This window comes from Lissotriton vulgaris, chromosome 1_2 (genome assembly GCF_964263255.1).
Source record: "Lissotriton vulgaris chromosome 1_2, aLisVul1.2, whole genome shotgun sequence".
NCBI lineage: Eukaryota > Metazoa > Chordata > Amphibia > Caudata > Salamandridae > Lissotriton > Lissotriton vulgaris.
Window position 1 is genome coordinate 314984296 of NC_141686.1, and position 576716 is coordinate 315561011.

The following is a 576716-nucleotide window of genomic DNA, read 5'->3' on the forward strand; positions in this document are numbered from 1 at the left end:
CGAACTCAGGATGGGATTGGATGGCACCGGCCTTGAAAGGTTTAGATATTTCCTCCGAAACCGTTCACAGAGAGTCCTCATCAATGGTGATATATCAGCCCCCTCACCGGTTTCTTTTGGAGTCCCACATGGATCAACCCTCTCGCCCACCCTCTTCAACCTTTACCTTGTGCCGCTCTCTGAGGTGCTTCGTGCGGCCAACATCTCCTACCTCATGTATGCCGACGATACTCAGGTCTACATAAAAATCTCTTCCCCTGAGGACATTCTCTCCCTTAACGAGGCCCTGAAGTTGACAGTCCATTGGCTCACTGCCAACCAGCTGAAACGCAACGCAAATAAAACCACATTTTTCTGATCTCTCCACCCAACCCGAATCCAGACATCCAGGAAAGGATCAAGACCCGAACGGCACTAAGCTGACCTCCTACCATTGTTGACTCAGCGAAATCCCTTGGAATAACCCTTGACAGCAGCTTGAATATGAAAGGCCATATGAACTCTATGGCCAAAACAGCTAGATTCCGCCTGAGCTACCTAAGAAACCTAAAACACTTGCTCGATGCGTCCGAGCTTAAAACAGCAACCCAGGCCCTAGTCATTTCCAGACTTGAATGTGGATGCTCTACTCTTGCAGGGCTACCCAAGAACTCTCTGGCCCCATTGAAAGCCTGCCTCAACACCGCCGCCAGACTCCTAACAGGCTCAAAAAATTTGACCACATCTCTCCCCACCTCAAAGCAATGAACTGGCTTCCCTTTGGGGCAAGAATACAATGTAAACTGGCCTGCATTACTCACAAAGCTCTGTACTCCATTTCCCCATCATTTCTCGCCCAAAAACTCATGATATCTGGAGGAACCAGAAACTTCCGATCTGCAAAAGACCTGCTGCCGCTTTTGGAAGAAAAAACCTACAATCGGGCCTTCTCTGATACCCTCACAGGTCTGGGTCGCGCTCTCTAAAACTATAAAATAAATAAATAAATAAATAAATAACATTGCCTCCCTGGGATAGCTTCTGCAAGTCTACGGATATATCGCAGCATATTTGAAGCCATAAATCCAGCAGAGTTAGAGTTTTTCCCATAGAAGAGGCCTTGCTCCCTGGTGGTACATCTCCAAGAAGAGCTGGCAGAAGTCCAAGGGGCCTGAGGTCAGGTGAAGAGTCATCATGCTTGCATTGTGAGTAACTGCTGACCTCGGTATTTATATTCGAATATTTTATGTCTTTCCCCAGTGAATTATTTACCTCATCAGTGTGGGGCTGTAATTATGCCGATTGAGGGACTTCTCAAAACTGTTGATAATGTCTGGGCTTTTGGCATTAAATTCATCATGCACTGTCTTATGTATGATACCAAGTAATCTTTTCATCCATTATAATTCCAAGAATCCATTTTTAGTTCCACATTTCACTTTCCAAAATCATAAATCGTTCATCAAACTTAATTTCATATTAACCCAGTGTATTTTGAAACTTGTGATGTCTCTTTGGTAGGGTTTACTCCTTTTATTTATGAGCTGATTTACAATACAAGTTTGGCTTCTATACTAGCTCAAGAACTCTTCAATTACACAAACCTGTCTCACTTCATATGTCTACTTTGGTCTCCCCGTAACCACACAGACAGGTCACCTGCCACTGCCTGTTCCAGGCCTGCTAGGGATTCTCACATGGCCATCCTCCCTTTCCCTTCTGATCACATGTTTTGCCACTATGCTTCATGGAAATGACAGTTTTCCATTTTATAACCTGCAATGACCTCATTTAATATTTATTTAAAACCTGACAAATCTAGACTTTCATTGAATTCCTTAGGTTTACAGTATCCAAAGTATCTGTCCACCATGTCTCTGGATGTAGCAATCAGTTTTACATATGTCAATGAAACAAAGAACCAACGGCGGACTTCAAGTGCCGCACTTTCCTCTGTGTGTTGACCAGTTAGTATTTTAAGTATCAGTTGGTGGTTGGTGTGCACAATCAGCTCCTGCACCCGCCGTTGTGGGATGCCACCAGCCAAGCAGCAAAATAAGGAGGCCACATAACCTTTGTCAATGACCATACTGAGTGCCGCTGATTTCATATTCAAGAACGCACCGTTTGCGTACCCATTTTACATTTACTTTGCCCTGACGAAGTTCAATTCATGAACGAAACGCGTTGGTTGATGTATTTTACCAATCACATGGATTGTCAAACATAAAGATTGATTGAACAAGGACACTGATAGAGCTTCTTTATTAAGGTAATACCGTCCTGGGAGTGCACCGCTCCATTGTCCTCACAGTTTTCTATATGTCATTTTCCTTTGCATTTCCGAAAACCTTCGTTATTCTACCTGTGTTTACGATCTTGTTTCTAACAATATCGCTTTTATGTTTTCTCTTGTTGATGTAGCAGATTGGATATTCATTAATACAATTCCTTTAACTTCTGGTTGTAACACTGAGCAATGTTTGTTCATTAATTTATTTATTGTGAAACTCATTGTGGAATATGTAGATACACAGGTTGTCTCTTCATTGTCTTTTTTTAAAAGATTTTCTATAATTTCTCAGTTTGTTCATTATCTGCTTTCATCATCCCACCCAGATCCAATCCTAGAGCAAGCAAGGAATATTCAAAATTGAGTTTCACAATAAAGAAAACAATATACAAAACTGAAGTTTCAATATAGACCAGGAAAATTTCACAGACAACTCGACTAAACTAATGGGACAGTGTACGGGCCTCTGCAGTGAATCAATTAGAACAAGCAGGAGTGTTAGGTTGGAGGTTGGCTCGCTTCAATGATGGCCTCAAACAAATCTATGGGCAACAAAGTTTTGTCAACGCTGATCAGCTGGGTCTTGGGGTTGTATTTCTTGTGGGACTCAAAGGTAGGCAGATCTCGCAGGAATAGCAAGTCTCAGTGGCCATCTTGGATGCTTCTTGTATTTAAACCGTGTCCTTCCTCGAGGGACTTTGCTAACCAATAGAGCGACTGGAGGAACACGCATCTCAGTGACTGCCCGCGCACTTTCTCATTGGTGTGAACAGTCGACTGAGAGTACACCTCTGGGCCTGCCAAATAAGTGGAAACAAGTTTTAGTGAACAGAGAACCTGAAGAGAAACATGCACTCTCATTGGTAGATCTTGAATGGACCACTGGGAGAACCGGAGTAGTCGGTTTCAAAGAAGGCCCACTCAGGAACAGATCAATCAATCAATCAAAGACATTTATAGAGCGCACTATATATCCGTAGGGTCTCAAGGCGCCTGGGGAGGGGGGGGGGGCATTACTGCTCGAACAGCCAGGTCTTGAGCTTCTTCCTGAAGGAGAGGTGGTCTTGGGTCAGGCGCAGGTCGGCCGGGAGGGAGTTCCATGTCTTGGCGGCCAGGTAGGAGAAGGACCTTCCTCCTGTTGTCGCTCTACGGATGCGTGGGACGGCGGCGAGGGCGTGGCTGGCTGATCGGAGGTGGCGTTTGGGAGCGTAGAAGTTGATTCGGTTGTTGAGGTAGCTCGGGCCTTGATCGTGTAGGGCTTTGTGTGCGTGGGTGAGGAGACGGAAGGTGATTCTTTTGTTGACGGGGAGCCAGTGCAGGTCTCTCAGATGTCCGGAGATGTGGCTGTTTCGTGGGATGTCGAGGATGAGTCTGGCTGAGGTGTTCTGGATCCGCTGGAGTCTCTTCTGGAGCTTGGCGGTGGTTCCGGCGTAGAGGGCGTTGCCGTAGTCCAGTCGGCTGATGACGAGGGCCTGGGTGACAGTCTTCCTGGTCTCCGTGGGGATCCACCAGAAGATCTTCCGTAGCATGCGCAGGATGTTGAAGCACGACGAGGAGACGGCGTTGACTTGTCTGGTCATGGAGAGGGAGGAGTCCAGGATGAAGCCCAGGTTGCGTGCGTGGTTCGTCGGTTTGGGTGCGGTGCCCAGGGCGGGGGGCCACCAGGAGTCGTCCCAGGCGGAGGGCGAGGAGCCCAGGATGAGGACCTCCGTCTTGTCTGAGTTCAGTTTCAGGCGGCTGGTCGTCATCCACTCGGCTACATCTTTCATCCCTTCGTGCAGGTTGGCTCTGGCGGCGGCGGGGTCGTTGGTCAGGGAGAGGATCAGCTGGGTGTCGTCGGCGTAGGAGATTATGTTGAGGTTGTGTTGGCGTGCGATGGCCGCGAGGGGGCTCATGTAGACGTTGAAGAGGGTAGGGCTCAGCGAGGATCCTTGAGGGACGCCGCAGATGACTTCGGTGGCCTCTGACTTGTACGGTGGTAGGCGGACTCTCTGTGTTCTTCCGTCGAGGAAGGAGACGATCCATTCCAGTGCTTTCTCCTGGATTCCGACGTTGCTGAGGCGCTGCACTAGGGTGCGGTGGCAGACCGTGTCGAAGGCCGCGGAGAGGTCTAGGAGGATGAGGGCCGCTGTTTCTCCATTGTCCATCAGGGCTCGGATGTCGTCGGTGGCGGCGATGAGGGCGATCTCGGTGCTGTGGTTGGCTCGGAAGCCGGACTGTGAGGGGTCGAGGGATCCGTTCGTCTCGAGGAAGGCGGCCAGCTGTTTCTTGACGGTCTTCTCGATGACTTTGGCTGGAAACGGGAGTAGCGAGATGGGGCGGTAACTCTTGAGTTCGGTGGGGTCTGCTGTAGGTTTCTTGAGTAGAGCGCTGAGTTCGGCGTGCTTCCAGCTCTCGGGGAAGGTGGCGGTGTCGAAGGAGGTGTTGATAATGTCCCGCAGGTGGGGTGCGATGACAGCGTCGGCCTTGTTTAAGACGTGGTGAGGGCAGGGGTCGGTCGGAGATCCAGAAAACAGACACAAAAACCTAGAATTTAGGACACCATAGACAATCCAGATTTGTGCAGTAACAAGTCCTACCAACACAGAAGAGCAAAGAACTGTAATCAGTGACGCATTACGATTAATGATGTCAGAATTAAAGACATGTCAGAGCTGAAGACATTCCAAGAACAGGGCATAGACTACTTCTGTGTAATATAACAGGGTGAAAGGTCATCAGAGTTAAAGACACCACAGAAAGGTAAACCAAGCAGAATACAAGAGTTTAAGAGAAAGGTATGAAAGCGTAAAACCTGCACCAACTTTGGTGAAACACTCCAGTAAAATCTCAAGTAATCATGTATTAAGAACTGCATTTACCATAATGCTAAGGGGAAAACTGCTCTGGGAGATAAAGCAGTGTGCTCCCACCCCTTCCTGTTATGAAACTGTAAAAACCCTGGAAAGGAAGCCATCGTGGGTGATCATACAGCGATATCTGTGATTAAACACAAGAGCTCCTGCAGCAACAGAAACCTTTGCAATCACAGTGTGTTTCACCTCTTCGGACTCAGCAGGGAGAAGCTTTTGTCTTGTTTGAGGAGGCTGAGGCTTGCGGGCTGCTCAAACATGAGAGCATGTCCATAGTGCTGGTACCCGGGGCCTGGTTTAGAGTTTGACGGACAGGTTACTCAGAGACAACGTGACCGATATCCTGCCCTCCTTTCTACAATTGGAGTATATCCAAGGCTCCAAGTTTTCTGTTTACTGATTTTTTTTAAATAAATACAGGTATAAAACAATATGTTTCCTGTCTGCAGTTATTTTTTTAAAGTGGAGAAATACTGAAAGTTAGGCTTCTTGTGAGGGTCTTTAAGAGCTGTCTTTTATTCATTCAGATGCAGAGCAGATAGACATCATGGAGAGTTGAAAACAGGATGTGAATTCCTCAAATACAGGCATATGTTACCATATATTTGTATTATAATGATAATATTTACCTGTGGGTGGGGTGTTTGTTATATTTGGCTGCTCAATTTGCTAAAACCTGACAGGCATCAACGTATTAGTGCATGTTTATTAGTTAAATAGATGTAGAAATATATCATTTTACAACGTTATTGATTCTCAAAATACCAAATAAATATGGATAATTACCAGTAAGATGGTTAAAAAAAATAAATATGGATAAATACAGACGCAAATGATAAAAAAACATAAATATCATAAAACTGGGAGCCCTAATTATATCATAAAGCAGATATCACAGCCACTCACGCACTTGTTACATGGTCTCTGTAGGGTATGTTGAAAGTCTGCACATCTCTCACTGGTGACACTGCACTCACGTGAACAATCCTGCCGATGTCGACAAATTCAAGACGTGTGATGTGGGAGTGGAAGGGTGGACCCCGCCTCAGTCTGTGGGGGTTTAAATACCATTGGAACAAGAGTTTCTTTCTCAGTCCACCCACACAGACTAGTTGATGGTCTCTGGACGTCCCTCTGTATTGATTCAGGCACCTTTCCTGGAGCACCCTCAAAATGTAATAACTTTGATGCAATTGCTTCCCAGATCTCTGCTTTTACTTTCTATAGATCAGTTGACTAAGGAGGAGTCGAGGCTCTTTCTCCACTTCGAGACATTGCTGAAAGTTTATGAAATGCTGCACCAGAGGGGGCTTCCCGCCAGGTAAATGGAGTGATTTCCCTTCCAATCTCGTAGAATGTTTTTGGGGTAAATTTTGAGCGAGAGATAGGTCAAGTACCCAGGCTGTCACAGAAGAGGTGAAGCTCCTGCTGCAGTAGCTACCACCACCGCTTGTTGCCACTCACTCATTGACTGTAATTGAGGCAGACAGGTGAGAGTGATCTTCACTGGAAGTTAAGCTCCGCCTGCTGTATCTACTACCAGTGCTTGCTATCACTAAAGTGCCTGTAATTGAGGCAGTCAAGTGCGAGAAACCTTCACCAACAGTGAAGTCCATTGATGCCTTACCCGCCATCACCGCTTGTTGTCATCTCTCCTTCACTGTAATCTAGTGAGAGTGACCTGCAAACCGCAAGTCTCCACAGCAACCATGGTCAATCAGGTCCCTTCCTTTTCAGGCTTCTAGCTTGCCAAAGCTTGCAAAAGACTAAAGACAGTGTCTCATGAACATACAGTACTGGGAAAGAGTCCAAATATATACAATAATGCTGTCTTGCACCCATTAGCATTCTCTCATTAGCCAACCCCGTCAGTTTGTGTCACCAGGAGTGTTGTCCTGAAGATAAAAGACGGACTTATGTTACATGATGCATATCCTGCCCGCCGTGCTACAAGTGCATTATCCTATGTCCGTCCTAGATAGAATGGCCCTCATTGGACGCTAGTGTACAAAGATCAACACAAAGTCGCAGTCTCTCCTCCGTCTGCGTCCATGAGGCAGCTGCAAAGAAGAACACAAATCTACTTTCTGCAGGTGTACTGGGAAACTTTTAAAAGTTTGTAGCTGTGTTGAACTGCACTATACTAATTGGACATTTTTAAAAGTAAGTTTAAGCACAGTATTTTGTACTGGACGCGTCACCAGGAAGACACTGGAAGAGACCTTTGCACACGTTCGTTAACATTTTTGTAGTAAATGTGGGAGGGACGGGAAGGAGTGCGTGGAAAATAGAGAAAACTTATAAAATGGGAGGGGTTTACAAAGGCACATACTTCCACCCACCAACAAGCATTGGAAATGCAATAGGTCTCGCAGCATTAGAGTTAGTGCTTTTAGAATTGTTTATGGGTTTTTTTGTAAATCTTTAGCATTTTTGTTTCCTGTAGCCAATGCTAAAGAATTAAAAAAAAAAGCCATAAACATTTCTAAAAGCTCTAACTCAAATGCTCCGAGACCTATTGCACTGTGTGAGGGTGAGGGGTTGAGGGTGAGTGAGGGTGAGTGAGGGTGAGGGTGGGTGAGGGTGAGTGAGGGTGAGTGAGGGGTTGAGGGTGAGTGAGGGTGAGGGGTTGAGGGTGAGTGAGAGTGAGGGTGAGTGAGGGTGAGTGAGGGTGAGTGAGAGTGAGGGTGAGTGAGGGTGAGTGAGTGAGGGTGAGGGTGAGTGAGGGTGAGGGTGAGTGAGGGTGAGTGAGGGTGAGGGTGAGGGTGGGTGAGGGTGAGTGAGGGTGAGGGTGAGTGAGGGTGAGTGAGGGTGGGTGAGGGTGAGTGAGGGTGAGTGAGGGTGAGGGTGAGTGAGGGTGAGGGGTGATGTTGAGGGGTTGAGGGTGAGAGGGTGAGTGAGGGGTTGAGGGTGAGTGAGGGTGAGGGTGAGTTAGCGTGAGGGGTTGAGGGTGAGTGAGGGTGAGGGGTTGAGGGTGAGTGAGGGTGAGGGGTTGAGGGTGGGTGAGGGGTTGAGGGTGGGTGAGGGGTTGAGGGTGAGTGAGGTGAGGGGTTGAGGGTGAGTGAGGGTGAGGGTGAGTGAGGGTGAGTGAGGGTGAGTGAGGTTGAGGGTGAGTGAGGGTGAGTGAGGGTGAGTGAGGGTGAGGGTGAGTGAGGGTGAGTGAGGGTGAGTGAGGTGAGGGGTTGAGGGTGAGTGAGGGTGAGTGAGGTGAGGGGTTGAGGGTGAGTGAGGGTGAGTGAGGGTGAGTGAGGGTGAGTGAGGTGAGGGGTTGAGGGTGAGTGAGGGTGAGTGAGGGTGAGTGAGGGGTTGAGGGTGAGTGAGGGTGAGTGAGGGTGAGTGAGTGAGGGGTTGAGGGTGAGTGAGTGAGGGTTTGAGGGTGAGTGAGGGTGAGTGAGGGTGAGAGGGTGGGTGAGGGTGGGTGAGGGTGGGTGAGTGAGGGTGAGTGAGTGAGGGTGGGTGAGGGTGGGTGAGTGAGGGTGAGTGAGGGTGAGTGAGGGTGAGTGAGGGTGAGTGAGGGTGAGTGAGGGTGGGTGAGTGAGTATGAGTGAGGGTGAGTGAGGGTGAGTGGGGGTGAGTGTGGGTGAGTGGGGGTGAGTGAGGGTGAGTGGGGGTGAGTGAGGGTGAGTGAGGGTGAGTGAGGGTGAGTGAGGGTGAGTGAGGGTGAGTGAGGGTGACTGAGGGTGAGTGAGGGTGAGTGAGGGTGACTGAGGGTGAGTGAGGGTGACTGAGGGTGAGTGAGGGTGAGTGAGGGTGAGTGAGGTGAGGGGTTGAGGGTGAGTGAGGGTGAGTGAGGGTGAGGGGTTGAGGGTGAGTGAGGGTGAGTGAGGGTGAGTGAGGGTGAGGGGTTGAGGGTGAGACTACGGGATCCTGGTGTTTAGTTGGGGGTCCTAAATGTGCTGAAGGTCTTAATTTAAGCCTCTTGCCTTATTACATTTATTTTTTATTCCAGCAGATGCTGACACGTGGTGCTAAGAGATAGCTATATCTGACTTTTCTGCACCAGCATTTGTCATTTCTACTTTCTACCAGGGTGGCCCGAACTGTTGTTACCTTGCCCTCAAAGACATACTGGTTGGTGCATGCAAGTGTGGGAGAAAAATGCGTTTGTTGGTGTGGCTTGTACCTAGACTGGATGGTGTTTGTTTAGTGACTGGAGAAGTGCTCCAGCTGTTAAGCTGAAAAGTGTTGCTGCAACGTGTGGATGCTTGTGAAGGACATCATGTAGTGAAGATGCTCCCTTGGCGTAAGGAGCATAGTAGAGAAGACGTGGTGAGGAGGCTGATAGCTGGTGAGTTCAGGATTTAGCATGCGGCCTGTGCATGTATGTAGGGGACATGCAAAAAGACCAGAGATGTACTTCGATCCTAGGACAACAAGTGAACGGGGTAGCTGGTTAGTATTTTAGAAAGGGTATATGCTGGATCTGTGTCACACGGCGGGTAAAATAAACAAAAAAAAAGAAGCCGGAGGGAAGAGAGGGGAGGGGGGAGGAGAAATGCGACACGGCGGGAAGGGGAGGGGGCGGAACGGGGGCGGAGAGGGGAGAGGTGCGAGTAAAATAAACAAAAAAAAAGAAGCCGGAGGGAAGAGAGGGGAGGGGGGAGGAGAAATGCGACACGGCGGGAAGGGGAGGGGGCGGAGAGCTGAAAAGTGTTGCTGCAACGTGTGGATGCTTGTGAAGGACATCATGTAGTGAAGATGCTCCCTTGGCGTAAGGAGCATAGTAGAGAAGACGTGGTGAGGAGGCTGATAGCTGGTGAGTTCAGGATTTAGCATGCGGCCTGTGCATGTATGAAGGGGACATGCAAAAAGACCAGAGATGTACTTCGATCCTAGGACAACAAGTGAACGGGGTAGCTGGTTAGTATTTTAGAAAGGGTATATGCTGGATCTGTGTCACACGGCGGGTAAAATAAACAAAAAAAAAGAAGCCGGAGGGAAGAGAGGGGAGGGGGGAGGAGAAATGCGACACGGCGGGAAGGGGAGGGGGCGGAACGGGGGCGGAGAGGGGAGAGGTGCGAGTAAAATAAACAAAAAAAAAGAAGCCGGAGGGAAGAGAGGGGAGGGGGGAGGAGAAATGCGACACGGCGGGAAGGGGAGGGGGCGGAACGGGGGCGGAGAGGGGAGAGAGAGAGTAGGCAAGGCGACACGGCGGGAGGGGGCGGAGCGGGTAAACAAAGACGGACATGCACGCGCCCGTGACTTTTAAGGTCAATGCGCATGCGCATAAGCTTAATGCGCATGTGCATTGACCTTAAAAGTCACGGGCACTGCAAGGAATCGCCACGATTCCTTGCAGTGTGGATAAAGAGTGGATAACTCGCAATACTCTCGCCTTGCTCGATGCGCATGCGCATCGACAGGCGAGACCTAAAAAGTAATCCCATTGCAATTCACAAACTGCACTTCTAAAGTTACCACAGTCATAAAAGGGCCCAAAACTGAATACATTACTCCAGTTCAGAGCTGGAGTAAGCCCAGCAACGCACATGGCCAGCCACAGGAACTGCAACACCATTTATATTTCAATAATTCACATATATTAAAATTGGATATCATCACAAATTAATATTCATCTATTATACATCTATTCTTTTTTTCTAATGTAAATATAAATGTAACTTTTTTAAAGATATGTTAAAATCTTACTAACTTCTTAACATATAGCTCCCCTTTACCCTTTGGTTTTCTTAGTAATTTTCTTTTGTTAAATATATATATATATATATATATATATATATATATATATATATATATATATATATATATATATATATATATATATATATATATATATATTCACTGAAAAAACCATAGGTTATAGACCATATATAGTTAGGAATTAGCATTTACAAAACCTTGAAAATTCACTGAAAAAAACATAGGTTATAGACCATATATAGTTATGAATTCGCATTTACAAAACCTTATTTTACTCACACAAAACCATTGAAATTCCATATATAGTTAGTTGCACTAACTATATATCGCGCACCCGCAATCCACTGCTGATGATGTCACATATTACATCATTCATGACATGGTCAGTGACATCACTGATGACATCACTGATGACATCTCAAATGACATCACTGATGACATCTCAAATGACGTCACTGATGACATCTCATTTGACATTACTGATCACATCACTGATGATATCATTCATGTGATAATACGATGAACCTCTTCAGACTCTAATATAACCTTAGATACAATCAGTGTAAACAGACACTCACAGACTGTCACTCATCCATGGAGTTACTCACACACCTAGTCAGTCATGCAAAGAATCAATCACAGCTCCATTTCCTCAACTATACAGTTATACAAACTTTACTTATTCAAACATAAACTAACACATATTTACTCTCTTATGCAATCCCTGATACAAGTTCACAATGATCCATACAGCCACTCACACATTCACTGGCTCTTATGCACAGTTATTTATATATGTCAACTCTCACATGTACTGTGTTTTACATATGTACTTACTTTGACATGTAGCACTGAGATATCCATTCACTCACCAATAAACTCATGCACACAGTCAACCGCCCATACAGCTGTTTCCACATGCACTTTTGAAACCATACATCTAGTGAATCAACTGCGCACACATCTATGCACAGAGTCATACACCTCCCAGCCACCCACACACACTCAGTCTCCCATACAAATACTTGGGCAACCAATCAATAACCCATATAGTTACTCATATAGCTACTTATCAACACATGCAACAGTTTACAGAACAACAGACATAATGATGCACAAATTAAGACAGTTTAGTCACTAACCCATGCACTCAGTGAGACACATTTAATCACTCACTCATACAGTCAGTCATGCACCTACTAAATCCTTCATCCAGACACTTATACATCCACTCATTCTTCAATATGTAAGACATATTTTAACTTTACAGAAACATACAGTCACTGGATGTTGTCATCAGTGATGTCATTTGAGATGTCATCAGTGATGTCATCAGTGATGTCACTGACCATGTCATGAATGATGTAATATGTGACATCATCAGCAGTGGATTGCGGGTGCGCGATATATAGTTAGTGCAACTAACTATATATGGAATTTCAATGGTTTTGTGTGAGTAAAATAAGGTTTTGTAAATGCGAATTCATAACTATATATGGTCTATAACCTATGGTTTTTTCAGTGAATTTTCAAGGTTTTGTAAATGCTAATTCCTAACTATATATGGTCTATAACCTATTGTTTTTTCAGTGAATTTTCAAGGTTTTGTAAATGCTAATTCCTAACTATATATGGTCTATAGCCTATGGTTTTTTCAGTGAATATATATATATATATATATACATACATATATAAACATATATCATCTGTATATCTATATAAATACAAACATAAATGCATGCATATATATACTTATATGCATACAGATGCATGTTATTTACATGAAAGTTGAAAAAACACTAATAAAAGCAAAGCTAAAAAGCCACCTCATTACAAACAGAATGGCTTTAACTTAAACGAGGGCGAGATCTATTGCATTTTCAATGCTTGTTTACTTTGGTTCCATCAAGAAGGCATTCAGATGTGTCACACATTTGCCATAAATTCTGAATGTTAGCACTCTAGTTGCACATTAGATCACTGTAGTAAAGCTACTGCTCACCAGGGACGTCTGCTGCTGGTATTCAATTTGCATGTTTCAGTCTGCATGTCAGAATTTTTTTAATGAAATAGAAGAGGATTTGAGAAGTCACTCAAAATGATCCCTAATTTTTCTTTCTGAAGCACTAATCATACTTTCTATGGCAAAATTAACCCCCTCATGTTGTTCCTTTTTAAATTGAGTGTTTTCAGACTTACCACTTCATTCCAATCAAGATGGCTTCTGGTGTGCCATACTTTTGTCATAAGTAAGACTGTTAGCGCTCTAGTTGTTCTTTAGAACACTCTGGGACATTCTGTCATTGGGCTATACTTGGGGTACCTCTGGGTGATATTTGGGCTACATTTAGGCTCTTTTGTCTCTGGTGGCCATCTTGGGAGACTGTATGTCAGAATTGTTTAATGAAATTGAAGAGGGTTTGAGAAGTCACTCAAAATGTGCCCTAATTTTTCTTTCTGCAGCACTAATCATAATTCATATGGCAAAATATACCCCCTCATTTTGTTCCTTTTTAAATTAAATGTTTTAAGAGTTACCACTTTATTCCAATCAAGATGGCTTCAGGTGTGCCATACCTTTGTAATAAGTAGGAATGTTAGCGCTCTAGTTGTTCTTTAGAACACTCTGGGACATTCTGTCATTGGGCTATACTTGGGCTACATCTGGGTGATATTTGGGCTACATTTGGGCTCTTTTGTCTCTGGTGGCCATTTTGGAAGACTGCATGTCAGAATTTTTTAATGAAATAGAAGAGGATTTGAAAAGTCACTCAAAATGTGCCCTCATTTTTCTTTCTGCAGCACTAATAATACCTTCTATTGCATAATATACTCCCTCATTTTGTTCCTTTTTAAATGAAATGTTTTAAGAGTTACCACTTTATTCCCATCACGATGGCTCCAGGTGTGCTATACCTTTGTAATAAGGACTGTTAGCGCTCTAGTTGTTCTTTAGAACACTCTGGGACATTCTGTCATTGGGCTATACTTGGGCTACATCTGGGTGATATTTGGGCTACATTTGGGCTCTTTTGTCTCTGGTGGCCATTTTGGGAGACTGCATGTCAGAATGTTTTAATGAAATAGAAAAGGATTTGAGAAGTCACTCAAAATGTGCCCTAATTTTTCATTCTGCAGCACTAATCATACTTTCTATGGCAAAATATACCCCCTCATGTTGTTTCTTTTTAAATTAAATGTTTTAAGAGTTACCACTTTATTCCAATCAAGATGGCTTCAGGTGTGCCATACCTTTGTAATAAGTAGGACTGTTAGCGCTCTAGTTGTTCTTTAGAACACTCTGGGACATTCTGTCATTGGGCTATACTTGGGCTACATCTGGGTGATATTTGGGCTACATTTGGGCTCTTTTGTCTCTGGTGGCCATTTTGGGAGACTGCATGTCAGAATGTTTTAATGAAATAGAAAAGGATTTGAGAAGTCACTCAAAATGTGCCCTAATTTTTCATTCTGCAGCACTAATCATACTTTCTATGGCAAAATATACCCCTCATGTTGTTTCTTTTTAAGTTAAATGTTTTAAGAGTTACCACTTTATTCCAATCAAGATGGCTTCAGGTGTGCCATACCTTTGTAATAAGTAGGACTATTAGCGCTCTAGTTGTTCTTTAGAACACTCTAGGAGGCTGCAGTAGAACACAAAGGAATCAACTGACAGTCTCTGTCCTTGTTGGATGTACATGTTTTACTGAGAATGTCAGACTTCATTTTCACATGACTGAGAAAGATAATGTGAATTTACAGAAAATATGCTTTCAGTTTAGCTTATAGATCCCCTTCCAAACCACTGTGGGAAAATCATGAGATATTAGTTTTCTTTCAAACAATATTCATGATATCACAGCAGAAGGTTTTTTCACATGGTAAAATCACCTTAGAACCCACCACAATTCCTAAAACGAGTATGGTACCATCAACAAATGATTTATAATGTAACTAAAGTCCTAAAACCCTCTATTAACTACAATGCTTTTTAATGAGGTGCTATCATGTATATTGGTCCCAAGATGGCTGCCAACACTTCTTGGATGAAGTGCTGACAGCCAATCAGATCAGATGTGTGGTTAGGCTCCGCCCAGATATATATCTTTTTTTGAACCTAAATTACTCAAAATCCACTGGAGCACATATATTGAGACCTAGCAAAGGCACATCGGGCTAATAGTCCCTACAATTTTGCCAAGTTTCGTGCAAATCCATTCAGCCGTTCGAGCTAAAAAAGAGGCCAACCGCCCTATGGAAATTAACATGGGAAAAAAGCGTTTTGGGACCCCCCTTTTTTCTCGGCCCCCCCTTGATGAAACCCCCCCAAATTTTCAGGGGCTGCTCAGAAACAAAATGTTCCATTTTCCTGAAAATTTCAGCCAATTCCGTCCACAAACGCCAAAGTTATTAGACATAGAATTTTCAAAAATCCCATAGAGAAAAAATCCTAACTATATATACCGCCAGTAGGTTATATATATATATATATATATATATATATATATATATATATATATATATATATATATATATATATATATATATATATATATATATATATATATATATATATATATATATATATATATATATATATTTATATATATATATATATATATATGTATGTATGTGTATGTATGTGTATATATATATATATATATATATATATATATATATATATATATATATATATATATATATATATATATGTGTAGAGAGAGAGAGTGGGTTAGAGAGAGAGATAGAGAACGAAGGTGTGTTACAGGCAATGGCTGAGTTCCCCATTTTCTCCTGCTTCTGTTGACAAATTACATTTTCCTTCTGCATAATATGGACATGCTTAGCGTCTCGTTGGCTAATTTGCATTTTTTTCCCTTTATTTTCTCATAGCAAATAGTGGTGCCAGAAGAGTGATAGCTGGACACACCTGTTGGAAAGAACACCTAGGATGATCCTTCAACGGTAAGATCAAGCTATTTTACTTTTGGAACGCATTCAATATCTTCAGAAGCGTTAAACCTAAGTGCAGTCTCCATGGAGAGAGATTTCTATTCACAGATCAATACTCAATATAAAGTGACATATTATCTAAAATTATCAATGCACTAGTCAGTGTTCCAAAATTCGTGGTTGAGATCGAGAAATGCAGGCTGTCTGGCAAAGTGAGTCGGTGTTGGAAATGGCCCTTTTTTGCAGGGTTATCCCTAAACCTTTAGCTTCTTCCTCCTATTTCTTCCTGACCCATTTTGTTGGTTTTAGGACTCTGGACACTTTACTACTGCTATTCAGTGCTAAAGTGCATATGCTCTCGGTGTAAATTGTATTATGGATTGGTGTTTCCATGATATGGCATATTTGATTCACTAGTTAGTCCCTAATACTGTGCACCAGGTGTGTACAAGGCCTGTAAATTAAATGCTGCTGGTGGGCCTGCAGCACTGATTGTGCCACCCAAATAAGCAGCCTGTAAATGTAACTCAGATCTGCCACTGCAGTTTAGTACTGCCATGTCAACCAGAAAAGTGCACCCACTTTCCAGACCCCACCCTTTCCCTTTCTTACATATTTGTCACCCCTAACGTAGGCCCAAGGTACCCCTGTTGGCAGGGTGCAGTGTATGTGAAAGGTAGGACATGCCTTGGTGTGGTATGTTACTGTTACATCGCAACTTTTACATCGTAGTGCTGTTACAACGCAGCTTTTACAACGCTGGTTCCATTACATCGGATGCCATTACAACGCAGGACATTACATAGCAGATGCTATTACAACGCATACCATTACATCGTAAGTATTGGTAAGTATATATATATTTTTTTAATTTTATTTAATATTATTAAATTAATTTAATTAATATTAATTAAAATAAATATATTTATTTATGTTTTTTAATATTATCAATTAAATATATTAATTTAAGTATTTTTTAAAATAAGTATGAGTATAGGAGTATATGTTTTGGGGTACTGAGGTATATGTTTTGGGGTGTTTGGGTATTTTTAGGTTTTAGGGCTGGGTTTGGGTTTTGGGGTACAGGGGTATTTTTAGGTTTTAGGGCTGGGTTTGGGTTTTGGGGTACAGGGGTATTTTTAGGTTTTAGGGCTGGGTTTGGGTTTTGGGGTACAGGGGTATTTTTAGGTTTTAGGGCTGGGTTTGGGTTTTGGGGTACAGGGGTATTTTTAGGTTTTAGGGCTGGGTTTGGGTTTTGGGGTACAGGGGTATTTTTAGGTTTCAGGGCTGGGTTTGGGTTTTGGGGTACAGGGGTATTTTTAGGTTTCAGGGCTGGGTTTGGGTTTTGGGGTACAGGGGTATTTTTAGGTTTTAGGGCTGGGTTTGGGTTTTGGGGTAAAGGGGTATTTTTTGAATTTAGGGCTGGGTTTGGGTTTTGGGGTGCAGGGGTATTTTTAGGTTTTAGGGCTGGGTTTAGGTTTTGGGGTACAGGGGTATTTTTAGGTTTTAGGGCTGGGTTTGGGTTTTGGCGTACAGGGGTATTTTTAGGTTTCAGGGCTGGGTTTGGGTTTTGGGGTACAGGGGTATTTTTAGGTTTCAGGGCTGGGTTTGGGTTTTGGGGTACAGGGGTATTTTTAGGTTTCAGGGCTGGGTTTGGGTTTTGGGGTACAGGGGTATTTTTAGGTTTTAGGGCTGGGTTTTGAGGTATAGGGGTATTTTTAGGTTTTAGGGCTGGGTTTGGGTTTTGAGGTACAGGGGTATTTTTAGGGTTTAGGGCTGGGTTTGGGTTTTGGGGTACAGGGGTATTTTTAGGTTTTTTTTAAAGTATGACTTTAATTAAATTAAATTAATTAAATTAATTAAATTTAATTAAATTTATTAAATTATATTAATTACAATTTTAAGATTTATTCAATTATATTAATAAAATTAAATTAATTATATTAAAATAATTACTTTTATAAAATTTATTAAATTAAATTAATAACATTATATTAAAATAATTAAATTACATTAATTCCAATTTTTAGTTAAATTAAACGTATTTAAATAAATTACATTAATTACAATTTTAAAATTAATTTCATTATATTAGTTAAATTAAATTAATTAAATTAACTTATTTACATTTTTTTTAAAAAGATATACTTACCTATACTTACGATGTAATGGTATGCGTTGTAATAGCATCTGCTATGTAATGTCCTGCGTTGTAATGGCATCCGATCTAATGGAACCTGCGTTGTAAAAGTTGCGATGTTACAGCCTGCGTTGTAAAATAACGCGTTGTAACATCATAGATCCCTTGGTGTGTGTGACATGTCCTTATAGTGAAATACTGCCAATTTCGTTTTTCACTATTGTAAGGCTACCTGTTCCTCTAGGATAGAATGGGAAGTTTACTTATAACATCTTATAAACATAACTATGCCTGGAAACTGGGTAGGAAAATAACGTTTAGTATGCTTGAACTCAGGATGTTAGAATGCATCTTTTAGTGAAGGTGGTTTTTACATTCTGTGTTTGATAATACCACTTTTAGAAAGTAGGTATTTTCTTGCTTAGCCATCCAGTGTGCCTCTGCTAGGATGTGTATTCACTGTCTGGCTTTGGGGTGACAGGGGCTGGGGAGGTGCAGTGGTTCCAGAGAGTCTGATGAGCTGAATAGCCCTGGGCTGCATTCTGAGTAGTGGGGGGAGTTTTCACCAGCACCTGAATAGACCTGATCTGGATGTAGAGCAGGGAGAGGAGATTATTTCACACCTGAATGGGCCTGGTCTGCCAGAAACAATGCTGCCTCCGCCTCCTGCTGGGCAGCTACACTGAGAGGGCAAAACTGTTCTGGCTGGGCACAGGGCTTCTCTGCCACCAATTTTGGGTATAAGTACTGGGGCCCAGACCACAAAACTTTAGAACACATTTGAACCAAGAATACTACCAAGAAGAAGAGCTGGAGAAGCTGTCATGAGGAACTACTACTTTGCTGTGTCGGTCTGCAGTGGCTGCTTCTGTCTTGGGCAGTGAAAGGACTGGACTGAACTTTCTGCAACTTCCTTTTTGTGCGCTTCTCCAAGGGCTTGAGGAAGAGCTTGCCCAGTGTTCAAGAAGTCTCGAGAACAGCAAAGACTTCAAGTTCTTCTGCCATCAGCACTGGGGACTGTATGTTTTGTGCTGTAACAGAAGAAAAAGCAACCCTTAGCCGCCTACAACGCGGCTGCCTACTTGTTGTCCTGAAGGTACCGCAGAGGGCACCGCCGCATGCCTCACTGCCATCCTGGTCTCACCAACGATGACGCCTGATGCCCCCACCGAACTGCTACTTGCACCGCGACCTAAAGGAACCGAGCTTTGAACCACCTCACTTCACAACACCACCTTGTTATCCCCAATGACGCTGCTCCATGTCGACATCGACCACGCTGCTTGCACCATGGTTCGAGGGCACAACTCGTAAGTTACACAATGCACCTTCCTCTTGCCGCACCGCTGCCTTGGCCTATCGATGCCGGCACCATCGACTCCAGTTCGTCAACCGACGACAGCGCTTCAGCAACAAGGACATTGCTGCTTGCACCGTGACCTGCCAGCACAGCGACGAGCACCACATCACTTCCGACCACAGCCCTGGTCTCACCGACGGCTCTGGATGACCGTCACCAAGCCGCTGCCTGCATCGTGACCTGCGGGCACCACACACCGTACCGCTGCACTTCGCACTGCAGCACCCGATGCCAGCGCTCCCAACTACAACCGCGAGGAGTTAGATCTGCAACGCATGTGACTTCAAGGGCCTAATGACTCCTGCACAGACCTCCGGAACCAACGCCTGCGGACACCGGCCTTACAGAGCTCATCGAGAGGTCGCCGACATCCTTCATTTCTAAAGGTACTGTTTTGTGGGTCTTCCCGACACCGTAGCTGGCCTGCAACGCCACAGTCAGCCAGAACTGTTTGGATTTGTTGCTCACGGCGCCGTAATAGCCCCAGGTGGAGCTATTGACCTCAAGGAACTGTATTTCAAGTCTGTTGTGAATATTTAATATTTCTGGGAACAGTATGGTGGATTTATATCATTTTTGGTCTTGTTTTGGATATATAAAAATATTAGATATTTTTCTAAACAAGTGTTGGGTCTTTTTGTAGCGCCTTCACAGTATTACTGTTGGTTATGTGCAAATACTGTACACACTGCCTCTGAAATAAGCTTGACTGCTCGTGCCAAGCTACCAAGGGGGTGAGCAGGAAATATTTTAGTGTAACTCCCTTATCCTGACAAGGAAGAATGGTCCCTACTTGAACAAATGCATCTGCCAACTAGAGACCCCCATTTCTAACAGTAGGTAAAGGCAAAAATGGCAAAAAGCTGGAAAACTTTAAAAAGTCCCCCTGCAGCTAGTGATCAACTACAAAAGACAAGACATTTCTTTAACAGTGATCATGACTCACGGACACCACTAAAACTTTCCTCAATTACTATATTTGAATAGTCAACATTCCTTCTCCCACTGTTTTCTGTGGGGACTGGACCTCAAGGTCCATAACGCTGCTGGTGCAAAAGGCAGGAAGAGGAGAGAAGGAGATTCATGTGGGCACCTGAAGCCCACAGCGCGGGACATGCCCAGACGTGTGTTAGGGTGAAGACCAGGCAAGAGCGGGCCCATCTGAGCCCATCAGGGACTGGTAGAGACAAAGCCGGGCCACCTCTCTTGCCGCCTTTCTCCTATATTTGGTTAGGCTTCATTTCTGTTTAAAATGAGTAAGGGGAAAGTGCCTGTTAATAAAGGGTGAGGAACACAGCAGTTAGGGTGTGGACAAGTTGAAGAACGGCTCTCCATAGTCAGCCGAGAGTTGTATAATGGACTGAATGATAAGCCCAGCTCAGTACAGGATAGGTCCAGCTCCCCCACTGGCCCCGAGTCTAGTGTTACAGTCGTCATTGGCCCTAGACCGGCCCCAAAACCCAGCATTAACCCATGTGTCTTAAATGATTACCCCCAAGTCATTATTGATAATTACTCACACAGGGCCCTTCTGAACTCCCTCACCAAAAAGAAAGTAAATGGTGTCAATTAACAGGGAGTCAGAGAAAAAGGTTAAACCTGATCAGATTTCTACCTCAAAAGTGTCAAGTACGTCAAAATCCCACCTAATTGCAGATACAATCTCAGAACCATAAGACCCTGGAAGTGAGTTAGCGTGATATCTTAGAAACTCATTGTCGAAGGTTGAAGCTTTGCTACGGGATTCTTTGTCCTCAATTGTGGACAAGTTAAATGTCTTGGTGTCTTTGCTCTAAACACATAGGGGCAGATTTATAAGCCCCCTGTGCCACCAGTGCGCCACTTTTTGTGACGTACTGGTGGCGCAGGGGGCTCCTCATTATTTACAAGGAGAGGAAAAGCCACCCTGCGTGACTTTTCTTCTCCTTGTAAATACGGCCCCTTCACACGCAGCACAGTGCGTGGAAGGGGCATTCCATGGGTATTGCTGTGGGTGTTCCCACGCAACACCCATGGAACAAGACACATCTCCAGATTTACGAGTAAATCTGGAGATGCCTCTGAATGCTACACCACTATTGAGGTGGCGTAGTGAGGCGCCTAGTTTTTTCCTCTTTCAATGCGTGCTGCATTCTGCAGCACGCATTGAAAGAGGAAAATGCCTGTAGTGATTGTTTGTGCAGGAAGGTGCCCCTTCCTGCACAAAATCTATCTCCCTACGATGCAGGCATCCTTGCACCATGGTGCAAGGGTGACTGCGCCGGCGCATGGCTGCAGTTTGTGCGCCTGCGCAGGGGAAGCACAAAGATGCTATATATTGTTGTAAATATGTAACATCCCAGTGCTTCAGAAGTGCCGCAGCTTGGCGCAGCCAAAGGCCTTGCTGTTCCACGCTGCGGCACTTCCTTGTAGATATGCCCCATACTCTATTAGGAACTAGAGCCAATACACAGAGGGGGGCTCACAAGGCTTGAGGGGAGGGAGAAGGAGCCCTGAATCGCTGCCTCATTTGGCTTCAGGTCCTAGTGATGGGCAAACCATTATAAATCCCCATTGCTTACCGAGCCGCATTCCGTATCCAAGGGAAATTTTCTTGCCAATCCAACCGAGCAGTCTGTAGTAAAAGGTGATGCATAATGTTAGCCTCCTGTCCTGCCACAAAATCGAAACGGCCAGCCTGTAGTCAGTATTCATCCCAGAAAGAGCCTATGACCAACTTGCAATGGCCCCCTCCTCCCCCAAAAGTTCCCCTTATGTCAATCAGGATTTGACCAATCAGGATTTATCAAGTGCAGCAAATCACCCTGAGGGTCTCAAGGCGTTGGAGTTGGTAGCTGCTTCGGGTGCTCTCTCCATTAGAAAATCAATTTTTGCAGTAAAAAATCAGCCAACAGGAGGAGAAAGCACCCAGAATTACGGGGAAGCGGAAGGAGAAAGCAGTAAAAGCGAGGCACATAAAAACAAAGCGGTGCAGCAGCACAAGGAGGGCTGTGCCTGGGGCTTGTTCCTTATGTTAAAAGAACCACTTCTGGTTGAAAGTCACAAGGAGAGCTGGGCCAAATTAAGGCGTAAGCCAGCACGCTGGCTTAAAAAGTATTGAGACTGGCTCGAGACCTCTGTGATGAGTTCACTATGGCCAGAAGGGTTCTCTTGATTGGCTAAAACTTCCCCAGGGGATTGTGTGGTCATAAATTTTAAAAGAATACCAACCTAAAAGTAGCGATGGGTCAAGAAACAGAAGGATGTGTGTATCTAAACCATAAGTAGTGATCAATGGATGACAAAATCTACAGCTGGGTCTCACAAGGTGCTTCCTGAGATCCCATCAGACTTCCACCCTGTACCGCCCTACATCATTTGGGAACTATTAGGATGCACATGGGAGAACGAATGCCCAGTGCCTGATTAGGCCAAACTCCACCAAATCTGCCTATTGTTCCAAACAAGCGGTGATGTAAACAATATAGGATATCAGGGGGATGTATGAAAAAGCAGTACTCAATGTAATAAACCAAAAGTGAATAAGGTGCTCGATATAAAATTGAGTGGAAAGGAGGAAAATATGTTTAATGGACACCTCCTTCTTCTCAATATTAAAACCAGTGCAAAAGTGTAGCCTCAACAAATAACTACACAGATAGTTAAATGGTCGACATGTTTCTGCAGACGATTCAAGTGCCCATAGGTCACCTTGCTGCTTCCTCAGGACCTATTATGCTACTGCTCGGTGTAATGACGTGAATCAAAATAAAAACATAATGTGATAAATCAAATGAATATCACCTGAACATCTCCTGTATTTGAAATCCGGAGTACATCAGATGGAAAGATACACATCCATATTGAATAAAGAAAAGAAATGCACAAGCCATTAGTGTAAATGCCATTTCTGAAAACAACTGCTGGATTTATATGTCCAGTCAGAACACAAACTGCAAAACATCATGTAGTCAAATATTGGTCTTACATGAGAGCTAGATGAACTGCATATCTCATTGTAATATGTGCTTTATGAACATATACATTTCTTGACACTCACCCAATTTGCAGGAGAATGTTGCCCCCCCTCACCTGGCCACAACTCAGGTAATATGGAGCCCCGCTCTGTATTCAAGCCAAACAAATGAAAATCATCAGAGGAAACACTTCGCTATTCAGAAACAAAAATACAAGTACACTAACCGCCTAACCTAGGCTAGTAGTGTATAGTTAACTCCTTATCTCTTTCCATAGTTGTAATGTGTATTAATTAACCTTTAAGACAACCCCTGATGTAGTGGGGGAGTTTTTAACCCAAGAGAACTTCAGAACGAGTTTCCTCATTCTATAGGTGTGTCAGTGACTAATTCAATCTTCATTGAACGTCTATTTCGAATGAAGACGATGCACCGTAAGTGTTATGTCCCTTGACCGGTATACTCTCCGATTCTGATTACATGATATGTAGATTGGAGCGATGGTCCTACATAGGTGTAAAGTGTTTTGTATCAGAATCAAGCTTTTGTGTGTCAATCGCTCACTAATTCGCGCATCGTGCTTCTAAACACTCGTAACGGTAGTGCAAGGTTGTACTAAGTTTTACGTTAAGGAATGCACTTTCCGATTGTAAGGTTGAGTTATACTAAGTTGGGAGTTGAATAGTGCACGATCCGGTTATCATGGTTATAGTACCTTCGAGACTAATGTACTGTGTCCTACGCTTAGATCTGACCCCAGTTGGACACATGCTCACTCGTCCACGCATTCAGCTTATAACTTTCCGCGATGCCGGGAGGGAAGTCTACCCCACTCGGCCATACTAGCGGTATAAATCCCGCCATTCTAGTACTTGTAACAACATCGTAGGACTACAATTGTAACTACATGCCTTTCACAATCGCCAGCCTGCCTACCTGTCCGTCGGTACTCCAGACGTCCTTCTGGGCTGTCTGTGGGAGGTACCCGGCGGACAGGAGGCGGTCTATTTGGCGAGTTCCCTGGTTGGTGTGTTGCTGCAGCGCCATCTTCTTGCGCCCAGGAGGGCAATAGGGAAATGTAGTATCAGTCACTCGCGCAATGGTAATGGAAATCGTTAGTATAGCGGGCACTAACGATCCATTAATCCTCTCATCATTTTACTCACAATGTCGAGGGTATCCAAATATTCCCATGGACCTCCTTTTGTTGTTTGTAAATTTTAAAAACCTTAACCTGCTTGGTAATTTATTGTACAGGGCACTCTACTTGGGCTCTACTCCTCGGAGGACTAAGCTGTGCAGCCTCTTTTACAAGTCACCTTCAAGGGGCATGATAAGTTCCCACGAGGTAAGGTCATCCATCCCCGGCTCGAATAGTCCACCTGTGAGTTTTAATATTCCCCGTACTGATGCCTTTGAACCTCTCCAAGACGTACATGAAATAAACTGACCCTCCACAGATGCTAATGAGAGGGTGTGTGATTTCTTATGGGGGGCGGAAGGAGTGAACACCAAAAATAATGGTACGCGTACTTGTGATGCTGCTCCCGCTGTAATGAAGGATGCACTTTGGGGCAAATATCGCTGGTTTGCATTCAAAAGTGGACAATCGAGATTGGTTATCTTTCACTAACTTTTATGACTTGATTTCTTGTCTAGAAACATGAAATACAGAATATTTTCATGTTAATGTTTTGTGTACATAGGAATCACCGCACGCCTCCTGAAGAGATTACAGACAATCCAAAACTCAGCAGCCAGACTCCTCCTTGACCTCCCCCGAAAAACCCACATCAGATCCCACCTCAAGAAGCTACACTGACTCCCGATCCAGAAGAGATGCGATGTTGATCCACATGTACGAAGCCCTGCACAACGAAGGTCCAGCATACAACAACAAACGAATGACCTTCCACCAACCGACCAGACACCTGCAATCCGCCTCCCTCTACCTTGGAGACACCCCCTGGATCCACCGATGCAACAGCGGAGGACGCTCCTTCTCACAAATGGCGGGCAAAGCTTGGAACGACCTCCCCTGCACCTCGAGACCACCCCATCGCGCTGGGTATTCAGGAAAGGACTCCAGTCCTGGCTGTTCGAGTGAACGGGGACCACAAAGGGGACGGATATCCCATCAGCCGAAATATAAATCCCATTATATCCAATAGGATTTACAGTTCGGCTGATGGGATATCAGTCACCGTTGTGACAGAGTATCCCGTCTGCCAAGATCCAAACAGGCCCTGGCTCTTACGATCCATCAACAAAGGGAAGAGAGAAGTGGTTGGTTTTATCGCGCTTGCTCCACTGCTCACAAATAACTTTTCACTACTCTTGAAAAGGAAGCACGATCGAAGGGTGGAATGAGAGAATGCAGCTGCATTATTATAATTCAATAAGTGAGGGGAAGGATGAGATCAGAGCAACAGCACGGGAAGAGCTTGAAGCTGCTCACAGTCGTAAGGACTGTGGAGCTTTCAAGAGGGAAGTAAACGCACCATGTTTTAATGACAACACTATGTACACTATGCCAATGTCAATGTCAATGTCAAATGCTTTTATATAGCGCACTTATCACCAAAAGAGGTCTCAAGGCGCTATAATCAGGGCCACTGGAATTATGCGATTGGATGGCCATGGAGATTTTCACATAATTATAGATTTGCCACATTTGCCACGTAATCCAGCATCCCCTGCACAATCTGCAGATTTTAACAAAAAAAAATGTGTTTCTAGCTGAAACAGTTCAAAGGTTACTAAAAATGCAGTGACACGTGTTGCTGTGCCGTGGAAGACACTTTGCAAAGCTGGACTGGTCATCTTTTGGTTGGTTATTGCTATATTTGGATATTAAATTGGTAGTGACGCGATGCAGCCAAAACTCAGATAGCGTTACCAAGTTTAAAAAGGATGAAATAATGAAGTAATACTATTACAAAATGTGCCGCATTCTGTTGCATAATTTGCCTTTTCTTGACGCATAATTTACTCAATCGTGCCGCATAGTTTGACCCTCTCATGCGGCATGATTCCTGTGGTACTGACTGTAATACCTGCTGATAAAAGGGTGGAACACTTTGCACAGGTGTTTAACCCAAGAGATAGTCAGGGCGTAAAGGAATCTCGGGAAGAGTTGGCTGGCACTCCTCTGAATCTATTCGGGTTCAGGAGGTGTCCAGCGCCTTATGGATTCGTCGTTTGGGCAAGGCCCCAGGACCCGGTGGAGTTCCAATTGATCTTTTTAAAGCCAGTGTCTCTCTCTGGAACTCACTGTTGAAAAGTGTGATCCGAACCATAATGAGAGGCCCTACTTCTCCACCCAAGATGGAGGAAAATATCATCCCCATGTTTAAAAAGGGCGACGAGAACCTCACTAGTTGTTACCGTCCGATATCCCTTCTCGACTCAACACTGAGAATATTGGGAAGAGTCTTATTGTTTGGCTGAAGGCTTGGGCGGAGGAGAGTGGGTCCCTTTCTGAGATCTAACATAGTTTTCAGCAGGGGCTGGGCACCGCAGAGCAGCGCCTCGCTCTACACTTGTGACTTGGGAAACATACTAAAGCTAAACTGGATCACTTCAGGTGGGTTTGATGGACTTAACCAGAGCATGGAATCCAGTGAGTCCTTCAGATGATGGAATCAGTGGGGTTGAGAGGCCCCTACTTCTCATCCTTGGGAGATGACATCTTGATACTTCTGCAAGGGTTTGCTATGCACTACGGGGGCTTGTACAGGGTCGTGGACCAGGGTCAGCGGACTCGACAATTCTCACCTCGGTGCCTACTCTAGTCAGAAACCACACTCGGCAACTCTGGGCATCAGCTTGCCTCATCTCTACAACGGCCCCCCACATTCGCCGGGGATGCCTGGTTTCACCTTAGAGATACCCAGTAGGGACCATCTCACAGGGAAAGCCAGGATGGGTTCCCCAGCGGTCTACAGCGCCACGACGCCTCAGGGCAGCAGTGCGCTTTACAAGAACACATACATACATTACAGACAAAATAGGTTTTTCAAGAGGGCTCTCATAGGGAGTGTTTTCGCACCCTTTTTTTTCTTCATATAATGGTCTGGGAAAGATTTAAATTGGCCCAGGGAAAGGGTGCCCTCAATTGGGAAGGCTAACAAGCAAAGAACAATGTTCACAAGGAACTCTTTTGTCCAAGACAATATGCACTCTGCAAGAAAGTGTGACTCGCTTGAAGTGATCAAAAACAAACATATTGTTTTCATTATTGTGTAGTCACCACCGAAATAGGAGGGGGGAGGTCTCTGTTAGTTTTGGGGGGCTGTTACATGTTCGTTAAAATTGGCATCACATGCTAGGTGCTGGGGTGTGGCTGGAATGGGGATTATGCTAAGTTGAACCAATTATAGCTATCTGTGTTGCAACCCCGTCAATTGCCCGCCCCCTTGCACCCTTGTGGTGACCATCTTTTGTATCTGGACTTGTTTGATGCTTAATAAAAAGACACATTTGAAAAAGAAAAAAACAAAGACCGACCGAGACTACCATACTACCTTTGATGGCTATGATTACAAAATAAATTACACTCACTTCGGCTGAATTGAGAGCAACTGAGATATATTGTCTTGTGGGCTTTTATACCTATGGAATACTGTTAAGCTGAATCCAATTAAGGTTTCCTCATATATCCCTTGTCTTTGTTTTTGATTTGAATATTGTTTTTTTGCTTATTAGCAATACCCAGTTCGCAAGGACATATGGGTTGCTCTTGTTATTTCAAAAAACTCAGTGGCATATTCTCAAGAACTTACCACCTTAACACATCAAAAGCGGAGATAGCACCAACACCCCTTTCATAAGCTGGTGCAAACAGCAGACATTGTCAGTATTCCTGTGATATCTGACCCAAAACCTAACACAAAGGCGGACACCACCAACTAACCCTAATGAGATGCAGAGTAGGCGTTCCCGTGCAAAAACACACGAAAAAACAACAACACCACTTTCACAACGAACTGACAGATCCAGGAAGCGAATAAAAAACAGGCGATAAGCTGCGGTGGCCGCAGGTATTTAACACCTGTCTCAAGCAGGTGTAAAGACGGACAACTACCTGCAGTAGGCAACGGAGCCCCGCACACAGTCACACTTGAAGAACAAACTAAGCCATGGAGCTACTCATCATGAAGCTCGGAGCCCCTGCAGGGCCGCAACACCCTTCGCCACCACCCCCAGGACTGCCACCACCCCCAGGACCACCACAGAGGCAGCGCAGAGTAAGACAGCGGACCTACTGAAAATGCACCACTCTCACAGACCTAACACCCGCGGAAGTCATTGCCCACTATAGGCTCAAAAGGACAATCGTTCTCCGCATCATGACCCACATCGCCCACAGGCTGACGGTCCCAACACAGCGGAGAACCAACATCCCTCCACAGACAAAGCTGCTGGCTGTGCTGCACCTGTTGGCCTCTGGTACCTTCCAACCAACAACTGCCAGAGTCGGAGGGGTCTCACAGCCAGCCCTATCCAAGTTCATCACTCCTGTCCTGGATGCCATCCTCAGCGTCATACCCCAGTACCTTCACTTCCCCAACACTGCGCAGGAACAGCAGGAGACCAAGCAAGGCTTCTATGCCATAGCCGGATTTACGGCAGTGTTGGGAGCAATCGCCTGCACACATGTCCCACTTGTGCCCCCTGCGGATACTGCACACCACTACAGCAACAGAAAGCACTCACATTCCATCAATGTGCAGGCAATAATGGACCACCGGGGACTCTTCACCAATGTTGTCGCCAACTACCCGGACAGTGTGCATGATTCCTTCAACTTCCGACAGTCCATCATCAACCAGCGCTTCCAAGATGGCACATATGGAACTGGACTGCTCGTTGGTAAGTACCAGATCAACACACCACACATCCCAAAACCACCAACGCACAAAGCACAACTGTGGGGATGCACACGTGACCAAACCACATTCAACATGTGAAACTACACAACCACCTACCAGACACGACCACACCACTCCATAGTCATCCTGGGCTACCCCTGCACCCAATACAGACATTTCATGGCACCACAGCCGCACAACAGTTGAACGTGTGGAGATGCAGAATGCAGCCATAACACATTTGAGGCACTGCTCTGCCCACATGACCCTACCACAGTCTCCCACAGGTCAGTGTCCCTTGGCGGTGGGCCTGTGTCGCCCGCTGTGTATCCGGGGCCACTAGCCCTGTGCGACTCATGTCATCCCCCCTTGTAGTTCTGACATTGCATGTCTGAGTGCCTGATGACTGGTGGTGTAGTTGCCAGCATCAGCTACTCCCTGCGTGCTGGCTAACACTCACCCCACACACAGCCAGCACAGGCCCCACTGGATTGGTGGACCTGCCATCACATTCTGTCGAACCAAGTATTGACTCTTCTCTCCTTGCACTGTCACAGGGGATCAAGGATATGCACTCTGCCCTTGGATGATGACACCCCTCGGAGGCCCGGCCACACCCGCCCAGAGGCAGTACAATGCGTGCACCATGGTCATCATAGAAGACACATTTGGCGTGTTGAAGTCATGTTTCAGGTGCCTGGACGGCACAGGTGGAAGGCTCCTGTACAGCGCGGACATAGTGTGCAAGATGCTCACTGCATGTTGTGTGTTGCACAACATCTGTGTTCGCACCAGGGCCTCATGGATCCCAGTTCCAGAGGTACCGAATAATGATGGTGATGATGGTGCAGGTGGCCCACATCCTACTGCAGCAGCGGCAGGAATGGCCCGTAGGAATACCATCATTGACACTTACTTCTCATGAGCTTGTCACATTATGACCGTCCATGGCAATTATGCAACAGTAGAAGATATCCAACTGCACTGCATGTGTGATAAAAACATATTTGCAGGCTAAAGGTTGTACTTGTACATTGCAGAAAACAAAGAGATCCCTGTTTACACAGTAGTGGGCTAAAGTGGCCAGACGGAATAGAACTGGACGGGGTGAGAAGAAAAAATGAGAAATTATCCTAATGATAATTCACTCATGATAACCTATTAAGACAGGCAGGGGTTCAACAATCATACAACAATATTAGAAAGTATACTCCAAAGGTCAAAATTTGTTGGTTGCAAAAAGTGTTAAAACAATTTATTACCTCCCAATATGGGTTACAGTCTAAAACATGATAAAAAGCACTAGGAATTAAAAACCACCAAAGGTGGTAAGGCACTGATTATAAAGTACAACAAAAACAGTCGACGCGGCGTTTCGGTGTATTGTAATTCTTCACACCTTCTTCAGGACTTTTGTGCACTATTCATTCAGTATCTGAATTTATATGGACAAGGCTTCAAATTTCTTTTCCTTTAAGCTTGGATTGCTTGAATTAATGTTGAATAGGCTTTATACTCAAATGAGCAAGGCCTTTACGCACACGGAGGAGCCACCGTCAGTATGGGGGATGGGTCGTCTTTATGTAGGATTCTGTTTCTGTATTTATTCTGTCAGGGGATCTTTGAAAATATAGATCCAAATACAATAGATTTGTCGTATTAGACTTCACCTTTTTCACTTTGATGAAGTAGTCTCTAATGAAGAAAACGGCCTCCTTGCTCCTCCGCGTCTTACAGCTCCATAGCGATTTGATGTACAAGGAGCAAGGAGGCCGTTTTCTTCATTAGAGACTACTTCATCAAAGTGAAAAAGGTGAAGTCTAATACGACAAATCTATTGTATTTGGATCTATATTTTCAAAGATCCCCTGACAGAATAAATACAGAAACAGAATCCTACATAAAGACGACCCATCCCCCATACTGACGGTGGCTCCTCCGTGTGCGTAAAGGCCTTGCTCATTTGAGTATAAAGCCTATTCAACATTAATTCAAGCAATCCAAGCTTAAAGGAAAAGAAATTTGAAGCCTTGTCCATATAAATTCAGATACTGAATGAATAGTGCACAAAAGTCCTGAAGAAGGTGTGAAGAATTACAATACACCGAAACGCCGCGTCGACTGTTTTTGTTGTACTTTATAATCAGTGCCTTACCACCTTTGGTGGTTTTTAATTCCTAGTGCTTTTTATCATGTTTTAGACTGTAACCCATATTGGGAGGTAATAAATTGTTTTAACACTTTTTGCAACCAACAAATTTTGACCTTTGGAGTATACTTTCTAATATTGTTGTATGATTGTTGAACCCCTGCCTGTCTTAATAGGTTATCATGAGTGAATTATCATTAGGATAATTTCTCATTTTTTCTTCTCACCCCGTCCAGTTCTATTCCGTCTGGCCACTTTAGCCCACTACTGTGTAAACAGGGATCTCTTTGTTTTCTGCACTTAATACCCCCTTCCCTGCGATAAGTATCAGGGGTACCTCCTCTTGTTGAAATGTACTTGTACATTGTCATGTTACATTTCCCTGTGGTTTCAGATGGGATTTGCCAGGTTGTGCACATTTGCGGAACCAGTTGTGTCCCATGTTCAATTGTGGAGGGGTTGCTGCTTGTACTGGGATGTTGTCAATGTCGAGTTGCACTTCTGCTTATGTGCGTATGCTGCACAGTGGGAGTGTCACTCCTGCGGCTCTGATTTGCCTGCCACTGGTCTCTTTCATGCTGTGTGCCTGTCGGTTCTGTTCTTCCACGGTGCTTGGATGTTGTGGTGTACTTGCTGTCCTCTGCAGTTGGCCAGGGTGCACCTTTGGTACTCCGCTGTTGATGTATTTCGTTCTGGGGCATTTTCCGAATGATGTTCTTGTGCTTTTTCCCGCATTGCGCGTGAGTATTGCTGCCCTCGCGCTGATTGTCACTGTTTTCTTATCGCGCTTTTTCCCATCGCAGGTTTTTTTGCTTTGGGCTTTGTGTTTTTATCTCCGTCGAGGTGGTTGCATCGCGGTTTCAGCAAACTATTGCATGCTACCACCACGTTGTGAATTCCACGTTGACACAGATTTATTTTCCCGCAATAGGCTGCGATGTTGAAAGTTGCGTTACGCTACTCTTGTGGTAGTTATCACACATTCTTGTGAATATATCCCTGAATTGGGAAGGAGCTTTTTTATTCCGGTATTGTTGTATGCAGATGATGCTGTGTTTCCTTCTCGGACAGCCAATGGCATCAATGCTTACGGAATGCCTTCACCCTGCTAGATTTGAGCCTCAATCTAACCAAACCCTAGGTCATGACAAATGGCCCGGAGGCTACCAAAACTAGATACCATCACATGACCAGCCAAGAACTAGATAAGGGTGGGCGTAGTTCGCGAAGTAGTGCTACGCGAAGCTACGCGAAGTGCACTTCTCACTACGCGAACTTCACGTAGCACTACGCGAGCTGCGTAGTTGCATGTTCGCACTGTGCAAGAAGTGTTTTCAATGATTGCACAGTGCGGACAAGGATCCGGCACTGTGCAATCATTGAAAACGGCATCTTGCACAGTGCGAGCTGTAGTTTTCTGCTGCTCGAGTAGATTATTACTGGAGCTGCAGCTTTCTCAATGCGATCTGGTAGTTTCTCATTGAGAGCGGTCGCGAGCATGCGCAACCACTCACAATGAGAAACCTTACCTCCCCGCGTTGAGAATCTCACCGGGATGTCATTTTGCTTGCTCGCGGTCGCGAACATGACGTTCAGGACCGCGAACAAGCAAAAAATGAGCTCTGCACTACGCTACGCTGCACTACGCGTGTTCGCACTGTGCTAAGTGCAGCTCGCGTAGTGCGAAGTTGCGCAAACTTCGCAAACTCCGCGAGCGTAGTGTAGTGCTTCGCCCAGGCCTAGAACTAGAGAGAGTTATGCCGTTTTCTTATCCTGGTCTTTCTGTTGCCTCAACCTTAAAATGGAGGCATGAGCTGATCATCAGAACCGAACACCTGCTCAGCTCCACCGAGGCTGTGTTCCAAAATCCTGCCCTCATTCCAGCTGTGTCTGTGACATTGTTAAAGTGGGTATCAATTTGGACCAAATCTGAAACGGGTTGTTTAAGGCTCTTGTCAATTATTGTCTGTCTCTGGATAACATGAAAGCCAAACCCTGACCTAATCATTTAAACCAAACTTCAGCAGCATTGGGGGTCCTTGGGTTGTTGAATACTCTGAGTATATTAACGGGCCCACCAAATTAAGACTGACACATTTATTTTATGGATATCAAATGCCAATAGAAAATATGAAATTAGGGGTGAAGGAAAATTAAAATACCCCAACTTCAAACCGAGGGCCCGATGTAGGTAAATCTCATTTACCGACTCTAGAATACCGAATTTTACCGATTCGGTATTCTAGATTCGGTAAATGAGATGTAGGAAATAATTCGGTAATTTTTACCGAATCGGTATTTATTTTATTTATTTATTTATATCATTTATAGAGCGCGCGGTGACCCTGCGGGCATCCTGGCGCTGATGAAAGGTGCAACGAAGTACAATCAGTCTTGAAAGCAAGAGGAGGGTGTCTCGATGAGGGTCTGTTACTACTATCCCTGGGGGGGGTTATACCCTTGGAAAGAGCCAGGCCTTGATTTTTTTACGGAACAGCAGTAATTCGCTGATTTTCCTGATTTCAATTGGAAGGCTATTCCAGAGGTGGGCCGCTGCTATGCTAAAAGCTCTGCCACTCTGGGTCTCTTTTCTAATCCTAGGTATTCTGACAAGGTTAGTGGAAGAGGAGCGGAGGGCCCGTGCCGGCTCGTACCACTGGAACTTGTCTTGGAGTGGTTTAGGGCCCTCACCATGCACTGCTTTGAAGACGGTGCATAGGGACTTGAAGAGGATCCTCTGAGGCACTGGGAGCTAGAGTTGTAGAGGATCGGCGGAACTTTGGCAAATTCAGATTGGTACAGAGGGAGTGCAACTGCCTGCCACCTGTCGGACAAATACGAACACAACCAGTTGAGCGCCGTTCCCTTCACTCCAAAGGTATCCAGCCTTGTCAGCAGAATGTCATGGCTCACCGTATCGAATGCGGTGGACAGGTCCAGCAGGATTAGAATTGCTGACTTGCCCCTGTCCGCCTACATTCGTAGGTTGTCCAGTACCATCACCAGTGCTGATTCGCTCCCATGGGCTGGTCTAAACCCAAATTGTTCCTCCTCTAGAATGTTATTCGTCTCCAAGAAGAGGGACAGGGACTTACTAACCAGACGTTCCGTGATCTTAATTGGATAGGGCAGGAGCGAAATAGGTCGATGGTTCTTGTGGCAGCTAGGGTCGAGATTTGGTTTCTTCAGCAGAGGTGTGATAACAGCCTGCTTCCATCCAACCGGTACGGTGCCTGTGCTGAGGGATTGACCACATACCTGGCAGAGAATAGGAAAGAATTCGGACCCGAATTCGGACCCGAATTCCTTCACAATTTTGTGGGGTAGAGGATCCAGCGGAGATCCCGAGGAGATGCTAAGGGCTACTTGAAGAAACTCTTTCTCAGAAGGGATTGCAAAATTGTCCAGGAAGGCCCTGGGGGGGCAGATACCTGGCCATTCCTTCTTCACCCTTCCTGTTGTCCCTGTGCTTTGATGTGGCGGTATGAGCGAAGGAGAGTCCTCCATACTCTCCACTATTTTATTTATTTAGTCCTGGAAAAAGGAGGCCAGTCCATCACACAGCTTTTGTGAGGGTTTGATGTTACTACTAGTTCAACCAGGTTGCGTCATTTCTCTCACTATTTTAAAGATGTCTCTTGATTTATTGGTGCTTTTCAGTATGATGGCTGCAAAATGTTCTGCTTTGGCCGTCACTATTTCCTTTTTTATATTTTATTATTGACAGTCTCCAATGTAATCTACTCAGAGGGCTTTCCAGATAGGGACGAATGTTGAAGAAGGGGCAAATAGAGAAAAGCTGGCCCAGACCCATGCAGAACTAATCAGTACTCTGGAGCTGGATCTATTTTCAAAAGCAGGGGCAAAAAAAGGACCCACAGCTAAGAGGACCTGGTATAATGCCACCTGCAGGAACTCAAAAACCAAATTGCTACTCGCAATTAAGGGGCGCAAAAGCAGGGATGAAATCCAATCCAGGAGAAGGTCCTACAGGAAGCTCTTGGTGAATGCAAGGGCTGAGTGGGATCAACAACATTGGGAAAACCTCTCAAGATCACTTGCCATCAAAGACTCGTGCAAATTCTGGCGAATAGTGGCCAATGGAACAGAGGACCTATCCTCAGCAATAGAGCCTAATATAGCTCCTAGCCTATGGCAGAGTCACTTTCAGTCACTGTATTCAATGGAGGAAGGGCCTCTGAGTGTAACAAACACTATGATAGTGCCAGGTCCAATAGGAGACCCTTTCACTGTAAAAGAGGTGAGGGTGGCTATAGCTGGGCTGTCCACAGGGAAAGCCCCTGGTCTCGATGGGGTACCCGGGGACCTATTTAAGTAGGAACCAGGGATATGGGCCCCATACCTTACGTTGATATTTAATGCTGTACTGGGGGGAATGGAGGTGCCGGAAACTTGGCTGGGAGCAGAAGTGGTTCCAATTTTCAAAAAGGGGTCCCCACTGCTCCCAGCCAACTATCGTCCAATCAGCCTTATTGATATATCCCAAAAGCTTTTCGGAAGACTGATCCTGGACCGGCTACAGGATTGGATAGAGGAGATGGGCATCCTGACTCCCTACCAGGCGGGATTTAGACAGGGGGTCTCTACAATAGACCAAATCTTTAGGCTGAACCTCTTATATTGGAGGACAGCACTAATTGAGGGCGGTACCTTGTATACTGTCTTTGTGGACCTGCGTGCCGCCTTTGATTTGGTACCTAGAGTAAAACTGTGGAAAGTTATGCAGGAGTTGAACGTCCCGGGAGACATCTTGGCAATTCTGATGAGATTACGCCCACGTTAGGTGTGGCAGAGGTGGCAATCTAACCGAAAGGTTCCCCGTTCGCAGAGGGGTAAGACAGGGCTGCGTGCTCGCACCGACCCTGTTTTGCCTCTTCGTGAACGGGGTAATTGCCCACCTGACCAGGATTCCCAACACTGATGCCCCAAAACTGACTGGCAGCAGGGTGCCTGCAATTATGTTTGCCGATGACACCCTGCTGCTGTCCAAATCCCCAATGGGCATTCAACGTGTCTTGGACGGGTTTATGTAGTTCTGTTCAGAGCGGGGACTCGAAATTAACCCACAGAAAACTAAATACATGATTCTCAACCCCAAGCCCAATAACAGCGCACCGCCCAAGCTGGGAACAGTTCAACTGGAACGGGTGCACACAATTGAATATTTGGGGATTACTCTCAATGAAAATTTAACGTGGTCGGCCCACCAGTCAAAAGTAAGCATCAAACTGGCACAGTTGGTGGGTGGTACTATGAGACTAGTGAACAAATCTCCCTACCGGCCACTTACCCCTATTATTCATATTTATAAAGCACAGGCACGGGGGTGTTACATACGGGGGCGAGCTGTGGGGCCATATTCCGTCATCTAAACTACTAACAATTGAGAACAAATTGCTGAGACAGACTGTTGCTCTTCCACAGAGTACTCCTATACTCCCTCTCAGGCTGGATATGGGCCTTCGGCCCATAACGGAGGAGCTGGGGCTCAAACCTTTAGCATTCTGGCGGCGTCTATGGAGCAGTCCAGATCTCTCAACTTACAGAGCAGAGTTGCAGGAATTTTTACAGTTACCCAACGCCACAAGAACACCTTGGCTGAATTACATTAAGAGAACTTTTGAGGCAATTGGACTCCTTGAACTATGGTTGGACCCAGTAAATACCAGTACTAAGATCCCTAAAAAGGTACTCGCGAGAGCTTATTACGAACACAAGCTCTTCAGAGTTACCGAAGGCACCCGTGACGGATCATTATCCAAACAGTTCATAAAAATTAAAGATTCCTATCAACTAGAAAGTGTCCTAGATGCCATGACTCCGGCACTAACTAGAAAACTATTCCTCCAATGGAGATACAGAACTCTTCCTCTGGCATCATTCACAGCATCATGGTCTTGTCGCTCCTCCTCAGAAACTTGCCCGGCATGTGCCCATCCAAAGGAGAACGATGTCCATGTGGTCTTCTTTTACCGGGCCTATGAGAGGAGCAGGAAATATTGGCTAGTCCCCCTGCTCAGGAATTTGGGGTTCAGAACTTTTTCACCTGCTTACAGAGTCTTAAAGACAGATCTAACTCCTACTACAGTTTTTGCACTATCCAAATTTTTAACTTCAATGTGGTACGCCCGATCCCGTTGTGTAAAGAGACTTGGAGACTCAGGACAGATTTGAATTATTGGCACATCTTTCTTCTTTACTTCTTTTTAACAAACTTTGATCACTAATGTTGTTTAATACGTTTTTAAAACTTTTTATATATGACGTAATGTATATCTTTTATGATCATGTGATCGAAATAAAGATTTTTCAAATCCAATATTCTGCTCTGTGTAAACCCTCCTCCAGTGTCTTTCGGCCTTTCGGTAATTACCCAATCGGTATTTACCGATTCGGTAATTGCCATTGATTCCTATAGGCCTTGAGGCCCATAGGTATCAATGGCAATTACCGAATCGGTAAATACTGATTCGGTAAAATTACCGAATTTTCAAGGGGGACAGGGTGTCACTTTGACACCCTGTTGTACTCCTGATTCTGGCTTGTGTGCCATGTGACACACATACATGCCCCTAAGGGCATGTGGCACACATACATGCCCTAAGGGCATGCATGTGAGCCACATGGCACAGGTGTACATGCACAGATGTGCATGTACACTGGAATTAGTTATTTACCACAAAATATTATTTCGTGGTAAATAACAAATTCTTAAGGGCCTGTGGCACTGTTTTCAGTTCCACCTACATCTAGATTTACTGATTCAGTAAATTTACCAATTCGGTAAATTTACCAAATCGGTACATTTACCGGTTCTGTAAAATTTAAGGCCCCTACATATCAAAAACCAAATACCGGTCGGTAACGGCCAAAATCGGCCGTAACCAACCGGTATTTGGTGTCCTACATCGGGCCCCAAATCTTTTATGGCACCTAGAAAACTAAGCAAGTCATCACAACCCCCTCCAGAAGAACTCTCTTGTCTCTTTCATCCAAGCGTCGATCCATTTTTCCTTTCACTATTCCATCCGCTCTGCTATTTGCTATTTCACCTTTACATTCTGTCATCCATTCATTTTTTTATCCATCATCCAGTCTTTCACCATTACGTCTGTCCGCACATCCATATCCAAACATATCCAATAAGCTTATCCATCCTTCCATGCATCCATCCACCTATCCTTTCAGTCAATCATCCACCTATCCTTTTGCTTATCCATCTATCCACCCTTTTTCACTTCATCCATCCATTTACCTTGTTACTCCACCTATCCATCCATCCAACCTATCTCTCCGTCATCTAACTTTTACTCACTCATGCATCCATACTTTCTAAGTATACAAGCACCCTTTCACTCATCCATCCATCCACCCATCCTCCATTTCATTAATCCATCCATTCTTTCCCTCATCCATCCTTACAGCCATCCTTTCACTAATTCATCCATCCATCTACCCATCCATTTTTTCACTCACCCACCCAACCTTTCACGTTATTTATGAGTTTTGCCTGCCCGTTGCAGACAGAAGAGTCCCATCAAGAACTCCACCCACCCCGCTTTAGATGCTAAAGGAGGGGCAGGAGCAGGGGGAGGGGTGGTTCACGACGCCCCCGCGTACTACTCATACTTATGTAACAGTTCCTATATTTTGATTTGCACAGTTGCATGATTCATTGTCTCTGCATAATGTTGAGGTGTGATGTAAAGTGCCCTGACACCCTCAGTTGATATGAGGAGCGCTATAAAACAAATGAATTACAAGTGAAAGAGGTGGTATGGAGAGATGAGGGGCACTCTTGGAGGGTGGTAGTGAGGGAATCCGCAGAGAAGGGGCCTCTGGGAGGAGCCAATAAAGACTGCCGCACCAAGCACCACCAGCCCCAAAGTCTGAAGTCACCTGGGTTACAACGCAGTCCACACCTCAGAGTGGTCGAGTTCTGTGATGGGAGCTACTTTTTCCCAAAACTATGTAGTGCTCCAGCCAGGGGACTCGAGGCGTGAGTCTGTCATGGTGGAAGCCATGCTGGACAGACAGACATGGACAAGTGGAGCAGGGCAGCAGAGCCCCCCTGCAGCTTCTTCTGTTGACTCAAACACAGCTGACTTCTAAGTCTTTCAAACTTTTGCTACAGGTTCCATGGCCACTAAAGCCAATGTGCGTAAATAAGAAGGCCCCCCCTGCTACTAATAAGGAGCCCCTCTAGGCAGGGAAATGATACACCATGGAAGCAACTAGGGCAACTCCAGCTTAATGGAGCACATGACTATAATGGTTCTCTAACATAAGGAGAGACAGAAGTAAAATGTGTATATTGCTAAACACAGAATGATTTTTATTAAGACCTTAGCAATACATATATGTCCAAAACAAATCTAAAACAATCCACAAACTGTGTCTGTGTCGCTGAGTGGCTGCAACCCAGCATAGTATCTTGAATAGCAGCCGCCCAGTGACACAGACACCAATTTAACATCAATTCAATAGCCTGAATCCATGGCTGGCATCATAAATCATCAAAATGGTAATATATCTTTGAATATCAACATGCAAGATTTATAGAAATCTGTTATGTGTTTTTTCCCTTTGGTGTACATATTATGATTGTTCAGTATGAATAGTGTACAACTAGAGTGAATGATGACATGGCTGTTGTGGTGCACTAAAGCCATAGTCACAGCTTTCCTGCAGTGCCTAATTTGTGCTGGTGGTTTCCGGTTTCCGGTGCTCAGCACCAGCACTTAACTGTCAACACCCGCACTTATGACAGTCTACCACATGGCGGCGCTGTTAGATTTACACATAAGCACAGGAACAGTTGTTCATTAATTCACTATACATTAAAAATGGCTGACGCCTGCCACCCAAGCCATTCCTCTAGCTTTGGAAGCCTGGAATACTCTGCCTTGTCAGACTTGTAGGTGCGTGATTGCAATAGTTGTGTTAGTACAGTAATTGACCTTGAACCTTCGTATTTGAAGAAAAGATTTAGCCGCTACACCCCCACTCGATCTCTACGCTCAGCTGATTGTAATTTGCTGAGCGTACCCCGCTTTCGGCGAGTGCGCCATGGAGGCCAGTCAATTGTTGTCCTTGCGGCTTCGGCCTGGAACACTCTGCCTTTATTTTTAAGATCAATTCAGAATTTTGTACCTTTTAAGAAGGCACTGAAAACTCATCTTTTTAGATTTGCCTGTTAGACCATTTTAAATTTCTTCTGTTTTCCTTTGGCCACCTGCTTGTTTTCTTCTTTCGCGCCAGGATACTCTGGTAGTAACAGAGCGCGTTATAAAACAGCCAAATAAATAAATAAATAAATAAACAAATAAAATTGGCAGTGCTTGGGGGCAATGGGTGGTGCAAGCTGCTGCTGCCTCCTGATGAGGCTCCGGCACTGATTTATTTTCCAAATTAAGTACTGCCCCCTGTTTTGTTAGACCAGTGGTGTGCTTGCACTAATGTTTCCACATGAGTTTCCCCCACTGACACTTCAATATTGAGCGCAGCAGGCGCACAGCCTTATGTGCTAGGACCCGCCTCTCAGTCCAGAGGTGGCTCTGACGATGATCTTGTGCGTTTCTGGATTGGTGCGCTGGGGTCTTTCAACGTTTGTTTATTGGCTTCAAGATGTCCCCCTCCACCTTTGCGCGTGCGCTCTGACGCACGTGGGCGCCTCCTGCCTGGACTCCTTAGGGCCTCTCGGTTTGTGGCTGTGCAGACCCGCTTCAGGTAAGGAAGCATTCCTGGTTAATGCACCGCTAACTGGGCACGTGTATCTGTGTCTTCAGAGCCGCCCTCCGCCGCTGGGTCATTCAAGATGCTCCAGGAACTTTGAATTTTGAAGGCAAAGATGGATTCCGACCGCAGCTCTGGTCACTTCTTCTTATGTTCCCAGGCTTCGAGAGTGCTGGGTTAAATGGTAATGCATGTCAGCAAGTCACTGCCAAATCTTAACACCTGTAGGAAATAACTAAGGGAATGTAATGAACCATAAGTATCAAGAGTCCTTAAGAAGCACTGGTAAATGCAACAACATGAAATAAAGTTGGAAGAAAGCACACCTAGAAACAGATAACCATGGATGCATTTTTTTAATTTCAATGTATTTTATTACATTTTACAGACAGTTTACCATTACAGGGTATCAGCCCAAATTGTCTGTCTTTCCCATGGTTACAGGTAGGTGGTATACATGTTTGGCTGCCGGCTGCCCCCCTTTCCAATGTCTTGCTAAGAGATTAAGGGTAGTTGAAAGGGAAAAGAAAGAGAATAGAAGAGAGAAGGGAGGAGATAGTATACAAGAAGAGTACTTTAGCCGTGGGTCTATTCTGGGACTGTGGAGTTAAGCTTTGTGGGCAGACGCCCCTCTTCAGGTGAGTTCACGGAGGTTTGTAGGGGTCCAGGTACTCGTCCATTGATGCCCACATTCCGCTAGTTGCTGGTCTCCAGGGTGAGTTCCACAGAGCGGTGCTGTCTGTGCCTCTGAGGTAGGTCACCCGATTGAGCCAGCCTTTGAAAGTCGTCTCAGCTGTATCCTTCCAGTTGGACAGGCCCATTTTCACTGCCGAGGTCAGAAGGAGATCCAACAGGTCCCTGTCATGCTGTGACTCTAGAAACAATCGAAATGGACCGCACACCGCTAGACCCTCCTCCGGATCGCCCCTAAGGACTCTGGTACATGAAGTTCTTGAGTGGTTCACCCCAGTGGGTGCAAGTAGGTACTTGTTGAACTGATGATCTCTAGACCCGATACATGTCCCGGGTTTTTGGATATCACCCGAGACATGTATCGGGTCTAGAGATCATCAGTTCAACAAGTACCTACTTGCACCCACTGGGGTGAACCACTCAAGAACTCCATGTACCAGAGTCCCTAGGGGCGATCCAGAGGAGGGGCTAGCGGTGTGCGGTCCATTGCGATTGTTTCTACAAATTGGCTCCTTTGAGCTTTGAGCTGACGAGCTCCTGGACGACGCACCTGCGTGCCGGTTCGGGCATCAAGGCCTTTGACGGTTGCTTGGCGGCCTTCTCTTGCACCCCAAACTTTTTTCTCTGCTGATGAGGGAAGTTATCCCGAAACCCGAGCCATGTCTCGGGCGATATCCAAAAACCCGGGACATGTATTGGGTCTAGAGATCATCAGTTCAACAAGTACCTACTTGCACCCACTGGTGTGAACCACTCAAGAACTCCATGTACCAGAGTCCCTAGGGGCGATCCGGAGGAGGGGCTGGCGGTGTGCGGTCCATTACGATTGTTTATGCTGTATATCTAGCTCTGCGATCATAAAGGGCTGCAAACTCTGGTTTTAGCGTGCACCCCAGCGCTTTTGTAATGAAATGAATATTTTCTCCCAGAATGCTTTAATTTTTGGGCAGTAGAAGATGAAGTGTGCTAGGTCCCCCTTTTCATTGTCGCAGTTCTAGCACAGGTCGTTTTTCCTGAGGCCTAGCGCTGCTAGACGAGCCGGGGTCCAGTAGGTCTTTTGTGTAGCAGAGAGAATTTTGTCTGAGCTAGAACTGGGGAGATTTTGTTCTGTGAGGGAGAGGCCCAGAAGAGATTCAGGGGCATATTACCAAGCTTAAGCGAAAAATATCGCTAAGCTTGGTTAGCGGCCAAAATTATATCGCCGAGCTTTGCCTATTTGTATCGCCTAGGAGCCTTGCTTTTATCAAGGTTTATCTCCTAAGCGATAAAAATCGGCCGAAATGCATGAATATCGCTGAAAAGTCAGCGATATTCATGCATTACAGAGCAAATGCTCTTAGCCATGTTATCCACCTACCATTGGATAACATGGCTAATAACTGCTATGGGCAGGCGTTAGCTTTTGGAGATAATCTCGCTTAGCGCGATTATTTCCAAAAGTTGGTAATAGGGGATAGCGATGTTAGCGACTGTTTCCAGTCGCTAACATCTTGGCACGCCCACTTTGCATGTCATTAGTGATAATTATCGCTGACATGCAAAGTGGGCCCCTAAATGCCCGCTGTCGCCTATTAGCTGTCGCTAACTGGTGTTAGCGACAGCTAGGTAATAGGGCGATTAAATTATTGTCGCTTTAGCTGGAAAAATTCCCGCTAAAGCGGCGATAAGGCCCTTGGTAATATGCCCCTCAGTTCCTGCTCGCTTAGTGTGGTACCAAGTTGTTTTGACCAGTAGTCCGCTGGGTTATCATTAATTTTGGTGGCGCTTGGGCGTAATAGCTTGTATAGGTGCGATATCTGGTGGCCTATTCTGTTGAGTTTTGTCATGTATTGTATAATTGATGGGTTGTGTGGTGCTAAATTGGCTTTTGTCAGTGCTGTTCTGATTTTCAGGAAATGCTAGATGCCGCTATCTCTCCCTTATGGTAGAGTCCGGTGCACGCACCAATGACTGGACCCACAGAAGCATGCATCCAAGATACACACCCCACGTAAACTACAGGCAGCAAAGGTGCTATATAATCACCCAGCACAAGAGACAGACACAGTGTGTGAATGTCTGTCTAGAAAACAAAAAGGGAACTAAAACCATCCACGATTAGGATAATGGTGCGGCTGTTACTGGGCCAAGGTGAACACGCCCCAAGAAAGACACCAACAACCTCCCACATCTTGAACAGCGTACATACAACTTGACCACTGGTACCAGCACCGCCGCAACTAGCATCAGCCGCACCACCAGACCAGAACCACCTGTGCTGCTTTCACCAGAACCACCAGTACTACGTTGACCACCACCAACACCGCTGATCCCAACCCAACGGAGGGATCCCTTCCTGGACTGCAGCTAGTCCTGCAAGCACACTCATACATCCGCAACGTCCAACCACATTCCTACTCAATGACTTACTGCGGTGACTACCAGCCACCCAAGTCCCTGACATCGGGTATGATGCTGTATTGTGTCTACGGCTGATCCCGGCACATCATCTGAAGCCGTGTGCCTCAAGACTCTCGAGGCACCGTTCTGCTTGATGTGGCGGACGGATGCAGTGGGGGTCTGAAGAGTAGTCACCACCCGCAAAGGACACGCAATGCATCGTGACAGCCACATAGTCAGTGCCTTGGAGGCATCTCCACATTTCCGTAGTCAAGTGTAAAACATCTGGCTCCACGTTGGCCAGCGCTCAATGTGCTTCACTCGCCACCAGTTGGTGAAGAGCTGGCACCGCTGTCCTGGAGAAGTAATGGCAGCTGGGTATGTTTCAGCGGAGTACCAAGAAAGCGGTGAACCCCACGCGCCCCACAAATGGAGATGGCAGACACTTCCAGCCACAAACCTGCTAGGGAGGGTCTTGGGACGATGATGCTACCTCTCAAGGGCAGCGGAGGCTTGAAGACGTTGTGTATGGCTGCCGGCTGCAAGCCGCTGTTGCTTGGCACTGGTGAGGGTGGTGTTGCCAAGGGGCCTCTGTAAGCACAAAAGAATAAATTGCAGCCATTGCACCCCTGGAGTTGCACCTTTTTGCCTTGTCACAAACAAGACACTTCTTAAGGTGGGCAATTTGACCAGAATTCCCTAAAAGTGAACCTAACTACTCCCTACTGACAGACCATTGGCAAACTGGGAGGTTAAGTTAGTTATTGGCAAACCAGGCTGGTGTGGGTCCAGCAGCAGTGTGTGTGCCTGTATCAGAGCTGGCAATACATGTGCAAAATATTCACAGACTAGGTCATTTTTTGAAGCATCTGCTGGACTTGTCCCTGGAATGCGGCGCTCTGTAGTATGGCAGTATCCTCACCCGAAAGCGACTGTACTGCCCGTACGTTTGTTCAAACCTCCACCGCTACCTTTTGATATTGTCTTGAAAAAAGGAATAAAAATGCTTCAGATGTATGGCCCTGGTGAAGTCCTGATGAGATTTGTAATGCATTGTTAAGGTCAAAACGTGTCAACATCATGAAGGGAAACAACCTGGCAAATGATTTCCAGGTGATAACTTTGTGGGGGGCAAAATAACTGCTTAGCAGGCACGAGTGAAATTGAAATTACACTACTGTAAATTCTGTAATTCAACATTATGCTTATTGTGTGAAATTCCGGACATTACACCACATAATGGATTTATGCTACATTTCAGGCCAAATTATAGAACGGACAAGCAAACAACCACAGTGTGAGTGGCAGTTGTTCATGACACTCCTGTTTTTTGCACTATTTCCTCCTCCTCCATCCATCCCCAGAACCTTCTCCTCCACTCATCCTCGTTGCCTTCTCCTCCACTCATCCTCGTTGCCTTCTCCTCCACTCATCCCCAGAACTTTCTCCTCCCCCACCTGTCCCAAGAACCGCCTCCCCCACGCATCCCCAGAACCTTCTCCTCCACCTGTCCCCAGAACCTCATCCTCCACCCATCCCCAGAACCTTCTCCCCCACCCAACCCAGAACCTTCTCCTCCCCCACCCATCCCCAGACCCTTCTCCTCCCCCACCCATCCCCAGAACATTCTCTTCCACCCATCCCCAGAACCTTCTCCTTCACCCATCCCCAGAACCTTCTCCTCCACCCATCCCCAGAACCTTCTCCCCCACCCATCCCCAGAACCTTCTCCTTCACCCATCCCCAGAACCTTCTCCTCCACCCATCCCCAGAACCTCATCCTCCACCCATCCCCAGAACCTTCTCCCCCACCCAACCCAGAACCTTCTCCTCCCCCACCCATCCCCAGACCCTTCTCCTCCCCCACCCATCCCCAGAACATTCTCTTCCACCCATCCCCAGAACCTTCTCCTTCACCCATCCCCAGAACCTTCTCCTCCACCCATCCCCAGAACCTTCTCCCCCACCCATCCCCAGAACCTTCTCCTTCACCCATCCCCAGAACATTCTCCTCCACCCATCCCCAGAACCTCATCCTCCACCCATCCCCAGAACCTTTTCCCCCACCCAACCCAGAACCTTCTCCTCCCCCACCCATCCCCAGACCCTTCTCCTCCCCCACCCATCCCCAGAACATTCTCTTCCACCCATCCCCAGAACCTTCTCCTTCACCCATCCCCAGAACCTTCTCCTCCACCCATCCCCAGAACCTTCTCCCCCACCCATCCCCAGAACCTTCTCCTTCACCCATCCCCAGAACCTTCTCCTCCACCCATCCCCAGAACCTCATCCTCCACCCATCCCCAGAACCTTCTCCCCCACCCAACCCAGAACCTTCTCCTCCCCCACCCATCCCCAGACCCTTCTCCTCCCCCACCCATCCCCAGAACATTCTCTTCCACCCATCCCCAGAACCTTCTCCTTCACCCATCCCCAGAACCTTCTCCTCCACCCATCCCCAGAACCTTCTCCCCCACCCATCCCCAGAACCTTCTCCTTCACCCATCCCCAGAACCTTCTCCTCCACCCATCCCCAGAACCTTCTCCTTCACCCATCCCCAGAACCTTCTCCTCCACCCATCCCCAGAACCTTCTCCCCCACCCATCCCCAGAACCTTCTCCTCCACCCATCCCCAGAACATTCTCCCCCACCATCCCCAGAACCTTCTCCTCCACCCATCCCCAGAACCTTCTTCCCCACCCATTCCCAGACCCTTCTCCCCCACCCATCCCCAGAACCTCCTCCCCCACCCATTCCCAGAACCTTCTCCTCCACCCATCCCCAGAACATTCTCCCCCACCCATCCCCAGAACCTTCTCCCCCACCCATTCCCAGAACCTTCTCCTTCACCCATCCCCAGAACCTTCTCCCCCACCCATTCCCAGAACCTTCTTCCCCACCCATCCCCAGAACCTCCTCCCCCACCCATTCCCAGAACCTTCTCCCCCACCCATCCCCAGAACCTTCTCCCCCACCCATTCCCAGAACCTTCTCCTTCACCCATCCCCAGAACCTTTTCCCCCACCCATTCCCAGAACCTTCTCCCCCACCCATCCCCAGAACCTCCTCCCCCACCCATTCCCAGAACCTTCTCCCCCACCCATCCCCAGAACCTTCTCCTCCCCCACCTGTTCCATGAACCTCCTCCCCACCTATCCCCAGAACCTCCTCCCCCACCCATCCCCAGACCCTTCTCCTCCCCCACCCGTCCCCAGAACCTTCTCCTCCACCCATCCCCAGAACATTCTCCCCCACCCATCCCCAGAACCTTCTCCTCCACCCATCCCCAGAACCTTCTCCCCCACCCATTCCCAGAACCTTCTCCCCCACCCATCCCCAGAACCTCCTCCCCCACCCATTCCCAGAACCTTCTCCCCCACCCATCCCCAGAACCTTCTCCTCCCCCACCTGTTCCATGAACCTCCTCCCCACCTATCCCCAAGACCTCCTCCCCCACCCATCCCCAGACCCTTCTCCTCCCCCACCCGTCCCCAGAACCTTCTCCCCCACCCATCCCCAGACCCTTCTCCTCCCCCACCCGTCCCCAGAACCTTCTCCCCCACCCATTCCCAGACCCTTCTCCCCCACCCATCCCCAGACCCTTCTCCTCCCCCACCCGTCCCCAGAACCTTCTCCTCCACCCATCCCCGGAACCTCCTCCCCCACCCATTCCCAGAACCTCCTCCCCCACCCATCCCCAGAACATTCTCCCCCACCCATCCCCAGACCCTTCTCCTCCCCCACCCGTCCCCAGAACCTTCTCCTCCACCCATCCCCAGAACATTCTCCCCCACCCATTCCCAGAACCTTCTCCCCCACCCATCCCCAGAACCTTCTCCTCCCCCACCTGTTCCATGAACCTCCTCCCCACCTATCCCCAGAACCTCCTCCCCCACCCATCCCCAGACCCTTCTCCTCCCCCACCCGTCCCCAGAACCTTCTCCCCCACCCATCCCCAGACCCTTCTCCTCCCCCACCCGTCCCCAGAACCTTCTCCCCCACCCATCCCCAGACCCTTCTCCCCCACCCATCCCCAGAACCTTCTCCTCCCCCACCTGTTCCATGAACCTCCTCCCCACCTATCCCCAGAACCTCCTCCCCCACCCATCCCCAGACCCTTCTCCTCCCCCACCCGTCCCCAGAACCTTCTCCCCCACCCATCCCCAGACCCTTCTCCCCCCCACCCGTCCCCAGAACCTTCTCCCCCACCCATCCCCAGACCCTTCTCCTCCCCCACCCATTCCCAGAACCTCCTCCCCCACCCATCCCCAGAACCTTCTCCTCCCCCACCTGTTCCATGAACCTCCTCCCCACCTATCCCCAGAACCTCCTCCCCCACCCATCCCCAGACCCTTCTCCTCCCCCACCCGTCCCCAGAACCTTCCCCCCCACCCATCCCCAGACCCTTCTCCTCCCCCACCCCTCCCCAGAACCTCCTCCCCCACCCATCCCCAGACCCTTCTCCTCCCCCACCCGTCCCCAGAACCTTCTCCCCCACCCATCCCCAGAACCTCCACCCCCATCCATCCCCAGAACCTCCTCCCCCACCCATCCCAAGAACTTTCTCTTTCCCCCGCCCTATCACCTCTTCCCTCCATCTTTCACTGTCCTTTCACCACGTCTTCCCTCCTTGGCTCTCCTCTTCTCTCTCTCTCTTCTCCTCCCTTTCGTCCTTTCTCGTTCTCTCCGTTTGCTCCTTCACTTCATCCGGTCCTTTTCCTCTTCCTCTTCGGGCCGGTTCTGCTCTCTCCGTCCTTCCTCCCCCTCCCTCCTCCTCTTTCTGTGCCCCCCTCCCCATCTGCAGCTCCCTCTGCCCCCCTCTGCCCCTCCCTCGGCCTCCACTTATCTCTCCTCACCTCTCTATTAAGTGCTGCTGATGGACTGGCCTGTAAGTATCTCAAACTCTGTTAAGAGCCATCAGGGGTCCCGGGGGGCCCTAACGAGGCAGAGAGATCAATGGTTAGCGGATTAAAGGGGGGGGGCAAACAGGAGGGGGGGTGTCTACTGGAGCAGGGAGCGCAGTCCTGGCATCTGAGGTTCACCTGCTCGAAGCCGAGCACCCGCGCACCAGAGAAACACACCAAATACAGCAACAAAACAAACGGGGGGCGCCGGGGGCGGGGCTAGAGGGGGGCGAAAAACAATTGAGAAGAATAGAGAGGAAAAGGCAGCGGGGGTGGGGACACTGAGGGGGCAGAGACGTGTTTTCTGCCCAGGGTCAGAGGGTGTCTCCGAGTAGCATATTAATAATAATATTCATAATAATTATAAAACATACAATAACAGGGGCGTGGCTTGGTCAGGAAAAATAAGGGGGGGGGGGCGGTGAGCTTCAGATTCCAACAATATAATGTTTAAAATATATTATCCCACAAGCAGGGGCGCGAGAGGAGCTTGAGGGGCCGAGGAAAGGGAGAGGAATGCGGATTGGCAGGGGCACTCAGGAGCATATTTACAAGCCCCGATCGCCACCACAACAGTCACTTTAGAGGCAATAGGCGCCGCGCCTTATTTACAAGGCAGTGTTAAGCCACTTAACATGGCTTAATGCTGCCTTGTAAATAAGGCCCCTTTCACGCTATGCTTAGAGTGAAAGGGGTGGGCAGTGGGTGTTGCGGTGGGCGTTCCATCGCAACACCCATTCACAAAGACGCTGCCACCTATTTACACGGGCAGCGTACACAGGAAGCCGCGACAATATTAAGACGAGGGAAAACCAAGTCTTAAACAGGCATAATGAGGAGAAATGCTTTATAGCTCCTCTTTTTGGCTGTTTCCTTGTGTGCTGCCTCGTGAAGCACACATAGAAACAGCAAGTTACCTTGGATTGTTTATGTGCGGGAGGTCTCCCTTCCAGCACATAAACAATCATTTAAAAAAATAGCTGTTTTGCAGCGTGTATGTGTGCTGCATTAAGCAGCACAGACAGAAGTTACAAAATGGCATTTAAAGATTGTTTATGTGCAGGAAGGGGGACCTTCCTGCACATAAACAATCTTCCCTTGCACGCAGGCGTCCTTGCACTGTGGTGCAAGGGGTCTGCGTTGGCGCTAGGCAGTTAAAGGTAGCGCCAGCGCAGGGGGAAACACAGGGCTGCACCATATTCTAGTGAAAATGGTGCAGCCCTGCGTTTCTAAAGTGACAAAGTCTGTCGTTAGCCTTCTTGGCTTAACAAAACGCTTCACCACTTTATTGAAAATATGCCCCTAAGGGAGAGAATTCACAATATTTTGTAAAATAACTAACAGTTTTAAAGACTTTTAATACCAAAACTACGCCCCTGAATAATAACGAACCCAAAACGAAGCGACTTTTCGCAGTGGTATTGTTTTTGTACAGATTAGACACTTGGTGACACGGTTGACACCGAGACTAAACTCTGGAAAAAATAAGTCTGAAGGTGGGTGAAGCCAGTGGGTGAACTTCGACATGCAGCCGGGCTGGGGCTGCGAAGTCTGGACTTCCTGCGGAAACTTGGGGCCTGATGTAGGAGCGGCTTTACCAATTCTATGTCTGTGTGGAAATGTGTGGCTGCTCCAGAACGGCTTTCGCTCTCTGCGAGGATGGGTGTCTGGACTGGCCCTACCGGGCATCGGGCGTTTCCCCAGGAGGCTGGAATGGTGGGGGCGACTGGATGCCGGTTTTGTAGCAGTGCAGCAGTTTCTTTTTTAAAGTTTGAGTTTATTGTGAAAAACAAGACAGGAACAGCGAATGCACAATTACATACATCTTCAAAAGTTACAAGTAAAACAGAAGTAATGGCTATGAAGCATTAACAATGATTGATAAACAATGAATAGAAGATATGAAAATATATTAACTTTACGCTGTAAACAACTGCATAATAAGAGAAGGCGGAAATGGGAAAAGAGGGGAGAGCAATATTTAGCATACTATATCAAATAAAGAAATATAGCAATACCTAATAAACTGTATACACTATAACAAGAAATAAAAAGATAAAAACACCATGTCTTTTGTTTTGATTTTAACATTTTTTTGCAAACTTTATACAAAGGCGGAGTGAAAACGAAATTCAAGGTGCTTTCCCTACTTCGTCTGGTACAGAGGCAGTGGTATTGGAGGAAGAGGCACAAAGGGATACATATTTGGTTAGTGGAAGCCATAAAAGATCTCATTTGATAGCAAGAGAAAAAGGAGTGACGTAGTTGGAGTCCAATCTGTGATGAAGACAAATGGCGTTCCACCAAGACCTGAGGGTAACATTTTGGGTTTGTTTCCAATTTGATGTAATTAAATAAAAACAACAGCCAATAGTAAATCTATTACTCTTAAACCTGAACTTGAACAAGGCCATTGAGGTGGCAGACTACCTAAGAAAAATATTAGTGAGGGAGAAAGGGATGGCAGCATTAAAAATCGTATTAACCTGGGACCTGACCAGTTTCTAAAAATGATAAATAGTGGGGCACTCAAATAACATATGTTTAAGATCCGCAGTGGAACATGAGCAGGACCAACATGATGAGGACGTTTCAGGGGAAAAAGATTGCAAAGTAGTTGGAGTAAGTAATAAACGACAGCAAACAAAATAAAGGGTTTGAGTAGTGTTCACAGCAAGTGTAGGTTTTTGTATTTTAAGCCAGATCTTATCCCAAAAAATAGTAGGCCAACATTTGGCGAAATCCTTTCCCCAAACTAGTTCTGTTTGACTTAGATCTGTCATGGGTCATTTGTAATGATTCATAAATAATAGATGCTGGTGACTGCAGCAGTTTTGAAAGCATCTGCTGCTGAGTTCCATGCATAGCCAGTAGTTTTCAGGCAACAATAAAAGTGTCAAGATAACTCTGGTGGTTATTAGGTCTGCTGCAAATGACGTGTACCATGCAGATCACAGAAGAGTATTTTATGTGCATAGCTCAGTGGGTTACTGCTTTTGTCGCAGAGACCCTGTGGTTACTGTGCTGTTCATAAGTTACAATCATAATCTAGCGTAGTGAGCTATGAAGTGTCATCAAAGAGATACATGCAGACTACATGACACAAGTAAGAAAGTTATGTTTTATCTGAGTCTTTTATTATCGTAATGTTGCTAAAAAGGGTTTCTTTGGGTAGAAATCAGTGGCAGCCCCTCTATTAGGGCGGAGGAGCGCCGCCCTCCATGCCACCACCTTTGAATAAAACAATAATAAAATGGGGTTTAACCCCTTTGCTGCTAGGCCTTCCCCCCGTGCTAAGCCTTTTTTGGCTATTTGGGGTAGTTTGCGCTTACGCCCCTGTAACTTTCTGTCCATATAAGATATCCACACCAAATTTGCGTCCTTTTCTTTCAACATCTTGAGAATTCTAAAGGTACCCAGGCTTTGTGGATTCTTTTGGAGGGGACCCAGAAATTAGCCAAAATACAGCAAAGAAATTTTACATGGGAAAAAAGTGCTGCAGAAGAAAGCGTTTGGTTTGTTACCTGCAAATGGTATCAACAAATCGTTTGTGGTCCTGAAATCACCACAGGGCATATTATCAAGGGCCATATCGCCACTTTTCTGACTTTAAAAGCCAGAAAAGCGGCAACATTTACATCCCGCTATCAACAAGTTCGCGCTAAGCCTTGTTAGCGCTAGTTTCCATGAGTTTGCTCCCGTTTTCTTATCGCCCCGCATGCCATCGCTAATGACATGCAAAGTAGGCATTCCGGAGCAAAACTACATGGAAATAGTCGTTAACAAGGCTTTGCGGTATGAACAAGCCTGCAGCAGACCAACTTAGTGACAAGATTAATAGCGCTAAGCCCATTTATCTCAGGATTTTAACACCTGCTTGAAAGTTGACTACGCCATCTACATAATGGGAGGTGGATTGCAGGGTTAAGGTCACAGGGGCATATCAGCAAGGATTTTATTACCTCCCACATTTCAACTCTGGTTTTCAAGCAATAATGGCGCTTTTCGCCGCTCTTGCTGGATTTGATATCGCCTCGGAGATAAGCCTTGATGATAATGCTCTATCTTGGCGTTGGAATCCAGCGATAGCCGGCGATAAAGGAAATAGAGCTAAGCGCGCTTTGCGATATTTTCGCAAGTTGTTGTTAATATGCCCCCATATTCTCAGCTTTCAGGGATAGGCATACTTTCATGAGAAAACCCAATTTTTTTGCACAGTTTTGTCATTTTACTGGGATATAGCCTATTTTTGCTATTTTTAGTGCTTCAACCTCCTTTCAGTTAGTGGGAGAAAAGGGTATAAAAGCAATAACGGATCATGGAAAGCTATACATTTCTGGAAACTAGACAAACTCTGAATTCAACAAGGGATCATTTATGCAGATCCTTCAAGGTTTTTATTATGGAAACTAACTGATGAAAATAAAAAATATTGAAATTAAGTTGAAAAAGCAGCTATTTGTGCCACTGTTTTCACCTGTAACTTCTAAATATGACAGATTTTTTAAAACAATACATCCACTGGATCCTTCTGGCTGTGGGGATATATAGGACTTCACTAAGAACTCAAGTAACCCAGAGCCAATAACTGAGCTGCGTGCTGCAATGTTTTTTCGGTGTGTACAGTGTATATAGCAATTCATTTGTTAAAATATGAAGAGTGAAAAATAGGTACCAAGGAAACCTATATATTTCCAAAATGGGAACAAAATATAAAGTTTTGAAGCAGTGGCTATTTGCACATTTCCAAAATTGTGGTTACAATTACAAGCATGTGAATTAGAGGTCAGTTTTCAAAGTGACTTCTTTTTTACAAATTATCTTACATTTGGAATGCAGAAATGCAAAGTAAGTCAATTGGTAATAACACTTGTTCTACTATTCTACGTTTCCCATAGTCTCCCGATAAAAATGGTACCTCACTTGTGTGGGAAGGCCTAGTGCCTGCAACAGGAAACAGCCCATCACGCAACTTGGACACATCACATTTTCCAGTGAAAACGTACCCTTTTTTTTGCAATGTGCCTAGCTGTGGGTTTTGGACCGTAGCTCAGCCGGCACCCTAAGGAAACCTAGCAAACCTGTACATTTTTGAAAACTAGACACCCTTGGGAATCCAGGATGTGGTGACTTGTGTGGTTCGCAGCAGGTTTTGTTACCCAGAATCCCTTGCAAACCTCAAACATTGTAAAAAAATAATCTTTTCCTCATATTTCTGTGAAGGAAAGTTCTAGAATCTGTTTGGATCTACAAACTTCCACCCACCCAGCATTCCCCCAAAACTCACGATAAAAATGGTACCTCACTTGTGTGAGTAGGCCTAGTACCCGCGACATGAATCGGCCCAAAACACAATGTGGACACATCACATTTTTCCAGTGAAAACTGACCTTTTATTTGCAATGTGTCTAGCTGTGAATTTTGGACCCTGGCTCTTCCGGCAACTAGGGAAATCTAGCAAACCTATACATTTATTTAAACTAGACATCCAGGGGAATCCAGGATGGGGTGACCTGTGTGGCTCTCACAAGGTTCTGCTACCCCAAATCCCTTGTTAACCTCATACTTTCTCCCCAAAAATATTTTTCCTCATTTTTCTGTGATGGAAAGTTCTAGAATCTGTGGGGAGCCTTAAACTTCCAGCCACCCAGTGTTTCCCAAAGTCTTCAGATACAAATGGTATCTCACTTGTGTGGGTAGGCCTAGTACATGCGACAAGAAATGGCAACAAAATACAACGTGGACACATCACATTTTTCCTGTGACAACGGGCCCTTTATTCACAATGTGCCTAGTTGCCGATTTTGGACCCTAGCTCTACCGGCCCCTAAGATACCTAGCAAAACTATACATTTTTTTAAACTAGATATCCAGGGGGATCCAGGATGGGGTGACTTGTGTGGCTCTCACCAGGTTCTGTTACCCAGAATCCCTGGCAAACCTCAAACTTTGTAAAAGAAAAACACCTTTTTTCTCACATTTCTGTGATGGAAAGTTCGGGAGTCTGTGAGGAGCCACAAACTTCCACCCGCCCAGAATTCCCAAAAGTCTTCCAATATATATGGTGCCTCACTTGTGTGGGTAGGCCTAGTACCCACAACAGGAAATGGCCCAAAACACAACGTGGACGCTTCACATTTTTCCAGTTAAATATGACCCTTTTTTCGCAAAGTGCTTAGCTGTGGATTTTGGACCCTAGCTCTTACGGGATCTAAGTAAATCCAGCAAACGTATACATTTTTGAAAACTAGACATCCAGTGGAAATCCGGATGGGGTGACTTCTGTGGTTTTCACCAGGTTCTGTTACACAACAGAACCTTGCAAACCTCAATCTTTGTAAAAATAAAAATACATTTTCCTCACATTTCTATGATGGAAAGTTCTGGAATCAGTCTGAATCCACAAATGTCAACCCATCCAGCGTCCCCCAAAGTCTCCTGATAAAAATGGTACCTCACTTGTGTGGGTAGGCCTAGTTCCTGCAACAGGAAACAGCCCAACACACAACTTGGACACATCAAATTTTTCCAGTGAAAACTAACCCTTTTTTTGCAAAGTACCTCGCTGTGGATTTTGGACCGTAGCTCAGCCGGCACCAAAGGAAATCTAGCAAACCTATGCTTTTATTTAAACTAGACATCCAGGGGAACCCAGGATGGGGTGACTTGTGTAGCTCTCACAAGGTTCTGTTACCCCAAATCTCTTGTTAACCTCATACTTTCTCCCCAAAAATATTTTTCCTCATTTTTCTGTGATGGAAAGTTCTAGAATCTGCGGGGAGCCTTAAACTTCCAGCCACCCAGTGTTTCCCAAAGTCTTCAGATACAAATGGTATCTCACTTGTGTGGGTAGGCCTAGTACATGCGACAGGAAATGGCCCAAAATACAACGTGGACACATCACATTTTTCCTGTGACAACGGGCCCTTTATTCACAATGTGCCTAGTTGCCGATTTTGGACCCTAGCTCTACCGGCACCTATGATACCTAGCAAAACTATAATTTTTTTTAAACTAGATATCCAGGGGGATCCAGGATGGGGTGACTTGTGTGGCTCTCACCAGGTTCTGTTACCCAGAATCCCTGGCAAACCTCAAACTTTGTAAAAGAAAAACACCTTTTTTCTCACATTTCTGTGATGGAAAGTTTGGGAGTCTGTGAGGAGCCACAAACTTCCACCCGCCCAGAATTCCCAAAAGTCTTCCAATATATATGGTGCCTCACTTGTGTGGGTAGGCCTAGTACCCACAACAGGAAATGGCCCAAAACGCAACGTGGACGCTTTCCATTTTTCCAGTTAAATATGACCCTTTTTCGCAAAGTGCTTAGCTGTGGACTTTGGACCCTAGCTCTTCCGGGATCTAAGTAAATCCAGCAAACTTATACATTTTTGAAAACTAGACATCCAGTGGAAATCCGGATGGGGTGACTTCTGTGGTTTTCACCAGGTTCTGTTACACAACAGAACCTTGCAAACCTCAATCTTTGTAAAAGAAAAACACATTTTCCTCACATTTCTGTGATGGAAAGTTCTGGAATCTGTGAGGAGCCACACACTTCCACCCACCTAGCATTCCAAAAAGTCTTCCAATATATATGGTTCCTCACTTGTGTGGGTAGGCCTAGTACTTGCAACGGTAAGTAGACCTAATATCGAGTTTTTTATTTCGACTAGACATAATATCGAGTTTTTAATTTCGACTAGACATAATATCGACTAGACATAATATAGACTACAAAAATATTGACTAGAAAAATGTAATATCGACTAGAATAGCAATAATATCGAATCAAAAATATAGAATAGACATAATATCGACTAGACAGAATATAGACAACCAAAAAAATCGAATTTAAGGTAAGTTAATATTAATGTTTAATTTTTGTGTAATATAATTCTGTAGCGGGTTGTGGGTTTATAGGCGAATAGGGTGGGAAGTAATTTAATTATAATTAATTAAATATGTTATTTAAATAATTGTTATTTATTTAAAATTAATTGTTAATTAATTATTAATTGGTAATTAATTAAAATATAATTGGTGATTAATTTTAATTGATTCATTGATAAATATATTATTTTTAGTAATTTATTTTCTGTAGCGGGTTGTGGGTTTATAGGGGAATAGGGTGAGAAGTAATTTAATTATAATTAATGAATTATGTTATTTAAATAATTGTTATTTATTTAACATTAATTGGTAATTAATTATTAATTGGTAATACATTTTTTATTTTTTTATTTATTTAGGTGTTCACAGCAAAATTGCAATTCAAAATTGACAAATTCAGATATAATAAATTACCAATACATTGCTGCAATTTCATATACAAAGAGAAAAGAAAAAACATAATAAAAAAAACATAAACAAGCCAGTTTCTGTTATTACAGCCAGTTTCCAACAAAATTCATCTTGTCTTGTCTTTCTTGCATTCTTAATCCTCATAAGAATCTCGAAACGCTCCCCATATTTTTATGCCCAATCTTTTCTTCCTAACACCCTTAATAGAAAAAAGTCCCCACTCCAAGTTGTAGAAGCTGAGCATTTTAGCACGCCATTGGTAAAACACAGGTGGGTGTTCCTGAAGCCACTCCGTGGCTATGCATAAACGTGCTACAGTCATTGCAAAGAAAATAAAATACTGATGTTGATATAAAGGATCAGCTGCTCTGTCCTTTGGTATTTTCCCCAACAACATCATAGCCGGAGTGATAGCTAAAGGCATTCCAATTACAAAGGATAAGAACTTCTCTAAATCAGTAATAAAGCATTGAAGTTTGGGACAACTATAGAAGATATGAACACTGTTAGAAACGGGACCCTGGCCGGCCAAGACTCGCGTCGAGGTCAGTCAGGGATCGCCATTTCTAAGGGTCAGGGCAAGGGAGTCACACACCAAGGTAACCCCTACTCGCCCTCTAGGTAACGTGGCGCGAGCAGTCAAGGCTAAACTTGGAGGCGATGTAAGTTAAGCATTTGCGCACGCACCCCAGCAACAACAACCAAAGGCCCACCACAAAGGAAAACTCCACACAAGGTTATATGAAAATAGCCTTTGTATTATAATAAATATACATCAGATAAAACACACATCTTGTTACACTGTGCCAACAGGCACGGGCGGAATTTACAAGGGATATTTGCACAGGACAGGGCCACTTGGACCACTGTCAGGGGTATCAGCACTTTTAGAAATAATACTTTCAGCAATAGCACTTTAGAAAGTAAAAGCAGTGTAGCACACAATATAAAAGTAGAGCATACAACCAGTAATCACTGGTAACAGGACCTCTCTAGCACCACCTGTACTAGGGAGAAAACAACCACCTACACATCACAATACCTGAAGGGGTGCAAGGATAAAACACATGATGCCTTAACATTCAGAGGTGTACAACCAATAACAATTGCGCCAAACTCACAAGTCACCACCTGTGACTGTCCCGGTGTCCCAATGTCAGGGCCTAAACGTGGCAGTTGCCCACAAAGTGCTGGGCAACTGGAGCAGGGAAAGTTAGGGCAACGTTGGAGCCTCTCTGGGCTCAAAGAACCACCACTGTGGCACTGGCGAACCTCTCTCAGGCTCTTAAACAACTAAGGGTGCTGCTGAGCCTCTCAGGGCTCCAGCAACAAAAGGTGCAGCCTCGCTGGGCTGTGGGGTCCCTCGCTCTGGGGACCCGGAGCAAAGATCAATGGCAGTAAGAGCCTCTCTGGCTCGGGTTGGAGTCCCCCTCTTGGGGACTCGAATTGCCCAAAAATGCCCCCTAAGAGCCTCTCTGGCTCTTAACAACTACAGGCGCGAGGTCGCGCTGCCGAGGGGGCAGGGGGGGGGCGGACACCGACAATGTGTCCCGGCGCCCCTCCCTCCATAACGGCCACACTCACCGGCTGTCTGGGCTGCAGGGCGGCTCCTCTCGCGGCGGGGCTCCTTTCCTCTCGTCCCGGGGCTCTCCTCTCCACTCGGGGAGCCTCGGGGACCCGGCCGGCAGCTTCTCCCTTCCCGGCTCAGCTGAGAAGGCGGGACTTCCGGTCGGCCTTTCCTGGGCCGCGCTCTGATTGGACGGACTCCCAATCACTTCCGGGTCGCCGCGGGCAGCGCGGCGGCTCGCTTCTTAGGCAGGCAGGCGGGCTCCCATGATCCGAGGAGTGGGCTCCCTCGTGATCCACATAAATCACGGGCAAACAAAGCGGCAAGGAGCGGGGTGGCACCCGCGCCGCCAAAGCAAATATAAAGCGAGGTAGGCACTCGCTGGGCACCGCAATTTCGGGCTGATGCCAGGTGGGCACCGGCTGGCTCTCAAAGCGCTAGCAGCGCTAGCCTCTAAGAAAAGGCGCTCCCAAGCGCCACCGGGCCAAATGCAGCTCTCTCAGGCTGCAGGCAAGAATCCTCAGTGCTCCCCAGCACTGGAGGACAGGACAAGGCTCCAGCAGGGGCTGGAGGCAGGCAGGGGGGCAAGGCTGGGCCAGAGCCAGCACACTGGGTCTCCAGGCAGGGAGACTCCCCAAGTGGCGGTCCTCCTGGCCCCAGCAGCAGCGAAAGCCCCCTCTGGCAGGATCCCAAAGCAGAACATTTTCAATGGGGACACAGCCCCTTCTTATACTGACAAATCCTTTGTTTCAGGGTGAAGGGTGGGGGGGAAACCAGTCGCAGCTGGTTCTGGAGCACTCTTGATGGCCCAACCACCCATTCCTTTCACTGGGGAGGCTAGGGTCATTAGACACACCACAGGGGGGCGGAGCCAGCATTGTATGGGGAAAACCCAGCCCATCCAGGACACAGGTACAATCCTCCCACACATCACTCATGCTAATCTCCCACTCACCACCGGGCAGACCCATCCAGACTTCCTGGAGCTTGGCATGCCAGCCAGCTCCAGCCAATCACGCTCCAGCACCCTCACTGCACACATATCTCAATGTCCAGAAGTAGCACTTCCCAACTAGACACACACATGCCGCAGACACCATCTCGCAGCATTCACTCTCACGAGTTTATACATACTAAACTCGAGCCTGCACTCCCCACGCATCAGGAACTACCAGGGACACACACATTCCCCATGCATTCCTATGGGAGGGCAGGCCAGCCATACTACACGCACGCACTTTCACTCTGGGACTCAGGGTAGAGTGCGCAGAGACCCAAAAATCACTGACACAGGGTCACAAATAAGGCAAAAAGTCTAGGGGTGAACCTGCCCTGCGGGCCAAGTCCAACACAACCCCCTTCCAGCCAAAACGCAGGGGAGAACAATCACCACCGTGATGGACTTCCCTGCTTGGGGCGATAGAACACGGACGCAGGCCCGCCACTGCCGGGACACCCTCCTGTTCTATGCCACAGTGAACCCCTAGGGTTCCTTCTAAAGCTACTGTAAGGACCAACTGGGCTACCCCACTGGTACTACTCAGCTGTCCGCGGCCAGGACCAGGCCCTGGGCCACCCAGGTGCCACCGGTCCTTGCAAATTCGCAGAGCGGGGGTAGTAACCCCTGGCACATAGTGTCCATTCTCCACTCTCCCTGTCTGCAAGACAGGACTAGACTGCCACTGGTTCACCAGCCTTTGGTCTACAACCTCAGGCGGACCAGGAGTCTCAGGGAAGGCTCTCCTCCCCTTACCTCTTCTTCCAGGGTTCCTCCTCCTCCTGCGAGGGGTACCCTTACAACGCCACTCCAACCCAGGGTTTAACCCCTCAGGTTGCGCCGGGGTCAGAGGTGGGCTTTCCCACCCTCTGCACCCCCTTCCAGAGGTCTGCCCTCTCCCAACTAGAGAAGTTCCTCTGGAAGAACCGGTCAGGACACTGGTTACAGTCGTCCTACCCTTCAGGTCAGGCCGAACCTGAACCTGGCCTCCCAACCTCCGGTCTAAAACCTTTGGTGGAATAATTGCCTGGCACTCCAGGACTTCTGGGGACTCACACGCAATCCCCCTGAGGCTGACACATGACCCATGTGTCGTGTGACTGTCTGTCTGGCGCAGATCTCCCGCCTCCTGTCCACCTGACAGTGCGCAAAGATCCCCCAGACCAGAAGTGGCGCCACCCGGGTCCACCCAAGAAGATCTAGCCCAACTGGCTAGTCTCTGGTCCACTGGTGCATCCACTGGGAAACTCATCCCCCAATCACTCCTCGCTTCGGACTTCTGTGCCCTCCCAACTGGAGCGACACTGCCGGACACTGGAACCCCTGGAGCTCTAGTTACAGACGCTCCAGGTTCCCTAGACACTAGGAGATCCTCCTCAAGTGTACTAACAGGACAGCCTAGGTCCCTAACCTGGTGTTCCCTCAAGAAACCACCCAAGTTCTGAGACAGGGCTTCGGGCCTCTGGGTGCTCTCAGCCACCCACTGACTCCTGCTCCACTGAGCCAGGCAGTCAGCCCTTCCACCCCTCTCACTATACTGGGACCTAGCTAGGCTACACTGAGCCTCTTCCACCACGCTGGGCTGGAAGCTCCCTGTACCACTACTGTTGGACTCACTCTCTAATGACTCTACAGAACCTCTGGCACTCTCCCAGCACTCTGCTTCATCTGCAAGGCCCCAAGGACTAAAACACTTCAACTTCAGCAGGTGCTGACTCAACTCTGGACAGACAACACTGAGCAACTGCTCTTTGAGGAACATATTTACCACACTGTCCACCTCATCATCCACCTCATCGTTCAAGTTAGCCCTCAGCCAGTCCCACATTGCATCTGAACAGTCATCCACAAAATACTTCCATTCCTGGTGAGGCGGTTTTCTAAGGTTCCTAAACCTCAACCTATTCTCCTCCTCTGGAGAAACAGGAACCATACTCTGGGAACTGGGAGTGGGACTGTCAACACCAACACTTAAAAAGCTGCCCCCACTGGACTCCACCCTCCCTGGGGGATCCAGAAAATTATGACTGCGGTCAGGGGATAACCTACACTCTAGGGCTATCTTCTCCCTGGCCAAGGCCCTCTCAGCCTCTGCAATCCGCTCATTCACACCCAGCTGCGCCATCTTCCAGGCATGCTCTAACCTGAGCTTCTCCATGGCCAGCTGATGCTCCCTCTCTTCTCTTCTATCCACCCACTCCTCTGGGGACAGGGAAAGGGATGGGGTGCTACATCTGACACGGGACCCAGCAAGGGACTCCCTATCTAGGGGGTACTCGCTCTCTGCTGGCGCCCATCCACTGTCAAACTCACTCTCCACATCAGACTCTTCAGGGCTCCCCTCAGACCCACCACCCTCATGGTGTGCGGTCCGGGCCCTCTCCCTCTCACTGTGCTCACGCTCCCAGTCACTCTTCTGCCACAGGATCATGTTATCCCTAAGCTTAGACCGGGTGTCTGACTCACTCACTGGGATGTCTCTCTCCTTACATAACCGTACCAACTCATGCACACTGTACTTAAACAGGCCACACAGATTAAAAGGAGATTCCATCTTGACAGGATGCTCACAGACACGTGCAACACAAGGGACCTAGCAATCTGAAATAAAAGTACACAATTCCAAAACTTCCACACTCTCCTTAAAAAAGAACTCACTCATGCGTCCAGGGAAACACACCATTCATCCACACACACCCTCCCCTCGGATCGGTAAGGCAGTTTCTACCACCCCTGACTTCTCAACCTGACCACAAGTGACACAGATACCAAACTCTGGAAGCAGGGCGGGGGACAAATGTACTGAACACAATTATCAAATGACACTCTTCAGGAGAAGAAACAATGGAACTTCACCAAAAACACAATAATCCCCAAAATGTGGTTATCTAAAAAATGTAGAGCTTTGAAGTGTGGCCTGTCGCCACTGTGGTACAACGCAAACACAAATCCTTATCCCACCGCTGCCACCAATGTTAGACCCGGGACCCTGGCCGGCCAAGACTCGCGTCGAGGTCAGTCAGGGATCGCCATTTCTAAGGGTCAGGGCAAGGGAGTCACACACCAAGGTAACCCCTACTCGCCCTCTAGGTAACGTGGCGCGAGCAGTCAAGGCTAAACTTGGAGGCGATGTAAGTTAAGCATTTGCGCACGCACCCCAGCAACAACAACCAAAGGCCCACCACAAAGGAAAACTCCACACAAGGTTATATGAAAATAGCCTTTGTATTATAATAAATATACATCAGATAAAACACACATCTTGTTACACTGTGCCAACAGGCACGGGCGGAATTTACAAGGGATATTTGCACAGGACAGGGCCACTTGGACCACTGTCAGGGGTATCAGCACTTTTAGAAATAATACTTTCAGCAATAGCACTTTAGAAAGTAAAAGCAGTGTAGCACACAATATAAAAGTAGAGCATACAACCAGTAATCACTGGTAACAGGACCTCTCTAGCACCACCTGTACTAGGGAGAAAACAACCACCTACACATCACAATACCTGAAGGGGTGCAAGGATAAAACACATGATGCCTTAACATTCAGAGGTGTACAACCAATAACAATTGCGCCAAACTCACAAGTCACCACCTGTGACTGTCCCGGTGTCCCAATGTCAGGGCCTAAACGTGGCAGTTGCCCACAAAGTGCTGGGCAACTGGAGCAGGGAAAGTTAGGGCAACGTTGGAGCCTCTCTGGGCTCAAAGAACCACCACTGTGGCACTGGCGAACCTCTCTCAGGCTCTTAAACAACTAAGGGTGCTGCTGAGCCTCTCAGGGCTCCAGCAACAAAAGGTGCAGCCTCGCTGGGCTGTGGGGTCCCTCGCTCTGGGGACCCGGAGCAAAGATCAATGGCAGTAAGAGCCTCTCTGGCTCGGGTTGGAGTCCCCCTCTTGGGGACTCGAATTGCCCAAAAATGCCCCCTAAGAGCCTCTCTGGCTCTTAACAACTACAGGCGCGAGGTCGCGCTGCCGAGGGGGCAGGGGGGGGGCGGACACCGACAATGTGTCCCGGCGCCCCTCCCTCCATAACGGCCACACTCACCGGCTGTCTGGGCTGCAGGGCGGCTCCTCTCGCGGCGGGGCTCCTTTCCTCTCGTCCCGGGGCTCTCCTCTCCACTCGGGGAGCCTCGGGGACCCGGCCGGCAGCTTCTCCCTTCCCGGCTCGGCTGAGAAGGCGGGACTTCCGGTCGGCCTTTCCTGGGCCGCGCTCTGATTGGACGGACTCCCAATCACTTCCGGGTCGCCGCGGGCAGCGCGGCGGCTCGCTTCTTAGGCAGGCAGGCGGGCTCCCATGATCCGAGGAGTGGGCTCCCTCGTGATCCACATAAATCACGGGCAAACAAAGCGGCAAGGAGCGGGGTGGCACCCGCGCCGCCAAAGCAAATATAAAGCGAGGTAGGCACTCGCTGGGCACCGCAATTTCGGGCTGATGCCAGGTGGGCACCGGCTGGCTCTCAAAGCGCTAGCAGCGCTAGCCTCTAAGAAAAGGCGCTCCCAAGCGCCACCGGGCCAAATGCAGCTCTCTCAGGCTGCAGGCAAGAATCCTCAGTGCTCCCCAGCACTGGAGGACAGGACAAGGCTCCAGCAGGGGCTGGAGGCAGGCAGGGGGGCAAGGCTGGGCCAGAACCAGCACACTGGGTCTCCAGGCAGGGAGACTCCCCAAGTGGCGGTCCTCCTGGCCCCAGCAGCAGCGAAAGCCCCCTCTGGCAGGATCCCAAAGCAGAACATTTTCAATGGGGACACAGCCCCTTCTTATACTGACAAATCCTTTGTTTCAGGGTGAAGGGTGGGGGGGAAACCAGTCGCAGCTGGTTCTGGAGCACTCTTGATGGCCCAACCACCCATTCCTTTCACTGGGGAGGCTAGGGTCATTAGACACACCACAGGGGGGCGGAGCCAGCATTGTATGGGGAAAACCCAGCCCATCCAGGACACAGGTACAATCCTCCCACACATCACTCATGCTAATCTCCCACTCACCACCGGGCAGACCCATCCAGACTTCCTGGAGCTTGGCATGCCAGCCAGCTCCAGCCAATCACGCTCCAGCACCCTCACTGCACACATATCTCAATGTCCAGAAGTAGCACTTCCCAACTAGACACACACATGCCGCAGACACCATCTCGCAGCATTCACTCTCACGAGTTTATACATACTAAACTCGAGCCTGCACTCCCCACGCATCAGGAACTACCAGGGACACACACATTCCCCATGCATTCCTATGGGAGGGCAGGCCAGCCATACTACACGCACGCACTTTCACTCTGGGACTCAGGGTAGAGTGCGCAGAGACCCAAAAATCACTGACACAGGGTCACAAATAAGGCAAAAAGTCTAGGGGTGAACCTGCCCTGCGGGCCAAGTCCAACAAACACTATCAGTGTCGTCAGCACTACATCTAAAGCACTTGCCGTCGTTCCCTCCACCCCATTTCGCCATTCGGATCGGAGTATAGTATAAGTCAAACAGTGTCTTAAAAAATTGTGCTTTTAGATTTGCCGACATTAGTGCCTCCTTGGATAGTAGTAATGAATAATTTATATCTACTTCTTGATCTTCTAATGTACCCACCCATTTTGTCCTTACTTTATCTAAATCGTTGCTCTGATCACTAAGTAAGAGTTGGTAAAGTGTTCCAATTTTCACTAGCCTCCTAATTGCTTCCACAACTTGAATTGGCTGAAGCACAGCTTTTCGATGCAATAAATAATCTCGTATTTTCAAAAATGTTAAAAAATAACTACTAGGAAACAGAAACTGACCTTTTAACTCATCAAAAGATTTAGAAATCCCTTCCTCCTTATACATATCTCCTAGCCATCTGACCCCTTTCCGCTGCCATCTTAAGGCATATCGTCAAAGAATATACCAGGTAATAATCTGTGAGTGTTCAAAGGAGTGTAATAAGATATTTTCCCTATCGCTGTAGTCTTGACTAGCCACTTCCATACCTTAAACGCGCCCATCACTACCTTGAAGCGAGTCCGCTTGTAATAACTCCCATCAATCTCTTTAAATAGTAATTGTTTTGCTACAGACCCTAACTGTATTTCAAAAATAGAAGGGGCAAGAGCATTATCCTGCTCTGTCTCCCCGGTTATCAAAAACCTCATCTTCAATAGAAAACAAGTGACATAATACAAAAACAAGTCTGGCACCCCATCCCTCCCCTAGCAATTGGTAGAGTGATACACTTCATTGCCCTTCTAGGTTTCCCTGGACTCCAAATAAATTTGCCACATCTTGACTGCAGAGCCTGTATCTTATCTTTTGCAATCTCTAGGGGTATAGACCTAAATAAATATAAGACCTTCGGTAGCACATTCATTTTTATAACAGTAGGCCGTCTGATAATAGTTAAGTATAGTCGTTCCCACCTATCCAAGGAATTCCTAATTTTGGTCATCAGTATCATCCAGTTAGCCTCGACTAATTCTATCATATTAGCCTGCAATTGAATGCCTAAATATGTGGCCTCCTTCACTACTCTACTATCTTGCAGTACTACAGACTCCGAACACAAGATCTGTGTTTTTAGCACGTTTAATTTATATCCTGCTACGCGCCCAAACTCCTTCGCCAACCTCTCAATTTCTTTGATGGCGGTGCCTGGGTTTGGAGTTGTCACCGCGATATCGTCCGCGTAAGTGAACACAGAAAAATAATACTCAGACACTAGATAAGGTGGAATAAGAATATTGTCAATCAATTGTTCTAAAAAAGGGTTAATGTATAAAGCAAACAAAAGGGGGGAGCACAGGCATCCCTGGCGTGTGCCACGTGTAATATTCACAGAGTCAAAGAGTAAGCCGCTAGCAGAAATCTTAGCCGTAGGTGTTTGATATAAAGACTGAATGGCCAAATTGTATTTTGACCCAAACCCCATTTTCTGCATTAGCTTCCACATATAGCCCCATTGCACCCGGTCGAACGCTTTTTCTGCGTCTAGTAAAATAAGCGCTAAATCATTTTTTTTCACCGCAGCATTGTCAAATAGTGTAATAACCTTGTTGACATGTTCTACTGTCCCTCTCTTTGGAATAAAACCATGCTGTTGTTGTGAGACTAAAGGGGCAGTACAGTCAGAAAGTCGATTTTCTAGTATTTTTGAGTACATTTTGTTGTCTGCATTTAGTAATGATATTGGTCTGTAGGATCCTACTAAATCTGGCTGTTTCCCCTTCTTACAAAAAACCTATATAGTAGCTCCTTTCCAAGATCTGGGAGGATCTCCCTGCTGGGCCTTCTGAATAACCAGTAATAACTCATCTTTAATAATTTTATAAAATTGTCTATAAACCTCACTGGGTATTCTATCAGGGCCAGCAGCTTTGCCAACATGTAAGTTTTTTACAGCCCTTTCCAATTCCACCTCAGTTATCGGAGCCTCCAAGCTCTGAGCCACCATAAAGTCCAACTTTTTTAAGCCCCCTTCAAACATCTCCAGCCAATCCAGCCCGTCACAGTCAGTCCCTGTATACAATTCAGTATAAAACTGCTGAAAGATCCGAAGAATTTCATAAGGGTCAGAGTGGGAAACACCCATATCATCCTTCATTGCAGCGATGTTTCTGGCCGACTCCTTCATCCGAAGCTGGACTGCCAACCTTTTACCAATAGTTTCAGAATACTCATGTTTTTCCATCTTTGAAGTCATGTACTTCCTTGCATTTTCTGTACTCCAATAACCCACCAGTTTAGCTCGACATTTGGCTGCTTGATCCTCAAGATTGCCTAAATCATTCAATCCAGTAACTACACCATTCGTTAATACAGTTTCGGCCTGTACTAGGCACTGGTATAATATCCCTAACTCTTGTTTAGCTTTCTTCTGCTGCCTGAACATGAGGCTCATACATTCGCCGCGAAAACAAGCTTTAAAAGTATCCCAGACAATACCTGGACTAGTGGTGCCCTTATTTTCCTGGAAAAAGAACTGGATCCACTTTTCCATTTGCGCTTCAAAGTCATTATTTAATCCCAACTTCCTATCAAATGTAAAATATGCACATTTTGATTTCCTAAGACCCCACTGTATCTCTAATACAATGGGTGCGTGATCTGACGTAATTCTGGGATGGACACTTACTGTTGCACCAGCCAGTAATGAAGCTGGGGTAAAAAAATAATCCAATCTAACTAGTCTCTTGTGAGGGTAAGAGTAGAACGTAAACCCACTATCTTCTGGCCTCAAATTACCCCACACATCAAACAACCCATGATCCTGGACCAAATTATACAGTGCTTTATAGACGTTCGGCTGGCGTCCACTATATGAGGCCACACCCTCCTGTAATACCCTATTAGTTAGATTGATATTCATATCCCCACAGACCACCACCGGCTGGGGCCAAGTTGCCAGCTCCAAATTTACCTCGATTATAGGTTCAGGATCGTCTAAATTAGCTCCATAACGTCAGCGCCTTTCCCTCAAAGCTATATTCTGCTATTGCCCATCGTCCTTTCTTGTCCATTAATTTCCACCCAGTTTTAACATAATTTCCTTTACAAAGAATGGCAGTGCCCTTTATCATGCTAGATTGCCCCGTAGCGACCACTAAGGAAAATCCAAGTTCTTTTAGCACCTCTAGCTTCGACCATGGAATATGAGTTTCCTGTATACAGAGTATATGTGGTGATATATACCTAAGCTCCGCTGCTACCTTCTGTCGCTTTTTTACATTGTTCAAACCAGAGACATTTAAGGAACAAATTTGTATCCCTTTTGTTGCCATTTTTTACTTATGGTCAAAAAAATGAAAAATGAAAAAGGCAGACATAAATATGGAGGAACTTCTTCTGAAATCATCTTTTTACTAAATTCAGAAAATAGATCAGATGAGTCCCAGTTCAAACTGAAAATAGTAATTAGGAAACATTTTTTGCGCAAGTTGCTGTGAACCTTTTTCCCCCTTTTTTCCACCCCCCCCTCGTGCTTACCCCCACCCCCTACCCTTCCTATACCTGCCCCCGTGCGCCCCCCCCCCTGACCAACTACTACCCCCCAACCCTGAATAGAGGCTTTAGGACTTATGGTCCTTTAGATGCGAGCCTACCCCCAGCCTCCTGCTTTCCCCCATGGGCATTATACTTCAAAAATTTAAGAAACACAAAAAAATTCGATTGCCACTCAAGGAGAAGCAGAGCATAAACAAGAGAGCACCCGAACATAAACAAATATCAAGTAACCAACAGATTTAAGGATCTATACTAATTACATTTTAGCCACAAATTCCTTAGCAGCTAAGGCAGTCATGAAAAAGTGGGTGCGCCCCTTGAATATAACTTTCATTTTGGCTGGAAACAGCAAAAACGCCTGTGCACCCTTGGCTTGGAAATCTGGTATAGTCTGTCGAAACTGCCATCGTGAGTCAACTGACTGCTTACAAAGATCAGGACGAACAAAAACATCACAGCCAAGCCCGCTTCTCTTCTTATCCGGCCGTGCTTTCGCAAATATCTCCTCCCGGGCCAAAAAGCTATTAAATGCTACCAATATAGCTCTAGGTTTCTGGTCCAGTTGATTAGGTCTGAGATTAAAAGGAAACCGATGGGCCCGCTCCACCTCCCTGTCCCAATCCCACCTGGTAGATTCTGAGAAAGCTTTTTTTAACAGTTCAATTATGAACCCTCCAGGATCAGACCCCTCCTTGCCCTCCGGAATCTGCAAAAATCTTAAATTATTTCTGCGTGACCGATTTTCTAGATCAATCAGTTTCCAGTTAATGTCTTCCTTATGAGCAGTTTGTAATTCAATAACTTTCTTCTGTTGGGCCAGTTCATCCTCAAGCATGGATATACGTGCCTCAGCTTCATTAGCTCTCTCAACAAACTTTGAGTGTGATTTAGTAAGACGCCTTACTGAGTTCTGGAGTTTTTTACACGAGTTTTGCACTCTCAAACTGTCTTCTCGAGATTCATGCCTATGCTGCATTGTGGTCTTATAAATCAATTCTAATTAAATCTCTTCTGGCGCGTCATCCAGCCCTGATCTAGCTCCTAAAGCATCTGCATCCTTTTCTGTTTTGTTGCTCCACTCTGATTTAATTCAAGTCTCTGGACAGTAGGTGGGTCAGAGCCTTCCAATTCAAAACTGCTATGAATGCTGCCATTCTCCATGCTCATAGACGTAGCATATTGTGGTGCCAGGTCCTCAGTAGAAGACATAGATTGCTCCGAAAAAGAGAAAAACATCAGCAGAGTCAGTTTCTGTAGCATTGAGGATCAATAAAGCATTTGGGACCCCTCCATGTGGACCCCCCTCTATCAGAGAGCCTTCTGTATTAGACGGAGTCTGAGTAGTCTGGATAGACAGATCAGTGTTTAATTCAGAATCTAGGAGCATCTCCGGTCTGCTCTCATGTAAGATTGTGGCATTTATTGTTTCAGCATTACTCTGACCAGTAACTAAATCGTTAATATTCTCCAAGCCACTCTCCAATTCAATCACTGTCTCTATTCCCTGTGCTCAGTCTACTACCGGCACTCCAATGTCACTTGACTGCCCAACAACAATCCCCCCGTGCAATGTTGAAGTCATTTCCGCAGTCGTTTCAGCTACAGTTTCACCGGTCCGATCAAAACTTAAAAGACCCTGTTTCGCCTTGTGCTTTGAGAGAGCGCAATTTGAATGAAAAGTATATCTGTACCATATTTACAAGCATATCGCATAAAGTTAGAACTTATAACGTGAAGTAGCATTTGTAGTATAAAGTTAGCCGATGTAACCAAAGTAATGGGAAATGTATTTGTATTTACTCTAATATGCATTAGAATTAAGAGGCCGCATACATAGTGGGCTAATATAGAAATGTATAGAAATGCTTAAGAACATTAGAACGTGCAAAGTAGAATTCATGTACGTGGAGTTATTAAACGGAGAAAGCGGCGAAATGTAAAATGAAGAAATGTGCAGAGCATATATAGCACTGTGTAAGAAATGAGAATATAAACGTTGTATTCTATGTAAAATGCATTCGCTTATAATCAAATGATTTGCTAAATTCAATTACATATATATGTGTGTTAAAGGTTATACTGTGTAGAAGAGTTTGTAGGAATGTTAGAGTAGTATGGTCATGTGTGATTTTAACCTGACTGACCAAGGGTTCGCAGGAGTGTAGTCTGCTGCATATAATTTAGTGGGCTCACAGGAATAGGGGATAGCCTTGATCTGAATGTGCGAGCCAAGAGTCAAAGGTCTTGTTAAATTTAAGGTGACAATGCTGGACGAAGTTTATGGCCTAAGTGAGATAAGAGACGCTTGGAATTTGGAGTCTTGTTTAGAAAAGACCATTCACAAGACCAAAGGAGGTTATGATGACAATCGTAAAGAATAGAGTTCTGTTGAGGTGAAAGACTTTGCTCTGAAAGTGTCAACTGGAATGTCAATGAAGTCACCAGCACGAAGACGAAGATGGTGCCTAAGAAGCAAGGTCAACTTAACGGACGACGCGAAGAGATGAAGCTATGGAAAGAGCCAGAAATGAGATCATGTGAATTTGTACGTGGTGGGCGTCAAAGGGGCGTTCCACCCATACTGTGATTGTGTATTTAGGGACAGCACCCTGGGGAGAAGTTAGCGAAGAGCTCAGCGCAGATGGCCTGAAGGGCAGAGAGAGATCAGAGCGCAAGAGAGCAGTAGGCCGAGGACCCTTAGAGAGCGGATGGGTAGGCAGAGAGGGTACTGTTTCTCGACATAAGTTACCATTAGAGGCTAAGAGAGTTTGAACTTCTTTGGAAGTCAAACTGCTGACACCTTTTTTAGGTAAGGAACTTGCGAAGTAGGGATGTCACCTAGCATAGAGTAGGGACAGATTTAACTTGTTTATTCTCTTTTTGTACATGACGCAACGAATCCACTTTGTGTTTATGCTTTTTAATCTGCTGATATTGGAATTGATTTTGATTGTATTCTTTTGTAGACTTAGGTTCTTTAGGGAATTTATGTTCCTTCTAGTTCCTGTATACTTATTGAATCTTATCCTGAGAGGATTGTATATGCAACTGATCTTGATTTTATATTAAACTTTTTAACTTTATCAGTTGTAAGTGGTTCTTCAGAGTTGCGTCAGTCAATGGGGTTGATCTAATCTATGCGGGGTTTGTCTTTTACTCAATGACAGAAAATAATCGATCCAAAATAGATGAATGAGATAGGTATCTAGGTAATCAGAAAAGATATCAAAATCTCATTCCCCGCAGTTGGTAGCAGAGAAAGATGGTTTTCTTCTTGAGGAAGGCAACCTAGGTCAGGTCTAGATTACCCCAAGGTCCCTAGTCATCGACGACCAGAAGAAGAATCCCTGCCGAAGAAGGTGCTGACGGTGAGTCGAGAGAAAAGCAGCAGAGTCGGTCGAGAGTGAGTATAAGGGTCATGCGTTGCCAGATTGCGGTGTTTTATGTTGTACCTGTGTTGTAATGTCAAGCGGAGTTGAATGCCTGTAGTGTGATTGAGGGAAGGTTGTGAGCGCGCGCAACCGGATAAAATCTTAAGATCCAGAGAAGGGCTTAAGTGGTTCGGGTGTATCGAACACCCAGAGTAATTGTCTACCATAGTAAAGGGGGTCATGAGGTACCATTGATCGCCCGCAGACCGATGATAGGGGGAGTGTTTGAGTGAGTGTATGAGTAATGGACGCTGGTCGGACGTTTACTGTGTGTAAGTAACCTATCAGTTAAGGCGAGCGTCTGAAGTGAGAGGGAAGACGTCTCGCCAGTTGAGGTGACAATTACAGTTAGACTGTGGACGTACAGTCAGAGAAAAGTGATCGCTTGGACGGAAGTAGTCATTTTTCGGTGTATGAATGAGACGCATGCAAGACCGCAAGACGAGCTGAGAAAGGAGGGAAACTGCTGCAGAGGGGACGAGTGACGTCAGCGTAGAGCCGCGCTGGGATTGGCCGGTCAGCGTAGAACCGCGCTGGGATAGGCTGGTTAGCGAGAGCTGCGCAGAGATTGGTGGTTTGTTATCGGGACGTAAATAAGGAAGAGTAATTAAGGAAAATCGTAGATTTTTGAAAATGAAGTGTTTTAAACGTTTAAGGGCGATCTTTAAGAGAGATAGAAGAAATTTGTATGCAGGGGAAGAAGCTCCACCAGAAGGCACACCAGCTTATCATATGGCAGTGAATGTAGGCTTACACTCAATACTATGGATCTCTGAGTGGAATAAGCTAACGGAAGGGAGTAAGGAACTGACGTTCCCGAGATACGGGACGTTTAAGTTAGAAGTATTGAACCAACTGAACGCGGTAATGCTCGCAACAAGACCTCTACCGAGGCCAACACAGTTCGAAGCCCTTAGTGCATGGTTTAGAGCAGCACACGAGAAGAGCTTGAATAGGCGCCAAGAAAGAGTGAGACGATCGGTAAAAGCAGTGCAGGATGCAAAATGGGACGATGAAGCTAAAAAGTGGAGGGTGCAAAAGATAGAAGCAGGCAAACTGTTCACAATGCTAGAAACTACGGGAGAAAAGAAACCTCTAGAGGAAGATGAGGATAGCGAGCCAGATGAGGATCTGATAGAGAGGCTATTATTAGATAGACCACCTCCGTACAACAGAGAAGCCGAAAGTCCCGAACTACAGCAAGGGGACGGAGCTAGATGGGGGGAATATAAACCACTCCCAGTAACAGAGTGGGAACCCAGAAAAGGTGAGGAAATACCTCAATCCAGTCCCGTACAGAGAGTAGTAGGAAGATTCGTGGTCCAAAAGGTGCCAGAAATGCAGCATGCAAGGTCGTATCAATTGCCGGATGCTCTACAAGTACCTGTTACCATAGGTCCTATAGTGTCAATCTACAACCCAGAGGGAGCCCAGCAGGAGGAACAGGCACGGTGGGACAGGGAAAGGGCAGAGATGGAAAGTAGGAATAATACGATCAATTCCCAAAGGCAGTTGCTAGGACCAAAGAATCGGAGTACCCCATTGGATTCAGCAACGGGTCCCTGGATAGAACATGGGGGTCAGAGAGGACAGATGGATCTGAGGGGACCGAAACCAAAAACCTTTAAGGAATTAAGGGAGTATTTGAAAGAATGGGATGCTGCCGAAGAGACTCAGAATAAAAGGTTAGAAACAGAAGCAGAATGGAGAGATCAGGATAACAGGATCCTCTCTCACTGCGGAGCCGGCGAAAGCAGCCCGGAGTGGGAGAGAGGGAGTCAAGGAAGCAAAAGAGATACTTGCCATACCACCAGTGGCAGTAGGCAAATGTGCGATGACAGGAGTGCAGGGTGTGGGGGAGTGCCTCGCCTCATCCTTAGTGAGGGAGAACGAAAGACGCAGGAGTACCGAGATAGTTTCAGGTGCACTCACCATGCCCCGGGCGAAAATGTGCAACATTGGAATCACGAGAATATAGGGAGTCGCGAAGGGTCTCGCCATGCATCCGGTGATCACGGACGAGATCGCGGGAACATGGAGGACCGTGAAAGACCTTATCGTTTATTGAGCGACACCAGACAGCAAGGGAGTTGCAGTGATATAGAGCAGAACGGAGGATCCTATCTTGCAGCTAGAGAGACCGAGCCGAAAAGACAGAATGTAGTGATGGGGGATAGAACATTGTTCCACCATACCCCAAGGGAAGATAGGAAAGCTTGGGATCTAGAGAGGTGGGAACAAAGAGAAGCAAGAAGAACTCCTCACAACTCACCTGTGCCTAGACGTAGGGCGCGTAGTGGGGGTGAGAGGGACGTAAACGAACCACCTAGGAGTGAGGTACTGAGAGCTGAGATAAAAGCAAAACGGCTCGATGTAATGAGTTTAAAATCAGATTTGGAGGAAATAATAGACTGCACAGTACCAATGGAAAGGATAGAGCTGTACGAACCGGATGAAATACTGTTTATGTCTAAGGATGTTACTCGAAAAGCGAGGTCAGCTCATGAAAATTTATCTAATTTGGCAAACAGGTATATGATAGACCTATCACGAACTAAAGCGTTACAGGGTAACCATAGACTAAATTGCACGGATCAGGATCTAGATGAGCGTAGGACGATTGGGTTGAAAATACACATAAAGGAACTGATCCAGAGTATCAGATTATGGAGGAATTTGGATAAATGGGAGGAAAGATGGTCCAAGAGGGGATCCGTCAGAAGGAGTACACTTGCGAGGTCCCCGGATGGAGAACTAATGCGAATGGAAGCTTTCCCTTTGCGAGAAATCGCGAACGGAAGCTACGTGCATGTGCCCTGGAGTAGGGGGGATTTAGCGGCATTTACCAATTCCTTTCCAAAACTAAGAGAGAACCCCGTTGAGTGGTATAAACAGGTAGAGAGGTTCGTGAAGATCTCTAAGGTGCTGTGGGTTGACTTGAACACCTTGTTTGACATCGTAGTACCCGGAGATTTGTGGACGGCATGCAAACTTAGTGTTGAATGGCCCATTTGTGAACCCGATAGGGATGCCCGGACGAATGGTCCATCAGAGAGAGTCATGGAAAAGTACGAGAGGGTAATTGCATGGCTAAAAGAGAAAGTGCCGGTGCAGGACATAGACTGGGTTAAGATAGATCGAACAACTCAAGAACCTAAAGAAACCGTTCACGAGTTCTATGAGAGATTGCTGAAAGCATTCAAACAGTATAGTGGGTTGGATGTGATGGACCCCAAAGACATAGGACAGTTTGTGTCGAAGTTTGTCCTAGGGTTGAGACCAGACATAAGCCTCATGATTCAACAGCATTTGATTTGTTGGCAAAACAAACCTTTAGATGAGATTCTGAGGTATGCAAGGTACTGCAGCGATGAGATAGATTCAAAGTCAAAGAAACTTAAGGAAAAGTTGATGTTGGTGCAGATGCAATCAGCTGGAAAGGGTGGACAGCGGCAACAGGGAACAGGAACACTAGGAAAGAAACAGAATAATCAAAGCAGAGATGAGGAGGAAAGACCGAGACCGAGGGTAGATATCGCGACACTGAAAAAGACAACGAGGTGCCATCAGTGTAACGAGGTGGGACATTGGAGACGCGAGTGTCCTTATAATGTCGAGTCGGGGGAATTAGAACAGGAGGAGGATGAGGTTCAGAACAACGTGGTTAAGGGAGCAGCAGTCCCGAAGGGAAAGTTTGTCAAAGGGGGGACTCAGACTCCTCGAGCCCCGTTCCCTCAACCGCCTCGCATTGCAAATGGAGGAAAAACCTATAGACAAATGCCATTGTTCGTAGGAGGAGAAGAATGCTACTACGTTGATCCTCTTACGGGACAACGAGTGAATAGGGAAGAAGACTGTACTCTAGGAGCAGCCCTGGAGGTAGATCAGAGAGGACCATACGTGGAAGCTGAAGTGGCTGGATGTCCTACGACCTTTTTGGTGGATACGGGGGCCACTCGATCCACTTTGAGATCAGCGGTAGTCCCAGGTCTGCCAATGTCGGGAGAAATGATTCAGGTGGTAGGAGTCGCAAATAGGAGAATGACGAATCCTCTGACAGAACCAGTGTCAGTGAAGATAGGGAACTATAGTGATGAACATCAGTTTGTGATCTGTGATTCTAGCCCTGTGTGTCTGCTAGGAAGAGATTTGTTGTGTAAACTGAATTGCACAATATATTGCACACCTGAAGGAGTAGAAGTGCAGACTAACAATGATGACGCCGATTTTAAGGTTGTAAACTCGCAGGGATGCGTGGAACTATACCCTACCTTAACGGTGGAGGAGCTTCCACAGGACTTGAAGGAGACAGTGTCAGCTGAGGTGTGGGATTTTACTGGAGAAGAAATAGGATTGATCAAAGGGGTAGAACCGGTAAAGATCATGGTAAAACCTAATGTCGAATATCCAAGAACACCACAGTATAAGTTGACACCGGAGACGATTGCAGGAATAAAGCCTGTGATCGAATCCATGATTAAACAGGGAATACTGAAGGAGATCGTGGGAAGTCCATGTAACTCCCCGATTATGGGTTTGCAGAAGCCTAGTGGAAAATACAGAATAGTGCAGGACCTTCGAAAGATTAATAATATCGTTGTTTCATGTTGTCCAGTGGTACCGAATCCATCAGTGATATTGTTTCAGATACCGTTCCAAGCTGAATGGTTCACAGTGATAGACTTGTGCCAGGCTTTCTTTTCGATTCCTTTAGATGAGGAGAGCCAGTATCTGTTCGCTTTTAAGCTGGAAAATCGCGTTTTAACATGGTGTCGTATTCCCCAGGGGTATACAGAAAGCCCATCGATTTTTAACCAGCTGTTGAAGAAAAATCTTGAAAGTCTAGTACTGCCCATGAACTCGATTCTGGTCCAGTACATAGACGATCTCCTAGTGGCGTCAGAAACTGAGGAAGCTTGCAAGGTAGACACCATTACCTTACTAAATCACTTGGCCGAGAACGGACACAAGGTGTCTCCAAGTAAATTGCAGTATTGTCTGACCGAAGTGCAATACTTGGGCCATAGGATTGAAAAGGGAAAACGGAAGGTGTCTCCAGACAGAATAGAGGCGATCATGAAAATGAACGCGCCTAAAACACAAAGAGAAGTCAGGATGTTTCTAGGCATGGTCGGTTATTGTCGGCAGTGGATAGCCAACTTTTCACTGAAGGCAAAACCATTATTACAACTGACGCACAAAGGAGTGAGTGATCCGGTACCATGGGACAAAGATTGTTTGATGGCGTTTTTGCAGCTGAGGGAGGACTTATGTCGTGCCCCGGCTTTAGGAATGCCTGATTACGAAAAACCATTCTTGCTTTACTGCTGCGAAAGAGAAGGTTGTGCTTTAGCAGTTTTGGCCCAGATACACGGAAATGCGCGTAGGCCAGTTGCTTACTTTTCGGCTACATTAGATCCAGTAGCCGCAGCGTTGCCCGGATGTCTCAAATCCGTTGCTGCAACGGGTGTCAGCATTGAAAGGTGTGAAAATGTGGTAATGGGACATCAGTTAGTGGTGTACGTACCGCATTCTGTGGAATTGTTAATGACCAGGACTAAGACTCAGCATCTGACGAATAGCAGGCTCACACGCTACGAGCAAGTCATATTGGCTGCCGAGAATGTGACCCTAAAGAGATGTTCTGTCTTGAATCCTGCTACTTTGATGCCACTTCCAAATGATATTGATGATGAAATTTGTACAGATCATGACTGCCTTGATGTGACTGAACTATGCACCAAACCGAGACCTGATATCGTAGATGAGCCATTGACTGACCCCGATGAAATATTCTTTGTTGATGGTTCATGCGTAAGAGACGATATTGGTCAGCTGAGAGCAGCATATGCAGTTTGTACTATTACCAGAGTTGTGGAAGCCGCTTGCCTGGAAGGAGTACATTCGCTCAGGTAGCTGAAATTATTGCTTTGACGCGTGCCTGTTTGGCAGGTAACAAAATTCGAGTCACCATATACACCGATAGCCAGTATGGTTTCGGGGTAGTTCACGATTACGGGCAGTTATGGTCTCAAAGAGGTTACATGACCTCCTCGGGTTCTCCCATTAGGAATGGAGAATTCGTGAGATTATTGTTAGAAGCATTGCAAGGTCCGACAGCCATAGCGGTTGTCAAATGCGCCGCGCACACAAAGAGTACAGATTTTGTGTCGCAAGGTAACAAATATGCCGATGAAGTAGCACGTTATTGTGCGGAACAGGGATATTCTCACACCAATGTAGAAGTGGGGGGAATACAAGAAAGAACTGAGTTAACAATGTTGTTAGACACGGTAGATACGTGGGACGAATTGAAGTGTGTTCAGGAAAATGCACCAGATTCTGAGAAAAAGGGCTGGGAAACAGCTGGATGTACCAAAAGTGAAATGAATTTTTGGATTTCTGCAGATGGGAGAGCAGTTTTACCAAACAAACTTGTTAGTCCAATGGCAAGGAAATTGCATGGATCAGCACACATAGGTAGAGATGCTATGGTGAGAGTATTCAGACAAACATGGTTTAATCCGAAGTTTAGAGTAGCGGCAGAAGCAGTATGTCAGCGTTGTGCGATCTGTCAGCAACTAAACGTAGGGAAAAGAACACCAGTCACATTGAGTCACATAGGGAGGTCTGGGGGGCCTTTCAATAGAATGCAGCTGGATTTTATTGAAATGCCCAAATACAATCGACTCAGATATGTTTTAGTGATTGTCTGTATATTTTCTAGATGGGTTGAAGCTTACCCTACACGTAGGTGCGATACACTTACAGTAGCAAAATTGTTGCTTAGAGAGCTGATACCGAGGTTTGGGGTGCCATCCTCTTTGGAATCAGACAGAGGAACTCATTTCAACAGCGAAATAGTGAAGATGCTATGTTCAGCTTTGAGTATCGATCAGAAGCTCCACTGCAGTTATCGACCAGAAGCTTCAGGGATTGTAGAACAAATCAACAGCACGATTAAATCCAGACTCGCCAAAGTTTGTTCATCGACATCCCTGAGTTGGCCTGATGCACTTCCATTGGTTCTTATGAGCATACGCAGCACACCAGATAGAAGGACAGGTCTCTCTCCACACGAGGTGCTAATGGGGAGAGCTATGAGACTGCCATCGGTTCCGACTGCAGCATTATTGAACATCACAGACGATTTGATCTTGGACTACTGCAAGGGACTGTCTGATGCCATTCATTCTGTGTCCCTCCAGGTCCAGGCTGCAGAGGTTCCATCAGCACAAGACTTGTGCCATGACCTGTGTCCGGGGGACTGGGTCCTGGTGAAGAAGCATGTCAGGAAGAACTGTTTAGACGTGCGTTGGTGAGGACCATTCCAAGTCATACTAGTTACGAACACTGCAGTAAAGTGTGGAGGCTTGCCAAACTGGATACACGCCTCACACACCCGAAGAGTTCCAGCACCTCTGGAAGAAACAGCTCCTCTCTCGGATGAGAATCCAGCGGAAAGCGGAGAAGCCACAGAGAGGGAAAGTCAAGCTGTAGAGGTGATCGAAGAGGCTGAGTCTGTGTCGGAACAGGCTGATGACGGTCAGGACACCAGTGGGACCGAAGTCGCCTCAGAAGAGGAGAGTACCTGGGAGCTCGAGTCAGACACCGAACAAACTGTAAGTGATCAAGAGACGAGTCCAAGAACAAGGAGCAGGAGGACAAGGAATGGAGAGGCTAGTTGGCCGGATAGAAGGAGAAGGTCAAGCTTAAGAGAAAATCCGGAGAGAGCCCTTGTCCCGATCTCTGAAGATGCAGATCTAGACGAAGAAGCTACGGACTCAGGCTCTGAGAGTCCGAGAAGATCAAGAAGGGTACGTGTGCCCTGCCGAAGGTACGCCACCCCAGAGTGGACTTATCTAGCAGATGTCTTGGGGACAGAGATCTGGGAGAGTGAGAGAAGTGCAAGTGATCAATCTCGATCCATTTGTGGCAGTGGAGATATGGATGTTGACGCCTGGAATCGAGACTGAGGGGTTACTGACTTTCACACTTCCCATTCCCCTTTACCTAAGTCGGATCAAAGATCTAGTGCTAAATCGATTAGAGTTTCCAACTTTTGGTCATCAAATACCAGAACAAGAAGAAAAAGTCATTCGTTTAGAGTTATTGGAAAATGTTATTAAAGCTGCAGTTACAAGAATCATTGTAGATGCATAAAGACTTTTGTGTTTAAGCTATAAAGAAGAAGATAACCTAGCGCCGAGTGGAAAGAAGAATAAAATTAGGGATTACATTTAGAGGACGGAGAAGGGTTAGGGTTGTCTGTTGCTAAAGAGAAAAAGACATTGTTGTGAAAAGAGACTTTTGTTGATAAAGAGCGCTCCACAGACTGAGAAAGAAAATAAAGCAAATAAAGACTGAAAAAGAAAACTTTTTCTCGAAAAGTAAAGAGCTACGCTGTTTGATAACATGGAGAATGGCAACCCAAACCGAAAAGCCAAATGCATAATAGGTACACTAATAGCGGTAGTAACTTTTCTCATTATTACAGTAATTACCATATCATACATAGTAGGACATGCAAGTGAAAAGGAAACGACAGATGTAAAGCCTGTAACGACTTTGAAACCTGCTCTTGTTGGGAAGAAGGAGGAGAGCAATGTGATCCGTGAAAAGGCGTTACTGGCAGATGAAGCTCGTAGGTTACACGTAGACGAGTCACAGGGAAATTTTAGATCAAACGCATATGCCAAGTTATTGTACGAGTATATTGATGCCATGGAGGCCAAAGATTGTTATGTTTGCATGCAATTGCCGGCTTCAGTAGATGAAGGCATCAGATATCATCATCTCCCATTGACTTATGGGATAACATGTAGTTTATTGCTCAGTATATTTTATGGTAGAGAAGGGTTCGAGTACTACTTTTCAAATTATGATTCGGTACTGCCTGAAGTCCCGAATTATAAACAAATGAATAAGTGGGACTATTACAAAAAGGAAGATAGATTAGCAAAATTCTTTCTTCCTTGGGATACACTAGATACTTCATATGCACGCAGAAATAATCTGACTTGCAAAGTGTCAGAGGTAGAGAAAAAGTTCATAGGACAAGTAGATGACCGGTACAGAAGGCAGAAGATTCTAAAAATGTCAGGACAGTGGAAAACCGATTGGACCGAAGAAGAAAAGGCACACAAAAAGAAAGGTAGCAATGGTCCAATAGCTTTGGATAGAACGCAGAAAGGAAAGTTATGTTTAACTCGAAGCAAGACATATTATGAGAGTGTATTTGTAGGTGAAGTAAATTGCGAACATGCTTTTAGGTTAGAGTACTATACGAAAGATTTTATGAAAGGGATGCAAGCTATTCCTAATGTATATTTTGTATGTGGAAGAAATGCCTTTGTAAAATTGCCTGACAATTGGTATGGTTCGTGTTATTTGGCAATTGTCTTCCCCAAAATATATCATGCAAAGGATTTAGCGATCATAGAAGGAAAGGCTTCGACAAGAGTGAAAAGAGAAGTAGGAGATGCAGAGGTAGTAGGAGACATATTTGGAGCAATGTTTCCTCTTTTAGGTTTGATACTTAACGATGTTAAGATCAGGAGACTAGCTACAGTTGTAGATAGACTGTCTGCAAGTACTGCAAGGTCATTGATGTTAGTAGAAGGAGAGATGCAGTCAATTAGGGCAATGGTTCTTCAGAACCGTCTTGCTTTAGATGTTCTGCTAGCAAAAGAGGGCGGAGTTTGCAAGGCTTTGAAGGTTCAGGAATGTTGTACCTATATTCCAGACAATTCAAAACCACTTGAGAAAGTCATACAGAACATTACAGAGATACACCAAGAAATCGAAGATTTAACGAAAATAAATGTTTGGGAAAAGGTAGGTCATGGAGTAGGAAAGGTTGGAAGTTGGTTTGCCAACCTTGGTAAAAGTATTGTATGGTACATATTGAAACCTGTTTTAATAATATTGATTTGCATAATCACATTGTTAGGGTTAGTAAAACTGTACAAATGGTATAGGTCGAACCGGTTACAAAGGTCCATGAGAGAGCAAGAAAGGAGATTAGCTGCTTTACAAGATCAACAGTATAAAAGTTTAAGAGCTCTCGAAACGATAAAAAGAGGGAATCTTGTAACTAGTTCTGTGTAAGGTGTCATTCAAATTGCATTTAGTGATGACCCCTAGAGGTCATCAAAGGGGGGAACTGAGAGAGCGCAATTTGAATGAAAAGTATATCTGTACCATATTTACAAGCATATCGCATAAAGTTAGAACTTATAACGTGAAGTAGCATTTGTAGTATAAAGTTAGCCGATGTAACCAAAGTAATGGGAAATGTATTTGTATTTACTCTAATATGCATTAGAATTAAGAGGCCGCATACATAGTGGGCTAATATAGAAATGTATAGAAATGCTTAAGAACATTAGAACGTGCAAAGTAGAATTCATGTACGTGGAGTTATTAAACGGAGAAAGCGGCGAAATGTAAAATGAAGAAATGTGCAGAGCATATATAGCACTGTGTAAGAAATGAGAATATAAACGTTGTATTCTATGTAAAATGCATTCGCTTATAATCAAATGATTTGCTAAATTCAATTACATATATATGTGTGTTAAAGGTTATACTGTGTAGAAGAGTTTGTAGGAATGTTAGAGTAGTATGGTCATGTGTGATTTTAACCTGACTGACCAAGGGTTCGCAGGAGTGTAGTCTGCTGCATATAATTTAGTGGGCTCACAGGAATAGGGGATAGCCTTGATCTGAATGTGCGAGCCAAGAGTCAAAGGTCTTGTTAAATTTAAGGTGACAATGCTGGACGAAGTTTATGGCCTAAGTGAGATAAGAGACGCTTGGAATTTGGAGTCTTGTTTAGAAAAGACCATTCACAAGACCAAAGGAGGTTATGATGACAATCGTAAAGAATAGAGTTCTGTTGAGGTGAAAGACTTTGCTCTGAAAGTGTCAACTGGAATGTCAATGAAGTCACCAGCACGAAGACGAAGATGGTGCCTAAGAAGCAAGGTCAACTTAACGGACGACGCGAAGAGATGAAGCTATGGAAAGAGCCAGAAATGAGATCATGTGAATTTGTACGTGGTGGGCGTCAAAGGGGCGTTCCACCCATACTGTGATTGTGTATTTAGGGACAGCACCCTGGGGAGAAGTTAGCGAAGAGCTCAGCTCAGATGGCCTGAAGGGCAGAGAGAGATCAGAGCGCAAGAGAGCAGTAGGCCGAGGACCCTTAGAGAGCGGATGGGTAGGCAGAGAGGGTACTGTTTCTCGACATAAGTTACCATTAGAGGCTAAGAGAGTTTGAACTTCTTTGGAAGTCAAACTGCTGACACCTTTTTTTAGGTAAGGAACTTGCGAAGTAGGGATGTCACCTAGCATAGAGTAGGGACAGATTTAACTTGTTTATTCTCTTTTTGTAGATGACGCAACGAATCCACTTTGTGTTTATGCTTTTTAATCTGCTGATATTGGAATTGATTTTGATTGTATTCTTTTGTAGACTTAGGTTCTTTAGGGAATTTATGTTCCTTCTAGTTCCTGTATACTTATTGAATCTTATCCTGAGAGGATTGTATATGCAACTGATCTTGATTTTATATTAAACTTTTTAACTTTATCAGTTGTAAGTGGTTCTTCAGAGTTGCGTCAGTCAATGGGGTTGATCTAATCTATGCGGGGTTTGTCTTTTACTCAATGACAGAAAATAATCGATCCAAAATAGATGAATGAGATAGGTATCTAGGTAATCAGAAAAGATATCAAAATCTCATTCCCCGCAGCTTCATAGAGAAAAATAACTCCGGTATCCCTTTTCATTGCTTACTGGCATTTACTTCCACAGATTCTTTGCCTCGTATCGCCCCTCTGGCAGTCTTTTCTACATCTTTGCTGCGTGTATCAATACGTTCAGCTGCAGCAGCCTTCGCCGCACTTAAAACCTCTTGTCCAGACTGAGCTTCAGGGAGAACACTCCCCTGTCCGCGACCTCTTCGATCTTTAGGAGCCATTGCTCCTTCATGCGCTCCCTCCATGGCACTCACGTCCCCACCGGTCTCCTCACGGCTCCCAGTGACCGCGCCGTGAGCTCCTGTCCAGGTGACCCGCACTAGCTGCCTCCAAAGTGCCGCCCACCGATAGTGCCGCAGGGTCCGCAGTCCGGCTCCGCTCGCTGCCGCTTCCCGTAACAATGTAGAGAAACGTGGAAACCCAATTTACCCTTGTAGGCTTGGGCGATCGGTAGTTAAGATAAAGAGTAGCTACAAGGGATTTTGCTTAGAATCTTACTCAATTATTTTTTAGATTCTTAGTTCTAACAAAAGAACCCAAAGTATCCTCAGGATAACTTAATGACTTGGTTAGACACTATTATCAAATGACAATACATTCATTGTTGACAAATTTAAAAAATAACAAGTAAAAAGAAGCACACAGCAAGGAAGGGTGTAAAGTTAAAAGGATTATTTATATTGATATAAATAACAAGAGGAGAAAAATTAATTAAATGGCGATACAGGTTGAACAAAAAAATACAAAGACTATTATGAAGAGCAACAAATATGCATTTCAATGACAATTCATAACAGTAAAATCAACTCCAAAGGTATATATAAAGGAAACCAAATACAAAAATATATCTAGGTATCCTGTGCCAAAAGTGCCTGGGGAGATGATCTTTAGGTCGACGTTTCTGTCGTCAACAAGACCATCATCAGGACTAGTTATTTTTGAGGAAAAACCCCCTATACAAAAAAATGACATACAATTAGATACAATTCTTTGTAGTGGTGACCAAACAAATACATCCACATTGGATACATTTTACCTCACCCTAACTAAAGTGCTGTGTGCGTCACATCCTATTGATGGACATCTAAGCTAAAAACATAAGTTGTCCAAGAGATGCTTGGGTTAGCTGATGTTATAATATACAAGTCTAATTCTGAATCTTAATGTTTTAAGCTAATTTCATGTAAGTCTCAAAGACTAAAGATTTTATAGTTTACAGGTCTAATTCTGTAATTTAATGTGATTAGGCTAGTTTCATATCAATTTCAAAAGCTGTAGAATTAGTTACACTCACTTGAGAGGACCAGAGGAAGTAAATGGTCTTAGTGGAATTGATGAAGTTACACTCTGAGGTGGTTTATTGATCACGCTAGAAAAATATATATTGGGTTTATTAGTCTTGGGTCAGATTCGGAGGCAAATTAAAGCTAGACTATCAGTTTCTTTGGTCATCATCATACCTGAGAGGATTGCTAAGAGTCACGAAACGTATCTTTAATTCTACAGCTTTTGAAATTGATATGAAACTAGCCTAATCACATTAAATTACAGAATTGTCGTAGAGGGCTTTGTGTGCGTGGGTGAGGAGGCGAAACGTTATTCTCTTGTTGACGGGGAGCCAATGGAGGTCTTTTATGTGGTCAGAGATGTGAGCTTGCCGAGGGATGTCCAATATGAGTCTGGCTGAGGCGTTTTGGATTTGTTGGAGTTTTTTCTGTAGTTTGGCTGTGGTTCCGGCGTAGAGGGTGTTTCCGTAGTCCAGTCAGCTTGTGACCAGTGCGTGGGTGACCGTCTTTCTTGTTTCGGTGGGGATCCAACGGAAGATTTCTTTGAGCATGCGGAGGATGTTGAAGCAGGATGATGAGACAGCGCTGGCTTGTCTGGTCATCGAGAGGGAGGAGTCCAGGATGAAGCCAAGGTTACGTGCGTGGTCTGTAGGTCTGGGTGCGGTTCCCAGGGCCGGTGGCCACCAAGAGCCATCCCAGGCAGAGGGGGATGATCCTAAGATGAGGACTTCCGTTTTGTCCGTGTTTAGTTTTAGACGGCTGTTCTTCATCCACTCGGCTACGTCTTTCATCCCTTCGTGTAGGTTGGTTTTGGCGGTGTTTGGGTCTTTGGTGAGGGATAGGATCAGCTGAGTGTCATCTGCGTAGGAGATAATGTTAAGGTTGTGTTGGCGTGTAATGGATGCGAGGGGGCTCATGTATACGTTGAAGAGGGTGGGACTGAGAGATGATCCTTGTGGTACCCCGCAGATGACTTCAGTGTCCTCTGATCTAAAAGGGGGGAGGCGGACTCTTTGGGTTCTTCCAGCGAGGAATGAGATGATCCAGTCCAATGCTTTCCCTTGTATTCCGATGTTGCTGAGGCGTTGTATGAGGGTGCTATGACAGACTGTGTCGAAGGCTGCGGAGAGGTCGAGTAGGATGAGGGCAACTGTCCAGTAGTGTTCGAATGTCGTCTGTTGCTGCGATGAGGGCAGTTTCGGTGCTGTGTTTGGCTCGGAAGCCGAACTGTGAGGAGTCGAGGGATTTGTTGGATTCAAGGAGCTGATTATTGACGGCTTTCTCAATGACTTTGGCAGGGAATGGGAGGAGCGAGATGGGGCGGTAGTTCTTAAGTTCAGTGGGATCTGCTGTGGGTTTCTTCAGAAGGGCATTGAGTTCGGCATGTTCCAGCTGTCAGGGAAGGTAGCGGAGTTGAAGGAACAGTTGATGACATCGCGGAGATGGGGTGCGATGATGGAGTCTGCTTTGTTGAAAATGTAGTGGGGACATGGGTCGGTTGGCGATCCTGAGTGGATGGAGTTCATCAGGCGGGTGGTGTCTTCGGTGGTGATCGGGTTCCAGGCGCCAAGGTTGTTAGGGTGCGGTTTTGGTTCAGAGGTGGGTGGAGTGGGCAGGTGTTCAGACTGGTTTTCAAAACTGTTATGTATGTCGGCGATTTTGTTGTAGAAGAATGAGGATAGAGAATCACAGAGGTCTTTGGAGGGAGTGATGTCGTTGGTGCCGGCGGTGGGGTTGGTAAATTCTTTGACGATGTTGAATAGTTCCTTGGTGTTTTGGGCATTGTTGTCAAGTCAATCCTTGAATGCTGATTTCTTGGTGGATCGGATCAGGTGGCCAGGTTGTCAGTGGTAGGGTTTTTTCTCCAGGCTTTCTCGAGGGTGCGACAGATCTTCTTGGATTTCTTAAGGTCATCTTTGAACCAGGGGGCTTTTTTGCTACTTTGCTTGAAAAGATGGTTCTTCAAGGGTGCTAGTTCGTCGGCGCTGTGGGTGATCCATTGTGTGAGGTTGGTGGCTGCTTGGTTTGGGTCCGGGGATATGGTAGGGGGGTTTTGGTGGAGCGAAGTGCAGAGCTGGCCGGTGGTGGTTTTGTTCCAATTTCTTCGAGGAATAGGATGTGGGGGGTTGTGGGTCGTGGTCTTTTTGTAGCTGAAGTGAACGCAGCTGTGGTCTGTCCAATGGAGGGCTGTGGTGTGGTCGAAGGAGATGTGCTTGCTGGAGGTGGAGATAGGGCGTGTGTCCGGCAAGGTGGGTGGGGGTGTCAACAAGTTGTTTGAGTCCGAGATTGTCCAGGTTGTCCAGAAGGGAGGTGGTGTTGTTGTCGTCTTTCTTTTCCAAATGGAAGTTGAGGTCTCCCAGTAGAATGTAGTTCTCGGAGGTGAGGGCATGTGGGCTGATGAAGTCAGTGATGTTTTCACTGAATTGTGTGTGGGGTCCTGGTGGTCTGTAGATGAGGGTGCCTCTGAGTGTGGTCTTAGGGTTGGTGTGGATCTGGAAGTGAAGGTGTTCGGCGTTAGCGAGGTTATCGTCTGAGCTGGTTGTGATGCGGATGGTGTTCTTATGGACGATGGCGATGCCTCCTCCTATTTGGTTGATGCGGTCCTTTCGGATGATCTTGTAGCCGTCCGGGATGGCTATGGCGATGTCGGGTGTTGATGAGGCGTTCATTTAGGTTTCTGTAAGGAAGGCGACGTACGGTGAAGTAGTGTCGAGTAGGTTCCAGAGTTCAATAGAGTGTCTGTGGACCGAGCGGGTGTTCAACAGGATGCATTTTAGTTGGTTAGTGTCGAAGCTCTGTTTGGAGATTGTGGATTTGGTGTGGGTTCTGGTGCAGTCGAACTTACAGGAGTGGCAGGTGAAGGGTCCATGGGTGTGTCCTGGGGCAGCTTGGAAGCATTTTGGTGGGCGACCGGGGTTAAGGGCAGAGAGGGTTGCTGCGTCGTATGTAATGCGGGCGGAATGGTTATTGCGGGGGCCAGGGGGTCTGGCCCTGGGCGCGGTCCAGGCGCAGACGGACGTAGACGGGCTTACCATTGGCGCACCTTCGGCGCGCATGGGGCGCTTCCGCTGCACGTGAACGCTGGGCGCAAAAGCATCTGTCATAAATGGATAGTGGAGGGGCGAGGGAGGAGCAGCTGGGAGGCGGGAGCGGGGTGGAGAGGCTGGCTACGAGGCACAACAGTAAACAAGAAAATGGCAGCGAAGGCAAACCAGAAACAGGACGATATTGGGGGCAGAAAGTAGGATGACGCTATGGGCAGTGGCGCCGGCACAATCAGGCAATATTAGGTACTTTGCAAAACAGGCAATGCGAGCGCTCTAATTATAAAACTATAAGCACGGATCTAAATGCGAGCAGCAGCAGTGAGCACAATCAAGCAATAACACAGATCTAAATGCGAGCAGCAATTAGAAGACCGAACAAAGCGCTACGATACCCAGGCACCAATTCTAGCAGGCAATGCAAGCAAAGCGCTGCAGTATCCAGGCAGGGAGCGTATGGAGCGACCGCTTCTCTGAGATACAGACCTTTGCCAGTGCCTAACTGTGGGTTTTGGACCCTAGCTCTTCCGGCATCTTAGTAAACCCAGCCAACCTATACATTTTTGCAAACTAGACATCCAGTGGAAACCTGGATGTTGTGATTTCTGTGGCTCTCACCAGGTTCTGTTACACAGAATCCCTTGCAAACCTGGGGAAACATACCAAACCCTTGGCCCTGAGTGACCCTGTTCAGAGCTAGCTGCCCCATGTAAGGGCCCCTGGCACTGAGTGGCCCTGTTCAGAGCTCACTGCCCCATTCTTTTTTGGTGTCAGACATCCTCAGGCTACAGGGAGCTACGGGGAGGCTACAGGAAGCTGGCTGGCCCATGGGAGAGCCCTTTGCCCTCACTGGAAGTTCAAAAAACAAAAGTGGGTTGCCAGTACTGATGTGGATAATTTGAATAAACAACTAACCTAACAGAACTTGAAAGAACATTCAAGAACGGGAATTGCTAATTAATAGCTTTTTATTTTAGCATTTTTTGAAAAAAATCATACTTTTTAATGGACTGAATAACCTTTGTAAGTGGTAAGTTATGGGTCCTACTGCTTATAAAACATTAATTTAATTTTGAAAAAACCTTTAAAAATACCCTTTACAAAAGTGAAGTTATGTCTACTAAACAAACTGAAAAACTATCACGAATGTCCAGCTATTTGAACAAACCGTAAGTTGCGTCCCGGCCATCCAAACCATAACTAGCAGCTCCCCAAATGCAATGCTCCCGACCTGACCCATAATGTGTCGGACGACATCACGAATGACATCGATGACATCACTAATGACGTACAAACAAAAGTAAGAGTTCCCTTTTTATGTAATCAAAGAAAAAGACTTAAGTCTGTAGGGGGTTCAGGGAAAGGAGCATAGGGTGAGCCAACAACCGTATTTAAAGTTGCAAGTCAATCAATCAATCAATCAGTGACACTTATAAAGCGCGCTACATACCCGTAGGGTCTCAAGGCGCTGGGGGGGGGGGGGGGTGGGGGGTGGGGGGGAGCCGCTACTGCTCGAACAGACAGGTCTTCAGCTTCTTCCTGAAGGAGAGGTGGTCTTGGGTCAGGCGCAGGTCGGGAGGGAGGGAGTTCCAGGTCTTGGCGGCCAGGTAGGAGAAGGACCTTCCTCCTGTAGTCGCTCTTCGGATGCGGGGGACGGCGGCGAGGGCGTGGTTGGCTGATCGGAGGTGGCGTTTGGGAGCATAGAAGTTGACTCGGCTGTTGAGGTAGCTCGGGCCTTGGTCGTGTAGGGCTTTGTGTGGATTGACAAATTCACAATCAGTTGTAGTGGGCCTTAATAGACATCATTTTACATATCAGAGCAGATCGTACAATGATAAGGATGTATACAATGGATATAAATTTTCTTTAAAAAGATTTTTTATTTTTATTTTTAGATATTATTGTCTGTTCATACCATCTTTTAACACAAATATATACGTTTATTCATAAAAAATATTAAAACATTTGATATAACATTTTATCACACAAAATAATAATGCAGTTAAAAATATTTCAATGCAGCAAATTTATCACACAAAAATATGTCAACGCGGCGTTTCGGTGATATTATGTCGTCACCTTCTTCAGGACAGTGTGTAAGTTAAAATCACTCAGGTTTAGCTGTTGATTGGTCGGTCGCTTTTTTTAAAAATTGGCTATCTGTGACCATGTGGAGGTTATCTTGATTTCTTTCTTCAGTGGATATTCTTCATAAATGGAGTGGGTTATTATTCTTCCGCTACTCCCTTAGGATCTGATATCAAAATTCCTGGAATACATTTCAAGTGAATCCTATGGAAAGACGGTCTTTCTTTTCTTTGCCCGCTATTTAGTTCCGGTTTTTATTTCTGAGACCATGTCATTTAATAGCTCGCTCTTGCTTTTGTGGCGATGATTTTCTAAAAACACAGGAAGGATTCTTATTTCATTTGAGATTTCTCCTCGCGTTTTTCGGACGTCTAACTTGACCGTCTTCCATCACTAATGACGTTACGTATCACCTTGATATTCATATTGTTAGTGACATCACCATGGAAACAGTATGACCTCTTTGGGTGAGTGTTGTTGTTTAACTATCTTGCACTGTTAGTCTGTGTTTCATTGGTGTAAATACTATGAGGTCATGGGCATTGCTTTTGGGGTGCAAGGTGAGTTACTCATGCTTTTTCGGTTTTGTTTACTATTCATGAGTTTCCTTTAACTTTTTCAAAGGGAAGTTCTGAGGTTCATTTTTAAACACATGTTAAAGTCAAACCAGTAGTCCATTCCCTCTTAGATAGAGAATCCCACAAGAGAGTAGATTGGTTCTGTGATAGGAGTAAATTTGTCCCAGTGGCTCGAGGCAGTGCTTAATTTGTAAAAAAAAAACGATAAGTGCCGGGCCCCGCGTCAGGAGACCACTGCAGCTTGCAGCACACATTACCCCTGCTTCGCTGCCAATAATAGTACCAACACAAGTACATCACACTCCTACAAGTGTGACAATTCAGACTATTTCAGGGCTACAAAGATATGAGAATTACTTGGCCACGAGGTAATAGTAATTTTTTATGTATATTGCAGTAATAATTAACTGTTTTTGTGGTCATCCCAAAATTAGGCAGACAATGCCACCTCGTGGCAGACAGTCAGAAGCGCTGGTGTTGAGAATGAAGTGCCGGTGCCCAGCCCTGGAAACCACTGCCTCAAATTAAGCACTGGTCCTGGGAAACCTGTAGTAAAGGGCAGTACCCAGCACAGATATTGCCCCATACCCGGAGACTGACCCTGGATCCACAGAAGAGCCTCAAACACGTGCCTAAGTTTTCCATTTAGACTTCTATTACAAATGTGTTACAGAAATGGCCTCCACCCACTCCCGTCAGCCATTCCCGCCGGATCCCGGAAAGGGTCTAAATGCAAAATATGAGTACTGAGTGTTCTAATTGCATCATCTATGCATCCTGAGTGTTCTAGAAGGCAGAATGGGACACAATGTAGATCTTCTGAGTGCACTCCGGTCTAAGTATGCGAGAGTGGTAATTGGATTAGTAGAATGTACAACGGACATAAGTCCAAGTAATTCAAAGATATTCCACAGAATGGATGTAATTGTATGTTAAAGTTTTGCTGAGCTAAATGTAAAGCGTGCAGCTCCTCTGCCCCCGAGGAGGCATGGTGCACTCACTCTGATGCGGGCACGTGGTTGGAATCTCATAAACTGGACATAGTTGTGTCTCATATCAATGCCGTAGGTCAAATGCTCTATGAGTGGAGCAGACAACAGCAAGCCTGTTCCTGCTATTGTTAGGGGAAACCTGTAATATATGCTAGTTATTATACCTGGGGTCGCATTATGCAGAGTGCCCCGGGGTGCGCAATGGGCGTTTGTGCTCTCTTTGTGTGCCCCCAGGGCCCTTTGGTATTACACAAGGGGCTGCAGATGCTTGTGCGCCCCCTTCTGTAATACAGGCAGGGCTGGCGCACATATAGGCCCAGCGCTGTCATTAGCGGGCGTTCCCTCAATTGCATGGAGGCCCGAGCGTATTATAGACAAAGAAGCTCTCAGGAGGGTCCCTTAAAAGGTGGTACACTGTCAGTGCGCCCCCAGATGGCAGCCCTCTGGAGGGGGTTTAGGGGGTCCTATGAACCCCCCAGACATCCCCTTGCAGGTGGGTGCAGTCATTCACGGCCCCCCTCTTCAAGGGGATCTCTCACCCCTCTTCAAAGTGCAGGCGGGTTGCCGCCTGCACTGTGAAAACACAAAGCGGCTTCAAAGCGCTCCATATTTCACTTGAATGTGCTGCCCCCAGCACAAGTTGACGGCTGCCGGGGTGGGAGGGCAGTGCATTCACTGTAGTAGGGCGCACTCTCCTTGTTAGCGCCAAGTGCACGTTTTTAAAGTGCGCCTATCGCGAACAAGGAAAATGTTCCTCATTGTATAATACGGCCCCTGATAATTTCTGATTCACCATCCTCCAAGGGACCTGTAGTTATTGCCACTGTTTTTCTTATTCATTATTTTTATTTTTATTTGTATTCTATTTCATTATTGTCATGGAAGCCCCTAGATTTGCCACCCACTCCTGCCCTTGTGTCCAGTCATAGTTTTCCCTGTGAACCTCTTGTGCATTCCTATATTCTCCTTTACCACAGCAGATGACCAATCTACCCCATGCTCGTGTGACACCCAGACACACTAATCTTTGGTAAAAGGTTCTCTCCCTCTCAAGCTTCTGGAGGGCCTATAACCAGTCACCGCAGGGGCCACTCTGCACGCCCAGTTCATTTTCTTTAACTTCTTTCCCAATTTGTACAGCCATTAATGGCCCCATGGGTGTCACCCATAATTACTCTGTTAAAGCGCCCCGCCAAGTGATATCAACAGGTATGGTTTGGCTGGATACCATTCCTAATGAAAAAAAATCATTCATTTCGTCTGGTGTAAACTGCGGTCCATCATCACTCAGCAATTATCTTTTTTGTCTGTAAATGCATTTCTTAGAAAGCTGTGATCCCCAGGAGAAGGGTCCCCCGGAAACAAGCAAGACGTCCAGCTCCCGGAAGAGAAGCAGCACTCACATTTATCCCCACTCTCAGAAGATTTCATAACATATGCTCATGTGTTCATAAATTATAACATATGGTCATGCGTCCTAAGTTATAACATACGGTCATGAGTTCATAAATTATAACATATGGTCATGCGTCCTAAGTTATAACATACGGTCATGAGTCATAAATTATAACATATGGTCATGCGTCCTAAGTTATAACATACGGTCATGAGTCATAAATTATAACATATGGTCATGCGTCCTAAGTTATAACATACGGTCATGAGTCATAAATTATAACATATGGTCATGCGTCCTAAGTTATAACATACGGTCATGAGTTCATAAATTATAACATATGGTCATGCGTCCTAACTTATAACACACAGGCATGTGTTCATAAATGATAACATATGGTCATGCATCCTAAGTTATAACATACAGTCATAAGTTCATGAATTATAACATATGGTCATGCGTCCAAAGGTCATGAGTTCATAAATTATAACATATGGTCATGTTTCCTAAGTTATAACATACGGTCATGAGATCATAAATTATAACATATGGTCATGCGTCCTAAGTTATAACATACGGTCATGTGTTCATAAATTATAACATATGGACATGCGTTCTAAAGTTATAACTTACGGTCATGTGTTCATAAATTATAACATATGGTCATGCGTCCTAACTTATAACATACGGTCATGAGTTCATAAATTATAACATATGGACATGCGTCCTATCTTATAACATACGGTCATGAGTTCATAAATTATAACATATGGACATGCGTCCTAACTCATAACATACGGTCATGAGTTCAAAATTATAACATATGGACATGCATCCTAACTTATAGCATACGGTCATGTGTTCATAAATTATAACATATGGACACGTGTTCATAAGATGTTAAATAAGGTGAGGCTCAGGGAGGAGCCATGAGGGACCGCTTTGCTGCCAATCAAAGTACAAGTCTTAAATGCATTTGATAAGATTGTCTGATTCTAGTTGTCAAAAACCTCAATGAGCCAGTGTACGTGTTCCCATGGATGCCCACCTGGTGAAGCCTACGAGCCAAGATGGTATGGGAAAGAGTGTCGAAGGCAGCTGACAAATCGAGCAATACCAGCATGGCTGGATCGCCAGCATCAGGGAAAGTCTAATAGCATGCGTTTCCGCCCCGAGCGCAGTTTCACTGCTATGGAAGGTTCTAAAACGGATTGAGAGGGTCCAGTGTAGTGTACCGTGTTCTTCTAGATCAGCGACAAGAGCAGAAGACACCGAGGAGTCAATGGAACCAGGGGGCAGTCATTCAAAGTCAAGCCTTTAGGGGTGACAGGCTGTGGCTCACCTGTGCTAGGCTCAGATGGACAACTGGTGGTAGCATGGCCAACAGCAGGGGGGCGCACCCCGCGTTAGACACTGACCCATAGTCACGTCAGATGGTGCATGTTTGTCATCCAAGGACATTAAGCGAAGCCCCCATGCGCGACGACCACTGTGGGCTTAGGCAGGATGGACCTTGCATCGCCTGGGCAGCCTGCCAGGGGAGTGTCGGCCACCTCAGAGGAAGCGCAGAACACCTTTAGCTATTTACTTCAGTGCGGAAGGAGGAGCTCCTGCCATGATGAGTGAAGTATGATGTTAAATCTTCAGTCCATCGCGGAGTGCACGCTACCTGGGCAGGTACAGGTGTGAATGAAGCAGATGCTTTGAGGTTCCACATCTGGGAGGGTTTGTGTGTTGACCCATAGACTGTAAATGTCTTGTTGCGACAGACAGCGCGCTGTGTAAGCAGTGCTATGTCGCGGAGTCTGTTGAGTAAGAGGCGTTATTGAGCCGGAGTGATATTTGTAAATAGCGTTTCTTGGACCCGGCAACCAGCAGCTCATGTTATGTTATTTAAATTTACAAAGCGCTAGCCACCATTTTCATGGTATCGCAGGGCGTGACTACTTCATCCAGAGCTAGAAGGCCATCGATTGTTTGTGATGTTTCTTGTTCTCTGATTGTTCGGGTTTAGTTGAAGGTAAGTTAAGGTTTTAGTTTAGAAGTAGTTTGTGTGGTTTAATGAGAAGATAAATCCCGTTGCATCCTGGGAGATATGCGTGCAGTGCCATGTGCCTGGGGGGCCTTCCCAAACACCTTTGGTGTTATTCTGGGTGGGTGGTCAGTTGTCTGCATCTTGAATAGAGTAAAGTGCTCTCTTAGCTTTGCATCTCACTTCAGGGAGGTGGGTATGATGTCTTGTGGAGTGGTGTGGCTCACTGGTTAAAGGCGGCAGACCCGTAAGCAGAGAACGGCCGGGGACCAGGGTTCAATTCCCAACGCGGCAGGGTCGTGGACCAGGGTCAAAATGGACTCGATATTTCTCGCATCGGTGCCTACTCTAACCAGGGAACACACTTGGCAACTCTGGGCATTAAGCTTGCCTCATCTCTACAATGGCCCCCCACAGATGCCGGGGATGCCTGGTTTCACCTTGGAGATACCCAGAAAGGGACCATCTCACAGGGAAAACCAGGACGGGTTCCCCAGCGGTCTTCAGCGCCAGGATACTCCATGGATATTTAACAACAAGGGGTGGTGATGGACAGAGTTTCTGAATTAAGCAGAATACTCTCACCCAGTCAAGAGATCAGGGCTAGATCCAACACCGCTTTTTAGCTCACTGCACCATCCCAGCTCAGAACCTGGCTATATGCAAATTAGTCTGTTCCTGTCCCAGTGCATGATGGGAACAGGGCAAACCAAACTACCAAGCCAATTCTTACACTGGGAAGGAAACAAGCTTCCGGGGACCGGTTTCTGGCATTTCAGCCGTCGTCGGCCCGGCTTGCTTGAATCCTGATGGTGCAATTAGCAAGGGAGTCACATCTGAGTATACCCTTCCACGCTTAGGGTGGACAAAATATTTAACAACAAGGGGTGGTGATGGACAGAGTTTCTGAATTAAGCAGAATACTCTCACCCAGTCAAGAGATCAGGGCTAGATCCAACATCGTTTTTTAGCTCACGGCACCATCCCAGCTCAGAAACTGGCTATATGCAAATTAGTCTGTTCCTGTCCCAGTGCATGATGGGAACAGGGCAAACCAAACTACCAAGCCAATTCTTACACTGGGAAGGAAACAAGCTTCCGGGGACCGGTTTCTGGCATTTCAGCCGTCGTCGGCCCGGCTTGCTTGAATCCTGATGGTGCAATGAGCAAGGGACTCACATCTGAGTATACCCTTCCACGCTTAGGGTGGACAAAATATTTAACAACAAGGGGAGGTGATGGACAGAGTTTCTGAATTAAGCAGAATACTCTCACCCAGTCAAGAGATCAGGGCTAGATCCAACACCGTTTTTTAGCTCACTGCACCATCCCAGTTCAGAACCTGGCTATATGCGAATTAGTCTGTTCCTGTCCCAGTGCATGATGGGAACAGGGCAAACCAAACTACCAAGCCAAATCTTACACTGGGAAGTAAACAAGCTTCCGGGGACCGGTTTCTGGCATTTCAGCCGTCGTCGGCCCGGCTTGCTTGAATCCTGATGGTGCAATGAGCAAGGGACTCACATCTGAGTATACCCTTCCACGCTTAGGGTGGACAAAATATTTAACAACAAGGGGTGGTGATGGACAGAGTTTCTGAATTAAGCAGAATACTCTCACCCAGTCAAGAGATCAGGGCTAGATCCAACACCGTTTTTTAGCTCACTGCACCATCCCAGCTCAGAACCTGGCTATATGCAAATTAGTCTGTTCCTGTCCCAGTGCATGATGGGAACAGGGCAAACCAAACTACCAAGCCAATTCTTACACTGGGAAGGAAACAAGCTTCCGGGGACCGGTTTCTGGCATTTCAGCCGTCGTCGGCCTGGCTTGCTTGAATCCTGATGGTGCAATGAGCAAGGGACTCACATCTGAGTATACCCTTCCACGCTTAGGGTGGACAAAATATTTAACAACAAGGGGAGGTGATGGACAGAGTTTCTGAATTAAGCAGAATACTCTCACCCAGTCAAGAGATCAGGGCTAGATCCAACACCGTTTTTTAGCTCACTGCACCATCCCAGTTCAGAACCTGGCTATATGCGAATTAGTCTGTTCCTGTCCCAGTGCATGATGGGAACAGGGCAAACCAAACTACCAAGCCAATTCTTACACTGGGAAGGAAACAAGCTTCCGGGGACCGGTTTCTGGCATTTCAGCCGTCGTCGGCCCGGCTTGCTTGAATCCTGATGGTGCAATGAGCAAGGGACTCACATCTGAGTATACCCTTCCACGCTTAGGGTGGACAAAATATTTAACAACAAGGGGAGGTGATGGACAGAGTTTCTGAATTAAGCAGAATACTCTCACCCAGTCAAGAGATCAGGGCTAGATCCAACACCGTTTTTTAGCTCACTGCACCATCCCAGTTCAGAACCTGGCTATATGCGAATTAGTCTGTTCCTGTCCCAGTGCATGATGGGAACAGGGCAAACCAAACTACCAAGCCAATTCTTACACTGGGAGGAAACAAGCTTCCGGGGACCGGTTTCTGGCATTTCAGCCGTCGTCGGCCCGGCTTGCTTGAATCCTGATGGTGCAATGAGCAAGGGACTCACATCTGAGTATACCCTTCCACGCTTAGGGTGGACAAAATATTTAACAACAAGGGGTGGTGATGGACAGAGTTTCTGAATTAAGCAGAATACTCTCACCCAGTCAAGAGATCAGGGCTAGATCCAACACCGTTTTTTAGCTCACTGCACCATCCCAGCTCAGAACCTGGCTATATGCAAATTAGTCTGTTCCTGTCCCAGTGCATGATGGGAACAGGGCAAACCAAACTACCAAGCCAATTCTTACACTGGGAAGGAAGCAAGCTTCCGGGGACCGGTTTCTGGCATTTCAGCCGTCATCGGCCCGGCTTGCTTGAATCCTGATGGTGCAATGAGCAAGGGACTCACATCTGAGTATACCCTTCCACGCTTAGGGTGGACAAAATATTTAACAACAAGGGGTGGTGATAGACAGAGTTTCTGAATTAAGCAAAATACTCTCACCCAGTCAAGAGATCAGGGCTAGATCCAACACCGTTTTTTAGCTCACTGCACCATCCCAGCTCAGAACCCGGCTATATGCAAATTAGTCTGTTCCTGTCCCAGTGCATGATGGGAACAGGGCAAACCAAACTACCAAGCCAATTCTTACACTGAGAAGGAAACAAGCTTCCGGGGACTGGTTTCTGCCATTTCAGCCGTCGTCGGCCCGGCTTGCTTGAATCCTGATGGTGCAATGAGCAAGGGACTCACATCTGAGTATACCCTTGCACGCTTAGGGTGGACAAAATGTTTAACAACAGGGGTGGTGATGGACAGAGTTTCTGAATTAAGCAGAATACTCTCACCCAGTCAAGAGATCAGGGCTAGATCCAACACCGTTTTTTAGCTCACTGCACCATCCCAGCTCAGAACCTGGCTAATTGCAAATTAGTCTGTTCCTGTCCCAGTGCATGATGGGAACAGGGCAAACCAAACTACCAAGCCAATTCTTACACTGGGAAGGAAACAAGCTTCCGGGGACCGGTTTCTGGCATTTCAGCGATCGTCGGCCCGGCTTGCTTGAATCCTGATGGTGCAATGAGCAAGAGACTCACATCTGAGTATACCCTTCCACGCTTAGGGTGGACAAAATATTTAACAACAAGGGGTGGTGATGGACAGAGTTTCTGAATTAAGCAGCATACTCTCACCCAGTCAAGAGATCAGGGCTAGATCCAACACCGTTTTTTTAGCTCATTGCACCATCCCAGCTCAGAACCTGGCTATATGCAAATTAGTCTGTTCCTGTCCCAGTGCATGATGGGAACAGGGCAAACCAAACTACCAAGCCAATTCTTACACTGGGAAGGAAACAAGCTTCCGGGGACCGGTTTCTGGCATTTCAGCCGTCGTCGGCCCGGCTTGCTTGAATCCTGATGGTGCAATGAGCAAGATACTCCATGGAGTCGCAGTGCGCTTTACAAGTACACCCACATTTACATTTACATTTGTTGTCCACATGAGGGGTGTCCTCTTTCTTCCAGATTGGTCTGAGGGGTCCTAACAGCGCTCTTGGTTTGGCAGCATTTTGTCCACTGTGACGAGTTGGTGTCGTCTTGAGACCATCAGGGTAGAAGGGGTCACTGCAATGTTTGCTGTCTGAGTGGGACTGAAGTTGTGACTGAAATGATGGTGTGTGTTGATAGTGCTGGGAGCTAGTGAAAAACCGAGGACATCTTGTGTGCAATATCTAATGCGGGGGGTGTGTGTGCCAGTGTGTGTGCGCGCATAGTTGTCTGTATTTGTGTATGTGTGTGTGCCTGTGTGTGTGTGTGTATGTTTGCCTGTGTGTGTTTGTGTGTTCCTGTGTGTGTGTGCCAGTATGTGTGTGGGTGTGTGTCTGTATTTGTGCATGTGTGCATGTGTGTGTGCCTGTGTGTGTGTGCATGTGTGTGTGCCTGTGTGTGTGTCTGCATGTGCGTGTGTGTGTGTATCTGTGAGTGTATGTGTGTCTTCAGCTGAGGGGATGTGTACATCTTAAAACTTTTCTCTAAGCCAGGGTCAGTATATGCATAAATGTGAATTTAACCAGGGCGTTCTTCTACCCGGTGCTGTTTCGCAGCGCTGCTGCGCCATAGGGTGCAGGGTAACCACTGTGTGGTGCTTTAGACCCATGCAGGAGGCTGAGAAGTGACTCTCCTGCAGCCGTCTGTCTGTCTCTCACCCCTTCCCCTTCCTCTCGCGTCTCCACTGGACTCTCACATCCATCAAAGATTCCTTCTCCACCCCTCAAGCTGCCTCTTTCCGCTGGCACTGAATTCTCCAAAGATATCCTCCTCATCTATCAACTGATGCCATGAAGTTTAAACACGGGCTCCTGCAGTCGTTCCTCAAGCCCTTGCCTCCATCCCATGGTCCTGCTCCCGGAGAGGCCGCCAGAGCATTGGCTGCAGTTTCTGCTCCAGTGACATCAGGCTGAGGTTTCCTCCCACCCCTTCCTGGTCTACAGCAAGCCCAAACTTCTTCATGATCTGAAAGTTTTCATCTCTCCCACGCCCTGTTTTAATGTCAAAGTTTCCATCTCTTCTTATAATATCAGAGCTCTGGTCCAGGGTTCAGAAATAAATCTTCTATGCTTGGGCTCTTACTTTTCATGGTCGCTCAGGTCTTGGAAATCTAGGAGTCTTCACTGCTGCTTGCAGGACTCACTGCCCCTCCCAGACCCTCCCTGACTCCTCTTTCTACCCTTTCCACCCCCCCCCCCTTGCCATGACTTCATTTAGTCTCTCTCCCCTGGACGTGTGCCCAAAATGTTTGGTGGTTCCCAGTTCATCATTCCAATTCTTACCCAGTACACACAAGTTCAAATTACAATTACTAACATTAAAATCCCCCCCCAGACCAAAATTACATCATTTGCCATACTATTCAGATGGATAGCTAAGTCCTCGCTTAAGTTTGTTAGCACAGTCATATATGTGTCACTGTCAATATTGTTATAAAAGTTAACAATTAAAAGTTTGATAAGGGATGACATAACAATAGAGACCATTTGGTAATAGGTAGTAGTCTTTATCTTGTTAATGCTCTGTACCTTTACCATGTTTGACACATAGATACATATGCCTCCCTTGTTTCTCCCATGTATGGACTGAATTGCTGGTACGTGGAAAGTTTTATGCCCATCCAAGTGCTGCTCTAGTACTGACCTTGTCTCTTGTAGGCATAAAATGGCATGTTTCCTGACAAAGTCTCCCAAACGCAATTTGCCATTTTTGACTTAATACCACACACATTCCATGACAGAATTTTTATTACTCCCTGGTTTGATGTTTGTATGAACGATTTTTCAGATGTGCCCTCAACATGTTTACTCCTCCCTTCGGCCCGAGGATCACTATCAGCTTTTGTTTTACATATGGAGGGTTTTTCAGGATGGGGCTCAGCTCTACTATTAGATTACCCCCTATTTATATCTGTGATAATAAGTTGTAGAAGGTCGTTTTCCCTATTTGCCCTTTTTTTTCGACAATCGTCTGAGGGGACAGTGATTTCCATGTACCTGAAACATGTATTTGAGCCTCATTTATATCGCTGTTTTTGTGCTGATTGCTATCTATGTCCCCGCTTGAATTACGGCTACATATCCCATTTGGGTGCTTATTAAGTCAATCCACGTCTTCCAAAAATTGAAGAGAGTCAAACCTGTTGGTTATTGGGACATTATATACCTGATTGTATGCACGCTTAAGATTCCCCTGGTATTGATTCCTCAGGAAAGAGTTTCTCCCATCTATGGAGGGCCTGTAGAAAAAGCCAAGGGAAGAACGTTTATACCTTCCTGATTCAGTTCGTAGAGACTAGTGCGGGTCAAAACTTTACGGACCAGGGCTGGCAAACCCAGCGTTAGGACTACGCAGACCCCCTTAAAAGACTTTCTGCTCACGCCCACCCAGGAGTTTCGTCTTACCATTTTGAAGGCCCCAAACATTCCCTTTGTTGACCGCTCTTGTTGCCTAAATGGCGGATGGTCTTGTTTCCAAGCATAGCCCAGGATTCTTTGTCAGGCTCTGTTAATGTTGGGACATTTGCAAGAATGATAGTATAAGGGGCCGCTGCGGGAGGGAGGTTTAAGATGTTCCCTTCTCTATGGACACTGTGCTTGTTCACTTCTGCACAGGTTTGTGTAATTCTTAGGCCCCCCCTTCTCCCTGCTGACATGGCCTGTTGTTCCTTGGATGGTAAGTAAGTAAATAGTTTATTGTGATGATTATTTAAAATCTTACAATATTACACATCTCAGACAAAGACTAAAAATTGTGTTCACTAAAAAATGTCATTTGTAAGTAATTAAATATCTACAATAGGCATTACATCTAATTTGCTTTTGACTATAATTAAAAACTTTACAAAGATAGCATTTAAAATAATGTTGTTCGAGTTCATGCAATTGATCAAGGCCTGTCTACATGTCCTTATGCCACGTACTTTGAAGGGAAACTTTAGTAACGATTTCCTCTCCTGTAAAAGCGTAGGGCAGATACAGAGAAGATGAAGCATATCTTCCTCACCGTTGTTACACAGTCTGCATTTCTTTTGAGTTTTCGGTCTCTCCCACGGGGGAAGGTGACATAGGCCTGGCATAGTTCCAAATCTGGCTTTAAGGAGGACCTGTTTGTTTTTTTCTGTCCATGGTGTTACCAGGAATTGTTGGATTTCCTTCTTTTTATATACATTAATTATCGTCCATGCGTGTTTTCTTTTGGTGAGGATAGCTTTATCATTTAAGATGGATAGATGGTTTGCAGTTTTATTAATTATTTTCTTGAACGATGACTTGATTATATTGTTTTCCCATATTGGCGTGATCGCAAATTCCTTTATTGCTTCCTTTAGGTAGATCCACACAGTAGAATTTGTGTCCTTATTTATTTCTCTTCATAAGAGTTGCGATATTTCGTTTTGATGGTCATTTTTTATTTGGTTCCATACTTTTATAAAGTGGACTTGCTTTGCATGTTGCTGGTTGGTCAGTCCAAACTCCAGCCTTACTTGGGCGGGGGATGCATTAGACGGTAAATGGAATATGGCTCGGTAGGCTCTGGTTATGATCTTGTTCAGGGTTTCGCTATCCTTGCCCATTATCACTTCGCTGCCATATGTTATGGTCGGTAGGAGTTTTGCTGCAATTACATTCAGAAGAGGACCATATGTTAGGCTGGAAAGTGACTTTTGCACAATTCTAAATGCTGCAGTTAGTGAGTTCGCTTTTCTTTGAGTCTCACTTTTTTGCAGTTGATAGCTACCCTTCGCATCAAATAGCACACCCAGGTATTTATATACCTCTACTTGCTTCAGCTCCTTTGTATCCATAATCCATTTACTTTTATATCTTCTCTTGTTGTTTTTGGTCACTACCATAATCTTTGTTTTAGTCTTGTTTATGACCATCCCGTTCTCTTTCGAGTATGTTTGAGTTCTTCTGATTAGACGCTGCAGTCCCACTTTATTATGGCTCAATAGTATGACGTCATCCACATACATTAAGGCGCTTATCAGCTAGTTTCGGGGGATGCGCATTCTCGCCATCCAATATTCCTGTTAGGTCCGCAAGAAACAAATTAAAAAGTAGGGGGGCTAGAACACAGCCTTGTTTCAGGCCTTCCTTTGCTTGAATCTCCTTTGATAGCGTTCGTCCATCCCCCATCCTCACACTTACTCATGTCTCTGTATATAAAAGGCGAATCAGCTTGAGGAGGGGGCGTGGAATATTAATTTCTTCCAGTTTATTCCACAGAAGGTCTCTTTTGACACAGTCAAATGCTGATTTAAAGTCTATAAAACATAGGTACAGGGGTTGTTTGAGTCTGATTGATTTATCCATTAGTAGGGCAAGAACCATTATGTTTGTTGTTGTTCATAGGCCTTGAATAAAGCTTGTTTGGTTTAAGGGCAATTTCTTCGTTTCCCTCACCCATTCAGATAGTTTTGTTAACAAAATTCTTGCAAATAGCTTGGCATTCGTGTCTTGAAGAGTAATCAGTCTGTAGTTTTCTGCAAGAGCCCAGTCTCCTTTTTTAAAAATTGGAGTTATTAGAGATCCTCGCCATGATTTAGGGATAGTTCCAGTTCTAATGACTTCTGTGTATAGTTTCTCTAATATGGTCGCCCATAGTTCTGGGTTTTCTTTAAAGAGAGCAAACGGTATCCCACGTTGTTATGTTCGCTAGTTCCTTTTGGTACATTTTGCATGGGGGCATTGTTAATACTATTCCTAATTATTAAGTCGTCATTTACACCATCTATCGCAGGGGTTCTAGGGGCCAATTTGCTTACTTTGGTCAGGAGGATCGTTTGGTTAAATTCGATCTGTGTTAGCCTGTTCTCTATGGGGTCTAAAAGGGCCATCAACCTGATATTAAGCTCCAAAAAGAGACTCTCAAGTTCGTTTGTACTAATAGTGGTTCTTTGGCCCTTATTATTACTTTTTCCGTTATTACTGGATTTCTCCTGGTTTATCTTATTCTTAGTCTTATTGGCCCCTATAGATGGAAATATCTTTTTTCGAGTTGGATCAATTACCATGGTTGGAGTATTCCCAGGGTCATTATGAACTAAAGGAGAAAGATTTACAGGCAAGGCTTTCTTGGTCTTAATACACGCTTTCTTAGGAGGTGGGCATGACAGTGAATCTGAATCGTCTGACGATATCTCGTCCCCCCCTACAAGGACACAACCGTTGTTTGAGTCCAATGGTATTTTTGGAGATCTAAGTAGCTCTGGTGATAGGTCCCCTGCGGAACTCGAGGCTCTATTACACTCCGCGGATTTCAAAGCATCCTTATCTTTGATCAGTGCACATTACACGCTAGAGATTTGTTTTTCAATCGCCCCCACTGCCGCAGTTAGGTATTTCATCAGGGACATGCTATCTGATTTCAGATCTAGGGGGGGGGGTTCTCATGGTCGATTTATTCATTAGTTACATCATGGCAACAGGACCCCCCGCCCCACAACATACCATGCAACCCGCAAATAACACACAAGACACCAGTGTTAGATTGGGAAAAAGTTGCTGCAGGTTTATTACATACAACGTTATGTAATTATGGTGGGTTATCTTACGGGCGATCCAAGGGCAGGCCGCATTCTCGCCACCTGCCCGCCTGATGAGCCAAGCAGCACCGTGGCGAACCACCTATGTGCTGCCCCTTATGGTAATGATTATCCTCACGCCCCATGTGGGGCAGAGCGTAGCTAGGCAAACCCTCCAATAGAAATTCAATTTAATCGAACGTACTTGTACCCAGGTATAGCAAGAGGGTACAACCAATGTTCGCATGAGGCGTTAAATAAATTCCTTGTTTGGTACAGATGGATTAGTTGTCAGTCTTCCTTGAATATCTGCTGCCCGTTGCAGAGAAGCGGAACCAAGAGAGCAGTCCCAGCCCTGCCTCTGACGGCCTCTGACGGCCTTGGACGGTCCCGCCCTTGCCCAGGGCTTCTCCCGGGACGCTCCCGCACAGCAGAAGAGGCGAGGGGATAAATAACGTCAGCAGGGGGCGGTGCTCAAGCCCCGATGCAGGTGTGGGCGGCCAAGGGACTCCTGGGACTACTAGTCCTGAAGGTGTAGAAGTCTCGTCTATTTCGCTTCCCAGTCCACGTGTCAACCTCGATAATGAAGCGATATCAGCCAGGCAGGTTCCTTATTTCCCCCTGTAACTCCATGAGGGCAAAGCAGGTCAGACACACAACACCTCCAGACGCTGCGGCACTGTTTATATTCTCCAATCTAGAAGGAGCACCAGCACAATCCCTGCACAATCTTGATGCCAAAAGAGTTCAGAGACTTTATTCTGACTGGGAAAAAGCTTCATTTTGAGTCCGATGTATTTTACTGAAGGTTCTTGAAGTAGCTCTCTGCAAACAGGATATGAATTTGACTCTCCCTAACTCCTTCGACGCTCATGACGAGCTGAGTTACGCCTGTTGTACGCTCATGACGAGCTGAGCTCCTCATGTAATGCGGGTTTTTTTTAAAACTCTGCGCACAGCGGGAAAACGGCCTGCACGCATGAGGTTAAGGGTTTACTTGTGGTGGATAATGTATAGCAGGCCTGGTGGCCTGTGCCGCTGCCCCTAAATGCAGTGAGGCTGACTTTGAGTCGTGGGTGGGGTGCGGCTGCGCAGGTGTGCCGGGCGTCACGTGGAAATCTGAAAATAATCTGCGCATGCATCTCATTCGAGCTAAAGATGAAGTTACTCTTATCAGGACAACCAGGTGATGCTTTCCATCCCTATTGACCGTGCCCCAATAAAACTAAAGAAACAGAGAAGAAAAGTGTTTCCACTCATTCTTAAAATAACTAATTGAAGAGATATCTCAGAGGTTTGGAGTGCTTCTGACACCAAAACCCTTCTTTGAGAAACCTTAAACAGGATTAAAAAAAACAGAAAAATACAAACTACACATTTCTAGACAAAAACTGCATTTATGTGATCTGAAATCAACTCTTCAAACAGCGAGAGACCCAAAGAAGCTTGTTGACATAGTTAAACCAGCCACAACCCTCGCTCAATACCAACAACAAATTAGAAATTTGGGTGAAATTTGTTCACTGACAACAAAGTAAAAACATGGAACTGTCTGCAACAGTCCCAGGCCTTACACTCAATGCCTCAACCAGAAATCTAGCCAACTCTGTACGTGAAGCTGACCTGATGACTACTAAAGCACATGTCGGACTGTTGGGAATGCCTCCTGCACTACAAACAGATGTGTAACTGTGCTCCGGGTGCCCGGACTGTTGGGAATGCCCCCTGCATTGCAAACAGATGTGTAACTGTGCTCTGGGTGCACGGACTGCTGGGAATGCCCCCTGCATTGCAAACAGATGTGTAACTGTGCTCTGGGTGCATGGACTGCTGGGAATGCCCCATGCATTGCAAACAGATGTGTAACTGTGCTCTGGGTGCACGGACTGCTGGGAATGCCCCCTGCATTGCAAACAGATGTGTAACTGTGCTCCGGGTGCCCGGACTGTTGGGAATGCCCTCTGCACTGCGAACAGATGTGTGACTGTGCTCCAGGTGCTCAGACTGTTGGGAATGTCCCCTGCACTGTGAACAGATGTGTGACTGTGCTCCGGGTGCCCGGACTGTTGGGAATGCCCCCTGCACTGCAAACAGATGTGTAACTGTGCTCCGGGTGCCCGGACTGTTGGGAATCCCCCCTGCACTGCAAACAGATGTGTGACTGTGCTCCGGGTGCTCAGACTGTTGGGAATGTCCCCTGCACTGCGAACAGATGTGTGACTGTGCTCCGGGTGCCCGGACTGTTGGGAATGCCCCCTGCACTGCAAACAGATGTGTAACTGTACTCGGGGTGCCCGGACTGTTGGGAATGCCCCATGCACTGCAAACAGATGTGTAACTGTGCTCCGGGTGCCCGGACTGTTGGGAATGCCCCCTGCACTGCAAACAAGTGTGTAACTGTGCTCCGGGTGCCTGGACTGTTGGGAATGCCCCCTGCATTACAAACAGATGTGTAACTGTGCTCTGGGTGCACGGACTGCTGGGAATGCCCCCTGCATTGCAAACAGATGTGTAACTGTGCTCTGGGTGCACGGACTGCTGGGAATGCCCCCTGCATTGCAAACAGATGTGTTACTGTGCTCTGGGTGCACGGACTGCTGGGAATGCCCCCCTGCATTGCAAACAGATGTGTAACTGTGCTCTGGGTGCACGGACTGCTGGGAATGCCCCCTGCACTGCAAATAGATGTGTAACTGTGCTCCGGGTGCCCGGACTGTTAGGAATGCCCCCTGCACTGCAAACAGATGTGTAACTGTACTCGGGGTGCCCGGACTGTTGGGAATGCCCCATTCACTGCAAACAGATGTGTAACTGTGCTCCGGGTGCCCGGACTGTTGGGAATGCCCCCTGCACTGCAAACAGATGTGTAACTGTGCTCTGGGTGCACGGACTGCTGGGAATGCCCCCTGCACTGCGAACCGATGTGTGACTGTGCTCCGGGTGCCCGGACTGTTAGGAATGCCCCCTGCACTGCGAACAGATGTGTGACTGTGCTCGGGGTGCCCGGACTGTTGGGAATGCCCCCTGCACTGCAAACAAGTGTGTAACTGTGCTCTGGGTGCACGGACTGTTAGGAATGCCCCCGGCACTGCAAACAGATGTGTAACTGTGCTCTGGGTGCACGGACTGCTGGGAATGCCCCCTGCATTGCAAACAGATGTGTAACTGTGCTCTGGGTGCACGGACTGCTGGGAATGCCCCCGGTAATGCAAACAGATGTGTAACTGTGCTCTGGGTGCACAGACTGCTGGGAATGCCCCCTGCACTGCAAACCGATGTGTGACTGTGCTCCGGGTGCCCAGACTGTTAGGAATGCCCCCTGCACTGCGAACAGATGTGTGACTATGCTCCGGGTGCTCAGACTGTTGGGAATGCCCCCTGCACTGCAAACAAGTGTGTAACTGTGCCCTGGGTGCACGGACTGTTAGGAATGCCCCCGGCACTGCAAACAGATGTGTAACTGTGCTCTGGGTGCACGGACTGCTGGGAATGCCCCCTGCATTGCAAACAGATGTGTAACTGTGCTCTGGGTGCACGGACTGCTGGGAATGCCCCCTGCATTGCAAACAGATGTGTAACTGTGCTCCGGGTGCCCGGACTGTTGGGAATGCCCCATGCACTGCAAACAGATGTGTAACTGTGCTCCGGGTGCCCGTACTGTTAGGAATGCCCTCGGTACTGCAAACAGATGCGTAACTCTGCTCCGGGCGCCCAGACTGTTGGGAATGCCCCATGCACTGCAAACAGAGGTGTGACTGTGCTCCGGGTGCTCAGACTGTTGGGAATGTCCCCTGCACTGCGAACAGATGTGTGACTGTGCTCCGGGTGCCCGGACTGTTGGGAATGCCCCCTGCCCTGCAAACAGATGTGTAACTGTACTCGGGGTGCCCGGACTGTTGGGAATGCCCCATGCACTGCAAACAGATGTGTAACTGTGCTCCGGGTGCCCGGACTGTTGGGAATGCCCCCTGCACTGCAAACAAGTGTGTAACTGTGCTCCGGGTGCCTGGACTGTTGGGAATGCCCCCTGCATTGCAAACAGATGTGTAACTGTGCTCTGGGTGCACGGACTGCTGGGAATGCCCCCTGCATTGCAAACAGATGTGTAACTGTGCTCTGGGTGCACGGACTGCTGGGAATGCCCCCTGCATTGCAAACAGATGTGTAACTGTGCTCTGGGTGCACGGACTGCTGGGAATGCCCCCTGCACTGCGAACCGATGTATGACTGTGCTCCGGGTGCCCGGACTGTTGGGAATGCCCCCTGCATTGCAAACAGATGTGTAACTGTGCTCTGGGTGCACGGACTCCTGGGAATGCCCCCTGCACTGCAAATAGATGTGTGACTGTGCTCCGGGTGCCAGGACTGTTAGGAATGCCCCCTGCACTGCAAACAGATGTGTAACTGTACTCGGGGTACCCGGACTGTTGGGAATGCCCCATGCACTGCAAACAGATGTGTAACTGTGCTCCGGGTGCCCGGACTGTTGGGAATGCCCCCTGCACTGCAAACAAGTGTGTAACTGTGCTCTGGGTGCACGGACTGTTAGGAATGCCCCCGGCACTGCAAACAGATGTGTAACTGTGCTCTGGGTGCACGGACTGCTGGGAATGCCCCCTGCACTGCGAACCGATGTGTGACTGTGCTCCGGGTGCCCGGACTGTTAGGAATGCCCCCTGCACTGCGAACAGATGTGTGACTGTGCTCCGGGTGCTCAGACTGTTGGGAATGCCCCCTGCACTGCAAACAAGTGTGTAACTGTGCTCTGGGTGCACGGACTGTTAGGAATGCCCCCGGCACTGCAAACAGTAGTGTAACTGTGCTCTGGGTGCACGGACTGCTGGGAATGCCCCCTGCACTGCGAACCGATGTGTGACTGTGCTCCGGGTGCCCGGACTGTTAGGAATGCCCCCTGCACTGCGAACAGATGTGTGACTGTGCTCCGGGTGCTCAGACTGTTGGGAATGCCCCCTGCACTGCAAACAAGTGTGTAACTGTGCTCTGGGTGCACGGACTGTTAGGAATGCCCCCGGCACTGCAAACAGATGTGTAACTGTGCTCTGGGTGCACGGACTGCTGGGAATGCCCCCTGCACTGCGAACAGATGTGTGACTGTGCTCCGGGTGCCCGGACTGTTAGGAATGCCCCCTGCACTGCGAACAGATCTCTAACTGTGCTCCGGGTGCCCGGCTTTTATTCTGGTCCAGCGTGCCGTGCTCTTGGAAACTATAGTATGAACAGACCTTTTTAGGTCTCGCCTGTCGATGCGCATGCGCATCGAGCAAGCGAGAGTATTGGGACTTATCCACTCTTTCCCCAACTTGCAAGGAATCGTGGCGATTCCTTGCTGTGCCCGTGACTTTTAAGCTCAATGCGCATGCGCATTGAGCTTAAAAGCGTGTGCACGTCCGTCTTGTTTTACCCGCTCCGCCCCCTCCCCTTCCCGCCGTGTCGCATTTCTCCTCCCCCCTCCCCTCTCTTCCCTTCGTCTTGTTTTTTGTTTATTTTACCCGCTCCGCCCCCTCCCCTTCCCGCCGTGTCGCATTTCTCCTCCCCCCTCCCCTCTCTTCCCTCCGTCTTGTTTTTTTCCCTACCGAACCGTGACCATTGTGTTCAAACATGAACTATTGTAACGTTTGCGGTTCAATGGTCTAAACAGCGTGACATTTCCATTCTTCTTTAACACCTTCGCTGCTAGGTGTTTTCCCCTCCGGTGCTGGATGATGCCCATTTCCCATTGTTTCATGACGAGCTCAGCTCGTCATCAGCACAGCTCAACCGTGCATCATGACGAGCTGAGCTCGTCATCAGCATCGAAAGGGTTAACAAGTGAACAGTATTTTTCCCTACCGAACCGTGACCATTGTGTTCAAACATGAACTATTGTAACGTTTGCGGTTCAATGGTCTAAACAGCGTGACATTTCCATTCTTCTTTAACAAGTGAACAGTATGCAATTGCCACGATAAACCTAAGATTACACTGGCATTAAATCTCAGACAGGCCTTTCTCAAACAATTCTCTTCATAACAAGAACACAATCAATCAAAATAGGCTTTATTCGATTTAAAAGTGTTAAATCATGAAAGCACAATGCATTAAAAAAAAAACAAGAACACAAATCAACCATTTTCAGATTGTTAATGTAATAATATGGTGTGGCTAAGGCCAAACCTACAAAGAACGACTTTGAGCAAGTGTCATTCCCCTCACAACAATCGTGTGTCAAAGAAGGGGAAAGCAGCAAGTTTGGCAAAATTCTGGAGCTCAATTAAACTTCCCGTTTCGTAGGGTTGGGAAATCCTCTCCCGCCTGCCCCGTTCACCTCGATTCTATTAATTTCATCTAGGACTGAGACAACAGAAGTCTGCAGTGATTTGTCGTGCGGGCAGCATTGGACTTCCCCCTGCTCGCCAGACTGACTCTCCGCCCCCTCCGTGAATGCTCTGATCACAGCTCAGCCACGACTCTCACTTCGCACATGCCACCCTGTGTGTTTGCTGGAGGCTATGGTCGCGCGCATGCTGTCCAGAGAAATCGACGACTATTGGCACCAGGGGGAGGAGGGGCAGGCGTAACCCGCAGTTCTCATTTGTACTTGGAGACCCCACGCAGCCTAAAAGCGAACAGGAAGGCTTGGTGCATGGGTAGGTACCTTGCACCCAAAGACACAGAACAAGACAGAATGGATCAAAAATCACTCATCAGCATCTGGAGTGGCACTAAGGTACACGAGCAGTACCCTAAAACTAGTGCCACGCGCCTAACGACCATTACCATCGCCACCAGGCCAACAAAGAATCCGAAACCCCCCTCCGTCAACCACTCCACGAAGTTATGTTACACAGCACTTACCACTACCCTGTCAACTCCTGGTGCTGAACACATATAGTATTCATCCTAACTATAGCGTCACACCACCTCTGACACCAATCATAACCCCAGAAACACACCTGATCCCCTCCATACTGACTGAACAAACTGTCCAGGAACCATCTACCCAACCTCAAAATTTTACCCGCTCCGCCCCCTCCCCTTCCCGCCGTGTCGCATTTCTCCTCCCCCCTCCCCTCACTTCCCTCCGTCTTGTTTGTTTATTTTACCCGCTCCGCCCCCTCCCCTGCCCGCCGTGTCGCATTTTTTTTTAAATCCCCACTTCCCCCCTTTTAACGGTTCAACTACATTTGTGTCTACACTGGGAGCGAGGTAAGTCTGGTCTTGCAAACACTACAACACCTCATGTTTACTCGTGGTGTAGATAGGGATCATTAAAATACATCATATCTGCCCGTGGTGAGTAAAAGAAAACTTCACGTCCACCTGGGATGAACACCTCTACAGCTCACGTCTACCCGTCGTGCTCTCTAGAGCACCGCACACATACCTGGGTGCACTCAGTGACACTTCATCTCTGCCCGGCCATTGGTCCTCTCAGTAGCAGTCACGCCAGCCCGTGGTGCACTCAGTAACAGTCTGCCACGGTGCACGCAAGAGCACCGCACAGCCACCCGTCGTGCACATAGTAACAACACACGTCACAAGCATTTTTCCCTCAGAGGATTACTAATCCAAGAAGGATTTTGAAATGAGAGTGAAGGTAGAGGTTGTGGACGCTATTTTCAGCTCAGGGTCCTTTGCGATTGCAGCGGTTGTCTGCTGTTGCCTGTGTCTGTAATCAAGCTCTCTATTGGCTCGTGCTACCGGCTGCCAGGCTACGCTTGGCCTGCGGTTGTTGCTGGTGTTGGATGCAGCGTGAGGATTACGTTTCACCATCTAACTCCTGGTCGTTATCTCTCTTCTTGTATCTCCGGTCTTCAACCCAAGCTGCTACTAATAAGTTTCACAAAATTTGGGACTGTTTCCTTCATTCTTCATTTTACATATGCTTGTTTAGTGTAGTACACATGCTTACGCAGGATTAGTACTTGGCACCATTGCTCTAATTAGTATTTATTTTGCCTTGCATTATGTTGTAGTTGTTTGCTGGTTTCTTTAATATGTGTGAAATGTAGCCCTGGTTCTGTGTGTTTTTCTGCGCTTTGTTTATTTTACCCGCTCCGCCCCCTCCCCTGCCCGCCGTGTCGCATTTTTTTTTTAAATCCCCACTTCCCCCCTACCCCCCAGCAATGCCAACACTGACGCCGTGCTCTGCTGCTTGTTTTTTTCTTCCTCACTTCTAGCTGCTGCAATTCCAGTCCAGCAGCCTGGGCGACGGAGGGAGGATTTGCAAGCAGAGCTGCTCCCATTTGCAATCAATTTCCGTAGAATTTGCCAATGATTTAAATGCTTACTTTTTTCCGCATTTTTGTTAGCACAGAGCTGTGGCATTATCGAACCGCCGTCGATCTCTTTCTGCTTACTCAACAAGGCGCACTGTTGACAAACACTGATGAGCCAACTGGTTTAACGAGGATAGCGATGTTGGCCACCCCTCACCCTCACTCACCCTCACCCTCACCCTCACTCACCCTCAACCCCTCACCCTCACTCACCCTCAACCCCTCACTCACCCTCACTCACCCTCACTCACCCTCAACCCCTCACCCTCACTCACCCTCACTCACCCTCAACCCCTCACTCACCCTCACCCTCACTCACCCTCAACCCCTCACCCTCCCTCACCCTCCCTCACCCTCACTCACCCTCACCCTCACTCACCCTCACTCACCCTCAACCCCTCACCCTCACTCACCCTCACCCTCACTCACCCACCCTCACCCTCACTCACCCTCACTCACCCTCAACCCCTCACCCTCACTCACCCTCAACCCCTCACCCTCACTCACCCTCAACCCCCCACTCACCCTCACCCTCACTCACCCTCAACCCCTCACCCTCACTCACCCTCAACCCCTCACCCTCACTCACCCTCAACCCCTCCCCCTCAACCCCTCACCCTCACTCACCCTCACTCACCCTCACTCACTCACCCTCAACCCCTCACCCTCACCCTCAACCCCTCACCCTCAACCCCTCACCCTCACTCACCCTCAACCCCTCACCCTCACTCACCCTCAACCCCCCACTCACCCTCACCCTCACTCACCCTCAACCCCTCACCCTCACTCACCCTCAACCCCTCACCCTCACTCACCCTCAACCCCTCCCCCTCAACCCCTCACCCTCACTCACCCTCACTCACTCACCCTCAACCCCTCACCCTCACCCTCACCCCCTCACCCTCAACCCCTCACCCTCACTCGCCCTCACCCTCACTCACCCTCAACCCCTCACCCTCAACCCCTCACCCTCACTCACCCTCAACCCCTCCCCCTCAACCCCTCACCCACCCTCAACCCCTCAACCCCTCACCCTCACTCACTCACCCTCAACCCCTCACCCTCAACCCCTCACCCTCAACCCCTCACCCTCAACCCCTCAACCCCTCACCCTCACTCACCCTCAACCCCTCACCCTCACTCACCCTCACCCTCACTCACCCTCACCCTCAACCCCTCAAACTCACCCTCACTCACCCTCACTCACCCTCAACCCCTCACCCTCACTCACCCTGACCTTCACTCACCCTCAACCCCTCACTCACCCTCAACCCCTCACTCACCCTCACTCTCACTCATCCTCACTCACCCTCACTCACCCTCACTCACCCTCAACCCCTCACCCTCACTCAGCCTCACCCTCACTCACCCTCAACCCCTCACCCTCAACCCGTCACCCTCAACCCCTCACTCACCCTCACTCTCACTCATCCTCACTCACCCTCAACCCCTCACCCTCACTCACCCTCACCCTCACTCACCCTCAACCCCTCACCCTCACTCACTCACCCTCAACCCCTCACCCTCAACCCCTCACTCACCCTCACTCTCACTCATCCTCACTCAACCACCCTCAACCTCACTCACCCTCAACCCCTCACCCTCACTCACCCTCAACCCCTCACCCTCAACCCCTCACCCTCAAACCCTCACCTTCACTCACCCACCCTCAACCCCTCACCCTCACTCACCCTCAACCCCTCACCCTCACTCACTCACCCTCACTCACCCTCAACCCCTCCCCCTCGACCCCTCCCCCTCAAACCCTCACCCTCACCCTCACTCACTCACCCTCCCTCACCCTCAACCCCTCACCCTCAAACCCTCACTCACCCTCAACCCCTCACCCTCAACCCCTCACTCACCCTCAACCCCTCACCCTCACTCACCCTCACCCTCACTCACCCTCAACCCCTCACCCTCACTCACTCACCCTCAACCCCTCACCCTCAACCCCTCACTCACCCTCACTCTCACTCACCCTCACTCAGCCTCAACTACTCCCCCTCACCCTCACTCACCCAAAACTCCTCACCCTCACTCACCCTCAACACCTCACTCACCCTCACCCTCACCCACCCTCACCCTCACTCACCCTCAACACCTCACCCTCAACCTCAACCCCTCACCCTCACTCACCCTCACTCACCCTCAACCCCTCACCCTCACTCACCCTCACTCACCCTCACTCACCCTCACCCTCACTCACCCTCACCCTCACACAGTGCAATAGTTCTCAGACCATTTCAGTTAGAGCTTTTAGAAATGTTTATGGCTTTTTTTATTTGTAATACTTAAGCATTGGCTACAGGAAACAAAAATGCTAAACATTTACAAAAAAAACCCATAAACAATTCTAAAAGCACTAACTCTAATGGTGCGAGACCTATTGCATTTCCAATGCTTGTTCTATATGTTGAGGCGAGGCGATCGGCTCCTCTCATGTCAAGTTCATCTGTTGTATGAAAGCCAGAACCTAGTATAGAGTATATAGAGTGCATGTATGTGCAGTCAAGGCATAGCACATGTATGGGAGTAGGACTCTGTGTGTTTGAGGCTCAGTATTGGGCCAGTGGGGTCCATTTTGATGTCCCTGGGTTTAGCAATACACTGGATGGAGGACGAGGAGAGCGTTGAGTGATGCTTGCATTCCTGTAGCTGTAGGGTAGAGACTGAAATGAGGGGGGAAGGGGAGAAAACTACTGTTAGAAATTGTGTGAAGGCCTTGTTTCCAAAAGGCTGCTGGTTAGTTCTTCCCTAGTAGTGCCATTTGGTAGAAGGTAGCGGTGAGCGGCCTGACAGGAGTTCCTGTTGTTCCAGGTGAGGCCTTTGCCAGGCAGCGCCCGCCCTGTCTGTCTCTGATGACTGCTTCAGGAAGGCTGATGACAGCCAGGTGCAGAGATCTCACACTTCATTGCGCCCATCGTTTGGACATTTCTGCTTGCAGTCAGCCCTATTGCTTCCTGCTGTAAGAGCCGTCACCTTGCACAAAGTCTGTGCTTGAGAGTTGGTCAGATAATCACATTTACCGTAAAAAGTGGATCCACATTCCTAGCCTGGAAAACTTGCGACAATCCTCTCTTATTCTCGACTGAGGAGGAGAGAGCTCCGCAGAGTCATCGAAGAGCTGATATTCACCCAACAGTCAGTCTCCCAGCGGTCAGGACTCACCTGCTGAAGGCTGCACTTTCTGCTGGTGAAGCGGAGGGTCGAACTGACGTGCACAGAAGCCTCCCGACCTGCTGAGAGAGGGCTGGAGTGCCCGGGCCCTGCAGGAGTAGAGACTGTCCAGGGGGAGAAGCCCATCATATTGCCAATGGTAAGACCATCCAGGATAAAGCTAAGAGTGCATTGCCATGATTCCATAAATCAAACAAACAGGGAAGGGTGTATTTGGTGACTTGCATAAGATCTTGTGCAAGATTCTCCGAAGGAGTTTTATAGGCAGGTTCTGGGTTGGAGATTTTGGAAGGCAGGGCAGTGGCTTGTATAAAAAGTTAGATCACAACAATCGCGGGTGGTACTTTATGGTGTGATGGTCACTTCTGGGTCAGATGCAGCAGAGCCCATTTAACACCATTCTAAACGGTAGGCAGTCAAAATATCGAATTGTTAATATCTAAGTACAATAATATCGAAGTAGTAATATCGAAGGTAAGTAATATCGAATGTAAGTAATATCGAAGGTAAGTAACATCGATTTTGTTAAGATCTATGTTAGTAATATCGATGTTACTAATATCTATGTTAGTAATATTGATGTTAATAATATCTATGTTAGTAATATTGATGTTACTAATATCTATGTTAGTAATATCGATGTTACTAATATCAATTTTTTAATTATTTTTATGTACATTATTATGTATTTAATATTTATTATTTTTTTTAAATGTAATTTAAGTAAATTTTGTATTTTAGTACAGTAGAGGGTTGTGGGTTTATAGGGGAATAGCGTGGGAAGTAATTTAATTATACTAAATTAATTATTAATTTATTGGGAATTATTAATTAATTATTAATTAATAGGTAATTAATTTTTATTAATTTGTAATTTATTTTAATTAATTGATTAATTGATCATTATGTTCTGTAGCGGGTTATGGGTTTATAGGGGAATAGGCTGGGAAGTAATTTAAATGTAATTAAGTAAAAATATTTTTATTCATTGTTTTTGGTAATTATATTATTTCTAATTAATAATTAATTGGTAATTATTATTAATTTGTAATTAATTTGTATTAATTTATTAATTGATAATTATGTTAAGTGTATTATTTTATTATTGGTGTTTGTTGTGAGCTCATAGGGGAATAGTGTGTAAAGTAATTAATATGTAATTAAGTAGTTCTTAAATGTATATTTGTGTATTGGTAATTAATTTATTGGATATTAATTATTAATTGGTACGATCCGGACTGGGGTATCAGGACGCGAGTCATACGGTCCACGTCAGGTAAGGGCGATACGTATGGAAAAGCGCACAATCACATACACACCGTACGGCACGTACCCCCCACGATCACAGGGTTACGGCGCGTACACCTGCGATCATGGGGGGTACGCGCCGTACACCGGCGAACATGGTGTACGCGCCGTACACCCAGCGTACATGGGGTACGGTGCGTACCCCATGTACGCTGGGTGTACGGTGCGAACCCTCCATGATCGCAGGGGTACGTGCCATACCCGTACCGTTCCCTACCTGTTTCATCGCGAACTATGCTTTTACGGCTGTGAGATTAGAGTCGAACGGTCTCTGTACGATTCGTACGGAGTCCGGCTCCTGGTACGAATCGTACTTCGTCGTACGTACGGGGGACGTTGTAGGGTACGATTCGTACGGAAAAAATGCTCCAAACGGCTATTCGTAGCGCTTTTTACCGGATCTGAATCGGCCCCCATATGTAGTATATAATTAATTTTAGAAATATTAAAAGTAAACTTTTTCTTTTTTTAATTTGTTTTGTATAATTATTAAAACTTTATTTATGTTATTATTTTATGTTTATAGTTAAATTTGTAATTTATAATATTTTTAAATATTTATAAGTTATTACAATAGTTATTAAAACTGATTATTAAGTAAGTATATATATTATCTATTATATGTATTTGTTTAATATTTTGTTATTAAATTATGTATATTACTTTTTAATTTTAAATAATATAAAATATGTTTAACTATATTTATTATATTTTTAAGTATTTTTTAATTAATTTTACATATTGTTTTTAATTTAAAAAAGCGATATTTTAAAAAAAATTATATTTTTGACATCTATATTTTTTTTCGATATTTTTGTGCTTACCTTGTTGTAGATAGGATGTCGATATTGTTGGCATTGATATTTTTGTTGCAATATTTTTTTATCTCGAATTTCTGACTTTCGATATTCTGTCATAGATCTGCATCATTACACACCTGTTTTGTTTTCCCCCGTCTGTTCTGTGTTGCTCCCTCCTCTACCCCCTGTTCTTGTTGCCTTAGCTCTGCTCTTTCTCCATCTCTGTCCTTGAGTTGCTGGATCTAGCATGTTTACCTGCTCTTTGGCGTCCTGGGGATTAGCGCTGGTATCCTGGGTGATATCTGGTCTCAACAAAACGCCCTTCGTCAGGGAGTACGGTAAGCTCACTTGATGTCTGCTACCACACCATCATTCTCTACTCCTACTTATTTTGAAGGCTCTGATAGTTTCCCTTCTTATTCAGAGCGCACCCCTTGTTCACCTCCTGTGGCAGACCACTCACCAATCCAGAAGCTGACCCAATCCGGTCCAGGATTTAGCATCGCAATCCTGCTCCTGCAAGCCATCCTGTGTTTCTCTTTCTCATCTCCATTTTTGCTGCTGTTTCTATTGAAGTTGGGGAGCTCTCACCACCGCCTTTGGAGAGAACCGGGGAAGGCTGGGATTGGCTACTGCTCTACTGGAAGCTTGAGATGAAGCCATGTGTGACCCATGTGGTGGAGGATTGCCCTCTCTTGATGGCTCCATGCAGATTCTGTGCGAGCTGCAGAAGACTGCACCAAAACAAGTATCCTGTGTCAACTAGAGGTTTGTTGCAAGCTTAAGAGACTGATGCTGCTGTGAGTGAAAGCGGTGTCTCTGTAGAAGCGGGCAGGTCTGATCAACCTAGAGGCCACAACTGGCGGAAAGACATCGCAGCGAGGCTGCAATGGCTACACCAGAGCACCGAGGGCCAGAGAAGCAAAGTGCACCAGTCACCCCTACAAACCTCAGCCTCATAGAAGCTGCCGGTGAGGCCCCCTGCTGTGAGGGCAAGGGCCCCAACAGCCTCCGCCACACTGCATGAACTGCTGCAGCGGACTCGTGAGTACAGCAGGAGAAGTGGGGTACAGGGAAGATACAGGAAGGAGGAGTTCAGAGCCTCACTGTTTGACACAACTTAGTTTGGAATCCTGCTTGTTGCTTCCAGTAAATTGTGTAGTATTTAGTTCTGTTGTGTGACTAACATACTGTCTTTTGACATGGAAAATAAGCAGTGGGCTGGATAATACGTTATTGCATCTGTTGGGTGACTGTTGAGTTGTGAGCTCTTGCTCCCCACACACACACTACCTCCCTGAGAAGCCTGTGATTGCTCGCCCATGCTACCCTGAGATTAAAGTGTGGAAATGGGGGTACTTGGGCTAGTTTACAGAGCATTTGTAGGATGGACCCCAGAAAACAGGGGCAAGCAACATCAATCACCACGGTTGTGGCCCCGTCTGACCTGTAACCTTTGGAATGGGGTCTGACACAGACTTACCACACTTTTCAGATCTGAGTCCCATTTTAAGGACATCAGCACCCCTGTTGCTCTGTACCTACCCTGTGTGACTCTAACACAACGCAAAAGCTTTGACAGAGTGAAAATAGTACAGGCCACCCTACTCTAAAAAAACTCCTGGTGCGTATCCAGATGACGTAAACTTTTTTCGCACTTCATCAAGTCTTCCTTTCCTTATGAGAGTCCTTAAGAGCTGTGTGATGATTCCACTGAAACAATTCAGAAGTGAGAGTCTTCTTTTCTTCTATTAGTCACTAATGTACAGAGACTGCTGTGATGCAAGCAGTGGATACAAAATAAAGGAGATTCATGGTTTTTCATCTCATCTGATTCCATCCGCTGCATTTGACGATGTCGGTCATTTCTTTCTCCAAGTATTTTACCTGAACAGATTGGATATGTAATGTCTGAAATGGCTCTACTCTTATTTCTAGATCTGCTCTCAGCAAATAAAAATATCTCTCCAAACAATCGCCTTTCATATGGAGCCTGTGAGACGCCCAACGTCCCCCATCATCCATATGGTGACAGCGCTCAGTTGTATATCAAAGTCTCCCCCACAGAGGACATTGTTGGCCTTGCGCCTTCGATCATGATTGTTGGTCCAGCAGTCCACACTGAACTCACTCAAAACAGAATTCCTACTGATCTCGGTTTTCGCAGTACAACCCTGACTCGATTCACTAAATCTACTCAGCTTCAAGCCGTCCATTGTTGAATGCTGTCGATCCTTTAACTTCATCCTGTTCAAAGACTTTAATCTGGGTGTTAATGTAAATGCACGGAGCAGAGGAGAAAAATGCCATGTCAGGTCCTTTGTGGAATAAATGCAGTACCGCAGCAGAGGACTTTACGTCAGTAATCCAACATTCGATCATGAGTGTCATCGAGGAGTGATTCTGGTAACTCCTCACCAACTGCATCCAAGGACCCACCTGGCCTCTCTAAAGGCAGGTGTCTATAAGACATGGCCAACCTTTGTTCAAGAGTGCCATCAAGGAGTGACTATGGCAACTCCTCACTAACAGCACCCCAGGGATCCACCTGGCCTCTCTAAAGGCAGGTGTCCATCAGACATGGCCAAGTTTCGATCACGGGAGCCATCAAGGAGTGACGATGGCAACTCCTTACTAACTGCATCCAAGGATCCACCTGGCCTCTCTAAAGGCAGGTGTCCATCAGACATGACCAACCTTCAATCACAAGTGCCATCGACAAGTGATTATGGCAACTCCTTACTAACTCCATCCAAGGATCCACCTGGCCTCTCTAAAAGCAGGTGTTTAACAGACATGGCCAACCTTCAACCACAAGTGCCATCGAGGAGTGATTGTGGTAACTCCTTACTAACTCCATCCAAGAATCCACATGGCCTGTCTGAAGGCAGGTGTCTATCAGACATGGCCAAGCTTCGACCACGAGTGCCATTGAGGAGTGATTATGGTAACTCCTTATTAACTGCATCCAATGATCCACCTGGCATCTCTAAAGGCAGGTGTCCATCAGACATGGCAAACATTTGATCATGAGTAACATCGAGGAGTGATTATGGCAACTCCTTACTGACTGCCCCCAGGGATCCACCTGGCCTCTGTAAAGGCAGATGTCCATCAGACATGGCCAACCTTCGATCACAAGTGCCATACAGGAGTGATTATGGCAACTCCTTACTAACTGCACCCTAAGGAGCCACCTGACCTCTCTAAAGGCAGGTGTCCATCACACATGGCCAACCTTCGATCACGAGTGCCATTGAGGCGTGATTATGGCAGCTTCTTACTAACTGCACCCCAAGGATCCACCTGGCCTCTGTAAAGGCAGGTGTTCCTAAGACATGGCCAACCTTCAATCACAAGTGCCATCAACGAGGGATTATGGAAACTCCCTACTAACTCCATCCAAGGATCCACCTGGACTCTCTAAAGGCAGGTGTTCATCTCACATGGTCAACCTTCAATCACGAGTGCCATCGAGGCGTGATTATGGCAGCGTCTTACTAACTGCACCCCAAGGATCCACCTGGCCTCTGTAAAGGCAGGTCTTCCTCAGACATGGCCAACCTTCAATCACAAGTGCCATCAACGAGTGATTATGGTAACTCCTTACTAACTGCATCGAAGGATCCACCTGGCCTCTCTAAAGGCAGGTGTTCATCTCACATGGTCAACCTTCAATCACGAGTGCCATCGAAGAGAGATTATGGCAACTCCTTACTAACTCCATCCAAGGATTTACCTGGCCTCTATAAAGGCAGGTGTCCTTCAGACATGGCCAACCTTCAATCACAAGTGCCATCAACAAGTGATTATGGCAACTCCTTACTAACTCCATCCAAGGATCCACCTGGCCTTTCTAAAGGCAGGTGTTTAACAGACATGGCCAACCTTCGATCACAAGTGCCATAGAAGAGTGACTATGGCAACTCCTTACTAACTGCACCCCAAGGATCCACCTCACCTCTCTAAAGGCAGGTGTCCATCACACATGGCCAACCTTCGATCACGAGTGCCATCGAGGCGTGATTATGGCAGCTTCTTACTAACTGCACCCCAAGGATCCACCTGGCCTCTGTAAAGGCAGGTGTTCCTCAGACATGGCCAACCTACAATCACAAGTGCCATCAACATGTGATTATGACAACTCCTTACTAACTCCATCCAAGGATCCACCTGGACTCTCTAAAGGCAGGTGTCCATCGAACATGGACAACCTTTGTTCACAAGTGCCATCGAGGAGTGATTATGGAACCCCTTACTTACTGCATCCAAGGATCCACCTGACCTCTCTAAAGGCAGGTGTCCATCAGATATGGCCAACCTTCGATCATGAGTGCCATCGAGGAGTGATCATGGTAACTCCTTACTAACTGCATCCAAGGATCCACCTGGCCCCTCTAAAGGCAGGTGTCCATCAGCCACCTGCCTTTTCTGACAGAAGGACTTGATCGATTTCTGTAGTTGAGTGATATTCTGTGTGCCGTTATGTGGTCTTTTCTCTTAGCGCCAGGACACTCTTGGGAGTAGCCGTGCACTTTTTTAAATACCAGATAACATAACATAACAGTAACATGGCGAACCTTCGATCATGAGTGCCATCAAGGATTGATTATGGTAACTCCTTACTAACTGCATCCAAGGATCCACCTGGCCCCTCTAAAGGCAGGTCTCTTCAGACACCTGCCTTTTCTGACAGTAGGACTTGATGGATTTCTGTAGTGGAGTGATATTCTGTGTGCCGTTATGTGGTCTTTTCTCTTAGCACCAGGACACTCTTGGGAGTAGCTGTGCACTTTTTTAAATACCAGATAACATAACATAACAGTAACATGGCGATCCTTCGATCATGAGTGCCATCAAGGATTGATTATGGTAACTCCTTACTAACTGCATCCAAGGATCCACCTGGCCTCTCTAAAGGCAGGTGTCCGTCAGACATGGCCAACCTTCGATCACAAGTGCCATAGAGGAGTGGTTATGCTAACTCCTTACTAACTGCATCCAAAAACCCACCTGGCCTCTCTAAAGGCAGATGTCCATCAGACATGGCCAACCTTCGATCACAAGTGCCATCGAGGAGTGATTATCGTAACTCCTTACTAACTGCATCCAAGAATCCACCTGGCCTCTCTAAAGGGATGTGTCCATCAGACATGGCCAACCTAAGATCACGAGTGCCATCGAGGAGTGATTATGGAAACTCCTTACTACCTGCATCCAAAAACCCACCTGGCTTCTCTAAAGACAGGTGTCTATCAAACATGGGCAACCTTTGATCACAAGTGCCGTCGGCATCTCTGAGGCTACGGATGCAGCGTCTCCGGGTTTGATCTGATCCAGCTCTGACTTGAGAATTTGAATGTCCCAATGGCAGCATATGTTTAGAAGGTCTCACGCGGCTCCAATTAAGCAGTACTGTGGGGTGATTTACCCTCGACCAAGATGAATTCACAGGAGATTTTGACGAAGTAAAATTGGAGCCATTCGTAGCATGAACCTGAAGTAATCTCATGAGTATTTCACACCACGACCGTGTTCTGGTCCCTCCTTTTCCCTGTCCCGAGGAAGACCCACAGCAGAGCAGTCTACTTACCCTTTTGCGTTACATTCCCCCAGTGGGCCTACACCTAACATCTACTACCCTCATATCCCAGCCACAGATGAACTCTCACTGTGACACAAATTGTAAAATATTTATCAAAAATTGTGAATGAGCATAGGGATAGGCCTAATATTGTAGGGGTACCAGCTCTGTTAGGAATTTATGCCGGATCCCAACTGCCGTAGTATTTTGAATCGTTTTTTTTTTAATGCCTCTTGATGATCTTCATCTTCATTTTATATCCTACACATTAGCACTTACTTTCATACCTCTCTCTCTCCCCTTGAAAATAACTGTGCTAATATTACATGCTGCATATTATGCCTCTGTATATGTTTTTCATTCCATGAAAAAGACTCAGCGTAAAAATAAATTGATGTTTGCAATTCAATTAATATTCGGTGGCCTCTTATCTATGAATTTTGCCCTGTTGAATGTGCCTCTATATTATATAATTTCGCCCGTATGAATTGTTTTCACCGTATACTCTCTTATAGCTATTACATTGAGTATAGTTAGGAGTGTCTAGGACCAATTGTTTTCTTTATCGATCGATACCCAGGTCCTTTGACACTATACTGGGTTACCCCATTTATTAGAATGGGTCATAATTTACTCAAACCTTCCAAATAATATGGCCATCTCCTGCTACATAATTCCAGTGGCCCTGTTTATAAGTCAAACATCTGACAAACCTACAGCAAATAGGAAGTACCTAACTGAGCTCAGGGAGTCACCCAATATTACAACAGAAATCTGTGCTAACTGTAATACCTGGTTTCTTGAGTGTTCGGTTTAAAGTTATTAAATAATCTAGAACTCATGTGCCCCGTGTAAGGGTGCCAAATTATACCTTTCAAGATTTTACTAAAAACACAGCGGTTGTTTTTTTACATTCCTCGGTACCAAAGACTTAGACAATGTGACAACCTTAATTAAAAAAACTGTTGACTGCAACTATTCCACAACCCACCGAGCAATATTTGAGTGAGTCACATTTCAAATAACAATCAATCCCGTGGAACGTAATAGGGATAGTTAGTGGAACCCCAAAACTCCTTTCATTAAAGCCCTACACACTTGTAGTCTAGTTCACACAATATGAATTGCGACCACAATAAAGACAGATATAGTGGCAGCTACAAAAATCAAATTAGAGGAGCCACTCACACATGTCCTCATTCTGTTACTTCTAAGTATGAATCAAATTCTATCAATCAATCAATCAGGGGGTTTGTAAAGCGCAAACTACTCACCCGGAACAGGTCTCAAGGTGCTGAGGGAGAGAGGGGTATGGGGGGTGGGGGGGTCCGCAGATCCAGCAGGATCATTGAACTCCATCGAAGAGCCTGGTCTTGAGGTCCTTTAGGAACTTGGGGAGCGATGCAGTCTGTCGGAGGTGGAGAGGGAGGGAGTTCTATGTCTTGGCCACGAGAAGGGAGAAGGAGTGCCCTCCTGTTCTGCTTTTCTTGATCTGAGGAACCGTTGTGAGGTAGAGCTGGGCCGATCGGAGACAGTGCTGGGGAGCGTGAAACCGGAGGCGGTGGTTCAAGGTGGCAGATCTGGTGTTGTGGAGGGCCGTGTGTGCGTGGCTGAGAAGCTTGAAGGTGATTCTCTTCTCGATGGGGAGTCAATGTAGGGTCCGTAGATGTTGGCTGATGTGGCAGTGGTGTGGTAGTTTGCGGGTACGATTCTTGTTGATCCCGGCATAAAGTGCATTGCCATACTCCAGTCTGCTGCTGATGAGGGCATGTGTGCCCGTTTTCCTGTGTTCGGGGTTATCCACTTGAAGGTCTTGTGGAGTAGGCGGAGGGTGTGCTTGCAGGAGGAGGTGATGGCGTTGACCTGGCGGCCCATGATGAGTTCGGAGTCCAGGATGATCCCGAGGTTCCGTGCGTAGACCTTGGGGGTGGGGGGTCACCGAGGGCAGAGGGCCACCAGGTGTCGTTCCAGGCATCGGGTGTCTTCCTGAAGCCTGCTTGGGAGGGGTCAAGTCTGTTGTTCTCTGCAATGAAGGCAGCGAGTTGGCTGTTGTTGGCTTTTTCCATGACTTTGGCTGGATAAGGGAGTAGGGAGATCAGACTGAAATTCTTGAGGTTGGTGGGGTCCGCTGAAAGTTTTTTCAGGAGAGTGTTGATCTCTGCATGTTTCCAGTCGTCAGGGAAGGAAGCAATCTCAAAGGAGCGGGTGATGATACGTTGAAGTTTGTGGGCATAAATATCCACGACTTTGCAGTGGAAGTGGTGGGGGCAGTGTTCCGTGGTTGCCCCGGAGTGGGTGGTCTTTATTAACCTCAGAGTGTCTTCGATGCTGAGGGTGGTCCAGCTGTTAAGTATTGGTTGCGTGCTGCTGGGAGAGGTGGAAGGAGGTTCCTAATAGGGGTTTTTGACGTCCAAGCTGTCATAGATGGTCTTGATCTTGTGATGGAATAAAGCGCTGAGTCTGTGGCAGAGGTCCTTGGAGGGCATGATGTCTGTGGACTCGCTGTTGGGTTAGGTGAACTCTTTGATGATGCTGAAGAGTTCTCTGCTGTAGTGAGCATTGGTGGAGATTCTGTCCTGAAGTGCTTCTATGCTGGAGAGTCTGATGAGCTTGTGGTGGGCCACGGCAGTTGTTTTAAAGTTGACAAGGTCCGTCGGGTTTTGGAGTTCCTCCATAGTTTTTCGAGTCATTTGCAGGTGCGCCTGGAGTCTCGGAGTTCGGTGGTGAATCAAGTGGCTTTTTTGGCTTGGAGGTTTTCTTGAGGGAGGGCGATGGTGTTGGCGCGGTTGGTGATCCAGTTGTGTAGAGTGCGGGCGGTGGTGCTAGGGTCATCGTCTGTGGTGGTGGGAGGGTAGCTGCTGAGGGTGGTGGCGAGTTGGTCGTTGGAGATCTTGTTCCAATTCCTGCATTGGAGCTGATGCTGGCGTCTGCAGGGGATGTTGGATTTGAAGGTGAAGTGAACACAGAGGTGGTCCATCCATGGGAGTTCGGAGGTGTGGTTGGAGGAGATGGAGTTCCCTGCTGTGAAAACGGATCAAGGATGTGCCCGCTGAGTGCATTGGTTCAGGTATGATCTGCTTGAGTCCGATGGTGTGGAGGTTGTCCAGGAGGGTGGTGGAGTTGGGGTCCAAGCAGTTGTTGAGGTGGAAGTTGAGGTCTCCTAGTGGCATGAAATTGGTGGAGGTGATGGAATGTGGTGTGATGATGTCAGTGATGGAGCCGGAGAAAGGAGCGAGGGGTCCAGGGTTCTTTAGATGAGGGTGCCTCGGAGGGTGGAGGACGGGATGGTCTGGATCTTGAAATGGAGGTATTCCATCAGGCCTGTGGGTCCATCGGAATAGGTGCTCAGCCGGAGTTTGGTCTTGTGACCCATGGCGATGCCTCCTCTGGAGTGGTTGGGACAATCCTTCCAGGTGAACTTTTATCCTTCAGGGATGTTGATCGCGCTGTCTGGTCGGAGGCGGCGTTCGTCTAGGTTTCGGTGAGGAAGGTGATGTACAGGGTGGTGCTGTCGAGGAAGTCCCAGACTTCTGTGGTGTGGTAGCGTCATGGGTCTCGGCGAAGGTATAGGAATGGTGGCAGTGACGGCAGGTGAAAAGTCTGTGGGTGTCGAGAGGTGAGGAGAGCTTGCAGTTGAAGTTCTTGCCAGCATTGAGTTTGTGGAGAGGCGAGGAGCTGTAGCGATGGCAGGCCGGAGGGTCAGGGGTCCTGGCGCTGGTCGCGGTCGGGTTGTGGACAGGCGCAGACGGACATGCCTTTGGCGCACCAGCAGCGCACCAGCAGCTCACCCTCTGTGTGCCTCTGCTGCTCAGCTGCGCAGTGGCCACCATTAATTACGGGAGGAAGGAGTGAGACGCAGCTGGGGGGGGAGAGGGGCCCCTGGGAAAAAGAGTGAGAAAAGACGGGTGGAGAAAACGGGAAAGGGGAGCACCAGACAAGGGCACAGGCCCAAGGGTAGGGCAGAACCAAGGAAAAAGAAAGAAATGAAAGAGAAAACAGCGGAGGGGAACCAGGAAACAAGAAGAAATGTAAAAAAAAAAACAGCAAAGGGGAACCAAGAGCAGGCAGGCAGGCAAAGATACGAGGCAGAGCGGGTGCCATGGGGGCGGTCGGTGCAGAGCAGGAGGTAGAGGTACTTCAGGTGGAGCCCGATTCTCAAACGTAATGTGAGACAAATTCCTGACTTTCGGTATTCACAAAGGGCATTTAGGAGTAGTAAAGCCTTCAGTCTCAGTTAACTGAGATTTATTCTTAGTTAAACTTAAGTTTTACTTAAGATAAACCTAAGACCAAAACATAAGTTTAACTGAGACAAAATCCTAACTTTACGACTTTCTGTATTCACAAAGGACATTTAGGGCCAGATGTATCAAGATACCGTTTTGCGAATCCTAAATAGCGATTTTTTGCGAATCGCTATTTAGAATTCGCAAAACGGTATGTATGTACAAAATCGCAAATTTTTAGCGATTCCTTATTATTCTTTATTTGCGAATTCGCATTTTGCGAATTCGCAAATAAAGAATAATTTCCAATGCATTCCTGTGGGCCAGGAGGCCCATAGGAATGATAGTGCAATAATTCTCAAATTGCGAATTCGCAATTTGCTAATCGCAATTTGAGAATTATTTCAAGGGTGCAGGGGTGTCTCAAAGACACCCTGCTGCACCCCTCAAATCTACATGTGTGTGCATGTGGCACACATACATGCCCTATGGGCATGTATGAGTGTCACATGCCACCCTTACAAATGCCAATTAGGGCATTTTTAAAAGAAATCGCAAATTACCACCAACTACAAGTTGGTGGTAAATTGCGATTTCTTAACACAAATTCGCAAACCAAAAATGTGTCATACATATCATTTAAGGAATCGCAAAATTTGCCATTCCTTAAATGTTATGGCAAAATAAGGAATCGCAAATAATTGCGATTCCTTAAATTGCGATTTTTTCATACATATCAAAAATCGCAAAACGGCCGTTTGCGAGTCGCAAAGGCCGAAATTCTGCGAATTTCGGCCTTTGCGAGTCGCAAAAGCCTTGATACATCTGGCCCTTAGAGTCGTAAGGTTAGGATTTTGTCTCAGTTAAACTTAAGTTGTACTTAAGTTAAACTTAAGACCCAAACTTAAGTTTAACTGAGACAAAATCCTAACTTTACTGCTCGTAAAAGCCCTTTGTGAATACCGAAAATTGTAAAGTTAGGATTTTGTCTCAGATTACTCTTGTGAATCGGGCCCAGTGTAAATTGCTAATTACACCTATTTTACTAATCCTACAGATTCTTTTTTTTATTGATTGGCTGGCACATGTAACCGAAGCAGGGGAATGCCCAGAGTAGAAAATAATATTCATAACAGACACAACGACTTGGAGATAGCACCAGAGTTATTTTACACTGACATCTACAGCTCTGACCAGCGCGGAAACACTTGCATTGGTCAGTAAGTGAAAATGTATTAGTGTAAAAGTGTAAAATTGTGACAGAGTGCAGTCTATACAGCCAGGTACAACGGGCCCGATTCACAGAATGAACTTAAGACTCAATCCTAAACTTACTACTATTTTGGTATTCACAGAATGCACTTAAGACTTTTGGCATTCACAGAATGAACTTACTACTTTTGGTATTCACAGAAGTTAGGATTCTGTCTTAAGTTTGTCTTTAGACAAACTTAAGACAGACTTAAGACAAAATCCTAACTTCTGTGAATACCAAAAGTAGTAAGTTCATTCTGTGAATACCAAAATAGTAGTACGTTTAGGATTGAGTCTTAAGTTCATTCTGTGAATCGGGCCCTATGATATTATCCTGACATATAAAAATTAGGCATCTGTAGTAGGGGGGTGGACAGGTGGGGCGCGAACCTGGGTGTCGACAGGAAAACAGGCAGAGGGCCCAAGGTCCTGTCCCCCCCCATCAGAGATTGTGAAGGTAAGGGGAGGGCTTTGACATACCTCTCATATAGTGCCTGGAGGCGAATCTCTCACGCTTTACTACTTCCCACTGTCATATGTCTAAGAGGCAACTACAAAAACAAGTGCACACAGGACGAGATGAAAGAAGAATCAGAGGCAGGGAAGAAAGAGAAAGCAAAAGAATAAAGTGCAAGGGGGAGACCGAAGGGGTCGAAGAAAAAAAAGAGAAGTGAGACAGCATGAGTGTGTACTCGTCACACAGCAATACTTGGATCAAAGTTAAACTAACAAACAACACTACAACAAAAAAGTGTCTTACAAATCGAGGCCTAAAACAGGGATGCGTACTTGCCACAACACTTTTCAATCTATATACAGTGGACCTTGGGAGGCGCTGCACAATGCCAACCTCATAATACCAAAAATTGGAGACCCTACCTGCGTGCTGAAGTTGAGTAGCGGTGTGTTGGGGAGCCATTACACGTCCTGCTGATCCTGGGACTGCCCTCTGTGTTCCAGCCGCTGCCCCTCGCCGCACCCGCTCCGCGGGTGCCGCTTCGCGGACCAAGGAGGGTGAAAGCATCTTGTAGGCGCTGGGCTCCTGGAGGCGCTGGGAGCAACATCAAACCGGCGTTGGCGCTGTAGCAGGGACTCGAAGATCCAGGAGTCCCTGCTCTCACAGGTGCGCGAGCGGACGCGCCCACCACCAGCCACGCCCCCCGCCTGGCCAGCCAGAAAAGGCGCGTGTCTCCAGTGTTCCCCGGGACCCTACCTGCGTGCTGAAGTTGAGTAGCGGTGTGTTGGGGAGCCATTACACGTCCCGCTGATCCTGGGACTGCCCTCTGTGTTCCAGCCGCTGCCCCTCGCCGCACCCGCTCCGCGGGTGCCGCTTCACGGACCAAGGAGGGTGAAAGCATCTTGTAGGCGCTGGGCTCCTGGAGGCGCTGGGAGCAACATCAAACCGGCGTTGGCGCTGTAGCAGGGACTCGAAGATCCAGGAGTCCCTGCTCTCACAGGTGCGCGAGCGGACGCGCCCACCACCAGCCACGCCCCCCGCCTGCAACGCTCCTTGATTAACGATCTGTCAGGCGCTCCGCGGGACGCGAGCGGAACGCCGAGCGAAGCCCGAGCAAGGGGCGGGCAGTCTGTGGCAGTCAGGGGCTGTCAAGGCTGGGCTGGGCCACGTCCCTTTACTTCTGTTAACAGTGAGTACATTCGCCTGCTGTGTCCGCCCGTTTTGTTTCCTGAAACCATGTCTACTCGCTCTGGAAAGCTTCTTAGGAGCGAAGCTGATAAGGGGTCATATGCCGCGAGCCCTGTGATAGGAACTATGGACCGGTTCATCACCAGGGTGGCGGCAGTGATTGAAAAGGAGATTGCCATGTCTGAGCGACGTTTATCTGAGGTATACCTCCCCTCAAGACGCTCATCTCTGGGGGTTGCCGCTCAGTCGCTTACACCGGCCTGTATCCGGGCCCAATCTGTTTCCCCACCTAGTGTGCCTGGTGCTCTCACAGACCCCCCTCAGTTGGTTGGCATAGAGCAAAACATAGATAGGCTGGAAAATCTGGCCGCTCTTCTCCCTATAGTTACAGTGGAAGATGATGGCCCTAGCAAGCTGTCCATACTATTATCATCCAATCTCCCAAGCGAAGCTATCAGTGATTTTGAGTCCCCAAATCTGCTCGCTCCCGCCATAGTTATATCAGAAGGGGAGTCAGTTAGGGCGTTCCCCAACACTCAAACCTCTGACACTAGGCAGGAGAATAGGCCCATAAGTAAAAAGCCACGAAAACGCAAAAAGGGTAGGCTAGTGAGACAGGCCGCCCTTTATCAAAGAGCAAGAAATCGTTCTGGAACGGGTACGACAACCATAAGGGGTACTTCTATAGTGAATGAAATTGACATAGATGGGGATGTTCAGATCTCTCCCAAGGGGCTACACCCAGACGTTAAAACTGCCAAGGCCTCTAAGCTCTCTGACTTAGTAACAGTTGAAAACATCCTTGAGAAGGTATACAGCCTCCTGAAACCGTTACTATCACAAGTCAAGGGTCTAGGAGAGAGGATAGACAAATTAGAGCAATCAACCCTCGATGGGTTTCACTCACTCAAGACAACATTTAAACAAGTAACCAGAGTGACCGAAAACAAGGACTTGGGCGCTAAGGGGAATGAATCACCACCCCAGAGAGACCCTAAGCCACCAATTTGTCCAAAAAAAGTTGTCCCTAATAGCCCATTAATTGCAGCTCCTAAATCTCCTCCCCGTCCCAAACCAGGGCCAAAACACAAGGGACCCTCAACACACTTAGAGCCTGACAAAAATAAGCCTAAGCCTCTTTTACAAAAGCAGCCTCAGTCAGCTAGTGGTAAAACGGAAGACTCCCAAAAACCAGGGGCACGCAGCATATCACACGGGCTAGCGACAGGGAAAGCCCCTAGGTCTGCATCCCAATCTACTGCCCCCTCTACCCCCTCATTGGTCCCCAGCAATTCAGTGCGACGGATCCCCCCAGTAAACCTCCCACCAGACTGCCAACCTTTCGTTGCTGTCATGGTAAACGTGCCCCCTTTAAAGGATGGCCAGGTGGAAAATCACCAATCACTTAAAAATAAGTGTATCCACTGGCTGAAGGCAAACAAGCCAATCCCGCTGGGTGTGGATGGTATTATCCTAAGTGTCCGCAGAGTGGGATGGGTAGGGCAGGGGAGAAAAACGCAGGAGGGGGATTGTATAATTATAAACTTCCAAGACCCAAGAGTAGTTCCATCGATTTGTACTCCTATTAAAAGTATGGGGGCCCCGGGGGTTAAGGTGGTAGATCTTTCTTATTTTTACCCCAGGCAAATTGTTAGCCCAACTGAAGGAAGCTTTGGTTCCCCTTTTATTGGTCAAAACTGGGCTGGGGTCTCGGGGGGCACTAGGGAGAATCAATTGTGGGCATTAGGGCCTCACTGACTGGAAACTGGGAGCAGAGTAGAGCCAGCAGGAGTATCACTTACCCAAACAAATCTCACAAGTGAAATAGGAGTCTCTATAGCCTCCCCACAAGGTCCCTCATCCCCTCAGATGCCTGAGAAGAGGTCCTTAGATAGGGGCATTATAGCGCCCAACGACACTCCAGCTGTGACGGACCTAGTCTTTAAGGTTTTCAGCTGGAATGTCGCAGGTATTGCAAGAAAACTGGCTCTACCGGATTTTACTGCATGGGTTGATGAGCACTCCTTGTGCCTCTTCCAAGAGACATGGAGCTTGGTCCCGGTCCATAGGGTGGAATTTTCTTCCTATTCCTCCCCTGCACAAGTCTCGGAAACAGGGAGAGGGCGACCTTCGGGCGGCCTTCTCATCTGGGTCGCGGCTTCCTTAGACTGCAGAGTAGTGGAGTTCCCCACAGGTTCCCCGGACATACAAAACATCACCCTAATAGATCAAAGGGGAAGAATTGTCTTAAATGTTTATAATGTTTATGCCCGGGGAACCAAGGGTGGGAGAAAGTCTCCTGTAATATCTCTCCTCGAGACCTTGCTAAATAATACCCCTCACAAAACACGTACATTGGTTGCAGGTGATATGAACTGTACGTTCGAGCCTCTGGGCTCGGACGTCTCCCTCGACCAAGACGAGGAGGATTCCAGGATGGGGATCCCGGTACTAGAAATCCCACCGATTAGAAGGTGGACAGAAGTCGCGCTCCAGTTATACTCACTGAGCCTTGAATTTAACTTAAGGGCAGCTAACGGGAGGACACCCTCGGATAGGGGGGGTGCCCACACATATAATAGACCAGGACACACCTCTAGGCTAGATTACTTCCTGATTGATGTATTCTTATGGCCTTATGTAAGGGACATGCAGGTGGTCCCCTCGACTGAAAGTGGCCATAATTCACTCTCCTTAAGTATGGTCCAGTGGTGGCGCACCTTAAAGAGGGATAATATTAACCTGGTAGCCGCATCCCCGGATGAGTCCGAAGTCTCCGCTTGTGGTAGACGAATAAAATGGGCGAAATTGGTCTTATCCGAGGCAAAGGTAGGGGAAATTCAATCCCTTTTAAACCAAGCGGTAACAACCCTCGGAACCGCCCTAGAAGGGGTGGGTAGAGCAAGTGGGCTTTTTGTCTCCCTGGTAGAAGCTTTAACTAACGTGTTTACTATGTACCCAAACAAGTCGGGTAACAAAGAATTTAAAAAAACAGTCGATGGCTGGTATACCCAAACTCGTAGGGATCACAAGACAAGGCTAGTTGAGGCGGTTAAACTTAAGTCCCGAGGTGTGATACAGGAAGCAAGGAAGGCCTATAATAAATCCCTTAAACTTGCTAGGGGGGAGTGGGAAGAAAAATTCTGGGATGACCTGCTCCAGGCTAGTAAGATCAGGGACTCAAGGGCCTTTTGGAATCTCATAAGCACACGGAATAAACCTGATGCATCGGTGAGACCCTGCAACATCCCGCCCCAAAACTGGGTAAAACACTTTGGGAACCTATACCTCCCTCCAGATGGGGAACTGATCGTGGGAATGGACCTTACACGAGAAATTGAACCCCATGCCTATGATCTCTTCACTCCCCTAGAGATTGAGGGGGTTATAGGTTGGGTAGCACCCCGTAAGGCAGCGGGCCCAGATGGCCTTCCGGGGGACCTTATGAGGGCATTCCCATCGGAGTGGGCAAGGGTTATAGCAGCTCTCCTAAACGATATTATGATGGGAGGGGCAGTGCCAGAATCCTGGAAAGGGGCAGTGGTGGTCCCGATTTACAAAAAAGGGTGTAGGGAAACACCGGGGAACTACCGCCCTATAAGTCTGATAGACTCCACCCAAAAGATAGCTGGCAAAGCTATCCTTGGAAGGATACTTCATTGGGTGGAGGAGAATAAAATCTTATCAGACTTTCAGGCAGGTTTTCGGGCAGGTATGGGGACATTAGAGCAGGTGTTTAGGCTGGCACTACTGGGGTGGAAGGTGGTGGAACTAGGCAAGGGTAGTCTTTATTTGGCCTTTATAGACCTGAAGACTGCCTTTGACCTGGTGCCCCGGGAAGAGCTTTGGAGGGTACTCTATGAGTTGGGACTACCCCCTTACATCTTGTCCCTTCTCATTAGCCTTCATACCCATACCTATGCACAGGTCCGTTGGGGTAAAAACGGAGAGCTCACTGAGAAGATACCAGTGTCCAGGGGCATAAGACAGGGCTGTGTCCTGGCTCCCACCCTCTTCTCATTATATGTGAACGGGGTGGTAAAACATCTTCAGCAAGAGCCAGCCGACGCCCCCTGTCTCGGAGGAGTCCGCATCCCTACCCTACTCTTTGCGGACGACACGCTCCTGATTTCGAAGACCCCGCAAGGCCTGCAGAAATTGCTAACGCGATTTCAGGAGTTCTGTACTGCAAAAGGGTTAACAATAAATGTGGACAAAACAAAATACCTAGTCCTAAATCCTCCTAAGAAATTGGGCCGCCCACCTACACTTAACTCGACCCCCTTAGAGAAAGTAGCCGAATTCGATTACCTCGGTATTCGGATCACGGATAGGATGTCCTGGGCAAATCATATTGATAAAATGGTCCTCAACCATAGGAGAGTAGGAGGAGCTCTCATGAGGGAGTTCAGGGCCTCACCTAGGAGATCACTTACCCCAGTAATCGACATCTACAAGGCCAAAGTAGTGTCATCAGCCTTGTATGGGGCAGAATTGTGGGGCCACTGCCGAATGGACGCCCTAGTGACAGCTGAGAGCAAGCTATTGAAATCCATTATCTCCGTTCCACTGAGCACTCCATCTGTACCAGTGTGGTTGGACACGGGCTGTAAAAATATCAAAGACCAGGCCCAGCTTCGCCCGCTCCTACTATGGACACGAATCTGGAGGGGCGAAGAACTAAAATCCTATGCTGATGCCCTGGGGGAAATAATGAGTCTGGGGGGTTGGGCTAAGATAAGATGGTTAAGAGAAACTAAAAACCTTCTGGAGAAGATCGGACTAGGAGACTGCTGGTCATCACGTTCAGCCCCTCCAAAAGAAGTTGTTAAGGCGCATTACTGGAAATGGATTTCGGAGCGTCTAATTACAAACTCTAACCACTGCAAATCCACTGTTGCCTTTTTACAAACTAAAGATACTGTGGCCTTTGAACCGTACCTGGACATGATCACCCTCCCCCTTGACCGAGCCCTTTATTTTAAATTCAGAGTTGGATCCCTCCCTTTAGGTGCTGTGGTATCGAAATGGACATCAGCGGCCCGTACTTCCCCTAATTGTGCATGCTGCCCGAGCAGGGTTGAGTCCATTGCGCATGTCCTATTCGAATGCCCGGATTATGCAAGGCCTAGGAGCTCTTGGCTGAAACCTCTTTGTCGAAATATGGGCACACGTAACCACCTAGTAGCCTTGCGTATCCTAACCACGGACACTCCCCCTATAGTGTGTGGAACGGCAAAATTTTTAAAGCAGTTTTGGCTTATTCGTTGTAAGAGATTGTCAGTAGCTGTTTAATTCATTTTTTAGCTAATTTATTAACGGGCACTTCATGTCCTTTTATCTTTTCTAACGAGTTTTATACTGGCTTGTAGCAATGTTTTTCTTTTCTGAAAACTGTAATGTTTGTATTTCAAATGTGCTTACAAGATATCTTGCATATCGAATAAAAGCTTATGACTGACTGATAAAAAAAATTGGAGTCAACAAAATACAAATTTTAAAATACGCAGATGACCTAATGGTGATGGACCACACAAAAATAGGCCTACAAAAGGGACTAGACTTTTTAAAAACCTACAATCAGATCAATAAACTTACAATAAACCCAGAAAAGACCAAAGTATTGAACTTCGGGAGTTGCACAGAAAAAAGCACTCCTGAAATGGCACATGGGCAAAGATACAATAACTGTTTCAAAGTCTTATAATTACCTCGGGTGCTGGCTGAGTGACTCGGGCAAAGCAACTTTACACTGACACAAAATGAAATCTAAAGTAGAGTCCACAATCTATGCCTTGTGCAAATTACATGAGAAAATGCAGAGTCCAACACTGTCCCAATCAGAAAGGTGCTACAATCTAAAATAAGGGCAATCGCGGGTTACTCGCAGAAGGCGTTCCCAGTCAAAATCAACACAATGATGGAAAAAGCACAATGTCGGGCGTATAAATGTATTTTTAAACTACCTAAATACATCCGCAATAGCGGCATCCATTTGGAATTTGGCATGGTGCATCAGAGCAAAGAATGCTTGGGAGTGCACGTAAAATATTATCATGTATTTAAAGCTCGGGATGGGACCATGTAGAGCATGCTAAAACCCATCTTTAGTGGACCTCAGGGCCGGACTGGGAACCAAAACTGACCCTGGCAAAGAGCTCGGCCGGCCCCCCCTGGGAGCGATTGAGCTTTTAGCCAGGGTCGGTTTTGACCGTTTTTAGGTCTCGCCTGTCGATGCGCATGCGCATCGAGCAAGCGAGACTATGGGGGCTTATCCACTCTTTGTCCAACTTGCAAGGAATCGTGGCGATTCCTTGCAGTGCCCGTGACTTTTAAGCTCAATGCGCATGTGCATTGAGCTTAAAAACGCGTGCACATGCCCCCAGCCGCCTGCCTTGCCTACTCTCCCGCCCCCTCACTTCTTGATTGCACGGCCGCTAGGCCGTGCCTCCCCTACTCTCCTCCTCCTACTCTCCTCCCCTCGCCGTCTGTTCCCGCACTCCTCCCACACCCCCGCTCCGCCCCCTCCCCTGCCTGCCATGTCGCGTCGCATTTCTCCTCCCCCCTCCCCACAGCAATGCCCTCCGTTCCTACTCTCCTCTTGGCACAACAGTTCTCCTGTGCGCTGTAACCGGCCCTTTGTCTTTTAAACTGACTTGTTGTTTAAGCACTGTATTAGTTTAATTTATATCCTTCAGTGTGTTTTACTTAAATTGTTCAGAAACATCAAGAGTCGCTCTTACTTCTTAGTATACATTTACTAATTAGTTTATCAAGATACAAGAAACATATTTATATATATTTTTCTTGTGTAAAGTAAACCAAAGTATACTTTCATCACAGCTTCTACTTGAGTCAACTGCGGACATCGTTGAAGCAACATGGCGGCGGTGTTTGCTGTTGATGCTGCCAGGCCAATACTTCGGACAAGTCCTCAGATACTGAGGCGGACAAGCGAGATCCGCCCCGTCACGTGCGACAACCTCAGGCTGCAATCCCTGGCTATTTTTGTCAACATTACAACTTTGCATGAATTCTTAGCCCGTTACGAGGATGTTTAAATGTGAAACTTCACGTGCCAAATGGCAAAGTAATGTTTGTAAAACAGGCGTGATAGTGTCACATTTGGTAAGCGGAATTTCCCAACTATTTAGAAGTATTTACATTCGTTTTTCATGTCACGAATCATATAGGCCAGTAAACCTAGTCTCTTTTCTCCATAAACACTGTAGCAATTTTGGAATCTTGATTCTGGTGCTTTTGAAGAACGCTGTATCAACTAAGCATTAACACATTTTCACGAAACTAAATCATCGCAGTTTATCGTGTGGAGGACCAACGCATCAATTTAGAGTCTAAAAATCAAATATTGTTACCTATTTATGTTAATTCTTTGACGCTGACGTAGTTTAAAAACTCCAACGGAACTAATTTCATACGCGTTTTTTTTATAGTCGCTTAACACAAGCACCAGAACCACCAACCCATCATGGCAGACACGTTTACACTACACTGGCGAGGGCTACCGTAGTCCCTTTTTAGTGTCACCGCTTGCTCGTCCGTCACTGTTATTCGGTGTCTGTAGAGAAGTACACTCCTCCTCCGCGGGACTTCGTTCGGATAGAGTGACCGTCATGGCTGCTGCAAGAAGGGCCCGTGCTTACTTCCGCAGTGTCGTCCGATTCTCTGACCGAGATCTCTGCTGTTGATCTCCCCAGCTGGAGACGCAGGACGGAGGGGGAAGGAGAAGCTCGGCTACCTCCGAAGCATGGTAACTGCACCGCCCCAGCACAATGACAGGAGCGATATCCCATAAGATACTTTGATTTAGTAGGGATCAGCGGGATTTAGAAACACCACTGTTGTTACTGGCGCAAGATGTGTTAGCTCACCCTCACTCACCCTCAACCCCTCACCCTCACTCACCCTCACCCACCCTCAACACCTCGCCCTCACTCACCCTCAACACCTCACCCTCACTCACCCTCAACCACCCTCAACCCCTCACCCTCACCCTCAACCCCTCAACCTCACTCACCCTCACCCACACTCACCCTCACCCTCACTCACCCTCACCCTCACTCACCCTCAACACCTCACCCTCACTCACCCTCACTCACCCTCACTCACCCTCAACACCTCACCCTCACTCACCCTCAACCCCTCACCCTCACTCACCCTCAACCCCTCACCCCCTCACCCTCAACCCCTCACCCCCTCACCCTCACTCACCCTCAACGCCTCACCCTCAACCCCTCACCCTCAACACCTCACCCTCACTCACCCTCACAACACATATTGTGTTACAATAGGTGTCACATTTGCGAAAGATAAAACGATTGGCATTGTAAATAACAAAGCTATTATTTCGCTATTTTAAAAACAAGCACATACATAAAAAATGTGTCCTTTACAATACCAATAGCTCAAACTTTCCTAATACGAGACATATTGCATTGCTGTGCTTCTCTCCCCTGCTGCACTCTCCTGCTCTCTAGAGATGTAGCATAACGACGAGAGCTGCCATATAAGTCACGTAAATACAAAACATGTTGCATTCCAAATGCTATAGGTGTCACATTCGCAAAAGTTATAACTATTGGCGTTGTAAATGACAAAGCTATCAATTTAGCTATTTTAAAAACCAACAAATAAATAAAATATTTGTCATTTACAAAACCAAAAGCTCCAACTTTTCTAATGCGAGACCTATTGCATTTCCAATGCTTGTTTAGGTCTCGTGACCTATCAATGCGCATGCGCATTGATAGAGAAGCGAGACTATAGGGCTTTAAACAAACTTTAACTAACTGGCGATTTGGTGCTGTGCCCGTGGCTTTTAGGTCAATGCGCAAGCGCATTGACCTAAAATGCGCGTGCACATCACCAAATCGCCGTCTGTTCCCTCAGCCGCACTCCTCCCACACCTTTTAAGTGAAGCTTAGCTTCACTTCAAAGGCCCCTGCTGCTTTCACACCCTCTCCGCGCTCCGCCCCCTCCCCTGCCCGCCGTGTCGCATTTCTCCTCCCCCCTCCCCACAGCAATGCCCTCAAGTGTCCGGTAGCCCCGCGTCTGTATTATATCTAACTCTTTTTTCCTAAAATACACCCGTGGAATGCAAGTGAGAGAACCGTGGAACACATCATTTTAAGCTTGACACGTCTGTCTCATACAAATTTCCTTTTGTGCAACAGTCTGCAATAACTCTACAGTTAAGTACAAGCATTGATTAATTAATCACTCACACACATCACGTTTTACTCCTTTTCTAGTGTTCTCGTTGTTTACATCTGAAAGAAACAGACCTTAAAACGATTGAATAATTGACAGAATCCTCAAATATTGTTAATTCCATTGAAGTATAGTGAAAACGCTGCTCGAAGATGAGATATGTTGCTAAAATTACCGTAACAAAATCCATCCACTCACTGTAATATTCTTAATGTAATTGTATGTGCTAGCACCAGAAGGTATGGAGTGAAATTACTTAACTTGTGAGTAAACATATTTAAGTATTGGATTTCCTTACCAGACGTTCAAGTTAGGAAGTTACAGGGCTGGATTACAAATATTGTGGGCTCCACTAATAGCAGCAGATACTAAGGGATTCCCTGAACCTGTTCCAAATGCACGGGAAAACGGACAGACACGCACCAGGACACACCACACAGACGCACACTGAATGGGGTGTAACAATGTCCTACCACTCACGCCTCCAGGGTCACCAGGTCATGTGCATGTTACCCACCTGTGTGCCACTGCTGTCATGTCAATAATGCCCAGCTCTGCTGATACAAGGCTTCTAGACAATATACACAACCACCCCATCCACCACCGCATCCACCATCACCACATCCACCACCACATCCAGCATCACCACCACATCCACCATCCCATCCACCACCACCACCACCACATCCACCATCACCTCCACATCCACCATGACATCCACCACCACCACATCCACCACCGCATCCACCACCACCACCACCACCACACCCACCACCACCACACCCACCACCACTACATCCACCACCACATCCACTACCACCACCACCCCATCCACCACTACCACCACCCCATCCACCACTACCACCATCACCGCATCCACCACATCCACCGCATCCACCACCACATCCACTGCATACACCACCACATCCACCATCACCACCACATCCACCATCACATCCACCACCACATCCACCACCACATCCACCATCACTTCCACATCCACCATGACATCCACCACCATGACATCCACCACCATCACATCCACCACCGCCACATCCACCACCACATCCACCACCACTTCCAACACCACCGCATCCACCACCACCACTTCCACCACCACCACATCCACCACCACCACATCCACTACATCCACCACATCCACCACCACATCCACCACAACCACCACCGCATCCACCACCACCACCGCATCCACAATCACCACATCCACCGCATCCACCACCACCGCATCCACCACCACATCCACCATCACCACCACCACCACACCCACCACCACTACATCCACCACCACATCCACCACAACCACCACCCCATCCACCACCGCATCCACCACCACTACCGCATCCACCATCACCACATCCACCGCATCCACCACCACCGCATCTACCACCACATCCACCATCACCACCACATCCATCACATCCACCACCACCACATCCACCATCACATCCACCATCACCTCCACATCCACCATGACATCCCCCACATCCACCACCACACCCACCACCACTACATCCACCACCACATCCACTACAACCACCACCCCATCCACCACTACCACCACCCCCGCATCCATCACCACCACCGCATCCATCACCACCACCACTGCATCCACCACCACCACCACTCCCACCACCACTACATCCACCACCACATCCACCACAACCACCACCCCATCCACCACCACCACCACATCCACCATCACCTCCACATCCACCATGACATCCACCGCCACATCCACCACATCCATCACCATCACATCCACCACCGTCACATCCACCACCACCACCACATCCACCACCACTTCCACCACCACCGCATCCACCACCACCACCGCATCCACCACCACCACTACATCCACCACCACAACCTCCACCACCACCACATCCACCACCACCACCGCATCCACCGCATCCACCACCAACGCATCCACCACCACATCCACCATCACCACCACATCCACCATTACATCCACCACCACCACCACCACATTCACCATCAACTCCACCACCACATCCACCATGACATCCACATCCACCACATCCACCACATCCACCACCACCACATCCACCACCACCGCATCCACCACCACCACTACATCCACCACCACATCCAATACAACCACCACCCCATCCACCACTACCACCACCACCGCATCCACCACCACCTCCACATCCACCGCATCCACCACCACATCCACCACCACCACATCCACCATCACCTCCACATCCACCATGACATCCACCACCACCACATCCACCACCACCGCATCCACCACCACCGCATCCACCACCACCACCACCACACCCACCACCACTACATCCACCACCACATCCACTACCACCACCACCCCATCCACCACTACCACCACCACCGCATCCACCACATCCACCGCATCCACCACCACATCCACCGCATACACCACCACATCCACCATCACCACCACATCCACCATCACCACCACATCCACCATCACATCCACCATCACATCCACATCCACCACCACATCCACCATCACCTCCACATCCACCATGAAATCCACCGCCACATCCACCACCACATCCACCACCATCACATCCACCACCGCCACCACCACATCCACCACCACATCCACCACCACTACATCCACCACAACCACCACCCCATCCACCACCACCACCACCGCATCCACCATCACCTCATCCACCGCATCCACCACCACCGCATCCACCACCACATCCACCATCACCACCACCACACCCACCACCACTACATCCACCACCACATCTACCACAACCACCACCACCCCATCCACCACCACCACCGCATCCACCATCACCACATCCACCGCATCCACCACCACCGCATCTACCACCACATCCACCATCACCACCACATCCACCATCACATCCACCACCACCTCCACACCCACCATGATATCCACCACATCCACCACCACCGCATCCACCACCACCACCACACCCACCACCACATCCACTACAACCACCACCCCATCCACCACTACCACCACCACCGCATCCAACACCACCGCATCCATCACCACCACCGCATCCACCACCACCACTCCCACCACCACTACATCCACCACCACATCCACCACAACCACAACCCCATCCACCACCACCACCACATCCACCACCACATCCACCATCACCTCCACATCCACCATGACATCCACCGCCACATCCACCACCACATTCACCACATCCACCACCATCACATCCACCACCGCCACATCCACCATCGCCACCACATCCACCACCACTTCCACCCCCACCGCATCCACCACCACTGCATCCACCACCCCATCCACCACCACCACCGCATCCACCACCACCACCACCACATCCACCGCATCCACCACCACCGCATCCACCACCACCGCATCCACCACCACATCCACCATCACCACCACATCCACCATCACATCCACCACCACCACCACCACATCCACCACCACCACCACCACATCCACCATCACCTCCACATCCACCATGACATCCACCACCACCACATCCACCACCACCGCATCCACCACCACCGCATCCACCACCACCACCACATCCACCACCACATCCAATACAACCACCACCCCATCCACCACTACCATCACTACCGCATCCACCACCACCTCCGCATCCACCACATCCACCGCATCCACCACCACATCCACCATCACCACCACGTCCACCATCACATCCACCATCACATCCACCACCACCACCACATCCACCATCACCTCCACAATGACATCCACCACCACATCCACCACCACCACATCCACCACCACCACATCCACCACCACCACATCCACCACCACCATATCCACCACCACCACATCCACCACCACCACCACCACATCCACCACCACCACCACCACATCCACCACCACCACCACCACATCCACCACCACCACCACCACATCCACCACCACTTCCACCACCACCGCATCCACCACCACCACATCCACCATCACCACCACATCCACCATCACATCCACCACCACCACCACCACATCCACCACCACCACCACCACATCCACCATCACCTCCACATCCACCATGACATCCACCACCACCACATCCACCACCACCGCATCCACCACCACCGCATCCACCACCACCACCACATCCACCACCACATCCAATACAACCACCACCCCATCCACCACTACCATCACTACCGCATCCACCACCACCTCCGCATCCACCACATCCACCGCATCCACCACCACATCCACCATCACCACCACGTCCACCATCACATCCACCATCACATCCACCACCACCACCACATCCACCATCACCTCCACAATGACATCCACCACCACATCCACCACCACCACATCCACCACCACCACATCCACCACCACCACATCCACCACCACCATATCCACCACCACCACATCCACCACCACCACCACCACATCCACCACCACCACCACCACATCCACCACCACCACCACCACATCCACCACCACCACCACCACATCCACCACCACTTCCACCACCACCGCATCCACCACCACCACATCCACCACCACTTCCACCACCATCGCATCCACCACCACCACATCCACCACCACATCCACCACCGCATCCACATCCACCACTTCCACCGCATCCACCACTTCCACCGAATCCACCACCACCACTTCCACCACTTCCACCACCACATCCACCACCTCATCCACCACCGCATCCACCACCAACACATCCACCACCACCACATCCACCATACCCACCACCATCACTTCCACCACCACATCCACCACCACTTTCACCACATCCACCACCACTTTCACCACATCCACCACCACTTTCACCACATCCACCACCACTTTCACCACATCCACAACCACCACCACATCACCACATCCACCACACCCACCACCACATCCACCCCCACATCCACCATCACCACCACCACATCCACCACCACCATATCCCCCAGATCCACCACCACCACATCTATATGTGTGTGGCTCTGTGTGTGTTTAGGTGCAAATGCAATGTTCTTGGATTTTCGTCACAATAAAATACACTGAACATAATCTTCACAAAAGTTAATTACAAACGTTTAATCTATTGCCATTATAAATTACAATAACTTTTATTTAAGTATTAATTATTTACAAAATTAAAAGCCATTGTTATTTGTAATATCAATACATCTAAGTCACGTAAATACAACACACATTGCATTACAAATGCTATAGGTGTCACATTTGCGAAAGTTAAAACTATTGACATTGTAACTGACAAAGCTATTAATTTTGCTACTTTCAAAACCAACACATAAATAAAAAAAAGTGTCATTTACAATACCAATAGCTCAAACTTTCCTAATGCGAGACCTATTGCATTTCCAATGCTTGTTGTTACAGGGGTCGATTTTGCAGCTATGCTGGAAAAATGGCCCAGTAACAAAAACGGCCCCAGGGGCCCAAAATCGGCCTCCACCCTAGCGGCCCACCGGGGAAACGCCCGGTGCCCACTATGGCCAGTCCGGCCCTGCTCCTAACCCATGGCAGGTCGACATGCAGGAAGCAGTGGAAGTTTTAGACTTGGCCACACAGAATTGGGGTCAAGAGGACATAACCTACCTGAGGATTAAGAAGGCAATCAGCAAACAACGCTATCATCTGTCAAGAGAAAGTGCTCTAGCACACTTTGAGAGAGGAAGTGGCCGACCTGGGCTGATGGCAACATACATGGAGCAGAGATCTCAGCCTTACCCCCACCAAGCACTGGGGAGAGAGGCTCTCAAAAACATTCAGTGGGCTAGACTAGTGCCCCTCCCAATAAAAGAACTTATCCGGGGTGGAAAGCCCTTGAACGGAAGATTAAGCAAGCTACTGCCCGGAGTCACATGGTGCTGGGCTAATCTGCTGCCAGTGCCAGGAATCGAACTGTGATCCCCAGGTTCCAGCGTCAGTCGCCCTGGCCGAGGTGCTACACCTCTCCCACAACCATATAATCAGCTGGAGAATCTCTGATTTCAAAACAGACTCATTACTACATCTGACGTGCTGCTGTCCGGGTCTGTTACAATCTCGACTGAAGCTATTAAAGCCAATAGGGCTGCTCAAAGGTGCTCGGACAGTGAAAGATGCTGTCTTGGCTTGATCTGGCCAGACTTGGGAGATACATGGTAGAAGTGCGCTCCAGACTTGTAAAGGAATAAGATCGCGCCAACGGCGAGAAAATAGTCTCGCGGGGACAGACAAAGACTCACTTCCCTTGTAACGCTTTATATATCATTCAATGTAGGAATTTGATTGTTTTCTTTCTTCAACTCTCCTATATTTTACTTGTACTTTTTGTGAAATGAAATTGTTTATATTTGTAAAAAAACTCTTAATGTTCGGCTTTTAAATCATCCTGTTATATTGCAAATGGTTTTAAGTAACGGTGCAATTAAATAAAATATATCTACAGTATCAATAGAGTGTGTGGGAGGAAAAAAAGGTAGACTAAGAGAGAGAGAAAAAAAGAGAAAGAAAGAGAGAAGCAAGAGAAAGAGAGAGAGATGAGGGTGGAAGGGCAGAAAAGATGATTTAAATAGAGAAGAAAGAGGGTCAGGGCGAAGATGGGGGGCAAAAAGATCCCCAAAGGTATCGAGAGAGCGAGAAGATCGAGAAAAAAAGACAGATAGAAAGAGAAAAAAAAGGAAAGGGGATAAAACAGAGAAAGAATAGGAGAGAACTGTTGAGGGGTGATATATCTATATATAGATAAATATGTGAAGAGTAACAAAGTAAAAGGGACTAAAGAGGGAGAAGTTGGGGAGAGAGAGGAAGAGAAAAGAAAGACGACAGAGAGAGAGAGAGCGAGAGAGAAAGAGAGAGAGACAGAGGAGAGAGAGAGAGACAGAGAGAGAGAGAGAGAGAGAGAGAGAGAGAGACAGAGAGAAAGAGAGAGAGAGAGAGATAGAGATAGAGAGACAGACAGAGAGAGACAGAGAGAGAAAAAGAGATAGAGAGACAGAGAGAGAGAGAGACACAGAGAGAGAGAGAGAGAGGGAGATAGAGAGAGCGACAGACAGAGAGAGAGAGACAGAGAGAGAAAGAGAGAGAGAGACAGAGAGAAAGAGACAGAGAGGGAGAGAGAGAGAGACAGAGAGGGAGAGAGAGAGAGACAGAGAGAGATAGAGAGGGAGAGACAGAGAGAGAGAGAGACAGAGAGAGAAAGAGAGAGCGAGAGACAGAGAGAGAGAGAGAGAGAGGGAGAAAGAGCAGAGAGAAAGCGCCTAGAGGCAGAGATAAAGGGAGGGGGCAGAGAACTCAGGGGATCCCTGGTGAGTGTGAGGAGAGGGGTGGAGAGCTGAGTGAGCGCATCCCGCAGAGAGGGGGTAAAGAGGAGCGGGGGCTGAGAGCGGACTCAGCCAGAAGCAGAGGACGAGGGGCAGAGGAGAGTCAGAGACAGAGAGAGGGCAGCTGGCACCGAGGAGAGACGGGGAGCACGAGGCACGGGCACAAGGAGGAGCAGGGGACACGTGCACAGAGACATCCTTCAATATAGATGGAGAGAGCGCGGAGGACATAACAAGGCAAAGACCAAGAAGGGGAGAGTGACAGAGACGGGGCAGAAGAAGAGACCGGGGTGAGGTACCGAGAGCGCAGGGGCAGACAGAGTGCTCGGGCAGAATAAAGACAGTGAGTGAGAGAGCAGCGCTCTCACCCGGACACCCCCTGAGGCACTGATTCCAATCCACTGCCTGCCTCCTCTCTGGGACACCTCCTGCCTCCGCACCCCGACACATCTGCGGTGAGGTAGAGAGCTCCACCTGCCTCCTCTCCCGTGATAGCTCCTGCCTCCGCACCGGGGGCATCTTCGGTGAGGTAGAGACTGAGAGCCCCATCTGCCTCTCTCTTCGGACCCCTCCTGCCTCTCTCTTCGGACACCTCCTGCCTCGCCGCGGATAGCTCCTCGCTGTCCCACAGAAGCACTTCACCGCTCGGCCCTGACAGCACCTCCTTGAGGTAGAAAACTCAGGCTGCACTTTCAACCCGGACGCTCTGAGAGAGGCAGAAAGACCCCGGGCTGCCTGCGCCCCCCGGTGAGGTGTAAGGACCCCAGGCTGCCTGCGCCCCCCGGTGAGGGGTAAGGACCCCAGGCTGCCTCCTCACCACGGGTGGACCTCCGTGAGGTAAGGGGCCCCAGGCTGCCACTTATCTCCCGACACATCTCAGTGAGGTACAACGACCCCCGTGTTTCTGTTCTCATCCCGGACACCCCATCGGAGAGGTACAGAGACCCCCGCGTGCCTCCTCCCCCCGGACACCCCATCGGAGAGGTACAGAGACCCCCGCGTGCCTGCGCCCCCCGACACCCCTCACCATGACCTGCATCGCGGATTTCTTCACCTACGAGACCACCAAGTCCGTGGTGGTGAAGAGCTGGACCATCGGCGTCATCAACAGGGCCGTGCAGCTCCTCATCATCGCCTACTTCGTCGGGTAGGCGCTATCTGTCCGTTATTGCAGCGTGCTTCTGTCCTTGTGTGTGCAGAGATTGATGTGTGCGTGTGCCATTGCCGTCACAGGTGTGATAATTAGCAATATTGGGTCCGTCGCAGAGCAGCTCCAGGAGCAGCAGGTGGGAGGGAAACAACAGTGTGAGGGTCCCACGCGCGTGAGTGGGTGCGCACAGGGCAGTGTGCGGGGGCAGTGAGGAGTGTGCCTCACACACCAGGGGAAACCTAAGGGGATGATGGAGGGAGTGTTAAACATTGCAAGCACTCACCCCCAGTCACACACCTGGGTTTAATCCATTGTTATTTTGCTCACCACGCCACCTCAGTTCAGACATGGCCATATGCAAATCAGCCTCGACCCTGTGCCTCATGGGAACAGTCCAGCCCGAACTGCCAAGCCATGTCTTCCCTGGACCGGAAACAAGCATCCTGGGACCGGTTTCTGGCTATCAGCCGTCCTCAGCCAGGCTAGCTTGAATCCAGTGGTAAAGTGAGCACGGGACCCACTCTGGGCATACCCTGCCAACTTAGGGTGAACAAAGCAAAACCAAAGGGGAGGAGTAGTTTTGTTAGCAGATGAAGATAAGTGCATCACTGTAATTCGATCCCACGCCTAAGGGTGCTCGGGAAATAGCTGCTCACACATCTTCTGGTAAGGAGGGGGCGGTGTGTCACGCAGACGGATATAGCGCTGGGTAAGAAGCTAGCGCTAGATTTGGGCCATTCATAAACTGAAGATTACAGATGTTATTGTTAATACATTTATTCGCCTAACACAGCTGGCATCCTAAAATGGAGGAGTTGAACTTTGGGAGGGCATCCCGCTGGCCCGGCGTGGCTGGTAGTAGACTCTCTGGGCAGTGTTTCAGAATTCACTGGTCTGCACCACCAAAGGCATGTTTAATATTTTAAGAATCATCCATGGCCATTAGTCAATACATCTCAAATTTGGGCATTGTTTGAAAGATCTCCAGTCTGGGCATTGTTCGATAGATCTCTGGTACGGGCATTGTTCGATAGATTTCTGATGTGGGCTTTGTTCAATAGATCTCTGGTACGGGCATTGTTCGATAGATCTCTGATGTGGGCATTGTTCAATAGATCTCTGGTACGGGCATTGTTCAATAGATCTCTAGAATGCACATTGTTCGATAGATCTCTGATGTGGGCATTGTTCGATATATCTCTAGTCGGGACATTGTTCGATAGATCTCTAGCCTGGGCATTGTTCAATAGAGCTCTGGTCTGGGCATTGTTCGATAGAGCTCTGGTCTGGGCTTTGTTCGATAGATCTCTAGTCTGGGCATTGTTCGATACAGCTCTGGTCTGCGCATTGTTCGATAGAGCTCTGGTCTGGGCATTGTTCGATAGATCTCTAGTCTGGGCATTGTTCGATACAGCTCTGGTCTGCGCATTGTTTGATAGATCTCCAGTCTGCGCATTGTTGCTGGAGCTCTGGTCTGGCCATTGCTCGATTGATCTCTAGTTCAGGCATTGTTCCATAGATCTCTAGTCTTCATATCGATAGAGCTCTGGTCTGGACATGGTTTGATAGAGCTGTAGTCTGGACATTGTTCAACAGAGCTCTGGTCTGGGCATTGTTCGACAGAGCTCTGGTTTGGGCATTGTTCGACAGAGCTCTGGTCTGGGCATTGTTTGATAGAGCTCCAATCTGCGCATTGTTCGCTTAGAGCTTTGGTCTGGATATTGTGCGATAGATCTCTAGTCTGCGCATTGTTCAATAGATTTCTGGTCTGAACATTGTTCACTAGAGCTCTGGCCGGGGCATTGTTCGATAGACCTCTGGTCTGGACATTGTTCGATAGATCTCTACTAAGCATGGGCGAATTTTGCGAATCTCGCGTTCGCGAATTTTGCGGATTTGCGAACTCGCAATCCGCAAAATCCGCGAATTCTCGCGAATTTGCGGATTTTTTTTTGTGTGTTTGCGCGGGTTTCTGCCAGTTCGCGAGGGTTTTGTACAATGTCGCAAATTGCGAACTTACCTGTCGGGTCGCAAGTTTCGCGAACTTGTTGTTTCTACGTGTCCAGCCTGTTTGGGACACTCTTCTTCATCACTGCCACTCTCTGTCACCACTGCCACTCTCTGACTACTCATGCCACCCTCTGGCCCACCCATGCCACCCTCTGTTTCATCACAGCACCCTCTGGTTGTCCAGTCAGTGTACATTATTGTGGCAACGCAAGCACACCTTCCCTGCCTCAAGTGACCTGAATTAATTTGGGGCTGATTAATGTGTCACAGAATATTTTTTTAGCTGACACCTGCTTCCTTAGTGCTTCCTGATTAGTGATCTTTTGCACTTGCTAAGTGCTTTCATTGTTGCAAAATTAGTTACAACACCTGCCCTGCCCCGCCCCAACTGACAATAATGAATTAGGGGCTGATTAATGGATTTGAACTTCCAGCCTGGCTCCTGCTTGTCTCCCTTAGCTGTAATTCAGGACCTTTGTGGCATATGTGTAACTATTCTGAGGTTCAGAGAAGGGTCACATAATAGTTGCAACTGGCAACTGAACTCTGGAGGGCCCCTCAGGAAGCACTACTGGAAATGGCTACTAATGATGAGCCTGAACTTTTGAACCTGGTAAGTAGTTTCAGTTTTGCTAAGATCGTATTTCTGCAATTTTGCACTTATTCGCGGGGCGCGAAGTTGTACTGGGAAGCCGCGAACTCACGTGAACAGTGCGAGCAAAATCCGCTGCTCGCGGATTTGCGGATTTTGCAGGAGATTCGCGAATCTCGCGGATTGCGAATTTACCGAAAATCCGCAAAATCCGCGAGCGAAACGGATTTTCCGCCCATGCTTAATCTCTACTCTGTGCATTGTTTGATAGATCTCCAGTCTGCGTATTGTTCGCTAGAGCTCTGGTCCGGCCATTGCTCGATGGATCTGTAGTTCAGGCATTGTTCGATAGATCTCTAGTGTTTGGATTGTTCAATAGAGCTCTGGTCTGGGCATTGTTTGATAGATCTCTAGTCTGGGCATTGTTCGATAGATCTCTAGTACAGGCATTGTTCAATAGAGCTCTGGTCTGGAAATTGTTGGACAGAGCTCTGGTTCGGGTATTGTTCGATAGATCTCTAGTCTGCGCATTGTTCGCTAGAGCTCTGGTCTGGGCATTGTTTGATAGATCACAAGTCTGCACATTGTTCGCTAGAGCTCTGATCTAGGCATTGTTCGATAGAGCTCTGGTCTGGGCATTGTTTGATAGATCTCTAGTCTGTGCATTGTTCGCTAGAGCTCTTGTCTGGACATTGTTCGATAGATCTCTAGTCTGTGCATTGTTCGCTAGAGCTTTGGTCTGGACATTGTTCGATAGAGCTCTGGTCCAGGCATTGTTCGATAGATCTCTAATCTGGCCATTGTTCGATAGAGCTCAGGACTGGGTATATTTTTGGATAGAGCTCTGGTCTGGGCATTGTTCGATAGAGCTCTGGTCTGGGCATTGTTCGATAGGGCTCTGGTCTGGGCATTGTTCGATAGAGCTCTGGTCTGGGCATTGTTTGATAGAGCTCTGGTCTGGGCATTGTTCAATAGAGCTCTGGTCGGGGCATTGTTCGATAGAGCTCTGGTCTGGGCATTGTTTGATAGAGCTCTGGTCTGGACATTGTTCGATAGCGCTCTGGTCTGGGAATTGTTCGATAGATCTCTATTCTGGGAATTGTTCAATACATCTCTGGTCTGGGTATTGTTTGATAGATGTCTAGTCCAGGCATTGTTCTGTATATGTCTAGTCTGAACATTATTCAATAGATGTGTAGTCTGAACATTGTTCAAGAGATCTCTGGTCTGGGCATTATTTGATAGATCTCTGGTCTGGGCATTGTTCAATAGATCTCTATTCTGGGCATTGTATGATAGATCTCTAGTCTGGGCATTGTTCAATAGAGCTCTGGTCTGGGCATTGTTCGTTAGAGCTCTGGTCTAGGCATTGTTCAATAGAGCTCTGGTTTGGGCATTGTTCCGTAGAGCTCTGGTCTGGGCATTGTTCGGTAGAGCTCTGGTCTAGGCATTGTTCGATAGATCTCTGGTTTGGGCATTGTTCGATAGAGCTCTGGTCTGGGCATTGTTCGATAGAGTTCTGGTTTGGGCATTGTTCGATAGAGCTCTGGTCTGGGCATTGTTCGATAGAGCTCTGGTCTGGGCATTGTTCGATAGAGCTCTGGTCTGGGCATTGTTTGATAGAGCTCTGGTCTGGACATTGTTCGATAGCGCTCTGGTCTGGGCATTGTTCGATAGATCTCTAGTCTTTGCATTGTTTGATAGATCTCTAGTCTGGGCATTGTTCGATAGAGCTCTGGTCTTGGCACTGTTCGATAGATCTCTAGTCTGGCCATTGTTCGATAGAGCTCTGGTCTGGGCATTGTTCGACAGACCTCTGGTCTGGGCATGGTTCGATAGATCTCTAGTCTGGCCATTGTTCGATAGAGCTCTGGTCTGGGCATTGTTCAATAGAGCGCTGGTCTGGGCATTGATCGATAGAGCTCTGGTCTGGGCATTGTTCGATAGAGCTTTGGTCTGGGCATTGTTCGATAGAGCTCTGGTCTGGGCATTGTTAAATAGAGCTCTGGTTTGGACATTGTTAAATAGAGCTCTGGTCTGGGCATTGTTCGATAGAGCTCTGGTCTGGGCATTGCTAAATAGAGCTCTGGTTTGGACATTGTTAAATAGAGCTCTGGTCTGGGCATTGTTCAATAGAGCTCTGGTCTGGGCATTGTTCGATAGAGCTCTGGTCTGGGCATGGTTCGATAGATCTCTAGTCTGGGCATTTTTCGATAGAGCTCTGGTCTGGACATTGTTCGACAGAGCTCTGGTCTTGGCATTGTTCGATAGAGCTCTGGTCTGGGCATGGTTCGATAGATCTCTAGTCTGGGCATTTTTCGATAGAGCTCTGGTCTGGGCATTGTTCGATAGAGCTCTGGTCTGGGCATTGTTCGATAGAGCTATGGTCTGGGCATTGTTGATAGAGCTCTAGTCTGGGTATAGTTCAATAGATCTCTAGTCTGAACATTGTTCACTAGATGTTCAGTCCGAACATTGTTTGATAGGTCTCTTTCTGCACATTGTTCAATAGACCTCTAGCCTGGGCATTGTTCAGTACATTTCGGGTCTGGGACTTGTTCTTGTCTCGGCATTCTTTTGTAGTATCTGTAGAGCGATGGAGGTCTGTCATATCTGTAGAGGAATGAAGGTCTGCAGTATCCGTAGAGGGATGAAGGTCTGTGGTATTCATAGAGGGATGGAGGGCTGTAGTATCTGTAGAGGGGTGGAGGTCTGTAGGGCCTGTAGAGGGATGGAGGTTTGTAGTATCCATAGAGGGATGAAGGTCTGTGGTATCTGTAGAGGGATGGAGGTCTGTAGTGCCTGTAGAGGAGTGGAAGTCTGTAGTATCTGTAGAGGGATGGAGGTTTGTAGTATCCATAGAGGGATGAAGGTCTGTGGTAATTGTAGAGGTCTGTAGTGTCTGTAGTGGAATGGAGGTCTCTAGTATATATAGAGGGATGAAGTCCTGTAGTTTCTGTAGCGGGACGGAGGTCTGTATTATCTTTAGAGGGATGGAGGTCTTCAGTGTCTGTAGCGGGATGGAGGTCTGTAGTATCTGTAGAGGGATGGAGGTCTGTAGTCTCTTTAGAGTGATGGAGGTCTCTAGTATCCATAGAGGGATGGAAGTCTGTAGCGTCCGTAGAAGGATGAAGGTCTATAGTGTCCATAGAGGGATGGAGGTCTGTAGTGTTCGTAGAGGGATGGAGGTCTGTAGTGTTCGTAGAGGGATGGAGGTCAGTAGTCTGCGTAGAGGGATGGAGGTCTGTGTTATATCCTAAGTATCACATGTATATGTAATCAGCCTAGGTCTTCCTAGCTGCTCAGCCAGAGTGAGAGTTGGTTATGGAATGTTGGTATGCCAGTGATGCCTGGAATGCCTGGGTGCCTGAGTGGATGAGTGTTGGCAGTTAGAGATGGGCTGAGCAGCTAGGCAGGCTGCTCCTGGTGGGGCTGGTACCACACCAGTGCTGGCTGGACTAAGACTGATGTAACTTGGACTGAAGACTTAATAAAGAAGACTTAACAATACATCCTCGCTCCTAGGGCCCGATTCACAGAACTAACTTAAGACAAAATCCTAAACTTACTACTTTTGCTATTCACAGAAGTTAGGTTTTGTCTTAAGACAGACTTAAGACAGACTTAAGACAGACTTAAGTTAGGATTTTGTCTGAAGTCTGTCTTAAGTCTGTCTTAAGACAGACTTAAGACAAAATCCTAACTTCTGTGAATACCAAAAGTAGTGAGTTTAGGATTTTGTCTTAAGTTAGTTGCGGACTTGGACCCTAGAGACTCTTGGTACAGCACAGAAACAAAGGGACTACAAAGAAACTTCAAGAGAAACCAAGCCAACGCCAGCCCCACCAGTGTCCTCACCGACGGACAGCCTGACGGACCAGTGTCATCACCAACTGACACTACAGCCTGGGAATACTACAGCCACTTAAAGGATTACAGTGAGTTGGATGAGTAGTTAAACTACAGCCACATCTGGTGTTTCAGCCACTTTGTTACCTACAAAAGCGTTTGGTGAGTTGGATGGGTAGCTTCTCTACAACCAGGTGTTCGTGTTCCCGCCACATCACTCTACAGAGTGTACGGTGTTTTTAAGAAAATGGCACAATTTGGGATTCTTTGTAATTAAGATGTTTGAACAAACAGCGCGCCGTGGCTGCACAGATGGAGAATGTTTGGTGTTTAATTGGCATTCGCAGCGATCTATAGTGCCTCCAAGACCACTATGTCTTCATAATGCTATGTGTGTGTTTTCCTGCCACATCGTGCAATGAGATTAACTAGGAATGGATTACTAGTAACTACAGCACGTTAAACAGTCTTCATGCTTTCGACAGAGGTGTGCATTTGGTTGTTTGGCACGTGGACCAAGAAGTTTGGGGCACTGCGATTTCTGTCCGCACAGCATAACGGTCCAGACTGAGGACAAGTCCGAAAGTGAACCTTGCCCATTAAGTCATGTTGTTTTCTGTGAGTCCCACATTGATGGGTTGGGTTGAGACCTCATTTTTGCAGACCCCAACCGCCGTATAGAATTAAAAAATGCTGCGTGTGGAAACTGTTTTGGTACAGACTTTGGTTTAAAATTGGTACGCTCTTAACAGTCCATCTGGAATTCAAACTATCAACTTCCATGATGCTTGGAAGTGTTTAAGAACGGAGGTGCTTTTTCTACATGCAATGCGGCAGGATATGATGTCGAGTTTTGAGATCTCAAGTGGTGATGATGAAATTGCTCTTCGTTTGGAGTTGCCATGTGGACACACCGCTGCCCCAAGTTCCTTATTCCAGTGGTGCTGTACTTGCTTAGAGGAGGGTAAAACTTTTTTTTATTGCCCAGCTCTAAATGAAGAGGGATACCAAAGGGGATGATGGACGGAGCGTTGGAGCAAATCAAATACTAACCCCCAGTCAACTGATCTGGGTTTAATCCATCATCATTCCCCTTTGGTTTTGCTTTGTTTGCCCTAAGTTGGCAGGGTATGCCCAGACGTGGGTCCCTTGCTCACTTTGCCACTGGATTCAAGCTAGCCTGGCTGATGACGGCTGATTAGCCAGAAACCAGTCCCAGGATGCTTGTTTCCGGTCCAGGGAAGGCATGGCTTGGCAGTTCGGGCTGGACTGTTCCCATGAGGCACAAGGTCAGACTGATTTGCATATGGCCATATCTAAACCGGGGTGGCGGAGTGAGCCAAAGAATGATGATGGATTAAACACAGATCAGTTGACTGGGGGTGAGTGCTTGCATTGTTCAACACTCCGCCCCAAAAAATAAAATACCCTTTACCTTCCCCTTTGGTTTTGCTTTGTTCGTTCTAAGTTGGCAGGGTATGCCCAGATGTGGGCCTCTTGCTCACTTTGCCACTGGATTCAAGCTAGCCTGGCTGATGACGGCTTATTAGCCAGAAACCAGTCCCAGGATGCCTGTTTCCGGCCCGGGAAGACATGGATTGTCAGTTCGGGCTGGTCTGTTCCCATGAGGCACAGGGTCAGACTGATTTGCATCTGGCCATGTCTGAACTGGGGTGGCAGAGTGAGCTACAGAATGATGATGGATTAAACCCAGATCAGTTGACTTGGGGTGAGTGCTTGCATTGTTCAACACTCCGTACATCATCCCCTTTGGTTTTGCTCTGAATGAAGAGGGTGCATGTTGTGGGAAGGAACTGAAACTTGCCATTTTCTGGAGTGCTGCAATGTACACTGTGGAGGGACTTAAGAGACTACTTGACTTTGATGAAAATTGGCTAAAATGGCAGCCAATCAGAGTTTTCAGCATTTGGAGTTTTTCGACAAAGAAGTTCATCAAGCGAGAAAAACATACAAGAAGAATACAAGAAGACCCCATAAAAAGGGTAGTATGAAGCGAACAAACCATGGGATCATGCAGTACGAAGGACAATGAGGGGTGGTCTGTTAAAGCAGTTCATGAACATTTGTCTAACTCTAATAAAAGTTAGAGTTATGATCATTGAGGTTGATATCTGTTGGGGAACTTGAATGAAATGAAAAATGAAATGAAAAAGAAACTTGATTAAGCGCACTGCGGCCAAGCGGCTTCCTGGCGCTGGAGACTCATCCAGGCTCACAGAGGGGACCCAAGGGGACTAGCTGGGGAATGCCTGAGAGAACAGAAAAGTTTTAAGGGCCTTGCGAAAGTGGGTGTAGATAGGGATGGAGAGTATGGAAAAAGGGAGACTGTTCCAGAACCTTGGGGCCAGAACCGAGAATCGGGTGCCCCCTGTGCGTGATTTACGGAAACGGGGGACGTGGAGAAGGGAAAGTGATGAGGAGCGGAGAGTGCGGCTGGGGGCGTGAGAGGTGATGAGAGAATTGATGAAGAGAGGGGCAGAACGAGCGTGCGCGCGAAAGGCCAAGCAGGCTAGTTTGAAGTTTGAAGTAGGATCTGACAGACGAAATTAAGCGTAAAAAAAGAAAAAGCGTCTTGTTTGGAGCAACAGGCAAGCCAGCCCCACCAGCGTCCATGTCATCGGACGGCTCCTACCACCGTGTTTGTCCAGCCTGAACTTGCTCCATGGATTTGACCACAGGTATGGTCTGTATATTAGGGTATGTCTGGTCTAAGTTTCACCCCAACACTTACTTTTGTATCTGCAGTACGGATGTATCTACAGAGTAAAGGAATTGTGGCTGCTCTGATGTGAGTTATGGACTAACTCAGTGAAGGTTACGTTATTCACTGGTGCCACACAGGAGCGGTGTGGTTCTGCAAAGATTGGTGTTTTGTTGGCACATAGAAAATACAAGCATTGTCTTTAAACGCAGTAGAGGTAATGTGCCTGGAGATATATTTACTTCTATGAAATACTAAACAGACCCTGTTGAATTCCACTACCAAATACATTTACACATCTGGTGTTTGTGCTGTGCTAATTTTACATTTATGTACTTGGAGCGTGAGGTTTTCTTTGGTCTGCATTTCATGACCAGTGATGGTGGGACCTTTCAACTGTGCACCTGTTGCGCACGTCTGCTTGAATGTATGGTGAGACACTGTACTTCTAGATGCTACGTGCTGTGCTGCTGGATACCAGAGTAAATGCCCACATGCTTATTTTGAACTTGGGAGGTGAGCCATGCTATCATTTTTACTCCTCTCAGGTAGCGTTTTGCAATTACAGTTCAACCGCGATTGCTTTTGGTGGATTGCTCTGCTTTACCCTGTTTTGAGGTAATCTTTATGTTATATTCACCCTGCTCACTCTGTACCTCAGCTTATGTCACGCGCTGAGCTCGTGCTTCCTTATTCTGTGACATGTCCAGTGTTGGGTCCAACTGCGGTTTGTTGCCCGTTTGGTCCCGATCTTGATGGTTGGGTTTTCTACGTCTCTGCTCAATTAAAGACCCTAACCTACACAACGCTGGTGTGCCGCCTTTCTTCATTTATAACACTTTACATTTGAATTATAGGTGTTATGTTTACTTAATTAGGTTTCCTAGCAATGTATAACACACGCACACTCCCTCCTGCACGCACGTCCTGCCAATGACTATTGTGACGTCAGTGTGTTCCACCGGGTCACTGGCAGGAGAACAGTTGGTTGACAGTTGCTGCGAGAGGCTCTAAGGAGACGTGCCTCGGTGTCAGTATTGGTGTAATCTTAATAAAGCAGTATTTACCTACATGATCTACTTGTCATCTTTACAAGTGGCGACGATACGGGACTGCTGACATTGTTTTGAACCCACCAGGAGCCATCGGTCACGAGTTCAAGGAACGTCTTCGACCTGCTGAGGTCATCCTCTCATCTCCCTTTCCGCAAGCCAGCATTGGAGCCTGAAGTTATTCACCAGCGTTTGCCCTTCGCGGAGTCTTCAGGAATTTATTTTGAAGGTGATTACGGAAAAAAAAGTGAAGTGATCTTTCCTTGTGGTCTGGATCTACAAGACTAAAGATCAGGTACCTTCAATAGAGTTTGTACATTCCTGAAGGCAGCGTAATTTGGACAACGTCCTGTCCAACGAATGCATCGGGTGAGTCCTTAATGTTGCCCGGCTGACTGTTGATATCCTGCGTGCTGCCAGGGTCCAGTGTTTTATGCCCCCCTTGTGCTAATGAACAGAGTTTCCAGGGTGGAAACTAGGAAAGGAAAAGAAAAACGGCATTGTTTTAAACTTGGGGAAGGCACCGTGCGATACTTGGTGTGTGAAGGAAAGGCAATTGGTTGATTTTTCCACCGACGAAGCGGTGAAGTCTTGGTGAAATAGGGTTACATTCAACATTGCAGAGGTTTCCCTTTCTGAGCGGCAGTTGTGGTTGTTTGAGGAAGTGACCGGTTCACCTTTTGGCTTCGTTCCTGTCATCGATGCATTCCTGTCAGGATTCCACAGTGCGCATCTGACGAGAAGTTTTCCTGTGAGGATCGTATATGACGTCAGTGGAACGCATACGTGTTCCGACGTCGGGCGGCCATTTTGAAAGAAGGAAATTCTCTGAATTTAGCGTGTATCCTGTCACGGTGACACGCACACCATTCTTCGAAAATAAAAGGTTTGGTTCGTATTCTGGAGCTAATTACTACAATGACACGCACATTTAAACTTTAAAAGAATTAAGCGTGCCATACACAGCGGTGGCACGCACACCATTCTAAAAGATTGTGAAATAAAGAACTGGTTGTGCATTTATTTTGGATGGTATATTGTTTCTGATATTTTGGAAACGGAAACAAGAATCAAAAGAAAGAATTTTTGTGACTACATCCTTAAGAAAAAAATACAATTTATTCATATTTATGTAAAATTTTAAAACAATGGTCTGTATAGGAAGTTTAAAAGAAACATAAATTCAAGCTTTACATAGATTAGTTATATAAGTGGGAATAGTACTAACTAGTCAGCCATGGCTTCAGGAAATGTATTGAATTTATCGCCCCCATTACCTTTCATACCCTCAACAGGAGATGATGCACTCAAATGGGAAGAGTGGCGGGAATATTTTGAGAATTATATGTCCACTTTTGAAGGCGAAGAAGAATTGACCCCTGAGAAGAAAAAGAAAATTCTTCTTCATTTTTTAGGTGCTAAAGCCATGAAAATTTACAACCAAATTAACAAGAAACCTAGGACAGGTGATGTGTACACGGTTGCATTAGAAGATTTGACAATGTATTTCAAACCTTCTATTTCAGTAAACAGGTTTAAGTTTTTTCAACGCAGACAAGCCCCGGAGGAATCTGTGGAAGATTATGTTGCTGCGTTGAAAAATTTGGCGCTTACTTGCAGGTTTGGGGCATTACATGATGAGTTAATTCGTGACCAAGTTGTCATGAGGTCCTCCAATAAGCATGTTCAGGAGAAATTATGTGCAAAGGGTGAATTGCCGTTAGAAGAAGTGGTGGAAATAGTTAAGTGTACAGAATTAACTGGTAGATGTGCAAAGCTGTGTTGCAGGAAGAGAAAACCTCAACAGAGGAAAAATCCATGGTGGCAAAAATAATAAGTTCAAAGAAAACAAATAGCAAACCCAGTATTAGTTACGTACAGAGAAGAGATTCCACTTATAAAGTGAAACTTTCAGATGACAGAAAATGTTTTAGATGTGGTAGTAGATACCATTTGGCAAATGACAAATCGTGTCCAGCTTTGAGACAAAAGTGTTCTAATTGTGGTATGGTTGGACATTTTAGTGCCATGTGTCCTAAGAAACAGAAAGGGGGAGAAATGTGAAAGCAGTGGTTCTAGATGAACAAGAAGGTTTTATATCTTCAGACGAAGAGGATTTGAATTTATTTGTGTTGAATGTTGAAGAAGGAGGTAGCAAAAAGAAGAAACCAATATGTGACATGAACATTGGTGGGGTAGATATTTCAATAGTCGCTGATTCCGGCTCACCCTATACCATTGTTAAGGAAGTAGTATGGTCGGAAAAATGTGTTCCCGTCATTGGCAAGAAGTTACAGAACCCTGACATTTTTCCTAAATCATTTAATTATGATCCTATCGAAATGTTGGGTTTCAGAGAATTACATTTTGAATTTAAGTCTCGCCAAACTGTAGGCAAACTGTATGTCTCTAAGGTGGGTCCATCCTTTTTTAGGGTGGATTGACCAAGGAGAATTGGGAATAATTCTGGATCCAAACAGCCCGGATCCGGTTCTGATCCTACAAACCGAAGATGAGTGCAATAATTTCTTTAAGAAAAGATATCCTAAAGTGTTTTCTGAAGACATAGGGAAACTTAAAGGTTTTGTTTATGAAATAACGCTGAAACAGGATGCTGTTCCATGTGTACACAAATCTAGGAACTTACCGTTTTCCATCATAGGTGAAGTGGAAAAAGAATTGAAAAGATTACAAAAAGAGGGCATTATTGAGCCGGTAGAATCAGCAGAGTGTGTTTCGCCTTTGGTTATCGCAAAGAAACCCAATGGCAAGCTCCGTCTATGTTTTGATCTACGCAACCTCAATAAGAACATTCTAGTTGATCAATTTCCATTGCCAAAGATCAGTGAAATGTTGTCATATACCAACCGGGCTAAGTGGTTCTCTACAATTGATCTAAGCTCAGCCTATCACCAAGTGGCTTTACATCCGAGAAGCCTCACCACATTTGTTACGCCCCTGGGATGTTTTAGATTTAAGAGGGTACCGTTTGGTTTGGCTTCGGCTGCGGCTATGTTTCAGAGGTTGATGAGCGAGTTATTTAAGGGGGAAAAGAATCTCCTAATTTTTCAGGATGACATCATGGTGACAGGCGCCACCAGAGGTGAACATGATGCGAAACTTAACAGAGTTCTAGGAATACTTGAGCATCATGGACTTACAGCTGATTTGCGTAAGTGCAAATTTGCAGCTAATAAAGTCACTTATTTAGGTCACGAAATTGATGGTATTGGCATAAAACCTAAAGAGAAACTGTTATCAGCTATTAGGGATGCCCCTTCACCAGGGGCGGTGGGTGACATTTGAAAGTGGTGGGGCGCAAAGTTATTTGCATACAGCACCCCAGCGAGCGAGCGAAGCGAGCGAGCCCGAACCCCAAAAGGGGGGTTTGGGGGGATTACCCCCCCCACGAAAATTTTGAAAAAAAACGAAGAAAAATCGTGCATTTTCAAGCAAATTTGAGAAAGCAGGAAGGTTAATAAAGCAATTGTGAAAGTGCAGTTATTACATTAATAGATGGCATAACATAGGTAGCTGCTTATTCAGTATAACCACAGAGCTTCATACATTCCGTCCTATTACGCTCAGGTGCTGAATTCAGACTATAAGACATTCATGAAAATCTCAGCTCTAAGAGTGGAAGAAGTTGCACAGCAGTTGGGATCTCTGTGACAAAAGCAGTGACTCACTGACCTATTTACATCATATGCATTTTGTGATCTGCTTCAGGTACATGTTTTTTGCAGCAGGCACATTAACCTTCTGCGCTGCCGCCTGCTGCTATTTCACTACTGGGACCACAAACATAGGCTAGCTCTGCCGGACTATTCTTCAGATTCCACTACTATTCTGTTTATGCAGAGTCTAAGTACAGGCTGCAGAGCTGTCCCTCAGATTACAAACATTTTACAGACTAGAGAGCAATTTTAAATGGCTTATTCCTGGATGAGCTGAATGTGAGAGGGGTCTCTGTCAAACTGACTGACTTCATTAAGGAAAACAACTCCACTTAATCTCTCCTTTCAGGCCATCCAGGTAACAGGTGGAGAGGTTATCGATGTCTTCCTGTAGCATCATTCCTGTTTGCGGCTGTAGGGGCATAGGATGGGAAGGACCTTTGTCCAAACCCCCGCCTTACTCCATATTGCCACCATGCCTCACCTTCACCACCTTAAATCCAAGCACCATTTCCTTCCCAGAACTACTTCCACACACTTCATGTTCCAGTACTGTGGTGCATGTGGCACTCATTTGGAATCAGCCTCTGCGACCTCTGGGTGGACCTACAGTCCCTCTTCTGCGGTATCTCCAATGTGCCCTGGGTTGTACCATTACAGCTCCTGAATTGCCCCACAGATCTACTACTGTAGTGTCTCTAGTTATTCATGGGATGTTTTGCCCAAAACCTCTGCCTTCCTCTTCCTCTCCCCCTCCTCACTAGCTTCTCTTGAGCCTCCAATGGGGCGGGGGAGGCCACATGTTTAGCCTCTTTTTTAAGCGTATCTGTGTCTCACATGTCAGCACCTAAAGAGGTACATTGTGGCACATAAAGAAATATTCAAATGACTAGGCTACCTTAAGAGCGAACAAAGTCATTGCAGACATTCCCATGCCATATCGTTCCAGTAGGTTTCTCAGACCGAATTCATGATGTTAATATACGGAACATAGCCCATAATTTAATTACCCATCATCTAATCACACCTTAGAACAATAGGCAAACACTATATCTCTCATTTTAGAAGTAGTCAATTAATTTGAACCATATTTTCTAGATTAATCCCTAATAACAATATTGAGCACAAAGCTCTGAAATGAAATGAGCATTGAACCAATGATGTTCTGGTAGGCAACCTGAGTTACAAGTGGACTTGGGAGCCAAGTACACACATTTATTGGTGGAACTCAGTTCACATTATCCAATATGGAGTATACATTGGGAAACCCTGCATGTGTGTCAGGCTTATGGATTGTGATCTGTGAAATTTGATCTATTTATTAAGATTGAACTTCCCTTTAATTGTACTTCAAAATCTCTGCGTCTACCCCCCTATACACCTACATGTACACTCAATCGCCTCTGCTCATCCACTTTCCTCCCTGTGCTCTCACACCAAGCCCCTCCACTGCCTACAACTTTTGAACGATTAATGCACCATTTTACCTGCCCCTCCAGCTCACAAACCGCCCCCTTTGCACATATTCTATTCTCCTTGTGCCCCCACACTAACACCTCGACTGCCTGCATCCTCTTAACACTGCCATCTCTGCTCCCTGCCGTCCAGCTCACAAACTGTCCCCTTTCCGCATAAGGCTGCCTGCTCTGAGAAGGCAGTCCACTATTGCCTTAGTACAGTGGTTCCCAAACTTTTTTGACCTGTGGCTCCCTTGACCTAATTGGCAGTTGGCCATGGCTCCCCACCAGTTTTTTACCGGTGAGGGATGCAAGCCCGACCTCGGGAGCACTTCCAGTTGTCTCCCTGAAATTAATTGGGATGCGATGAAGGTATTATAACCATATTTGTAACAAAATAAAAATATACTTTTTTTTCATAAAAACTTTAGGTTGCCATGCCTTGATGGAATTCAGGCCTTCTGCATCCAGGATCAGGAGTGATATTTCCATATCCATTACGACTTCCCCTACCCTGCTCCAGTAATTTAGGAACAAGCTGAAGAGACATGTTTTTTTCAATAGCACCCCATCATGATGTAGTAAAAGTCCACTCTTAAAAACCAGCTAACCTGCCATTTGCACGTGGACTGTGTGTCTATGCATTATATAGGGATTGTGGTTGCAGACAGCCGTATATATGCCCGCAGATTTTGTGTTGCACTGAAACATTTGAGTGTGCCTTGCACTCAGGAGAAGAGGGCCCAACCCCAAGCTATCCAACCTTAGAGTGAGTGAGCAGGCCATAGAGACAAACGTTTGACTTGCATTCTGGTGCCAGAATCTGCCACCAGATACTATGCTTTGTTATGGATAAAAATGGCTTTACATTACATACACAGGGCTAGCACAGAAAAACAAAACCAGATTTACAAATACCAGAATGTAAACGTAAAAGTAAGACTAGGAGAGCCATTCGCAGAACACATGAAACAATTGAAGCCCTCGTGTTTTACAGATCACTACCATTAATAATCATGACCCATGTGTAACCACTTGCACATGCGCAGCTAACCAAACATTTAACGTGGTTAAACTCACATAAAAGACAATGACATGGCAGCCGAAGGGATAAAATGACATTATCATAAATTGCAGATAGAAGCTCCCAGAAGTGCCCGTGTGTAAAGGCTGCTGCTGCTGTGCGCTCTCCTGGGCCTGGCTGGGAATGAGCATGCTTGCTGGGAACCTAACGTGTTGCTAACATCATGGTAATGCGGACTCTCTTTTTAGCAGATTATGTAGTTGTAGGGCAGGCCCCTAACCCTCCTCTTAGAGCTGTCACTTGTCAGAACGGAGTAGCTGGCCCTAATCACTACCCCGCTTCCTCAATAACATGTAAAGTAAATGCTGGCTGCAGCACTTGACTTTCCTGGCTTTGGCACTTGCTGGCCTCGCTGCACAGACCCAGCTATATACTCGCCCTAACAACACGGTTGTGCGCCGAGGCCAGCAAGTGCCGGGCCGGGAAGGTTAAATGTTCCAGACCACATTTTAATTTACATGTTATTAATTTTGCAGGGTTTGTGCCGTCATGTTTGGGACGGAGATGGTGAACGGCGAAGAACTACTACACAATAGACGAAAGATATGAATCATGTGGCTGTACTAACAGTTATCAATTCATTAGCTTATTTTTGTGAATGAAGTGTTTTGTTTTGTGTGTTTTCTCTCTCTCCCTCCCCTTTCTTTAAGGCGGAAACCATATTTGGATTGTGCTGTATGAACTTTTATATTAGTCATTAATTGTTTTCATGTATTTTTGATAGTGATATTGGGACTGGATTTTAATAATAAGTCTGTTTTTATTAAATATATTTTTTAGATATGATTTATGATCTTGTGGCATTATATACTCCTGTAGGTGGGGTCATAGGTATGTATATGTGATCAAGTCATGGCAAGTGAAGTGTGTGGTAAGTGTGACGTGAATATCCTTGGATAGGAGAGTTGATGACTGGCTCAGAGGCTTGCCTCTGTGCCCAGGAAAGGCCAATGGGTGTTATCTATTGCCCAAGTAGCAGTGATTAGCCATCTGGGAGTGGACATGAACAGTTGGCAAAAGAAAGGGCACCTCTAGTACTACCACCTTTTGGTTTGGATATGCCAAACATTGTTAGAAACAGGATAAAACTGGCACACCACCACCTCAGAACAAACCTGAGACTCCATCTGAAGAAGGCATCCCTGATAGAAGAAGAATTCTGACTCCTGCAGGAAGAAGCCTCACACAGCGACTCAGGATGCCCTGGTGTTTGAGTTTGAGTTTTAAAATATTTATAAAGCGCGCGTTCACCGGAACGGTTCCTTGGCGCTATGCTGGCTCGAGTCCTCAGAGACAAGAATGACGGAGGGGGGCTGTTGGTAATTTATTGGGGGAAGGCTTGGGAAAATAAGAACGTTTTTAAAGCCTTTCTAAACTGTGAATATTGGGTAGTACATCTGAGGTGGGCTGGAAGGGAGTTCCAGAAAGTGGGGGCAAGGGTGGAAAATTTGGAACCTCCCCATTTTTTACGGCGAAATTGGGGGATGGTCAGCAGATGTTGGGAAGAGGAACGGAGATCCCTGGTAGGGGCGTAAGGTTTAATCTCAGACGAGATAAACGCAGGAGCTAAGCCTAGCTGGGCCTGAAAGACGAGGCAGCCTACCTTAAATTGGGAGCGTTCATGGATGGGGAGCCAGTGTAGGGATTTCAAAAGGGGGTAACATGATGGAATTTAGAAAGGTTGTAAACCAAGCGGGCAGCTTGGTTCTGAAAAAGCTGCAGTCGTCGTACGTTGTAAGCAGGCATGCCATGGTAGAGGGCATTGGCATAATCCAATCGAGAGACGACCATAGCCAAAGTGATCAATTTTAGGGCCGTGAAGGAAAAGAACCGGGAAACCCTGCGGATAATACGGAGTGACAAAAAAGAGGAGGAAACCACCGAGCTCACCTGGGAATGCAAAGTGAGTTGATCATTGAGACCCAGGGACTGGAATTGCGCTCCAAGGATCAGGTGGTTGGCCTTCTGTTTATCTGCTTCAGGGACACCAAAATTAGGACTGCTGATCCATGAGGGCCCAGCTAACTAAAGAGAACTAGCCCCTGCAGGGCACCTGGCTGGAGAGAGACCTTTTCTCCAGAAGCCTGCTATGAGGAGCTAAAGGCTGCAAGACTAACCAGAAGCAGCTTTAGAGGCGAAATCTGTAGGTAAATATTTTGTCCAGCACAGCCAATTTGGTATATCTGACCTCTGTCCACAGCAAACTGTTTTTCCATAGTGCTTGACGTTTTATAGTCACTTTTTGTCTTTAAAATTTACGATCCATTATCTTCGGTTCTACTTAACGTATTTTGATAATCATTGGCAATGCTGGAATAGACTGGTGGTTAATTAGTCCTAATATCTGTGGGGAGAGATAGGCTTTGTTCAAGAAGTTAAATTGATGCAGGTGGAGTCTTGGGTTCCTGGAGAATTGAGCGGAGTATTCTAATGCAGACCCATTCCTTGTCAGTGATATACTGACCTACATCCTGTCTATGTAACCCTCACTGGAGGTCATCATGCAGTGCTCGACACAGGAGGGTACAGCTTTCTGCCAAGATCCCAATGTAAATACCATAATGAATGGTGCACAGTTGGGGGGAATCGGCGAGTGCCTTCGGACTCCATAGATCATGAATGGTTCCCATGAACGTGCCAATAACTAAAAAGAGGCTAGGGTTCTGGGTCCATAAGTGTTCATTATTTCCTCATAGGACATTATGTGTTCACAGTTGTATAGGTCCCCTGTGGCCACTAGGCCACAGTTTCCCCAATTTGCGACCCTGTATGCTGGGCATCGTAGTAGTGCTTGCAGGGGTATCTTTGGAAAGTATTTCTGGTGGGGATTGCGACCTGAACAGCTATCGCCCAAGCTCTACTGCATAGCTGCTATAAGGACTGGAAGGTCATTCTGCGTACTATAGGTTTGTGTGCAGAGAAGCCAGAGTAAATCCTTAAAGTGCTTGCTCAGGCATGCCCTTTTGGACTCCTAAGTGTCTAAACTGTGGTCGTTGTCTTTAATAATCAGTGTTTTTTAGCTCTACAAAGCATGCAGTCTAGTTGCCATGTTATGAGGCAACAACATGGCGCCCTCCAGGGGAATTGCAGTGAGAGGAGTGATTCAGGATAAAAGTTAGCAAGGTGCTCCCAGCTGAGCCGAATAGCACCAAGATTTTTGTCGTGGGGCAAGATGGCCCTGAAAGTAGGTTTTTAAACAGCTTATCTGTTTGTCTAACACTTGAGTTTTGCGACATTATGCATGTAATATAAAGGCTGACATGATATTTATGTATTTCATATTTGTAATTGAGTCTAACTTTTGTTTTTCTGTAGATATAAGTAATAAATTATAAGGAAAACAAATAATTTGTTCTTAGTACTCTGGCATTTGGATTTTTGTAATTTATCAATGAAGGTTTGTTTATTGTACGAACGATGGAGATTGTATGTAGAATAATTTCAGATTTAGTTTTGAATGTACACCAAGGGGTGTATGATTTTAATAATCCAATAAACACCTTGGTGGTATAAGGTGTACATCTCTATTAATTGCTAGGCATATATATGCATGCACCATTCTTGAACAGATGTATGCAAGGGCGCATATTGGTTTTCAGAATATTCACATACCACAAATTCTTTTTTCCACACCTGCGTTAGCCCTGATGGGAAAAAGCTTTGTGACTCAAGCCCGAAATTTGTGGTACTTAGGGCAGAGTTGTGAGGTCATATATACTTTTAAAACTATTTACTGGAGGCATTATGAAAAAGGGTAAATATTTATTGAAACGTAGGCTGCAGACCAGAGTTGTGAAACCTAAGTCCAGAAGGTCAGTATGTAGGGCAGTTTTTCAGTATGCGGACTGACTATTTAAATATCATACCTGGAGAACCTAACATCTGGTATGGATCTGTCCCATATGCTCCAACGTTGGATAATCCTATTTTAAAGGGGTTCGAACATCTCTTGCAAAAATCGAACATTAAAATATCTCTCACAGAAGGAATTTTTTACCCAAAATGAAGTGGCAATTTATCCAATGTTATCATTGTGTCCAGTTTATAAAGAGATTCGTCTTTTTTTAAATTAGGAAATGCAGGGTTAAGTGTATTTATTTAAATTATGAGTGATTACAGCGATATAAAATCTAGAAACGAAAATCCATAGGAATTCATATAAACCAGGGCTCGATAAAGCGATGCTTGGATATTGACTACTGTGAGGCTGCAGCAGTCACGGGTACACAGGATTCAGAGCACTTCTGGAGTTCTGGTGTTCACACTGTGAACACCAGAACTCCAGAAGTGCTTTGAGTCCTGTGTACCAGTGACTGCTGCAGCCTCACAGGCGAGCTCCAAGGTTTATTCGTGAATTTAAAAAAGTCGAACTTTTACTCAAAACCAAGCCCTGAGAGTGCCTTCATTTCTAACCTATGAGGCTCGTTGTAGCCCAGGTCTGTTTGCAGGGATTTGTGCTTGCGGTCGCTGCCTTGCATCCCTGTGACCTGTCTTATTGTGTGACCTCGAAGCCCTGGGTCCCCTGAGAACGGCTTCTCCGAGACAGTGCCGAACAATAATTCCTAATGTTTTTGAAGTCTCTCCAACCCCGCGGTGCGCCTCGCCTCCTGTGCTGTCGGGCAGAGACAATTCTGCGATCTCCTTTATGACGAACCGAGATTTTCAGGAAATGTATTTTTGCTATTATTCCGGCTCAGTTGCTGGAGGGGGCAGCTCAACACAATTTTCAAGCAGCGGAACCTAGGGACGCTTAGGTCGCTGGCATCCCAATGCCTCTTTCTGACTAACCTCCGCTTCTCTCTCCTGCCGCCTCCTCGCTGGGGGTTGATGCCAGTCTGAAGAAAGCAGACCCACGAGGAGAAATGGAGGCGTCGCATCCGCGTGTGGCGTGACGTGGGCAACGTGTAGCCAATCCTGGCACTGGGGGGGGCACATTTGCTGCTCGCCCTGTCGCCACTTGCAAACCCGGGCTACAGCAGGCAGAGAAGTCCCCGCAGGGTCCCACTAGGGTACTGTGGTGCGCATGCTTGCGAAAGTTGGAACACAACTCGCACTTGCGCACTACAGTCTGTCTGCTGCAGCCTGAGTGTACACTGTCACTCAAGCTGCAGCAGGCCACCACCCCCTTGCGCATTCCGAAATCTCCGAGTTTACTCAGTAATTTATTGAAATGATTGCGGCGGCGGACGCGATGCGGGTCCATGTGGCTGGTAGGGCTACGCCCCTACGCCCCAATGGACGCACCGCGGCTGCCCTTCACCCAAGAGCAAGGAAGAGGTCAGAATATTCCTAGGCCTTTCAGAATTTTATGCAAAGTTTGTGAGGATTTTCTCTTCTACAACGTTGCATTTAAGAGAACTTATCGAACACAAGAGCAAATTTGAGTGGAATGCGAATTGTGAAGAATCATTTATGAGGATAAAAGAGGATATTTGCAATGCCCCATCCCTCCAAGGGTTCAACCCCTCTCTCCACAGCATCGTAACCACTAATGCAAGCAATAAGGGGTTAGGAGCTGTACTCTCTCAGATTACGAGAGAAGGTAAAGAAGTGACGGTAGCATTTGCCTCACGTTCGATCACACCCACAGAAGAAAGATATTCTGTGATTGAGAGAGAAGCACTAGCGTGTGCATGGGGTTTAAATCATTTTAGACAATACATTTGGGGATATAAAATCACCCGTAGAAGTGATCAAAACCCCTCTAAAAAAGGTACTTTCTACTAAGGGTCTTCAAGTTGCTTCAATCAATCAATCAATCAATCAATCAATGACATTTATAAAGCGCACTACATACCCGTAGGGTCTCAAGGCGCTGGGGGTGGGGGGGGTGCCGCTACTGCTCGAACAGCCAGGTCTTCAGCTTCTTCCTGAAGGAGAGGTGGTCTTGGGTCAGGCGCAGGTCGGTCGGGAGGGAGTTCCAGGTCTTGGCGGCCAGGTAGGAGAAGGACCTTCCTCCTGTAGTCGCTCTTCGGATGCGGGGGACGGCGGCGAGGGCGTGGTTGGCTGATCGGAGGTGGCGTTTGGGAGCGTAGAAGTTGATTCGGCTGTTGAGGTAGCTCGGGCCTTGGTCGTGTAGGGCTTTGTGTGCGTGGGTGAGGAGGCGGAAGGTGATTCTTTTGTTGACGGGGAGCCAGTGAAGGTCTTTCAGGTGTCCGGAGATGTGGCTGGTTCGTGGGATGTCGAGGATGAGTCTGGCTGAGGCGTTCTGGATCCGCTGGAGTCTCTTCTGGAGCTTGGCGGTGGTACCGGCGTAGAGGGCGTTGCCGTAGTCCAGTCGGCTAGTGACGAGGGCCTGGGTGACGGTCTTCCTGGTCTCGGTGGGGATCCACCAGAAGATCTTCCGTAGCATGCGTAGGATGTTGAAGCACGCCGAGGAAACGTTGTTGACTTGCCTGGTCATGGAGAGGGAGGAGTCCAGGATGAAGCCCAGGTTGCGTGCATGGTCTGTCGGTTTGGGTGCGGTGCCCAGGGCGGGAGGCCACCAGGAGTCGTCCCAGGCGGAGGGTGAGGGGCCCAGGATGAGGACCTCCGTCTTGTCCGAGTTCAGTTTCAGGCGGCTGGTCGTCATCCACTCGGCTACCTCTTTCATCCCTTCGTGCAGGTTGGCTCTGGCGGTGGCGGGGTCGTTGGTCAGGGAGAGGATCAGCTGGGTGTCGTCGGCGTAGGAGATTATGTTGAGGTTGTGTTGGCGTGCGATGGGCTCATGTAGGCGTTGAAGAGGGTGGGGCTCAGAGAGGATCCTTGAGGGACGCCGCAGATGAATTCGGTGGCTTCTGACTTGTACGGTGGTAGGCGGACTCTCTGTGTTCTTCCGTCGAGGAAGGAGATGACCCATTCCAGCGCCTTGTCCTGGATTCCGACGTTGCTGAGGCGCTGTACTAGGGTGCGGTGGCAGACCGTGTCGAATGCCGCGGAGAGGTCTAGGAGGATGAGGGCCGCTGTTTCTCCGTTGTCCATCAGGGCTCGGATGTCATCGGTGGCGGCGATGAGGGCGGTCTCGGTGCTGTGATTGGCTCGGAAGCCGGACTGTGAGGGGTCGAGGGATCCATTCGACTCGAGGAAGGCGGCCATCTGCTTGTTGACGGTCTTCTCGATGACTTTGGCTGGAAACGGGAGGAGCGAGATGGGGCGGTAATTCTTGAGTTCGGTGGGGTCCACTGTGGGTTTCTTGAGTAGAGCGCTGAGTTCGGCGTGCTTCCAGCTCTCAGGGAAGGTGGCGGTGTCGAAGGATGTGTTGATGATGTCTCGCAGGTGGGGTGCGATGACAGCGTCAGCCTTGTTGAAGACGTGGTGAGGGCAGGGGTCGGTCGGTGATCCGGAGTGGATGGAGTTCATCGTGCGGATGGTGTCTTCGGTGCTGATCGGGGTCCAGGCGTGGAGGGTGGTGGTGGGGGGGTGGTTGTTCGGTCTTGGTGTGCGTTGGTTGGTTGTTGAAGCTGTTGTGTATGTCCGCGATCTTGTTGTGGAAGTATGAAGCGAGGGAGTTGCAGAGGTCTTGCGATGGGGTGATGTCGTTGTTTCCTGCGCTGGGGTTGGATAGCTCTTTCACGATGTTGAAGAGTTCCTTGCAGTTGTGTGCGTTGTTGTCCAGCCGGTCCTTGAATGCAGTTTTCTTGGCGGCGCGGATCAGCTGGTGGTGCTTCCGGGTGGCCAGCTTGAAGGTGTTGTCCGGGGTAGGTTCCCTTTTCCAGACTTTCTCGAGGGCTCGACAGTTCTTCTTGGAGCTCTTGAGTTCGTCGGTGAACCACGGGGCTTTCTTGCTGCCGGGTCTGCTGGGCGGGGTCCTCAGCGGGGCGAGTTCGTCCGCGCAGTTGCTGATCCACTTTGTGAGGTTGTCGGCGGCCTGGCTGGAGTTCGCTGAGCTGGCAGGAGGGTGCTGGCTCAGGGAGGTGGCGAGCTGGTCTGCTGTGATCTTGTTCCAGCTTCTGCGGGCGGCCTGTTGCTGGTGGTGGTGGGTCGTCGTTCTCTTGAAGGTGAAGTGGACGCAGCTGTGGTCCGTCCAGTGGAGTCCGGTGGCGTGGTTGAAGACGATGTCTTTGCAGGATGAGAAGACTGCGTCGAGTGTGTGTCCGGCGAGGTGGGTGGGGGTGGACACCAGCTGCTTGAGTCCAAGGTTGGCGAGGTTGTCGAGCAGGGTGCTGGTGTTGCGGTCGTTGTTGTTCTCCAGGTGGAAGGTGAGGTCCCCCAGGAGGATGTAGTCGGCGGAGGGGAGGGCATGCGGGCTGACGAAGTCGGCGATGTCCTCGCTGAATTGTGTGCGTGGTCCCGGGGGACGGTAGATCAGGGTGCCTCTGAGGGTGGTGTTCGGGTCGGTGTGGATCTGGAAATGCAGGTGTTCGGCGGTGGGCAGGGTGTTGTCGGTGCTGGTCGTGAGACGGATGGTGTTCCTGTGGATGATGGCGATGCCTCCTCCCATCTGGTTGGCGTTGCGGTCCCTCCGGACGATCTTGTAGCCCTCTGGGATGGCGATGGCGATGTCGGGAGCTGAAGAGGCGTTCATCCAGGTCTCTGTGAGGAAGGCAACGTCTGGGGCTGTGGCGTCTAGGAGGTCCCAGAGTTCGATGGCGTGTCTGTGGACGGAGCGGGTGTTGAGCAGGATGCACTTGAGGTGGGTGCTGCTGGTGTTCGACTTGGCGGGTGCTGGTGCGGGGCAGGTCCGGATGCAGGTGAATTTGCAGGCGTGGCAGCTGAAGGGTCCGTGGGTGCGTCGTGGTGTGGCTTGGTGGCATTCTGGGGGTCGGCCGGTGTTGAGTGCGATGAGGGTGGCGGCGGAGTACGTCAGGCGGGTCGGTCGGGGTCTTCGTGGGCCAGGGGTCCTGGCGCTGGTCGCGATCCGGTCGCGGACGGGCGCAGACGGGCTTACCTTTGGCGCGCCTTCGGCGCACAATCGGCGCGCCCGCTGCGCGTGACCGCTGCGCGTTCGCACGGTCGCCATATAAGGCCAAGTGCGCGGGTGGGCGGGGCAGCTGGGAGGCGGGAGCGGGGAGGGAACAGAAGGAAAAAAGGGGCGGGGTCTGCGGTGGTGGCGGGAAGCGGGGAGGGAAGACGGAGGGCGGCGAGGTAGGCGGGCAAACAGGAAGGAAGGCGCTGAAACGTCAACAAAACAATAATAATGCAAAAGGAAAACAGGACACTAACACGGGCACAGAAATAAAATACAGAAATATAATACAGGCACAAATGACAGACAAAACACGGCAAAAACAACAACAGCGGAGTCAGCCGGCAGCCGGCAACGAGGCAGGCAGCGAGGCAGAGGGCAGGCAAAGGGGCACACGCAGCAGCTGGTGGCCGTGCGGCGCGGGGGTGCTTCCCCCCGTTTCTCACGCATATCCATGAAGTTGCTGGTGTTTAACTATGAGGTTGAGTATCTTCCTGGTATCAAAAACAAGGTTGCGGACTGCTTAAACCGTTTACCTTTACCAAATGTGGATGACAAGGTCACAGACATTGACACTTTTTGCATAGCTAACATTGTAGAAGAGATACCATGTATTTCTGATGCAGAGTGGTCAACTGCAATGGAGAAGGATGTTACACTTCTTGAGGTGAAGAAGTACATAAGAGTGGGTTGGCCAGAAAAGAAAAAAATTCCAGAACATATACGATCATTTTGGGAACTCAAGGATGAGTTGTTAGTTGAAGGTGATTTGGTTTTGAGAAATGGAAAGGTTGTTCCTCCAAAGGGCTTACGGATGAAACTCCTTGAGATCTGCCACGAGGGGCACCTTGGCAAAGGAAAAACCAAGAGTAGAGTCAGGAATTCATACTGGTGGCCTGGTTATGACATAGAAATCGAAAGGAGTGTCAGAAATTGTGTAGCCTGTGAGAATTCATATAAATCCAAACACACACTGAGACCACCCCTTCAACCACTGTCTTGCCCATCCATGCCTTGGGTTAGATTGGGTATTGACATTTGTGGACCTATTCGAGAGCAGGGTGAATTATTATACCTAATAGTACTGGTAGACCATTTTTCAAAGTGGCCAGAGGTGGAAGTAGTACAAAATGCTGAGGCAAAAAGTGTTGTGGGGTTTTTGCGCAAACTATTTCTTAGAGAAGGCCTTCCAAATTGCATTGTATCTGACAATGGTCCACAATTTACGTCAGCTATTTTTAAAGAATTTTTGTTGAAACATGGAATCAAACACAAAACCACTTCTGTATATCATCCTGCAGGAAATGGTGCAGTCGAAAGATTTAATCGGGTGATAAAAGGAATCATACAACTTGCTAATCAAAATAACATGTCATGGAAAAAACAACTTGTAAACAATCTTTGGTCATTCAGAGTAACTCCGTGTGAATCTACTGGTACCAGTCCTTTTGTGCTGTTGAGAGGGAGGACCCCCATAACCAAAGATAACGTGGGTTGGGCTACCCCTAAAAGAGAGTGCTGGTCTCCAGAGGAGATTCGAGGGAATGTACGGGCCACACAAAGTGTTGGTAAGAAATATTATGACTCAAAGTATGCATGTAAAAAGGTTATCATCAAAGCAGGTGACAGAGTTAGGGTGAAGAATTCAAGACGTTTGAGCAAAGGAAAAAATCACTACTCACAACCTATGGAAGGGAAGAAAGTCCTTTGTAACTCTGCCCTTTTGAGCGATGGAAAGACTTGGCATTTTTCTTCATTGTCAATGTGTAAAGAAGGGAAGAAAATGTATGATCCTCAATACACTCCAAATAACCAAGGTGTTTCCTATTCTCAAGACTACGATTGGATTCTGGATCATGAGGACATGGGAGGGTCTCGTCCAGGTGGTACAAACATTGTATCTTTGGGTACAAACGATGTATCTTCTGGAAGCGAGAACACTTCTGATGGTTCACGGGTGGAGGACAGTATTAGTAGGCAGAGCAAGGAGGTATCGGAAGAGTACAGGTATCAAACCGACAGTGAAACAAACTCTGATTCTGATGATTCTGTTTATGAAGATGTTACGTCTCAGGACGTCAGTTGTGAGGATGAAGCCACTGTGAGCAGATATGGGAGAGTGGTCAAACCTACAGCTAAGTTACACAATTTCATTTGTGATTAGCAACAGGTCTCTTCCCCTCCCATAAGCCTCATCCGGGTCACCACAATCCTTCTTGTTGTTATTGAAGAGGAGATGTGTTATGTTTACCTAATTAGGTTTCCTAGCAATGTATAACACTCGCACACTCCCTCCTGCACGCGCGTCCTGCCAATGACCATTGTGACATCAGTGTGTTCCACCGGGTCACTGGCAGGAGAACAGTTGGTTGACAGTTGCTGCGAGAGGCTCTGAGGAGGAGACGTGCCTCGGTTTCAGTATTGGTGTAATCTTAATAAAGCAGTATTTACCTACATGATCTACTTGTCATCTTTACAATAGGTTCCTTGTCTCAAAGTGTGTCGCTGGATGCCATTAGTCTATCCCGCTTACATGTTTTTTTTTTGGGATTGCTTCGGGTGCATGTCATCAACCATACTTATGAACACAGACTTGTTACGATAATGACTAGTTGTTGGAAGCATGGTGTATGTCCACGATCTCTCCTCCATGGATGTGCTACATTTTCTCAGACTGTATTTTTGGGGGCATATTGCTGCGGTGCCGGAAAGATTAATGCCTGTTTTTCTTTGGTGTCATATTGCAAGGAATATTTAACTCAACTGTATTAGATCTATAAAATGTGATGTTGCTTGTGTACTTACACTCAACAGGTTGAGGATTTATATGTGACAGCCAGGTAACATGGTACAGTTTTTTCATGATGTGTTTTAGTCACTACCTCTGCCATGTTTTGCTCTATGTGCATCATTACTTTTAGGCATGTTCTCTATTTAGTTCCCTTACGCAAGGGTGTTTTCTTTCCTGGCACAACTCGGGTGAAAGATCGCTCACCGGCGTGGGGCACGGGTCTATAGTGTTCTACAGTATGTGGAATGGTATCAGTAATATCAAAAGTTTCATATTTTGTGATGCCACAGTTTTACGCTGTTTTAAGGGTTCTGACGTCCTGGTCGGACATCACAGTTTATCCCTTAGGTGAGGGTTACGGTTGGGTTTTAGTCCCAGTAGTGACCCCTATATGGGTGTAGGTATATGGAGTAGCTCCCTTATACCTGTGGTTGTTATTCCCAATTCATGTACAAGGGTACATTGTGTTTGTATGCCACAGTTTCTGCCTCTTTGCACTTAGGCTGGATTTACTTTACACATGATGGCGGTTCTGGTCTTGGTGGGTGGTTTCCCACCTCTATGTGTTGTGGTTATATTACGTATGTGGTTTTGTGTTGTGAACATTGTGTGTAAGTCGTCTTGCGCTGCACGTCATGTCTGTTTGTATGTGTGTAAGTCGACCCGCGCATCACATGTTGCAGTTTTGTGCACATCTCGTGCTATCCTGTGTAAGTCGCCCGCGCTTCAGATGTTGTCGTGTGAAAGTTGCCCTGCACCTCACTGCGTGTACCCTCTATGTGGGCCATTTTGTGGTACACGTGTGTTTTTGGTGTTGGTTCACGCTTGTCGGTTTCTGGCCTCGGGTGTTAGTCGTGGGGTGTGTCCACCTTTACCTACATTATTTTGTAATGTTTTTTGGGAAGGATGGGGTTATTGCTTGCTAGGTATTTATTACTGCTTGGTAATTACTACTGCTTGACAATTTTATTCCTTCCTAATGGTACGCAGTGTTTATACTCTGGCAAAGTTGCTATTAGTTTCGCTTCTCTGCGTTTTAACATTGTTTGTGACTTAATAATTTATTTCACGTTTTGAAATGTCTTAATAATTTTCATGAGGGAGGATGGGGGATATATTGATTTACATTTTATATGTCGTATTTTGCCCATTTTTTCTTGATTTGCATTGTTCACACTCTTGTGATGTTTTGCATTTAGTTGCATCCTTGAGTTATGAACATTTCCGCTTTCTTGTGTATAGTTTTCTCTTTTAGATTTGAAATTTTTGTTTCTATTTAAAGGAAAGGGATAATGGTATATCCTAAGTATTACATTTATATGTAATCAGCCTGGGTCCTCCTAGCTGCTCAGCCAGAGTGAGAGATGGTGACGGAATGTTGGTGTGCCTGTGATGCGTGGAATGCCTGGGTGCCTGAGTGAATGAGTGGGGACAGTTGGAGATGGGTTGAGCAGCAGGCAGGCTGCTCCTGGTGGGGCTGGTACATGGCTAGTACCTGACTAGAACTGGCTGGACAGAGATTGATACTACCCTGAAGTGGAACCAATAAAGAAGACTTGAAACATACAACATGGTTACCAGTGTCTCTATGTACAAGGTACGACAGTCTGTAGTCTCAGTGGAGGGATGGAGGTCTGTAGTGTCCGTAGAGGGATGGAGGTCTGTAGTATCCGTGGAGGGATGGAGGTCTGTAGTATCCGTAGAGGGATGGAGTTCTGTAGATTCCGTAGAGGGATGGAGTTCTGTAGCGTCCGTAGAGGGATGGGGGTCTGTAGTGTCTGTAGAGGGATGGAGGTCTGTAGTATCCATAGAGGGATGGAGGTCTGGAGTGTCCGTAGAGGGATGGAGGTCTGTAGTGTCCATAGAGGGATGGAGGCCTGTAGTAGAGGGGTGAAAGAGGGACGGCAGCTCGGCCATGCTGGCCTCTGAAGGGGGTGAGAGGGACCACAGACTGGCCACACTGGCTTCTGCAGAGGGTGAGAGAGGGACCGCAGCCTGGCTATGCTGACCTCTGCGAGGTTCAGAGATTGACCACAGACTGGCCTCGCTGGCCTCTGCAGCGGTGAGAGAGGGGCCACAACCTGGTCACACCCTGGCCTCTGCAGGGGGTGAGAGATGGATCACAGAGAGGTGAGAGATGTAGAGGCACACCATCACATGCAAAGAGGAAGCAGCTAGAAAGACCCACTCCTGTCAGACAAGACACCCCTACCTTCTTGGAGCAGAACACAGGAATTGACTCCGGCTTCTGGAGCATACCCCTCCCAATCCTGCCTCTGTTCCTCTCAGGGGAGAGGTGTTGAGTGACCCAGTCATGACGGACATCACAGATTTACCAGCAAGGGCGGCCTCCCCACCCTGACCCTAGAAAAAAAGGCTGAACACCAGAACTGAGTACCTGGGGCCTCATTTATGAGGCTGTGCATCACTTTTACGCCGCCGGTGCGTCACTTTTTGTGATGCACCAGTGGCGTAAAAAATGTGCCTTGTTGCGCCATATTTACAAAGTGGCGCATCTAGGTAGATGCGTCACTTTGTAAACCCCTGCGCCACATTATACCTGCGCCAGGTATAATGAATGCAAGGGGGGCGTATTGACGCAAGGAAGGGTCGTAGATTTCACTGCGTCACTTTTAGGACGCCGTTGCGTCGAAATCTTGCGCCTGCCTCAAAGACTGACGCAGGCCCTTTCACATGGGGCTTGCCCCATGTGAAAGGACGCATTGCTGGAGTTGCGTCACTTTTGTGACACACTCCAGCAATGCGTCACTTTTGCGCTTACAGGTACATCAGAAATACTGACGTATCTGTAACTCCTTGTGACATTATGCGTCATACATTAAATATGCCGCATCAGGAATGTCGCAAGGAGTGCGCTCTGAGAAGTGACGCATCGCTGCTTTCACGCAGCGATGCGTCATTTCTCATAAATGAGGCCCCTGGTGCTTCCTATGGCTGTCGAAAACACAAAGGGGAGAGTAGAGGTAGGCAGAATAGGGACCCGTCCTCCACGGTACTATGTAAATAATCAAGAGAGCTACCCTCTATGGGAAAGAGGAAGAAGAGAAAGTACTTATATTTACTTGCAGAAAAACAACCGAAAAGATAAACTTTTTTTCTTTTTTTATAAAAGCCGCACCCACCCGGGTTTCCCCTTGGTGACATGCTTCATCATTGGGTCCACGACCCACCATTACGCGGGAGCACCGACTTTTGATTATACACCTAACCGCTGATGGTGAATCAGAAGGGAGTGGGTTTTTTGCAAAAATAAAAAGAAAGGTTAAAAATACCAGATTGGTGGGCCCAAAAACAATTGTATTTCCTACCCCTGAAATGATACGCTAAAATCTGGGGACGCGTGGGAAAGACTCTAGGCGTGAATACCTATTGTTTCCCTTAGTGGTCAACTAGTTTCATGCCTATCAGCCATGTTATGGTCTCAATGGGGGTCGGGGGGGGGCTCGGGGACTGGGCAGAAGATACCCATGGTAAAAGGAGGGTGTCAAGAACTCCGCTGGGGAAACGTGTGCTCACATCATGGTGAATCACCTTTTGGAAGAACACGAGACTTGAGGACAACACGACGGGTCAGGCAGGAATGGTGAAATCAGGAGCAGGTGACGCTGGACAATACGGCGTTCACCGACGGGCTTATACTGAAGCATATGATTGGCTGCCCCGGTACACCAAAGGTGGCCACCTACGAGGGCAGCCACCCTTAGTGCCATAGGATGGCACAGACCCTGAGCAGTCTAGTCGTTGGGGGGATCATTGGTCCCCCCTTGATGTCATTTCCTGTGTCTTGGGGGGGGAGGGGTGACTATTTAGCCCAGGGGGCGAGGGTCAAGCACCCTCTTTGTTTGCTGGACGCTGCCTCGCGCTGACCCTCGCCCTCCCCGGCCTGGACCCAGAGCGGGTGACTGCCCGTTGCCTTTTCCCTCCCATCCGCTTACCCTGCTTTCGGGCAGTAAGTGGGGGGCGGTTTGCTATTAATAGTACTGTCTTTGTGTTGCAGGCGGAGTTACAGGGCGATCCAATGCAGAAAGGTACAGAGGGGTACCCTGTACAGGAGCACCGGTGGGTGCGAGAGCAGAATTATCCCCCAGGGAGATCCACGCTGTGATGGATCCTGAAGGACCGACGGCGCCCCGTTAGTCCTTCGGACGGTTGTAGACCTGAGCAACCGGGGGTTGCCACTACGCTCCGCCCCCCAAGGGGGGGGGGGCGTGAGCAAGGGGCGGAATAGAGGTCCGCCGAGGGGAGGGGTTAGACCTTCCCCCCGAAACTGACAAACGCCCCCGCGGTTAACACCCCGGGGGTTATGGCTCATCAGGTGGGCCGGTTGCGAGAGGCGGCCTGCTCTGGATCGACCCGTAAGATAACCCAACATGAGCATAATGTATATGCTAATAAAACTGCAACAACTTTCTCCATCAAACTGTGTTGTGCTGGTTATTGGTGGAGTGGTGTGTTGTATGATGAAAGGTCTGGGGCTGGGCCGATATTGGCACTAAGGTTTTCGCTCAGTCCACTCTATCCAAGATCCTATGCCCTGCTTTCGCTCTGTTTCCGCTCTGTTTTTCTGAGTACTTTCTCCTGCTTTTGCTTTGTTTTTTTCTGCTTTCTTCTTCCTTTCCACCACTTTGCGAGTGCTTTCTACTTTTGCTTTGTTTTTTGCTGCTTTCTCCCTTGTTTTTCTGAGTGCTTTTCCCTGGTTTGCCCTCGTTTTTACAGCTTACAGGGTTGTTCGAATGAACAGAGCGCCGCAAAGCGGCTAGCAACTCCAGCGCCTTGAAACCCTCAGGGGCGATTTGTACTTCCTGATTGATGGATTGATTGGCTCTTGTCTCTGCTCTCTGTCCATCGATCCCCTCTCAGCTGAGCACAGAGAGATTGACAGCCCTTGGTGTGCACACGAGGCTGTCCTGTGACTGACAGGCCCTCTCATTCTGAAAGACTCGCTCCCTGTCTTTTAAACAGTAAGTGAGTTTTATGAGACACTCTTGGAAGCATTAAATACCCAGGGGTCAGATCAGGAAATCACTTTAGGCATTGACAGCCGGTCACAGAGCTCGTTTCCTCTTCCCACTCACGTATTGATTGGATAAGAGTGGAGTTTGAACAACACGTGAATGATGAACCATAAATGCGCCTGCACAAAATATGCTCTAAACCTATAAGTCACTTGCAAACTGATGTGCAGATATGAAGACTAACGTCACCCAAAATATGCACCATGTCAGACTCAGGGGTGTAGCAGCACAGAGTAGGGGACACCCCCCATTCACAGAGGCACAGGCGGAGGGCTGTTCTCTACTAACGAGCCCAGGAACAGACCTGAGGCAAGACAGGCAGGAATGCAGGTGGAAGTCACAGATGCTTCCTCCAGGCAATGGACACCCCTGTTGACGAGCACTAAGGGAGGACCTCGTGGTTGTCCCCCCTGTACACTGGCACTGATGCAGACCTCGTGGTTGTCACCTCTGTACACTGGCACTGATGCCGGACCTCGTGGTTGTCACCCCTGTACACTGGCACTGATGCAGGCCTCGTGGTTGTCACCTCTGTACACTGGCACTGATGCAGACCTCGTGGTTGTCACCTCTGTACACTGGCACTGATGCAGACCTCGTGGTTGTCACCCCTGTACACTGGCACTGATGCCGGACCTCGTGGTTGTCACCGCTGTACACTGGCACTGATGCAGACCTCGTGGTTGTCACCTCTGTACACTGGCACTGATGCAGACCTCGTGGTTGTCACCTCTGTACACTGGCACTGATGCAGACCTCGTGGTTGTCACCCCTGTACACTGGCACTGATGCCGGACCTCGTGGTTGTCACCCCTGTACACTGGCACTGATGCAGACCTCGTGGTTGTCACCCCTGTACACCGGCACTGATGCAGGGCCTCGTGGTTGTCCCCCCTGTACACTGGCACTAATGCAGACCTCGTGGTTGTCACCCCTGTACACTGGCACTGATGCAGGCCTCGTGGTGGTCACCCTGTACACTGGCACTGATGCCGGACCTCGGGGTTGTCACCCCTGTACACTGGCACTGATGCAGACCTCGTGGTTGTCACCCCTGTACACTGGCACTGATGCCGGACCTCGTGGTTGTCACCCCTGTACACTGGCACTGATGCAGGGCCTCGTGGTTGTCACCCCTGTACACTGGCACTGATGCAGACCTCGTGGTTGTCCCCCCTGTACACTGGCACTGATGCAGACCTCGTGGTTGTCACCCCTGTACACTGGCACTGATGCCGGACCTCGTGGTTGTCACCTCTGTACACTGGCACTGATGCAGGGCCTCGTGGTGGTCACCCTGTACACTGGCACTGATGCCGGACCTCGTAGTTGTCACCCCTGTACACTGGCACTGATACGGGGCCTCGTGGTTGTCACCCCTGTACACTGGCACTGATGCAGGGCCTCGTGGTGGTCACCCCTGTATACTGGCACTGATGCAGACCTTGTTGTTTTCCCCCCTGTACACTGGCACTGATGCCGGACCTCGTGGTTGTCACCCCTGTACACTGGCACTAATGCAGGGCCTCGTGGTTGTCACCCCTGTACACTGGCACTGATGCAGGGTCTTGTGGTTGTCACCCCTGTACACTGGCACAGATGCAGACCTCGTGATTGTCACCCCTGTACACTGGCACTGATGCAGGGCCTCGTGGTTGTCACCCCTGTACACTGGCACTGATGCAGACCTCGTGGTTGTCACCCCTGTACACTGGCACTGATGCAGGGCCTCGTGGTTGTCACCCCTGTACACTGGCACTGATGCAGACCTCGTGGTTGTCACCCCTGTACACTGGCACTGATGCAGACCTCGTGGTTGTCACCCCTGTACACTGGCACTGATGCAGACCTCGTGGGTGTCACCTCTGTACACTGGCACTGATGCAGGGCCTCGTGGTTGTCACCTCTGTACACTGGCACTGATGCAGGGCCTCGTGGTCGTCACCTCTGTACACTGGCACTGATGCAGGGCCTCGTGGTTGTCACCCCTGTACACTGGCACTGATGCAGACCTCGTGGGTGTCACCTCTGTACACTGGCACTGATGCAGGGCCTCGTGGTTGTCACCCCTGTACACTGGCACTGATGCAGGGCCTCGTGGTTGTCCCCTCTGTACACTGGCACTGATGCAGACCTCGTGGTTGTCACCTCTGTGCACTGGCACTGATGCAGACCTCGTGGTTGTCACCTCTGTACACTGGCACTGATGCAGGGCCTCGTGGTTGTCACCTCTGTACACTGGCACTGATGCAGGGCCTCGTGGTTGTCACCCCTGTACACTGGCACTGATGCAGACCTCGTGGGTGTCACCTCTGTGCACTGGCACTGATGCAGACCTCGTGGTTGTCACCCCTGTACACTGGCACTGATGCAGACCTCGTGGTTGTCCCCCCTGTACACTGGCACTGATGCAGGCCTCGTGGTTGTCACCTCTGTACACTGGCACTGATGCAGGGCCTCGTGGTTGTCACCCCTGTACACTGGCACTGATGCAGGGCCTCGTGGTTGTCCACCTGTACACTTGCACGGATGCAGGACCTCGTGGTTGTCACCCCTGTACACTGGCACTGATGCAGACCTCGTGGTTGTCACCCCTGTACACTGGCACTGATGCAGACCTCGTGGTTGTCACCTCTGTACACTGGCACTGATGCAGACCTCGTGGTTGTCACCTCTGTACACTGGCACTGATGCAGGGCCTCGTGGTTGTCACCCCTGTACACTGGCACTGATGCAGGGCCTCGTGGTTGTCACCCCTGTACACTGGCACTGATGCCGGACCTCGTAGTTGTCACCCCTGTACACTGGCACTGATGCAGACCTCGTGGTTGTCACCCCTGTACACTGGCACTGATGCAGGGCCTCGTGGTGGTCACCCCTGTATACTGGCACTGATGCAGGGCCTTGTTGTTGTCCCCCCTGTACACTGGCACTGATGCAGGGCCTCGTGATTGTCACCCCTGTACACTGGCACTGATGCAGACCTCGTGGTTGTCACCCCTGTACACTAGCACTGATGCAGGGCCTCGTGGTGGTCACCCTGTACACTGGCACTGATGCCGGACCTCGTAGTTGTCACCCCTGTACACTGGCACTGATACGGGGCCTCGTGGTTGTCACCCCTGTACACTGGCACTGATGCAGGGCCTCGTGGTGGTCACCCCTGTATACTGGCACTGATGCAGACCTTGTTGTTGTCCCCCCTGTACATTGGCACTGATGCCGGACCTCGTGGTTGTCACCCCTGTACACTGGCACTGATGCAGACCTCGTGGTTGTCACCCCTGTACACTGGCACTGATGCAGGGCCTCGTGGTTGTCACCCCTGTACACTGGCACTGATGCAGGGTCTTGTGGTTGTCACCCCTGTACACTGGCACAGATGCAGACCTCGTGATTGTCACCCCTGTACACTGGCACTGATGCAGGCCTCGTGGTTGTCCACCTGTACACTTGCACGGATGCAGGACCTCGTGGTTGTCACCCCTGTACACTGGCACTGATGCAGACCTCGTGGTTGTCACCCCTGTACACTGGCACTGATGCAGGCCTCGTGGTTGTCACCCCTGTACACTGGCACTGATGCAGGGCCTCGTGGTTGTCACCCCTGTACACTGGCACTGATGCAGGCCTCGTGGTTGTCACCTCTGTACACTGGCACTGATGCAGGCCTCGTGGTTGTCACCTCTGTACACTGGCACTGATGCAGACCTCGTGGGTGTCACCTCTGTGCACTGGCACTGATGCAGGCCTCATGGTTGTCACCTCTGTACACTGGCACTGATGCAGGGCCTCGTGGTTGTCACCCCTGTACACTGGCACTGATGCAGGGCCTCGTGGTTGTCCACCTGTACACTGGCACTGATGCAGACCTCGTGGTTGTCACCCCTGTACACTGGCACTGATGCAGGACCTCGTGGTTGTCACCCCTGTACACTGGCACTGATGCAGGGCCTCGTGGTTGTCACCCCTGTACACTGGCACTGATGCAGGGCCTCGTGGTTGTCACCCCTGTACACTGGCACTGATGCAGACCTCGTGGTTGTCACTCCTGTACACTGGCACTGATGCAGGACCTCGAGGTTGTCACCCCTGTACACTGGCACTGATGCAGAGCCTCGTGGTAGTCACCCCTGTACACTGGCACTGATGCGGGGCCTCGTGGTTGTCACCTCTGTACACTGGCACTGATGCAGACCTCGTGGTTGTCACCTCTGTACACTGGCACTGATGCAGGCCTCGTGGTTGTCACCCCTGTACACTGGCACTGATGCAGGACCGCGTGGTTGTCACCCCTGTACACTGGCACTGATGCAGACCTCGTGGTTGTCACCCCTTTACACTGGCACTGATGCAGGGCCTCGTGGTTGTCCCCCCTGTGCACTGGCACTGATGCAGGGCCTCGTGGTTGTCACCCCTGTACACTGGCACTGATGCAGGGCCTCGTGGTTGTCACCCCTGTACACTGACACTGATGCAGACCTCGTGGTTGTCCCCCCTGTACACTGGCACTGATGCCGGACCTCGTAGTTGTCACCCCTTTACACTGGCACTGATGCAGACCTCATGGTTGTCACCCCTGTACACTGGCACTGATGCAGGGCCTCGTGGTGGTCACCCCTGTATACTGGCACTGATGCAGGGCCTTGTTGTTGTCCCCCCTGTACACTGGCACTGATGCAGGGCCTCGTGATTGTCCCCCCTGTACACTGGCACTGATGCAGGGCCTCGTGATTGTCCCCCCTGTACACTGGCACTGATGCCGGACCTCGTGATTGTCCCCCCTGTACACTGGCACTGATGCCGGACCTCGTGGTTGTCACTCCTGTACACTGGCACTGATGCCGGACCTCGTGGTTGTCACCTCTGTGCACTGGCACTGATGCAGGCCTCGTGGTTGTCCCCCCTGTGCACTGGCACTGATGCAGGCCTCGTGGTTGTCCCCCCTGTGCACTGGCACTGATGCAGGCCTCGTGGTTGTCACCTCTGTACACTGGCACTGATGCAGGGCCTCGTGGTTGTCTCCCTGTACACTGGCACTGATGCAGGACCTCGTGACCTCGTGGTTGTCACCCCTGTACACTGGCACTGATGCAGGGCCTCGTGGTTGTCTCCCTGTACACTGGCACTGATGCAGGACCTCGTGACCTCGTGGTTGTCACCCCTGTACACTGGCACTGATGCAGGGCCTCGTGGTTGTCACCCCCGTACACTGGCACTGATGCAGGGCCTCGTGGTTGTCACCCCTGTACACTGGCACTGATGCAGGGCCTCGTGGTTGTCCACCTGTACACTTGCATGGATGCAGGACCTCGTGGTTGTCCCCCCTGTACACTGGCACTGATGCAGACCTCGTGGTTGTCTCCCTGTACACTGGCACTGATGCAGGACCTCGTGACCTCGTGGTTGTCACCCCTGTACACTGGCACTGATGCAGGGCCTCGTGGTTGTCACCCCCGTACACTGGCACTGATGCAGGGCCTCGTGGTTGTCACCCCTGTACACTGGCACTGATGCAGGGCCTCGTGGTTGTCCACCTGTACACTTGCACGGATGCAGGACCTCGTGGTTGTCCCCCCTGTACACTGGCACTGATGCAGACCTCGTGGTTGTCACCCCTGTACACTGGCACTGATGCCGGTCCTCGTGGTTGTCACCTCTGTACACTGGCACTGATGCAGGCCTCGTGGTTGTCACCCCTGTACACTGGCACTGATGCAGGGCCTCGTGAGTGTCACCTCTGTACACTGGCACTGATGCAGGACCTCGTGGTTGTCCGATCTGTACACTGGCACTGATGCAGACCTTGTGGTTGTCACCTCTGTACACTGGCACTGATGCAGACCTCGTGGTTGTCACCCCTGTACACTGGCACTGATGCAGACCCCGTGGTTGTCACCCCTGTACACTGGCACTGATGCCGGACCTCGTGGTTGTCACCCCTGTACACTGGCACTGATGCGGGGCCTCGTGGTTGTCCCCTCTGTACACTGGCACTGATGCAGGGCCTCGTGGTTGTCACCTCTGTACACTGGCACTGATGCAGGGCCTCGTGGTTGTCACCCCTGTACACTGGCACTGATGCAGGGCCTCGTGGTTGTCCACCTGTACACTTGCACGGATGCAGGACCTCGTGGTTGTCACCCCTGTACACTGGCACTGATGCAGACCTCGTGGTTGTCACCCCTGTACACTGGCACTGATGCAGGCCTCGTGGTTGTCACCCCTGTACACTGGCACTGATGCAGGGCCTCGTGGTTGTCACCCCTGTACACTGGCACTGATGCAGGGTCTTGTGGTTGTCACCCCTGTACACTGGCACTGATGCAGGCCTCGTGGTTGTCACCCCTGTACACTGGCACTGATGCAGGGCCTCGTGAGTGTCACCTCTGTACACTGGCACTGATGCAGACCTCGTGGTTGTCACCCCTGTACACTGGCACTGATGCAGTGCCTCGTGCTTGTCACCCCTGTACACTGGCACTGATGCAGACCTCGTGGTTGTCACCCCTGTACACTGGTTGTCACCCCCGTACACTGGCACTGATGCAGGGCCTCGTGGTTGTCACCCCTGTACACTGGCACTGATGCAGTGCCTCGTGCTTGTCACCCCTGTACACTGGCACTGATGCAGGGCCTCGTGGTTGTCACCCCTGTACACTAGCACTGATGCCGGACCTCGTGGTTGTCACCCCTGTACACTGGCACTGATGCAGACCTCGTGGTTGTCACCCCTGTACACTGGCACTGATGCAGTGCCTCGTGCTTGTCACCCCTGTACACTGGCACTGATGCAGGGCCTCGTGGTTGTCACCCCTGTACACTAGCACTGATGCCGGACCTCGTGGTTGTCACCCCTGTACACTGGCACTGATGCAGACCTCGTGGTTGTCCCCTCTGTACACTGGCACTGATGCAGACCCCGTGGTTGTTCCCCCTGTACACTGGCACTGATGCAGGGCCTCGTGGTTGTCACCCCTGTATACTGGCACTGATGCAGGGCCTCGTGGTTGTCCCCCCTGTACACTGGCACTGATGCAGGACCTCGTGGTTGTCACCCCTGTATACTGGCACTGATGCAGACCTCGTGGTTGTCACCCCTATACACTGGCACTGATGCAGACCTTGTGGTTGTCACCCCTGTACACTGGCACTGATGCAGACCCCGTGGTTATCCCCCCTGTACACTGGCACTGATGCAGACCTCGTTGTTGTCACCCCTGTACACTGGCACTGAGGCAGACCTCGTGGTTGTCCCCCCCGTACACTGGCACTGATGCAGGACCTCGTGGTTGTCACCCCTGTACACTGGCACTGATGCAGACCCCGTGGTTATCCCCCCTGTACACTGGCACTGATGCAGGCCTCGTGCTTGTCCCCCTGTACACTGGCACTGATGCAGACCTCGTGGTTGTCACCCCGTATACTGCTGGCACTGATGCAGGGCCTCGTGCTTGTCACCCCTGTACACTGGCACTGATGTGGGGCCACGTGGTTGTCACCCCTGTACACTGGCACTGATGCAGGGCCTCGTGGTTGTCACCCCTGCACACTGGCACTGAGGCAGGACCTCGTGGTTGTCACCCCTGTACACTGGCACTGATGCAGACCCCGTGGTTGTCACCCCTGTACACTGGCACTGATGCAGACCTCGTGGTTGTCACCCCTGTACACTGGCACTGACGCAGGGCCTCGTGGTTGTCACCTCTGTACACTGGCACTGATGCAGACCTCGTGGTTGTCACCCCTGTACACTGGCACTGACGCAGGGCCTCGTGGTTGTCACCTCTGTACACTGGCACTGATGCAGACCTCGTGGTTGTCACCCCTGTACACTGGCACTGACGCAGGGCCTCGTGGTTGTCACCCCTGTACACTGGCACTTATGCGGGGCCTCGTGGTTGTCGCCCCCGTACACTGGCACTGATGCCGGACCTCGTGGTTGTCACCCCTGTACACTGGCACTGATGCAGGGCCTCGTGGTTGTCCCCCCTGTACACTGGCACTGATGCAGACCTCGTGGTTGTCACCCCTGTACACTGGCACTGATGCAGACCTTGTGGTTGTCACCCCTGTACACTGGCACTGATGCAGACCTCGTGGTTGTCCCCCATGTACACTGGCACTGATGCAGACCTCGTGGTTGTCCCCCCCGTACACTGGCACTGATGCACGGCCTCGTGGTTGTCACCTCTGTGCACTGGCACTGATGCAGACCTCGTGGTTGTCACCCCTGTACACTGGCACTGATGCAGACCTCGTGGTTGTCCCCCCTGTACACTGGCATTGATGCAGACCTCGTGGTTGTCACTCCTGTACACTGGCACTGATGCAGACCTCGTGGTTGTCCCCCCTGTACACTGGCATTGATGCAGACCTCGTGGTTGTCCCCCCTGTACACTGGCATTGATGCAGACCTCGTGGTTGTCCCCCCTGTACACTGGCACTGATGCAGAGCCTCGTGGTTGTCACCCCTGTACACTGGCACTGATGCAGGGCCTTGTGGTTGTCCACCTGTACACTTGCACGGATGCAGGACCTCGTGGTTGTCACCCCTGTACACTGGCACTGATGCAGACCTCGTGGTTGTCACCCCTGTACACTGGCACTGATGCAGGACCTCGTGGTTGTCACCCCTGTACACTGGCACTGACGCAGGGCCTCGTGGTTGTCACCCCTGTACACTGGCACTGATGCAGGGCCTTGTGGTTGTCATCCCTGTACACTGGCACTGATGCAGGACCTCGTGGTTGTCTCCCTGTACACTGGCACTGATGCAGACCCCGTGGTTGTCACCCCTGTACACTGGCACTGATGCAGGGCCTCGTGATTGTCACCCCTGTACACTGGCACTGATGCTGGACCTCGTGGTTGTCACCCCTGTACACTGGCACTGATGCAGGCCTCGTGGTTGTCCCCCCTGTACACGGGCACTGATGCAGACCTCGTGGTTGTCACCCCTGTACACTGGCACTGATGCAGACCTCGTGGTTGTCCCTCCTGTACACTGGCACTGATGCAGACCTCGTCGTTGTCACCTCTGTACAATGGCACTGATGCAGACCTTGTGGTTGTCACCCCTGTACACTGGCACTGATGCAGACCTTGCGGTTGTCCCCTCTGTACACTGGCACTGATGCAGACCTCGTGGTTGTCCCCTCTGTACACTGGCACTGATGCAGGACCTCATGTTCGCCACCCCTCTATAATAGCATTCAGTCAATCAATCAATCAATCAATCAATGCATTTGTAAAGCGCACTACATACCCGTGAGGATCTCAAGGCGCTGGGGGTTGGGGAAATGCTGCTACTGTTTGAAGAGCCAGGTTTTGAGGAGTCTTCTGAAGGTCAGTAGGTTTTGAGTCTGCCATAGGCAGATGGGGAGGGTGTTCCATGTCTTGGCGGCGAGGTGGGAGAATAATCTTCCGCCGGCAGTCACTCTTCGGATGCGGGGGACAGTGGCGAGGGTGCGGTCTTCAGAGCGGAGCTGGCGGGTGGCGGTGTAGAAGCCGAGTCGTCTGTTGAGGTACGCTGGTCTGGTGTTGTGGTGTGCATTGTGTGTGTGGATGCGGAGTTTAAAGGTGATCCTCTTGTTGACAGGGAGCCAGTGCAGGTCTCTTAGGTGTGTTGTGATGTGGCTGCGGCGAGGGATATCGAGGATCAGGCATGCGGAGGCGTTCTGGGTATTTTGGAGCCGTTTCATGAGTTTGGCCGATGCTCCTGTGTAAAGGGCGTTTCAGTAGTCCAGTCTGCTACTAACGAGGGTCTGGGTGACCGTCCTTCTTGTCCCGGTGGGGATCCACTTATAGATTCTCAAAGCATGTGGAGGGTGCTGAAGCAGGAGGAAGAGACGGCATTGACCTGCTTTGTAATGGAGAGGGTGGAGTCAAGGATGACCCCTAGGTTGCGTGCATGGTCGGTGGGTGTAGGGGGAGCCCCTAGTGCAGTCGGCCACCAGGAGTCGTTCCAGGCTTAGGGGGTGGATCCGAAGATGAGGACCTCCGTCTTGTCCGAGTTCAGCTCCAGGCGGCAATCGCTCATCCAATCGGAGGCAGCCTTCAATCCTTCGTGGAGGTTGGTTTTGGGTGTGTGGGGGTCCTTGATGAGGGAGAGGATCAGCTGGGCGTCGTCAGCGGAGGATATGATGTAGAGGTTGTACAGTCGGGTGTCGTGGGTGAGAGGAGCCATGTAGATGTTGAACAGCTAAGGGATGAGCCCTGGGGAACACCGCAGATGGTCTCGGTGGCTTCGGAGCGGAAGCAGGGGAGGTGGACGCTCTGTGTTCTTCCGGAGAGGAAGGAGGTGGTCCAGTGCAGGGCCTTCTCTTGGATTCTGGTGTTGTAGAGGAGTGTTCGTAGTGGCAGACCATGTTGAATGCGGCTGACAGGTCCAGGAGGATGAGGGCTGCGGTTTTGCCGTTGCCCAGCAGGGTCCTGATGTCGTCGGTGGCGGCAATGAGGGCAGTTTCAGTGCTGTGGTTGCTGTGGAACCCGGACTGGGAGGGGTCGAGGATGCTGTTCTCCTCGAGGAAGCTGGTCAGTTGTTTGTTTGCGGCCTTCTCAATGACCTTCGCCGGGATCGGGAGCAGGGAGGTGGGTCGGAAGTTCTTGAGGTCCTTGGGGTCCGCCTTGGGTTTCCAGAGATGGGGGCCGATCGTGGTGCTGGCTTGAAGAAGTGGTGTGGCAATAGCCTGACGGGGATCTTGAGTGGACGGTGTTCATGATCTTGATGGTGTCGTTGTCGTTGATGTTGGTCCAGGAGAGCAGGCGGTTGGTGCGGCTGCTGGGGGCGGGGGTCTCAGTGGGTGCCGGGGTAGTCGTGGTGTTGAAGCTGTAATGGATGTCTGTGATGTTTCGGAAGAAGAAGGTGGCTAGCGAGTTGCATAGGTCTTGTGAAGGTGGGATGGGCTGGGGTTGGAGAGTTCCTTCACGATGTTGAAGAGCTCTTTGCTGTTGAGTGTGGCGTTGTATAGGCGGTCTTTGAATGAGGTCCTTTTGGCGGATCTGATGAGGTGGTGGTGTCTGCGGGTGGCGTTCTTGTGGGCTGCATAGCTTTCCTGTGTTTGTTCAGGGATCCAGTTCTTCTCTAGTTTTCGGCAGGTTTGCTTGGAGGCCAGAAGGTCTTTGGTGAACCAGCTGACTATTTTGCTGGTGTGGCTGTTGGAGAGTTTCCTGAGCGGGGCAAGGGTGTTGGCGCATTCGTTGATCCACTGTCTGAGGTTATGAGCGGCGGTGTCGGGGTCGGTCGGGTCTGCGGGTGGGTTCCGGGCAAGAGTGGTGGATAGTTGGTCTTCGGTGACTTGGCTCCAGCATCTGTTGGGTGCGGTGGTGCTTGGTGGGTTTCTGGAAGGAGACGTGGGAGCTTGCGTAGAAGATGGGGTCAAGCGTGTGGCTGGCGGAGTGGGTGGGTGTTGTGACGAGTTGTCCGAGTCCGAGTTTGGCGATCAGGGTGGTTGAGTTGGTGTTGTTGTTGTTCTTGAGGTGGAAGTTTAGGTCCCCGAGGAGGATGTAGTCCGTAGATGCGAGGGCGTGTGTGCTGACGAAGTCGGCGATGGAGTCGCTGAACTGTGGTCGGGGTCCGGGGGTCTCTAGACCAGGGTTCCGCTGAGACTGGTGTTGGGATCCGTGTGGATCTGGAAGTGCTGGTGTTTGACAGTGCTGAGGGTGTCATTGGTGTTGGTCGAGACTTTGAGAGTGTTCCTGAGGACGATGGTGTTTCCTTCTCCTACTCCGTTGGTGTGGTCCTTACAGGTGATTTTGTAGCCTTCCAGGATGGCTATGGCAATGTCGGATGCCGAGGAGGGTTTCAGCCAGGTCTCCGTCAGGAAGGCGATGTCTGGCGAGGTTGAGTCGAGTAGGTCCCAGAGTTCAACTACGTGTTTGCGTGCGGAGTGGTTGGTGAGGAGGATGCATCCAAGGTAGTTGGGTTCTCTGGAGGGTGGGTTGGCGGGCCAGATTCTGGCGAAGCTGCAACGAGCCTCCCCTCTAGTCTCCCCCCTACTCTCAAACCTCCCCTGTCCATTCCTCCTCCTGTCCCTCTCCCTATCTCTCCCACGTCTAACCCCCCCCCTAGCCCTCTCCCCAAACCTCCCCCTCCCACTATCCCGATCCCTATCTCTCAACCCACCCTCTCTAACTATAACACGCTCGGCCCCTCCACAGCTGCTCACAACCCCCCCATTGACTCCATAACAAAGCGGCTCACAGCTCTTGAAAACCAGGTCGACACTATCACCCAAGGCTTAATAGAAATCCTTCTTAACCTCGGTATAGCCTGCAAACCCCACAAACCCCCTCTCCGAACCCCCCTCCCCGCCAACGCCAACACCAACACCACCCAGGGGCCCACAGTAGCCCTCAATGCCCACCCGATCGATCCATATCCCAAGGACCCGGTTTCCAGTCCCAAAAAATTCGAACACTCCAGAGCCCCATGCATCAGGCCCCCGACCACTATCTCTTCTCACTCCCTAGCAGACTCAAAACACCGGACCTCCAGACCGCGCAGATCAGAAGCTCCTATGTCAGACAGAGAAGCAACCTTACTAGCCACTACCTACGACCCTACCATCTCAGTTTCACCTAAATCTAATATCCAAGTAATCACGAGCTACCGGAAAGACCTACCCACCTTCAAACGACAGAGATTACCAGTCCTCACCGCCATACCTAGAGAGGCTAAAGACAAAATCACCAGCAATCAGGAGAAAATCACCAACTGCCTCCTAATCAACTGCAGATCGGCCTCACTACATGCAACGGACCTAGCCGAAGCTATCCTCACACATGACATTGACGTTGCGTTCCTCACGGAGACCTGGCTAAACAAGGCATCTCCTCCCTGCCTTGACATGCTGGTACCTCCTGGTTTCTCCCTCATCTCCAAAGACAGGATTGATCAACGAGGAGGTGGGGTTGCTATCATCCACAAGGACAGCTGGTGCATCACAGAAACCTCCTCCTTCGAGTACAACTCATTCGAATATCTATCCGCTGTCATCAAAACCAAAGACAACGACTCTCTACTGTGTCATCTACTCTATCACCCCCCGGGCAGAAACAACGAGTTTGGAGATCAACTATCCAACCTGATTGCACAAGTCGCCCTCGGTGATTCCAACAACATAATTCTTGGTGACCTGAATCTCCGATGGAACGAAATCCACAACCCTCTAATCAAATCGCTATCCAGCCTCCTCGCCGAAAACAACCTCACTCAACATTGCACTGAGGAGACGCACTACAAAGGAGCCACACTGGACGCCATCATCGCACAAAAGAACTCAATCACGGTCAACCACATACTACCTGTTGACTGGTCAGATCATCATTTGATCCTATTTCACATCAATCACCCCATCATCCCGCTCAAACCTCCCCAAGACCCCCCCAAATGGTCAAGAAACCTCTCCCAAGTACCCCAAGACATTCTAGAAGGCCAACTAAGTTCACTTCTTCCAGACAACTCTTTGCACCTCTCGACCAATGATCTCATCGACCACTACAACTCCGAGCTAGTCTCCATTCTCGATAATCTAGCTCCACTAAAGCTCAAAAGAAGCCGTGCCACCCCTTCCAGAACCTGGTTCAATGCGGACCTCAACGCAGAAAGAAGATCCTTGAGAGCCAAAGAAAGAAAGTGGAGAAACAACCCAACAGCCATCCTTCGCTTACAACTAAAAACAGCACGCAGGAAATACAACAACCACATCAAAAACAAGAAATCCAGCTTCTTCCGAGAGGCACTAGCCAATTCCAAAAACAGACCTAAGGAGCTCTACAACATTTTCAGACGTCAAACATCCAAGCCTCTGCCCTCACCCCTGCAGGAGTCCAAAGAACTATGCGATAACTTCGCCACCTTCTTCAACGACAAAGTCCTAAAAATCGAATTATCTCTAGACATCAACAACTCACTCCTCCCGAAGGACAACACGGCCATCCCTCAGGCCCTACCTTCCGGCTCCTCCCCCCTCCGTTGGCTAAGCTTTCGCCACGTGCAGGAAACTGAGATAATCTCGCTGATCTCGACCTCCAAACCATCAGCTCACATCTCAGATCCCATTCCCCCCTCACTAATCAAAAAAATGAAGCTCACCTTAGCACCTATCTGGGGCAAAATCATAAACAGCTCCCTACAAAGCGGAGTGGTCCCCGACTGTCTAAAAATGGGACAAGTCACCCCTTTGCTGAAAAAACCCGGTCTTGACTCTACTGACTTGAACAATTTCAGGCCGATATCTAACCTCCCTCTACTTGCCAAAACACTGGAACGATGCGTTCTCCTTCAATTGACTCATCATCTGGATAACATCAATCTCCTAGACCCCCTCCAATCCGGCTTCAGACAAGGCCGCAGCACAGAAACCGCGATGCTGAACATCATAGACGATATTCACGGTTCCCTTGACGCTGACAAATGCTGCCTCCTCATACTCCTTGATTTATCCGCAGCTTTCGACACGGTGGACCATAGCCTCCTCATCAAGACTCTGCAAGTAAGCGCTGGCCTCGGCGAGGTAGTTCTCGATTGGTTTTCCTCCTTTCTACACAACCGCTCGCAAATAATAAAAATGAAGAACTTCACCTCCGAATCCCAGCAAGTCAACAGGGGTGTCCCCCAAGGATCAGTACTTTCTCCTCAGCTCTTCAACATCTATATGGAACCACTCGCCAAACTACTCAGGAATGCCAATATCCACTTCCACCTCTACGCGGATGACCCACAGATCTACCTGGAAACCTCTTCTATTAACGACATCCACCGAGTAAATGCCGTCTTAAATGATGTTCAAGATTGGTTGACAAAGAATCACCTGAAACTCAATCCCGACAAGACCGAAACTCTTCTCATCTCAAACAAAGAAGACAACCCTCAAATCATCGAGTGGCTGAAGTCGATCGATGCTCTTAAAGGTTCTCTCACGCTAGCTGATTCCGTAAAATCTCTGGGCTTCACCTTAGACCCCAAACTAACCTTGACAAACCACATTAAGAACTCGGCAAAAAGCGCATTCTTTAACCTCAGACTGCTGAATAAAATCAAACCTTTCATTCCCAACAAGGACCTGAAAATAGCCACGCAATCACTAGTTTTATCTAGACTGGACTATGGGAACTCAATCCTAACAGGCATCCCCAAATCACACCTGGCCCCATTAAAAACAACATTGCATGCGGCAGCAAGAATGATCACAGGATGCAAAAAATCCGACCACATCTCCCCTGCACTCAAAGAACTTGAATGGCTCCCGGTGGATATGCGTAGCACCTTCAGAACGGCCTGTCTAACCCACAAGGCCCTCCACACCGGAAAACCAGAATACCTGGCAAACAAACTCACAAAAGCTGGCCAAAGTAGAATCTTGAGAAGCTCTAACTCCCTGCTGCTCATCCTACCAAAAACCAGAAAGAAGAAAACTGCGGACTGCTCCTTCTCAGGAAATGCCCCCAAAATATGGAACTCTATCCCCCCGCATATCAGAACCATACCGTCCTATGCGGAATTCAAGAGCCAACTCAAATCCTTGTTCCTCATCCGCTCCCTAGGTCCTGGGTAACTAGGATCAACATCCATCCCCAGAACTATGTGAGAACTCTGTATCCTATTGCCAAGAAGTCCTACTGTACGAACTGTCATTTGATGATCACCTTTATTTGTTACTTGTCTTTTTGTCCACCTTTTCATGCCTTTACTGTAAAGCGCTCTGCTACCTTCGGGTCTTGTTAGCGCTATAGAAAACTTCTAAATAAATAATAAAAAAAAAAAGTTCCGGGAGGAGAAGATTCCTTGGGTGTGCTTCGGGGCGGCCAGGGAGGAGGTGCGTGATCGTCCGGCGTCGAGAGTGTGGAGGGTGCAGGAGTCGTAGCGGAGACGAGCGTCGTGGCGTTCGCGGGGGCCTGGGGTTCTGGCGCTGGGAGTGATCCAGGCGGTACACAGACAAAATATTGATTTTTAAATATCGATATACAAAAATATCAAAGTTTAAATATCGATGGGACAAAATATCGAAGGTAAGTAATATCGACAGTCTTAATATCGATATTAGTATGATATCAGTAATATCGAAGTTTTAAATATCGATGTCAATAATATCGAAATAAATAACTTCGATGTTACTAATATCAATTTTTAAATAAATTTAGTGTATTTTATATTGTATTTATTATGTTTTAATATTTATTTTTAATGTAATTTAATTAAATATTGTCTTTTACTTCTGTAGCGGGTTGTGGGTTTATAGGGGAATAGGGTGGGAAGTAATTTAATTATGTTAAATTAATTATTAATTAGTAGGAATTATTAATTAATTAATTGAGAAATAATTTTTAATTAATTTTAATTAATTGAATAATTGATAAATATGTTCTGTAGCGGGTTATGAGTTTATAGGGGAATAGGGTGGGAAGTAATTTAATAATAATTAATTAATTAATATATGTTTGCACATATTTTAATTAATAATTAATTGGTAATTAATTTATATTAATTAGTTAATTAATTAATATAATTTTGTACATATTTATAATTATTAATTAGTTGGTAATTAATTAATATTAATTATTTAATTACATTAATTATAGTATTTTTTTATATATAAATTTTTGTTATTCTTAATTAATTAATTGGGAAAAATAATATTAATTATTAAATTAAATTAATTACAGCTAATGTGCTAATATATTTACTTTATTGTTATTGTTAATTAATAATTAATTGGTAATTAAATAATATTAATTAATTTTGGGTAAAGGAGTATTTTTAGGGTTCAGGGTCAATTTTCAGTTTTTGGGTAAACGGGTATTTTTAGGGTTCAGGGTCAGTTTTCAGTTTTTGGGTAAAGGGGTATTTTTAGGGTTCAGGGTCAGTTTTCAGTTTTTGGGTAAAGGGGTATTTTTAGGGTTCAGGGTCAGTTTTCAGTTCATGGGTAAAGGGGTATTTTTAGGGTTCAGGGTCAGTTTTGGGTTTTTGGGGTACAGGTGTACAGGGTAAAAACAAAAAAATATTACATTAAATCAATTAAATAACATTAAAAAAAATTACATTAAATTATTAAGTGTTTTATTTATTTTAAATGTATATGTATTAGTTTTAATTTTGTTTTAATATTTTTATTTAATATTTGTAAAATTATATGTATTTTAAAATTATTTTTACATTATTATTAATACATTTAAAAAAACGATATTTTTAATTCCGATATTTTTGTACTACGATATTTTTTTTTCGATATTTTTGTACTTACCTTTATGAAGATAGGATTCCGATATTTTTGATGTCGATATTTTTGTTCCGATATTTTTGTAGTTCGATATTCTGTCTGTCGATATTATGTCAGACATTCGGTCCAGGCACGGAGAGGCTTGAAGCAGGACCTCGTGATTGTCACCTCTGTAAACTGGCACTAATGGAGGACTTCGTGATTGTCACCCCTGTACACTGGCACTGATGCAGGACCTCGTGGTTGTCCCCCTGTACACTGGCACTGATGCCGGACCTCGTGGTTGTCCCCCTGTACACTGGCACTGATGCCGGACCTCGTGGTTGTCACCCCTGTACACTGGCACTGATGCAGGACCTCGTGGTTGTCCCCCTGTACACTGGCACTGATGCCGGACCTCGTGGTTGTCACCCCTGTACACTGGCACTGATGCAGGACCTCGTGGTTGTCTCCCTGTACACTGGCACTGATGCAGACCTCGTGGTTGTCACCCCTGTACACTGGCACTGATGCAGACCTCGTGGTTGTCCCCCTGTACACTGGCACTGATGCAGACCTTGTGGTTGTCACCCCTGTACACTGGCACTGATGCAGACCCCGTGGTTGTCCCCCCTGTACACTGGCACTGATGCAGGGCCTCGTGGTTGTCACCCCTGTACACTGGCACTGATGCAGGACCTCGTGGTTGTCACCCCTGTACACTGGCACTGACGCAGGGCCTCGTGGTTGTCACCCCTGTACACTGGCACTGACGCAGGACCTCGTGGTTGTCACCCCTGTACACTGGCACTGATGCAGGACCTCGTGGTTGTCCCCCTGTACACGGGCACTGATGCAGACCTCGTGGTTGTCACCCCTGTACACTGGCACTGATGCAGGGCCTCGTGGTTGTCACCCCTGTACACTGGCACGGATGCAGACCTCGTGGTTGTCACCCCTGTACACTGGCACTGATGCAGACCTCGTGGTTGTCACCTCTGTACACTGGCACTGATGCAGGCCTCGTGGTTGTCCACCTGTACACTTGCACGGATGCAGGACCTCGTGGTTGTCACCCCTGTACACTGGCACTGACGCAGGGCCTCGTGGTTGTCACCCCTGTACACTGGCACTGATGCAGACTTTGTGGTTGTCTCCCCTGTACACTGGCACTGATGCAGGACCTCGTGGTTGTCACCTCTGTACACTGGCACTGATGCAGACCTCGTGGTTGTCACCCCTGTACACTGGCACTGATGCAGACCTCGTGGTTGTCCCCCCTGTGCACTGGCACTGATGCAGACCTCGTGGTTGTCACCCCTGTACACTGGCACTGATGCAGGGCCTCGTGGTTGTCACCCCTGTACACTGGCACTGATGCCAGACCTCGTGGTTGTCACCCCTGTACACTGGCACTGATGCAGACCTCGTGGTTGTCTCCCCTGTACACTGGCACTGATGCAGACCTCGTGGTTGTCCCCCCTGTACACTGGTTGTCACCCCTGTACACTGGCACTGATGCAGACCTCGTGGTTGTCACCCCTGTACACTGGTTGTCACCGCTGTACACTGGCACTGATGCAGACCTCGTGGTTGTCACCCCTGTACACTGGTTGTCACCCCTGTACACTGGCACTGATGCAGACCTCGTGGTTGTCACCCCTGTACACTGGTTGTCACCCCTGTACACTGGCACTGATGCAGTGCCTCGTGCTTGTCACCCCTGTACACTGGCACTGATGCCGGTCCTCGTGGTTGTCCCCCCTGTACACTGGCACTGATGCAGGGTCTTGTGGTTGTCACCCTGTATACTGCCACTGCAGTAAACGCTTCCAAGATGCCAGAAGCACAATATGGCACATTAAACCACCCAAGAGTGACAGCCAGCAGCTCCGTCCGCTTCAATCCAATCATGTAGCACCCGAATTGCTTTCCCCTGCTCTACTCTGCCCCTCGTCCGTGCGCTGTGGCCTGGGATTGCATTTCATAGTATGAAGTAAGGATACCGTCCAGGGCGCGGATGTCGCTTTAGTCACAGGGACACATGGCAGTAACAACTAGACCTTCTACTCTGAGGTGTTATAAATGCGTGACTTCGCATTTCAGTGCATGGTGCAGGCCACACTGAAATGCGTTAGTCTAACGGCTGATGCGTGGTACTTGGCAGGACTGTACTAGGAGAGTTAGTGTGACGTGTGCGTTAGCTGAACTAGGCGGAAGTGCAGTGCACGAGCTAATGGTGGGAAACCTTACAGGGATCCCTTGGGAAACTTATCCTAGCGCCCAGGGCTGAACGGGGGAACCAAAAGCAGCTCTGGCAAAAGTGTTCAAGCCAGCAGCTCTCTTCATCTCCCTGCGCAGTCTCGCCCTTTCCATCCATCAATTCTCTCTCTTCTCCCTCTCTGACCGCCTTCTCTACCCCTACCCCTTCCTCTCTCTCTCTCTCTCTCGCTCTCCCCCTCTCTGTCCGCCTTTACCCTATCCACCCCCCTTCCCTGCCCCCTCAGGCACCCCTCTCTCTCCTGAATCCTCCCCATACCTGCTGCAGTTGATCTGAGGGAAGTGTCAGGGACGCCAGGAGCAGCCCCGGGTCATCTAAAGCGGCCTCCAAGGGCCTCTGCCCACCAGGGAAACGCCCGGTGGGATAAAAGGCCGGCCCGGCCCTGGTTGCGGGCATTGCCAGGCTGCCAGAGCTGATGAGGTGAGAAAGCAGTCGCTCTGGTCAGGTCAATGAGTTCTGTCTGAGGTCTGCATGAGGTAACATTTTCTGTAAATTAAAATACCATGAAGCTTGTGACAAAGCTCATTTTTTAAAAGAAAGGTGCGGCCAGCAGCATTTTGTAGTACCGGGGCGGGCCCAAAGAAATTAACAAAACAAGAAAGCGATGGGGGGGGGGGGGGGGGGGGGGGGAGGAGCAACGGAGGAGTAGATCAGGAGGAGTACATGCTGATGAGCGATGGAGGTGGCGGGGAGAGCAACGGAGCAGCCTGGTGGGACGGGGGTTAAATAAAAACACAGCCAAGCGGAACGGGAGAGGACAGGAGTAATGGATGAACGGAGGGGGGTGACATGGACGGCACGAGGGATGTGAGGAGAGAGCCGGAAAACACATGCACGCAAGTGGAGGGCGGAAAACAGCAGAAAAAGCGAAGCTGTGTCAGAATGTTATATTATGTTATTAGTATTTATACCGCGCGCGGCTGGCCAGATGACGTGTGCCAAAGGTATGAAAGGGCCCATGGGTATAAGCATTGATAAAGGAACAAAAGGTCCCACATTCTAGGATAATCAAACATAAAACATAGAGGTAAAATAAGGTCAATGTAGAAATGTCTCAATGGATATATAAATGTATTTATTCAAAAACGCAAAAAATGAAAGCAGGGAACGCTAAACTCAAGAAAAATAAATTTCAAATCCCTGACATTCTTTTAAAAAGTGACTGTAGAAATAATAAGCAGATTAAATCACATTTCAGTTTAATGTACCAATGCTACCATCATTTCTTTATATAACAATTTCAGTCGTCGTGGTACTAATGGTCAACAGCGTTTCGATCCTTTCTTACAATATGGGGATCATCATCAGGACACACAGAATGTATAAAAAACTACATATCTCTTCTGGTCTTTTCGGTGCACAAAGAGCCTGAAAGGTATCAAAACAGAAAAGTGTGTTCAAAAGTTAAATTACTCTCATTTCCAAACCACATCTATTCATGGTTTGCCTAATCCTAATGGGAATTCATCCCTTAAGGACTAGAACCCTCACTCACCCTTGGGTGACATGCTTCATCATGTGGGTTCCTCCTTACCACCAAGAAAGCCTAGTCTTGCTGGGAGCTACGACTTTTCAAGTATTTATGAAGGAGCTCAGAGATGTTTTTTAGTGTATATTTTCAGGAGGATACTAAATCCCATATGAGAGCTAGTGGGGTAGTAAAGATGCAGTGCAATAAAGTGAATAAACAAAAATAGAAAATGTGTATTAAAACTGTCTAGAATGATGTAGGTAAATCTCATTTATCGACTCTAAAATAGTGAATTTTACAGATTCGGTATTCTAAATTCAGTAAATGAGATGTAGGTAATAATTCGGTAATTTTTACTGCCCTTATGATGGTCGTGCTCTTTACAAATACACATGCTATGCTATTCTCTTGAGTTTATAAAGCCTCATCAGTTCTATTGATCTGTAATAAGGGAAGTGGTAACTGGATCCATTTGTCAGCACTGAGCTGAAGGTGGTTCAAGGCGCCCTGGGACTTTTCAATCACTCTTCACTCCCTACTGATAGGACTGGACAGAAACTCAACCTCTGAAGGATCTGGGCCAGCAGTGGTGCCACGCACACTTAGGAGGCATGCTCTCATCCCTTAACACATCCATCGGGACCAGCTGCAGCCCACAATGGCCCAAAACAGCAAACACAGCCTATGAAAAGGGAGTTACAAGGGCAGGCAGCCATTTTTATAATAGAAACCGATTTCTACCTGAGGAAATAAATTTTGGTCAAGTTGTGTTCCCTAGCGTGTACCCCACCGTCTCCATGTATGAGTTAAAGTGCATGTAACTTCCCTCCTGTGCCAGCTATGAAGACGCAAATACATTTGCGTCCAACGTTAACATGTCCTCTTTCAGACCCACCCTGAATGGGTTGGATAGTCCGTTCCTAAGTATACTATGCCAACGTCTTTTTGTAGTGTACTCTACATGTTTTTCAGCTCTGGCAAAAGTAGGCCCAGAATCTCTGCCATCGAGCCTTTTTCTTCCTTCTGACTCTGAAAGCCTCAGCCCAGGCTGCCCCCGTACCCGTGAACTCTGCCTTACTTCCAGCGCGGCCCACCGCGCTTAGCTCAGCCTGCTGCCTGCCAAGACTGACTACAACCTTCGAGTTATCTGTTCCGCTCCTCGAAAATACATTCCTGCCTACTAGCTTCAGTAAACATTCCCCAGCTGCAGAGCCAAAGGGCCGGCCTGTCTCCGTGCAAATAATTCATAGCCTCAGTTACCATGCTCCCATGGAAGGCCCATGCCCCACGCTTCTCATTCAGACACTCAGGCGCTTATACACGCACTCACAGTCAGTATAGAATAGCTTCTGCCCCAGAGACCTTTCCGCCCAGATAGCTCAGTTCCCAAAACACCAGATATCAGATATGATAGAAGCACAAGTTGATCTGACATGCCAGACTTCTGTCTTTTTCCGTCAGTGTAAATGTCAAGCCCCCTGCACCCTCCAGTTTCACGCCAATCACACGTCATGCAGCTGCGCGCGCATCCAAGCCTCTGATTTCTGCTGACATTGCAACTTTCTGCTTAGTGCCACCCCTTTGTGACACCTATCTGTGACGTTTCTAGCACACACCTCCAGTTACGCCTAGTCCACGCCTTCTGATTACGCACTAGTAACACGTGGATGCTGTTATCTTGTCTACTCTCAGCTGTTACGCCTACTCTATTACTTCTTATGATGTAAATTAAGTATATAAGCTATGTATTGTTAATAAAACAGCGCTCTATCCCTTCTTCCACCCCTGTGGTGGGAAGAACATGATATCCTGGTCTTGACCATTCCTTTTTAAGGAATAAAACCCCTAAGAACTCTAACACCACGGACTCTGTCTTCTTTCTTTCCGATTGAGTTATTATTGATTAAGTACTTACCTGCATAGAAATTACGACGGTAAATTATATATTTACATCATTTTGGCGCCCGAACAGGAACCCCTCCCCCACCTCACGCGCCGGTTGGTGCGTTGTAAGCTCTGTCCCCTGCCATCAGTTAGAAGGAAACTACGCGTACCGGCAGGATTTCCTGTATCTCCCTCTGGCCCACGGAGGTGACGAAGATTACGATCAGTACCCAGACGAGGCGGTGAGGAGTGCGGAGGATCCCGACCAGAGCCTAGCCGAAAAGAAGCAAGGTCCGAGGTGTCAAGAGGCCCACCAGTTTTCCGAAGTTTTCCGAGGTTTTCCGAAGTTTTTCCGACGTTTTCCGAAGTGTCGAGTCCAGTCGAGTTTTCCGAGGCCTTCTGTTTCCGTGCTTCCCGGTGAGTACCATTGCTGGGACGTATCTAGACGGGTTTGGGTACACAAGTCCGGTCTGCACTGTTTTTAGACAGTGTATCTGTACTGTTTAGCAGTACATCCGTTCTGCACCGCTTTAGCAGTGTATCTGTGCTGTTTAGCAGTACATCTGATATAGGGGGTAGTCATATATGTTTCAAAATGTCTTTTCATGTGATTAATGTCGTGGTATGAGTGTGACTGTTTCCTAATGTGCATTAATGTGTTCTTGTATAACTAGCTGCATTCAGTATTAAGTAGTGAGGATCGAGCGTTCAGTACCGAGTAAACAAGATGCCGTTTTTCAATAAGTTAAAGCAGATAGGAACTAGGAAAGGGATACTAGAGGAAGAAATTCCTATCCCCCCTAGGGACACCCCAGGTAACTTTATGTACCATAAACATGGCATAGATGCCATATTATATCTCGATTTATGGGCTGACTATACTAAACATCTAGACGAGAGACACAGATGGCCCGTTACCGGAACATGGGATGCCGAGTGCATCATGAAGGTAGAGGAAGCACTATGGAAAAAGAAAGCCAGACAATCTCAGAAAGACGCCATAGAGTTTTGGCGTAAGGAATCACATAAGCGTGCTGAAAGAGCACTACGTAGAGAAGACAGACTTAAAGAATCAGAGAAAGCCCAAGAAAACGAATTAGTTACCGAGGGGATCCGAGTAAAATCAGAACAAATAGACCGCGCACGAAATAATCTCGTAAACGGTATGTACCTCGCGGCCGAGGGTTCACCTGAGGCCATTTCAGAAATACCGAAAGACCTGCCGCCACCATTGGTTCCAACTAAAGTAACTCATAGGACCACTAAAGACATATTCCTGAATTCCTATCTAGAGGATGTAGCACCCGCTTACACCAACCTGCCTGTTCGTGCCCTGCCTACCGACGGGGACGGGGGTGGTAACCCGCCCCAAAATCATATTCTGCCAGTATCACGACAGGTCTCCCCTGTTCCACCAGCTCCACCACTTCCCGTACCTAAAGTTGATCTACCGAAACCACTTCCACCTGATCCTACTAAAAGACAAATTCAAGTTCAGGTACAGACTCCACACAGAAATAATGCTCAAGCTTCCGCCTCAGGGGGTGCGACGGGGGGTCTTCACACCCCGCCACCGACACGCAGGTTACCGCTCGGGGACTTGCGAAATCCTTTTTCGTTCAAATCACCCCGTCTTGACATGTTTAAAGAAAACCTTTCAGTTTGCAGATATGATCCAGTACCCGGTAAAGACGATATAATGGTGATGGCATCACTACGGTTAAGATCTGCTACTGATTTCCTGTTGTGCTATGCAGGAATGAAGGAGCGCCTAGATAGAATATATGGGTTTGTTCAGACTGGGAAGGACCCCGACAGTATTAAGGATGCCATGGAGCATCAGAAAGTTGACGTTCAAGCACAGATACTACGTTTTTTCATAAACTGCCTAATAAGAGAACGAGATAGGCCTGGGACCGATCAGAGTGAATTAGATGCACTAAACAAGTGGGGTCAAAATATATCTGAAGGAAAACACGACAAGGGGACTTGCATAGCCAGTATGTACAAGAAAATCAGAAAAGCAGTGATAGAAATACATCTAAAAGAGAAAGAAAAGGCTTCCTCCGAGGGGGAAGAAGAACATGAAGTACCAGAAGAAACTGTAGACACTATAGCATATGTAGGTAAAGGAAATTACCTTAGGAAAGGCATCCGTCCAGAAAGCAAGAGAGTTCTTTTCTGTGCCTTAACAAACCCGAATTCTGCTGAACATCAGTTCCAGGAAACTGATAAAAGGCTTCGAGATCGAGTAGGGTACCATGTACTAAATTCTATGGATGAACAAGAACTAGCCCGGTCAGCCATATCATGGGCCGAAAATCCAGACATATATAATGATGATACCGTAGCGCAGACATTTCTGAACCTCTCCCCAGACGAGCAGAAATTAGCAGGTGTATACATGATTCAGCACCTCCTTACAAAGTATAGAAATCAGCATTCTGACCCAGGTCCCTTACCCGAATTGTTAGAAGCACTACTCATGGATAGATGGAGAGGTTTAAGTACCAAATTAATTCAAATGATTCTAGAACAACGCCATAGATATGACACTTTCATAAGCTCCGAATATGCTCCCGCCCCGCCCCCAGAAAGGAAAATGTATCATATGGAACGTCGGCATGGCATTGAAAGTCAGAACCCCTTACGAGAAGTACATCCAGTTATGGGTGAAGATCGTACCTTGAAACGCGTGTATGTACACACGCCACTGACTAAGTTAGAACTGTTAGAAATGAAGAAACTAGTACCCTGCCATGATAAAGATCCTGCAGGTTTTCACAGGGAGCTTAAAGACATGTTACTGATGGGAGATTACACGTACGAAGATATCATGAAAATGTTAAAGGTATTACTGCCCACGGGCATCTACGAGAAATTAAAGGAAAAAGAATGGGAGGTGGGAGACACAAAGATTGCATGGGCAGAAATAGAAGATGAAGAGAACAAACGGGTCCCAGGGGTAGGCCTTGGGGAGAAAACTAAAGCACTGCCAGGTCTGATAGTACAGGTTCTGCCAAGATTATTGACAACTAGAAAAGAAGACTGGGATGCAATCTCAGCATGTAAACAGAAACCCGACGAAGATACTAGTGACTTCTATTCAAGATTCGAGAAATGTTTCATTATTAATAGTGGTCTTAAACCAAGTAGCGAGTCGTACCCGCATCTTTTTGTATCAAAGTTAGTGGAGAATTCCCTGTTAGCAGTTAAGAATCGTGTATACAAGGTTGAGAGCACATGGCAAGCAAACACGCCATCACAGATGTTACAAATGTTACAATACCATCAGAACAGAATTAGAGAAGAACAGGATCAGGAACAAAAACGTATGAAAGACACGAAAATGAAAATGTTAGTAGCCCAGTCGGTCCATACCGACGGGAATAGAAAGGGTATGACCCAGACAGGTCACGCCGCAGCTCCCGTTAAAGGGACATGCAACTATTGCAAGCAGCCAGGTCACTACGTACATGAATGCCCCGTTCTGAAACATAACATAGCGACAGGTAAAACTAAAGAAAGACCGCATCCGCCTAGACAAGACCACAACCAGCATCAGTCTTCACAGAATATGCAGCCCATGCAGAATACACAGCCTACGCATGCTTCTTCACCTACAACACAGACAGTAGCGGTATCACAGCCGCAGCCCATTGCCGCGTCTCAGCAAGTTTCACAGCAGATGTACCAGTATGCCCAGTCCGCTTACCCCGATTATCCACGATATACATGAAACAGCCTAGAGAGGGAGTTTGGCTTGCCTCTTATTGAGATTCCTGTAGATCAAGAAGGTCCTTATGTACACAGTCAAGTATTGGGAAAAGACAGAAAGTTTTTAATTGACACAGGGGCAAGCCGCACAACAATCAGTCATAATGAAGTCCCAGGGGCACCCCTCTCAGGCTCACAGAATGTTTCCCTTGGTTTTTCAGGACAGCCCATTGTAAATGAAGTATCTGAACCAGTCCCCCTGGCTGTGGGTCCACTATCACGTGTTACAGACTTGTTACTTACGAAATCATGTCCAGAAAATCTGTTAGGAATTAAAACATTGAAGGCTCTAGGAGCCATAATTTGCTGTTCTCCAGAGGGAGTTAGACTCTTTCTGCGGGATTTCAAGGGTCATTATATGTTGCGTGAGTTTGATGTCAGATTGAAAAATGTACCAGACCACCTGTGGGCAAAAGGCCCAACTGATGTAGGTTGTATGCACATTACCCCATACCGTGTTACACTCAAAGAAGGTGTAGTTCTACCACGAATCAGACAATACAAATTACCACCCGATGCTGTAGTGGCTTTACTGGAAATCATTGAAGAGCTCATTACCCAGGGAGTGGTCGTAGAGACCGACTCCAATATCTGTAATTCACCCATCATTCCGATTCTTAAACGTACTGATCCAAATGCACCGCCAGTATATCGGCTGGTGATTGATCTAAGAGAACTAAACAAATGCATTATTCCACAGTACCCTGTGGTTCCCGACATCTCATCCTTATTGACTGCTATCGATTCAGAAGCAACGTTCTTCACTGTAATTGACCTCAAGAACGCCTTCTTCAGCGTACCTATTGATCCAGAGAGCCAATATCTCTTCGGATTCAGTTTAAATGGACGCAGTTTCAAATTTTCACGCGCACCTCAAGGATTCACAGAAAGCCCCAGCATCTATAGCCAAGCACTGAAAAGACAACTTGATTGTATCACAATGCCAGTTAAAACCGCTTTACTGCAATACGTCGATGATCTGCTGATCACCGCACGAAGTGAGCCCGAATGTGAACAAGCATCACTGACAGTTTTACATTTTCTGGCAGACAAGGGACACAAGGTGTCTCCTTCGAAGCTACAATTCTGTGTTCAGCAAGTTGTGTACTTGGGTCACTTGCTGTCCAAAGTGGGGAGACAGCTCACTCCCGATCGCATTCAGTTAATTGCAAATATGCCACAACCCCAGACACAAAAAGAAGTACGGGCCTTCATAGGCCTCACCTCGTACTGCAGACAATGGATTCCTCAGTATGCATTCCTAGCTAAACCACTGATTCAGTTAACAACGCAGGAGGCAGCGACTTCGACTGTCCTTCCTTGGACTCAGGAACATACACAAGCCTTTGAGGAATTAAAGAAAGCATTATGTCAAGCACCAGTTTTAGCGACACCATGTTACAGCAAACCGTTTACACTTTTTGTTACAGAACGTGATGGTACAGCATTGTCTGTCCTCACTCAAGACCAAGCAGGTTCACATAAGCCTTGCGCTTATTTTTCCAGTACATTGGATTCAGTAGCCCAGGCACTCCCTGCGTGCTTGAAGTCAGTAGCAGCAACAGCACTAGCAATCAGACAGAGCGATTCAATTGTTTTAGGCCATCAGTTAACCGTACAAGTTCCACATTCTGTGGAGGTTCTTTTAAACAGAACCCAGACTCAACACTTGACTATAGCACGACTGACAGGTTATGAGTTAACGTTATTCCAGCCACACATACAAATCAGACGCTGCAGCATTCTGAACCCCGCAACACTGTTACCTACAATTATGACAGATCCAGCCCTGCATGATTGTATAGAAATTATTAATGCAGTAACAAAGCCCCGACGAGACTTGACAGACGTCCCACTGACAAATCCAGACCTGACACTTTATGTGGATGGTTCATGCATGAGAACGAGTACAGGAGAGTTAGTGGCCGCGTATGCAGTGACCACTGAAACTGAAGTCAAAGAAACACATCGTATTGACACACTGTCTGCTCAAGCGGCAGAGCTTATTGCTCTGACCCGAGCCTGTATACTAGCCAAGAACATAAATGTTAACATATACACTGATTCCCGTTATGCGTTCGGAGTCGTACACGACTTCGGAATGTTATGGCAAGAACGAGGTTTCTTGACCTCTCATGGTGCCAAGATACAACACGGTCCCCTCATTCAAGCACTGTTAGAAGCAATACATCTGCCTTCAGGCATATCCGTCATGAAGTGTAAAGCACATACTAAAGTTACAGATCCTGTTTCCCAGGGTAATGACCTGGCAGATCAGACAGCGAAACATACAGCATTGACTCACACTCAGACAGCTGACATGACAAAGACAATAGGACCGACAAATTGTATGACAGTTAGGGATCCCGCACTAGATGTTATCGATATTCAGACACATGCTACCCCAGATGAAATAAAGAAATGGATTGAACTAGGAGGGATCCAGACAGATCAAGGTTGGATGACGAAGGGAAAATCTACATGGTTTCTCCCTGACTCTATGGTTCAAGTCATAATTAATACAGCACATAGTCCAGCACATCTAGGAGAAAAAGCGATGTTAGACAGTTTACAGAATCTCTGGAGCAATAAACACTTACGAGCAGCAGCAAAACAGAAAGTGCGTACTTGCATGATCTGTTGTCAGTTCAATCCAGGTAAAAGCGTCCCTGTAGAGCAAGGTGGATTTCATCCTCCCGATCATCCTTTTGAAGTCCTCCAGATGGATTATATCCAGATGGACCGTTGTCGAGGATTCAAATATGTCCTCGTAATTGTTTGTGCACTGTCCCGTTGGACCGAAGCCTACCCAGTCCCAGATTACACTGCTCCGACCACTGCCAAGCAGCTGGTTCGTGAATTCTTCCCACGGTACGGCATGCCTCGTGTCGTGTACTCAGATAACGGTCAGCCATTCTCATCCGAATTAATGAAGCAGGTTTCCTTGCTGCTAGGATATCAATGGAAATTCCATTGTGTCCGACATCCCGAAGCCGCAGGCCTTGTAGAAAGGCATAATCAGACACTAAAGACACGTCTTGCTAAAATATGTCAAGAGAAAGGGGTCGACTGGATAGTCGCCCTGCCAGTGGCACTGTTCTATATGAGAATGGTTGCCCATTCGAGATCAGGACTATCCCCGTACGAAGTGGTCTTTGGTAGACCACCGAATATGTGGGGGACGCCCATTCCTAAGGCAATTACTGATGTTGATTGTAACATGTTGACAGATTACCTTGCCTCCTTGATGTCTGCACTCCAATCATGTCGTTCACAGGTTGCCGCAGCCTTCCCTGACAACACTGATGTAAAGCCGCATGATGTCCGTCCAGGTGACCTGATTCTCATAAGGAACTTCGACAGGAAAAGTCCGCTGGAACCCCGCTGGAAATCGCCGAAGACCGTTCTACTTACTACGAGGACAGCGGTGAAAGTGGAGGGCCAAAAGGGGTGGATCCACATGAGCCATGTTAAATTATGTAATGGACTGAAATCCGACCCAGGCTCGTCCACCCCCTCCAAAGACTGTATCGAGCCCAGTGACTTTGAAGTTTCCAAACGAGAGAAAACTCCCCAAGAGGAGTACAGACTCAAGCTTCAATCTAGCAAGTCAGACAGTTTAATTGTTTAAGTCCTCCCCTAGGTGAATCGGTTAAATAGTTTCTGACATGTATCCCCTAGATCGAGATAGAGAGAGAGAGAGAGAATTCAAGAAACGTACATACTGCAAATCACTGCGTAGTCACTGTATAGTGACATTGTTAATCATGTTTTTTCTAAGTATTCTGATAATTGTTGCGAGTGTACTTCTTCCAATCTATTGCCCTATTTTCAAGCGTGAACAATCTGCTTACAACGTTTCTGCTGAACACTCTTTTAGCGAGTTACCTCCACATGAACTTTCTTACAGACTTGCGCTGCGCAACAACACATTCATTAGTATGTTACACCACTCCCATCAGACTAATAACGCTACAAATTGCTGGATATGTGGCCGACTCCCTCCCTACCAGAATTACAAGGGAGCTCTGCCCCTCTTTCCGTACCCGTTCACTCACAACGGCTCCTGTGGTGCATGGTTCAAAATAATTAATTCCTTAGATTCTGATATTGCTGTCCTCGACGGGAGCTGGGTTTGGGGAAATCTGAACTTAGTCCTGCTCAACGTCTGTTACCCTGATAAGGAGGGACTCCCCATTAGATTAGGAACTGATCTAGAAAATGAAGTATATGGATTGAGTAATTACACGGTTAACCTTATGATTCTTACTGTTGAATCCGAAGCTGCACCAGTCCTGCCCGCTATGCCAGTATTACCAGTCACTGGTGAATTATGTGTCAGAAAGAAAGGTTCAGTACACTTAGGTCATAGTAAATGTACTACTGTGGTCGAATTCAGTGATCATGGTAAATCATCCTTTAAAGTTACCCGTCATTCCTATTTTGTTTGTGGTCATACCGCATACATACGTCTGCCTCCAGATTGGGATGGTACCTGTTATATTGCATTCCTTCTGCCACCTGTTTTTCTAGGCCCTCCTGATTACCACAGAAACACAAATCTAGTAAAGAATAGACTCCGAAGAGATCTCCCGCTTGTCGACTATACAGAAACGGCATGGGAACAATACACCGATTTTAATAAAGGATTCTTTTTCTTTTTAGGTCCCGTCCAAAACAGTAAATTAATACGTAGATTAACTAGAACCCTTGAAGCTGTAGTACATGAAACTGCCTCCGCCTTAGGTAACCTAACAGAGGAGCAATCTGCCATGCGGGTTGTTGTCCTTCAGAATCGTCTTGTTATTGACGTCATCTTGGCAGATAGAGGTGGAGCCTGTAAGGTCATCGGGTCAAGTTGCTGTGTTTTCATTCCACAAAACGCGCCATCTGTATATCAAGCTATTACACGTCTGCATAAAATTGCAAATCAGATACATCAGAATCCAGGCACCTGGACTTGGTCCGGTTGGTTCTGGACAACGTTAACCGCTAGGGGATGGAAGATCCTATCCTTCCTAGGCTTTGGCCTTGTCATATTATTCAGCTGCTGCCTGTGCCTGCAGTGTGGGCCGGCGATATGTGGACTATGTGCCACTTCATGCATTGAACATTCCAGTTTTCTCTCAAACAGACAACAGAAGAGAGACGAACAAATTATGTTACAAGAACAAACTGATCAATTTATGATGATCGATATATCATGAAGGGTCCGTAGGGAACAAGGAGGGAATGAGGAAATAAATTTTGGTCAAGTTGTGTTCCCTAGCGTGTACCCCACCGTCTCCATGTACGAGTTAAAGTGCATGTAACTTCCCTCCTGTGCCAGCTATGAAGACGCAAATACATTTGCGTCCAACGTTAACATGTCCTCTTTCAGACCCACCCTGAATGGGTTGGATAGTCCGTTCCTAAGTATACTATGCCAACGTCTTTTTGTAGTGTACTCTACATGTTTTTCAGCTCTGGCAAAAGTAGGCCCAGAATCTCTACCATCGAGCCTTTTTCTTCCTTCTGACTCTGAAAGCCTCAGCCCAGGCTGCCCCCGTACCCGTGAACTCTGCCTTACTTCCAGCGCGGCCCACCGCGCTTAGCTCAGCCTGCTGCCTGCCAAGACTGACTACAACCTTCGAGTTATCTGTTCCGCTCCTCGAAAATACATTCCTGCCTACTAGCTTCAGTAAACATTCCCCAGCTGCAGAGCCAAAGGGCCGGCCTGTCTCCGTGCAAATAATTCATAGCCTCAGTTACCATGCTCCCATGGAAGGCCCATGCCCCACGCTTCTCATTCAGACACTCAGGCGCTTATACACGCACTCACAGTCAGTATAGAATAGCTTCTGCCCCAGAGACCTTTCCGCCCAGATAGCTCAGTTCCCAAAACACCAGATATCAGATATGATAGAAGCACAAGTTGATCTGACATGCCAGACTTCTGTCTTTTTCCGTCAGTGTAAATGTCAAGCCCCCTGCACCCTCCAGTTTCACGCCAATCACACGTCATGCAGCTGCGCGCGCATCCAAGCCTCTGATTTCTGCTGACATTGCAACTTTCTGCTTAGTGCCACCCCTTTGTGACACCTATCTGTGACGTTTCTAGCACACACCTCCAGTTACGCCTAGTCCACGCCTTCTGATTACGCACTAGTAACACGTGGATGCTGTTATCTTGTCTACTCTCAGCTGTTACGCCTACTCTATTACTTCTTATGATGTAAATTAAGTATATAAGCTATGTATTGTTAATAAAACAGCGCTCTATCCCTTCTTCCACCCCTGTGGTGGGAAGAACATGATATCCTGGTCTTGACCATTCCTTTTTAAGGAATAAAACCCCTAAGAACTCTAACACCACGGACTCTGTCTTCTTTCTTTCCGATTGAGTTATTATTGATTAAGTACTTACCTGCATAGAAATTACGACAGTAAATTATATATTTACATCAATCACACAAAGTGGTGAAAATGCACCTGGACAACCTACACAGCACTTTGGACTGCAGAACAACGTTTTAACAAGTAGGCTCTACAGTACAGGCTCCAACGTCTGCAAGTTTCACTTTTACCGCCCCACCACCAACTATCTTCCTTTCCTACTGTAACACATCTCACTTTCCTAACAAAATGAATACAAAGCAACATAACACTATGCACAGGCAGCTTGGTAGACAACAAAGAAAAAAAGAAAATAAATTAACAACAAAATGACACTCATTCACTGTTTTGCTTAGTTAGCACATTTCATGGGAGCACTTTCAACTTTACCCTAGAAACCTCTAACATTTTATTATTTACAAGTATCAAAACAAGAGGTAAATACTTTGATTCACCTCACCAGTTTCCGCACTTTGACCACATTACTGGATAAGTGGCATCTTCCTCTTGTGTTGTCACAGTTTTTTTTATATTTCATCTGTTTTTCATTCACCCCTAAAACACACTTTCTTCATATCCACCCAGATACCATCTTTTTTCCCAACTACACCCATTATCAAGAAATAACGTACTCCAGAAGTAGAGTGAGGCACTGTGTATCATTTCTTTTAACGTCCACCAAACAAACCCCTCACCTACACCAGTTGTGTACTGTCCTTGGCCAACGTGTTGATCCGCTCCACCAGTCCATTCATTTGTGGATTATAAAAGGCATCACTGTGAGCTATGCAGTACTCCTTCAAAAATCCTTTGTCTTTCACAAGGAGAATTACACCCCAGTATTGGTGATCACTGCCTTGAGCCATCTCTCACATTTCCAACAAGCATTATCAAAAGCAATAGATCTGGTGTTGGCTGCCGTTGTACGTAATGGTTTTGTTAACATTTATTCTAAAAACATACAAAGCAAAAGTACTAACATCAAAATAACACATTAGCTTGCCAATCCCTGACAGTGAAGGGGAATATTTTATGTGTGGCGACTACACTGTGCTTAGGCAGCATGCCATATTTCACACAGAAAAGAACCAATAGCTAAGGTAGGCTAACCCACTTTACTATGCAATATGAAGAGCTATATGGAAACAACATGTGATTGACCCTGCTGCAGATCAAAAATGTAATAGGGCTGGCTAAAAGCCCCTGTAGCTTAGTATATTACAGGCAAGTGTTTGTGTAAAATCAAAAGGTCTTCGCTAACGCTAGACGTAACGCGAATTGCCAAAGCTTCAATGTATAAACAATTGCAAACACAGACAGTCACAAATCCTGTTTACATGCATTGCATGCACAAATGTTGTTTATCACATTGAAGCCTGCCCTACAGGCTTTTCCAATGCTGGGGAAAAGTAGCAAAAATATTACTTCCTGGGTAGGATGCATGTAGGACAAAAATAACTGAATGTCACAAACAACATAGTAGAGTTTATTTTATATATAGAACAGTACCTCATGCATTCTAAAGGAAGGGGGTTTTAGCTTTCAGCGACGGGTAGTGTTAAGGGATGGAAAGGGTGTTTAGAGTTCACAGGAGGGAAGTAAAGTGTTGCATAATGTTAAGGGGTGGTAAGGAATTTTTAGGGTTAAAAAATGGTAGCCTTAATGAGTACTGGGGGACTTTTAGGGTTCAGGTAAGGTCAGTGTTAAGGAGTAATAAAGATTTTAGGGGTCAGGAATGGGTAGTGTTCAGGGGTAGTAAGGATGTTTAGATTCAGGGAAAGATAGTATTAAGGGATAGTAAGTTTTTTTAGGATTCAGGGATGGGTTGCTGAAAGGGGTAGTTCGGAATTTTAAGGTGTAGGACAGGATAGCATTATGGGATAGTAAATGAATTTTTGGGTTCATGGAGGGGTGGTGTTAAGGAGTACTAAGGGCTTTTTGGGGGTAAAGGATGGGTAGCGGTAGTAAAGGAGATTTTAGGATTAAGGGATGGGTAGCAGTAAGGGGAAGTTGGAGCCATTTAGGGTTCGGGAAGGAAAGCATTAGGGGTACTAAGGAGTTTGTTGGGTTCAGTGAAGGGTTGCATTAAAAAGTAGTAAGGGGTTTTAGGGTTGAGGGAAAGGTAAATTAAAATTAGAGTATAATAAATATAATATTTTAATTTAATATATAACAATATTACATTTGAAGTAAATTAAACGTAATGGCATTGTCTTTTAAAATGTATAAGAAATTAAAACCAATAAATGAATTAGCTTTCTGGAATAAAAAAATAAATAACCTAGAAATAATACTTACGAACTTACCTGTGAAGTAAAAGCATCTCTGATGTAAAATATGCAATGTACACGTGTGATCTTAAGACATCCAAGGAGAGACGAAGTAGGTTAAACTGGTAAGTTTAATCCAAAGGTTACAACCACAGGAGGAGCGCCTCACCAGTCCGAAGTCCGATAAGCAACTGACAAAGCCTTTCGAACTCCTGACTGCAGTAGGCTCCTGACAATCAAAGGAATACATTCTCCAAACAGCGTTAATACATTCTTATCATGACGTAAGTAAACAAGCCTAACAAACAGAATTACAATACACTACATGTACGGATCCTCCCCACATACTTACCTTGATGTAGTGACACTGTAGAGTGAGCAATAAGCTAACTGGAGCTCCGAAGCTTAAAAAATCCTCTAAATGTATGTCTCTCCAAACCTTTACATGTATGTATCTCCAGACCTGTACCAGTTTGTCTCTCCAAACCTCTACATGTATGTGTCTCCAGCCCACAAATCTCTGAACTAGGAATTAGAAAGAAAAAACACCATTCTCTGGAGGTGTGCAATGTTAAGGTATCTCTGAAGTTTGTGATGGAAAGGGAGGGGATGAGATGGTTGAGACTGCAATAAAGCAACACAATCCTCGTGACTGCCCTCCTGCCAGCTCTGCTACTGCCAGAGAAGAAGACAATATTTCTCAAGTCAACATCCTCGCAGTGACATGTGTGTGACCTCATGAGCACACTCCTGTGTGACGCCATAGCTTGACTTTACAAAGAGCCCTGGCTCACACCGCTTCATAAACAAATCACCATAACTGCTTGAAAGATAAGCACTCTTTTTGTGGAAGCACACACCTTTGGCCCAGCTGAACCAACTTCTGGGTGGAGCCTCAGTCCTTCTCTGTAGTTCTCCTAAAAGCTGTTTTAATCATATGAGATCTGGTGACAGCTGCGCTATGAAGCCAGACCTAAAAATCGCAAGTGGTCACTGATTTCGCAAACTCCACCTCTGCCCACTAGGACTGTTGATCCATAGGGAGCCATCAACACGAACACAACATGCATACACTTCCTTCCCAGTCTGAGGTCCTCGACAGACTGTGATTGCAGCCCGTTGGGTACCACTGGGGCCCCTCAGCATCTTCCAGCATCCCCCTGGGGTCAGCTGCAAGTGGTGAGAGTAGGGCAAGCCAGCGCCCATGCGGCCCTCCCCCGTTGCAGTAAAATAACATGCTACACAGAGTCACATACACACAGTACACCCATGCAAACATTAACATACATTATTGGAGGCAGTCAATGTAGGCGGTGGCCTGCATGGAGAAGGGCCACAATAGGTTCATATGATGATTGAACCAACAGGTGGACAATAATGGTCAGGGGAAAAGCCCCCTATTTATTTATTGTATTTTTTTATTTAATGCAGTTTTATATAGCGCAAACTTTACTCAGATGTGTTAGAGCACTTCCAAGTAAGTTACACATGGTACAAATGATAGAATTCGAATGTGTACATTAACAAGTTACATGTACAATCAGGATTATTAAAAAATATTAAGGTGGCAAAATTAGGTTAAAACAGGTGTAGAATACATAATTTACAAAGTTGAACTCATGTGAATGCTGAGCGGCCGTGATGGTCATGAAATTAATTGAATTATTCCTGGAAGTGTCTTTGGAAGAAAATATTTGTTTCAAAAGTTGCGATAGAGGCGGTGGTTCGGAGGAAGCGACTTCCAAATTCTACCGCCTTGCCAGAGAAGGATTGAGCCATACATCTTTCCCTTTTGAAGGTCGGAGGTTCGAGCAGTAAGTTTTCCGCATTGTCTGAAGGTCTAGAGCCTCCTGAGATTTTGATGTTATTCCCCAGTTAGCGAGGGGTGGAGCTGTGCAAGGCTTAGTGGGTGATACAGGCAGACTTGTAAATTGACCTTGCTTCGATGGGAAGCCAGCGAAGAGAAAACAGTAAGGGTGTGATGTGATCCTTTCTTTTGGCCCCAAAATACGAAATGTGTTGTTGAGTGGAGGATGGATTTTAGAGGAAAAAGGTGGGTTTTGGAGAGGCCAGCATGGAGCGAGTTGTTGTAGTCCAATCTGGAGGGAATCAGTGATTGTACCAGAGTTTTTAGGTCTTGCTGAGGAATGAAATGCCCAACCCCCCAGAAGAGGCACAATTGGTAGCGTGCATTCCTGGCGATGGTGTTGATCTGTGAATGTAGGTTGAGCCTTTTTGTCTAGGATGACGCCTAATGATTTAGCGCTGCCGCCTTGTGGGTGTTGTTCCCTTATTAGAGGGTTTGCATCTTGCCAGGCTCCCCCATTGGACGGGGGTCCTGGTGCGATTCTGGCACCCGTGGGGAGGGCGCGGGCTACCTGTTCTGCTTCTGGGCACTTCAGGGTTCCCAAAACCAGATTTTTGCAGGGCTCAACATCCGTTATGGCGCTGGCCCATGAACCCCCCTTCCAGTGGGGGTGGGGCCTCTGTGATAACCCCCTCACTGTGCCCATTGTGATTATAGTGGCCGCAGTTTATTTGGATTACATACATACTCTTCTTGGTCATAATTCGTACGACCCCTGGTCCTAGTTATCATTTGCGAACTTTCATCTCATGGGTCATAAAGCTTATCCTTATCATGTCACACATTATGCAATGCTGTACATTGTGTGCACATCCCCAGTTTGCAAATTTCTTGTCTTGTCCATTTTGGGACCATCGTTTGGTAGGTCTCCTCGCCCTTTGCATGTGGGGGGCAGCTTCTCCCACGGAGTTAGGCCCGAACTCGCTACCATGTCCCTCTCGTTTGTGCCCTGCCATCTGGAGGGGTCTGGGCTGCTAGTGCCGTCTCCGTTTGCTACCCCCTCCTTTGTTAGGCCAACTCACCCTGCTGTGCGGCATCCCAAAGTGAGTGGCCATCCTCCTACACACCACCCTGTCGGTGTGTCCCCTTAGCCAACCATTGTACCATTACTTCTCTGCCACGCCGTCTGGGAGGCTAACGTATTCCTGGTGCTCCCCGCGAATTCCTTAGGTCCGGTTGCTCCTCTCCTCTACTCTCCTCTCTTTTTTTTTTTTTCTTTGCAACCTGCCAGGGTCATTGATCCCAATAGGTTGACCCAGAAGATTTGCATCCCTTGCTCAGATAGATGCACCCCATCCTGCCCATAGAGTTCAGGGCGGCCCAGGTGGATGAGCCCATGCCTGATGCTTTCCCGGCCATTGGTCTTACTAAATTTGTGCGATGTTCAGCTTCCGTCTGGAGTTATCTACTGCCTTGTGCGACTCGGCTCCCCTCCATTGCATTCTGCTAATCACTTCAGACCATATGATGGTTGTGCTCCCAAAGATCTTGGACGCCTCCGTGAGATCTGCCTGGATGTCCTGCAGGAGGGCCTTCCTTCCTATGTGTGCCAGGTCGTTACCCCCGAGGTGTATAATCAGCATGTCTGAGTGCCAGGCTGTGTCTGCCCGCAGATTCTTCAGAGCCGCTGTTAGTTGGCTCCATCTCATCTCTGGTTTCCCCAGCCAGCAGATGCATGTGCTCACCGGTCGCCCCGTCATCCTGTGGCCCCCGCCCCCACTGCCACCAGGTCTGCATTCTGGACACGAACGAGTGGCCCACTACCCACAGCAGGCGGGGGCGTATTCCTGCTGAAACAATGGTCACAAATGTCAGCGTCCACTTGTAATGATGGCCGTGCTCCCTCAGCCAGCGCCCCTTTTGCTGCCCTTCCGGTGATCTCTACAGCAACTGGGGCCTGATGTAGGTCCTGTATGCCTGGGACCGCCATCTTCCTACTGACTGTATCCCCGCTTCGGACATGCCGTACTGTGCTGCTGAGGTTGCTGCGCCAATCCTAAAAGAGAGGAAACCAAACACCGCTGGGTGTAGCCCGGCTGTACAAGGGCATCGCGCATCATTGTTGTAAATTGGAACTTGCTTAAGTGGCTCCCAACCTGATGTTTGGGGAGCCACCATGTATGAGAACAAGCAGCACACCGCACAGTAGCTGTGATCTTTGATGCATTGTAGCTGCACCACCATTCCTTTGCCAGCCTGATCAGTTTTGGACTTCCTTAGTAATATCTAAACCCGGGCTGTCCTGGGTTTGACATCAGTGGCTCAGACGTGAGTCCCTTGCTCACTTTGCCACTGGATTCAAGCAAGCCGGGCTGAAGACGGCTGGAATGCCAGAAACCGCTCCTCGGAAGCTTGTTTCCGGTCCAAGGAAGGCATGGCTTGGCAGTTCGGACTGGACTGTTCCCATGAGGCACAGGGTCAGACTGATTTGCATATTGCCATGTCTGAACTGGGGTGGCAGAGTGGGCTAAAGAACGGTGATGGATTAAACCCAGATCTTTTGACTGGGGGTGAGTGTTTGATTGATTCAGATGCTCCGCCCATCACCACCCCCTTTTGTACCGCATCAGTGGCTTGGAGGCACCGCCCTGCCGGCCTGCTCTTCCTAGGGGCCACTAGCTCACTTTTTCGAAAGGCTCCAAAGAATGCTGTGGAGAAGGCTGCCCTAAACAGGTGTTGCTCACAGACATCCCTTATACATCCCTTTAAAGCCTCCATAAACTGGCCCAATCTCGTGAACTCTATTGGTCGCCTGCTGTCTGCCTTTTCCCCCTCAGCCCATTTCCACCCCTTCATTGCTGCTTTGAGGTATAAAGAAGTGGTGGGGTCCTGTCCTGCATGTATCTTTGTGAAATGTGCTATGGTCGCCAAGTGGCCCGTGCCCATGGTCTGGAAAAAAGCAGTCTGAATTGTCAAGTACGTAGTTGTGTGATGATAAGTAGTTGTGTTGGTACTGCCATTGGCAGTGCTGGCCATGGCAATGAGTACTGAAAGTTATGTTAGCCTCCTTGAGAGGGCCTTGGCACCTATGTTTGTACAAATTAAGCATTGTGAGCAAATATGTGATGTGGAGGAAACTGTGAGACCCACGCAGGGGTCATCTATCCCACAGAGATAGGGTCCATTTTTGGAAGAGCCCATTCTCCATAAACAGAGAACCCCTTCCAGAAACCAGAGGAAGAGTCAGCCCGGGGAGGTCCAGGGCAAGGGAGGAGCTGTCGTGACAGACAGGCAGGCACCAGACATCCTTCAAGGATTGTGTCAAAACCCTTAAACTCCTCCGCTACACAATTAACCTGCCCCTCCTGCGAACTGATTACCAGCCACCCACAGCCATGGTCACTCCACTTCTCACCGCAGAGCCACCACGTATGAGGTTGGCCATGACGTAAGCGCGGTGTTAAATATAAACATGTTGGGCACTTGGCATTGACAGATCACGTGTCTCACTGAATTGTTGTTATGGCTGCTGCACATGCTGGTGAGCCGAGACACGACAATCACCACAGTACCAGCCGGTACCCCGGCTCCACTCAAGCCTTTCTTCACCACATGGGTCCATCTGATCACAAACACAGGAAACAGAAACACATCACACCCACTGTGCAACAATTCCACTGACCTTCGCTCCCAGCATGCATCCTGTTCAAATCACTCTGCATAATCCTCAAAGGCATTCACAGGAACTGTCAGAAAGTGGGAGCATTAGATGGTGCAATCCCACGTCAAATAATAATCATAATCCTTGTCAGGATGAACCACAAAAGTCCCTAAATAAACCTGAGCGCCACCCCCTGGTAGCTCTGGTACTGGGCAAACAAGCTTACCTTAGAGGCAATGTGTAAAGTATTTATGCAGTGCTAAAACAGAAATAAAGTTGAAATGCAAAACAATAAAAATACCAAAACAAATTACATAAATAGAGTGAAATGTACCCAAGTGACAAACATTCAATGCGAGGCACCAGATATATGAATTTCTTTTTTAAAAACAGCACCAATAAAGCACAAGGTGCCACTAATACTCAATGATCGTGGTAGAAGAACATGACCTAGACGCAATTTGACCTTGAATGTAAGGGAGTGCAAGTCAGATACACTCTGCAGGTTAGTTTGGTCTGCCCTGTTCCCATGATGCACTGGGCCAGGGACAGACTATTTTGCATATAGCCAGCTTCTGAGCTGGGATGGTGCAGTGAGCTAAAAAACGGTGATGGATCAAGCCCTGATCTTTGGACTGGGTAAGAGTGGTCTGCTTAATTCAGACACTCTGTTCATCACCACCCCCTTTTCTGAGTCACTATGCAGGTTAGTCATGGTCAAAGAGTTTACCTTCTGACTTTAGTCCTTTAAGCCCAAATCCACCACAGGAGCTCACTTATAAAGCCCCCTGGACTTTAGGGAAGGCACTCAGAAACACACAGGGTGTCAGACAGAGGCCACTTCAAGTTCCAGCCCAGGTCCACTTGTCGCTGGTCAGCTGGGCAGTTTCAGGTACAGGCCTCTTGTAACTAGTTGTGTCCCTGAAGCTTTAAACAGGAGGTCAGCCTTAAGACCCTTGGATTCCAATTCTTTGTCCTGGGTACAAGAGGGAGAGCAGGTCCAGTCGCCAGGGCTACTCAGGTCACAGAAAGCGGCACAGTCCTTTTTCCGAGTTATGTTATGTTATGGTATAATGTTTTCTAAAGCACACAGCTGCCCCAACAAAGGGGCCTCCCAGCGCAGAGAGCAGAAAACTGCAAGGCAACCAGAAGGAAAGTCTAGGATGGAGGAAAGAGGTATGTTTTGATCGCCTTACAATATTACATATAATTATCCATGCCGCAAATATTCAAAGGTAACCTGTTCCAGAGTTTAGATGCCAAAGTAGAAAAGGAGCGTCCGCCTGCACGCACTCTCCTCACCGAGTGACAACTGCCAGATGCCGACCCATCGACCGAGTTGGCAGGCAGGAATGTACAGTGCAAGTAGGTTGGCCAGGATGTCTGGCAAAGAGAGCTTTAGAATTTTAAAAGCGAAGCAGAGGCACTTGAACTCTACACGTTTTGCCACAGGCAGCCAGTGTAGCCAACGAATAGCGCTCGTTGTAGAGCACATTCTAAGCAAGCCAAGAAGAGTTCTGGCAGCAGTGTTTTGAACCCTCTGCAGTCTAAGAATTTCAGCCTTAGCAGAGTGTTGTGAAGTGGGTGCCTGGAGATGCTACATTTATGCCTGACTGGAGCTAGTGGGTGGGAATGACCCCTGGGGAATGCCCCAACCAATGGGGTAGAGGTTCCTGGAGCAAACCTCTACTAACTTTGGGCATTTTCATGATGACAGAAGTCTTTGGCCACACTGAACTTGAACGGGGGGCTGATTGGGTAGGGTACTATGGTAATCCTAGTGTGCTCCCAAATCTAACACCAAAATCCAGTTTGAAGCAGTCCTTGTATATTCCCAACAAACTCAGAGACAGAAGTCTGGTAGAAAACAGCTTACCTTTCACCAGCTGGACAGTGAATGTGCAAGAGCTGTTTTAGTATCCTGTCCTCGCCCCTTTGAAGTACACCCCAAGTGTTACATGTAAGCCTCCAGCAGACCTTGCAATGTAATGTAAAGAAAGCATCCCACTGTGATTAGAGCCTGACTGGCTGGTTGGACAAAAGAGAGGGCAGGCCTAGGTGTTAGCTACATCTGCCTGTGACAGCAGAAGCCTCCTTTGGAGTTACTTACATCATAGACAAAGCCCCCGAGCGATCCTGCCAAACAAAAGGAAACACCACCCCACACTCAAGACCCTTTGTCTAGTGTCTTGGAGCAATGCACAGACACTTCAGATGTGCCATTAGGGTGACACTAGACACAGGTAATGTCGAGGTTAGGTTGGAAAATTACAACTTTCTGAAAGTTTCAGATCCAAAACAGTAATATAAAATCTGGCTTTACCATTAAGGTGGATTTAAAATTGCTGGTAAAATTAGTCTTTGAAATATTTCTCTAGCTGCTTCCAAACTGAATGTAGCCGTTATTAAATGTAATAGGGTAATCTAGCGTTGGTCGTATCGTATTCAAAAACTTTATTCGATACATAAAATGAATCATAAAAGTATTGAACAAACAATCATATCACATTTCAGATCATTTCTACTAGCCATTTAAAACTAATTTGTAAACACAATTTGATCATAAAAAAGACATAATAATAACAGTAACAGAATTAAAAAAATTACAGTTTAAAAGTTTTACAATATTCTTAACCTATAAAGCTACCCATAATTCTTTCTGATCTTTAGAGAGATTCTGATAAAATTTAACATTGCGCAACAGATTTCCACAGAGGATAAGGATAACAAATGTTCATAGCCTTCCCTGTAGGTACAGGGTTGCCTACCCGTCAGAATAGGTTTAATAAACCGGAGTCTTGACTCTTTATACAGGGAACAGAAGAGAACCAAATGTAAGGTACTCTGCCTGTCCTTGTTACTACATGGACAAGGGAGCAGTCTCTTAACCCAGCCCCCTTGTTTGGGGAAAGCAAATAAATAGTGAAGAGTCTCCAGCCTAAACCGTGTTAACAGAAATCGCCATTGCGCATTAAGAGTAAATGTTAAATAGAGCTGCGGGTATGGTTTACAAACATGCACGATTTCAGTGCCAGTTTTATCCATAAGAGGCTGGATACCCGACTTCGTAAACTTTAATTTTATCTCATTTTTATAATTCCCCTTGATTTTCTCAGGGCTATTGAAATAGAAACCGAGTTCAATTTTATTCAGCATGTTACAAACATACGATAACCAGGGGATCTGTTTGGAATTATCTAAAGCCATACAATCAGTTATAATTTCTTTAGTTAGTTGCAAGTCCTCTGATTGCCAAATTTTACCCCATAAAAGTAAAGGGGACATACTGATTATATCAGATACGCTGACCATACCAATTTCTTCATGACAAAAGGTGTTTGAGGTACTTTTAGGAACTGCCAAGACCCTTTTTATAAAGTTATTTTCTACCACCTGTATTGCGGCAGGCATTTCAGTCCCCCACACCCCTGCCCCATAGGTGGCAACGGATAGGCACTTTGAGGTGTAAAGGGTTCTGAGGTGCATAATGTGTTTTTGCCCCAGTTTACTACAGAAGCGGAAGATCCCCTCTATAGCCCTTGTCATGTTCTGGGCTCGGACCTTCATTACCGGTGTCCAACTTAGTTTACTGTCAAACAGGTTACCAAGATAATTAAAGTTATCAACTTTCCCTATTGTGCGGCTGTTTACCTCGAACTTCCTAGTTGACGGCCCCTTTGGGCCACAGGACATTATAAAGGATTTCTCAAAGTTTACCTTTAAATCTAAATCAAGCATGAATTTGTTAAAAGCATTTAAGCACGTTTGCATGCTGTTGCCTGTTAATGTCATTAGGACAGTATCGTCCGCATATGAAAGCATTGGAATGCTTTTACCATTAATTTTTGGAAAATCACAACCCTGGTTTAATAGGTATTGTTCTAAACCATTTGTGTAAACCAAGAAAAGGAAAGGCGCCAAGATACATCCTTGACGTACTCCTTCCGTCGAAGGTATTGGCTTCGTTAGTTCCCCTCCCGGACCAAATCTAATGGACACATTTGTTGCTTCATGCAATCTACGGAGCAAGGTCACCAGGGGTTCCTCAAAGCCCATATCAGTCATCATCTTCCACAACTTACTCCTGCAGACTGTGTCGAAAGCACTTGTCAGGTCCATGAAGGCCAAATGAATAACAGATTTTTTGGCCTTCATATACTTGCCAAGGATCAGGGCCAAATTGAGACACTGCTCGTTTGTCCCCTTTCCGTGCCTAAAACCATATTGGGAGTCGACTAATAGGCCAACCGAATCAGCCCAACTTTCCAGTCTCGCCAGAATGACTCTGCCAAGAATTTTACAAGCAGAGTCTATCAAAGAAATTGGGCGGTAACAGCAGGGATCAGATCTGTTACCCTTCTTAAAAATTGGCACAACGGTTGCCTCTTTCCATGTGCCGGGGATGCGACCAACCACCACAGCTTTAAATACATTTAATAAGATGGGTGCCCACAGGCTAGTATTAGATTTAAAAAGATCAAGGGGAACAGCATCGGGGCCTGGCGCTTTTAAAGATGCTCCTTTCCCTAAGGCTTCCTCAATCTCGATCAAGGTAATTGATGAGCTGAGGGTCAAAGCCGAGGGAGATGGTTCCACCACGCCCCCTATCTCCTCCACCCCCGAAATAAATGAATATGATTTGGGGTTAAAAATCTTGCTATAGTGTTGGACCCATTGTTCGGCCGTGACCTGCATAGCTATAGCTTCATTGTTATCACTCTTAAAAAGGGGGCGATTTATAACCTCCCAGAATAGCCTGCTATCTTTAAGTTCTGCTGCCTTTTCAAGGTCATCCCAGGCCACATCTCTCAAATCTTGCTTTCTTTTTGTAATGGCATCTCTATAAGCTTTCCTACTGGTTTTTACAAGCTCCTTATTTCTTGGCTTTTGGGACAAAGTTGATTTTAATGACCTATGCGTCGCAGAGCACACAGAATCAAACCATCTAAAGGCCCTTTGGCCACCTTTCCCTTTAGGCTTTTTTAGGCACTGTCCTATGTGACAACACAACTTCTCAAAACTTACTATGACCTTTTGAGAATCAGATCCTGCTAAACATGTATCTATTTCGGCTTTACAGTTTGCAGTGATGTCATCCTGCAACTGGGACACATTTATCTTCTTCCATTTCAGAGTGACACCCTGATTTTTCTTGTACTGAATAGGTTGTTCACAGGACCTTAGTGATTCATGTGTCGGAACCCAGATTGATAATATTAGAGGGTTATGATCACTGGCGGGGTTTGCTACCACCTCCAACTTATCTACATACTTTAAAAAGGTGCCTGATACCAAAACAAAATCAATTGTACTCATTTCACCCCTCAAACCCTGAAAGCTTGGTAAATGCAAGGTATCTGGGGGGGACCAGGGATCTACTATACACAGATCGTTTGTTAAGATGATATTATTCAGGGCGTCCCCCTGCGGTGTGTGCCTAAAGTGGTTTAGAGGCTGAGCATTCAGATCCTCCAGACCACATACATTCGACCCTGCATGAATACAAAGTGTGCAGTTGAAATCACCCACCCAGATAAGTGGGGAAGAAGGGTGCCTACCACGGACTTTAACCAAGACATACTCCAAATCCTGAATTATTGAGGTGTCATGCCCATTAAAGATGTTATAGTACCAATTAATTAATAACACAGGTTCAGGGAAAAGGTGCTCCAACAAGAATACTTGGTACCAGTTTGTTTTTGCCAGTGATGAGATTTTGGAATCCTGAAGTTTTATAGACAAAGCAGTTAATATTCCACCTTTGGCCCTTCCCGATGTAGATGGAACAGCCGGGACAGCCAATGATTGAAAACCCTCAATGTCACAGGTGGTCTTAGACCATGTCTCTTGTAGACACAAGATTTCATGAGTTTTCACAAAGTCTATCCAAATGTCATCCTCTAGCTTATTTGTTATTCCGAAAATGTTCCAGCACAATAAGGAAATCAATGAAGATGAGGATGAAGGTGAAGACCCCTGCGTTTCATCTCTATTTCCCAAAACATCTCCTACAACAGTGGTATCTGGGTTAAGCAATGATAACATATTCTGTTCATATCCCTTATCTATGTTGGCCATCGGCACGGCAACAGTCCCCTTCTGTAGGTGTCCAGTGGTCGCATTTTCGCCTTCAAGAGTATCCCGCACTGAATTACCATCATGAATACATATCCCTTGGTCTACTTTTATACCCTCAATTTTTGATATTTCTATGACCTTAACTCTGGGCGACAGTCAATCTACCTCATCTAGGTTCATCAAAGGATCAAATCCATTCCTCAATTGGATGTTGTTGTTATAATTATTATTATTATTTGGGAACCAGCCAGGATATTCTGCTCCCATGAACCTGGATCTTCGCGGGTTATAAGGGACTTGCATGAAATTTCCCATACTTTGTAGCCCCATAAGATTAGCTGTCTCATGCCAAGGAGTATAAAGGTGATGCGGGCCATAATTCATATTTGGATTATGTGCCCACCCCGTTTGATGTCTACTATTTATACCATATCCTTGGCGAGAGGAATTTGGGTCAGGGAAAGACTGATGGAGATTGGGATAAAAATATTCTAGACCAATGCACTGGATATCCCCCATCCGCCCAAACCTAGCCTTACTGCAGATAATATCCTTGACCCAGTTATCTCTAAAGTTTATCAATATACAGTCACCCTCCAGGTCTTTTTTACTAGGTCCAACCCAGGGAACCCTCCGTACACTTAGGATTTTTGTGATAGTATCCTCAGTTAATGGCCTATTTGTGTTTAGCCAATATTTTGTTTTGTTCAGGAGGTCCTCATTTTTCTCGTATTTATTCTCTGGGATTAATGGTACACCCGTCAAGATAGCCATGTATGGAGCAGACTCCGGTGGTATATTTACATAGATTTGTCTACCTTGTAGTGGAGTTTTACTGGGGACCTGAGGTTTACTCAATGGGGTTTCTTTCACTTTATCTTTATCTTTATCTTTTTCTTTATTATCAATCTGGCCAGGCCCAAATGTAACAACTGGCGTAGTTACCACCAGCGAGTTACTTGGCTTTTGTCCCACTGTGTTCCCCTGGTGGTTTTTTATTAAGGGAGTTAGTACCGGACAGGGGGTAATACAGGGAGTAGTACCGCTAGGTGGAGGTTGAGGTATCTGATTAGGCTTAAGGCCCTTTTTTCCTACACTGATATTATCACTTTTAGTTTTACCGTCTATGGGAGCTGGTTGTTTTTTATTTCCTACCAGGCTTTCCAATAGAGCGGTGTTCTTAGATGTTAAGAACTCCAGTTGATCTAATTTTAGATTTATTATTTGAGTTTTCTCTATCAGGGGATTCAATAGGCTTTTTACAAGTTTCTCAACACCAATCATTAGGTCCTTGTCTTCCTTAGAGGAGGGCTTTTTCCCTGGCTGTAAAAAATTCTTTTCCATATTGGAAATTTGGGAACCTATCTGTGCTAATCTGTCCTCAAAGGGATTTAAAAGCTTTTTGAGCGTTTCCCACACTACATTCAAGAATTCAAAGTCTTCCCCATTTATAACACAAAGAGGAGTTTCATTGTTCTCCTTCATTATTATCAATTTGTCCCTGTCCTGGGTTATCTCTAACGCATCCATATTGACCACGGGAGTAGAGTCAGAAGGTTGTGTAGTTGTCACCGGGGGCGGGGAAGGCAGTTTAGTGGATAATTGGGATTTTGCAACCTTTACCTTTTTCCTAGCATATGATGTTTGATTACCACGCTTCCTTTTGGTATATGGCCCTTGTTGTTTATTTTCAGAAAATCCCCCAGCCTGCCCTATAGATGTAAATTCTGGACCCAACACCGGCACATCTTTCTTACACTCATTCATTTCCTCTATTACCTCCACTCCCCCAGACATAGATACTTTTGGGGAAGTAGTAGGGGATACTAGAGGCAATGGTAAGGTCTCCTTTGGTGTGGGTGTAGCGGAAACAATTGACTGATGGATATCTACAATGGTTTCAATCAATTTCGGTGGCTGGGCGGTAGAGCGGTCAGGGGTTTTGGCAAAAGCGAAGGCACCTAAGGAGGATTTTTTTGCCGCGGCTATCTCCACTGATAGCCTCCTTGCAGCGTCCAATTCAGATGAGACTCGACGCTGCATTTTGGCAATCTCACTATCTATGGCGGAATGGGTTTTGGTAATGAAATCATCCAATGTTCCATTTTTTAATTTGGATTTTGCCGCCCTCACCTTATACTCCCTAGATGACATGGTTTCTGGTGGTGACAATGGAGCCCGTATCGAGAGGCTTAGAGGGATGGCCCAGTCCAGTCCGCTCAGACCTCGAACGGCCTCAAACGGTCCCGCCCTTGTCCCGGGCTTCTCCCGGCGCCCTCCCGCGCGCTCCCGCGCAGCGGGGATACAAGGCGCTCAATATAGAATGAGGTCGCCAATAGGTGAAGGGGGGGAGTGGTCAGGGAGAGCGGCCCAGGTGGAACAGATCAGGCAGGCAGCGGGCGCTCCTGGGATATGTAGTCCCAGTTGAGCGCGCACACTCGCACTCGCTCGCAGCCCCGGCAAATAGTCTTCCCTCAGCGTCCCCTTTCAACTGACAGCAGGCAAGCCTCCCAACGCAGCGGGACCCGCGGAGCGGGTTCCGCAAGAAGTAGATAAATGGCAGCAATCCTCAGCAGGTCAAGAACACAGGTACAGCGAGGCGTCCCACTCGCCAGGTCCAAAGGTGCAGATGATAAGAGCTCCGTGTAGGGGGGGAGGGGTCGGGGAGAGCGGCCCAGGTGGAACAGATCAGGCAGGCAGCGGGCGCTCCTGGGATATGTAGTCCCAGTTGAGCGCGCACACTCGCACTCGCTCGCAGCCCCGGCAAATAGTCTTCCCTCAGTGTCCCCTTTCAACTGACAGCAGGCAAGCCTCCCAACGCAGCGGGACCCGCGGAGCGGGTTCCGCAAGAAGTAGATAAATGGCAGCAATCCTCAGCAGGTCAAGAACACAGGTACAGCGAGGCGTCCCACTCGCCAGGTCCAAAGGTGCAGATGATAAGAGCTCCGTGTAGGGGGGGAGGGGTCGGGGAGAGCGGCCCAGGTGGAACAGATCAGGCAGGCAGCAGGCGCTCCTGGGATATGTAGTCCCAGTTGAGCGCGCACACTCGCACTCGCTCGCAGCCCCGGCAAATAGTCTTCCCTCAGCGTCCCCTTTCAACTGACAGCAGGCAAGCCTCCCAACGCAGCGGGACCCGCGGAGCGGGTTCCGCAAGAAGTAGATAAATGGCAGCAATCCTCAGCAGGTCAAGAACACAGGTACAGCGAGGCGTCCCACTCGCCAGGTCCAAAGGTGCAGATGATAAGAGCTCCGTGTAGGGGGGGAGGGGTCGGGGAGAGCGGCCCAGGTGGAACAGATCAGGCAGGCAGCGGGCGCTCCTGGGATATGTAGTCCCAGTTGAGCGCGCACACTCGCACTCGCTCGCAGCCCCGGCAAATAGTCTTCCCTCAGCGTCCCCTTTCAACTGACAGCAGGCAAGCCTCCCAACGCAGCGGGACCCGCGGAGCGGGTTCCGCAAGAAGTAGATAAATGGCAGCAATCCTCAGCAGGTCAAGAACACAGGTACAGCGAGGCGTCCCACTCGCCAGGTCCAAAGGTGCAGATGATAAGAGCTCCGTGTAGGGGGGGAGGGGTCGGGGAGAGCGGCCCAGGTGGAACAGATCAGGCAGGCAGCGGGCGCTCCTGGGATATGTAGTCCCAGTTGAGCGCGCACACTCGCACTCGCTCGCAGCCCCGGCAAATAGTCTTCCCTCAGCGTCCCCTTTCAACTGACAGCAGGCAAGCCTCCCAACGCAGCGGGACCCGCGGAGCGGGTTCCGCAAGAAGTAGATAAATGGCAGCAATCCTCAGCAGGTCAAGAACACAGGTACAGCGAGGCGTCCCTGTACGTTGGTCTACTGGAGGCCAGCCTTACCTCAGGGAAAAGCAACTTTTTTTTCCTACTTTTTAAATACTGCACACCCTGTCCTGTGGGGTTTGTAGGCCTACTCTAAGCTGTGGGCCTTTGGGTCGACCCTAAGGGTGACTTATAAATATGGTAAATGAAGGTTTAGGCTTGGCAAAGGGTTCATTTTGCCAGGTCACAAGGGAAGTTGTAAACTGCGCGGTTAGGCTACAATGGAATGCCTGGGCCATGGTTCATAGGGCTACTTTAATGAGTGGCGCAAGGAGTGCCACAGCCCGCTCATCGCAATTAATCGACAGGTCCTGCAGTACCATATTTTATGGGCTCATAAGTAAATAAAATGTGGCAATCATGTGTATGCCAATTTTGCCAAGTTTAAAACGGAAAGCGCTAGCAGTTTACCACTGGCTAGCAGGGGTAGTTCACACAGTCCTATGGAAACAAAAAACGGGTTCAGAAACTTGGGTGACACTATAAAATAGCAATTTTCTAACAGGAACAAACCAGATTTTCTAGCAGGCAATTACCACATATTGGGGATGCTGAACTAGAAACCAGGCTTTCAAGTCAAAATATGAAATCCAAAGGACCCCTAAAGTAATTGAATTAGGCCTTCTCTCTCCTAAACCTAATATTGTGAAACAAGCTTTCATTGAACCTTAGAAAGTCTCTTAAACATCAATAGAATTCACCAAAAGGAAAGGGGTAGCGGAAGTGACATCACACGCCATTTAACCATTATGTTCACTCACACACACACTCTTACACATACACACACTCTCATCTGCATGCACGCACACATACATTAAAAGCCTTTTTTACTTACCTCTTTTGCCAGGGAGGGTCGTATAACAGCAAATTGTACTCCATTTTCTATCACACTAATAGTTAATAATATACTATTCACATTTGTTTTTTAGAATAATAGTGAATAATATGGTATTCACTTGTTGGAATGGGTGAATAAAATGTTAATGATTACTATGATGTGTACAGGCCCAACAACGTCACTAACAATAGATGGAATGTCAACTTATGCCATAACCTGTTCCCACACAACCATGCCAGTGCCAATCAATGCAAAGTTAATATATGTCATAACCGGTACCCACAAGGCAGTGCCAACTCCAACAATGACAAGATCAATGTATGTCATAATCCGTGCTCATATAGTGATACTGCTACCAGCAATAACAATGCCGATGTACGTTATGACTTAAGCAAACGTAACTGCGTTGATACCAGTAAGAACAATGTCAATATATGCTATAACAACCTTATCCACAATGTTTAGGATGTTGATAAAAATGATACCAGTGACTGCCGTATTATTTCCAGGAGTTACAATGAACTCGCATCATTGCTGTCGAATTCCCCAAAGGTGACCTCACCATTAACCACGAGTCAGAGATACGCGGTTAGACAAGTTCAATGACCCACACCCGCGCCTATCGAATACCAGGTCACAGGTGGGGTTTCTCTTAACCTAAAGACAAACACACGCCCAGGGAAACCCCTGATTGATCCCACAGATAGACTGTTGCACCGTAGACAAGTTCGAGGAAATTGGCCCCTATAAAACATGTTTGACCAAGGGCTCGCGTTCCCCAAAATACCACAAAGCTAGATACCACATGTAGAAGCAAACACTCAACCAATCAGGACATGACATGCACACCACACGTAGCTTTCATGTACTCCTCCTGCTGGACATCTGGGCACACACACTGGCCCAGATTAGCTCTCCCAGAGGTCGGGAGCCAAATGTGTCCTTATCAGATGCCCGCAATCGCGATTTATGACTAAGAGGCTTTTTGTAAATGTAGAAAATTGCTTCTTTGCATCTCATGAACTGTACATAACAGCGGCCAACACTTTGTACAGTTAGAGACTTTGAGCAGACGCATTCTGTCGAGGCTCACCCAGCCACAGCGTTTAATTAAACCAACTTGTTCCTGTTTTGCCACACGCCTCATGTCTTTTCATTTATTTAAGGTAAACTCATACGCGAGCAACACATCATCAGTGTAATTAAAAAACGACAAACAGCATGGACAGTGGTGTCCCAGCTGATGCCTTACGGAAGAGCTGCCCCTGTGTTTCTGGCACTGATTTCACCAACTCTGAGGCCAGGGGTTGCATATGAAGTGCCAGGTATCGCAACGAAAGTAAGCATGAGCGGATTTTGCGGATTGGCAATCCGCGAATTTTGCGGATTTGCGGATTCGCAATCCGCAAAATCCGCGAATTCCCGCGAATTTGCGGATTTTTTTTTTTTTGTGTTCGCCCGTGTTTCTGCCAGTTCGCGAGGGTTTTTACAATTTCGCAATTTGCGAACTTACCTGTCGGGTCGCAAGTTTTGCGAACTTGTTGTTTCTACGTGTCCAGCCTGTTTGGGACACTCTTCTTCATCACTGCCACTCTCTGTCAACACTGCCACTCTCTGACTACTCATGCCACCCTCTGGCCCACCCATGCCACCCTCTGTTTCATCACCACACCCTCTGGTTGTCCAGTGTACATTATTTTCGGCAAAGCAAAGCACACCTTCCCTGCCTCAAGTGACCTGAATTAATTTGGGGCTGATTAATGTGTCACAGAATATTTTTTTAGCTGGCACCTGCTTCCTTAGTGCGCCCTGATTAGTGATCTTTTGCACTTGCTAAGTGCTTTCATTGTTGCAAAATTAGTTACAACACCTGCCCTGCCCCAACTGACAATAATGAATTAGGGGCTGATTAATGGATTTTAACTTCCAGCCTGGCTCCTGCTTGTCTCCCTTAGCTGTAATTCAGGACCTTTGTGGCATATGTGTAACTATTCTGAGGTTCAGAGCAGGGTCACATAATAGTTTCAACTGGCAACTGAACTCTGGAGGGGCCCCTCAGGAAGCACTACAGGAAATGGCTACTAATGATGTGCCTGAACTTTTGAACCTGGTAAGTAGTTACTTTCAGTTTTGCTAAGATCGTATTTCTGCAATTTTGCACTTATTCGCGGGGCGCGAACTCACGCGAACAGTGCGAGCAGCGCGAGCAAAATCCGCTGCTCGCGGATTTGCGGATTTTGCGGGAAATTCGCAAATCTCACGGATTGCGGATTTCCCGAAAATCCGCAAAATCCGCGAGCGTAACGGATTTTCCGCCCATGCTTAAACGAAAGGCAGGAGTTGCAGTTGCAACACCTGGCGACCCCTAAATGACGTCTATGGATAGTCTCTCTCCTTGCTGCAGTTGAGGAAAAACCTAAAAGCCGATCTTTCTGGTGCCACCAATCTATCTCGTCTGCTCTAAACCCACTGCTCATTTGCTCATCTCCTTCTGCTGGCACTACTTTTCACCAAGTTATGCAAATGTCCCCATAAGCACTGTGTAACCATTTAGGTCTCATTTATTTCTTGTTCTTTAAACTATTCAATTACTCTCTAAATCAATAGGGCACTTAAAATGTGTAGCATGTATATATATAGATATACATATCTATATATATATGTGTGTGTATATCTATATATATATTTCTATATATCTCTATAGATATATATATATGTATATATATATATATATATACACACACACACACACACACACATATTTTCACTGAAAAAGAAAGATTAAAGTCGGGTTATAGTTAGTAGAACATTTCAGTTAAAACATACCACTTTAAATTAAAAAAAAACATTGCAATTCATTTAATTATCTTAAGAAACTATAACTCACCCCCCACCATATACAGTGTTGTCATCAATTATGTCATCAATTAAGTGTGATGCAATATGTGATGTCACAAGTAGTGCATGGTGAGGGCCAATTAATTTCTAATGGGGAGAGGGGCGTGCACCCCTCCCCGAGCCTTAAAACAGATATGATAGTAGAAGTATGAAGGGAAACAGTAAAACGATTTATGACATTGCTGGAATAATTTCAAAGCTGAATAGTCACTAAGTTATCATTGAATGTGTTTTTGATTGATCTTGTTAATCCAACCTATTCATTATATATTTACAGAACAAAATCACATGCCAGAAACATGCATTTGATGAAATATCAATTCATCACTTGTTACGTGTTCAATAACATATGTCTTCAAACTGAAATGAAAAAGGAGTCTCTGCGATGGAAGACATGATCCTTACAACACATGGGGCCACTTGCAGGTGCCAGGCAGGCTGCCTCCAACAAAATGTAAAGTGTGGGTGTCCCAGGTGGGAGCAGGACACCCACGAAAAATAAATGACTATTAGAAAAAAACAAAAAAGGAAGAATGATAAATGAGTGGCCAGAGCAACTTATTTAATATTCACTTGGTAAGGAATAACCCATAACCCATAATGCCCTTTATGGGCTAATTTACATACACGTGGCTGCATGCTAATGCCCCAATCTGGAACAGAGCAACATAAGCATGTTTTTTATGTGTTGTGGGGGCTGCAGGGAGTGCACCAACCCCCCACAAATACTTAAAAAAGTAACACTATATTTCCTGGGGTCAGTAGAATAAAACCCCAGGAAGAGTTGTTCTAAGGTGCAAGAATTCCCAGAGCTTTTGATTTTGCTTTTCAGCTTGGGAATGAAAGGCTGGTCTTTTGGTTGCATTATGTGGCTCGATGAGTTTTCGAAAAGACTGACATGTTGATTTGACTACAAATGCTTGATTTAAATTTTTATGGACAAATCCAATGCCCTTGCCTTTTATATATTGACAGTAACTTATGTTAAAAATCCTGAGGCATTCACTGAAAAAACAAAGGTAATACTTATGTTACAATGCCAGTTGAAATATTACATTTTAAACTAAATGAAACACTGAAATTCACAGTTGTAGTTTACTGAAATATCTATAATTCAAGCCATGAACTGACTATAATTCAGAGCCTCACTATGCACTGCTTATACCCGCACATTTTACATCACTGATGACGTGTACAATGATAGCATTGATAACATCATTTGTAAATGCCCCACCAGTGCCTCCGGGTGTCTGCCAGATCTGGTGTATAATGTAAGTCTGCTGCCCATGTGAAGATGAAATTAGGATCCTGTCTCGAAGGACACAGCAGTCCAGGTTCACAGCACAGAGCATACGTTTGAAGAGGACCCTAAGAGAGGAGGACAGCTAAAGAGAAACAGAGCCACCCCGGCCAAGACCAACACACTCAACTATACTGGACTGTTTACACTACTCCCACCTACACAAGAACAGCACAGTCATCCAACACATTCTCGTGATCAGAACCCTCTGGAAGTTAATGGAGGAAGAACAAGTTCTTTCTGTAGACCACGTGCTGCTGTAGATGGTTCTAGATCTGTACTCGTGGTCCGGTACATGCCTTAGTTCTATCTATAGACCACGCGCCAATCAGGAGGGATCTAGATATGTGATGATGATCAGGTGCATGCCTTAGTTCTATCTATAGACCACGCGCCAATCAGGAGGGATCTAGATATGTAATGATGATCCGGTCCATGCCTTAGTTCTATCTATAGACCACGCACCAATCAGGAGGGATCTAGATATGTAATGATGATCCGGTGCCTGTCTTAGTTTCCTTAATAGATCATGCTACAAATGCATTCTTTTTTTTGGTAGTGGTTGGAGGAGATTTGGGGTGAGTAAAAGGGGAGGTGGAGGGTGGAAGAGTCAGAGGGAAAGGTTTAGAAAGGCTTGTTAGGAAGATCTGAATAGTAAAACAGGTATGAGATGATGCAGGGAGGGAAGAGTCTAGAAAGGGTTATTTTGTGGATTACATTAGTAGAATGGGTTTGGGATCAGTAAGAGAGTGGGGGTTATAGGATTTATTGATAGACATATAGGGTGAGATATAGGCTAGTGCATTGGAGATGCTTAATTAGAAGTAAAGTAATACATATAAAGATACATAACTACATGGAAGGTATATATGTATAAGGAAGGTAATATATGTCGATTTAAGTTGTATTTAATAAACTCAGACTTTCAAGTGTTGCTTTACTTTAATTTAATTTATTTGTTTTCATATTTTTTTCAAATTCAATACTGAAGCAATTGTAGATAAACAGTTATAAAATATGTACTTATTTATGCAGTCACCTATATAGATGTTGCACATAAAATAATATAACAATAAGTAATATGCACAATTGCTAAGCAGAACTAACGAATATCTATATATATTTATAAATAAGATTATTACACATGTTTATACAAAGCAATACACATATGTAGGTACGCATCTATAATCCAAATAAATGCTTATATATAGAGGGACATGCTGTATATATCTGTTTGAGCATGGTAGTTATGTGGAGAAGAGCCAATTCTTGAGTAGTTTTCTGAAGATAAGATAGTTATCTGTGGATCTTATGTTGGGGGTAAGAGTTCCATAGTTTGGCTGCTTGAACAGTGAAAGATGTGCCGCCCATGTTTTTTAATTGTATATTGGGATTTTGAGGCGGGGTCCCACTCCAGAGCAGAGGTTTCATTGTTGAATGTTTTTGGAGATGTTATCCCTGATGAAGAGCGGTCCCGTTCCATGTATCGCTTTGTGGGTGATACAAAGCAGCTTGAACGTGGATCTTCTGGCAACCAATGTCGAGCCCTCAAGGTAGGAGAGATGTGGTCTTGCAGCTTTATATATAAGAGTGGTCTAGCAGCCGAGTTCTGAATCCATTGTAGTCTTTTCATAGTTGCTAAAGATGATCCATGGTAGAGACTATTGGCGAGATCGAGTTCAGACAGAACAAGAGAGACAGTGGCCTGACCTTGTGTGGAAATCCCAGGTGGGGGAAGATGCGTTGCAGAGTTTTTATAGTAACGAAGCTTGATCTTGCTAGTTTGTCCACTTGGGCATTCATTGATAGCTTTGAGCCCATGGTAATTCTGGTGTTTCTTACTACCTTCAATACTTTAGGCGCTGATCCCAGTTCATCAGGCCGGGCGGCGAGTGGGTCATACTTTTTACAATCGCCACACATGAGCATTTCCGTTTCGGAAGCATTCAATTTGAGATGGCTCCAAGTCATCCAGTAATCTACAACTCGGAGACAACTGAACATTTGTGAGTTTCCAATGTCTTTGGGGCTTACTACTTTAAGGAGTATTTGTGTGGCATCTGCATAGTTATAGCACGTGAGGTGAAATTGATTGATCAATGCCGGTAATGACTTCATGTAAAATGTTGAAAAGCATGGGCGAGATGATAGAGCCTTGAGGGACCCCTGCTTTTGTGAAGTATGGTTTGGATGAGAAATGGGGGGTATGGATGACATTAGTTATGTTCTGAAGGTAGGATGTGATCCAATCAAGATCAGTAACATCTATGCTGTCTTCGTAGAGTCTTTGTATTAGCGTGCCATGGTCAACCGTGCCAAAGGCACACTCTGGAGTTCTGCTGGTAAGGGCCTAAATTAGGCCTCTAACAATCCTTCTTTTCCCACACTTAAACAATTCACTCTCCTGGCCAAACACCGAGTGCTACATACACTTTTCAAACACAGTTTAAACTCTAAGAGCAGAGCACACTCTGCTTAGCCTCTGAGGTATTATACATCTGTTTCTTGTCTGGGGGGTTTCATGTTTCACTCACTTGCTAAGACAAAAGGGAGCTGGGGGTGGATTGCTTACACACAGGTGTGAGTACGGATTTGAAGGAGAAAGTAGGTGGGAAAATTAAGCAGTCACAGGCAGGTGAAACAGCAGATTTCAAGCCCAAAAACAAACAAGTAAATTGAGGCAGTCACTGGCAGGTGAAAACTGCTGCTTTTGAACTACAAAGCCCACAATGCAACAGGAAAATGTAGGCAGGTACGGGCCGGTGAAACAGCAGATATTAAAGTGCAAATCCGACAAACAGGTGAAAAAAAGGCAATATCAGGTAGAGGAGAATTGCTTTTAAAGTCTCAGGAAATAGACAGAACAATTTCGTTCTTCTTCTTACCACCTCCTGGTCCTTGGTTCACTGCAATGTTAGGCAAAGGGAAGCTACAGCAAACAAAATGGAGGTGGCTGTTTTGGGGTTCACCCAACAAACCTCAAGTGGTCTGGCAAGGTATGAAAGAAGGGCACATGGTTGCTTTGGGGCTAGAGAGCCAATCAGCAAGCTCAAGCTGCTGGGTAGGGGGCGGGGAGCTACTCCTCAACCCAGTACTTGGTCAGAGATAGATGAACAGCCTGGCCACCACTGGGTGTCTCTAACTACTGAGAGACCAGAACTTAAATAATCACATTTTTAGATGAGGACCCTCAGCCACACTGTCACAGCATTGTATATCTTGCTTCTCCACTTATTTGATTAAGTGGAATGAATCATCATATGGCTTAGCACCTGAGTGTCCCGTTCTCCAGGTGTTCGTCATCCTCCACCAGGATGCGTGACAGTCATGGTGTGTGACAGTCATGATTGGGAAGAGTGTTGGAATATAAAACATATTGAAAATATCTTCTCTCATGTGTAGTTTATTTTTATTTTCACAGGGGAGGGATAAGGTTAAAAAAGTGGGCGGTGCCTAATTGGATAATTATAGGTCCAAAGCACCTGGTGAGTGGCCGGTCGAAATGTTTCAGCCTGTGTCGCCCAAAAGGGTCGGATGGCTTTCTTCAGGACTAAAAGATCCAGCCGTCTCAAAAGATGAGGGGCTGTGTATGTGCTATGTAAGGTGTGAGTGGATTCTCCCACCCTCTTAAGGCAACAGGTTGTGTTTAATGGCAGTTATGGAAATTTGGTAATAGGCCTTATTTTTGTCTATTGCTGTGGCGGACAAAGAGAAAATAAGGAAGGGGTTAAAGGCTTACTTATTATGCAAAGGCAAACATATTCATAGGCTAACACCTTATCAAAACAAATGTTAAAAAGTTCTATTTCTTACTTAATGTGATTTAGATGTTGTAATACATTTCACAGTGCCAGCTTCCTGTTGTCAGTAGACGTAAAGTATCACAAGCCAGAGTGAACTTTCAGGTTTTTAAAAGAAGAGTAAAAAAGAGAAAAAGTGCAGAAAAGCCGACGTATAGCGTTTTCCTGGAAAATTACCAAAGGTGCATTTGTGTGCCTCCATGAGGGTAGAAGTGCATAGTGAAAGTGAGAGAGCTTTAGGAAAAATAGATTTGGTTAGTTTTACCTGGAATCTATGTGGGTCTTTCAATTCCATGAGGCCGGCACTGAGGCTTGTAATCCTACTGAGAGACCAGTGCAGTCCCGGAGGACAAGGCCTAATTGGATAATTATAGGTCCAAAGCACCTGGTGAGTGGCCGGTCGACATGTTTCACCCTGTGTCGCCCAAAAGGGTTGGATGTCTTTCTTCAGGACCAAAAGATCCAGCCGTCTCAAAAGATGAGGGCCTGTGTATGTGCTATGTAAGGTGAGTGGATTCTCCCACCCTATTAGGGCAACAGGTTGTGTTTAATGGCAGTTATGGAAATTTGGTAATAGGCCTTATTTTTGTCTATTGCTGTGGCGGACAAAGAGAAAATAAGGAAGGGGTTAAAGGCTTACTTATTATGCAAAGGCAAACATATTCATAGGCTAACACCTTATCAAAACACATCTGAAAAAGTTCTATTTCTTACTTAATGTGATTCAGATGTTGTTCTACGTTTCACAGTGCCAGCTACCTGTTGTCAGTAGACGTAAAGTACCACAAGCCAGAGTGAACTTTCAGGTTTTTAAAAGAAGAGTAAAAAAGAGAAAAAGTGCAGAAAAGCCGACGTAAAGCGTTTTCCTGGAAAATTACCAAAGGTGCATTTGGGTGCCTCTATGAGGGTAGAAGTGCAAAGGGAAGTGAGAGAGCTTTAGGAAAAATAGATTTGGTTAGTTTTACCTGGAATCTATGTGGGTGTTTCAGTTCCATGAGGCCGGCACTGAGGCTTGCAATCCTACTGAGAGACCAGTGCAGCCCGGGAGGACAAGGCCGTGATCAGAAGTGGCAAACAGCCTGGCCGCCACTGGATGACTCTGTTGTGCATGTCTTTTTTATGAGGGACTTCTTGTGGAGAGATCTTCCTGTTGAGGGATAGGTCTTACAACCAGGGGCGTAGCTTCCTCAATAAGATGGGGGGGTTGGACCTTCAGATTTTCCAACAATCACGCTGGCATCTCATGTTAAATACATTATATTGTTAGATTTAGGGTCTCTGATTGGCACAGGTGAGTACTTGTGACAAGCAGGGACCCTCTCCTCTAGTCAGGGCAAGGGACTTACTCTTAAAAATAACCCCTGCTCACCCTCTAGGTAGTGTGGCGCAAGCAGACAAGGCTAAACTTCAAAGCGTTATGGGTTAAGCATTTATGACCACATACAGAAATTCAATGTCACACCACAAATGGACACCAGTCTAGGTTTGTATAAAAAATAAGTATCTTTATATAAGGTTTAGCACAAGACTCAAATAACGATAAAAAAATGAGGCCACAATACTTTCTTAGCAATGAAATACGAATTTGGTTACAAAGTGCGTAGTTCTTGGTTCCTGTGCGCTTTGCGCACTCTTGTCCGACTCTCACCATTGGAAATAATGTCAAAAAGGTATTTAAACAAACGTTGCAGACTTCTGGGCCCGGGGCGTACGCACTGTGGTACGCGTTGGAAGAACAGTACCTTTTTGTGATGCAGAATCCGGCTTGTAGGCGGCGTCTGGGACGTGTGGGCAACAACAAGATGCTGGCGGCTCCTCTACGAGGCGCACCCCGGCTCTGGTGGCGTCTTGGTGCAAGGCGTAGAGCAGGGGGGCCTCCAGGAGCGGGGCGGGAGATGCCGGTTGCCTTGGGCGGTCACGGCGTACGAGCCGTACCTTCGGTTTTGGGCGGCTGGGGAAAGGCAGACAGCGCGGCACGAGGCAGCCGATACGAAGCGTACAGGCCAGGCTCTCTTAGTGCGGCGTGGCACCAATGATCACGAGTGCGAGGTGAGGCAGCCGGTACGCTTCGTGCGTACGGGCCAGTCTGGGCTTGGTGAGGCACTCCGGTCAGCTTCCAGCGGGGGGGGGGGGCGGCGAGGTGAGCAGTGTGGCTCGGACAGGGAGAGAGTCCAATAATCCTGGGACTCCGTTCATGGGGCAAGCTCAGTCACAAGCCTTCGGAGATTGTTTGAAAAGGCACAAGCAGATAAAAGTTCCTTCAATCTTTTTCTCTCCTCTCGCAACAAGGCACCCACCACAGGCCAGTCTCCCAGGTCAGAGACAGTACTCCTCCTTGTAGTTTCTCCAGGTCCTTCTCGTCAGGCAGAGGTTCTTCTTGCTCAGGATCTAATTTCTTAGGAGCAGGGCTCCTATATTTATTCTACATTTCTTTTGTTCTTGCAGGCCAGGGGACCTGAGCCTAGTTTCACCCAGTTTTGGAGCACTTTGTTTTGGAGACTCTGGCTTCTTCTTTCAGTGTGCAGGGCAGAGACATCAGACGCTGCCCAGGAGGTGGAGCCAGCATTGTGGTGGCAGAGCACAGCCCTATTCAGAGTCAAGGGGCACTCCTCCCACCCATCCTGGTGTAATCTCTCTATTCACCACCTGGCAGCCCCAGCCTGTCTCCTGGAATTCCCCAGCCCTGTCACTCACAGAAACCAGACAGCAGATACACATCCTAGCAGAGGCGGGCTAAAATGGTTAGGCCAGCAAATACCAACTTTCTAAAAGTGGTATTTTGCAAACACAGAACATTAAAATAACCTTTACTAAAAGATGTCTTTTATTATTCTGAGTTAAGGCATACTAAACTAAAATTTCTACCATGTTCCCTGAGTCTGTTAGGAATGTAGAATGTAACAATTCCAACAGCCCATGCTGGCCTATGAGAACAGGTAGCCTTACAATAGTGAAAAAGGAAAATGGCTGTAATTCTCTATTAGGACATGCCACACACTTCAGGTCTTATCGTACCTTATGCTTACGATGCACCCTGCCCCTGGGCCTACCATAGGGATGACTGATATGAAGTTAAGAAAGGGTTAAGGGGCTGGCAAGTGTGTGCACTTGCCCAGCCAGAATGACCGCACCAGACTGCACGCAGGTTCTGCAATGGCAGACCTTAGACACATTTTACAAGGCTGCTTCTGTGGGTGGCACAACCAGTGCTGCAGGCCCAATATGCAGCATTTGGAGTTACAAACCCTGGTACTCCTGGTGCACTTTACTGGGGTCTGACAGTAAACAAAATAAGTCAATCATGGACACCAATCAACATATATACTTTATACAGGGAGCACTTGCCCTGTGGCACTGATTGGCAGTGGCACAGTGCTCTGAGCAGGTAACACCAGCAAAGCACATGAGGTAACAGTAACAAAAATGGAAGGGAGACCCACGCCAATGGTGCCAGGTCTAGCATATATGATAAGTAGGGTGCACGAGAGGGGTTTAAGGGACAGTAGAAAGGGGAGGAATGTGGATTGGTAGGAGCCCTCAGTGAGAGAAACATAATACTTTGTAAAATATACAACATTTTTGAAGTTATTCAAAGTAGCGAGGGAGAGAGTGTGTGTGCTTTCTTTGTGTGTATGTAAAATTCCTGGTGAAATCTGACATATACCCCACCATACCCGAATGAAAGTGCCTGTACCTAACTGTCCACCAGAAAAAAATACGTTTACTAGGAGGTTGTAGTACCCACCTCTGCCTCCCCCTCCCCCCCGAAGCTGAGACACTGCGCCAAGAGGGGGTAGGAAGAGAGACTGCACCAAGAGCGGGTACGAAGAGAGACTGCAGCAAAAAGGGAGGGGAAAGAGAGACTGCACCAAGAGAGGGGAAGAGGAAGAGAGACTGCGCCAAAAGGAGATGAGAAGAAAGTATTGTCAGGGTTCAAGAGAGACAGTATTGTCAAGGCTCAAAAGAGACAGTATTGTCAAGGCTCAAGAGAGACAGTATTGTCAGGGCTCAAGAGAGACAGTATTGTCAGGGCTGAAGAGAGACAGTATTGTCAGGGCTCAATTGGCCTCACAGGGCTTTGGGCCCGGTGTCACTGCACCTGCTGCACTCATGGTAGCTACGCCCCTGGGACAGCCCTTCCCCAGGCCTGCTCTGCAGAGGGCCCTGTCTCTGTCTCTTATTACTCGACGGCTCTGATGTACATATTTGGGCGGAAAGCTTCAATCTGAGACCACTGCTGCCCTGGGCCGGTGCCAGGCTCCTGCCCTGGGAAAGGACAGGAAACCTCAGTGCCGCTTCCCAGGCCCTCCTGTGCCAAGATCAACAAACAAAATTATTAATACCCACCTCTGAGGCGACCAGCCGTCCCTGGGCACAGGACATGGCGTAAACAAGCTACCGGGCTGAGCTGGCATCGGCTGGCGGGCAGTGGCACCCAAGGGAAGCATTAAACCTGGGGCTTGAGGGCTGCTGGCAATAGCGTCAACCTGGAGTCACTGGGAGAGAGAGGCTAGCGCCTAGCGTCAACACGAAGTCACTGGTAGAAAGAGGCTAGCGCCTAGCGTCAACACAAAGTCACTGGTAGAAAGAGGCTAGCGCCTAGCGTCAACACAAAGTCACTGGTAGAAAGAGGCTAGCGCCTTGCGTCAACATGGAGTCACTGGGAGAGAGAGGCTAGCGCCTAGCCTCAACATGGAGTCACTGGGAGAGAGAGGCTAGCGCCTGGCGTCAACATGGAGTCACTGGGAGAGAGAGGCTAGCGCCTAGCGTCAACACAAAGTCACTGGTAGAAAGCTGCTAGCGCCTTGCGTCAACATGGAGTCACTGGGAGAGAGAGGCTAGCGCCTAGCATCAACATGGAGTCACTGGGAGACAGAGGCTAGCACCTGGCGGAGGCATGGAGTCACTGGGAGAGAGAGGCTAGCACCTAGCATCACCATGGAGTCACTGGGAGAGAGAGGCAAGTGCCTGGCTTCAGCATGGAGTCACTGGGAGAGAGAGGCTAGCGCCGAGGATCAAAATGGAGTCACTGGGAGAGAGAGGCTAGCGCCTGGCGTCAGCATGGAGTCACTGGGAGAGAGAGGCTAGCGCCTAGCGTCAACATGGAGTCACTGGGAGAGTGAGGCTAGCGTCTGGCGTCAGCATGGAGTCACTGGGAGAGAGAGGCTAGCGCCTAGCGTCAACATGAAGTCACTGTCACTGGGAGAGAGAGGTTAGCGCCTAGCGTCAACAAGGAGTCACTGGGAGAGAGAGGCTAGCGCCTAGCTTCAACATGGAGTCACTGGGAGAGAGAGGCTAGCTCCTAGCGTCAACATGGAGTCACTGGGAGAGAGAGGCTAGCACCTTGCGTCAGCATGGAGTCACTGGGAGAGAGGGGCTAGCGCATGGCGTCAGCATGTAGTCACTGGGAGAGAGAGGCTAGTGCTTAGCGTCAACATGGAGTCAGTGGGGAAGAGATATGCTACCGTCAACATGGAGTCACTGGGAGAGAGAGGCTAGCGCCTGGCGTCAGCATGGAGTCAGTGGGGAAGAGATAGGCTGGCGTCAACATGGAGTCACTGGGAGAGAGAGGCTAGCGCCTAGCGTCAGCATGTAGTCACTGGGAGAGAGAGGCTAGCGCCTAGCTTCAACATGGAGTCACTGGGAGAGAGAGGCTAGCGCCTAGCGTCAACATGGAGTCACTGGGAGAGAGAGGCTAGCGCCTAGCGTCAGCATGGAGTCACTGGGAGAGAGAGGCTAGCGCCTAGCGTCAACATGAAGTCACTGTCACTGGGAGAGAGAGGCTAGCGTCAACAAGGAGTCACTAGGAGAGAGAGGCTAGTGCCTGGCATCAGCATGGAGTCACTGGGAGAGAGAGGCTAGCGCCTGGCGTCAGCATGGAGTCACTGGGAGAGAGAGGCTAGCGCCTGGCGTCAGCATGGAGTCACTGGGAGAGAGAGGCTAGCACCTGGCGTCAGCATGGAGTCACTGGGAGAGAGAAGGAGTCACTGGGAGAGAGAGGCTAGCGCCTGGCGTCAGCATGGAGTCACTGGGAGAGAGAGGCTAGCACCTGGCGTCAGCATGGAGTCACTGGGAGAGAGAGGCTAGCGCCTAGCGTCAACATGGAGTCACTGTCACTGGGAGAGAGAGGCTAGCGCCGAGCGTCAGCATGGAGTCACTGGGAGAGAGAGGCTAGCGCCTGGCGTCAGCATGGAGTCACTGGGAGAGAGAGGCTAGCGCCTGGCGTAGGCATGGAGTCACTGGGAGAGAGAGGCTAGTACCTAGCATCACCATGGAGTCACTGGGAGAGAGAGGCAAGCGCCTGGCGTCAGCATGGAGTCACTGGGAGAGAGAGGCTAGCGCCGAGGATCAACATGGAGTCACTGGGAGAGAGAGGCTAGCGCCTAGCGTCAGCATGTAGTCACTGGGAGAGAGAGGCTAGCGCCTGGCATCAACATAGAGTCACTGGGAGAGAGAGGCTAGTGCCTAGCGTCAACATGGAGTCACTGGGAGAGTGAGGCTAGCGCCTGGCGTCAGCATGGAGTCACTGGGAGAGAGAGGCTAGTGCCTAGCGTCAACATGAAGTCACTGTCACTGGGAGAGAGAGGCTAGCGCCTAGCGTCAACAAGGAGTCACTGGGAGAGAGAGGCTAGCGCCTAGCTTCAACATGGAGTCACTGGGAGAGAGAGGCTAGCGCCTTGCGTCAGCATGGAGTCACTGGGAGAGAGAGGCTAGCGCCTAGCGTCAACATGGAGTCACTGGGAGAGAGAGGCTAGCGCCTGGCGTCAGCATGTAGTCAATGGGAGAGAGAGGCTAGTGCCTAGTGTCAACATGGAGTCAGTGGGGAAGAGATAGGCTAGCGTCAACATGGAGTCACTGGGAGAGAGAGGCTAGCGCCTGGCGTCAGCATGTAGTCACTGGGAGAGAGAAGCTAGCGCCTAGCGTCAACATGGAGTCAGTGGGGAAGAGATAGGCTAGCGTCAACATGGAGTCACTGGGAGAGAGAGGCTAGCGCCTAGCTTCAACATGGAGTCACTGGGAGAGAGAGGCTAGCGCCTAGCGTCAACATGGAGTCACTGGGAGAGAGAGGCTAGCGCCTGGCGTCAGCATGGAGTCACTGGGAGAGGCTAGCGCCTAGCGTCAACAAGGAGTCACTGGGAGAGAGAGGCTAGCGCCTAGCGTCAACATGGAGTCACTGGGAGAGAGAGGCTAGCGCCTTGCGTCAGCATGGAGTCACTGGGAGAGAGAGGCTAGCGCCTAGCGTCAACATGGAGTCACTGGGAGAGAGAGGTTAGCGCCTGGCGTCAGCATGTAGTCACTGGGAGAGAGAGGCTAGTGCCTAGTGTCAACATGGAGTCAGTGGGGAAGAGATAGGCTAGCGCCAACATGGAGTCACTGGGAGAGAGAGGCTAGCGCCTAGCTTCAACATGGAGTCACTGGGAGAGAGAGGCTAGCGCCAACATGGAGTCACTGGGAGAGAGAGGCTAGCGCCTAGCTTCAACATGGAGTCACTGGGAGAGAGAGGCTAGCGCCTGGCGTCAGCATGGAGTCACTGGGAGAGAGAGGCTAGCGCCTGGCGTCAGCATGGAGTCACTGGGAGAGAGAGGCTAGCGCCTAGCGTCAACATGGAGTCACTGGGAGAGAGAGGCTAGCGCCTGGCGTCAGCATGGAGTCACTGGGAGAGAGAGGCTAGCGCCTGGCGTCAGCATGGAGTCACTGGGAGAGAGAGGCTAGCGCCTGGCATCAGCATTGAGTCACTGGGAGAGAGAGGCTAGCGCCGAGGATCAACATGGAGTCACTGGGAGAGACCGGCTAGCGCCTGGCGTCAGCATGGAGTCACTGGGAGAGAGAGGCTAGCGCCTGGCGTCAACATGGAGTCATTGGGGAAGAGCGAGGCTAATTTCAACTGCATAGGGGTCGCCACAGGGTTTAATCCTTTGGGTGCAGCTTGCACGATAAAGTATATCAAGAAGCCTTCGGTTGCCCCCACAAGGTCTGACGCAACGCTTTGTTTCAAACTCATACAATTTTACATCCTTCACAGAGCCTACCTCACCCCAAACGCTCTTAACTGTATTTTACCCGTCACCCGTGCGCACTGTCCCACATGTCACAAACTGCACACAGTCATTGGCCCTGGAACTTAGGTCCCGATTCACAGAACTAACTTAAGACAAAATCCTAAACTTACTACCTTTTTGGAATTCACAGAAGTTAGGACTCCTAACTTTAGGACTCCTAAATGCCTTCTGTGAATACCGAAAGTTGTAAAGTTGAGAGTTTTCTCAGTTTAGGAGTAGTAAAGTTAGGACTCCTAAACTGAGAAAAATCCTGACTCTCGCAAATTATCTCCCAAAGCACCAGATTTGTTTTACAAACTGCCAGCTGCCAGAAGAGGAGCTTTCAAGAGACAAACTGTTCTGTGCATCTGATGTCTCTGGTTTATGTACTTTAAGTTGTTAGTAGTACATTACATTAATAAAGTATTTTCTGTGTCGCAGCTTTAATGTAAAGTTTTCGTTACTTTGAGTTGATTCATTTTTTCAATCTTTCTTTTGGAAACAATATTTAAGGAAGCTTGATTGTAAATTTATCTCAAGATCAAATCAATATTATTGTGATCTGTAATTGTGGGGCCCCTAAAAGGAGCGGGGGCCATAAACCAGTGCCTACTTTGCCCATTTGGTTCATCTCTTCAGCAGGCCCTTTAAGGCACCAAGAAGCCACCTCCCTGAATGACAGCGCGTGCCTTGCAGTCCGCCGTCGGCGCATTAGCCCGCCGTGCTATCTTCGATGCTGTGCCCTCTCTGGCTCCGGGGCAGCGGTGCTTACATCTTCTGGTAAGGCCTCTACCTCAGCCGGATGGCGGCGGGCGGGGGCCCCTGGGAGCCGCTAATGGACAGGCTGGAGTGCTGCTAATAGGACCAGCACTGAGTGTGCCCCCTCTGGGAGGGGATTCCCCGCAAGTGAGGCTTCCTGCTCTCACACACACACTTGGAGGGCCAAGGGGGAGTCACTTAAACCGCCTCCCTTCCTGCCAGGGCGGATCTCTGCCCCGTTAAGTGTCTTATTAGAGAGAGGAGGCTAGAGTTTAACAGGGGTGGGAGAGACGGAGCCTGACACACCCCTCGCTTCCGAGCTCACACAGGCCTGGATGTACTCTTCCCATTCTGATACTTGCCTATTTTAGGTCTCACCTTGCGAAAGCAGCGCATGCGCTGCTCTCGCCATGCGAGTGCCTTTTGCAATCAGTTCTCCCTAAGGCTTCCATGCACGCGTCTTCATAGACAAAGATGGCTGCTCTCGCCATTTGCCCAAAGCAAACAGCATAAGCGTGTCCGTAGGGACTGTGGAGAGTCCGAAGCCATTTTGTTGTGATAGCAACTAAAATGCCGCTTCACATATACTCACCATTGACACAAAGCAAAACATGCACGCTTATCTTGTTTTAATTGTCTTTATAAGTACAAAGCAAGCAGTAAACTGACTTTCCAAAAAAACAACAGTGGGAAAGCAGCTGAGGTTTTATATAGCGCCAACATAACCAGATGTCCACCAGAGCGCTTTACAGTGATGTGTTGAAGCATGCTTTTTTTGTGCAGATTTATATAGGGCGAACTCGACCCGAAGGCATTGGAGTGTTTTACGTGAGCATCAGTTATGCTACACAATGACACTTTTTTTTTGTTAGGCACGGAGAGATTAGTGATTTGCCCAGAATCACAGGATGTTGAGCTGACACCGAGGCTTGAACCTGCTTCCCCAGCTCCAAAGTCTAGCTCTTAGAGGCTAAGGTGTCAGACAGAACTATCATTCCGGTTACACAGATGTAAGAAAGTGCCCCTTTTTGTATGGTTGTCCCACTTTTTGCCTGATGATGCTCGTTGACTAGTGTCCTGGGTTCCTGCCAACCAGGTACCCAGGGTCTATGTTCTTTCCCCAAAACTGTACTGTGTACCCCCAGATTGGCACCTCTCTGCCCACATCTAAGTACCTTGTGAAAGGTAACATTGGTACCAAGGGAACTGTAACCAGGGAAGGCCTCTAAGGGCTACAGCACACATTGTGCCCCCTTAGAAGCCCTGTACCTTTACACACTGCCTTTGCAGTCTGAGAGTGTTGATGCTGAGAAAAGTGACGTCAGCATGGCAAAACCACTGCCTACGGCATAGATCAGCCACCTCTCTAGCAGGGTGCACTGTGCCTCTGGTGAGGGTACATGCGCATGAGCCCTGCACCTCCACAGTGTCTAAGTCTATTTTTAGACATTGCAAGTGCAGGAATGCTCTTAAGAGTATATGGTCTTTGGAGGTGGTCATTACGAATTCCACAGCACCATAATGGCTTTACTGAAATCCAGGAAGTTTGGTATTAAACTTCCCAGCACATTAAACCCACACTGATGCCAGTGTGGGATTTAATGAACAATGCACTCAGAGGGCATCTTAGACATGCCCTCTGAAAAACATCCTAACTCCAATGTTCTGGCTTTTTGCCAGCTACCACCACCAGACATGTTTCTGGGCCCCTGGGTCGAGAGCCTCCTACTCTCAGGTTCGAGAAACAAAGCACATCCTGGGTAGAGGTGCCAAGCCTCCTCCCCAGGATGGGCAGGGTCCACAAAGGGGAAGCTTCAAAGGCTTGCCACCTTTGTGAGCTGACCCACCCATTTGCTGCTCCAAGCAACTGGCCCAAACCGGTTCTGATCCCCACTTTGGGTGGGAGAATCAGCAGGAAACCCAAGGTAGGAGGAGAGGTGTGTCCACCTTTGCCAACCCCACCCCTCAGGTGGGGGAGGCGAGGTGGAGCACAACTCTCTCCGTCATTGTGAGGATGGGGGACCCAGCCAACCAGAGTGAGGCTTATGCCCCCTCCCACTGGAGGGTGGCACATTCGGGGGTGTTCCCACCGCAAGGATGGGACCCAGCGGTCCCCACCTACACCTACCTGAAATGCCCCTAAACCTAGCAACCCCAAACCTTGCTCCCTCAGACAAGAAGAAGAAGGACTGAAGAGCCATACTGAAGGAAGAAGAGGGCGACACCCAATGACTTGGCATCAGCCCTACTAGCCTGTCCCGACCTCGACCTTTTCCAGCGGAATACCAGTGTGTCCTGTAGCCAGAAGCCCACCAGAACCAGGAGGACCTGCCCTGCCTCAGCCTTCCCTGAAAAGTCTTTGTCTTCGGTGAGCACCAGATTTGCTCACCAACAGACTCTGGCCAAATCCACGAGTCTGCACTACTCTGCACCCGATGCCCACGGCCCAAATTCGAGTGGCCCAACATCACGAGGAGGTCTCCCCGGAGATCTTGACCTGGGATCTGGTGATCCTTGACCTGCTTCAAGTCTCCCGACGATGCCTGCAGTCCCTTTCTGGAGGATCCCCCCGACCGCGACCGGAGCTGGTGAGAAAAACCAATCGCCAAAAGACAACCCTGCACCCAATGCCCCACGGCCTTGAGTGGCCCAACAGAGGGTGTCCCGACATCCCACGACATCCCAACTTACCTCTTCAGCCGGTGGTCGCCTCCAGAAGATCTTCGTCCCCGAGCCTGCAGTGTTTATTTCAAACCGAGAATCCCCATTGACAACAACAGGGCAACCAATGCCAAAACAGCACCCTGCACTCGGCCGTCCCTGTGCCGCTGCGGGTGCACTTTGTGTGCTAACTTGAACCCTCCTTTGCCCTGAGCTTAATTCCAGGAGCTTTGCTCCCTCAACCTGTGGCCTGCTCATGAGCAGCCACCAACCGGAGGCCCCCTATCACCAATTGGATGACATTGGGCCTCAGCACTCTGCACCTGGCTGCCCTAGTGCCGCTGAAAGTGCTCTTGGAGTGCATCCTTGACCCTGGGGGAACCCTTGTTCTAACCCAAGAAGATCAACCCTCAAAACCATTTACTTACCTGCAAAACGTTAACCCCATTTTTCTCCCTAGGATTGCATTGATTGTTTCCCCCTGAAAAACTTCTGTGGAGGGTGTTTTGTATGAGAACATAAGAAACTGTGTTTTGATAAAAACTGTTTCACTCACCTTTTATCCAGAAAATATCCCAGTGTGATATCTAGGCATATCACACTGAGTGGAGAAAGTAATCTGAAAAGTAACTTAAAAAGTAACCACAAAGTAATTGCAAAGTAACTAAAAAGTAATTTCAGCTGTTTCTGAACTTTGAACCTACCTGTAACTGCGTTCAACTGTCTCACATGAGAAATGTATTATTTTACTTACCTGCACCAAGTCTGACTTAGTTCTAAAAATAAAATACAACAAAGAAATATTTCTATACAAAACTATTGGTCAGAGTTCAGTCTTTGAGTGTGTGAAACCATTTCTTGTACAACAAATGCTTAATACTATCCTCAGATAAAGCCTTACTGCTCGCCCACACTACCACAAATAGAGAGTAGGATATTATCTGCTTTACTATCCGTAAGCCGTACACACTATACCTTACTTTGGTATAGTATATACAGAGCCAGGTTCCTACAACAGATGATAGACGATCCTGCCTCCCACGGCACACCTGTACCACAGGTTACTGAGCTCTTACAGGTCAAGGCCTTAGAACTATCCGTCTGGGTCAGCGGCGGCCGGTGCAGGCAAGTGCAGTGGAGCGGGGCGGGAGGGTGTGGTAGTTAGCAGATAACGGAATAGGGAAAATAAAATAAATAAATAAATCCTATTCTGTTGTCTGTTGACTTCCCCACCGCCCCGCCCACCGTGCTTACCTGCACCGGCCGCGACTGGTCTGGGTACACAGACCGTAGAAGACCATGCATCGCACCCCACACCTGTACCGCGGATTAAAAGAGATCTAAAGCTTTCACCAATAAAAGCTATCTTTAACTACATAAACCTGAGAGACTCAGGCCTTGCACAGAAATGCTGAGAACCCATTCACACGTGCCTCACAGGCTCAAGCCTGTGACAGCAGAGACATCCTTCAGGCTACAGAGACCTTTCAGGCATCAGACAGCCATGGTGTCTCCCAGATTACATGCAGCTTCCTGTCTCAGGCCTTTAATAGCCCAGAAGCCCTTTAAGTACTAATGTGGGAATTTGTCTGTTCTCATGGGAGGGGATTTAATGAGTCCTGAGCACTGTCTGCAGATGGAGTGTGGCCTGGGGCACCATTAGCTATGTCAGAGTTTAAAAGGCAACTCAAAAGTGTCATTTGATCCATTTACAAAACACACAAAGCAATACTTACCAGCAAAAGGAACACTGTTGGGTTATAAGGAGCTTTTAGAAGTGGTACAACATCTGGGAGGAGAGCCTTGTGCATTGTGGGTGTATAGGACACTCCCTTTCTATTAGTATTCACGATAAGGCAGGAACCATGCACACTGACTGCTCACAACGAGCACAGCACAGTCAGCAGTGGTGTAAGTGTCCCTCACACACAGACCACGCAGCAGCAGTGCAAGCTTCCCTCACACACAGACCACGCAGCAGCAGTGCAAGCTTCCCTCACTCACAGACCACGCAGCAGCAGTGCAAGTGTCCCTCACACACAGACCACGCAGCAGCAGTGCAAGCTTCCCTCACACACAGACCACGCAGCAGCAGTGCAAGCTTCCCTCACTCACAGACCACGCAGCAGCAGTGCAAGGGGCCCTCACACACAGACCACGCAGCAGCAGTGCAAGCTTCCCTCACTCACAGACCACGCAGCAGCAGTGCAAGGGGCCCTCACACACAGACCAAGCAGCAGCAGTGGCGCAAGTGTCCCTCTCACACAGACCAAGCAGCAGCAGTGCCAGCTTCCCTCACACACAGACCACGCAGCAGCAGTGCAAGCTTCCCTCACACAGACCACGCAGCAGCAGTGCAAGCTTCCCTTACACACAGACCACGCAGCAGCAATGCAAGCTTCCCTCACACACAGACCACGCAGCAGCAGTGCAAGCTTCCCTCACACACAGACCACGCAGCAGCAGTGCAAGCTTCCCTCACACACAGACCAAGCAGCAGCAGTGCAAGCTTCCCTCACACACAGACCAAGCAGCAGCAGTGCAAGCTTCCCTCACACACAGACCACGCAGCAGCAGTGCAGGCTTCCCTCACACAGACCACGCAGCAGCAGTGAAAGCGTCCCTCACACACAGACCACGCAGCCGCAGTGCAAGCTTCCCTCACTCACAGACCACGCAGCAGCAGTGCAAGCTTCCCTCACACACAGACCAAGCAGCAGCAGTGCAGGCTTCCCTCTCACACAGACCAAGCAGCAGCAGTGCAAGCTTCCCTCACACACAGACCACGCAGCAGCAGTGCAGGCTTCCCTCACACAGACCACGCAGCAGCAGTGAAAGCGTCCCTCACACACAGACCAAGCAGCAGCAGTGCAGGCTTCCCTCTCACACAGACCAAGCAGCAGCAGTGCCAGCTTCCCTCACACACAGACCACGCAGCAGCAGTGCAAGCTTCCCTCACACAGACCACGCAGCAGCAGTGAAAGCGTCCCTCACACACAGACCAAGCAGCAGCAGTGCAAGCTTCCCTCACTCACAGACCAAGCAGCAGCAGTGCCAGCTTCCCTCACACACAGACCACGCAGCAGCAGTGCAAGCGTCCCTCACACACAGACCAAGCAGCAGCAGTGCAAGCTTCCCTCACTCACAGACCACGCAGCAGCAGTGCAAGCGTCCCTCACTCACAGACCAAGCAGCAGCAGTGCAAGCGTCCCTCACACACAGACCACGAAGCAGCAGTGCAGGCTTCCCTCACACACAGACCAAGCAGCAGCAGTGCAAGCTTCCCTCACACAGACCACGCAGCAGCAGTGAAAGCGTCCCTCACACACAGACCAAGCAGCAGCAGTGCAAGCTTCCCTCACTCACAGACCAAGCAGCAGCAGTGCCAGCTTCCCTCACTCACAGACCACGCAGCAGCAGTGCAAGCGTCCCTCACTCACAGACCAAGCAGCAGCAGTGCAAGCTTCCCTCACACAAAGACCACGCAGCAGCAGTGCAAGCTTCCCTCACACACAGACCAAGCAGCCGCAGTGCAAGCTTCCCTCACTCACAAGTACGTCTGAGCCAGAAGAGACAACCAGCTGTGAAATAGATGGCAAATGTACGTGTCTCCACGCAGAGCACAGATTATAAACACATGGATACTTGCTCTGGCCCGCCCCAGTAATGCCCCCTTGATGCAAAATGGTGCAAAGTAGATTTGGCCTTGTACAAATGGCATCTTCCCAAACTGAAACACTTTTTGTGCTGTGAAGCGAATCCCAGCTCTCTTTGCACCATGTGTGTCGCTTTGTGTCATGCTAACACCAGCGCAATCTGCGCCTTTGTATATTGACCAGTCACTGACCAAAGGCTGATTTAGAGTGTGGTGGAGAGGGAACTCCGTCGCACTGGTGATACTGTACCCTGTCCGACAAGCTGAAGGTCCACCCATCTGATTTACAGTCGGGCGGGCCTTAAGCATGTCAGTGATAGAGACTTCTTAGCCTCCGTCGTTTGACATACTCCTCCCATGGTCTGGCGGAATAACGGTCATCTGAGGTTTCAAGAATGGAAGGACGGTGCACCAGAATGGATCCAAAAGTAATCTTTATTTTGTCATCAAATTAAAATATTTTGTGGACATGGCTGATGTCCACAAAAGATTTCAATTTGAAGACGTAATAAAGATTACTTTTGGATTATCATTGAGAACTTCTGACTCCATTCTGGTGCACCGTCCTTCCATTCTTGAATTCTCTTATCTGGTATCCAGTGGGGTATTCGTGCGGCATACCCCGGACGAGATTGCACGGACAATTTATACATTTTTTGACTAGGAAATTGAGGGGCAGAACCTTGGTCAGTCGCATTGGGGTTGGGTGTATCACAGGTCATCTGAGGTTTGGCCATTAGGGTCACTGACAGAGTACTGGAAACAGAAATATCATGTGGACATAATATGTGTCAAAAATATCGGGAACAAAATATCGAGGTGAGTGCAACTAGGTAAGTATACGTTTGCTATTCTTAACTCCTCATCTTTGAAGAAATATATATATATCATCAAGGTACATATAAGTGGAGTTATATATAGTAAAACTTTGCTCACATATAGAAACTTACGCTCACAATATTTTGTCCTCTAAATCCTTGACACATTATTTTCTCCCACGATATTTGCGTTTCTGATCATTTGTCTAAACACCGGCCATTCGACCACCTGCGCGGTTTAGAGTGGGTAGTCGAATGGCCAGTTATTACAATCTCTTATCCCAGTGAAAACCTGGCAGTAAGGGACAGTAAAAACATTTAAAAGGGTCCTTCACGATGAGAGAAAATACCATGGTGTTGGGGTCATTAGTTTTAGTTTTTTCGAAACCAAGGTCCTGCTTTGGGATTTTGTTTTCGAAGAAACAAAATTTAGTTACGACTTTAACAGGCGGCTGTCCTGTTTGACAGAGCCATCCGTCAAATTTGATCCCATTGACTGGAACTACAGTTGGCAGGTCCTGTCCCTCTGGGCTGATGGACAACTCTAAATTTGGATGGCGGGTACTCCGTCAGGGTGATGGGGTAAAATATTCCGCCACCCATATGGATTAAATGCCGTCTTCTGAACTCTAAACCAGGCCCTAGCTCTCAAAGTATGGGGTCTGAGGTAGAGTTTGGCAGAGAGGGTACTCCATTGCGGCAACTGCGACGGAATAACATCTCCACCCAACCCTCGGCTCCCCCGCCTGGTGTACAGGCAGGTGGACCTTCGATACCTCGACAATGCAGCCTACTCTGGCTCTGTGGTGGAGATACTGCTCTGGCGGCTCAATGGAGTACGGGCCATCAGAGGTTGACGCTTAACACCCTCTGGTCTATTTCGAGCAGACACGGAGAGGGACACTAAAAAGTATGTACGTTGTTACAATGCATGCTTTTACCACGCATGCCTTTACAACGCCGGTTTTTCAACGCAAGTCGTTACAACGACTTGCGTTGGGGGGTGCTGGATAGTGAATAGTTTAATTTACTATTCCAACTCCAGTCCCCGTGGATAGTAGGGAAGGTGTTGGATAGTAAATTAAACTTTTACCTATCCTACAGCGCCCCCCAGCACAATTCGTTGTAATGACTTGTGTTGAAAAACCTGCGTTGTAAAGGCACTGCATGGTAAAAGTTGCGTCGAAAAGGATGTTTCCCCACTAAAAATAATGACACCCAAACCATGGGAAAAAACTCCCAGGGTGTGGGAGTCATTTGTTAATCATTTTTCAAAAACAAACTCCAGCTTTGGGAGTTAGTTTTTGAACATCAAAAAGTTTATAAAAGTTTGTCGGATGGTCATCGTGTTTGGCTGAGCTGTCTGTCAAACTTTTGCAGCATTGACAGGAACCGCTGTGGCGGCGGTGCCTGCCAATGCCAAGAGTTGTTGGCAGGGCTGGAGGACAGCTCTAGATTTGGTGGACGAGATGACATTATTCCATCTGCCCAAACCTAAGTCAGGCCCATAGACTTAATGAAAGCTGTCTGACTGGGGGGCCAAATGTCCAACCTGACATCAGACATCTGTGTCAGAACCACCACTTCTGCCTTGTGTGTCTCCTGCCCACTTTTCCCTCCCTCCTTCAACAGGTTCGATATGTTAATTATAGGATATCTATGGAACAGCAGCAAGTAGGATGTCTGCCTGATGTGGTGGCTTAGTGGACTAATGAGCTCACTGTAGTGTAGTGTAGCTCGACCTCGTGGTCACAGGTTCAAATCCCAGCAGGTCCATTGAGCCTTTCATCCTGCTAAGGTCGATAAAATGAGTATCATTGAGTGGGATAATGATAAACATTTATTATTCACCATCAAGATCCCCTTCTGGGTGAACGCGCACTTTACAAATGGTATGCTATATTTAGTTCGTTTCACCCGCTGCATTTATGTCATCTCATGAGGCCTTCTTCAGGCCCTGCAATCATGTGCCTTGAAGAGCCTGTCGCTCACAGAGGCTCCCGGGGCTGCCATGATGTGGGAGGAGATTCAAAGCCACCTACACCCAGCTGAGCGAAATATCATGTCAAAATATGCCCCAGTGATAGCCACATGCCATGCAGCGCAGGCAATGAAATTTGTTTTATTTATTTATTTGTATACTTACCTCCGTTCGGCCATAATCCGGAGTTTACTACCCCCCACCCAGCCCCTCCCCCGCCCTGCGTCAACGCCCGGCAGTACTCCCTCCAGGAGCCGCTACTGCACGGGTCACACGTGGCCCCTGAATCCCTTGGCCTCAGGGGACACTTCACAGTTGGGGACATTCTACTGAAACAACGGGACCTATCTCCTAACATAGCTCCGCCCACACCATTTATTTGATGAACTTCAAATGTCCTGAGACCCTGCTGTAAATTCTCGAATGTCCTTGCTCTCACAGCTGGTCATGTAACCATTTGAAAAGAGCTCGTGAGAAGTGGGAGGCCTGGCTATCATAGTTAGATCTCCTGGTTCCACACCCGAGGCAAGTGACAGTCAACCCCATGGAGCGCCTCAAATGCCAATTCAACTCTCTGCAACTCAGTCCGCCATCTTCCACCTCATCTACACCAATCAACCTCATACATAAACCCTCAGATCTCCTCACCACCTCATACATCCAGCCCTCCCATGCCACCAACCTCGGCTTCTTCAACCACCCAGACTACCCAAGCCTTATAAACATCCTCCTCAGCACAAACAATATAGTACAAGGTGATTCATTTCCCAAAAATGTGCCTTAGGTTGTTCTTTTTTAGCAGTTTTCTCTGTCTCTGATTTAATGGTGATGTTATGCAGTAAAAAGGAGTCGAATGCAGGTTAGTTTTGCCAATAGTATTTATTCCAAGATAATCGGCGAAGGAGGGATGCCGCTCCCAGACAGTTCTCTGCCCGTTCCTCCGTTTCTAACCACCACCCTCTGAATCTCATCCCCCATTACATTACAGGCTTGTGCCACATATCTCCTTCCCACAACACTATGACAATGACGCCGTAAGCAGACCCCTTCCCCCAAGCGCCTTGAGACCCTGCCGGGTGAGTAGCACGCTATACAAGTGTTATGATTGATTGATTGATTGATTGATATCAAAAACTGACATAACTAGAGGCAATGATGCGTCCAAGGAAACAATTAACATCTTTACATTATAACATTATACAACCGTGCAAATAAAATGACATACATTAAAATAGAAAAGATATACATAACACAAATGCACATCCGTCCACCCCTGTAATAAAATGATTACAATAAGTTATTCTACAACATAGCTATCAAATTGCCTTGATAATTTCTTTCCCACGTTCACTACAACGCAATGGAAAATCTTGCACTTATTGCATTTTACAGGACTGCGTGCCCTTATTCACACTTAGTACATCTAATCTCCTCACACCTATCGCTGACTCTACATAACCGCCATTCTGGATCACTTCATTACCCACCATGTACCCACTCTGAGCATCAACTTCTCCTTTGCTCGTACAGTTGCTAATTCCAGATTTTACGTATTGGCCAACACGACGTAGATTCCATACTCTTCCATCTTCTAGTTTAACAACAGCATTCCCTAAAACTTTAATAACTAATTACAAAACCTACATTTAATTCTCACATACTTTCCAATTTCTATGCATGATATTTTGACATTATGATTGTGTCGTTCTTTTATTAATATTTGCTAAGACTCCACCCTCCTTCTCATCTCAAATCAAACTGAATTCCAAACATTACCTTATTTTTGATCCTCAACCACCATGAAACTAATTTAGTAGAAGGCTTCCACCCGCTTAGAATTTCAAAAGGCATTCAACCTGTCACAGAATGAGGTGTTGTGCTGTATGATAACACCATTTTTGTTGTAAAGATCTCTTCTATGGTAACCCTGATTTAAGTGCTAATTATATAGCTTCTTTTATGACTCTATTAAATCGTTCAGTCTGCCCATTTCTTCAGGGTGGTATAACGTCACTTCCCAATACGTAACTCCACAATTCTCAAAAACGTTTGCATTTTATCTGACATCCACTGCACGCCCTAGAAACAACACTGTCTAGAATTACTAAGTCAGTGGCAACATTGCTAACTTTGGCAACATTATCTTTAGGAGGTAGTGTAGAAAAGAGATCCATGACATCAATTGCTAGTTTGCATCATAGTCAGTCTGACAATTCAACTGTCTCTGTTGCTACTACACATGGTTTAGCAACCTTGACACTAGCATTAAATGTTAAGCAATTTCTAACCCAATGGTCCACCAAAAATTCTCCTATATTTTCCTTTTGGTGCTAGACATAACTCTAGTACTCTCATGACTCATTTTGATAATTATTTTACAAACTCCACTAGGAGGTACAATTTGGTCTCCCCTCAGAATAATGCCATTACATATTGATCATTTATCATTTACTTTCCAATATACAGTACAATCTCCTCTTATTTGTCGATTGCCAAGCAAGCATTTGGTAATCTAAAATGTAATTGTTTTTAATTCAACACCTCTCTCCATTTCCTGTGACCACCATAACTCATCAGACAGCTCATTTCCATGATTAAACCATGTATTCTTGCAAAATAATGCATCATCATATGCAAAAGCTATTTCACACTCATAGGGCTCGATTCATAGAATAAACTTAAGACTCAATCTTAAACTTACTACTATTTTGGTATTCACAGAATGCACTTACTACTTTTGGCATTCACAGAATGAACTTACTACTTTTGGCATTCATAGAAGTTAGGATTTTGTCTTAAGTCTGTCTTAAGACAAATTTAATGACAGACATAAGACAGACATAAGACCGACTTAAGGCAAAATCCTAACTTAAGTCTGTCTTAAGTCTGTCTTAAGTTTGTCTTAAGACAAACTTAAGACAAAATCCTACCTTCTGTGAATACCAAAAGTAGTAAGTTCATTCTGTGAATGCCAAAAGTAGTAAGTGCATTCTGTGAATACCAAAATAGTAGTAAGTTTAGGATTGAGTCTTAAGTTCCTTCTGTGAATCGGGCCCCCAATCACCACATTCGAATGTAGTACTTTTGACTTCCAACGATGATGTCACAGCGTGACGTTTAACACCTTGAAAAGAAGGTGTGGAGATGCTCGAGTACAACTTACAGTTTTCGGCTCTTCTTTGACTTTCTCTGCAAGTCAGCAATTTCAAATCTAAGCTGGTAAACACTTGGACTGGTACGGAGAGATGCACTATAAGGCAGAATGTCTATGCCACAGCCAGAGCCCTACTCTTTCTGTGCAATCAGTGGGCGCCACTCCATTCAAAGCTCCCGCTCATCACCATTGTTACAAAGTAGGAAGCTGATAATCAATCAATCAATCAATCAGGGAATTGTAAGCACGCTACTCACCCATGAGGGTCTCAAGGCGCAGTGGGTGGAGGGTGCGCAGATCAGTTCAGCCGAAGAGCCAGGTCTTGAGGGTCTTCCTGAAGGTGTTCAGGGAGGGGACGCATAATTCATGATATTCAGAAAAGGAGCGACAGCACTCACAGCCACCTCTCTGCCAGTTCCTCCATTTCTAACCGCCGCCCTCCAAAACTCCTCTCTCCCATGTTCTAACTTTACATTACAGGCTTGCACCACAGGTGCCCTGGCTGAGGGCTCTGAAAATGGCGCGCGTGTCAGTCGTGATGACTTTGGAGGTTATGCTGCTGGTTTTGAAGATGGTGGGGGCTGACAAAGGGGGTGCCAGTAGAATTCTATCTGGGAGGGGGTGATGTCATCGTACATCTGCAGGCCATTGACAAGTGCTGCAGAATATATGATGACCCCCTAAAGGGAGGGGGGCACGTGTGGAACCCTGAAGGCCATGGAGGAGGGGGGGTTACCACCAGCCAAAAGAGGCAAGAGTATGAGGGCTTGAGCAGCTGTTTTGATGTCACATTCTATGGGATATAATAAAGATATTTGGTACCAGACCTCTTGGTTTATTGGGCACTGTGTTTTTCGTGAGGTTGAAGTAGGTGTTAATGGTGAATCCAAGTGACGTGGCATCGCTTGAAGGTTGGAACTGTCCTCTGCCCAGGCTCATGTTGGAGAGTCAGTCTTGTTGGGCTTGAGCTTTAGGTGGGTGCTGGACATCTGGATGAGGGGCAGGCAGTGTTTGCGGCTTGGTATGTCTAGATCAGAGGCCTCTTTCAAGTAGAGTGCCTTTTCGAGTACAGTTGTGTGTCATCAGTGTATTGGAGAACTTGAATACTGTGATTACCGAGAAGAGCGAAAAGGAGGACAGGATAGAGCCAGGTGGGACTTTGCGAGTGATAACGATTCTCCGAGATCTGGAGTTGCCCGTGTGAGCAAACCTCTGTCGTGAGATAGGAAATGAGCTGGTAAGGGCATTGTGGGTGAATCCCATGCAGATCTTCAGGGTGTCGATGAGGGAGGGAGGAAGTTGACCCATCCTGCAGCCAGGTTTGTGGTCACGCGCAGATAGTTGGCACTGATGTGAACTTGGAGTGTGCATGAGTTGCTTTTTCAATGACTTTGCGCATGACGCCTGAGCGATGACCAATTGGCGAGGTCATCGCGGTCTAGGATCTGGCTTCTCTTTGGGCTCATGGAAAGAAGCCTTGAGTGAAGGAGCCAAATACCATGCTGAGTGGGGCTGAAATAAGTTCTCTTGAGAAGGCCATGATGGACAGGAGTAAGAGGTCATCTTCACAGGAACGGTCTTTGAGAGAGTTGAGTGTGTCCGAGCATTCTGCGCTGAAATCTGAGTGTCAGAGTGATTCAGGCTTTGTATTTTCGGTCTGCTCGGATCATCTGTATTTTTCCCCAAAGAAGAGGTAATAGCACTGTACTTGTCTGTGCAGTGGTGTGTCTTTTCTTTTTACACAACAACAAAACGTCCCTGGTTGGTGGAGATATATCCTGAGGCGTAAGATAACCTAGGCCAAATGGCTTGAGGGTTATCTACGCTAACAGAGACTACAAATATGTCAAACACCCTATTGCAAATAATCAGTCAGTGTAGGTACCCTATCTGTAAGTCACACAACAATTAAGAGACTATAATTTCTACCAGTATAAAAACAACAGTTTATTAAAACGGTTACAGAATCAATTTGCATCAGAAAACACATTATACAATAAAATACATATTATTTAAAAAAAACAAAAGTCTTACAGATAGGGTACCTACACTGACTGATTATTTGCAATAGGGACGTTTTGTTGTTGTGTACTATTTACCCTGTCCCCTAACGGTTTCAAGGGTACCTCCCTCCTTGTGTTGTGAGTGTCTTTTCTTTTTGACACTTCTTAGTCTGTAGGGTGCGGGTGTCCTGGCTGCAGGTGTACCAGGAACCACCAGAGAGTGTGAGTTTGTTTCCAGTGTAAGCGGGGTGCGGCTCGTGAGGACTTTGTCAAAGATGTGACTGGTTTTGAAGATAGTGCAGGCCAGCAAAGCCGATTCTGTTCCAGCAGGATGGAGGTGGTGTGATCATATTTCTTCAGGCGCTGAATGAGATGTACTGTGGTTAGAAAGATGCCCGTATGGAGTACCCGTGTGTGGTCTGGTAGACCATGGCACAGGGCATTCCCCCCATAGAGGTCCAATAGCACACAGACCTCACCAACAGTTCTGAAGTCGCTTTCTGGAGGGAAAGGTTTTGCATCGTTTAGACGAGTGAGCGGGTACCAGGCCGTCTTAGTGTTGCTTTGGCAGTGAGTTCATTGAGGGAAAGTTGGAGTCCAGGGTCATTGTAAGGGCCTTGGTATTCAGTGAAATATCACATTTGAAGCTGCAAGGTTCACGTCATCGAGCCCAGTTTGTACTGTTTCTTGTTTCTTGTTTTTGTAAAATACCAGGAATTCTGTCTTGGTTGGGGTGAGCTTCAGGTGGGCGCTGGACGTCCAGGTCTGGAGGATGTGCAGGCCGTGGATGTATGACGTTGCAACGCATGCTTTTACCACGCCAGTTTTGTTGTAAAGGATGTTTCCTGCAGGCCGTGTTTGAGGCTTCGGGTGTCTGGCACAGAGGAGCCTTTCAAGTGGAGGTGCTTATCATCAGCATGTTGCTGACTCTTGATGCTGGCATCAGTGAGCAGAGCACCAAATCCCTCCATGTTGTAGGATCTGAAGATGACGAGGGACAGTGTGGAAATATGGGGGGCATCGGAGTGATAGGAACTTATGGGACCTTGAGCTGCCCATATGAATAAACTTTTGTGGAAAAGGTAGACAGAGCAACAGGGAAGGACATTGGGCGGATAATCCCATTTGAAAACTGTGTTTGGACAAAATATTGTGTCAAGAACATGAAGGACAAAAATATCATGAAGGTAAGTTTCTATGGGTGAGTAAACGTTTACTATACTTAACTCTACCTATATGTACCTTGTCGATGTTCTGTCCACACAATGTTTGTAGCATCGATACTCCATCAGAGAACCATTCGAGAGGCCAGGGTTTCTATAGGGGAGGGATGGTTTGCTGTGTGAAGGGCAGCTCAGAGGAGCAGTTAAGCCTTTAAAGAGCCCTGCCAAGTAGGCTGGATATCTAAATCGGATGGTGAAGGGGGGGTGGGGGGGGGTGATGTGGGTAAATGATTTTGTACCCCTGTCACACGTTTTTTAATTGTCTTAGATATTCATGGTGTTATATGACACTGAAGTATACTCTTTTTAATGTTTTTTATAAACCCACCTTTTAATAAACTATTATTACTCTTTGGGAGACAACACCTCAAATAAATGTGTTATGGCTATGCATACCACGTGTACATTGGAAGCTACAGACTGTGTTTTCGCGCTCTGTCGCTCACTCACCCCGCGTCACCTTTTGTCCTCAAACAGCGTGACTCGCCCCCAGGGCACTGTCTATGCATGGCTCGGGTGAATGCATAGATATCTAGCGGCTGGCGCTGTGTGCATGGACACGCGGTCACCCATAGCTCTGCATTATATTGGGGCAAGCGTTGTACCAGGGGTGGGCATCACCATACCCTCGATGCCCAAACAATGCCAAGAATCACCATCATCATGGCATGGCCAGCCTGTACCACAGCGGCACCATCCTGCCATGAATGCCCACATTATCCTATGAGGAGTCGCTGTTATGCCAGCTGTATACCGGTGTGAGCAGGGTCATGCCAAGGAGGCTTCAAACATACCAAGAATGGCCCCTGTTGTATGAGTGCCCGCATCATACCAGGGCAGGCAGTGGGCACGTCACCCTCACACAGATGCGTGGCGCGGTCTGGTTGGAAGCCTCACACTGCCAATCACACAGTGACTAAGTAACATTGGTTTCTGTGGCCTTACAAGTAGAGTTGCTGGAGGACTTCAGGGCGCTATGCCAGGCCCCAGATCTCCAGCAGCGCAGCCAATCAGAGCTCTGAGCATCACAAACCGTGCACGTCTGCTGGGCCAGGCATGGCACATGTGTCTGAGACATGCACAGCCTGCTTCATGGCCCGTTCACTTCGATGGTCCTTGGCTGCCTTCAGACCTCCAGAGTGACAGCCTGGAAAGAGGTAGGGCGGTGCCTGAATGCCCTGATGGGCGAGCCGCCTCTGCCGGTGTCTCCTGTCTCGCTTCATTCAGTCACTCCTTCTCTTTCGCTCTTCTGTCCCTCTCTTGTCCACTGTGCCCCTACTCTCTTGAAACCTGCTTCACCCTTCACAGAGCTCGGTTCCAAGCACACATGAAGCCTTTCCTGGATTACATGTGGACCGAGCGCCCTCTAGCGGCTCCCTGCAGTCCTGTCCCGCGCACAGGTTCACAAGAGAAGTGTGGAGAAGTGTGGCTCACTGGTTAGAGCAGGCAGACCCTGAAGCAGAGGTCAGACCCGGGACCAGGGTTCGATTCCCGACGCGGCAGGTTGTTGAGCTCAAATGTCCACGGACTCGATAATTCTCGCTTCGGTGCCTGACCTAATCATGGGTTCACACTCTGCAACTCTGGGCATTAAGCTTGCTTAATCTCCACAACGGCCCTCCCGCGGCGGGATGCCTGGCTTTCACCTTGGGGATGCCCTGTAGGGGCTATCTCACAGGGAAAAACCAGGACGGGTTCCCAAGGCAAGCGCGGAGATACCCCTTCGGGGGTCGATTCTGGCGCTATATAAGAAATGTAATAATAATAATAATAATAACAAGAGGCGCGGATGCAGTTTTGAGTGGGACCCTTCCATCCCCATCCCTGGCAACGTCATCATGGGGCCCCGTGGGTCTACCAAGTCCGTGTGTAGAGGTCCCTGTAGAGGTCCCTGCCTGCGCAGAGTGTGGAGGGGGTAGTGGCCGAGACACTAATCGAGATGTACATATCGCCATCACCAAGAGGTGGGTGAGCTGCAAATTCAACTGCAAAGCCGAGCCAGGGTCGAGCCAGCTCTGGCTCGTCCTTTAAACTCAAGGCTCGAGCCGAGACATAAAACGCTTTGGTATGTAATGGTCTGTTAAAACGCATACAAGTGGGCTCCTTTTTTAACCTATACCCAAGATTCTCCAAATTGGTTATTTTTAAAAAAATGAATACATTAAAGCACGGTAAAATGGTCTGCCCACGATCACACAATTTGGCCAAGTGGTGAAGTCACAATTTGCACCCAGATTACCCGGTTACACGTTGTGAAATTCAGCCACTGGGTGGACAAATTCCATTCTGTTAACACCAAAGGACAACAGTGTGCAATCCGCTGATGACGTAAATGAGTCTGCTGTGGTCAATACATAAATAGTTGAATACACCGATCACATGTTTTATTCCATCTGAAGCTGTGTTTCTGACGCGCCTTTCTTGAAAGAAACGGAAGGTTAAGTGTAGGAGTAAACAGGGCACCCTGGGCCCACATCAGAAAGGAATTTGCTTGTCTAAGTTAGAGTTACATGTGCAAATAGCTTTGTTTTATAGAGCAAACATTATTTTTAAATGTACAGAAATTGCTTTCGCACTTGTAAAAGGAATTAGTACCGTGAAGGTTTTGGTGACGAGAGGGATTCCCAGCGGGAATGTCACTCACAAATTTAGGGGCATATTATCAAGGACTGGTGTTAAAATTATCGCCGTTTTATCGGCAGGAAGCTGCCGCTAAAGTGGCGATAATGGCCTTGATAATACGTCCTTGTTAATTCCCATAGAATCCCATGTTCTGGTGAGAACATGGGCTTCTATGGGAATTAACAAGGGCGAATTATCAAGCCCATTATCGACGTTTTATCGGCAGCTTCCTGCCAATAAAACGGCGATAATTTTAACACCAGTCCTTGATAATATGCCCCTTAGATATTAGTAGGCATTTACACACACCAATTTAAGCCCTCATCACCTCGTAGGTTTACGAAAGACAAAGGCAGGAGTAAATCCCTCCCAGAGGGGATTGGCGCGGCTGAGGGGGCAAGGATTCTTCCGGGGGTGTTTCCTTCATAGAGAAATAAAAGAAACACGCCAGGAAGTGCGATGCACTTGTTTGTCTTGTGAAAATACATGAGTGTATATATTCGCTTCAGAAAATTGATTTCTCCAAACTTTTTGGGTTATGCATGGAAAGTTGAAGCTTACAAAGTTTTTGGGGCGATAAACTACCTCACTATCGCGAGTGAAATATCGCGATACAAAAGTATCATGGCTTAAAAATAGAGGGGCAGATTTACAAGCCCCCTTAGTCATTTTTGCGCCGCCGTTGCACCACTTTTTGTGAAGCGCCGGCTTGAACAATATGCCACGTTGTGTCCCATTTACAACATGACGCATCTAGGGAGATGCGTCAGGTTGTAAAGCCCTGCGTCACATTATACCTGCGTCAGGTATAATATATGCTGGGTGGGCGTTCCCATGCAGGAACGCCTCGTAGAAGAGACGCCGTGAAATCTACAAGATTTCACTGCCTCACTTCTAGGACGTCACTGCGTCAAATCCTTACGCCTGCTTGAAGCAGGCGTAAGAAGTAACGCAGCACAATGAGGATAGGCTTGCCCATGTATTGCTGGGGTAGCGTCGTGCTTGCAACATGACTCCAGCAATGCGTGCCTTTTGGCCTGACTGATGAGTAAGAATTTCTGCCTCATCTGTCAATCCTTGCGCCATGGTGAGCTGTATTGTAAATAAGGCAGGGCAGATTTACAAGAACTGGTGAATCCCTGCATATTAGCAGGGATGCACCAGTAAAGATGTGACATGCAGGAATACCCTTGCGCCACCACGGGTGCCTCGCATTTACAATGCGACGCACCGCGGCACAAGGCTAGTCAGATGCGTGTCGCATATTTTGGCGTAAGAGCAGCAGATTGCTGGAGTCATGTCGCATGCATGACACAACTCCAGCAATGTAGTTGCACCTTATTAGTACCAGTGTAACACCCAAATATAGCAATAAGCCACATAAAGGTGACCAGTCAACCTTTGTGAAGGGCCTCCCACTGCTTGGTAACACGTATCTCTGGGTTTTTTACTAATTTTTGAACCCTTTGCACTAGAAACACATTTTTTTTACTTAAAATCTGAAAATTATGCAGCAGACGGAGCATTCTATGGCGAATGTGGTAAATCTACAATATGCGAAAATCACTGCGGCCGAACAATCGCATCCTCATTCCAGTGGCCCTGAGGATGGGCTACCCAGCACTAATGGCTGACCATGCAGGCGGCCCCGGAGCAGGACATAGCGCCTCCCGGCACCTATAAGTGAGTCTGTGACCGCGAATGGTGGACCTGGGCTCACCCATACTGCTGTGCCTGGGGCATACACGGAGAAGGTTGCATGGCAGAATAGGCCTTTCCTTTTACTTTACCTTTGGCGCCCTCAGCCTCATTAAGGTGAGCCTTTTGCAGGAATGCTAGGTTCATGTCACCTCGTCAGCTGAGCGTGTATTATATATTACTTGGTTGCAAACTCCATCCCTCTTATATTCCATGTGGAGGAGAGGTATCTACCCAGCAAACCTGTCACTGTTAAAGTCGCTGTGTCGGGCTGGAGTTCTGTCTAAACTGTATGATTTTATGGTTAACTCACTAATTTGCATTTTTTACTTAAATTGCATTGTACCGAAATTATTTTGTTTTTGTCTTTCTGTGGGCAAGTGTGGTATGCTATATTTATGTGCTGGTATGAACACTGTCTACAAGTCTGTTTGTGCAACTTCGGGCCAGATTATCAAGAACGGCGATAACATTATCGCCGATTTTTGAGGCAGGAAACTGCTGCAAAAGTGACGATAAGGGGCTTGATAAATGCCCTTGAGAATTCCCATAGAAGCCCAGGTTCTGTTGTGAAGGACATCAAACCTGGGCTTCCATGGGAATTCTCAAGGGAATATTATGAAGCCCCTTATTGCCGCTTTAGCAGCAGTTTCCTGCTACTAAAGCAGCGATAATGTTATCCCCGTTCTTGATAATATGGCCCTTAATGTTTAACGCAGCCAGGCATCAAGAGGGAATCCTTGTGTCGGGGAGTTCAGTCGCTCTCTCTCTGTAGCACTGAGAAGGAGGCTCTGTTTGGATTTTGGCTTGTGGGGTTGAGGGGCTGCAGCCATAACCCTTGGAGTATGAAGCATTCAGTGCATAACCCCTCGCATGGCCACATTGGGTTACAGCAATACCTGAATTTTAGTAACATTACTGTGTGTGGGGGGAGTAAAGGTGTTGAAGATCTGTTGGAAAGGGTGGAAACTAACTGGAGTGTGGGATGCTACAGAAGGAAGGATCCTGGGCAGGTGGGATGACCTTGGGGTTTGACCTCAGAGGTGGTGCTTCCAGTGGTTTCCAGTCTTTCATCAGTGTCTCTTCTCTCCTCCTAGGTGGGTGTTTATCCATGAGAAGGCCTACCAGGTCCGCGACACCGCCATCGAGTCCTCCGTCATGACCAAGGTCAAGGGCTTCGGGAAGTATAGCGAGAAGGTCATGGATGTGGCAGATTACGTCACACCCCCACAGGTGGGTCGCGGAATCCAGGAACAACCAGGGGAAACCTAAACCATCCATTCCTCAGAGTCCTCAACCCCCACTTTTTAAAGCACCCCTCAAAGTACTAACACACTCTTCAACCCCAAATATTCATCACACTCCGAAACCACAAATCTCTAATCTATGCCTTATCTCCAAACCTCTCCCATAGTCACCAACTCCAAGGGCCCGATTCACAGAATGAACTTAAGACTCAATCCTAAACTTACTACTATTTTGGTATTAACAGAATGAACTTACTACTTTTGGCATTCACAGAATGAACTTACTACTTTTGGCATTCACAGAATGAACTTACTACTGTTTTGGTATTCACAGAATGAACTTACTACTTGTGGCATTCACAGAATGAACTTACTACTTTTGGTATTCACAGAAGTTAGGATTTTGTCTTAAGTCTGTCTTAAGTTTGTCTTAAGACAAAATCCTAACTTCTGTGAATACCAAAAGTAGTAAGTTCATTCTGTGAATACCAAAACAGTAGTAAGTGCATTCTGTGAATACCAAAATAGTAGAACGTTTAGGATTGAGTCTTAAATTCATTCTGTGAATCGGGCCCACTGTTCCTACCATAGTCCTCACCCAAGTCTTACCTCAGTCTTTGTAGTTATTAACCCATTGCCCCTTGCAGAGGGCAGTGCCATCCTGCACTTTCATAGAGGTTATGGCTGGCCCTGCTTTTCCACCCATGGCCTTGGCATTTGTGAGCCCATAGGGGCGCTCCATCGCCACAGGCGAGCACAACTGCTGCCCCCTTGCCTACTATGGGAACGGGTGTGATTTGTGCCAGCTGAGATTATAGCAAAAAATAAATATGGATAAATACAGACGGGAATGCCCAGAATATAATTACCATAAAACTGGGAGCCCTAGTAATTATTGACAAATAAAAGCATTTCTCCAAGCTAGCGCCTGCTTCAAGGAGACATCATTTGTTGATGCAAAGCCTGGCATGACTACCTTAGTAGGTTGGGCTGTGCATCAAAAACTACGGATGTTTGCATCATCCACCCATTCAACACCCACGCCAATGCCTTCCTAATGCTTAGTGACGCAACGAGCAGCAAAGCAGCACCAACATCTGTCTGCACAGAGAAAAAGGCACCTATGCAGCACTGAAAGGAAAATATTCATCCAAGACTTTTCACTTCTTTTGCTTCACTTTGTGTGATCTTGTGCACATTAGTGGTGTTTTAGTGCCCCCTACAGTGCCTGAGCTCCAGACCCTGATTCATCAGCCCTGTTGCTCCTCCCTGCACCCCTAGAGAGTCAGGAGTGCGAAGGGGGTACAGAGAGCACTGGAGCCACAAGACACCAGTGGGAAATCCCAGTTCCCACCACTAATAAAACCCAGTCGCCCACTAACCCCACTCTAGCACCCCTCAACCCGCAGCTTCTCAACTGAAATTGTCTTTTCACAGTGTTTCGCGATGAATCATGCCTTTATTTGGGGTCCTAGGGGGTCATGTTTGGACCTAGGAGGCCCATGCCAGTCATGCTTGTTTGTACAGACTAAAAACCTTGCAAGAAAATAATACATCCGTCACGCCCCTTTGATTTGTCATTGCAAGTAACGCCATGTATACACAGGCATGGGTAAGCCGCATCCTCTTTCGGTACGAAACTGTGTTTGTGCGTGAAAGTTCAGCATTGGCGCAGGAAAGCGTCCCGCGAGCGCCTGCACGACTTAGTAGCAAATCTCGGACCCTGCCAGGAAGTTCTTTAGTCATTGTAAATTTGTCACATATACTTATATTTTTGTTTGTACATCAGGTGCTTGCTGCGTTTAATATTGTGTTCCTTTTGCCTGCGTTGTTTTAATTGTATGGCTTGCTATTTCTCGCCAGGAAGTCCTTTAGTCATTGTAAAATTTGTCATATTTATTCTTATTTTTGCTTCTGTCTGTTCATGCTTGCTTGAGATTGTGCGCCTTTTGCCTGTGTCGCTTCGATTTCTAATGCCTGCTATTTTTGTTTGTTCCATTCCTGCAACAGTCCTCTCATGTAACGTAACTGGTCATATTGTACAGCGCTCTGACACCTTCGGGTAAAGTCCGTGCTTTATAAAAATGCATTAAATAAATAAATAAATAAACAGCCTGGACCAGTTCTTGCAAACCTCATCTGCTATCAGCTGAAGGCACAGACAGTCGCAGTTCACACAGTGTGCACTGGAGGGCAGCAGATGACAGGCTCATATCCGACTCCACATACCAACGTAAAGAAACGTGACGTGGCTTGCTGCCCCAAAGAAGCGTGCCGTTGTCCTTCTGTCTGTCTGCAGTCTGTCCGTCCCCGTGTACTGTCGGTGAGGCACTCTGCACCCCTCTGTAGTGTCCTGCGGGACACGTTCTAGTCTTTCTATAAGTGTAACCCACACTGTACACCCACCCACCGCCGGCGTCACGAGTCAGGTGACCCGGTCAATAAAAGGGGCCGAGCGCTCGTGCTATGAGGCTATTGCCTCGGTATCCAAAAACTCACCACTGTCAGAAGGTATCTGACAGGAGAAGACAAGAATCAGGCTTGCTCGTGGCCCATTAACCAGCCCACTATCCTGGTGTCCGTGTGTCCCTCATTTACACGATGCGGGCCTGAGGCCCGACTTTACACCCTCAAGTCTCCAGGGTGTCACTCAGGCTTGTACACGCCAATGCTTGTACACACTCATGCAAGTCGTACAGAATAGTGCTACTTTAAGAACTCCAAAATACAATCATTACTATACAGTGGGCGGGGCTTAGAGTGGGATATAATGCTACAAAACACAGACCAAGTTAAGAGTCAGACAACTGCAATTCACAAACTGCACTTTAAATTATTTACTACAACAGCGCTACTGATAAAACAGGAGTAAATGTACTCCAGCTGAGTTAGTCAAGCCCCAGACAGAGCCACCCACTGCTACTGTCACACAGTACTAAAGAATAAAATCGAGGCAGGTAAAGTTTTATTATAATGTTATTAATATATAATTTATTAAAATGAAAATGTTAATTTATTTTTTATTTAAATCACAAAGATACCATTTAATTCAATTTAAACATTTAATTTAAATAAAAATAAACAATTTTTAAAGTTAATATGTCATAATATGAAAGCGTGTTGTCCTTCGTTACCGTGGTAATGTTCGGTGAATAGGTGTTAGGTGAATGTGTTGTAATATTTTTAAGTCAGGTAAAAAGTGTATTTTTTATATTTTAGAATCAATTTTCTTAAAATTCCCTATTGCTTTCTGCATGGAGATATCCACTATACCTGGAAAGTTACCAATACTAACTTTTCCGTCAGAAATGAGGTCATAGGAGTCTTCGCCCCTCATTTGACGGTATGGAGACACATCATTCCACACGTATGTAAATCTTCACCCATAAATGCTGAATTGCATCCATCAAGAGATTTGCACATAGGTGTTGTGAGAAGTTGGCCTGGTATATGCTGTCCACTATTCTAGTGGGCACCTTGCACCAGTCCAAATGACCCTTATTGATGGTAGGTTAAAGACAACCTTTATTGAAAGCTATCCTAGTGGTAGCTGTGGAGAGCAGCCTTCAGGCTAAGTCTTGAAGAAATGTAAAGCAGCTTGTTTTACCAGTCTGAAATCTCATGAATGACCAAATGAAAGGAGAACCACACCAGGTATATATATAAAATATATGTATTTATTCTAAACACATCCCTCTAGTCTCTTTATGAGGCTAGAGGCAAAAGTACATTCAGTAAACTTAATATCACACAGTAAATTAACACAATGTACCTTGAGCCCTAGGGGCTTACCAAACCGTATATTAAGAAAGTGGTATAAGAACCATGACTGACATAGATACAAGGCCTAGAGCCTTTAGAACCGCTGGGGCCACCAGGAACTACCCAAGGTAGTGACACAGGGGACCCACGGGGGACGGGTGCAGTGTGTGAACACAGCCGCGAATCACCATTAACTTCTATGGGGACAGTCGCGGTTGGAATCTTGAAGATAAAGGACACTTAGAAGATGACCCCTTTAGAAATAGAGGGTTCTAGAGCCAACTCCCACGGGAGCACCAGAGTACTTGAGTAACCTCACCCAGGGAAGCTGGGTGCATAGGTGTCTTTTGGTGTCGGGTTTCGTCGTCGTTTTCAATGGCAATCTGCTGCAAAGTGCTTCTGGCGTCCAAGTGGAAAGTGTCTGATGTGATCCAAGCCTGGATCGAAGATGTGAGGAACCTAAAAGCAGAGGGGACACTTGTCAGTGACCAGGTGGACGATAGGCGGATGCCCACCGATGTCGGGTGCTTTCAGGTGAAGAAGCTGAATATTGACTCTTCAGCCACGAGGACCAGGAGGCGTTGACGACAACCAGGTTCTGGATTTGAGCTATCCCACAAAGAATGCTGAGTGCTGCGGTGTCGGTTTCCGGATTGGAACCAACAAGCCTTGGCAACAGCAACCCACGCAGAAAGCAGAGATAGGCTTTGGTGCAGACCAACAAGGTCTGAGGGACTCACCACGCAATGGGGAGCCAGGGCACGTCTAAAGCAACCAGGGAAGCCCAAGGAAAAGTAGAGATACCTTCGAGGGGACCCGCCAGTCGACGGACCAGGGATCGCGAAGGAGCCTCGAGCGGAAATGCAAGAAGCGTGCTCACGGAACACTCTTGGAGTGTAAGTCCACAATCTTTGGAACAGATGGTGCTCAGGGCTCGGGCTATAAGTAACCCAATGCACAACTTCAGGAAAGCTCATGAAGTTAATGCACTTAGCAAATGTGCACAGCGTTCAGGGGTTACTGTTCCACATCACTGGTGAGGGCTGCGGGTCTCAGCTTTGCTGGGGACTCGTGTCGGCCTCTGAGAAATCTGGAAATCCTCTTCCTGTGTTGCAGATACTATGGAGTCCTTCGGGAGCTTCGGAAATGCATACTGGCAAGTTGCTTTGTTGGTGCCTGCTTGAGCAGGGGGTCACTCCTTGACCCCAAGGGAGATTCTTGCGTCCTCTAGTCTTTAGTAGAGCATTAAAGTTCCAGGATTCAGTTGCAGGGTTTTGTCCAGGTGTAATCTAAAGTCCTGTTGCCAGGGGTCCCTTACTTATACTAAGAAAAAGGGTTGGACATACTCTGGGGACACACCTATGGGAGGGTGAGGAAAGAGGGGTGGTCATACCCATTTCCTTCGTCCAGCTTCTTGCCAGAGCAGGAGCTGGTAGTCCCTGCAACCGGTTTCAACTGGGCCATGCACAGGGACACCAAGTGTGTCCCCAGTGCAGACTTTCAAAGCACTCATGGAGTGCACCCACCCAGCCCCAATACACTAAAGCTTGTCTCGGAGGTAGGTGGTTACACCTACCTGTGACAGGAAACCTATTGACAAAGCCTCCCCTGCCAGAGTTTCATCCAGCAGCAGGAGGTCAGACCCCTGTCTGTGACTGCAGCATCCGGTTTGTGATGCCAGGGCTCTTTTAAACTATTACCGGTTAGACCAGTGTGTACATGTCTCTCCCACTAGAAGGGTGGAATTCTACCCCTGCCGCCAGGACTGGCAGGGGTGGGGGATTCCAAAGTGTTTAACACCAAACATGACATGTTTCCATGCAGCCATTCCAAAGTTAACATTTACCGCAAGGTTATAATGCACTTAAGAGTATATAGTCTGGCTGCATCACAGAACAGCCTCAGAGAATAGGCTTCGAAAGCTGCAGTGGGGTCCAGCTCATGCATGGGCACCTTCTCACACAAAACCAAGCACTCTTCCTTCAGGATTGATAAGGCCTGCCATAGGAGTGACTGATTTATATTTTATGTTTATATGTGTCAGTGATTAAATGTAGATATAGGTAACCTATGCACCACCTTACACAGGCTGCAGTAGCAGTCCTGTGGTGTCATTTTGGAAGGCTTCCCAGGGGTGGCATAGTACCTGCTGCAGCCCCTGGTGGGCCTCTGGGGTACCTATGCTCTGAGTACCTGGTGTTCCATATACTAGGGACTTACAAGGGTACCCCGGTAACCAAACTGGAGTGTACCTAAAGTACATGCAATCATTTTAGAGAGGAAGCAGCTAGGCTGCAGTCCTGAATAGCAGGGCCCCAGCCAGACTAAAGTCGAAAAACAGTGAAACACCAGCAAAAAGTGGGGGTACCCATAGTAAGCAGATGCTACTCTCCTACAGGCATAGGAGTACATCTACACACGAGGAGCTCTCCACGTGTAACCTTGCCTACTTACCAGGCCTCTTGTGTTTCTCTGACTCAATATCACTGGGGACCTGATAATTCCAGGGGGCTTTCCTTCTTTTGTATTTCTGCCAGTCTAATAATTCAAAAGAAGGTTAGCCCCCTGGAATTATCAAGTCCCCAGTTATATTGAGTCATCTGGGAAGTTTAGAAAGAGTTTGCTCTGTCCTTGAGGCTAAATATGGAGCGTAAAGTCCAGTCTATGAGGCCACATGTGGAGAATCAGGACCAGTCCTGGAGGCCACCTCTGGAGAAAGTGCCCAGTCCTGGAGGCCACCCATGGAGATTTGTGTCCAGTCCTGGCGGTTTCCTGTGGAGAATCGTTCCCAGTCCTTGAGGCCACCTCTGGAGAAAGTGCCCAGTACTGGAGGCCACCCGTGGAGATTTGTGTCCAGTCCTGGCGGTTTCCTGTGGAGAATCGTTCCCAGTCCTTGAGGCCACCTCTGGAGAAAGTGCCCAGTACTGGACCCCACCCGTGGAGATTTGTGTCCAGTCCTGGCGGTTTCCTGTGGAGAATCGTTCCCAGTCCTTGAGGCCACCTCTGGAGAAAGTGCCCAGTCCTGGAGGCCACCCGTGGAGATTTGTGTCCAGTCCTGGCGGTTTCCTGTGGAGAATCGTTCCCAGTCCTGGAGGCCACCTCTGGAGAACCGTGCCCAAGAGAGTGTTTGTGCTTGGGTAGGAGTTAGTTGGAGTGTATGGGCTGAGCAGAAAGGAGGCAGCTCCTGGACGGGCATTACATAGGAACTTATCTTCATCCTGTAACCTGTAACTGAAGATATAACTTGAGGAATTAGCGTATATGAGTTTGAGTTTTAAATTATTTATAAAGCACACGTTCACCGGAACGGTTCCATGGCGCTATGGTATACCAAGTCCTCAGAGACAAGAATAACGGGGGGGACTAATGATAAATGATTAAGGGAAGGCTTTGGCGAAAAGAAAGGTTTTTAACGCCTTTCTAAAAAGTGAGTATTGGGTAGTACATCTGAGGTGGGCTGGGAGGGAATTCCAAAAAATGGGGGCAAGGGTGGAAAATTTAGAGCCTACCCATTTTTTTGGCGAAAACGGGGGATGCTCAGCAGATGTTGAGAAGAGGAGCGAAGTTCCCTGATGGGGGCGTAAGGTTTGATCTCTGATGAGATAAACGCCGGAGCTGAGCCTAACTGGGCCTGAAAGACAAGGCAGCCTACCTTAAATTGAGAACGTTCCTGGATGGGAAGCCAGTGTAGGGATTTCAAAAGGGGAGTAACATGGTGGGATTTGGAGAGATTATAAACCAAGCGAGCGGCCTGGTTCTGAACCAGCTGCAGCCGTCGTATGTTGTAGGCAGGCATGCCGTGGTAGAGGGCATTGGCATAATCCAATCGAGAGACGACCATAGCCAGTGTGATAAGCTTTAGGGCCGAGAATGAGAAGAAACGGGAAACCCTGCGGATAGTACGAAGAGACAAAAAAGAGGAAGAAACCACCGAGCTCACCTGGGAGTGCAAGGTGAGTTGGTCATTGAGTTTAAAGCCGAGGGTTTTAACAGAGGGGGAGGGGGAGGGGGGCGGCCCAAGGGAAGGGGGCCAAAAGAGGGGGGACCAGGGACTGGAGCAACCACCTGTCAAAACCAACTCGGTTTTATCTGGGTTTAGTTTCAGGTGGTTGTCATTCATCCAGTCCCGGATGAAGAGCATAGTGGATTGGAAATTAAATTTAGAATCAGGGGAGTGGGAAAGAGAGAAAATGAGCTGGAGGTCATCCGCATAATTATATACGGATACCTCCATTTGCTGAAGTGCAAAGATGAGGGGGGCTATGTACAAGTTAAAAAAAAAGGGAGAGAGGGAGGAACCTTGAGGGACCTTGCATAGCAACTTCCGGGGTTCGGCCGAGAAGTCTCCCAGGCGGACCGCTTGAGTGCGGCCATTTAGGAAGGAGGACAGCCAGACCAAGGCCGTGCCACCGATCCCCGCCGCCCCAACACGGAAGAGTAAGATGGAATGGTCCACCGTGTCAAAGGCGGCGGAGAGATCGAGTAGCACCAAGGCCTGGGGAATGTTCGTGTCTAATCCCTCTCTAAGATTGTCAAGTACTGAGAGCACGACTGACTCGGTGGAGTGCCCTGGGCGAAAACCGGCCTGGCGGGGAGCTAAGACTCGGTTTACTTCCACATAGGTGGTAAGTACTCTGGTAACATGTCGCTCCAGAACTTTCCCTAAGAAGGGGAGCAGGGAAATAGGACGATAGTTGGTGGGGACAGAGAGGTCCGCACCAGGTTTTTTGAGAATGGGGAGGATTATCGCGGTTTTGAGAACAGGGGTAACCACGCCCTGGGACAGGGAGCAATTGAGGAAGGTGAGCGGAGGCAGTGGGCAACACGTGAAGATGTGACAAAGAATGTGGGTGGGGCATGGGTCAAGTGGAGACCCAGATTTAACCAGAGGCAGGAGGGAGAGGAAGGATTCCACTGTTAGTAGAGGGAAAGAGTCAAGGCTAGCCTCTGTAGGGGTACAGGGCGGGATGAGGAAAGAAGGAGAGGGGGGGGATATTAGCTCTGATTGTTGCAATTTTATCCAGAAAGTAAGAATTCAGGGAGTCGCATAAAGGTTGTGAAGGGGAAGGCTTGAGGGTAGTTCTATCGGAGTAGGCAAGTTTGTTAATGATAGAGAAGATTTCTCTGGGCTTATTCTCCGCGACTAGAATTTTGGAAGAAAAGTAATCCTCTTTGGTGGAAAAAATAAGTTTTTTATATTGCAACAAGAGGGAGGTTTACTGAGCTTTGAGGGTGGGGCAGTACTGACGTCTCCCGGCCCGTTCTGCTTGACGGACTGAAAGTTTTAGCGATTTTAGTTCATCGTTGAACCAGAGGTTGGAATCGTTCGTCCGTCTAGAGGGGACCCGCCTAAGTGGGGCGATGGAATCACCGACTGAAAGAAGCCAAGAGTTGATGGCGTTGGCTTGGTCTGAGGAAGACAGACCAGATACGACTGGACTGGAAGAGGAGAGAGAGGAAGCTAGAGAGGCTGCATCCACCCGACCCCAGGATCTTACCCAGATATTTTTAGGGTACGAGGGCTTGGTGGGAGGGCCAATTTGAGAGGAAAAAGAAATCAATGAGTGGTCAGACCAGGGACAAGGGGAGACAGATAGGGATACAATAGGGCAGTTGAGGGACCAGATCTGGTCAAGGGTATGGCCTTGAGTGTGCGTAGGGGAATGAATGTGCGAGATGAAGTTAAGGGAACGTAGAGTTTCGGAAAATTCCTTGGAGGTGGGACATTCAGCTGGGTCAGAGGGCCAAAAGCTGAAGTCACCCAGCACCAGGACAGAGGAGTTATTAACTGCTAGGGTGGCTGCAAGTTCTTGGAACCCGTCAAGAAAGGTTTGAGGAGGTTGGGGGGGACGGTACATAAGTAAACAAGTGAGGGGCACTTTAAGGGAGAGTGAGCGGACCACTAGGAAGTCTGATGAGCCAATTGGGGGAAAGCTGAGAGGTTGAAATGGCAGATCCTTCCGGGCAATCAGGGCGACACCCCCGCCTGATTTACCGGTTGGCCGGTCAGCTCGGAGAACATAGTAGGTAGCAGGGAGAGATGCTAATGAGATGGGGAGGGAGCTGTCACGAAACCAAGTCTCCGTAAGAAACAGGAGGTCCGGCTTGTGAAGATCCAGCAGAACAAAAAGTTCATGGCAGTGCTTGACTGAAGATCGCGTGTTAAGGTAGTAGATGGAAAGAGGCGTTTGCCTGGGGCCGGCCAGGGGGTTGAAACGGAGGGGATAGGGGGGAAGAGGAAGCGGGTGAGTTGGGTCATGAAGAGTGGGAAGAGTAGCTGAGATTGTCAGTCCCAAATTATTGATGTGGGTGGTCAGGGAGGCCTTGATAAGCCAGGGGCCTTGGAGAGCGATAAGTTGTGCTGGTGAGTATTGTAGAGGGCCGAGATAGCGGGGTGGCCTAGGCACTGGGCACGTACGGTCGCGGACGGGCGCAGACGGGCTTGCCTTAGGCGCGGCTTCAGCGCGCAAACGTCGCGCCCGCTGCGTTCGTCTGCTGCGCGTTCGATGGAGGCACATGATTTATGGGAGGCCAAGGAGAGGAAGGGGGCGTGGCCTCAGTGAGGGGCGTGGCCTTGGCGCTCGCCAAAGTGGCGGAAAGGGGTGAAGGTGCTCGGTTACCTGCCGCCACAGTGTTGACTCGGCTGTGCGGGGATCCGAAATCGAATGGTAAGTAGGTATTTTTAGAATCCAAACACAAGTTTAAAACAACAATTTCAGTAGTGCAATGTTAAAAATCAGTGTGTCCGCTCCCGGCTTCCGCCTCAGGAGGACTCGAATTTCTATTTTATACGTGACCTAACTACATGGTTGAACAAGTTGCAACATCCCATATGTCAAACTGCATTAACTGTACTTTTCTGGAGGCCACCCTGGAATGCTGTGTTCTGTTGTGAAGATCGTATCAGGAGGATTGACTCCCAGTCTGGAAGTCACTCTGGAATGCTGTGCTCTGTTCTTGGGGATTGTGCCCAGTTCTGAAGGCCACCCTGGAATGCTGTGCTCTGTTCTAGAGGCCGTATCTGGAGGATTGTGTCCAATCAGGGGGCCACACTGGAATGCTGCATTCAGTTCTGAAGGCCATATCTGGAGTAATGTGTTCAGTCAGTCCTGGAGGCCCCCTTCGGATGCTGTGTTCTGTTCTGGAGGTCATATCTGGAGTACTGTGTTCAGTTCTGGAGGCCGCCCTTGGATGTTGTGTTCTGTTCTGGAGGTCATATGTGGAGTATTGTGTCCAGTTATGGAGGCTGCTTTGGGATGTTCCGCTCTGTTCTAGAGATCATATCTGGAGTATTGCGTCCAGTTCTGGAGGCCACCCTCGGGTGTTGTGTTCTGTTCTGAAGGTCAAATCTGGAGTAGTGTGTCCAGTTCTGGAGGCCCCCCTCGGGTGTTCTGTTCTGGAGGTCATATCTGGAGTATTGTGTTCAGTAGAGGCTGAGATGCTGTGTTTTGTTCTGGAGGTCATATGTGGAGTCTTGTATCCAGTTCTGGAGGTCACCCTGGGATGTTGTGTTCTGTTTTAGAGGTCATATCTGGAGTATTGTGTCTAATTCTGGAGGCCACCCGAAGATGTTGTGTTCTGTTTTAGAGGTCATATCTGGAGTATTGTGTCTAATTCTGGAGGTCACCCTGGGATGTTGTGTTCTGTTTTAGAGGTCATATCTGGAGTATTGTGTCTAATTCTGGAGGCCACCCTCAGATGTTGTGTTCTGTTCTTGAGGTCATATCTGGAGTATAGTGTACAGTACAGGCTGCGACTCTGGGATGTTGTTTTCTGTTCTGGAGGTCATATCTGGAGTATTGTGTCCAGTTCTAGGGGCTGCCATCAGATGATGTGCTCTGCTCTGGAAGTCATATCTGGAGTATTGTGTTCAGTTCCGGTAGCCACCCTGGGATGTTGTGTTCTGTTCTGGAGGTCTTAAATGGAGTATTGTTTCCAGTTCAGGCAGCCACCATGGGAAGTTTTGTTCTGTTCTGGAGGCCAGATGTTAGACGGACTAGACGGACCGGGAGGGTCGGCCGAGGATAAGGGGAGAGGTCTCCGGGGAGAGCCGTCTCCAGCGATCGTACAGACAAGTAACTTCCCCCCCACAGACGGACACCACACAAGGTTAAAGTTCAACGAGACTTTATAGGCAATTCTTTAAGTACGATGGGATGGTACAAGGAGGTCTGGACTCAGGGGTCCCCTCGATTCTGATCTCTGGTTTGGGAAAAGGGTAGCGGGACAGTCTTGTTACCAAAAGGTGGAAATAGCTCTCAATCCTCGAGCTCGGCGTTCTAGATGATCGGGCCGCGGCGGAGCCAGCAGGTCCCGAGATGGACGAAGGAAACGACGGTCCGCGGCGGAGCCAGCAGGTCCCGATGAGATGATGGTTGCAAACGGTCCGCGGCCACGCCAGCAGGTCCCGACGACGATGAAGGATCGGAAGGTTACGAAGGTTGCGGCAGCGCCAGCAGGCAAGACGAAGGTGCACAAGGCAGAGCTACGGCAGCACCAGTAGTCCGTCAAGGATGAGTTCTTCTTTGCGTCTCTCGACTCCAAGATACAACTGCCTTCCTGCTCTGGAGCTGCCCCAGTTATAGGGCTGATGTTCTTTGATGTCCGGACCCTCGCACCTGGAGGTCGGGAGGTCCGGGACGAGGGTGTCCCGACACCCAGCAGGGGGGTGGAGCCAGCGCCCGGGGAGGCGATGGCCGAGCGGCGCTTGGCGGGGGAGAGCCATCGACACCTCTCTCTCCCATTGACTTGCCAAGTAGCCCGCTCACCTCCTGGGTGGATGGTGGTGCCGGGATGTCTGCGGCCTGGCTAGGCCCAGGGTTGAGGTCGATCGGGGGCCAGGCGGCCTCGTGGTGGAGTGTCCAAGATGGCGTCCCGGATGGGCGCGCGGGCCAGCAGTGGATCGGGCCCACGAGGTCTATATGTTCGAAGGCAGGGGTCCCTGAGGGGACGGAGGACGTGCAATGGTGGTGTGTGGTACTTGCGTGACCGGGCTCGGGCCTGGTCGGGCCGGGGGAGAGCGGCCCTTCATGTGGCCTGTCCAACATGCGTCCCCCCCAGCTGAAGGCGGGGAGAGTTACCCATCCTCTTGGGGACTCTCCTCGTCGAGGCGGAAAAACCGGGACAGGCCATCTGCGTTGGCGTGATCTGGCCCAGGCCGGTGTTCAACAGTGAAGTCCATCCCTTGTAGGGAGATGGACCAACGTAGTAACTTCGGGTTTTCCCCCCGCATCTGCATCAGCCACTGCAGGGGTCGGTGGTCGGTCTGCACCCGAAAGTGTGTGCCAAAGAGGTAGGGCCGGAGCTTCTTGAGGGCCCATACCACAGCGAAGGCCTCCCTCTCTATGGTGCTCCAGCGCTGTTCTCGTGGTAGGAGTCGTCCGCTGATGAAGGCCACTGGCTGATCAAGGCCTTCGGTGTTCACTTGAGACAGGACTGCCCCAATGCCATGGTCGGAGGCATCCGTCTGGACGACGAACTCCCTGCTGTAGTCGGGGGCCTGGAGCACAGGGGCGGAACACATGGCGGCTTTCAATTGTTCGAATGCTGTTTGACAATCTGCGGTCCAGTTGACTTTCTTGGGTTGATTTTTGGACGTCAGTTCTGTGAGGGGCCCCACTATAGTGCCATAGTCTTTCACAAACCTTCGGTAATAGCCCGTGAGGCCCAGGAAGGCTCGTACCTCGGTCTGGGTGATGGGGGGCTGCCAGGACTGGATGGCGGCAATTTTGAGCTGCAGAGGGGCCACCAGGCCGCTTCCCACCTGGTGTCCGAGGTAGGTTACAGACCCTTGCCCAATTTGACATTTGCTGGCCTTGATCGTGAGGCCAGCCTGCTGAAGGGCTTGTAGTACTGCTCGGAGGTGGTGGAGGTTGTAGGAAGGTACATCCTGACTATGGTTGCCCCCAACTTTTTGCCCTGTGTTTTAGCTGGTTTTGGACATAGTCGACCTGGGACCCTGCCAATCAGGACCCCAGGCCTACTGCTCTCTCTTTAAATGGATTCCATGTACCCTAGGTACATTTCCAATTGGTACTGGGCCACCCTATCAGACCCTGTAACTCAGGGCATGGGTGTACCCAGGGCTGCCAGGGGCTGCAGCATGTATTATGCCACCCCTGGCTGGCCTCCTAAATTTGACACAACTGGCTGCATGACAGCTGGGGCAAAGTCGTGTAATCACCCTTTGCTGTAGGTGTAGTATACCTATACCTAACCCTAAAATGGACACACAGATCCCTATCAGTCACTCCTATGGCAGGCCTTAACAATCCTGAAGGCAGAGTGCTTGGAATCGTGTGAGATGGTGCTCTGGCATGAGCTGAGCCTGTCTGCAGCTTGCGGAACCAAGTCCTAATAGCTGTTCCATGATATCGCATACCATATACTCTTAAGTGCATTATAATCCTCGCGGTTAAATGCTAACTTTGGTATTGCTTTATCAAAACATGTCGAGTAAGGTGTCATACGAATTGGAATACTAACCCCTCGCCAATTCTGGCGACGGGGTTAGCATTCCACCCTTCTAGAGGGACACGACATGTATGTAACTGTGAACCCCGGTTAAAGTTAAGCAAAGCCTCAGCTCCACAAAATGGATGCTGCCACCACAGACACGAGTCTGACCCCCTGCAGCTGGGAGTCCTCCCAGTGAGGGGAGCCTGGACAAAGGGTTTCCTGTCAGGGGCGGTGCTAGCACCGTCCCAGACATGGTTTTGTGTATCCTGGGTAGGCAGGGCTTTTCAGGAAGGTGACTGCTGAGTGGCACCCCGGTGCTCACTACGCATAGGCCAGTCAGAACCAGTTCCAGGGGCACACCAGCCCCTGGCCTGGGGAAGTCCGGCAGGGGAGAGGGGTGTAACCACCCCCCTCCTGGTCCCACCCATAGGCAGGACCTAGTCACCGGGTCAGCCCCCTTTTTTAGTATAAAGATAGGAGCGGGCCCCCTGTTCAAAGTAGATCATCTTTGGAATCAAGATACCACTTTCTTCGAAAGGACTTCACGATTTCTTCTTCAAGATTCTCCCTTGTGGCTAAGGAGTAGTCACCCTGCATCCGCAGGCACCATCCTAAAGAACACTGCGGTCTGCTGCAAGTCCTTCATCACGAATCCGACGACCCAGCTCGACGAGACCCGGCTTCCCTGGCACCTCTGACCTCTACTCACCTCTACAGCCAAGCTGAGAACCGTGAGTGCGACGAGACCTCGAGGGACCGACGATCGCCAAGACTGCACGACATCTTTACTGCAAGCCCACCGTGTCCTCCACTGGTGAGTGCTTTGGGGTCCGAGAAGCCCCGACCCAGCGCAGCTCCAGCACCCAAGGTCAGCCTCCCTGCATCTCCACGATCGGCGTGGGGCCCTTCTGCTGTTTGCTGTGCACCGCGTTGTTTGGCTACTAGCCGGCTGGCTTGTGGCCTTCTGAACGACGCCCGACGACAACTCTTCTGCTGGTCTGGTTGCTCCAGGCTGGCCCTTGCTTCCTTTTTCAAGAGAGGCACCCCGGACCCTCCTGGTCCACTCCAGACGCCATTTTAGGTCCACCGCGTGGGCTTGAATTTGCCAAGGCTTTGTTGCCCAATCCTGGGTCCAGCGACGCCGACAGCTTCTATCTTCGTGGGACAGCTCGATCCTCCATCCTGGTCGCCGACAACGCCTCCTGGTCCGTGAGATCTTCGAGCTACAGCGTCACCCACTCACCTTGTCGAGGTGGCTACCATCCGGTGCCCTCCTGGTGCCCACTGACTACTGGCTAGTAGTCTCGAACTTGGTCCCCTCTGCTTTCAGGTGTCATCCATCTTCGAGATCCAGGCTTGGATCCAACTGAACTTTCTTCACTGGTCACCGGCCAGCATCTTTTCTTCCGGCTCCTGGTCCGTCTACGAGGATTCCCGACGTCTTTTCAGACCTATGCAGCTGCAGCCCCTGGGCTAGGTAACTTCGGCATTTCGGTGCCCCAGCATAGCCTCACTATCCAAGGGTCAGAATCTATCTTCGTTTTCTCCCTACCAGGTCGGGTTCGCCCGAGAACACTAACTTTCTATTTTTCCTAGCTACCATAGACTTTTGTCCGCATCTCGCGTGAGAGTGCACACACTGCACCCGAGTCCCCTAGGCCTCCTAGTTGTAATCTAACGATTCCCTAGTCAAGTCCTAGCGATTCCAAAAGCTATTAGTACTGTACTTACCTGCTAGGAATTTCACATTCCACTTTTAGAGTATATGGTTTTCCGTGCCCCTCGGGCATTTGTATATACTGTGCTAACTTAAGTATTTTTGTAAGAGTTTTGGTTTGTGCTTAGTACCCTGTCCTCATAAAGAGTACAGGGCTGTTGTGATCTTTAATAAATAACTGTTTATTTTCATAACACTTGTGTGGTGTCCTTTCACTGGGTATTCAAGGGGTATATGTGTGGTAAACAGCTGGCTTAACACGCCCTCTCGAGTCTTTAGCCTTAGACTGCTCGTATCCATGCTACTAGGATAGCTGGTCTATAAGGTTGACTTACAACCAATCATCAATAAGGGTTGCTGGACTGATACATAGTGGGCACTAGAATAGTGACCACTGCATATCAGGCCACCTTACCACATTGGTGAGCAGCGGTTGGGATTTGAGCTTGCTGTTGTTTTACCACACGTATCCTAAGAATATCTTGTTGAAAGATCACATAAGTACTGTTAGGTACATATAACTAAAGCTTAGAATACTCTGAGTTCTACTGAACCAGCTGTTGTAGCTCCTCAAGGCTTAGCACACCTTGGCTGCAACTCTAGCAAGGGATCAGTAGGTAACACATAGTGTAGGTAGGTGCATCACTTACACCACACTAGAATCAGCATGTCAGACAAAGGAGGAAACTCTGAGTATCCCCTTGTGTCAGTGGACCCTCCACAGGTCCTTACTTCAAAATATGCTGCTCTTAGCTTCCATGAGATGAGACAAGTGTGTACTCTCAGGAAACTAAAACAGGGGTCTAACCCCACCACTTCCTTTCTGATTGGTCTCTTAGAGGCTTATGATGCCAGTAGGGCTGGTAACCCAGACCCTTCTAATCCAGAAGGAAGTTTGCCCTCCTTACAGGGTCCCTTTGATATCCATCCCCTCCATGAGGCAGATGATGCTGAGGAGGAGGATGAGTTGTCTGGGGATGAGGCAGATAAGGGACAGGTAGAAGTCAGAAGACTAAGCAGGTCCAACTTAAGCAGACATGAGCTTGGTACTGGGGGACCCCTGGGCCCACTCTCAGGTCAGCTTAACATTGGGAATGGACGAGTTAGGTCTCTATCAAGAGGCTCTAACAGATCCTTTCGAACCAATGGCTCTCTCAACTCTTCTCACAGAGGGATGTCTTCCCCTAAGAGGAGAGTGTATGAAGCTGAAGAAAGGGCAATCAAACTGAGGATTGAAAGGGAAGAACTTGCCCTGGCCAAAGAGAGACTTGCCCTTGCTAGAGAGCAAGAATTATGTGGGCTACAGCCCACTGGTGGCAGCAATAATCCTAGCAATAGGGAAAGGAGTTTTGATAAAAAGCACCTGAATAAGATAGTGCCCCCCTTTAAAGAAGGGGATGACATCCACAAATGGATTACTGCTTTGGAGAGAGCCTGCACTGTGCAGGGTGTTCCCCAAAGTCAGTGGGCAGCTATCTTGTGGCTCTCCTTTGATGGTAAAGGTAGAGATAAGCTCCTCACCACAAGGGTGGAGGATGCTAACAATTACAAAATCTTGAAGAATGTACTGGTTGATGGGTTTGGTTTAACCACTGAACAATACAGGATGCTGTTCAGAGACACCCAGAAAACTCAGTCTCAAGATTGGACTGACTTTGTTGATTGTGCCACTAAGGCTTTTGAAGGCTGGCTACTGGGTAGTAAGGTTACTGATTTTAAAGGATTGTATAATCTAATTATGAGGGAGCAAATCTTAAATAATTGTCAGAACCAGTTATTACATCAGCACCTGGTAGACTCTGATCTGACCTCTCCACAGGAATTGGGTAAGAGGGCAGACAAATGGGTCAGAACCAGGGTTAGGCCTAAAAACCAGGGTGGTGACCAGAAAAAGGAATCAACCAAGCCTCAAGAGAAGGGTGGGGATAAATCCTCAGAGAAGACTTCCCAAGGGCCCCAAAACTCCAACAAGGGTGGTGGGTCCCAGAACACTCCTTCAGAACAAAAGAAACCTTATTGCCATACCTGTAAACAGGTGGGTCATTACAAAAGTGATGTCAGTTGCCCTAGAAATGGTAATAAGGGAAACATACCCCCAGGTAATACTCCTAAACCTCCTGTTACCACTAGTGGTAATCCCCCAGGTGGTGGGAGTGCCCCCAAGAATGTGGTGGGCATTACTTTGGGCAATCAGGAGGACTATGGCCTAGCCAGGTTCCCTGACCACACTCTTGTCTGTGAGACTGGCATGGGGTTTGCCAACTTCACTACTGGACCCCACATATTGGGAAAGTATAGACAAGAAGTTTTAGTGAATGGTCAGAAAGTTGAGGCATTCAGAGACACAGGGGCCAGCCTCACCATGGTGAGTGACCATCTGGTCCCCTCTGCTCAACTGACCCCTGGTTTTACTTATCAGGTGACAGACATTCATGGAGTGAAGAGAAGGCATCCCATGGCAGTAGTCAAGCTCAGCTGGGGTAATGTCACAGGGCCCATGAGAGTGGCAGTGACAGATAACCTACCTGTAGATTGCTTACTGGGGAATGACCTGGAACTCTCAGCATGGGCTGAGGTGGAGCAAGAAACTCACTCCAGAATGATAGGCCTATCCAGACAGGTTAGTGGGGCAGTAATAGCTACAGCCCCAGTCCAAGCACCATTCCTCCCTGAAAAGGTTGGAAGGGCAGTGGTAGCCACTGCCCAGGCTCAGACAGACTTTCCAGAACAGGATAGGAGGGCTGTGATAGTCACAGCCCAAACACAGACTGAGTGCCCTCCTGAAAAGGTTGGCAAGGTTGAAATGGTCTCAGCCTCTACTCAAACAGATAGTGAGGTTGTGACGCCTGAAACAATGGATCACTCCACTCAAACAGAGAGCATTGAGGAGGAAGAAGAGTCTTCCCCCTCCCAGACACTAGGTGAGAGCCAGCCTCCTCAGGGAACTGACTCTACCCCTGTTGAAGGAACTGCCCCAGAGGTAGTCAGGCCTAGCCTGGCAGAGCCCCTGATGGCCGTGGACCCTTCCCAGGTGGGACCCAGTCTGGAGCAGGTAACCTGCACCTCTCTACCCTGCCTCAGTCAGCCCAGGGCTGAAGAGGACAGGGAGGCCAGTGGTGGACCCAAAAGGGCCCCCTGTCCAAAAGAACCCCTTAATCAGCAGATTAGGAGCACTGAAGCTGGTAAACCCAGCCAAGTGAAAATAGAACAGACTCCTGAGGGATCCCCCTTAAAAGTAGTTAGGGAACTCCCACAGCTGGACACTGTTGGGCACAGCCAAACATGGGGCCTAAAAACCCCAGACCTGACCTGTCCCTCCAGTAAGCCAAACAGAGGGACTCAGCCTCCAGCTTTAGGTAGCCAGAGGCTGACCCTGAGAGCTCAGTGCATCTCAGCTAAAGAAAGAAAGGCACACATGATGAATGGTGATTGGAGGAAGTTGAGCCCAAAGGTAGAGGAGCCTCACTTCAGTACTCCACCCCAGCATCAGCCTTCTTCTTTCCCAAGACACACCAGAGACAGAGATTCCCTATGGTGGAGACCCTCAGATACCCTTAGGGTGAGGGGTTGCCTAGTGGACCATGACACAGGGGGAAACCAAGCCAGAGCTGGTCCTTCCTTATATGGCCACTTAGGTAATAGAGGCTTACCTGGACAAGGATAGCCTTATCTCCTTTCGTTTGGGGGGGGGGGGGTTGTGTAGGAAGGTACATCCTGACTATGGTTGCCCCCAACTTTTTGCCCTGTGTTTTAGCTGGTTTTGGACATAGTCGACCTGGGACCCTGCCAATCAGGACCCCAGGCCTACTGCTCTCTCTTTAAATGGATTCCATGTACCCTAGGTACATTTCCAATTGGTACTGGGCCACCCTATCAGACCCTGTAACTCAGGGCATGGGTGTACCCAGGGCTGCCAGGGGCTGCAGCATGTATTATGCCACCCCTGGCTGGCCTCCTAAATTTGACACAACTGGCTGCATGACAGCTGGGGCAAAGTCGTGTAATCACCCTTTGCTGTAGGTGTAGTATACCTATACCTAACCCTAAAATGGACACACAGATCCCTATCAGTCACTCCTATGGCAGGCCTTAACAATCCTGAAGGCAGAGTGCTTGGAATCGTGTGAGATGGTGCTCTGGCATGAGCTGAGCCTGTCTGCAGCTTGCGGAACCAAGTCCTAATAGCTGTTCCATGATATCGCATACCATATACTCTTAAGTGCATTATAATCCTCGCGGTTAAATGCTAACTTTGGTATTGCTTTATCAAAACATGTCGAGTAAGGTGTCATACGAATTGGAATACTAACCCCTCGCCAATTCTGGCGACGGGGTTAGCATTCCACCCTTCTAGAGGGACACGACATGTATGTAACTGTGAACCCCGGTTAAAGTTAAGCAAAGCCTCAGCTCCACAAAATGGATGCTGCCACCACAGACACGAGTCTGACCCCCTGCAGCTGGGAGTCCTCCCAGTGAGGGGAGCCTGGACAAAGGGTTTCCTGTCAGGGGCGGTGCTAGCACCGTCCCAGACATGGTTTTGTGTATCCTGGGTAGGCAGGGCTTTTCAGGAAGGTGACTGCTGAGTGGCACCCCGGTGCTCACTACGCATAGGCCAGTCAGAACCAGTTCCAGGGGCACACCAGCCCCTGGCCTGGGGAAGTCCGGCAGGGGAGAGGGGTGTAACCACCCCCCTCCTGGTCCCACCCATAGGCAGGACCTAGTCACCGGGTCAGCCCCCTTTTTTAGTATAAAGATAGGAGCGGGCCCCCTGTTCAAAGTAGATCATCTTTGGAATCAAGATACCACTTTCTTCGAAAGGACTTCACGATTTCTTCTTCAAGATTCTCCCTTGTGGCTAAGGAGTAGTCACCCTGCATCCGCAGGCACCATCCTAAAGAACACTGCGGTCTGCTGCAAGTCCTTCATCACGAATCCGACGACCCAGCTCGACGAGACCCGGCTTCCCTGGCACCTCTGACCTCTACTCACCTCTACAGCCAAGCTGAGAACCGTGAGTGCGACGAGACCTCGAGGGACCGACGATCGCCAAGACTGCACGACATCTTTACTGCAAGCCCACCGTGTCCTCCACTGGTGAGTGCTTTGGGGTCCGAGAAGCCCCGACCCAGCGCAGCTCCAGCACCCAAGGTCAGCCTCCCTGCATCTCCACGATCGGCGTGGGGCCCTTCTGCTGTTTGCTGTGCACCGCGTTGTTTGGCTACTAGCCGGCTGGCTTGTGGCCTTCTGAACGACGCCCGACGACAACTCTTCTGCTGGTCTGGTTGCTCCAGGCTGGCCCTTGCTTCCTTTTTCAAGAGAGGCACCCCGGACCCTCCTGGTCCACTCCAGACGCCATTTTAGGTCCACCGCGTGGGCTTGAATTTGCCAAGGCTTTGTTGCCCAATCCTGGGTCCAGCGACGCCGACAGCTTCTATCTTCGTGGGACAGCTCGATCCTCCATCCTGGTCGCCGACAACGCCTCCTAGTCCGTGAGATCTTCGAGCTACAGCGTCACCCACTCACCTTGTCGAGGTGGCTACCATCCGGTGCCCTCCTGGTGCCCACTGACTACTGGCTAGTAGTCTCGAACTTGGTCCCCTCTGCTTTCAGGTGTCATCCATCTTCGAGATCCAGGCTTGGATCCAACTGAACTTTCTTCACTGGTCACCGGCCAGCATCTTTTCTTCCGGCTCCTGGTCCGTCTACGAGGATTCCCGACGTCTTTTCAGACCTATGCAGCTGCAGCCCCTGGGCTAGGTAACTTCGGCATTTCGGTGCCCCAGCATAGCCTCACTATCCAAGGGTCAGAATCTATCTTCGTTTTCTCCCTACCAGGTCGGGTTCGCCCGAGAACACTAACTTTCTATTTTTCCTAGCTACCATAGACTTTTGTCCGCATCTCGCGTGAGAGTGCACACACTGCACCCGAGTCCCCTAGGCCTCCTAGTTGTAATCTAACGATTCCCTAGTCAAGTCCTAGCGATTCCAAAAGCTATTAGTACTGTACTTACCTGCTAGGAATTTCACATTCCACTTTTAGAGTATATGGTTTTCCGTGCCCCTCGGGCATTTGTATATACTGTGCTAACTTAAGTATTTTTGTAAGAGTTTTGGTTTGTGCTTAGTACCCTGTCCTCATAAAGAGTACAGGGCTGTTGTGATCTTTAATAAATAACTGTTTATTTTCATAACACTTGTGTGGTGTCCTTTCACTGGGTATTCAAGGGGTATATGTGTGGTAAACAGCTGGCTTAACACGCCCTCTCGAGTCTTTAGCCTTAGACTGCTCGTATCCATGCTACTAGGATAGCTGGTCTATAAGGTTGACTTACAACCAATCATCAATAAGGGTTGCTGGACTGATACATAGTGGGCACTAGAATAGTGACCACTGCATATCAGGCCACCTTACCACATTGGTGAGCAGCGGTTGGGATTTGAGCTTGCTGTTGTTTTACCACACGTATCCTAAGAATATCTTGTTGAAAGATCACATAAGTACTGTTAGGTACATATAACTAAAGCTTAGAATACTCTGAGTTCTACTGAACCAGCTGTTGTAGCTCCTCAAGGCTTAGCACACCTTGGCTGCAACTCTAGCAAGGGATCAGTAGGTAACACATAGTGTAGGTAGGTGCATCACTTACACCACACTAGAATCAGCATGTCAGACAAAGGAGGAAACTCTGAGTATCCCCTTGTGTCAGTGGACCCTCCACAGGTCCTTACTTCAAAATATGCTGCTCTTAGCTTCCATGAGATGAGACAAGTGTGTACTCTCAGGAAACTAAAACAGGGGTCTAACCCCACCACTTCCTTTCTGATTGGTCTCTTAGAGGCTTATGATGCCAGTAGGGCTGGTAACCCAGACCCTTCTAATCCAGAAGGAAGTTTGCCCTCCTTACAGGGTCCCTTTGATATCCATCCCCTCCATGAGGCAGATGATGCTGAGGAGGAGGATGAGTTGTCTGGGGATGAGGCAGATAAGGGACAGGTAGAAGTCAGAAGACTAAGCAGGTCCAACTTAAGCAGACATGAGCTTGGTACTGGGGGACCCCTGGGCCCACTCTCAGGTCAGCTTAACATTGGGAATGGACGAGTTAGGTCTCTATCAAGAGGCTCTAACAGATCCTTTCGAACCAATGGCTCTCTCAACTCTTCTCACAGAGGGATGTCTTCCCCTAAGAGGAGAGTGTATGAAGCTGAAGAAAGGGCAATCAAACTGAGGATTGAAAGGGAAGAACTTGCCCTGGCCAAAGAGAGACTTGCCCTTGCTAGAGAGCAAGAATTATGTGGGCTACAGCCCACTGGTGGCAGCAATAATCCTAGCAATAGGGAAAGGAGTTTTGATAAAAAGCACCTGAATAAGATAGTGCCCCCCTTTAAAGAAGGGGATGACATCCACAAATGGATTACTGCTTTGGAGAGAGCCTGCACTGTGCAGGGTGTTCCCCAAAGTCAGTGGGCAGCTATCTTGTGGCTCTCCTTTGATGGTAAAGGTAGAGATAAGCTCCTCACCACAAGGGTGGAGGATGCTAACAATTACAAAATCTTGAAGAATGTACTGGTTGATGGGTTTGGTTTAACCACTGAACAATACAGGATGCTGTTCAGAGACACCCAGAAAACTCAGTCTCAAGATTGGACTGACTTTGTTGATTGTGCCACTAAGGCTTTTGAAGGCTGGCTACTGGGTAGTAAGGTTACTGATTTTAAAGGATTGTATAATCTAATTATGAGGGAGCAAATCTTAAATAATTGTCAGAACCAGTTATTACATCAGCACCTGGTAGACTCTGATCTGACCTCTCCACAGGAATTGGGTAAGAGGGCAGATAAATGGGTCAGAACCAGGGTTAGGCCTAAAAACCAGGGTGGTGACCAGAAAAAGGAATCAACCAAGCCTCAAGAGAAGGGTGGGGATAAATCCTCAGAGAAGACTTCCCAAGGGCCCCAAAACTCCAACAAGGGTGGTGGGTCCCAGAACACTCCTTCAGAACAAAAGAAACCTTATTGCCATACCTGTAAACAGGTGGGTCATTACAAAAGTGATGTCAGTTGCCCTAGAAATGGTAATAAGGGAAACATACCCCCAGGTAATACTCCTAAACCTCCTGTTACCACTAGTGGTAATCCCCCAGGTGGTGGGAGTGCCCCCAAGAATGTGGTGGGCATTACTTTGGGCAATCAGGAGGACTATGGCCTAGCCAGGTTCCCTGACCACACTCTTGTCTGTGAGACTGGCATGGGGTTTGCCAACTTCACTACTGGACCCCACATATTGGGAAAGTATAGACAAGAAGTTTTAGTGAATGGTCAGAAAGTTGAGGCATTCAGAGACACAGGGGCCAGCCTCACCATGGTGAGTGACCATCTGGTCCCCTCTGCTCAACTGACCCCTGGTTTTACTTATCAGGTGACAGACATTCATGGAGTGAAGAGAAGGCATCCCATGGCAGTAGTCAAGCTCAGCTGGGGTAATGTCACAGGGCCCATGAGAGTGGCAGTGACAGATAACCTACCTGTAGATTGCTTACTGGGGAATGACCTGGAACTCTCAGCATGGGCTGAGGTGGAGCAAGAAACTCACTCCAGAATGATAGGCCTATCCAGACAGGTTAGTGGGGCAGTAATAGCTACAGCCCCAGTCCAAGCACCATTCCTCCCTGAAAAGGTTGGAAGGGCAGTGGTAGCCACTGCCCAGGCTCAGACAGACTTTCCAGAACAGGATAGGAGGGCTGTGATAGTCACAGCCCAAACACAGACTGAGTGCCCTCCTGAAAAGGTTGGCAAGGTTGAAATGGTCTCAGCCTCTACTCAAACAGATAGTGAGGTTGTGACGCCTGAAACAATGGATCACTCCACTCAAACAGAGAGCATTGAGGAGGAAGAAGAGTCTTCCCCCTCCCAGACACTAGGTGAGAGCCAGCCTCCTCAGGGAACTGACTCTACCCCTGTTGAAGGAACTGCCCCAGAGGTAGTCAGGCCTAGCCTGGCAGAGCCCCTGATGGCCGTGGACCCTTCCCAGGTGGGACCCAGTCTGGAGCAGGTAACCTGCACCTCTCTACCCTGCCTCAGTCAGCCCAGGGCTGAAGAGGACAGGGAGGCCAGTGGTGGACCCAAAAGGGCCCCCTGTCCAAAAGAACCCCTTAATCAGCAGATTAGGAGCACTGAAGCTGGTAAACCCAGCCAAGTGAAAATAGAACAGACTCCTGAGGGATCCCCCTTAAAAGTAGTTAGGGAACTCCCACAGCTGGACACTGTTGGGCACAGCCAAACATGGGGCCTAAAAACCCCAGACCTGACCTGTCCCTCCAGTAAGCCAAACAGAGGGACTCAGCCTCCAGCTTTAGGTAGCCAGAGGCTGACCCTGAGAGCTCAGTGCATCTCAGCTAAAGAAAGAAAGGCACACATGATGAATGGTGATTGGAGGAAGTTGAGCCCAAAGGTAGAGGAGCCTCACTTCAGTACTCCACCCCAGCATCAGCCTTCTTCTTTCCCAAGACACACCAGAGACAGAGATTCCCTATGGTGGAGACCCTCAGATACCCTTAGGGTGAGGGGTTGCCTAGTGGACCATGACACAGGGGGAAACCAAGCCAGAGCTGGTCCTTCCTTATATGGCCACTTAGGTAATAGAGGCTTACCTGGACAAGGATAGCCTTATCTCCTTTCGTTTGGGGGGGGGGGGGTTGTGTAGGAAGGTACATCCTGACTATGGTTGCCCCCAACTTTTTGCCCTGTGTTTTAGCTGGTTTTGGACATAGTCGACCTGGGACCCTGCCAATCAGGACCCCAGGCCTACTGCTCTCTCTTTAAATGGATTCCATGTACCCTAGGTACATTTCCAATTGGTACTGGGCCACCCTATCAGACCCTGTAACTCAGGGCATGGGTGTACCCAGGGCTGCCAGGGGCTGCAGCATGTATTATGCCACCCCTGGCTGGCCTCCTAAATTTGACACAACTGGCTGCATGACAGCTGGGGCAAAGTCGTGTAATCACCCTTTGCTGTAGGTGTAGTATACCTATACCTAACCCTAAAATGGACACACAGATCCCTATCAGTCACTCCTATGGCAGGCCTTAACAATCCTGAAGGCAGAGTGCTTGGAATCGTGTGAGATGGTGCTCTGGCATGAGCTGAGCCTGTCTGCAGCTTGCGGAACCAAGTCCTAATAGCTGTTCCATGATATCGCATACCATATACTCTTAAGTGCATTATAATCCTCGCGGTTAAATGCTAACTTTGGTATTGCTTTATCAAAACATGTCGAGTAAGGTGTCATACGAATTGGAATACTAACCCCTCGCCAATTCTGGCGACGGGGTTAGCATTCCACCCTTCTAGAGGGACACGACATGTATGTAACTGTGAACCCCGGTTAAAGTTAAGCAAAGCCTCAGCTCCACAAAATGGATGCTGCCACCACAGACACGAGTCTGACCCCCTGCAGCTGGGAGTCCTCCCAGTGAGGGGAGCCTGGACAAAGGGTTTCCTGTCAGGGGCGGTGCTAGCACCGTCCCAGACATGGTTTTGTGTATCCTGGGTAGGCAGGGCTTTTCAGGAAGGTGACTGCTGAGTGGCACCCCGGTGCTCACTACGCATAGGCCAGTCAGAACCAGTTCCAGGGGCACACCAGCCCCTGGCCTGGGGAAGTCCGGCAGGGGAGAGGGGTGTAACCACCCCCCTCCTGGTCCCACCCATAGGCAGGACCTAGTCACCGGGTCAGCCCCCTTTTTTAGTATAAAGATAGGAGCGGGCCCCCTGTTCAAAGTAGATCATCTTTGGAATCAAGATACCACTTTCTTCGAAAGGACTTCACGATTTCTTCTTCAAGATTCTCCCTTGTGGCTAAGGAGTAGTCACCCTGCATCCGCAGGCACCATCCTAAAGAACACTGCGGTCTGCTGCAAGTCCTTCATCACGAATCCGACGACCCAGCTCGACGAGACCCGGCTTCCCTGGCACCTCTGACCTCTACTCACCTCTACAGCCAAGCTGAGAACCGTGAGTGCGACGAGACCTCGAGGGACCGACGATCGCCAAGACTGCACGACATCTTTACTGCAAGCCCACCGTGTCCTCCACTGGTGAGTGCTTTGGGGTCCGAGAAGCCCCGACCCAGCGCAGCTCCAGCACCCAAGGTCAGCCTCCCTGCATCTCCACGATCGGCGTGGGGCCCTTCTGCTGTTTGCTGTGCACCGCGTTGTTTGGCTACTAGCCGGCTGGCTTGTGGCCTTCTGAACGACGCCCGACGACAACTCTTCTGCTGGTCTGGTTGCTCCAGGCTGGCCCTTGCTTCCTTTTTCAAGAGAGGCACCCCGGACCCTCCTGGTCCACTCCAGACGCCATTTTAGGTCCACGCGTGGGCTTGAATTTGCCAAGGCTTTGTTGCCCAATCCTGGGTCCAGCGACGCCGACAGCTTCTATCTTCGTGGGACAGCTCGATCCTCCATCCTGGTCGCCGACAACGCCTCCTGGTCCGTGAGATCTTCGAGCTACAGCGTCACCCACTCACCTTGTCGAGGTGGCTACCATCCGGTGCCCTCCTGGTGCCCACTGACTACTGGCTAGTAGTCTCGAACTTGGTCCCCTCTGCTTTCAGGTGTCATCCATCTTCGAGATCCAGGCTTGGATCCAACTGAACTTTCTTCACTGGTCACCGGCCAGCATCTTTTCTTCCGGCTCCTGGTCCGTCTACGAGGATTCCCGACGTCTTTTCAGACCTATGCAGCTGCAGCCCCTGGGCTAGGTAACTTCGGCATTTCGGTGCCCCAGCATAGCCTCACTATCCAAGGGTCAGATTCTATCTTCGTTTTCTCCCTACCAGGTCGGGTTCGCCCGAGAACACTAACTTTCTATTTTTCCTAGCTACCATAGACTTTTGTCCGCATCTCGCGTGAGAGTGCACACACTGCACCCGAGTCCCCTAGGCCTCCTAGTTGTAATCTAACGATTCCCTAGTCAAGTCCTAGCGATTCCAAAAGCTATTAGTACTGTACTTACCTGCTAGGAATTTCACATTCCACTTTTAGAGTATATGGTTTTCCGTGCCCCTCGGGCATTTGTATATACTGTGCTAACTTAAGTATTTTTGTAAGAGTTTTGGTTTGTGCTTAGTACCCTGTCCTCATAAAGAGTACAGGGCTGTTGTGATCTTTAATAAATAACTGTTTATTTTCATAACACTTGTGTGGTGTCCTTTCACTGGGTATTCAAGGGGTATATGTGTGGTAAACAGCTGGCTTAACACGCCCTCTCGAGTCTTTAGCCTTAGACTGCTCGTATCCATGCTACTAGGATAGCTGGTCTATAAGGTTGACTTACAACCAATCATCAATAAGGGTTGCTGGACTGATACATAGTGGGCACTAGAATAGTGACCACTGCATATCAGGCCACCTTACCACTTTGGTGAGCAGCGGTTGGGATTTGAGCTTGCTGTTGTTTTACCACACGTATCCTAAGAATATCTTGTTGAAAGATCACATAAGTACTGTTAGGTACATATAACTAAAGCTTAGAATACTCTGAGTTCTACTGAACCAGCTGTTGTAGCTCCTCAAGGCTTAGCACACCTTGGCTGCAACTCTAGCAAGGGATCAGTAGGTAACACATAGTGTAGGTAGGTGCATCACTTACACCACACTAGAATCAGCATGTCAGACAAAGGAGGAAACTCTGAGTATCCCCTTGTGTCAGTGGACCCTCCACAGGTCCTTACTTCAAAATATGCTGCTCTTAGCTTCCATGAGATGAGACAAGTGTGTACTCTCAGGAAACTAAAACAGGGGTCTAACCCCACCACTTCCTTTCTGATTGGTCTCTTAGAGGCTTATGATGCCAGTAGGGCTGGTAACCCAGACCCTTCTAATCCAGAAGGAAGTTTGCCCTCCTTACAGGGTCCCTTTGATATCCATCCCCTCCATGAGGCAGATGATGCTGAGGAGGAGGATGAGTTGTCTGGGGATGAGGCAGATAAGGGACAGGTAGAAGTCAGAAGACTAAGCAGGTCCAACTTAAGCAGACATGAGCTTGGTACTGGGGGACCCCTGGGCCCACTCTCAGGTCAGCTTAACATTGGGAATGGACGAGTTAGGTCTCTATCAAGAGGCTCTAACAGATCCTTTCGAACCAATGGCTCTCTCAACTCTTCTCACAGAGGGATGTCTTCCCCTAAGAGGAGAGTGTATGAAGCTGAAGAAAGGGCAATCAAACTGAGGATTGAAAGGGAAGAACTTGCCCTGGCCAAAGAGAGACTTGCCCTTGCTAGAGAGCAAGAATTATGTGGGCTACAGCCCACTGGTGGCAGCAATAATCCTAGCAATAGGGAAAGGAGTTTTGATAAAAAGCACCTGAATAAGATAGTGCCCCCCTTTAAAGAAGGGGATGACATCCACAAATGGATTACTGCTTTGGAGAGAGCCTGCACTGTGCAGGGTGTTCCCCAAAGTCAGTGGGCAGCTATCTTGTGGCTCTCCTTTGATGGTAAAGGTAGAGATAAGCTCCTCACCACAAGGGTGGAGGATGCTAACAATTACAAAATCTTGAAGAATGTACTGGTTGATGGGTTTGGTTTAACCACTGAACAATACAGGATGCTGTTCAGAGACACCCAGAAAACTCAGTCTCAAGATTGGACTGACTTTGTTGATTGTGCCACTAAGGCTTTTGAAGGCTGGCTACTGGGTAGTAAGGTTACTGATTTTAAAGGATTGTATAATCTAATTATGAGGGAGCAAATCTTAAATAATTGTCAGAACCAGTTATTACATCAGCACCTGGTAGACTCTGATCTGACCTCTCCACAGGAATTGGGTAAGAGGGCAGACAAATGGGTCAGAACCAGGGTTAGGCCTAAAAACCAGGGTGGTGACCAGAAAAAGGAATCAACCAAGCCTCAAGAGAAGGGTGGGGATAAATCCTCAGAGAAGACTTCCCAAGGGCCCCAAAACTCCAACAAGGGTGGTGGGTCCCAGAACACTCCTTCAGAACAAAAGAAACCTTATTGCCATACCTGTAAACAGGTGGGTCATTACAAAAGTGATGTCAGTTGCCCTAGAAATGGTAATAAGGGAAACATACCCCCAGGTAATACTCCTAAACCTCCTGTTACCACTAGTGGTAATCCCCCAGGTGGTGGGAGTGCCCCCAAGAATGTGGTGGGCATTACTTTGGGCAATCAGGAGGACTATGGCCTAGCCAGGTTCCCTGACCACACTCTTGTCTGTGAGACTGGCATGGGGTTTGCCAACTTCACTACTGGACCCCACATATTGGGAAAGTATAGACAAGAAGTTTTAGTGAATGGTCAGAAAGTTGAGGCATTCAGAGACACAGGGGCCAGCCTCACCATGGTGAGTGACCATCTGGTCCCCTCTGCTCAACTGACCCCTGGTTTTACTTATCAGGTGACAGACATTCATGGAGTGAAGAGAAGGCATCCCATGGCAGTAGTCAAGCTCAGCTGGGGTAATGTCACAGGGCCCATGAGAGTGGCAGTGACAGATAACCTACCTGTAGATTGCTTACTGGGGAATGACCTGGAACTCTCAGCATGGGCTGAGGTGGAGCAAGAAACTCACTCCAGAATGATAGGCCTATCCAGACAGGTTAGTGGGGCAGTAATAGCTACAGCCCCAGTCCAAGCACCATTCCTCCCTGAAAAGGTTGGAAGGGCAGTGGTAGCCACTGCCCAGGCTCAGACAGACTTTCCAGAACAGGATAGGAGGGCTGTGATAGTCACAGCCCAAACACAGACTGAGTGCCCTCCTGAAAAGGTTGGCAAGGTTGAAATGGTCTCAGCCTCTACTCAAACAGATAGTGAGGTTGTGACGCCTGAAACAATGGATCACTCCACTCAAACAGAGAGCATTGAGGAGGAAGAAGAGTCTTCCCCCTCCCAGACACTAGGTGAGAGCCAGCCTCCTCAGGGAACTGACTCTACCCCTGTTGAAGGAACTGCCCCAGAGGTAGTCAGGCCTAGCCTGGCAGAGCCCCTGATGGCCGTGGACCCTTCCCAGGTGGGACCCAGTCTGGAGCAGGTAACCTGCACCTCTCTACCCTGCCTCAGTCAGCCCAGGGCTGAAGAGGACAGGGAGGCCAGTGGTGGACCCAAAAGGGCCCCCTGTCCAAAAGAACCCCTTAATCAGCAGATTAGGAGCACTGAAGCTGGTAAACCCAGCCAAGTGAAAATAGAACAGACTCCTGAGGGATCCCCCTTAAAAGTAGTTAGGGAACTCCCACAGCTGGACACTGTTGGGCACAGCCAAACATGGGGCCTAAAAACCCCAGACCTGACCTGTCCCTCCAGTAAGCCAAACAGAGGGACTCAGCCTCCAGCTTTAGGTAGCCAGAGGCTGACCCTGAGAGCTCAGTGCATCTCAGCTAAAGAAAGAAAGGCACACATGATGAATGGTGATTGGAGGAAGTTGAGCCCAAAGGTAGAGGAGCCTCACTTCAGTACTCCACCCCAGCATCAGCCTTCTTCTTTCCCAAGACACACCAGAGACAGAGATTCCCTATGGTGGAGACCCTCAGATACCCTTAGGGTGAGGGGTTGCCTAGTGGACCATGACACAGGGGGAAACCAAGCCAGAGCTGGTCCTTCCTTATATGGCCACTTAGGTAATAGAGGCTTACCTGGACAAGGATAGCCTTATCTCCTTTCGTTTGGGGGGGGGGGGTTGTGTAGGAAGGTACATCCTGACTATGGTTGCCCCCAACTTTTTGCCCTGTGTTTTAGCTGGTTTTGGACATAGTCGACCTGGGACCCTGCCAATCAGGACCCCAGGCCTACTGCTCTCTCTTTAAATGGATTCCATGTACCCTAGGTACATTTCCAATTGGTACTGGGCCACCCTATCAGACCCTGTAACTCAGGGCATGGGTGTACCCAGGGCTGCCAGGGGCTGCAGCATGTATTATGCCACCCCTGGCTGGCCTCCTAAATTTGACACAACTGGCTGCATGACAGCTGGGGCAAAGTCGTGTAATCACCCTTTGCTGTAGGTGTAGTATACCTATACCTAACCCTAAAATGGACACACAGATCCCTATCAGTCACTCCTATGGCAGGCCTTAACAATCCTGAAGGCAGAGTGCTTGGAATCGTGTGAGATGGTGCTCTGGCATGAGCTGAGCCTGTCTGCAGCTTGCGGAACCAAGTCCTAATAGCTGTTCCATGATATCGCATACCATATACTCTTAAGTGCATTATAATCCTCGCGGTTAAATGCTAACTTTGGTATTGCTTTATCAAAACATGTCGAGTAAGGTGTCATACGAATTGGAATACTAACCCCTCGCCAATTCTGGCGACGGGGTTAGCATTCCACCCTTCTAGAGGGACACGACATGTATGTAACTGTGAACCCCGGTTAAAGTTAAGCAAAGCCTCAGCTCCACAAAATGGATGCTGCCACCACAGACACGAGTCTGACCCCCTGCAGCTGGGAGTCCTCCCAGTGAGGGGAGCCTGGACAAAGGGTTTCCTGTCAGGGGCGGTGCTAGCACCGTCCCAGACATGGTTTTGTGTATCCTGGGTAGGCAGGGCTTTTCAGGAAGGTGACTGCTGAGTGGCACCCCGGTGCTCACTACGCATAGGCCAGTCAGAACCAGTTCCAGGGGCACACCAGCCCCTGGCCTGGGGAAGTCCGGCAGGGGAGAGGGGTGTAACCACCCCCCTCCTGGTCCCACCCATAGGCAGGACCTAGTCACCGGGTCAGCCCCCTTTTTTAGTATAAAGATAGGAGCGGGCCCCCTGTTCAAAGTAGATCATCTTTGGAATCAAGATACCACTTTCTTCGAAAGGACTTCACGATTTCTTCTTCAAGATTCTCCCTTGTGGCTAAGGAGTAGTCACCCTGCATCCGCAGGCACCATCCTAAAGAACACTGCGGTCTGCTGCAAGTCCTTCATCACGAATCCGACGACCCAGCTCGACGAGACCCGGCTTCCCTGGCACCTCTGACCTCTACTCACCTCTACAGCCAAGCTGAGAACCGTGAGTGCGACGAGACCTCGAGGGACCGACGATCGCCAAGACTGCACGACATCTTTACTGCAAGCCCACCGTGTCCTCCACTGGTGAGTGCTTTGGGGTCCGAGAAGCCCCGACCCAGCGCAGCTCCAGCACCCAAGGTCAGCCTCCCTGCATCTCCACGATCGGCGTGGGGCCCTTCTGCTGTTTGCTGTGCACCGCGTTGTTTGGCTACTAGCCGGCTGGCTTGTGGCCTTCTGAACGACGCCCGACGACAACTCTTCTGCTGGTCTGGTTGCTCCAGGCTGGCCCTTGCTTCCTTTTTCAAGAGAGGCACCCCGGACCCTCCTGGTCCACTCCAGACGCCATTTTAGGTCCACCGCGTGGGCTTGAATTTGCCAAGGCTTTGTTGCCCAATCCTGGGTCCAGCGACGCCGACAGCTTCTATCTTCGTGGGACAGCTCGATCCTCCATCCTGGTCGCCGACAACGCCTCCTGGTCCGTGAGATCTTCGAGCTACAGCGTCACCCACTCACCTTGTCGAGGTGGCTACCATCCGGTGCCCTCCTGGTGCCCACTGACTACTGGCTAGTAGTCTCGAACTTGGTCCCCTCTGCTTTCAGGTGTCATCCATCTTCGAGATCCAGGCTTGGATCCAACTGAACTTTCTTCACTGGTCACCGGCCAGCATCTTTTCTTCCGGCTCCTGGTCCGTCTACGAGGATTCCCGACGTCTTTTCAGACCTATGCAGCTGCAGCCCCTGGGCTAGGTAACTTCGGCATTTCGGTGCCCCAGCATAGCCTCACTATCCAAGGGTCAGAATCTATCTTCGTTTTCTCCCTACCAGGTCGGGTTCGCCCGAGAACACTAACTTTCTATTTTTCCTAGCTACCATAGACTTTTGTCCGCATCTCGCGTGAGAGTGCACACACTGCACCCGAGTCCCCTAGGCCTCCTAGTTGTAATCTAACGATTCCCTAGTCAAGTCCTAGCGATTCCAAAAGCTATTAGTACTGTACTTACCTGCTAGGAATTTCACATTCCACTTTTAGAGTATATGGTTTTCCGTGCCCCTCGGGCATTTGTATATACTGTGCTAACTTAAGTATTTTTGTAAGAGTTTTGGTTTGTGCTTAGTACCCTGTCCTCATAAAGAGTACAGGGCTGTTGTGATCTTTAATAAATAACTGTTTATTTTCATAACACTTGTGTGGTGTCCTTTCACTGGGTATTCAAGGGGTATATGTGTGGTAAACAGCTGGCTTAACACGCCCTCTCGAGTCTTTAGCCTTAGACTGCTCGTATCCATGCTACTAGGATAGCTGGTCTATAAGGTTGACTTACAACCAATCATCAATAAGGGTTGCTGGACTGATACATAGTGGGCACTAGAATAGTGACCACTGCATATCAGGCCACCTTACCACAGAGGTGCTCGGGCCAATGGTGGCTGTATACAGCGATGTCGTCTAGGTAGGCGGCGCTGAACCCTTCGAGCCCCGCCAGGACCTGATTGACGAGCCGCTGAAATGTTGCGGGGGCATTCTTCATGCCGAAGGGCATGACCTTGAAATGGTAATGGCCATCGGGGGTGGAAAAGGCAGAACGTTCTTGGGCCCGGGGTGTGAGGCCGATTTGCCAGTAGCCCGCCGTCAGGTCGAAAATACTGAGGTAGCGGGCAGCTCCCATGCGGTCAATTAGTTCATCTGCCCGGGGGATGGGATGTGCGTCTGTTCGGGTGACCGCATTCAAACCCCGGTAGTCAACGCAGAACCGGAGTTCCGGTGTGGTGCCTGGGGCGGCCGCTTTGGGGACCAGTACTACAGGGCTGGCCCAGGGGCTGTCTGAGGGCTCGATGACCCCGAGCGTGAGCATTTTTGCTACCTCTTCCTGGACGCAGGCCCGTACCCGATCTGGCACGCGGTAGGCCCGGTGGCGGATAGGGGGGCTGTCCCCCGTGTCCACATCGTGCACACACCAGGAAGTGACACCTGGGGTGAGGGAGAACAGGCTGGCGAACTGTGATAGGAGGGCTCGACACTCCTGGCGTTGCTCTTGGGTGAGGGCCTCTGAGAGTCGGACCCCATCCACGGAGCCGTCTTTCTCCCGAGTCCGTAGGAGGTCAGGGAGGGGCTCGGAGTCTTCTTCCGCCCCATTGTCGGTGGCCATCAGGAGGCTGAGTTCTGAACGCACAAAGTGGGGCTTCAGTCTGTTAGCGTGGAGGACCTGGAGGGGGTTCCGGGAAGATTCCATGTCGATGAGATAGGTGGCAGGACCCTTGCGCTCGACTACTTTGAAGGGCCCCGTCCACTTGTCTTGCAGGGCGCAGGGTTCGGTGGGGGACATCACCCATACCTGTTGCCCAGGTTCAAATTCGATGGAGGAGGCATTCCGGTCATACCACTTTTTCATGTCCTCTTGACTGGCCTCTAGGTTGGCTTTTGCCAGCTCTCTGAACCGCCGGGTCTGGTTGCGGAGGGTTAGGAGGTACCGGAAGACATCTGGTGGGTTCTTGAGAGGGGGCATCTCCCAGCCTTCCTTGACTAGGCTGAGCGGCCCCCGTACTGGGTGTCCATACAGCAGTTCAAACGGGCTGAAGCCCAGGGACTTCTGGGGGACCTCTCGATATGCGAAGAGGAGGCACGGCAGCAGCACATCCCACTGGCGACGGAGGGGCTCTTCCAACCCCCCAATCATCCCTTTGAGCGTGCGGTTGAACCGCTCAACGAGTCCGTTTCCTTGAGGGTGATAGGGGGTCGTGAATCGGTAGGTAACCCCGCACTGTTGCCAGAGGGACTTCATATATTTAGAAATAAAGTTCGTGCCTCTGTCGCTGACGACTTCTCGGGGGAAGCCCACACGGGAGAAGATCCCCATTAGAGCCCGGCCGACTACCGGGGCTGTCACAGTTTGCAGGGGAACAGCCTCGGGGTAGCGGGTGGCGTGGTCCACTAGCACCAGGATGAATCGATGGCCTTGTTTTGTACGTGGGTCCAGGGGCCCCACGATGTCGATCCCGACCCTCTCGAACGGGGTGGTGACCACGGGAAAAGGTTGCAGGGGGGCTTTTAGTTTGCGGCCGCTCTTTCCACTGGCTTGGCACGTGGGGCAAGATCGGCAATGCTGGTGTACATCGTTCCTCATTTTGGGCCAGAAGAAGTGGGTCACCAGACGACTGTAGGTTTTATCTTGACCCAGGTGTCCTGCCAGGGGGACGTCGTGGGCCAGGTTTAGCAGAAAGTCTCTGAAACGGAGGGGCACCACTAGTACTCGGCTGGCCCCCAGCTCCGCGATTCTTTGCTCACTGTACAGCAGATCATTGTCCCAGTAGATCCAGTGTGTTCCGGAGGTATCCCCTGCGCTTTGGGCGAGCGCTTGCTGGCGGAGTCCCTCGAGGGAGGGACAGGTCTTCTGTTCTTGGCGAAATTGTTCTTGCGTGGGCCCCCCCTCTTGAGGCCACTGGTCGAGGTTAGCGAGGTCTGGAGGTTGAGCTGGTTCTGGGGGGACGTCACGGTCGGTGGTTTCGGCCGGGGCGACCGGAGGCGGCGGCGCCGGCCATTCGGGTTCCTCTGGGCGGGGGTTGGCACGGGCGGCCATGGACCGGGTGGTGACACACGCCCAGTCCGGACGCCTAACATCCCCAGGTGTTCTCTTCGTTCTACGGCTGCCCACGGAGAGCTTTCAAGGTCATTCCCCAGGAGGCAGTCTACGGGGGCATCGTCTCGGACCGTTACCTTCAACATGCCGGTGACCCCTCCCCACTCGAAGGGGACGCAGGCCATCCGGCACAGACTTTCCGAGTTATCGGCGGAACGTACAGGGCAGAGAATGTTTGGTAGATACTGTTCTGGGGTCACCAGGTGACAGCGGACGGCTGTTACACTGGCCCCGGTGTCACGAAGGGCTTCGGCCCGGCGTCCATTGATGCTCACCCATTGGCTGTACTTCTGGGTGTTAGCGGGTAGGGGGACCCGCGGGACCATGTCTTTCCCCCCTAAGCAGGCTAGAGCCATGGCGGCGGGCTCCCATTCTTGATGTTCCTGTTCATATTCCTCTTGTTCCTCTGAGATCTGTTCCTCCCCCAGAGCAGCAGCTGCTACTTGGCGGGGTCTTGGGCTCTGGTACTGGGGGCAGTTTGGGTCGTTTGCATAGTGGCCGACTCGTTGGCATCGATGGCACGTAACATTGGCTCGGTGTCCCGGTCGCGCCGGGGTGCTGCCCTGGTTGGCCGGGGGGGTGGTGCTGGTAGCGGGGGCGACCGGGGCGTTGTCTCTTCCTCGTTCTTGGCCCCCTCCTCCTCCTCGGGGACGGTGTTGACCGTTGTTGTTCCGGTTCTGTTCGTAGGACCCATTCCGGCCCACTCTGGTGATTTCCCACCGGTCTGCTTCGGCTGCGAGCTGCCGGGGATCCGTTAACTTGCTGTCGAGGAGGTGCTGGCGGAGTTCAATGAAGCAATTGTTCGACAGGTGCTCCCATACCATAAGATTGAACAGTTGTTCGTAGGTTGTGACCTTGCTTCCTTTGATCCAGCCCTCGAAGGCTCGGCTAAAGTAGTTTACATAGTCCACCCAAGTGCAGTCTCGGAACCTCTGACGTTACATCTCGGGTGTGAGGCCATAGCGAGTGAGGAGTGCAGCTTTCATATGGTCATAGGAGGTCATCTGGTGGTCCGGGAGCTGTAGCAGGGCGTCGCGGCCCTCATTGAGGAATCTCCCCCATAGACCGGCTCCCCAATCGCTTCTATCGATCCGGTGTGCAGTCATAGCGATTTCATAGGCCTTAAACCATTGCTGGATGTCGTCCTCTCGGAAGTATTCTCGAACGACATCCTTGGGGATGTGTACCTTTTTCTCTGTTGTCCCTGGGGTGTGGGGTTGCTCGGACACCCCTACTTCTTTATTCTGCTTGCGTAGGTCGATCTCAGCTAGTTTTCGCTCGTGTTCATATGCCAGTCTCTTTTCATCGAGCTCCCTTTGTCTCTGTTTCTCCTCTCTTTCTTCTCGGAGACGCAGGTGCTCTAAGTTGATTTTTTGTTCGGCCAACTTAAGTTCAATGTCCATTTTGAGCCGGGCCATTTCCAGCTCGTGTAGTCGGGTTTTTTCTCGTTCCTGGATCTCGTCTTGCGAGAGACCCGTTCTTCGCTCTTCAGGGGCCGTGGTGGTTTTTGCTGCGATGCTTTGATCAGGGGTTCCGGCAGCCCCGGTTTCTGTCCAAGATTCTAGGGCATGCTTAAAATCGTCTTTGGTACTTAGTCCGGTGGTAGCGATACCTAGTTCGATGCAGAATTGTTTTAGTTCACGATGGCTGTACTCGTCCAATTTCTCCATCTGGAATTTCTCGGTTGCTCCGCTTTCTTTAGTCGTCATCGTGATTTCGTCGTGGGGTGAGCTACTCTCTGTACGATTATGCGGTGATTCGGATCGCGCCGCTGGCCACCAATGTTAGACGGACCGGGAGGGTCGGCCGAGGATAAGGGGAGAGGTCTCCGGGGAGAGCCGTCTCCAGCGATCGTACAGACAAGTAACTTCCCCCCCACAGACGGACACCACACAAGGTTAAAGTTCAACGAGACTTTATAGGCAATTCTTTAAGTACGATGGGATGGTACAAGGAGGTCTGGACTCAGGGGTCCCCTCGATTCTGATCTCTGGTTTGGGAAAAGGGTAGCGGGACAGTCTTGTTACCAAAAGGTGGAAATAGCTCTCAATCCTCGAGCTCGGCGTTCTAGATGATCGGGCCGCGGCGGAGCCAGCAGGTCCCGAGATGGACGAAGGAAACGACGGTCCGCGGCGGAGCCAGCAGGTCCCGATGAGATGATGGTTGCAAACGGTCCGCGGCCACGCCAGCAGGTCCCGACGACGATGAAGGATCGGAAGGTTACGAAGGTTGCGGCAGCGCCAGCAGGCAAGACGAAGGTGCACAAGGCAGAGCTACGGCAGCACCAGTAGTCCGTCAAGGATGAGTTCTTCTTTGCGTCTCTCGACTCCAAGATACAACTGCCTTCCTGCTCTGGAGCTGCCCCAGTTATAGGGCTGATGTTCTTTGATGTCCGGACCCTCGCACCTGGAGGTCGGGAGGTCCGGGACGAGGGTGTCCCGACACCCAGCAGGGGGGTGGAGCCAGCGCCCGGGGAGGCGATGGCCGAGCGGCGCTTGGCGGGGGAGAGCCATCGACACCTCTCTCTCCCATTGACTTGCCAAGTAGCCCGCTCACCTCCTGGGTGGATGGTGGTGCCGGGATGTCTGCGGCCTGGCTAGGCCCAGGGTTGAGGTCGATCGGGGGCCAGGCGGCCTCGTGGTGGAGTGTCCAAGATGGCGTCCCGGATGGGCGCGCGGGCCAGCAGTGGATCGGGCCCACGAGGTCTATATGTTCGAAGGCAGGGGTCCCTGAGGGGACGGAGGACGTGCAATGGTGGTGTGTGGTACTTGCGTGACCGGGCTCGGGCCTGGTCGGGCCGGGGGAGAGCGGCCCTTCATGTGGCCTGTCCAACACCAGATCTAGAGTATTGTGTCCATGTGCGGAGAACACGCTTGGATGTTGTGTTCTGCTCTGTAGGTCATAGCTGCAGTATACTATCCCGTTGTGGAGGCCGAGTTGGGATGTTCTGTTCTGTGGTTCATTTTTGGAGTACTGGATCCAGTTCTGGAGGCCGTCCTCGGACGTTGTGCTCTGTTCTAGAGATCATATCTGGATTATTGTGTTCAGTTCTGGAGGCCACCCTCGGATGTTGTGTTCTGTTCTGGAGGTCATATTTGGAGTACTGGGTCCAGTTCTGGAGGCTGCCCTTAGATGTTGTGTTCTGTTTTGGAGGTCATATCTGGAATATTGTGTTCAGTTCTGGAGGCTGCCCTCAGATGTTGTGTTCTGTTTTGGAGGTCATATCTGGAATATTGTGTTCAGTTCTGGAGGCCGCCCTCAGATGTTGTGTTTTGTTCTGGATGTCAATCTGGAGTACTGTGTCCAGTTCTGGAGGACGCCATCGGATGTTGTGTTCTGTTCTGGAGGTCATATCTCTAGTATTGTGTTCAGTTCAATCAATCAGGGAATTGTAAGCGCGCTACTCACCCATGAGGGTCTCAAGGCGCTGAGAGGGGGTGAGGGGAGGGGGGTTTCCGCAGATCTGTTTAGCCGAAGAGCCAGGTCTGAGGGTATTCCTGAAGGTGTTCAGGGAGGGGGCGCGTCTGATGTCTGCCGGTAGCTCGTTCCAGGTCTTGTCTGCAATGTGAGAGAAGATCTTCCGCCTGCTCTGGCTCTGTGGATGTGCGGGATTTCGGCCAGTACAAGGTTGGAAGATCGGAGGTTTCTTTTGGGTACGTGGTAGTTAATTCTATTGTTGAGGTATTTGGGTCCGTTGTTGTGTAGGCATTTGTAGGCGTTAGTGATGATTCTAAAAGTGACTCTTTTCTCCACGGGGAGCCAGTGGAGTAGGTGTTGACTGATGTTCAATTCAATTAAAAAATTCTTTATTTCGGCCAATTTGGCCATAAAATAGTACAATATAAAACGCAGACGGGAAAAGGGGGTCAGGAAAGGTATATAAAAAGAGGGATGGGAGAAAACAGGTAACATTCAAAATTCATTTATGTACACATGGCAATATTTTTGTACAGGAAAAAATACCCTTTCTTCAAGGAAATTTTTTAAAAATAATGTCAAATTCAGAGCTCTCATTTCTCGACATTAAGGCTGGCAATCAATATCAATTCATTTACGCCGCTTGCACCACATAGCTAGCAGAAATTTAGATAGTGCAAACACAATAGGGCTCAATGTACTTGTTTTAAAAATTCTAAAAGCATTCAAGCAATGTTTAAAACCAAGATTCCTGCACAATGGTATCAACCAATATTTTCTTGGTTTGGTGTATGCTGGACAAAAGAAGACAACATGAAGCTCGCCTTCTAAGTCACAGCTGCAGCCCGGCCAAGACTTATTAGAAGAGGCCGTCCACTTACTTGTGACGGCCTTGAGGGGTAAAGTGCCATGTCGCCATTGGATAAAAAGTTTGCGCGCTAAAATCGGGAAGACAACATCCATGAAGTCCTCGAAATAATAAGAATTTTTGAATTCTAAAAAGGAATTAGTAAGGATACCTGCATTAGGATCCGCAATTAGGAGTTCCAGCATTTGCCCTTTGTAAATTTTTCGTGCTACCCGGCCACAGGCCCTTTCTGGATCTTCCCACATAGATTACGCTTAATGAACACAAGCAAGGGGATTTAGCCTACACAATTAAAGCTGAGGATCTGTTTAAGTTCATCCCTATAGTTTAAAAGATCTTGTGTAGTCCATAATCTGTGCCAGAACCTTAGGGGCTTTACTGTTAGCTCGTTTGCAATGGGCGTCAGTCCCAAATCTAACCTCAGTGGTGTTAATGGTGTACTCTGAGGAAGTGATAATATTCGCCTTACAAATTTGGACTCAAGTTTAGTCATTTCAGGGGCAGCACAGTGACCCCAAAGCTCACCCCCGTAGAGAGCAGCTGCCCTTGCTTGCATCTTATAGACCTCCAGAGCAGGACTCACTGGCCTAAAGCTTGAAGAGTGGGAAACCTTTGAGATGGCACCCATTGTCTGCAATGTGAGAGAAGATCTTCCGCCTGCTCTGGCTCTGTGGATGTGCGGGGTTTCGGCCAGTACAAGGTTGGAAGATCAGAGGTTTCTTTTGGGTACGTGGTAGTTAATTCTATTGTTGAGGTATTTGGGTCCGTTGTTGAGTAGGCATTTGTAGGCGTGAGTGAGGATTTTGAAAGTGACTCTTTTCTCCACAGGGAGCCAGTGGAGTAGGTGTTGACTGATGTGTTCATGTCGGGGGACACCGAGGACGAGTCGGGCGGCGGTGTTCTGTATTGTCTGGAGTTTGCAGAGTAGGGACTTGTTGATACCGGCGTAGAATGCGTTTCCATAGTCCAGTCTGCTGGTGATGAGTGCGTGGGTGACTGTCTTCCTTGACTCGGGGGATCCACTTGAAGGTCTTTCGGCGGATGCAGAGGGTGTTGAAGCAGCTGTAGGTGAGGGTGTTGACCTGTCCGTTCATGGTGAGTGATGAGTCGAGTATGATGCCAAGGTTCTTGGCATGGTCTGAGGGGGTAGGTGGGCTTCCGAGGGCATTCGGCCACAGGTGTTGTCCCATGTCGAAGGGGTGGTACAGATGACGAGGACTTCTGTCTTCTCAGCGTTGAGCTTCAGGCAGCTGTTGGTCATCCAGACTGTGACATCTTCCATTCCTTTCTGGATGCTGAGTTTGGCATTGGTGGGGTCTTTGGTGAGGGAGAGGATGAACATCGGCGTAGGATACGATGTTGAGGCCGTGTTGTCGGATGATGGCTACGAGGGGGCCATGTAGATGATGAAGAGGGTTGGGCTCAGGAATGAACCCTGTGGGACTCCACAGGTGATTTTCGTGGGGCCGGAGAGGAAGAGTGGGAGTCTGATCCTTTGGCTTCTTTTGGTGAGGAATGATCGGAACCAGTCCAGGGCTGTTCCTTGTATGCCTTATGCCTGTGTTATGTAGTCTGGCGACTAGTGTGCGGTGGGCGACGGTGTTGAAGGCCGCTGATAGGTCAAGTAGGATCAGGGCTGTGGAGTGGCCTTGGTCCAGGAGGGTGTGGATGTCATCTGTGGCAGCGAGTAGGGCAGTCTCTGTGCTGTGGTTGCTTCAGAATCCGGATTGGGACGGGTCAAGGACGGCGTTCTCTTCAATGAATCGTGTCAGTTTCCTGTTGACTGTTTTCTCTGCAACATTGGCTGTGAAGGGGAGGAGCGAGATGGGCGGATAGTTCTTGAGGTCAGTGGGGCTAGCTGTGGACTTCATGAGCAGAGGTCTGACTTCTGCATGCTTCTCGTCATCTGGGATGGTGCCTGTTTTGAAGGTGGTGTTGATGGTGCGTTGTAGTTCGGGTGCGATGGTGGCCACGGCTCTGTGGTAGATGTGAGGGGGGCAGGGGTCGGTGAGGGCCCCCGAGTGGATGCTTTTCATGGTTGAGGCAGTGTCTTTGGCCTTGATCGGTGTCCAGTTGGAGATGGTGGGCTGGCCGGTGTTTCTGGGGGGCAGGGGGACGTCTGTGGCGCCTGGTGGATGGTCGATGAAGTTGTTGTAGATGTTTTTGATCTTGATGTGGAAAAAGGTTCCAATCTTGTCGCAGAGGTCTTGGGATGGGGTGATGTCTGTGGCTTCGCTGCGTGGGTTGGTGAATTCTTCAATGACACTGAAAAGTTCCTTGGAGTTGGTGGAGTTGGCCAGGACTTTGTTGTGGATGAAGTTCCTCTTGGTGGCTCTGATCTAGTTGTGGTAGTCCGTCATTGCGTCCTTGTAGGTGTTGTGGTTTTCGGTTGTCTTGGTGTTTCTCCAGTTCTTCTCCAGGCCTCTGCAGGTGCGTCTGCTTCTTGGAGAGCGGTGGAGAACCAGGCGGATTTCCTGGGGTGTTGTCTGTCAGGGTTGCTTAGCGGGGCAAGCTCATCTGCGCAGTTGGAGATCCAGGTGTGGAGTTCTCTGGCTGCTCCGTATGTGTCGGGTGCCCAGATGTGGTTGTCTCGGGTGAGGGTGGAGTTAAGTTGCTTGTCGGTAACCTTGCTCCAGTTCCTTCATGGGGGCATGGGGCTGGTTTAGGTGCCTGGGGTTTATTGATGGCGAAGTGTACGCAGTAGTGGTCGGTTCATGGCGGCTGCTTTGTGTGGCTGAATTGTGCCGGGACACCTCCGTTGGGGGTAGCTGCGTGCTTTAGAAGCTTACATACAAATACAATTGGACGCTGTTTCCTGCTGCAAAGATCGGGTCGAGGGTGTGTCCTACTCTGTGGGTCGGTGTGTTGACGAGTTGTTTAAGTCGGATGCTGGCGAGGTTGTCACGAAGGATAGTGGAGTTGGGGTTGCTGGGGTTGTCGAGGTGGAACTTCAGGTCTCCAATGAGTATGTAATTTGTTGAGGCAGTGGCGTGGGGTGCGATGAAGTCGGTGATGGTTGTGGCGAAGGGTGTTCGGGGGCCGGGGGTTTGTAGACGAGGGTTCCTCGGTGTGTGGCTTTTGGGGTGGTCTGGATCTGGAAGTGCAGGTGTTCAGCAGAGGGGAAGATTTTGCTGGAGTGGTGAGGCGGAGGGTGCTCTTGTGGGCGGTAGCGAGGGTCCCGCCTGGGTGGTTGGGCCGATCTTTCCTCTGGATCTTGTATCCATCTGGGATGGCGGTGCCAATGTCTGGGGCGGAGGATGCATCGGTCCAGGTCTCTGGGAAGAAGGCGATGTCGGGCGACAGAGAGTCGAGGCTGGGATGTTGTGTTCTGTTCTGGATGTCATGTCTGGAGTACTGTGCCCAGTTCTGGAGGCCGCCCTCGGATGTTGTGTTCTGTTCTGGAGGTCATATCTAATAATAATAATAAAAACATTTCTAAAGCGCCTGGTTACACTATATCAGTGTGTCCCCGCGCTATGGATGCAGTGCAGCCAGGAGCAAGTAGATTACCACTGATCAGCAACTAAAGAAAGGGGGAAGTGGAGACACCACTACAGGGTTAGTCCTTCGGAAAGAGGTGCGTTTTAAGGATCAAGCGGAACCTTGCTTCAGACGGCTCCAAACGGAGTTCAACGGGGAGTTCATTCCAACGTTTACATGCTAAGTATCTGAAGGAGCGCCCTCCCATACGTGCTTTATAGATGCAAGGTACCAAAAATGTCATACTTCCAAGCGTTCTCAAGTTACGCTTAGGGCGATGAATTACCAGAAGCTTTTGGAGATAGGCAGGACCTTTTCCTTGTGCTATGCGGTGGGCAATGCACAGCACCTTAAACAGGATACCCTCACGTATGGGGAGCCAATGGAGAGTTGCCAAGGCTCGCCTCCCTGATGTCCTTCTCGGTATGTTCAGGACAAGTCGTGCTGCTGCATTTTGGACACACTGAAGTTGTTGCACCCTTTTCACGTTCAGTCCAATGAGCAGGGAATTCCCATAGTCCAAGTGAGGAGTGACTAGGGCGTGCACCAGCGTTTTCCTTGTTTTGATGTGGAGAAGATCAAGAACTTTACGTATGGTCTTTAGAATCCCATAACATTTGCCTGCCAATCTACCAATGTGCTGCTCAAAAGAAAGATTGGTGTCCAATAGGACACCTAAGTTCTTCACATGGGTTGAGGGAGTAGGTGTAGGTCCGAGCTCAGGAGGCCACCAAACTGGCGACCAGATAGATGGGGCTCTTCGGATCACTAGTAGCTCAGTTTTATTCCCATTAAGACGCAGGCAGTTGTCATTCATCCATCCAGCTAATGTCGAAAGACAGGAGGAGAAATTGGCAGCTGCCTCAGTCTGATCTTGGGAGAGGGTGATCACCAATTGTGTGTCATCAGCATATGACACGATCTCCACCCCATAAGATTCCACAATCCGTGCCAGGGGCTCCATGTACAGATTAAATAGCGTGGGGCTCTGGCTTGAGCCCTGCGGCACCCCCTGCCTTAACGGCCGAGGTGTAGATTTGTACGGGGGGCAGTGCACTTGGAAACTTCTGTCCATTAAGAACGAGCAGAGCCATCTCAGAGCCGTTCCTCCCACTCCGATTTCCGTAAGACGAGTCAGCAGTGTGGTGTGCAACACAGTGTCAAAGGCCGCACTCAGGTCTAATAATATCAAAGCCGCTGACTGACCCTCGTCCACTTTTTGCCGGAGAATTTCCATGGAGAAAAGGAGGGCGGTTTTGGTTGAGTGCCTGGCCCTAAAGCCGGATTGTGATGGATGGAGACGACAGTCATCTTCCAGGAATTTCATGAGCTGGATATTGGCTATTTTTTCCACTACCTTCATGTAAAAAGGCAGGTCAATCAGAACTTCCATGTTGGCTCTAAACCTCTTTGGTGGGGCAGCATCACTAGGGGATCTTGATTGGATGCTGCACACAATTCTCATCAATTCCTGTCTAGATGGAATCTCTAAATAGCTAAGGAATTTATCCTCCATCTGCCTAAGACAGTTTGCCGGATCAGTCCTACCCCTTCCCTCCCCCACCTGGAAAGAGAGATACATTTTCTCTACCTTTGCCACGAAGTGGTCAGCAATGGACTCACAGACCCCCTTGGAGAAGGTATCTTGAGCCACTATCCTGGTGGGCACTGTGAGCTCCTTATATATTGCAAATAGCTCTTTAGAAGAGTTTACAGCTGACTAAATTATTTCGTTAAGAAATCTTCTTTTTGCTAACTTTAACAGTTTGTGGTAGTTCTTCCAGCTGTCATTGTATTGCTGCTTATGATTAAGATCATAACCTTTGCGCCACTTGCGTTCTAATTTTTTGCAGGCAGACTTGGCTGCCATCAGCTCCTCATTGAACCAGGGGGCAGTTTTAGTGTGCCTCACAGGTGCCTTATTCGTCCATGGAGCCACTTTGTCAAGTGCCCTGGTCATCCATTCTTCATAGGATTTCCAAGCCTCGCTAGGGGAATCGCTTAAGGGAGGGGCATTCAGCTTCAAAGCCAGCTCAAAGGATTCTGTAGTATTGTGTTCATTTGAGGCTGGGTTGTTGTGTTCTTCTCTGGAGGTCATATCTGGAGTATTGTGTTTAGTTCTGGAGGCCGCCCTCGGATGTTGTGTTCTTCTCTGGAGGTCATATCTGGAGTATTGTGTTTAGTTCTGGAAGCCGCCCTCGGATGTTGTGTTCTGTTCTGCAGGTCATATCTGGAGTACTGTGTCTAGTTCTGGAGGCCACCCTCGGACATTGTGTTCTGTTCTTGAGGTCATATCTGGAGCACTGTGTCCAGTTCTGGAGGCCACCCTCGGACATTGTGTTCTGTTCTTGAGGTCATATCTGGAGTACTGTGTCCAGTTCTGGAGACCGCCCTCGGATGTTGTGTTCTGTTCTGCAGGTCATATCTGGAGTACTGTGTCTAGTTCTGGAGGCCACCCTCGGACATTGTGTTCTGTTCTTGAGGTCATATCTGGAGCACTGTGTCCAGTTCTGGAGGCCACCCTTGGACGTTTTGTTCGGTTCTGGAGGTCATATCTGGAGTACTGTGTCCACTTCTGGTGGCCGCCCTCAGATGCTGTTTTCTGTTCTGAAGGTCATATCTGGAGTATTGTGTCCAGTTCTGGAGGCTGCACTCGGATGCTATGTTCTGTTCTAGAGGTCATATCTGGAGTATTGTGTCCAGTTCTGGAGGCTGCACTCGGATGCTATGTTCTGTTCTAGAGGTCATATCTGGAGTATTGTGTCCAGTTCTGGAGGCTGCACTCGGATGCTATGTTCTGTTCTAGAGGTCATATCTGGAGTATTGTGTCCAGTTCTGGAGGCTGCCCTCGGATGCAATGTTCTGTTCTAGAGGTCCTATCTGGAATACTGGGTCCAGTTCTGGAGGCCGCCCTCGGATGTTGTGTCCTGTTCTGAATGTCATATCTGAAGTACTATATCCATTTATGGAGGCCGCTCTTGGACGTTGTGTTCTGTTCTGGATGTCATATCTGGAGTACTGTGTCCAATTCTGGAGGCCACCCTTGGATGTTGTGTTCTGTTCTAGAGGTCGTATCTGGAGTACTGGATCCAGTTCTGGAGGCCACCTCCGAACGGCTGTGTTTTGTTCTAAAGGACACATCTGGATACCAGGTCCAGTTCTAAAATCCATGCCTGACGCTGGGTCCAGTTGTGGAGGCCACATCGAGAACAATAAAGCTGATAATGCAAGGCTCCAGCTGTAGCCCACACAGGGTGAAGGTGTCAAAGATAGTCAGTAGAAAGCTTTACATGTCTTCAAGCTAAAGCAGCAAAGATACGTTTTTAGAGATATGGACTGCTGGCTAGACTAATATATTGATTAAAAGAAAGTGTTGCTTCTGCGCACAGGTAGTTGGTCCTAACTCCTTACTCGACCTATCAGTGCTCGCTGGCTTCTGTCATGCCCAGTCAAGCTCTGATAGTCCACAGCCTGGACAGTATTGAACATTAAGGATTTATGTCCTTTTGCTGTCTCCTATCTCTTCTTCCGCCTCCATGAATCCTCTCCTCCACCATGGCTTGTGGTTCCTCCAATATCAATTCCTTCCAAAATCTACACACTTTGTCCATTCACCTCTGACTCCCTGTCTCTTTCTTCACTATTTATTGTTCATTGACCTGAGTCCCTATCTCCCCCTTGAGTTTTGTCTATCCTCTCCTGACTCCCTATCTTCCCTTGACGTTTGTTCTTCGACCCCTGAGTCCATGTCTCTCCCTTGAGCTTTATTCACCCGCTCCTGCCTCTCTGTGTCTCCCTTTTTATTCACTCTCTCCTGGCTCCCTGGCTCCTGTTTGACTTTCTTGATCCTCTCCTGGCTCCCTGGCTCCTGTTTGACTTTCTTGATCCTCTCCTGACTCCCTGTCTCCCGTTTGACTTTCCTTCATCCTCTCCTGACTCCCTGTCTCCTGTTTGACTTTTCTTGATCCTCTCCTGACTCCCTGTCTCCTGTTTGACTTTTCTTCATCCTCTCATGACTCCCTGTCTCCTGTTTGACTTTCCTTCATCCTCTCCTGACTCCCTGTCTCCTGTTTGACTTTTCTTGATCCTCTCCCGACTCCCTGTCTCCTGTTTGACTTTTCTTCATCCTCTCATGACTCCCTGTCTCCTGTTTGACTTTTCTTCATCCTCTCATGACTCCCTGTCTCCTGTTTAACTTTTCTTCATCCTCTTCTGACTCCCTGTCTCCTGTTTGACTTTTCTTCAACCTCTCATGACTCCCTGTCTCCTGTTTGACTTTTCTTCATCCTCTCATGACTCCCTGTCTCCTGTTTAACTTTTCTTCATCTTCTCCTGACTCCCTGTCTCCTGTTTGACTTTTCTTCATCCTCTCATGACTCCCTGTCTCCTGTTTGACTTTTCTTCATCCTCTCCTGACTCCCTGTCTCCTGTTTGACTTTTCTTCATCCTCTCATGACTCCCTGTCTCTTGTTTCACTTTTCTTCCTTCACTCCTGTCTCTCCCTCCCTTTGTCACCCTCTGCTTCCCCCCGTCCCTTCCCATACTTACCCCAACTCCTCCTCATTACGTCTTCCTCTCTCCCAACAGGGATCCTCCGTGTTCGTGATAATCACAAAGATGATTTTGACAGAAAACCAGGTGCAAGGCTTCTGTCCTGAGGTAAGTGAGGGCAGAGGGAGGAGCGAGGCAGGCGTAAAACCAGGCGGTGCAGGGGTAAGAGTACCAATGAACCTCGTGAGGCGAGCGCCTTGAAGGGAGCTATCACCGCACGGGTGTCTCGACCTGTTGGGGATGTTGTAAGTTTGCAGGGCACCACTGACATGTGTCCAGGGAGTTCTCTGAGATTATATGTGGGTATTTACAGACCCCATCTCGCTGTACCATTAGAGGTACCATTGGAGACAATTGGGTAAGGTACCCCAGATGGGGCCCATAGCCCCAGCTTCTGGATAACTCTAACACGTCTCTCCATATAAGGGGTGCAGTCGGTGTCACTTCTTGGGGAGCAGATGTGCCCCCCAGACTCCTCAGCCTCTTCCAAAGGTGTAGTAATGGAGGTCCTCATTGGACCTGTCTCAGGAACCAGGGTCACCCCGATAAGTCCTGTCTGGTCCTATCCTACTGATCCAGCGGAACACCAACCTGCAGACAATATTCACAAAATACACATTCGGGCCCATGAACCACACTTACTCATTATCTGGTCGATGAAACCCCGCTGGGGATCAATTTTAGGCTAATTCTATATGTCTGTTTGCCTCTCAGTCTTGAGCCTAATTAATTACTAAGCCCTTAATTTCAAATGATCTATTTTAGTTGATTTTAATTGGTAATTATGACAATTAAACAGTTACCTGTTTAGCTCATTAAATATCCACAGACTCGGATAAGTTTTTAAAGGTTTATCTGAATTTTCCTATGAGAATCAAAGACAAATTACAGTCTTAACTCCATCATTTTGAAGAGGTAAGATTTTGGTTATCTAATTTTAATCTTTAAAATTTCAATCACAAGTACATAAGGAAGAGAGGATAGAGAGAGAAAGGCACATTGAGACAATACACAAATTTATATTTAGCTAGTATGGGGAAGGATCAGATCCCTGTGGCCAAGAGTTGTGGACCCCTTTGAAAAATCCAGGTGACAGGTTCAGGACAGGAATAGGACAGGACAGGTAGGCTCTTCTGGATTTGACACCTGTGTCTCACCCCTCTCTGATACTAATTTCCTCCTCGTTTCTTCTGCGCTCTTCTTTTTAATTATATTACCTCCTCGATTCTTCCGCGATCTTCTTTCTAATTTAATTTGCATGAAGTTCTAAGTCTGCCTCTTTAGGTATTTTGATCAGCAATCGGACAGCATCTCTATCTCTCAGTGTTCTGGCAGTGACTGCTCAAACTGATCTAACTAACTACCCTAATTATACTTTCTTAATGGCATGTACCACCCTAAATGTTTCAACCTTATTAAACTCCTAATTCTGATTGGACCAGCCAAGGGGATGATCATTACAGAATGCTAAGTTTTAATACTTTTCTTAAGTGCAGTGTCTTATGTTGCAACCCATTAATTTGTTCCTCCCAAGCTTTATTTCTCACCCATGTTCATGATGCGTTAACAACAATGTATATAATTTGTACAGTTGTCCATTAAATCTTCAAGATGTTCAACTGGTTCCGAGGACATGCAGAAAGGGTGTCCTTGATCGGGTTCCAAGACTTGAGCTCGTGACTCTCCAGTTGTCTCTACCGCGCATGCGGATGGTCTCCCGTGGGTGTCAGCCCTTAGCTCTCTTTAAGGCCCAAATACAAACTACCAAAGAGGTCAAAAGACAAGATGTTAGATTAAAATAAAATGATTTCACTGTATACCACTTATCTCGACTCTAATCCCAATTAATTGAAAAGTCTATTTATGCATCAGCTTTTTGTATATAACGCAGTTTCGTTTCAGCAGAACAGATGCTTAGTATGTGAGTTCTTAGGCGCCCATTTTAGTTGTCTTTGCGCAGAAGCAAATCTTTCCCTCCAAGCAAAGCGAAAAGACGTCATGCAGTTGACGCAAGTGCAGTCCATTTTCCCGCGTTAGCAGCCATCTTTGGTTGCACGTGGGTTATTATTTAGTAAAACACATAGGCAAGCATCCCCCTTTTCTAGTAAATGTAAAATGTTGTGTAAAATTAGTATTACGAATGTTATTAATAATTTATTATGAGGTTATATGAGAAGATTATATCCAAGCAAGTTGCTTATTTGCAAATACTTTCTCCATCACTGCTTCCACATGATGGATCCCAGCCTGGCTCTGCAGAAGCACCGCAGATCTTGGTCTGGTGTGCTAGGCACCGTGGTGTATGGGCAGGAACCAGGAGGTACTGTAGTGTGTTGGCGGTAAGCAGCAGGCACCACAGTGTTTTGGCTGCAATGACTCTGCTACACATCTCAGATCTTCCAGATGGGCACAACCACGGTCCCTCTTCCTGAAGTCTTGTCGTCTGTATTTGGAAGAACTTGGCTCAGCTTCGCTTTCAGTGCCTGTTCTTTCCCTTGCAGACAGAGGTGAAGTATGCCTGCACCAGTGACGAGAAATGTAAGAGCTTTTCATCTGGGACAACAGGAAACGGTGAGGGCTGGTGACCGGAAGAGCCTCTCGGCTCCATCTCTGAACACTCAGCCTTTTCCTTGGCCAGAGGTCATCTCCAGCTGCCCTTGCTTGTCTCTCTTTATCTCCATCTCCAGTCACTGTCCTCTTCTCATTCATGCTTGTCTCCCTACTCTCTTTCTGCCTGTGTCTCAGCATCCTGCGTGGTTTAACATGCGTGCAGGTTTGACTTGTGATTGCATGCTCAGCTTGGGTGCTCTATTTAATGTGCATGCAGGTGTACTTGTGAATGCACGCTTGCCTCCAGTGCTCTGTTTAACCTGCATGCAGATGCACCATCCCTGCATGCCCTATTTAACTTGCATGCAGGTGTACTTGTGAGCGCAAGCTTGCCCCAGTGCTCTATTTAGCATGCATGCAGGTGTACTTGTGAGTGTGTGTTTGCCATGAGTGCTCTATTTAACATGCATGCAGGTGTACTTGTGAGCGCAAGCTCACCTCGAGTGCTCTGTTTAACATACAGGAGTATTTGTCAGTACACATTAACCTTGAGTGGTGTATTTATTATAACATACAGGTGTTGTATGATGGAACCCCGCATACAGTTACCACATGTGCCTTTACAACGCAATCTCTACCCACACTGCAACATTACCACGCAAGTAATTAAAGCGACTTGCCTTAGGGGGGCGCTGGACTTTGGAATAGTATAATGTATTATTCCAACTCCAGTCCACGCAAGATTAGGGAAGGCGTTTGGCCTTAAAATCCAACACCAGTCAAACAACCTGCCCCCTAAAGCAAGTCGTTGTAAAGACTTGCAGGGTAAAGAAACGCATGGTAACATCATAGTCGGGGAAGTGACTGAGTTGTAAAGGTACATTGTGGTTGTGGCTGTGTGGTAAAGGCTGTTTCCCACATACAAGTGTAATTTTGAATGGACGCTCACTTTGAGTGCTGTTTTTGACATAGATACAGTTGTATTCATGAGTGCACACTCACCTCGATGGATGGCGTTTGGTACTGTGGTTGTATAGTATTACCCAGCACTATGGTATTTAGTTTATTGCCAGACGAGACAGGTGAGAGCACTAGGCCTCACAAGTGTGCAAGGTGTGCGTGGACAAAACAGAGCAGGGATACAAACATCATAGCCATGACCAAGGCTCCAGACCTGACCGGGCTCACAGAGAAGGCCAAAGCATGTTGGCACAGAAACTAAGGGTATAATTGAATAATTGCAATCACTAGAACCCACAAATTTCAAATTTTAATCCATACCCAGGTACCCTACTACTAAAGTAAAACCTTTCGATTTACCTTGAGGTATTTTTAATACATCACTTTTCTGGATCCCTGCTTATCCACTTTGCTTTATCTACGAACTCCCATTTCCACCTATGGTTGAGTCCACTCTGGTAGTACCACTTTACCAGGGTGTTGATGGGTGCCGATGATGAAGCATGTCACGATAAGTGAGTGATGCATCTACTCCAATATCTTTGGATACTCCATTAAGAAGAAGAACTAAGCAGAGGCAACACCTGACATCCTGACAAAATAGGGAACCAGATGTTTCCCCATAAGATTCTCTTATTAATCAGTTGCTATTTCTGTCTTATCTCTGTCCTGTTTAATCTCAGGTTTTGTCTTCCACGCTCATGTCCTGTTTAATCTCAGGCTGTGTCTCTCTCATCTGTGTCCTGTTTAATCTCAGGCTGTATACCCCACGTGTGTCCTCTTTAATCTCAGGCAGCACCTACAGTTTTTCTGCCCTGTTCAGCCTCAGACTCTTTTTCCTCTGCTTGTATCCTGTGTGAGCTCATTCTTTCTCTCCTGCCCATCTCTTGTTTTAATTCCAGGCTATGTCACTCCTGTCTGTGTTCTATCTTACCTCTGTCTGTGTGGCCCCCCTTCATGTACCATGCCATCATGTACCATGTCTAACTACTGACTTTGCTTCTCTCTTTCCACAGGGTACCTAACTGGCCGTTGTGTGAACTTCAGCCCCAAATTTCGGACTTGTGAGATTCAGGGCTGGTGCCCCACTGAGATGGACACCGTTGGCGCGTGAGTGTCTCAGTGCAGAGAGCACCTTGGGTGTCCTCCAAAGGGTGAATCTCTAGAGGTTCTCCTCCTGATGCTCTGGGGTACCACTTCAAACATAATCTCCAGCACTTGTCTCTTCTAAATGGTCAGGTGTAACTGTAGTGTAAGCATGGGCGAATTTTGCGAATCTCGCGTTCGCGAATTTTGCGGATTTGCCAACTCGCAATCCGCAAAATCCGCGAATTCCCGCGAATTTGCGGATTTTTTTTTGTGTTCGCGCGTGTTTCTGCCAGTTCGCGAGGGTTTTTACAATTTCGCAATTTGCGAACTTACCTGTCGGGTCGCAAGTTTTGCGAACTTGTTGTTTCTACGTGTCCAGCCTGTTTGGGACACTCTTCTTCATCACTGCCACTCTCTGTCACCACTGCCACTCTCTGACTACTCATGCCACCCTCTGGCCCACCCGTGCCACCCTCTGTTTCATCACCACACCCTCTGGTTGTCCAGTGTACATTATTTTCGGCAAAGCAAAGCACACCTTCCCTGCCTCAAGTGACCTGAATTAATTTGGGGCTGATTAATGTGTCACAGAATATTTTTTTAGCTGGCACCTGCTTCCTTAGTGCTTCCTGATTAGTGATCTTTTGCACTTGCTAAGTGCTTTCATTGTTGCAAATTTAGTTACAACACCTGCCCTGCCCCAACTGACAATAATGAATTAGGGGCTGATTAATGGATTTTAACTTCCAGCCTGGCTCCTGCTTGTCTCCCTTAGCTGTAATTCAGGACCTTTGTGGCATATGTGTAACTATTCTGAGGTTCAGAGCAGGGTCACATAATAGTTGCAACTGGCAACTGAACTCTGGAGGGGCCCCTCAGGAAGCACTACAGGAAATGGCTACTAATGATGAGCCTGAACTTTTGAACCTGGTAAGTAGTTTCAGTTTTGCTAAGATCGTATTTCTGCAATTTAGCACTTACTCGCGGGGTGCGAAGTTGTACTGGCAAGCCACGAACTCACGCGAACAGTGCGAGCAAGCCATAAAATCCGCTGCTCGCGGATTTGCGGATTTCACGGGAAATTCGCAAATCTCGCGGATTGCGAATTTACCGAAAATCCGCAAAATCCGCGAGCGAAACGGATTTTCCGCCCATACTTACTGTAGTGGTTGTCTCCTCAGGGGGATCAGGTGTGCTCCATAAGAAAGGTGCTGTCAGGGTGGCCTCTCCAGAACATCAGGACTGTGCCATCAGGGAGGAGCTGCAGGCCCAAGTCCAGGCGTGCAGGTGTGGTCTATAGAACAGGATCTGCAGTAGATGGTCAGGTGTACTTTAAAGGACAATAACTGTAGTTGGTGTCTCCTCAGGGTGATCAGGTGTGCTCCATAAGGTCGATGCTGCCCGGGCAATCTCTCCAGATCATCAGGAGTGTGACATAACATATATCAAAATAATGTAAAAACAATACTTTTATAGCTACATTTAGGTACATTATATTAAAGAAAACAGGTTCAGTTAAAACAATATTAAATACAGATAAAGCAATATTTTTGACAGCGAAATTCTGTGACACAATGTTCTTTTTTAAACAATATTCTTGACGTGATTTTGAGGTACTGTGATATTTGAAACTCAGTATTTTATTCAAACACCAATTTCTATTTTGTCTGTAAGCCATCACACTGGTATCATAGCCTCTGTTCTCACTGCTCTTCTTGCCCATGGCCTTCATGTGGTGCCCCAGTGCTGCTCACCCTTAAGTAACATGTGGTATCCCTCCTTCTGTAAACTCTGGAGTCACAGAGCTGCTCTCGCTTCTCTTCACTTCCATGCTCTGGTATGTTTTGGGTATTTAATTTCCTGCATACCTGCTGATTCCCATGTTTGCAGAATGCTGACACAGGGTATTCCATCTTGGAATCTTTTCTGAATATTCCCTCAATGGCACTCACTGTCTACCGTCGGTTGCCAGTGGTATATTCTATTTGGATTAAACTCCGTCTAGCTCAATTGCTTGCCTGCCTCTTTTCAGTTGCACCACATACTGGATTCCCGCATAGAATAATCCTGGAGCTAGGGGCTCAAACTTATGTGCATAAGATTTGTGGAGTGCTTATGGGTTTGAGAGAAGATCTTAAGAAGGGCCTACAGAAAGTGTGTGCTGTAGGAATAATAGAGGAAATAGAGAGCTCGGAGAGGTTGACTCCTGTGATTCATGATCACATGTTGAATGGCACACTGAGGATGTGTGTGGACTTGCGTGATTAGAACCACAACATTTGTGCAGATAGCCAGCCACTCCGGGGCATTACCAAAATGTTGAACACATTGAAGTAGGCCATAATGTTTACAGAACTGGATATGTCGTGGACTGTTCTCAAATCGAGTTGTGCAAAGATTATCAGCATATGATGTCCTTTCACTGTAGGTGAGGCATATCATTATAAAAGAGTGGCCTTTGATTTTCCATTGGTGTCAGCCAAGTTCAATAAAGTAATGAAAGTCCTGTTTGTGAAAGTTTTTGGACATGTCTATTTCCGTAACAATATATTTGCTTACGGGGCTAAAAAAGACTGACAGGCTGATGAAAGGCAGATGCATTCTTTCCTCTTCTCTTCCATGCTCTAATATCACAGTGTTGCTCTCCCTACTCTTCTCTCTAATGCTCTGGCTGTGGGTTCACAAGGCTGTTCTCCCTGCTGTAACCTGTGCTGTCCCTCCTCTTGCATTCCATGCGGTGGTGTCACATGGATGCTTTCTCTCTGCAAGCCGGACTGGGTGTTTATTACCGAGACGTGGGCTAGAGACTGCTCCGGTCCCGATCAGGTGGAGGCAATACCCTCTGGATATGCCTTTTCCAGATTCTACAGGGTAGGCAGAAAGGGTGGGGTTGTGGGCATTTTGTATAAAGATGTTTATTCTTGTCACACCGAGCCGCTCACAACATCTCTTGATCTCTGCCAGGCATTATATTTTTTGTTGAAAGTTTATCCGATTGAAAGTTTTACTGGTATTGTGATCTACTGCCAACCTGGAGCGAGAGGGTCATTTAGCCAGGATTTTAGCAACCTCATAGAACCTTACCTGGCAAGATCCAATTCCACCCTTCTGTGTGATTTTAATTTTCACCTGGATAGGATCCTATGTAAGGAAACGCACATTTTTCTAGAATCTATGAATTGTTGTAGTCTACCCCAATTATTTATGAGCCCTACCCATATAGCAGGGTATATACTAGAAGGCATTTTTTCTAATAATTCCAGGATTATGGTAAGAGAACCTATACAACTCTCTTGGTCAGGCCATTATGCCATTGCTTTCAACCTCCAGATCCTGTTATCTTATACAACTCTAAATACGAAAAATAAAATGGAGAAGAGAAACCTCAGTCGTATCAGCAAGGAGGCTCTTCTTAACACACGTAATAACTATTCAATGGCTCCCCCATTCTGATGCTAATTTGGCAGCCACAGATTTTTCCAACTGAATTCTAGTAGCCATGGACAGCCTAGTTCCCCTTAAGGAGCAATATGCGGCTAGAAAAATGTCCTCTGCCCCCTGGGTTTCTGATAGGCTGAGAAAACTAAGACAATCCTGCAACCATCAGGAAAGGATTTGGCGTCTAGGCCTCAACCCTGCGGGAAGAGACTTGCAGAAACAAAGACTAAGGGAATATAAATTTGACATCATAGAGGAAATAGTATTATTTTATTCTAAGGTTACAGAATCCCTAAGATCTTCTAGGGAGCTTTTTAATGTAATTAACCCCTTCAATGCTGATGACGAGCTCAGCTTGTCATCAGCCACGGGTGGCGTGTGCTGATGACGAGCTGAGCTCGTCATGTAAAACGGTTTTGCGAAAAAAGCCGCACAGCGCAAAAATCACCGCAGCGATGCGGTTAAGTCTCTTTCCTCCCTCTCAGTCCCTGTTCACACTGACACCTCCCAGGACCATTGTGACAGAATGGATAGTTTTTTCCATTCTAAGATCACAGAAATATATTCCTCCTTGGAAGCTCTTAACGCTGGGACCCCTAAATTAGTCTTTGCCAACAACCCCCATTTCTTTTTATAATCCAGTAACTCCGGCGGAGGCAGGCAATTTACTTACCCCCCCTGTCACACGAGGACACAGACCGCCTGTTAGGTGGAATTATATTCGGCTCTCCGTTGGAGTCCTGTCCACTAAAGATTATGAAAGTAGGGAGGGAGGTTATTGTACCCACCTCACCTCAGTACTTAATGTAGCTATTTAGTCTGGGTAGTACCCTACCTCCTGGAAGACTGCAGTCATCAAACCTCTCTTAAAAAATCCCTCTCTAGACTCTGCAGAAGTAAAAAATTATTGCCCCCTCTCCCTTTTACCTGTCCCAGCTAAAATTCTGGAGAAACATCTGAATTCTCAGCTTAGCTCCTATCTGGGGGAATATCAGCTGCTTTTCGATGGCCCCCTGCATGGTTTTAGAAGTGATCATAGCACAGAGACGGCTTTAACCTCCGTACTCAACAACATCCGCGTTCAGATTGACGCTGGTCATACCACACTATAAGTTTTTCTTGACCTTACGGCAGCCTTTGACACAATATCCCCCCTGAGATTGGTGGATCAGCTTAAGGAAGTGGGGGTTGGGAGTCTGGCCCATAACTACTCAACTCATTCCTTAATGATCGGGCTCAAATAGTAAATATGGATCAGATCTACTTGGCCCCTAACCATTTGTTTTGTGGAGTCCCTCAGGGCTCCTCATTGAGTCTGACTCTTTTTTAACATTTCGTTTGCCCCTCCTGGCCAGGGTCGTAGATCCTTTGGCCTGGAGGCGCTGTTTTATGCTGAGGACACCCAATGTATGGTGTTTATCACCAACAGCATAGAGGCCTCTGCCACCAATAATAAAAAATGCATGCAGGCAGTTTCCTCTTGGATGGTGGAGAACTATCAAAGACTTAACGGGGACAAAACAGAGAGTTTGATCTTTGGAAACCAACAGCACATCTGGTCCAATGCTTAGTGGCCGGACATGCTTGGCTTCTGCCCTTGCCCAGCATCCTAAAGAAAAAATCTCTGTGTTATAGTGCACAATTCCCTCTTTCTGGGACCCCAGGTCAACAGAACGGGGTCCACTTGCTTTGGGACCATCAGGATTCTCAGGAACATTTCTCAATTTCTTTCTTTTGCCTCTCCAAAGCAGGCAGTCATTGCTATTGTAATGCCGTCTAGTTGGCTATGAACAAAGGTCTTGTTAGTCATCTGCAGCTGGTGCAGAATGCCGCGGCCAGGCTGGTGATGGACCTTCCTAAATCCCATTCAGTCTCGGCGTCTGTCAGTGAGCTGCACTGGCTCCCTCTAAACTGGAGCATTCTGTTTCAGGCTCTTTGTCGTACTCATAAGTCTTTTTACAGTGTAGGTTCAGAATGCCTTAAAGGGCTCTTTCGATAATATGTCCCTACCAAGCAGCTAAGATCTTCCAGTAAAAATCTGGTGGTAGTCCCTAGGTTTAAGAGAGTCAGATGGGGTGGGGGGGGCAGAGTCTTCTCCGTGGTCACTGCTAGGCTTTGGAATTCCCTCCCCTCTTTAATTTCTGGTCAAGTGTCTCACTCTCTCTTCCGCAAGGTTCTGAAGACCTCGCTCTTTACCAGTCCTCCAGGATGAGCTCCATGTATATTTCCGTCTGATGGGCCCTTCTGCAGCACCTTGACGCCTTCGGGCAAAGTTTGTGCTTTATAAGGCTAAAATGTATTCATTCATTCATTCATTCAGTCCCTACAGCAGCACCTGCTTTACATCCTCTACCCTTTCATTCTCTTTATCACAATTCTGGCCAACACCATTCCAATTCCTGCTTTCCCTCCTCTTCTTTTTCATGCTCTGAGATCACAGTACTGCTCTCCCAGCTCTAACTCCTTCTCTCCCACCTCTTCTCTTCCAGGCCTATCATGGTGGAAGCTGAAAACTTCACCATCTTCATCAAGAACAGCATCCGTTTCCCACTCTTCGACTTTGAAAAGTGAGTGCTTCGAAAACTCTTCACCATCTTAGTCAGCTGCCCCTCAAATTACACTAATATCCCTGGTTCAGGATGTAAGCAGCAGAGCTATCAATAGATTTACACTAAACCTATTAGGTCAGGATGAAGACAACAGACCTAGATCTCCGGTGACTCTAATCACAACTGGTTCAACACACGGAGAGCATGGCTTTAGATAGCAGAGGTGTCCATAAAGGTTTACTAATCTTGCTTGTTCAGGACAGAAAGGAGTTTGTGCCTCAGACATCAAACTGATGCCTCAGGATGTACAGATCCTCCATCTCATGCCTCAGACATTAGAGTGATGCCTCAGGATGTACTGATCCTCCAGCTCATGCCTTAGACAGACAGCAGAGTGATGCCTCAGGATGTACTGATCCTCCAGCTCATGCCTCAGGCAGTAGAGTGATGCCCCAGGGTGTACAGATCCTCCAGCTCATGCCTCAGACAGTAGAGTGATGCCTCAGGATGTACTGATCCTCCAGCTCATGCCTTAGACAGACAGCAGAGTGATGCCTCAGGATGTACTGATCCTCCAGCTCATGCCTCTGACAGTAGAGTGATGCCCCAGGGTGTACAGATCCTCCAGCTCATGCCTCAGACAGTAGAGTGATGCCCCAGAATGTACAGATCCTCCAGCTCATGCCTTAGACAGCAGAGTCATGCCTCAGGATGTACAGATCCTCCAGCTCATGCCTCAGACAGCAGAGTGATGCCCCAGGGTGTACAGATCATCCAGCTCATGCCTCAGACAGTAGAGTGATGCCTCAGGATGTACAGATCCTCCAGCTCATGCCTCAGACAGCAGAGTGATGCCTCAGGATGATCATATCCACCAGCTCATGCCTCAGACAGTAGAGTAATGCCTCAGGATGATCATATCCTCCAGCTCATGCCTCAGACAGTAGAGCGATGCCTCATTATGTACAGATCCTTCAGTTTATGCCTCAGAGAGCAGAGTGATGCCTCATTATGTACAGATCCTCCACCTCATGCCTTAGACAGCAGAGCAATGCCTCAGGATGTACAGATCCTCCAGCTCATGCCTCAGACAGTAGATTGATGCCTCAGGGTGTGAAGATCCTCCAGCTCATGCCTCAGACAGTAGAGTGATGCCTCAGGGTGTACATATCGTCCAGCTCATGCCTCAGACACCAGAGTGATGCCTCAGGGTGTACAGATCCTCCAGCTAATGCCTCAGACAGCAGAGTGATGCCTCAGGCTGTAGAGATCCTCCAGCTCATGCCTCAGACAGTAGAGCGATGCCTCAGGCTGTAGAGATCCTCCAGCCCATGCCTCAGACAGTAGAGTGATGCCTCAGGCTGTAGAGATCCTCCAGCTCATGCCTCAGACAGTAGAGCGATGCCTCAGGCTGTAGAGATCCTCCAGCTCATGCCTCAGACAGCAGAGTGATGCCTCAGGATGTACAGATCCTCCAGCTCATGCCTCAGACAGCAGAGTGATGCCTCAGGCTGTAGAGATCCTCCAGCTCATGCCTCAGAAAGTAGAGTAATGCCTCAGGGTGTACAGATATTCCAGCTCATGCCTCAGACAGCAGAGTGATGCCTCACGGTGTACAGATCCTCCAGCTCATGCCTCGGACAGTAGAGTGATGCCTCAGGATGTAGAGATATTCCAGCTCATGCCTCAGACAGTAGAGCAATGCCTCAGGCTGTAGAGATCCTCCAGCTCATGCCTCAGACAGTAGAGCGATGCCTCAGGCTGTAGAGATCCTCCAGCTCATGCCTCAGACAGTAGAGTGATGCCTCAGGCTGTAGAGATCCTCCAGCTCATGCCTCAGTCAGCAGAGCCATGTCTCAGACTGTACAGATCCTCCAGCTCATGCCTCAGACAGCAGAGTGATGCCTCAGGCTGTAAAGATCCTCCAGCTCATGCCTCAGACAGCAGAGTGATGCCTCAGGCTGTAGAGATCCTCCAGCTCATGCCTCAGACAGCAGAGTGATGCTTCAGGCTGTAGAGATCCTCCAGCTCATGCCTCAGACAGCAGAGTGATGCCTCAGGCTGTAGAGATCCTCCAGCTCATGCCTCAGACAGTAGAGTGATGCCTCAGGCTGTACATATCCCCAGCTCATGCCTCAGACAGTAGAGTGATGCCTCAGGATGATCATATCCTCCAGCTCATGCCTCAGACAGCAGAGTGATGCCTCAGGCTGTAGAGATCCTCCAGCTAATGCCCCAGACAGTAGAGTTATGCCTCAGGCTGTAGAGATCCTCCAGCTCATGCCTCAGACAGTAGAGTGATGCATCAGGATGATCATATCCTCCAGCTCATGCCTCAGACAGTAGAGTGATGCCTCAGGCTGTACATATTCCCCAGCTCATGCCTCAGACAGCAGAGTGATGCCTCAGGCTGTAGAGATCCTCCAGCTCATGCCTCAGACAGCAGAGTGATGCCTCAGGCTGTAGAGATCCTCCAGCTCATGCCTCAGACAGCAGAGTGATGCCTCAGGCTGTAGAGATCCTCCAGCTCATGCCTCAGACAGCAGAGTGATGCCCAGGATGTACAGATCCTCCAGTTCCTGCCTCAAAGAGAGCAGACTGATGCCTCAGGATGTTCGGACCCTCCACCTCATGCCTCAGACAGTAGAGTGATGCCTCAGGCTGTAAAGATCCACTTGGACAAGAAGTACTTATTGGTGTATGTGTTGTGGTCACAGGGCTGCACATGAAGTTACTCCCCAGTGTTGCTTCATGTGAACCTTGTTGCAGTACTGGGCAGTGAAGTACACCAGCTCCTAGACAATCTGAGGTCAATCTGAGAAGTATCAGAGCACCCTTTAATGAGGATGTACAGATCCTCCAGCTCATGCCTCAGACAGTAGAGTGATGCCTCAGGATGTACAGATCCTCCAGCTCATGCCTCAGACAGTAGAGTGATGCCTCAGGATGTACAGATATTCCAGCTCATGCCTCAGACAGCAGAGTGATGCCTCAGGCTGTAGAGATCCTCCAGCTCATGCCTCAGACAGTGGAGTGATGCCTCAGGCTGTAGAGATCCTCCAACTCATGCCTCAGACAGTAGAGTGATGCCTCAGTGATGCCCAAAAGCTCCAGAAGTGGATCGGAGCCATTATCCCACGGCTAACCCTAGGTAACCAAGCGATCCTCTTGAAAAATGTCCACAAACCTAGGATTCCACCACGCATCCGTATAACACCAACAAAGGGGACATCTTTCAGTACTGAGGGACTGAGTTCTGGATGTCCAAAGCTTGATGCAAAAAGCCCCTCTGAAGTAGGAAGTTGTAAAGAAAAATCCCCAGGCAAGGGGACTGAAATCAGCCATCTTCCCTCATCTGTTCCACAGATCCTTGGCTTCTCTGCTGTCCGGGGAACATCAGCAGGGTGCCAGGCAGAGCACATTCCACTAGAGAAGAACACTGATGACGATGAGACTCCTTGGGGCATATTAACAGCGGCCAGAGATAATAATCGCTGGCCGTGCTTAGCAATAATTATATTATCGCAGACTACCTCTGGTATTTATCGCCCTAGTAGCACATAATTAACAACACGTTACTCCAGGGTAATAAAAATTCCAGTGATAGCGAGGTTATCACCTTTTTGCAGGGAACATCACTGGTTTTCCAGCGATGTTCCCTAAATAAGGGCGATAACCTTGCTGATACGACCCACAGGGTCGTATCAGCCCAAACCACCCCCTATGTTAGGGATGGCTAAGTCAGGATTTTAGCAGATTTTGGCGAAAACAGCCGTTTTCACCAAAATCTAATGTGTGCTAAAATCATGTGTGCTGCCTTGGAAATATCACGATATGAACATCAGCTATATTTGCAAGGTAGTCCATCCGGTGTACGCCCAGTAACGGCCACTTTGTATCTCATTAGAGATGCAAAGGGAGGCGTTGGGAAAAAGGGTGCTAACATGCGATTATGCATGTTAACACCCTCTTGTAAATAGGGCGCTAGTATTATCTCCGCTTTTTTGGCTTTTGTAAGCCAAAAAGCGGAGATAAAGCCCTGGTAAATATGACCCCAAATTAGTGCCGGATTAGCCCATTAGCAAGAAACTGTGCCTACGTATCCCGGACAAGTAGAAAATACCATAACCAGTTAGGTTACGGTGACCAACTGACGAGCAAGTGGTCAGCTTGGGTAAGCCTGCACAAGGATGGGTAAAGTCAGATGGTTAGGATGAGAAAGGATTCAATGCTGTGAATCAGACGCGACTGGTTGGTCTGGGTGCAGCAGACTCCAGTGCTAAAGTGCCAGTTCTGGAGAAGAATCCATCCGCAAAATGTCACCACCGTACATTTCTCCTGATTTATCACTTCCTCCAGAAATTGGAGATGTTCTAATATATATTCAACTTTACATCAGACGCTTGGTATAGGTGAACACTGAATCCTGACTCAGAACAGAGTGCAATAACCTAAGGACACAAATGAGACTGGAATGCACTTACAACACTGATCCTTCTGCAATGAATACGCGTTGCATCAGACTAGAATCCATTCCTAGCAGTGGACAGACTGGAATACACTTCTCATCAGACTGGAATGAACCTGTAGCATTGGTCAGACTGAAACTCACCCCATATCAGACTGGAATGCACATCTAGCAGTGGTCAGGTTGGAATGCACTTCTCATTAGACTGGAATGAACTTGTAGCATTGGTCAGACTGAAACTCACCCCATATCAGACTGGAATGCATATCTAGCAGTGAACAGACACCAGTACACTTCTAGAATTTGGTCAGACTGATATAAACTTCTCATTAGACTGGAATGCACTTCTAGTGTTGGTCAGACTGAAACTCACCCCACGGCAGACTGGAGTGCACATCTAGCAGTGGTCAGGTTGGAATGCACTTCTCATTAGACTGGAATGCACATCTAGCAGTGGCCAGGTTGGAATGCACTTCTCATTAGACTGGAATGCACATCTAGCAGTGGCCAGGTTGGAATGCACTTCTCATTAGACTGGAATGCACATCTAGCAGTGGTCAGGTTGGAATGCACTTCTCATTAGACTGGAATGCACATCTAGCAGTGGTCAGGTTGGAATGCACTTCTCATTAGACTGGAATGCACATCTAGCAGTGGTCAGATTGGAATGCACTTCTCATTAGACTGGAATGCACATCTAGCAGTGGTCAGACTGGAATGCACTTCTCATTAGACTGGAATGCGCATCTAGCAGTGGTCAGGTTGGAATGCACTTCTCATTAGACTAGAATGCACATCTAGCAGTGGTCAGGTTGGAATGCACTTCTCATTAGACTGGAATGCACATCTAGCAGTGGTCAGGTTGGAATGCACTTCTCATTAGACTGGAATGCCCATCTAGCAGTGGTCAGATTGGAATGCACTTCTGGGCGATCAGGCATTTGTGACCTTTACCTTCAGCTTTGAAAACTGATAAATACAAGTATTCGATAAATATATGAGCAGTAGAGTATTTGTCTCAAATTCTTTTAAATAAGTTAATTGGCAGAGTTGTGTTTTAAAGAAAAGCACCAATCTAAAAAAAACATGGGCAACAATTTTCATGGTTCTTCCCTTTCAAGCATTCTCAAAAGCAAGAGAAAATAAGGTATACAAATGTACTCCATGTAGGCATTAAGAAGAAGCATGTCCAAGATGGCTACCCCCCTGGTCCAAGATGGCTACCACCTGTTCCAAAACGGCCTCCAGCTTATCCAAAATGGCTGCCTGACAGAGCCAATGGTCAGAGATAATCAGGACTAACCAGAACCCTATGTAGTTTCCTTTGCCACACAATTGGACAGAAATAGAGCAAAAAGACACAAGAAATTGGACCTCAGAAGAGAACCACCGGACGCACCCACACTTCCCATTTCCTGTTTGATCTTTACACATGAACCATCCAGTCTCCAGCTTTATTATTGCTTGCTCATCTTCCCTATGGAGTCCCCAGTCAAGGGATTCACACGTATGTTATGTTACAGCATATTTATAAAGCGCTTGTACACCAAAACGGTTTCACGGTGGTGCTTTGTTCTTTCTTCCAGATCTTTCTTCATTAGTCCATCTCTCACTTGTCTCCTCCAATCGCAGTCTCTGGTCTCCTCCCTCTGCTCACCCCATCTCTCTCTCTCACCCTCACAGGGGGAATCTGGCCTCTAACCTCACCTCAGACCAGATCAAGAAATGCCGCTTCAACCCGGACACCCAACCCTACTGTCCCATCTTCCGCCTTGGAGACGTGGTCAGAATGGCCGGCCAGAACTTCACCAAACTCGCCGACAAGGTGTGTATTGCCCATCCACTCGTTGTGATGGGAATGTCAAGGGAATGAGAAGAATTGTCGGGGAATGCCATGGAAATGGAAAGGGGCTGGTAATGGGGACAGTTCCCACTCCAGGGAGGCCCCAAAAGGTTTCTCATTTGGCACATAGTAAGCTAATGCAGGGCTGGGACAATGCTTGTTGGGATAGGGTGCAAGGATGGAGGAGAAAAGAAGAGAGATTGAGGTGGGGATGACAGAGAGAGACTGGGGGGCATTCTCAATGGGCCGAGGGATGGACTGAGGGCACTTGGGAGAGAAGAGGCGCTAAAATGACGTTAGGGGAGAGCATTGACACGTAAGTGACATAAAAAACAAAGCCGGTGAGCTGTGTAAACACTTTACAGTGGGTTTAAGTAAGTAGTGAATATTTACTCTGATTTCACACTCCTGGGAGTAGTGGCATTGCTGCATGCACTTCACTTTCATTCCTAAAATGGCGGAAGATTGGGAAAACAATGCAAGACAAGAGGAGAAAATGTGAAGAAGGTACAGAGTGACATGATTGTCCCTTGTAACAGCTCCCAAGGCCATCGAAGGCCCAACAGCTGGCGACAGATAGGTTCAGTCCATACTAACATGGCCATGTCAGCAGACGTCTTACTGCAGCGGTTCTTGTCCTGCGGTCCGCGCACTCCTGGGGGTCTGCGACAACCACGTAGGGGTAAAAGTCTGTTTAGAAAATGAAATATTATTAGCAGATTAATAAAGTACATATACATAAAAGCAACATTCAAAATATAATATTTTAAAAAGCTCTGCAAACGAGAAGGCTTTTAAAATTGGAAGCTAAGTACCGCAAAGTGAATCTAGTATGGCCCATTGCAAGCCGCAAGGCAGTCATAGGGGCCAACAGAAAGAGAGCAGGCATTGGGAACAAAAAAGACAATCTGGTGTGCTAGCATCTAGAATATTGCTTCATCTTTTGAAACAGAACTACGTTTTGAACTTCCTATAAATATTTAAATGTCCATTTCACTTTTTTTGTGAATTAAATACAATATTTAATAATTTGTGTATTTGTTTGATGTGTACTTGTTCATGTATTTTAGTTATTGGTTTGAGGTTCAATTAGTTGAAAGTGCTTTGGAGGTGGTCGTCAAAATGTTAAGAACAGCTGACCTAATGTGTACTCTTGAAGCACATTAACCCTACCCAGTAAGTCCTCTTTCTCTGTCTTCTGTCCTGCAGGGAGGCGTCATGGGAATAAAGATTGGGTGGGTGTGTGACCTGGATCGATCCTGGGATGACTGTGTACCAAAATACACCTTCACACGCCTGGACAGCATCTCCGAGAAGAACAACGTCTCCCCTGGGTACAACTTCAGGTAAGTGGGGAGCACACAGAGACCATAGAGTCTAGGATGCTGTGATAGAATACCAGAGACACACAGAATGGAATGCACACACACTATAAAATCTACAATGATGTGGTAGAACGGCAGAGAGTCAAGTCAAGTCAAGTCAAGTCATAAAATTTATATAGCGCACTACATACCCAGAGGGTTTCAAGGCGCTTGGGGAGGGGAGGGGGATTATTTGTCAAATATCCACGTTTTAAGTTGTTTTCTGAACGCTAGGTGATTCTGGGTGAGGCGAAGGTAAGTGGGAAGTGAGTTCCATGTTTTGGCAGCCAGGTATGAGAAGGATCTGCCTCCCATGGTGGTTTTGTTGATGCGAGGGACATTGGCGAATGCTTGGCTGGAAGATCGAAGTTGGCGGGCGGGGGTGTAGAAGGACAGTCGAGAGTTGAGGCAATCTGGTCCGATGTCGTAGAGTGATTTGTGTGCGTGGGTAAGCAGTCGGAAAGTAATCCTCTTATTGATGGGTAGCCAGTGGAGGTCTTTAAGGTGACCAGAGATGTGTTCGTTGCGTGGGATGTCTAATATGAGCCTGGCTGAGGCGTTTTGGATTCGTTGTAGTTTCTTCTGTAGTTTGGCGGTGGTACCTGCGTAGAGGGTGTTTCCGTAGTCCAGTCGGCTCGTGACCAGAGCATGGGTGACTGTTTTCCTTGTTTCGGTGGGGATCCAGCGAAATGTTTTTCTGAGCATGCCAAGGATGTTGAAGCAGGATGAGGATACGGCGCTGACTTGTCTGTTCATTGAAAGTGAAGAGTCCAGGATGACGCCAAGGTTCCGTGCGTGGTCTGTCGGGATGGGTGCTTTTCCGAGGGCTTCCGGCCACCAGGAGTCGTCCCATGCAGAGGGGGATTTACCTAAGATGAGGACTTCTGTTTTGTCTGAGTTCAGTTTCAGACGGCTTTGTTTCATCCATTCGGCGACTTCTTTCATTCCTTCGTGTAGGTTAGTTTTGGCGGTGCTGGGGTCCTTGGTGAGAGAAAGGATCAGTTGAGTGTCATCCGCGTAAGAGATGATGTTGAGGTTGTGTTGGCGGGCGATGGTCGCGAGGGGGCTCATGTATACGTTGAAGAGGGTGGGGCTGAGTGAGGATCCTTGTGGTACGCCGCAGATGATTTCAGAGGCCTCGGACTTGAATGGTGGGAGGCGGACTCTCTGGGTTCTTCCGGAGAGGAACGAGGTGATCCATTCCAGTGCCTTTCCTTGGATTCCGATGTTTCTGAGGCGCTGTAAAAGGGTGCTGTGGCAGACTGTATCGAAGGCTGCGGAGAGGTCGAGGAGGATGAGGGCGACTGTGTCTCCATTGTCCAGTAGAGTTCGAATGTCGTCTGTTGCTGCGATGAGGGCGGTCTCAGTGCTGTGTTTTGCTCGGAAGCCAGATTGTGAGGAGTCGAGGGATTTGTTGGCTTCGAGGAAGGCGGCGAGCTGGTTGTTGACAGCTTTCTCGATGACTTTGGCCGGGAATGGAAGAAGTGAGATGGGGCGGTAGTTTTTGAGTTCGGTGGGGTCTGCTGTTGGTTTTTTCAGAAGGGCGGTGAGTTCGGCGTGTTTCCAGTCTTCTGGGAAGGTAGCGGAGTTGAAGGAGCAGTTGATGACGTCTCGGAGGTGCGGAGCTATGACGGAGTCTGCTTTGTTAAAGATGTGGTGAGGGCATGGGTCTGTGGGGGATCCAGAGTGGATGGAGTTCATCAGGCGGATGGTGTCATCAATGGTGATTGGGTTCCAGGCGTTAAGGGTGTTAACGGGGGGAAGATAGTCAGCTGATGGTAGGGTGGGTTGGTTTCCGGGTTGGTTGTCAAAGCTGTTGTGGATGTCTGCAATCTTGTTGTGGAAAAATGAGGCTAGGGAGTCGCAGAGGGTTTGAGAGGGAGTGATGTCGTTGGAGTTGGCCGAGGGGTTGGAAAATTCCTTGACGATGTTGAAAAGTTCCTTGCTGTTGTGTGCGTTGTTGTCGAGTCGATCCTTGAATGCTGTTTTTTTGGCTTTTCGGATCAGTTGGTGGTGTGTACGGATGGCGTTTTTGAAGGCGTCCTTGTTGCTGGTGGATAAGTCTTTTTTCCAGGCCTTTTCAAGGGAGCGGCATAGTTTCTTGGATTTCTTGAGGTCCTTGTTGAACCATGAGGCCTTCTTGATTTTGTGTTGGCGTTTTTTCAGTGGTGCTAAGGTGTCTGCGGTGTTGGATAACCAAAGGGTGAGGTTGGAGGCGGCTTCGTTGGCGTTAGAAGAGAGGGCTGGGGAGGTTTGAAGGAGCGATGAGGAGATCTGTTCCGTGGTGATTTTGTTCCAGTTTCTTTGTAGAGTTGGTTGGAGGTGGATGATGGGTTTCGGCTTGTTGTAGGTGAAGTGGACGCAGCTGTGGTCAGTCCAGAGGAGCTCCGTAGTGTGGTTGAAAGAGACATGGTTGCTAGAGGTGAAGATGGGGTCGAGTGTGTGACCTGCGATGTGGGTGGGGGAAGTGACCAGTTGTTTAAGTCCGAGGTTGGCGAGGTTGTCTAAGAGGGTGGCGGTGTTGCGGTCGTTGAACTTCTCAAGGTGGAAGTTGAGGTCTCCCAGGAGGATGTAGTCTTTGGAGGGGAGCGCGTGGGGGGTGATGAAGTCCGTGATGTCTTCACTGAATTTTGCGCGTGGTCCTGGTGGTCTGTAGAGGAGGGTGCCTCTGAGTGTGGTCTTGGGGTCGATGTGGATCTGGAAGTGAAGGTGTTCGGAGTTGGCGAGGTTGGCGTCAGAGCTGGTTGAGATGCGGATTGATTTCTTATGGACGATAGCGATTCCTCCTCCTGTTTGGTCGGTGCGGTCTTTGCGTGTAATCTTATAGTCGTCAGGGATAGCGATGGCGATGTCAGGGGCGGAGGAAGCGTTCATCCATGTTTCCGTTAGGAAGGCGACGTCAGGAGAGATGGTGTCTAGTAGGTTCCAAAGGTCAATGGCGTGCCTGTGGACCGAGCGGGTGTTGAGAAGGATGCATTCTAGGTGGTTGGGGTCGGGAATCTGTGGTGTGGTCGGAGCGGAGACGTTGACGGTGCCGATGAATTTGCAGGAGTAGCAGGAGAAAGGTCCATGGGTGTGTCCAGGAGCGGCTTGGACGCAGTTGGGGGCGCGACCGGGGTTAAGGGCTAGGAGGGTGGCGGCATCGTAGGTAACGCGGGGGGGCTGGGCAGTGCGTGGGGCAGGGGGTCTGGCGCTGGGCGCGGTCCAGGCGCGGACGGGCGTAGACGGGCTTACCTTTGGCGCACCTTCGGCGCGCATGGGGCGCGTGGACACTGCGCGTGGGGGCATTGGCCATAAATGGATGGTGGGGGGAGGGGCGAGGGCGCTTCAGCTGGGAGGCGGGGCGGGCTAAGGAGGACGATAAACAACAGCAAAATGGAGGTGGAGGGGTCAGGGCGGCAGGAGAGCTTGGGGGGGACACGCAAGGACTGAAGCAGGGTCGCGCTGGTCACCAGGATGCAAATCAGCACAAGCGGCGATGAGTAAGTAAATTAAACTGCAGAGTCACGCTGGTGGAGTTACACTGTGAATGGGCAGATCGTCAATTACAGCAAATTAAATGTTCAAAGCTGCGAGCAAAATGGGCAGAGCGGCAGGAGCAAAACGCGATGAAATGCAGTCAGGAGTAGATTAAAAGCGCTGCACAGACGGTACCTTAGCAGCAGGGGAGCGACCACTCAGCTCGGGAGCGTAGAGCGAGTCACGGCGCTTCGAGGTGTATGAGCGCTGTTTGTTGTCTGTGGGAGGGCGCTTCAGCTGGGAGGCGGGGCGGGCTAAGGAGGACGATAAACAACAGCAAAATGGAGGTGGAGGGGTCAGGGCGGCAGGAGAGCTTGGGGGGGACACGCAAGGACTGAAGCAGGGTCGCGCTGGTCACCAGGATGCAAATCAGCACAAGCGGCGATGAGTAAGTAAATTAAACTGCAGAGTCACGCTGGTGGAGTTACACTGTGAATGGGCAGATCGTCAATTACAGCAAATTAAATGTTCAAAGCTGCGAGCAAAATGGGCAGAGCGGCAGGAGCAAAACGCGATGAAATGCAGTCAGGAGTAGATTAAAAGCGCTGCACAGACGGTACCTTAGCAGCAGGGGAGCGACCACTCAGCTCGGGAGCGTAGAGCGAGTCACGGCGCTTCGAGGTGTATGAGCGCTGTTTGTTGTCTGTGGGAGGGCGCTTCAGCTGGGAGGCGGGGCGGGCTAAGGAGGACGATAAACAACAGCAAAATGGAGGTGGAGGGGTCAGGGCGGCAGGAGAGCTTGGGGGGGACACGCAAGGACTGAAGCAGGGTCGCGCTGGTCACCAGGATGCAAATCAGCACAAGCGGCGATGAGTAAGTAAATTAAACTGCAGAGTCACGCTGGTGGAGTTACACTGTGAATGGGCAGGTCGTCAATTACAGCAAATTAAATGTTCAAAGCTGCGAGCAAAATGGGCAGAGCGGCAGGAGCAAAACGCGATGAAATGCAGTCAGGAGTAGATTAAAAGCGCTGCACAGACGGTACCTTAGCAGCAGGGGAGCGACCACTCAGCTCGGGAGCGTAGAGCGAGTCACGGCGCTTCGAGGTGTATGAGCGCTGTTTGTTGTCTGTGGGAGGGCGCTTCAGCTGGGAGGCGGGGCGGGCTAAGGAGGACGATAAACAACAGCAAAATGGAGGTGGAGGGGTCAGGGCGGCAGGAGAGCTTGGGGGGGACACGCAAGGACTGAAGCAGGGTCGCGCTGGTCACCAGGATGCAAATCAGCACAAGCGGCGATGAGTAAGTAAATTAAACTGCAGAGTCACGCTGGTGGAGTTACACTGTGAATGGGCAGATCGTCAATTACAGCAAATTAAGTGTTCAAAGCTGCGAGCAAAATGGGCAGAGCGGCAGGAGCAAAACGCGATGAAATGCAGTCAGGAGTAGATTAAAAGCGCTGCACAGACGGTACCTTAGCAGCAGGGGAGCGACCACTCAGCTCGGGAGCGTAGAGACCTGCAGACTTACAAGAAGGCGCCGCAGCACGGCACTGCAAGCCCTTTGGTTGCGCCACGCTGCAGCACTTTCAGAGCACAGGAATGCAACATATTTACAATGATACACCAATTGATGTGATTTAGACTTAAAGAAAGAGACAAAAACGTTATCTTATCTTTTATCTCTTTATTATGACTGTATTATTTGTACAATCTTCGATGTATTCACTGTGAATTTGGAAAACATAATAACTTTTTTATAATATATAAACAAAGTAACAGAAGTATATTTGTATATTTATTTTCACAATAAAGAGATTTATTTTATTTTTATAAATCATAAGCATGACAAATAAATAATTAGTTAATATTTGTGTATGCTACTTTGACAGTTTTTTCTTATACATGTTATTGTATGATTCATGTTTTAGATCTTTCTACCTGCGCCTAGAGTACCATTGCCCTGCCCATGCTTTTTTCTTCAATTTATATTTTCCTTGTTATGGGCAAGTTTATCTTGTAAACAGGGGCCGCTATTTTCCAAGTTAAGTGCAGGTGTTGACAATGAAGTGCTGGAGCCGAGCACCAGAAACCACTGGTCCTGGGCAGTTCACTGGTGACTTTTGTTAACCACTGCCTTCTGACGAGCGGCACCTGCTCTTTCACTCTGGGTCTGGCAGCTCCTCTGCTGAAGGCATTACAGCTCTTGTCCTTCCTGCTGGGCACCTCAACACATCTCTTCCAGATCCCAGGCATGGTCCAGCCCCAGATGGGAAGCAGCAACGCATGGTGGTGTAATCTTGGGAAGAAGAGCTCTTTTCAAGGGTAAATGGAGTATGAGGAACTGCTTCTGCAGGGCCACTTCTTTCACAGTTGCAGTGGGCACTGGCTGGAAGCCAAGGCCAATCAAAGACTGCGTTATAGTAAAAAAGCCTCCACTGGCCACCAAGTGCTGGGCACGTCATGCCAATAATTTCTACAAATGAGGGAATGGCAAAGGCACCAAACGATGGAACAAACGTATATGCTAGAAAGAGACAAGTGGATTCTCTCATAGGCTGGTAGCTCTCAAGTCTCAAAAGGAGAATGCTACAGCTGGGCGCAGTGAGCGTGCGCTGGGTCCCGAGCACGTCATATATCCTCGTGCAGCAAATAACAAGGTGAAGGATGGTATGCTTCAGTCATTCTCGGGCACTGGCGATCACTCAGGACGGCGAACGACCTTTACAACGCGGTTGTTACACCCCGGTACATTTACATTGCGATCATTACAATGCAAGTCGTTACAACAACTTGTGCTGGATGGTGCTCTACACTAAGGAATAGTATGATTTACTATTTCAACACCTTCCCTACTGTTACATCCACTGGAGTTGGAATAGTAAATCATACTATTCTTAAATCCAGCGTCTCTAGCAAAAGTCGTTATAACAAATTGCGTTGTAATAACCGAGATGTAATGTACCGCGAGGTAAATGATCGCATTGTAACGTCACATATTACTCAGGACACATTCCAGGTCATCCTTTTCCAACTGCGCCGGCACCGTAGACGGAGGTCGCCTTATGCATGTCAGCATCAAGGGTCTAGCGTTGTTTGGCAAAGTCTGTCAGGGACACTGAGTTCAGGACAAGACGAGGCAATGGGGGCGAGGCGGTGGAGGACGCGTGGGGGGGGGGTGCTGTATGCAAGGACAAAGGCTTACCAGAGAAGGGGCTCAATATGAACAAGAGAGTCTGGGAGGACTTGGAGGAAAGCAGGACTGGAGGAGGCTGGAACAGGCAGTGAACAGGGGACTGGAAGTCCCCGGGAGAAACAATGAAGAAGGTAACAGCAGGGAAATGAGAAACAAACTATCACAAATGGTAGCCTAAGATTTCGAGAGGGAGTGTAGCGGTAAAAGCCGGGCCGTTGCAATGTAGTGATTTAAAAACGGTGCAACCCATCTTAAAAGCACAGCGCTTACTCACTGGAAGCCAACGAAGGCTTTTCATTAATGGGCTGACATGATGCCAGTGAGGCTGATGAAAGATCAGCCTGGCCGTCTGGTTCTGAACTGGTTGGAGGCGCCTCAGTTGGTAGGCCAGAATGCCAACACACAATGAATTGGCATAATCCAGGCGATAGAGCACAAGGGCAGTTGAAAAGACCCAGCAGAGGCTACTGAGCTGATCTGAGCCTTCATGGACAAATCATTACTGACAATGATCCCCAGACTCTTAGAAGAGGCGGCTGGCACAGGGGGATTACCGAGTTTAGGGGTCCAGAAGTTGGAATGCCATGGGTTAGCTGACCCACCTGTAAGAATCAACTCAGTTTTCTCTGGGTTCAGTTTCAACTGGTTGTTGTTCATCCAGGCACTTATAAAAACCATTGTTTCTTGAACATTGGACTCAGATGAGGCAGCAGAATTAACATTGAACACCAGTTGAAGATCGTCTGCGTAGTTAAAGATTCCAACATTCCTTTCCCGCAGAGAATTAATTAATGGAAGAAGATAAAGATTAAAAAGGAGTGGGGAAAGTGAAGAGCCCTGAGGAACCCCACAGGTAATATCTCTTTTGTTGGAGGAAAAATTTGCAAGGCACACCGCTTGGGACTGATTACTCAGAAAGGAGGAAAGCCACTTCAGGGGCAGACCCTGAATTCCGACATTGCTGACACGGTCGATCAAGATGCCATGATCGACCGTGTCAAAAGCTGCTGAAAGATCCAGGAGAATCAGGGCCTGGGTGGTGCCTGTATCCGCCTCACCTCTGAGCACATCCATATCAGTAAGGATGAATGACTCGGTTGAGTGTGCAGGTCTAAAACCGGCCTGGTGAGTGTCCAAGACCTGAAAGTGTTCAACAAAAGAGCTGAGGCAATGAGCTGCATGGGTCTCTAAAACTTTTCCCAAATAGGGCAGCAATGAAATAGGGTGATAGTTGCTGAGAATTGACGGGTCGGCGCCCGGTTTCTTCAAGGTGGCCTGTGCAGTACAAGCAGCCCCTGCCTTCTAAGGGGCCCATTTCAGTCTAATGCCTATGAAGTTTGTGAGGTATGGGAGTGTCAGGAGCCCCTCACCACATTCTGTGGGGTGCATCATTTCATGTTTAGCCATTGGTTAAGACCAACCACAGTTATCAAGCCTGCTCATGCTGCTCTCTTGCTTTGCTAGGCTCACACGTGGTACAAGAGAATGAAGCTTGCGCAACCACAAGCTTCGTGATGACCTCTGTTTCTAAAATGTAAATCCTCTGTTTTAACTATGACCCGCCCAGTAGTCCGTGCTCGCCTCACTGAGAGGCCAAGGCCTCTTGTGCAGCCCTAGTCACCCTTCTTTTCTCACCCTTCTTTTCTCAAGCCATGGAGGGGTCCCAGATACACAGGCTCACTGACCATTGCACTCTCTAAGTCTTGTAACCCAATGTGTCCTGCAGGTACGCCAAGCACTACAAGCGGGAGAACGGCTCCGAGTACCGCACCCTGCTGAAGGCGTTCGGCATCCGAATCGACGTGCTTGTGTATGGAAATGTAAGTATGGCTGCCTGAGGCATGTGTGCAGTGTACAGAACTGTACGGGGAGCAGCAGGTGCGACAAGCACGAGGCATGTGTGAAGTGTACAGAACTGTACCGGGAGCAGCAGGTGCGACCAACATGAGGCATGTGTGAAGTGTACAGAACTGTATGGGGTGCAGCCGGTGTGAGCAGCACGAGGCATGTATGAAGTGTACGGAACTGTACAGGGAGCAGCAGGTGTGAGCAGCACGAGGCATGAGTGAAGTGCAGGGAACTGTACAGGGAGCAGCCGGTGTGAGCAGCACGAGGCATGTATGAAGTGTACGGAACTGTACCGGGAGCAGCCGGTGTGAACAGCATGAGGCATTTGTGAAGTGTAGGGAACTGTACGGAGAGCAGCAGGTACAACCAGCACGAGGCATGTGTGAAGTGTACAGAACTGTACAGGAGCAGCAGGTGGAAGCAGCACAAGGCATGTGTGAAGTGTACTGAACTGTACAGTGAGCAGCAGGTGCGAGCAGCACGAGGCATGTGTGACGTGTACAGAACTGTACAGGAGCAGCAGGTGCGAGCAGCACGAGGCATGAGTGAAGTGTATGGAACTGTACCGGGAGCAGCAGGTGCGACCAGCATGAGGCATGTGTGAAGTGTACAGAACTGTACAGGAGCAGCAGGTGTGAGCAGCACGAGGCATGTGTGAAGTGTACAGAACTGTACAGGAGCAGCAGGTGGAAGCAGCACGAGGCATGTGTGAAGTGTACAGAACTGTACATGGAGCAGCAGGTGGAAGCAGCACGAGGCATGTATGAAGTGTACGGAACTGTACAGGAGCAGCAGGTGTGAGCAGAACGAGGCATGTGTGAAGTGTACTGAACTGTACAGTGAGCAGTAGGTACAAGCAGCACGAGGCATGTGTGAAGTGTACAGAACTGTACAGGAGCAGCAGGTGGAAGCAGCACGAGGCATGTGTGAAGTGTATGGAACTGTACAGTGAGCAGCAGGTGCGAGCAGCACGAGGCATGTGTGAAGTGTACAGAACTATACATGGAGCAGCAGGTGTAAGCAGCACGAGGCATGTGTGAAGTGTATGGAACTGTACATGGAGCAGCAGGTGCGAGTAACACAAGGCATGTGTGAAGTGTACGGAACTGTACAGGAGCAGCAGGTGTGAGCAGCACGAGGCATGTGTGAAGTGTACAGAACTGTACAGGAGCAGCAGGTGGAAGCAGCACGAGGCATGTGTGAAGTGTACAGAACTGTACAGGAGCAGCCGGTGTGAGCAGCACGAGGCATGAGTGAAGTGTATGGAACTGTACAGGGAGCAGCAGGTGTGAGCAGCACGAGGCATGTGTGAAGTGTATGGAACTGTACAGTGAGCAGCAGGTGCGAGCAGCACGAGGCATGTGTGAAGTGTACAGAACTATACATGGAGCAGCAGGTGTGAGCAGCACGAGGCATGTGTGAAGTGTATGGAACTGTACATGGAGCAGCAGGTGCGAGCAGCACAAGGCATGTGTGAAGTGTACGGAACTGTACAGGAGCAGCAGGTGTGAGCAGCACGAGGCATGTGTGAAGTGTACAGAACTGTACAGGAGCAGCAGGTGGAAGCAGCACGAGGCATGTGTGAAGTGTACAGAACTGTACAGGAGCAGCAGGTGGAAGCAGCACAAGGCATGTGTGAAGTGTACTGAACTGTACAGTGAGCAGCAGGTGCGAGCAGCACAAGCCATGTGTGAAGTGTACAGAACTGTACAGGGAGCAGCAGGTGGAAGCAGCACGAGGCATGTATGAAGTGTACGGAACTGTACAGGAGCAGCAGGTGTGAGCAGAACGAGGCATGTGTGAAGTGTACGGAACTGTACAGGAGCAGCAGGTGTGAGCAGAACGAGGCATGTGTGAAGTGTACGGAACTGTACAGGGAGCAGCAGGTGGAAGCAGCACGAGGCATGTATGAAGTGTACGGAACTGTACAGGAGCAGCAGGTGCGAGCAGCACGAGGCATGTGTGAAGTGTACGGAACTGTACAGGAGCAGCAGGTGTGAGCAGAACGAGGCATGTGTGAAGTGTACGGAACTGTACAGGGAGCAGCAGGTGTTAGCAGCACGAGGCATGTGTGAAGTGTACAGAACTGTACCGGGAGCAGCAGGTGCGACCAGCATGAGGCATGTGTGAAGTGTACTGAACTGTACAGTGAGCAGCAGGTACAAGCAGCACGAGGCATGTGTGAAGTGTACAGAACTGTACAGGAGCAGCAGGTGGAAGCAGCACGAGGCATGTGTGAAGTGCACAGAACTGTACAGGAGCAGCAGGTGGAAGCAGCACAAGGCATGTGTGAAGTGTACGGAACTGTACAGGAGCAGCAGGTGCGAGCAGCACGAGGCATGTGTGAAGTGTACTGAACTGTACAGTGAGCAGCAGGTACAAGCAGCACGAGGCATGTGTGAAGTGTACAGAACTGTACAGGAGCAGCAGGTGGAAGCAGCACGAGGCATGTGTGAAGTGTACAGAACTGTACAGGAGCAGCAGGTGGAAGCAGCACGAGGCATGTGTGAAGTGTACAGAACTGTACAGGAGCAGCAGGTGGAAGCAGCACAAGGCATGTGTGAAGTGTACTGAACTGTACAGTGAGCAGCAGGTGCGAGCAGCACGAGGCATGTGTGAAGTGTACAGAACTGTACAGGAGCAGCAGGTGCGAGCAGCACGAGGCATGAGTGAAGTGTATGGAACTGTACCGGGAGCAGCAGGTGCGAGCAGCACGAGGCATGTGTGAAGTGTACAGAACTATACATGGAGCAGCAGGTGTGAGCAGCATGAGACATGTGTGAAGTGTAGGGAACTGTACAAGGAGCAGCGGGTGCGAGCAGCTCGAGGCATGTGTGAAGTGTACAGAACTGTACCGGGAGCAGCAGGTGCGACCAGCATGAGGCATGTGTGAAGTGTACAGAACTGTATGGGGTGCAGCCGTTGTGAGCAGCACGAGGCATGTATGAAGTGTACGGAACTGTACCGGGAGCAGCAGGTGTGAGCAGCACGAGGCATGTGTGAAGTGTACAGAACTGTACATGGAGCAGCAGGTGTGAGCAGCACGAGGCATGATTGAAGTGTACGGAACTGTACAGGAGCAGCCGGTGTGAGCAGCACGAGGCATGAGTGAAGTGTATGGAACTGTACAGGGAGCAGCAGGTGTGAGCAGCACGAGGCATGAGTGAAGTGTAGGGAACTGTACAGGAGCAGCAGGTGCGAGCAGCACGAGGCATGTATGAAGTGTACGGAACTGTACAGGGAGCAGCAGGTACAAGCAGCACGAGGCATGTGTGAAGTGTACAGATTTGTATCAGGTGCAGCCGGTGTGAGCAGCACGAGGCATGTATGAAGTGTACAGAACTGTACAGGGAGCAGCAGGTGTGAGCAGCACGAGGCATGAGTGAAGTGTACAGAACTGTACAGGAGCAGCAGGTGCGAGCAGCACGAGGAATGTGTGAAGTGTACAGATCTGTACATGGAGCAGCAGGTGTGAGCAGCACGAGGCATGAGTGAAGTGTATGGAACTGTACAGGAGCAGCCGGTGTGAGCAGCACGAGGCATGTATGAAGTGTACGGAACTATACAGGGAGCAGCAAGTGTGAGCAGCACAAGGCATGAGTGAAGTGTAGGGAACTGTACAGGAGCAGCAGGTGTGAGCAGCACGAGGCATGAGTGAAGTGTATGGAACTGTACAGGAGCAGCCGGTGTGAGCAGCACGAGGCATGTATGAAGTGTACGGAACTATACAGGGAGCAGCAAGTGTGAGCAGCACAAGGCATGAGTGAAGTGTAGGGAACTGTACAGGAGCAGCAGGTGCGAGCAGCACGAGGCATGTATGAAGTGTACGGAACTGTACAGGGAGCAGCAGGTGTGAGCAGCACGAGGCATGTGTGAAGTGTACAGAACTGTACAGGAGCAGCAGGTGCGAGCAGCACGAGGCATGTGTGAAGTGTACGGAACTGTACAGGGAGCAGCAGGTGTGAGCAGCACGAGGCATGAGTGAAGTGTAGGGAACTGTACAGGGAGCAGCAGGTACAAGCAGCACGAGGCATGTGTGAAGTGTACGGAACTGTACAGGAGCAGCAGGTGCGAGCAGCACGAGGCATGTATGAAGTGTACGGAACTGTACAGGGAGCAGCAGGTACAAGCAGCACGAGGCATGTGTGAAGTGTACAGATTTGTATCAGGTGCAGCCGGTGTGAACAGCACGAGGCATGTATGAAGTGTACAGAACTGTACAGGGAGCAGCAGGTGTGAGCAGCACGAGGCATGAGTGAAGTGTACTGAACTGTACAGGAGCAGCAGGTGCGAGCAGCACGAGGCATGTGTGAAGTGTACAGAACTGTACATGGAGCAGCAGGTGTGAGCAGCACGAGGCATGAGTGAAGTGTATGGAACTGTACAGGAGCAGCCGGTGTGAGCAGCACGAGGCATGTATGAAGTGTACGGAACTGTACAGGGAGCAGCAAGTGTGAGCAGCACGAGGCATGTGTGAAGTGTACAGATTTGTATCAGGTGCACGAGGCATGTATGAAGTGTACAGAACTGTACAGGGAGCAGCAGGTGTGAGCAGCACGAGGCATGAGTGAAGTGTACAGAACTGTACATGGAGCAGCAGGTGTGAGCAGCACGAGGCATGTGTGAAGTGTAGGGAACTGTACAGGGAGCAGCGGGTGTGAGCAGCACGAGGCATGTGTGAAGTGTAGGGAACTGTACAGGGAGCAGCGGGTGCGAGCAGCTCGAGGCATGTGTGAAGTGTACAGAACTGTACCGGGAGCAGCAGGTGCGACCAACATGAGGCATGTGTGAAGTGTACAGAACTGTATGGGGTGCAGCCGGTGTGAGCAGCACGAGGCATGTATGAAGTGTACGGAACTGTACAGGGAGCAGCAGGTGTGAGCAGCACGAGGCATGAGTGAAGTGCAGGGAACTGTACAGGGAGCAGCAGGTGTGAGCAGCAGGAGGCATGAGTGAAGTGTACAGAACTGTACCGGGAGCAGCAGGTGCGACCAACATGAGGCATGTGTGAAGTGTACAGAACTGTATGGGGTGCAGCCGGTGTGAGCAGCACGAGGCATGTATGAAGTGTACGGAACTGTACAAGGAGCAGCAGGTGTGAGCAGCACGAGGCATGAGTGAAGTGCAGGGAACTGTACCGGGAGCAGCAGGTGCGACCAGCATGAGACATGTGTGAAGTGTAGGGAAGTGTACGGAGAGCAGCAGGTGCGACTAGCATGAGGCATGTGGGAAGTGTAGGGAAGTGTACGGAGAGCAGCAGGTGTGACTAGCATGAGGCATGTGGGAAGTGCACAGTGTATCCCAGAGCATTTGTGCAATGTTCAGAGCATATGCAGTGAGCACAGACCATGTGGGCATGTTTAGTGAGCACAGAGCATGTGTGCAATGCTTAGAGCATGTGCAGTGAGCACTGAATATGTGGGCATGTCTAGTGAGCACAGAGCATGTGTGAAGTGCACGGTGGGTCCCTGAGCATTTGTACAGTGTTCAGAGCATGTGCAGTGAGCACAGAGCATGTGGGCATGTGCATTGAGCATAGAGCATGATTGCAACATACAGGCCAGGACCAGACCAAGAGCTGGCCCGCTGTGCCTGTCTGAGCCCGTTCGCGGCCGGACGAGCCTGGGCCTACTCCTTTTCATGTTTGCCAACAGCAGGTGAGTGAGCGCTCTTCTGGATTTCATTAAATCATGGGCAAGCGCTAAGTTGTTGGGTCTGCCACGCACCCCGCTCACCAGTGAACATGGACAGTATGCTATAAAGAGGTGTGAGAATCTCTTACGAGATTGTACTTACTGAAACTAGGCTCTCGTTAGAGCAGTCTAGCCGCCAAGTGTAAAAAAAAAGCCAGAAAAAAACAGCGAGGTCAGCAAAGCGGAGGTTTCGCTTGGGTACATGGAAGAAGATTCTGTCATTGAGGCATTGGGGTCCGGTGTTGTGGAGGAATTTGTATGCGTGGGTGAGTATCTTGAAGGTTACTCTTTTCTCGACGGGGAGCCAGTGGAGGTTGCGCAGGTGCTGAGTGAAGTGTTCATGTTGAATGATGCTGAGGACGAGCCTGGCTGCGGTGTTCTCTAAGGTCTGTAGTTTTCGGAGCAGTGACTTGTTGATCCTGGCATAGAGGGTGATTCTGTAGTCAGGTCTACTGATTATGAGTGCATGGGTGACGGTCTTCCTTGATTCGGCGGGGATCCATTTGAAGGTCTTTCGGAGGATGCAGAGGGTGTTGAGGCAGGTGGATGCGACGGCTTTAACCTGTTGGGTCATGGAGAGGGAGTAGTCTAGTACGATGCCGAGGTTTTGGGCGTGGTCCATGGTGGTGAGGGTGGCTGCTGAGGGCGGTGGGCCACCAGGAGTGGTCCCATACAGAGGGGGATGGTATGCGGACAAGGACCTCTGTCCTCTCTGAGTTGAGCTTCAGCCAGTTTCTGCCCATCCAGGATACGATGTCTTTCATTCCTTCCTGGAAGTTGAGTCTGGTGGTGATGGTGTCCTTGGTAAGGTAGAGGATGAGCTGGGTGTCGCTGGCGTGGGATACTATGCTGAGTCCTTGCTGTCTGACGATGGTGGCGAGGGGGACCATGTAGAGGCTGAGAGCGTGGGACTGAGCGACGATCCTTGGGGTACTCCGCAGTTGATTTCCATGGGTTTGGAGAGGAAGAGTGGAAGTCTGATTCTTTGGGTTCTACCGACAAGGAAGGAGCAGAGCCAGTTGAGAGCAGTTCCATGTATGCAGGCTTTGTGGGGTCTGGTAGTGAGAGTGCGGTGGAGACGGTGTTGAAGGCTGCAGAGAGGTAGAGTAGGATTAGGGCTGCGGTTTGTCCTTGGTCGAGGAGGGTGCGGATGTCGTCTGTGGCGGCGAGTAGAGTGGTCTCTGTGCTGTGGTTGCTGCGGAATCCAGACTGGCAAGGGTTGAGGATGAAGTTTTCTTCGATGAATTTTGTTAATTGGGTGTTGACGGTCTTCTCTGTGACTTTGGCCACGAAGGGGAGGAGGGAGATGGGTCAGTAGTTCTTGACTCTGTATCAAGTACATTTTATAATAATGATTCTATTATCATTCCCAGTCCGAAATTCCCTGTGTTATTTGATTATATCAATGCACTGCTAGGCAAAGTTACTACAAAGGGGCATCAGGCCTATCTCTGTTTAGCAGCTGCTTTTTATGTGATACTCGTTCAGCACCCTGAATCCGCCTACAACGGCTCGTGCCACCTAGAGAGGGCTGACCCAAGAGGCAAGGCGTTGATGTACTTCCTTGCCTCACTTGACTTGAGTAACTTAATGGATGTGGCAAGCACGCGTGATCCTGGGCTGCCTACTTTTAGGGGTAGAGGGGGGTAGTTAACTACTACATTTTTATTACAAGTACATTAAAGAGATATCTCACTATGGAGCCACCATGCGTTCACATTTCGGGGACCGAGACTCCATTAAAGTAGTTTTTTTGGTAACCTGAAATTTATTTTATTTATTTATTTAGTTTGTATAGCGCAAACAGCTACCCAACAAAGGGTTTCCCGGCGCTGTGATTCAGTAATAGCTGACAGGACAACTGACTTAGATGTTAAATAGCCAGGTACACCTTCACTTCCAGATCCACACCGACCCCAAGACCACACTCAGAGGCACCCTCCTCTACAGACCACCTGGACCCCGTGCACAATTCAGCGACGATATCACGGACTTTATCACTCCACATGCCCTTCCCTCCAAGGAATACATTCTTTTGGGAGACCTCAACTTTCACCTAGAAAAGAGCAATGACAGCAACGCCACCGCCCTTCTGGACAATCTCACCAACCTCGGACTCAAACAACTTGTCACTACTCCCACCCACATCGCAGGTCACACACTCGACCCCATCTTCACCTCCAGCAAACATGTCTCCTTCAGCCACACCACAGCTCTCCATTGTACGGACCACAACTGCGTACACTTTATCTACAATAAGACCACAACTCACAACCATCCTCAACCTACTCTGCGAAGAAACTGGAACAAAATCACCATCGACCAGATCTCCTCATCGCTTCTTCAAAACCCCCCTGCCCACTCCTCAAACCCTGACCAGGCAGCCACTAACCTCACCCAATGGCTATCCAACAGCGCCGATATCCTAGCACCGTTGAAAAAACATCAAATCAAACTAGGCAGCAAAAACGCCTCCTGGTTCAACGATGATCTTAAGAAATCAAAAAAACTCTGTCGCACCACAAGAAGGCCTGGAAAAAAGACCCTAACACCAGCACCAGAGACACCTTCAAAAACGCCACCCGCATACACCATCAACTAATCCGGTCTGCCAAGAAAGCTGCATTCAAAGACCGACTAGACAACAACGCCCACAACAGCAAGGAATTATTCAACATCGTCAAAGAGTTTACCAACCCCTCAGCCAACTCCAACGACATCACCCCCTCTCAAGCCCTCTGCGACTCCCTAGCTTCATTCTTCCACAACAAAATCGCAGACATCCACAACAGCTTCGACAACCGACCCGGAGACCAACCCACCCAACCATCTGCAGGACCTTCACCCCCCTTGAACACCCTTAATGACTGGAACCCAATCTCCACTGAGGACACCATCCGCCTGATGAACTCCATCCACTCAGGATCCCCCACAGACCCCTGCCCTCACCACATCTTCAACAAAGCAGACTCCATCATAGCACCGGACCTCCGAGACGTCATCAACTGCTCCCTCAACTCTGCCACCTTCCCGGAAAGCTGGAAACACGCTGAACTCAGCGCTCTTCTGAAAAAACCCACAGCGGACCCCACCAAACTCAAAAACTACCGCCCCATCTCGCTCCTTCCATTCCCGGCCAAAGTCATCGAGAAAGCTGTCAACAACCAGCTCGCCGCCTTCCTCGAAACCAACAAATCCCTCGACTCCTCACAGTCCGGCTTCCGAGCAAAACACAGCACGGAGACCGCCCTCATCGCAGCAACAGACGACATTCGAACTCTACTGGACAATGGAGACACAGTCGCCCTCATCCTCCTCGACCTCTCCGCAGCCTTCGACACAGTCTGCCATAGCACCCTTCTACAGCGCCTCAGAACCATCGGAATCCAAGGAAAAGCACTGGAATGGATCACCTCGTTCCTCACCGGAAGAACCCAGAGAGTCCGCCTCCCACCATTCAAGTCAGAGGCCACAGAAGTCATCTGCGGCGTACCACAAGGATCCTCACTCAGCCCCACCCTCTTCAACGTATACATGAGCCCCCTCGCGGCCATCGCACGCCAACACAACCTCAACATCATCTCCTACGCTGACGACACTCAACTGATCCTCTCTCTCACCAAAGACCCTAACACCGCCAAAACCAACCTACATGAAGGAATGAAAGAAGTGGCCGAGTGGATGAAGCACAGCCGTCTGAAACTAAACTCAGACAAAACAGAAGTCCTTATCTTAGGTACCTCCCCCTCCTCCTGGGATGACTCTTGGTGGCCAGAGGCCCTTGGAAAAGCACCCATCCCGACGGACCACGCACGGAACCTGGGCATCATCCTCGACTCCTCACTCTCTATGAACAGACAAGTCAACGCCGTTTCATCATCTTGCTTCAACGTTCTCCGCATGCTCAAAAAAACATTTCGCTGGATCCCCACCGAAACCAGAAAAACGGTCACCCATGCACTGGTTACAAGCCGCCTAGACTACGGAAACACCCTTTACGCCGGTATCACCGCAAAAATCCAGAAAAAACTCCAACGCATCCAGAACGCATCAGCCAGACTCATACTAGACATTCCGCGCAAAGACCACATCTCTAGTCACCTGAAAAACCTCCACTGGCTTCCCGTCAATAAGAGGATCACTTTCCGCCTCCTAACCCACGCACACAAAGCACTTTACGAACTTGGACCCGAATGCCTCAACACACGACTTTCCTTCTACACCCCCTCCCGCCAGCTTCGATCCTCCAACCAAGCCCTTGCTACCGTACCTCGCATCAACAAAACCACCATGGGAGGTAGATCCTTCTCCTACCTCGCAGCTAAAACCTGGAACTCACTCCCCACGCACCTTCGCCTCACTCAGAACCACCTAGCATTCAGAAAGCAACTTAAAACTTGGATATTCGACAAGTAATTCCCCACCCTCTTCAAGCGCCTTGAGACCCTACGGGTATGTAGCGCGCTATATAAATCTCTGACTTGACTTGACTTGACTTCTGAATTTCATGTAGTTCACCTCAGAGCACAAAGCTTGTGGCATGGCATTCCACAGTGAGGGTCCAAGGTAGGCGAAAGATTTGCCGCTCATGCGTGAAAGTTTTATTTTAGGGACAACAAACTTGTTGGCTGTTGCAGATCTTAGAGTCCTAGATGGATGGTAACAGTGTACCAGATTTTGTAAATACTTGGGGGCTTTTTTTGTAAAGATCTTGTGCATGAAGCATAGGGACTTAAATTTAATCCTGTTCTCTATTTTTAGCCAGTGCAGCTCACGGATAAATTTGGTGGCAGATGAAAAAATAGGAATTTTTCCTAACAGTCTCGCAGCTGCGTTCTGCACAGTTTGCAATCTGCGGACTGTAGCTTTATTTGCCCCCACATATAACACATTTGCGTAATCTAATCTTGATGTTATTAAGGCATTGATGACCGTTTTTTTGTGTGTTCTGGTAGCATCCAGCAAATTTTCTTTAGCCACTTTAAGATAGCAAAGCAAGTGGCCGATGTTTTAACTGCTTGCTGGTGCATACTCAACGAGTCATCGACAATAAAGCCTAGATTACGGGCCTGTGTAGTTGGAGTTGGCGGAGTACCCATTACAGATGGCCAATGTTGGGGTCCCCAAAGTTCTTTATTTTTCCCCAAGACAATTAACTCTGTTTTTTCACCGTTCAATTTTAGGAATTTTTTTTGCATCCACCCTGCAATTTTTACCAGTCCTAGATTTAATGTGGAGGGGTTATTACTTCCTGATGATGAAAGGGAAAAAAGAAGCTGAGAGTCATCAGCGTAGGAGAACATCATCAAACCGGTCTCTTCAACTATTTTTGCAGGCGGACTCATATACAAATTAAAAAGTAACGGACTTAAAATCGAGCCCTGTGGAACTCCGTGTTTGAAAGTAAGGGTTTCGGAGCAAGCAGATTGGGAAAAAACTTGGAACGTTCTATTCTCAAGTAGAGATTTAATCCAGTTTAAGGCAGCGCCACAGATGCCTAATGAGTGGAGAGTCCGTATTAGTAGCGCATGTGACACAGTGTCAAATGCGGCACTGAGGTCAAGAAGCACTAGTGCCACCGTTTCTCCTCTATCTATCATAGCACGGATATTCTCTGTCACACCTAACAGGGTGGTCTCAGTTGAGAAACCGGCCCGAAAGCCTGACTGATTGGAAGGCAGCAGGTCGTGTGTGGTTATAAAATCTGTGAGACAACGATGGACATGTTTCTCCAGAATTTTCGCAAAAATAGGGAGAAGGTAAATTGGCCGGAAGTTAGAAGGCACATTTGGATCCGCATCAGCTTTTTTTAGCAATGGGTGGATCATTGCGTGTTTCCAGTCATCTGGCACATGTTCTTCCTGTAAGGATATGTTTAAGAGATCAGTGATAATGGACATGGCTTTCCTACTGAGTAATTTTAAAATAGAGCATGGTAGAGTGTCTCTTGGTGAACCTGATTTAATCGTGTTTATTAGGTCGATGACAGTGTCAACATTAAGCATAGGCCAATTGTCTAATAAGAAGGTATGAGTATCACAAACATTGGCATCTAGAATGTCATCTTGATTACTTGGTCTATTAAGAAAGGAGTTTCGAATATCTATGAGAGCTTAATTTTGTTCATTCTGTTCTTGTTCAATGCTCTGGTATATTTTATCTACTTTATTTACAAAAAAGGTAGCTAGTTGGTTACATTGTGTTTTATTAACGTCAGGTGGAGTTTGTGAGGTATTAGAGCCAGCCAGCTCTTTAACTATTTTAAAGAGAGTCTTAGATTGATTTAAGGCTGCAGTGATTTTAATGCAGACAAATTCAGCTTTGGCTTTTCTACACATCTTTTGATAGTGAGTTAATTGTATTTTATATTCCCTCTTAGCTTCTATGGAGTAAGACTTTCTCCACTGACGCTCAGCATTTTTACATTTAGTCTTTTCTAGCTTTAAAGAGTCATTGAACCAGGGGGGCAGGTAGACGCTGATTTTTACCTTTTAACTTTGTTTTGGGCAGACACGAGTCGATGGCTGTCAAAAGCCATGTCTGAACAGATGCCGAAAGATTTTGCACTCTTGATTTAGTGCAAGGTGTCGTGTCTTCTAGAAAGGTATTTAGAGTGTTAATATCTAGTCTTTTCCATTTCCTAACAGTAGAGGTTGAGACCAACGATGTGTCTTTATTTAATAGTTGTGCTCGAAATGAGAATTTAATAGGAAAATGATCTGACCAGGGAATAGGCAAAGCGGGGAAAGTGTCCAAATTATCAATGTTGGAAAAAATTGGGTCTAATAAGTGACCAGCAATATGCGTGGGGCCAGAGTTCTTCAAGCTTAGATTAAGAGACGCAAGATCGGCAATGAGTTCAGTGGCATTCATACAGTGATCATTGTCCAAATGTAAGTTCAGATCGCCTATAATTGTGAAATTGGCAGCATTCATGGCCAAAGGGCCAAGAAGTTCTGATACATTAGTTAGCCAGTTTGATGCAGCACCAGGCGGACGATAGATGAGCGCTCCAGTAAAAGTAAAATTAGGGGAAAGTATAATTTTAAAAATGGCGCCTTCGCACCCAGGGCAGGGAAATTTTTTAAACTCACAAGTGAATTTTTTTTTAAAAATCACGGCAATGCCTCCTCCTACTTTGTTTATCCTATCAAGGCGTATAATCGCATATGAATCAGGGAGGGCCATGGCAACATCAGGTCCAGAGCTTGCATGAAGCCATGTTTCGGTTATAAACAGAGGGTCAGGAGCCTCATCTATTAATACATTGAAAATTTCAGTTTTATGTTTGGGTAGGGAGCGGCAATTTAAGCTGAGAAAAGTAAATAGCTTGGAATCAGAATTAGAGGATTTAGTATTGATTCTATCCTCCGTTTGTTTTGTCCCAACAGAGTTTATTGCAAAAAAGCAGTTATGACAGACATTATTCTTTCTGTCCAGCTCGAAGAAACAGAAACACGGCTGTCTAGGGGATTTCAGAGCTAATAATTGCTCAGAACTGTATGTTATAGAGGGAGTAATAGTAGTAGCATTATTTATAGAGCCGCTAAAATATACCTGCGAAGGATACAAAAGAGGCAGAGGGATATGAGCCATGGCCGTCGGGCTCGTCCGAGGCGCGGACGGGCGCAGACGGGCTGACTCAGGCGTGACTCCGGCGCTGATGCAGGCGCGTCCACAATTCGCATCCGCTATCGCGGAGTATTGCCGGGCACACTTTAAAGTACATAAAGGGATTAGCAAACTGCAAGCTGTCTACAGACAATCTAAGATCATTGTGGGAACTCCAAGTTCCTGCCCAATTACAGGAACCAATAAAGCAGAATCTAGGGGTGGTTAGGAGCTGTCTGATGAAAGAGGCAGCTGAACAAAGGGTGGTCAGTGTTTTCAACCTCTGCTTAAGTATACAAAAGTGCTTTTCAAGCCACCCAGATCTGTACATACTGCTCTGAGATGGTTCAATAGAGACTGCTCGGCAGCCAATCCATCCTTACGCAGGGCCATTGCTGCTAACCCTAGGACCCCTTCAGTGGTGGCCATGTCATGTAAGCAGAACAAAGTGGTTACCTAAAAGCGTTGGAAGGAAGTAATAACGCAGCAATGGAATTCGCATCCACTAGCAGCAATGGAATTCGCTTTCACTAGCAGCAACAATGAAAGACAGCAAATCCTTCTAGTCTGCTCCCACATCTATGAGAGGTTTGAATCAAACTGTGGCCTCGATTAGTTGACATATTGCAAGCGAGGCCTGGGAGGCCCACTTTCCTAAAGCATATTCTGCTACACTAAAACATATTCTGCTACACTATTAGTTGACATATTGCAAGCGAGGCCTGGGAGGCCCACTTTCCTAAAACATATTCAGCTACACTATTGACCACCGAATTTAGACCAAATGGCAATGTTCAGCAGGGCATTAGGGTTACCCTACATGAAGTTGAGGAGTCTATACACCAGCGTGTTTGTGGTAAGGCCCGGTCTGGACAGAGTCCCAATCAACTTGATAACATGCAGTACTAAGTTTTGGGCTCTGTTGCTGACAAATGAAATGATTTTAACAACCTTGCTCACTCCCCGGTACTCAGTTCATGGTCCAAATCCACTATTGTGCCTATATTTAAAAAAGGTGACCAGTCTCAACCAAGCTGCTACAGGCCCATGTCGCTTATTGACACAACAGTGCAAATACTAGGGAAGGTCCTCTACAATAGGATCAAGGAGAGGATTCAAGATAAGGCAATGCCATATCCTTGCCAATATGGGTTCAGAAAGCTAGTAGGTACGATCGAGCAATGCCGGAACCTAAATGTAACCAAAGGCAAATACACAGTAGCCAAGCAAACACTGCTGTACCTGGCATTTATGGACCTGGGTTCAGCATTCGAATCTGTAAATCACCCAAAGGTATGGTGGTAAAGATCCTCTCCAACGCAAGATGTATGGATAGGTATCTTTATTGAGTAGGATACAATCACAGGTACCTCTAGCTCTACTTTCAGCTTCTCAGCCCCAACTACTGTTTCCCTTCAAATAGTAACATTCTACCCTAGCAACAAGCTCTACCTTCCATCTCCATTAAGATAACTCCACACATCTCCCCCCTTATATACAGTGAACATCATCACTCACTTAACAAGGCATAGAAGAGAACAACAAAAATGGCGAAGGTCACAAAACATTAATCACAGACAATTGAGTGAGGAACATGACATTTACAAACGTTTCTAGTACTCCAAGCAGATCCATCAGTTAAAATAAGAATATTCTTCTTTATAGTTTTCACTTGTATAAGTTTAGAACATTTGCTCTCAACATTGGTGACAATTCCTCCTCTTTTTACCACAACCCAGTCACCCTCCTTTATATCAGGAATCTTGACACCTTTTCTGGTATTGCAATAACTCGTCGCAGCCAATTGCTGCCGGGCCACATCATTCTCCACAGCAGCACGATCAACCCATGCTCAATCTTTGTTTTTTAGCCAGCCAGGGACTTCTTTCACAACAGGCTCTCGTCCCTTGAGAGAGACAAATGGGGACACTCCAGTCACTGAGTGTGGTGTCACCCTATATGGCCACACTAATTTATTGAGTTCTTCAAACCATGACAACCCATTCAAGAATGAGAGTTGAATGTTTTCCATTATTAAACGGTTAATTCTCTCAACTAATCCGTTTGCTTGGGGCCTCAACATGGCAACCTTTTCATGCTTGATCCCCAATTTGCACAGATATTCTTGCATTTTCCTTGATACCAATTGAACACCATTAACGGATACCAAGGTCTTAGGAATACCTTCGATCATGAACACTCTTTCCATAAACTCAACCACCTTCTCAGTATCAACACAATCAGTAGTTTCAATGACAAGCCACTTGGAGTGGTAATCCACCAAAACCATTATAAATGTGTTACGTGGCCCAAGTTTGGAAATTTGCACCCAAGAAATCAATCACCACCCTCTCCCACGGACACTTGGGAAAGACCACACATGCTAGAGGGGGTGCCATACCACTTTAGTTTTACACAAACTCTGCCGATAAACGCACGCACAGGGGCACGGATGCTACTTCAATCGGTGGAGGGCTCAAGCGTAGCAGCTGAATTAAGTACTCACAATGGTGCAAGGGTACAGAGCCTTTAGTTCCTTTAGTAGCAGTTTCAAACTGTGTTATTCATCTAGGGGTGGGTGTACTGGTTGTCTGCCCCCGGTGCAGACCGTGTTCAACTCGTCGCCACTGTAAAGATTGTCTCCAACAGAAGATGTATAGATAGGTATCTTTATTGAGTAGGATACAATCACAGGTACCTCCAGCTCTTCCTTCCAGCTCCTCAGCCCCAACTACTCTTTGCCTTCAAAGAGTAACATTCCACCCTAGCAACAAGCTCCACATTCCATCCCCATTAAGATAACTCCACACACTCCTAAGATCTAAAGGGATGGATGAAGCACTGGTTCACTTTTTAGCATATTTGCACAGTGATATGTTAGCTAGGATAATAAGTTCAAATGGTGAAGTCTCCAATGAAATAAATGTTTCCCGAGGCATGAGACAAGAGTGCATGCTGGCTCCCTTACTGCTTACCGTATATATTTATGAGCTTTCCCCCTTTCTAACCACTATAACCCTGGATGTACCCAAGATAAAAGGTGCTTTGCTCCCCTCGCTATTATATGCAGATGACACAGTGCTGATGGCATGCACACCAAAAGCGATGCGCTTACTGTTGTGCGTATTTGTTGAATTCATGGCTCCAAACTAATTTCTCTAAATCATACATCATGGCATGTGGCTCAAAGTGTAAACAGCTTTCTACTCTTTCTGTGGGCACAAATCGATTGACAAGCACTTTTTCCTACCTGGGGTCACCTTCGCTGTAGCTGGATTCTGGGCTCCCAACATTGCACAGCGTAGGACAAATTTATCAAGGGTGGTAGGCTCACTAAATAGTTTACCCCATCCCCGGGGGTGGAGGGGTGCTCTTCTCCTGTTACTACAGATCTACAAGACTCAATTTGTCCCCATCACAGCTTCTGGGGCTGAAATATGGGACATTGCAAATTGTGAAGTAATCTGGGTTGAAGGCCCTCTCCGCCCCTGTATAATCCTGTGATTGTATCCTACCACAAGGTACGGGGTTTGACAAATGCCTGGTAGATCATATCAGAACCTGCCCCCCACTCCTGTGGCTGGTTATCTGGAGAATTGAGGAGGCTTAACTAAGAATATCATCTACGATTGTCTTGAGTGTGACAAAGGACTTCCATCCCATAGCTGGCATACGTGAAGGAAATTCCGCATGCATTCTCTGGACCTTCAACCCACAGTGGCTGAAATAAAAACACATGAGCAACAATTGCTATGCAGTGTAGGCCCTTCTTTGAGACTCGAGGTGGAAGGGTGCAGGCCCACCGTTGTAGCTAATCTGGGCGTGGCCATGGGAGGCCTACAGACGAACTGTCTCTTTTACGCATGAGGGCGCTGGGAACGCAGTTTGTTGTTTCGTTTTAGGGCTGACACAATCAAGTATCTATGTTGTATCCCTCTGGGCTACCAGAATAATCTTGATACAAGCCCCTGCCCTTGTGATGGGAGGTCTGGGCAAACTAGGTTGCACTTTGCTTTTTTCTTGAATTTATATAAGATACCAAACTTTTTAGAACCCTTGTATTAAACTCCGCAATTCTAGACAATCTAGGCCAGCTCTGAACATTTTGCTACGTATGACTGATGAAGAGACAAGTTTTCAAGCAGAGTATAAAGTATGCTCAGTGAGCACAGAGGGGATGTGTAATGTTCAGACAGTTCAGAGCACGTGTACTAAGCACAGAGCATGGGTGCTGTGTTCAGAGCACATGCAAAGGGCATGTAGCATGTGTGCAGTGTACAGCTCTCAGGCAGTGAACAAGCATTTGTGTAGTGTGCAAAAAGTGTGCAGCAGGGGGAGCAGGTCTGCAAACCTTTTGCAAGTCTTCTAGCAGTTGTGATTGCTATAAGAAATGCTTACACCCACATCATATTCACAGATTCCAGGGGTTCAAAATCCCCTCCTCTAACCAGTTCAAAACAATGGGTAAGTCCCATGTGGGAGAGAGCTGGAGACTCTCCAGCAACATTACCACCAATCGTTATTATTTACAACAATTGGCCTGAAATCCCACTGAATGCCTAATCGCCGCCCATTGGCTGAAAGAGCAAGGGGTCTCATTTATGAGGCTGTGCGTCACTTTTACGCCGCCGGTGCGCCACCTTTTGTGACGCACCAGTGGCGTAAAAAATGCGCCGTTGTTTACAAAGTGACGCATCTAGGTAGATGCGTCACTTTGTAAACCCCTGCGCCACATTATACCTGCGCCAGGTATAATGTATGCAAGGGGGGCGTATTGACGCAAGGAAGGGTCGTAGAAGTGACGAAGTGAAATCTATGAGATTTCACTGCGTCACTTTTAGGACGCCGTTGCGTCAAAATCTTGCGCCCGCCTCACAGCAGGCGTAAGACTGACGCAGGCCCTTTCACATGGGGCTTGCCCCATGTGAAAGGATGCATTGCTGGAGTTGCGTCACTTTTGTGACACACTCCAGCAATGCGTCACTTTTGCGCTTACAGATATGTCAGAAATACTGACCTATCTGTAACTCCTTGCGACATGATGCGTCATACATTGAATATGACGCATCATGAATGTCGCAAGGTGGGCGCAATGAGAAGTGACGCATCGCTGCTTTCACGCAGCGATGCGTCATTTCTCATACATGAGGCCCAAGATGTTTTAGGAGTCCGTCTGTCAAGAATTCTAGTATCTGATAAGGCTTACTAATAGCAGATCCAAGGTTTACTTGGACGCCCTCTTTGAAAAAAAGCCCAGTGTTCCATATTTAAGGAGAGCGGAGACTGTTTCTGGGACAGTTGAATGTCAGCAACCGCCGGTTGTAAGCAGCCTAGACTCTCCATGGTCAGCCTCTCAGGCTGCAGCATGGTACCCTGAGATACTGCAATTGACCCACAGGGAGTATCGGGCACTGAAGAAGCTGTTTTTGCAGGGTTATCCACAAACATTTTGCCTACTTCCTCCTATTTTTCTGGCCTTCTTTTTGTTGGCTTTAGGACCTTGGACACTTTACCCCTGCTAATCAGTGCCAAAGTGCATGTGCTCTCTCCTTTAAACATGGTATCATTGGTTTACACCTGTTTGACACATTTGATTTACTTGTAAGTCCCTTGTACAGTGGTATCCCATATACCCAGGGCCTGTAGATTAAATTATTGTTCCATTCACAAAAGTACCCTTTTCAAACCTGTCTCAGGCCTGCCACTGCTGGGGCTGCATGCTCAGTTTACTGCCACTTTAACTTGGCATTTAAAACTACTTGGCAAGCCTTAAACTTCCTTTTTGTTACACATAGGTAACCCCAAAGGTAGGCCTTAGGTAGCCCTATTGGCAGGGTGCTGTGCAAGTCTAAGGTAGGACATGTGCCGGTATGTGTGGCATGTCCAAATAGTGACAAACCACCTATTTCGTTTCTCACTGCTGTAAGGCCTACTCCTCACATAGGATAGCACTGGGAATTCCCTTATATATGTGTACGTGGTAATCCCTGTTTTGAAAGGAGTGGTGTTGCCATGTTTGGTATTTTACAATGGTGGTGATAAATCCTGCTTACTGGTGTAATTGGATTTTACATTATTATTTTAGAAAGTGGACATTTCTCTGTGCTTATGACTCTTTGTGCTTTGCAGCCTGACTCCAATACTCGTCTGGCCTGGGTGACAGCTACACTTTGTGCGTAGTTTCCAGATAGCCACAACACATAAAGGGCTGGGTGTGAAAGGGATACATCTGCATTCTGATGGTCCTCCAGGGTTGGGAGAAGGAGAGGTTGTTCACACTTTACATTTCTATGGGCCTCCTGGCCCATAGAAATGAATGGGAAAGTATTCCTTAATTGTGATTTCGCAATTTGCTAATCGCAATTAAGAAAAACTAAGAAATTGCTAAAAAATTGCGAATTTTTACATACATCCCTTTTCGCAATTCTCAAATAGCGATTCTCAAAAAAACGCTATATGAGAATCGCAAACGGGGATTTTCATACATATGCCCCAATGTCTTTAATGATATCATGCAGCAGTACATCATCAGGTGTAACCCCACTGTTTGGTGTATAAAACCCATCTGCATCCTGGGTCTTTTACGCAAACCCCTTCACAACCCGGATATGGATCAATATTAGACCTGGGCAGTAAATTTTGTTCCGCTCACGGAATTTGGGTAATTTGGGTAATTTTGCGGTCCACGGAGAACACGAAATTGCCCAAAATTCTGCGTTCCGCGACTTCGTGAAATTTTTCGCTTGTTCGGGCTCTCAAATGCGTGTTCACGAGATATTTTCCCAGAGCACGCAACAATTGCGAACAGTAAAAAAGCATCGTGAACAAGCAATTCTGCATGTTCGCGGAATTTCGGCGTGTTCGCGGAGGTTTTATACCATTCCGCTGAGATTTGCGTAACGCGATTACGCAAATTCCGCCCACCCCTAATCAATATGTCCCACAAGGCTTTGCCTTGGATATATTTCCCCCAACGGAAGCCGTCCTGATCATCCTCCAGATCCACCTCTTGTCTGTAGGTCCACTCGCTGCTTCATTAATCGCCTCATTTATCATTTGGTATAGATCTGCCCTGGAAATTTATTCCTCAACATTATGGACTTTCTGTGCACTCTTCTCGTCAGAAGATGACTCCATCTTAGCAGGCAGTACCCCAGCAGATAGTTACTATTTTTACTGGGTGCCTAGCAACCCCAGAAGCAGCCATCGAGCAGCCCAACCGAGCTACACGACATATGCTCCCCGGCCCCTGCCCCAGATCTCGCACATAAGCGGGGAGCATGGCAGCAGGCAGAGCAGAACTTCAAAGCACCTCTCTCCTGCGCAGGTGCAAATCAACACATTCACATTCATATTAGTTTTAAATAATGCATAGAAACAAACAAATCCTAGTAAAGTGGAAACGCATAGCTGCCCAAGCGACACAGAAAACACAGGAAGTGGGGAGCTGGAGCAGAACTTTTGTCCATGGTTTTAGTGAACATAGAAAGTGGACTTGAGTGGTAGAGTCTGTCTTGGGGAAAGGGGGGCCTCTATCAGCAAGTACTGTGACGAGGAGGACATATGAGGGGGGTGGGGAGGGACACTGCCTGGGATGTTATTTTTACTCATTATCCAACCACACCAATCCCATCCTCGTCGCCAATTTGTGATGTGTGGTCCCAGAAACTGAAGAGGCACAGGTCTTGAAGTTTTGAAGGTTTCTTGTAGATGACAGAAGCAAGCACTCGTGTCTTCGTCTGTTTGCTCCAGACCAGCAGAATAACTGTCATTCTGGAAATCACCGCCGTGACACAGCTTCATGGTGCAGAACACAATTACTGAGTATTCCAATAATAAAAGAAATGGACACACGCATATTAAAGGCAGTGTATGTGGCTTGTGCACTGTATGTGGGTCTCATGTGTAGTGTTTGTGACTTCTGCTTCGTGTGAAGAGCTCAGGTGTAGGGCAAGGGGCTTGTGTGTACTTTGAGTGGCTCATCTTTAGTGTGTGCGGCTTGTGCACAGTGGGAGTCGCTCATGTGGTGTGTGTGAGTTGTGCCCAGTGTGGGGCCTCATGCAGTGTGAGGGGCTCATCTTCAGTGTGTGCGGCTTGTGCACAGTGGGAGTTACTCATGTGGTGTGTGTGAGTTGTGCCCAGTGTGAGGGTCTCATGCAGTGTGAGGGGCTCATCTTCAGTGTGTGTGGCTTGTGCACAGTGGGAGTCACTCATGTGGTGTGTGTGTGAGTTGTGCCTAGTGTGAGGGTCTCATGCAGTGTGAGGGGTTCATCTTCATTGTGTGCGGCTTGTGCACAGTGAGAGTCACTCATGTGGTGTGTGTGTGTGTGAGTTGTGCCTAGTGTGAGGGTCTCCTGTAGGTCTCCTGTAGCCCGCGTGGCTCATTTTCAGTGTGTGTGGCTTGTGCCCAGTGTGAAAATCTCATGTGCAGTGATACTTCTGAGGTGTCAACATTGGCACAGCGGCTAGAGTGACAGACTCCGAAGAGCGGGACTCACAGTTCTATCCCCGGCAGCAGCTCAGCTCAGCACCATGTGCCTCTGGGCAATAGCTCACTTAATCTCCTTGACGGCCCCCAGCACCTTGAAAACTTAAGGGGTGATATGTTCGCACTTTAGAATGTGGATTATTTATTACTTTTGTTGCTCTTTTCTTCCAGGCTGGAAAGTTCAACATCATCCCCACCCTGATTAACACAGTAGCGGCCTTCACCTCCGTTGGAGTGGTGAGTACAAGTTCTCATTCTGAACTAAATGTCTCTCTCCTTCCTCTCTGTCTCGCTCTCCCCTTTGGGATGGATGTGTTGTTTTACTGTGGTATCACCTTCCTTGCCCCAGAAAGGATTGCCCCAGATTAACCCTGGGCGTAGTGCTACTACGCATTACGCGAATTGCACGTAGCACAGTGCAAAAACTTGTAGCGTAGCAGGCATTTTTACCGCAAGCGAGCAAAATCAACATCCCGGCTAGACTTTTTCCTCGTTCATGATCAGCAACATCAAGTTGCGTGGAAAATAAACTTCCTGGCGAGCCTCTCAGTGCGGGGAGGTCAGGTTTCTCATTGCGAGGGTTCACATATGCTCACGACCGCTCACAATGAGAAACTACCAGTTCGAGTTGAGAAAGCTGCCGCTCGAGTACAAATCTACTCAAGCGGCAGAAAACAACCGCTTGCACTGTGCAAGATGCAGTTTGCAATGATTGCACAGTGCGGACAAGCATCCGACACTGTGCAATCACCCCCTTTTTCCCGACGCAGTTCGCGTAGCTACATGTAGCGTGTGTAGTGTGAAGTGCACTTTGTGTAGCTACGCGTAGCGCTACTACACAAACTACGCCCAGGGTTATGGGTGGCCATGAGTCGACACTCACTGTCTGCACGGCAAATCTCGTCCACTCACTGTCTGCACGGTACATCTCACCCTCTCACTGCCGGCATGGCACATCTCACGCACTCACTGATTGCACAGCGGCATGGTGAGCAGAAGAACGATGGATTGGAATGCTACTCTGAGCGATTGCCAGTGCTTACAAAGAGCAAGCATCCTGCCATCACCTTACGTGGGTTTGAGGCACTTCTCCTCACTCACTTCTGTACAGTGCCTATCTCTACATCACTCTCTGTTCAACTCTTCTCTCCACTCACTGACTCTATGCAAAAGGTCTCTAGCCCAGTGTCTGCTAGGCACTTCTCACTTCTGTACAGTGCCTATCTTTATCAAACTGTCCTCTAGGCACGTCTCACTTCTGTACAGTGTCTATCTCTAGCCCACTGTCTGCTAAGCACTTCTCACTTCTGTACAGTGCCTATCTCTAGCCCAGTGTCTGCTAGGCACTTCTCACTTCTGTACAGTGCCTATCTCTAGCCGACTGTCTGCTGGGCACCTCTCACTTCTGTACAAGTGCCTATCTCCAGCCGACTGTCTGATAGGCACGTCTCACTTCTGTACAGTGCCTATCTAAAGCCCACTGTCTGCTAGGCACTTCTCACTTCTGTAAGGTGCCTCTCTAAAGCCCACTGTCTGCTAGGCACCTCTCACTTCTGTACAGTGCCTCTCTCAAGCCCACTCTCCGCTAGGCACCTCTCACTTATGTACAGTGCCTCTTCAAAGCCCACTCTCCGCTAGGCACCTCTCACTTCTGTACAGTGCCTCTTTAAAGACCACTCTCCGATAGGCACCTCTCACTTCTGTACAGTGCCTCTCTCAAGCCCACTCTCCGCTAGGCACCTCTCACTTCTGTACAGAGCCTCTTTCAAGCCCACTCTCCGCTAGACACCTCTCACTTCTGTACTATGCCTCTATCAAGCCCACTCTCTGCTAGGCATCTCTCACTTCTGTACAGTGCCTCTCTCAAACCCACACTCCGCTAGGCACCTCTCACTTCTGTACAGTGCCTCTCTAAAGCCCACTCTACGCTAGGCACCTCTCACTTCAGTACAGTGCCTCTCTAAAGCCCACTGTCCGCTAGGCAGTTCTCACTTCTGTACAATGCCCCTCTCAAGCCCACTCTCTGCTAGGCACCTCTCACTTCTGTGTAGTGCCTCTCTAAAGCCGCCTCTTCGCTAGGCACCTCTCACTTCAGTACAGTGCCTCTCTAAAACCCAATGTCCGCTAGGCACTTCTTACTTCTGTACAGTGCCTCTCTCAAGCCCACTCTCTGCTAGGCACCTCTCACTTCTGTACAGTGCCTCTCTAAAGCCCACTCTCCGCTAGGCACCTCTCACTTCAGTACAGTGCCTCTATAAAGCTCACTGTCAGCTAGGCACCTCTGACTTCTGTGTAGTGCCTCTCTAAAGCCGACTCTTCGCTAGGCACCTCTCACTTCAGTACAGTGCCTCTCTAAAACCCAATGTCCGCTAGGCACTTCTTACTTCTGTACAGTGCCTCTCTCAAGCCCACTCTCTGCTAGGCACCTCTCACTTCTGTACAATACCTCTCTCAAGCCCCTAGGCACCTCTCACTTCTGTGTAGTGCCTCTCTAAAGCCGACTCTTCGCTAGGCACCTCTTACTTCAGTACAGTGCCTCTCTAAAACCCAATGTCCGCTAGGCACTTCTTACTTTTGTACAGTGCCTCTCTAAAGAGGACTCTCCACTAGGCACCTCTCACTTCTGTGTAGTGCCTCTCTAAAGCCGACTCTTCGCTAGGCACCTCTCACTTCAGTACAGTGCCTCTCTAAAACCCAATGTCCGCTAGGCAGTTCTTACTTCTGTACAGTGCCTCTCTAAAGAGGACTCTCCGCTAGGCACCTCTCACTTCTGTGTAGTGCCTCTCTAAAGCCGACTCTCCGCTAGGCACCTCTCACTTCAGTACAGTGCCTCTCTAAAACCCAATGTCCGCTAGGCACTTCTTACTTCTGTACAGTGCCTCTCTAAAGAGGACTCTCCGCTAGGCACCTCTCACTTCTGTGTAGTGCCTCTCTAAAGCCGACTCTTCGCTAGGCACCTCTCACTTCAGTACAGTGCCTCTCTAAAGCCCACTCTCTGCTAGGCACCTCTCACTTCTGTACAGTGCCTATCTCCAGCCCAGACATTAGCATATCCTATAGACTCAGCTCTCAGACTGCAGTTCTACGCAAGGATGAAAGGATCATACATGATCACAGGAATTCACACATGTAAAGGCAACACGTGGGGCCCAGTCACTGGGCCAGACCATCCCCACTTTGTGATACCCACAGATAAACCCACCGCTCCCTACAGGACTTCAGTAAGGAACTGAAGACCTGGCTGTTCGACTGATCCCACCCAGCAGCATAAACCTACAGTGCCTGGATACCCTCATAGGGTGAAAAGCAGCGCTTTGTAAATCCATCTTGATTGACTGATTGAAAGACAATGATAGATATTCTCACCTTGCCATGCAGTCAAGCCATCTAAAAGAAACCTTTTAAACCTTCTAAAACATAGAAAGTCTATACTGCCCGCTCCACCAATGACGATCGAGCATATTGGAACAAGGACACGCAAACGAACATTGCCACCCGTGGGACTCAAAGAGATATCACTACCATAGCGTAGAAGGACATCTCCACCTTTCTCCTTTTTTACTCCCGGCATTAGCATGAACCTGTAGATTTTAACAAAAATTATATGTGAAATATACTGGCAGAAGCTTTCAGACAGCCCTCTCCATCCATTGGTCTGTTAGTGTGTCAATCATATGTTTCTTTCAGCCACTACAGCTCGCTGCATGCGACAACGGGTCAACCCACTTCAGACATTGGCTAACATCATGCAGCCCTTTCACAAGGAGCACATCTAGGGACACAAAGTAGTTCCCTTTAGTTCCAAGAATTACAATGACAGTGTTTACTTTTGGGGATAAAACTGTTTTGTTTTTTTGCCTTTCAGCCATTTGTTTCTTAGCTCTACGAAGGCCCTGTAGCTTTATCAACAATAACATTTTGCAAAAATCTTTTTGAAAAATCATTGACAATGACAAAACATTGGCAACTAACAGAAGACGTGTTAGCTCAGCTAATGCTTGTTCTGCTGTATGTTCAGACATCAAGAACCTGGAGGAGGTCAAGGGTCAGAACTCCTGACGGTCACATTCCAGACAGGTCATCCCCACGTGCCTGGTATCAAAGCACACTTGTACAATCTCCACACCAAGTGCAACAGATGATTCTCTGCACAAACCCTGTTACTCAGGTCAGCTTCAGCTAACTACAATCATCCACCTCCCAGCATCACCGTAGACACCCAATCAAAAGAAACCACAGGAAACCTCATGCTCATAGGCGCTTAGTCTCAGGTGCGCTGTGTGTCTGGTATAGCGCCCAGAGCCATTACTTACAGCTTCAATGCACTCTTCATCGGTGAAACATGGCTCACCCACGCCTCTAGGCGCATAATCTCCCAAAGACGCAACAGCATTCAAGGATGTAGGCAGTCATCCACAAAACAGCGCGGCCAGGCGCTCTCTAGGAGTCCTCAAACATCCCCTCCATGGATCCCCCACATGCAACCGTAACTTCTCTGTCCCCAGCAGTCACCGTCGCCCAACCTACCCTTAGGACATGTCTACACCTTCACCCAGAAGGTAAAAACCAGTGATTGGTGGATGCAAAACATCACCGTAATCCAACCTAAGTAATGGATTGAACTATGTCCAGCCATGGGGGAGTGTGCGTGAGGGCGAGTGAGGCGGAGCGCAGGTGTCCTGAGGGCAGATGGCAAACCCCAGTGGGATTTCAGTAAGAGTGTTTCCCACTCACTGGCAGTCAAGGCTGGGGCTTAGACTGAGAGTTGACCTCTGCTTGGGCTCCCACCAGGGCACATAAAGCTAGATGTACTCCTTAACTGCACCCACCAAGAAGAGTCCACACTCTTAAAGACACTCAACACCAAACAGCAGGTCACTGAACCTCAGCCCACATACTCTTCCCTAACAGCTCTCATCCTGACCATAACTTCCATGTTGCTTCCTACACCAAGGAACTGGACTGGTCACACCAGTTTATCCTCCCATTACATGTTCATCACTGACCGTCTACCACTGCCGACCACAACCCACCAAGCAAAACGTGTAATCATGCTGGCCTTCGCTATCATGTCATTTAGGAAGACTCCCCTCCACCTTTCAATCCAGACAACAAAAGTCTCAAATGACTTTCCTCAATAACACCATCAGTCTTGACAGTGACACGTCAGTAAAACTACACACCACAAACAAGAATTGCCAAAGCCAATAGGTCTTGCCGTTGTGACCCATTGGTTTTGCCAATGCTTTACAGCATTGTAATTTTTAGGTTGTGCCTACCAGACAGCACAGCTGCCTGATTCAAAATGGCCTATTGTGGGCCTACCAAGAATTTAAAGTGAGCTTAAAAATGGCCCACTGATTGGCTTATTTTCTAAATTGCTTGTTTACTATTCAATGGCTTTCCTTGTCCATCTTGTGTTTGTCGTCCCCTGAACATATCCTCTTTAATTTAATCCTTCCGCTGCTAACTTTTAGGGATCTACTTTTTTCTTTTTGTTTAAGTACCACAGCAGAGTGCACGTGTTTTCTAGCTGTCTTCCTCGTGTGCTTCTCTTTGCTTCACTCCATGTTGTTCCCTCCCATATGTGGGCTTTTCTTCCCTCCTCAGTCTGTGTTGCTGTCTCTCGCCTATGTGCTTCTCTCCCTCCGCACTGCCTGTTGCTCTCTTCAGTGGGCTTCTCCCTCGTGATATTCTCTCCCTCTTTTTCCCTCTCCCCAGCTTCCCTGACCCACTTCTCTGTTGTCTCTCATTCCCTGCAGTCCTATTTTTTAAAATAATTGTACTTTTTTCTTTTAGAGTACTAGGCAGCAAGTTGCTGCCCGCCCATCTACTTTCTAAATAAAAGCGCTTTCACAATACTTCATTTTGATTTTTTTAACTTTACCGATCTATCTCGGAGCAGTAAATAAAAGAACGGCTCACGAGTCTTACGCATGATCATACGTCTCTCTGGACGAGGTCAGTGGCACAGTTTTTTGTAAAAGAATGGCTTTCATTCTGCTTAAAGTATCAATTCGTATAGAAGAGATGTTCAGGGAAGGCCATAACGGAGACTCCCCGTTTGTCTTGCTTTTAGGAAACAAGACTTGCATACAGCAAGGGACCCTGGCTGACACACTTACGAGATAGGGTATTCCTGGCAGCATGCCACAGCAGCTGTGATCATTCAACATAATATAACTTCCATTAGAAAGCTGCTTAAAAATTGGATCAATCACTGCAACTGGAGAACCATCGCAGGCCCCGTGTAAGTTATTACCCTGACATAAGAGTGAACCGCTTAGTGTGTTTTCAGAATTTGTACCACTAAGAAACACTTCTTTTCCTTCACTCCAACATCTATGTATATAAGGTAAATCCCAGGATGTCTTGATGTATTCTTTACCCAACCCTTCATATACACCTGCTGGTATGTGTTTTAAGCAGTACTGAAAATGAAAAATTGTAACAGGCAGAGTGATTGTATCGTGTATTATCAATTTTGTCGCTGGTTTCTCAGAAACAGTTAATGGCAATCTTTCCATTTTTTTAATGCCCAGCGCTGTATAGTCTGCTCCTCTTTGTGCCAATGTGATTTGTTTATCTGTAAGGTTAAATTCAGAAAACAATGACGTGGTGTGGATTAGACGCCATGGCACATAGCCAGAATGAAGGTTTTGTAATGTCCAGCCTAAAAGCATTATAGAATGCAATTGTGACTGACCATGCTGTAACATGACCAAGTCCTGTTTCATTATGTCTAAGGCAGAGGATACTATGCTGTCCAAAGAATATATTCTGGATGACAGAGTCGTTAACCCATTGTCAACTACAGTGAGAGATTTCTCTAAATGAATACAATCAATTTCTTGCATTCGTTTTGCAGTCTCTGCTTGCGTAATCTTTCATTCTTCATTATAAATAGCATAGATACCGACGTATGTAAAACATTTATGATGCTGTTTATTAGGTCCCTGTAAGAAGCCCCTCAAGTCAACACCAACTTTAAGTGAAGATAAGTGTTGTTTTACTGTTTTTAGTGTAGATTTTTGTAGCCACTCAAGGCACAGTTTTCCTACGCTGTATGATGTTACTATCCCTGGATGTTGTCTCAGGATATATCTTGGATCTGGCCTAGTGACTGTGAACCCTTGTATTTTATTCAGGAATCTATCTTGACAGGTGTTTGTGGGCCAGATTAACCATTTTTTCCAATCAGGATCTGTTCTGTTTTTAAGTAAAATAGTATTTACGTCTACCACCCCCTCTGTAGTGTTCTTACTATTAGGTGTAGGTGTAGGTATGGACGGTTTGTTTAAATCTTTTATCTTAGCTAAGCCAAGACAAGATGTCTGTTGAACAGTGTCATTTAAAAACATTATTTGCTCTGAGATGATGCAGGCTCTAAATAACGCTTCTAATCCCTGCACCTGCCAGTCTTTTGTGCCCCAGACAGTTTTTGTCTCAATTTTGTCTTTCCAAAAGTCAAAGCCTAAAGTAGACAATTGAGCATAAAAGGCCGCAGAATAAATTTCCTTACTATTAGTCAGCATACTTTTAATTCCTGTTCTATTAACATTTTTAAAGTAAAATGATTCTGGATTTGAAACATGAAACCCTGAAAAGTATGGAAATTTGTCATAAAATGTTTTGAGCTACCCTTTGGTGGCGTTGGACAATGTTCCCATTGATTATATTTCAAAATATTTCTAGGGTTTGCAGATGTGTGCAAGAAATGATGACCAGAGTGATTATAACAGTACATTTGTTCATAATCTGATGAACCTTCTAAGTATTCATGATTTGTAAATTTTACAGACATTTCTAAGTCTGACATCATATTATTAACAGTCTCAAAGTCCCAATCATGAGAAAAGGTACTAGATGAAACAAAGTCACTCAAGGAAACCTTGAATTGGTGTGAAATCTTCAACAGCTCTGCAGGATCAAAGATGTCATAATCAGTTCTGTCCCAAGCTATACCACAAGGTATAGGAATGGCTGTGATATTCACTGATGACAAGTCTCTTTGTTCACAATGAGATGATTTGTGTGGCTTGAGGAGTAAGTTGATGTTCTTACTTGCGGTGTCCTTTTTAACATATCTTCCATTTATTAGCTTTCCCAGGGTAAATACAAGAGTCAACCAAAGTAGAAGAAAAAGTACACCCAACCCAATCCAAAGTTCTACCCATGGTGAAACCATATAAGTCTTTTCCAGTTGATGAAAAAGTTCTGTTGCTTGTTCTTTAAAAGTTCTTTTAGTTGGCACTGTTTCTGGTTCACTAGGATCCTCGGAAAAAGTATCAAAGTTAATGAAATAGCCAGATGCAGTTTTGTCAATTGTAGGGATTGCTTCAGGATTCGATGAAATCGCTGGAACCACTTGATCACTTGTCAAATTTGTATAGTCAGATGCTATTTATTTGTAGACTGGCGTTTCTTGACAAACTGTTATTTGGGTCTCAAGAGGTACAAGTTCCATGGCTTTGTTGCATAGTCCTTCATTTCGCACTTCAGATTCTTCAAAGGTGATGAGTCTTTCAGTTTGAGCCTCTTGGATAGTAGCCAGATTTGTCCGTCTGCTACATCTTCGGAGTCCACTTGGCCTACTAATTATGATCGGCCACATGATGTGGTTTGACCAGGTCGATGGACACGAACCTGTTCTCCTTTTTACCAGCAAGGGGCGGAAGTATCACTGTTCTTGTTCCTTGTATTGCTAAGACAGGTTCTGCTTGTCTGTAAGAAGGCCCAAATTCCTTCTTGTCCGCGATCTTTTCTCTGACTAGATCTCCAATCTTTGGAATCCAGGCAAGTCTTGCTGGGACGGGTGGTTTTCCTTCAGTGGTTGTTGGCTTCAGGAGTACTTTACTCTGTGTGGATCGTATTTCATTTATGTCCTGCAAAACAGCCAATCGATCTTTGATATCAAAGGGTTTCTGTTTTACCACTGAAGTGTGCTGATCAAGGTCCTGGACAATCATTCTAGTTCCAAAAAGGATTTCATATGGAGTGATTCCCCTTAGAGAACATCTTGGCAGATTGTTAAGACTTTGTTGGACACTTCTTAGATGTTTGACCCACCCGTCACTCGAGCCGAATACCCTAGCTGTTATAGATTGCTTTATGTCCCGTTTTTTTCTTTCCACTACCGAATTTCACTCAGGATGGAATGGACTAGAATACCGCAATGCAACGCCCACATTGGCCATGACCTCCTGGTAAGCTTTGGAGCTAAATGCAGGACCTTGGTCAGAATGTAGCGTGACGATTGTGTGAGTGCCGATAAAGACTCACAAATCTTTTATAACAGTTTGGGCATCAGCCGAGGGCTGAGGCCACATCCAAATGAATCTTGAGCATGAATCCACTGTGACCATGATATATTTATAGTTACCATCCCTCTGTAAGGGACAGCAATGATCCAGGTAAACACAAGCTAATGGCTTGTCTGAAATTAACAGGGGCGTCTGCGCAGGACGTTTCACTGTAGAGACTTTTATCTTTTGGCAGATTTCACATTCTAAAACATAGTTTCTAATTGGTTTCCTCATTCCACCAGTATCTCTGTTTTAATAATGACACTGTTGCGGAAACACCTGCATGTGCAGAGGCAAGCCCTTCATGTGCTGCTAAGATTAGTCCTAATCCATGTTCCATGTTTGTAATTACTCTATCCCCACTCCAGGGATTCAAGCAAACAGAACATTATTTGCATCAGTCATGTATGAGTATTTGAGTGGAAAGCCTTTTGGTAATGTTTTACCTCTGTCTTTGCCTGAAGCATTGACAGCTTCCATTATTTCGCCGTCTAATTTCGTTTTTGAATGAGTGATTGCAGCTACGGAAGCCGTTTGCACAGCTGCCTTCGCTGCTTCATCAGCCAATGAATTCCGTGCAATGTGAACGCCATCATGCTGATGACTCAGTGTATGTATCACGTGAGCTTTTTGAGTTCTTTTTGTAACTAAACTACTTGTTCCCTAAGTAATTTATGCTTGATTGTGCCACCTTTTGCATCTTTGAAACCGTTTTGAATCCAGTTCTGCAAGTATTCATTGTAAGATTGAACGCAATAATACGAATCGCACACTATGAGTGTGGGGAATTCACGATCAGTATTTTCAAGCGCCATCTTGAATGCTTGTAGTTCAGCTGAGCTGTACAATGTCCTAGAGATTGCGTTTTTCTTACCATAGATCGGAATTTACCATCTTGCCAGCGACATTTAACGATCACGCACGAGGACGTTGAGGTGGGCAATTCTTTATTTTTTTAAATTGAATTTATACCCTTCAGAGGCAAAGCCAAGTATAATGGTGTTCACTCTGCTAAAGTGCCTATCCAAGTCATCGTCTGTCAGATAGATGTCATCGACATATGATAATGCCTCATCATCATATGTTTGTAGTAACTCTGTTACTCTGGCTGAAAATAACCCTGGTCTATTCTTGAACCCCTGGGGAGACGACAGAAATTATGCTGTGTCCCCATAATTGAGAAAGCGGTCAAATACCTACTTTCTGGTGCAACGCTTTGACAAAAGAAACCGTTAGAAATATTTAATGTGGTTTTATATTTTTTACTCACAATGTTAATCATTAGTGCCGCACTATGTGCATTTTGTACTGCAAATGTTTTGCAACAAGAGTTTAAATGTCTGTAATCCAAAACTAGACGATATGTATTGTCGGGTTTGGAGACAATAAACAAAGGATTGTTCATTAACGAGGTGCATGTTTCAATCACCCCTTGGTATTCAAGTTGATCTAATAACTCCCTGACCTTTTTTTTTTATAGCTTTTTGCTTAACTGGATTCTGCAATTGCACAGTTGGTTGATTTCGTATTGTAACTGGATTTTGTGGTGAGGAGAATCCTCATCCCATCCTACATGATTTTTATATAATGCAGGAGCCTGGGCTACTGCCCATTTCCTGGCATTGGTGTATTTTTTATGAATTGGAATATGATTGGAGAAGGCTGGCATAATGATGTCTTCGCCATGTGGGCACTCCCTGACAAATTCAGGTGGCCATTCTTTTTCAGCTAGAAGAATGTCGTAACCCTTAGAGAGCTTTTCCCAAAAGAGTGGTCTTATTGTTCTAGTTATGTCCCCCTCCATCCGGAGCGTTAATTCATATAACTTAGGGGGTACACTAACCCTGGTATCTGCAGTTTCAACTTGGATGTACTCATTCAAGTCCACAGTCTCCAGATGATCCTTCAAGATCCTGCGAGCTACGGCTTCTTCTGCTGCGCTGTCCAGCATTGTCTGAGCCCACTCCCCGTTCTTGAGTTGTGTCCTCAAGGCATGTCTGATTTTTAGTCAAACAAGAAAGAACAGTTTTCCCTTCTCTACCACATAATTGAAAAATGCAACTGCTACAAAATAGGTGACAAGAACAAGACCATAACTTGCAATATTACAACAAGGTATATATTATTTATTTCATTTTTATAAATATATGCTCCATAAATTTACTTCAAATAAAATTGTTTCAGAAAATTCATCAGACATGGTGAAATTTATAATTTTTATACAAACAGAATATCTTTATAAATACAGAAAAAGAGAACACAAAAATATAACAACGAATGCAAGTGAGTCAAACATTTATAACAAATCAAATGACTAAAGACTAACACATATATGAAATGACCCCTGGAAAAAAGGGAAAAGATAACATCCGAACACATTCATAACAATCTCCACATTACCACTCAAACTACACACATTCTCACAACATTTAAAACACGGAAGAAAAATCAAGAGTGAAGGTCTCCATGGTAAATGGGCGACCCCGCACTTGGTCGACGCGTTTCGGCGGCTCAGGGCCACCTTCTTCAGGACCACTTCCGGTTAAAGAAACCCAAATATCCAGGGGGTAAAGAGGAGCGAGGGTTGACACTACTGATGACGATCTAGTGGTGCAATCCAATTATACAAGTTGCCTGAGGTAGTATATCATCTATAAATGATCCCTATATAGGTAGCTGTAGGAGTAAATCGGATGTTCCGAGATTACTGAGATAAGATTAGTCCTTGGCCTTCTATTTATTGATAAAAACCACCAATAGTTGGGTCCCAGCTGAGGATCAGAATAGAGATAAAAAGAACTCTTTTAGATTAAAATTATGTCCATGAAGTATTGTTAATTCATATTCTATTCAGAATACTGAGAATGTTGCATCCAAACTATGGCGCGTCCTTTATCGCCACAGGAAAAGTTTGTTCAGACACGAGGTTCAGATGGGGGCTTGCTCGAGCGACCACTCTAAAACCAGGCCCGTAGAATAGTGGCCTGGTTTTAGAGTGGTCGCTCGAGCAACATTCTCAGTATTCTGAATAGAATATGAATTAACAATACTTCATGGACATAATTTTAATCTAAAAGAGTTCTTTTTATCTCTATTCTGATCCTCAGCTGGGACCCAACTATTGGTGGTTTTTATCAATAAATAGAAGGCCAAGGACTAATCTTATCTCAGTAATCTCGGAACATCCGATTTACTCCTACAGCTACCTATATAGGGATCATTTATAGATGATATACTACCTCAGGCAACTTGTATAATTGGATTGCACCACTAGATCGTCATCAGTAGTGTCAACCCTCGCTCCTCTTTACCCCCTGGATATTTGGGTTTCTTTAACCGGAAGTGGTCCTGAAGAAGGTGGCCCTGAGCCGCCGAAACGCGTCGACCAAGTGCGGGGTCGCCCATTTACCATGGAGACCTTCACTCTTGATTTTTCTTCCGTGTTTTAAATGTTGTGAGAATGTGTGTAGTTTGAGTGGTAATGTGGAGATTGTTATGAATGTGTTCGGATGTTATCTTTTCCCTTTTTTCCAGGGGTCATTTCATATATGTGTTAGTCTTTAGTCATTTGATTTGTTATAAATGTTTGACTCACTTGCATTCGTTGTTATATTTTTGTGTTCTCTTTTTCTGTATTTATAAAAATATTCTGTTTGTATAAAAATTATAAATTTCACCATGTCTGATGAATTTTCTGAAACAATTTTATTTGAAGTAAATTTATGGAGCATATATTTATAAAAATGAAATAAATAATACATACCTTGTTGTAATATTGCAAGTTATGGTCTTGTTCTTGTCACCTATTTTGTAGCAGTTGCATTTTTCAATTATGTGGTAGAGAAGGGAAAACTGTTCTTTCTTGTTTGATCATTTCATTCCCCTCCTTCCCTGGCTTGTACAAGTCTTGAGGGGGTCCCATCATTATTGCTAACATGTCTGATTTTTAGACCTGCTACCTTCTTTTTGGTGAATTAAGTTTTCTTATTTTTTGGAACATGTTGATCGTCTTTGGACTTCACGCGTTCTGAAATTTTCAGAGATGATAATAGCATCCGCATCGGTATCTTAGAAACCTGTAACGTCATTATTCCCATCGGCATAGTATGGCATTATTGCCATCCTCGTTTTCAGTCATTTTGTTGGCTGAAAGTTTGCAGAGCAAATTTCAAGGAAACAAAGATAAGGTGCACAATATTTTGGAACACTGTATCCTTCAACATTGAACAAACCAAAAACTAATACATAGGATTTTCGTCCTACTCAGTTATGGCGGATATTTTTATCCTTTTACCCACTCCAGACGTCTATTGGAGTATTTACGGAAAAAACGGTCTCCGAGAAAAGCACGACTGAGTTACTCTAGTATCTAGCGTTAAATTAGTACCTTACCAAACGTTGGGTGCCATATAGTGTAGTTCCTATATTCCCAATAGGCTTTGCGCAGTGGAATAATAATTCCTATAGATTAGACGTAGGACTAAGGTCGACTAGGTCTCTATCGAATATACTAAACTTAATAGTGAGTGTCAGCTAGCTCAGATGTCACAAGAAACTTTCTCGAATTCACAAGAAGGGATTTGTTTCTGACAACCGCATAAACATGACAACTTTGTTTCCCAAGAATAAGAAATATATCTCTAGAGTTGCGGAAACAATAGATAAGTATTTCACTCAGTCAATCATGCATGCTTCGTTTCTACAGAGTTGCAGAGAAATAGAGAGACAGGCGTTTTCAATAAAAAGGGTTTATTGAACAGTCTTCTTTCTCATGCAAGAGAAGTGAACTGCTACAATCGTTAGGTAGACTGTAAAGTATAATGCGTACAACGAGAACAATATTATAAAATAATACTGTAATAGCATTGTATGGTTTCTAAGCCATATAAAAATACATACATAAATAACAATGACTAAAATACTCAACTGCTGCTTCTAAAATACGCCTACCACATTGTAACTAACCTAAGTCTAGTACGTGGGAAGAAGTAAGTATTGTGTAGCATAGGTGTAGTTTTCTTTGCCAAGAATCTATCCAAGATTTCTCTTAGGTTCTAATCAGCTCCATACCTTAGTTTAGAATGAAGGAAGTCTGGTATCTCTGTCTCGGGACTCGATTTCCCAACACCCCGCGAGGGGAGCTTGGAAACACTGGAGCTGGATTCTCTGCAGGAGAAGAGACAGCTTCCTGATAAGTGCATCAGCTGGAGGGTCGACTTCCTTCAGCACTTGCTGCAGTGAGCTGCATCGGGCAAGTAGATAGTCGAACTGCTCCGAACCACCGTGTCTTGCTAGAACAAGTGAAGGCATATTTATACCTTGAAGGTGTCTAGTTTGACGTACAGTCGGGCATGATAACATCAGGAAATAACCCCTAGGGAATAGTAGTTATTTGCAAAGTACATGAGTTCTTGGACAAATCAATATTCAAGCAAAGGGAAGTTCCCTAACTGCTTAAGCCGATTTTCCAAGAAATCGTTGTGATGTTTGGTACGGGTGGAAGTAGCCATGCCTGTATTTGGTCTGCATGGGCTATGTCTAAATAAGGGCTTGATTTCTATGCCTATATTAGAGCAATGTCGATTGTACCTATATAAGGGCATGAATTGGGAAAATTCACTCGGAGCCTAAAACGCCACACAACAATATTTTCACGCTTGCGTGGGTGCATACCAAATGTCATTGCTCCTTTTTTTCGCACACACACACACACACAGACACAAAGAACTTTATACAATGGCTCCTTTTTAGAGCACTGTGGCACATATTTACAAAGGGGTTTATACCACAGGAACATCACTTTTACCAACGCTCTAGTGGCACAATGCCCTTCTTTATATTTGCAAATTGGCAGTAAGTTACTTTGCGTGGCTTAATACCACTTTGTAAATATCATTACGCATGGGCGAATTTTGCGAATTCACAATCCGCGAATTTGCGGATTCGCAAATTCACAATCCGCAAAATTCGCGAATTCGCAGATGTTTTTATTTTTGCGAGTTTGCGTGTGTTCGCGGGGCACTTTGCGTGTTCGCGGGTGTTCGCGAGGCGCTTTGTGTTTTTGCAGGTTTTTTTTTTGCCTGGTTAATCACTGCCACCCTCTCGTTTTTTATGCCCATCTGCCCTCTGTACCACTCGTTTCTGTGCCCTTCTGCCCTCTGCCAAACTCATTTTTTGTCCCCTTCTGCCCTCTGTCCCACTTTTGTGCCCTTCTGCCCTCAGCCCCACTTAGAATGGCGCCGGCAAGCTGCCAGCGCCATTCTAAAATACCTACAAATAGCTTCAACAGGAAGCACTAATAGATAAAGTAAAGTAGGTGCTCGAGTTGAAGGTCAAATTAAGTTACACAATCATTAATCACCCCAAGTTTGGGGTGATTAATGATTGTGTAACTGAATTTGAGCAGCACCTGCTTTACTTTATCTATTAGAGCTTCCTGTTGAAGCTGATTTTTGTAACTATTTTAGAATGGCTCTGGCAGCTTGTCCGCGCCATTCTAAAAAAGTTACAAAAGTCAGCTTGAACTTTTGACCCAAAATCCGTTCCGCTCGCAGATTTTGCGGGAAATCCGCGAATCTCGCGGATTGCGAATTTACCGAAAATCCGCGAGCGGAACGTATGTTCCGCCCATGCTTAAATATCATTCTCTTTCAAGCAGGTATCTGCATGAAAGGAGCGGGCAATGGGTGTTGCTGTGGACGTTCCACTGCCACGCCCATTGCTTTTTGACACTGCATGAGATTTATAAGGATCTGTAAATCGGAGGCAGCGCCAAAAACAAACACCATTGAAAAACAGGCGTTAGAGTGGTGCAACGAGGAGAAATACTTTTAAGTCTCCTTGTGTTTGATCTTTCTACTGTGCTGTACTCTGCAAATCAAACAAATCACCTTTAAAGATTGTTTATGTGCCGGAAAGTGTACATGAAAACATTTTCAAAATAATGCACCTCAGCCATAATGACAGCGACAAGGCACCTGTCTCTGGTGGGTTCTCAGGACCATGTATTTTTGTCTCTTTTCCTCTTCCATTCAGCCCTTCCTCTCTCTCCCCATTTTCTCTCCACCCATTTGCCGACTCTGTGTTTTATGTCTGCACTTTGTTCTTTTTTCAGGGAACGGTGCTCTGTGACATTATTCTTCTGAATTTCCTGAAGGGAGCGGACCAGTACAAGGCAAAGAAGTTTGAAGAGGTGAGTAGGTGGTTTCTAAGGAGCCAGAGGCGTTTCTAATCCCTTTGTAAATTCTAACTAGGGACAGAATACATCACCTGCAGTACCTGCATGTCCCCAGCAGAGGATAGTAGAGTTGGGATGTAAGAACGTAGGGCCCGATTCACAGAACTAACTTAAGACAAAATCCTAAACTTACTACTTTTGGTATTCACAGAAGTTAGGATTTTGTCTTAAGTTTGTCTTAAGACTGACTTAAGACAGACTTAAGACAAAATCCTAACTTAAGTCTGTCTTAAGTCTGTCTTAAGTCTGTCTTAAGACAGACTTAAGACAAAATCCTAACTTCTGTGAATACCAAAAGTAGTAAGTTTAGGATTTTGTCTTAATTTAGTTCTGTGAATCTGGCCCGTAGTGTTGGGTGAGAGACAATTCAGATCTGTCTCCTCGGCTGTGAGTCCTTGAGTGATGCTGTAAGAATGATAGCTGTGGTGAAGTTCACAGACCCTTTATTTTTGTCTCCCCGGCTGATGCTGTAAGAAAGTAGTGTTGGGTGAGAGACCCTTCCTTCATTTCTGTCTGATCGGCTGTGGATCCTAGAAATATGCTAACAAAGCTGGCTGTGGTGATCTTCACAGACCCTTCAGTTCTTGTGTCCCTGGCTGTGGGTTCTTGGGTGATGCTGTATGAATGATGGCTGTGGTGAGAGTCACAGACCCTTCAGTTCTTGTGTCCCTGGCTGTGGGTCCTTGGGTGATGCTGTATGAATGCTGGCTGTGGTGAAGGTCACAGACCCTTCAGTTCTTGTGTCCCTAGCTGTGGGTCCTTGGGTGACGCTGTATGAATGATGGCTGTGGTGAGCCTCACAGACCCTTCAGTTCTTGTGCCCTGGCTGTGGGTTCTTGGGTGATGCTGTATGAATGATGGCTGTGGTGAAGGTCACAGACCCTTCAGTTCTTGTATCCCTGGCTGTGGGTCCTTGGGTGATGCTGTATGAATGATGGCTGTGGTGGACCTCACAGACCCTTCAGGTCTTGTGTCCCTGGCTGTGGGTCCTTGGGTGATGCTGTATGAATGATGGCTGTGGTGAAGGTCACAGACCCTTCAGTTCTTGTGTCCCTGGCTGTGGCTCCTTGGGTGATGCTGTATGAATGATGGCTGTGGTGAAGGTCACAGACCCTTCAGTTCTTGTGTCCCTGGCTGTGGGTCCTTGGGTGATGCTGTATGAATGATGGCTGTGGTGAGCCTCACAGACCCTTCAGTTCTTGTGTTCCTGGCTGTGGGCCCTTGGGTGATGCTGTATGAATGATGGCTGTGGTGAGAGTCACAGACCCTTCAGTTCTTGTGTCCCTGGCCGTGGGCCCTTGGGTGATGCTGTATGAATGATGGCTGTGGTGAGAGTCACAGACCCTTCAGTTCTTGTGTCCCTGGCTGTGGGTCCTTGGGTGATGCTGTATGAATGATGGCTGTGGTGAAGGTCATAGACCCTTCAGTTCTTGTGTCCCTGGCTGTGGGTCCTTGGGTGATGCTGTATGAATGATGGCTGTGGTGAAGGTCACAGACCCTTCAGTTCTTGTGTCCCTGGCTGTGGGTCCTTGGGTGATGCTGTATGAATGATGGTTGTGGTGAAGGTCACAGACCCTTCAGTTCTTGTGTCCCTGGCTGTGGGTCCTTGGGTGATGCTGTATGAATGATGGCTGTGGTGAGAGTCACAGACCCTTCAGTTCTTGTGTCCCTGGCTGTGGGTCCTAGAGAGAAGCTGTATGAATGATGGCTGTGGTGACAGTCACAGACCCTTCAGTTCTTGGGTCCCTGGCTGTGGGTCCTTGGGTGATGCTGTATGAATGATGGCTGTGGTCAGAGTCACAGACCCTTTAGTTCTTGTGTCCCTGGCTGTGGGTCCTAGAGAGAAGCTGTAAGAATGATGGCTGTGGTGAGCCTCACAGACCCTTCAGTTCTTGTGTCCCTGGCTGTGGGTGCTTGGATGATGCTGTATGAATGATGGCTGGGGTGAGAGTCACAGACCCTTCAGTTCTTGTGTCCCTGTCTGTGGGCCCTTGGGTGATGCTGTATGAATGATGACTGTGGTGAGCCTCACAGACCCTTCAGTTCTTGTGTCCCTGGCTGTGGGTCCTTGGGTGAAGCTGTATGAATGATGGCTGTGGTGAGAGTCACAGACCCTTCAGTTCTTGTGTCCCTGGCTGTAGGTCCTTGGGTGATGCTGTATGAATGATGACTGTGGTGAGCCTCACAGACCCTTCAGTTCTTGTGTCCCTGGCTGTGAGTCCTTGGGTGATGCTGTATGAATGATGGCTGTGGTGAGCCTCACAGACCCTTCAGTTCTTGTGTCCCTGGCTGTGGGTCCTTGGGTGATGCTGTATGAATGATGGCTGTGGTGAGCCTCACAGACCCTTCAGTTCTTGTGTCCCTGGCTGTGGGTCCTTGGGTGATGCTGTATGAATGATGGCTGTGGTGAGCCTCACAGACCCTTCAGTTCTTGTGTCCCTGGCTGTAGGTCCTTGGGTGATGCTGTATGAATGATGACTGTGGTGAGCCTCACAGACCCTTCAGTTCTTGTGTCCCTGGCTGTGAGTCCTTGGGTGATGCTGTATGAATGATGGCTGGGGTGAGAGTCACAGACCCTTCAGTTCTTGTGTCCCTGTCTGTGGGTCCTTGGGTGATGCTGTATGAATGATGGCTGTGGTGAGCCTCACAGACCCTTCAGTTCTTGTGTCCCTGGCTGTGAGTCCTTGGGTGATGCTGTATGAATGCTGGCTGTGGTGAAGATCACAGATCCTTCAGTTCTTGTGTCCCTGGCTGTGAGTCCTTGGGTGAAGCTGTATGAATGATGGCTGTGGTGAAGGTCACAGACCCTTCAGTTCTTGTGTCCCTGGCTGTGAGTCCTTGGGTGATGCTGTATGAATGATGGCTGTTGTGAGCCTCACAGACCCTTCAGTTCTTGTGTCCCTGGCTGTGAGTCCTTGGGTGATGCTGTATGAATGATGGCTGTGGTGAGAGTCACAGACCCTTCAGTTCTTGTGTCCCTGGCTGTGGGTCCTTGGGTAATGCTGTATGAATGATGGCTGTGGTGAGCCTCACAGACCCTTCAGTTCTTGTGTCCCTGGCTGTGAGTCCTTGGGTGATGCTGTATGAATGATGGCTGTGGTGAGCCTCACAGACCCTTCAGCTCTTGTGTCCCTGGCTGTGGGTCCTTGGGTGATGCTGTATGAATGATGGCTGTGGTGAGAGTCACAGACCCTTCAGTTCTTGTGTCCCTGGCTGTGGGTCCTTGGGTAATGCTGTATGAATGATGGCTGTGGTGAGCCTCACAGACCCTTCAGTTCTTGTGTCCCTGGCTGTGGGTCCTTGGGTGATGCTGTATGAATGATGGCTGTGGTGAGAGTCACAGACCCTTCAGTTCTTGTGTCCCTGGCTGTGGGTCCTTGGGTGATGCTGTATGAATGATGGCTGTGGTGAGAGTCACAGACCCTTCAGTTCTTGTGTCCCTGGCTGTGAGTCCTTGGGTGATGCTGTAAGAATGATGGCTGTGGTGAGCCTCACAGACCTTTCAGTGCTGTCTCCTCGGCGGTGGGTCCTTGGGTGATGCTGTATGAATGCTGGCTGTGGTGAAGGTCACAGACCCTTCAGTTCTTGTGTCACTGGCTGTGGGTCCTTGGGTGATGCTGTATGAATGATGGCTGTGGTGAGCCTCACAGACCCTTCAGTTCTTGTGTCCCTGGCTGTGGGTCCTTGTGTGATGCTGTATGAATGATGGCTGTGGTGAGAGTCACAGACCCTTCAGTTCCTGTGTCCCTGGCTGTGGGGCCTTGGGTGATGCTGTATGAATGATGGCTGTGGTGAGAGTCACAGACCCTTCAGTTCTTGTGTCCCTGGCTGTGGGTTCTTGGGTGATGCTGTATGAATGATGGCTGTGGTGAAGGTCACAGACCCTTCAGTTCTTGTGTCCCTGGCTGTGGGTCCTTGGGTAATGCTGTATGAATGATGGCTGTGGTGAAGGTCACAGACCCTTCAGTTCTTGTGTCCCTGGCTGTGGGTCCTTGGGTGATGCTGTATGAATGCTGGCTGTGATGAAGGTCACAGACCCTTCAGTTCTTGTGTCCCTGGCTGTGGGTCCTTGGGTGATGCTGTATGAATGATGGCTGTGGTGAGAGTCACAGACCCTTCAGTTCTTGTGTCCCTGTCTGTGGGTCCTTGGGTGATGCTGTATGAATGATGGCTGTGGTGAAGGTCACAGACCCTTCAGTTCTTGTGTCCCTGGCTGTGGGTCCTTGGGTGATGCTGTATGAATGCTGGCTGTGATGAAGGTCACAGACCCTTCAGTTCTTGTGTCCCTGGCTGTGGGTCCTTGGGTGATGCTGTATGAATGATGGCAGTGGTGAGAGTCACAGACCCTTCAGTTCTTGTGTCCCTGTCTGTGGGTCCTTGGGTGATGCTGTATGAATGATGGCTGTGGTGGACCTCACAGACCCTTCAGTGCGGTCTCCTCGGCTGTGGGTCCTTGGGTGATGCTGTATGGATGCTGGCTGTGGTGAAGATCACAGGCATGGGGAGGTCTGAGGATGAGTAGTGGTGAAGGCTTTACTTGCGGCTTGTTTGCCCTCATGCCTCTTTTCTGGGTAGAAATCTACGAGCGGGGTCTTTTTGCCCCGGGTCCTTCCTGCACCGGCCTGAGGTCTGGCCAGATGTGGCTGCATTTTGCCTCTTTCAACTCCAGTCTGGCGGCTTGTAAAGTGTTAATGTAGGCGTCAGTGAGGCAGACTTCACAACACCTGACTGCTAATTAAATAAAACAGAAAGGCCATGACAGGGGCTTTAGCGCTAGTGCGAAAGTCTTTCTTGTTACCCCACCAATTACCCCTTTTTCCGCAGATACCATTACTACCACCCATCAACAGTGCCCTTCATCTCTCTGTAGCCTCTCTCATATGCTTTTCATTTGTTGTATAGAGCTGCTCATATCAGTGTAGGGTTTCACAGTACTTTACAACACACACACATTATACAGAGACAATCAATCATGCAAGTATGTAAATCAGTCTACAAGGAATGTCACATAAACCAATGAGGATTACAAGGGGAAGGAATCATTTGTCATCCATACTGGTGGGCAGGATATTTTAAGAGGGGTTGGGCAGGGGAAGCACAAACTCAGGATTCAAAGCATACCCCAGTGGTTAGGGGGCGGCATTACTAATAAAAATGTATATCGGCCCAAACATACTCTTTTTAGCAACATTAGAATAATGAAAGACTGGGGAAGTTCTAACTATATTACAACACCAAAAACAAAGCTACGTTCTAACCATATCATTTAGGTTTGTATGCAGCTCTTTGGTGACAGTTCATTGGTCGCTGTCCTTTGTTAGGACTGTAACTTCTGAACTGCAAGTAACACAAGGATCTCTGTGACAAAGACAGTAACCCACTGAGCTATCCACATAAAATAAAGCTTATTTGCATTTCAAAATTACCAACAGGCAAAGAATTGGCAGGATCATTAATCACCAGAGTTATCTGGACATTTTTATTGTTGTCTTGCATCCATAGCCATGATAATGATAAAAACAATTTAAATGAAGCATACACAAAGTATGTTCCTTGCTGGACCTGTGCAGATTAAAAAAATAAAAACAAATAGTAACACATTCTCTTACCTACTCCATTGGTCAAACTTTGTGTCACAGCCTGATCTGATAAGCAGCTGCAGGGTCAGGAAAGGTGAATCAGAATAAACTAAACTAAAGACTTTTGGGCATATTCTCAAGGACTTATCGCCGATTTATCTGCACTTTAGCGCTGCAAAAGTGGTGATAGATTTATTGCCCTATTCACAAACTGGCGCAAACTACCGATATCCCCAGTTATCCAGCGATAGCTGGCGCAAAAAACATCACCACGGATGACAGCAACAACTAACGCTAATGAGATGCAGAGTGGGCGTTCTCGTGCAAAAACACAACTTCTCGACATTCTCAACGACCATCCAGATCTGTGATGCAATCCAAAAATAGGCGATAAGGCGCATTAGCAGCAGGGTTTGAACACCAGCCTTTTACTGGCGTTAAGCAGGACAACAACCTGCAGTATGAAAGAGAGCTCAGCCCAGAGCCACATCTGAAGACCAACAGATGCCTTAGAGCCAATGACTATGCAGCTTGGAGACCCAAGAGGGCCACAACACCCACCACCACCCCCCAGGACACCCCCGGACAACCCCTCTACCACAGAGACAGCACAGAAGAAGACAGCAGACCTTCCAAAAATGGCATGGCCCCCAGCCACACATTTGCAGAATGTGGGGAGAGGTGAGAACCAAGTATGTGTGAAGGAGGCAAGTTACCCATGAATAAGAATGTACACAATGCCAAGTGTGGAAGTGATATGCTGGACAGACCTCAGTATGCAGATCACAGACATGTCCATGTGGACATATACTGCTAGTATTTGTAATGTTGTGGGCAGCGGACGCAACCATGTCACCTCAGGCAGTGGGGAAGACCTTTGACATGTAGATTTGTTGTCCCCTCTGTAAGCGTAAGCAGAGTGGGCTAGGCCGGCGTATGCTAGTCATGCGTAGGAGTGTGAATAAATAGGCCGGGGCTCTGGGCGTGGTTCACTTTCGGGATAGCCAACGCATCTGCCATGGCGGCGCCCCTCACCCTGCCACAAGGACGCTGCCATGACCACCAGCCTCCTCAGCCGAGCCCTGGCTTCTGCAACACAGGCCCCCAGAGCACTCAGCGGCACAGCAACGCGGAGTCATGTGTGTGCTGACTACTGCCTTCGGCCTACACCACGGTCAGCAGGTCCCCCAATTCAAATTGAGTGTTGATTTATTAATTGCAGAATCCAGTAGGCAACAGACATTGCATCCGGTGTGGCCTGCCCGAACGACACATCATCGCTGGCTGGGCACACGCTGAGCTCTTCGGTGCCACTAACTCTGTGCACCACAATTCATGAACCCTATATGATTGAGTTTCGTGCCATGGGCAGGGGACGCAACAATGGGACTTTAAAGGGACCACCATACAGGATCAAGATTCTGATGCATCCAGTAACACTTCCCACAGCTCCAACAGTAGTGGGGGCTCCAACATCAGCACACCAAGACAGAAAAAGAGAGGTGGATTCCAAGGAAACTATCAGTGGCCACAATACAACCACCCCCCCTTCAATCCATATCAACAACCACAACAGTTCCCCATGTATGGATGGCAACCCCCCTTCCAACAATATCCTTTTCAGCAAAATCAATACCGCCCTCCTTTTCAGAACAGAGGCAGGCGCGGAAGGGGCCGCAACAAAAGGGGCAATACCGTCCATTGGGAGGAAGAGGATATGGTGAGCAGCAACACCAGGAACAAAACCGCATCCAACAAAGCGGGCCCCAGCAACATGAGGACCTAGTGACCAATCTATCGTCACACATCCTAACAGACATTGAGAAGAAGGTCCTCAACAAAGGACTGGGATTTGTCCCCACTGCTAACTTAGATAAGTTCAAATTACACTGCGAACTAGCAGCGTTCTTTAGAAAACTGAAATTGAAAGCGTTTTTTGAGAAAACCAACAAGGAAACCACTGAGGAAATACCCAATGAAACTGGTTTAAAAACAAAATCGACTTTCGTTCCCCCACCACACACCATCCCAGTGGAAATAAATACATTTGAACAAGCCGTATTCAATGATATAGAATCCACCAGAATCCCCACACGATATCAAAACATCAGTGGAGCCGAGAGGAAAGCTCTATCTGATCTGAAAGGAGATGACACAATCATCATAAAACCGGCCGACAAAGGCGGAGGCCTAGTAATCATGAACCGTACTGATTACCAACAGGAATGCAGACGATTACTTGAGGATCGGAAGAACTATCTCCCCCTCACCTATGACCCCACAGACGACCTGAAAAGAGAAATTATGAACCTGGTTGAAGAAGCGGAACACAAAGGTGAAATTTCAAAACAGGAAGCAGATTATCTAACCAAAACAGAGACTAAAATTCCGTATTTCTATGTGGTCCCAAAGATGCACAAGAATAGAACACCACCACCTGGTAGACCAATAGTATCCGGAATAGGCTCACTCCTCGAACCACTGTCCAGATTCTGTGACTACTTCCTGAAACCGATTGTACAGGGGACCTCAACCTACCTGAAAGATACAAAAAGCCTCCTAACACTCCTGGAAACCATCAGAATGGAGGATGACATGACCTTGGTCAGCTTCGATATAGAAAGCCTCTATACCAACATCCCCCAAGACGCTACCATCACTGTACTAAAAGAAACTTTGGAGCACACCACGTGGGAATATAGAACACCCAAAAGTTTCATCATTGATTGTGCTACCTTGGCCCTCAAAAGGAATTTCTTTGAATTCGAAGGATCCCTATATTTACAAATAGGGGGCATATCTATGGGCAGTGTCTTTGCGCCCAGCATAGCAGGACTCTATGTCTTTGAATTTGAGAAAAAACACATACTCTCACCTACCAACCCATACTTTGAAAACATAGGGCCCGATTCACAGAATGAACTTAAGACTCAATCCTAAACTTAGTACTATTTTGGTATTCACAGAATGCACTTACTACTTTTGGCATTCACAGAATGAACTTACTACTTTTGGTATTCACAGAAGTTAGGATTTTGTCTTAAGTCTGTCTTAAGTCTGTCTTAAGTTTGTCTTAAGACAAAATCCTAACTTCTGTGAATACCAAAAGTAGTAAGTTCATTCTGTGAATGCCGAAAGTAGTAAGTGCATTCTGTGAATACCAAAATAGTAGTAAGTTTAGGATTTTGTCTTAAGTTAGTTCTGTGAATCGGGCCCGGTGTTTTTTGGCGCCGTTATATTGACGACGTGCTGGCAATTTGGGAGGGCCCGCATGAAATTCTTACAACCTTCATCGCTTGGGTCAACACACGTGATCAACATCTTCACTTCACCCACAGCACAGATAAAGAAAGAATGGTCTTCCTAGACATTGAGATTCAAAAGAATCAAGAAGCCCTGAACACCAAAACACATTTCAAGCCCACGGCAAAAAATAACCTCCTTAGGTTTGAAAGTTTTCATCCCCGACCATTACGGGAGAATCTTCCCTATGGCCAATACTTAAGACTACGGAGGAATTGCAGTAATCTTAAGGACTTCAAAGAACAAGCTGAGGATCTCACCACTAAACTATCACAACGTGGATACCCAACCAAGATCACCAAGAAGTGCCGACAACGAGCTAGAAACCAACCACGTCAAGCGCTTTTGGAAGAAACCATAAAAGACACTGAAAACATACCACTGACCTGTGTGACGACCTATAATGTGATCTCCAATGAAGTGAGCAAAAGCATCAGAAAGCACTGGTCAATAATCAATTCTGGATCATTCAATTGGGAGAAACCTCTTTTCTCATACAGGAAAGCGAACAGTCTGAAAAACACATTGGTCAACACTAGACCCAAAAGCAACACCAACACTAATGACCCGACATTAACACAGATATGGGGTCTACCACCAGTCACTGGACATTCTCGATGTGGGGACTGTAGTGTATGTCACCTAACAGAAAACACCAAGACCATCACCTTGGAACCTGGAAAAACATGGGAACAGAGATCCCACACGAATTGCAATAGCAATAATGTAATTTACTTGATCACCTGCACCTGCGGAAAACCCTACGTGGGTATGACGACACGCAAAATAAAGCAACGAATTTGCGAACACAGGAGCACGATAAGATGCAAGAAGAACATGACAAAACTCACAGATCATTTCCTCACTGCCCATCACACCATCAATGACATGACATCGAACAGTTACAAGCGGGCCCTAACATCCAGGCTCGTTTATTTGAAAAAGAACAGAGATGGATATATAGACTTTCCACTCATATCCATGGGCTCAACGACAATATCCCTTGGAACTCTGTATTAAAATAACAACTTCTCCTAGTAAGTGGTTTTTAGATACTCAAGGGGGCGCACCAAAATGAGAGTCCAAATATAATAAGTAGAGAAATGTTCTTTATTTATCTTTGTTCAGCAAGAAAGGGCACATCAATAAAATTTGTAGTGAGATCAGCCAACGCGTTTCACTCCCTACCAAGGAGTTTCTTCAGGGCTGTGAAGACCGTCGTCAGTTTCGGCGTCTCGGCATGGCTGGTTCCAGGCTGGAACCAGCCATGCCGAGACGCCGAAACTGACGCTATGTAGGCTTATTCCGCTACGTAGGTCTAATCCTCATTTTACAACATATGCCTTTCCTATTAGAACATGTTGTAACCGGCGAAGCGCCCTCCTCCTGCTTGATGCAGCTCAACTAGAGCTCCACTCCAGTAAGCCCTTTTCTTTCCAGCCATGTGACACCTCGTGAAAAGCTTTATGTTATATGTGTATGTCAGTCTAGTCTGTCCTTATATGTTGACCACAAATCCTGATTAGGACTTTCTCGAACATTTATAATTTAAATAACTACTACCCAGCTGGCACAAATTGAACCACTACGGTACGAGTATGAGCACTCAAGTTTAGTGCACCTTGACCAACAGCGCCAGCATGTACTTTTAGGCACGCACCAAGGACGAAAATCAAGAGCCCTTAGCCAGATATACTCTATAGATTTTCTACCCCCACGTTAATGAGCACGCTTTCACACCACGTGTAGACACGCTCTGTACTGATGAAGGCACTGTGTCATTCACCACTGTGGAAAGCAAGAATAACTGCACGTATTCTGCACCCTAATTCTGCACTACGTTACAGGATAGTAATTATTTTATTTACTCTCTTTCTTTCCCACAGGTTTTTATCTGCACCCTATATTTTAGGAGTGCTGACCCAGAAGTATATTTTTCTTCTGGATGACCAAGGAATTAGGACTGGGTGCGTATTTTAGGGGGCGCACACCACCCACTTCCTTGTTTTGGTCCTGAGGAATACCGGGGATTTTCCCCACATGGTAGAAACATGTCGACCAACACATAAACTGAGATATGTAGGCCGTAACTTCCCTACTACTATCTCGCCCACATTTTTAATATTGTCCAGTTACTTTTTTATTAAAAACTATATAAAAGCATTAACCAGGACAATTTTAACACTCACACTTTTTTGTTCGCATCCCACACTTCACTACCTGCTCCACTGTAATCCAGGTGTTGAAGCACACCCAAGTGACGCTAGGCCACTTGGGTGGGCCCCGATGATGAAGCAAGTCACCACCAGGTGGTGAGTGAGGGGTTTACTAACAAAGGAACAGTGTTTCCTCAGTTTGGACAAAAGCCTTCATTTACCCTCATCGGGTAATACTCCTCCATTTGTTCTTTTTGATACCTTGACCAGGGAATCAGGAGTATTCCCCGTCCGGCTATCACAGACGCAATTCCTTTCTCTCTCTTTGTTTCCAAGACGCAACAATGTCACCTCAGGGTGCAGGAATATCCTGAAGGGATATTAACAATTTCTTCACACGAGCACGCACATCTCTGGTGCCCCTACCTCTGTGCACCACAAGTCATGGACCCTTGATGATTGAATCTGTGTGCAATCCGATGATCACTGTTGAAGTTGTTGCCATCACCAACCACTCCCTGAGAGCTGGCTTACACTCACCCCACACCCAGCCAGCACAGGCATCACTCGACATGTGACCCTGGTAATAAAAAGGGGCCGTACTCATATTCCCGTAGCCAGTTCCACTATCAATCTAAGTGTGTTCGTGTGTTCATTATGTATGCATATTGGCCTCAGACCCTACCACATTACATTGTGCTGAGGACAGCGGATGCAACCATGTTACCTCTGGCAGTGGGGAAAACCCCGGTTATGTAGCTTTGTCCCCCCGCTGTAAGCATAGGGGTGTGCAGAATTTGCCTGGGGCTCTTGGCGTGGTCCAGTTCTGGACTGGACAAGGAAGTAACTAATGCGTGTGTCTGTGTTTTAGTGTTGGCGCCACCTGGCCTACAATCGACAATGTTGCAATGTAGCATGCACCCGGAGGGTGGGCTCGCACGAACTGAGAAATGAAGGAGCGCAAAACCGCTCAGGGTCTTGTCTCATACATGCTAAGTGTTGTGTGTATCTGTATTGCCACAGCATGAGCCAAATGCCTAGCCCTACTCGCAGCGCGAGTTCAGACAGGCATAAACTCTACTTCTGTGTCTGCCCTATCCTTACCATAGGCCTACATTCACGTTTGCCGCCCACCTTCAATGGCTAACGTCAGTGTGTCGTTGTCAGGCTTGAAGACATGCGCAGAAAAGCATGACAATGGTGTGCCGTAGGAGTGAAAGTGATGCAACCGCGCAGCGCACACAAGTAAATAGGCTCGGAGGGAGACAGGAGCAGCTGTGAGGCAACGTAACTCACAGTGATGCCGCACATTTGCCACATGCAAGACATGTCAAACATGAATCCCAAAGTCTCACACATCCCAACTCCACCGCCCGAAAGCCACATTACATTTCCTGAATGCAAGCAGATGACAAACTAGCATTAGGGATGAAAGCTCCTTTGTTTGAACTATCAGGCGGAAGCACATCTGCTCCTCCGACCTTGGAATTGCATGCGTCTGGCACCCCCTGTCAGATACCATAGCAGCTGATGACGACTCCCACACTACGCCCAGCCCAACAAAAGAACAACGTATATACACCCCATAGACAGAAGTCCTTACTTGAAGTTATCTTGCATGGAATGCCCTTCACACTTATTCCCACACCATCCCAGGCGTAGAGCCGTTGCACACTAAAACAACTCATTAATCCGAGCTGTGGCATTTCATCCACAGAACTGGCGCAGGTCGGAAGTGCCTCTTCAACCAGAGCCACTGACGCAATGGCAGAACATCCCGGACACATGCACAACCCCTGTCAAGTGGAACTGTACTGTGCACGTATGCTGCATTTACTGGGGGCACTGCCATTGGCAGTGCTGCGGATCAATTACCGGCTAAGCTTCCGCCTTGCCAACGTCACCTGCGTTCAGACTGTGTTGCATTGTCGATCGTGCATATTCGAGTGGTGCATGGATGTCTGCCTACCAAACAGGACGGTGGATGAACTGGATTTTGACATATGTGTGCGCCCCATGTTGGCACATGACCAAGAGTGTCACTGTAATTCCTGTTTATGGGATGCCTTAACACTTGGCATACATGCTGGCAGCTGGAGCTGGGAGATTGCAAAAATCCTTGTGTGCAGTGACCACTTTGAACTGCTCCCCTATTGGGCTGTAGTGCTAATTGTGAAAGGGGGTAGACACAGCACATCTGTCCGGACCTGCTAATGGATGGATTCGCCGTCCTGTTTGATGAAGTCTACAACAACCTCATGTTGGAAACGATGGCCTACAGAGCTGCAATCGCTTTCATGGTTGAGTAACTACGTACCTGCAGCCACAACTGATTTGGACCCATTGCACATGTCCCAACACCCTGTTGGATCTTGGAGATCTGGTCACATATCCCAAGTCAACAGTGGACATGGCTGCATTCGCCTGGACTCCGACAACATGAGCGGGACACAACGCGGGTTAACACACACCTGTGAAAGGTGAGGCACTCTCCCGGAGTGGACAGCGGCGCTTGGCAATGTTCCTCATTCTGACACACTGCTGCATTGGTCTGCATGTTGTGCCACTTATCTTGCCCAATCTGACACGCATATGCTAATAAAGTCTACGCACCTCCACTTCTATTCAACTGTGATGAGTGTTGAATTGAATGGCAATGTGTGCCTCACTGCCTATCTGGGTCATGGCCATACATGCACACTGATAGCATTACCCAGGGAGTACCTTTTAGTTGAATCACTGTCCCTACATTCGTCATTACTTACATGCTTAATTGATCATAGCCATGACACGTCCATGTGAATTAGAATATTTCATTACATTCAGTGGTGTGTTGAAGCTAGAGCAGTACAGGGCCATGCAAACCCCACCTCACATTTTTGCCCCGTGGAGGGATGGCCAGAGTCCTTTAGGTATTGACAGGTTCATTGCAAGTGGAAAACTTCAGTCCCCAGTGTGATTTCTGTTGTGTCATATGCAGATGACACCCAACTCATTTTCTCCCTAACCAACGAACCCAATACTGCCAGACATAATTTTCGAGAAGGCATGGAAGCTGTCGCCAAATGAATGAAAACCAGCTGCCTACAACTAAACACCAACATAACAGAAGTACTCATCATGGGCCCAAACCCCGACGCATGGAACGACACCTGGTGGCCCCCCGCGCTTTGAAGCCAGCCCACCCCCAGGGACCACGCACGCAACCTGGGAATCAACCTGGACTCCAACTCAAAATGGACCGCCAGAGCAACTCTGTCTCGTCCTCCTGCTTCCACACCCTCCGCCTACTACGTAAGACCTTCAAAGGTATCTCCCTCGAACATCCTGGTCACCAGCAGACTCGACTACAGCAACGCAATCTATGCCAGAATAAACAAAAACCTCACCGCAAGCTACAGAACATCCGGAACGCCGTCGCAACACTGGTCCTCGACCTGCCAAGACACTGCCACGTCTCCCAGCACCTGCGCACACTCCACTGGCTCCCCATCGAAGCTAGAGTCACCTTCAAGATGCTCACCCACGCCCACCACGCCCTCCACGATACCAGACCAGCATACCTGAACAGCCGACTCAAATGCCACGCAACCCAGAGGACCCTACGATCTGCCCAGCTCTCCTACGCTGTGTTCCTTCGCATCAGAAAGACCAGATCTGGAGGCTGCTCCTTCTCCTTACTCCTGGAATGTCCTGCTGCTAAACCTCAGACAGACAACAATGCTCCCTATCTTCACAAGAAACCTCAAAACATGGCTCTTCGACAGACCCCCCTCTTAATGAACTGGAGCCTGCTAACCCCCCTCACTCCCAGCGCCTTGAGACCCTTACGGGTGAGTAGTCGTGCTTAACAAACGCCTGATTGATTTCTTTCATTGGTAAACAGAAAACATATGGCAGCCCATGTCGAGGTCCAAGGTAGTGTGGCTGAGTGAATCAGGGGACAGTGGAAGGTGTTATTCCAGGTCATGATGCAGAGGGCAGAACCAAGCTGAAACCGGCCATATGGTGGAGATGAATGCTACCACTTCATTCTGACCATACAGCCGGCTTCATCCGCATCTTCTTCCTCTGATGTGTCAGGTGCCTCACATGTTGGTCAGGGTGTTTTGTCTGCATCACTGTGTGGCAGTGACACATCAGGAGCCGGAGGTGGAATGTTTGCCGCACTGTGTGGCACTGACACTTCAGGGAGTGGAGATGTGGATGGAGTGGTAGCAGCAGCATGCATCAGCGCCAGGCCTTGTGGTGGCAATGCCATGAGGAGGATCTGCAGGGCATGGAAGATCCCAACTACATCTGGCTGGTGTGCAGCTGTGGCAAACATTCTTTGTGCCTGCATCCACTCCCAGCCCTCCATCATTATCCTTATGTGTCCCAACTCCCAGGTGACATTGCTAGAGCCACTCTGACTAGACAGTTGTTCTTGGCGCAGAGTGAGGACTCCAGCGATGTCAGCCATAGATTGTTGTTGAGCACGGAGCGGACTGTGGGTGTCCATTAGGGACTGTAAGTGGTCCCTTAAGGGAGAGACACCCGCATATGGCATCTAGTTCGACTGCCATGAGGTCGAATCCCACCCGCAGCTGATCAGCCATCTTCTCCTGGCACCCTAACACACGGCGTTGGAATGCCATGTGTTGGTCGTGGGGGTCCTGGGAGACAGCGGTGGTATTGTGTGCTTCCTGCTGTGTGGTATGTGCAGGGGATGAGGTCTCCTCGATGCAGCTGGGCTGGCCTGCTCCTGGAGGTGGGGAGCCGGAGCTGTCCATGAGCTGTTGGAGGGCGTCAGTGTCGATGTTGGGGAGGTCCTCTTCATCATCAGTGCTGTGTGGTAGGGTCTGCTCTGCAGGAGGTGAAGATTCTCCCGCTCTGCAATGTGAAGGGGAGATGCAGCTTGACATTGTGTTCACATGTGTGTTTACGCATTGTACAAGTTTACTAACAGAGTGCAGACAACATACATTGTGACTGTGGGGAGATGCCTATTTGATGCGGGACAGTTAACATTTCTACACCATTAGGGATGTGAGGTTGTACTTGTACATTGTCATGTCACAGCTTCCTGCTTTGCCAAATGCAAATACACAAGCGGCAGCAGTAGTGTCCTCTGTTCTGTTGTGAAAGTGTTGCAGTTTGTACCACATTGTTGACAATGTTGAGGTGCCTGGATTCCTATGTGTGTGTGCTGCATTGTGGGTGAGTTGCCCCTTCAGCTCAGACTTTAAGGGCACTTATCCCTTTCAGGCTGTGTGCCTTTCACTTCTCTGCTTCTACAGATGTTTCAGACTTGGGTAAAGTGGGCTCCTGGTCGGATTTGTGACTTTGGGGCATGGTTTGTCCGCAGATGTGCTATACTTAACTGTGCATGTGTGCCATTGTGCCCATCTCCCCCTGTCCCCCCAGTTCCTGGTCGTTAATCACCCTGTTGCTGTTGGCTCAGGTCCTGTTGTGCAGTGTCCGGTCCCCCAACTCCTGCCTCCGTCTGCCCAATGATGGTCCCAGGCTGGTCCACCGTGGGGATTATGGGATTCTGGTTGTCCTCTGTACTTGCTCTGGCTACCTCCATGCTGCTTCGCAGTTGTATGTGTTTTGCTTGTGTTTGTTGTTGCCGCTTTTACAGTGATTTTTCCCGCCTGACTTGTGGGACTTGCAGGCGTGGTGCTGCTTATCACAGTTGGGCCCATTGCAACTTTTTTCGTGTTAGGGTTTAGATTTTCATTGTCGTCCTGGTGATTATATCGCGGACATTTGACGTATTATCGGGAGACTATCGCATGCTACCACCATGTTGTGAATAGGACATTAACACTGAGTTATTTTACGGCGATAGACGGCCATATGAAAAATCATGTTAACCTATTTTGGCGATGATTAAGTTGTATCAACAGAAGAGATAAAGCCAATGAACCACGCACTATCAAGAACCCTCCAATGGTTAACCAAGAATCATCTGAAAACCGAATTCCTACTAATTTCACCGCAGGAAAGAAAATTAAAGACAGCAGAATGGGTCAACCTTATCACGGCTCTAAATTGTATTCCCAAGATTGTCGACTTTACCAAATCACTGGGAATTACTCCAGATAAAAACCTGAACATGTCAGCATATATCAATACAATGGCAAAAAACGCCTGGTTCCATTTAAGTTACTTGCGAAAACTTAAACCTTTCCTGAACAAAACAGACCTTAAAACTGCAGTTCAAGCGCTGGTCATCTCAAGGATCAAATACGGATGCACTTCCCTGGCTGGGCTCCCCAAAATCACAACAGCCTCTTTGAAAGCCTGTCTTAATGCAGCCACAAGGCTGATTGCGGGATCCAAAAAATTCGACCATATCTCCCCTCACCTGAAAATGCTAAACTGGCTGCCTTTCGAAGCAAGAATTCAATTCAAGTTGGCATGCATCACCCATAATGCAATCCATCACAAAACTCCAGGTTACCTGGCTCAAAAACGTACTCTTTCCGGAGGTAACCGACCCTCCAGGAGCAAAACAGACTTACTTCTGAAACCGGCTCGCTCACGCAAGAAAAAGACTTATGGCCGAGCATTCTCAGGAGCAGCACCGAGAATTTGGAATGCACTCCCACCAAACATCAGAAGAATCACATCCATCGCAACCTTCAAAAAGGAAGCAAAATCATTCTATATGAGCAAATTTCTCCCATAAGACTGATCGGACGACTGCTTGTCTATAAACTTCTCACTTGCACCCAGTGCTCCACTACCGATGTTGGTACAAAGTTTATCCTTTTATTTAGCTGTGCCTTGGTCATTTAACTATTGACTGTATATATGTTTATATGCTATACTGAAGTGTGAAACAGTAATGACTGGTTTTGTCCTCTAATGTTCAGGTTTTATCCACTAATGTACTCGTTTTGCTGAAACACTACTGTAAAGCGCTCTGATACCCTACTCTGGGTCATGTTCGCGCTATAGAAAGCATTAAATAAATAAATAAATAAAATAAATAAATAAAATTATAGCACAATCTTGAGAATATCCCCCTTTGTGTGTGCCGTCCCATTCCTCTCTGGCATACACAATGCATCGCACACCTTGAGGCGATTTTGTTCGAGTTTTTGGGTATAGATGACAGTGTAATGTCATAGTGAAATGCATTACCTCTCCCGTCTTTTACACTATTGGGTGGTGCCAAGTAATATGCGCCGTCCCTTCCATGTTCGCATCTTTTAGAATGTTTGACTGTATGATGTCAGAATGCACTACAGCACCTTGAGGCATATTTGTTCCAGTGTTTGTAACTATGGGCCCGATTCACAGAACTAACTTAAGACAAAATCCTAAACTTACTACTTTTGGTATTCACAGAAGTTAGGATTTTGTCTTAAGTTTGTCTTAAATCTGTCTTAAGACAAAATTCTAACTTCTGTGAATATCAAAAGTAGTAAGTTTAGAATTTTGTTCTAAGTTAGTTCTGTGAATCGGCCCCAATATATACCTGCAGTCAAATCTGTAGTATTGGAGCCAAGCTCCACTCTGTTTCGATCTTCTGCTCTATGTTGTATATTTGCACTTCATGGCTACTTGGTGTCAGTAGTCCTTTCTTAGTGTTTCTATCTTCCCAATCTCCCATAGTACCTAAGAGTGTTTTATCAAGTATGTGAGGATTCCAGCCTTGGCAGGTGATGGTCTGGTCAGCTGTGAGGTTTACTGCTCTCCTGTGTATCTTAATAAATCTATCTTAATAACCTGAAGACGTGTCCTGCTGCCTACCTAACCTGTTTACAACAGGAGCCAAGCTCCACTCTGTTGCGATCTTCTGCTCTATGTAAACAACCATTAATTTAGCACGGATTTGAGCATTTTTTATGCGTCAGGTCCACACAAGACCTGCGTCCTTTCACTTAGGTTTTCCCCTTTCTCGTACTTCTGATTTCAACTGGGGGTTTTCATTTTAGCATTGCACCATGTAATGTGATGCGCTGCACAACGTAATGTGTGGTTTTCGCAGCTATAAGTAAGATGATGTCGAAGGCAGCCTCTGAAGGGGAAGGGTGGGCTTTGCTAGGTAATTTCCGTTAACCAGCCAGCCATCACCAGGGCACTTTTGTTCATTTCTTAGCTATGGTCCATGCTTAATACTTTTTCAATGTGGAAAAACAGAGAATTTCGTGCCTCATTCTTACTATTTTAAGGGCATATTATCAAGGGGCCGCAATAAAATTATCGCCGCTTTAGCGCCCTTCTTCGGCCGATAAGCAGCAATAATTTTATTGCAATATTAGCAAGGACGCGCTAGCGCGTGTTTCCGTGATTTAGCACCTGCTTTGCATCGCATCGTTAAGGAGATGCAATTTCAATTTCAATTTCAAAAGTGCTTTATTCGAGTAATTACTCATAAAAGCAGACAAACAAACACATAATAAAATACAATTAAATTACAGAGTCAGCATGACTTTAAGCACAAACACATAAAAAAGGAAAAATTTTTTTTTTTTTTTTAAAACAGATTTCATCAAGTTATAACCATCAAGGTGCAAAGTTCATATTATAAAAACATACATGATTAAAAATTAATTTAAGTAAGTTTTCGTCAGATAGACTCCAGGCATGGGAACAGAGAGTAGATAAACTAGCAATCTCTGAACAACTAGGCAGAGAGTAGTCACCCTACTAGCAATCTCTGCCTAATTACCCACGCCCACCCCAAATACTTTGCAGTCGCTATGATAATCCAGTTTAAGGGGGTAGTTTTAATAATGCGTAAGGCTACCATGGAACTTTTAGTGCCCAAATTTCTGCACATGGGGGCCAACCAGACACGTCTCGGAACAGAATATGCTTGACAAACAAACAAAAAATGCCCCAGAGTCTCTTTCCCTTCCCCACAAGCTAAACAAGTTGCTGGACCTCTATTTCTCCATTTATGTGTTAAGTTACCAAGAGGTAGAGAGCCAGCCCTCAGTTGAAAAAACAGTTTCCTATCCAGGGGTTTAGATATAATGTCCCAGTACATTTCAAACATTGGAAACAGTTTAGCTTCAAGGAAGGCAGTCGTCATAGACCCGTTGCTGTTGCTAAGGAGGCTCCTATTTACAACATGTTCCCAGTAAAGGTTTTTTATAAACAACTTTGATGGAAAGGGTGACCCGGTTGGATCCAACCACAATTCACTCAACCCTAGTTCACTTAATGCAGTTCTCAGAGATCTAAACCATTTAATTTCATGAAATCGATCTGCCTTGATTACATCAGCAAATCCTTCTGCATATTGTGACAACTCAGGGGTGGTCCAGATTCTACGCCAATATAATATTGGTCGAAGTTTACACATTGCCGAAATTTCCTTCCTACCAAGATCATATCTGAGTGGCAAGAGGGGACTACTCTGTGGGGTACCAGTTAGTTTACGGAGGAAACTATTCTCTGACCTCTGTAACTCCTGGAGGTTCTCTTGCCCCCACAGTTCTGCCCCGTATAGTGCAGACCCTATTGCTTTAGCCTCATATATGATCAATGGCGGTTTGATTGGCTTAGTTAAGGATTTCGTGTGCTCCTTAATGATGGTACCAGCAAGCTGTTTATGCCTTAATATGGCCAAATCCAGGTGGTGGTTCCATCTGTTATTATTTGAGATATGTATCCCCAAATAAGTAAAGGAGTTCACGACTTCAAGGCAGCGCCCACTCATGGTAATTTTGGATTTGAATTTCCTACTGGGATTAAAAACCATGAGTTTTGTTTTCGCTGCATTTACCTCCAGACCATGGTCACAACAAAATTTGTCAAAGATTATCAATGCCTTTTGCAGACCACTTGGGGATTTTGATAAAATTAGGGTGTCGTCTGCGAACATTAAAATTGGAACTTTTGCACCAGCAAGAGAGGGAGCATCTACAGGCTCAGCTTGCATAAGGGGAACAATTCCATTTATAAAAAGAGTAAACAGTGTTGGAGCCATTGAACAACCCTGTCGAACCCCCCGCTCGACAGGGAAGTCAATGGTGTCATTACCATAGCCACCCCATTGGATCTTAGCATAAGTGCCCTCATGGAGTCTAATGATCAAAGTTAGAATAATCATCGGGACCCCTAGGGCAGCAAGCACCTCCCACAATTTTGCCCTCGGCACCAGGTCGAATGCAGCCCGTAAGTCAACAAAAGCTGCATAGAGGCTGCATCCGCCCAGTACCACTGTCCGCCATTGTATAAGTTGGAAGCGGAAAACCTGGTCTACAGTGCTTGTTGCTCTGCGAAAACCCGCCTGAAAAGGGGATAGGATGTTCTGCTCCTCAGCCCAATCAAGCAGATTATTGATGATAACACGTCCTACCACCTTTTGGACCGTGTCTATTAGGCTGATTGGGCGATAATTACAGGGTTGCGCACGATCCCCCTTTTTGTATACTGGTATAATGACGGAACCCCTCCAAGAAACCGGAATTTCAGCACCTCTGGCTATGTGGTTTAATAAAAGGCAGATGTACTTACACCACCTGTCGGTGTCATCTAAAAAGACATCCGCCGGAACACCATCATTACCCGGGGCTCTGCCCCTATGGACGGATTTCAGAGCAGACAGGAGATGCAAAGTAGGCATACCTCAATAGACAAACATGGGAAAATATTGCATATATTTACAACAATGCCCTGGCCAGCGTAGCGATAAACAAAATCGCGCTAACTGGCCATTAACGCTGGATTTTTAACGTCTGCTAAAATCCAGTTTTAGGCATACTTTGCATGGGAGGTGGAATGTGAGGTTACGAACACAGGGTCATATCAGCAAGGTCATCACTGTTTTGCAGGGAACATCGCTGGTTTTCCAGCGATGTTGGGACATTTCCCTGCTATGCCTGGAATTTTCATTGCCAATGCACTAAGCGTTGTAAATACAGCGCTAGCTTGGTGATGAATTCCAGCGATAGGGAAACTCTCGGTAGGCGCTGCCAGCGATAATTATCGCTGCCGCTTGTTAATATCTGTGCCCCTTAGTACTCAAAAGTAGAACATTGTTTACCCACTCTGGAGTCTCCTTGCTAAAAGTGACATTAGGTTTTAGTTCTGCGATGCTTCTTAGGATGAGTGAATGTGTATTGCACGCTGCATCTCTGGATAAAACAAACGAGTCTAAAAGTACAGATTTATTAATAATATATGTGCCACTTGTGTGCCTTTTATAGATCAGTCTAGTTCTTCCTTATCGGGGACAGAAGCACTTACAGATATGTGAGTTCAGACTACCACTTATACAAAAATAACACTTTAAATAAGTACTTCTCAATGCTGTGTTATAATGTGTCTATTAGTGTCAAAGCTTACGCGATAAAGAAATGTAAATGTTCTGGCACCCAGGATAATGTGCTGCATGGCTAAATACTTAAAAGGTCCCAAAGGCGAGACCTATTTGCTATGCCAATGCTTGTTTTTTATTTGCTACTGTTACCATGGTGGCACTCGAGCTTTAGCTGTAAATTTCGTAAGCTAAAGCACGGGTGTCCTGATTGCTTAAAAATGAAAGAAATTGAAAAAAATATTTTTTTTTCATTACTATTTAAGCAATTGCGGCACCCGCGCGTTAGCTTACAATGTTTACAGCTAAAGCTCGCGTGCCACAAAGGCTTGTTTTTATTGCTTTTCCTCTGAAAGGCGCTCATGCTTCAATGTTCATTTTTCTATGGATTTTTGTTTTCCCAAGATAAACTTTCTCTTGCTTTCCTTGTTTTTTTGTTTTTTATTAAGGATTCTTTTAGTGTTATTAAACAGTTGGTATGCGTAACTTACTATGTGCCAACACTACCAGCCATGCAAAAAAAAAATTTTTACCCCCATCACGGACTCTACTTCACTATTATATGCATTTTGAATTATATTGTTTTTTTCTCGTTTTAACGTGTTTACCTATTTAATAAGTAACTGACTTGGAGGCAGATCATCAAGGCGGCGCTATGAAATTATCGTCGCTTTTGCGTCCGTTTTTGGGCAAAAAAGCGGCGATAATTTCATTGCCTTATCTGCTGATTGAGTGCCAGTTACAACAACGACCAGCTTTGCATCTCTAATGAGATCCAAAGTGGGCGTTCCTCCCCGAAATAACTGGAGAAATGTCGCTAACCGACATTTCTCCAATAATCAAGCTGCACGCTAACAGGCAGAGCGATAAGAAAAGTTGCGCTAACCACGGTTATCGCTACTTTCCTTACGCCTGCTTGTAATCTGATTTAGCCATGTAATCCAATGGGAGGTGGATTACATGGCTAAGAACACCGGGCCCGAGTCACAGAAATAACTTAAGACAAAATCCTAAACTTACTACTTTTGGTATTCACAGAAGTTAGGATTTTGTCTTAAATTTGTCTTAAAACAAACTTAAGACAAAATCCTAACTTCTGTGAATACCAAAAGTAGTAAGTTTAGGATTTTGTCTTAAGTTAGCTCTGTGAATCGGGCCCGCTCTGCCCTATCAGCAAGGTATCGATGGTCGCAGTGCGTTTATTGCTGGATTTCCAGCGATAATCACACTGTTTTCCAGCTAACGCTTGGATTCCCATCGCATTGGAGATATGCGTTGCACGCTATCTCCGCAATAGGAACCAGCGGTAGCCGGCGATAATTATCCTAGCGCTAAGTGCGCTTAGCGATAATTATCGTCTCGCCTTGCTGACATGCCCCTTAGTTCCAGCCGCCACAGATCTTTCTCTTTAAAACATGATGACATTAGACTTGATGGCTATTGTTTTCCCAACATATGGTTTCTCTTGGTTTCCTTATTTTTATTGACTGTCGTGTTTTTTATCTGGTAGTATAATATGGGATTAACTGATGGCATATGTTTGTTATCGATTATATCGTGTGTGTTTTTTTAAAGCTATTGTTTGAAATTATGTGCTTACGCAATGTAAAAGGCCTGCTTGTTTAAAGCAGAAAGTGCTGCAATGGGGTGGTAAGAGTCAGTTACTTTTGAAAGTGTGTTTTGTTAAGAATGCAAATAGCAATTTTTTTCAGCAACTACTTTTCGGAAGGAGTCTGTGATGTTGCGTCCGATACGTGTTCTTTTGATGGCATTCCTCACTTTTTGTGTAGCTTTTCCTGTGAAATGCATTTCATTGTTGGCATTTTTCTAAAGATTTTGGAGCATATTTACAATGTCTGGCGCATCTCTGCAAATCAGCAGGGATGCGCCAGAACAGATGCGTCACAAAATCTGCACCTTGCGCCACCACGGATGCGTCACATTTACAATGCGGCGCACCATGTCGCTAAGATGGGCAGATGCGTGACGCATCTTGTAGCGTAAGGGCGGCGCATTGCTGGAGTCACGTCGTAAGCGCGATGCAATTCCAGTAATGCACAAGGGCCGCCCATACTCAAAGTTGGGTGTCAATCCTTACGCCTGCTTCAAGCAGAGTTTTTTTATTTTGAAATTGTTTTGTAAAGTAGCGTTTCAGAGAAAATGCAATAAAAGCAGGAATGCAAGGTCAAATTTGCTTGTCCCATAAAGTAATTATCTTTAATGCCTCAAATACCCATATTTAAGCATTTTCTATTGAGCGAAGAGAAAATAAAATGTGAATCCGACGCTCAGCGGTGACATACTGTTTCAGCCATGGGCTCCTGATTCAGGGACCGAGCTTATCATGTCGCCTCGCCTGACCCTGGTGTTTGTACAAGGCAGTCGGAGGAGGAAAGGGAGGAGCCAGGGGTGGAAGAAGGGGGAGAATAAAGAAGTGTCCTGTGTCCGAGTCTTCCTTTGGGGGTGGAATGCGATAAGGTTGGAACAAATAGCGTTCATTTTCTACAATCATGTTACATCGTGGAGAGCCAAGAATTCACAGATAACACAGGCTGTGCACCTGGATTATAGTTCTGACTTGCAGAGCCCCTGGATGTTTTATTCATCCACACTAATGCAGTTAAGACACCCTGCTACACATTTTTTGGCTGATTTGTACAAAGTAAAACCTAGACACGTGGAGTCCTCGCTTAAATTTTTTTCTCAAGCAAATTATTTATCTATATTTATGGACCTGAAACCCCGCCCACTCTCCACCCATATTTGTCACTGGCTAGTGTCATTGTCCTTCGTAAATGCAGGCTTCTGATTCGTTAATAGGCTTGTTAGTCCCTCCTTAGTACAGCCTTGTCTTCATTTGTAACCTCCCATGAAGACTGGCCCTTTTACTTCATTTGTTACACGGTGGTACGTCTTATTTAGTCTGTAAGCTCCATTTTCTTTAATGAGTTTCTCCTACTGCGGCACGACATGCTTTCCTGCAACATTCAGCGCACCATGCAGGCTTTTACTTTCCAAGCAGCGCGGGACAATGGAGGCCGCTTCTTTGAAATGCAGTCTGATTTTGCAAGAGTTTGAGCTATTGGCATTCAGGTATTAATTATAAAAACAGATAAATAAAAGGCATTGTCATTAACAATGCCAATAGTTTAAACTCTCGCAAATGCGAGACCTATTGCATTGCAAATGCTTGTATTACTTAGTTGTGCAAATCAGACGCCTTAGCCATAGAACATTTGTGGCATTTTCTATTCTGTGCCTCAATACTTTCCTTTGCACTTTGTAGGCATTATCAGATTGTTTTTTTTCAACTTAATCTATTTGGCTATTATGATCAAATTTTAAATGTAATAAATATTGCACGTTAAAAATAAAGTTAATAAACTAGAGTTATGCTATATTTTACTACTTAACATGCTACCACAAGTGCAGTTACTTTGCAGACAACAGGGCCATGATTTGAATGGTGCAGCAGGTGCAGTGGTACCGGGCCCAAAAGTTGTCAGAACTCCTCTAAACACATAATATTGTAATATTTTACTACTAAACATTCAGACACAATTTCAGTTACCTTGCAGTTAAATGGGACTTGATTTACATGGTGCAGCTGGTGCAGCGACACCAGGGCCAAACGCTCTAAGGACCACACTAAACACCTAATATTGCTACATCTTACTTCGAAACAGGCAGTCACAAGTGCAGTTACCTTGCAGACAACAGGGACAAGATTTGAATGGAGCAACAGGTGCAGTGATACCGGGCCCAATAGTTGTCAAAACTCCTGTAAACACCTAATATGCTACATTTTACTACTATACATGCAGACACAGTTGCAGTTAAAAGAGGCTTGATTTGAGTGGTCCAGCAGGTGCAGTGGCACCGGAACCAAAAGCATTAGGGCCCCCTTTTAACACCAAATATTGCCATAGTTCACAGCTAAATAAGCAGTCACAAGTGCAGTTACCTTGCAGGTATTAGGGTCATGATTTCAATGTTGCAGCAGGTGCAGTGACGCACTTGCCCAAAAGCTCATGGAACCTCTCTAAACACTAAATATTGCAATATTTTACTACTAAACAGGCACTCACCAGTGCAGATACCTTACAGACAATATATGTAGGGTCATGATGTGAATGGTAGAGCAGGTTCAGTGTCATTGGGGCCAAACGTTGTCAGAATTCCACTAAACACATTGCCATGACAACAACTAATTCTATTATCTTTCATTTCATTTTCCAAAATTTAGTTATTACGTACCCACACTATACCACTAGTAACAGCACAATATATTGCCTTTTTGTACATAAGCAAGCCATCCTAGCTTCTCTGTCTTCTCTGTCTCTAGAACGTCCCATCTCTCATCTGTCGTCCCCTCTCACCTTGCCTCTCTGTACCAGTCTGTGTATATCCCCTCCTGTTTCTAGCTGTGTCATTCCATTCCACACCCATCTCTGTCCCTCTCACATCTGTCTGGGATTCTCTTTAACCCCTTTCCCGTCTTTGTCTCTTGACCTCTCGCCCAGTTTTCTGTTGTGTCTTCTTGTTCTTATTTTCCCCTCATAATCTCTCCTCTCTTCCTCTAATCTCCATCTTCCCTACTCTCTCCTATACCTCTTGCTTACTTCAGGGGCAGCAGAGGCACAGAGATGGTTTTTACTAGGTTCTGCTTCACCCCTACTCCATAATCTGGGAGGGTGGGGGTAAAACCCACCTGTCCCCCACGGTTCCTACGCCCGCGTCCACCTATCGCCACACTGTGAGGCAACCATGTACAGAGACCTACCTCCAGGAGATGAGAAGCCCCAGGAGCCACATCAAAGCAGATTTATAAACTGTGGCTAATCACCCACGAGGGTGTCTAGGTGGTGAGATCCAAGCTGCTCGGGTGAATAGCCAGGTCTTCAGTCTCCTTCTGAACTCCTGAAGAGAAGGTGAAGTCCGGAGATGGAGGGGGAGGCTGTTCCAGGACTTCACGGTGAGGTGGGAGAAGGGAGACCTCTACTGTTGCTTTGACACATGCAGGGGGTGTGAGCGAAGGCGAGGAAGGTGGATCGCAGGAGTCTGGAGGGTTGGTGGAATCTCAGGCAGTGGTTGATGTATGCTGGTCCCCTGTTGTGTAGGGCTTTGTAGAGATGAGCCAGAATCACATGTTTCCAGGTCTGACACAGCTGCAGCATGAGTACAGGTTGAGCATCAACCAGGACTGAAAGGATCATGTTTAAGGCGCAGAGGAACCACCAGTGATGCACAGGTCACGCGGACCACCTGTACATATGTCTCAAGCCAGCCGGCAACAATTGATACCATGAGTGACAGCATCTGTAGGAGCAAAAACCTGAACATGCCCAGGCACAAGGCACAAATGTTGATGCCCCAGTGAGGGCATCTAATACCCTACCACCCTTCAGTCAATTTCCTGATCCTACAATGGCGTCAGCCAGATGGGAAGTCTGGATGAGCAGCTTAATCAATTACCTAAAAGCAACAAAGAGACAGGTAATGGTGCGAAAACATCTGTGGTGCTTTCCTCTGAATGGAAAGAAGTATTCAAGATATTATACAATCCGACCAACAAGGGGAGAAGGCAAATATGTGGCCTGGCAGTGGCTTCCCTGGAGAAAGATTTTAACACTCAATTAAAGTTTTACTTTGAGTGTTTCCAACAATAGTAGATGAAGCCACATGAAGATTAAATAATTGATGTTTTCTATGCCCAGCTGGGTGATTTGGCCAGAACTGGTGAGGAGGACAACACAAGCAAGGAAACGCAGTTCATACAAGGGGCGGATCATCTGTCCTACAGAGGCTGATCCTGCAGAAACCAGGGACGCCACTGGACGACACACTGACATCAGGAAGACCACATGACCTGCCCAACAAGAGGCAAGTACTCATGAAATCAACTCTGACAAAGTGTTAATCAAGGGAAAACCAGAGCATACACCATCAATCAAAACAAACTGTTGACAACATTAGAGGTGGACGCAACACTAAGGGCCAGATGTAGGTCACCAAATACCGGTCTGTAACGGCCGATTTCGGCCGTTACCGACCGGTATTTGGTGATTGAGATGTAGGGGGCCTTAAATTTACTAATTCAGTATATTTACAGAATTGGTAAATCTACCGATTCTGTAAATTACTGAATCTGTAAATTTACCGAATCTCAAATTTGTGATGTAGGTGGCACTGAAAACAGTGCCACCAGCCCTTAAGAATTCGTTATTTACTATGACATACTATGTCATGGTAACTAATGAATTCCTGTGTACATGCACATCTGTGCACACATACATGCCCTTAGGGCATGTATGTGTGCCACATGGCACACAAGCCAGAATCAGGGGTGCAACAGGGTGTCAAAGTGACACCCTGTACCCCTTGCAAATTCGGTAATTTTACCGAATCAGTATTACCGATTCGGTAATTGACATTGATTCCTATGTGCCTCCAGGCCCATAGGAATCAATGGCAATTACAGAATCGGTAAATACGATTCATTAATTACCGAATCATACCGATTTGGTAATTAATTCGGTAAAATTACCTACATCCTGATAGCCAGTTCTTAAATACCGAATCGGTATGATTCGGTATTTAAGAATCGGTAATCTGGTATTACCTACATCGGGCCCTAAGAGTGGCATCCTCTCGTGCCACACAAACGACGTGGAAGACCACGTCTGTGACTACTGTGGTGAAGAACCTCGCTGGGGTCTCAATGCCTGACACAAGGCAAGGTACATGCAAGCAGCATCAGATTAAAACATTATACACAAATCTTTTGCGGGAGATGAACAGGACACATTCCGAGAGGCACGAACACCAGAACTTCATCCATCCACGCCAATGCACCAGATCCAGCATAAACTTAGCCAGTCTAATACACTAACACCAGATGCCTCGTATGTCAAGGAGGTATGTTATGGGGAGAGCAGTTGGTCTAACGGCTATGGCGGTCGACCTCTAATCTGGGGAACTGGGTCCGAGTCTCGGCAATGACGCTGAACATCCTGTGATTCCTGGCAAATCACTTAATCTCCCAGTGCCTAACAAAAAAAAATTGAATGTGTCCTCATGCACCGGTACTTTTGCTATGTAAAGCGTTCTGATACCCGATACTGGGTCAAGTTTGCGCTATATAAAACTCCGTAAAAAAAGGTTGAAGATGAGGAGGACATTTTCATCATCTCATTTGGAGAACATTCAAAAAGATGCCAATAGGTGAGACCAGCATGTGAGATCACAATCCTGAGGCACGACCGCTCACGCACTCATAGACATGGAAGCTTTCCTGAATGTCATGCACTTCTAGCAGTTTCATCAACTTGACCCAGTACCTCAACTTAGAGTATCAAATCTTACCATTTTGCATTCAGCAACTCTGAGGCTTATCCTAGTAGTAGGGATGTTGACAACCATGCTATCCCCCAGCTTGTTAGCGACTTAGGCAAAATAACAAGACTGGAGCTGGAGGATTACTCAGCTGACACGCAGCAAAGATTCTAAAAATCACTAATGCTCACCAATGGAATAGAAGACATCCTGAAAATTTGTAAAAATTCCTTCCCTGATCTAGGATTCCTGAAAGCAGAACCAGTGTGTCTGCTTACCGATCAAAACATTTGTCCCACAGCCCTAAAGCATCACTGAATACCGTTCCATGAACGTATGACAGTACAACGCATACTTTCACAACGCATACCATCACAACGCAATTTTTACAACGCAGGATCCATTACAACGCATACCATTACAACGCACGCCATTACAACACAGATGCTATTACCACGCATACCATTACAACGCACGCCATTACAACACAGATGCTATTACCACGCATGCCATTACAACGTAAGTATAGGTAAATACATCATTTTATTATTATTAATTTTAAATTATTTATTTAAAGACATTTTAATTTATATTTAATATAATTTAATTTACTATTCTAAATCCAGGGGGGTGTAATAGTATGGTAAGTGCTGGATAGTGTAGGGGTAAAAATTACTATTCTAACTCCAGGGGGGTGTAATAGTAGGGTAAGTGCTGGATAGTGTAGGGGTAAAAATTACTATTCTAACTCCAGGGGGGTCTAATAATAGGGTAAGTGATGGATAGTGTAGGGGTAAAAATTACTATTCTAACTCCAGGGGGGTGTAATAGTAGGGTAAGTGCTGGATAGTGTAGGGGTAGAAATTACTATTCTAACTCCAGGGGGTTTAATAAAAATTATTTTATTTTAATTACATATTAATTTTAAGTACTTAATTTAAATAAAATTAAATTAAAATATTCAAATTATAAAAAATGTAATTATATTGATATTAATAAAATGTATTAAAAAATTGTAATTAAAATAAAATACAATTATTATTAATAAAATGATATACTTACCTATACTTACGTTGTAATGGCATGCGTTGTAATAGCATATGCTTTGTAATGGCATGCGTTGTAATGGCATGCGTTGTAATGGATCCTGCTTTGTAAAAGTTGTGTTGTGATGGTAATGTATCGTAAAAGTTGCGTTGTGATGGTTGTTACCCCCGTTCCACCTCAGACATCTGGTAGAACAAGAGGTGTGCAAACCTGTGGAACTTGATGTAATTGAGAAAGTGTCCGGCCCTCCACAGTGGCTATCACCCCTGGAGGTTATTTTGAAGCTTTTGCAACCAGGTGCTGTATGTATTTGCATTGACATGATATTTTCAAATAAAGCCATACAACATGAATGGGGCATCACCTCCACTATCGATGACCTAGTCCATGATCTAAATGGAATACAATTGTTCTCCAAACCGGACTTAGATGCAGGCCACCAGCATCTCCTTCTTGCCATATCTAATTGCTAAATAACAATGTGTTCCACTTGTTGGTATGCGCATGTACACACACTAACATTTCTGGATTTTCTCCAGAGTCGAGGTGTCCCAAAGTACTTTCAGATAAGCACTATCAGGGCTGGTAGAGGTCTTTAATGTCAATATTGACTCTCTCATTTACACCAGCTCAAGTCAGGAACACCACCAGTGATTGAGGCAAACCCTATGGAGGCTATCGGAGTACAGCCTCACCCCACACTGCCAAAAATGTGTTTTCTTCACAGACAAAATTGAATTCTATGGCTATGTCTTCTCCAGACAAGGTGTCCGTGTAGACCCCCTAAAGTCGGGAGGCATTAATGAAGCAAAGTCCTTTGAATGCATCCAAAATTAGAAGCTTCTTGACGAACATGCACACATATCGTGGTAAAGTCATCCTGCAGTTGGCCGCCATTGCAGAACCTCTCAGACACCTGGTAAATTCCAAAAATCCATGGCCGTAGAAAGCAAAATACCAAAAGGCATTTGCAAGAATCAAGAATGCCCTGTTCATTCAGAGGGCAATGAGGTACTTTGACTCCATTCTGGTAACCAAACTGATGGTAGATGCCGTGCCGGTGGAGCTGTGGACTGTACTAGTACAGCGACATAACACAGACAAATGGGAGCTGGTGGCATTTGCACGCAGGACATTCTCCAACCGGAGAACAATTCCTCAGAAATTGAAAAGAAGTCTCTGGCCATAAATTGTGTCAATTTACGTAATAGCAGATTTAGGGACATCAGAACCAAAAGTACCTTCAATATCTACCATCTTTTTCAAACAATAATGTCCTATGAAAGTATGCTCTGAGGACCAAGTCCTCTGCAAGTTTCTTGCATTGTGCCCAAGAGACGGAAAAGAGGCTGTTGGTAAGCGAGGCTTTCTACCTCTTTTGAAGAAGGAGGTAGGGCTTTCCACTGAAGATTTAGCCTTTCAACTTCCCAATCAAAAGTGTTAGCTTGAGAGGGATAGTTAAAGATCTGAAGGGAAACAGAAAGGAAGGATAAAGAGCGTTTTCAGTAGAGGAGACCAAATCATCCACCACCAATAGAGAACAACTAGTAACACGTCCGCTACCTCCTCCCAAATCTTGCAGAGGAATCTCTGGATCAAATGACATGGTGGGAAGGCTCAAAACAGCCTGCTGGCCTTCTTCATTACTAGTGCATCAACTCCACTAACTCCCTCTCCGTGGACCCTACGTAAAAACCTGGCAGAAGGGCACTATTCCTTAATGCATGGATTGGAGTCCGAAACCTCCTACGCACTTTCCCAAAAAACTCTGGGGATAATGAATGACAAGTTCTGAGATTAAGGAAGTATCCCACTTAGTTCAATCCAATTCAATTCACCTTTATTCAATTTGTAAAAAACCCCATAATAAATACATAAAACCTTTTAAACCTCAATTCATCAAAAGATTAAAATACTTCAATTTGCAAACAGTTCATATGAGAAGCGAAGAAATAGATAAAAAAATATTTAGCTTAATTTAGTGTAATCTCAACAACCTCATTATTGAGGCTTCTCCTAGTTCTCACAGCATTGTTTGCAAAGCTCTATACAACAATACAAATGGGCAATGTTGGAAGAGATTGAAGATAGATGAGGGAAGGTCTACATTCTGTTAAATTTAAAACCCAGCTAACTAACCACCTCCTCTGAATTTTGTGATATCACTCTCCCATCCCCTCACTTCCCTATCCAGGTCAACTGCCCCCTTCCTATCTCTCTGCCCCCTCTCTTCTGTCCTCTCTTTTTCTTTCTCTTATCTCAACAAGAAGCAAATTCTCTAATGTGCACTGCAATATTAAAGGCAATATTGCAAATATCTCAGCCAGCTAATTATACCTCTCATTGTCCTACACTATACTATGGTTCATAACACCTGAATGGCAGGAATACCTCTCTCTTATGACATACTGAAACTTGATTGCTGGAAGTTACTGTACTGCCCTTTATTTCTCGCCTTTCCAATACATATGTCATTGTATGTTTTATTTTATTGAAATGGCTTATAAAATGTTTAAAGATTTTTTTAACCATTTGTTTTAGAAAACACGCCCTCTGTATTTTATAATACTTACATTAAAATACAAGGTTCAAGGTGCTTTGTACTGCAATACCCTCACAAGGACAGACTCTTAGGACCAGATTCACAGAACTAACTTAAGACAAAATCCTAAACTTACTACTTTTGGTATTGACAGAAGTCAGGATTTTGTCTTAAGACAGACTTAAGGCAGACTTAAGACAGACTTAAGTTAGGATTCTGTCTTAAGTCTGTCTTAAGTCTGTCTTAAGTCAAACTTAAGACAAAATCCTAACTTCGGTGAATACCAAAAGTAGTAAGTTTAGGATTTTGTCTGTTAGTTCTGTGAATCAGGCCCTTATTCTTTAACCAATGGCCCATTTTGGAATATGCCAATGTGAAATGTACTGCGCAATTGAAAAGGAGTTAAAATAAAATGATGATGATGATTTAATACAGACATCGAATAAAATGGAATCCCTTCACCTGACGAAACCAAAGCATTGGTTAAGATTGTTGGCGGAATCACTTTATGCCGTTGAATGGCAACCAGCAGGATGCCTCTTAATTTTCACTTTGGTTCTACTTTACAGTAAACAATACTAACCGGTGAACCTTCCTGCACATAAACAATCAACAAAAAAAGAAGTTTTGCAACTTCTATGTGTGCTGCATTAAGCAGCACACATAGGGCCTGATTCGCAGAACTAACTTAAGATAAAATCCAAAACTTACTACTAATTTGGTATTCACAGAAGGCACTTGGGGGGCATATGTATCAAACGATTTTTCATTCGCAAATGCTGTGATTAGCAAAAATACAGTTTTCTCATCGCAAAATTAAGGAATCTCAAAATTTGCGATTCCTTAATTTTGTGCAAGCATTTAAGGAATCGCAAATTGCGATTCCTTAAATGCTATGTATCAAGCAACAAAGTTGTGTGATTTCTCCTTAAGAAATCGCAAATTACCACCAACTTGAAGTTGGTGGTAATTTGCGATTTCTTTCACAAATGCACTTTTTTGCATTTATAAAGGTGCCATGTGGTGCACATACATGCCCTAAGGGCATGTATGTGCGCCATATACGCACACATGTTCATTTCAGAGGTGCATCAGGGTGTCCTTATGACAGTCTTGCACCCTTGAAATTATTCTCTATTTGCGATTCTCAAATTGCGAATCGCAAATTGAGAATGACTTTACATTCATTCCTAAGGGCCTCCTGGCCCATAGAAATGAATGGAAAAGTATTCCTTAATTGTGATTTTGCAATTTGCAAATCGCAATTAAGGAAGACTAAGAAATCGCAAAAAAATTGTGATTTTCTACATGCATCCCTTTTTGCAATTCTCAAATAGCGATTCTCAAAAAATCGCTATTTTAGAATCGCAAACGGAGATTTTCATACATATGCCCCTTACTCATTTTGGTATTCACAGATGGCACTTACTCATTTCGGTATTCACAGAAGTTAAGACTCCAAACTTTCGGACTTCTAAATGCCTTCTGTGAATACTGAAAGTCATAAAGTTAGGATTTTTCTTAGTTTAGGAGTCGTAAAGTTAAGACTCCTAAACTGAGAAAAATCCTAATTTTAAGACTTTCGGTATTCACAGAAGGCATTTAGGAGTCCTAAAGTTAGGAGTCCTAACTTCTGTGAATACCAAAATGAGTAAGTGTCTTCTATGAATACCAAAATGGTAGTAAGTTTAGGATATTTTCTTAAGTTATTTTTGCGAATCGGGCCCACAGAGGTTTCAAAATAACATTTCAGATTGTTTATGTGCAGGAAACGACATCTTTCTGCACATAAACAATATTCCCCAACAAAGCAGGCCCCCTTGCACTATAATGTAAGGCTGTCTGCACTAAAATTAGCGCCAACGCAGGGGGAAATGCAGGTTTCACCATATCCTTGTAAATACGGTTAAGCGTGTGTGTTTTCGAAGTGGCGGGGTATGACGTTAAGCCAAGGAGGCTAACGCCGCGCTCCGCTCTTCCTCGTAAATATGCCCATATATCTATATTAGTTGTCACCTGATGGTGATCTCAATATAAGGTAGGCCTAGTTCTTTGTGGCAGATTAACGCAGTGGTACTCTGGGAGACGGAGAGCAGTCTTTTGACGAACATTTTCTTGACTCTTTGCCCCAATTATGGACCATAAGTAGCACCAGGAATGCATTTGCTATTGTAAATCATGCACACATGCAGGAGCGGCCATGCAGGTAAGAACGGTGGGGAGATGGGACCGGGTCGGTGGCGGATTAGACAGAAATAGAGACAGCCAGAAACAGACAGAATCCTTCCAGGAAGTGCACTGCCTCAATGTAAAGACAGCAGAATCCAGATGGTCAAATGTTCAGCCGGGCAGGCAGAAAAACAAAGCAACAGGACGCCAAAGCCAAAGTGCTTCCGGGACCAAAAACCAGAACAGAACCCAAGCAAGGAAGGAAGGGCAGCGGCCCTTAAATACCTCCCTAAGCCCCACCCGCAGCTGAACTAAAGAGGACAAATCGCAGCACACGGAAGGAGGAAGTCCCGCCCGCCACCCCGCTCCGCGAACCAAAATCCTGCCCTCATGAACCTGCCCAGACATCCCGCCCACAAATCTCGCCCGCAATTCCTGCCTGCTGTTCCCACCCGCTATAAAATACAGAATGAATCACAACACACCAGGCATACAACGTTCAGACCGCAACACTCCATGTCGGAAAATTATATTAATAATTAATTTCCCTCTTCGTCGTCTGTCGAAATTCCCCCCACCCGGCCCCACTGCCCCATCACTCTTACCTGCACAGGCCGCTGCTGCACATATATCCGACAGGTCTTAAACCTAATTTGGAGGCAAACCGAAAGATTGCAGCAGCCGTTTTGTTTAGTTGAATCTGGGGTCTCCCATTTGCAGAGCTGTCAAATAAAACCTGGAGGTAGCTGTAAGTGTTAACTCCGGGTATCTGCACAGCTTTGACAGCAACGTGACGTATCCCTTTCCACAGATGATTATATATGTTATATTGGGGTTCAGCTTTAGATTTAGAGTGTCCAAGAATAGCGTAAAGGTGTCTAATACCAATTGTAAGCCATTCACTGTACGTGCCATAAGGACGGCGTCTTCTGCATAAACAAGGAAAGCGACTGGACCGACACCAGTCCTGAGCAGGTCTCGACAGGTTCAATAGAGCCCGTTCAAGACCGTTTACCAAAATGGTAAACAAGAAGGGGGGCCAAAACGCATCCTTGTCTTACCCCCTTTTTATTCAAAATTATCTTGTGCATTCCCCACCCGGGCCATACCGGACCCTAGAATTGGCGTCCGGATATAAATAATTTAAAAGATGGATAATTTGAGGGCCCACCCCCAACGACATCATGCTGTTCCATAATTCGTCATGACTGACATGAACGTATGATGACTGACATAAACGTACACCAATATCCATGAAGTCATAGCAGAGGAAGTCCTTCTTTGCCTTGGTGTATGTGCCTCGAAGCAATTCTAGATTTAGAATGTTCTATAGTGCCCAACACTTCCCAAACACAAACTATGAGTCCAACAAAATTGAGTTTTCTTTGACCCATGTTTCCAATCTCTCCAAGCAGGTTCTGCCAAGTATATTTATAGAATAATCCAACAGGGAGATTGGCCGGTAGCGCTGTGGAGGTCTTGTCTATTGCCTTGCTTGAAGGTAGGCGCTATAACAACCTCAAACCCTGAAGAAGCTAAGGCTCCTTTTCCTACAGCTATTATTACATTGAGTAATATATGATCCCTTAAAGTGCTATTCATTTTATATATCTCAGTGGGTACTCAACCGGGACCCGCAGCGTTACCTGACCAGCTTTTATTCAGGGATAAGTGAGTATCATTAATCGTGGACTGTAGGGGACTCTCACACGGTACTAGCCATTGCAATGATCTGATTTGGTGCCTACAAGGCCATTATCCAAGAAACTGTTGTCATAATGATTTAACTATGTTTCTTCTGGGAGCCCTGACTCAGTAAATGAAATGTTTACCCTCCTAAAGTAGGGGAATTAACAGTATGCTAAAATAGACGAGTATCTTTCATTTCACTTGCCTTGGCCAGGTTATTTCACTCTTCCCCACCCACCCCCATGTTTTATATTTCTGTTCATCCAAAACCCTGCTAATACCTCAATCTGCAGGAGGCCATTACACTTTGCACCCTGGTTTTAATGTTTAGTGCCTTTTTTAAATTGTTCTGACCCCTGCTACATTGATGGTCACACCAACCCTTGAGGTGGCTTTTCATGGCTGCCTATTGTTTGCAAGCATGGCGTCCGTAGTGGCAGAAATAAGCAATAACTTCATGAGGTCAGGTAGGATTCACCAAACAAACCTTAATTTAATGAGAAAATTAGTACAGGGAAATTCTTTGTGGGTTCGAACCCAGACCAATTGATACACGCTCCATTGGGTCTCACTGCCTCCATGGTGCGAGCTGCTGCCTCAACTTTGGTTCGAGTTACCCCTATATGTAACTCTACAGGCACCATATTTTGGTCACTCATACTAGTTGTGACAAAATCATACCCTTATCTAAAACTAGGATATGATCAATCGTGCTGAGAGCCCCATATCCTATAAAGTTAGGGGGTAATGAAAATGGAAGAATGCTTGTATCAACTACAAAGCTCATCTTGAGGCTCAAAAAGAAATTGTTCAATAGGTTTCCATATGTCGAGTCTCTAAAATGCTATTAACTCTCCTCCCCTCTTATCCAAACCTCCTTGGATGGAAGTGGGCATAAATGTATATTAACCTCATAGATGCTATTAAACATTCCTCCCCAGTGCTGCGCTGTCCATTGGAACTAGTGCTGAATGGACGTCCAATGGTCGTGCGCAGCACTGGGGAGGTAGTGCTGCCGTCTGCCAATGCACCGAGGCAGCACTTAAGGGGTTAAAGTTCCCTATCTGGCAGCATATGTGATATTCACGGTGGACATGATACAATTTTCTAGATCATATTCCAGTGCAGCCACTACCTTCACTGGGTGTGAACCAGACACATTATCGTATACATTTTAAGTTAATAAATCAGTACCTGGTGTGATTTCCAGGCAGAGAAGTTGATGTAAATGGGAACTCAAATTAGAACGCAAAATCTTCAATGATAAGAGGGTTGATACTAATATTGCTAAACCCTCTTTTGCTCTCCTCCAGGTAGAAGGTAATGCTGGGAAGTCAGACATTCTGAACCCCTTGACCTGAAATCTGTCGACTGTCCGTGATTCCAAGAGAGAAATAATAATAAATCTTGTTATATGCGTTACTTAATCACTATTTGCCAATTTATTCATTTGTCCATGGCTACCTTCCACATTAACAAATTAATTTCACCTTCCACCTGATTTACTTGTGGTGGACATTTGAAGGAATGCATCAGGTAATGTGACTTCCTCAAAGCTCATTTAACATCACGATGAAGAAAAAATACTTTCTAAAATGTTGTGGAATGTTGTGTCTAAATTGATCACGTCAAAGATTAGATTATGTCAATCTAAGTTGTCCATAGTGGAAAGTTGATGAAAACTGTTGAATGGAGACATTGTGTACTACACCTTCCCTCGCTTCCATCTCATTCTGTCGAAGGGCTTTTCTTGAATTGCTGCAATCTTCGGACTTGTAAAGTGCTCCGGATGGACCGCTATGATCCAACTCATTGTGGTAATTTGCTTAGGTGTTCCACCTGAACATTGTCCATCCCTTTGATCTGACCTGCTGACAAAGCCATTGAAAAAGTCTATGCCCAAGCCCCAAATTTAGTATTTACCAGGCTGAGGGACTTGGAACAGGTGATCCCCTGATCATTGATGTAAGTCACTGTGACAGTGTTGCCTATTGTCACCAGATTGTTCTTCTGTTGAACTTAATAGTAAAGACATCTTCAAAGGTCTCAGCAGTGTTGTGAACCGCTTCAAATTTGAATGTAATAGAGAAACCTTTCGCTCAACGCCACAAGTGGGGTCTTTGCTCTTTGCAAAAGAGAACTGTAACACCCAGAGGGGAGTAGCCACAGAGCTTTGATGTAATATTACCACAAACGGAGACAGCTTTTCTTACTAAGAACTGTGTGGACACCCTTGGGAAGGCGGGATTTTCGATCTCTTATCTGATCACTCTAGATCTAAATCCCCACCTAGGTCGACTGAATCTTTGTTGCCTGTCATAGAGTAAAAGCAATCCACTACCAGGTTAATCAAACCAGTAATTGGCACCACTCTGAAGAACCACTTACCATGAATAAGTTTTAAAGTTTTATTATAAAGCCAAAGATAACTGGAGATACAAACATCTCAATATAAGGTTCAAAAGGTATACTGGCACCAAGACAAACATGAATTCTCTAAATGATCTCAGGCGACAGAAGAATATCACCAAGACTAGTTCAAAGATCAGCAAGTTTGCAAGAATAGACACAAGTTGTAACTTAAGCGTCATTTACAAAAAGAGAAAAGTCAGGTTAGACTGTCCCTACACTGGACTAAGTGACATCCCTACTTAGCAGAATTTTAACCTAAAAAGGTGTCAGCCGTGGTGACTTCCAAAGAAGTTCACTCACTTTCCCTTAGTCTCTGATGTAAATCTGTGCATCGCAGTTGTGTCCTCTCTGCCTACCCATCCGCTCTCTAAAGGTCCTCAGGCCATCTGCTCTAACTCCACCCCTGGGTGCTGTCCCTAATACAAAATCACAATTACAGTTGAAACGCCCCTCAGAGACGCCCCTCACGTACACCTCTTACGTGGTTTCGGTTCTGGCTTTTTCCATACTGATACTCCTCTGGGCTTCTTTGTTAGCGTTGACCTTGCTTCCCAGGCTTCTTCTCGGCACGCCGGTACCCCCCAGGAAATTCCTGAAGCCTCCTCCAGGCCTGTGCCTGTCTCCCAGAACAGAACTCTATTCATCACTCTCTTGATTGGAACCCCCTCACACCTGCAAACAGACACCCATGAATTGGGCCCCAAATTCCGACCTCCAGTTTATCTCTCAAGTCGTAAAACTTCGAACATGGTCGGCAATTTATGCTTAACGAGACCCGAATTTAACTAGCACATGCAGATCAAAGAAGCGACTTTATCTTTCCAGGCCTACTAAATTACTTGCAACAGGCCTGCACTCCGTGAACCTTTATTTCTTAAACTAAAACAAAATTCTAACCTATTACACTCTGATTATATGAAACACTTCTACAAAACATAAATTCTAACGTATGATCAATAATATTCTAAATAATAGTAATCCATCTTATGTGAAACTGTAAGATCACGTTTTCGTTCTTCATACATTTCCATGAGGCCTGCACATTTCTACATTTGGCAGCATTAGATCCTCTTCTGCAGCAGTCACATAACATGGAGTCTTAACAGCGTTCTAGCATTTCTAAACATTACTACATTAGCTTCACACTCTAAAATATGCATTCTATATTGATTAAACACTCGTGAGTATGTGCATTTCTATATTTTTCGACACTCTAATGTGCTTTAACTAAATTCGTGCATCCTACATGTAAATATTGTGCACTTCTACATTTTTTACTCAAATTGCGCTCTCTCAGTTCCCCCCTTTGATGATCTCTAGGGGTCATCACCATCATAACACCAACATTGAAAGAATGAATTGAATCAAACAGAACTCGTTGCAATGCTCCCTCGCTTTATCATTTCTAGAGCCCTCAGGCTCTGTATTGGATATCCTGCATCGCACCTAGTCTCTGCTCCTGCTCTCTCATGGATCTTTGCAACCTATTTGACCTATACCATTGATACAGTCTCACTAATCCCCACAATATGATTACACAAATCACTATTATGATGATAGGTTTTAGTATGTACCAAATGAAGCTTTTCCCTAGATTGGCGAACCAACCCCCAACTTTGCCCATTCCGTGACCCACTTTTTCCCACACATTTACTCTTGACAAATCCTCAATTTCTTGATGGATTTCAGTAATATTCTATATGTACTTCTCAAGAGGTTTTGAATTGTCTGGAATGTAAGTGCAACATTCCTGGACCTTCAAAGCCTTACAGACTCCGCCCTCTTTGGCTAACAGAACGTCTAGAGCAAGTCGGTTCTGAAGAACCATTGCCCTTATCGATTGCATCTCTCCTTCCACCAGCATTAATGATCTAGCAGTACTGGCGGATAATCTATCTACAACTGTTGCCAATCTCCTGATCTTGACATCATTCAGTATTAACCCTAGAAGAGGGAACATGGCACCAAATACGTCTCCAACCACCTCAGCATCTCCTACATCTCTTCTCCCTCTGACTTGAGTTTTTCCCTCTATGATTTCTAAATCCTTAGCGTGATATATTTTGGGGAAGACAATTGCTAATTAACATGATCCATACCAATTGTCCGGTAGTTTCACATATGCATTTCTTCCACAGACAAAATATACATTCGGGATCACCTGCATTCTCTTCAAGAAATCTTTTGTGTAGTATTCTAACTGGAAGGCATGTTCACAACTTACTTCTCCCACAAACACATTTTCATAGTAGGTTTTACCTCGGTATATACACAATTTTCCTCTTTGTTCTCGATCTAAAGCTATTGGACCACTACTACCCTTCCTTTTGTGTGACTTTTCCTCCTCGGTCCAATCTGTTTTCAATTGCCCTGAGGCTTTCAGAATCTTCTGCCTCCTGTAACGGTCATCCACCTGCCCTATAAACTTTTTCTCAATTTCTGATACCTTGCAAGTCAGATTATTTCTTCGGGCATGTGAAGTATCTAAAGTTTTCCAAGGAATTAAAAATTTCCCTAATCGATCCTAACTCTTATAGCAGTCCCACTTATTCATATGTTTGTAAGCCGGGGCTTCTGGTAACACAGCATCGAAATTTGAAAAATAGTACTCAAAGCTATCTCGTCCATAAAATATACTAAGCAGTAAACTACATGTAATCCCATAAGTCAACGGAAGATGATGATACCTAATACCTTCGTCTACAGAGGCTGGCAACTGCATGCAGACGTAGCAATCCTTTGCCTCCATGGCGTCAATGTATTCATACAGTAACTTGGCATAGGCATTTGACTTAAAGTTTCCCTGTGACTCATCTACGTGCAACCTACAAGCTTCTGCTGCTAGTAAAGCTTTATCCTTCACTACATTGTCCTCCTTTTTACCAGCAGTAGTAGGTTTCGATGTTACCACAACCTTTGCTTCTGTTGCTTTTGCTTCATTTTCGTGTCCCAGTATATATGATACAGTAACTACTAAAACTATAAGAAAAATTACTCCCGCTAAAAGTGTACCTATTATGCATTTTGCTTTACGGTTCGGGTTGCCGGCCTCCATGATCTCAAGACGGTGTAGCTTTAGTTTCTTTTTCAACACAAAGTCTTTTCTCTTTATTCCTACAACAGTCTTTCTTTGCTCATTCAGTCTTTCTCGAACTACACCTGGAAGCTGACAATCCCTTTTGAAATCAGTCCTTTGAATTTATAAAAACAGACAACCCTAGCCCTTCTCCGTCAACTAAGTGGAAGAGTCCCTAAATTTCTTCTTCTTCCACTTGGCGCTAGGTTATCTTCCCAATCTTGTTTATTTACAAAAGTCTTTAGGTGTCTACGATCACCCGGGTACCAGCAGCTCTAATCACGTATTCTAACAATTCTAGACGAAGGATGGTCTCTTCGAGTACTGATACCGTTGTGCCAAAAGTCGGAAATTCTACTCTGTTTAAAACCAGTTCTCTTATTCTGCTCAGGTAAGGAGGATTGGGAATAGTGAGTGTCAGCAACCCTTCAGCTTCAACTCCAGGCACCAACAACACCACTTCCAACTTTATGATGGGATCAGTGCTGGTCACTGTCACTTCCCTCACCCTCCCGGATCTCTGTGCACAAGACATCTGCTGCCAGGTAGGTCTACTCAGGAGTGGCGTTTCTTCTGCAGGGCACACGCACCCTCCTTGATCTTCTTGGACCCTCCGCTTCTGGATTCTGTGCACCTTCGTCCAGGTCTGAGTCTTCGGATATAGGAGCAAGGGTTCTCACTGGAGTTGACTTCAAGCTCGGCCTCCTCCTTCTTTCAGGCCAACTAGCCTCTCCACGCCTTGTTCTCCTATTTCTTGTCCTCACACTCGACTCTTGATCACTTGCAGCTTGATCAGTGTCTGATTCGTACTCACAGCAACTTTCTCCTTCTGTGGCAACGTCAGTTTCACTGTCGTCTTGTCCTTCTTCTACTTGATCTGACACGCTCCCAGCTTCCTCAGACACCCCCACAGCTTGACTGGTTCCCTCTATTGATTCTTCGTCCACAGCTGGATTTTCATCCGAGAGAGGAGCTGTTTCTTCCAGGGGTGCTGGAACTCTTCGCGTATGGGAGGCGTGTATCCAGTTGGGCAGCCCTCCAACTTTAACAGCAGTATTCATTGTTAAAATGATCTGGTAGGGTCCTCGCCAACGCACGTCTAAGCAATTCTTCCTGACGTGCTTCTTCACCACGACCCAATCACCAGGGCACAGGTCGTGGCACAGGTCTTGGGACGATGGAATTTCAGCAGCCTGCACCTGAAGAGACACAGAATGAATGGCATCAGAAAGTCCCTTGCAATAATCCAGGATCAGATCATCTGTGATATTCAACAACGCTGCAGTTGGAACTGATGGCAGTCTCATTGCCCTCCCCATTAAAACTTCATGTGGAGAGAGACCTGTTCTCCTGTCTGGTGTACTACGTATACTCATGAGTACTAACGGCAGTGCATCAGGCCAGCTTAAGGATGTCGATGAACACACTTTGGCAATTCGGGACTTTATCGTCCCACTGATCTTCTCCACAATTCCTGAAGCCTCTGGTCGATAGCTACAGTGCAATTTCTGATCAATATTCAATGCAGAGCATCTTCACAACTTCGCTGTTGAAATGTGTTCCCCTATCTGATTCCAAAGAGGCCGGCACCCCGAAACGTGGTATTAGCTCTCTAAGCAACAACTTTGCTACCGTAAGTGTATCACACCTGCGTGTAGGGAATGCCTCGACCCATCTGGAAAATATGCAGACAACCACCAGAACATACCTGAGGCGGTTGCATTTTGGCATCTCAATAAAATCTAGTTGCATCCGGTTGAAAGGGCCACCAGACCTCCCAATGTGACTCAATGTAACTGGTGTCCTTTTTCCTACGTTCAATTGTTGACAGGTTACACATCGTTGACACACTGCTTCTGCGGCTACTCTAAACTTGGGATTATACCAAGTCTGTCTAAATACCCGCAACATGGCATCTCTGCCTAGGTGCACTGGACCATGTATCTGTCTTGCCATTGGACTCACTAGTTCATTTGGTAACACTGCCCTTCCATCTGCTAAAACCCAAAAATCCATTTCACTTTTTACACAACCTGCAGTTTCCCATGTCTTTTTCTCAAAGTCTGTTGCGTTTTCTTGTATGCCTTTTAAATCATCCCAGGTATCTACAGTTTCTAGCATCATAGTTAACTCTGTCTTTTCCTGTGTCCCACCCACTTCCACTTCTGTGAAAGAGTATCCTTGCTCTGCACAGTAGCGTGCGACCTCATCTGCATATCTATTTCCCTGGGACACAAAATCAGTATTTTTCGTATGGGCTACACATTTAACAACGGCAATTGCTGCCGGACTTTGCAATGCTTCCAATAATAGTCTTACAAATTCCCCATTTCGAAAAGGTGAACCTGAAGAGGTCATGTAACCTCTTTGAGACCATAATTGCCCATAGTCATGAACTACCCCGAAACCATATTGGCTGTCGGTGTAAATGGTGACTCGAATTTTGCTACCTGCTAAACAGGCACGTGTCAATGCAATAATTTCGGGTACTTGAGCGGAGTGTACTCCTTCCAGGCAAGCAGCTTCCACAACTCCGGTAATGGTGCAAACAGCATAAGCTGCTCTCAACTGACCGATATTGTCTCTTACACATGAGCCATCAACAAAGAAAATTTCATCAGGGTCAGTCAACGGCTCATCCACAATATCGGGTCTCGGTTTGGTGCATAGGTCAGTCACATCAAGGCAATCATGATCTTCACATTCTTCATCTTCTATATCATTAGGGAGTGGCATCAAAGTAGCAGGATTCAAGACAGAGCACCTCTTAAGGGTCACGTTCTCCGCAGCAAGAATAACTTGCTCGTAGCGCGTGAGCCTGTTATTTGTCAAGTGCTGTGTCTTGGTCCTGGTCATTAACAATTCCACATAATGAGGTACATACACCACTAACTGGTGTCCCATTACTATGCTCTCGCACCTCTCAATGCTGACACCCGTTGCAGCAACGGATTTGAGACATCCGGGCAACGCTGCGGCTACTGGGTCTAAAGTAGCCGAAAAATATGCAACTGGTCTACGGGCATTTCCATGAATTTGGGCTAGAACTGACAAAGCACAACCTTCTCTTTCACAACAGTAAAGTAAGAATGGTTTTTCGTAATCCGGCATTCCCAAAGCAGGAGCACGACACAAGTCCTCTCTCAGCTGCAAGAATGCCAGCAAACAATCCTTGTCCCAACGTACCGGATCACTCACCTCCTTGTGCGTCAGTTTTTGTAAGGGCTTTGCTTTCAGGGAAAAGTTAGCTATCCACTGTCGGCAATAACCAACCATTCCTAGGAACATTCTGACCTCTCTTTGTGTCGTGGGCGAATTCATTTTCATGATCGCCTCTATCCTGTCTGGTGACACCTTCCGTTTCCCTTTTTTAATTCTGTGACCCAAGTACTGTACTTCTGTCAGACAGTACTGTAATTTGCTCGGAGACACCTTGTGTCCATTCTCAGCTAAGTGGTTCAGCAAGGTGATGGTGTCTATCTTACAAGCTTCCTCTGTTTCTGACGCAACAAGTAGGTCGTTTATGTACTGAACTAGAACCGAGTTCTGTGGCAGTACTAGACTATCAAGATTTTTCTTCAGCAGCTGGTTAAAAATCGATGGGCTTTCTGTATACCCCTGTGGGATATGACACCATGTTAATAAGCGATTTTCCAGCTTAAAAGCGAAAAGAAATTGGCTCTCCTCATCTAATGGAATTGAAAAGAAGGCCTGGCAAAGGTCTATCACTGTGAACCACTCAGCTTGGAATGGTATCTGAAACAGTATCACTGATGGATTCGGTACCACTGGACAACATGAAACAACTATGTTATTAATCTTTCGGAGGTCCTGAACTATTCTGAATTTCCCACTAGGTTTCTGCAAACCCATAATCGGGGAGTTACATGGACTACCCACGATTTCTTTCAGTATTCCCTGTTTAATCATGGAGTCGATCATGGGCTTTATTCCTGCAATCGTCTCCGGAGTCAATTTTGTATTGAGGCGTTCTTGGATATTCAGCGTTGGGTTTTATCATGATTTTCACTGGTTCCACTCCTTTAATCAATCCTATCTCTTCCCCAGTGAAATCCCACACTTCCGATGACACCGTATCTCTTAAGTCCCAAGGGAGCTCTTCCACCGTCAAGGTAGGATACAGCTCTATGCATACCTTTGAATTTGCAACCTTAAAGGTGGCATTATCGTCGTTAGTCTGTACCTCTACTCCCTGAGGCGTGCAGTATATTGTGCAATTTAATTTGCACAACAAATCTCTTCCTAACAGACACACAGGGCTAGAATCGCACACTACGAACTGATGCTCATCACTGTATTTTCCTATTCTCACAGTACTGGTTCTGTCAAAGGGCTAGTCATTCTCCTATTTGCGACTCCTACCACTTGTATGGTTTCCCCTGACATTGGCAGATCCGGAACCACTGCTGATCTCAGAGTGGATCGAGTGGCCCCCGTATCCACCAAGAGGGTCGTAGGACACCCTGCCACTTCGGCCTCCACATACGGTCGCCTTTGGTCCACCTCTAGAACTGCCCCGAGGGTACAGTCCTCCTCTCTACTCACCCGCTGTCCAGTTAAAGGATCAACATAGTAACACTCTTCTCCTCCTACCCAAAGAGGCATCTGTCTATAGGTCTTTCCCCCTGTTGCAATCTTGTGTGGTTGAGGGAACTGGGCTCGAGGAGCCAAAGTCCCCCCTTTGACCACCTCTCCCCTTTGGTATTGTCGTCCCCTTTCCTGGACTGATCTGGACTTCTTCCTCCTCTATTTCCAGTTCTCCATTTTCAGGGTTATAGGGGCACTCGCGTTTCCAATGTCCCACCTGGTGACACTGGTGACATTTTGTCGTCTTTTTCAAGGTAGCCAGGTCTACTCTAGGTCTCGGATTCTCCTCGTTGTCTCTGTTCTGATTATTTTGTCTCCTTCCCATGGTCCCTGTTCCCTGTTGCTGCTGTCCACCCTTTCCAGCCGACTGCATCTGAACCAACATCAGCTTCTCCTTAAGTTTTTTTGCTTTTGAATCAATCTCATCGCTACAATACCTTGCATATCTCAAAATTTCATCTAATGGTTTGTTTTGCCAGCAAATTAAATGTTGCTGAATCATCAAACAAATATCAGGTCTCAATCCCAAAACGAATTTCGACACAAACTGTCCTATGTCTTTGGGATCCATTACGTCCAGCCCACTGTATTGTTTGAACGTTTTCAGTAATCGCTCATAATATTCATGGACTGTCTCCTTGGGTTCCTGCCTAGTCCGATCTATTTTGACCCAATCTATGTCCTGCGGTTGCACCTTATCTTTCAGCCATGTCATTACCCTTTCATATTTTTCCATGACTCTTTCTGACGGTCCATTAGTCTGAGCATCCCTCTCTGGTTCAGATGTGGGCCATTCAACACTAACCTTGCATGCTGTCCACAAGTCTCCTGGGACTACAATATCAAATAGGGTGTTCAAATCAATCCACAGTACTTTAGAGATTTTTACAAACCTCTCTACCTGTTTGTACCACTCCACGGGATTCTCTCTCAGTTTAGGAAAGGAATTGGTAAATGCAGCTAAATCTCCCCTACTCCAGGGCACATGCACATAGTTCCCATTCGCTATTTCTCGCAAAGGGTATGCTTCCATCCTCTGTAACCCTCCCTCCGGGGACATCACAATTGTGCTCCGCCTAACAGTCCCTTTCTTGGACCACCTTTCTTCCCATTTATCCAGATCCCTCCATGTCCTTATTCCTGTGATCAGTTCCCTTATGTGTGTTTTTAATCCAATTGTCCTCCTCTCGTCGAGGTCCTGATCTGAATAATGCAGCCTATGGTTACCCTGTAATGCCTTTGTTCTCGACAAGTCTACCATGTACCTGTCTGCCAATTCAGATAATTTCTCGTGTACTGCTCTCGCCTTCCGAGTAATATCCTTTGCTATAAACAGTACCTCATCTTGCTCGTACATGTCAATCCTTTCTAAAGGCAACGTGCCATCTATTATCTCCTCCAGATCAGATTTTAAACTGGTTACATCTAGCCTTCTTGCCTTTATCTCAGCTGTCAATGTGTTATTCTTAGAGGGTCCATTGACATCTCTCCCATCCCAGCTCCGAGCCCTACGCCTGGGCTCAGGCGAGTTATGGGGAGTCCTCCCATGTTCCCATCTCTCCAGGTCCCACGCAGTTCCATCCCCTCTTGGTGTGTGGTGAAACGATGCTCTATTTCCCTCAGTCCCACTCTGTCTATTCTGCTCGGTCTCTCTGAATGCATGATAAGACCCTCCATTGTTCCCCATGCTTTCGCAATTCCCTTGTTGTCTAGTATCACTCAACACATGGTAAGACCCTTCGCAACTCCCCATGTTCCCGCGATCCCAGTGTTGCCTACTATCGCCAGGCACATGGTGAGTGCACTTAAAGCTGCCTCTGTACTCTTGTGTCCTTCGGTCTCCCTCGCTGTGAATGAGACGAGACGCCCTTCCACACTCTGCACTTCCATCCTTTTGCCCCTGTCCATTCCCATTATGTGAATGACGTGTAGCTCCTCTATTTTCCTGACTTTTGCCATCGCACTCCTGACTGCTTTCACTAGCCCCACAGTGAGACAAGGTTCCGCCGCCTCGACTTCCCCATTCAGCTTCCGCTCCTGACCCGTTACTCTGAGTTCCTGTGTTAGCATCCCATTCTCTCAAGTCAGCCCTCAACTCCTTAAAGGACTTCGGCCGTGGTCCCCTTAGATCCATCGGTCCTCTCGGACCCCCCTGATCTATTATGGGATCCACCGTTGAATTTAATGGGGTGCTCCGATCTCTTGGTCCTGGCAACTGCCTTTGAGAATTTATCGTATTGTTCCTACTTTCCATTTCTGGTCTCTCTCTGTCTAATCGTACCTGTTCCTCCTCTTGTGCTTTCTCTGGGTCGTAAATCGATACTATAGGACCTATTGTAACAGGTACTTGGAGAGCGTCTGGCAATTGATAGGACTTGGCACGCTCTGTTTCTGGCACCTTTTGTACCACGAACCTTCGGACTACTCTCTGTACTGGACTAGGTTGAGGTGTTTCCTCACCTTTGGTGGGTTCCCAATCGGTTATAGGGAGTGGTCTATACTTCCCTATGCCAGCCCCATCCCCCTTTTGGAGCTCGGCACCTTCCATCCCTCTATTGTACGGAGGCGGTCTGTCTATCAACAACCTATTTATCAGACTGTCCTCTGTCTCGCTCTCATCATCCTCCTCTGGTGGTCTTTTGTCTCCTGCAACTTCTATCACTGGGTACAGTTTATCTACTTCAATAGTCTGCACTCTCCATTTTTTAGCTTCCTCATCCCATTTGGCGTCCTGCACTGCTCTTACCGATCGTCTCACTCTTTCTTGACGCCTGTTCTGGTTCCTGTCGTGCGCCGCCCTGATCCACGCATTAAGGGCTTCAAACTGTGTTGGTCTGGGCAGAGGTCTCATTGAGGTCATAATTGCTTTTAACTGGTGCAATACTTCTAATCTAAACGTTCCGTATTTCGGAAAAGTCAGTTCCTCGTTCCCCTCTGTAATCTTACTCCAATTAGAAATCCACAGTATGGTATGCAACCCAACATTCGTAGCCATATAATGAGCTGGTGAACCCTCTGGCGGGGCCTCTTCCCCATAATAAGAGTTCCTTCTGTCTCTCTTAAAGATCGCTCTCAAGCATTTAAAACACTTCATGATCAAATCTACAAGTTCCCTTAATTCCCTGCGTTTGTTTACTTCCTGATGACAATCCACCAATCACAGCGCGGTTCTTGCTAACTGGCCTATCACAGCGCGGTTCTTGCCAACCGGCCTATCCCAGCGCGGCTCTTGCCAGCCGGCCTATCCCAGCGCGGCTCTCTCTGACGTCACTCGTCTCCCTCTCGCAGCAGTTCCCCTCCTTTCTCAGCCCGTTTCCCAGTCATGCATGCGTCCCATTCATACTCTTAAAAATGATTACTTCCGACCAAGCGATCACTTTTCTTGACTGTACGTCCACAGTCTAACTGTAATTGTCACCTCAACTGACGAAATGTCTTTCCGTAAACGTCCAGACAATCGCCTTAACTGATAGGTTACTTACACACAGTAACTTCCGACCAGCGTCCGTTACTCATACACTCACTCTTGCATTCCCCCTATCACGGTCCTGCGGGCGATCAATGGTACCTAATGACCCCCTTCACAATGGTCGACAATTACTATGGATGTCCGATACACCCGAACCACTTAAGTTCTTCTCTGAACTTAAGATTTTCACCAGGTTGCGCGCGCTCACAACCCTGCCTCACTCACACTACAGGCATTCAACTCCGCATGACATTACAACACAAATACAACACAGAACACCGCAATCTAACAACGCATGACCCTTATTATACTCACTCTCGACCGACTCTGCTGCTTTTCTCTCGCACCGTCAGCACCTTCTTCGGCAGGTGATTCTTCTGCTGGTCATCTCTCGATCTCTAGGGGCCTCGGGGTAATCTTAACCTAGTCTAGATCACCTTCCTCTAGAAGGCAACCATCCTAATCTGCTACCAACTGGGAAAGCGGGATTTTCGATCTCTTATCTGATTACTCTAGATCTAGATCCCCACCTAGGTCGACTGAATCTTTGTTGCCTGTCATAGAGTAAAGGGTCGGAGTCTAATATAAACAATAGGAAAAATCTCAAAATGGCACTTATTTTCTCAGTGAAATACTTTCATTCTATCAAGGGCATCAATGTTGCTCAACAGACGAAAAAATAAATCAATACATTCGGTGCATATTTATTTAGCACATCTTATGTTTGTAAACTGCATGAATTTCAACCCAAAAGGTAGATGATATTGCAATTAATGCATTGGCAATATAAACTTAGAATCAACACATTTCTATGTTATTAAATCAATTCAAAAACGTGTCAATGCGCTCAAGGTGCATAGAGAAAAGGGGTTTTTTTAGAAGGGATGGGTAAGTGGGGGTGAAGGTGGGGACCGGGTAAAGGTGGTGTGACTGAGTTAAAATCACAATGAGAAATGAAAAAGCCTTTACAGCCTATGTATAGATCTAAAGGTTCCAAAGACAATCTCAAACATAGGTTCCGTAGTTATCCATTATTTAGTCCTATGTTTGGAAACGTGAAGAGTAATGACAGTCGACGTTTCGACCCCTGAAAGGTGCGGGTGATTCAGAACCTCAGGATGGGGTCTTCATCAGGACGTTGAATTATAACAGGAGCGCCTATAAATAATGTAAAAGCGATGAATGTATCTCATACTCCTATATATTAATTAATGCACTCGAAATTGGGTAAAAAGTTACCTACTTCGCATGAGGCCCGTTTGGGCCTACAGCCTGGGGACCTTCCAAGGTTCCTTAGTGATACTTGAGGTCTGTAATTAAGTAAAGGCGGTATCAGTATAGTGGGCTGGTCCACCGGGGATGAAGCAGAGTAAGACTGCATCCACAATGAAAAAGGGGGGGAAGAACTTACTGGTAGCTTTTCTCAAAGTCGTTCAAACGCGTGGGGTTCTGTCATCCACTGGACCGGCCGGTCCGTGGCTGAACGCCGTGTGTCTCTGAAAATGAAGTAGGGTATCACACTAAGTAGTAATAGTTGATCTGTGTTAGCGCGCCAAAATGTCACAGGGGATTGTTTCGTAGAGAGCGCGGTTATTAAAGACAGGGGCCATCTGTCTCTCAAGGGACAAGATTGCTTCGCATGAGTCAGCGTTAACGCACCCAAAGTTACAGGGAAAGGGTGTCTAAAACCCGCGGTTTTTAGCGTATAGAGCGACGTAGTCCCATTAAGGAAAGGTAACCCAGGCGGGAGAGACTCTCCATCAGTTTAGGGATGTTTCTAAAGCGCGCTTCACTGAGGTTGAAGCCAGGAGTGTGGCTCACCTGATTAATCGTAGCGCTAGTCTGTCTCTTTCCTCTCCTCTGGCTGTCAGCAGTAAAGGGAGCCGCCGCGAGGTGCCGGCGCTAAATGCTGCTAGGGGGCTCGCCCTGCTCTGGCCAATCAGCCACGAGTTGCCCAGGGAGTGAGGAAAAAGAGTTGTTGTTCGATATTAAGGGACTGTTTGGGCAAGGGATCGTGGTTGCGTTGTATACCTATGACCTTACTGTGATGTCCCAGGGAGGGCGAGTGAAACAAAAACTCGTATGTAACCCATTGTATGCCTGAACAGATTAAGAGCATAGTTTGCAAGCGAGATATCCACATAAAACACTAAGGGCGACACGACTCGGTGTCATCATTAAGGTGCGGAAGTGGTATACAATAATGTACAAGCTTAATTATGCAGTCGACTGGTGCTTCAACATGACCCAAAGCAGGCCATCAATTCATTAAGTGTACATATTGATTATAATGCATTTCCTCAAGTTGTAAGAGACCATTATATACACACATCTTTCTCTGATATTGATTGGCACAGCGTGACACAGTGTACATATCAATGAAATACTGTATGTGTATTCAAAAAACAGTCATCATTGCAGCCTACATTAAGGCATCCAGTCATTGGTTCAGTCCGGATCTAAAAGGGCCATCTGGGAGAAAGTAGTTTCCAGTTCATTAAGGCCCCTTTGTACAGAGTCCAAAAATTGCATCCATTTGCATTCACGCACATTGAGGATAGAGTTGAGATTGCCTCCCCGTGGGCCCAGTGTAATTTTCTCAATAACCACCCACTTGATTGATTCAGGTGTATGTGAGTGCTCCTGGAAATGTTCTACAAGGGGGGCTCCCACCGTTTTGCACCTTATCCTGCTGCAATGTTGTAGCACACGGTTCTTAATCTTTTGTTTCGTCTGGCCTATGTATATCATTCCGCAGGGGCAAAAGATAGCATAAATCACTCCCTCGGTGTTACAATTCGTGAAGGTTTTCAAGGGCACAGACAAACCATTGTGTGTTACTGTTCCAGTCTCTAGGCACAGTTGGCAGGCCTTACAACTTCCGCATTTGTGGTTTCCCAGGATGGCTGGAAGGTTCCACATTGATTGTATTGTGGGGGCAGTCGGGCTGTCTAACATGGAGCGTACTACAGAGTCTCTGATGCTCTTCGCTTTTCTGAAAGCATGCATTGGTGGATTGGGCATCTGGAGGGTCTTTGATACAATATTCCAGTACTTGTTCACTATCCTGCGTACTGCATTGCTTTTGCAGCAGTAGGTGGTCACACAGATCATTCTGTCATCCAACGGTTGGCGCATCTTTGGTGTCAGCAAAGATTCTCTATCGCTAAACCATGCCCTTTTCCGCGCCCTCTTGACCAGCCTCTTCGGGTATCCTCTTTCAATGAGTCGGAGGATCAATTCATCAGATTCATGAAAATAGTCATCCTTCTTCGTACAATTCCTCCGGACCCTGAGGAATTGTCCGAATGGTAAATTGTCCCGGAGGGCCCGGGTGTGATGACTAGAGTACTGCAGTAAGGTGTTTCTTTCTGTCGGTTTTCTGTACAGAGTGGTGAAAAGGATTCCCTCACTTTCCTTGATGGTTATATCTAGAAAGTCAATGGATTCGTTACTACAAGTGCTGGTAAACTGGATATCACTTGATTGAGCATTGAGCCAGTGTGTAAAGGCCTCCAATTCTTGCTTATTGCCTTCCCATATTATCAGTACATCGTCTATATACCGACGGTATTCCAAAATTTTCTCACGGTATGGGTTGTTAGGACAAAGGATCCTATGTTGTTCGTACTCGTTCATATAGAGTATTGCCAGATCTGGGGCAAAGGCCGCCCCCATAGCTACTCCTTTCATCTGCATGTAAAAGTCATCTTGGAATAGAAAGAAGTTTTGAGTCATAGCGATCTCAAGTAAGTCAGAGATGAATTCGGTTGGAACTTCCGCTGGTTGTGGACGGGATTCCAAAGCCCTTCGTATGGTTATCAAGGCTGGTTCTTGGGGGATGCTCGTGTATAAAGACACGATGTCCATAGTTACCAATAATTGTTTCTGTTTGTCAAATGGGCGTTGGTCTATCAGGTTTATCACCTGCATCGTGTCTCTCAGATAGGTGTCGGTTGCTTCTGCCAGAGGCTTCAGGAACACATCTATGTACTTACAGAGGGGTTCGAGAATGGACCCACACCCCGATATAATCGGTCTTCCCGGTGGTTTGGTGGGGTTCTTGTGAACTTTAGGTAGAACATAAATCGTTGGTATGCGTGGTTGATCCACATTAAGGTAGGCATGTTCTTTCTCAGACAGGAAACCAGCTTCTTTTGCTTTAGTCGTTATAGCGACGATCTGCCGTCTGATCTCGTTGGTGGGGTTAGTTGTCAGGCGTCGATAGCTCACATTGTTTCTCAGTTGTGAGTATATCTCCTGTTTGTAGTCCTCCGTCTCCATAACGACAATTGCTCCGCCTTTATCCGCCGGCTTGATGACCAGCGATTTGTTGTTTTTGAGGCCATCCAGCGCTGCCCTTTCATTCTTGGAGATGTTGTGTCTTATGTAGGGCCTCTCCTTCCACATCTTGAGTACGTCACTCATCACCAGGCTTTCGTACGTCAAAATACGGTGGTTAGTCATGGTAGTATAAGGTGTGAAGGTGGAGGGCGGCCGTAGTTGGGTGAACGATCTTAATTGGGTGAATGGTTTATTCAAGAAATAGCCCCGTAGGCGGACCATCCGGAAGAACCTAGTCAGTTCTGTCTTGATGGTGAAAAGATTCCCTTGGGAGGTTGGTACGAAAGAGAGGCCCTTACTCAGGACTGCTGTCTCTGCTGGAGATAGTATCTGCTGAGATAAATTCATGATGGGGCTTGGTCTGGTTACCAGCGGTAAGTCTTCCTTCGTGTGTTGATTTCCCCGTGGTTGGCTTGTTGGAATCTCACCTGCTTGCTGGTGTTGTTGTAGCCTTGCTGCCTCGAGTCGTCCCAGTTCTGATGGCCTCGGCCTCTGTTCGGTCGTCTGTTCCATCCACCGCCTCTCCCTCGGGGGGGTCTCCATGAGTCGTTCTCTAAAAAAGGTTGTTGTTGTCTGTTGGAGGGATCTTGTGCTGGTTCGTACCATTGCTCTTGGTTTTGATAGTTGCTTGGTCCTGCCGTCTCGTTGTCACTTCCTCCACTATACGAGGAGTCTGAAAAATTGGTGTATCTTCTCCCTCCTCGTTGTCCACCCCGGTAACCTCCTCTGCCTCTGTAGAAAAAACGCCCCTGAGTATCTTGCTTGAAATAATCCTCAGCTAAATAGGGGTACGTTTTTTTCTTGTTATAATATTGTATGTCCTTTGCTAATTTTTCCAGTTTCTTATTCTGAGTTTCAACATCAAAGTCTTTCAATGTTTTGTTGAGGCGATCAAGGGTATCCTTCGCGCTCACAAATGCTGAATGACTGGCAATCTCCTCCTTTAGTTCTGCAATTTCTTTGCTTAACTGTTCCACCTGGTTTCTTGCGGTCTCGACTCCTAGGACCATCCAGTGGCGGCAACAGTTATTCGCCACAAAACTGAATCCCTCCTTGAATTTTGGATCATCCACAAAGATTGCCGGCTCGTTGCGGACTTGCAATCCCGTGGGTATGACGTTTGCCCTGAGATATCCAGTGAGCAGGTGGCCATGTAATTTGGTACGCACTAATTTTTTCTCGAGACGTTCGAGTTTATTGATTTTCTCATTGAGTGAGAAATCAACTGTGGTAGTGTTGGTTGAGAGAAAAGCTGAACCGGTGTCTTCCCCGATTAGTTCTCTAATGTGATCCTCAGTGTAAGAGAGGGTTTCAGATTGAAGCATGATAGAGCCCTCAATTGAAAATGGTACGTGAATGTCAGAAAATTAGTAGAAAGAAAGAACCCTCGCAAGACAGCTCTTGCACATAGAGTAGTGAGTTACAACGGGGTAGACCCTGAGAACTCCTTGACCTAGGTCAATTAAAGCAGGTACATATATAAAGGGTCGGAGTCTAATATAAACAATAGGAAAAATCTCAAAATGGCACTTATTTTCTCAGTGAAATACTTTCATTCTATCAAGGGCATCAATGTTGCTCAACAGCCGAAAAAATAAATCAATACATTCGGTGCATATTTATTTAGCACATCTTATGTTTGTAAACTGCATGAATTTCAACCCAAAAGGTAGATGATATTGCAATTAATGCATTGGCAATATAAACTTAGAATCAACACATTTCTATGTTATTAAATCAATTCAAAAACGTGTCAATGCGCTCAAGGTGCATAGAGAAAAGGGTTTTTTTTAGAAGGGATGGGTAAGTGGGGGTGAAGGTGGGGACCGGGTAAAGGTGGTGTGACTGAGTTAAAATCACAATGAGAAATGAAAAAGCCTTTACAGCCTATGTATAGATCTAAAGGTTCCAAAGACAATCTCAAACATAGGTTCCGTAGTTATCCATTATTTAGTCCTATGTTTGGAAACGTGAAGAGTAATGACAGTCGACGTTTCGACCCCTGAAAGGTGCGGGTGATTCAGAACCTCAGGATGGGGTCTTCATCAGGACGTTGAATTATAACAGGAGCGCCTATAAATAATGTAAAAGCGATGAATGTATCTCATACTCCTATATATTAATTAATGCACTCGAAATTGGGTAAAAAGTTACCTACTTCGCATGAGGCCCGTTTGGGCCTACAGCCTGGGGACCTTCCAAGGTTCCTTAGTGATACTTGAGGTCTGTAATTAAGTAAAGGCGGTATCAGTATAGTGGGCTGGTCCACCGGGGATGAAGCAGAGTAAGACTGCATCCACAATGAAAAAGGGGGGGAAGAACTTACTGGTAGCTTTTCTCAAAGTCGTTCAAACGCGTGGGGTTCTGTCATCCACTGGACCGGCCGGTCCGTGGTGGAACGCCGTGTGTCTCTGAAAATGAAGTAGGGTATCACACTAAGTAGTAATAGTTGATCTGTGTTAGCGCGCCAAAATGTCACAGGGGATTGTTTCGTAGAGAGCGCGGTTATTAAAGACAGGGGCCATCTGTCTCTCAAGGGACAAGATTGCTTCGCATGAGTCAGCGTTAACGCACCCAAAGTTACAGGGAAAGGGTGTCTAAAACCCGCAGTTTTTAGCGTATAGAGCGACGTAGTCCCATTAAGGAAAGGTAACCCAGGCGGGAGAGACTCTCCATCAGTTTAGGGATGTTTCTAAAGCGCGCTTCACTGAGGTTGAAGCCAGGAGTGTGGCTCACCTGATTAATCGTAGCGCTAGTCTGTCTCTTTCCTCTCCTCACTCCCTGGGCAACTCGTGGCTGATTGGCCAGAGCAGGGCGAGCCCCCTAGCAGCATTTAGCGCCGGCACCTCGCGGCGGCTCCCTTTACTGCTGACAGCCAGAGGAGAGGAAAGAGACAGACTAGCGCTACGATTAATCAGGTGAGCCACACTCCTGGCTTCAACCTCAGTGAAGCGCGCTTTAGAAACATCCCTAAACTGATGGAGAGTCTCTCCCGCCTGGGTTACCTTTCCTTAATGGGACTACGTCGCTCTATACGCTAAAAACCGCGGGTTTTAGACACCCTTTCCCTGTAACTTTGGGTGCGTTAACGCTGACTCATGCGAAGCAATCTTGTCCCTTGAGAGACAGATGGCCCCTGTCTTTAATAACCGCGCTCTCTACGAAACAATCCCCTGTGACATTTTGGCGCGCTAACACAGATCAACTATTACTACTTAGTGTGATACCCTACTTCATTTTCAGAGACACACGGCGTTCCACCACGGACCGGCCGGTCCAGTGGATGACAGAACCCCACGCGTTTGAACGACTTTGAGAAAAGCTACCAGTAAGTTCTTCCCCCCCTTTTTCATTGTGGATGCAGTCTTACTCTGCTTCATCCCCGGTGGACCAGCCCACTATACTGATACCGCCTTTACTTAATTACAGACCTCAAGTATCACTAAGGAACCCTGGAAGGTCCCCAGGCTGTAGGCCCAAACGGGCCTCATGCGAAGTAGGTAACTTTTTACCCAATTTCGAGTGCATTAATTAATATATAGGAGTATGAGATACATTCATCGCTTTTACATTATTTATAGGCGCTCCTGTTATAATTCAACGTCCTGATGAAGACCCCATCCTGAGGTTCTGAATCACCCGCACCTTTCAGGGGTCGAAACGTCGACTGTCATTACTCTTCACGTTTCCAAACATAGGACTAAATAATGGATAACTACGGAACCTATGTTTGAGATTGTCTTTGGAACCTTTAGATCTATACATAGGCTGTAAAGGCTTTTTCATTTCTCATTGTGATTTTAACTCAGTCACACCACCTTTACCCGGTCCCCACCTTCACCCCCACTTACCCATCCCTTCTAAAAAAAACCCTTTTCTCTATGCACCTTGAGCGCATTGACACGTTTTTGAATTGATTTAATAACATAGAAATGTGTTGATTCTAAGTTTATATTGCCAATGCATTAATTGCAATATCATCTACCTTTTGGGTTGAAATTCATGCAGTTTACAAACATAAGATGTGCTAAATAAATATGCACCGAATGTATTGATTTATTTTTTCGGCTGTTGAGCAACATTGATGCCCTTGATAGAATGAAAGTATTTCACTGAGAAAATAAGTGCCATTTTGAGATTTTTCCTATTGTTTATATTAGACTCCGACCCTTTATATATGTACCTGCTTTAATTGACCTAGGTCAAGGAGTTCTCAGGGTCTACCCCGTTGTAACTCATTACTCTATGTGCAAGAGCTGTCTTGCGAGGGTTCTTTCTTTCTACTAATTTTCTGACATTCACGTACCATTTTCAATTGAGGGCTCTATCATGCTTCAATCTGAAACCCTCTCTTACACTGAGGATCACATTAAAGAACTAATCGGGGAAGACACCGGTTCAGCTTTTCTCTCAACCAACACTACCACAGTTGATTTCTCACTCAATGAGAAAATCAATAAACTCGAACGTCTCGAGAAAAAATTAGTGCGTACCAAATTACATGGCCACCTGCTCACTGGATATCTCAGGGCAAACGTCATACCCACGGGATTGCAAGTCCGCAACGAGCCGGCAATCTTTGTGGATGATCCAAAATTCAAGGAGGGATTCAGTTTTGTGGCGAATAACTGTTCCCGCCACTGGATGGTCCTAGGAGTCGAGACCGCAAGAAACCAGGTGGAACAGTTAAGCAAAGAAATTGCAGAACTAAAGGAGGAGATTGCCAGTCATTCAGCATTTGTGAGCGCGAAGGATACCCTTGATCGCCTCAACAAAACATTGAAAGACTTTGATGTTGAAACTCAGAATAAGAAACTGGAAAAATTAGCAAAGGACATACAATATTATAACAAGAAAAAAACTTACCCCTATTTAGCTGAGGATTATTTCAAGCAAGATACTCAGGGGCGTTTTTTCTACAGAGGCAGAGGAGGTTACCGGGGTGGACAGCGAGGAGGGAGAAGATACACCAATTTTTCAGACTCCTCGTATAGTGGAGGAAGTGACAACGAGACGGCAGGACCAAGCAACTATCAAAACCAAGAGCAATGGTACGAACCAGCACAAGATCCCTCCAACAGACAACAACAACCTTTTTTAGAGAACGACTCATGGAGACCCCCCCGAGGGAGAGGCGGTGGATGGAACAGACGACCGAACAGAGGCCGAGGCCATCAGAACTGGGACGACTCGAGGCAGCAAGGCTACAACAACACCAGCAAGCAGGTGAGATTCCAACAAGCCAACCACGGGGAAATCAACACACGAAGGAAGACTTACCGCTGGTAACCAGACCAAGCCCCATCATGAATTTATCTCAGCAGATACTATCTCCAGCAGAGACAGCAGTCCTGAGTAAGGGCCTCTCTTTCGTACCAACCTCCCAAGGGAATCTTTTCACCATCAAGACAGAACTGACTAGGTTCTTCCGGAAGGTCCGCCTACGGGGCTATTTCTTGAATAAACCATTCACCCAATTAAGATCGTTCACCCAACTACGGCCGCCCTCCACCTTCACACCTTATACTACCATGACTAACCACCGTATTTTGACGTACGAAAGCCTGGTGATGAGTGACGTACTCAAGATGTGGAAGGAGAGGCCCTACATAAGACACAACATCTCCAAGAATGAAAGGGCAGCGCTGGATGGCCTCAAAAACAACAAATCGCTGGTCATCAAGCCGGCGGATAAAGGCGGAGCAATTGTCGTTATGGAGACGGAGGACTACAAACAGGAGATATACTCACAACTGAGAAACAATGTGAGCTATCGACGCCTGACAACTAACCCCACCAACGAGATCAGACGGCAGATCGTCGCTATAACGACTAAAGCAAAAGAAGCTGGTTTCCTGTCTGAGAAAGAACATGCCTACCTTAATGTGGATCAACCACGCATACCAACGATTTATGTTCTACCTAAAGTTCACAAGAACCCCACCAAACCACCGGGAAGACCGATTATATCGGGGTGTGGGTCCATTCTCAAACCCCTCTGTAAGTACATAGATGTGTTCCTGAAGCCTCTGGCAGAAGCAACCGACACCTATCTGAGAGACACGATGCAGGTGATAAACCTGATAGACCAACGCCCATTTGACAAACAGAAACAATTATTGGTAACTATGGACATCGTGTCTTTATACACGAGCATCCCCCAAGAACCAGCCTTGATAACCATACGAAGGGCTTTGGAATCCCGTCCACAACCAGCGGAAGTTCCAACCGAATTCATCTCTGACTTACTTGAGATCGCTATGACTCAAAACTTCTTTCTATTCCAAGATGACTTTTACATGCAGATGAAAGGAGTAGCTATGGGGGCGGCCTTTGCCCCAGATCTGGCAATACTCTATATGAACGAGTACGAACAACATAGGATCCTTTGTCCTAACAACCCATACCGTGAGAAAATTTTGGAATACCGTCGGTATATAGACGATGTACTGATAATATGGGAAGGCAATAAGCAAGAATTGGAGGCCTTTACACACTGGCTCAATGCTCAATCAAGTGATATCCAGTTTACCAGCACTTGTAGTAACGAATCCATTGACTTTCTAGATATAACCATCAAGGAAAGTGAGGGAATCCTTTTCACCACTCTGTACAGAAAACCGACAGAAAGAAACACCTTACTGCAGTACTCTAGTCATCACACCCGGGCCCTCCGGGACAATTTACCATTCGGACAATTCCTCAGGATCCGGAGGAATTGTACGAAGAAGGATGACTATTTTCATGAATCTGATGAATTGATCCTCCGACTCATTGAAAGAGGATACCCGAAGAGGCTGGTCAAGAGGGCGCGGAAAAGGGCATGGTTTAGCGATAGAGAATCTTTGCTGACACCAAAGATGCGCCAACCGTTGGATGACAGAATGATCTGTGTGACCACCTACTGCTGCAAAAGCAATGCAGTACGCAGGATAGTGAACAAGTACTGGAATATTGTATCAAAGACCCTCCAGATGCCCAATCCACCAATGCATGCTTTCAGAAAAGCGAAGAGCATCAGAGACTCTGTAGTACGCTCCATGTTAGACAGCCCGACTGCCCCCACAATACAATCAATGTGGAACCTTCCAGCCATCCTGGGAAACCACAAATGCGGAAGTTGTAAGGCCTGCCAACTGTGCCTAGAGACTGGAACAGTAACACACAATGGTTTGTCTGTGCCCTTGAAAACCTTCACGAATTGTAACACCGAGGGAGTGATTTATGCTATCTTTTGCCCCTGCGGAATGATATACATAGGCCAGACGAAACAAAAGATTAAGAACCGTGTGCTACAACATTGCAGCAGGATAAGGTGCAAAACGGTGGGAGCCCCCCTTGTAGAACATTTCCAGGAGCACTCACATACACCTGAATCAATCAAGTGGGTGGTTATTGAGAAAATTACACTGGGCCCACGGGGAGGCAATCTCAACTCTATCCTCAATGTGCGTGAATGCAAATGGATGCAATTTTTGGACTCTGTACAAAGGGGCCTTAATGAACTGGAAACTACTTTCTCCCAGATGGCCCTTTTAGATCCGGACTGAACCAATGACTGGATGCCTTAATGTAGGCTGCAATGATGACTGTTTTTTGAATACACATACAGTATTTCATTGATATGTACACTGTGTCACGCTGTGCCAATCAATATCAGAGAAAGATGTGTGTATATAATGGTCTCTTACAACTTGAGGAAATGCATTATAATCAATATGTACACTTAATGAATTGATGGCCTGCTTTGGGTCATGTTGAAGCACCAGTCGACTGCATAATTAAGCTTGTACATTATTGTATACCACTTCCGCACCTTAATGATGACACCGAGTCGTGTCGCCCTTAGTGTTTTATGTGGATATCTCGCTTGCAAACTATGCTCTTAATCTGTTCAGGCATACAATGGGTTACATACGAGTTTTTGTTTCACTCGCCCTCCCTGGGACATCACAGTAAGGTCATAGGTATACAACGCAACCACGATCCCTTGCCCAAACAGTCCCTTAATATCGAACAACAACTCTTTTTCCTCACTCCCTGGGCAACTCGTGGCTGATTGGCCAGAGCAGGGCGAGCCCCCTAGCAGCATTTAGCGCCGGCACCTCGCGGCGGCTCCCTTTACTGCTGACAGCCAGAGGAGAGGAAAGAGACAGACTAGCGCTACGATTAATCAGGTGAGCCACACTCCTGGCTTCAACCTCAGTGAAGCGCGCTTTAGAAACATCCCTAAACTGATGGAGAGTCTCTCCCGCCTGGGTTACCTTTCCTTAATGGGACTACGTCGCTCTATACGCTAAAAACCGCGGGTTTTAGACACCCTTTCCCTGTAACTTTGGGTGCGTTAACGCTGACTCATGCGAAGCAATCTTGTCCCTTGAGAGACAGATGGCCCCTGTCTTTAATAACCGCGCTCTCTACGAAACAATCCCCTGTGACATTTTGGCGCGCTAACACAGATCAACTATTACTACTTAGTGTGATACCCTACTTCATTTTCAGAGACACACGGCGTTCCACCACGGACCGGCCGGTCCAGTGGATGACAGAACCCCACGCGTTTGAACGACTTTGAGAAAAGCTACCAGTAAGTTCTTCCCCCCCTTTTTCATTGTGGATGCAGTCTTACTCTGCTTCATCCCCGGTGGACCAGCCCACTATACTGATACCGCCTTTACTTAATTACAGACCTCAAGTATCACTAAGGAACCTTGGAAGGTCCCCAGGCTGTAGGCCCAAACGGGCCTCATGCGAAGTAGGTAACTTTTTACCCAATTTCGAGTGCATTAATTAATATATAGGAGTATGAGATACATTCATCGCTTTTACATTATTTATAGGCGCTCCTGTTATAATTCAACGTCCTGATGAAGACCCCATCCTGAGGTTCTGAATCACCCGCACCTTTCAGGGGTCGAAACGTCGACTGTCATTACTCTTCACGTTTCCAAACATAGGACTAAATAATGGATAACTACGGAACCTATGTTTGAGATTGTCTTTGGAACCTTTAGATCTATACATAGGCTGTAAAGGCTTTTTCATTTCTCATTGTGATTTTAACTCAGTCACACCACCTTTACCCGGTCCCCACCTTCACCCCCACTTACCCATCCCTTCTAAAAAACCCCCTTTTCTCTATGCACCTTGAGCGCATTGACACGTTTTTGAATTGATTTAATAACATAGAAATGTGTTGATTCTAAGTTTATATTGCCAATGCATTAATTGCAATATCATCTACCTTTTGGGTTGAAATTCATGCAGTTTACAAACATAAGATGTGCTAAATAAATATGCACCGAATGTATTGATTTATTTTTTCGTCTGTTGAGCAACATTGATGCCCTTGATAGAATGAAAGTATTTCACTGAGAAAATAAGTGCCATTTTGAGATTTTTCCTATTGTTTATATTAGACTCCGACCCTTTATATATGTACCTGCTTTAATTGACCTAGGTCAAGGAGTTCTCAGGGTCTACCCCGTTGTAACTCATTACTATTTGTCATAGAGTAAAAGCAATCCACTACCAGGTTAATCAAACCAATAATTGGCACGACTCTGAAGAACCACTTACCACGAATACGTTTTAAAGTTTTATTATAAAGCCAAAGATAACTGGAGATACAAACATCTCAATATAAGGTTCAAAAGGTATACTGGCACCAAGACAAACATGAATTCTCTAAATGATCTCAGGCGACAGAAGAATATCACCAAAACCAATTCAAATATCAGCAAGTTTGCAAGAATAGACACAAGTTGTAACTTAAGCGTCATTTACAAAAAGAGAAAAGTCAGGTTAGACTGTCCCTACACTGGACTAAGTGACATCCCTACTTAGCAGAATTTTAACCTAAAAAGGTGTCAGCCGTGGTGACTTCCAAAGAAGTTCACTCACTTTCCCTTAGTCTCTGATTTAAATCTGTGCATCGCAGTTGTGTCCTCTCTGCCTACCCATCCGCTCTCTAAGGGTCCTCAGGCCATCTGCTCTAACTCCACCCAAGGGTGCTGTCCCTAATACAAAATCACAATTACAGTTGAAACGCCCCTCAGAGACGCCCCTCACATACACCTCTCACGTGGTTTTGGTTCTGGCTTTTTCCATACTGATACTCCTCTGGGCTTCTTTGTTAGAGTTGACCTTGCTTCCCAGGCTTCTTCTCGGCACGCCGGTACCCCTCAGGAAATTCCTGAAGCCTCCTCCAGGCCTGTGCCTGTCTCCCAGAACAGAACTCTATTCATCACTCTCTTGATTGGAACCCCCTCACACCTGCAAACAGACACCCATGAATTGGGCCCCAAATTCCGACCTCCAGTTTATCTCTCAAGTCGTAAAACTTCGAACATTGTCGGCAATTTATGCTTAACGAGACCCGAATTTAACTAGCACATGCAGATCAAAGAAGCGACTTTATCTTTCCAGGCCTACTAAATTACTTGCAACAGGCCTGCACTCCGTGAACCTTTATATTTTAAACTAAAACAAAATTCTAACCTATTACACTCTGATTATATGAAACACTTTTACAAAACATGAATTCTAACGTATGATCAATAATATTCTAAATAATAGTAATCCATCTTATGTGAAACTGTAAGATCACGTTTTCGTTCTTCATACATTTCCATGAGGCCTGCACATTTCTGCGTTTGGCAGCATTAGATCCTCTTCTGCAACAGTCACATAACATGAAGTCTTAACAGCGTTCTGGCATTTCTAAACATTACTACATTAGCTTGACACTCTAAAATATGCATTCTATATATTTTTTTTTTTTGAAAGACCTTTATTATGAAACAATAAAAGGAGAATTACACAGCTTGTGTGCCTACAACCTGGATCGATCTCAGGCCGGCAGCGCTTGCAAAGTGCATCGTATCTGAGTAGTAGTGATCTATCAAATGAGATTTTAGATAACACAGCATGCCGCCTACAACCCATCTGGGCCGGCCGCGTGTAAACCTATCATAAGCTGGTAGGACGGTCGGTATCAGCTAGTCCCGTTATACAGTGAAGATAAACGGTGAACCTTTGAGGTCTCATTTTATATTAAATCGTAAACTTGAACAACAACTTGGGGATCGGTTTAGGCTTCCCAACCTCTAGTAGCCTCACCCAGTGTTATGTATGGGAAAGATTCCGGTTAGCGTGGAGTGCCTTTGTGGTGCATTCCTTGCATGTGGTCACTATAATGTAGGTGAGTGCCTACTGCCGCTGGTTGAGGGGGCCGAAGATGCCGGAAGGAGAAGAGTCGGGTTTGGACCGTGCTCCGGTGAGTGAAAACTAGCAGTCATGTGGTGTCACGAATCAGTCAGATGGCTGTTGGGCAATGGTTAAAGGGAGGGGGGGGTGATATACAGGAGTCGGGGGGCCCCGACCAGTAAGGGTCGGAGCTAGTGGTTAAAGTGCAGCTATCCCTAGAGGTGTAAGGTAGTCATACCAGGGCTAACCGTCGGCGCGAAGATACAGGCTATGTACTGGGTTTGGAAAAAGGGTGTGAGTGTCTGGAGATGGGAGGGGGGGGAGGGTGAGGGGGGGAGGGGGCGAGAGGGGTCCGGGCGCACAATGCTTCACGATTTAGTACCAGGCAAGTTTTGTGATGCGACAGTGGCTGTTATGTATGGGCTATTTCTGAGTCGTCTATGGGCTGTTGCCTGAGTAAGTATGCTGCAAACGGGCCCCACAGATCCTTAGGCCGTGTCTTATGTGGTAAGAGTTCTGCGTAGTTATGTAATTGGTCCTGCCATGTGGACATAGAAGTCAACCAGGTCTTAAACTTGGGAGCGCGGCCCCGACCCCATCGGCAGGCAAGTTGTCGTTTCGCTAGGAGGAACCCCAGTGCGAACAACTTCCGGTTGTGCTTGAGTTCGGGAGGGGGAGAGTCCCAGCAGGGCGAGAATATGCATTCTATACTGATTAAACACTTGTGAGTATGTGCATTTCTATATTTTTCGACACTCTAATGTGCTTTAACTAAATTTGTGCATCCTACATGTAAATATTGTGCACTTCTACATTTTTTACTCAAATTGCGCTCTCTCACCCTCAATGTTAAGAGCACTGTCCCCATGTTGAATATTTCCGCTGAGCTGGTAATGGCTGAACATCTCAGAGTAACATAAAATCGTTATTTGTTTTTATCTTCTGCCTGTGGACTCTGGCAAGGAGGAGGCATTGCTTTTCTACTCTTCCTTTTTGGGTTGTGACTTTCTCTTTGGAACTATGGAGATCTGGTGTGTCCAGGGCATTCCCACGGTTAGGATGGATTTATGTTTGTAAGCATCCGTGAACCAAAGTAGCCTTTGTATATGGTATAAGCCTTTTGCAAATGTATTGGAGAAGACCTCACAAAACATTGCTCTTGTTGGTTCAATTAGTAATTTGGAAGTTTAGGATGGGTCATTCAGTCAGTGTTTAGTCTAGGGTGTGGAGGGGGGCTTTGGTGTTGTCTGTAATGTTTAGGCTGCAGATTGTGTTTTCTAGTTTGCATAAATTGAAAGAATTTGGAAAGTGTAAGAAGTCAGGAAGGATTTTGGAGCAATAAAGTGGGGGTTACAAACCCACAAATTCAAGCCGTGGAAAAGTAACTTTGTTCAAAAACAAGGGGGGGCGATGTCGGTGCTGCTCTCAAGGAAGCAAGAGGCTGTCTTGGATGACTTGTAAAGTGTGGGGTTTTGTGCTGATAATCGCATTTGCTTGAAGAATGTATATCAGAGTCTGGCTGGGAGATAAGAGACAGATCAGAGGACAGAGGGGTGGTGATGCCTTCCAGGTGCAGCTGTGGACAGAGTCTTTGTGGATTCAATCCAAACAAGAGCAAGGAGACTATTGCAAGAGTAAAGTAACATAATAAAAGAATAGAGAGGTGGGGGAAGGTGCCACTGCCCTGTACAAGAAGCGGGCAGAGTAAAATAAAATGGGATTTCAGCAGATTAACTCCGAAAACAGAGGAAGCCAGAGCTCAAAAGCAAGGTTTTTCAGGTGGAAGAGTTGAAGAGGAAGCAGTCTGCTCAGGTGGGTGCACAGGTTTTTTCAGATCTTTTCCAGTTCGAAGAGTGATATAGTTCCAATCTGAAGTGAAAACTAGAACACAAAGAGAAATTAAGGGTACTTTTGCTTGACACTTCCAGTAGGCCAGGTGGGGTGGTGGCTGGCAGGAGAGTCGCCAACACACCTCTTGTCCTACTAGCCATGCCTACATCATCAGTGTATCCTGGGATAGTCTGATGGGAAATATGGTTTGAGCCCCACAAAGGTGGGCCTGGCTCCAACATGTCAGGTTCTAGTCAATAGCAAGCAAGTTGTAGCTTGAAGTGGTCAGGAAATTCCACAACTCAAACAGGTGTCAAAACAAACATCAAACACTGAGTGCTTTCCTTGCTGAACTCTCTTTCTCTTGATTTATTTGCAGATAACAGAAGTGAGCCTCAGGTCCATGACTTCCAATCACACGGAAATGTACAAGAGTAACCAGACCCTCTCTGGCAGAATCGACGAGAAGCGATCCACAGACTCAGGGGCGTTCTCCCTTGGACACTGAGGCCTGGCCCGCAGGCCAAGAAGCCCACCTTCTAAACCACCTCTCAAGGGGAAAACTGTATGGAGTCCTCAACTGTGCGCTTACACCACCAGAAATCCTGAATCCCACATGCAACCCAGTAAGAGCCTCTTCCTGCAAGCTCTGACTTCCACGGTCAACGGTCGATGGATGAACCAGTGTCTTCTGCATCACATAGAGCTGTTATTTCTCATCCTAGGTCATACACACTCAACAGCATTCAGCACTTGTCAGTATTCACAACTTGGTACCTTCCAATCAACATTTTGATTCAATCGTCTTCTTCATGCTGCCATAGTCCACAACTAGTTTATAATGACTACCCTCCCCCATCCAAGACGCTTCACATAAACTAGCCCTTTGCACTCTAATACAAACCACCTTGAACTCCAAAGGTTCAAAGACTTCCACTCTTGAGACATTTGCAGTTGTCCTTCATTGCCCTTCCACACACAATCAACATATACACATAATCATATTCCACACCATAACCTTTTCACATTTGATAATTTAACTCAACGTGCACCTACATAACACCCAACAGGCCTTTCATGTCCAGTTATCCTGTAAATAGAGTTGTCAGTGACCTTTCACCTTTAAATGTCTTCACCAATTGACACTCAAGGACCTTCCAAATACAATCCAACTTCCTATAATGCATGACGGCAAACAGTTTTAAAGATCTAACATGTATAGATATCTTGTCTATCTGTCTCTCTCATTCAAAACCAGCGTTACCTATAGCTGCCCTTCATACAAACTTTGAAAAACTCCTATCTACAACCAATGCACAGAAACACAAGACACTGAGCCACACACGAGGGCTGGTGCACCCAACGATTTGTTCCATCCAACGACACTCTGATATAATGACTAACCATTTTCACAGTTAATATTATCCCAAAAATATCCATGTTCTACTTAGAAAACCTCCAGCATTTTGTATTTTTTACACACTTTGTTTTCTCTGTGATTCAGATCACGTGATGCATCATTTGTAAAAAGCTACACTTATCTATGCCACAATGTGACCAAAATTTGCGCCCTTACCAGCTCTACGTACCTTCAGTGACCACAGCTCTTCATGTCATCAACAGAGATCGTTCCAAAGGATTGTAACCCATGTCTCTGGCCATGGGCCCTTTAATGTTCTTCAGAGTCAGAAACACTGGACTGAACTTCATTCTTAAGAGAAATCTTTCATCACCCACCCTCAGGACTGCAAAGGATCTGATCATCTTCAGAAATACCTCAACGTCTTCAAAAGAGATAACTTTAATGTCTTCACCAGTGTACCCTTGATTTATTCTGAAAAATGAGGCCAAGGATGCTGCAGTTCAAGTCTCAGATGATTGCAGTCTCCTATCGAGGGTTATCTCTGCATCCTCAGCACAGAGGGGCTTCGCCTCCTCACCTCCTCGCCTCCTCGCCTCCTCACCTGCCATGATTCTCTATTCTCAATTCACACCGGAGATGAATGCATCAAAAATGCTCAGAAAGCATCAGTAGAGCCCAATGTGGAGCATTCAATGAATACGCCACTGATGGACGCCAAGGATTGTGACCTCCCTGGTAGACGTCCAGTGGCCGCTGGACTACTGGAGCTAGCGTGTGGGCCAGTGGTGCTGAGAAAACAGACACAGTCCTCACTGCCCACCACCGGCTGTTTCACACGGATAGCTTGGTCTGGAAACTGCATCCGACTTCCAGAGGCCTTGGTGGGTTATTTTAGGTAGCAGCCCCCTCTCACAACTAGGTTCTGAGACATCATGGTATGCCAATGGTGTATCTACAGGTCTACATTATGCATTAACCTTATGTATAAAAATGGCATCATTTATTGCACATTGGCAAAAGTGAATAATAGAAAACTGAATTCAAAAAAGATCCTCAGCATTAAAAAAGAATCCTACTAAAATCCTACACCCTTGTCTGCTGTTTTGAGGACATGTGCGCGTCCCCGCATACCTCAACTCTTCAACCTTTGCTTTCACAGCAGCCCAGGTTCTTCTTGGTTACTGTGTATTCATCCTTCACAGCTCTTCACAGAACTACATTCCCCTACAAGGCTAACAGATAAAGCACAGGCTGTCTACACTGTAGTAGCAAAAGATCTGTGAGTAGACAGATCTTGCAACAAGTGAAGAGACAGCAGTTATTCCCTAAGATGTTTGAGAGAAGAAGTTGTAATAATCACACATGTACACAATACAATACTAGCAATGACTTCTGTTTCACAGAGCATCCTACATGGTATTGCTAAACAAAGCATCGCTAATTATAAAAACCTCTATACGTCTATACCATGCAAGCATATAAATACACCACAAGCCTGCAAACTTTTATATCAAGACCAAATTATACAAGTACCTATGTCATGCTACTCTACCAAGGAACAAGGGCAAAGGTCCTGGGTCATTAGGGTTCACAATACATCCTTCAAAGAGACCTTCTTGTCTTTACCAGAGAAGATAGCCGCCTCTTGACCATTCTTCTCTGTGTCCTCACTAGAGGTGGTCGGTGCTCCTATTCACGAGATAAAAGCAACATCCTGAGGACGGTGGTCTCCGCATTCTCCCAAAAGATTATCTGAGATATGATTTCAGCATCCTTAGCAGACATGGCGTCACTGTACTTACGACTGGCGATCTTTGCTTCCTTTCCAAAGATGAACGTGGTGTCTTCCAGAGAGTCAAGCTCAGCTTCCTTCCAGAGGTGGATATTATCTGCCTCCGCAGTGGTGAAGTCAGCGTCCTCAACAAATATGAACTTAGAATTGTAAATAGGAATGATCTTGATTTCCTCAGCGCAGAGAGGTGGATATTATCTGCCTCCGCAGTGGTGAAGTCAGCGTCCTCAACAAATATGAACTTAGAATTGTAAATAGGAATGATCTTGATTTCCTCAGCGCAGAGGATCTATGCTCCTCCTCCAAAGAAGATCTTGTTTCGTGATGATGTCAGCAACAACCCAAACGATAAGAGATGAACGCACTAGATGCAAACCCAACACTGTAACTAGTTCATCATAAGTTCCTCACCTAAGCTCTTCTGAAACTTCAACTGGAGAAGAACTTTCTATCCCAATCAGAGAAGATTCCAAAGCTCTCCCAAGGGATATGGTCCTGACATTGGTAGATATCTAGCCATCACCATGCGTTTGAGGTTCTCGACATGGCTACTTGTGCCTTTCTCTTCCAAGGGTTTGACCTCTGTCAGTATGCGTGTAGACCCATGGAGATCTTAACCAATCTAACCAGGAAATGGTTCTCCCTCCGTGCATGTCTTTGGATGAAGCAAATTATTCTCTGATGGGAGTTGTGGGACCAAGTGCTCACACTGAGGGCAACGCACCATGACTTGTATATTCTGTCTTGCTTCTCTATATAGTATTATTGTAACCTAACATTTTTTAACAATAAAGATTCATTTTACCTTCCTTGTATTTTTCCTTCCCACACTCATGTGGTTGCATCTATACAAGGTGGAGGATTGTAAGAATTGGATATGGTGGATGTTGCAGCAGGGGTGGATGTGTTAGCTATCCAGAAACTGTCCACATTCACTTCAAACACTTGGGAGATGATATCACATCAGCTGTCTTCATTGGTTTACAAAAACTGGGTAGTTTGGGGTGGCAAGAACAGCTAGATGAGGGGTAGATAGAAGAGTACTTGTGAAAGTCATGTTGAGCTGTGAGATTTTCTAGGGTGTTGGTTTTCATGGCAGCATGAAGTTTGACATAAAAAAAACAAATAAAACAAATGCATAATACTTCTCAATTTTAGTAGATGTATTTCATTAAATGAATCCTTTATTTTTAGTATTGTGAAGCAGACTGACAAGTTTTGTGATTGAATTTTTTCAGGGTCTGCTGCTCTGCAATGTTTCTGTTTGTGTAATATGAATCAATGGACCTTGAAGAAGCTCAATGATAGGCCGAAACGTGTTGGGCATTTTGTCTATTACTAATGCTAAAAGCGATGGATTGCTTGCAATGAAACAAATATGTCTTTGAATTGAGAAGTGTAACTTGTTTCTTTAACTCATGGCTTATGAGAGAAGATGATGTAGAACCACTACTTGAAGCGTAGGGCATTGTGAAGGAATGCAGTGGGAGAACAGGCTACATGTGTCACAACATGCGGTCGCACCTCAAACTGCTTGAGCCCCTGATAAATCACAGGGTGGTGACTGTGAATCATAGATGCAAAGAGATGCAGGATGAGAGATCAACGGTTATCATTAACACACATTGTAATGGGTGTGAGGCAGAAAAACAGTTGAGTATAAACACCACACTGTGCATAAGGTATTATAATAGATATAAATTGTATTTCCATGATTCTTAACCAGCGGGCAGGAGAGAAAATCAAACATATGCATGCAAATCTTATAAATGTAGGGTTCTGCGTCTTTACATTCCATATTTTGCTGTGCACGTTCAACAACAAGGTCACTTGGATGTACATATGATATCACAGTCTGCCCACCCCAGTGGAGACCTCCCGAACCCCAATGTCACGGAATTTGATATTATTCCATGAAGGGGCTGATTACGAGTGAGGCAGAGCAAAATTTCCACTTTCTGTCCACTTGAGTCAGTTGTGAATGCCACTCAGTTTAGGGGGTCTCTGGTGGTAAAGCGGCTGGATGGCCGCCTGGTCCCCTACCTTCTACATTACATTAAGAGATGACACTGCAGCCCGGAGGGGTCTTAAGCAGTGGTAGCCTCCTTCCTGCTGTATGAGGGGTATTTCTTGAACCCTTGAAACAAGCCTAATCACAGCCATTACTGAAAAAGGCTTCTCCCAATCTTGACTACTTAGGTTTATAGCAGTGTCTCCTCTAGCCTACATATGAAGATATTGAGAAGGCAGTTTTTCAACAAACAAGTAGTTTTTCTGAGACAAACCATCTGCTGCATCCTTCACAGATGATCCTTCGCCAAGACCATAGCACTAGGCGTGGGCGGAAAATCCGTTCCGCTCGCGGATTTTGCGGATTTTCGGGAAATCCGCAATCCGCGAGATTTGCGAATTTCCCGCAAAATCCGCAAATCCGCGAGCAGCGGATTTTGCTCGCACTGCTCGCACTGTTAGCGTGAGTTCGCGCCCCGCGAATAAGTGCAAAATTGCAGAAATACGATCTTGGCAAAACTGAAAGTAACTACTTACCAGGTTCAAAAGTTCAGGCACATCATTAGTAGCCATTTCCTGTAGTGCTTCCTGAGGGGCCCCTCCAGAGTTCAGTTGCCAGTTGAAACTATTATGTGACCCTGCTCTGAACCTCAGAATAGTTACACATATGCCACAAAGGTCCTGAATTACAGCTAAGGGAGACAAGCAGGAGCCAGGCTGGAAGTTAAAATCCATTAATCAGCCCCTAATTCATTATTGTCAGTTGGGGCAGGGCAGGTGTTGTAACTAATTTTGCAACAATGAAAGCACTTAGCAAGTGCAAAAGATCACTAATCAGGGCGCACTAAGGAAGCAGGTGCCAGCTAAAAAAATATTCTTTGACACATTAATCAGCCCCAAATTAATTCAGGTCACTTGAGGCAGGGAAGGTGTGCTTTGCTTTGCCGAAAATAATGTACACTGGACAACCAGAGGGTGTAGTGATGAAACAGAGGGTGGCATGGGTGGGCCAGAGGGTGGCATGAGTAGTCAGAGAGTGGCAGTGGTGACAGAGAGTGGCAGTGATGAAGAAGAGTGTCCCAAACAGGCTGGACACGTAGAAACAACAAGTTCGCAAAACTTGCGACCCGACAGGTAAGTTCGCAAATTGCGAAATTGTAAAAACCCTCGCGAACTGGCAGAAACACGGGCGAACACAAAAAAAAAAAAATCCGCAAATTCGCGGGAATTCGCGGATTTTGCGGATTGCGAATCCGCAAATCCGCAAAATTCGCGGATTGCCAATCCGCAAAATCCGCTCATGCTTACATAGCACAGAATTCACTGCATGTGGTGCTGTTGATAGATTTATCGGCAGCATTTGGTACGGTTGAAGCCTCAATTTGATTGTAAGAGTAGAGGAACTGGGCACAGAAGGTCTAGCGATTGACTGGTTTGGTGACTTTCTATCAAACTGAACCTACAAGATCTCCCCTGAATAATATAATACAGCGTACACTGAGGCACCTCAGGGAGCCAATCTCTCCCCCTGCTGTTCAATCTTTATATGACACCTCTTGATTCCCTGAGTGAAGTTCTGGTTTTGACAAGTTCTTATCTGCAGATGGCACCCAGAATATTCTGCGGATTGCTCAGGACGATGACGATACCACAAACCAGTTAACGGGTTCCTAAATAAAGTCCTTTCTGGGTGGTGTCCAGCCATCTTAAACTGAATGGGGGCAAGACAGTCATCCTGTGTCCAGTTTTCGTTCGCCTTTTTAGGAGGGGCACTTTTGGCCGGGTTTGTTAGCTCCCATGCCCTCACCGGTGCCCACAGTGAACAATCTGAGCATAAGACCAGCCAGCCAGTTGACTTCATCAGGTCACATTGCCAGGGTGGCGAAGCCCTGCTTTCTACACCTTTATTTCTTAAAAAGCATTATGTACTTATTTTCTGTACCAAAAGGTTACAAACCTTGAATGCATGTGTGGTAGCTTGGTGCCTGAGCGGATTGAAGTGGAAACTGAAACTTCATGGTGGGGAATGTTCCCAAGGGAATGTACTCAGTAGATAAACCACTGGAGCCTGGGCTTGAAAGGAGGGCTGGAACGATTCTCCTCTAACCTGTCCAGCGGCGGCGGCCAGACCATTAGGGCGGAGGAGTGCCGCCCTCCCTGTCACCATCCTAAAACGATGATAAAACGAGTTTTAAACCCTGTTTATTATCGTACTATTTTAATCCCCTAGACCCGCCCCCAGGACAAGCCTTGTGGGTGGGTCCAGGGAATGACACTGCTGGTGGGGGAGTGGTGGGCACTCCCTTCACTGTGCATGGGGTTTGTGGCCGACCGTCTCAGGCCAGCCAAATACCTCATGCGTAGTGAAGCTCTCTCCAGCCCCAGCTGCGTTGCTGGGGCTGAAAAGAGCAGACATAGGCTCCAAGGCTGGCTGGAGGTGCAAGTTAACAGCACTCAGACCAATCCCAACGCTGCTTTCATGCAGCGTCAGGATTGGCGGCAGATCAGTCTGAGAGCTTGTGCCCAGAAGCAGGAATAGCGCGATGCAGCAGCATCGCGCTGTTATGATAAGTTTTTTGGTTTTTTTGTGTGAAAAGATTCCACTCTGGGTGCAGAGAGTGCACTCCTCACCCGGAGTGGAATCTACGCACTCAGGCAGGAGATTATGCCATGAGTGTGGACGGAAAGATGATACTCATAAATGCCTTTTGTGAATACCGAAAGTTGTTGTAGGGCCAGAGGACTTTCAGTATTTACAAAGGGAATTTATGAGCTGTAATGTTAGACTTTTGTCGCAGTCAAACTTGAGTTTTGGTCTTAAGTTCAGACCAAAAGTCTAACCTTATTACTAGTAAAGTTAGACTTTAGGACTAAACTAAGTTTACCTTTGTAAATACCCAAAAGTAGTAGACTTGCACAAAAGTGATGGCCTACCTTACCTTTGTGAATCGGGATCCCTATCTGTTTATGTGTGGTCTCTGCCACACGTGTGGACACTCCACATTTGTAAAGATACTACTCGTAAAATTGCTTTGTGAAGCGCAAAAAATCATAAATGTACACAAAAGTGCAAGTTTACCTTTGTGATTCGGGCCCTGTCTGTCTCTACACACTTTTCTTCATGCCGAGGGCTTTAACTTGTAAAAGGTGGTGGAATTCCATGCAGAAATACCTGCTGGTGATGGAAATTCCAGCTGCTGAGAATCGCAGCATGGATTTGCTCCTGATTGGTAACCACGTCCAAAGTGTTCCATTTTATTCCCCTTAATATCCTGTCACATGCCATGCGCTCTCCCTATTATCAAACAGGGCCTGACTGTATTTCGCTTCCCTTTACAGCACAGAATGGTTGGTACCTTAGGTGGCATGTGTCATTTCCTTTACTGCCTGCCTCAAGGCACTAGGTGCCATGTTCCTTACTCCGGAAAGCCCTTATGTAGAAAAAACAGCAATGAACCGCACACCGCTGGCCCCTCCTCCGGGTCGCCCCTAAGCACTCTGGTATGTGAAGTGCCTGAAGTTCGAAGAATTACTGAAAGTTCGTAAGTGGGTCACCTATGTAGGTGCAAGTAGATACTTGTTGTTGCCCCGATCTCTAAACCCGGGACATGGCCCGGGTTTTGGGATATCTTCCCTCATCAGTAGAGAAAGTCAATATGGGTGGAAGAGAAGGCCGCCTCGTAACCGTCACGGGCCTTGTAGCCCAGCACGCAGGTGCATCGTCCAGAAGCTCGTCAGCTTGGGAGGCTCATGGGAGCCCTTATGTAGAAAAAACAGCAATGGACCGCACACCGCTAGCCCCTCCTCCGGGTCGCCCCTAAGCACTCTGGTATGTGAAGTGCCTGAAGTTCGAAGAATTACTGAAAGTTCGTAAGTGGTTCACCTATGTAGGTGCAAGTAGATACTTGTTATTCCCCCGATCTCTATACCCGGGACATGGCCCGGGTTTTGGGATATCTTCCCTCATCAGTAGAGAAAGTCAATATGGGTGGAAGAGAAGGCCGCCTCGTAACCGTCACGGGCCTTGTAGCCCAGCACGCAGGTGCATCGTCCAGAAGCTCGTCAGCTTGGGAGGCTCATGGGAGCCCTTATGTAGAAAAAACAGCAATGGACCGCACACCGCTAGCCCCTCCTCCGGGTCGCCCCTAAGCACTCTGGTATGTGAAGTGCCTGAAGTTCGAAGAATTACTGAAAGTTCGTAAGTGGTTCACCTATGTAGGTGCAAGTAGATACTTGTTATTCCCCCGATCTCTATACCCGGGACATGGCCCGGGTTTTGGGATATCTTCCCTCATCAGTAGAGAAAGTCAATAGGGGTGAAAGAGAAGGCCGCGTCGTAACCGTCACGGGCCTTGTTGCCCAGCACGCAGGTGCGTCGTCCAGAAGCTCGTCAGCTTGGGAGGCTCATGGGAGCCCTTATGTAGAAAAAACAGCAATGGACCGCACACCGCTAGCCCCTCCTCCGGGTCGCCCCTAAGCACTCTGGTATGTGAAGTGCCTGAAGTTCGAAGAATTACTGAAAGTTTGTAAGTGGTTCACCTATGTAGGTGCAAGTAGATGCTTGAAGTTCCCCCGATCTCTAGACCCGGGACATGGCCGGGGTTTCGGGATATCTTCCCTCATCAGTAGAGAAAGTCAATAGGGGTGAAAGAGAAGGCCGCGTCGTAACCGTCACGGGCCTTGTTGCCCAGCACGCAGGTGCGTCGTCCAGAAGCTCGTCAGCTTGGGAGGCTCATGGGAGCCCTTATGTAGAAAAAACAGCAATGGACCGCACACCGCTAGCCCCTCCTCCGGGTCGCCCCTAAGCACTCTGGTATGTGAAGTGCCTGAAGTTCGAAGAATTACTGAAAGTTTGTAAGTGGTTCACCTATGTAGGTGCAAGTAGATACTTGTTGTTCCCCCGATCTCTAGACCCGGGACATGGCCCGGGTTTCGGGATATCTTCCCTCATCAGTAGAGAAAGTCAATAGGGGTGGAAGAGAAGGCCGCCTCGTAACCGTCACGGGCCTTGATGCCCGGCACGCAGGTGCATCATCCAGAAGCTCGTCAGCTTAGGAGGCTCATGGGAGCCCTTATGTAGAAAAAACAGCAATGGACCGCACACCGCTAGCCCCTCCTCCGGGTCGCCCCTAAGCACGCTAGTATGTGAAGTTCCTGAAGTTCGAACAATTACTGAAAGCTCGTAAGTGGTTCACCTATGTAGGTGCAAGTAGATACTTGTTGTTCCCCCGATCTCTAGACCCGGGACATGGCCCACGTTTCAAGATATCTTCCCTCATCAGTAGAGAAAGTCAATAGGGGTGGAAGAGGAGGCCGCCTCGTAACCGTCACGGGCCTTGATGCCCAGCACGCAGGTGCGTCGTCCAGAAGCTCGTCAGCTTGGGAGGCTCATGGGAGCCCTTATGTAGAAAAAACAGCAATGGACCGCACACCGCTAGCCCCTCCTCCGGGTCGCCCCTAAGCACTCTGGTATGTGAAGTGCCTGAAGTTCAAAGAATTACTGAAAGTTCATAAGGGGTTCACCTATGTAGGTGCAAGTAGATACTTGTTTTTCCCCCGATCTCTAGACCCGGGACATGGCCCGGGTTTCGGGATATCTTCCCTCATCAGTAGAGAAAGTCAATAATTTTGTTGACCCTGCCCCAGTGGGCCAACCCTCCTACGCTCCCCTTAGAGCTCTAGCTATCTCCTAACCATTGCTTCCTCTTTAGGGTCGTTCTGATCCGGGTGTCCTGCTCACCTGAGTACTCTGTCCCGTTACTTTCATGCGAGCTCACTTGCCTTCCTGCCCTGCCTCTCTTCTCCAAGTGCCCAGCTCCAGCCGCATTCGTCGGTCGCCCCCTTTCCTCTGACCCAACCATCACTGCTGGCTGTCCTGTCTTGGTGTGAGATCACAGGCCAGATGTTACCTATCTCCAATGTGACCTCCTGAAGAGAGTCAGGCATCTGCACAGTTCAGGAGGAAGCACAGACCAGGGGCCAGCCTTGAGAACATGCCTCTCCTTGCCAAACAGACTGGGGTGGTGGCACCAACTGTGCGTCTTTAGGATCTTTCATCGTTTGCTGTGAGGAAATAGAAATTTTATGTGGCCAGTGTGCCCCCTACATGCACCCTATGTCTGTACATATACCCCATGTATGTCCATGTCATCACGCATTTCCCTTCTCATGCCTGTAATAATAATGCCTCTGCATTTCCGTTCAATGTTAGCATGTCAGTTATCAGGCCCTCCATGAATGAAACGTTAATTCTGCACTAAGGCCTATGCTGCCAATGCATTTACATAGTACACGTTTTAATGTCGAGATGAAACTGTTCTCGTGGCTCAGTCGAGCCAGGCCCCGAATTCAGGCTCCAAGCCTCCTGACACTCTGAAAGCTGCAGTTTAGCTATGTATCCCTGACCTCTCACATACTTCCTGCTCAGCCGAGAGGTGCCCAGCCTGGCCTGCCAAGACAGTATTTTGCCTACAGTTATCTGCCCTGTTCCACAGAAACACATTCCTGTCTAACGAAAGGGGTAAACATATTCCGCCAGCAGAAGATAGGGCCTAGCCTTTCTGTCTCCATTCAAATGATTTACAGAACCCGAATCCATAGAAGGCCCATGGCCCCACGCAATGCACGAAGAAATATAGGCACACACTAGCATTTAGTGATGAGCAGCCCCTGCAGCCTTTGCTCTAGCGACCTTTAAGTCAGATAATACATCCTCCGAAACACAAGATATCAGATAATGCCTGAGGTGCAGGTCGTTCTGACATCCTAGACTCTTCTACTAGCACTAAAGTCAGCTCCCCCCAGCTCTCCCCAGTTACACGTCAATTCCACGTCATGACCAGTTTTGCGCACACAAGTAGGGTAAAGGTTCCTGCTGACCATGCAGACCCCCTCTATGCATCCACCCACCTATGACACACCTATGACTCACCAAAGTGAACACCCATGTGTACGCCTCCTTGCACGCCTCTTTCACGCCCATGTGCTCTTATCTCTCACTTTCACTTGCTCCGCCTTCTCTATCCAATTCAATGTATGTTTTAAGCATATATAATGTATTCTGTGAATAAATATTCAGGTGACGATCCTTCCTGATCCCTAGTGGAGATGGAACCCGATTCTCCTTTAGCTCGAGCTATTGAATAAAGCCCTTCTGAATCGGACACCACGGACTCTGCCTCTCATTATATGCATGATCCTTATTTAATGTATAGAAATTATGACAGGGTAATTAATTATTTACCACATTAATCTGGCGCCCGAATAGGGACCAGTCCCCTTCCCCACGTGCCGGCGATGTAGGTCCAGCCCCCTGACCCCTTCTACAGCCGTGACGGACTTCAAGTGTACACGACAGCGGGACTTCCTGCCTACTCCCTCAGGCCCACGGAGGAGACGGAGACTGTGACCAGGCATCCACACGAGGCGGTGAGGATTGCGGACCATCCCGACCAGATCCCAAGCCGAGAGAGCAAGGTCCGAGGTATCCCGAGGCCCACCTGTTCCGAGGCGCATGCGCAGCAGAAGCAGCCGTAGCCGCAGCAGTAGCAGTCCAGTATTGAGTTTCCGAGGCCTTCAGTTTTGCTTCCCGGTGAATACCGTTATTGGGAATGCATAGAGACGGGTTCATTTATTTGATCCCGGTAAAGACGTATCTGGGTACACAGGTACGGTAGAGAAGTGTCCATTTCGGTGGACGCGGTAAAGACGTGTCTCTTTACGAGACCGGTATGGTTGTACTGTTTTGCAGTGCATAAAGTAATAAGTTTTTCAGGATCGTGTCCTTTTTATGTACTAGTTAGGATGTATCTGTTTTTAATGTTTTAATGTTGTAGTGTGAATGGTTGTTTCCAGTCTATTCTTGTATATATTGTGTGTTCGTTCAAGTTAGCTCCAATATGCCACTGTTTTCGAAACTACGTCAGATAGGGACCAGGAAAGGGATACTCGAAGAGGCAGTCCCCGTCCCGCCTAGAGACACTCCTGGCCATTTCATGTACCAAAAGCACGGGTTAGATGCCATACTGTTTTTAGACTTATGGGTAGATTACACGAAGGACCTAGAAGAAAAGTATAGATGGCCTGTGTAGGAGAGTAGGGTCTGCAATCCTATGATCACCCGGACTTTTTGCTTTTGTTTCACTGGTTTACGACTTTCTCGGGCTGTGGGCCTGCCAATCAGACCCACAGCCTAGCTGTTCTCTCGCTAAATTGCTGTGTGTACCCTAGGTGCATTACCCAATTGGAACTGGGCCACCCTGTCAGACCCTGTAACTCAGGGCATCGGTGTACCCAGGGCCTACCAGGGGCTGAAGCATGTATTATGCCACCCCTGGATGGCCATCTAAATCTGACACAACTGGCTGCACGGCAGCTGGGGCAACGTGGCGTACTCGCCCGTTGCTGTAGGTATAGTATCCCTATACCTAACCTTAAAATGGACACCCGAGTTCCTATCAGCCACTCCTATGGCAGGCCTTGACAATCCTGAAGGCAGAGTGCATGGAACCGTGTGAATTGGGCTCTGGCACGAGCCGAGCCCGGTTGCAGCTGCGGAACCAAGACCCAATGGCTGTTCCATGATAACCCGTATCATATCGGTAACTTCGGTATCGCGTTATCAAGACATGTCGAGTAAGGTGTCATACGTATCGGGATGCTGCCCCCTCACCAATTCTGGCGACGAGGTTAGCATTCTGCCCTTCTAGAGGGACACGACATGTACGTAACTGTGAACCCCGGTTAAAGTTAACTGAAGCCTCAGCTCCACAAAATGGACGCTGCCACCACAGACACGAGTCTGACCTCCTGCTGCTGGGAGTCCTTCCAGCGAGGAGAGCTTGGACAAAGGGTTTCCTGTCAAGGGCGGTGTTCGCACCGTCCCAGACAGGGTTTGTGTATTCTGGGTAGGTAGGGCTTTGCAAGAAGGTGACTGCGGAGTGGCACCCCGGTGCTCACTACGCATCTGCCGGCTAGAACCAGTTCCAGGGGCGCGCAGCCCCTGACCTGGGGAAAGTCCAGCAGGGGGAGTGGGGTGTAACTACCCCCCTTCCTGGTCCCACCCCTAGGGCAGGACCTAGTCATGTACCCACCCCTTTCTTTAGGATAAAGGCCGGAGCGGGGACCCTTCCAAATTAGATCATCTTTGAATCAAGAACTACTTTCTACGAAAGGACATTCGAGACTCTTCTCAAGATTTCTCCCTTGTGGCTAAGGAGTAGTCACCCTGCACCCGCAGGCACCATCTAAGAACTCTGCGGTTTGCTGCAAGTCCTTCCTCAGGAATCAGACGACCCAGCTCGACGAGAACCGGCTTCCCTGGCACCTCTGACCTCTACCCACATCGTCAGCTCAGCTGAGATCTGTGGGTGCGACGAGACCTCGAGAGACCGGCCATCATCAAAACCTGCAAGCTTTCTTAATCCAGCACGACCACCGAAGGAATCCTCTGGTGAGTGCTCTGGGGTCCGAGAAGCCCCGACCCTGAGCAGCTCCAGCACCGAAGTGCAGCTTCCCAGCATCTCCACGATCTGCGTGGAGCCCTTCTGCTCGCCGCTCAGCCCGTTGTCCGATCACTAGCCGCTGGCTTGTGACCTCCTTGACGACATCCGACAACCACCTCTGCTGGTCTGGTTGCTCCAGACCGGCCTTTGCTCCCTTTTACGAGAGGAGCACCCCGGACACTCCTGGTCCACTCAAGACGCCATTTTAGGCGCACCACGTGGCCCTGAAATCTGCCAAGGCTTGTTGCCCCAATCCTGGGCCCAGCGACGCCGACAGCATCAACCTTCGTGGGACAGCTCGCACCTCCATCCTGGTTGCCGACAACGCCTCCTGGTCCGTGAGACTGCAGAGCCTAGCGTCGCCCACTCACCTAGTCGAGGTGAAGGCCATCTGGTGCCTTCCTGGTACCCTCTGACTACTGGCTAGTAGTACGAACTTGGTCCCCTCTGCTTTCAGGTATCATCGATCACTGATCCAGGCTTGGATCTCTACGAACTATTCATCACTGGTCGCCGGCCAGCAACTCCTTTTCTTCCGGCTCCTGGCTCGTCAGCGAAGACCCCCGACGCCCGTAAGACTTGTGCAGCCGCAGCCCTTGTGGCTAGGTAACTCCGGCATTTCGGTGCCCGCATAGCCCCCTTACTTAAGGGTCCCGAGTCCCTCGCTTCCGACTTGCCTTATCGGGTCCGCCCGAGACCACTAAACTTTCCGTGCCCTCGGGCACTTGTGTTGATTGTGCACTTGAAGTATTTTCCTAAGAGTTTTGTTCTGTGCTTAGTACCCTGTCCTCACAAAGAGTACCGGGCTGTTGTGATTCTAATAAATATACTGTTTATTTTCATAACACTTGTGTGGTGTCCTTTCACTTGGTGTTCAAGGGGTATGTGATGGTATAACAGCTGGCTTAGCACGCCCTCTAGAGTTTAGCCCGAAGACTGCTCGTATCCACACTACTAGGATAGCTGGTCTAAGGTTGACTTACAACCAATCACCATAAGGGTCGTTTGGACCGATGCATAGTGGTCACTAGAATAGTGAACACTGCATATCGGGCCAACTTCTCACATTGGTGAGCAGCGGTTGGGATTTGAGCTTGCTGTTGTTTTACCACGCGTATCCTAAGAATATCTTGTGAAAGATCGCATAAGTACTCCAGGTACATATAACTTAGCTTAGAATACTCTGAGTTCTACTGAACCAGCTGTTGTAGCTCCGCAAGGCTTAGCACACCTTGGCTACAACTCTTAGCAAGGGATCAGTAGGTAAACATATAGTGTAGGTAGGTACATCACTTACACCACACTAGAAGCAGCATGTCAGACAAAGGAGGAAACTCTGAGTCTCCCCTTGTGTCAGTCGACCTTCCACAGGTCACCTCCAGATATGCTGCACTTAGCTTCCAAGAGATGCGACAGATCTGTACATCTCGGAAGTTAAAACAGGGTGCAAACCCTACCATCCCATTTCTGATTGGTCTCTTAGAGACTTATGATGCAAGGAGGGCGGGTAACTCCGACCCTTCTCATCCAGAAGTGGATATGCCCCCCCTCGAGGGAACCACAGGTGACCCTGACCTTATCCATCTCTCCGCAGAAGGTGAAGTGGAGGACGAGGAGCCAGAGACATCTGGGGACGAGGCAGACAAAGGTCCAGTCATAGTTAGCCAGCTAACCCAGGACAACTTAAGCCGGCACGAGAATGGTACCAGGAGACCCCTGGGGCCTCTCTCGGGCCAGCTTAACATTGGGAACGGACGAGTTAGGTCTCTGTCGAGAGGCTCTAATAGATCCGTTCGAACCAATGGCTCTCGAGGCTCCGCTCGAAGAGGGATGACATCCCCTCAGAGGAGAGTGTACGAAGCGAAGGAGCGGGAAGTCAATCTGCGGATCGAGAGGGAAGAACTTGCCCTAGCCAAAGAAAGACTCGCCTTTGCTCGAGAGCAAGAATTGAGTGGGACAATTCCCACTGGTGGCAGCATTCCCCGACAGGAACCCAGGAGTTTAGACACTAAGCACCTGAATAAGATAGTGCCCCCCTTTAAGCAAGGGGACGACATCCACAAATGGATTACTGCTTTGGAGCGGGCCTGCACTGTACAGTGCATCCCCCAGAGTCAGTGGGCAGCTATCTTGTGGCTCTCCTTTGAAGGTAAAGGTAGAGATAAGCTCCTCACTACTAGAGTAGAGGACGCTAACAATTACCAGGTCCTGAAGAACACACTGATTGATGGGTTCGGCCTAACCACTGAGCAGTACAGGTTGCTGTTCAGGGATACCCAGAAAACTCAGTCTCAGGACTGGTCTGATTTCGTTGATTGTGCCACTAAGGCTTTGGAGGGCTGGTTGCTGGGCAGTAAGGTTACTGATTACACAGGATTGTATAATTTGATCATGCGAGAACAGATTTTAAACAATTGCCAGAACCAGTTGTTGCAACAGCACCTTGTCGACTCGGATCTGACCTCTCCCCAAGAATTGGGAAAGAAGGCAGACAGATGGGTCAGAACAAGGGTTAAGGAAAACCAGGGCCAGAACCAGGGTGGTCAGAAGAAAGCAGACCAGAAGGGTAAAGATTCGAAAGGGGAACAAAATGACCAGAAGTCTTCGACAGGTCCCCAACAACCCAAAGAGGGGGGGGGTCAGGCTTCCCAGAAAAAGAAGAATCAAGAAGGCCAATCAAAAAGGTGGTGCCAATACTGTAAAAGTAAAACTCACTGGTTTAGTGAGTGCACCAAGAAAGGAGGGCAGACTCCTGCTACTGCAGTCCCTAAGGCACCTGTGCCCCCTACTACAGCCAGCAGTAGTAGTGCGCCTCCCAAGGGACTAGTTGGGTTAACCTTGGATTCTGAGGGGTGTGACCACTTAGTTGGTACACTCACTCAGGCTGTCCTTGTCTGTACAGGGGATGTGGATATATCCCCTGATGTCAGTCCCAATACGTTGGGCAAATACCGACAGACGCCTTTAATAAATGGAAGAATGGCTCAGGCCTACAGGGACACTTGTGCCAGCGTCACCATGGTGACGCCTAACTTTGTGGACCCTGGACAGATCATGCCAGGTACAGATTTCCTGGTGACCAATGCCAGCAACGTCACTACCAGTCATAGTATGGCGATTGTTGCTTTCTCCTGGGGAGGGGTAAATGGCCAGAAAAAAGTTGTTGTTAGTTCAGACCTCCCAGTGGATTGTTTGTTGGGCAATGATTTGGAGTCATCGCAATGATCAGAAGTGGAGCAACGGACTCACATGGAGATGTTAGGCTTGCCAGCACACGTGTTTGCTGTGACCAGGTCACAGGTCAGACGATGCCCCACTGAACAGGTGCTGGATCCTGGAACAACGGACCAGACACCTCCCAAGAAGAAGAGCAGTCGGGTTAAGGCCTCGCCTTCCCCCTTGCCGCAGGTCGAGGATCAAGTCTCAGAGGAGGCTGACCTCCAGGAATTGCGGGAAACTGAACCTAAAGAACTCGAACTTGATCAAGTTGAGTTTCTGGGCTCAGGGGGACCCACACGAGAAGACCTGGGGAAGGACCAGTTAGACTGCCCTTCCCTTGAACCCCTCAGACAGCAGGCTGCTGCTGAGGCTGCATGGAGCGCCACAGGTACCCACAAGGTATACTGGGAAGATGGACTCCTGTACACTGAGGCAAGAGACCCCAAGCCTGGCATGACCAGGAGGCTGGTTATCCCCTTGTCTCAGCGTGGTTTCCTCCTTACCTTGGCCCACGAGATTCCCTTAGCAGGACACTTAGGCCAGACGAAGACGTGGGACAGGCTTGTCTCGCACTTTCACTGGCCTCACATGAACGAAGATACCAAGGAGTTTTGCCGCTCCTGTGTCACTTGCCAAGCCAGTGGTAAGTCAGGTGGCACGACAAAGGCCCCCCTTATACCAATGCCTGTGGTGGGGGTGCCCTTTGAACGGGTGGGGATTGACATTGTCGGTCCCATGGAACCACCAACAGCATCAGGGCACAAGTTTATACTGGTGGTAGTGGATCATGCCACCAGGTATCCTGAAGCTATTCCCCTTAGGACCACTACAGCCCCTGTGGTGGCAAGAGCCCTAGTTGGAGTATTCTCCAGAGTGGGCTTCCCTAAGGAGGTCGTCTCCGACAGAGGTGCAAACTTCATGTCGAGCTACTTAACTGCTATGTGGAAGGAATGTGGTGTTAACTACAAGTTCACTACACCCTATCACCCACAATGCAATGGGCTTGTTGAGAGATTCAACAGGACCCTAAAAGGGATGATTCATGGACTACCTGAAAAGCTTCGGCGTAGATGGGACGTCCTGATCCCCTGCCTTTTATTCGCTTACAGAGAAGTCCCACAGAAGGGGGTTGGCTACAGCCCTTTTGAACTTTTGTACGGGCATCCTGTAAGAGGACCCCTGTGTTTGGTGAAGGAAGGATGGGAGAGACCTCTCAAAAAGCCTGCAACCAGCATAGTGGACTATGTGCTTGGCCTCCGCTCGCGGATGGCTGAATACATGGAGAAGGCATCCAAAAACCTTAAGGCCAGCCAAGAACTCCAAAAAGCTTGGCATGACCAAAAGGCTGTCTTGACTGTTTACCAGCCCGGACAGAAGGTGTGGGTGTTGGAGCCAGTGGCCCCAGCAGCACTCAAGGACAAATGGTCCGGGCCCTACACCATCCTGGAGAAAAAGGGAGAGGTCACCTACCTGGTAGACCTTGGAACTCCCCGGAGCCCCCACAGGGTGCTCCATGTCAACAGGCTTAAAGCATATGTCGACAGGAAGGACATGAGTTTGCTCATTGCCATAGATGAGGGACAGGAGGAAGAGAGTGACCCTCTCCCCGACCTGCTCACTCAGAATCCTGACGATGGATCGGTAGACGGTGTTGTCTTTTGTGGCAGCCTCTCCGAACATCAACAGGAGGATTGTAAACAAGTTCTTCAATCCTTCCGGCATATGTTCTCTCTAACACCCAGTCAGACCAATTGATGCACCCATGAGGTTGACACTGGTGACAGCTTGCCCATCAAGAGTAAAATCTACAGGCAGCCCGATCACGTTAGAGACTGCATCAAGAGTGAAGTGCAGAAAATGTTGGAGCTGGGAGTCATTGAACCCTCGGATAGCCCTTGGGCTAGTCCCGTAGTTCTAGTGCCGAAACCTCACACCCCGTGCGGTAAGAAAGAGATGAGGTTCTGCGTAGACTACAGGGGTCTCAATGCAGTCACTAAGACTGATGCCCACCCAATATCAAGGGCAGACGAGCTTATCGATAGATTGGCTTCGGCCAACTACTTAAGTACGTTTGACCTGACAGCTGGGTATTGGCAAATCAGGTAGGCTGAGGACGCCAAGCCTAAGACCGCATTTTCTACCCCTGGTGGGCATTATCAGTTCGTGGTGATGCCCTTTGGTTTGAAAAATGCACCTGCCACCTTCCAACGGTTGGTGAATCACGTTCTCACTGGGCTGGATGACTTCTGTGCGGCGTATCTCGACAATATCGCTGTCTTTAGCTCCACCTGGGAGGATCACCTGGTCCACCTGCGGAAAGTGTTAGAGGCTCTGCAAGCAGCAGGTCTCACTATCAAGGCTACCAAGTGCCAGATAGGGCAGACACAGGTTGTATACTTGGGCCACCTTGTCGGTGGAGGCCAAGTTCAACCACTGGAGAGCAAGATACAGTCAATCAGGGACTGGGCTCCTCCAACCACCCAGACTCAGGTTCGAGCTTTCTTGGGCCTGACTGGTTACTACCGGAAGTTCGTCAGGAATTACGGATCGATTGTGACTCCGCTCAATGAACTGACGAGTAAGAAAATGCCAAAAAAAGTTCAGTGGATAGCGAGCTGTCAAAAAGCATTCGATGACCTAAAACAGGCCATGTGCACTGCACCTATCCTCAAGAGTCCAGACTACTCCAAACCATTCATTGTCCAAACAGATGCTTCTGAGTTGGGTGTGGGAGCTGTTCTATCTCAACTGAATTTTGATGGTAATGACCAGACCATTGCTTTTATAAGCAGACGGCTGACCCCCAGAGAGAAAAATTGGTCAGCTATAGAGAGGGAGGCCTTCGCTGTGGTGTGGGCCCTGAAGAAACTGAGGCCATACTCGTTTGGCACTCATTTCAAGATTCAGACCGACCATAAGCCCCTCCTATGGCTAAATCAGATGAAGGGTGAAAACCCCAAACTGCTTAGGTGGTCCATTTCCCTACAGGGGATGGACTTCACAGTGGAGCATAGACCTGGCACTGATCATGGCAATGCAGATGGGCTCTCCAGGTATTTCCACTTAGAACAAGAAGACTCACCTGGTCAAGGTTAGCTTATTGTCCCAACGTTTGGGGGGGGGGGGTCATGTAGGAGAGTAGGGTCTGCAATCCTATGATCACCCGGACTTTTTGCTTTTGTTTCACTGGTTTACGACTTTCTCGGGCTGTGGGCCTGCCAATCAGACCCACAGCCTAGCTGTTCTCTCGCTAAATTGCTGTGTGTACCCTAGGTGCATTACCCAATTGGAACTGGGCCACCCTGTCAGACCCTGTAACTCAGGGCATCGGTGTACCCAGGGCCTACCAGGGGCTGAAGCATGTATTATGCCACCCCTGGATGGCCATCTAAATCTGACACAACTGGCTGCACGGCAGCTGGGGCAACGTGGCGTACTCGCCCGTTGCTGTAGGTATAGTATCCCTATACCTAACCTTAAAATGGACACCCGAGTTCCTATCAGCCACTCCTATGGCAGGCCTTGACAATCCTGAAGGCAGAGTGCATGGAACCGTGTGAATTGGGCTCTGGCTCGAGCCGAGCCCGGTTGCAGCTTGCGGAACCAAGACCCAATGGCTGTTCCATGATAACGCGTATCATATCGGTAACTTCGGTATCGCGTTATCAAGACATGTCGAGTAAGGTGTCATACGAATCGGGATGCTGCCCCCTCACCAATTCTGGTGACGAGGTTAGCATTCCGCCCTTCTAGAGGGACACGACATGTACGTAACTGTGAACCCCGGTTAAAGTTAACTGAAGCCTCAGCTCCACAAAATTGACGCTGCCACCACAGACACGAATCTGACCTCCTGCTGCTGGGAGTCCTTCCAGCGAGGAGAGCTTGGACAAAGGGTTTCCTGTCAAGGGCGGTGTTCGCACCGTCCCAGACAGGGTTTGTGTATTCTGGGTAGGTAGGGCTTTGCAAGAAGGTGACTGCGGAGTGGCACCCCGGTGCTCACTACGCATCTGCCGGCTGGAACCAGTTCCAGGGGCGCGCAGCCCCTGACCTGGGGAAAGTCCAGCAGGGGGAGAGGGGTGTAACTACTCCCCTTCCTGGTCCCACCCCTAGGGCAGGACCTAGTCATGTACCCACCCCTTTCTTTAGGATAAAGGCCGGAGCGGGGACCCTTCCAAATTAGATCATCTTTGAATCAAGAACTACTTTCTACGAAAGGACATTCGAGACTCTTCTCAAAATTTCTCCCTTGTGGCTAAGGAGTAGTCACCCTGCACCCGCAGGCACCATCTAAGAACTCTGCGGTTTGCTGCAAGTCCTTCCTCAGGAATCAGACGACCCAGCTCGACGAGAACCGGCTTCCCTGGCACCTCTGACCTCTACCCACATTGTCAGCTCAGCTGAGATCTGTGGGTGCGATGAGACCTCGAGGGACCGGCCATCATCAAAACCTGCACGCTTTCTTAATCCAGCACGACCACCGAAGGAATCCTCTGGTGAGTGCTCTGGGGTCCGAGAAGCCCCGACCCTGAGCAGCTCCAGCACCGAAGTGCAGCTTCCCAGCATCTCCACGATCTGCGTGGAGCCCTTCTGCTCGCCGCTCAGCCCGTTGTCCGATCACTAGCCGCTGGCTTGTGACCTCCTTGACGACATCCGACAACCACCGCTGCTGGTCTGGTTGCTCCAGACCGGCCTTTGCTCCCTTTTATGAGAGGAGCACCCCGGACCCTCCTGGTCCACTCAAGACGCCATTTTAGGCCCACCACGTGGCCCTGAAATCTGCCAAGGCTTGTTGCCCCAATCCTGGGCCCAGCGACGCCGACAGCATCAACCTTCGTGGGACAGCTCGCACCTCCATCCTGGTCGCCGACAACGCCTCCTGGTCCGTGAGACTGCAGAGCCTAGCGTCGCCCACTCACCTAGTTGAGGTGACGGCCATCTGGTGCCTTCCTGGTACCCTCTGACTACTGGCTAGTAGTACGAACTTGGTCCCCTCTGCTTTCAGGTATCATCGATCACTGATCCAGGCTTGGATCTCTACGAACTATTCATCACTGGTCGCCGGCCAGCAACTCCTTTTCTTCCGGCTCCTGGCTCGTCAGCGAAGACCCCCGACGCCCGTAAGACTTGTGCAGCCGCAGCCCTTGTGGCTAGGTAACTCCGGCATTTCGGTGCCCGCATAGCCCCCTTACTTAAGGGTCCCGAGTCCCTCGCTTCCGACTTGCCTTATCGGGTCCGCCCGAGACCACTAAACTTTCCGTGCCCTCGGGCACTTGTGTTGATTGTGCACTTGAAGTATTTTCCTAAGAGTTTTGTTCTGTGCTTAGTACCCTGTCCTCATAAAGAGTACAGGGCTGTTGTGATTCTAATAAATATACTGTTTATTTTCATAACACTTGTGTGGTGTCCTTTCACTTGGTGTTCAAGGGGTATGTGATGGTATAACAGCGGGCTTAACACGCCCTCTAGAGTTTAGCCCGAAGACTGCTGCTCGTATCCACGCTACTAGGATAGCTGGTTTAAGGTTGACTTACAACCAATCACCATAAGGGTCGTTTGGACCGATGCATAGTGGTCACTAGAATAGTGAACACTGCATATCGGGCCAACTTCTCACAGCCTGTCTCAGGGACATGGGATGCTGATTGCATTATGAGAGTAGAGGAAGCGCTATGGAAAAAGAAAGCTAGACAGTCCCAGAAAGATGCCATTGAGTTATGGCGTAAAGAAGCACATAGGAGAACAGAGAAAGAATTCCACAAAGCAGAAAGAAGTAAGGAAGCCGCAGAAAAAGCCAGAGAAAAAGAGCTAAAGGAAGAAGGTGAACGGGTTAAGGCAGAACAAGCAGATAGACAAAGAAATGCCATTTTTAAAGGCATGTAGCCCGTCCTCGCTGAAGGACTAACTAAAGTGACCCCGGAAGTACCTAGTAATTTGCCGCCACCACTGATCCCGACTAAAGTACGTAGTCATAAACAGACAGCCGCGGAGGTCTTCCTTTCCTCCTATCTAGAAGAGCCCGCTCCAGATTATGCTAATGCAGGTTTTCCTCCCCCTCCTGGCAACAATCCTTTTCTCCCTCTGACCGCATCACAGGACCAGCATGCACAATTGCTTCCGCCACCGACAGTGATAGACGATTTAGGACAAGGGGCAGTGGGAGGGGGGCCCACCACAAACATACCCCAAACACCGCCGCCATCACGAGCATTGCAAGAACTAGCATTACAACGAACGCCGCAAAGGACAGCATCACCCCATAAGCATAATGTAGCAATTGCACACTGTATATATGATCCAGTACCAGGTGTGGGCCCAATGCTCATATCCTCACTACGGTTAAGACGCGTTGCAGAATATTTGATCACATTACCAGGCATGAAAGACAATTTAGACAGAATATACCATTTCATTAGAACGGGGGAGGGACCCGAGAGTATACATGAGGCTATGGCACAACAAAAGGTGGAGGTTCAACGCGCAATTTTACGTTTTCTGATTAATTGTCTGATAAGGGAACAAGACCAGCCAGATAAAGGAGTAACTAAGGGTATGACAGAGTGGAGCGATAATATAGCTGCTTGTAAACATGATACAATGTCAAAGATAGAATGCATGTACAGGAAAATTCGTAAAGAAATTCTGAACTTACACAGGAATGAGTCAGACGCACACGGGAAAGAGTCAGACGAGATAGAGAATTCAGCATCAGATGATGACGAGCACACAACAGAGGAAGTGAGTAGAATAAATTATGTAGGCAGAGCACGACCGTTTGATAGGCCCATATGCCTCGACTACCGTAAAAAGGGACCTCCTATAAAAGAAAGATATTCCCTCGAGAACCTATTCCAAGCTACTGAGAACGCACTACAAAGACGAGTAGAGTGCGATAGACCCCACACCGTACACGAACAGGAATTAGCCCGGTCAGCAGTTCAATGGGTGTCTAATTCTAACATATATAATGGTGACGTAGTGGCTCAGACCTTTTTGAGCCTTCCCCCGAAAGAACAGCGTTTGGCTGGTATTTACATGGTTCAACATCTGATCACGTTGTACGAGAGTCAACGTTCTGATCCCGGTCCTTTGTATAAATTACTGGACGATATACTTCTAGAAAGATGGATAGGCCTAGGTACTGAATTAATTAATGTCATTCTAGACCAACGACACAAGTACGTGACTTTTCTGACCACGCACATGATTCCTGCCCCACACCACGACAGAAAGAGTTTACACATAGACAGACAGAACCCCCTACGAGAGGTACATCCCGTCAAAAATGCAAACAATGAGCTTCAACGAGTATATGTTTACACACCCTTGACAAAATTAGAAATACTGGAAATGAAAAGGTTGCTGCCCTGCCATGATAAAGACCCAGGGGGATTCCACCGTGAATTAAAAGACATTCTCCGCATAGGGGATTACACGTACGCTGACATCATTAAATTATTAAAAGTACTGTTACCAGCAGGCATTTATGAAAAGCTTAAAGAAAAAGAATGGGAGGTGGGAGAGAAAAAGATAAATTGGACAGAATTGGAAGATGAGGATAGAACACGGCTCCCTGGTGTTGGTCTTGGGGACAAAGCTAAAGCACTACCTGAACTCTTGATACAGGTCTTGCCAAGATTATTGATTACTAAAAAGGAAAATTGGGATGCTATTTCAGCATGTAAACAGAAACCAGATGAAGACACCAGTGATTTTTATTCATGATTCGAAAAATGTTTTACGGTAATAGTGGCCTTAAGCCAAGTAGTGAATCGTACCCACATCTTTTTGTGAGCAAATTAGTAGAGAATTCCTTACCCCCTATCAGGAATAGAGTACTGAAGGTTGAGAGTACCTGGCAAGCAAACAGCCCTTCCCAAATGTTGCAGATGTTGCAATGCCTCTGCATTTCCGTTCAATGTTAGCATGTCAGTTATCAGGCCCTCCATGAATGAAACGTTAATTCTGCACTAAGGCCTATGTTGGCAATGCATTTACATAGTACACGTTTTAATGTCGAGATGAAACTGTTCTCTTGGCTCAGTCGAGCCAGGCCCCGAATTCAGGCTCCAAGCCTCCTGACACTCTGAAAGCTGCAGTTTAGCTATGTATCCCTGACCTCTCACATACTTCCTGCTCAGCCAAGAGGTGCCCAGCCTGGCCTGCCAAGACAGTATTTTGCCTACAGTTATCTGCCCTGTTCCACAGAAACACATTCCTGTCTAACGAAAGGGGTAAACATATTCCGCCAGCAGAAGATAGGGCCTATTCTTTCTGTCTCCATTCAAATGATTTACAGAACCCGAATCCATAGAAGGCCCATGGCCCCACGCAATGCACGAAGAAATATAGGCACACACTAGCATTTAGTGATGAGCAGCCCCTGCATCCTTTGCTCTAGCGACCTTTAAGTCAGATAATACATCCTCCGAAACACAAGATATCAGATAATGCCTGAGGTGCAGGTCGTTCTGACATCCCAGACTCTCCTACTAGCACTAAAGTCAGCTCCCCCCAGCTCTCCCCAGTTACACGTCAATTCCACGTCATGACCAGTTTTGCGCACACAAGTAGGGTAAAGGTTCCTGCTGACCATGCAGACCCCCTCTATGCATCCACCCACCTATGACACACCTATGACTCACCAAAGTGAACACCCATGTGTACGCCTCCTTGCACGCCTCTTTCACGCCCATGTGCTCTTATCTCTCTCTTTCACTTGCTCCACCTGGAGCGCTCCGCCTTCTCTATCCAAGTCAATGTATGTTTTAACCATATATAATGTATTCTGTGAATAAAGATTCAGGTGACGATCCTTCCTGATCCCTAGTGGAGATGGAACCCGATTCTCCTTTAGCTCGAGCTATTGAATAAAGCCCTTCTGAATCGGACACCACGGACTCTGCCTCTCATTATATGCATGATCCTTATTTAATGTATAGAAATTATGACAGGGTAATTAATTATTTACCACAGCTGCATTGAGAACAAGTCACTACTCTTTTATGCTTCGTTTTTGGAAACCCCCTTATAAAGTGTCTCAAGGAACAAACATTACAAAAGTCGGCATTTTCAGGGGGGAGGGTAAGTGGAAAATCAATGATGTGTGCCTACATAAATTAGAGACGGTGGCCAGTGCGGCTGGTGGTGTGACCCAGGGACCAGTGCACATCATCAGACTGGTTATACACTTTCTCCATGGTGAAGGCCCAGAGCAGGACGAAGGCACCTCTAGTCCCTCTACCAGTTAATGTTATTCCATTTGAGAGGGTGGGAATACATGTAGGTGGTCCAGTTGACCCCCTCACATACAGGCAACAGGTTTATCTTAATTGTGGTGGATCACACCACTAGGTATACAGAGGCGAGATCTTTGAGGAGTTTGACTGCTCGTGTGGTAGCAGGAGCTCTCCTCGGATTTTTTCTAAAGGTTGGTTCTTCGAGGACAGTGATCTCAGACTGGGGGACCAATGTTATCTCGCCTTTCATGAGAGAGATGTGGGAGCAAGTTGGTGTGACACACAACTTCTATTCAGCATACTACACACAAGCCAATGGTTTGGTGGGTCATTTAAACAAAGAGCATGATGCAAACTCTGACAGAGAACCTCAGGAAGAAGTGGGATCTTATCGTGCAATGTCTTATCTGCATCCCGAGAGATTCCACAGAAGGGGTGGGATTCAGCCCCTTTGAGCTTCTGTATGGACACCCAGTGCAGTCTCTACTCACCCCAATGAGAGAAGGGGGGGGAAAGGAACCTCCGAGCCTTCACAGAAGGAGGTGGTGTGCTGTGTGCTTAGCCTCAGGAGATTGATGGCACAATAGAGTCAGGCAAAGAAAAAGCTTTAGGCAAGCCAAGCGCTGATGAATGACTGGTATGATAAGAAATCTGCCATGACTGGTTATCTGGAAGGTCAGGGGGTGTTGGCACTGAAGCCTTTTTGTCCAAGGTCTTTGGAGGACAAATGGTTAGCCATGCAGTGCAGGTCAGAAGGTGTCTATAGTATACTACTTAGTGGACACAGGTGCCTCAAGGGAACCCAAGAGTGTGTGTCATGTGAACAGCCTCAAGCCTTACCTCCGGAGAGATTACCAGGAGAATGTCATGGCTATGGCAGAGGAAGCTGAGGTAGACAGTGAGCCTCTTCCTGGCTAGTTGCATAATTACATAAAGAATGACACCGGGGAAGGATTTCAGCTAGCTCCTGAGTTAACGCCTGAGCAGCAGAGAGGGTGTAGAAAGGTTTTGAGACATTTTTCACACTCATTCATATTGGCTTCAAGGTTGACCCATCTGTGTGCATGACAGAGGCACAGGCGAGAATCTGTTAGTGAAGGGCAGAATGTACAGAGTGTCGGACCGCGTTCAGGGATGCATTAAGGCAGAGGTTGCCAAGATGTTGAACCTGAGGGTCATTGAGAGATCCTAGTCCGTGGTCCAGTACTGCGGTACTAGTACCAAAAGAAGCCTCAACTGGCTTGCGGTTCTGTGTGAGCTTCAGATCCCTCAGTCAGGTGACAAAGATCGGTGCCCATCCAACCCCCTGAGTGGATGAGCTTGTGGAATGGTTAGATGCTGCAAAGTACTTGAGCATCTTGGATCTGCCAAGTGGGCACTTGCAGATCACAACAGCACCAAGTGGCAAGGAGAAGAAAGCATTTTCTACACCAGATGGGATGTCCTTTGGCTTGAAGAATGCTCCTGCCACTTTTCAGCGCGTGGTAAACCATGTTCTTGCATGTCTGGATACATTCTGTGTGGCCTACCTTGATGATATTGGGGTGGTTATCAATTCATGGCAGGACCACCGGAGCCACCTTGGACAGGTGTTGGCTAGGATGCAGGATGCAAAACTAACTATCAAGTTGAGAAAGTGTCAGATGGAGCAGTTCTCAGTAGTCTACATTGGACATGAGGTGGGAATGGAAAGATCCGAGATGCCAAAATTCAGTATGTGATGAATGGGAAGTGCCTGCTACCCAGGCTAAAGTGAGGACATTTTTAGGAATCACCAGGCAGTACAAGAATTTTATGGTGAACTATGGAAGTATAATTGCACTTGACTGATTTGACCTCCAAGGAGCTGCGCAGAAAAATTATCTAGACGAAGATGGCAAAAGGCATTTGCAGAACTGAAGAAGGTACTATGCACTGCACCTGTACTTAAAGCGACTGACTAGTCAGCCTTTCATTGTACAGACAGATGCCTATGACAAGGGAGTTGAAGTGGGTTTAGCTCAATTAGATGACAAAGGTAGAGAGCAGCCTTTATTAGTAGGAGATTATTACCCAAGGAGAGGAACTGGACAGACTTGAGAAGGAGCAGTTTGCCGTAGTATGGCCCTTGCGTTAGTCCCATCTATATTTGTTTAGCACCAAGTTTGTGATGCAAACAGAATACAAGCCACTGAAATGGTTGATGGGTACGAAGGGAGAGAATCCCAAGTTGTTGAGATAGTCTGTTTGTCTACAAGGGTTAGACTTTGTGGTGGAGCACAGAGCTTGATTGAGCCAAGGAAATGCAGACAGACCTTCCCACCAGATTTACTGATCTGATCACTCAATCTCTCCAGGGTGGGAGTTTATTAGGGGTAGTCTGATTTGGGGGGGCATATGTTGGGATAGAAAAGTCAGTTGCATGGTAATATGCGTGAACCCCTGCCCTGAGTGCCCCAGCTGTGGTGATATCTGGGTCACTGGTAATGATTTCTTTTAGTCACGAGCAAAGATGGATCATGTCTGTACACCATGATTAGGCCTATCTCACGGAGTGCGGTCTTAAGACCAGGAGAGGCACCCAACAAGCTACCCTCATAAGTGTGAAGAACGACTGCCTTTACCCCGAGCAAAGTAAATCGAGCAGCATGCAGCTTTGATAAGTGATAAGTAGAATGACCAGGCGTGTTACCTGTGTCATGGGAGAGGGGCCTTTAAGCCCACTCGAAGTTCCACGGCTGTGTACTCAGCTCCCCTTTGGGGCAGAGCAATGGGCTTCCCCATATTGACACGGTCATGTAAAGTCACCCTGCATGACTCTTCTATGTCCTTGTATATATGTTTCCCTTTCATGCATAACTCTGCATGAAAAGGGCGTTCCATGGGTGTTACTGTGGGTGGTACCAATCAACATCAATGGAACGTGGTGCATTTCCAGATTTAAAACATTTTGTAAACCCAGGAATGAGTCAGAATCCTATGCCCATCCCGGGGTAGTGTAAGTAGGTGCAACAAGGAGAAATCCTTTTATTTCTCCTCGATATTTTCTCTTTCTATGCATAGAAAGAGGAAAACACCTTTAAAGATTGTTTTTGTGCACAAAAACAAACATCCCCTCAGTGTAGGCACCCTTTTAAAATGATGTAAGTGTGTCTGAGATGGTGCATGGCTGCTGTTCGTGCGCCGGTGCAGGGGAGGACAGAATGCGCTATATCTAGTAGATAAGGCGCATTCCTTCCCTTTTATTTTGATGCAACGCAGCGCAGATGGACGGCTTTTTGTGCTGCCGTGCATCAAAATATTGTAAATGAAGCCCAAAGTCTTTACATGAAGGGGGATACTAGGCCATCTTTCCAGATGTATGAAGATAAAATGGCCTGGACATCGGCTAGTGATGCTGCTGTCACCCCCGTCAGTCTCCTCTAGCCTGGGTACAGGGCACTATAGTCACCCTAAAATAGTGGGGTGCTCTTTGGCTGCCCTATCAACCTCAGGGCTCTGCTCCACCATCAGACATATAAAACAGGAGAAACCTCAGTGGGATCACAGGACTGTCGAGCTCGATGGGGAAAACGGCACAGGACTGTCCAGAGACATGGCAGGACAGCGAGCTTTACCACGCTGTGCGAAGGACTTTCATCCCACATCTTGTTATTTCATCACTTTCACAGACTAATAAAAAGGATTCCAGTGCTATAATACCAACAGGAGTTTCGTGAGCAGGAAAAGGATATAGGTTCAGCAAATCATGTTCATTCACCAAAAGTGAATCACTTTGTCAGGCATGAAGGGAGAGGAACACCATGCTGGTAACACTGGTCTTTTAATCTCCAATGAAAATACATTGTGCAAAATTTGTACAACATTCACTAAGAAGAAAGCAAACCCATGTATAAATACTTAATTTATTCAGAACTTCTTAGTTGTGTTCTAAAACATGTTTGCATGTGCACTTTTACCATGTGTTCATATTCTATAAGTGGTCACTGGAAATACATAATTGTGCATTCATAACTTTTCCTGCATAAATATAAACTTTCAGTGCTCATCACATAGTGCCCCAAACTGCTGCAGCATTTGCATTCTTCATCACAAAAGGAATTTGTTACTCACCCTGTAAGCATCTGTTCTTGGCGTGTAGTGCTGTAGATTCACATGCTCTGCATTCTCCTGCAATCTAACGCTGAACTCGGACATTAGGATCTTGTTTTTCTTCAAAGAGGTCTTTCGAGTCATGAGTGCAGTGACTCCTGCCTTAGTTGGCAATGCGCATGAGTACTGGCTCCATTATTATATTGTTATTCCCACAGCGGGTGAGCAAGGAGATGGAGCAATAGATAGGACAGTTGGGTTGTCATGAAGGCAGTTATATACAAAACGTTTCAACTATGTAACGGAAGAATTGTACATATGCAACATGAGGGCATGCTTGATGTTAAGGTTTTGAAGGGCCCTGTTTTTGAGTCTGGGTGAGAGGTATAGACAAGGAGCTCCATGGTCTGGTTGAGGTGGAAGGAAGATACCAACATAAAGTAGCAATGGGTCAAAAAGACAAACAATCTACTGACTATGTATCTGTAAGACATTGACCTCAACTGTTAAGGTAAAACAGCGAAATCATACCTAGGGAACTTCTTCTGTAAGAAAAAATCCCATCAGATTACCGACCTGTACCACCCTACATCATCTGGGCTCCTTCACATCATGAAGGTAGAGTGATGTACCCTCTGCAGATTTGGCACGTGTGTAAGCCTAATCTCACCTATGTGTCCCAGTGATCGTATAGTTTATATGGGTGTCAGGTGGCAACTGACTAGCAGTGCTGAAATTGTGAAAATGATAAGTGACAAATGTGAGAACAAATAAAAATGGGTAGTAAAGGGGTAAAATAATTTTAATGAGCACCTCTTCACTCCCAAGTTATAAAAACAGTGCAGCGTAGTAGTGTAAACAAATAACTACTAAAAAGAATGTTGGGTTGACATGTTTCGACAGTTAAACTGAGCCAAACGGTCTCCTACTGCTTCTTCAGGACCATGAGTGCTACTGCTAGATATAAGTGTAAAAAAAGATTTATATCACCTGAGACTGTTAGTATCTCGGTTCTCCTGACTTCGTGGTCCAATATGCACCAATATGTCAAAAGGAACAAACAAACAAACAGATACATAGAAAGAAAGACATACACAGCATAATTAGTAGTGTATTCATATCACATTGTGCTATTGGAGAAGTGTGGCTCACTGGTTAGAGCAGGCAGACCTGGAAGCAGAGGTCAGCCCGGGACCAGGGTTCAATTCCCGGCTCGGCGGATCTTGAGTCCTAAAATGTCCATGGACTCGACAATTCTCTCTCCGGTGCCTACTTGATTCACGGGTTCACACTCTGCGACTCTGGGCAATAGCTTGCTTAATCTCCACAACGGCCCCTCACGGTGGGATGCCTGGCTTTCACCTTGCAGATACCCTGCTGGGGTTATCTCACAGGGGAATACCAGGACGGGTTCCCTAAGCAAGCGCTTAGAAACCAGTGGTGATTTGTGCTATATAAATTCATGTACATTTACATTTACATTGAGATTCATTGATCCTATATAGGACAAAGTGCCTGTATGTCATAATGATAAAGTAACATACAGTGATAATGTATCTACTTAATTACATTGTCACTCACCTATGTGGCAGGAAAACGCAACTCCACCTCACCTGGCCACAGCGCAGGTAAAACGGAGCACCGCTCTGATGGGGAGGAAAGGAAAGTATCAAAGGAGGGACCTCATAGCTTACAATTGCGTGTTCATAAAAGAACAGCTCAAGGCATGAAGATGTATCGTAATTTTAATTGATCTCTATATTCTTTAGTGGTAAAAGTCGCCTCTGTAACAAGTGTCACTGGTAAGCAAGTATTGTTTCTGAATATTGTTGCAATCGCTTGCTTACGTGGCGGTAGACAAACCGGTAAACAAACCGCGTCTGTCAGATGCAAACTGGTAAACTGAGGCTTCTCAAGACAATGTACGTGCCTCTGACGCTATAACCATTATAATTGTCTTAGTGGTAACTCTGCATAAAATCTCAAAAAGCAGCGGTCACCCCGTGATTAGGTCATATACCACGCTTGCATATTCATACTTGCATATGGCGGTAACAGACCGGGTTTGTCGAATATCAAATAGGTAGGCTTTCACGTTGCTAGCGCTTACCCATCCGTCCACACTTAAGGGCACTCTGTGTGAAATCACAACAAACACCGTTTCCCACAAAATCAGACCCCACGTAATCAAATTGTGTAACCAGCATGTACATGCCATGTTAGCTCACTTGCTTAAACACGACACAAACCATCCGACAGAAATTGCTATGAGCCGTTAGCAATGCTGGCCATCCCCTGCTCACATGTCCGTCGGTACCCCAGACGTCCTTCTGGGCTGTCTATGGGGAGGTACCGAGGCAATGTGGCGGCGGCCATAATATAATTTTGCATTGTCGGTGTACTGAGTACAGGCGCACCCTGTGACATCATCCGCTTGTGCCCTGGGGAGATGGGAAATGTAGTCTCTAAAGTCTAAAAAGACATGCATTATCTTAACTTGGGGATTTGATGAAACTCCTTGTATATCTGGTTTTCAATAGATTATATATGACCCGTGAGGTACATAAAATTGTCAAGACATTGCAGAGTCAGAATTGAAATACCAGGACATTTGGCAGGCAGCAATTGCGGGAAAGTGAAGGTGTAGGGACATTTAAACGAGGCCTGCTTTTTGGAAGACATGACCCATAATATCCTGGACTGCATGTTAAAGATGGCCCGGGTGCTTCGAAAAGCAGTAATGGACCAATCTATTCCACTGGGCTGCATCCCAGGCTTACATGGTTGGTCTGCGTGCTTCTTGTAGGATGTCCATGCATTCTTGAGAGAGATTGAAATACCCAAACTCGAGGACCTCAGGAGCCACATTAGATTGAACTGCTTGTTGTTGGGGTGCCTGGTTCTGCCTTGGTTCTGAGTGAGAAGATCTGGCCTGTTGGAGAGCCTCTCATGGGGGAGAATGGACATCTCGAGAAGAGTCATAAGCCTGGGTTGTCTGGCCCAGGTGGGAGTTACCAGGAGAGTGAGGGATATTTGCCAAAGCCTCCAGACAACATAAGGAAAGAGGGAGTAGTGGAAAACCGTAGGCAAAGACCTCTGACTAATTCATCCATAGATCACTGCCCATGGAAAGTGGGAATCTGGAGGCGAAGTTTTGCCATTTTGCATTTTGGGCGATGGTGACGGGGGTCCAACTCCGGGACCCACTGAATGGCGGAAGTACAGAAGCAGGACTTGTGGGAGGAGTTCCCACTCATGGACTTGTTGCTGCATCCTCCTCTGCAGGTCTACAAAGCTGTTGTCCACTCCTGGAACATACTACACAAGTGGTGTGAATGTGGTGAATGGTGAAGTGCCCAATGCCAAATCCTCTGCCCAGGTGTTGGTAACTGCAGTGACTGTGCACCGTCTTGCTTTTGGACACATGGCAAGGTAGGCAGGCTGTCTGCCTTCATGAGAAGTACGTTGTGCTGAAGTTCCTGAAAAAGGCCTTTGAAAGCTAATTGGATGGCCAGGAGCCTGAGATGATTACTGAGGGGGATTCACTGTTGCAGTGTCCACATGCCCTGAACAGTCATCTATGAAAGATGCGCTCCCCGTGCTGAGAGTGAAGCATCCTTGGTGTCGGTCACCTGCGGAACAGGTCCATGAATGGCTGGACCCGCAACAGATTGCTGATGTTACACCACTGCAGAGAGAGATGGGTACTGACCCTCACCAACACTAGAGTCTCCAAATGACCCTGTGCCCATTGTGCTGATCCGTTCTCTTGGAGTCAATGCACGTGCAGCCTGGTAAGGGCAACCTTGGCTATGCATGAGGACATCGTTGCAAGGAGGCACATGCCTGTCCTCACTGTGAGCTGTTGATCTGACAGAGGCAGAATCTGCCGAAATGCCTGAACCCTGGTGTGACTGCGGTAGTCTTTGCCGGTGATTGTAATGAGAACAGAAACCAGGAACGGCTGGATTTTGAGGGGCTGGAGGAGAGACTTGGATATATTTATAGTGAAGCCCAAACTGTGGATCGGGTTTAAAGGTGATTGGGTGTGAGCGAAACGCTGCCTGCCCTCTTCATTAGACAATCGTCTAGGTAGGGGAACACGTGGGTGCCGCCCCTTTCTGAGATAAGTGGCTACAGCGGCTAGGCATTTGATGAATAACCATGGGGCTGTGGGGACACTGAATGGCAACACTTGGAACAGATAATATTGAAAACTGACCCTGAACCGTAGGTAGTGCAGATGAGGGGGCGGATGGGTAAGTGGAAGGAGGCACCCTTCAGATCAGGTGCAGTCTTGAAGTCGCCTGGCTGCAGCAGTGTAATACCATCCTGCAGAGTGGTCACTTGGAAGTGAGGGTGTACCTGTTGAGTGGCCTGAGGACTGGTATGGACCAGAGAGACCGGTATTTTTCTAGGGATTAGAACATAGAGACTACACCCCCTTGCGGTGGCACTGGTTTTACTGCCTCTTGAGAATGAATGCCTGAACCTCTTCTTGAAGAAGCACTGGTGTTCCAGACTGAGGGTGTGGTTGCAGGGTGGGATGCTTGTTGAGGCTGAGGTGAACTCTTGGCAGTGGCCATGCTCTATAATGGAAAGAGCCACTGGTGTTGGTGCCTCTGTATGCCCCTTTGGAATATCCCTTGTTGGCTGCTAGTGGTAGTGTGATTGTTATTTGGAATTTGGAATTTGGAGTGGTATTTATAAAGCGCAAGCGGTCGCTCCGGAAGGAGCATCATGGCGCTATGGGTCCTGATTCCAGTCACAGAGTGGAGTGGGGAAAGCTAAATGGCAGCTTTGGACCAGTCGTCGGGGAGCTTGAAGATCCAGGTTTTGAGAAGCTTCCGGAATGGTTTCTCGACTGTTTGAAGCCTGAGATGCCTTGGCATACTATTCCAGGCTTTAATGGCTAAGTTGCTTAGAGTTTTGCCGCCTTTGGAATTCAGGTTGAATTTAGACAAGGTCATGAGGTTGTCTTGTGCAGATCTTAGGGAGCGGCACGGAGTATAATGGGGGAAGCGTTTAGTTAAGTAGGAAGGACCGGTTTTGTTGAAGGCTCGGAATGCTACAATGAGAATTTTAAAGAGAATTCTCTTGTGCAGCGGGAGCCAGTGCAGGGTCTTAAGGGCTGCCGAGATGGAGGATTTTCGTGGAAGTTTCAGGACAAGCCGGGCGGCAGTGTGCAAGACACTTTGTAATTTGGCGAGGGTCGATTTTTTGGTCCCTGCCATGAGTCCGTTGCTGTAGTCAACACGGGACAGAATGAGGGCTACCGCTACCGTTTTTCTCGATTCGAGCGGGAGAAAGTCGAAGAATTTCCTTAGTGACTTAATTATGCCGAAGCATTTACCTGCCGTATTTGAGGCGTGGAGATCGAAGGATAGCTCGGAGTCGAAGAGGACACCGAGGTTCCTGGCTGATGAGACGGTTTGGGGAGGGGCAGCAGAGTTGTCCGGCCACCACAGGGCAGGGCAGAAGGAAGCATTTTTTCCGATGGGAAGAATCTCGGTTTTGTTCGAGTTGCAGCGCAAGTGATTGGTGTCCATCCATTGGAAGACTGCTGTAAGGCAGTGTTTCAGGTTGAGCTCAGCCGTGTTGGTATTTTCATCAAGGGGGATGATCAGCTGAGTATCGTCGGCATAAGAAGTGACAGTTATGCCGAACGATTCTATGAGGGTGAGGAGAGGGATAAGATAGATATTGAAGAGGAGGGGACTCAGGATGGAACCTTGGGGGACGCCGCAGAACACCTTTTTCTCCTTGGAGTGATAGGGGCCAAGTGAGACGGTTTGGGACCTGTCACTGAGGAAAGAACTGATCCAAGATAGGGCAGAGTTGGTAATACCGATGTCTGAGAGTCTCTTCATCAGGATGGAATGGGAAATAGTGTCGAAAGCTGCCGTGAGGTCGAGAAGGATCAGGATAGCCTTCTTCCTTCGATCTTGAAGGGTTTTGATTGTTTCGGTCAGCTCGATCAGGGCCGTTTCGGTGGAATGTTTCGGCCGGAAACCGGATTGTTGGGGGTGAAGTAAATTATGTGAGTCCAGAAAGGTCTTGAGCTCCTTGTGGACCAACTGTTCCGTTATTTTACCTAGTGCAGGTAAGAGGGTGATCGGACGAAGGTTAGTCAGGTCAGAGGGGGGTTTATTAGACTTTTTCAAGAGCGGCTTGACCACCCCTTGTTTCCAAGAGCATGGGACTGAACCGGATGAGAGAGATTGGTTGATTATGGTGTTGATGGAGGGGTTGATTTCGTCGATGATGAGGTGGAGAATCCTAGGTGGACAGGGGTCAGAGGGAGAGCCAGATTTGCAGGCGAGGATCGCATCTCTGGTCTGGGACAAGGTAACCGGAGTAAAGCTTTTGAGACTATTTGTAAGTTGGTTGAAATGTTCAGGATCCCGTGGTGAGGGAACTGGGGGTGGGGGAGGGAAATTTTTGTGAATGAGAGTGATTTTGTCATCAAAGTAGTCCGAGATTTTATCACAGAATTCTTGAGATGGGGGGATTTCCGGTTGGAGAGCTTTGGGTTTGGTAAAGGATTTAACTATAGCAAAAAGGGTTTTTTGCTTTTGGCTAGCATCATTAATAGCGTTGACATAGTAGATTTTTTTTGCTGATTTAATGGATGCAAGGTAGGTTTTCCTCTGTAGGATGTAGTTCCTGCGATCGTTGTTGTCGTAGGTTCTACGCCATCTCCTCTCAGCTTTTCTGCAAAGGAGATGGGCGGCGGTTAGGGCCGGCGTGTACCAAGGGGCCTTGAGTTTAGCTGTCTTCAAGGCCTTGTCCCGTTTGTGGGGAGGACAACGAGTCGAAAATTCGTGAGTGAGCCAGTTGCTGAGACCTATAGCGTCTCTATCTATATCGCCCGAGGGAGAAGGGGCATTAGATGGGGAAAGGGGGTGAAGAGTGAGGTTATTGCTTCTGGAAGGAGGCAGGAGGGTCTGGGGAGGAGGTCTAATTGCCTCCACAGCACTCTGCTAAATACCATGTAAGGGAAACCATAATAAAAATAGGACCAAAGTTCCACAAAATTGAAACAGTTCCACCCACAGAATAGCTCAATTAAATGTCATTATTTATTTTTTATTATTCAGTATTTTTATAAGTCTCTTTTTTTTGGAAATTAGAAAAGATAAAATACATTACATATATAAATTCATTTGATAAAAATAGAGAAACCACATTACAAAAATCTAATCTAATCTAGAAAACACTTTCAAAAGTCCATAAGATATGTGACAAAAGACAAACGAACACCCATAAGTTTGCAAAACCCAAAATATCAGAAATAGAGGGTTCCCACTAAATTAATACATCAGACAAAAAACAATTGCAAAAAAGACAAACAATTAGTTCAAAATACATAAACAGTTTAGAAAAAAAATCTAACATAACAAATGAAAAGAAAGCTAGACAGTTCATAAATAGAACATAGAGAAGAAAGAAGTGCCTCCTCTGCACTGTGACCTCTGAAAGGACCTCCATGGAGTGGAGGTCTGAAGGGACCCCATGATCTTGGTTGTGTCCAGGCAGTCTTCAAGCTTTTTGAGCACCTGCTCCACCTCAGTCGGAAAAGATGTTCACCATCGAATGGCAGGTTAAGAGATGCTGCTGTTCCTGTGGTTTAAAGCCAGGGATGCAGAGCCTTGCTTGACGTCTGTCCAGGGTACTGGCGTTGACACCTCTAGCCACAGGATTCGCTACATCTGGGGTGCCATGAATAGTGGCATTACCACTTCCCCTCCATTACTTCCTCTTGACCATGACCACGCTGCTGATACTCCTCAGAGAGGTGTTTAAGGAGTTCCTCCATCTCATCCCAAAGCTCTCCGTCATATCAGGAGAGACGGGTAACTGAGTCCTCTGATGTGTGTCTGATTGCTCTGCCACCTTCTTGCCCACTGCGTCCAGCTTTCTAAGTGTCTCCTGTCGCCTGAGCATTTGTGCGTTTATGCACTGCATGGACTACTAGCAAGTCTGGGGACACACAGCCACAGATGCAGAGGGATCAATGGGTGTAATATCCCTGGCATCAACAAGACCCTTAAACGCCTCAAGGGCATCTCTTAAAGCATAGGGAGAACTGAAGGGTGTGTTGGGTCTTGGATAATGTTTTGACCAGGAAGTCATCATCTTCCTGGACAACGCGCATATATATCAACATGTGCCCGCCCTGTGTAGGATCCTGTGATATGTATTAGTGTCATCAGGGAATGGGAGAAGTAGGAGAGGAGGGTTTGGTTGGGTACAAATCCAGATCTGTATGACCCGGAGAATCAACATCATGGTCACCCCATGTCTCATCTCTGGGCTAGGGTCCTAGGGTGCATCATAGGGATCGGCCAGATGAGGTGGGCTGCTCTCTTCATAAGAGGAGTGACTACCTCTTAGGTGAATATGTGTGAGGTGGGGCATGAGGTGGTGATGGAGGAAGTAGTGGTAGAGGAGGAGGAGGAGAAGGAGTAGGCCGATGAGGAATGGGGGTAATACCCTTGTCCTTATGTCTCTTATGCTTGGTGGAGGAGAATCCAAAGCGATATGCACCTCGAAAGTCAATTTCTTTTTCCTTGGCAGACCCTCCTGTGGCTTCGTGGGCAGCGTTGTGGAGATTTTGCCCGTCTGTGAGTGAATGAACACACTTCAGGAGAGGATCTAACATCTCCTGCAGGCACCAGAGAACATTTTGCTTTGAGTTTTTGGAGCTAGCCGTTGATGAGATGTTTAGCACTGAGTGTAGTGTAGAGTCAGCCATGGATGTGGAAGCTGTTTTTCCGCTGATGGTGTCTTCGCTACCGGTGTTGGCTTTGGTGTTGATGTCGGATTTGGAGCCGAGGACCATGCCGGCTCCGAAGGGGCCAAAGGCTTAAGTGGGATTCGCATGGCCAGAGGAGGGAGCGTTATAGACTCCGAAGACTTCTACCAGTGCTGACCATGTCCGGAAGGCAGAAGTGGCATGGCTGGCTGTTACTGAGACTCTGGGCTCGATACCCAACCCACACTTGGGCAGTGCACCATCTGTATTCGTGGTCGCTGCAAAGTTATGTGTGACCATACTCAGGGATGAAGCATTGGAGTCTTGTTATGTTATGTTATGTTATATTATACATTTTATAAAGCCCACAGCTGCCCCGGCAAAGGGGCGTCCCAGTGCTAACAGCAGGAATTAGGAGGCTACTAGCAGAAAGCAGGGCTTCGAGCGGAGGGAAGAGGTGCGTCATTAATTGCCCTACGGAATGGCAGGAAGTTATTCATGCTGCGGATATGTATAGGAAGAGAGTTCCAGAGTTTGGCTGCCAGGGTGCGGAAAGAATGCCCCTAGCATGCACCCTCCTCACCCTAGGAACAACCGCCAGATGTTGACCCATAGAGCGGTTTTGGCGAGTGGGTGTATAGGGTAAAAGTAGGTTGACCAGGATCCCAGGAGGAGAGAGATTCAAGATTTTGAAAAGCAATGCAAAGAGACTTAAACTCTACACGTCTAGCCACCGGCAACAGTGTAGTCGGCGGATGGCACTAATAGTAGAGCAAGCTCTAGGGAGGCCAAGGACAGTTCTAGCAGCCACGTTTTGAACCCTCTGCAATTGCAGGATTTCGGTCTTGTTCGTCCCCAAGTACAGCGAGCTGGCGTAATCCAGTCGAGACAAAATGGAGGCCTGAATGAAAACTTGCCGAATGCAATGATAAAAAATAAACAGCAACGGTTTGAGCCCTGCAATATTCCAAAACAGGTCCCTGCCACTTTCTTGGTCTGGACCTGGAAACTAAGGGACGAATCAACCCAGACACCCAGATTTTTTTACCACCTGCTGTTCTCCCTCAGACTCAAATGGTAAGCTTGCCTCCAAAATGAACTGGGCCAGTGAGGGACCAGATTCTTCCTCTGCCTCAGTGCCACGTTCACTGATGATGTCAAGAGTGATGTCGGACTCCTGCCTCTGCTTTCTCCAATGGGTTTACCTCCATTCTAGTCGGTACTAAAGAGTCTTCTTCAACCCGAAAGTGAGGCAGGCCTGGCACATGGGTTTGTTTATTTATTTATTTATTCAAGAGTTTTATATAGCGCTGGCTAGACCCGGAGGTATCAGAGCACTTTACATGAGGTGCCACAAAAATTACATTACAAGATTAAATCAGTTCCAATTTACATCAGTTGCTAGACAAACAATAACAAGAGCATAGGAGACGAGATAATTGAGGTGTAGCGGGGAAGGGGTAGGGGTAAAGGGGTGGGAGGGAGAAGCGGCAGAGAGACGAAAAGAAAGTCTGTCCATGGTCCGGCTGGGTAGGTGACGATCGAGGGGAAGTCCCAAAACCCGGTACAAAAGGGGGTTGTAGTGTAGTTCCTATTTTCCCTATAGGCCCTGTGCATTGGAATAACATAAACAGCAGTGTAGACGTAGAAGTGCGGTCTTCCAGGTCTCTACTGACTATGCTAAACTTAATTGGGTTTGTACCAACTAGCTCAGAGGTCACTGGAAACTTTCTTGACTGAATAGGAAGTGATCAGCTTCCCTGGTACAGACAAAAAGGGATTCAGTTTTCCAACAACCGCATAAACATGACAACTTTGCTCCTTAGAATAAGAGTCAATCTCTAGAGTCGTGTGAAACAATAGACAGCTATTTCACTCAGTCAGTTGTGCAGATTACTTTCACCAGTATGCAGAGAATAGAGAGACAGGCGTTTTCAATAAAAGGTTTTATTTATTGAACAGTCTTTCTTCTCATGCAAGAGAAAGGAATTGCCACAATTGCAAGACTTGTTATTATAAAAAGTGCGTACAGTAAAAGGAGGATTGTGAAATAATACTGTAAAAGCATTGATATGGTTTCTTAGCCATACAATGGTTAAAATGAATAAAATATATACATTCATATATACATTTGACTAACGTACTCAACTGGTGCTTCTAACTATGCCTATCCCAGTGTACCTGACCTAAGCCTAATACTTGGGAGGGAGTAAGTAAGTAGCAGTTTAGTTAAGTTGGTTTTGCCAAGGGTTTGCTTCAAGAATTCTCTCTAAGGGGTTAGTCAACACCATACCTCTGGCATAGAATGTTGGAAGGCTGGTATCTCCTTTCAGGACTCGATATCCCAGTCACCCACAAGGGTAGGCTGGAAACGCCGGAGCTGGATTTTCTCGGCAGGAGAAAAGACAGCGTCTTTCTCAGCGCGTCAAGGAGGAGGGGCAGCGTCCGTGGGCTTCTCGCATCTGATGGGCTCTGCAAGGGACAGCTGTTCTGCTCCTGTATTCACCACACCATCGCATTTGCCTAAGGCAACGTTGGTAATATTTATAGCTGAAAGGTGCTTTGTTTGACGTAGGTTTTTGGACATAAGACGTCAATAAAGATGTCACTCGGAACTGGTCGTTCTTACAGTGCTCATTAGAGTTCTAACACTAATAAAAACAAAGCAAGTGGGGCTTTCCCAGGTTGCTGGGGGTTTTATCTTGTTGAAGAACTCGGAGTGTAATCTAGGAATCTAAGATAGTGGCTTCGGCTGTGTCATCTACTAATGAGCTGCAGAGGCGAGGACCTGAAATATGGCTCTGATAGTTTATGCCAGAGACGAGTTTCTGAAATATTCCACCCCAAAATACATATTGCGTTTGAAATGGTGTATTTGAAATACATGAAAATATAGGTACTGTACGTCTTTAAGCATAGAAATCATTCAAAAATTATAGCATATGTAAACAGTTGAACGATTTTGCGAAAAAAAAGAATTACACATGAAATATCTCTTTATACAGAAAAGAAAGGCGATATTATTTCATCACATATAAATGTAATTGCTGCAGCATGTGCTAGAGGCTGAGGTGAAGTTATTATGTCTCTAGATGAACTAAAAATAGAAGTTCTGTTCTTTATGAATAGTTCTACTTTAAGAAAAGGTATTTCGTGCCAGAAAAAAAAGGTAAATATTTTGAAAAAGTGTTCAATTTAAAAAAAAATTCTCATGGTGAACGGGGGAATAGAGTTCCAACGCCTTTCAGTAGTTTTTGTTGATCAAAACTGAAGGCCGAATTCAGAGTTCATGCGAACGCTGTGTGTCGGAATGTTTTTCAAAAATCATTGTTTCTGTTCAGGGGAGAACATCATATCAGACAGGCTCTCAAAGAATTGGTCTACAAAATCAGGTGACAGTTTGACCAAGTTCGATAATGCTGTGACTTGACAGGTATGAGAATGATTGCTATCATCAATGTCTGGCTCAGTAATGCTCACAGAAGGTCGTACCTGGGTGATGCTGCTTTTATTTCTCGCTCCACTGTCGCCACCTAGTCGTAGCACAGGAGTCTCAACGAATGCCATCATCAGGATTGGTAGCCGCTGGGGACAACACAATGCGTGAGTCGTTACAGGACTTAGCAAAGTATTGATATCCATTGGTACTGCTGATGGAAGTGCAAGACAGGTGTCCAACACGCATTCTTCTCCGCATAGCATACATCGAAGCACAGGTAAGATGCAGGTCTGCCATATAGGTCAGAATGAAAGAAACCAGGCCATGTTGAGATCTCTCAGCCTGGCCAATCCAAGGACACTAGTTGTGCGGTCCCGGTAGCGTACTGCTAGGATCGTTTCTTCCATCCTTGCCGGAGTCATGTCTGTGTTTTGGCTTGCCATATCGGAGCAGGAGGGTCAAAAATAAAATGCCTGCTACAAGTCCCAAAGTTAGGGGTATGCCGCCAAAGACTGAATGGACAAAATTAGGAATAATTCATAGGATTGCTTTGAATGGTATTAACAGTCCCGAAAAAATCGTCTTAAATACGCCTGAGATACCTACGGCATCTGACATATTTAGAATTTGGCTAAGCATTTCTGTGAAATGCACGGGGCAATTTGTTGATAAAAGGTCATGTATCTCCGAAGCTGTCCTTGCAACTTGGAGATCATACGTTTCTTTTGATGACTTGATGGGCACTGTTGTCTGTAAAAGCACAGACTTCATTCTGCTTAAAGTATCAATTCGTATAGAAGAGACATTCAAACAAGGCCAAATGGGAGTCTCGGAGTCTCCAGGGCCGTTTGGAAACAATGCTTGCATACAGCATTTGACCATGGAAGTTACGCTTACGAGATATGCTTTCCCTGGCATCAAGCCACAACAGCTGTGATCCGTTATTAGAATGTAACTCCTGTTAGAGAGTTGCTTAAAGAAAGGCTCTATCTGCGTTGCAGGTGTGACATGTTGGTGGCATGAAAGGTTGTTTGAAGTTCCTTCACAGGCCCCATGTAAATTAATATCCTGGCACAAAAGTATACCGCTTAGTGAATGTTTGCAATTTTCACCACTAAGAAATACATTTTTGTTGTTGTCACTATAGCACATGTGTGTATATGGTAATTTCCATGCTGACTTAATGTACCCTTTACCCAATCGTTCATACTGGCCAGTCGGTATATATTCAAGGCAATTTTTAAATCGGAAAGTTGTTATCGGAATAGTGATAATCCCGTGTATTATCCATTCAATGACAGGTCTTTCTGACATTGTCAATGGTAATCTCTCAAGTATTTCGATGCTCAGGATTGTATAGTCTGCTCCTTTCTGTGCCAAGCTGATTTGTTTATCAGTAAGGTTAAAGATGGAAAACAATGACGTTGTGTTGATTAAACGCCATGGCACATAGCCTGAACGAAGATTTTGCAGCGTCCAGCCTAGCTGTACAATAGAACGCAATTGCGACTAGCCATGCTGTAACATTAGCAATTCTTTGTCTATTATATCGATGGCAGATGATACAATACTGTCCAGTGAATATATTCTGGAGGACAGAGTCATTAACCCATTGTCCACAACAAAGAGTGATTTTTCCAAATTCTCCTATTTTTTCAGCTGTTTCAATTTGAGTTACTTTCCAAGCCTCGTTGTATGCCGCATAGATGCTGGCCGCTATGAAGCGTTTCTGACGCTGTTTGCGTGGTCTCATAATGAAATCACGCAAGTCAGCACCATCTTTAAGTAAAGTTAAGTGTTGCTTAATTTCTGCCAGTGTGGATGCTTCTAGACATTCAAGGCACAGCTTCCCTACACTGTATGTTGTTACTATCCCTGGATGTTGTCTCTGGGAGTATCTAGGGTCTGGTCTGGTCATTTTTAACCCCTGTGTTTTGTTCAGGAATCTATCTTGACAGTTATTCGTGTCAGTAGGCCAAATTAACCACTTTTTCCAATCAGGATGTGTTCTGTTTAGTTGTAAGATTTGAGAATCGTCTATTTCAATATCTGTGGTTACATTATCAGGTATTGGCTTGTTTCACCCGCCCTTCGCCCTCACCTGTGAGCGCTGACTGCACGGCGTCCGGAGTAGAGAATTTCACCGGGGCGGTAGCGGTCTGCAGGAGGGATACAGTACTTCCTTTTCTCCCCGAGGCAGAGTTGAGGCAGAGCTTAGAAACTGACAAACGCCATTGAAGATCTTATCACGGCTGGCGGCGATGTGTGATTCACCCGCCCCATGTCCTCACCTGTGAACGTGGAACGTTATACGCTGAAACTCGCCTGACTCCCTGGTATTCGGAGCGCTCGTGGAGCGGAGGAGAGGCGCTTTGTTCACGGCGGGTTCCAAGAGGATCTCTCAGCTTACCTGGAGCTGTTTCTTCTTTGTTTTTCTGGTGGACAGAAACAGATTCTACGCTGGAGGTCCCTATAGGTACTTTTTCTCTACTTTTCTTGGCTAAAAATTAGCGGAAAATTACTGACTTTATTTTGCAGGGCATATCTAAAAGAGAGAGAGCCGACAGTGAATGTTTGGGGCAATTTGCCTGACTACAGTGGAGTTAATAAAACTGTTGAGTTGTGGATCTATTTTGGGCTCTGTAGGCTGAACGCAACTGTGTTTTTGGGAACTGTTTTGAGTCGATTCCGGCAATCTTTCCTGGTCACTTGGACATTCAATTTGCTGTGCAAACCCTGATACTAACCTTCCTTTGGGCTACCGGCGCTTCTGCAAACACCGGCTGTTGGTCCCCCCCGCCGCCGCGACAGGAACATCTTGCTGCCGCCGAGCGGGGGGACTACAGCCCCCACAATCCTCGGCTGCTTGACGCCAACTGACGTGCCCGGAAGGCGCTGAAAAGAACGGTGCTCCTTCCGCGGTGCGGGATGCGCACGGGCAACGCCGGGCTAAGCCCGGGCAAAGGGCGGGCCCTCTGAGGCCCTCGGAGGCCAGAGGAGGCCGGGCAGGGCAACTCCCTTAAATCCTCAGCACCCTGGGCAATAACCAACAGGTGAGATTACGCAACTACAGACTGTCTGTTGTGTCCCTATAGCCCAAGGTGAGATGACTCTTAAATCTAAGAAGGGGAGAAAGACTGAACCAAAGATAACAGGCGGCAGTATAATCGGGACCCTAGAAAGTTGTTTTGCAAGGACTGCTGCGGTGGTGGGGAGGGAAATAGAACTGACGGAGAAGCGACTATCTTTAGAACTTGGGACAACGAAGAGGTCGTCGCTAGGTGCAATAAGAGATGCCAGTACACCTGAGTCAATACCTATTGCTGTTAACTTGATTTCCACAGGAAATAACTCAAATGAGACTATATCTTCCACTGACGATCATTCGTCTACTTGTAATAGTGTTTCCCCTGATGAATACCAACCAATTGTAATAAAAAGTGAAGCCATGTTAAAGGATAGTAGACCTGCCCGCACTAAACAAGCAGGAAAAATGAAAAGGGGAGGCAACTGTCATGTAGGTAGGAAACCTAAAATTATGAAAAAAACTAATAAGGTGGTGAAGTCACTCTTTGGTAAAAATGTGGTAATGCCATCTAGCCCCACTAAGCAGGACCCACCCCTAGCACTACCTACACCTTCCCCATTAATTAATTACCAACCTTTTCCTACAATTGATACAGAGGGGGTTTGCACTATAGTACACATGGAATGCTTGTTACGATCATTCACACTCCCGCTCATTGAGAGGTTGAAGGTCTTAACTAATAAAGTGAACACTCTCTGCATGGAAGTTGGGAATATAAAAAAGGGCCAGGAACTCCCAAATCTAGCTCACACAGTAGGGGGCCAGCAATTGAGCATAGGGGGCATGCCAAAGTCATCCTTTCCACTCCATGCCCGAAATCTGCAAGTGTAGTGGAAGGATTAAAATCAATTAGAACGAAGATTGGCTTAGGGGATAGCCCAGGAAATAAAACAGGGGGTGGAAAGAATATTGAAGATAAAGAAGATAGGAAAAATGGGCTAAACTCATGTCTTGTACAGGATAAGGGCGCAAGGGACGTACCTGAAATAGTTCAAGTTCAAGTTCAAGTTCGGGCATTTATATAGCGCACTGCTCACCCAGAGGGTCTCAAGGCGCTTGGGGAAGGGGTACATTATTTGTCGAACAGCCAAGTTTTGAGTTCTTTTCTGAAGGAGATGTGGTTTTGGGTAAGGTGGAGGTAAGTGGGAAGTGAGTTCCAGGTCTTGGCAGCAAGGAAGGAGAAGGATCTGCCACCCATGGTGGATTTTCGGATGTGCGGGGCAGCGGCGAGGGCTTGATTGGACGATCTTAGTTGGCGGGTGGGTTTGTAGAAGGACAGTCGAGTGTTGAGGCATTCGGGTCCTAGATTGTAGAGGGCCTTGTGTGCGTGGGTGAGAAGGCGGAATGTGATTGTTTTGTTGACGGGGAGCCAGTGGAGGTCTTTTAGGTGTCCGGTGATGTGCTCTTGGCGAGGGATGTCTAATATGAGTTTCGCTGATGCGTTTTGGATGCGTTGGAGTTTTTTCTGTAATTTTGCTGTGATTCCGGCGTATAGTGTGTTACCATAATCCAGTCGACTCGGGACAAGTGCGTGGGTGACAGTCTTTCTTGTCTCGAGGGGGATCCAACGGAAGATCTTTTTGAGAATGCGAAGTACGTTGAAGCAGGAGGATGAGACTGCGATGACTTGTCTGGACATCGAGAGAGAGGAGTCTAGAATGAAGCCAAGGTTACGAGCATGGTCTGTGTGAGTGGGTGCTGTGCCCAGAGCGGAAGGCCACCACGAGTTGTCCCAGGCAAAGGGGGAAGATCCCAGGATGAGCACCTCCGTTTTGTCTGAATTGAGTTTTAGGCGGCTATGTTTCATCCATTTGGCGGTGTTGGGGTCTTTGGTGAGGGAAAGGATTAACTGGGTGTCGTCGGCGTAAGAGATGATGTTAAGGTTGTGATGACGTGCGATGGAGGCCAGTGGACTCATGTAGACGTTGAAGAGGGTGGGACTGAGTGAAGATCCTTGTGGTACACCGCAGGTGACTTCAGTGGGCTCAGAATTGAATGGGGGAAGTCGGACTCTTTGAGCTCTCCCAGCGAGGAATGAGGTGATCCAGTCCAAGGCTTTTCCTTGTATTCCGCTGTTGCTGAGGCGTTGTATAAGGGTGCTATGGCAGACTGTGTCGAAAGCGGCGGAGAGGTCGAGTAGAATGAGGGCCACTGTTTCACCGTTGTCCAGTAGTGTTCGGATGTCGTCAGTAGCTGCAATGAGGGCGGTTTCGGTGCTGTGTTTGGCTCGAAACCCGGATTGAGATGGATCAAGGGAGTTGTTGGATTCAAGGAAGGCGGCGAGCTGGCTGTTGACGGCTTTCTCGATGACTTTGGCCGGGAAAGGGAGGAGGGATATGGGTCGGTAGTTTTTAAGTTCAGAGGGGTCTGCTGTGGGTTTCTTCAGAAGGGCGCTGAGTTCGGCGTGTTTCCAGCTTTCTGGAAAGGAAGCAGAGTTGAACGAGCAGTTGATGACATCACGGAGATGGGGTGCGATGATGGAGTCCGCTTTGTTGAAGATGTGGTGGGGGCAGGGGTCGGTTGGTGAGCCTGAGTGGATGGAGTTCATTAGGCGGATGGTGTCTTCAGTAGTGATTGGATTCCAGGCGCTAAGGGTGTTGGTTGGCGAAGTAGGATCTGAGGGGGGTGGGGAGGGTTGAACGCTGGGAGTGTTCTTGAAGCTGTTGTGGATGTCGGCAATTTTGTTGTAGAAGAAGGAGGATAGCGCATCACAGAGGTCTTGGGAGGGAGTGATGTCGTTAGAAGCTGCGATGGGGTTGGTGAATTCTTTGACGATGGTGAAGAGTTCCTTGCTGTTGTGGGTGTTGTTGTCGAGACGATCCTTGAATGCTGATTTCTTGGCGGATCGAATCAGTTGGTGGTGTTTGCGGGTGGCTGCCTTGAGGGTGGACATGTTATCGGTGGTTGGGTTTTTCCTCCAAGTTTTCTCCAGGGTGCGGCATAGCTTCTTGGATTTTTTAAGGTCATCATTGAACCAGGGAGCTTTTTTGCTGGTTGATTTGATCTGGTTTTTTTTCAGGGGTGCTAGTTCGTCAGCACTGTGGGTGATCCATTGCTTGAAATTGGTGGCCGCTTGGTTTGGGTCCAAAGAGAGGGTGGGAGGGTTTTGGAGGAGTGATGTGAGGAGTTGGTCGGAGGTGATTTTGTTCCAGTTTCTCCGAGGAATAGGTTGTGGGCGGTTGTGGGTCAGGGTGGTTTTGTAGCTGAAATGAACACAGCTGTGGTCCGTCCAGTGGAGAGCTGTGGTGCGATCGAAGGAGATGTGCTTGCTGGAGGTGAAGATAGGGTCGAGCGTGTGTCCGGCTACATGGGTGGGGGTGTCAACAAGTTGTTTGAGTCCGAGATTGGCCAGGTTGTCCAGAAGGGTAGTGGTGTTGCTGTCGTGTTTGTTTTCAAGGTGGTAGTTGAAGTCTCCTAGAAGAATGTAGTTCTCGGAGGCGAGGGCATGTGGGCTGACGAAGTCCGTGATGTCATCGCTGAATTGAGAGCGGGCGCCTGGGGGTCTGTAGATGAGGGTGCCTCTGAGTGTGGTCCTAGGGTCGTGGTCCTAGGGTCGATGTGGATCTGAAAGTGGAGATGTTCGGCAGTTGCAAGATTATCATCGGAGCTGATCGTGATTTTGATGGTGTTCTTATGGATGATGGCGATGCCTCCTCCTGTTTGATTGGTGCGGTCTTTACGGGTAATCTTGTAAGCGTCCGGTATGGCTACAGACTCTTGACCTACCACCACAATCCGCTCCACTGGTTCTAGTGTTAGGGAATGTACCTCCCCTTAAGGAGGGAGCCAGAGAGAACCACAACCAGTTGAAAAACAAAGTTACGCACTGGTTGTCTAGTAACACCGCAGAGGGTAGGTTGGTAGGGCCAAATATTATAATGGTTACTCGGGTGTCCTGGATTGGCAGGTCTAAGAAATCAAAAAAGGGTGACTGTGTGGTGGTCAACTTTAATAGTCAATCTCCAGTAGAGAGGATCATGAACGAAGTGAGACGTGGGGGAGGGGGTAGGAGTCAAGGCATTGAGAACCTACCACTAGGCTTCTTTTACAGACCAATTAAATCATGCCAGACATATTAATGGGAACAACTGGCAACTAGTGAGGAGAGGTCCCCACGGACAGGCAGGACATCAGGATGAGGCTCTAAGAGGACAGAGATGGGGCATACAGGGGCATGATAGGTATTCATGGCCTAATAGATTTTCACCACTGTCAGGCCTAAATGATTGTGATTGACGCTGTAAGGGGAACGATGGCTATAAAAAGTATAGGGACAGTCCCCAAAATCAGAATGAGGGTTTGGCAGTAACATCGCCGGAAGGGGTTGAAACAGGAGGTGCTCTAATAGAATTCCAAAACGTACAAGTCCTTCCATTGAGAACCAACTTACCCACAGAGGTTCATATTAACGCAGTTAGTGGTACACCTAGCACTATGAGAATAGATCACAAAGTCGTGAAGAGAACTGAAGGGCTCCCGAAAGTATGTGTTGATAAAGATAATGGGAAACTAGTGCATGCTGTGGCGAATACGGAAAAGGTAGTTGTACCAATAATCAAAGGCAATGTTAATCTCCCACTACCAAAGACACTGGCACAACGAAATTCGGTAAGGATTGTTTTTTGGAACATCTGTGGATTGGAGAATAAGGTTTCCAATACAGTTTGGAGGGACTTTATATACAAATTTGATGTCTTGTGTATCCAGGAAACATGGCTCATAGGGGAAAAACATCTGGATGGTTATAAAACATTTCATACCCCGGCCGTACATTCCGCACATGGTAGGCACAAGAGGGGAATATGTGTATATGTATCCAACTTGTTAAGTGTGCGGTGGATAAAAATGCTGAAGAGTTCCCCTTATTACCAAATGGTGTCTATCCATTTTACATCGGGATTAGTCTTGCTGGTGGTGAACTTTTACAATAACATAAAAGAAGGGTTTGAGGAAGTGCGGAATAATCTGACTGATGACTTAAATCACCTGTACCTTGCAAACGATAATGATACAATTGTTGTATGGGGAGGGGATTTTAATATCAGCATTTGTAACTCGAATGTATGTACCTCTAGAGAAGATGAGTGGGAAGGAAGCTATAGTGCGAACCATTTTAGACACTCAGGGAATGGGGATAAATTAAATGACCTGGAGTTTGCAAATATGATGAGCTCCCCACTGGTGGAATTCAGCCCAACCTTGATATCAAGGGGCCTAGAATCAGTCATTGACTTTATATTAGTACCCAATAAGTACCATAACTGGGTGGAGAAGTTTGAGATCCACTCAAATGGCCTCAGTGACCATCTGCCTATTAGCCTTCATTTATCCCTACCTGCTTCCTCTAAATTCTCCACAATAGAGGCTCTGGCGGGGGTACAGAATATAACATTGGCTCGACAAAATGGCTTTAGCCTAAAGTGGAGTGCGTTAGATCCTGGGGAAACAAATAAGGGGATTGTTACCAAAGCGCTGCCATATATCCAGATCTGTCTAGATGAAAAGGCTTCAGATAAAGAGATACTAACAGGTACATGCATCAAACTCGGCATTTGCGATTCCTTAATTGCGATTTTTAAGGAATCGCAATTAAGGAATTGCAAATGCCTATGCATTAAGAAATCGCTAAATAAATTGCGATTTCTTAGAATTCCTTAATTGCGATTAGCATTTTGCGAATCGCAATTAAGGAATCCCTTCCCATTTATTCCTATGGGCCTAGAGGCCCATATGAATGAATGGGAAGACAATCTCAATTTGCGATTCGCAATTAGCTAATCGCAAATTGAGATTGCGATTTCAAGGGTGTAGGGGTGTCCAAAGGACACCGTGTTGCACCCCTGAAATCAAACAATGCACATATGTTGTGTACACACATGCCCTAAGGGCATGTGTGTGCACAACATGAAAGTTAAAAAAATGCAAAAAATTGCATTTTTCTAACATTTCGTAAAATTACCATGAGATCCAACCTCATGGTAATTTTTTCTCTCTAATTGCGAAATCGCAATTTTTTTCAGTTTTATGCATTGCTTTTAAGGAATCGCAAAATTGCGATTCATTAAAAGCAATCGCACTTTAAAAAATCGCAAAAATAGCGATTTCTTCACTTTTTGGTTAATGGATCCCAAATAGTGATTTGGGAATCGCAAACGGCCGAATTTTGCCATTCGCACCGTTTGCGATTCCTAAATCACTTGATGCATGTGCCTATAAATGCCTTTGGAAGCATCACAGCGATAATCCGGGATATTCTTAGAAAAACTGTTAAAAAGCGCCCAAAAACTATAGGGTGGTTTGATACCCAATGCACTAAAGCATACACTAAATTAAAAGCCACGCTTAGCGCTAAACCCAGAAATGCTGAACTAATAGAACTTGTAGAAGGGCATACAATCAAGCTAGGTCACAACGGAGAAGGGATTTAAAAGAACAAGCATGGCAAAACCTACTCCAAGCCTCTGAAAGTAGAAACCCAAAGTTGTTCTGGCAGGCAGTCAAAGCGCCCTACTTTACCAAGGAGGACATGGCATCAATTGAGGTTGCCGTTGATGAAGAGACATGGATTGACTTCTTCTCTAATGTCTATAAAAGGGATGGGGAAAGTCCGTGCCCTATTATGGATAAGGACGAACTAAACTTGGCCCACTCACCAATAGGCCTAGAAATTCGCCTCAACGAAGTTTTGATGGCCATTAATACTAGTAAAGGAAATAAGGCTCCGGGCCCCGACGGGGTACCAAATGATGTTTTTAAGCTAACCCCGGACCTGTGGGCCCCAATATGCACACGCGTTTTACAATCATGCTGTGCAATAGGATTCATTAAAGCTTGGACTGAATCGGTGATAATACCGATACACAAAAAGGGGGATAGAGAGAGCCCATCTAATTATAAGCCAATATCTTTATTGGACTCCCTCATGAAGCTAGCGGTCTTAAACAAACTACATACCTGGACAACTGATAATAATATTTTGAGTTCCGTGCAATATGGCTTCAGAGAGGGGATGGGTACTGTGGAGCAGGTCCTCAATTTCGTAATAATTCAGGGGAAATACACTCGGGCAAAGAAAGAACGCTTATATGCCATCTTCGTCGATCTCACAGCCGCCTTTGACTGCGTGGATCACGCGAAGTTATGGCAGACCCTTGAAGAAATAGGAGTAGAACCAGCCATAGTCTCATTCCTTCGCCAGCTGTATTCTGGGGCAACAGCTAGGGTGAGGCACGGGACTAAAGGAGAATGCACTGGGCCTTTTCCCATAGAGAAGGGTGTCAGACAGGGCTGCGTGCTGGCCCCATTCCTATTCTCCATTTACACAAATGCTCTGGAAAAGGAATTGGAGGCCAGCAACATTGATTGCCCAAGATTTGGTAAGAAACAGGCTGTATCACTCCTCTATGTGGATGACGCAGTGCTTATGGCCCGTACAAAGATAGGAGCCAAGAGGGCTTTAGAAAAATACAATCATTTTATGGCTTCAAGAGGGCTAAAAATGAATGCCAAAAAATCGTTTATGATGGTGTGTGGAAAGGGGCGGACCGAAGTAAAGGAATTAAGGGTGGACGGCCTTACAATTGAATGCACAAAAATGTTTCCTTATTTAGGGGTATTGCTTGATGGTTCGGGGCAGTGGGGGGCTGCCATAATGTCCAGGACTTTGTTATTCAAACGCTCTATAACGGTACTCGAAACAGCTGGGCAAAGGACCCCCGGAAATCAATTCAATTCAATTCAAAATCCTTTATTCGACTGTCAGAGAAGCAGTCATAAAAGCACAAAAATACATTATTATACAATTCATGCAAGATTTTTAAAAACACACAATTTTTTATGAGTTGGCAGTTCACGAGAGAGTTAAAAATGCGGTAAGTTAAAAATGCAGTAGGCCAATGTAAAATGAAAATAAAAATGAAAATGCCTGTTTAAGACATAATTTCATTTTTAGTGCAAGTCATCTAGGGATCATCCTTCCATGCTTAGCCTGAACTTCCGGGCTGTTTTTAAAAACTCACAGATAAAAAAGGTACTGTCATCAGGTAGCATCTGAAGATATAAAAGTGCAGGCTTAATCTGTACAAAATTCAGCTTTTTAAGCAAGGGTTTTAAAAACATTTGTCTTGGACTTGAATAATAAGGACATAGAAATAAAAAGTGAGCCAGGTCTTGCGGAGACATGTTGTCGCAGCCGCAAGCTGGCAACACTTGACCTCTATGTGCTCCACTCGGCACAGCTAAAATCAAGTGGTAGAGACCAAATCGGAATCTGCTCAACAGAAAACGGTCGTATCTAGAAATGTTCCATGATAAGTATGGTTCACAGAACACACATGTCTTTGTTAGTGTATGATTCCTAACACTGGACTTCTTCATCTCGGTATCTTCCCTGGCAAGTTGTCGCTTTAACATGAAAGTGTTTTTTACAAAATCAACATCATTCTTTGTAGCATGCTGTGGTGTTAAATATAAGTCCAATCTACCCAGGTCTTTGCAACAGTTTCTAATATAGTTCATCCAGGGTATTTTAAGATGTCCTTCCCAGGTGAGGGCTTCAGCGAGGATGCTATGCGTCAAGGGTATAAGTGCATTGCGCCAACAGTTTAGCCAGCAGAGTAAAGGGTTTGCAGCAATTCTGTCTCCTAGGTACGGTGTGCCCAGTTCCTCATGTACAGAGAAATTTGCGGTGCTTTTGGGTAAGCTCAGAACCTGTTTTAAAAAGTTATTTTCTAGTGTTACCAGAGCTTCTACTGATGCGAAACCCCACAGCTCACTCCCGTAACATGCCACCGCTACGCTTTTTGCCTGATATAATTTCATTATAGCGGACACTGGGGTGTTACCTATTTTGCGTGCAAAGTCCAATATCCCGAAGTTGGTTCTTAATAACTCGCCTTTCTTTTTATTTATAGCAGGGCCCCAAGAAAGTTTGTGATCAAATAGTACTCCTAGATATGAAAATGTTTTTGTTAACGGTATGCTTTCTCCGTTGACTGAAAAGGGATATCGTTTTTTGGGGGTTTTTCCGACCGTCATAATAAAAGATTTGGAGTTATTAATATTCAGATCGCGTGAGGTCATGAATTGGAAGAAAGAACTCAACAACTTTTGAAGTCCTAATGCGGTTCTGGATATCAAAACGGCGTCGTCCGCATATAGTAGGACCGGCACCCCTGTTTTCCCAATACGAGGGTAATCTGTGTCAGTTTTTACCAAATGATCCTCGAGTCCATTGATGTACAAGTTAAAAAGAAAAGGTGCTAGAATACAGCCCTGTCTGACGCCCCGGTTAATATTAAACTCTCTCGTAACTTTCAGGTCTTTTGTGTACCGTACATTGGCACATGTGTCATTATGTAGGTCGGCCAGGAAATTGATTAGGTTATTTTCCACACCCATGTTTTGCAGGATTTCCCATAGTTTGCTCCTCTTGACGCAGTCGAAGGCCGAGGAAAGGTCCATAAAGGCCATATACAATGTTCCCTCTCTGGCTTGGGTGTATTTACCACTTATTAGGTATAGATTCAGACATTGTGTAGTTGTTGCATGTCCCGGTCTGAATCCATACTGCGCTGGGGTCATTATATTATTTTGTTTGGCCCAAGCATTCAGCCGATTTAAAAGAACCCCTCCCACTACCTTCGCAACTGAGTTTATCAGGGAGATTGGTCTATAGCAGACGGCTTTTGTTCTGTCGCCCTTTTTGTAAACCGGGACGATAGTGGATGCTCCCCAGGATTTAGGGGCTCCCACTTCAACCCCGGCGTTAATGACAGACGTAAGAATTGGAGCCCATAAGGCGATGTTGGATTTAAATAGGTCTGGTGGAAGACCGTCAGGGCCCGGTGCTTTGTTGCTAGAAAGACCAAGAATCCCTAGTTCAATTTCTTTAATAGAGAAATGTAGAGGGCTGCTTTCGGGGAGATGAGGTAATTTTTTTGACTGTGGAGCTTCACTCTTAAAGATAGATCCGAAATGGGTGATCCAGTCATTCTCTGGTATGACTGTGCCGAGACTCTCAGCGGTCGGGTCGTCAAAAAGAGGTTTATTAATTATTTTCCAGAACTTTGAGCTATTGCCCAGAATAGAGGGGTCGAGCAATGATTCCCATGTTTTAATTTTTATAGATTTTTTGCATGAGGCAATTGCATTTTTGTAGTCTGCTCGGAGGGCCTTTACCAATGCTAGATCTCTTGGTTTACTTTTGAGAGCAGCCTTTAATTTGCGGTTGGCAGAAGAACAGGCATGATCAAACCATCGTGGGTGGTGAGCAGTTGATCCCTTGGCAGTTACAGTCAGAAGTTTTTCTATCCTTCTGGTCACCACTGCAAAGGCAGATAAAACGCATTCGGGTGAAGCAGAGTCTGTGGCACAGAGCTTGAGTTCAGGTTCACAGTCTTTGGTGACTATCTCATACAGCTTGTCACTATTTACCAGGTTCCACTTCAAGCGACGGTTGTTGTTTACTGGCTTAAGTATCCCTGGATCCTTGATATTATTTCGGAGTATGGAAGAGTCACATTGTAGCTCAAGATGTAAGGGGTTATGATCACTGTAAGTGCTCATAAGGATATCAAACTTAAGAACCAGTTGGGCCACTCCTGCAGAAAGAAGGATATGGTCTATGATGGACCCTGACTCAGATCCTTTATAGGAGGGATTTTCATAGGTGAAGGAGTCCTCTTTCAGAGATAGTGCCAAGGTCATATTCGTGGAATCCATTAAGGTGTTCAATTTTGATCCACGGTGGCAGTGTGTGAAATGGAGACCTGTTTTAAGATCACAGCCCAACGATCCCAAGGTTGTCAGGAGAGGGTTACCGCAAATGTGCGTATTGAAGTCGCCGAGGAGTATTTTGTCCTGTGATAATTTAGTCCAATTTTCAGCTAGACAGTTTGCAAGGTTGTCGATATTACAATCACTTGGGTTTGCAACAGAGTTATAAAAATTAATCAGCGTTATGACTTTTTTCCCCCTTTTGAGTGTAACGATCTGGATACTCCTGCTATCCAACTGCACATGATTAATCAGCATTTTAAGGGACAGACTGATAAATATTGCCAGGCCCCCCTTTGCCCTGCCACTAGGTGAAGGGGATGCGTGGACAAAGAAACTTTGGAATCCCTCAATGAAAGTGTTGCCATTTATCAACCAGGTTTCTTGAAAACACAAGATAGTGTACTTCCTGACAAAGGCCACCCATGATGGGTCATCGATTTTAGAGGCCAGTCCAGCAATATTCCAAGACAAAATTTTGATGGGGTTTGAAATAATCTGCTCTGATTTGAGTTCAGAGTTTATGTTGGAGAGGGAGTGCGGTTCTGGGGTGGTCCCTGTCATATACTTAGACCTTGGATTCTCAGGTAATGAGTAAGATTGTAAAGCTATGGTCTTAGATGGACTACCTACTTCGGTCACTGACAGAGCATGAGCTTGGTGTGCTCGGGGGCTGACTGTGTAGCTCGATGTCATTGTGGGGGTGGAAGTTACTAAGCAGACTAGATGGGAGGTGGCTGTTTTCACTGCGATAATATCATTTTCTGAGGGATTCCTTGCTTTAACAGAAAGAGTTTCAGGGAAAGGATCAGATGACAGTCAGTCAACCTCGTCCAAATGGTCGTAGTTGTAAAGAGCATCATATCTATTAGCAGTAGGAAACCCGTATTCCTCGAATTGAACAGTAGCAGGGTTATAGGCGCGGTAAAAACCGTGCCTTTGCCGTACAGCTGTTTCAAATGGTTGCTGGTTGTATACTTTGGTTCCCCATGGGTGAGTGTATGGATAGAGATCTAAACCCATTGGGCTATCAAGTCTGGGTAGGACAGGGGCCGGCCAAGGTTGGAGATTAGGCTGTGTCTTATGCCGTCCTTCTTGAGTGTAGTTATATTTGGTTTTGTTCCTACGTGAATCTGAGCGGGCTGGATAGAAATAGCTCAATCCCATAGTCCTAATCAGGCTACTTGTCCCCGGGCTCCTCCAATCTGCGATGAATTTTGCCGGTCCTAGATGTTTAAAGGTGACCACGATGCAGTCACCATCTGTGGATTTGAAACGAGTGCCCACCCACTCTACCCTTTTGACTTGATGTATAGTACCTATTATATTTTGAGGGAGGGGCCTATGTATGGAAAGCCATTGCATGACTTTATTCCTCAATTCCTCCCGCGTTTCCTCCCTGTTATCATCGACTTTGGGCACCCCAATCATGACTATCGTGTAGGGGTTGGCCTGTGGAGGAAGGTTGATATGTAATAATGAACTTGTGGTGGTAGGTTTGGTAGGATGAGCTCCTATTTCTTGAGTATTAATTTTAGGAGACGCCGTGCAATTCTTGTTCTTCGGTGCACCTATGTTTGTGTTAGGTGAATGACCTTCTGTAGCCCACTCACTGGCCTCGTCATCCTCATCTATTTGATTATTTGGTTTATTGGTTGTAGGAGTCGTTATGTTCACAGTGAGTTTGGGGACTTTTTAAAATCTATAAGGCAAAATGTAGGAGTATCGCCCTATATGGGGCTGGTATCTGGGGAATTCAGAATGCTCCGACCATTCAGTTAGTCGAGAATTGTTTTTTAAGATATCTATTGGCGTTGCCAAAGGGTGCAGCGACATTTAGCTGCCATGAGGAACTAGGTCTTGAGTATATTTCTAACTTTATAAAACTCCAGCCAATGTTACTCTGGCATAGGGTATGGACAGGGGAATCGTTGGAGTTAAATCGGGATATTATAGAGGATGCAATGGCCCTTGATAATGCAAAATGTATCCCGTGGTTAACGTATGTTAAAAATATCTTCTCAGATTTGCAAATATCAGAACTATACAGTAACCCTGAAAACATTACTGGGATATCAAGGAAAGACTTGAAACTACTATGCATGAGCCACTTTGGAATGTTAAGAAGTGCAAGTGAACTTCCGAAACATACAGTCTTACAGCATCAGAGGACCCTGCTATGCCAGTCGATTCAACCATATCTATCTATTTGCAGTGTGGGTTTTGACCGTTTTCTTTTAACGCGGTTCAGATTTGAACTATTCTTTCACATGGTAACATTTCCGTCAAGAAATGATTGGTCAAGGGATTTGGCACCCTGTACTTCTGATGATCTGTCAAAGCAATCTACTTTCCATCTGATTTTATTTTGTAAACATTACGACAGCGAACGTAGAAGATGGATTAGACAGTATCTGAGACAGGGTCATTGGCGACAATGTAGACCAGCGTATTTAAGCCTTCTGCAATTAGGTAGCGAGAAATGTATTATGGTTATGATTTGCTTTTTAAAAAGTATTTTTAAAAAACGTAAATTAATTATGGTAATTGATTGATTAATGACTTTTGGTGATAAGTAATGATTATAAGGAACTGCTTTATATCGAAAATTTATTAATTTAATGTCTTTTTAAACACTGTTTTTAAAGGAGGGTGATTGACGGTATAATGAAATATGTATTTATATTGTGACGCTTTTATGACTTTATACTTTACAAAATCGAATAAAGCATTTTCTGATTCTGATTCTGATTCAGTAGTGTGGGCCCCAGAGTGTCTGACCTTTACCAAAGAGGACTAGCTCGGTTTTACTGGGGTTCAGTTTTACATGGTTGAGAGCCATCCATTGGCAGATGTGAAGCAGAGTGCCCTGGAACTCCCTGATACATTCAGGGGAGTTGTCTATAGTAAAGATCAATTTAAGGTCGTCGGCGTAGTTGAACGTGGTGGCCTTGAATTCCTTCTGGGACCGGATCAGGGGAAAGAATGGATGAGAATGGATATATTTATGCATGTGAATGCTGATTGCTTACAGCAAATATAATGGAAGGATTAGTAAGTTAATGATTATATTCACAGACAGTACACTGTATAATGTGCGATGACTTCTGAAATGTAAAACTTTTTCAATACCGTTTGGATTGTTTATATCAAGAAAATCAATAAATTATGTTTTTAACCCATTGACCGCGGTGCGGATTCCGGAGCGGTGCGGGTGATTTAATCAGTGGGCGGGGTTCAGACAGCCCTGGGCCGTTCTCCACACACGCCCACCGTCACGTGGGACCTAATAGAGCTATAAAGGGTGAATGTGGGTAGAGTGCATTCTGACTAGTAAGGCCAATCACTGTTCCATGTTTTAAATCCTGAGTTTTTGCTTCTCCAGAAAAAACACTCTGAAAATACACTTCCTACTAGTATGATTGACAGGTGATTCCTCGGAATGAGGAATATGTGGTGTATTGTGTGTTTTTGCAATAAATTTGAAAGAACTGGGGCCCCCGTATACAAGATAAACTTGCCAATACCAAGGGAAATAATCAACTAGAAAAGCAGTTAAGGTTAACCACATTAAATCTAAATATGTGGGCAAAAAAATAATGCAATTGCAAGTGAGTTAAGACACATATGTTCTTTATTAAATTTGTATTCATCATTTATTATGTAGAGAAAAAGGTTTTCATTTCTTAAAATGTATATGAATATATTATTGATCTTTTATTTTTTTTAAAGAACTTTTTTCTTATTCCAGTACTTTGTTTAAAGTGCCCAAATACACAGTGAATACAGTGAATACATAAATATTTGCATATGTACTACATCAATCAATCTTATCGCTTCTTTTTTACTTTTACATCACATCATTGAGTGAACCAATAAATGCTTTTAATAAACAGTGCTCAATGCTACTGACTGAACGATGGACAAAAGCTGGCGGGTTGTTGACACTACGCGCGTTTCAGCAAAGCCTTCTTCAGGAATCCGTGGTAGTAAACACTATTATGATAGTGGTTCAACTGAGGAAAAAAGTATGATATGGTGGGGTAGGAGGTTGTCGCGGATCTAAAATAATCCTTGCATGGCACTCAGTAGATATCTTGAAGCTGTGCTTGACCTTGATAATATTGTAGCCATCCAGATAAAATAAATGGCGCAAGTACAGCACGTGTGAGTTGGCGTCCCAGGGGAGACAGCACTAGTGTGGGTGGAGGAGCACTATACGCTCAGGATGTGGAGGGTATGTATGGGATTACTCCAAGTCGCTGTTGAGACGCATGGTGTGTGTTACGAACCGCCTGGGCATCTTATGCGTTAGTTCATTTTGCCTGGTATAAGATGTTTCAACTGAAGGAGTCCAGACTGATATTGAAAATAGAGCAATCAGCACTGGAAACTATCTTGATGCTTGTCGCGCCTGACAGGATCGCTTACTTGTCCTACTTTGTGTGTTTTTGCACAAATTTGCACACGTATTCACCTCTCTGCATTGCCTTTTTTTAATATAAACCTCATTATAAATTTCCTTTGAATCCTGATTCAGTTCAAATCAGGATTACAAATTGTGCAGGAAACCCCACCCCTCTGTAAGTGCCTCGCAGAAGGGCAGACATCGCTCTCAGTGGGATGCACTGGGGAGGGGCTAATAACGGAGGCGTACACTAGATACTGAGGGGCAGATTTACGAGGCCCTTGCGCCACTTTTGCGTCATTTTTAACATGGGAAAAGTGGCGCAAAAGTGGCACAATGACCTTGTAAATAAGCCCCCGAGTATCGCCGAGTGACCATGAGCGATCACTTAGCCTTTATTTATACCTTCGGGCCGCGCCGGGACCTCTGCCTAAATGCTGGGCACAATAAGTGCCGGGGCTCTCGTCAGAAGGCAGCTTGCACCAGCCCACTTCTCCTGTTAGTGCCGCCTAAAACAGAACCAACTACTAACCATGACAGTGAGGGAGGCTGTGGCGTAATGGGCAGAGCTGCCAACTTTGGAGCTAGGGAACCAGGTTCGAGGTTTGGTGTCGGCTCAACATCCTGTGATTCTGGGCACATCACTTAACCTCCCCGTAAATTAATGTGTCCTTAACTGGTGCTCATGAAAAGCGCTGGTGTTGATGATTATGTGCTGGTGCTGATCACCGGAGGCCTCAGGCTCAAATTAAGCACCGGATACATTGCATCGCAGAGGCCGGGTGGTCTGTGAAAAGCAGGCGGAATTGATCAGAGCCTGTCATGAGGGGAGCTGTGGCCATCAGTGGCACGTGCCTACTTGTTCAGCCTACCAGGCATTGGAAGGGTTGAAATGTGTAATGGTGCAGTCATTTTGAGCCTGGTTTTTACTATACATCACAGTTTAAGTAGCTTGGTGGGGGGGTCCTCGCATAACTTATAATGAAGTCAAACTGTGTGTGGGGAGAAACCGGAGACTGAGTTTTCTGACACCCGTAAGGGCCCCCAAAGAATCCAAAATAACAGAGTGTGGGGCTAGGAAGCGGGGTTGCAGAATTCTCACAAACACTTCAAATAATCTGGAGCAACCCAATTCAGAAACACTCTTTGTAGATTCAATAATTTGGGGTGCACCGCCTCCTCCGAAAGTACAGCAGAAAAAGAAACAGAGGCCATGAACCTCTGGTGACGCTGTGGAAGGGATAGGGTGAAGAAGACTTTTTTAGATGAGTCTGTGGTGCTGTCCTTCTGTACCTTGATGCCATGCCATCCAGATGTTATTCATGGGTTCATATTCACCTGCACACTGTGCGACTCACACGGCGTTTCTGTTCCTCGCGCCATTCCTCTACGGACTGGTTCTGCTTCCTTTCGGTGTTACGCCCCTTGCGCCTATCAGCAGCTAATATACATAGTAGTAACGTGCCCTGGCTCAGATCCCCTAGCACAGAACAATAAAGTTAGCGTGATATTGAATACCCAAAAAAAACGGGTCAGCGAGAACTTAACAATGCGCAGGCGCAAGGGGCGTAACACCGAAAGGAAGCAGAACCAGTCCGTAGAGGAATGGCGCGAGGAACAGAAACGCCGTGGTAAGCAGCATCGCATTTAACCTAGATAGTTTAAAGAGCGTAGAATACGAGCATTACCCTTCCCCCTATTTAAAGTAATAACTACTAGCGCAGAACTTTGACTACACGCGTACGCGTTTAAAATACACCATTGCTTTATTTTGAAATACATGGTATGAACGTTTCAGCAGATGAATAACAGGCAAACTTAGAGCTGATTCAGCACACATCGGTGCCCGGGGGGTCAGCTATACCCAGCCAGGTACAGCTGCTATCACAGGCCACAATAGCTGACACCAGATGGGTCGCCGTCCCCTCAATGCATCCCTAAGCCCTTGCATCTGAATACGGATACATGCCCGTCCTATGGGAAATTCACACTGTCTCACAAATATTTATGCTGTTTTTCAAACACACCACATCTCCCACAAAGTCCATGAGGTTTCAGCCTGAACCAAGCAACGTTTCCACTTGAATACTGTCCCCCTCCAGACAATACATTGCTAAGGTCAGTTCCAGCCAGTGCTTAATTTGAACTGGAAGTTTCCGGTGCTCAGCACTTAATTGCCAACACCAGCTCTTGTGACAGTCTGCCACAAGGTGGCGTTGTCTAGCTAATTTAGAGATTACCGCAACAACAGTTAATTATTAAATCAATACATATTAGAAATGACTATTGCCTGCCGGACAAGTCAGTCTTATAGCTTTGGGGCCCTGGAATAGCCTGAATTATCACACTTGTAGGAGTGTGAGGGTTAGTAGTTGTTTCTGTCATTGGCAGCGCTGGCAGGGGCAGTGTGTGGTACAAGCTGCAGTACCCTCCAGGCGATAGCACTGCCACTTATTACAAATTAAGGACTGCCTCCAGCTCTGGCTGGCGAATGCTGCAGTGTGACAGTTAAGGTACCACTGACCCCTCAATGCAGAACTGCAGAAATGCCCAGTTACTTATCAGTAATATTCATTACTCCAAGTCCACTGTCCGGAGTCCCGCCCACCTCTCCCTTTGGTTACACTGATTTCTTTCTATGCTTGGTTATTTCAGGAAGACCTTCCCCAGATGAGATATATTTGTACCTAGGGATACCGGGGCCATCTTGGAATGGGAAAGAAAAGTCAAGATGGTTGTTATGTTCTGCAGGTAAGGAGATAAACTCGTGCGTAAGGACTGTGATAGGAAGACGGACGAGGAGATAATGGTAGGAACTCAACCCATACAAGGGTTCCTCTGCTGAGGGTGAGAAAAAAACCTACTGCAAGAGATTTGGACCATAATATCTGTTTTTTATGCCATATACCTGAGATGACACTGCTGCATAATTTGGTCCTCCTTGCGGCATTAATCTAGTAGCAGCAACAATGGTTAATCTCTGTGGAGTTTGGGGGCTGTCGTAATTACCCAATCCCCAATTCACATGCAACCATGTATTTTACCCTGTATCAAATGAGCCAAATCTGGGAGGAGACGGCGAAGAACCAAGCCAGAAAGCTTAGAGACCTGCCGGTGATTAGCGCTATATAAATACAAATACAGACAAGAAACCAGGACACAGTATCTCACAATGAGCATATGGAGCATAGAGATAACCCAAGTCCAGCCCAGAGATAGCCCAAAACCAGCCCAGAAATAGCCCAAGCCCAGCCCAGAGATAGCCCAAGCCAGGCCCGCATCCCATCCAAGAACTACAATCCCACCAGCATGTCTGCCTGTGAATTACAGAGGAAACCCATTGCAACCAGCGCCACACAACCCTTCCCACCTCCAGGCCGGCACCACACAACCCCCTCCCCCCTCCAGGGCAGCACCACACAACCTCCTACAGGCCAGCACAACACAACACCTCCCCCCTCCAGGCCAGCACCACACAACCCCGTCCAGGCCAGCACCTCACAACCCCCTCCCCCCTTCAGGCCAGCACCACACAACCCCCCCTCCAGGCCAGCACCACACAACCCCTCCCCCCTCTAGGCCACCACCACACATCCCCCTCCCCCCTGCAGGCCAGCACCACACAACCCCTCCCCCCTCCAGGTCAACACCACACAACTCCTCCCTCCCTCCAGGCCAGCACCACACAACCCCTACCCCTTCCAGGCCAGCACCACACAACCCCCTCTAGGCCAACACCACACTACCCCTACCCCCTCAAGGCCAGCACCACACAACCCCCTCCAGGCCAGCACCACACAACCCCCTCCCCCCTCCAGGGCAGCACCACACACCCCCCTCCCCCTCCAGGCCAGCACCACACAACCCCCTCCATGCCAGCAGCACACAACCCCTCCACCCCTCCAGGCCAGCACCACACAACCCCCTCCAGGCCAGCATATTGTAGCCATCCAGATAAAATAAATGGCGCAAGTACAGCACGTGTGAGTTGGCGTCCCAGGGGAGACAGCACTAGTGTGGGTGGAGGAGCACTATACGCTCAGGATGTGGAGGGTATGTATGGGATTACTCCAAGTCGCTGTTGAGACGCATGGTGTGTGTTACGAACCGCCTGGGCATCTTATGCGTTAGTTCATTGTGCCTGGTATAAGATGTTTCAACTGAAGGAGTCCAGACTGATATTGAAAATAGAGCAATCAGCACTGGAAACTATCTTGATGCTTGTCGCGCCTGACAGGATCGCTTACTTGTCCTACTTTGTGTGTTTTTGCACAAATTTGCACACGTATTCACCTCTCTGCATTGCCTTTTTTTAATATAAACCTCATTATAAATTTCCTTTGAATCCTGATTCAGTTCAAATCAGGATTACAAATTGTGCAGGAAACCCCACCCCTCTGTAAGTGCCTCGCAGAAGGGCAGACATCGCTCTCAGTGGGATGCACTGGGGAGGGGCTAATAACGGAGGCGTACACTAGATACTGAGGGGCAGATTTACGAGGCCCTTGCGCCACTTTTGCGTCATTTTTAACATGGGAAAAGTGGCGCAAAAGTGGCACAATGACCTTGTAAATAAGCCCCCGAGTATCGCCGAGTGACCATGAGCGATCACTTAGCCTTTATTTATACCTTCGGGCCGCGCCGGGACCTCTGCCTAAATGCTGGGCACAATAAGTGCCGGGGCTCTCGTCAGAAGGCAGCTTGCACCAGCCCACTTCTCCTGTTAGTGCCGCCTAAAACAGAACCAACTACTAACCATGACAGTGAGGGAGGCTGTGGCGTAATGGGCAGAGCTGCCAACTTTGGAGCTAGGGAACCAGGTTCGAGGTTTGGTGTCGGCTCAACATCCTGTGATTCTGGGCACATCACTTAACCTCCCCGTAAATTAATGTGTCCTTAACTGGTGCTCATGAAAAGCGCTGGTGTTGATGATTATGTGCTGGTGCTGATCACCGGAGGCCACCGGCTCAAATTAAGCACCGGATACATTGCATCGCAGAGGCCGGGTGGTCTGTGAAAAGCAGGCGGAATTGATCAGAGCCTGTCATGAGGGGAGCTGTGGCCATCAGTGGCACGTGCCTACTTGTTCAGCCTACCAGGCATTGGAAGGGTTGAAATGTGTAATGGTGCAGTCATTTTGAGCCTGGTTTTTACTATACATCACAGTTTAAGTAGCTTGGTGGGGGGGTCCTCGCATAACTTATAATGAAGTCAAACTGTGTGTGGGGAGAAACCGGAGACTGAGTTTTCTGACACCCGTAAGGGCCCCCAAAGAATCCAAAATAACAGAGTGTGGGGCTAGGAAGCGGGGTTGCAGAATTCTCACAAACACTTCAAATAATCTGGAGCAACCCAATTCAGAAACACTCTTTGTAGATTCAATAATTTGGGGTGCACCGCCTCCTCCGAAAGTACAGCAGAAAAAGAAACAGAGGCCATGAACCTCTGGTGACGCTGTGGAAGGGATAGGGTGAAGAAGACTTTTTTAGATGAGTCTGTGGTGCTGTCCTTCTGTACCTTGATGCCATGCCATCCAGATGTTATTCATGGGTTCATATTCACCTGCACACTGTGCGACTCACACGGCGTTTCTGTTCCTCGCGCCATTCCTCTACGGACTGGTTCTGCTTCCTTTCGGTGTTACGCCCCTTGCGCCTATCAGCAGCTAATATACATAGTAGTAACGTGCCCTGGCTCAGATCCCCTAGCACAGAACAATAAAGTTAGCGTGATATTGAATACCCAAAAAAAACGGGTCAGCGAGAACTTAACAATGCGCAGGCGCAAGGGGCGTAACACCGAAAGGAAGCAGAACCAGTCCGTAGAGGAATGGCGCGAGGAACAGAAACGCCGTGGTAAGCAGCATCGCATTTAACCTAGATAGTTTAAAGAGCGTAGAATACGAGCATTACCCTTCCCCCTATTTAAAGTAATAACTACTAGCGCAGAACTTTGACTACACGCGTACGCGTTTAAAATACACCATTGCCAGCGCGTAACGCGAGGCTTGTAGCTTTCATGGTGAAACCCGTCTTACAGATGGCAGTTAACTACGGCCAGCAACAGAGCTTAAAGCATGCAATAGACTGAGTAAGAGGAGTAAGATTCAGTTATATATTTGATAAGCATGAAAGCAGAGGTTCTCATAGGTCCGCTAATGAAGCTAAGATGACATTAGAGTGAAATTCATAGAGTGAAGTAGAAGTAAGACGTAATATATAACACAGCATGTAAAATTGAAAACGTGTATTTTTTAATTTGTAGATCTATCATTTCCCTGATGAAGGCAGACCATACTGCCGAAATGCATTGGATGTTGATGTGAAATAACGGAAATAATGTTTTGAAAAAGAAAACAATTTCATGAGGAATAAATGAAATGTCCAGAACCAAAGGAATAATTGCTTTATTTTGAAATACATGGTATGAACGTTTCAGCAGATGAATAACAGGCAAACTTAGAGCTGATTCAGCACACATCGGTGCCCGGGGGGTCAGCTATACCCAGCCAGGTACAGCTGCTATCACAGGCCACAATAGCTGACACCAGATGGGTCGCCGTCCCCTCAATGCATCCCTAAGCCCTTGCATCTGAATACGGATACATGCCCGTCCTATGGGAAATTCACACTGTCTCACAAATATTTATGCTGTTTTTCAAACACACCACATCTCCCACAAAGTCCATGAGGTTTCAGCCTGAACCAAGCAACGTTTCCACTTGAATACTGTCCCCCTCCAGACAATACATTGCTAAGGTCAGTTCCAGCCAGTGCTTAATTTGAACTGGAAGTTTCCGGTGCTCAGCACTTAATTGCCAACACCAGCTCTTGTGACAGTCTGCCACAAGGTGGCGTTGTCTAGCTAATTTAGAGATTACCGCAACAACAGTTAATTATTAAATCAATACATATTAGAAATGACTATTGCCTGCCGGACAAGTCAGTCTTATAGCTTTGGGGCCCTGGAATAGCCTGAATTATCACACTTGTAGGAGTGTGAGGGTTAGTAGTTGTTTCTGTCATTGGCAGCGCTGGCAGGGGCAGTGTGTGGTACAAGCTGCAGTACCCTCCAGGCGATAGCACTGCCACTTATTACAAATTAAGGACTGCCTCCAGCTCTGGCTGGCGAATGCTGCAGTGTGACAGTTAAGGTACCACTGACCCCTCAATGCAGAACTGCAGAAATGCCCAGTTACTTATCAGTAATATTCATTACTCCAAGTCCACTGTCCGGAGTCCCGCCCACCTCTCCCTTTGGTTACACTGATTTCTTTCTATGCTTGGTTATTTCAGGAAGACCTTCCCCAGATGAGATATATTTGTACCTAGGGATACCGGGGCCATCTTGGAATGGGAAAGAAAAGTCAAGATGGTTGTTATGTTCTGCAGGTAAGGAGATAAACTCGTGCGTAAGGACTGTGATAGGAAGACGGACGAGGAGATAATGGTAGGAACTCAACCCATACAAGGGTTTGTTGGACAGGCCACATGACGGGCCGCTCTCCCCCGGCTCGACCAAGCCCGAGCCAGTCATACAAGCACCACACACCACCATTGCACGTCCTACGTCCCCTCAGGGACACCTGCCCTCGAGCATGATAACCTCGTGGGTCCGATCCACGGCCGACCCACGCGCCCAGCCCGGGCCGCCATCTTGGACACTTCGCCACGAGGCCGCCTGGCCCCCGATCGACCTCAACCCCGGGCCTAGCCCGGCCTCAGACATTCCGGCACCACCCTCCACCCAGGAGGTGAGCGGGCTACTTGGCAAGTCAATGGGAGAAAGAGGTGCCGATGGCTCTCCCCCGCCAAGTGCCGCTCGCCCATCGCCTCCCCGGGCGCTGGCTCCACCCCCCTGCTGGGTGTCTGGACTCCCTCATCCCGGACCTCCCGACCTCCAAGTGCGAGGGTCCGGACATCAAAGCACGCCAGCCCTATAACTGGGGCAGCTCCAGAACAGGAAGGCAGTTGTATCTTGGAGTCGAGAGACGAAAGAAGAACTCATCCTGGACGGACTACTGGCGCTGCCGTAGCTCTGTCCTGTGCACCATCATCCTGCCTGTTGGCGCTGCCACAGCCGTCGTAACCTTCATCCTTCACCGTCGTCCGGATCTGCTGGCGAGGCCGCGGACCGTTGTAACTGTCATCTGCATCGGGACCTGCTTGGCTTCTCCACGGCCCGTCGACCATCCTTCATCCATATCGGGACCTGCTTGGCTTCTCCACGGGCCGCCGACCACCCTTCAGCCATCTCGGGACCTGCTTGGCTCCTCCACGGCCCGACCAGCAACCACGCCGAGCTCGAGGATTGAGAGCTATTGAACTCATTGGTAACTAAGACTGTCCCGCTACCCTTTTCCTCAACCAGAGATCAGAACCGAGGGGACCCCTGAGTCCAGACCTCCTTGTATTATATCAACGTAACCTAAGAAGTGCATATAAAGTCTCGTTAACCTTCAATCTTGTGTGGTGTCCGTCTGTGGGGGGGAAGTTACTTATCTGTACAGTCGTTGGAGACGGCTCTCCCTGGAGACCTCTCCCCGTAATCTCGGCCGACCCTCCCGGTCCGTCTAACATTGGTGGCCAGCGGCGCGATCCGAATCACCGCATAACGTACAGAGAGTAGCTCACCCCACAACGAACAACAATGTCGACTAAAGAGAGCGGATCAACTGAGAAGTTCCAAATGGAAAAGCTAGAGGAATACAGCCATCGTGAACTAAAGCAGTTCTGCATCGAACTAGGTATCGCTACCACCGGACTAAGTACCAAGGACGATTTTAAGCATGCCCTAGAATCTTGGGCAGAGACCGGGGATGTCGAAGCCCCGGAGCAAAGCACCGCGAAAAAGACCAACACGGCCCCTGAAGAGCAAAGAACGGGTCTCTCGCAAGACGAGATCCAAGAAAGAGAAAAAGCCCGACTACACGAACTTGAAATGGCCCGACTCAAGATGGACATAGAACTCAAATTGGCCGAGCAAAAAATAAACTTAGAGCACCTTCGCCTCCGAGAAGAAAGAGAGGAGAAACAGAGGCAAAGGGAGCTCGAGGAAAAAAGGCTAACGTACGAGCACGAGCGGAACCTAGCCGAGATCAACCTGCGCAAACAGAATAAAGAATTAGGGGTGCCCGACAGACCGTCCACCCCCGGGACCACGGACAAAAAAGTGCACATCCCCAAGGATGTGGTCCGAGAATATTTTCGAGAAGACGACATCCAGCAATGGTTTAAGGCATATGAAATCGCGATGACTGCGCACCGGATCGATAGAGCCGACTGGGGAGCCGGCCTATGGGGCAAATTCCTCAATGAGGGCCGCGATACTCTGTTACAGCTCCCAGACCACCAGATGACCTCCTACGACCATATGAAAGCGGCCCTCCTCACTCGCTATGGCCTCACGCCCGAGATGTACCGTCAGAGGTTCCGAGACTGCACACGCATTCCAGGTACAACTTGGGTGGACTATGTAACGTACTTCAGCCGAGCCTTCGAAGGCTGGATCAGAGGGAACAACGTCACGACCTACGAGCAGTTGTTCAATCTGATGGTATGGGAGCATCTGTCCAACAACTGCTTCATTGAACTACGCCAACACCTCCTCGACAGCAAGTTAACCGATCCCCGGCAGCTCGCAGCCGAAGCTGACCGGTGGGAGATCACCCGAGTGGGCCGGAATGGGTCCTACGAGCAGAACAGGAACAACAATGGTCACCACCGATCCAGAGGAGGAGGAGGGGGCCAAGGACGAGGAAGAGACAACACTCCGGCCGCCCCCACTACCAGCACCACCCCCCCGGCCAACCGGGGCAGCACCCCGGCGCGACCGGGATACAGAGCCAATGTTACATGTCACCGATGCCAACGAGTAGGCCACTATGCAAATGACCCAAGCTGCCCGCAGTATCCGAGCCCAAGACCCCGCCAGGTGGCCGCCGCGGCACTAGGGGAAGAACAGATCTCCGAGGAACCAGAAACAGACGAGCAAGAGTATCAAGGGTGGGAGCCAGCCGCCATGACTCTCGCGTGCTTAGGGGGAAGAGACATGGTCCCGCGGGTCCCCCTACCCGCTAACACCCAGAAGTACAGCCAATGGGTGAGCATCAATGGACAACGGGCCGAAGCCCTTCGAGACACCGGGGCCAGTGTGACAGCCGTCCGCTGTCATCTGGTGACCCCAGAACAATATCTACCGAACATTCTCTGCCCTGTACGATCAGCCGACAACTCGGAGAGTCTGTGTCGGATGGCCTGCGTCCTCTTTGAGTGGGGAGGGGTCTCCGGCATGTTGAAAGTAACGGTCCGAGACGACGCCCCCGTGGACTGCCTCCTCGGAAATGACCTGGAAAGCTCCCCGTGGGCAGCCGTGGAGCGAAAAGAACACTTGGGGATGTTGGGCGTCCCAGACTGGGCGTGCGTCACCACCCGGTCTATGGCCGCCCGTGCCAACCATCACCCGGAAGAACCAGAATGGCCGGCGCCTCCGCCTCCGGTCGCCCCCGCCGAGACCCCCGACCAGGGCATCCCCCTCGAACCTGCTCAACCTTCCGACCTTGCTAATCTCGACCAGTGGGCTCAAGAAGGGGGGCCCACACAAGAACAATTTCGTCAGGAGCAGAAGACCTGTCCCTCCCTTGAGGGACTCCGACAACAAGCGCTCGCCCAAAGCGCAGGGGATACCTCCGGAACTCATTGGGTCTACTGGGACAATGACCTACTGTACAGCGAGCAACGAATCGCCGAGCTGGGGGCCAACCGAGTACTAGTGGTGCCACTCCGCTTTAGAGACTTCCTGCTAAATCTGGCCCACGATGTCCCCCTGGCAGGGCACCTGGGACAAGATAAAACCTACAGCCGCCTAGTGACCCACTTCTTCTGGCCAAAAATGAGAAACGATGTGCACCAGCATTGCCGATCTTGCCCCACGTGCCAAGCCAGTGGGAAGAGCGGCCGCAAATTAAAGGCCCCCCTGCAACCCTTTCCCGTAGTCACGACCCCATTTGAGAGGGTCGGAATAGACATTGTGGGACCCCTAGACCCACGTACAAGACAAGGCCATCGCTTCATCCTAGTACTAGTGGACCACGCCACCCGCTACCCTGAGGCTATTCCTCTCCGGACCGTCACAGCCCCAGTGGTCGGCAGGGCCCTGATGGGGATCTTCTCCCGTGTGGGGTTCCCCCGAGAAGTCGTCAGTGACAGAGGCACGAACTTTATTTCCAAATACATGAAGTCCCTCTGGCAACAGTGTGGGGTCACCTACCGCTTCACGACCCCCTATCACCCCCAAGGAAACGGACTTGTTGAGCGGTTCAATCGCACTCTAAAAGGGATGATCGGGGGATTGGAAGAACCCCTCCGTCGCCAGTGGGACGTGCTGCTGCCGTGCCTCCTCTTCGCCTACCGGGAGGTCCCACAGAAGTCCCTAGGCTTCAGCCCATTCGAGCTGCTCTATGGGCACCCAGTACGGGGGCCACTCAGCCTGATCAAAGAAGGCTGGGAGTTGCCTCCGGCCAAGAGTCCTCCAGATGTCTTCCGATACCTCCTCACCCTCCGCAACCAGTCCCAGCGGTTCAGAGACCTAGCGAAAGCCAACCTAGAGGCCAGTCAAGAGGACATGAAGAGATGGTATGACCAGAACGCCTCATCTATTGAATTCGAGCCGGGGCAACAGGTCTGGGTAATGTCCCCCACAGAACCGTGCGCTCTCCAAGACAAATGGACGGGACCCTTCAAAGTAATCGAGCGCAAGGGACCCGCCACCTATCTGATCGATATGGAGTCCGCCCGGAATCCGCTCCGAGTCCTCCACACCAACAGACTGAAACCCCACTTTGCACGAACAGAACTCAGCCTCTTGATGGCCACCGACAACGGGGTTGAGGACGACTCCGAGCCTCTCCCTGACCTCTTGCGGACCCAGGAGCAAGACGGCTCCGTGGATGGGGTCCGACTCTCGGAGACCCTCTCCCAGGAACAACGCCAAGAGTGCCAAGCCCTCCTATCACGGTTTGCCAGCCTGTTCTCCCTCACCCCAGGTGTCACTTCCTGGTGTGTGCACGATGTGGACACCGGAGACAGCCCTCCTATCCGCCACCGGGCCTACCGCGTACCTGATCGGGTACGGGCCTGCATCCAGGCGGAAGTAACTAAGATGCTCACGCTCGGGGTCATCGAGCCCTCCGACAGTCCATGGGCCAGCCCGGTCGTACTGGTCCCCAAAGCAGCCGCCCCCGGAACCACACCCGAACTCCGGTTCTGTGTCGACTACCGGGGCCTGAATGAAGTCACCAGAACGGACGCACACCCCATCCCCCGGGCAGATGAACTGGTCGACCGAATGGGCGCTGCCCGCTACCTCAGCATCTTCGATCTAACGGCAGGATATTGGCAGATCGGCCTCACACCCCGAGCACAAGAACGTTCTGCCTTCTCCACCCCCGATGGCCACTATCACTTCACGGTCATGCCCTTCGGCATGAAAAATGCCCCAGCGACGTTCCAACGGCTCGTCAATCAGGTCCTGGCGGGGCTCGAAGAGTTCAGCGCCGCCTACCTGGACGACATCGCTGTGTACAGCCACCACTGGACCGAGCACCTCCACCACCTCCAAGCAGTGTTGCAAGCCCTTCAGCGAGCTGGCCTCACGATCAAGGCCAGCAAATGTCAAATTGGACAAGGGTCAGTAACCTACCTCGGACACCAAGTGGGAAGCGGTCTAGTGGCCCCTCTTCAACTGAAAATTGCTGCCATCCAGAACTGGCAACCCCCTAACACTCAAACTGAGGTGCGAGCCTTCCTGGGCCTCACGGGCTACTACCGAAGGTTCGTGAAAGACTATGGTACCATCGTGGGGCCTCTCACCGAACTCACGTCGAAAAATCAGCCCAAGAAGGTGAACTGGACCCCAGAGTGTCAAGCGGCCTTCGAACAGCTAAAGGCCGCCATGTGTTCCGCTCCTGTACTCCAGGCCCCAGACTACAGCCGGGAGTTCGTCGTCCAGACGGATGCCTCCGACCAGGGCATTGGGGCGGTCCTGTCCCAGGTGAACACCGAAGGCCTTGATCAACCGGTGGCCTTCATCAGCCGGAGACTCCTACCACGGGAGCAACGCTGGAGCACCATAGAGAGGGAAGCCTTCGCTGTGGTATGGGCCCTCAAGAAGCTCCGACCCTACCTTTTTGGCACCCACTTCCGGGTGCAGACTGACCACCGACCCCTGCAGTGGTTGATGCATATGCGGGGGGAAAACCCAAAACTGCTACGCTGGTCCATCTCCTTGCAAGGTATGGACTTTACCGTTGAACACCGGCCTGGGTCTGACCACGCCAACGCGGATGGCCTGTCCCGGTTTTTCCGCCTCGACGAAGAGAGTCCCCAAGAGGATGGGTAACTCTCCCCGCCTTCAGCTGGGGGGGACGCATGTTGGACAGGCCACATGACGGGCCGCTCTCCCCCGGCTCGACCAAGCCCGAGCCAGTCATACAAGCACCACACACCACCATTGCACGTCCTACGTCCCCTCAGGGACACCTGCCCTCGAGCATGATAACCTCGTGGGTCCGATCCACGGCCGACCCACGCGCCCAGCCCGGGCCGCCATCTTGGACACTTCGCCACGAGGCCGCCTGGCCCCCGATCGACCTCAACCCCGGGCCTAGCCCGGCCTCAGACATTCCGGCACCACCCTCCACCCAGGAGGTGAGCGGGCTACTTGGCAAGTCAATGGGAGAAAGAGGTGCCGATGGCTCTCCCCCGCCAAGTGCCGCTCGCCCATCGCCTCCCCGGGCGCTGGCTCCACCCCCCTGCTGGGTGTCTGGACTCCCTCATCCCGGACCTCCCGACCTCCAAGTGCGAGGGTCCGGACATCAAAGCACGCCAGCCCTATAACTGGGGCAGCTCCAGAACAGGAAGGCAGTTGTATCTTGGAGTCGAGAGACGAAAGAAGAACTCATCCTGGACGGACTACTGGCGCTGCCGTAGCTCTGTCCTGTGCACCATCATCCTGCCTGTTGGCGCTGCCACAGCCGTCGTAACCTTCATCCTTCACCGTCGTCCGGATCTGCTGGCGAGGCCGCGGACCGTTGTAACTGTCATCTGCATCGGGACCTGCTTGGCTTCTCCACGGCCCGTCGACCATCCTTCATCCATATCGGGACCTGCTTGGCTTCTCCACGGGCCGCCGACCACCCTTCAGCCATCTCGGGACCTGCTTGGCTCCTCCACGGCCCGACCAGCAACCACGCCGAGCTCGAGGATTGAGAGCTATTGAACTCATTGGTAACTAAGACTGTCCCGCTACCCTTTTCCTCAACCAGAGATCAGAACCGAGGGGACCCCTGAGTCCAGACCTCCTTGTATTATATCAACGTAACCTAAGAAGTGCATATAAAGTCTCGTTAACCTTCAATCTTGTGTGGTGTCCGTCTGTGGGGGGGAAGTTACTTATCTGTACAGTCGTTGGAGACGGCTCTCCCTGGAGACCTCTCCCCGTAATCTCGGCCGACCCTCCCGGTCCGTCTAACAGGGTTCCTCTGCTGAGGGTGAGAAAAAAACCTACTGCAAGAGATTTGGACCATAATATCTGTTTTTTATGCCATATACCTGAGATGACACTGCTGCATAATTCGGTCCTCCTTGCGGCATTAATCTAGTAGCAGCAACAATGGTTAATCTCTGTGGAGTTTGGGGGCTGTCGTAATTACCCAATCCCCAATTCACATGCAACCATGTATTTTACCCTGTATCAAATGAGCCAAATCTGGGAGGAGACGGCGAAGAACCAAGCCAGAAAGCTTAGAGACCTGCCGGTGATTAGCGCTATATAAATACAAATACAGACAAGAAACCAGGACACAGTATCTCACAATGAGCATATGGAGCATAGAGATAACCCAAGTCCAGCCCAGAGATAGCCCAAAACCAGCCCAGAAATAGCCCAAGCCCAGCCCAGAGATAGCCCAAGCCAGGCCCGCATCCCATCCAAGAACTACAATCCCACCAGCATGTCTGCCTGTGAATTACAGAGGAAACCCATTGCAACCAGCGCCACACAACCCTTCCCACCTCCAGGCCGGCACCACACAACCCCCTCCCCCCTCCAGGGCAGCACCACACAACCTCCTACAGGCCAGCACAACACAACACCTCCCCCCTCCAGGCCAGCACCACACAACCCCGTCCAGGCCAGCACCTCACAACCCCCTCCCCCCTTCAGGCCAGCACCACACAACCCCCCCTCCAGGCCAGCACCACACAACCCCTCCCCCCTCTAGGCCACCACCACACATCCCCCTCCCCCCTGCAGGCCAGCACCACACAACCCCTCCCCCCTCCAGGTCAACACCACACAACTCCTCCCTCCCTCCAGGCCAGCACCACACAACCCCTACCCCTTCCAGGCCAGCACCACACAACCCCCTCTAGGCCAACACCACACTACCCCTACCCCCTCAAGGCCAGCACCACACAACCCCCTCCAGGCCAGCACCACACAACCCCCTCCCCCCTCCAGGGCAGCACCACACACCCCCCTCCCCCTCCAGGCCAGCACCACACAACCCCCTCCATGCCAGCAGCACACAACCCCTCCACCCCTCCAGGCCGGCACCACACAACCCCCTCCAGGCCAACACCAGTCAACCTTCCAGGCCAGCACCACACAACCCCCTCCCCCTCCAGGCCAGCACCACATAACCCCCTCCATGCCAGCAGCACACAACCCCTCCAGGCCAGCACCACACAACCCCCTCCAGGCCAGCACCAGACAACCTTCCAGGCCAGCAGAACACAAGCCCCTCCAGGCCAGCAACACACAGCCCCCTCCAGGCCAGCAGCACACAAACCCCTCCAGGCTAGCACCACACAACCCCCTCCCCCCTCCAGGCCAGCACCACACAACCCCCTCCCCCTCCAGGCCAGCATCACAGAACCCCCTCCATGCCAGCAGCACACAACCCCTCCACCCCTCCAGGCCACCCCCACACAACCCCCTCCAGGCCAGCACCACACAACCCCCTCCAGGGCAGCACCACACAACCCCCTCCAGGGCAGCACCACACAACCCCGTCCCGCTCCAGGCCAGCACCACAGAACCCCCTCCATGCCAGCAGCACACAACCCCTCCACCCCTCCAGGCCGGCACCACACAACCCCCTCCAGGCCAGCACCAGACAAACTTCCAGGCCAGCAGCACACAAACCCCTCCAGGTTAGCACCACACAACCCACTCCCCCCTCCAGGCCAGCACCACACAACCCCCTCCCCCTCCAGGCCAGCACCACAGAACCCCCTCCATGCCAGCAGCAAACAACCCCTCCACCCCTCCAGGCCAGCACCACACAACCCCCTCCAGGCCAGCAAAACACAGCCCCCTCCAGGCCAGCAGCACACAAACCCCTCCAGGCTAGCACCACACAACCCCCTCCCCCCCTCCAGGCCAGCACCACACAACCCCCCCCCCTCCCTCCAGGCCAGCACCACAGAACCCCCTCCAGGCCAGCAAAACACAGCCCCCTCCAGGCCAGCAGCACACAACCCCCTCCAGGCCAGCACCACACAACCCCCTCCCCCCTCCAGGGCAGCACCACACACCCACCTCCCCCTCCAGGCCAGCACCACACAACCCCCTCCATGCCAGCAGCACACAACCCCTCCACCCCTCCAGGCCGGCACCACACAACCCCCTCCAGGCCAGCACCAGACAACCTTCCAGGCCAGCACCACACAACCCCCTCCCCCTCCAGGCCAGCACCACATAACCCCCTCCATGCCAGCAGCACACAACCCCTCCAGGCCAGCACCACACAACCCCCTCCAGGCCAGCACCAGACAACCTTCCAGGCCAGCAGAACACAAGCCCCTCCAGGCCAGCAACACACAGCCCCCTCCAGGCCAGCAGCACACAAACCCCTCCAGGCTAGCACCACACAACCCCCTCCCCCCTCCAGGCCAGCACCACACAACCCCCTCCCCCTCCAGGCCAGCATCACAGAACCCCCTCCATGCCAGCAGCACACAACCCCTCCACCCCTCCAGGCCACCCCACACAACCCCCTCCAGGCCAGCACCACACAACCCCCTCCAGGGCAGCCGCACACAGCCCCCATCAAAGCCAGCAGCACACAGCCCACATCTGGAACAGCCGCACACAGTCTCCATACAGACCAGCAGCACACAACCCTCAGCACACAGCTCCCATCCAGGGCAGCAGCATTCAGTACCCAGCACACAACCCCCGTCCAGAGCAGCAGCACCCCCCTCCCATCCAGAGCAGCATCGCACAGTCCCCATCCAGCAGCACACAACCCCCCATCCAGAGCAGCAACACACAGCCCCCAACCAGAGCAGCAGCACACAAACCCCCATCCAGAGGAGCGGCACTCAGCCCCCATCTTGAGAAGCAACACACAGCCTCAAGCACACAGCCCCCATCCAGAGCAGCGGCACACAACCCGCATCCAGGCCAGCAGCACACAGCCCCATCCGGAGCAGCGGCACACAGCCCACATCCAGAGCAGCGGCACACAGCCCCCATCCAGAGCAGCGGCACACAGCCTCATCCAGAGCAGCGGCACACAGCCCCCATCCAGAGCAGCGGCACACAGCCTCATCCAGAGCAGCGGCACACAGCCCACATCCAGAGCAGCGGCACACAGCCTCATCCAGAGCAGCGGCACACAGCCCACATCCAGAGCAGCGGCACACAGCCCCCATCCAGAGCAGCAACACACAGCCTCATCCAGAGCAGCGGCACACAGCCCACATCCAGAGCAGCGGCACACAGCCTCATCCAGAGCAGCGGCACACAGCCCACATCCAGAGCAGCGGCACACAGCCCCCATCCAGAGCAGCAACACACAGCCTCATCCAGAGCAGCGGCACACAGCCTCATCCAGAGCAGCAGCACACAGCCCCCATCCAGAGCAGCAACACACAGCCTCATCCAGAGCAGCGGCACACAGCCCACATCCAGAGCAGCGGCACACAGCCCCATCTGGAGCAGCAACACACAGCCTCATCCAGAGCAGCGGCACACAGCCCCCATCCAGAGCAGCGGCACACAGCCCCCATCCAGAGCAGCGACACACAGCCTCCATCCGGAGCAGCAACACACAGCCTCCATCCGGAGCAGCAACACACAGCCTCCATCCGGAGCAGCAACGCACAGCCTCCATCCGGAGCAGCAACGCACAGCCCCAAACACACTTCCCCATCCAGAGCAGCAACACACAGCCTCCATCCGGAGCAGCGGCACACAGCCCACATCCAGAGCAGCGGCACACAGCCCCCATCCAGAGCAGCGGCACACAGCCTCATCCAGAGCAGCGGCACACAGCCCACATCCAGAGCAGCGGCACACAGCCCACATCCAGAGCAGCGGCACACAGCCCCCATCCAGAGCAGCAACACACAGCCTCATCCAGAGCAGCGGCACACAGCCCCCATCCAGAGCAGCGGCACACAGCCCCATCTGGAGCAGCAACACACAGCCTCATCCAGAGCAGCGGCACACAGCCCCCATCCAGAGCAGCGGCACACAGCCCCCATCCAGAGCAGCGACACACAGCCTCCATCCGGAGCAGCAACACACAGCCTCCATCCGGAGCAGCAACACACAGCCTCCATCCGGAGCAGCAACGCACAGCCTCCATCCGGAGCAGCAACGCACAGCCCCAAACACACTTCCCCATCCAGAGCAGCAACACACAGCCTCGAACCGGAGCAGCAACACACAGCCCCAAGCACACTTCTCCACCCAGAGCAGCAACACACAGCCCCCACCCAGAGCAGAGGCACACAGCCCCATCAAGAACAGAGGCACACAGCCCCATCAAGAACAGAGGCACACAGCCACCATCCAGAGCAGCAGCACACAAACCCCCATCCAGAGGAGCGGCACTCAGCCCCCATCTTGAGAAGCAACACACAGCCTCAAGCACACAGCCCCCATCCAGAGCAGCGGCACACAGCCCCATCCAGAGCAGCGGCACACAGCCCCCATCCAGAGCAGCGGCACACCGCCCCATCCAGAGCAGAGGTACACAGCCCCATCCAGAGCAGCAGCACACAACCCGCATCCAGGCCAGCAGCACACAGCCCCCATCCAGAGCAGCAGCACACAGCCTCCATCCGGAGCAGCAACACACAGCCTCCATCCGGAGCAGCAACACACAGCCTCCATCCGGAGCAGCAACGCACAGCCCCAAACACACTTCCCCATCCAGAGCAGGCACACACAGCCCCCTACCAGAGCAGCTGCACACAGCCCCAAGCACACTTCTCCACCCAGAGCAGCAACACACAGCCCCCACCCAGAACAGAGGCACACAGCCCCATCAAGAACAGAGGCACACAGCCCCATCCAGAGCAGCGGCACAGAGCCCCATCCAGAGCAGCGGCACACAGCCCCATCCAGAGCAGCGGCACACAGCCCACATCCAGAGCAGCGGCACACAGCCCCCATCAAGAACAGAGGCACACAGCCCCATCCAGAGCAGCGGCACACAGCCCCATCCAGAGCAGCGGCACACAGCCTCATCCAGAGCAGAGGCACACAGCCCACATCCAGAGCAGCTGCACACAGCCCACATCCAGAGCAGCGGCACACAGCCCCCATCAAGAACAGAGGCACACAGCCCCATCTGGAGCAGAGGCACACAGCCCCCATCAAGAACAGAGGCACACAGCACCATCTGGAGCAGAGGCACACAGCCCCATCAAGAACAGAGGCACACAGCCCCATCTGGAGCAGAGGCACACAGCCCCATCTGGAGCAGAGGCACACAGCCCCATCAAGAACAGAGGCACACAGCCCCATCCAGAGCAGAGGCACACAGCCCCATCAAGAACAGAGGCACACAGCCCCATCCAGAGCAGCAGCACACAACCCCCATCCAGAACAGAGGCACACAGCCCCATCCAGAGCAGAGGCACACAGCCCCATCCAGAGCAGCGGCACACAGCCCCATCAAGAACAGAGGCACACAGCCCCATCAAGAACAGAGGCACACAGCCCCATCCAAAGCAGAGGCACACAGCCCCATCAAGAACAGAGGCACACAGCCCCATCAAGAACAGAGGCACACAGCCCCATCAAGAACAGAGGCACACAGCCCAATCCAGAGCAGAGGCACACAGCCCCATCCAGAGCAGAGGCACACAGCCCCCATCAAGAACAGAGGCACACAGCCCCATCAAGAGCAGAGGCACACAGCCCCATCTGGAGCAGAGGCACACAGCCCCATCAAGAACAGAGGCACACAGCCCCATCCAGAGCAGAGGCACACAGCCCCATCAAGAACAGAGGCACACAGCCCCATCAAGAACAGAGGCACACAGCCCCATCAAGAACAGAGGCACACAGCCCCATCAAGAACAGAGGCACACAGCCCCATCCAGAGCAGAGGCACACAGCCCCATCAAGAACAGAAGCACACAGCCCCATCAAGAACAGAGGCACACAGCCCCATCCAGAGCAGCGGCACACAGCCCCCATCCAGAGCAGCGGCACACAGCCCCCACCCAGAGCAGAGGCACACAGCCCCATCAAGAACAGAGGCACACAGCCCCATCCAGAGCAGCGGCACAGAGCCCCATCCAGAGCAGCGGCACACAGCCCCCACCCAGAGCAGAGGCACACAGCCCCATCAAGAACAGAGGCACACAGCCCCATCAAGAACAGAGGCACACAGCCCCATCAAGAACAGAGGCACACAGCCCCATCAAGAACAGAGGCACACAGCCCCATCCAGAGCAGCGGCACAGAGCCCCATCCAGAGCAGCGGCACACAGCCCCATCCAGAGCAGCGGCACAGAGCCCCATCCAGAGCAGCGGCACACAGCCCCACCCAGAGCAGAGGCACACAGCCCCATCCAGAGCAGAGGCACACAGCCCCATCAAGAACAGAGGCACACAGCCCCATCAAGAACAGAGGCACACAGCCCCATCCAGAGCAGAGGCACACAGCCCCATCAAGAACAGAGGCACACAGCCCCATCCAGAGCAGCGGCACACAGCCCCATCTGGAGCAGAGGCACACAGCCCCATCCAGAGCAGAGGCACACAGCCCCATCTGGAGCAGAGGCACACAGCCCCATCCAGAGCAGAGGCACACAGCCCCATCCAGAGCAGAGGCACACAGCCCCATCCAGAGCAGAGGCACACAGCCCCATCTGTAGCAGAGGCACACAGCCCCATCTGGAGCAGAGGCACACAGCCCCATCCAGAGCAGAGGCACACAGCCCCATCCAGAGCAGAGGCACACAGCCCCATCCAGAGCAGAGGCACACAGCCCCATCCAGAGCAGAGGCACACAGCCCCATCTGGAGCAGAGGCACACAGCCCCATCAAGAACAGAGGCACACAGCCCCATCAAGAACAGAGGCACACAGCCCCATCCAGAGCAGCAGCACACAACCCCCATCCAGAACAGAGGCACACAGCCCCCACCCAGAGCAGAGGCACACAGCCCCATCAAGAACAGAGGCACACAGCCCCATCAAGAACAGAGGCACACAGCCCCATCAAGAACAGAGGCACACAGCCCCATCAAGAACAGAGGCACACAGCCCCATCCAGAGCAGCGGCACACAGCCCACATCCAGAGCAGCGGCACACAGCCCCCATCAAGAACAGAGGCACACAGCCCCATCCAGAGCAGCGGCACACAGCCCCCATCAAGAACAGAGGCACACAGCCCCATCCAGAGCAGCGGCACACAGCCCCATCCAGAGCAGCGGCACACAGCCTCATCCAGAGCAGAGGCACACAGCCCACATCCAGAGCAGCTGCACACAGCCCACATCCAGAGCAGCGGCACACAGCCCCCATCAAGAACAGAGGCACACAGCCCCATCCAGAGCAGCTGCACACAGCCCCAAGCACACTTCTCCACCCAGAGCAGCAACACACAGCCCCCACCCAGAACAGAGGCACACAGCCCCATCAAGAACAGAGGCACACAGCCCCATCCAGAGCAGCGGCACAGAGCCCCATCCAGAGCAGCGGCACACAGCCCCATCCAGAGCAGCGGCACACAGCCCACATCCAGAGCAGCGGCACACAGCCCCCATCAAGAACAGAGGCACACAGCCCCATCCAGAGCAGCGGCACACAGCCCCATCCAGAGCAGCGGCACACAGCCTCATCCAGAGCAGAGGCACACAGCCCACATCCAGAGCAGCTGCACACAGCCCACATCCAGAGCAGCGGCACACAGCCCCCATCAAGAACAGAGGCACACAGCCCCATCTGGAGCAGAGGCACACAGCCCCCATCAAGAACAGAGGCACACAGCCCCATCTGGAGCAGAGGCACACAGCCCCATCAAGAACAGAGGCACACAGCCCCATCTGGAGCAGAGGCACACAGCCCCATCTGGAGCAGAGGCACACAGCCCCATCAAGAACAGAGGCACACAGCCCCATCCAGAGCAGAGGCACACAGCCCCATCAAGAACAGAGGCACACAGCCCCATCCAGAGCAGCAGCACACAACCCCCATCCAGAACAGAGGCACACAGCCCCATCCAGAGCAGAGGCACACAGCCCCATCCAGAGCAGCGGCACACAGCCCCATCAAGAACAGAGGCACACAGCCCCATCAAGAACAGAGGCACACAGCCCCATCCAGAGCAGAGGCACACAGCCCCATCAAGAACAGAGGCACACAGCCCCATCAAGAACAGAGGCACACAGCCCCATCAAGAACAGAGGCACACAGCCCCATCCAGAGCAGAGGCACACAGCCCCATCCAGAGCAGAGGCACACAGCCCCCATCAAGAACAGAGGCACACAGCCCCATCAAGAGCAGAGGCACACAGCCCCATCTGGAGCAGAGGCACACAGCCCCATCAAGAACAGAGGCACACAGCCCCATCCAGAGCAGAGGCACACAGCCCCATCAAGAACAGAGGCACACAGCCCCATCAAGAACAGAGGCACACAGCCCCATCAAGAACAGAGGCACACAGCCCCATCAAGAACAGAGGCACACAGCCCCATCCAGAGCAGAGGCACACAGCCCCATCAAGAACAGAAGCACACAGCCCCATCAAGAACAGAGGCACACAGCCCCATCCAGAGCAGCGGCACACAGCCCCCATCCAGAGCAGCGGCACACAGCCCCCACCCAGAGCAGAGGCACACAGCCCCATCAAGAACAGAGGCACACAGCCCCATCCAGAGCAGCGGCACAGAGCCCCATCCAGAGCAGCGGCACACAGCCCCCACCCAGAGCAGAGGCACACAGCCCCATCAAGAACAGAGGCACACAGCCCCATCAAGAACAGAGGCACACAGCCCCATCAAGAACAGAGGCACACAGCCCCATCAAGAACAGAGGCACACAGCCCCATCCAGAGCAGCGGCACAGAGCCCCATCCAGAGCAGCGGCACACAGCCCCATCCAGAGCAGCGGCACAGAGCCCCATCCAGAGCAGCGGCACACAGCCCCACCCAGAGCAGAGGCACACAGCCCCATCCAGAGCAGAGGCACACAGCCCCATCAAGAACAGAGGCACACAGCCCCATCAAGAACAGAGGCACACAGCCCCATCCAGAGCAGAGGCACACAGCCCCATCAAGAACAGAGGCACACAGCCCCATCCAGAGCAGCGGCACACAGCCCCATCTGGAGCAGAGGCACACAGCCCCATCCAGAGCAGAGGCACACAGCCCCATCTGGAGCAGAGGCACACAGCCCCATCCAGAGCAGAGGCACACAGCCCCATCCAGAGCAGAGGCACACAGCCCCATCCAGAGCAGAGGCACACAGCCCCATCTGGAGCAGAGGCACACAGCCCCATCTGGAGCAGAGGCACACAGCCCCATCCAGAGCAGAGGCACACAGCCCCATCCAGAGCAGAGGCACACAGCCCCATCCAGAGCAGAGGCACACAGCCCCATCCAGAGCAGAGGCACACAGCCCCATCTGGAGCAGAGGCACACAGCCCCATCAAGAACAGAGGCACACAGCCCCATCAAGAACAGAGGCACACAGCCCCATCCAGAGCAGCAGCACACAACCCCCATCCAGAACAGAGGCACACAGCCCCCACCCAGAGCAGAGGCACACAGCCCCATCAAGAACAGAGGCACACAGCCCCATCAAGAACAGAGGCACACAGCCCCATCAAGAACAGAGGCACACAGCCCCATCAAGAACAGAGGCACACAGCCCCATCCAGAGCAGAGGCACACAGCCCCATCAAGAACAGAGGCACACAGCCCCATCAAGAACAGAGGCACACAGCCCCATCAAGAACAGAGGCACACAGCCCCATCCAGAGCAGAGGCACACAGCCCCATCAAGAACAGAGGCACACAGCCCCATCAAGAACAGAGGCACACAGCCCCATCAAGAACAGAGGCACACAGCCCCATCCAGAGCAGAGGCACACAGCCCCCATCAAGAACAGAGGCACACAGCCCCCATCAAGAACAGAGGCACACAGCCCCATCAAGAGCAGAGGCACACAGCCCCATCTGGAGCAGAGGCACACAGCCCCATCAAGAACAGAGGCACACAGCCCCATCCAGAGCAGAGGCACACAGCCCCATCAAGAACAGAGGCACACAGCCCCATCCAGAGCAGCAGCACACAACCCCCATCCAGAACAGAGGCACACAGCCCCATCCAGAGCAGAGGCACACAGCCCCATCCAGAGCAGAGGCACACAGCCCCATCAAGAACAGAGGCACACAGCCCCATCAAGAACAGAGGCACACAGCCCCATCCAGAGCAGAGGCACACAGCCCCATCAAGAACAGAGGCACACAGCCCCATCAAGAACAGAGGCACACAGCCCCATCAAGAACAGAGGCACACAGCCCCATCCAGAGCAGAGGCACACAGCCCCATCCAGAGCAGAGGCACACAGCCCCCATCAAGAACAGAGGCACACAGCCCCATCAAGAGCAGAGGCACACAGCCCCATCCAGAGCAGAGGCACACAGCCCCATCCAGAGCAGAGGCACACAGCCCCCATCAAGAACAGAGGCACACAGCCCCATCAAGAACAGAGGCACACAGCCCCATCAAGAACAGAGGCACACAGCCCCATCCAGAGCAGCAGCACACAACCCCCATCCAGAACAGAGGCACACAGCCCCCACCCAGAGCAGAGGCACACAGCCCCATCAAGAACAGAGGCACACAGCCCCATCAAGAACAGAGGCACACAGCCCCATCCAGAGCAGAGGCACACAGCCCCATCAAGAACAGAGGCACACAGCCCCATCAAGAACAGAGGCACACAGCCCCATCAAGAACAGAGGCACACAGCCCCATCCAGAGCAGAGGCACACAGCCCCATCAAGAACAGAGGCACACAGCCCCATCAAGAACAGAGGCACACAGCCCCATCCAGAGCAGAGGCACACAGCCCCATCCAGAGCAGAGGCACACAGCCCCCATCAAGAACAGAGGCACACAGCCCCATCAAGAGCAGAGGCACACAGCCCCATCTGGAGCAGAGGCACACAGCCCCATCAAGAACAGAGGCACACAGCCCCATCCAGAGCAGAGGCACACAGCCCCATCAAGAACAGAGGCACACAGCCCCATCCAGAGCAGCAGCACACAACCCCCATCCAGAACAGAGGCACACAGCCCCATCCAGAGCAGAGGCACACAGCCCCATCCAGAGCAGAGGCACACAGCCCCATCAAGAACAGAGGCACACAGCCCCATCAAGAACAGAGGCACACAGCCCCATCCAGAGCAGAGGCACACAGCCCCATCAAGAACAGAGGCACACAGCCCCATCAAGAACAGAGGCACACAGCCCCATCAAGAACAGAGGCACACAGCCCCATCCAGAGCAGAGGCACACAGCCCCATCCAGAGCAGAGGCACACAGCCCCCATCAAGAACAGAGGCACACAGCCCCATCAAGAGCAGAGGCACACAGCCCCATCTGGAGCAGAGGCACACAGCCCCATCAAGAACAGAGGCACACAGCCCCATCCAGAGCAGAGGCACACAGCCCCATCAAGAACAGAGGCACACAGCCCCATCAAGAACAGAGGCACACAGCCCCATCAAGAACAGAGGCACACAGCCCCATCAAGAACAGAGGCACACAGCCCCATCCAGAGCAGAGGCACACAGCCCCATCAAGAACAGAAGCACACAGCCCCATCAAGAACAGAGGCACACAGCCCCATCCAGAGCAGAGGCACACAGCCCCATCCAGAACAGAGGCACACAGCCCCATCAAGAACAGAGGCACACAGCCCCATCAAGAACAGAGGCACACAGCCCCATCCAGAGCAGAGGCACACAGCCCCATCAAGAACAGAGGCACACAGCCCCATCAAGAACAGAGGCACACAGCCCCATCAAGAACAGAGGCACACAGCCCCATCAAGAACAGAGGCACACAGCCCCATCAAGAACAGAGGCACACAGCCCCATCAAGAACAGAGGCACACAGCCCCATCAAGAACAGAGGCACACAGCCCCATCCAGAGCAGAGGCACACAGCCCCATCAAGAACAGAAGCACACAGCCCCATCAAGAACAGAAGCACACAGCCCCATCAAGAACAGAAGCACACAGCCCCATCAAGAACAGAGGCACACAACCCCCATCCAGAACAGAGGCACACAGCCCCCACCCAGAACAGAGGCACACAGCCCCATCAAGAACAGAGGCACACAGCCCCATCCAGAGCAGCGGCACAGAGCCCCATCCAGAGCAGCGGCACACAGCCCCCACCCAGAGCAGAGGCACACAGCCCCATCAAGAACAGAGTCACACAGCCCCATCCAGAGCAGCGGCACAGAGCCCCATCCAGAGCAGCGGCACACAGCCCCATCCAGAGCAGCGGCACAGAGCCCCATCCAGAGCAGCGGCACACAGCCCCCATCCAGAGCAGCGGCACACAGCCCCATCCAGAGCAGCGGCACACAGCCCCACCCAGAGCAGAGGCACACAGCCCCATCAAGAACAGAGGCACACAGCCCCATCAAGAACAGAGGCACACAGCCCCATCCAGAGCAGAGGCACACAGCCCCATCAAGAACAGAGGCACACAGCCCCATCAAGAACAGAGGCACACAGCCCCATCAAGAACAGAGGCACACAGCCCCATCCAGAGCAGCGGCACAGAGCCCCATCAAGAACAGAGGCACACAGCCCCATCAAGAACAGAGGCACACAGCCCCATCAAGAACAGAGGCACACAGCCCCATCCAGAGCAGAGGCACACAGCCCCATCCAGAGCAGAGGCACACAGCCCCCATCAAGAACAGAGGCACACAGCCCCATCAAGAGCAGAGGCACACAGCCCCATCTGGAGCAGAGGCACACAGCCCCATCAAGAACAGAGGCACACAGCCCCATCAAGAACAGAGGCACACAGCCCCATCAAGAACAGAGGCACACAGCCCCATCCAGAGCAGCGGCACACAGCCCCATCTGGAGCAGAGGCACACAGCCCCATCAAGAACAGAGGCACACAGCCCCATCCAGAGCAGCGGCACACAGCCCCATCTGGAGCAGAGGCACACAGCCCCATCAAGAACAGAGGCACACAGCCCCATCCAGAGCAGCGGCACACAGCCCCATCTGGAGCAGAGGCACACAGCCCCATCCAGAGCAGAGGCACACAGCCCCATCTGGAGCAGAGGCACACAGCCCCATCCAGAGCAGAGGCACACAGCCCCATCTGGAGCAGAGGCACACAGCCCCATCAAGAACAGAGGCACACAGCCCCATCAAGAACAGAGGCACACAGCCCCATCCAGAGCAGCAGCACACAACCCCCATCCAGAACAGAGGCACACAGCCCCATCCAGAGCAGAGGCACACAGCCCCATCAAGAACAGAGGCACACAGCCCCCACCCAGAGCAGAGGCACACAGCCCCATCAAGAACAGAGGCACACAGCCCCATCCAGAGCAGAGGCACACAGCCCCATCAAGAACAGAGGCACACAGCCCCATCCAGAGCAGAGGCACACAGCCCCATCAAGAACAGAGGCACACAGCCCCATCAAGAACAGAGGCACACAGCCCCATCAAGAACAGAGGCACACAGCCCCATCCAGAGCAGAGGCACACAGCCCCATCAAGAACAGAGGCACACAGCCCCATCAAGAACAGAGGCACACAGCCCCATCAAGAACAGAGGCACACAGCCCCATCAAGAACAGAGGCACACAGCCCCATCAAGAACAGAGGCACACAGCCCCATCTGGAGCAGAGGCACACAGCCCCATCAAGAACAGAAGCACACAGCCCCATCAAGAACAGAGGCACACAGCCCCATCCAGAGCAGAGGCACACAGCCCCATCAAGAACAGAGGCACACAGCCCCATCAAGAACAGAGGCACACAGCCCCATCTGGAGCAGAGGCACACAGCCCCATCCAGAGCAGCAGCACACAACCCCCATCCAGAACAGAGGCACACAGCCCCCACCCAGAGCAGAGGCACACAGCCCCATCAAGAACAGAGGCACACAGCCCCATCTGGAGCAGAGGCACACAACCCCATCAAGAACAGAAGCACACAGCCCCATCAAGAACAGAGGCACACAGCCCCATCAAGAACAGAGGCACACGGCCCCATCCAGAGCAGAGGCACACAGCCCCATCAAGAACAGAGGCACACAGCCCCATCAAGAACAGAGGCACACAGCCCCATCAAGAACAGAGGCACACAGCCCCATCAAGAACAGAGGCACACAGCCCCATCCAGAGCAGCGGCACACAGCCCCATCTGGAGCAGAGGCACACAGCCCCATCAAGAACAGAGGCACACAGCCCCATCCAGAGCAGCGGCACACAGCCCCATCTGGAGCAGAGGCACACAGCCCCATCAAGAACAGAGGCACACAGCCCCATCCAGAGCAGCGGCACACAGCCCCATCTGGAGCAGAGGCACACAGCCCCATCCGGAGCAGAGGCACACAGCCCCATCTGGAGCAGAGGCACACAGCCCCATCCAGAGCAGAGGCACACAGCCCCATCTGGAGCAGAGGCACACAGCCCCATCAAGAACAGAGGCACACAGCCCCATCAAGAACAGAGGCACACAGCCCCATCCAGAGCAGCAGCACACAACCCCCATCCAGAACAGAGGCACACAGCCCCATCCAGAGCAGAGGCACACAGCCCCATCAAGAACAGAGGCACACAGCCCCCACCCAGAGCAGAGGCACACAGCCCCATCAAGAACAGAGGCACACAGCCCCATCCAGAGCAGAGGCACACAGCCCCATCAAGAACAGAGGCACACAGCCCCATCCAGAGCAGAGGCACACAGCCCCATCAAGAACAGAGGCACACAGCCCCATCAAGAACAGAGGCACACAGCCCCATCAAGAACAGAGGCACACAGCCCCATCCAGAGCAGAGGCACACAGCCCCATCAAGAACAGAGGCACACAGCCCCATCAAGAACAGAGGCACACAGCCCCATCAAGAACAGAGGCACACAGCCCCATCAAGAACAGAGGCACACAGCCCCATCAAGAACAGAGGCACACAGCCCCATCTGGAGCAGAGGCACACAGCCCCATCAAGAACAGAAGCACACAGCCCCATCAAGAACAGAGGCACACAGCCCCATCCAGAGCAGAGGCACACAGCCCCATCAAGAACAGAGGCACACAGCCCCATCAAGAACAGAGGCACACAGCCCCATCTGGAGCAGAGGCACACAGCCCCATCCAGAGCAGCAGCACACAACCCCCATCCAGAACAGAGGCACACAGCCCCCACCCAGAGCAGAGGCACACAGCCCCATCAAGAACAGAGGCACACAGCCCCATCTGGAGCAGAGGCACACAACCCCATCAAGAACAGAAGCACACAGCCCCATCAAGAACAGAGGCACACAGCCCCATCCAGAGCAGCGGCACACAGCCCCATCTAGAACAGAGGCACACAGCCCCCACCCAGAGCAGAGGCACACAGCCCCATCAAGAACAGAGGCACACAGCCCCATCAAGAACAGAGGCACACAGCCCCATCAAGAACAGAGGCACACAGCCCCATCAAGAACAGAGGCACACGGCCCCATCCAGAGCAGAGGCACACAGCCCCATCAAGAACAGAGGCACACAGCCCCATCAAGAACAGAGGCACACAGCCCCATCAAGAACAGAGGCACACAGCCCCATCCAGAGCAGAGGCACACAGCCCCATCCAGAGCAGAGGCACACAGCCCCCATCAAGAACAGAGGCACACAGCCCTATCAAGAGCAGAGGCACACAGCCCCATCTGGAGCAGAGGCACACAGCCCCATCAAGAACAGAGGCACACAGCCCCATCCAGAGCAGAGGCACACAGCCCCATCAAGAACAGAGGCACACAGCCCCATCAAGAACAGAGGCACACAGCCCCATCAAGAACAGAGGCACACAGCCCCATCAAGAACAGAGGCACACAGCCCCATCCAGAGCAGAGGCACACAGCCCCATCAAGAACAGAAGCACACAGCCCCATCAAGAACAGAGGCACACAGCCCCATCCAGAGCAGAGGCACACAGCCCCATCAAGAACAGAGGCACACAGCCCCATCAAGAACAGAGGCACACAGCCCCATCAAGAACAGAGGCACACAGCCCCATCCAGAGCAGAGGCACACAGCCCCATCAAGAACAGAGGCACACAGCCCCATCAAGAACAGAGGCACACAGCCCCATCAAGAACAGAGGCACACAGCCCCATCAAGAACAGAGGCACACAGCCCCATCAAGAACAGAGGCACACAGCCCCATCAAGAACAGAAGCACTCAGCCCCATCTGGAGCAGAGGCACACAGCCCCATCAAGAACAGAGGCACACAGCCCCATCCAGAGCAGAGGCACACAGCCCCATCAAGAACAGAGGCACACAGCCCCATCAAGAACAGAGGCACACAGCCCCATCAAGAACAGAGGCACACAGCCCCATCAAGAACAGAGGCACACAGCCCCATCCAGAGCAGAGGCACACAGCCCCATCAAGAACAGAAGCACACAGCCCCATCAAGAACAGAGGCACACAGCCCCATCCAGAGCAGAGGCACACAGCCCCATCAAGAACAGAGGCACACAGCCCCATCCAGAGCAGAGGCACACAGCCCCATCAAGAACAGAAGCACACAGCCCCATCAAGAACAGAAGCACACAGCCCCATCAAGAACAGAGGCACACAACCCCCATCCAGAACAGAGGCACACAGCCCCCACCCAGAGCAGAGGCACACAGCCCCATCAAGAACAGAGGCACACAGCCCCACCCAGAGCAGAGGCACACAACCCCCATCCAGAACAGAGGCACACAGCCCCCACCCAGAGCAGAGGCACACAGCCCCATCCAGAGCAGCGGCACAGAGCCCCATCCAGAGCAGCGGCACACAGCCCCACCCAGAGCAGAGGCACACAGCCCCATCAAGAACAGAGGCACACAGCCCCATCCAGAGCAGCGGCACACAGCCTCATCCAGAGCAGCGGCACACAGCCCCATCCAGAGCAGAGGCACACAGCCCCATCCAGAGCAGCGGCACACAGCCCCACCCAGAGCAGAGGCACACAGCCCCATCAAGAACAGAGGCACACAGCCCCATCCAGAGCAGCGGCACACAGCCCCACCCAGAGCAGAGGCACACAGCCCCATCCAGAGCAGAGGCACACAGCCCCACCCAGAGCAGAGGCACACAGCCCCATCCAGAGCAGAGGCACACAGCCCCATCCAGAGCAGAGGCACACAGCCCCATCCAGAGCAGCGGCACACAGCCCCACCCAGAGCAGAGGCACACAGCCCCATCAAGAACAGAGGCACACAGCCCCATCCAGAGCAGCGGCACACAGCCCCACCCAGAGCAGAGGCACACAGCCCCATCCAGAGCAGAGGCACACAGCCCCCACCCAGAGCAGAGGCACACAGCCCCATCAAGAACAGAGGCACACAGCCCCCATCCAGAGCAGAGGCACACAGCTCCATCAAGAACAGAAGCACACAGCCCCATCAAGAACAGAGGCACACAGCCCCATCCAGAGCAGAGGCACACAGCCCCATCAAGAACAGAGGCACACAGCCCCATCCAGAGCAGAGGCACACAGCCCCATCAAGAACAGAAGCACACAGCCCCATCAAGAACAGAAGCACACAGCCCCATCAAGAACAGAGGCACACAACCCCCATCCAGAACAGAGGCACACAGCCCCATCCAGAGCAGAGGCACACAGCCCCATCAAGAACAGAAGCACACAGCCCCATCAAGAACAGAGGCACACAGCCCCATCCAGAGCAGAGGCACACAGCCCCATGTGGAGCAGAGGCACACAGCCCCATCAAGAACAGAGGCACACAGCCCCATCAAGAGCAGCGGCACAGAGCCCCCATCCAAGCCAGACACACACAGCCCATATCCAAGCCAGCAGGCAGTGAAAGGCACAGAAGCGCCACAAGACACTCGACACAGAGGTGAGTGGGAGGCGAAGGCACCCTCTTCCTGAAATCCATATTCAATGAAAGTCCTAGTAGGGATGTATGTAAATGTAGTGTGTCCCCCCTACCTTTGTATTGTGTGCCAGAAGAAAGCCTTTTGTACCTTGCAGGCTGGTAAGAGATCCGGGCATTTAGTAACCCACAGGCTACTACCTACAACTTTAGTTGACTACTCAGCGTCAAGAAGAGATTGAAGACACTGCCTTCTATACAAATGGGGGAGACAACTCACGTGGGGGGTGGGGGTCGCTGTAATATTGCATTTCTATACACAGCCCCGGAGGATTCTGGGTGAGGCGGTGATCTTCTATAGGCCCCCCTGGAGGTCGGCTGGCTCTCTTCAGCCCAGCCTCGTAGGGAAGGGCTGGGAAGAGGTGATCCCATGTATACATACTCCTAGCCCCGACGTGACCCGCAGCGCGAGGCTCCAGCAGTCACTGCTGCTGGGCTTGGGGTGAACCTGCTTGGGTTCTGAACACAGGGCTCGGTTCCCAAGCCTGGTACGGACGGGCTCATGAGCGCCGTGAAGCTTGGGGGGAGTGTGCGACGGAGGAATTCCTTGACACACACACTAGTGGTCTCCGACCCCTTCCCCAGTGACGCTAGAGAGGGTGTCAACTGCGGAGGGTCGGACTCCCCAGACTGGCCCTGCACACACTCTTGGATGTCAGGAAGGAGAACACAGCAAGAGCCTCCCATGACGTCACTAAGACAGCACGGGCAAGTGGGCATGAGGCAGAAGGGAGGGAGGCATCTCAGCACATGGCGCCAAAACGCACAGGAAGAACATGCTCGTTTTCATCATGAGAGGCAAACTCTCCCCATGAGGAACCAGGTCACCAAGGTCACTTTTAAGAGGTGAGTTAGGGCTGTAGACGGCGGTGCGTCCATTGGGGCGCTGGGGCGTTGCCCCACTAATGCAAAAAGTAATACTCCTTTCCTGTACGTCTGGTAGACGTACACAGGTGTCTTACTTCAAGTCTGTGCCGGTCACTGCCGACGATCACCAGGCGACGCCCGAGCAATCATCAGGACAAGGGGGGGGGTGGGGGGGGGGGCTTAGGCTGCAGATTAGAAGAGCGGGTTGCTTCAGGGCGCAGCCCCCGGTCTCCTAATGGGCGGGTGTGACCCCTGCCCAAGCCAATCCTGGCGGTGCTGGGGCAGGTCTGGATTGGCTCAGTCACAGCGAGGCGCGGGATTTGGGAAACTTAAACGTTAACTGGAGTCCATAGTCGGACACTCGGACACACCTCGTGTTCTAGTGGGAGGGCCGAGGCTGCCTGCTACTCCAGCTCGTCGTGGGTGGGTGGCTCCGTGCTGCTGGCCGAGACTTCACCACATCATAAGGTAAGTTAAGTACGTCACTACCTGTACACATTTGAAGACTTTTCTTACCTTACATTTAAGTTATTCGCAGCGGAGACATGCAGTGGATCAAGCTGCCTCCTGACGCGAGCCCCGGCGCCTTTTATTTGTGCAAATGACCCACTAATAGTAAACCCCCCTTTCCTCTGATATTTGAGGTGTTCCTCTGCCTCTTCTCCGAGGAGTCTGGGGAGGGAGGAGCTCGAAGGGTTTGAGCACTGGCTGCGGTGTTGACTTGCTGTGGCTGGGGATGCTGAGGGCTCTCGCTGGCAGGAATCTTGACTGATGGCCTGAGCAGGCAGTCTAGCGCTGTGTGCACTTTCAGTGTCCAGGGAGGGGTTCGAAGCGCACGCATTCATGTGCTCGGGGTCCGGTGCGGCCGGTGCAGCTGCGCAGGGGATTGTTGAGGTGGCTCCTTCTCTTCATCTTTTGAAGCCCCCCAGCACTCTGCTAGAGTTTGGATTGGTGAATCCCTCCCCCCGCTCTCGGAGACGTGACTGCAGAGACATGCGCTTCTGTCTCCCTGTGACTGCTTTGCGCGGGGGGCACTTGGGGGGTTTCTTCACAGGATACAAACGTGTACTTTCTGTTCCATTGGGATGAGCTCGGCTGGTGTTCAGAGGTCTTCTTGGCTTGGGAGTTGTGACGGTGCATTATGTACTGTTAATGCTCCTGTCCTCCCTCTGGTCTCGAGTTCACACCTGGCGCGGCCTCGTGGCTCCCTTTCAGAGGCAAGATGGAGTCTGTGTTTGAACGTGTGCTTGGTTGTAGGTCAGATAGGGCAGGCACTGTAGCAGAAATAATTGTAGAGAAACATTTGTCAATTTAAACAATGGTTAACATTACACCCCCTTATTATGGTTTGTTGTATCTAACTATTACGAGTAGATCTAGTCACACTAACAGACGGAGAGGTGTGTGTGTGATTGTGCCCTCTAGAGGGCGCTGCGCATTGTGTGAACGTTGCTCGTCCCTTTGCTTGTCCGGCCTCGCGCGCTCGCTGCGGTGCTCGATGAAATTCATTTTCCGCCTCACCACTTACAAATGTCACCAGCCGCCACTGGAGAGGATGCTCATCCGGGCCTCAAAATAGGACGTCGGGCGGGATGGATCAGGGCTGCCAGGGGTAAGGGGGGGTTGGGGGGGGTCGGACAAGGGCTGGTGGGGGGTTTGTCTTGGGGGGGGGGGGGCGGGGGGTGATTGCTGGCGCGGGACGGTGGGGTCGGACAAGGGCTGGTGGGGGTTTGTCTTGGGGGGGGGCGGGGGGTGATTGCTGGCGCGGGACGGTGGGGTCGGACAAGGGCTGGTGGGGTTGTCTTCGGGGGTCTAAGTGCATTGGTAGACAGGGCACATCCGAATACTTCCCTGTGATGGGAAATGTATTGAAAGGCTGCAACGCATCAGATGACGCACTGGTGGGCAGCCACACCCACGGCTGCCCCCCCCCCCTCCCCGGTGACTCGGGGCGAAGGGCTGTCTGGGGGGAGGAGGATGAGGCGCTATACAGGGAGCAGAGCCTTCGCGTTATGCATGGGGGGGGAGGGGTGATATGAAGGACACTCTGGAGGCGGATGCAGTGGGGGGGGGGAGGGGGGCCTTTGATGCATTGTTTGTTATACAACGCGGAGGAGAGAGTGACAGGTGTGCAGGTTACAACGCAATACAAAGTACAAGTAGAGGTATAATACTGCAAGAAATGGCAGACACTGCAACACTACAACAGACGTTACGTAGGCAATGGTGGCACGCGTGCAAGTATCGAAAGCAAACAAAATGTAAGAGGAAGCAATCATTTATGGCAATGGCACGCGTAAGGGCCCACGGGGGGCCCAGCTCGGCAGGAAACGGGGCGTGGAGCTGCCGACGGGCGAGGATCAGTGGTTGGAGGGGCGTCACGCAGGGGCCTTCATCATGCTAGGGTCGTTTGGCATGGGCTGGCGGTGGAGGATGCGTAGTACCTTCACAACACAATATTGAAGCCTTGTACATTTTTCCATATTTCCGTGCGTCGCTAATATATGATGTATCGCGTGTCCATGGTGGTGATAGACAGTGTGTATGTGCTTGTTTGTGATTGGCCCTCTTGAGTGGATTGAATCTATATGAGTGTGTAAGCGACTGATTTGTCTGATTACTTATTTCCTGTGTGAATGTGTAGGTCTTTGTGCCTGGAGATCAATTGTATTTCACGTGTGTGTGCACAGCAGAGCGCAATGCCTGTGTAATTGTGCAGCATTGAAGATGTGGTTAAGAGATATCTGGTTTGTTACATTAATCCATTTATAAATGAGGTGTGAGGCTATACAAGTGAGAGTTGGAGTTTGTGTCACATCAGTGAGTACAGAATTGAATGGACTTTTTAAAGAGCAGTTTTTTCTGTGTGCGTGTTTGTTGTAAATGTTTGCATGTGTGTTGCACGCATTTTGCCAAAGACAAGCCTGTCTGCTGCCAGGCACACCTGGCTGCATCCGCTGGGACCAGGAATCAAATAGTACACTCAATATTTTTCATCTTCAGCATAAGGTCTATTGTCTCTCAGATACACAGATTTTAGTATCTCCCCCCTGCTTGTCTCAACTTTAGAAGCAAATGGCGTGTATGCTAGCCACACATATAGAGTAATCTGGTACTCAACAGCCCTCACTTTGGACCAACAAACAATAAGACTCGTCCACATCCTCAGATTGAGGAGTCGTTAAAAGCGGCTTTACTAAACCCACCCTCCCTTGGCAAAGATAAGGTGGAAATACTCAAATTATTAGAATCTTCTTAGCCGGATATCCTGTTCTTAACTGAAACCTGGTTGTCAGAGGAATCTACTCCAGATCTCCAGAAGCCATACCCGAAGATAACCAAAAGAGAACAAGCTCAGAGGAAGGAGTGAGATAGCAGCAAATATTCACCAGTGGATCCACACTTCTCTTTTACAAATTAATCAAACTGAAGGTGTAGATCTGCTTCCTTTTCTCAATTTTGGAATTGATGACGACAACTCAGACTCTAAAGATAATGAATTTGCTGAGTTAATGCTGTTATTGGGTTTACACCAACACATTATATGCTCAGGTCACATAAAACGAAATCCCTTAGATCTGATCTAGGCGTATAATTTGAATCGACCCAATATAATCATCCCTCCTTGCTTACGTGTATTAGATCAGCGTTTGTATTCCGGTAGATTTTTCTAACCTAATCCACAAGCAGGAAATGAAACCATACACACATGGCGATACATTAATACAGAGTCAGTGTTATCAACACTTTCAAACCCCTCCCCCCTCTTCCCATCAATTGAAGACATTCTCTCTAAAGAAAAATAATCCACTCTGTGGCTCAGACATGCTAGTGACCTACACCCCGCAAATCCAACCGCGTGTTATAAATCGCACCAGACCAGTGCCCTGGTACAAGCCAGAGTTAAAGGAGGTGAAACCTGCATTGCGTCGACACGGACGGGAAAGGGATGATGAAGAGAGCAAAATCACGTTTTAAATTGAGCTCGAGGAATAGAAAGCTAAACCTGTTCCATGCAAAGTCCTCTTAATAGGCAAATGATAAAAATACTTTTTTGTTATCCTGAATGATTAGTCGCCCCCAGATGAAATGACAACTTCCCTGACTCCTATCGAGGCATTCTGTGACAATCTAAACACTTAACAAAAAAGTTGATTAAAGATAGTATAAACAAACGCAGCAGCGGTAATTCTAAAGTTAAGTCTGAAAGAACTCGACCACCTTATCATCCTCGTTTGAAGAAATTAACAAGCTCCATGAATTTATGATCCAGGTCACCAACTGACCCTTGCCCTCCAGAAGTCATGGAATCTCAGACCCCAAGAATCAATCAATCAGCATTTATAAGGCATACCCCAAGGATATCTGGGCGCTGACGGTGCTGCGTCTCCATTGAAAAGCGAGGTCGTGAGCAGTTCCCTGCTGAGTATTCATCAATTTAGCAGCTCAAGCGATCGTTCCAAGCGCGTTTCAAAATGCTGTGGAGCTCACGATACTGAAAAACCAGGGAGAAGTCCCAGATATAACCAAGAATTATAGGGCAATATCTCTGCCCCCTTAACCTGCAAAAACTATTGGTCAGAGACCTGTCTGTAAGAGGTTCCAGGCTTTATAAATACACCAGCTCTCAGATAATTCTTATCAATGGAATGTTAGCCTCACCACTCCAGGTTCAGAATATGATGCAATTCGATGATTACTGAGTGAGGTCCAATCAGCTAAAACTGAACATTGACCAAACTGAGATTGTAATTTGAAAAAATAAGACCAGCGTTTGGAGCCAACTTCACTCAACAACAAAAATGAGATTGTTACCGGAGCCTAAACCCACAGCTAAAAGCCTCTGAGTGATAATCGATAGCAATCTTAGCAAGACCCAGCTGCTGGAGCAGTAGGATCTAAATGCAGAATTATACTGAAACTACTTGAGAAAATAACCCCACTCCTCCCACTTTAGACAAGGGGCATCATGCCAACCGAGTATATGTAAGAATACCCAATAACACCATTCATGGACTACAAGTAATTCACAGCGACGCAGCTTGTTTACTACATCATCTTCAGAGGTGGGCACGCGCCACACCTATATTGAAATAACAAATCCACTCTGAGACCCTCTGCCTCAGCCCTAAAGGGGTGAGAGGTCTAGCCCCTCACTTCATTGCAGACCAGGTGGAAATGCATACACCCGTACAAGACCAGAGATCGCCTCGCTTGAATTTACTTTCTATTCTGAAATTACAGAGGATCAGATCAGGTGGACGCAGCTTTGGTACAAGCTCCTTCCATTAGGATCTCTCTCCCGGCGAAATCCATTTGAATCTAACTTCAAGTGTTTTTCCAGAAATCTAAAAAAAATACAAGCCTACTCATCCTAGATTCTTCCCTGGTCTGATTCGTTGTATCCACTTTTATGTATTTCTGATTCAGTTCCAAGAAACCCCAGGTTGGACCTGCTCTCTATATATGCAATAACATAACAAGCATTTTATAGATCCTGTAGAGGTTTGGTATGTTGGTGCGTGCTTCAGTCACTGAACTGAATATTGCAAAAGAGAGGTGTACAGTGCAAGTGACGATGATAGCGCAGCCTTGTCTGCCAGGGTATTATATACCTTTCTTGCTGCAAGGCTGTTACAGTATCAATTTCTTCCATAAAAGTGTGCAATTTGAGCAGACCCAGGAACAGACATAGTGTTGGAAACGCATTTCAAATCCGTGCCTTTCATAATATATGAACTATGTTATGGATATTGTTTAATTTTAATGATTGAATATTTTTCTGGTTTTAGAAATTCCCAATTTCCTCTGATCACACTGGGTTTGGTGAGACAGGAAGGAGTATTTTGATATAGTTTTCCTGTGATAACGTGTTGCCTTTTCTCTTTTCCTCTCCTCTGCAGACACTTGAGACTTTCACATCAATTTACCAGAATGGGGAGAAGACGGGCTCTAGAAAAGAAAGTGACAGTGCAGGGTTTAGATGAATCCGTAATAGCCACAGTCCCGTCTTTACCTCTCCATGATGTCTCAACTTCAAGATCCCGAAATGATGCTCAGAGGGACCAGGAGCTGGAACCGCTTTCGGAGAACCTGCCCCACATTATCCTTCTATCCATGCTGGAGGAGTTGGAAGCCAAACTGGAGAACTTGATGAATACTGTGGAGGACGTACCTTCTAGAGTCGCTGGGCTGATTAAGAAAATCTGGATCGAAAAGGATCAAGGTTCCCTAGATAATGGTGCAGTGTCTTTGGAGATGGTCTGTGCGGCGAGCATTAGAGATTGTGCTGTTAACCGTTCTCCTGCGACACCTCAACCTGATAGGCCAGGGGATCTGAGATTGTGTCTTCAGACACTGTTCTCTGATGGGCATTCACCAAAGCAGGACTGTACGCTCTCTTCTCCGACCAATGTTCAAGGGCGTCCAGAGGAGCCAAACCTTTGTCTACAGCCAATGTTCCTACATCGATGTGACCCACAGCAGGACCAGTGCGTGCAACCTGGGTTTCCAGATGTAAACGAGTTGCAGCAGGACGAGTGCATGCAGCCTGGTTTTCCAGACGTACACGAGTCGCAGCAGTACCAGTGCATGCAATCTGGGTTTCCAGATGGAAATGGAGTACAGCAGTATTGTACTTTCTCCAGGCACCCTCAGAGAGATCCTCCGGTCAGATCACTGGGGTCAAAGCTCTATCTTCAGCCGGAATTTGTTGATGGGCAGACACCACAGCAAGACCAAAGCATACAATCGGCGTTCCCAGAAAAGAGGGAACCAGATGAGCCCCTAAAGCAAGAACCATCTCCATTGTCTGATAATAGCTGGGGCCAGCAACAGAACCTCTGCCCACACTCGCTATTTCCTGAAGGACACGAACCACAGCAAAACCACTGTATACAACCCGCGCTGCCAGATGGGAGCGGACCTGATGATCCCTTGAAAGAAGAATGGATGTGTTTTGATTTCCAAGATCCCCAGGAGAACCGCAGCCTACAACCCGTGTCACCTGATGGGATGTCATCAGACGAACACTTAGAGTCTGGGCTGTTGTCTTTTGATGAGTTTGGGTCACCACACACCCAGCGTCTACAGCAACACCTATGCTTGAAGCAGGAACATTCTTATGCGCAGTATACAAACATGAACTACGAGCTAGAGTCAGTGCTTCCTGGAGCACAGGAACTGGATCAGAACGACGAGCAAGAACAGACCTGGGCAGATGCACCGGGGTCAGATCAGAACAACACGGTGGAACCACTGCACACTGCTGCACTGGATCGAGAGGGACAATCAGTGCTTCCTGAAGCACAAAAAACAGATCAGAACACGGTGGAACCACTACACCCAGAGGAGCAGGATTCAAATCTGAAGTACAAGCTAGAACCAGTCTGTACTGATGCACGGGGTTCAGATCAGAGCTACATACTCAAACTACTGCACCCTGAATCACAGCATCAAAATCAGAACTGCAATGCAAAACTGCTCTGTCCTGAAGAGCGGGGTCAGCCTGTGCTTCCATCATGCCTAGGACTGGATACAAGTACTGCAGATGAAGACGCCCCCTCAGACTCCATGGAGACTGGACCAACACAGTCACATTTATTGCCGTCCAAAGCCACCCCAGGTATGTGTTTCGCTATAAATGGACACACTGAGTGCAGTAACACATGTAACCTTTTCAAAATGCATATGGGCAGATTTTAGAAAGTCTCTGAGGGGATTAATATGGTTTGGGTGGAACCACCTGAGAGATACAGACCTCCAGTGTACGAGTACACATGGTGCAGATGTGTCCCTGCACTCTCCGCCTCTGTTTCCACACAGGACTGCATCCTTCCTGTGCAGAAACAGGCCTGGTAATGGGACTCTGCATAAGAGAAAAAGGCCAGTAGCTCTCGTCCTTCCTTGTCCGTCCCCATTCAAGGCTGAGGAACTGGAAATAGCGCTGTTCATGGGAGGAGTTACCGTCCGGAATCAAACGTAATAGTTTGATGCCAGTGATGTGGTGTTCATTGAGAATAGCAGACATGCACTGTCCAGAGAGGGAAGTGTTTCCTGTTGTACAGTTACATTGGGTAAGACGCAGTCGTTTCCAGTTCCTGTTATAAAAATCCTAGTCTGTATTCACCCTCAACAGCAGGGCTGACCAGGGATGTTCTTCTCACTGCAGGGTTCTCCACGATTGCACATCACCTCATGATAGACAGATACACCACGGGATTCGTTGTATGTGACTTGTGAACTCACCCACCCGCTTTCTAGCTCCGTCACAAGTGTGCTACGAATGGTTTTAAGGGAAGATAAAAGTAGCGATCTCCCTACAGCAGCATCCTGCCTTTAGTAAACTCTTTAACTATGTAAAGCGTCATCGCATCATCTCATGTAAAATGCTGATTAGGGTTTGGTACACCCGTAGTGCGAGTTATGGATTGTGGTTCTAACTATAACTTGCATTTTGCAGTGGCTTGACCAGTTTTAAGTTTTATCTATAAATGCACTTTGCCCTTGTTTTTTAAGCAAATTTTAAAGTTTTATTTTTTTAAAGATCCATGAAGGTTTTATAACAAAACCAACTATAATTTCACTTTAACCTTATTCAGTGAAAATATATTAGGGATAAAGTACCTCCGGCCACACATTATAAGGATATTGCATGTCAGTGAGGAGTTCCATAACTATATACAGGAATGAGGCCGAAGGCAGAGTTACTTTATAAGGTTATGGGACTCCGAGGTGACTTGCAGAAATCTTATAATGTGTGCCAGGTGGTACTTTATCTCATATAATACATGTTCACACCATCACCTGTCCCACAAACCACTTAAAACCTAATTGCGTAGCTCTTTCATATGAAAGAGCAAACCTGTTTGCAAACATGAAGAATCAAAATAAAGCCTGTAGTGCAGAATTAAACACATCAAAAACATGTGGGATATTAGAAACAGTTCAATACAAGTCATAAAAAAGCTGCAGTACCTCGGAACATGTAGAAACATGCAGAAAGATTCCACGATTCCACCTTTCCTCTCTCTAAGGAGTTGAAGAAATAAGCATGTTCTCTCTGCTTGTCACAGTAAGCGAGCAAAAATAGAGCAGAAGAATGAAAATCAACGTTCCATTTGTTGGTTTAAACAGCTGCTTTAATTATGTATTGTTTGACCTGGCATCATTGACGTGAGTCTCCCTTCCTCTTTTCGCTTCCTATCTTTTATGTTGGCTGGATTTAAATGCTCTGGGCGCCGTGCCACTGCTAATCAGTGCCACAGCACGAATCCTCCCCTTGTAAAGATGACTGTATGAATTAGGATAACCATAATGCCTAGGTCTGTGTAGCATGTTCTAATAGCGAGTTACCGTCCATTTCACTGTTACTATCGTGAGGCTATCTGTTCTCATTGGCCAGAATGGGCAGGTTGACGATTACCTTCTATAATCCTATCTAACCCCCAGAACCTGATAGTAACTTTGAGTTTGATATGTTTATGCTCAGGACATTGAGATACACCTTTTAGTAAGAACCATTTATATATCCCACGTTCGAAAATGGCTCTTCTGGAAAACACAGTATTTTCTTGCCTGATCTTTCCTGTAGGCTTTGCTAGTATGTCTATTGGCCGTCTGGTTTTGGAGCAGCAGGGCCAGCTGGGTCAGACCTGGCTGGAGAGAGAGATCGGTATTCAGAGCATGGAGAGGGGTGACTCTTTGATCTGAGCAAGGCCGTGCCTGGCAAGGTGAATGATGGCTCCACCCAGTGCTTAATTTGAGCAGGTGCTTTCAGGTGCTCAGCACCTGCACTTCTTTCGCAGGCCCGGGACTACAATTTCTGACCCTGCAGGAGGTGGGCTCAATATTAATTGTTAAATTCAAAATAAAAAGAATAACATACATTTCATGGTGACTGGCTGGTAAATGTTCATAGGGCAGGACGACAGGTGCCTGTCTAGGCAGGCATTATTGTGTATCACCACGTTAAATATCAGATATCGATGTTTGAATAGGGGGGCACCCTTCACTAATTGCTGCCCCAAACCCAGAAGCATAATTGTGGAATTTATAACAATCGTTATCCCAATAATTCTACTTAAAAACCGTTCTATATTAACAGTGAAATTCGCCAGATGACCACAACTAAAAACATCTAACATATCGGCGTTATCCCCCCAACATCGAAAACATTTTCCATCTTTCCTGTTCTCCATTTAGACATACGTTCCGGCGTATAATACAAATTGAAGAACGTTTTGTAGCATTGCACACGCAAATTGACAGAAAGTAATGATTCCCTTGACATTAAAATAGCATCTTTCAAAGATAAGTTGTCCACCCTCGAAGCTTCAGACCATTTACCAGCATGTTTCTCTAAGTCATCTTTTCGCTATGATAACAATAACTGGTACACTTGCCCAATTTTTGCTTGTCGTTGAGTGGCCTTTACAACTGGATTGGGAGTCAATGTAATTTTTTTCCGTAACTTAAAATCACGAATGTGCAAATATTTAAAGAATTGTGACTTCGATAAATTGTACAATTGTGACATATCTGCAAAAGATATTAAAGAACCATCTGTGCCTACAAAGTCTCCCAATTGAACAACGCCTCTAACCCGCCACCCAACAACACCATCCCAAAAAATGAAGGGTAAAGTTTGATAGCATTAGTAGGGGTATACCAAGATAATTTCTCCATTTGACATAACTTTCGTATTTTTTCCAAACATTGAAAGCCGCTATTAACACCTTAAACCATGTCCGTTTAAAATCCCTTCCATCTATTTCTTTAAATAGACATTGTCGTGTCTCTGGTCCTAACAACATTTGAAAAATTGAAGGGGCCTCCGCCTCATTGCCTATATCTTCTCCAGTCAGGAGTATACGCATTCTTAACAGAAAACATGTGTAAAAGTAAAAGCAAAGTCAGGAATTGCTAATCCCCCACGTTCAATTGGCAGAGTCAAGAATCGCACAGCGCTTCTTGGTTTACCAGATGCCCACAAGAATTTAGAACAAATAGACTGTAAATGTTGTAGTTGGAGTGTGGTGAATTCTAATGGAACCTCTCTAAACAAATATAATACCTTAGCTAATACATTCATTTTAATAACATTGCTTCTACCAATTAATGTGAGGTGAAGTTGTGACCACTTATCTAGCGAATCCTGAATATTATCTACGAACGTAACCCAGTTGACCTACACTATTTCCTGCATAGATGCTCGAATTTTGATGCCCAAGTATGTCCCTTCTTTTTCGTTTCGAACATCATCATTTGGTTGCCAAGCTAGTCTTGTGTTACCTATTACTTCCTTGGTTGTGTGTATGTCGAGTGGCATACAATCAGATTTGTCATTATTGAGTTTGTAGCCTGAGTGTTTGGCATATGTTTCGATTGTACGTATGAGTGCTGGTATGGAGTGGGCTGGGTTGCTTGTTAATATAAGTAGATTGTCTGCGTAGGTGGCGATCTTGGCTGTTGTGTTGTTTATTGTTGTTCCTGTGATGTCTCTGTTTGCTAGGGTGTCTGTGATCAGGGGTTCTAGTGCTAGTAGAAACAGTAGCGGGGATAGTGGGCCCCCTTGTCTCGTTCCTGTCTCTAGTTCGAAAGGGGCCAATGCCCGCCGTTTATGGCTATTTTCGCTATCGGCTTTTTGTATAACGCCATGGCTTTCTTCGTGTACTCGTCCCCTAAGTTGTACATTTGCAAGCATTTCTCAAGGAAGTGCCAGGAAACCCTGCCGAACGCCTTTTCGGTGTCTAGTGTTATTGCGACGGCGGGGCAGAGTGAGTTTGAGGAGTGTTCTATGACTTGGCATAGGAGTCTGGTGTTGTCGTGCAACATGAAAGATTTCATGTACCCTACTTGTGTGTTACCGATCAGCTGGAGTAATAGCTTGTTTAGTCTAGTGCCCAGTACTTTTGCGTATATTTTGCAGTCACAGTTAATTAGCGATATGGGGCGGTAGTTTTTGGGCCATTGCAGGTCCTTACCCTCTTTTGGAATGACAATTATGTCCGCTTGTGCCATTGTTTCTGTTATTGTCCCCTCCTCTGCGCAGTGGTTGAAAGCTTTGGTCAGGACTGGGATGAAAAGTTCTTAGAACTTGTTGTAAAAGGGTGCTGTGTAGCCGTCTTGTCCTGGTGCTTTGTTGTCTTTTAGTGAGTTTATGGCTATTGCTATCTCGGTCTCTTTGAAGTCTTGGCCTAGTGTTTTCGCTTCCTCTTCCAGTAACTTGGGCAGGTTGAGTCTGTTTAGGTAGTCTGTGGTGCCTGCCTTGTCAATGTTGTCGTCTTTTGTGTATAGCTCTTTGTAGAACTCCCTGAAAGTTTGTAGGATTTCTTTGTGGCAGTTATGTGTTTTGTTGTGCTGGTCTGTGATATTGGATATGCAGTGCTGTCTCTGCTTGCGTTTGAGGTACAAAGCTAGTATTTTCCCTGCCTTGTTTGCTTCGCAAAGGTTGATCTGTTTATGCTTTCTTATCCACAGTCCCGCCCTCTCACTGAGAATTCTGTTGAATTCATATTTCTTCCCTGTAAGTGTTAGAAGGAGTTCTGAGTTTGAGGTGTTGTCTATGTGTTGGGTTTCTAGTTGTTTTATGTCCTTTTCTAGTTTGTCTAGCTGTGATTTTGCTTCTCTGTCCCTCCTGGCCTCGATTTCTATGAGGCTCCCCTGATGGTTGCTTTCAGGGCCTCCCACAGGCATTTCGGGTTGGTATCCGGTGTGTCGTTCTCATCTATATAGTTTTTGATCGCTCTCTCAATCGCGTCTTTGTCCTCTTGCTTCGCTATCGTTATGTTGTTGAACCGCCATCTGTGGGTGATGTGGTCGTGCCTGCCTGTTAGGTGTAGACTGATGCAAGAGTGGTATGAGACCGTTCTTGCTGCGATATCTGTGTGTTCTATCAGGTGCGTGTGTGACTTTGAGATGAGAATGTAGTCGATTCTGCTATATGTGTTGTGCGGGTTGGAGTAGAAGGTATAGTCTCTGGTGTCTGGGTGCTGTAGTCTCTATAGGCCTTGTAGCTCAAATCTGTTGTAGATATTTTTCAGGGTGTTGTAGGAGGCAAGTGGTCTCGTCCGGGAGCTTGACTGTCTATCTAGGGTGTGGTCTAGGACTAGATTGAAATTTCCTGCTACGATATTCCAGTTGTTCGTTTGTTTTTTTTCCAATTTCCTGGTTACCCCCTCCCAGAATGCTGTGTCCTCTGTGTTTGGTGCATAAATGTTGGTTACCGATATTGTTTCATCTCCTCTTTTGAGTTGAGTGCACATAAGTCTGCCTTTCTCATCTTGATCTACGCTTGCAATTGTTATTTTGGACTTAGAATTCACTATGGTGACTACTCCTCTCTTTTTCCCTACAGCTGGAGAGCAGGCTTGCTGGCCTATCCATCGCGCTTTAATCTTATTCGCGTCTTCTAATGATAGTTTAGTTTCCTGCAAGAGGATAATATCTCCTTTCGTTTTCGCTAGGTAGTCTAATATCTTTTTCCTTTTTACTAGATGGTTCAGGCCCTTGACGTTTAGAGATATAACCTTGAGGTCGGACTGTAGTGTGTCCTTGCTACTCATTGTGGTAGAGTATTGGTCGCGGTATTCCAGCTAGTGAGTGCAGTGGTAGTTGTATAGTGTGTCGGATCTTCCTAGTGGCTGGTGTGCTGCTGGCTGGAACGTGTTTTCTGTCTAAGGATGTGTTTAGGTTCTGGATATGACTAACTTGACAAACGTGACGGACATACCAAAACGGACTTAAATGAACCCCCGCTCTTACCCTTCCCTCCCCTCCCCTCACGCCCCCCTTCTAAAGTGTCGTGCTGAAAGCCTGCGACAGCAAATTCCTCTGGCCCCCCGTTACGTAGTATAGTCTGGTTATCGTTCTCGTTAAAAAGGGTCCTTTGGGTCCCATACAACCCCATTTTGAAGTTGTGTAGTTTTAGTTGGACAAGATCTCCCTTTAGCGCCATCGTTGAAAGAATATGTTTATTCCTGGGTAGATCGCTTTCTGCTCAATGTCTTGTGCTGGCACATGTTGATTCTGCTCTCGAGTTCTCTATCGATCATTTGTTTGTTCTTCAGTTTAAGGTAAACTTGTGTTGACTTTATATGAGGTAGATACGTTGCTTTGGTTAAGGTAGATATGTTGCTGGTTGTGCTCGGTTTATGTTATTTCTTTGTATTGAGCCACTCCTTTTATGTTCTTTCTGTGAGCCGGTTCTGCTTCGTTGTCCTGTGACGCTCTTCTTTTCGATGATGCAGTCGCCATTTCCATTTCTTGTGGTTCGGTTGTTGTCAGGTATCGCGATAGTTCTGTTGGGTCATCGAAGATTATCGTTTTCCCGTTGTTGTTTACTCTGAACCTTGCCGGGCCAACAAAAGAGTAGATGATGTTTTTTTTCCTTAGTTTGTCTCTCTGTGTCAGGAAGCCTTTTCTGATGTCTGCTGTAGTTTTAGAGTAGTTTTGCGTGAAGATGATTTTGCTGCCGCCCCATTGCAGGTTCGGGTTTTTCCTCGCTACTCCGAAGATGGCTTCTGTTTAGTGTGAACGTAAGGGTTTGCATAGCGATTAGCGGCTCGCGAAATAGTGCTATTAGATTGGGCAGACCTATTTTGCGGTCGCAAAGGGGCCAAATCCCCTTTGCGACTGCAAATTACAGTCGCACATCTGGCCCTATGAGACCCCCTTTTATACAGGGATGACAGAATCCCATGTAATATAAATATATGAACGTATAACAACTTTGGGACAGTGCAGTGAACCTGCACAAAACTATTTAGGTTTGGCTTGGCTAGTTTTATGCATGTCTGTCAAGTGGGTGCCAAGTACCATTTTCCATTTAATTCCCATTGAAAAAGCTATTCATAGATCTACAGAAAAAAGGCTGAACGAAATTACAACAAACGTTACTCATGGAAGGGCCTTTGATTCATTTGAAACAAATCCCTCAGTTATGTTTGAAGTTGAGCTTTTGAAAGTGTGTTTTTTTTGGGCTTCAAATCAAGCCACTCGTCAATTAAATTAAAGGGAGATGGATCTTTAGCCTAGAAATGGTCTGTGAATCTGGACTTGAGGACCAAATGTAAAAATATATTGAATCCGGTTGGATTAAGGAGCTTTTTCTCCTGTCGTCCATTTCGGATACATAAACCCAAAGTTGGGTCCTCCGACCTGAAGCCCCCTGATTGGCTGGCTACAAATCGGACCATTAGAGGTTAAAGGGACTTGTTCCCCGCATCGTGAAACAATACTAAAGCCTTAAGGAGCTCTGGTACCATCCAGTCTCTCTCTGGCACAGGAGCTGCCTAATGTTAACATTGGAAAACAATTAGCTGTTTTTAAGACAGAAGCTGAGTTCCATGAGGTCTGCAAACCTTGGACAAATGACTGCGAAACCATTCAATTGGCCTTGGAACCTGGTGGACATTTGTGATTTTCAGAGACCTGGTGCTTGGTCTGAAACCCTATCAGTGTCCAATAAGGATACACAAGTTTGCAAGTCTGGGAAAGGGCCTCTTTTGACATGGTAGGCCCCCACTTTTTGGCTGATCTCTGATGTAGTTTTGTACTGTGCACTAGGTTCCTGCTAACCAGGTGCCAGATCTCGTTCCCCAAAATTGTACCACGATTGGCACCACTTCAGTTGCCCCTGTAAGTTCCTAATATTATATGGTACCCCTGGTGCCGAGGGCATGGTTACTGAAGAGGGTCTTCTGGGGCTGCAGCACTGACTGTACCACCCCAGGGACCCCTCACCAAGGCTAAGCACTCTGCCATAGCGATGCGACATGGCACACAGCCCTGTGTGCCATGCCCACATACACTGCATACGGTATAGGTAAGTCTTCTCTACTGCAGGCTTTGAGCCCTAAGGCAGGGTGCACTATATCCTGTATGTAGGCATATCAGCTTGAGCAGATATGCCCCTACAATGGTGGAGGCATTCATAAGGCGGTTGTTCTTGGTTTCTATCTCCATGGCACAACTAACAGTCACGGACCGTCTCTTCTGCATAATACTATACTCTATACATGTACCACTGTTTACTATTTATTGTTTTTTTTTTTACAATCGCTGTGTACATTTCATGTTTGTCCTCTCTTCCAGCCTATTTTAAAGGGCTCTGATATCCTTCGAGATCTTGTTCGCGCTATATAAAACTTTATAAATAAATAAATAAATAAATGTCCAGCCTACTTGGGGATGTTGTAATTGAACAGGGACGCCATAAAGAGTAGATGTGGTGGATGCCTGTCAAAACGAGTATCCTAGCTCCATGATGTCTCCATTGATTTCTAAGAAAGAGGGTTGGGCTAACGGCTAGGGTGGTTCACTCCGAAACTAAGAAACTGGGTTCGAGTCTCGGCAATGACGCTGAACATCCTGTGATTCTGGGCAAATCACTCAATCTCCCGGTGCCTAACCAAAATGAATGTGTGTCCTCATGTAACGTAACTGGTGCTATGTAAAGCACTCTGATTCCCGATTCGGGTCAAGTTTGCGCTATACCAAACATCTTGCCTTTATAAATCCCCACTGATTCCCATGGTGGATTTATTAATGGATTTAGACAAGAGACCCTTTTAGAGAATCCCCTGAAAACCTACCAAGCACTGGTGCGGCTCCTGACTTGTTTTAGCCAGCCTGTCACCACCACACATGTTTCTTACATGTGTGGTGGGAAAATTAGTTAGGTGAGGAGGAGGGTCCCCACTTAACCTACACCACCTTTACGGCAGGCGAGGTGAACCCCCTCTCCTGAAATTCCACCATCCCCATTGTCTCTTGTAGTACGTTATAGCGCATTGAAGTGATATATTTATCGAACTTTGAAAATTCATAACTCTGAAAGTATTTTTCCCAGAGCTGTCTTTAACCCCTTCCACGCTGATGACGGCCCCCGCCATCATGCATCACGGTGGGCGTGTGCTGATGACGGCTGGGGGCCGTCATGACCACGCCCGCGATCGGAATGTGCTGCACAGGTGCAGAATTCCGGCCGCGGCGAAGGGGTTAAAGAACTGTCTTTATTGTCTTAAAAATTATATGAAAATCAATGTTATTTTTACAAATTGGACTTGACTTTATTCTTGAGTGTGTGTCACATTCATTGCTTCTGCGAGTACAACAAATGCTTAGCACTACCCTCTAAAAAGCCTACCTGCGCACCCACACTACAACAAAAAGAGATTTAGTATTATCTTCGAACTCTACCTGCCTTTTGGGGATCTCTCGCACTCTACATAGTGTGCTTCATTTTAGTACATTTTACAGAGAGGCGGTTTCCTACAGCGGGGCTATTTGGAGTGGGGTAGATTGGAGTGGAGTTGGATGGAGTGGTCTCATGTGGAGTAGATTGGAAGGAGGTGGGGTGGATTGGAGTGGGTTTTGGGTGCAATAAATTGGGGTGGAGTAGATTTGAGAGGGGTATGTTGGCATGGGGCATATTGGATGGAGTAGATTTGAATAGGGTAGTTTGGGGTGGAGTGGGGTAGGGTAGATTATAGTGGCGTGGAATGGGTTAGATTGGACTGGAGTGGAGTAGACTTGGGTAGAATGGAGTGGGCTCCAGTAGATTTGAGAAGGGAGGTTGGAGTGGGCTAAATTGGATGGAGTAGATTGTAATAGGATAGTTTGGGGTAGAGTGGGGTAGGGTAGATTGGAGTGGGTTAGATTAGACTGGAGTGGGGTAGATTTGGGTAGGGTGAAGTAAGCATGGGCAAATTTGCGAATCTGGCGTTCGCGAATTTTGCGAATTTGCGAACTCGCAATCCGCAAAATCCGCGAATTCTCACGAATTTGCGGATTTTTTTTGGTGTTCGCAAGGGTTTCTGCCAGTTCGCGAGGGTTTGGTACCAGTTCGCAATTGCGAACTTACTTGTCGGCTCGCAACGGTCGTGACTATGTTGTTTCTATGTCTGGTTCATCATCGCAGGTTCCCAGCACCCTCTGTTTCACCACTGCCACCCTCTTTTTCACCCATGCCACCCTCTGTTACATCAATGCCACCCTCTGGTACATCATCACTGTAGATTATGGGGGGGGAAAGCAAGCACACCTGCCCTGCTTCAACTGACATGAATTAATTTGGGGTTGGTTTATTAATGTGACATTGTTTTAAAATTCCAGGTCTGGCACCTGCTTCCTTATCAGTAATTTGCTTTCTGTTGCAGTGGAAATTTTTTTTCCAGGACCTTTGTGGCCTACTTGTAGCTATTCTATGAGCCTGCTGTGAGGGTCAGAGCAGGGTCATACAATTGTTGCAACTAGCAACTGAACTCTGGAGGGGCCCCAGTCAGGAAGCACTACAGGGAATGGTTACTAATGATGAGTTTGAACTCTTGCACCTGCTGAGCAATGTTCCCTCTAATTTTTTTCCTCTGTGTGCGGCAGTGGAGGGTCTCTGTGCGCTGCAACCATGGCTATGTGCGCCAGGAACCGAACCTCGCGTGTCTGCGGCGCCAAATGCCACTCGTTTTTGGTGCCCTCCTGCCCCACTCGCTTTTGGTGCCCTTCTGCCCTCTGCCCCACTCGCTTTTGGTGCCCTCCGGCCCTCTGACCCACTCGCTTTTGGTGCCCTCCTGTCCTCTGCCCCACTCACTTTTGGTGCCCTTCTGCCCTCTGCCCCACTCGCTTTTGGTGCCCTCCTGCCCTCTCCCCCACTCGTTTTTGGTGCCCTCCTGCCCTCTGTCCCACTCGCTTTTGGTGCCCTCCTGCCCTCGGCCCCACTCGCTTTTGGTGCCCTTCTGCCCTCTGTCCCACTCACTTTTGGTGCCCTCCTGCCCTCTGCCCCACTCGCTTTTGGTGCCCTTCTGCCCTCTGCCCCACTCGCTTTGGTGCCCTTCTGTCCACAGACATTATCCAGATATTTTATATTGACTTCAATTCACACCTAATTCTAGGAAAAATGTCCCAAAACTGGTACAATTAGCGTATTTGAAAGACAGAAATTTCTAAAAACATTTCCTCAGCCCTGCTTGAACACTTTACAAGTACCTACTGCTCACCGTCAATTTCTATAAGCTAATAAAGATGTCCCCAGCAATAAGATACAAGATGGATACACTACCTCTTTTTCTAAAGCTTTTAAGGAGAAATTGGTGCTACCTCTTTCTCGTACTAATTCATTCTTGGTGACAGAAGAGATAACGAAGCCATGATGGATGCAAAAACTGCCCTGATCTTCAAGCCTAAAATGATCCTGAGCAATGTAGAACTTATAGGCCGATAGCTTTTTTGAATATCAATGTAAAAATGTATACCAAGGTTCTGGTCCGGCAAATTGAGAAAGTGTGGCCTAGCATTATTCAACTCACACAATCTGAATTCATAATATAAAGGCGAGCAATATCCTTTTGGTGATGGATCTTTGTCTGGTAGCCACAAGTTCTAATACACAAATGCCCCTTCTGTCGCCAGACGCAGAGAAGGCATTCAATAGACTGAATGGGTGTGTGTGTGGGGATGTGTGTGGGTTTGTGTGTGTGTGTTCGTATATATGTGTTATGTCATCGTCTTTGGGCTTAAATGCCGTACCATAAAACAAAATACCAACAAAAATATATTTTAATAAAAGAGAGAGAGAGAAGAATGCTATGTTTTATCCCAGCCCCATTTTACCTAGCCCCTGGGAAGTCTAAACAAAAGAGGAAAAGTTGATATAGAAGCTTGGATAATTATCTTAAGGTGATTGAGGGAAGGGAGGTTCCAGCAGATCTTATATTTGCCACACTTTTATTACTGGTTTTGTGTTGAACGTCAGAAAATATTTGATCACCTGCATGAGCAAGTACCAGGTCACACGTAACAGAAGTCAGATATTTAGGAACAGCCAGAACGTGCCAGAGTCTTCCCCGCGCTTTCCTAACAAAAGCGTAGGCAGTTTCCAAACACAGCGTGTGTTTGGAAACTGTCTACTCTTTTGTTGCGCGGGGAAGAGCTGAGTGCTTTCAGTTTTGCAAAACTCGTTTTTCTGCAATTTCGCGGGATTTGGGGGCGCGAACTTGCGTGAGATCGGGTTCGGAAGCCGCGAATTCGTGCGAATATGCGATTTGTGTTTTTGCGGCGTGTTCGCAAGGTTTTGTGCGTTTTAGCGAGCCGCTTGTAGCGCAAGGCGCGAAGTTACCCTCGCGGTCGTTCAAGGGCGCGGCCATCTTGTTTGCATGACGTATTTCCGTTTCCGGGCGCGAAGTGTAATCTCGCAAAGTGTGCGGCTCGCGAGTATAATTTCGCGAGTGTTCGCGAGGAAAATCTCGCGCGAACTTACCCGCGCGGTCGTGAACGGGCACGGCCATCTTGTTTCTCATTCATTGCTATGGTTCTGGGATGCTTTCTGTATCCTCTCGAAATCTTTGCCATCCTTTGCTTGTTTGAAGTTTTTTTAAATCTATTTTACGTTTTATCTATCCCTCTATTTTTCTAGCCCTATATTTTTGTGTTTACTGCTACTTTTGGTTAATTTTAAACTACTTTTTTAAACTCTTTTCTTTTCTTTTCTTCTCTTCCCTATTCTATTTTCTTTATTATTTAGCTTCCTTTCAGGCCCAGACCATGGTGAAGGGAGCCGGGAAGCATCCCGAGAAGGGGAAGGGTCCCGCACCCCGTGCCAGGCTCCCGTGCGGGCGTTTGAGGGGGGAGACAGTCGCACCCCGGGAGATCTTCAGCCCGGAAGAGGTGGGCGCACTCATTTTTTATGTTCAGCGCCGCCTCCCCAGGACCATCATGGCAGGCGGCAGGATCGGTGCCGGGTACGGGATCCGGGAGCGCCGGAAGCGGTGGGAGAAGGTGTGCCGGGCCATGTTCCACCACTCTGGGGTCCGGCGCACCTACAGCCAGGCCACCCACCGCTGGACGGATGTCCTGACCCGTGAACAAGATCTGCTCGACCTGCTTGGCCTTGAGATCCCCGGGCTTGGTGAGTAGTATTAACTATTTCTTTACTACTCTGTTTTCTCCTGCTCTGTGTGTTATTATCTTGCAAATTTTAGTTTTTTACCAAGAGCAATAATGCTGCTGATTACATTGTAGGTAAATTATATTTCAAAATCTTCTGTGCATTTCAGGTGCACTGCTCTCCTTCTCAGTAATGTTGCTACTATGCTTATTTGTTTTCGATTTTGTGTTCATTTCATTGGCCTGTGAAATTATGTATGAGTGTAGTTTAAAGAACTGCGTAATGCTAGACACTAAGGGGCAGATTTATGAGGCCGTTGCGCCTCTTTGCGCCGCAATTGCATCACTTTATTTGACGCAACTGCGGCGCAAACAATGCGCCCTATTTACAACGTGACGCATCTAGGAGATGCGTCACGTTGTAAAGCACCGCGCCATAAGGTGGCGTTCCTGCGCAGGGGGGGGCGTTCCTGCGCAGGAACGCCTCCTGAAAGTGGCTGAGTGAAATCTATGAGATTTCACTCAGTCACATTCAGGGCAATGCTGCGTCAAAACTCTGCGCCTGCTTGAAGCAGGCGTCGGTCTTGACGCAGCCTTGTGTAGATGGGGCACCCCGAACCTTGCTAGAGCTGCGTCGCGCTTGCGATGCAACTCCAGCAATGCACCACATTTCCGCCACAGATGCATCACGCATCTGTGCCGTTTTTGCACCATGGTGCGCCGCATTATAAATGCGGCGCACCATGGGTGGCGGAGCTGTGGCGCACTGTGGCGCACGTTAACTGGTGCATCCCTGGGGATGCGCCAGTTAACATAAATCTGCCCCTAAAGTTCAGATTTTTAATAACCGGCGCATCCCTGCAAAGTAGCAGGGATGCGCCAGTAATTGTGCGCCACGCCACCACCACCCATGGTGCGCCGTATTTACAATGCGGCACACCATGGGCCCAAAACGTCACCAAAGCGTTACGCATCTGTGTCATAAAGGCGGCGCATTGCTGGAGTTGCGTCGCAACGATGGCGCAGCTCCATCAATGCTCTGGGGTGCCCTATCTCCCCAATGCTGCGTCAAGCCATACGTCTGCTTCAAGCAGGCGCAGGGTTTGAGTCACGCATCATTGTCGTTAAAGTGAGTGATTGAAATCTTGTAGATTTCCCTGAGCCACTTTTAGGATGCGTTCCTGCGCAGGAACGCCCTCCCTTGCGCCAGAACGCCCCCTGATGGCGCAGGGCATTACAACGTGATGCATCTCCCATATGCGTCACGTTGTTAATATACGCCGCACCAATGCACCTCTTTTGTTCTGCCGCTGCGTCACAAAAGTCACGCAACAATGGAGCAAAAGAGCCGCAAGGGGCTTCTAAATCAGCCCCTACAGACTCAAGTCCAGTCCTTCCTTTGTATACATGGCGATAAGAAGAAATAGTGGTGGTGGATTGATAGTTTGAGTATTTTAATGACTGGTTAATGTAGTAGGAAACTTTAGTGTTGTCGCTGATCTGCAATCACGATGGACTTTGTCTGTCACTTCGCGTGCTGCGGACTGCTGCCTGCCAATCCTAAGCAAACCTTTTTAGTACTTTGTTTATTGAGTTACATAAGAAGTTTCCAATTAGACGGTCCACAAATCAAGCAATACTAATAACGTAGTAGACCACATGAGATCGGTCAATATATCCAGTGGAATAGTTGTCTATTTGCTATTTCGCCAAAATATTTTGTTATTGTTCTTTTGAAATGTTTGATTTGGTTGACAAATATCATCCATGTTTTCTGGTCTTTCTTTCTTTCATGTTGTACATCAGCTCCCCCCAGGAGCAAGAGGACACAGGAGGAGGAGGAGGGTGCTGTTCAGGATGCAGGCCAGGATCGGGCAGGCGAGGGCTCCTTTGCTGGCCCCAGTAAGTTTTAATTTTAATATAGAGTACTTATTTTTTCCTAGCGTTCCTCATTCGATTTTTTTCTAAATCGTCTTTAATCTTCTTGTAGACTGGATCTAAATTCTTATCCTGCCTCGACTATGACTCCCTGTGGTATTACTAGATTATTCTTATTAGTCTGTCTGTGTAGCTAACTAAGATTGCACATTTGGCAATTCCATTGGACTCCCATTCTAGTCAGCAATAGCTCTATGCACTGAGTGCAGTCCTCTGGGATTGTCCATAATGTCTTTTCAAGTCTCCTAAATGTTTATGCTTTGACAATTGCCAACAATAAAAAGGTGAATGACCACCAAGAAAGAATAAGATACTACTTTACTTTTGGTTTGGATAGTAGGACAATCCATTCTACTACTGTTGCAGGGACAAAACTGCACAAACAGAACTATGGACACCAAATAATGCATTGCTTAGCTTATCAATTATAATAGGTGCTGTTAGACTTTCCACATACCTCAGTGATAACAGACTTTGTAGTTGAACCCCCAATCTCCTTACTGACTAGATAGTGTGGCAGAGTCATTTAGCTCCCAAAGTCACCGATGATTGATCCCTAATGATGTCAGAGGCACGGACTCATGCTTGCAAAAATTCCAAAACCTTTAGCTCATCCACTCTAGTCTGGAGGACCAAAAACCACAGAGTCTATTTAAGTTTAAAAGCTTATTAAAAGTAAACACATTTATTAAAATCAAGTTTGTCATAAAAGTAACTGAAAATGAGAAAAGTGCTTAGTGCTGATGATTAATTGGACACATTTCTTATGGTCGAGCCGAGCTCTCACCTGGTTTGAACTTGATCCTGCTCGTGTTCTTAGAAGTCAAGCTTCTGTCTGTTAGGAGAAAAAGTGGTGCGTGTTAAAAATAAAAAGCAAGCATTCATCAGTTGTGCCAAAAAGTGTAGCAAGACAACAGCCTTCCCTGGAAAAAGGGACATTTTTACATTAGAGTAGACAGTCACAAATTATTACATTGTATTCTGTTTTTTTCACATTTATTTCTTCCTCCTAGACCAAATATTATATAGTAGTGAGTGGTGTATTCTAACATTATTAAATGTACTTTGTAGGTGGACCATCTGGAGGCGGGGCCAGCGCGGAGGTGGTGGCATTGGACGAGGGGAACAACTCTGGGGAGGAGGCGGTGGAAGTGCCGGACAATCCTGTGAGGGATAACACAGTGGTGGCGGGCAGAGGTACGCTATATATTCCTTACTTATTGAGATTGAAGACTGCAGAGTGTGCTTTCTGCCTGGGTGTATTATAAATCAACCAGGTAGTAGCCTCCTCTAAATGTACTTCGACTTAGCTGTGAAGTTTTTGGCGAGAAGAATCTCAATCAGATCTGAGATGAACTTGATGGATGGGATGAACGAAAAGCGAAAGAATGGTGTAAGTAAGTGTGGAAGGACGAGAAATGTAATGATGACTGGCAAAGAAGAATGATATGTGTTTGCTTGGTCCCCGAGGTGGCTGGGAAGGAAAGAATATGGTATGGTGGATGGCTGGGTGAATGATGAAGCAAGGATGGGTGGAAGGAGAACAGCCTGGGTGGGTGAAACAGAAACTGTATGTGTGCATATACTTTGAATGGATGGATGCCTGGATCATGGTACTATCTGACTCTTAGATAGCATATGTGTATCTAGAGAGAGTAGACGGTCACTGGATGAACTAAGTGTTACTTTGAAGAGCATGTAACACCGCACCCGCACGTCCGTTCCAGTGTAGGAAAGGCAAGGAAAAGAAGTTGTAATTTTGTCCAAATACTACCATGAATAGTAGCAGTAGTTTGTATTGCAACTGCAAGCACAGCATATATCCGGTTATTACGGTGGACACTCCCTACCTCTCTTAATAACTTTAGTTTAGTAGTAGTACATCATTCATGTGTGGGTGTATCACTGTTCACTCAATAATAAGCAAAGCACCTAAAGTCATCCCATATGTCATCAAATACATCCCATGTGAAGTGATAGATAATCAGATTATTTAGCTTCTTCATTTTCCTTTTCTAATACTCATTTGCACTATAGGGTGAAAGCTAAATTAATTAAGCAGTAGCCCTTTTAACAGAGTATTCTCAGTGCCATCCGTAATAGAAAAGTAAGAGCTTCATCACCTGCATGTACTGGACCGGTACAGTAGCGCAAGTCTGTCTCACTCATCATGGTGTGCGTCTGTTTTTCTCGGGTGCAAGGTTACTGCGCTGGCATTATGCCGGCTTGCATAAGATAACGTACCCATTTTCCTAAACAAGAGAGAAGAAGAAGAATAAGACTGGTGTACTGTCATAGTCGACTGTAATGGAAGTCCATAGTGCTCGTAGAATTTGTTCCTTAAACTCCCACTAATGTTAGAGCAAGGATGAAGAAGTTGGAGGTTACATAGATACTGTCCTCAATAGTTATGTACTGTGCTTTCAATTTGCTACTTGTACTGTGACACAACTTTCTGCTCAATCATTTTGTGTTAATCTTAAGGAGCATTGGTTACAGAACATGTCTTTCTTTCTTCATATAGTTGCTCCTTCCAAATCAAAGATACCATCAAGGAGGAGGGAGCTGGCTCGAATGGCCCGGCAACGGAGGCTGGATGCCACTGTCGCCGAATATCGGCGGCTGGTGGACCTGGAGGAGGAGGAGACGCAGTCTACCGGTACCACCACAACAACTTCCACTGGGACAACTGCATCCTCCTCCGTGCCCCGACCGGCTGCCAGCCAGCGCAGTGCTCCAGCGGTATGGAGCCGGGCTACCAAAGCCAAACGCCACCGCCGAGCAGCAAAGACAGCAGCTGCCCCCCACAGGATTTGCAAGGCACTCCAGCGCCGCTTATGCCTCAGAGTGTCCTACCTGGAGCAGGAGGTCCTAAGCTATAAGAACTTGGTGGCGGGCCTCCGCTTCGACCATGCCACCCTCCGCAACGAGCATGATGCCCTGGCCGCTAAAGTCCACAGCACCCTGCCGTAGTGTCCCTTGCCCCTTTTTTAGAGACTTTTGGGGGGTGGGAATTGGGAGTTGGTTTTTTTTGGGGACTTTTGAAGGACAATCGTTGGGGTTAGGGAGGGTCTTGCGGGAGATTATTTTGTTAGGGCTATAAAAATATACTTTTTGAAACTTTATCTGACCATACCTGTTTTTTACTGCTTTGGAGTCTGGTGGGTGGGGGTTTAACAGTAAGTTTGTTTTCCTGAATAGTCCTAGGACTTTAGTAGTACTACCGTCAATCTCTCGTCTCTCCTAATACTCCATTATACTACCTCCAACCAAACGCTTATCTTACCTGTAATTTGTGTTTGAAAGTAGGGCTAGGCCCAGGGCTGGCTCCACGGGAAATGGCGAATAAGGTTGGCAATCCAGGGCGGATGAAATTTCCTCCTCATTGCGGTGGTACTAGTGGTGTGACACAGTGGCAGTTGCATACCTATGGAAAAAAAGAAAATGAAACCTGGTTTGTCCTTACTGTAGCATTACAACGGTACGATAGAGAATATAGCAGGTGACAGTACACTAGAACAGTGCCACAATGTAGCCTAACAAATGGTAAAGTATTGATAGTGTAACTTGTACTTGTGTTGGATTTTTGACATTGGCTACTACTACAAGAAATAGTACTGAAGCTGAGTAAGTCTAGAATATATCCTCGGATTCCTTCACCAGCCTGTTGCTATGACCTTATCCTCCCCAGCAAGTGTGTGGAATTATTGATGTCATTTAGTCACACATCAAGTAAAACCACACAGCCCGGGGGAAGAGGGTTTGGGTTTGTAAAATGGATGGGAATGGGGGTTTCTTTTTGGGTAGGTTTTGTTGAGAGAAAAAAAAAGCACAGCATGGACAAACAATAATTGAACATAAAGAAATTTTTGGGTACACAGCTAACCATAAATCTTTTACGTGACATAAAGGTAGTGCATGCACTACTGAATGCATTGTTACTGAAAAGTAAGTAGTACTTTCGACAACCGTGAATGACAGAATGCGACAGTACAGGGCTACATTAAATTAGGTTAAAAAAAATAGCCGAAGTAAAACCTATAGAATGGCTGTAGGGATCGATTTAGAAGCAGAGAGAGATCCAAGAAATGCAGTCACACTCATAGAAGAAAAAAATGGATACTGTATCTGTATGTTGTTGTAGTTGTCCTGTTGAATTTGGTAAGTAAGTTGCATGCAGCAAACAATTCCTCTTATTAGCGGCACTCCTCCATTCCAGCTGACGCTTTGTCCATCAATGTTGGTGACCAGAAGACACCCTGTCCACTGCCTGCCTGGCGGATGCTGAATTGCGGCTCGCTAATGTGAAGCCTGACTCCATCCTTTTTTTCCCATTGCACAGACTGAAACCCGGCCTGTAATTATTGAACGAAAAACAGGAAGTGATATAATATTACAACACCACTGATAAATAAATATAAGGCATGTACGCTGTGTAGTGCAAAAAGTCACACTTTGATTTTCCTAATAGACAGTACAATATTTTTGAAAGTGCGTACTCTGTCTGAGTCACCTTTTGAAGGATAAATAAGTATGGGCAAATTAATTTAGCGGATCTTTCCCCTCAAGCTAGGTGTACTGTAAACTGTGTTTTAGAACAAAATTAGACCTTCCAAGCAGTGCTCCCACCCAGACCCTTACTAAAGCCAGTCGCAAAAATGTAGAAGACCCCAATCAGATCTAAAAAAACGAGGCCTAGCAGAAAACTGGTGACAAAACGTACTTTGAAAATAAAAGTAGGCCCAAATACCCCCTTACCCACCGTGGAGTGTATTCAAACCACTTGCAAGCAAGCAAAAGTATCCATAGCCAGCATCGCTCCAAGACTCGAAAACCCCCCCACCCAAACACATGCAATAGAAATACTGCTAACCCTAACGAGCCCTAAGTTAAGAATAGTGGCAAAGGCTTTCTTTAACTCCGCCAAATCCCCCCTTTCCCACCATGGATTTTCTTCAAATGACTTGCAACCAAAATTACACATTCTCACGAGTGCTCTAAGACCCCAGAACTCAGTTGCAAAAATCACCCGAAACACATGCAATCCTGCTGCTAGGGCTAACCCTAACGAACCCTAAGTTACAAAAAGTGCCAAAAGGCTTTTCCTTATGGATTTTGTCCCAACCACTTCTATCCGGTATTAGACCTTCCCAGGAATGCCCCAAGACCCGCCAAAAAGCACAACAGATTAGACTGTCCCAGCAGTGCTCCCAGACCCCAAAACTCACCCACAAACACCCGGAAACCCCCCAAAGAGCACCTGAAAGGCAAGCAAGTCAGCAAAAACACAAAATAATTCCGCCTCCGATTTGGTCCAAACCACTTTTATCCGGTATTAGAGCTTCCCAGCAATGGCCCCAGAGCCGTCAACCCAGGAGAAAACTAGTAGAAGACCCCCAAACAGCCAAAAAGCAAA

At 47.9% G+C, this 576716-nt stretch overlaps 1 protein-coding gene and 1 long non-coding RNA gene across 3 annotated transcripts; both read left to right on the plus strand.

Moving 5' to 3' along the window:
- The first annotated feature begins 147930 nt into the window (after positions 1 to 147930).
- P2RX3 (purinergic receptor P2X 3) lies at positions 147931 to 455420 on the plus strand. 2 transcript variants are annotated; one of them, XM_086953350.1, is made up of 12 exons: positions 147931 to 148966; positions 271310 to 271445; positions 320395 to 320466; positions 322860 to 322929; positions 324885 to 324978; positions 330885 to 330962; positions 337096 to 337237; positions 338465 to 338601; positions 346996 to 347089; positions 369081 to 369146; positions 385329 to 385406; positions 453864 to 455420. In XM_086953350.1, the coding sequence occupies exons 1-12, from the start codon at positions 148848 to 148850 to the stop codon at positions 453990 to 453992; spliced, it is 1215 nt and encodes a 404-aa protein (XP_086809476.1). In that variant the 5' UTR covers positions 147931 to 148847; the 3' UTR covers positions 453993 to 455420. The 2 variants fall into 2 exon arrangements, with proteins under 2 accessions (XP_086809476.1, XP_086809477.1); XM_086953351.1 differs by lacking the exon at positions 330885 to 330962.
- A 28-nt stretch (positions 455421 to 455448) lies between these two features.
- Positions 455449 to 457448, plus strand: LOC147736604 (uncharacterized). Its single transcript, XR_015307572.1, has 2 exons — positions 455449 to 456725; positions 456827 to 457448. It is a non-coding gene; the product is annotated as an uncharacterized LOC147736604 (long non-coding RNA).
- Positions 457449 to 576716: the final 119268 nt, after the last annotated feature.

Coding starts and splice junctions, on each gene's coding strand:
- P2RX3 (XM_086953350.1), top strand. CDS start 148,848: ATGACCTGCATCGCGGATTTCTTCACCTACGAGACCACCAAGTCCGTG. Junction 320,467..322,859: donor TGCAAGGCTTCTGTCCTGAG/GTAAGTGAGGGC, acceptor TTTCCCTTGCAG/ACAGAGGTGAAGTATGCCTG. Junction 347,090..369,080: donor ACGTGCTTGTGTATGGAAAT/GTAAGTATGGCT, acceptor CTTTTCTTCCAG/GCTGGAAAGTTCAACATCAT.